We start from the raw sequence: 533,462 nt of genomic DNA on the forward strand, positions 1-533,462 counted from the left end.
TCAGAAACAGCCTCTCTGCTCCCTCTTGTTTGTCTTATTTACTGACTCTGAACTCAGGTCTTCAGTAGATCTAGCCCAGACCGCCCTGTTTGTCCTTCTGTGATCTTGAGTCATTTCAGCCTCTGAAAGCGTGTAGCACCTGGCAGTAATGGAAGCTGATCATCCTGTCTGCAGCTCATGGAGCTGTGTGAGGATAATCGCATGTGATGAGCAAGCCCAGGGGACGGCGCAGTGGGTTTCGAGTCTAGGCTGTAGAGCAGGATTAGGTTTTTGAAGCCAGGCAGTGAAGCAGGCTGCATCATGTGAAGGTGAAAAACACTTTTTCTTCAGCATCCAATTTAGATCAGATTTTGGTTCCTGAATGCTAGGAAAATTTAAGCTAGCCCTTGTGTGTCTTGGTCATGGTATTGGAAAAATTAATCCAAGTTAAATTCAAAGGATTGTTGCTATAATCTGATTTAAAGGAGTTTATATCTCAATAAATTAGATATTGAACCACTTAAGGTCACAAAACAGTTCCCTTTCAGTAATCTGTTCACTTCGATAATTTTATCAAGAGGTGTCAATTAAGAAAATGTGCATTCTGTTCTGGTTTTGATTATCGGTTGCTAGTTTACACAAGAGGCATTTGTCCCTTCAGATTTTCTTGAGGACCACAGTCATACAGTATAATTTAAAACACAAACTACAAATAAATAGAAAAGGGTTCTGATAAAAGTTATTAAAAATCTAAAAATGAAAATGAGTATGCCTGAAGATATTTTTTCTGGGAGTCTTGCTGATGACTTCTGCTTAAAATTTGCTTAAAAGACAACAACAGTATTAAATCATTTTAGATATTTTAAGTTTGTGCAGCACTTAAAGATCATCTGTATAATAAAATGAAACACTGACATAATAATAATTAGAAATGTGGCATTCTCTCTGTAGAACTTCTAGTACATTCAGTATAGTACTGTAAATCCTGGCACTGACAGAAGTTAGAAGCCTGCTAGAAACATTGCGCTTTGTATCATACTGTATGTCGAGGGCATGACGAAAATTCCAGATACTGTATATAGTCTGTTTATAACTGGGTATTTTCCTTATGCACAGTGTGCTGTGCTTGTAGTATAACACTTTATAATGTTCTAAATCAGCCCTGGGCCTGCCCTTGCACATGTGAATGTTGTTCTGAAGGAACAATTGCACAAACCAAAGTAGTCAGCTGACCTCTGCTCTCAGTGAAGGGTAGTCCTTTTTCACCAAGGGCAACTCTTAATGCTCATGACCAGTCAATGACTGTTTTCATTTCCATTTTTCACGTTGGTCGTGTGAAAAAAATTTTTAGATTTCAGATTTTTTGTTTGTTTGCGATAAAATGAATTAACTCTGTATTGTAAACTGGACAAACTCTGGTACTGAGTAACAGAAACAGATTAAGAAACTGTGACATATCTGAGGGAATGATCCAGAAAATGCATTTTTAATGAAATAAACTACCTTTCAATGTTTTTACTGCATCTGGTTTTATCTTTATACATTTAAAGGGATTTGAGTGGATTTAAGTGAGTACTGCAAATTGCTTGACAAAAATGTCATGTGACCCAGTTCCTTCCGCAGTTGCAGTAACATCTCCTAGCAACCCGAGTTGACCACCTCTTTTACAGAAAGAGTCGTGTGAGCATAGGGACAATGGGGACTACACCAGTGGTTATGTGTGACACTGTTATGTGTCAAGAAGTCTAACTCTTGAATGATGTGTTGATCTGCACTATATGTGGTTCTGGTTAAGCGTGTATGCTTGTTTGCAGGAGTTTTACTGTGGAGATCTTTATTGTTGTGAAAAGCATTATATAAATACAGTTTTCTGTGGTATGCTTTATTTTGCAGCTTCTGGTGAAAAGTTGAATGCCTTCTTATTATAAACCATATTTTTAATATCCAATGAGGATAGTAAATTGGAACAATCCTGACATTAAGCCTTTACTGTATATTTAATATGACACTATGAACTGAACAGAAACATCCAAAGTTATAAAGTTACAGTAGTAATAAAGTTACTATTATATTATACTATTATATTATGGAGCATTTGTTATGTATTGAGTTAACTTTAGTGCCATCAAATTATTTGGTTCTTGTATATTGTTAGTTATACTGTAAAAAATCACACTTAAGCCAAAATCTTTTCTCAGTAACAGAATTGATGTATCACTAGGTTATTTAATATTTTTTCTGATCATTCTTTGGTCCCCTTATTCTTTGAAACTGACTTTATTTTTTTACACTAGAGGGCGCAGACACTTGTAGTGAATTTATCTGCAATTCGTCTGTCTAATTCATCAGTCTTCCAGTATATGCCAGTTTTGTTTCTTGCAAACGACACTCACCATGTGAATATAATAGAACCTCTGACTTTGCATGCAATAAAAATGACATTTACAGCCTAAGAAACTCTGAGTTTTTCTTGGCAAGACAATATACTTCAAACAAATGTTATTACTGCTTAAGAGACTGAGCAGAGGGATGTGAACAAGCTCCAACAGGAATTATTATAAAAACCCTTCTTCTTGACTTACCACAGTGATACCAGTTTTAGCACAGCAAGAAGTCCTATGCCAATCACTTCCAGGCATTCACTTAGCCAGAAGCTATATCACCCTGCAACCCAGTTGCCAGTACCTGAATGGGAGCTTTCCTGGGAAAGCTAAGGCTGCTGCTGGAAGTTAGTGGGGCCAGTAGGGGGCGCTCACCCTGAGGTCTGTGTGGGCCTAATGCCCTAGCATAGTGACAGGGACACTATACTGTGAAAAGGCATTGTCCTTTGGATGAGACATAAAACCAAGGTCCTGACTCTCTGTGGTCATTACAAATCCCAGAGTATTTCTCAAAGAGAGTAGAAGAGTTATCCCGGCATCCTGACCAAATTTCCTATTGACCTTTACTAATCATGGCCTCCTATTAACCCCCATCTATTAATTGGCTTCATAACTCTGTTCTGCTCCCCACTGATAGCTGATGTGTGATGAGCTTACTGGTGCACTATGGCTGAAAAGCACTATATAAGTGTAAGGAATTATTATTGTTCTGCAATTACAGCACCTTTGAACTTTGTTTTGTTGTAGCTTTTCCGATAGATTACCATTTGATCCATAATGTTATTAAAAATTAAAAGACACAAATGAGTAATTGTAGATTTCGATAAAAACCTGTATACAAACAGCCAGATACATTGTGGGTGCTTAAGTACTGTAATTTTCAAGTGATTTGTCCTACAGTACAATTCTGGACTTGACTACGTGAGCAATTTTTCAATTTAAGCCTTACGGTTAAAAAGAAATACTAAACTGGTAGTTCTTTTTGTCTTAATAGAGCAAAATCACAAGTCTACTGTATGTCATTTGATCTTATAATTTGACCTATATCATTTACTACATAAAATATAAGTTAGATTTGAATCTGCTGTTTCATGGTTTGGTGGTTGTTGATGGACAGTGTTTATTTTACTGCGAGAGCTAATTTATTGGTACCTTGTAGGAAAATGGCTCTTTGGTATTTACAAATGAGTTATCGTAGTATAAAGTTAAAATATAAAAATCTTCACAAATATTTACAGTAGCAGCATCTATAAAAAATAACAAATATAACAAATTATTATATTTGAAATGTTTCCAATACTGCTTTGTTATTGTTTAATATCCTCAGACACTGAAGATATACAGTAGTGGTATACTCTGGGAAATTGCTTGTCAGAGTGTTTTAAAGGAAAATACAGCTGAGTAAGCTTTATGTCTTCTGCCTGGCTCCCACTGACTGTGGTTTGGACTGTTTTTCAGCACTCTTGTTATTTTCATGAAGATTTAATGAAAACTTGTATATAAATTGGGTATGAAAGATTCCAAAGCCACATATGCAATCGTGGTTTACATGAAATGCATGAATTGCAGTGTTCCGTCATTTCCAAAAATTATTACATTCAGATTTTATTTTAAGGTACAACAAAAAGAGTCAGTCTCTTAGGAAAAAGGCTTGATTTCTGAGATAATGACATAAATGGACCTCCTGTGAGGCCTATATCTTTTACACTGCCACGTACAGTAATTTTCTGATGTCTTAAGACATAATTTAAGACAAGTAGTATTGTACAGTCTGATTCTAAAAACGGATTTTAACATTTTTGAAAATATTAAAGGTTGTGAAATCCAGATTATCCCCCACAGAAATGGCTGAATTGAAAGCCCAAACAAGAAGAATGGTCTTTTAGTTAGTCAGTGTAATATTTGGAAAAAAATACTTCAATGTGGCAGCAAACCTCAAACATCAAATCCTGTAGCAATATTTTAATTCCATGTTTTAAAAGATGCAGGGTCTTCTGCAAATTCCATGAATTCAGGGCAAAATCCTTTAATTTATTTTTAACTTCAAATACCTGTAAATGTACAGTTTAGTTTGAACACCCAGAACCTGTGTCTTAGGAAGAAAAACCTATCTCTGTCCCTAATACGTCTTTGTGTACCATTGTTTTTACTGTATTCTATTTACAATATTTGGAAAGTCTGATCTTGGATCATTTTTATTGTGTGTATCATGCACTCCAATATGTGTGGCGAGTTCCCCTGATGTCATTCCGACATGACTAATGCAAAGAACAGCTGTAAAAGTATTGCTGAGCTGTTTTGTTGATTTCTCCGATTCTGTTTCTGTGTTGGCTTCATATCTGCATAAATCATCCTGTGGTTTTGTGCAGAGGATGCCGTCCTGAAGCAGGATGAGATCTGGCTGTTGGAAGCAGATGACTCAGTATCAAAAAGCCACGAGTCTCTGCCATGGAGCTCCAGACCCGACCACTTGGACTTTCTGAGAATCACACCAGCAGAGGATGGCATCACCACTGACTCCTCACACTACACCCATCAGGACACCAATGTGAGTGCAGGCCTGTAGCAGCCTTGTAATTTCATTCATATACGTAATGTGGAAGGTTAGTGAAGTATTTTTTTGTGCTTAAGGTTTTAATAAAGTTTTCATTTCAGGTTGGAATTTGGGGAATATCAAACTTTAAAATCCTTTTTTGAGTGTTTTGATTTTGAGGTTTGATTCAGTTCTCATACTGTATTAACTGTTTATTTTTTCAAATTGTGAGCAACTACTGTATGTGTGCTTTGATGAATCATGAAGAATAAATAAAGCTCTACACAATATGTTTTAGGGGCCTTGTTGTAAAATAAACTCCTTTGTAAAACATTCTCAATTAATGCAGCAATGTCTGTGTAAAATACTGTTTTAAAAAAAACATTCTCTTTTGAAGTTATTTAAAATAGGATTTGCTGTTAATTTTACACGTTTGCATCAGAACTTAGAGGGTTTTTCTTCAGTCAATGCTTCCCAGAGAGCCTACAGTATGTACTGTAAGAGTGATTTAGGGAGCCAGGCATGCTGCTGTCTTCTCAGTTAGAGTTAATGATGGCTGTCTGTTCCTGCTGTGTAATTTCATAACAAAATACTAAGCCTTAAGTTTATTTTTGGCCACTTACAGTTCCTTCTTGCCCTCCAGCAATCTGAAACAAAAAGCTACAAATACATTTTAACATTTAGAGTCAGTCCATCCACACTAGCTACTGTTTGGGCATCAGGCAGTATGTTTTGATTTCTCCTTATTAGCCTTTTTCGGACAACTTTGCCAAATTTCTACATTAACCTTTGTTACATACTGTACCTACGTTTGTTACTATTTATAAACTAATGGAAATCTAAAAATACTGTACATGCAAATAGTTTTACATATTCACATGCATTTACATATTACCGGTTGTTTTGCATAGTTTTTAAATATTACACACTCAATAATTCTATGTACTTCAGGTGACCTTGACACTCATTGAATATTGCAAATGTTTTGAGCATTACGCCACGGGACTAAATAATTGGAACCTGGGTGTGGTTACACTGTGTGGTTACAAAAGATTTCATAAATGGATTGTTAGGGTGTGAAATCTTTATGGATGATAATGTCAAACAGCAATAATTTAAATTCATGTTGTGCGTTGAAACAGAGTAGTATAGAAGCTAGATTACCCAACTCAAAAGCTAACGTCAGGATAAAAAGAAGTGAGGTTCTTCTATATGTATTTCGATTAATTTACACTAAGGATGACCAGCAAAGAACCTTTTTTTGTTTGGAATGCTTATCACTGCCTCCCATGTGACCTAAAACATAGTTCTTTCAGTACTTTTGCAGCCACATTTGTAAAGTGAATGCCAGTTTTGCACTGTTACGATATTTGTAGCTTTATCATTGCAAACAGTAAAACCCTTTATCTATACTTGTGAATACCTTGTTTTCAGTCACCTAACTTCTAACTTCACATACCATAAAGACAAAGGTCACTCTTTTATATTAGGTGTTATTTTTTGTGTGAACGATAGGTTACAGCTTTTATTTTGATCGATTTCTTAATTACTGTAGCTACAGTATCAGCCCGCAGATTACATAATTTCCTTTTAATAACATTGAGCCTGTCATTATTAAAGATTTATGAATACAACATGTGATGAAGTCTCTTTCTTTTTACAAGGAAGTTCTGAATGTTTCTGTAATTTAATAGTTATTAATTATTACCCTATAATGACCCTAGTCTGCTACACCTTGGCCATTCATTTCTGATAAAGTGGATTATAGGAATGATGTTTAAACCTCTCCCAGGGATCTACTTTAAGAGTAAATAAAAAAAAACTTTGGGGGTCTTCTAAGTGATTTAGCCAGGCAGACGTACAGTAGCAGGTTAAATACTGGGGCCCAGACATTGCGAGTTGGAGCATATCTAGAGAGCATGTCTCTAGTCGACTGTGACTAGGATTCACCAGGTAGAGATGCTTTTTTGTTCAAATGTCACCAGAGGTAAATAGCTGCACATAACTGGCAGTGCACTGCCAAAGGCAGGTCTAGGATTAGTTGGCCAGGGTTTCATCAGCTTTCTGGCAAATAGCAGGTCATTTGAAGTTCTACTGTTCTACTCTCAGATCAGTGCCGAATTTCCCAGGCCTTCGAAATTTTTAGGGGCTACGAAGCTGAAACAACATGCTTGCGATTGACTCTACAGTAGGTGCTCCAAATCAATAATCATACACTATCTAGCGGCTGTTCTAGAAACTAGAAGTATCGAAGTAAGGGTCGCTCAACTCGCTCCATCTATCACATGGTTTAGCATTAGAATAGTTTAAAGTGCATCATGTCAATCGACGAAATTCAATTGCCGTTTACCCCTCTTTTTGCACATTTTGGAGTGAAAGGGCTTACGAACACCAAAATCCGGCCCTGTCTCAGACACCATGTAACTTATAGATTGCCAAAAAAAGTGGGTGTACTGACATGAATTGGTGCTGTAAGCAGAGGCATAAAGAATTTGCCATTTGAGACTAAGAATAAAGTGAAAACCAATTTTCACTACATGCTGTAATTGCAGTGTACACTTTTAAACGGACAGCATAATGAAATACTGTACCCATTCTTAAGGAAAGGATAAGAAAAATACAGAAATATTAATAATTCACCATTGCTCATCTGTGTTTTCTGTAAAGGTGAATATGAATGTACTGTAGGTTGTGGACTTTGTGACTTCCTTTCTCTGTTCTGCTTAGTTTTCAGACTAACAAATAATTGTAAATAAACAGCAAGTGAAAAACCTTTAATACCGTTTAATGCTATTTCATGGAGCAAGTCGGGTATACTTTTCCAGAATGTCATTACATTGAACATTTCTTTCAGAAAACGATTTTTTCAGTAATCTGTAGAAATAATTAAATAAAATAAATCTTTCAAGGAAAATATCAGTAGATCCAACAGAGCACATGTAATAGTCTGTTGTATAAAGGAGAAAGGAAAATGGTACACAATATCCCTTTAAGCGATGGGAGTGTCCATTATGGTGCTATTTGGCATATGTTGCTTGAGCACAGGAAAGTGCTGTTTTCTAACTCAGTCTGGCTCTACTCCAAACTACCATTAGCCTCTCTGGAAAGCTCAATACAGGCTGTGCTTCTATTTAAACGACAGATTTATATAGTTTGAGTTCTCTGGTAAATAATGTCCTGTGTATTAATTAGTTTGTATCTTTGTGAAAAAGATTACTAAAAAGTCAGCCAGATGTATGTTTATCAGGCATTCAAAGTTCATTGCATTCCATGTACACATTTATTGTGATCCTTCACAGATCATAGGGAACTGCAGTGAATTTGATCCACAATGGTTTGAAAATAAAATGCAAATTTCTTTTTTGGTATATTGTCTTTATGTTATTGTAAAATTATTGTTTTGTGTTACCAAAGAGGACACAAACAGTAACGATAATTTAGATATACAGTATTTAATATAATTTCGAATAAATAACATTCACATGCCTCTCAGTACACAAATTGCTAAAACATGGTGCCAGTAAGGAGACATTTATCTATGTACTTTCAAAACACAGAGCTTCTGTAGTCTTGCTTTAACTGAAGACTCTTTATTCATCTGAGTGCTTTTTGACCAGTAGCATCTGAAACAAGCAACCATTACTTGAGCCAGAAGCACAGCTGGGAGTGCAGACATGAATGATCTCTGACAGCCATGGAAATCAGGGCTTTTAATCAGGTATTAAAATACCAAGGCAAGCTCAAAAGAGAAAATAGTGTTCTTTTGTGTGTTCTCAAGATGTCCTTCCATGATTTCCCTACTTTCAGCTAAGCCCCTTCATGTTTCAGACTTACCTTCACTTTAGAAATCATCAGATTGTTTGTCTCTGTCAACCCTGAATGCTTATATGACTTTATTTCCTTTCACTTGATCATGATAAAGTGAACTGTGCATTGACCGACCTTTGAGTTGTCTGCCTGGCTACTTGGCTATAATTAATGGTTTAAAAGCTGTTTTCTCATTTACAAGTACAGTGGTTTTAGTCAAATATTTTTTTTCTTCTTTAGTAGTGTTGATGTAAAAACATTTATGGCACCTACAGTACATCTTTGTAATTATTTTTAATGTCAGTTTCAAACAGTGCTCATTTAGTGCCCTTTTATCTTCTGTTTCCAGGTCAATCTCTTTTACCTTCTTGACACACCATTATTAAAGGACTGTAGCAGGACACACTTGCATTGATTAAGCAAATAATAAGGTGACAATCATCATCATTCCATTATAAGACATGCAGTCAGACATTTGATACAGGTGTGGAACGCCTGCAGATTTTTTTCTGTCTTGCATTTGTTTTACTACGGTATGTAGAGACACAGTACACTTCTTTTACAATTGGGCAGTTAGTTGATTTTATATTGCATTTCTATCTGCTGATTGATGTGTGTTTTCTAATTATACTTCTCTTAAAGTACATAAACAAGGCAACGTTTTTGACTTGGACTGCTGCTGATACAGGTACAGGTAGTTCATGTAACTGCAGCTACTAGTTGTATCAGTATCTCTGTTCAGTGAAAGGATACAGATTCAGCCTATGGATAATTACCAAACATGAAAGTGTTATAAAACTCAAGTTAAAATAACAGAACAGAATAAGTCCAGCAGGTGATGTTTCCAGTAATATTCATAGTTAAGTATGGAATGGATTGTCCTAGCCAAACCTCTTTGCCACTACAGGTCCTGATGTATTGACCAAAAAAGATTTAAAATTCTGTTTGAGTCTCTGACAATGTCCTTATCCTAATGCAGAGCTTATTGATTTTCACTTGATTATGTCATCAGTCTTACGTCTGGAAGGTTTTAAAATTTTTATAAATGTTATAATTTTATATCTTCTATAATAATTGAGGGAAGGGCAAATTTGTTTATAGGTGTAAATGGTATAATGTTAGGTGTAAGGCTATAACTTTGTTTAAACATTGTAAACAAGCTTGGTTCTCAAGTCATTGCACAAGAAATAGCTGCTTGGGTTATTGTAATTTTTAGCTGGTGGTGCATCAAATACATTAACTTTAAGACTAGAAGTACTTTTATTTTTTTCTGTTTTCAGCTTATTAAAATTGATTTTGCTGATGGTTTTGGGAAAAAAGTATAATTTTAAGGCATTTTCAAAAGGTAATCTCAACTTATTTTTCAAATATGATAGAGATTTGTGACAGTGAACTCCTTGATCCTCCCCCATAACAATTACACAACAATTATAGTATATAAAAGGTTAGATGTTGCTAAGTGTGAGGCATTGTCATTGCATAAGAGTAACAAGAACTTTAAAAATCTTACTTGTGACAGTATTGAATTTTTTCCAAGAATGTGTTCTTCCTAGTCACTCCACCAAATATCGTATTCCTTGGGATGACAACTTGTATGCATAAATAAAAATAATTTAAGAGTTATATACTGTAATTATACATACCAGTTAAATAGATTTTATCCATTGAATTTTCCTTCAAGACTCAAACAAAGTTAAACTTATTATCATCTAGTAGAACAGTTTAATGGGATCTAAATGGTTATTGATGTTTATTATGAAAAAAACACAATATTTGGTCAATCATCTACTGTATATTTTCAGGGAAAATGGTTGTAAATTAATGGCAACATTTATTTATTTTAAATGTATTGATCTTCAATAAATGAAGGGGAAACATGGAGCAGACTACAACCTACTGAGGCTTGTAGTGTAAGGTAAAATGAACATTATTATTTAAGCTATTTACTATATAGTTGTTTTATTCTCCAACCTTTATTTACTGTGTACTGTACAGCAGTAACAGGGTAATGATTTGCAATTATTCTCAAAAGTAGTGTTTCCCTCCCAAAAAAGGATGAATATTGAAGTAACAAATTGGGCGTTGTAAAATTCTAAAGAAGCAGCTTCTTAATCAGATGCTCTTTGTAAACACGCCTTGCAGTATGAGCAGCATAGCCAGACTTACATGCAGCAGATTAAATTCTTCTTAGTGTACTTTGCAGGTCAGACGCATCAAAGCAATCCACCTGACCTACAGTACAACAGATTAACTGCTGCGTTACTGTACTTTGTCTATTTATTCTGCAGCCATGCAGCAGGTAGAGTCTCTGGGTGTGTCAAACATATTTTGATAAGTACCTGTTTGCAGTTTGCGGAAGCAAGCGAGAGTAATTGGACACCTATGCTGTTGCTGGGAGTTCCTGCTCAGGCTCGGGGGATGGGTGAGGGGGGAGGTTGGCAAGCTGCATTCCATTTGAAACCTGGAGGGCTTTTTCAAGCAGCACAGAGTTCTCCTGTACGCTCACAAATGCCAGATTTGAAAAAAACGAATTCTGAGGCAAGAATCAGCTCCTAACTTCAGACAGGGTGCATTGTCCGAGAGACCAAGAACTGGAAAGTTCCTGACTGGCTGACTCACAGAACGGGCAGGAAAGTCTCGTTTTCAAGTTTTTTTTTTCCTATTTCTTTCCGCTGTGATCTCTTCCTGTAGCACTGTAAATCCTTCTTTTTTTTCAGAGAGATTATTCCCCGGCATTTTTTTTTCTTGTGGATCTTTACTCGTGCTAATGCATAAGAAGAATTCTACCACAGTATTGCAGGCTTGACTACCTGAATAACACATTTCTGAATAACTGGATACAACGAGTAAGGAGCTGTGTTTGGAAAGGGACATACTTTAAAGACTTGGAGAGGATATGATAGTTTGTTTCTTGAAGGATTACAGAAACTAACTGCTTTTATTGGAGCTGGGCTGGACAGAGAATAATGAAGACCATTAAATTGATACCAACAAAGGGCTCTTGTTGGAAAGACCACATGAAATTGGAGCAGTAGCAAGTGCTGTAAATGCGGAGATTGTCAGGTGTGTTGAGCACACATACAGTGCTGGATTTGTTTTGGACAAACGCATAGACATTGGTTTCTCCTGTATTACTACAGTTTACAAAGTCCAATGGATAAAGCCTATACAAGAAAAATATACAAGAGACTGTAACAAAGGTATACAAGAGTGTAAGAGACTGCCATTTTTAATAAAACAAATATGATTTTATTTAACTGCTACAAGTAGTCTTCTGTAAATCTTATAAAAATGGACACCGTAAATAATAACCCTGATGATGCAGGAAATCAAAGTGCTGCACCAAAGTTCGGAGCAAACTCTTTTTCTTTTTTCAATAAGATTTCCACAATGTTTGCACGTGTTGGACCTGAACAATCAGAAGCCCAGTCTGAGGAGGATGATAAAGCTGTGCTGATGTCTTTCCGACAGTTTCCCGAAAAGGCAAAGAACAATGTAAAAGATTGTCCTGCAAATATAAGTACAAATGGGGATCACAGTCAGATCACAGGCAAAAATACAACTGATGATAGTAAAACTCTAACAAAAGAGGATGATGAGTCTGAAAGTGACTCCAAAAAGTGTTTTTCTGTTGTGCAGCCACACAGTTTCCCAGCACCTGAGGAAAATACTTTTGATGATGTTAAGGACACTGACCTTGTTCAGGTAACTCTGGTTGAGACATACAGTGACACAGAGACAGAGGATGAGGAAAGGGTTTCAGATAATTCCTTAAAGGAGGCAGTCCCCTCTAATGAAGAGCAAAATGGAAAAATAGCTTGTCTCAACACAAGAAAACCACTGGACTTGGCTAGTACTGAAAGTGATGTAATTGACCTGGATATAAAGCTGCCTGCATCGCAAGCACAGGGATTACAAGGAAAATCCTTGGGAGGTACTGCCTTTCTCCAGATTATAAAACTAGAGAAGCCTGACATTGAACATTCTGGCATTATAAACCGTGATGTGCCTAAAAATGACTGCAGTACAGATGTGGCTAAAAAAATCAGCAATCCAGATGTGCCTATAGATACCACCGGCCCGGAGGCTACTGCCGACATCACTATTCCAGATGTGCTCTGTGATACCAGCCTCCAAGATTTTCCCAAAGATGCCACCAACCAAGATGTGACTTCCAGTACTGATATTGCAACAAATATCAGGTCAGATGTACCTAAAGAAATGACTAAATCAGATGTGCCTTCAGGCTTCAAAGAACCTAATACCTCTGTAACAGTCTCTCAGCTAGATGTGTTTACTGATTCCAAAACATTAGAGGGTGACAGAGCAGCAACAGAACACATTGCAAAATTGGCAGAACAGTTTGATGATCCCATTGTTGTGCCTGAAGCTGTAGAGCCAGATGAAGAACAGAAGGACAGTGTGAAGCAAAATGCTTCCAGTGGTACAGTGGAATTAGAAGTGTCATATACAGTTGCAAACAGAGATGACCTTTCTGATACATCTGGGACAGTTGTTTTTATAGAGTACAAAGAGTCAGGTGAAGACATGGTTACTAAACAAGCACAATGTTTAACTGATACCTTCAAACCAGAATTTGATGCTGATGCTGCTAATGCTAATAATTCCCAAAAAGAACCCACAGAATCATCTGATATCAGAAAGGAAGAGCTTCCACCCTTTCATAAAGCAGCCTTATCTGAAGGAGATGCTGCAGCCAATACCCAACAAACAGTTGTGCCTTCTCAACCCAAAAACCAGGATGGGCCTGCCAGCAGTAAAAAGCCAGATAGTCCTACAAGTTCCCCCACAAAAAGCAGCGCACCAGTGGAAAAGGTCTTTCAGCTGCCTGCCCTGTTTAGTGGGCTGAAGGTGCTGAAAAAGGGAGCTGTTGGAGAAGAAAGGGAAACAGTCTCTGAGATCAAACACAAAGACACTGATCTGGCCATGCTCAATCTGAAGAAACCTGTCAACAAAGCTAGACTTGTCCCAGAGCCACTGCCAAAGAAACGGGAGCCAAAAAGTGTGGCTGAGCCAAAAAGCAACTTTTTAGAGCATCTTACCCAGCTGTTAAACCTGGATGCTCCAAAAACTGAAGAAAAGAAGGATATGCCTACAGAACCTGGTGAATGTAAGGGTTCAGATGCAAAAGCTACCGAGAAAGCAGAGGAAATCAAAGACACCATTCCTTCTGAAGAAAGCAAAGTAACTAGTGCTGAGGCGGCTTTTGATGCTTTCAAAGCATTCTTCACACCCAAGCCTATGAAAAGGGATGTAGTAGATGCTATGGACCTGGATGCAGTGAAGAGAAAAATAAAAAATGACAAAGAAGTACTTAAATCTATATTTGAGAGATCTTCTTCCAGACCTGGAACTTCTGAGAATAAAAGCCCAGTTGATATTAAAGGAGTATGTATTGATTCCTTCTCTATGAACATGTCTGTACTGTATACTGTCTATAAACTATGTTTTAATGCTTTTCCTATTTGCTTTTCTTCTCTATTGGAATAGCTTTCTTTAAACAGCTGTTTATGGAACATCATGGTCACTCTTTTTAGCTTTGGAGTCTGTGGTCAATGTTTTTTTCTTTCATTGGTGCAAATAATTTGTTCTAATATTTAACCAATCCATGTCCCTTTACCCATTGTGATACTGCAGAAAACGAGAATATATAATGTTCTTTGCCCTGTTCCATTTGACTGTTTAATCCAATTAAGCTCTGGTGAATTGACCATGTGACCATGGTGTTATTGTTCAGTTCTGCTTCATATTTAACCCCTACTCTAATTAATTTATTTCTTTATGGATGTATTTAACATGCCAATACCCTGACCTGACTAGCATTTAGGGTATGTGCCGGTTACTTTTGGGATAGGCTACAGTGTGCTGCATCCCTTGCCAGGTGGCTTTCTGATAGTGAATGGATGAATTTCTTGACCTTGGTTAAAAGTAAGCCGAAATTATGTGGAGAAGTGTGTACAGATGGTATTACTGCAAACAGCAGTGTGCATCACAACTGTAATCCAAATCAGCCCTTTCCTTTTTTGAATAAAAGGGTAACCACACCTGCAGTGTATGTGTTTCTATACACAGCAATGATTATTTCCTCAGTATACTATTACTGTACGACCAGTTACTGTACATATTTTTCTGTAACTGTGTGTTATGCTTCAATATCATTGTGAATTGATTTCTTAAAATAATTTTCTCATTTTCTTTTTCTTGCTCTCTTGCAGTCAGAGGTTACATCACCTACAGACGGCGAAGACAGGACTCCTGGGCGACTGCAGGCCATCTGGCCTCCACCGAAACCGAAGGATGAAGAGGAAAAAGTTGGTTTAAAGTACACAGAAGCAGGTATTGTTAAACATTTATTTGATTTTATTGGGCAATTGTATATTTTTGGATTTTATCATTCTCTGAATTAATCTGAGTCAAGGAGCAAAAATTATTTGAACCGGATTTTTTAATCTTAATAGCATTGCATCTGCTGGATTACATTCCAGCTGAGGTTTTATTTCCTTTTTCACAATTTATTTAAGCAAGCATTTTTCATAATTAATTTTCTCAAAAAATGAGCTTTTAAACACTGATTTTGACCAATTAGTTTGTGTGTTGCTGTATGAAGTTAAACAAAATCCAGATGACATACTGTACTGTAGTTCCACAACTAGGGTAAAACACAATGTGTTCAGATGATTAAATATAGAGAAGGGTGTGTTTTTAAATATTTTAGATATCTTAGAGACTGTCAGGAGATTATAATATTCACGTGACCATCGACAATAAATGTAAATGTTTTCTACACTTATTACAACTTTTATTAGTATATTTTAGTTCAGGTGAGAAGAGACCTAGCTTGTTGTTTGGCAATCATTAGTTCTACAGATCATGATCTTTAAATTCAACAACTCAAGACAATACATGAGCAGCCAATCTAAACTGTTGTAGAAATGAATTCATCCATTTCCACATCCATAATAGACTGCTGTGAAAAATGCATACAGTATTTAAAAAAATATATTTGTTAGTTTAAAACAAAATGACTAAAATTGCATCAGAATGTCATCATAGAATTATAGTTCTGCAGAAACAAAGAACAGCTGAGTGGAAAGAAGAGAACAAGACAGATGTTTGCACTGGGATTTAGTGTGTTTCACTGTATCTTTGATCATTTTTTTCTTTAAAAAATAAAGAGTAAAATAAATGGAGTAAATGGTCCTTATTCTGTGTTATTTCCACAAAAAAGTAAGTGAGCAGGAATTGTTTTTTTGTTTGAATAACAGGAGTTTGTTTGTAATCTCTTAATCTGAATGACCTTGTTTTAAGTAGCTGAATTAGCTAAATCTTTATTGCCAAAGAGCTAATTTAATTGGGTACAAAATCAGGTGATGATAAAAACAATTTAAACAAGGTCATGAAGCATTGGGCAGGTTGTGATGTTGTAGTAAGACAGACGAGGGTCATAATATAACTTTTAAACTCACTTAAAGAAGGAATGTGCTTAAATCATATACGAAATTGATATTTCTGTTTTTTAAATTATGAGATAGTCAAGAGGGCACTAAGAAAACATGGCAGGATTCTAGTACTACAAACAGCATTGCTAATATTTCCTATATACTGTACAGTATATAAAAGGTCAGTTTGCCACAGATGACAGTAGTAGCCTTTTAAGATTGAAAAAACATACAGTAATAATACATGCATCTCCTTTACTTATTTAAAGAAGAATTTGAAGTTATTTATTGAATTGCACATAATTGTTAGACATGTATTTCATTATATCACCTGATTTAATTTTTGTATAACCAAGAACCTTACAATACTTGTTCAGATTAACTGAAAGAACATTGCAACCTAAAACCCAGCTGCACTGGAAAATTGAACAAATAACATGTCCATACTTTACAAGGGTTTTCCAGAAAGTAATGTCCCACTTTCATTTTCTTGTTCTAAATGAACTAGTCCTATGGCTATCAAGTGTCGTCATCTGTACAAGGTCTCCAATAAGAAAAAAGGAAAGCTAGATCTTACAGTACTGGGTGTTTCATAATTTTGTTATGAAAATGTTTTTTTTAAATGTGAAGGCATTATTTTCTGATTGTCCCCTGTATTTAAATACAATATACTGTATATGCATAAGGCATTAGCTGTTTGAGCTTGGGCTCTGTCAGAATCAGTGTGGGGTTGAGTGATTCTGAGTGACCCAGGGAGTCCTGGGTCATTTAGCTGTGACCCAGTTGTCGGTTCCAGCCTCATTATTCCTGCAGATGATCCCAACTGAGCTTATGAGCTTTATGTGGGACTTGCAAGGTGCAAAATGGTGCATTGATGTGTCAGCACATTTCAGAGGAGATCAGGTGCTATTTCACCCATCCTGTTGGGAGAGGACATAAAGTAATATGATTTGTATTGCATTATATACTGTATATACACTATACTTTAGTCACTATATACTGTATTATAGGAAATCAATTTGAATTGGAATGAATTTGTTAAAATCCGACAAGAAGCACATAAAATATGAAATGTTGTATTTGTTCTTTGTTTTTCTGAGTTGTTATTATTAAAATAGGGTATGCACAAGCATTTTCTGATGCAATGGAAAGACCACCCACACTCCAGCCAAAGATTATACTGCAAGAATGTGCATTTTCAATAAGTATATTACGTACTTTATATACTGTGCAACTTTCTATACTGAAGACTGTTCTTAATGTAATTGTAACTATAACTTCAGTATTTCAAGAATGATACAAATACATTTTGATAAGAACTTTTAGATCTTATTATACAAGCATAAAGGTTTTTATTTTTATTTTTTGTCTTTATTATACTGTAATTCATCCCATTCATACTGTACTTTTCAAAAATAAAAGTGCAGAATTTAATTGTTGTCAGCTTTGGAAATAAAACAATCAAGCACTGGAAATAATTGTGGATTTTTGGCCACAAAATACAGTTCCAGCCAATCACCACCTCTTTTGTGCACCCAGCATTAATCATTGCATATGGCCAGTCTATTAATCCTAATGGGACTGGGAAATGTTTGTCAGATATTTGGCAACTGAAAGGCCACAAGCAATTTTTATGTTTGTTGTTCTTGACAGTATAGGTCCTCAGTGTAGTTACTGTACATCACTATAATCTTGATCAAAGATGCTTTAAATGTGAAGTTATTGAGTAAAATATCATTACAAATGGGTGGTAATGAAAACTGATAAAATAAGAAACTGACAGAGTAAATACATCAATAAGTAAAATAAATAATCATAACCCCCAACTTGTAAGGATATACTCAAGAATATACTGTACCAAGGATATTTGCCAAGAATATACCCAAGTGGTTACTATAGTTAGAGACACATTAATTCTTCGTTCTTTGTAACCAGCTGGTTAAACAAATATTAACAATACTTGACAATGACAATACACGCACTAGCACACACAACATAAACCTAAAATACTCAGAAAAAACCCAGACTGCAACCAAGTATTCATAAGTACATAACGCCTACGAAGGCTACAAAGAAGAGATAAACTGACTTCTAAATTAAATAAGATACAGCCCATGGCTAAATCTGTCTCTCTGTAGACCCGAATGCAACAAAATAAGGGGGAACCTGTCTCCCTATTCTAAACTGCACCCACTAACCAGGAGAGCACATGCACATTTTAAACCAAGGGGTTCTTACCGCAGGAAATTCCTAAAGAGAATTTAAAGTTTCCTAAAACAACACAGTTGTAAGCTCTCAGCATTTGGTCAAGGACCTCTCGCCTAGCACAAGTTTTACTGTATGTTCTCTTCTGTCTCTTGTGGTCTGTTCCCTCTCTTGTTCTGTCCTCTGTCATTTATCCTACACTTCTGACACTCTTAATCATTTGCCCAAGAACTTAGTTAACTGAGGTAAACCAGAAGATTATTTTAATAATAATTGCTTACACTTATATAGCACTTTTCTGGACACTCCACTCAAAGCACTTTACAGGTAATGGGGACTCCCCTCCACCACCACCAATGTGCAGCATCCACCTGGATGATGTGACGGCAGCCATAGTGCACCAGAACACTCACCACACATCAGCTATTAGTGGGGAGGAGAGCAGAGTAATGAAGTCAGTTCATACATAGGGATTATTAGGAGGCCATAATTGGTAAGGTCCAATAGGAAATTTGGCCAGGATGCCAGGGTTACACCCCTACTCTTTTCAAGAAAACCCTGGTATTTTTAATGACCACAGAGAGTCAGGACCTTGGTTTTACATCTCATCCGAAGGACAGCACCTGTTTACAGTATAGTGTCCCCATCACTATATGGGGGCATTAGGACCCACATGGACCGCAGGTTGAGTGCCTCCTGCTGGCCCCACTAACACCTCTTCCAACAGCAACCTTAGTTTTTCCCAGGAGGTCTCCCATCCAGGTACTGACCAGGCTTGCACCTGCTTAGCTTCAGGGGGTTGTCAGTTGTGATTTGCAGGGTGATATGGCTGCTGGTCTTTTGATCAGTGCATCTCAAACTCAGCACAACTATGTAAAAATCCCTTGATTTGAGTGAAAATATTGACATTAGTTAGGTGTTACTATTTTGTCTGGATTCTTAGAGACACCTCCATTGTTACCTACCTCAGCTGGTAATAGTATCTCAGCAGGACTTTATTAAAAAAGCCTCTACATGGTTGTTAATAAAACACTGCAGAACAGTGGCATAGAGCACAGTGGTTCGGTTTACAGGCGTTCTTCTGTGTTTCCATTTGGAGAGTGGCATATACTGTATTCATCATCAAAATCAGAAAGCTTGGAATTGCATTTTTTTACTCTACTGTAGTTTATAAGTATGAAAAATGACCCAACATCTGTGTGAACAAAAGCAACAATGAGTCTCAACAATTAAGATTGAAATGATAGAAAATTAAATGTGCATAGTGCAACACATCACTTTATACCATCCTTTATCATTACTTTTTGACAAATAATCCAGTTTAGATGAAGAAATTATTTTACTTGTGGTTTGAAGGATTCAGCACAGTACAATAAGAGTATGTTATTTCTCAACAGTCCATTTAATATAACCCCTACATACATTATATATTATTTCACACGGCTTTATTCTAATAGCAACTGCACTATTATTATCACTGGTTTTAGATTAGAGCCTGGAAAGAATTTAAGCTCTTAGGCTCAAAAGTCAGAACCCATTTGTTCCAGTTAGGCACACAACATGCTGTTTGAAAACATGGATTAACATAATGTAACAAATTGTGAAACCAGACATTTGAGTTAGAGTATGTGGAAACACTTCCATTGCATTTACAAAATATTAGCTGTGAATGATTAGAACAGGTAAGACTTTGTCTTATATGATGCCCTTTATGATTATATTGTTTTTTTAACAACTGAATCAGCAATTATTAAGAGCATCTTGTAATCACCATTTTTTCATATTGCAGATTTAAAGTTTGCTACATCTTATCCTGGGTGTCAATGCTCTTTATGCACACTGGGTTATTTATGTTAATTTATTTTTCTTTGTAAATAGAAAAATAGCGAAGCACATTAAGTGTGAATTAATATTTGCAGAACTTAACCTAAATGCGCTGTTGTGTGAAGCTGTGAATTTACATTTTTTTTGAGTACTGGGGTGAATATATAAGGCCTTCCTTGTATAAGTACTACATGTTCCTCCCAAGGTGTATAGTATGAAAATTAGACTATTAATGTATTAATACTGCCACACAGTGGACTGGGGAAATCATAGCAGTCTTTATCTGTTACCGTTTTAAAATGTCTGCAATTTTAAAAAGAAAATGTATTGTATTGTATTCTATTGTAAAACCTGTTAAAGTTACAATTTATAAATTCCTAAAATTAAATCATGACTTTGTGCCTTTCAGCCTGCATTTTAAGCACATTCCTTTTTAAAAAAAATGATGAGTTTCATAAGGAATTCTTCAGAATAAAGCTAGTTTGATTATACTGGTACCATTTTTTACTCTTTAATTGCTTTTCTAAAGGGTAAGAAGAGTGATTGACAAACATGTATAAAAGTGAAGGTTTACATTTGCTCCCTGTAACTGATCACATAAAATGAATCTGTGTTAATTGATTTATAGTTTAAATATCTAGTCTTGAATATTGGTGTTTTATACTTGATTTGCCGGTATCTGAAAATGAAATTAAAATAAATACTGGTTAATTGTGGGTGACTGATAAAGTCTTTAGGTCTAATGAAATTATGACTGGATTGTAGGATGAACAGGGGTTAAAGTCAAATGCTGTACAACATCTGTTTTTATCATTGCAGAACATCAGGCAGCTCTTCTACAACTGAAGAGAGAAAGCAAAGAAGACATAGAAAAGATAAATGTAAGTAAAACATTTCTTGACAATAAGGTCTAGCTACGTATTTGTACTATTTTCCTTACCAGTATTTGTCGTCTATCTCCACTAAAGATATAATTTAGAATTGTATAATATAATAATATAATTGTAGTTTTGTGTATGTATGTACTGTGCCATGTTGTAGTCCTGACAGCACCCTCCAGCTCTAGAAATGCAGAATGGCAAATATCTAACATAGCATGTAGCATACGTTTGACAGGAAAATGAGCCTTTAAATATAAGACATGGCATTGTGTTGGTTTGTGGTGGCAGCCATTAAAGTATTAAAGTATTTCAGAAATGTGAATTGCACCATTAGCTATTTATTTAAAACAAAATAAATTCATTGCAAAAAATTATGGGACCAACACAAAGATTTATGATCTGTTTATTTCTATGGTTTCTACAAGGCTTTATTAGACCCAAGGCTTTGTTAGATATGTAGTATAAACATAAATATAATGTGTCTATTTACAAGTAGACAAACTTTTTTTAAGTTAATATAAGAGTGAGCTCTAACTGTTAAAAGTAATTTTTACATTTTTACATTTACATTTACTTAAAGTTATCGAATGAATTTCTTTAACCATATCAGAGGATTCTGTTGTTTAAAGTTTCCCAAACCAGATGTACTTACCCAAATTGCTTTGTACATTTCCATAATCCTAGAGGGCCATCATTTAATTTAATAAAAATATTATGCCCCCTGCCAGCGGCTACTGTATATCACCCTGCAGCTCTCAACTGGCTAACCACTGAAGCTAAGCAGGGTTGAGACCTCCTGGATGGGAGACCTCCTGGGGAGCTATGGTTGCTGCTGGAAGTGGTGTTAGTGTGACCAGTGGGGGGCGCCCACCCTGCGGTCTGTGTGGGTCCTAATGTCCCAGGATAGTGGTGGGGACACTATACTGTAGTGGGCGCCCTCTTTCGGATGAGACGTTAAACCGAGGTCCTGACTCTCAGTGGCCATTAAAGATCCCCGGGCATTTCTTGATAAGAGTAGGTAGTTATCCCGGTGTCCGGGCCAAATTTCCCCCCTCAGCCTTTACCGTGGCCTTCAAATTGTCCCCATACAGTGCCTTGCGAAAGTATTCGGCCCCCTTGAACTTTTCAACCTTTTGCCACATTTCAGGCTTCAAACATAAAGATATAAATTTTTTATTTTATGTGAAGAATCACCAACAAGTGGGACACAATTGTGAAGTGGAACGAAATCTATTGGATTTTTGAAACTTTTTTAACTAATAAAAAAATGAAAAGTGGGGCGTGCAAAATTATTCGGCCCCCTTGCGTTAATACTTTGTAGAGCCACCTTTTGCTGCGATTACAGCTGCAAGTCGCTTGGGGTATGTCTCTATCAGTTTTGCACATCGAGAGACTGAAATTCTTGCCCATTCTTCCTTGCAAAACAGCTCGAGCTCAGTGAGGTTGGATGGAGAGCGTTTGTGAACACCAGTTTTCAGCTCTTTCCACAGATTCTCGATTGGATTCAGGTCTGGACTTTGACTTGGCCATTCAAACACCTGGATACGTTTATTTGTGAACCATTCCTTTGTAGATTTTGCTGTATGTTTGGGATCATTGTCTTGTTGGAAGATAAATCTCCGTCCCAGTTTCAGGTCTTTTGCAGACTCCAACAGGTTTTCATCCAGAATGGTCCTGTATTTGGCTGCATCCATCTTCCCCTCAATTTTAACCATCTTCCCTGTCCCTGCTGAAGAAAAGCAGGCCCAAACCATGATGCTGCCACCACCATGTTTGACAGTGGGGATGGTGTGTTGAGGGTGATGAGCTGTGTTGCTTTTACGCCAAACATATCGTTTTGCATTGTGGCCAAAAAGTTCGATTTTGGTTTCATCTGACCAGAGCACCTTCTTCCACATGTTTGGGGTGTCTCCCAGGTGGCTTGTGGCAAACTTTAGACGAGACTTTTTATGGATATCTTTGAGAAATGGCTTTCTTCTTGCCACTCTTCCATAAAGGCCAGATTTGTGCAGTGTAAGACTGATTGTTGTCCTATGGACAGACTCTCCCACCTCAGCTGTAGTTCTCTGCAGTTCATCCAGAGTGATCATGGGCCTCTTGGCTGCATCTCTGATCAGTCTTCTCCTTGTCTGAGCTGAAAGTTTAGAGGGACGGCCAGGTCTTGGTAGATTTGCAGTGGTCTGATACTCCTTCCATTTCAAGATGATCGCTTGCACAGTGCTCCTTGGGATGTTTGAAGCTTGGGAAATCTTTTTGTATCCAAATCCGGCTTTAAACTTCTCCACAACAGTATTACGGACCTGCCTGGTGTGTTCCTTGGTCTTCATGATGCTCTCTGCGCTTTCAACAGAACCTTGAGACTATCACAGAGCAGGTGCATTTATACAGAGACTTGATTACACACAGGTGGATTCTATTTATCACCATCAGTCATTTAGGACAACATTGGATCATTCAGAGATCCTCGCTGAACTTCTGGAGTGAGTTTGCTGCACTGAAAGTAAAGGGGCCGAATACTTTTGCACGCCCCACTTTTCATTTTTTTATTAGTTAAAAAAGTTTCAAAAATCCAATAGATTTCGTTCCACTTCACAATTGTGTCCCACTTGTTGGTGATTCTTCACATAAAATAAAAAATGTATATCTTTATGTTTGAAGCCTGAAATGTGGCAAAAGGTTGAAAAGTTCAAGGGGGCCGAATACTTTCGCAAGGCACTGTATATGATTGGCTTGAAGTTGCCCTGCGATGGACTGGCGCCCTGTCCAGGGTGTGCCCTGCATTGTGCTCATTGCTTTCTGGGTAGGCTCCAGCTTCCCACAACACTGTATGGTATAAAGTGGTTTGGCAAATGACATGACATGACATTATGCCCCTTAATAAGAAGTATCCATATACTGTAACATGTTGACCCATGAATCAAATCTGAATTGCCTTCGTGGCAGTAAAAGAAAAATGGAATGAAAACTGAGAGCTTCTAAAATAAGGCTGGTATAGCTATAGACAAACAAGCAGTAATAACAAACATCAACGACACAGCAGTTTCTCCCTGACTGGGAACAGACTGTAGCTGCTGTACATTTTTATTGCTTTATGTATTTTTAACATACCAAAAAGGAAAGGAGGTTTATTTTGTGTGGTTTCAGTTTTCTCTTACTGGTATTTAATGCTGTGTCACAGCAATAATGTCTTTATTGTCTTTTTAGTCTTACAAACATCATGTGTAAGACTTGTTTATTTCATCAGATGTGTTTATTTATATTAAGGATGTCGAATTCAGTAACAGCTTGCTATTGTGAATTTCCTTCTTTTTTTAATTTGGAGGGAAGTGAAAAAGTACCCATATGTATTTTAAAAGGAGAGATCAAGTCATTATGAAAGATTTGTAATTTTAACTACAGCCTGAAAATCTGAAAAGAAAAATAGTATTTTCTTATATGACTACAAGTAATTATGAATATAAACTTTAAAAAATCAATTTTTTATGATGAATACAGTATAAAAATAATGTTTTTCATGATTTTAGCTTAAACATAAACCTGATCTGCCATGATAATGGTTAGCTAAACATGCAAAAGGCTAAACCTTTTTTTCAGAATGTTAGATGTGATTTTAGAGACAGAGGCTGTGCAGTGCAATTTATTAGTATCCTCAGTTTCCACTTAAACAGGAAAAGGATTGTATATGCAAGGGATCAGACAAAATTTGACTCCAAAAATTCATATTTACAGATTTCCAAAAAGGATCAAATTAAAATATACAGTAGATCAGCTGTAATTAGGGGATAGTTCAGATCAAACTGCTCATGAATATTTACATTGTACAGTAAATTACTATGCCAACTAAAATATAGGGAGCAGAGCTCATTACTTATTTTGTAAAATAAAACCATGTTAGTTTTGCGGTAAATTGCTAGACCCTTTCTTGTAATTCTATCTTTAACTCGCTAGATGTCACTGATCACTAAACAAGAACTCTGTAAATTCTTTTGGAGAAGACGGTCTGTATTTGAATCAGTTCTATGACTGATGTGAGATGTCTGAAGTAAAAAAGGTTTTATTATTTCAAGACAGAAATATACAGTACTTAAATTTATCAGGAGAATATGCTAGACATATATGAGCTAACGGTTATCATAGCTTTCATTTTTGAAATTTTGGAATTTGAAATTTTGCAGACACACTGCTCATTTGAGATATAAAAGAATACAATTTCTGGATTTAAATTATGTTATCTGCCTTGGATCAAGACTCTTATTACAAATGAAATGATCTGCATAGGATCAAGACTGTATTACTAAGTGACATATTTAGAAATTTTATGATGAATGAAAACTCAAAAATCAGGGACAGATTTGCACAAACAAACCCAGTGCCCTTCTGGAATGTCTGTGTCAATGCTATTTGTCATCAGAAGTGTAAAGGACTGAAACAGAAGTTTGTGGTTGGTAAAAGACAACAGATACTAATCGGTGACTAATTCTGTTGATTCTGAAGTCCAGCTCCTTCTGAATAGATGACTGTTCACAACATTCAATCTGCTAAGCATCTTATTTGCATTATCAGAGTCCTAAATTAGTACTTTTAAGCCAGAGCTCTCATGATAGATTATTGAGGAGAAGCTAGCTGCTATTTCTGTCATTAGAATAGAGTTTATTCAGATAAGCTATGCTGACAGTCAAAGCTCTAAACACCCTGAGTAGTAAGCCATTGCAGTCTGAGAGTAATCACAAAAGCACTGTGAAGTGTCTAAGGCATTTTAGGAGGACATTTTGTGTGGGCTGTTTGTCATTTGGAAGCAGTAATTTGCTATAAATCAGCCACATTTTCTCAGAACCTTAAGGTTACCTCAGAGTCTGTCTCTAACGAAGAAGGGATTTGTGGAACAAACATTCAAGATGTTGGAAAAGCTATGCTGTATGTCCCATCAAACTGCCTGGATATTATTACATTTTATTGTTTTTTAAAGAAATTAGCTTGGCTAGAAATCAGAAAACAAAACCACTGGAATTTGATCATACATAAAGCAAGAGTTTCTGGAGTAGTTCAACATGATGTGTGGTTTTTAAATATACAGCACTCTTCACAAGAGGGCTCTTTATGTTATGTCCTTCTATTTCTACAAAGGAAAACATAATAACTTCAGACCTGTTTAATATACTGTACCAAATATAGTAACAGTGACTTTACATACTAATTAAACATTTCATGAGATGTCTTATTGAGACATCAAGTCCTGTCATTCTTTATAAGTTACTGTAGGAAGATGCAAGTCAACATTTTACTTATTGTTTCAATGGAATAGAACATTGCACGGGATTAGATGATTAAGCCACTTGTTGGCTTAATTATAATTATACAATATCATTGTATTATATTTAGATATTATATCATTATTATTATATTTAGCTCTTATTTGTTTAATCTATTTTTCTAACTTTGTCTGTTTTTTTTAAAGTTCCATTTTATCTTAATAAGTCTGCAGTCATTTCTTATTTATTGTTATTTTAATACAAATAATTATTTATTTATCTTTTTATTGCTTACTAGTGTGTACCATTACATCTACTTCAAGACAAGGGCTGCGTAAAAATGGCATACTTATCTTTCATACTACACCTTTACTTTTTTTACATCCATTCCTCTGGAAATGCAGGGGAGTGGATGTACAAAAGGGAACAGTTAGAAACATTTCCCTGTTTTAATTCATCTATCAGACTGCCTGTCCATTCTTCTGTCCACAGTGGTAAAACACTAATGAACTTGAACTTGAACTTTATTGCCAGATGTAACGGGTACATGTACTAGTACAAGGGAAGTCTTACTTACAGAAAGTCTCTCTATTGTTATAAAAATGTAAAAAACACAAAGTGCAGACAGTGAATCAAGACAACATACAAACAGTAGACAATGTACAAGTAAACAAGTAAACAGTTTGAGTGTAAACAATGCAGACATGTAAACAATGACTGCAGATGTGCAATAGATAAGAAATTATAATGAGGTAGATGGTGTAGGTGTGGTCCGAGGCCAAATGTGTACGCCAGTCGCACTGCTTCTGGATAGACGTTATTGAAGAATCTAGTGGTAAGTGTCCGTATGCTCTTGTATCTCTTGCCTGAGGGCAGAGGGGTGAAGAGCTCATACCCGGGGTGGTGACTGTCCTCTGTGATTGCCAGAATTCTACCATGGCAGCGGTCCACATAGAGCTGTTTAATCTCTGTGAGACCAGGGCCGATGATCTTCTGGGCCACATTCATCATTCTCTGCAGCTGGTGACTGTTTCCACTTCCGTTCCATCAATACTGAGTGGGCTGTGAATGTGCGGCCTGTGCCTCTGAAAGTCCACTATTAGCTCTTTTGTTTTAATCACATTCAAGTCCAGGTTATTGCTATGACACCACCTCAGCACCTGTATGACTTCATCCCTGTAAATGGGCTCGTCATCATCACTGATCAGGCCTATTATAGTGATGTCATCTGCAAATTTAATAATGGGGTTGTTGCTGTGTCTTGCTGTGCAGTTGTGAGTGAATAGGGAGTACAACCTTGGACTCAGACAGCAGCCTTGTGGGCTGCCAGTGCTCAGGGTGAGTGGTGTTGATGCTTTATTACCTATCTGCACCACCTGTGGTCTCTCGATTAGTAAGTTCAGCAGCCACTTGCAGACAGAGTTGCACAGACCTAATCCCCTGAGCTTTGTCACCAGTTGGCTGGGTTATGATGGAATTGAATGCTGAACTGAGTCCACAAACAGCATTCTCACATATGAGTTCTTAGTGTCCAGGTGTTCCAAGGCAAGGCTGTATGTAGAGCCTGAGAGACAGCATCATCCACTGATCTGTTGTTCAGGTAGGTGAACTGCAAGGGGTCCAGGGACTCTGTAATGGAACAGTTGATGTGTGACAACACCAGCTTCTCCAGGCATTTAATCACCACAGATGTTAATGCTACTGGGCAGTAAACGTTCAGGCACGTCACTTTTGCCTTTTTGAGGATTTGTGATCACCAAATGATCTACTTAAATTTCCTTCATAAAACATACTGTATCTGACACATCACAGACAATTTCATATGAAGCTAGAGTGGTTTCAACGTTGCTGTGTATGCTCTTTCTGGGGGCTGCTCTGGGCAGCATTTTATATATGTTTTAGGAGTGGTTAAGTTCTAGAAATAGGTTTCATGTCGGTAGTTCATTATTATACTGTAAGTAGAAATTACTGTACATTATACAGTATTTATCTTCATCAAATATTATCTGACGTGTTTTCCTAGACCTGAATTCAGTCTTTTTTTTAATTTCCTTAACTACTTCTACAGTATTAGCTAATACTAATTAGCTAACATCATCTGTGAAATTGATTAGTTTGCCAGTTGTACTGGAATGTGGGTCTTTGATGTACATTTAGAAGAGCCATTTCATTAACCCTTGATGGCTTATTTTTTTAGATTTTTTAACATACCCTATGTTGAATATCCAATGTTATTAAGTTGCCAATGACTCTAGAGTTCAATAAAAGAATATGTATTCTCGTTCTTTTTTCATTCACACAAAGAAAACCCTTGCTGTTTGTGCACCTTGATTGTGCCTGATATTCATTTGTTTTTTAGTGGCACACAATTCGCATCTTTTTGGGAGACAAACTCTGGCCAGCGTCCACCTCTATTCTGTAATCTAATGTCTTTCAACTTGGATTTCTATCCCATCGGGCCAGATACCCAGAGTTTAAATTTTTTAATCTCCTGTTTAATCTGAACTGTGGAAACATAATTATTTATTTTTTTTGTTAAAAACAACAAGATACTTTACTGTTTCAGGATCATATTGGTATTATATTTTCCATTTTTATTTACAGTACAATTTGGAAAGCATTCATGTACAAGAGGATATCTAAAATATCTAAGAACATGCTTTATTCAGCTTTTTCTATTTTGCTTTGGAGATTTCATGGGAAGATTAAACAAATTAAATAAATGATATTAGTGCCTGCTTCTAAATTAAAAAGTCTAAGTAACTGAAATATCAGGGATTGTTTTTGCTAGTTTGTACTGTAAAGAAAATCTCTTGTGGAGTAATATTTAATTAAACAGAAATCAAGTCATGAGTGTTTAATATGCCATTCATGCCAAACATTGAATATTTAAAAATACCTCAGATTAGAAATATGAAGGTTTGGCATTGACTGAAGCCTTTTTCAGTGTTATTAATTCATCTAGTTCTTGATTGCTACTGAGACCTGTCTTAAAGCCAGTATAAATTATGCAATGTCTGTGATGAGATAGGCATTCTATTGTTATTCTTGGATTTTCAGCTGTGAGCTTTATTGTAATTCAAATGAATGCCTGACATAGTGAACAGGTGGCAGTTTTGTATGCTGAGCAACTGTGACACTCCATATGAATTGCTCTATATAATTTTGGATTTACTCAAGGCAACACAGTAGTCAAGGTTCTGCATCCTGGAAGGAAGAGAGTACTTATTTTGTTATTGAACAAACATCCTACAAACACAAGGTGCTTACTGGGAAAATTTAAGGACATTTCCTTACATGACAATAATGTTTTACTGCAGTCCAGAAAAAATGCTTACTTTAATGTTGTAATGGTCTCCAGATGCAGTTAGTTAATCTTCTGCCAGTATTTTGCATGAAACAAGATTGGGTTCCATAGTTTAGGGATACAAAGACCATTAAAATCTGTATATATCCAAAGAATCTATTTATTTAAAATGTGCGGTCAGAGCTGTCTTATCCTTAGTTTCAAGGTTTCCATTATTTTTTAATATATGGGATTGCGTAACCTTGTGAATTACTGTCTTACCACAAATCTGGTCATATTTATTGTTCCTTTTCTGAAACATAGTGTTTTCCCAGTTTTACAAGAGAAGCCAAGGGTGGTCAATGAAAGTTTGTGTAAACGTATTTGGTCTGGAGTGTACTGTAGTTTAAAATCTGCTATTCTCTTTATGCTATTCTTGTGTCTTTTTGCACAACTTGTTAAAAAATGTAAATAATGTAAATGTGTGAGGACACAAGGCTTCAACTTTGTTGGCCACTGGAAACCTTGCCAAGGGAAAGGACATCTGTACAGACATGATGGATTGCATCAAAGGGCATCAGTCACACTGGCACAAGAATCCCCAAAGAAATCCAGAAACATTTAAATTTAAGTGGAAGGGGATAGAAACCACAGAAAATCCCAAGAGCAGTTACATAGAAAACAAAAACAAAGGGGAAACCTAAGGGAAGAATCAAAATGCAGAGCCTAGTGTTAACAAAGTGCTTATGATTAAATGCTAGGACAGAAACATGGCTAACCAAAAATAATGTACAGTACAGTAGATGAATGTGATAGTGAACACACACTGTACTGAAAAGAAGAGGGGAGTATTCAGGCTCAGGAACTAAAGCTAAATTATTTGAGCATTTCTGAATCTGTACTGCAATTTATTCTACACTATTTTATGAAAAAAAATATATATGGAAAAGAAGCAGTTTTTATGGGAGACTTCAACTTTCCCCACATAGATTGGGACAAAAACCAGAATGGCAGGTATGGATAATGACTGCTTTTTTATACAGTTCGTCAGAGCACCTACGGTCAGAGTCTTTATAGATTTTGTTTTTTTCAGACAGTCAAGTCAGAGAATCAAACAGTGGTGAGAGAACTATTAGGGAACTGTGATCAGAATATGGTGAAATTTGAAGTACTATTTATTTTGAAAGTGTACTTGCTGAGTCCTAATCAAAAGTTTACAATGTTCAGAAAACAAACTATGAAAGAATAAGACAGAGTAGTAAAGTGGGATAAATAAATATGAAATCTTTTGAAAATGTATAGCGACAGTTTAAACAGAATATAAAAAAAGGATTCTAGAAAGACCTAGAGAGAAAGGGAGAAAATATCTTTTGGTGCTGCAAAGTAAAAAATAAATGAGAATTAACCTAAAATATACCTGGAAAAACAATGGAACATTTCTAGAAAACAAAAGGAAAATTCAGATGATGACTTTGGAAGACATAAACAACATGTCTCAGGCTGCAGAAGGATGAAGTTTTTTTTAAACTACTATCAGCATAGAAGAAGTAGTAGTGTTCATAAATGACAAATTAAAATGAAGGAATTTCTGATGTACCACAGGGATCTGTACTAGGACCACAGCTTTTCCTACTGTAATTTATATCAGTGATTTAGATTCTGGTATGTTTAGTAAATTAGTGAACTTTACATATCATACCAAATAATGGAGATTAGCAAATGGAAAGTGCTGATGCACCTGATAGTTCATTATCCTATAGACTTGACATACAGTGACCTGTGACAAGGGACAGGTGCTTGATTTTAGAAATGGCACTGAATTAAAGTAATCAAAACACTGTCTCATGAAACTAGAATATCCTCACTAAACTAAAGTAAGGTTTGCTTTCTCAATTTTGAATTATCCATGTTCACTGTGAATTATGCTTTTAATTGAGGTCAGTTGTTTGTACCATTGGTTTTGAACTTCCAGTTTATTAGTTTCCCCTGAGATAAAGATTGTGGCAGAGATGCTGTGCAGCCTGAGTAATTTGTCATGATCTTGGATTGCGTGCAAGACTGACTTGTTTTAAAAATTAAACTTGATGCTGACATTCATAAACATACAGATCTTTAAAGCTATACACTGGAGCTGGCGCATTTGATCTTTTTAAAATTTGTTCAGACCACATTAAAATGAAGAACATGTGTTAAATGTATTACAAAATTGTCTCTTTCCAAACCATAGTCTAGTCTTTAATTTAACTTTGATTCTTGCTGCACGCATACCAAAATCCTGTGAACTGACTACATGTTAATTATTCTGGTACACTATGATTTAATAAATGCACAGCTAATTAGCTTGTTCTTGTGCTGTGCAGAGAACATTGTAATTGAACAGAATACATTGGAACTTCAATATGGGTACTTTTTAAATTTTTTTATGGAGAACAAATGTTGAATTCACACTCTCTTTAACAAAGGCACTTTTTTCCAAGTTGCCTTAATGCATATATTATATAGGATATTGAGCTGTTGCTTTAAGTGTTCATAACAGTAATAAAACAGAATGCATGTTCAAGTATTGTAAATTAACTGTTTTTTTGATTAATCCTAAAGTTCATACATTTGGTACAAACTGCACATGTTAGCATAGAAGGTAAAACATTTTTAGATAACTATAATTCCTGTTAAAATCTTTTCACGGTTTGTTATAGAAAGGTTAGGTAGACTGGCAAAAAAATGACATAAGCATTGATTAGAACAGACTTGGACAAAAAGTCAAAGACACAAACAATGTTGATTAGAAATTAATATTTCACAAATACTATCAACAAACACAGAAAAGAAATCCAGTGTCTGATTCTTAATGACATTGTGAACTATAACACAGTTTACATCAGAGTATAATTTAAATGACCAAAACCAAATTATCTGTAGATTAATAGGCTCTTCAGCTCTAAGGACTACACCTCAAATAGATTAATACTGTAAATGCTTGCCAACTTTAAACAAATCTGTTTTTATTAAAGCAGGCAGGTACTGTAATTCACCTTGGACCATAAGACATGATGACTGATTGAAATGAATATGATCAAATGCATAATAGGATGAGATAAATGAAGGTACTTTTAAGAGTAAATTATCACCATGGATAAGTAATATCCATGCACATTTGATTCATATCAGGTTTTAGTAATACATTTTATTTTATTATGATTATGCAGCTTGAAATGTTTGGTTAAGAAAGACTTAGTTTGATTAATGCTCTTAGTTCAGAGATTTATTTGAAATGTGTGTTTACTATACTGTCATCAGGTATCCCAAAAAGGAAATTGGAATGGAATTATATCACATCTGAATATGAAATAAATAAATTTTTGACAGTTAAAGATATTTTTCAGAGAATATTATCCTATTTATTGTGAAATGGAAAATCACAATGTACGGTTATTTTTTCTTTTCCCAAAAATAACATAACACCATGAATATCTTAACAGAATTAAACTTCACAGTTTCTCTCCCACGCTAAAGTTAATTTCAGATTCTAACTTGTATTATATAGTCCATTGTTATCTTGTCTTGTGTTACTTGTTTTTATTACCTACGTATAATCTCCCATGTAGCACAGAGATACTAATTAAGACTATATAAAGAGTATTTATACCTAGGTGTGCAGTAGCTATACTGTGCACAACAGATAAGGAAAATGCTAGATGTATATTTTATAACTTACGCATTAAAAAAATGTTTGAGAAGGTCAGGGGACACAATAAACCATAATTTAATGAACCATGATGATTGCAGAGGAAAGGTTTTTATCTCTCTTATGAAACGTTTTTTGGTCAGCTTCTTCTGAGTTTGAAAATAACAGTGTTCATGACACAAACAGATAATATAACCAAGGAATAACTTTTCTTTCTTTCACAGGCAGAGTTTGAAATCAACATCTTTCAAATACGGGGAGAACATGCTGAGTCTGTCGCAAAGCTTGAAGAGGTCATCGCGAAGCTCAAAAAAGACCTAGAAAACAGTGGCTGCCGAGAAGGGATTGAGCTCAGAGAGGCCTCTGTGTCTACTGAAGACGATCTGCCCCCAAAAACCTTCCGCAATGTGTGCATCCAGACAGACAGAGAAACCTTCATCAGGACTCCTGAAGAAGACAACAGAATTGCCCACAGCAACCAAAATGTGCCTAAAAAACTTGACATTGAGTCCATAAACCTGAGCTTTGCGGGAAAAATGGAGCATGTCCCAGGATCAGCTCCACCCCCTGCTCCTCCTCTCCCTCAAGGACAATCAGGACCACAGCCTCCCCCTCCCCCTCCACTGCCTGGTTCTGTGGCCCCACCTCCACCTCCACCCCCACCCCCGCCCCCTCCTCTGCCAGGGGCAGGACCCCCTCCTCCCCCTCCTCTGCCAGGGGCAGGACCCCCTCCTCCCCCTCCTCTGCCAGGGGCAGGCCCTCCTCCTCCCCCTCCTCTGCCAGGGGCAGGCCCTCCTCCTCCCCCTCCTCTGCCAGGGGCAGGCCCCCCTCCTCCCCCTCCTTTCCCCGGAGGCTTTGCTTTTCAAGTGAATGAAAAGGCACCCCGGAAACCAACACTGGAGCCAACATGCCCTATGAAGCCTCTCTACTGGACAAGGATTCAGATCCAAGAGAGCAAGTAAGTGCCTATACTGTACATTGCTTGAGCTCCGCATTCCTTGCAATTCTTATCTCTGCATGTAAAAAATAAAACCACACATCTGAGGCACAGCCTTTTATCAAAATGTTCAGCTCTGTTTTTGACAAGTGATTTGGCGCTCATGTTCTCTCATTGTGACCCTCATTATTGCAGTCCAAAAAAGGGTAATGAAATTTAAATAAGGAATTTTACATCATAAAGTATTTATTTTTTAGCATTTTAAATTGTAGCATTTCTAAATGTTCACTTAGCAGCTGGAATTTTTTTTTCCCCAAATATGTCATACTTGATTGAAAAACAAGATACAGTATGACATAGAAGGGCCAATTCAGAACAACCAATTTAGCCAACTTGTCTTTGGAGTTTGGAGGAAATTAGATCACCTGGTGAAAATCCATGCTCAACATACAGGCTATACACAGACAGACTCCCAGGGCCAGAATCGAATCCGGTAGTGGAACTAACCACCTGTTTATCCACCTGTGTTCATAATTGTGGTGCACAAATTGAATGCACTTAAAATACAAACCCACCCTTATAATAGCATGGTTTCTAAATTCCTCTCAATCAAAATCATTTTAATCTTTTTAAGTGCCCTGAAGAAATTGGAATCAACTAAACATCTTTAAATTTGTTAACATTTCCCCATATTTTCATAGATGAGAAAAGCAGGACAGCTCCCAGAGCACCACAGTGCATTGTAGACCAGGCTGATGATGTCCTATAAGTGGGTGACCACAGTTTCATTTTTTACAACTTTAACAGCTTAAGCTGGTGTTGACAAGCATAAAATCAGTTTAGCATTTAACTACAAGTTGATACATCCTGTGATCCAAGTTAATGGATTTTGCAGAAGGAACTTCTGTGGTAAATTATAGAAAATATGTTTTAAACAATGCCCGGCAAGAAGACTAACGTCTGTTTTATGGGCCTTATCAAAATATACTTAGTTGAATAGAAAAGATTAGTGGGCTTTAGGAAAGAATTGGAAGTGAGAAAGAAATAATTTACTACCAGTTCTGGTGAATTTGCATTTTATGCCCTTTAAGGTTAAAATGTTCTAATATTGCAGTCATAAATCAAATGCAAGGTTATTGTACAGTCTTCTCAGGATTCTGAAAAGAATTCTGTCATTTTAGTCAAGCACATGGTATTTGAAATTGGAACTAGTCCAAACAAGCTAACCTTGGCTGTAGTTTATTATTTGTTTCATATGGATCACTAATATATTATTGTATATACAGTATATTGGCAAAGGAGTAACAATAGCTAGGCTCCTGTTCTTCTCCAACAAACCTCAATGGGTCCATTGAGGTGAAGCTAGAGAATTATTCAGAATGAGAATTATTAATGAGGCCCTTTAAGGTGCAAGCTGAAGAATTATTTTATTTAAGTTTTTTTTATTTCAAGCAGTAAGTAATATTTACATATTATTTTACGTTTACAATGGCAATGACCTGAATCATAAGATCATAAAATCCTTAGTTCCTTATGAATAAGCACATTTGCAGTAAATGAAATGGAATTGGAGCATTCGATTTCTTTGTATCATGACCTGCACTGGGATTTGGGACAGGAAATGATCAGCAGAAGTTGCACTATTTTGGAGTTTTAATTAATTAAACGCTGAAGATAAGATAGTGGTCCACAACATAAACTAGCATCCCAGAGTGCTTTAAGGTTTGCTCTTTTATACAGAAACAAAACCCATGTTGTTTACTATTTGACCCATTCTCAAGTCATCATGTTTCTATAATTTCGCCTGCAACTCATAACTGCCAACCCACTGAAGTTAAGCAGGTGGGATAATGCCCAACTATGAACTGGCTTCATCCCTCTGTTCTCCTCACCACTAATAGCTGGTGTGTGGTGAGCGTACTGGCGCACTATGGCTGCTGTCGCAATATCCCGGTGGGCGCTGCACATTGGTGGTGGTGGAGGGGATCCCCATTACCTGTAAAGCGCTCTGAATGCAGTGTCCAGAAAAGAACTATATACTGTATATGTGGGGAATTATTATTAGAATAAATTGTGTTCATAGTATTTTGTTCAGAAAAAAAAAACTGAATATAATGTCCTACAGGAGTTATTTATCTGTTTTATTAATTGAAAACTGTTTTATGAATATGGTTAATCTTGAAATTCATCAAATTTTCATTAGAAACAATATCAGACATTTGTATAGTGGCTCCTTTTTCCTACCAGTAAATTAATTGAGTTAATACCAGCAGCATTACCTTTTTTGCTTTCCAGCTTGTCTTGTCTTTTTTGACTTACCTGTAACTACTGTATGCACTTGAGTTCATATTGTTCAATAATGATATTTTGGCTTGTGTTCTCAATGCAAGTTCAACATTGAATTTTTCAGTAGTTCCTCTACACTTCTACAGGATAACAACAGATTATCAGAGCTAAAGGATTTATATTACAAATAAACTACCTTAGCTTTGGAAGAACATGTATCCAAACGAAATCAGGTTCTTACAATAGTGAAGAATAAGGTAATTTTCGGTGTCTTTGGAATATTAGATTGTATTGTATTTTAAGTTGTGTAAAATTTTGACTGAGAAGAGTGATTTACTCTGTGTGATGCTTCAAAATCTTTATATGCACTTTCAATAGCTCATTAAACTTATTTGGTAACAACTACAAAATGTTTTGACTTTAAATGTTTGACTATGTCTTACAGCTAATTAAGTAGCATGTGACATCATTACTACCTCAATCATTAGTAAGTGGAACAAGTTTTATGCTATGCATAACGTTTTCTGTTCCAAGACATGAAAAAACAAAAAGATTTAGAAAATATTCGGTCATGAAATTATTTAGTACTTTATTGGCAATTTTGAAATTCTTGCAAAACCTCTTGGTGTTCATAGCCACCCTGTTTGGCATTGTCTCTGCATGTTTCTCACATTAGCCAGAGATACTATTGCATGCTTCCTCAGTGGTGTACTGCAATCAGTCTTTGTTCTCTGCTGGTGGCAGTATCTTAAACCATATTACAGTCATGTCCATTGTGTACTGTTTGGTTTGTGGGTTGGCTGTTCAAGTCATCTTCTGCAAAATTCTCATCCGTCCTTCGGAAGAGACGTAAAACCGAGGTCCTGACTCTCTGTGGTCATTAAAAATCCCAGGGCGTTTCTCGAAAAGAGTAGGGGTGTAACCCCGGTGCCCTGGCCAAATTTCCCATTGGCCCTTACCAATCATTCTTACCAATCATTCAACCTTCTAATAATCCCCCTCTATGAATTGGCTTCATTACTCTGCTCTCCTCCTCACTGATAACTGATGTGTGGTGAGCGTTCTGGCGCACTATGGCTGCCGTCGCATCATCCAGGTGGAAGCTGCACATTGGTGGTGGTGGAGGGGATCCCCATTACCTGTAAAGTGCTTTGAGTAGAGTGTCCAGAAAAGAACTATATAAGTTTAAGCAATTCTTCTTCTTATTATTATTAAAAGTGCTTTTACAGAAGTTAAATACCTTAAAACAAGCAGTCTTCATTGCAAGAAATAAATTTCTGCCTATCTACAGCTAGCTTGCCAACTTTAACATACATTGCCAGCACCATAATTTGTAACCTATACATTTAATGATTAAAACAGTGCATGCAAAATGGCATATTGTTATTAGGCAAAGGAAGTACTACTCTCAACATTTAGGTTAATAAGCTAAAAGTTTAATATTGTACTTTTATCTATCACTTTAGTGGACAGAAAAAATGACCATTTTAAACTGGTACAAACTATAAACAAAAACTTCCCTTTATTAATCTCACTTTTTTTCTGCATAATATTTTCTTATTCTCAGAATAATTTCAACATTTTACAGGGATTCTAGATAACATGCAGTAATCAACAATTCCTTTGCCTTTTCTACACCTAACGAACAGCTGATTATCTGTCATTTAGGTCCTCTAGATCTCAAATCATATTTTGTCTTCTTTAAATACTGAACAGTAGAATATGTTAATAATTTAAGCAGTTTGTCCCATGATTGTTTTGCCTATAATGTCTATTTGTATTAGCATAAAATGCTACATGTATGTTGTTGCACTCTCTATAGATATTGGCTGGCATCAGTGGAAGATGATTGTCAGCACAGTCACGTAAGGTACAGGTATAGGTATACAGTTTGTTTAATGGTATTCCTGTTTGAATCATTTTATGGTCAAATTCAACTATTTAGAATATTTAGAATTTGCCTGTTTTGAATTTGAGTTTCAGGAGAATTCTGTCAAAACTGCTAGCTAATGCTGAGCACCTCGATTTTCGTTATTCAAACTGAAGTTATTACCATCTATACTGATAAGAACGAAAATTTTGAGTTAATGGTTAATTACTTTGTGAACAGTTGAAGACTTTATACTGATATTTATTATAGAATGAACTGAGATTTATCGTATAAGCTGGGATTTAAAGTAAAATATTTGTATTTGGAAAGCATCTATTTTTACTTGATAGTATACAAAAGAGAACAGACCTTAACCTGAAGCTAAAAACTAAGATGTAAGATTTTTGAAGAGTAAGGGCTGTTGCACAGTGAAAGGAGATAGCACTGACTGTGTTCCTGTCCCAATTTCTATTCTGAAAGTGAGCCTAATAACCTAACCGTAATACCCCATGTTGCTCAGTCCTGGGCCTAGCAAGACTGCCACCTAGTGTGATGCTGATGCATTTCAATATTGCTTTGTACGTTTTTATCCCTTTTGTAATCTTTTCCAAGCTTCAGTATGATTTCTAACAAGTAAATTTTGTCCGAGAATGGAGAGCTGCATTTTTTCGTGATGTACAGTTTTCCCTTGTATTGAATTGTATTAAACTGACTTTTAATACAAATAGTATTAATTAGTTTGATATTTGACAATGTTAGTATGTGATATATGTTGCTCTTTTTAAAATTCCGAATACTGTGATTAGTTTAAAAATAAGTACAGTAAATGGGTTCCCAAAAATATTTTTGTAAGAGGTATAGCTTGCCATGTTTGTCTATTTATTTGAAAGAGATCAATTTGCATTTTTGCATTGAAAAGCACAGACTAAATAGAAGATGAACAATGAAACAGAATATTGGACACGTACATTTTTTAAATGATTTCTTTGTATAATGAAACAAACATGAGTATTCATTTCTTGTTATATGATTTTCTTCATTATATCATTGTTTCCTCTGCTTCATGTTTCTTTGCTATTGTTTTGTGTAAGTCATCTTATTAATGTCATTCAAGTAGGTAGCTGCATCAGCATGCGTAGGTTGCAAAGCGAAGAAAAGAAACACAACATTTCAGCTGTGGTGCCTGTAAAGAAGGTTCCACAGCCAAAAAGTTGTGTTTCTTTTCTTCTCTTTTCAGCATCGAATAAACTTTCAACTTGTTCCTTTGCATCTTATTAACGTGTCTGTTAAATGATTATAAGAAAATAAATTAACAAAAGTCTAGAAGGCCATTTAAGAAAATTGTTGATGTATGTAAGTTCACACAAGGACGTGATCTGAGCTGGTAGTATCTTTCATCCACATCTCATACAGATTAAGCAACAGCAAAGCCTGGCACAGAGGGAATTAACCACTAATTGCTGACCAGCATTGGAAATCACATTGACAAAGGTGGTGGGGGGTGGTGTGGGGGATAATTCTACCACAAACCTGGGGGTACTCTGTGGTTATTCTTCATGTTTACAGTACTTATTGCAATGGCATATGTACAAAGACATGGAAATGTGCATTTTATTTGTGTTTAGCCAATGCTTGATGTCTGAGATGTGGAATTCTGTTGTTTGAGCCTTACATAGCCGTTAAAATCTTACAACCCATCTAACACTTGTCATGTATCTGTAACATTTTTTGTGTTTTATAAAATACTGATGTAATTTGATTAATCTGAATCTATTTAAACAACAGGACATCTTGACTAAGTGATGTGTGGTATGTGTCAGGAAGCATAGTACTTTTGTTAACTGAGTGTCTCTCATGATAGAAAGGAGTGCCCATAAAGGGAATATTAAGGTGAGGGACTCTTACCATCTTAAAGCTACTTTTCAAGCACATGATTCTCAGTGTTTGTCTTGTTACTTAGCAATAGTGGAAATCAAAATTTTCATAGGCTCATAAGAGCTGGTTTGAAACAAGTATTGGCTGAAATGAGCCAAGAATAAGAAAAATCACATTATTTTGAAAGTTAGAAAGAAATAAAAAAGTTTTTTTATTATCTTTATTTTTTATTTTTGAAGAAATAAAAAACATACATCAAAGTATCTAAGAATCTGTTTTAAAGGGGGATTATTATTGTGATGAAAATGTAATCTTTTTTAGTGAAGTGGTTTGTGGCTGGATACTACAACTTTTTTTCTGTGATGTACACTTTTATGGTTGGCATTTAAGTTAAAATTTATGGTAGTATACTATAAAAATAGAATGACTCACTCTTCTTTTCAATATTTATGGCATTTAGAGTTTCGTGTTAAAAAAGAATAACCTTTTAAAAGATTTGAAAATTATTAATTTATTATTAATTTAAATTTCTTGAACATTCAAATAGGGTAATCTATTTTTCAATTACAGTTTTGTTACAGTCATTGCATTACTTTAAAATCTTACATTTAAACAAATTGTCCTCCTTCTGTCTTTCTAGAGATAACACATTATGGGGCTCCTTAGAAGAACCAAATATCATGGACACAAAAGAGTTTGAGGATTTGTTCTCCAAAGCCAGTCTGCAGCCCAAGAAAAAGCCATTGGCAGACTCTTACGAGAAAAAGGCAAAGGCAAAAAAGGTTGGTTGCAAAGATTTTTTTAATTTCTGATTTTTTTTGTCCATGGAACTATAGTAAGTCACTAGTCAGAATCAGCAAAATTGCATAGCTTGGACCTCAACGTCTTATTTGAAACAAATAGCTCAGATTGCAAATATTTCTCCTAATACTGTTTACTAAACGGGAAATGTATGATGCTAATCCAGCAACAAGAGAGCAGGACCAAAGGGAATAACTAAATCCAGAAGAACTTGAAGTGGTGTTTTGAGTTCTGTTCTTGAAGCAATAGGAGATGGTAAAATGTGTAAGACAGGTATAGATGAGCAATTAAGGTTATTATTAAGGTATGTTGTACAGTAGTTATGCTTATGTCTTCTTTTATCATTTATTGTGCACATATCATTTTTATGCTCATAATCCTACCCAATGAAAAGCTGCAGAAATATCCTTACATATTTGAAACATATTGGAATATGGTATTTAAAACATTGTTTTGGTTTTTAATTCTAATATGTAAAAACATGGAATATTTTATAAAAGATCTTTATCTCTTGGCTTTGTAGAACTGTGAAGTACCTACGTATATTAGAAGTTGCATATGTTAGATATCAGGTCAAGATGAGCTACAGTAAGAGTGTTTGTAGCTGTCAAGATTTAAGAGAGTAACCCTGTTGTTACTGGGCTGTAAAAAACATAATTTCCACTAATGAAGTGTAGTGGATGGCTATAAAAACTTTGCCGTATGATGCAAATACAATTTTATGTAAAATTTCCTTTAGCATTATAGCATTAAAGTCAAAGTTTTAACTGCTGATTGGTCACATGGCCTTGGACATATTAAACTGGCACAAGTAACATAATTTAGCATAAAATGAAATAAACATACAGAATCCTGATAGATTGCAACCATAAACAGTACATTTAGATAATTGCAATTGAAATGGATTTCGGGATGCATGTCACACAGTAAACTCCACTTGTTTTAATTGAGTCTTGAGCTGAAGTGTTAATGGACAGTTTTCCTGTTATAATGTCTGGGAATCCAGTAGTCTGGTGCCTTATACAAGAGCACTGTTTATCTTGGTATCTTTGACAGGACACAGAGTCAGCTTCAGTTGGTCCATCTCACCTTAAGTAATATGAAAGGTTGTAATTATCTTACAGGGTTAAACATTTTAAATCTAGAAGTCTCTTAGTTAAACATATGAGAGCAGTGTTCACTGCTCAGTAAGATAGTAAGATAATGCAGTTCATTTTTTGTACGTTATTCTTGTTGGTATGCAATATTAAATCAACCACCAGAGGGCAAAAGAAACACATTTAAATTTCTGGTAAATTTGGAATCTGCTTTCCAATAACTGACATTTCAATTTTTTCTTGATTTTAAATTTCTTTGTGTCTGGGGTGCAGTGCAGTGCTGTCAGTTTATTTATACTCAATTTTTTTGCATTTAACTGTCCTGTTACTCAGCAAAAAATGCTGAAAACCTTCCATGTTTCCTAAGATTATTTATAGCAAATTACATTTTATTAATGTAATTACAAATTACCAGTGCATACCTGCAAAATACAATTAATGGCATCTTAAAGTTGCTCTGTTATTAACATATCTAGATTGTGACTAATCTGTTGATCTGTTTGAATTAATTCTGACTAGCAAGCAAAGCAGAACTAGGACTAAGTTGTTTCTTTGATTTAGCCCCCATAATGTAGTTTTTAGCTATCCCATTCCTAATGTGTGTAATGTCTCAAATGTTTTATACAGATGCAGCCATCTAGAATGTGCAGTATGTCAGTCGGTATTCTGTTGAAGGCACTGCAGTAGCCTGGACTGCAGCACGTCATGGCATTTTTATTTTTTCAAATACTTTGATGCAGAGCTGCACTACTGGTTAAAACTCCTAGGTGGCACAGTGAATCCTTAAAGTATCGCAGCTGCATGTGGTTGTCAGACAAATGTTTACAGTATTACATGTTTATTAACCAATTAGTACTTTCCTAGGCTACTCATATGGTATGCATACTGTACTAATGACAAACAATTTCATTACATACAGTGATTACACTGTTAAGACAGGATGTTTTTACCATATTGCTACCACAACTCCAAATGCTAACTCTAACAGAATTCTCCTTTTTTAATTATATACAGTATATATTAGTGTGAATTATTAGTAAATAGAAAACAGCTAATTTTATGATAGATTTTGATTTATATTATACATAGTGAATTTAAAACATATCATATTTAAAAGCATACAAACACATAAAAACAAAGCAGGGGCCAAGTTTTGAGAAGTGCGTTGAATGATTTGTAAGTCGCCTGGTGTAAGTTGCTTTGTACAGTTGCCGATAGCTCAATATATTTAAATTGTTAATACTGGAATTTGCTCATGAGGTATGGTGTACCTCTCAAAAATTTTATTTATGATGGCATGAATAACAGAGGTGTAAATAATGTCATTTAGATTAAGGCTGTCTGCAAGAATGCCTCTAATATTATGCTGTAGTTGATGTACAATATGGATATCTGTGGATATTACTTTACAGGATTCATTAATGTATGTGACACAATGGGAAATGTAGGTTTTTTTTGTCCATGTATTTGGCTCGTGTCGTTAAATTAGAAGCTACATGCTGTGGGGGAAATTTACATTTTAAAATGTTAGCTAGGCTAAATATTTTTATTTTTATATGGCACGTAAAATATGTTATATTTTCAAGAAATATGATTATTAGTCATAGAACAAATCAGATGAAATGAAGCTACCGTTTCACTTCTACTTCATCGAACACAAACGACACCTATTGCTCTTCTTTGAGCAGTGAAGTGGTAAATTTGGTATGCCAAAACAGAGTGCAGTATACCAGTTTGCTTACTGCTTACGCGGGTTTTGACATGCATTCTAGGTAGTTGCATCTCTACATAGTTGAGCAGCAATACTGCTCAACTAGTATAGTGTCGTTAAGTTAAAAATACTAACAGGAGATAAGGCTTGTTGAATCTTTACTTAAGTTTCTCCAAACATACCGATTGAGACACAGTTACCTAGCTCTTCATAGTGAAGCAACTCATTGACTGTGTTATTCTTTTCCTGACACAGTTAGTGAGTTTGTGCACCTTTAGAATTCAGACCCACAGTCATAGTCCTGATATATCAAGAGGGGCAGCAGTGTAAATGTCAAATCATGAAAAAGGCAAAAGAACAGTCTTTCTCTATTACATGGCTGACAATTTTCACTTTATGACTGTTGTCATATTTTAACACAGTTCTAAACATTTTGGGGAAAATGAATTATTCCAGTACTTGCTAAACAGTTAAAGCTATAATACTTAAATTAAGGGTCTTATTAACATGCCGTCACTTTTGAAAAGCATATTTGTTTTAACAGGAATTTCAGCATTTGTTGTATGTTATCTTGTTTTTTTTATATATGGAAACATATAGTATAATGTTCTCGTCACGGGAGGCTCAGCGTTCGGGAATGGAGAACTCAGTCTCCCGTGTGGATTTGTATTAAGACCCTGTGCGAGGCGGTTTATCCGGGGAGTTCAGGAGACATACTTTGGGAAAGACTCAAAAAGTTTATTGTGACAATAGTGATACAGTGGTAATCCGTGCCATAGTGAAAAAGGGGAAAGATCCGATAACATCCAAATCCATTCAGGTCCAAGGGGTAACCAGGAATCAGTCCAGAACTTCAGAGCCGGGCAATCAATCAAGACAAAGACAGATTAAAATCCCTGGAAGGGGGAACACAGACAGGGAGAAACATGGCATCAGACAGGCACAGGACAAGGTGCTCCAAGCCCCGGGGCTCAGAGGTCAGGATGTCTGGGCATAAGGCCTATGTCCTCGAGCTACTCCAGAGCTCGGTGATAGGCGGGCTTTCCGGGCGTCCATCTTCCAATGCTGAGCCAGGAATAGCGGGAGCACCAGTCTTAAATAATGACAGACTAAACAGGGGGCAGGTGTACGAAATAAACTAAACTCCAAAAGGGTCGGAGCGCCCTTAAGAGGAGGGATGACGATCATGACAGTTCTGTTGATATTAACAGTGTGTACAATATATTACACTATTTGTGCTTTAATAAAGTGCATTATATACAGTACATTTTTGATAATGTATTTCAACAAAACAAACCACAATATACAAGAATTCTGGTATTCTTCTATGTTTTCATATTTTCAGATTTTGTGCTTTGTTTTAAAAATGAGCATGAAATATAAAAATATCCTTTATTATTGAAACCAATGACCTTTCATACTGTACATTCACTTACTTGTTAAGCAATTCGGTTAGTTGAAACACTTGTTTCTTTCTAAGCTCATGCACTGTTTCTTGTGCAGTGTCTTGGGCAGTTTTTACATTTCGATGCTTTAAAGCTTGTCTTCATGACACTTTGAAGAGGCAATTAATATTTGTTGTATACACAATTGTCTCCACACATTCAAAGCAAAAAGCAAAAGACAAGTATACAGATAATACAGCAGCACCATCAAAAGAAGGCAGATAATTTACATTGTAAGTTGCAAAGTTGTCACAGGTCTGAGCACTTACTGTATGTTTTTTTATTTAGTTTTTGGTGAAATTTATTGTGACTTACAGTACCCTATACTTTAATGTCTTCATTTGCAGTATTGGATACTATAACTTCAGTTGGATATTTTGAATAAAATATTTAACTTAAAAATGTGTACTGTATCTTTTTCACAAAATGGGACACCATACAAAGGGCATGGTACTGTATATAGTGCTTAGGGATCCTTTCTTGTGAAAAGTGCTGTATAAATGAAAGGAGCTATTGCTTTAAATTTACATTGAATTTGTTTTAATCTTTTGCATGTTCTCACGTAGTGTACATGTAGTGTGTTAAATGACCACCCAGAAAATGTAAGGTATTTATATTGATTTATATAAATATTATATTTATATTTATACTCTCAGGTGTCAGTGTTTTTGTAAAATCATTGAAATAGTATTATATATACAATATATAGTATATGGCAGTTTAGTATTTCTGACTCAGAAATGAAAGGTAATGAATTCCCTTTGTGAGTTTCCAGTTTAGAAAACAGTTGATTAGCATAACTTCCTATTCATTCCTGTCATTCAGGAATGTCAAAATCAAATTCGGTCAGCATGTTTTCTGCTTTTCAGTTAATTTAGGATAAGTGTCTTGCTTAGAAGTTTTTAAGTTAACTTCTTCTTCTAAAAACTTCTATAAGCTGACTATAATTTCAAACAAATGCTGATACTAACTTGTCAGTCTGCACTTTATTTTTCTTACTAAAATGACAAAATAGAGTATCCATCTACTGTATACCGTATATATGTTTAAAATCATATACTTTAGGGTAGAGTTTTACAGTTTTATAATGTTAATTTCAAATCTTCTGACCATCATGTTACATCTCTCAGGATCATTGGATTCATAATGTCACCATAGTGGTTAGTTGATAATACAAGAAAAAACCTTTATTAATACATCATCTTAAGGTAATTTACAACAAAACAAAGGTAAAAACAAATTAATACAATAAAATAAATAGCATTAAATGTTATAGCAATAAACTACAGTTTATACAACTGACCAAGTCTAAACAAAATAATCCTGTAAGAAGAATGCATTTTTTTATTTTTTATTTTTTTTGCACTCTGCTGAGACCTTAAAAATAAGGTCAATGATACATTTTGTTTCCTTTGCCGAAGGTGTATATACAGTAAATGCTCCTACACTATGCCTTGCATTTCTACTGAGTTGTATAACCACAAACTAATATATAAGTAAAGCATCTTTAAGTTAATACTGAAGACACCCTTTTTTTATTTTTTTACATTGTGAAAAAATCTCTAAATACTGAGCCCTTAAATAACAAGGCTTATTTAAAATATTCAGAGCATCCCTTGAGGGAAAATACTGTATGGCTTCACCTTTAATACTACGGAACTATTTTTTTTCTGTAAATACACCTTGTATTTCACTGTAAGGTTATGCTGTAGTTTGGTAAAGTCAAATTGTGCCTTTGGCACTGCAGGTCTAGCAGAATTTAAATCGTGGCGTCCCAGTGGTTAAACATTCTCTGTTGGCATGTCTGTACCTCTTATCTGGGTTGCAATCCTTCAGTGGATCAATCTCGGTGGGCTCCAGGTTGACACAGTCTGGTGTCAGTCATTTGAGCAGACCTATAACTCTCCAACCAGTCTGGACACTTGGAAGAGGATTGTGAAAACAAGTGCAATGACATATGATACTAGATAGCCTTGGTTAGACGGAAAGCTTGTTTGCAGTGTTGTTACTGCAGAAATATAGTTACTGTCACACTGAAACCTTTTTACTGGATTTTCATTCCCTTCCCCATTATTTTGATTTTAACATAGCAAATATCCATTTTCTAAAATGCCATATTTAAAAAAAAAACGAAACGAGGTTGGAACAGTTCATAATGGAGCTTCATAAAATACAGTAAAAGAATGCTCTTTTAAATACAGAGTCTTATAAATGCAGTTTCTAGGATAAATTGCTACCCTCCAATCTTTTATCAGAGATGTATTTAGAAAATATTAAATGTTGATTCATTAATAATGGTAAGACGATATCTATTTAGAATTACCTGTATATTCAGTTCACAATGTACAGTTATACTGTAAGTTATTTGAAAAGGTGTACTTTGAGGTGATGTGTAACTTTTAATAACTGCTTATCACTACAGTATATGTTGGAGTTGAAACTAGGTCTCTCTACAGTATGGACTATATAAAATATCAATAATTTTTATTTTTAATATAAAATTAGGATTTCAATGGTAAAAATAAACGCATCTCTGTTAAAATGTTTACTTAATGTTATTTAATGTGAGCTTTTATGCAGTACTTTGTCAAGAGTGTTTTCTTTAATCCTATTCTATAAAGTAATGTCACAGCAACCAGATAATATTTGATTACCAGTCTGGATAAACCAATGTATAATAATACAATATGCATCCGAGAAGTATTGTAACACAAATACATCCTCAGTGAGGAATTTCAGACCTTGGTAGCTCTATCCTGTGGCCAACTGGAAAAGAGAGAAACTTGTAAGCTTAGAATGTAAAAGAAAATTTGGCTATCTGTTCTTGGCCAGAAAATTCATTTATAAATGTCAGATAAACATAAGTAACTTGTCTGCATTTTCAAGGTTTAACCCTGATGTTTTGTCCTCTCTGTGGATCATGTTTAAAGATATACAGTTTTCAGTTTTGCCTATGTATAGACTTTGATGTACATTCAGGGAAGTTATATCACTTTGAGTGAATAAAAAAACTTTGTTACTAACAAATACTTATAGGTCTGAATTCTCCTTTATGCATGTGAATTTTGTGTTATACATTTGAATATAAAGTGATTCATACATGTGGATTTAATTTGTGATTAAGTAACATTTACCAAAATACATATTGCCACAATATACATATTAATTATATTGTGATCCTTAGGTAAGTCTGACAAAATGGCACGTGTGCAGATTACAGCAATGAGTGCTTTTCTATTGTCCAGATCAAAGTGGAAATGTTCACTGCCACCATTTTTTCACCTTCAAGCTTAAATCTGAAAATGCCATGTAATTTGTATCATGTGTCCTATCAAAGACCTCAGCTTCTCCAGAGTACTTTACACCAATGATTATCATATCAAAGCTCTTGGATGACATTGAAGATAATGGGTTTTCTGTTATCTTTAACTTCCAACCAGCTTTGCGTAATTGCTCGCATGTGGTTTTACTCAAGGTCTAATATGAACAGCGATATTTGGAAGGAAGGCCTTTTGAAGTGGAAAGGATGCTCATGTCAACGCATTTTCCATGTGAATAATTCTCTGAGATGCATAATAAGCATTCCAATGGGAAATAAATCACCTATGCAATTGGTACTGTTTATGTTTCAAATCCAATGAATTTTGGTGTCAGTGACTTTTGGTTTCATCCACATACTGTGTATACTGACTGGCATTCCAAATCATATTGTCTTATGTTAACCAAATAAAGATCAATATTATACATAGTATTTTCATGCAAGTCACAATTGTTAGAATGCTCTTTCTTTTTTCCATTTTCTTTATTAAACATAAAGATTTTCATATGAGATGCAGGGAGGGGCAAGGTTGGATGTATATATGTTAATTCAATTGGCATGTGATTTGAGAATACACTTGAACAGTTTTCTAAACATGTGTTACTCCTATTAAGTGTAATTTTCTTTCCCCTAAGAATGTGTAAACTGACGTGACTATTTATCCAAGAATTCAGGGGGTTCAACTCAGAATGTTGAGTAAAGTCCATTCAGAGTGAAAAGTGTGGAGGCGGAATTTTTCACCTCCTTGTTTCCTATGGTTGAACTAAAGTAAGGAAAAATAAATCTTAAATCTTGAAGTGTTTCCCTGACTGGGATTAGTAAGCGATGCTGCTTTGTAAAAATCCACCATATCCTGTTGAACTGATCTAAACACTGGTATTTGCAGCAGACACATTAATAATATTGCAAAAGAGGTGCTATAGCTACATCCAGAAAATATCAAATCTCAAGGGATGCAAGCTGTGAAAGTAAAAGATCTGTACAGATCTTTTTATGAGCATTATTTTATTTTTATTTTCCCAAGCACAGTACTACACAATGCAAAATAACCATTTCCCAGAACTGTACTGGATATTTAAATGAAAAAAATATTCTGATATCATTGTCAGAAAAAAGGCTTTGTATATATACTGTACATAAAAGCCCTTGCAGAATCTACTTAGAAGTTTTGGTTAATCCTTGATATTGTCAAGCTTCAGTTGTGCATATGTTCCACTGTACAGAATTCACAATTTCTATAAATCTGTTCTCTTGAGATAATATCCATGACCTAAAATATTCTCACTTATAGTACATACTGTACATAAACAATTAGATTGCTGAAGTTATAAAAATGTTAACATGCTAAAGGAGGCATACAGTAGGTTGTTACAAATTAAACTTGGTTTTCTGCGACCTCTGCTTAAAAAGGACTGCATTCTTTTTCAGTGCTATTTTTAATGGTTTTATGGTAATCTATTTCGGAAAAGCACATTACTAAAATGCCAGTTATCTCATAGTCATAATCTATCATAATCTTAGAGTTCTTGGTCATGGATCTTCCAGGAAATGATTAATGTATTTGTTTAATAATACAATGTTTAAATAAACTTGAAAATGGTTACATTTCAATCCAAAATACAAATAATTCAGTTGGGTAGTTTAAGGGTGTAGTGTATTTTACTGTAAAAATGCAGAAAAAAGAAAGTAGTGATGAATTTAAATAAAAGAGCCTATCTGAGCTGCTGTATACTATACCATGAAGAAGTCACAGGGAGCATCAGTTTCTAAACCATAACGTTGTGCCAGGCATTATTATCTTGTATGCCTTTGTTGGTTGTAACACTTCTGTTTTCAAGATGAATCACAAAACACTCATTAAGAGGAATGAATTTTAAAACAAACATACTGTAGGTATAGAAAGTACCCTCAAATGAAACATAAGTGTGTTGTACTTACTGAGATTTCACCTGGTATGCAAATACATTCTGGCAGCACTGCATATACAGTATTCAACTTTTTACTACCTGCCACTGATAGACAAAGTCTTATTGAATTCTATGTGCAAATGTAAGGAAGTATTTCTTTTTTGTTTTTATCCAGAAATATTTATTTAACCTACAGTTTTAAATGCAATTGCAATTTAACAAAAACACAAAAATAGTTCAGATGTGCCACGGTCAGAAGACCCAATGTACAGTATCATCTGAAATTGCAGTTTCAGAGAAGTTTGTTATACAGTAGGTGTCTCTGGCACACCTACCTGTGCCTTTGCCGGCTTCTTCTTATTATCATCGACAGTGATCTCAATAATGGGTATTTAAGCAGCATGTATTCTTACTTTGTGTAATGCAATACTCACTTCTAAGGTGTTTTTTTAAGTTTCCCAATGAATGCCTTAGTAGAAGAGACCTAGTAATCACAGAAACTGCTACCTAATGAAGAAAGTTGAAACATTAACTTTTAAAGCAGGGCTTTACCTTGCCAAAAACTGTTTCTAGCTTTATGGGTAATTCAGTCATAAGTAATTGTGACCATGTGTAGGCACAAATAAAAATCCTGTGAATTTATAGTTTGTTATAAAACTGTAGCCTGCTCTTCCAGACTGAAAAAGATGTCCTTTTATGGTTTCATGTTTTTTTTTGTCCTTGAACTTTCTTGTGTGTAAAATTTCTTCATGGAATACTTTATGAAGCATCTTTTTTCTGAAGAAGATTTTGGAAGTTTTCTTTTATTTTCTCTTTGAGTAACTGTCCATTTTTCGAGTGGTTGTTCACAAAGGCATTATTTTAAAAAAATTACAGTGGTAACATTTCCACTATCTAGCAAATTTGGAGTGGCTTAGTTCAAACTGTAAATGTCTATTAAGGATTATGGCAATGTATGACAATGTATGACATTACCCTGGAAGAAGGTCAGTTGAGAGGTCAGGGAAAGATGTACAAATTACAGACTACTATAACCGGTAATTATCCCATTTAGAAGCTAATCTTCTGCCAACTGTACAAGTTCAGAAGACATGAATGTGAGTGTGTGTGGCTCACAACAGTGACCATGTTTGTAGTCCTGTTCCATTCCATGCTAGAGTAGAAAAACTTTCACTAAATAAATGTTTTATATAGTATTTTAAAACCATTGCAAGAGAAAGAAGAAAGATAATTTTCTTGCAAACATAACACCCTTTCTCATAGTTCTAGGATGCAGAGGCAGGGAATGTTGTTGTTCACCGTTTTTCTTCAGTTATAATGAAATGTTTATACTTCTACTTTGTGTAAGAGGAAATATTCCACCTCTTTAATGCATCAGACTATTGTACTGTATATAGGCACAGGTTAGTGAATATGATGTACCTGCTTTTTACGTTTTTTAACAGACTTCAGAAAATTCATGTTGTTCTTATCCGTCACAGATACTAGTTTCGCTGTAACGAAGTCATTTGTAACGTGGAAAAATATGCAGTTGATGAAAAAACAATAACTTGATTTTAAGGTCTTGTTATTTTTTTACCACCTCATAAATGTAACCAAAAGCAAGAGAAAGGACCATAATAGACTAGAAGAACATGAGCAGTGCCTTGTAGTGAAGGACTTACTGTATGTTTCACAAAGTCATTCCTTGGTGCCGGCTAATGCATCACATCCCAAGTAATTTTGAGTTTTGTTTTTGAATTTGTATAATAATTTTATAGTTAATTTGTTTATAGCAGATGTTTAAATGAACATACTTGAGCAATACGTTCTCTCTTCTCACTAGAATATTAAGACTTTCCCTAAGGAAAATTGTAGTGATCTATCATGAAGTTTGCTAGACTTTTCTATTAGGTGAGAAATAATTGCTAATATGGTGCAGAACACTTGTATCCTTCGTGTTAGTAACTCTTAACTCATGAGTTCATGTTTTAAATTTGTATCTGCTGAAAGGAATTGGCCGATGAGTAACACCATCTGCACTGGTGCTGTAAGAAAAAAGTTGAAATTAGTGGATCTGAGAGGCTGTTCTTTAACTCTGGCACTAGTCTGGATTTGAACGTTGGATGTAACAAACTGTTGGAAATAATTAAAGCAATTCTTTGGGGTAGCGTCATAAAAGAAATGTCAGCACAGTTTCTTAAAATTAAACTGCTGTCAGTATTCACTTTAAAGGAGTGGGTTATGTTCTCTGTGTTAGTTTATATCATTAGCGCTTTCCTGTTGTTTCATTTTTAACTTCTTACGTGGCCTGTTCCTTGTCTTCATACTTAATCCCTGTTGTTGCTCTTTTTTTCTTATATTGTTATTTGGCATGCCAGCTCACGTGTACAGAAAAAATAACAGGTTCTGAAAGGACTTCATGAAGCTGATTTAATGGATAGGGGAACAGGAAGCCTATGAGGCTAGGTGGGCAATTTGTAATTAAATGTATTGTACCTAGAGTATCTGCTTCAAGGCCCTATCTGTACTAGTGACTCACTATATACCATTGAGCAAGTTACTGTACAGTGTACTGTATATACATTTGCACTTTTCCTTTGAATGAACCCTGAAAACCTTGTAAATTGTAAAACCCTGAAAACAGTCTCTTTCAGAATGTCAAACTGTGTTTGTTGGAAGGGTATGTCTTCAAGACCGCTGTCTTCCTGACATCACTTCTCATCTGCATCCACTGATGAGGTGGAGTGCTAGTACAGTAGTTATCAGGACTGTAGAGGAGTTTCTCTCCTACAAGTGAGTGATGTCAGGTAGACGAGAGCTTTAATGCAGTTCTGGTATTAGTGGATTTGCAGTGATGTGCAGACTGTTTGCTCTTTAAGTCATGTACAGGTTGAGATATCACAAATTATTTATTCATACCTATTATTGTTCATTATTTTATTCATTAATACAATTTTATCCATACATGTTCTTCATATGTATCAACAACTCCATTCCTATCTATCTTTTGGCTTTCTATCCCCTTCAAAATCCCCCACCCACTTTCTGTGCCCTTTTCTCCATCCTCCTACTTCCAGAGTCCTTTTATTCTATTCCTTTGCTTCTCAGTAGTAGAATGAACTGTCCACAGTTATGTGTGATTTGCTTCTTGTTCTCTTCACTGTAGATGTTGAGTGCAAGTCACCAGACAGGCTTGTTGCTGCTTGATGTTTTTGCCTGGCAGAGAGCTTGTGGTGCTCTTCCAGCTTGTATTGGCTTTATTTTTCATTTAATTTTGTTTTTTGTTGTATATAGTGTACATGATTGTTCCTGTAAATTTCGTACATATTGTGCGATTACAAGTGAATTTCATATTTCTATTGTGAGTCGCCCTCACTACTGGCGTTTGCTACGGAAACTAGATAATGTTGTTTAATTGAATGTCATTTTTCAAAAGGAAATGTTTTTCTCCGTGGATGACCTTGTTCAGATGTGTTATAAAAATGAGACAGGAAAAGCGTATTCGGAGAAGAACGACACATTTATTGAAACGTTTGGACTGTTTGTTTAAAGTAATGACACATTTTGGTCTTTATCAAAATGTGTTCATTTTTGTGGTGAGATGATTGTGATTATAAAAGTGAAAGATTAGATGCATCATTCATGATTCACGATGTATAGTACCCTTGCAACAGTATGAAGCAGAAGTTTCCTATGCTGATATCAAATTCTGAGTGCTGTCTTGTGTTCGCTCAGTTTGGGGGAGAAAATAGAAAAAATCTCTTGTTTTCATAATGAAGTGTAGTGTCTAATGCTTTGAACACCAAAACACTTCCAGTTGTTTGTATGTTTAAAAGAGTAAATTGTTGGATTTAAAAATTATCTGGTTGTTTACTTTTTGAATTGATAGCATGGCATATTTTCAAGGCTATTTAATCCTGAAACTGCTGTAAATTGTGATTAACATTGTAAGTAGCATTCTAAAAGTTTTATAAGATGTTTTATAAACTTTAGAATTTCAATGCCTTTGTTCTGTATGATTGCAGTGAAACACACCTTTTGTTTAAGGCTTTAAGAAGTGAATTGTGTGTAAGAAGTGAATTCTGTACGTTTTTATTCATAACTACTTTTCTTATACTGTAGATTATTAAACTACTGGATGGCAAACGTTCTCAAGCTGTGGGAATCCTCATATCAAGTTTGCACCTGGAAATGAAGGACATTCAGCACGGTGAGACTAATTCTCCCTGGAATATCGCCTGTTAGGTCAGAGTTTACAAGTGATTTAATAACTTGCAGGATTATCCTTATCCTTAGTAACATCTAAGAGGTTTTATCTCTTACTTGCTTTTGCTCAGTCACAATAAGTCAAATTTAAAAATATTGTTTACTGCAGACAGCTTCTTTAGAACTGAGAATGCCTCCAGTCTTAATTTTACATTCAAAGTAGATCAAAATTAAAATATAATCTTAGCAATTATTTTGAATAGTATTTTTTATTTAAAAAAAGGAAACTGCTTTTCCAGCTTTGTTTTGAAAAGAGATAGAAACCTCAGTGTTATACACTGATTTGCAAAAGCAACAAAGATGCATATATAAATACATTGCTGAAGTGAGGGGAATAAATAGGGTACCACTGGTTAAGGTCTGCTTAAAAATACAAGAAATTCATATTTTATTATAGATGTACATTATAATATGGTGAAGTAACACATGTACGGGCATCTTCAGAAAATTATTTCCAAATTGAAAAATTCACATGATGAGCAAGTATGAACTACTGTAAGTATGATGCTACGATCCTATACCACATGATACAACAGTGATTCTGTATTTCTTTGATGGGTGTTATACTGTACATATTAATATTTTAGGATTTTTGTGTGGTATAATATACAGTATACTGGGGTGTTCTGTGGTATAATATATACATTATCTAAAATTCTGAAAAAATTGTGGGCATTTCAGCTAAAACTACTAAAAATAGTTCCGATCTATAGTTTTTAAATTTACATTACTTTAAATAATATTATATTTCAGGATATTTTGAAAGCTGGTAAAATGTAATATTATTTGCTATCATCTGTAAACCATGACTCCTGTGCTTTCTAGGTCTCTGATGAAGCTTTAATGAGAGAGTATTCACCATCACATGTTTCCTTTGCTTGGCTTGTATTTTGCAAAAGTTAGCCAAATAACAAATTGAGTTTTCTTCTTGGGTTATGACAAGGAGACAGACCACGTTATTTAATACGTCTTCACTAAGAATGTAACAAATTCATAAAAAATTCCAGGAAGAGAGTCTGCTTGAAGAAATAAGGTTTTCAAACTTCACAAATGAGAGAAGAAGACCTTTGTAAACACTGTGTTCTGTTTACTCACTGCTATTTTTTAAAATATTTTTTCTGCTCTTTAACCAGCTATTCCTTTCACTTGACATGCCTGGTCTTTGCAGCAGTACTGTAAAAATATACAGAAGTGGATCATTTTTTTATACAGTATTTAAACCCTTAAACGATGCCTCAAAAGCAAATCTTTACAAAACAGAAAGTTCAGATTGTGTGAATATTTTCCGAGCAAACCTTAAAAAGTGCCTCAATGTTTTAGTGTGGGAGTCTGGTCTGTTTTTTTTTTACTTTGTATTTCAAAGTAAAGTGATAGTTAAACTTTGTCCATTTGGGAACAAAACCACAATGATGATTTTTCAGTAAAAATATCATATGGTGATGTAGATCTACATAAAAACACTTTTCTAAATTTTCTAGCCCAATAAGAGTGAAAAAAACAGATTCAGCCAAGTAGCAGTTTTCATTTTTTAAGGTAGAGAACTCCTAATAAAATTACCAGCTTTTCACAGCAGGTGTCAACTTCCTTATGACTTAATGTGAGGTGTAGGTGAAATGGACAGTCTAATCTGACAATATAGGGAAGCCAGTTAATAAGGACTTCTAAAGACTCTGCCCCCTTTGCTAACAGTTGTTGGCAAATTAAAAAGACATCTGACATTTAATGCAATTACAACCACTAAGGAGTTTGAGGTCTGGGAAGGCTCTGGTTTGTTTCCAGTGACTGAAGGAAAGCCACCTTCACTTCTAGGCCACCAAAAACTCATAAGAGAAAAGGTTACTTATGGCCGATGTGATGAGTGAAAAGTAGATGAAAATGAGTGAGACCACATTTCTAGCACTTTGATCTACCCATGCAAAGATATCCGGGCTCCACGGCTCACTGCTGTGGATGCTGTTTGCCTGTTTGGGAAATTATTGAACAGCTCAAGGAGAGCTGCTGAAAAATCAACTGTTGAGGCCAGTGTAATCCATTTTAATAAGGAATAGGAAATTGCCCTCCATCTTATTTTTTTCATAATCCCACCATGAAGCATGCTCACCCAGTTTTGCTCTGAATCCTGAGTCCCATGTAACTCACAAAAGAAAAGTTGATATTTGGTATTTGCAGCATTTTCTTATTTGACAATTGTGCAGTTTGACAATAAACTATGTGTTTCTATGGTTTTATATAAAATATGCTTCTGTTTAGTCAGGTAACAAAACATCTTAAATTCTTTATACATCAGTCATTATAATTGCGTAGACGTGCTTAACATTTACTACACATATTTCTGTATAAAACATAATGAATTTTTAAAGTAATATTTTTAGTAAATTTTGTTGAAACATATATTTAATTCTTAAGAACTATGGTAAATGGTTTTGCATACTTTAAAAAAACAATTCCATAACATTATTTCCAGTGTAAAATGCATAGAGTAATTTCTAATATTGACTTTTTTGTTGTAAACATGGAAATTCAATTGCAAATTATTGTAAACTCCTAACATAGCAAGAAAATATTTAAAGAAGGGAGGGCAGTTGTAATTTAAACTTACATTTTCTTAATTCAATAGATAAACATCTTTTTGTTGATTTTGTCTTTGATGAATGTTAATGTGTTCAAACAAAGTCATTGACTCAAGATCATTCAGTCTTTTTTAATTTCCAATATAAATAAATAGTTGTTCAAGTTCAGGGGTATAATTAGAAAAGCCTGGCTATTGTACGAGTTTTGTAAAAATGTTTTAAAAGTTTTCCAGCTCAACAACAACACACTAGAGCCAGTTTATTGAGCCAACGATTCTACAAAATCTATAGCTTCATTTGGAGCAGACTAACAAACTAATTTGTAATCACTTTCTTGCTTTTCTACCTGATCACAATTCAAAAAACAATATTGATCAGTCAAAACAAATCCTTCATTTTGTAAAATTTGCTAGCAGTGCACAAGGTTTTTAATTTTTTTTGTCTTTTGGTAATAATTTATCAAAACTGCTAATACCGTCTTTTTATATGCTGAATGGAACCCTAAGTTGCAATTGCTCTACAGAAACCTTTTAGAACTAAAACTACCATTAGGCACAGGTGTTCATCAATAAGGGTAATGCTCTCCATTTAAATACAGAAAAAGCGTTACTTACTCACTAACTGCAAATTATTGAGTTTAAAATTTTCACTCTCAATCTTCAACTTTTTAGACAAATCTTTGAGCTCTATCTATCATTTACTGAAATTCCGAAACTTTTGTCTGCACTTCTCCGTCATTATGGATTTAACTTAACTCTGATTTCACTTCTATGGCATCTCCAAAGCTTGATGGTTTACACATTATTTCACAAGTTGCTGTATTATTTTCAGTGATGTGGGATTTTTGTTTACATAAAGAAAAGCATGTAGCACGGAGAAGGACATTTTTGTCCTTATTGGCATGTGTTCTTTATACTGACAAATCTCTGGATCGCCTGTTTCTAGCACATTTAGACACCTTGCCAACCTACAAATCAATTTGAGTGCACTTCCACAGAATCATCCTCCAGAACTTATTCTGACAGCTATAAGTAATAAATCAGGAGTAAACTTCTGTCATTTCTATGTAAAGTACATAGAAGCTGACAGAGGTTTGCTATTGCTATAATTGCACTACAAGTCTGACCTTTAAGCATGCTTTCCTGTTAAACTTTATTTTCACTATATTTTAGAAATGGGAAAGTGGAAGGAGGAATGAAAAAGAAGTGTAGTTTTCAATCTACATATTCTTGACCCGTCTGCATTTTAGAAAAGAGCTAATTCCAGGCTAAGGGAGAAAAACATTATTTCCCCCCCAAGACCTCTTAGTTTCCCTTTAAGAGATCATTATTATGTTCTGTGGTGGTTCCCACTGAAAGGGCAGGGGTTAAGCAGTTACAGGCTCTCTCCTGTGACCCATGGTTGAGAAGCTTGGTGTGCTGCTTGTACATTAGAATTACTGAGAGTAGAAAGCCTTTCCGTACTCTTATGGACTTTTACAGTGCTGATGTTGCACTGTAATGATCACGTGTTATACTGGAAATGTCCGCATTCACTGAGTTTCAATATCCTAAACTTTTAAAGAAAATTCTTCTCACTGATTGAAGTCATTCTGCTTAAAAATTCCCTGTCCTGTCTCAAGTTTCTGTTTACAACTTTAATTGCAGTTTCCATTGCCTTATTCAACGAATTGATAAAAAGGATGTGTCTGTGCTTCTAATATGTATCACAGTTCAACACACACACAAAGATATATGTTAATTGAACTCTTCGAATTTGGAACAGGCTACATGAGCAGGAAGCAAAGCTTTGAGTAAGGAGGGTTAAGTGAGACAAGGAATCCATTTAAAGTGCGTCCATTGAGAAATACTTTTGAACCTAGAATTACGTCAATGCCATAAGAACTTTGTGCTGGCAGCAAACCTGCTGGCATTATACCAAACAGCTCTCACGTATTACTGTTCTCTTGCTAAAAATGTCCATTCTACTGGGTGTGCAAATTACTCTTACATAGTGAGTTAATAACATACAAAGTTGTTAACTCTAAAGCAGTCATTAATAAAGTATTTATAAATGATTAACAACAATTTGTCATTTATGGTCATTATTCATTATAGCAAGAATCTGCTACTACCTGTTTGTTAAGACTAAATTAATATTTTCTTCATGAATTTATAAATGGATTTTCACTCCTTATACTCAAGAGTTACCAAAGTAAAACATGCTTTGGGATTTGTGTGCCCCTGCTCTGTGCTGGAACAGAATTCAGCTTTTGGATTTATTAATTTACAGGATTACATTTACATTGTAAAGGGCCTGCTAACTTCCTGACAGGGTACTAACCACCAAATGCTCAATTTGCCAAATAGCCTCTTCTCATTTGGAACCTTTCTTATGTTCTTTCCCTTTCTAATCACCTAAAATGCAAAACTATTACTATAATTCTAACCTCTTAAACAATAAAAGGATTTTATATACGCCCCAGGAATAATCTGTGGATACATAGCTTATTCCCAAATATACAATGGGGAAAAGCCAAAGTATAACTCAGATTGTTGGCTTTGCAGTCACAGTATGTAGACAAGCATGTATAAAACCTGTTGGATTTTGGCTCAAAACAACTTGGTGCAGGAAATAGCATGACTAAATGCATTTAACCTTCTAAACTTTGCTTTAAAAATCGTCATTGTTTCCAAATGCAGGCAACTAACTAATTAAGACAACATGCTTTGCTTAAAATAATCCAACTATATAAGAAAAGGCCTCTAATAAATGGATTTACTGTTGCAGCTGTTTTAACTGTGGACAACTCTGTTGTGGACTTGGAAAACATTGAGGCTTTATATGAAAATGTGAGTATGCAGTGTTGTTATATGATATTGTGTGAGAAATATAAGAATCCTGTTAAGTATTTTTCACAGGAATTATTGCATTACCGCTGTACTTATCATGAATTTACTTTGTGTCTATAATCCACATACTGTGATGTCATTTAATGTTTTGGTTGAGTATAGCATTTGGCAGTTTACTGTCCAGTTCACTCTAATAGTTCTCTATTATTTTTTTTGTACAGTATATTGGATTGTGTGTGTTTATTTTCTAATTGTTTTGCAGAGAGCCCAAAGTGATGAACTGGAGAAAATTAAGAAACATTATGAAACATCGAAAGAGGATGAAGTGAAGTTGCTTGATAAACCTGAACAGTAAGAATCCAAAAGAGCAAGGCTTTCTTTATTGCAGCAATTATTTTCTTAGGTTTATTCATTTGTTTTTCGCATTGTGAATTTCCTGGCATAAGCGTCTGTTCTTAAACTTTACTGATCACATTGTACAGGTACTACATATGCATGAGTTACAGTTGGATGGAAATAATGTGACAGCTCCTAGAGACAGTGTTGCAAATCTTGTAAAAACCTGTAGGAGCTACAGTGATGCACCAGTTAAGCAAAACATTCCCAGATAAGATTGCTTTCCTGATTTTGAACATGTTTTTTGTCTGAACTAATTAGTGTAAGATTCTGTTTATTGGGTCATCTGAGTAATCCAATATCAGGTTTGAGCCTGGATCAGGTTACTAGCTGACTGTGACTGGGATTCTAAGCGGAGGCCCAAAATTGACTGAGCACCATCGAGGGGAGGGGGAAGTTAGTTCTCTCTTGGCTTCTTGTCTACCAGCAATACAGTGACCCCTCCAAGATGCCGGGTGCTGCTAGGTTTGTGGTTCTATTGGAGAGGGATGTGCTTTTCTTCCAGTCAGTGCTAAACCAGCTGTATGGTGATGTGTGGCTTGTGACATGTCAAAAATGATGAATAGATCTACTGTAAGTGGGCAGGTCAGTGTCTGCCTACACTCCCCCTTGTGTTGTTACAGGGTTTATTGCTGTACCAAAATGTTAAGAAGACACTATTGGCCAAACAATGTATACAATTACTAAATTAATTTTAACTAAATGTTTTAAAGTTACATCATAAAACAAAAGTTATAATTTAAGAACTTTTTTCTTCTTGTATTTTTAGTTGTTTAACACAAAAAAATGATATTATCTCTACTGGATAGCAAACGTGCTTTACCAGGAAAAGGGCTTACTTTTGCTTACGTAGAAATTCTTTATAAAAATAAACTGAACACCTACATTGGGTTTATGACGCTGTTGTATCACCATCCTTAAATATTTTTCCTTTTCTGTGCTCTTCTCTGCAATGTTAATGGGGCTTCTTCAGAGTAGTTTCAAAACAAAACAGGTCCACAATAGGCCTGGTTACCACAATAAATTGGGAAAGTTTAGCTGAAAGCTTAACAGTTTGTACAAAGCATATGATTTTGATTTATCTGTGCTGGCGCAGAGGAAATATTCTGCTACTTTAACATTTGTCTATAAATTAATCGTCATAATGGAGTTGCCATGTTTTAAATAATTGTCAACAGGCATGAGTCATTTTGCACTAGCATTTCATTTCCATTGTCTGAGGCTTAGCAACATCCAAAAGTTTTAATTAAAGTAATTTTGTTAAGTATTTATGTGAACACTAATTAATATACAAATGTATGCCTGGTATATTCATTGGCAATGGGACACTGTATTACTAGAGATATCGGAGTTACAGTACAACAAAAAATATATCTTAAGATCTCCTTTAGATCTTCAGAGGCAGTGTCACTACATATCCTTACAAAAAAAATTTGAACAGTGTTCACTTGTTTCCTCTTAAACTGTTATCCAAAGACTGAAGTAACTTTTATCCTGTCCAAGCATGGGACATGGAACTTCTCAGACATTGTTCAAAACACTTTTTCGGGATATTTCAGGTCAGATAATAGTAATTCTTTTGTTTTCATTATCCCTCTTTTTCAAGTGTAAGTGCAGAGAGTCAGACAGCTAGTACCTCCAAGTATGAAATCATATGTTTCAGAGCAGTGTTTTATAATGCAGTGTTTCTGTTACAGGTTCCTGTATGAGCTGTCTCAGATTCCCGACTTTGCAGGGCGCGCTCACTGCATCATATTTCAGTCAGTATTTTTTGAGGGGGTGTCTTCTGTACGTCGTAAAGTAGAGATTGTCTCACGTGTTGTCAAGGTATGGGAATGTTAAGGATATAGGCTATAATAATTACCATAATTATCATCTTAATATTATATTCAAGAGATGTAAATAAATATATCAGGAAATAATGAAACCCAACAGGGACATCAACAGATGGACTGGTAACTAAATGTACCAGTCAGTGCTCTTAAGTGGTCATTAGTATCTGTGCTTTCCAACTACATCAATGTACGATATACATTGCAGTGTGGTGGTACTGTTATTTTTCCAGTGTTAAATAAGGTACTATAATTATGAACTTAGCTGTAAATCTGAAGTGAAAAAGTCACATAGGAAAGGAAAATTCTTATTTGAAGATTTGTATCAGGATTTGGTGACGTATTCTACCTGGAAAATTCAAACTGAATTATGTATGCAAGACACAGAAATGTGGGTTTATTGTTTAGGATAGCGGCTAATTCAGCCTTAATTTTAATATTAGAGTTAGCAGTATTTTATTAAAATAGAAAAGGAGATTCAAGATTTGAAGCATTTTTTTTATTTTTCCACAGAAATGAAAAGTGAGATGAATGAGCAAAATATTTATGTCTGCAGTAATTCTCAAAATGCTGTACTGGCGACTTCAGTTTTTTTTTTAAATTAAACAATTAATTTCTCAAAGCATGATGCGTTATTATTTAACAAAATAGGTTCAGAAACTGTTCTTTCATGTTTTGATGTTAACCAGATTTTTACTCTTCAAGGGGCTGCTGGAGCCAAGCACTGTGAAAGATGTCCTAGGTCTGGTCTTGGCTTTTGGTAATTACATGAATGGTGGGAATCGGACAAGAGGGCAGGCTGATGGCTTTGGGCTGGAGATTTTACCAAAGCTGAAAGATGTGAAGAGCAGGGTATGTGTTTTTATTGGTGTCCCCATCCAAACAAATTGGGGGGTGTTGAGAGCTCATGGTATTTTTTTCAGTTTACCCTAGTTTTGTAAAAGGTGCTGGAGGTTTTTTGGAGTGTCTTAAAATGTGGCAAATTTGTAAGAGCAAAAAAAAAAATGTAATGATACCTGACCTGAACACGTAATGCTTAATGTGATAAAAATAAAATGATTTTTTTTGCTAAGATGTATAATATTAAGTTAAAGAAAACATTTTTTTTCTAAGAATTAGAATTAGAAAAATAAATTTTACTTTTCTCATATTCCAATTTAACGCTACAAGGTTACTATGCCTGTTTTATTATCCTGATAATATATGGCATCAAATGTAAGGTTTAAGTATTTAAATCATCATAAATGCAGCATAAACAATTTTTAGTTCCTGTCGCTGAGTCATGTTTTTGTTTTGCAGGACAACCACATTAGTTTGGTAGATTATGTGGTCACATACTATCTACGGTATATGGACAAGGTACGTGTGCTTCATGTGCCAATATGTTTTTTTTCTTTCATTGTTAATTGAAGATAAACACAACAGGTAATACAATGTGCAATCTCTGCACCTAATAACAAACTAAACATTAGTGTATGAGGAGTATGAATGTGTATTGCCTGTGACAAAGGTATTGAATTCAAATTCATTTGTAGTTGTTTTAGAATTTTATTGGTTAATAATATTGAATCTCCTATTTGCTTTAATGCAGTGTTTTTCCTGTGTTGGAGTAGTAACCAGTCTTATAATTTAAATAATTAAAGCCATTTCACAAGTAAAAGTGAAAGAAACTTGAATTCTCATGTTTGTGCTGTAGTATTACATAAAACAGAAACAGTGTTTATATTTACAGTACATTTACTGTAACTGATATGTGCAGGTATTATACATTTAGTTGCAACCATTTTTAGTAACTCCAAATTTAAATCGGGAATAAGATCATTGTTGTAGCCATTATTTAAAAGCAGCTATTATTAGTGTATAACTCTTATCCTAAAGTCCTTTTGTTATACATTCTTTTGTTTATAGTAGTTTTTACTCTGTTCCTGCTGTTCAAATCAAGTTTGGAAGGACTTTCTTGTCTATGCAACCTTGGAGATAGCTAGCATCAAATTTCCTTGAAAATCTAGACTTTTATTTACAGGTCTTCACTGTCTTTTACTTGCAGAACGCAGGAACCGACAAGAGTATCTTTCCACTGCCAGAGCCCCAGGACCTGTTTCTAGCTGCTCAAGTCAAATTTGATGATCTCACAAAAGACCTCAGGAAGCTGAAAAAAGAACTGACTGGTAATTTGTTTTCTTACCTTAAAAAGTGCTAATATGAAAAGTGTCTGCCTTTGGTATTTTCTTTGTTTTCCTTAAAAGCTTATTGGGGTAGATTTGTCCCCATATTGATTTTGTTAGTATTCTCCCATCATTGATTTCAATTGACATTATGAAATGTAAAAGACAATAGCACTGGATGTAGTCAGGCCTTGTGCCAGCAGACGCGCTGTCCACTGAAGGTCAGGCTGATACTAGCTGACACTTCACTTACCGACAGGCCTGTCCAGAGGTGAAAGGCTAGGGTTTTAGTCCACTATGCCCCGAAGCCCCCTGGCCTTAATTATTTAAATTAACCAATAACATGCCATATGAAAGCAATTAGATTTGGTAACCATTTTCCCCTTAGTTTGCGGTTGCTGTTAAACCATGATCCTTAGCGACCTGTAAGACCCTGAATAATACAAAGCTTCTACAAAAGTACTCTTGGACTGACTTTGACCTTTCAGGAATTTATATAGGCTAAAAAGAATATTGAAGACATTGCATTTAACATAAAACCATGAAAGTATTAGCAACTTTTAAAGATGCAGCAGTGGCATATGGGTATTTCATGTGAAATGTAATGGTCAGTATGACTGCAACTCTGCATTTTATTATACTATATACCGTATATATAGCAAAAATGTACAAAAATGGCAATATGTCCTTTAATTTTAAATAGGTACTGTGAGCCATGAATTAGTATATATTTTCCAGCATTTAATTACTTAATACAAGAGAAAGCAATTGATAAGGCTTGTCAAACCAACAGCTTTTAATTTTATATAGAGTATTTTTATGGGATAAAATCTGATTTACATTAAAGCACCTTATATATACACCTCATCTGCATCATACTGTCATAACAAAAGCAGGAATTCCCTGCTTCCAAGATCTCAGCAAGACCAGATTATGGATTTGAAATGTTAAGCTTCAGTTACACAACTGTTTAGAGTGAAGTCTCTTGAAGCCGGAGAAGAAAAGATTTGGATTCCAATTCTTTCTTCCCATAACCTTCAAAGGTCAGCCAAGAGGTGGGCACTAATGCCACAAGCCAGACAAGGAGCGTGAAATAACAGCAACCTTACCATCCCCTGGGTTAATTCAAGCACCGTTACCTTCCTGCTCAAACAGGAGCCCTTCTATTTGAAGTAATTTATTTGTTCCATTAAATGGGGTGAATTTGGCAATAGCCACGATACATGGAGATGTCGAGGTCAGCAGGGGAAGGAAAGTATCAGTTGTTGTTTGTTCAGTGCAGTCACACGGGAGTGCTCCATCTTGCTCTCCAAGCTTGGCCTCTATCTATGAGGGTCTGCCGGCCTGCCCTCTCTCTGCTGGTAGTTTCTGCAGAAACATGATCTGCGTTTGATCTGCTCTTCTGTCGGGGGGCTTTTGGTACATAGGCACGGCTTCTGTGCTTTTTTTTTTTACAAATAACTGTCAGCATGATTAGATGGCCAAAAAAATAAATGTCTCATTTTGCAATTTCTATTGGCACCAACAGGATCATTCCGAATAGCAGGTTACAAAAAAAAATGAATCACCTTTATCAAGCACATTTTAAACCTATTGTAAAGACATCATAGGGTGTTATGGAGAAAATGGAACAGATTAAAAAAAGCACCCAGAGGTACTTTAATTGGAAACTAATGTCATCTAAATGTAGGGAGGTGGAAAAACAATATCATCATTGAGATGGTGCAGGATCATTCTGTTTTCTTTTTCTGGGGACACTGTTTTTTTCTGATTGAAGGGGGAAGGTATTATCTTCCTTTAAAAATGGAGATTCTTTTGAAATGGAGTCATAAAAAATATTTGATTGTACTTTAAAGGCTTGATATTGATAAAAGACTACTTGTTTTGTAGCTAAAGACAGAACCTTATAGCTATCGTACTGTGAAACTGTGAATATTGCAGAGCAATTTCTGTGGTACTGTTAAAACCCTAATGTAATGTGTCTCAGCACTGCTTTTCACTTGTAGGTAATTCCTTTCTAAGTGTTGCCTGAAGCTGAAAGTGCTGCCCAAGATTCTGGGATAAAATATATCTCAGGCCCTGACTGAAATACTTGCCTAAATAAACTGTTGCACTTGAGGAATGGTGTTACCTCTCCCTGGGGTGAAGTGTTCATAAACTTCACTTTTAACTATAGAGTAATTGACACAGACGGTGAGGCGAGGATACTACAGGACGAAAGAGTATCAAATAAAAATTAACAATCTGAGCTCTTTTGTTCTTGAAGGGAGTTTAACATTTTGCAGAAGGCCCGTGTATTAATCACCATAGCGAATCAGTCAGTGTCTCTATTTTAAAAGCTGCTTAATGTCAGCATTAGGCAATGCATTTATTCAGAAAGGCATTTTATTGCAGGGATTTTGTGAAAGAGACAATTGCATAGATCTTAAACCAAAGTCAGTAAAATATTACATCTCTGTTATTGTAGACAAGCCTTCTTAAATGTTTAAATAGCCCCTTTCTGCATCTGTATATTGTCTTATTGTGGAATCTGTAATACCATTGTTTTTTAGCATTACAGATTTAGTTGTTTGTAAAATTCAACTTTTTTCACATTTCAAGAATAGGAGGTATATTCTTTTTTCAGAAATAACTCCTGAACAGGTGTGACATTTTGGGCCTAAACACTATTAAAATAGAGCATTTAAAGGGCATAAATAGTTTGACAATTACAATCAGAAACAAATTCTGGAATTATGATGCTGAATGATCTTACAGGGAAGACAGGTGTCAATGATTTCAGTCTATGAATTCTCTGTAGATGTTCTTGTAATTCTGATGTATTTCAATGTTTGGTCCACTTATTTGATAATTAGTAAAACAACCTATGTAAAGATCATGTTGTAGCTACAGTGGTTGCTTTAATTTGGCAGTGCAGTTTGTAGTTAGCCTGTGCAGGGTTCTTTCTTCAGCAGGTATATAAGCCTTAAAAACTTCTTGTGAATATCTTACTATTTTTTTCAAATATTGTAACTTTTTTTATGTTGCTAAATGTGTCCTGGAGGAAAGGAATACCCACATTCAAAGAAATATTTCCGTGTTAACTAAAACATAAAAAAGAAAAGCATGCAGGCATCATAAAAGGAAGAATGAGGTGCGGAAATTTACTTTCTGAGCTTTTGTATATTTTTTCAATCTTGAATTATTTGGATCTATTTGAAGTAGTGCCTGAATGTGAATGGGAAATAAACCCTAAAAATGCCCTAGTTTAATTTGTTTTAATAGTGCGAGGTACGGTTTTCACACATCCAGCAGAAGGTTTGATGAGTCACTGTAATTTATTGTGGCCATTAGGAGCTGTGGCTGCTGGCAGAATCCCAGTGAAATTCTAAAGCAGAACCAGATGTGATTAGTGGAGACTGACTCTGCTGAGCGTCAGGGCCCGTTACTCAGACAGCAGCAGCGGGCCTTCAGATGTAAACAATTTGAGCGATATTAACTAGAGTTGCCTGTATTACAGGGTACATTAGATTTATTTTACGGTTTGGTGGTGAAGGTGGTTTTCCCATCAGATCTGAGGAAGAGTATGCTTCATTCTTCGGATGAACTTGGGAATGCAAAAACAGAGTCACATTAAACCTGCCTTACTTTCCGTACTGTTCTGTTACATTCTCTCTTCGAAAACATGAATTATTAAGTGTATGACAATTTAAATTGTTTCCATAGACTGAATAATGCTTTGTACTCTACAAAAATGAACATTTACTATTCAAAATAAAAAAACTATAACATGCACTGCCTTCCAGTTTTTTGCATTTGCTTTTGCATTTTTTTGCATTTGCTTATTCAATTATTTCAGTGCAGATAGTTATTTAATATCTTTAGTCATTGTTTGAAGGAATATACTGTAGCTTCCGAAAGGACTGTAGAGTAAAATCAAGGATGTCCAGCACATCAGAGCAACATTCAGAAGTGCAAGTGAACAGAGACAAGCACACAGCCCAAGGCTTGTACATGGATTGCTGATTGGACTCTACAGTCCCCAGTTCACTAACTCCTAATGACTAATTATAGTGTGGGCTGCATCATTAAAGGAATCTGACAAAAGTAGCCTAGTGCCATCTGAGTTTGGATGGATTGGAAGCTAGGAAGAGATGTGCTCTGGCACAGAATGGCCATGTGACCACAATCTCTGGCCTGTGAGCTGTGAAGAGGGATCTTCAGAAGTTCTCTGGCTGACAGTCTCAAGTATCACTGTTGAATTCTCAGATTCCAAGCCTATTATGAAGTGGGCTTGTAGCATGAATAAGAAAACAGATGGTTTGACAGTGCGCATTTTGGTCAAAATGTTATCTGCATCTTTCCCATGCTGGGAGTAAGATTGTAGTGGTGAGCATTTTAACAATTGACAGTACCTGTAAGAAGATAAAAATCTGTTTCAAATTTATTTTTAAAAAGAATAGCTCATGAAATACCTCTTAATGTTTTGATTTCAGAAAAGCTAGGGTGTTGTTTTGGTGCCTTACTGGATAAGTATAATAATGCTTTACAAGTGTTCTCCAAAATCAGCTTCAAGAAACCTTTTCCAATGTTGGAATGTTTAAACAATGATAGAAAACAATGCAATGAGAAAAAAAACAACAACAAAGATGAATCACGAGTAACACATAAAATGCTGTACTTGATCCAGAACATAATAAAACAAATCAGTAGAAAATTCAGATGTCGTAAGCCATTACTGGAATGGGAATGTCCATTTTTATTTGCTCACTATTTTATGAACCTAGTGTTCCTGTGTCTGGTACCATGTTTTGGGACCAACGTTGGAATAAGTTGTCACATATACTCAGGATCAACAGCAATAGTTTTACAGCAGATCCTCTTATTGGGGGGGGGGGGTTAATGGGTTTGTTTCAGAAAAGATGACAGGAATGCTAAGGTACTTAAGGAATGCTAATGCTTGATTAACAATCATGACATTTATATTAATTATTTCTAAGCAAGTCTATCACCTTATTTATACTAACATTTTATGGAATTTTAATGGCGTAATTCCTGTAATTTCACGTGAGAAGTGAGGAGACTGCACACTTTCCTGCTGTACATTATGAAATAAAAGCAGGTTTTATATCCATTTGCTTTAATTGGAGTTTGTATGTGCAACAAAGGGGCTTTTTTATTTCTTTCCACCTTATAAAGCTGGAAAAAAAAAATCTTGACTTCACCTCATACCCAATAAAGTGTCCTCTTAAGGAATGAACTATTCTATTATTAGTATGATGATTTGCATTTTGAGACAATTTGATAGAAGCCAGAGACGAAGAAAATAATGCTTTACTGTAAAAAGATAGAATAAACTCAATATAATAAGATAACTAATTAAAAAAAGACTAACTGTTGTATTTTAGATTTTTTTTTATGATTTGGGCCTCATAGTGACATTTCCAATTGATGATAGTTGGCTTTAGACTGAGAATTTTGTGTGCGTGTCTATTATTATTAGTTGCAGATGACTGAAGGCATGCGATTTCTCTTTCCCTTTACATCCAGTGCTATTAACATTCACATTACTGGAATATAACGTTAAGTACCACTAAAGACTACTCAAGTGCTGTTGTGTTTGAAATGAAGCATTCCTTAGTCAGACTTTGTTTTTTAGTTAGTTTGGACTGTTCAATTAATTTCCATGAACATCCTTGTCTACAACCACATTTTCTTTCCAGGAGAGAGATGAGTTCCTTCTTTTTACTGTAAAAAGTTCCTATTGTTTCACTAACATGTATAATTCTTAATTATCCTTTTATTCTGAAGAGTGTAGTTTCTGTGAAATATCATACAGTACTATTTATCGCAGACTGATCAACATGTAGGCATAATTCTTCAAGATAAAAATATCATACCAAGCTTATGAATTTTAATTATACTGTCATTGAGATTGTATGCCGTACAGTAATTGTAGAGAATGATATTTATAATCAGGACTAATAGAGATAAGGTGCAATGCAATGGTAGAACAGAATGGAGTGTTTCACCATGATCAGTTACTTGATTTGTAACGCTGTAATACATGAATTTCCAAAAGAAACATGATTTTTTCATCTTAAACACATAACATTTTTATCTGTTTGTATTCATAATGTTCTCATCAAAGCAGTCATTTCAAATATTAATCCAAAAGAATTGTCGCCTTTAGTATTGCCTGTCAGCTACTAAAAGGTGTAATACATTAAGCTACAGGTGATATGGACCATGGTTTCAGAACATATTGTATTAGAATTGAAAGACTATGTTAATGTATTATGGAGCACAATGCTGGGTTTTAAGTACTAGTGCCCAGCCATGTTAGGTTGTGGCCTTAGTATCAGGTTGGACCTTTGTTTTCTGATGCCACATACTGACACAGAACACAAGTAGACCCCCCACCCAGAAAACCATACCTTAATTTTAATTCAACCTTTTTATTAGAGAGTTTGTTGGCCTATATGATTAGAATAATTGGCTTTAAGAATTCATTTAAATGTTTGTGAGGAGAAAAGCAAATATTCCTTTGTTTTTTTAATGTGTAGTAATGTCACTAAGCTGCCTGCAAGAATGAAAAGTTTAGGCTGTGTAACACAAGAGCTAATGTGTTTTTGTCTGGAAACTTTATTTGTAAATCATTTTTATTTTCCTTTGTTTTTATAGTAGTAATGCTGGCAGAACAAAGTGTATAATAAAAATAAAATTCAGGTGTAGAAAGAATGAAGTAGCACATAGTAAATCTTATCTAATAGTAAATCTATTATCTTCTAGACAATGACTATGTTTTAATTCTTGTTACTTAATCTATTTTTTAGCATTGCGATTTTAGTAGCTTGGAAAATGATCAAATCATTTTAGGTAAATATCAGACAGAACAAAAGCTTTGTGGAGGCAGAATTATGTTATATGTGTATGCAATGATAAAACCAGTTTTATTTAAATGAATTATAGCCACAAGTCCATTCTTAGAAGGTTTTCTAAAAATATTTTCTGGCTCAGATCAACAAAGAGAATAGCTGGAATTTATGCTTGAGGATTGAGAGGTTGGCAACTGAGAGGAGTAATTCATAATTGTGGATTATCTATAAAATTCCTCCATCTTACAGTGGAAACTATCCACAGCTTGGCATAAATAACGTATATCTGCCAGGTCATAAAAATGTGACCTTACTTGGATATATGTATCTGTGTGCTAACTTGGTTGGTGATTTTTTGGGACATCGCATGGCTTAGCATGGCATAGCATGGAGTATTCTCCCCCATGTAAAGTGTAGTCAGTTTTCCTACTGAGGTTCAAGACTAATCAAATCTTTAGCAAAAAATATGGGGAGGAGTGATCAAACAATGATACCAGGTTTAAGTGACAAATTGTTATTTTTGTATCAACCTTGGCATTGTCGGTACTGTAGGTGTGTGTCATTAAGAAATTTTGCTCATATGATTTGCTAATTGATGCTGATTTTCAAATGTATGGGTGATATACTGTATGCAACTATTCCAAGCTCATCATTTTTAGTTAATTTATTCTTGCAAAAGGATTATGTTAAAAGATGGGTATATAACCAGTATTCAAACAGCACATTAATTCAAAAGAAAAATTAAAGAATGTTGTTTCTGGGAGCCACAGTTGACTGCAAATGTCATATCTGAACTTGAAAGGCTTCAGATTGATAGATGTCAGCGACAAGTACAAAACAAAGAGAGACCAGGATTAGGCAGTTTATCAGATTTGTTAAATTGTGACAATTGAAATCCTGACATGCCTGAACTCTGCTGAAAAATTTTGAATCTGCAGTATATGAAGGTAATGACAGGTCACTTGATAAGACTCTCTGCCATCTCTACTACCCTTCAAAAGGTTGTGGTAGCATTGATAAAAAGGATTATTTTTATATCAGTATTCAATTTTATCTGGAGTAGTAACCCCAGCATATCTAAACCCCAGTTTTTATGTTGCATCAGGATCTAGAGACGTTTATTGCACACACAATACATTCAAATCAGTTCCGGTCCATGTAAAAACATTTATAAATAGAAAAGAGCTTCATTGTCAAAATGCATCTGATAAATATGGAACAGAGCCAATATTAAAAATTCTATTTTATATTCTTCTGTCAATATTTTGGAATAATCTGTGAAATTCAATCAAATCAAATCAAAGTTTATTTAGCAAATGCACAACAATACAGCGTGCAGCAGTAGTTGCTGGCAATGAAATGTCTTTTCTGTGAGCTCACAAAAATCACAAGAATCACAAAAATCACAAAATTGACAAAAACACAAAAATCACAAAATTGAGGTTACGAAAATATCTATAATAGATGTAATAGAAATGGAATGCTATGTGTCCATGGTGTATGCAATATATATAAGTAGTGCAGTTATGCTGAATACAGTGAAAACTGTGTGCCCATGTAGCCATTACAGGTGATTTGCTAAAGGAGCTGCAGGTTGGCTATTTAGCAGTCTTACTGCCTGGAGCTAGAAGCTGTTCTGTAGTCTGTTGGACTTGGACCAAATGCTTCGGTACTCTTTACCGGACAGTAGGAAGGAAAACAGTTTGTGACTGGGATGACTGGGCTCCTTGAGAATGGACCTGGCCTTCTTCAGACATCTAGCTGATTAGATATCCTGGATGTTTGGTAGCTCACAGCCGGTAATGAGCTGCGCTGACTTCACCACCCTCTGCAGTACTTTGTGATCCCGGGCGGAGCAGTTCCCACACCAGGCAGTGATGCAACCAGTCAGGATGCTCTCAATAGTGCACCTGTAGAAGTTGGCCTGGATATGTGATGGCATGCCAAATGTCTTTAGCCTACGGAGAAAGAATAGGCGCTGCCGTGCTGTTTTGACCACGGTGTTGGTGTGGTGGGTCCAGGTTAAGTCCTCTGAGATGTTAACTCCCAGGAACTTAAAACTGCTGACCTTCTCCACTGCAGTCCCATTGATGTAGATAGGTATGTGATCTCCTCCCTGGTGTTTCCTATAGTCCACAATCATCTCCTTTGTCTTACTGATGTTCAGAGAGAGGTTGTTCCCCTAGCACCATGCTGCCAGGGTTTCAACCTCCTCCCTGTACGCAGACTCTTCACCATCTGTGATCAGGCCGATAACTGTTATATCGTCCGCAAACTTAATGATGGAGTTTGAGTCATGCCTGGTGACACAATCATGGGTAAATAAGGAGTAGAGGACAGGGCTAAGCACACAGCCTTGGGGGGCTCCAGTGTTTAGAGTCAGGGTAGAGGATATGTTGGTGCCCATCCTCACCACCTGTGGACGTTCCGTCAAGAAGTCCAGGATTCAATTACAGAGCGAGGTGTTCAGTCCCAGGTCCTGGAGCTTGATGACAAGCTTTGAGGGCACTATGGTATTGAATGCTGAGCTGTAATCAACAAACAGCATTCTCACATATGTTCCTTTCTTATCCAGGTGTGAGAGGGCAGTATGGAGGGCAGTGGTAGTGGACCCACTACGCAAATTGAAGTGGGTCTAGGGTGTCAGGCAGTGAGGAGCTGATGTATGCTTTGACCAACCGCTCGAAGCACTTCATGATAACTGATGTGAGTGCAACAGGGCGGTAGTCATTTAGGCAGCTGACTCTGGGTTCCTTAGGAACAGGGACAATGGTGGTTTTCTTAAAGCAGGAAGGAATTATAGACTGAGCTAGAGAGAGATTGAATATGTCCAAGAAGACATCTGCCAGCTGGTCTGCACATGCCTTCAGAACACGGCCAGGGATAGCATCAGGGCCAGGAGCCTTGCGTAGATTGTTCTTCTTAAAAACTTTACACACATCCGCTCTGGATATGATCAGTGGGTTTCCACTGATATTATTTTCAGCAGCTTCGCGGAAGATCTGCCAGTCAGTGGTAGCAAAACAGTGATTTAGTATAAAATCCGATTTATCCGACCAACGTTGAATGGTTCTTAACGCTGGCCTCTCCTGTTTAAGCTTCTGCTTGTAAATGGGAAGTAGCAGAATGGAGGCGTGATCGGATTTGCTGAAAGGAGGTCGGGGGAGGGCTTTGTAACCATCCTGGAAGTGTGTGTACACATTGTCCAACGTGTTTGTTCCGCACGTCGGGCAGTCGATGTGTTGATGTAGATTAGGCATTGTTTTCTTCAAGTTCGCACCGTTGAAATCACCCGCTATGATGAATGCCCCCTCAGGATGTGCATTCTCGTGTCTGTTAAGGTGATAGTGTAGTTCATCCAGTGCCTTTGTGAAATTTTCCTGCAGCGGAATATACACTACTGTGACTGAACATTAGCAAGAAGTATACTCGGGAGCGGGGCACGATTGCTGCGCTGCCTCAATCTTACCAGAACGCCTGCCCGTTTACCCCTCTTCCCAGTACAGTTACAGGTGAGACACCACAGTCCGTATAGTTGGCAGTAATTATTGGTGTAGATTTAACTGTGCCAATATTCGATCTTATGTCTATAAGTGTTTGTTGGTCATATCTAATCACTGAGCAAGCAGTATGTGCAGTTAGCAGTATGAAAAACAACAAAAAATAAAGAAATAGACAAGGACGAATGGAGCTCGCAGGACAGCAGCCTTCCCTGTCGGCGCCATCTTGTCCTTCCCTGTCGGCGCCATCTTGCATTCACTTGCAAGGATTCAATATCCCAAAATTTTATGTTAGCCTATAAGTGTTAAAATAACAGCTACAGGACGTGTAGATATTTCCATTTATATATTTAAAAAGCAGTGAAAATGTCTCGCTTATTCTGTAGTTTTTGATAAAAATGAAATTCTTTCCCTTTTTATGATGTATTATCACTGTAAATTATTTTCTGAACCATGGATGCATTTTGACCTCTTCATCCAGAAATATTGCTTATTCTATAAATAAACATATAAAAATAAACAATTAAATGTTGGTATTGAAAACAATATTCTAGTTAAGTACAGTATGAAAATTTGACCATTTGATTCAACATTGATAACCTAAAACATATAACCTTAACTAATTATTTTCAAAGAATTAGCAAACTGTTGATTAACAAATTCTGAAAATCTTGCTAATAAAATTGCTGTGTCAGTTATACTGTATGTTAAGTCTGCTGAGAAGGCATTACTTTATAAAATCACCCCTGTGTGTCTCTAATTTTGAATTTGATTTTAATATTTTTATTACTGTCCCTTTATGAAGCTTTTTGACATAAAAAACAAAATAAAACATCTCTGTCAAAACATTGATTTTCTATTCAGACTAATACATAGAGAAAAACAGGACAAAAGTATAATAATAATAATTAATAATTGCTTACACTTATATGTGCTTTTCTTTACACTCCACTTAAAGCGCTTTACAGGTAATGGGGACTCCCCTCCTCCACAACCAATGTGCAGCATCCACCTGGATGATGCGACAGCAGCCATAGTGCTCCAGAACGCTCACCACACATCAGCTATCAGTGGGGAGGAGAACAGAGTAATGAAGCCAATTCATAGATGGGGTTTATTAGGAGGCCATGAGTGGTAAAGGCCAATGGGAATTTTGGCCAAGACACCAGGGTAACACCCCTGCTCTTTACAAGAAAAGCTCTGGGATTTTAATGACCACAGAGAGTCAGGATCTTGGTTTTACATCTTATTTGAAGGACGGCACCTTTTTTATAGCATATAGCATGTCCCCGTCACTATACTGGGGCTTTAGGACCCACAGAGACCACAGGGTGAGCGCCCCCTGCTGACACCACTAACACCTCTTCTAGGAGCAACCTTTAGTTTTTTCCAGGTACTGACCAGGCTCACACTTGCTTAGCTTCAGTGGGTTGCCTGTTGTGAGTTGCAGGGTAGTATCAAAAAGTATCAAAAAGTTTACAGGTAAACCTTTAAGCTCAACATTGATAAATATTGAAACTTTGGGAAATAGTTATGTTAGGCAGCCTTCAGTAGCATTCATATATTTTCCTATGACTACTTTAATGGTACTTTAAAAAAATCAGAAGATTAAGAAAAATAAAATACAAGATTTTCAAAAACCCTTTATCGGGACTGGGGTGATGGTCTCATTTTGCAGTGGTCTGTAATGGACGCAATACATATAGTCTTGTTTTCAGCATGTTTGTGCTGTTTTTCAAATTCCACTCCAGCTGTGAATCCAGCATTTTGAAGTGTTGTGTTAATGTCCTCATATTTTCTTGTAACTTAGAGTTGCTTTTGTGGTTTTAGTGGTTCAAGGTCATAATTAAGGGACCATGATGACATCAAACAGCTGGGTTTGAATGTCCAACCCCAATCCAACCCCCAGTAGAACACTTTTACTTTTTTTCCTTAAATATATTTTTGCGATGCAATCCACAGGCTTGTGCAGCAGGCTATTCTTTGTGCTTTCAGAAAGACAACGTGCTTTTTGGAGACTTTCTGGAGACTCCATAATGCTACCCTGGCGCCTTTAAGATATGATTATAAATCTGCCAATCTGATTTTTGTTTCTTTTAATTCTTTGTTAAGAATCTTTCAGGTAAACTTGATTGAAACAAATATGATAGCTTTACTCTTACATAATCTAAGGGAAATGTTGAATGTCACGTTTATGGGAGAGAGTTATCTGCGTCTGCTTTCTGAGTTAAAGAATTGCATGAGATGTGCTGTATCAACTGTTCTTCCATGTGGTCTAAGCGATATGCCAGAGATAAGTTATAGACAACAACATTTTACTTTTGAACAAAAATGTTCTTATTGTAGAGGTTGATGACATCAAATCATACTGATCTACACTTTGTTTGTCTTTTAACCTTTTAATCTATTCATACGTTGGTCAAATAAGAATGTTTATGTTCCACACTGGTAGATTGTACACTTTAATTCAGCACAACACGATCATTTGAGATGTACATTGAGACGAAAAAGAATTCCTTGTTAAAATTCCATAAGAACCCCTTTTTGAGTGGAAGTTAATGAAATTCAGTTCTTCAGGAAGCATGTTATATATATATAGTGGTATCCATTTGGTTGTTTTTTGATAGCCCTGTCATAATGTAGATATTTTTGTTTAACTGTACGTAATGTGTCCAACTTCTTCCGGTAAAACTAGTTTCTCATATACTAGTACCAGTAACAGAACTATACTTTATTTTTGATTTACCCGCCTCATTTGCAAATTTTGTGTGTTTTTGACATCTCGGTTTGTAGTTACAGTACAAACCCAATAGCCACAGGGGAGTATGAGAAAGTACAGACAGGCTCCTCTGACCCACCTACCTCCAAGCCACTCGTTTTTAACATTACATACCAGATTTACAGGAGGAGACTGGAGGAGAGGCACATCTTTCAGGACAGTGAGCCTGCTTACGCACAGGAGGCTGCAAGAGACTTTTTGTCACTGAGAGCCAAGAGAGCTCTGGCTTACTAATCCTGACCTCCTCTCAAAGTCTCGCCACTGCTGGGGCAATCCTGGTCAGACACATGATCACAGAGCTTGGCCTGCACTTGGGCAAGTGCCTTTACTGGCTGTATCACATGGGAGGCCAGCAATATTAGAGATCATAAGGAAGGGTACAAATAAACAGAAGACATTCAGCCTATCTAGCTCACTTGGTACTTAGTAGTTAATTGATCCAGGGATACATCCAGCCATTTCTTGAAATAAACCAGGGCATTGGCTTCACGAGCATGACAGGGTTAAGCGGTTTTAAGGACATACAAGGAGGGAGTTGCTCAAAATGACAATGGGAGTACTTGTACATTCTCAGGCTTAGCCAAAATCTGTATGATACAAATTGCTAAGTAGCACAATTTTAATGACCGTTATTACAGTAGACCAATATGAGTAGATTTGTAGCAAGAAAATGTCAATTCTGAGGATTTTATTCATTGAGAGTTGATTGCTATGCTTCCAGTGTCTTTTATTATTTTATTTACATTATTCTTCAAGTGTGCTGTAATTGAACATTGATGCCTTATTTAGGCTTTAATAATATGAAGTAGATGTAGTATTCATGAATCCCTTTCTTCCCTGACGTACAGTAAATCCTACCCTAACCAATTAATCTGGTAGCTACATTAGTGTTGCAACTTGAGCCTCCATCATAATGTCTTTCCGTGTGAACCGTGGTCTGAACATATGAAAGGTTGCAAACAACAGGAGACCATCCAGCCTATCTTGCTTGTCTAGTAATTTAGTTGCTAAGTGCCTCTGAAATGTCATCCAGACATTCCTGGATTCAAGCTCAGAGTTTGGGCCTGAACCACCTGGCTGTGTAGCCTATTCAGATCTGCCAACGATTGTAGTGTGTATCAAGACCTTTAACACAGGAAATGACACATTATGAAATTGTGTTATGTTGAAATACCTGTTGCCTAGCAAAGGCTGATTATATATGGAATTAATTTAAATAAACGGAAGCATAAGGAGTCATATTACACAGATAAAACTTCAAGTATCAGTATAAGAACATAAAAAATATTACATTTGAGAACCATTTGGTAATTAGTCGCTTATTGTTCCAAGGATCTTACCCAGCATTTTACTGAAGAAAGCCAGGGTATCGGCTTTAGCCACTTGGCTGGGTAGCTTGTTCCATACTTCCACATTTGGTGGATTGTAGGAGTGTGTTGGTATCAGTGTTATTGTCTTTTCTAGTCTATGACTATGTTATTAAGTGACATAGTCACTTATTTAGTCTCAGACAATTACCATTTGATTGTGAAAAAGTTTAGTTTCTTAACAAGTAGGCTAACTTAGGACAAAGATTAAAAAAGCACAGTGGACTTAGTAAATAGGCCAAAATGTACAGTATTAATATGTCGGTTAAAGAATAGATCAACAGAAGCTTGACATCCAGATTAATGTCAAGATGACTCTTGCTTGTTTTACGAGAGATGGCTGTAGTTGTGTTTTTGTGATTTCAGACTTTTTGGTAGTGAAGATAACACACTATACAAGTAACAATACAATGTGCCCTGACCCACAATTTCTGTATTTGTGAGATAAATTATTTTATTGCATCTAGTGAAAAAGGAAAACTATGTTGGTTCAGTTAAAAGTTAAAAACAATAATGTAGTATACTATATATAGCATTTCATATTTTAGCCATAGTTTACACAAATCGTAAATGGAAACAATATTCTTCATTATCTTATCTTTGTTGATGTTGATAGGTTGCGTTTGCTGGGTTGAGTCTCAGATCAAGGTGTATTATGACTCCTGCCAGAGACAGATTCTTCATGATCTTCTGATTTGGCAGGAAGCATGAGGAAAACAAAGCACAGACAAAAGCACAGATATGAACTGTACAGTTAAGCAGAGATATGTATACCCATCATCTTAGCCATAGAACAAATCTAAACAGCCAATATCTAGAGAAACATTAAGATAGCTTTTGACTTCTGGCTCAGGAGATGGGATGTCTGCACTTTTTGCTATCGGTCTTTGAAATCACTTTGGAAGAAAACAAGAACTTGCAAGATGGTGAGTTTTTATTGAGTGTAAGTGTCCAGACAGCTGTCCAAATGCCCAGACATAATTAAATTTGCATCATTTATTTTTTAGTGCAGATAAATATAGCATTTTCATTTAGATAGATTTTTAAAGTGAAATCCAAAGTGTTTTCCAAAGTGAAAGTGAGCAACATTCCCTTTTAAACTTTAAAAAAGTCATTTTATTTTAGCTGAAAAACAGGACATAAATGGATGCATTAAGTCATTTGCAATGAACTTTTACAAAACTTATTCTGTGCTGATATACAGCAGATGTTTTTTTTTGTCAAGTGGTACCAAATATTGTAAAATCTAAAATATTTTCACACTTGTAAATGATACAGAAATAAAAATAAATGGACCCAACAAACAATATTGTTGTTCCAGATTACTTCTATTACATACAGTCAAGGATGATAGTAATTTATTTTAGTAATAAACACATGAATTCAGTATATAGGCCAATTTTGATGGGTTGAAAATTTTGACGGAAGTTTGGGCTCTGTCTTCGTGCTGAACTTTGTGATCAGGAAGTGTTAAGTTAGACTGTATTCCTACTGCTAAGTTAATGCAGATATGTGGGTAAACTCAGCCCGATTAACTGTGGTCAGCCAATTAAAGAACAGCATGGATTTATTTGCCATAATAGGATTAACCCAGCTGTGGCGAGGCTGGCAATAACAGAAGTTAAGCCTGTAAACAAGGAAGGACGAGTAATTAGACTCCGTTTCCACGGCACACGCTTTGAAAGAGCTCTGCCCCTTCCATTTCACTCTGTGGCTTAGATACTGAAACAATGTCCCTGTCAAGGCAGATTTGTGACATTTTTTTATGGGGCTGCTGTTGTTTTTCAGGCTTCCTTTTTGTGGCCTTCTCTGTCTAGACCACGGTTTCTTCGTTCGAGGACAGTCGCCACAAAATTGTAGCTTTGCTGTTATGATCACCCTTTAATATACAAGCTAGATAAATGCCCTGGTTTGTGAAGAAAGAGGGCCTGCTCATTTTTTTTTGTTTAGGGTTATTTGCCTGGTTGTGCGTATCACTGTCTAGACCACAAGTGAAATGCTCACAGATTTGACTGATTTGGCAATGGGAGGGAATACACCTACAGTACCTCACGTTTCCCCTGGGTTTTGATTTTGATCCTCCTCTGGGCTTTCCAGGGTTCATTTTCAGTGATTCACTCCTCCTGGTTATTATGTTTTGCCAAAGTTTCTGTGCACAGAGGGCAGTTCCCTTTTTTCATGTAATAAATGACTGATTGGGAACTAATGTTGTAAGTACTTACCAAGATTATCTCCTGTTGTGGGTAGCAGAGTAGAGAAATCAAAACAGAAGCTGTTATGAATAAGGCCAGACTTATCCTTAAAGAAAAAGCTGTGGTTTTGCCGCAGTACCCAAGTCCCTACCCATTCAGTACTTTGGGCTGTGAGAGTTGGTTTGATGAATTTTTCTGTAAAGTATTCAAAACCATCCATTCATTGTAACATAATAAAGAAACTGTTCAATTACTTCAAAAGAAAAGACTGAATATACACATTTAATTGCTTTTGGTCAGGCTGTTCTGTCTCTTGTCAGAGTATTTCTCAATCACCAAACTTAAACTTGGGTATTTTAAGTATTAAAACCTGGATATTTTAGATATTTATGTCAACTGAAAGCTGGATTGTTTTTCTTGTTGAATGGGAATAATTTATATCAGGCTTTATTCACAATTCTGAGATTTAACTATTTTCGTTGAGTCTTGAAATTAATTTCACAACAATAATAATAATAATAAATATGGACATTTGCAAATACTTTCCTGTAATTAATCATAGGGCATTTAAATAGTCCAGTTGTTTTTTCTGGACTAGGGATAAATTGTGCTGAAGATGTAGTTCCTGTTATGCTTCCTGAGTGAAGAGGACCAGTCTTGAAGTTAAAACATTTCCATGGGAAGCAGCCTAAAATGGAATAAGTATTGGTAACAGTAAAGTGGCAGAGCCAGTAAATATTATGTTTGATAACTGATGGGTGTGAAAAATCTTTTATTAATGTAGAAGCCTCTTCCTGAGCAAAAATCCCAGGTTTATCCAGGGGGTTTATTGTGGTGGTGTTTGTTTTGAACAGAGTTCTAAACAAAGAACGGAGAGTTTGCTTTGAACAGAGTGTGATTGCATTACACGCAATCAAAATACCTTTAAGTTATGCCATTTGCAAGTTTTTACCCAAATACTGTAGCTTAGGAGTAGTAACAGCAGAGCATAGCTTAAAAGATTATGCTGTTGATTGTGTTTGTCTCAAAAGGTAATTAATAAAGCATGAAATATCCAAATCTGTTTCATGACTGAGAATAATATTACATTTTTGGTTAGTTTAGTTTTAGTACCATTTAGCACTGATAGAGTGGAAGGCCTTCACTTAAAATCTACAGCAAATTATAACATAATTCATAATTGCACATGTCTTTATTGAAAAGCACAGTAATTGTTGATTTAGAAAATGAATGAGTCAAAGATGCATGTAATGATTTATAACTGCAGTGAACTATAAATATTTCCTTCATCAAAATTGTAGCTTATTAAAATAGAATGTGACTGTGAACATGGCATCTTTTCCATGTCAATACAAGGTAATAGAATGAGGACAGTTTTAGTTTCCTGATGCAGAAATATTTAAAATGCTAACAGTTTGAAACTAAAATAGTTCAGTGAATAACTAAATGTTGAATATCTTTATCAGTTATGTAAAATGTGTATATTAAACCTAGAATAATTATAAATATGCAAAAAACATACTGTACCTGATATTCTGTATCCTACCTTGTATTTAAACTTTAGAAAACTAACAGTTTCAGTATGTACAAAAATGGTGCATGTAATCTACAAAAAGGGCTTAGTTAAAATTTAAATCCAAGAATGTAATACAGTAGTTACAAGACCTCATGAGATTTATTGCACCACATTGCATGCATTTCTTCTTTTCCCAGTGCACTTGTATTTTTCATGTAATTTATGGTGTCTGTGATGGAACTTTGTCACTTGTAATCCCCTGTAATTTGTCTGCATCTTCATATCGCTCAGTGCTGACACTCTCTGGGAAAGAGCTATAGAAATTATATGACCTTAACCCTGCAGTTCTCACTATTTTTTCTGCAAACAAGAATGTAAAGAATATCCACAAAATTGTAGCTTATTAAAATAGAATGTGACTGTGAACATGGCATCTTTTCCATGTCAATACAAGGTAATTGAATGAGGACAGTTTTAGTTTTCTGATGCAGAAATGTTTAAAATGCTAACAGTTTGAAATGTTAGTTTTAGAATTAACTAAAGATTAATTGAAAATATGATATGCTAAGTATACACCATTCATTATGTTTAAATACATACTGTATACATCTATAAATATATATTTTTCTCTAAAACTGATTAGCTAATAGCAACTAACCAAGGAAGATGGACTTAAAATCCTTCTTTTGTTGCTGTGTTCTCATAAACTCTCTAAAAAAGTTATGACTTAAACAACATTCGTTTTCAGGCAATGTTGTTTGGTTTTCAGTAATGACAGAGTAAAAGTGTTTAATTATTTTAATATTTACTTCTTTATTATTGCCTTTCAGATTTGAAAAAGTACTGTGGAAGTCTCTCGCTGGTTCTTATTTTCAGCCTCTTGCTCCATTCAGTTTAAGAAAATCGTCAGTTTTGTCACAGTGTTGCCAAGTTACTGTCATACCTCAATTCCTGTTTGAGCTGGGCCTGTTTGGCATAGCAACAAAGCAAATTAAGAATAAACAAAAAAACACAGCCCTAAATATGGCTCTCACATGTGCTCATTATAATGGACAGCATTGTGTAATGAATTGATCAGGTAGCAGGCTTTGTAAGAACAGGAGATTAATTGTGACTTAAAGAGACAAAATTGGTGAAAACCCTATGTTGTCAAAATGGCCAAACACTAAAGCAGCTATATTCTCCGAGTGTAATGGCAACCATGCACATCACAGACACTCTGCTGGGGTAAAGAATGGCCTTGGCTCAAACAAGAAAACTGCACATGATGCAGAGTCATAGGCTTTCAATGCCCATTGTTACTTTATTTCATCCAGATGTACTGTACTTATTGTGGCAGTGTTATGTGAACTGTAAAATACATGCATCCAACACTCCATTCAGGGATATTCTTATCATAGCAATTGCTCTAGCTTAGGTCAGACAACTATAATGTAAGGAACAGCAGGTGACTTCAAAGAAGTCTTTCTGTCATGTATAAGACGTTAGGCACTGTTCATGAAGATGATGATGATGATTTTATTATTATTATTATTATTATTATTATTATTAATATTATTCCTAATCCTAGAGATAACCAGACTCACTGACAGTCAGGTACAAATTCCTAGGTTGTATTTATTTTTATCAATGCTTTAAAATTCATTAAACAATTTCCTTTCTCTTATATCTCCTGCCCACCTGCACACAGTGGAATCAAAACTAATAATTATCTAAATCTGTTTTGACATATTTCAGATTCCCCTTTCAATAAAATATGAATGGCATAATCTCTTTTATGTTTAATGGATAACTAATGCTTAATGCTTAATTATGGTTCAGTGTTAGTTTGGACTGGAAATCCCCACCAATGACTTAGTTACTACATGGTATGATTTGATCCCTCAAATTATATATTTTATTTGTGTTATATTGTTGTTACAAATAATATAATTTTGATTAAATTAAAATAATTCCTTTTACAAGTGGAAAATTAATTGTACGTGTTTTTATATTTAGACAGGCTTGTGAAATATATTTAAGTTACACGCTTATACAGTGTAAGTTTGTTTAAAAATCACTGAAGTGCATTGGGCTTTTATGGAACATGGTTTACTTTATTATGTGTTATATTTTAAAAATGTTTTTAGCATTTTGATAACATTTGATTTCTATTTTTGTCTTAAAAGTGAGATTACAAATGCTTTCTTCATCCTCAAACGTAATTACTGTGCCTATATTAAATTTCCTGGCTTGCTAATCAATAGCATTAAATTCAGAGCAATTCACTTGACTCATCTTGTCTCTTGTGACCCCATATTGCAGCATTGAAGAGTTTCAGTCCAGTGAAGTGCACTCCGATTTGTTCATGATGAAGCATATTGATTTTATTAAAATTTGATTCAAAATAGAAAAAAATTATGTAAATTGGTAATAATGTTTGAAGAAATAAAATGCATTTTTAATGTGCAATACAACCACAGTGTGTTTATATTTCTAGGGAAATAGAGACTGAAGGAATACTTATTGACTTATTTTGTAGAATTGAGCCTAATCCTAATATGATAAATTTCACGCAGAGAAAAACTCCTATATACAGTAGGAGTGTGTAGGACTGTAACAGTTATTATTATTATTTTATTATTATTATTTCACAGCTTGTGAAAAGGAGATCCAGAAGGTGTGCCGAAACTCCTCAGAGGAGCATCTCCAGCCATTTAAGGAGAAAATGGAGGCATTCATTTCTGTTGGTGAGTAAACAAATACAATGCCCCACCCCCTCTTTTGTTAACTTTTAAAAGGTGATATGTTTTGTTTAACTCCATGTTCCTGTAGATCAGAAACGTAGCATGTTGCCTTGCCCTAACTGATGTTACTTGTTTGATCCTGTGCAAAACTGCTAATAAAGCTAGGGGCCAGTTAGGCTGCACTGATTATGTGTTTAGATGTGTTTAGATTTTCTGTGGACTCCACAAAGCCAGTTAACCTGATTATAACGATCATGCGAGGAAATTAGCATTCCCAAATGTGTAATATTACTCACAAAGTCTTAAGCAATTGGGTTTTTTATGTCTGAAAAGTCAGTGAATTGATTCATGAGAAGACCTCTCGTATATTTACAGAAACTGAGATCCTAGAAGCAGAAGCATAATGATTTAATTTTTTTCTTCTTGTAAACCATAGTCTGTTTCCACACTTCACTGAAAAAGAAACCTTTGATCTGCCTTTTATATCTTTCAAGAATAAACATTTCCAAAGCTCAGAGAATCTTGTAAAAAAAAAAGAAAAGAGTTCCATTTAACTGAGCTGTCTACTGAGATGAAGTCCTCATTACCCCTTAACTTTGCAGTAAAGGGCACATGCAATGCCCCAATACTAGTTTTATCATGTAGTTTTTCAGGTGATAGCATACTTTCATTCATCTTGTTTTTCATGCTGAGATTTCTTTCATGTTCTGTTGTCACTGAATCAGCCATTTAAAACAGTTCAAGCATCAGAAGCACTGTTTTTGTGAAGTCAGATGCATATGGCATAATAGTCTCCATTGAACCTGGTAGGGAATCCCAAGCACAATGCTTGTAAATAAAATATGTTCACAGTGTGACTTTTGGAAACACTAGACAGGATGTTCTGACATTTTTGCATAATACTTTGAAATGCATTTCTCTCTTTTTTATTGAGGTCGTCATAATTTTTTTATTGTGTCTACTCAGAGATAACACAGCTTGCATCCTGTTGCTATGGAATATTTCTTTGCTTATGCCTTTTGTGGTTGATAATAGTCTCTTGTCTTTTATGCTTTGAAGAGATGGTTGCCAGTTGTACTCAGATGGCAGACAGGAGGGATAAAAATCAAATCTTAAAATAGCTTTTGGCAATGATGATGACTACTGAATAAAGTACCTGCCACCACCTGACATGGAACGAAAGAAAATTATTTGTTGAACTCTTGTGTGTGAAATTTGGAGGTAGACAGAATAAAATTTTTAATAAGTTTTAAGCGGTTTTAGAGAAGACATACTTTACCGGCTATATTGTATATATGTATATTACATTTAAATCAAATTAAAACAGATTAGCATTCCGTAGCAGTGAAGATCTTCTCATTGAGTATACAGCATTATAATCACATCTACCTAAGCTTGCTTAAACAAATACAAATATTTATATATTAGATTTAACACTGGAATTTGATTCTCGACATTAACCAGAACTCATTTCCTTAAACAAAGTAGAGCACAGCTTAAAGCTTCAGTCCTAACTTATTTCAAGAGAAACTATTGATCTTTGAGAACTTGCAATCAGAAAGGAGCAGGTATACTAAGTACATAGCCAAAGCCATCATCCTAAACGAAATCCTATGAAATCTGAACTGTTTGATTATTTCCCAAATTGCCCTTAACCGTCACTCAAGATTCATTCTGCTTGCTTGGGTGATAGCAGCTAAAATAATCATTGTGAACAGCTGGGTGGAGCCTTTAATATCTTGTAGGCACTTGTGGCTACACTGTTTTGTGGCAGTTGTTATAGAAAGGTCTCCCAGATAGGTTGCACCAGGCTCCAGACAATCAAAACTGTTTGTGTAAAGAAAAGTTTCCTATTCTCTAAATTGCATTTAGGTTTCAAGATGTGACCGTGTGTTGCTGTTTTGTTGCTGACTCTGCAGTCCATGCCTGTATACGACAACCCCTGAGACCAGGAGTTTTTTCTTTTTTGCTCTTCTTTTTGATCTTTTCTGGGCTATAGTAGTTTCAGTTGTATGGTGAATAAAACTGCACAGAATATTCCAAATGAGGTCTTAGTGTGATGTAATGCTTGAGCACAACTTTAAATTCCACACTTTTTGTGATTTATCCATGCTCTGTGGTTGCTTTTATATACTATATATTGCTATCCCACATTGTCTTGATGATGTAAAAGATTGTTTAATGGCCATCACTTATGATTATAGCATACTGTACATTCCCACTTCCTTTATGGATTACTTTGCACTGTCAACATTAAGTTTTATTTGCCTAGCGTCTGCCCAGTCCTTTTTGTGAGTCCCTTGCAACTGCTTCCATTTTGCCACTATTTTGTATTGTATGCAAATGTCACTATTTCTCTATTTCTGCTATCAGTGATCATTGATCTAGATCAAGAAGAGTAGTGGGCCTAACAAAGGTCCCTGTGGTATGTCATTGCTTACATGGGCCCAATTAAAGGTTAGATTGGGAAACTGGATTAGCATGCAAACTGCAGTTTATTTACGATCACTTCACACCCCTGAAGAAGGCTCCACAATCAAAACATTGTGTGTTTGTCCTTTATTTCTATTTTTCAGCATGGAATTAACCTGTACTATAACACTTAGAGGTGATACAGTACCTCTTAAGATGTTGTTGTGTGCTGATTCCTAGTTATCAACACAAAAACATACCTAACCTTGGTATAATTAATTTGAGAATTAACCTTTTATGTGGAACCTTTCCAAAATCTTTCTGGAAATCTAAATATAAAGTATTATATGCTTTGGGGGTCTCGCCAGTCAGCTTTCTTTTAACGGAGGAGACTCCTGTTCTCCAGGTACAGTACCTCTTTTGTATTTCCCATTGCCACCATTTGTCATATCTGTTTTTGCAATAAGCTTACAAGACTTGTAAAAATTTTCTATAAACAGATGCACATTTTTTGTGAAGTATTTAATAAATAAAATGTAAAAAAAAAAATGTAGTACTTTTTCTACAGGGGTACCAGTGGACTGATACAGAAACTGATACAAAACTGATCCAAAAGCTCCAGTAATAGTATGTCCAGGCATTTTAAAGTATTCCAGTTCCAATTAATTAGATATTGTTGTTTAATTAAAGTCCCAGAAGGTTGGAAAGTCTGGTTTAATCATTGAAGTTCAACTTGCTTTATAGATATTATCCTGGCAAATGATTAAATCATGTCAGTTGTTGTATTTCCCTGGTCTTTAGAAAATAATTATTTAAAGGTTCCTAGAAAAGCATTGGACTATGACATGAGGTTGTGTCTCATTATATTTGGTAATATGCTCAAATTAGATTCCTGCCATGAATACATATGGGCATTATGTGTGTTTGAGGTTAATAAAGGTTAGCAGAACAGACTTGTTCTACTGAAAGTTAAGTTACTAACAGTAGATGAAAGGGGTGTGATTTGCATGGCCTTTAACATTATTTTTTGCTCCAGTGGATCATTGTCTACAAAAACGTACATTAGTTGTTCTTGTGAAATTCATACTAATGCAAATGTATTATATAACATAAAGATGATATTAGCATAGTATTAAGTTCTTAAATTACTAAATACTGACCACTGTGACCACAAGTACTGTAGTCTTTAATAGTAATAGCCTCTATAGACTATATAATAGTCTCTATTTTTTTCTCTAATAATACTTCATACTGGCCAGTGAAAGCTTTGTACTGGTGAAATAATATTTTTACAGTTGCATTGGTATTTTTTAGATAAATGCAAATAAATGGATTGTGCCACAAAACCTTATACAGTATATTCTATAGGATGTTCTCATTCCAATATAAAATACTGAAGTCAAAACACTGAAGTCATAAATTGCAGAGAAGAACAGTGTCTGAGTATTTTCCTTTTCATTGGACATACACTTAATCATAATACTTTGAGCAGTGTATATTGTTAAGGAAAGTGTGAGATGATTTATTGATTAACTGCTAAATGCTTCAGTAATTCTGTATTTTATTTAGTTATTTGTATATGTGAAAGAGTAGCACTTGCAGTGCACTTGATTGCTAGTGTTTTACTGATTTACTACTGCTTATTCTTGAATGTGGCATTCCAATGCTCCTTTTAATATAGGTTTGGTATTCCTGTAGTGCATTGAAAAAAGCAATATGATTTCTATCAAGACTTATATCTTTATGAATTTTGTATTACTCTGCATGATATTTTACTTTTGTAATGTTGGAATGAATTTTTCCTTTGCTTTTGCGGGTGTTCAGTTTTTTAGTGCTTCAGGAGAGGTATACCTGTACTTATACCTCTCCTACCTGTACTTAACCTACTATAATATATTTTAAAAAACAGTACTGTCCCAATTTCAAAATAACAATCACACTGCATAATGCATGTGTAATTTCACAGATTAACTTCATAATATGTCAGATGGCTATTAACTAACACTTGAAGAGGCAACCATTTCAACTTAATGTTTCAATAACAAACCCTTGTGTTTGTGGAATGTACTCAAGACCTAATCTCATTTCAAAAGAATGAAAATATTATATCAAAGATCAGCACTTAGTTTTACTTTCAATAAATTCAATGGTTAACTAAAGTTTAAACTAATTTGCAGTAAATGGATGCACAGCAGATGACAGAATTTTATTCTTTCTCATTCAGTTTTTGTTATTTGCAAAATAAACTAAGTAAACTTAAATAAAATGGTTTTTTAAGCTTGTGGTTTCTAAGATGAAGTTTGTTTGGCTAAACAGGAACAAAGAAACAAGTTCTTTCTTTGAACTATCAATACATCTGTTCCTGCGTAATATTTACTATGAAGTAATAGCACAGTGGTCTTAACTGCAGAGTGTTAAGCTTAATTGCTTAAGGACGTCTAACAACTTAATTTTTAACAGCTCGGTATTGCTACTATTACTACTATTTTTGCACAATGAGATAAACAGCCTCCTCTTTTTGGAACCTTTCTTTCTTATTCTGGAACCTATGGATATAAACAGATGTGAACTCTGTTAAAGTTGTCTCATATGTTCCCCAAATTGTGGTGTTATCTTTTCTAACATAAATACCTTTAATTGTTTCTTAATCACTAAAAGGTAGAGAAAACCATATAAAATTATTTCTTCAATAAAAGATTAATAGGAAAAAAACAGAAACAGTAATAAGCTCTAAAGATAAACTCAGCTCCCACATTTGTCATCCACACAGCCCATACAGTTGTCAGATGTACTGTTGCAAAAGCCTACCTGATGTGAAAGATTTGTTCTGTTCTATACATAGGGGAATAATATCATTGTAACTGACTTATTATACATGTTGAACCTATTGAACCCATGTTGTTACAGGCCCCTGCCCCATCTAAACCCCTAAACAACCCCAGTAATAGGCTTACAGTAGATCAATCTGCTTGATCCAATTCATTGTACAATAGGTAGGAAATGCTGTCATTTGATTAATTCAAACTGCATTCTCAAGCACATAACTAAACAGAAATCACACAAGCCAAAAGGGGAAAAGCCAATGAGGAAAACATTTTAAGGCTTAAAAGAATTACTGTATAGCACTGGCAGAGAAGCCAGAAGACACAATGACACATAATTCTGACACCTTCTGAACTTTAGAACTTAAGTGAAGGGCACTCCTGGAAACAGCTTTCTAAAATTTTGGATACAATGCAACATTTGAAGTTGATGGGTTAAAATCAGAAAAGAACAAAATGTGTAATCAAAAAACAAGAATAGGTTGTGACTCACAAGCTTGTGAATATGAAGAATGCCGTACATAATAAAAACAGAAAACAAAAACTTGTTCTAATCTTCATCTTTCTGTGGTTTCTTAAATCTTTTTAAATACCACCTGCATGCAATCTTTACCTCAACCACTTAAAAAAGATGCCTGCAGCATAATAATTTTATGCACCATCAAGAACATGCTGATGACAAACAACAATGCAAGGGATCAGTGTTTTCGGAAGTATATATGTTTATAAGTGGAGCCTAAATTTTCTGGCCAGCAGAACAGGCACTTTAATCTTTCAAACTACTTTTGACAGATATAACTGTTAACATCACGCAAGGATATCTACATTTTAAAAGATAAAAGGGAAAATTACATGAATTGCTTGTGGTAGGCAAAAAATATTGTAAAACAATAGCCTCCTTCTAAAAAAAATGCAAATGAGGTGTCTAGCAACAAAATTGCCTCCATATGTTTTAGGTAGTGAGTGAAAAACTAAAGCAGAAAAAATCTCATAATTGAAGATCCCTAAAAATCTTTCAATATGTGCATGGCCAATTGAATTTATAACCAAGGCATGAGTAATGTATTTGTGTTGGTGGATCACAGAACATTAAATCTGTGGAGTTACATTGTTGTTTTTTATTACTACTAAATATTTATATTGTTTTCGGAACTTATATCTGAGAAATTCAGTGTACATAGAGATGAGAATGTCAACAAATTGTGATGTGAATCTTCTCAAACTTTCACTGTTGCATTTGGCTGAAACAAAGTCGAAATGGTCAATAAAAAATACACCCCTTACAAAAACGCATGTATCTACTCACTATAAAATATAAATGTTAAAAAAGTCAGCTAACACTATTTTGTAAGACTTAAAAGAAAGGAAGTTTATTTGGCCCAGTCATTTAATATCAATTTTAAGATATAGTTTACCATCCATCCATTTTCTAAACACTTTATCCAATTCAGGGTCACAGGGGAGCTGGAGCCTATCCTGGCAAGCAACAGGCACAAGGCAGCGTACACCCTGGACAGGGCAACAGTCCATTACAGGGCACACACACTCACACCAGGGCTAATTTTCCCAGAAGCCAATTAACCTACAAGTATGTTTTTGAACTGTGGGAGGAAACCAGAGCACCCAGCAGAGACCATACAAATATTGTTTACCAAATGTACACTGTTCAGAGAAGACACAATTAAGAAAGAACAAGCAACTAGTTTTGCCTTAGAATTTGTCTGTGTAGGTCTGTTGTTACGAGGTCAAAGAAGTCTTTTTTCCAAGTTCTGTGCTGGATCCTGTTTGTGCCATGGAAATTTAAAATATTTTTCTCATATTAATAATTTAAACTATTGTAAAGTCGTAAAATACTTAGACGATATAGGTACTGTGGTTTCTCTTTTCTAATTTCAAAGGGCATGTGTTTATCTGTTATTTTTTGCATTTTTTTTTGTTGAATGAGAACAAAACAAAGAAAAAATCATGATATATAAGCCTGGACTTGCATATTGTTAAACTATGCACACCCAAGGCAAAATCGTGTCAAGTATCTGTTTTAGTTTTAGCACTTATATTTTGTGGCGCCAAACACCATATGCCAGAATAAAGCTTCTGAGCAGTAATAAAAGGGAATATTAGCACCAATGAAACGGCAGTGGCTGTTAGTGGTGTGCAGGGTGTGTGTAAATCTAATTGGGAATTAATCTCAGGTATGCAAGACCTGCTGGGAGCCTACAGTAAGCCAGTAAGTACCCTAGTCTGTCAGTAGTAGATTAGCATGAGAAGGAGCTTTGGCCTTTAAACTTCGATCTCAGGGATCACCTGAAGGAGCACGTCCTGAAGCTCTCCCTGCTGTGTGGCCTCAACATAGACATGTACCACCCGGCTACATTTACACCAAAGAGCGTAAATGAAACTTCAGACAAAGCCTCTAACTAGCAAAATGGTTGCTGCCTTCATAAATCACTCTTTATCATGTGTAACAGGCTGGCAGAGGGAGGGAGCAATAAAGTGCTTTGATGCCTTTTGCAACATATTCTTTTTCCAAAGTCTGTGTCGCAATAACAATTTTGTTTCTTGCATATTGAGGAGGCTCAGTCCTTCATTATAAAGTGATAGAATTGCAGACTTTTTTCCCCAAGGCTTATCTACCTCTTTTAATGACTGTACTACTATAGTTTCCAAAACTATCCAACATTTTTCGAGTGGGGTTGAGCAGAAATAAATACAGTATATCATGAGTGACCAGCTTATGATGTTTATTATTATTTATCTCTGATACTCAAATACAGCTACTGTACTATCTGTAACTATAGCCAAAATCAGTGTAAATACAGTCAATAATTCTGTGCACCATTGACATGTCATTGTAATGTCATGTCCTTGTTTTTTAAATCTGTTTATGATTTTTTGTAATTGTTTTCATACTATTAACATCAATACAAACATCTTCATTGTTAGGGAGCTAGACCTTTTGTCTTTGTAAACAATTTCATTTATCTTTGTTGTGATAATACCCATTGGTTTTGTTTAATTCATTCAGGTTTTAACTGTTTAACGTTAGAAAATACCTGAATTTATGCTAAATTAAAAAATCAAGAAAAAGTCAACATTTAGTCTTTGACAACATATAATAAGCTTAGAATGCAGACATAGATGTGAAGGATAATGAAATCCGGATATGCACCTAATACCCATACACAGTAAAGAGTCTACTGTTATTAATAATTACCTTATTTTACAATTGCATCAATAGATTGTTTGGTTGATTCTGGATTATATTTTCTGATTATTCTGCAAGTGCATGGCCTGTAACAAATTTAACTTAGCAATGAATCTGCTTTTTCATGCCACCATTGATAAATATTTTCACTGTATAATCCAGGCATTGTTTTGTTGTTTAACTTTGCTGACAAACATTATAAATTCATGCAGATTGGCAGCTGGTTTCAAATTAAGCCTTTTGCTGACAAGGAAGTCTTTAGAGAAGTATGAGTAAATAATTTGAAACAATTAATCTTCTGTCTTGATTTTGAAACCTTTCTAATTCACGTATTGTTACTATTTTGTCTTTAATTATATGGAGGATACATGAGATAGAAACTTGAGTTATGATTTCAATTTTGTTTTTCATAACAAAGATTAAAATGATCTTTAGAAAAAATTCTCTTCATTCTCAAGTGGCTCAGCCAGTAAAGACACTCGCTAAAACACACTGTGAGTTCTATGATTCAGGCATCGTTGATTCGAGCCTGGGTCATGTCCCTAGCTGATTAGCTGATTGTGACCAGGATTCCCCAAAGTGCTGGCACACAGTTGACTTGAGTGCAGCCGATGCAAGAGCTTAGTCGGCCAAGGTTCTCTCAGCTCTAGGGCACATTCAGGTCTGTGGTGCTGTCAGTGACGGATGCACTTCTGCTCCTGTCATAACTGAATCTCCTGCACAGACATGTGTGACATGTTAATTAGTGGCCTGAAGGTGGACAGGTCAGTGAAATTTACCTACACTTCCTTATCCTCAAAATTAATAAATGTATATCAGGTGGGTTTATGATAAAAAAAACAATTGGAGATTCTACATGTTAAAAAGAGGTGTATCATAGTGTCAAATACCTGTCTTTTTAGACAACTAATACTTGATATAAAAGAAGGAATCTGTTTGGTTTAGCTAGGGTTTCCCTCATTAATTAGCAATGATGTGCATTGTCTTTTTGGCAACTTTGCTTGGATTTTAACAGAGAATGAAAACATATGGTTTCATTTAGCATGCACTGTTATTTATAATTCCTCTGGATGCATCAGCCCTTACAGTAAAGCTCTGAAGTGAGTAACACGTTATTTTCTCCGAGCAGACTGGTGCTTTTACCAAATTTGCTTGATGTTATTTTAACCAGCATTCCTGTTAAAGAAATTGGTCGTGTCACTGTCATCTTCAAAAGATCATCTTGCTGAGTCCTTAAGCTGTTTAATAAGGCTTAATCACATCCTTGAGTTAAATTGTTATATGCAGTGTGGCTTGTAACCAGTCATGAAACAATTCTGTGATCAGGAAGCTAAAACACTGGCAGTGACTGACCACTGGCACGTCTAGATTACCTCCACATGACTTTTGTCTCTCTTAGCCCATTGTATCTGCAGATTTGTTATCAACAGTACGAATGTTCTTATCTGATTTAATTGAATTATCCTCAGTGGATCTCAAACTTTTACAAAACATTAAAATTTGTGGAAAAAGTAAATACAAAGTGATAAAACTGCCATGCTTTATTTTAATTTGTGTCACTGTGGGATTGTGTCTGTGGTTCACAATAAAAGAGTCATTACTTCAGAAGTTACATACATGAATTTTGTTTTGATATACTTAGTCATGGTTTTCTCATGTTTGGATGGTTATAAGATTTAATTTTAAGAGGTAGTGACTGGTGTACAGTATATTAAAACTAAGAACAATGTTTTAAGAATATGTTTCTCTGTGTTGGTTGACTTAATTAGTCTGATTTTTCTCCTATTCTTAGAACTGTGTGGGTGTTCTTAGAACAGGAGAAAAAAAACAGGAACATTCATTGGTCTTATGCAAAAGAAAATGTGCATTGTGAAAAATTCCTGGAATGTTTCTTAATCTTTTCTGAACAAGCCTCAAGAAACTCATGTACAGTAACATAACCTAAAGGTTTTGACAATCAATGGTCAGTTCATTTTCATTACATTACCCCTGTGTGCAGTGTTTTCAAAGTGCTACTTCGGTCTTTCTCTCTCAATGAATGCTTCCATGCATACCAGATTATTATAACTGACATTGGTAAGTGTCCTAATTTCAACAGTACAGTTACAGAATATCTTCCTATACAAGAACTGAAAAATTTGCTACATAGTCATTGAGAGGTTTACTGTATGTGAAATTAAAATTATATATTACAAAAGTTGAAAATAACAATATCAGGAGATAGAATCAAAACATTTTGACTTTACCTTATCACAACTGTAGCTAAAGTAGGTAAAATGGTTTGGTAAGTGTGTCCGAGTTTTAAAGGCCTAATTTATTGTCCTTCTCAGCATGTGAGTCTAATAACTTTCTAGTTAGCCACTACTGGTTTCACATTTACAGAGAGAGAAAAAAAGTCACACATCCTCTTATACTGCCAATCTCCTGAACCATCCTGCCACCTAAACACAGTAACACACTTTGGGGCCAGCTAAGGCGCCAGTAAAATTGAAGCATGGCCAACAGCGTTGGTCACAGTCCACCTCTCCCAGTCTATTACCCATTCAATTGTACACCATCTTCCTTTGACCTTACGGAAGGCATGTTCTGAGCTGTTGTGTCACTTTTGACTGTGGTTACATTTGACAAATAAGCTTACTTACCCACACACATGTAAAACTTAGTCAAAGTACCGCCTTTTCCAGCCAACGAAACCTTCCTTTGAAAATTTGGGGAGACTTCCCTCTCTTAAATCTTCAATTGGGAAAGGTCCCTGGTCATTGTAAAAAGGATGAAACTGGAAAAATGCAATAAATCTGAGATCACAGGCAGTTTCTGGCCTTAGATAAATTCTTGCACCTAACACTCACTCGACACACACATCTGCCTTCCATTTAGGCCTTTCTACATGGCAGGAGTCCACCACTGCCTGCTCGTTCTCAGCTGAGGTACACTGCCTGCATTTTATATGAAGGCCCTTAGTTTACTTCACCTGAGAGCAGTCCACACGTACTCAACTCCAAGACGAGTCAATGAATTCAGCGGTGTACACATTGTCCTGAGTGTTTTGTTATTTTTGCTTGGTGTTTCACTTTTATTGATGGTGAAACTTAAAAAAGGGGGAAGTTGTTGTCCACACAGCAGGTACAGCACTAGCGCTTCTACTAAGATCTTTCTATATCCATACTCTTCAGCCACACTGACCTGCAGAGACCACCCACTTAGGCGATGAGGGAGTACTTCAGTGTCCTTAACTTCCAGTTTCTGGGTTTCTTTTTGCATATTTTGTCAAAGATAAAAACTCTTAACCTATTAAGAGTGAAGTGAAGGTCTGTTTTAAAAAGAACAAGGGGTATAAAAAGTATTAAAAGATGTTATTTGAGTAAAAGAACTGTTCTAAAAATAAGTAACAGAGTAAATGTTCCCCTCCAGAATATTACTAAAGTAAATGTACAAGTACTTGAGTATATCTTGATGATGCTAAAGTATTAGAAAGTCAAAAGTAGCCATCCTTTCTGCTGTTGCTATGACTTTCACCAGTTCTGTTTAACAGTGGCACTACTGTATTTTTCAAATCAACAAATTAAATAATAGTAATATATTTTATCCAGAAATAAAACAATCAATGAAAACTTTCTAGGATCAAATTTAAAACTTATGACATTTTATTTTCAAACTGTTTGTAGTTTCCTATTACTTCTAAACTACTTTCTTAACTACTAAAAGCATGCTCCACTTCAATTCAAGCTTTATTATCCTCTGGCAGAAATTTGTTTTATAGCATAGTCCAACACAACAATAAAAATAAAGACAATTCTTACCAACAGAGAAGACAGTACAATAGTGTTACAGGGGATAAGAGAGTTACTTCACTGTACATTGTTGGAGAGCGATATTGTAATGGGGATGAAAGATTTCCTGAGTCTATTACTTTTGCACTGGGGGACTTAGAGGCATCTCCCAGATGGAAATAGTGTAAATTTACAATGGAGGAGGTGAGACATGCACTCCATAATTCCTTTGACATTCTTTACAATCTTTTGTATGCAGAAAATATTTAAGTTGATTTCATGTGCTCCAATATTTTTTAAACTTATTTTCACTAATATTCCCAACCTATTACAATTTAACTTGTTGCAAAACCAGCAAGTATTTTAAGAGTATACACTTTCAATAAATGACTTAGAATAATAGAATAATGTGAAAATGGTTTTATCTGCCTTGAGATAGAGTTTCCAAAAAAAAGTCTCTTTTGTTGTTTTTCTATAAATGGTGTCACAGCATTTATCCCATCTTAGGTTTCTATGTATAAGTCCCATCCCAAATACTTGTAGTCATTGACAATGTCTACAGTCTGACTGTTAATTATAGCAGGTTAGAGGGCTATTACATTTTTCCAAGAATCAGTAACTGGTTCTGATTCTGAGTCCGTGATGATTTCCTGGGTCTTTTTATTAAGCTGAACATGGCTGTGTCATCAGTAAACCTAATGAGACTGTGTGTTTGCTCTTACAATCTTAAGTGCACAATAGTACAGGAGGGGGATATATTCCCTGTGGTGATCCAGTGGAAGTGTAGGGAATGGCAGATAACCATTTCCCAATTTGACCTTTTGAGACCTGTTTGTCAAGATGTCCAGGACCCGTCTTATCAAGTTACTGTTTAATTAATTTGGGATTAATTTGAATGTTAAGGACTTCATTAAAACAAGCTTAAAACATAACATAACTGATCTTCACAAGATTGCAGAATTCTTACACACATGTTGTCTGGACTATTATTACAGTGACCATTAAATACGTTAAACATAGACACCCTGTATTCTTTTTTAACTTTTATTATTGTGTTTCCTGAATGGTCCATTTAAAAACAACAAGGTCTGTTGTTGGGCATGCAGACACTTTGCACATGCACCTCTGCTTTACCCAATCAGAATCCTAGCTCTTGTAAACATCCCAGATGGAACAAGGAAAAAGATGCTTCTGGGAAATGAATTCGAGTAAATGTACCATCTCATTCCAAACCAATTTACTTGAGTAGAAATCAGTATCCAAAAAACACAATATATACTCTATGCTTCTTTTATAAAATGCTTATAAGGGACTATACTCTATATGTGTACTATGTGTGCATCGTTTGTATGGTCTTTGTAACTTTTTTTACTTAGATTGATAAACGAGACCATAGTTTTAATGAAACTCTAGCTTGATTAGCTCACATGAACATAAAATCAGCCATCTTGCATTTTACTTTTCCACTTCAGTGTGTTGCATTTTTCTAACACCTAGTAGAGTAGGATTTGATCTTTGTCATTTTGGGTGTTAAGTAAGTTAAGTACTTTTTTTTTATTTGCAGCTCAAAAAGAATACACTTCAGTGGAGGAGCAACAAGAAACAGCCCAAAAAAGGTATGATGTTTGCATTTGGAGGTATGATTGAAAGATTTTTTTTTAATGTAAAAAGTGGTGAGATTTTGTTTAAATCATTCACTTGTTTAAAAAATCATATTTGTATGATCTAATATTAGTGGCAAATATGTAACTATTAATGTTTAAACAATTTGGGCAAAAGAATAGAATGTATCAAATTCATACAGAATGTCAGTTATTTATATTTTTAGTAAAAAAGGCCTTATGTCTCAAAGTTAGGGAATTTATTAAACTCACACTGTCTTTGGTTACTCTCATAACAAACCTCATCCTTAGGTTAAGAAGACCTGTCATAATTGAAGCTGTAAACTCTTGCAATCATTACTTTGAAAAGTTGATGTTTTGTGAATTATGTGAAAAAAAGATTAACATAGTTTGCTTGTTGAGCTGTTTTAACATAATACCCTCTCTAAAAAGGTTTTGCTTTGTTTTTTAGAAACAATTTGTTTAAACTCTTGTATGTAAAAATAACAATAAATATTGGTTTCTACTGTATATACTGTACAAAAATTAGTAAAGCATACTATAGATTTGCTAATTTATCCTGTTCACATCTCCATTATAATATTATAATATTTTCTTCAGAAGCTGTACATCTGAAAGATTTGAACCCAGTGTATTGTCAATTCTTTAGTACAGATAAAGACTATTTTGTTGTATGATTAAGAAATTTGCAAAGCTGTTTGTAGTAATTGGTACTGCCTAAATTTCATGCAAGGGAAAATAAATTCAGAGGCTGCTAATGCACAATCATACAGGATTCATACAAGAAATAGTAATTTACAAATACACAGGTTGTACCTAAGTAGACAGTAGAATAAATGCTGAAAGTTGGATCAAGGCCAGGATTAAACAAAAAATTAAACAAAAATACATATTAATATGTAACTAAATATTCCTTTGAAATTCAATTTGAGTAATTTTCTCTTTTTTTTCTGTTGGTAATGCAGAGAAATGCAATCATGTTTTAAGCATTACCTACAGATTGATGTGGAAAAGTCTGAGCTTGTAACACTATCTGAATGAAAACATATCTGAAAAATATATTGGAAACACACATTGCTGAGAGCAAACGTGGTAAATTACTTTCCTTACATTGTATTAAAGAAACTGAAGGTGTTTGTTACATTGTTTTTTCATTTCAGTAAAATAAGCATAACAGGGTCCCGATAGCACAACATGAAACACAAAGTGAATCTATTAACAATTAGAGTGTTGTCCTTTTAAAGTAATCATTCAACAGTTTCCAAATGTTTGTAAAGACACCCAGCACTCAGCTGCCTTCCTTCAAATTAGCACGGTTCATGAAGCTTTAGCTTATTAGTTGTTTTTTTTTAAATGTTTTTTAGCTGTAGATTTAGGCTGACACAGCTTTAGTGAAATTGATAGACTTAGAATATTGATCAAAGAGCAAATCACATTATAGGGCAGGTTTATGATGTTCAGCTTCTGTTTTATTCAAAACGAAGGCCATTAAAAGAACTTCTGTGGTGTTCCCAGTGTCACACCTCATTAAACTGAGAGCCACATTATGAATAAGGCAGGCCATGTGTCTAAGGCTTCATTGATTTAAATCATAGCTGTCGTAGCTCTATGACTTGCCTGTCATGTATGGCACATCCACAGAAATAACCACAATAGCCTAATTTCTATGTATATGAGAAAAGTCATACAGATCAAAGAATAGTAGAGTAAAAAATACTTATTAGCATTTCACTGAAACATATCAGTAATATTCCCTGACAACAGACGTGTTTTGAAAAAAGGAGGCAGGTCACTAAGCAATATGCATTTTAAGAAGCTGAAGCTTTTTTTGTGGATTAGAATAAAATTAAAATCTGGAGTAAAATATTTATTTTCTTGTTATGACCCTGAAAGAGTTGTGCTGCACTAGAATTTGAAACAGATTATTGACTTTGACTTGGTCTCATTAGAGCTAAATAACAATCAATAACCTTAGGTAATTCTCTCTCTGTGAGCTTTTACTGCCCTATTAAAACTTTGTTGTATTTTTTGTATGGAGAGTCTCAGGTGGACAAGTTTTAAAATAGAAAAGTTCCTTCTGGGGATCACAGAAACTTAACAGTTTGATAAGTACTAAGCACTGCACTTGAAAGCATAGGTTATGATATTGACTATATTGGTGAAATTTTATTTTGACTAAAAATAATTGTTGTTGTGGTCATTGTGTAATAATGTAACTAGACCAAAATACTATGGCTATATATCCAGTTAAAATAGAAAAACCAAGCAGTATTTATAAAAGTAAATGGTAATTGAGAATAAATATGCACCTGACCTGTAATTTGCAGTCTGCATATGAAAAGGAGTGCTCCATTTTTTAAGATTGTAGTAGGTCTGCTAGGTTTTATAAATGGATGAGATAGCTATCAACACTTTGATCACTTATTCAAATCTTCTCATTAATAATAAGGGCTGAGATATTTGAAAGCTGAACTATTTGTTCTTACTTACCTAGTGGTGTGCTTTTTATGCCTGAGACATAAGAGTCTATATCCAATGTGTATTGATTTTTATTTATCATATTTTAATTGCTCAATTTAACAATTATTGACTTAATTAAACAAGATTGATCTATAGCCACTGATTAAATACTGTATCTGTATAGAGTATGAAGGACTGGAACTGTCCAGGCCAGAAGTTTTATTGTTTTATTGTTTCTTAACAAACTATTTGTCTTGTTATATATAACCAAATAATTGTTTTGTTAATACAAAGCAGTTGTAATAATATAATAATAATTGTCAGTAATGTCAGGGATTTTGTCTTAATAGGAAAATACTGCATATACCTAGAATGAAATGTAAATTTTCTGTTTTTGTATGATTTATAAGAAAAAAGTATACAGAAGTCAGATATTCATTAAACGTACATTTTAGCAGAATTTGGATTATTTTCTCTTCATGACAATGTGATACTCTTGAGTAATTGTTGCATAACCACTAAATCATTGCAGTTGTAAAGGAGCTAATTGGACACATGAGTGATGAGGTGATTTAACCAGTTGAATGTCGTACCTGGTGAAAATCAGGTGGAAGGAGAAAAATACAGATAGTAGTCATTATGCCCTGCTTATCAGGAAACACCTTTGCACCATTCGCATGGACTAAATCTCCTCAGGTGGATTAAAACTCTGAGTCCATTTTTGTGTAGACAACCCTAATGGATGTCAATGAGTGTGGCACAGATGTGCAGAACATTGTACTCGTTGTTGTGCAACAAACCAGTCGATGGGGAGATCCAAGTGTAACAGTCTGTGCAGTAGCAACTATTTGCCACAGAACTCCACTTGTAGTGATTAAAGACAAGTTGAGTACATGGAGTTGCATTGAACTACTCCTGAGAGCTTACCTGCTGCCCTTCCTGTGGGCTCATCCTGATGTGGCTATATGCCAGTAGGACACACACTTCCTCATGCTGCTCGTGTAAAAACAGTTTTTTTGCAGCATTAGAATGTGCCAGCTATGCTGTGGATGCCCTTGCCATGACACTTCAGTCTCATTGAAGATTTGTAGGATGAGTTGGGGTGATGTACTGTATGTTATCGATGGCTTAGAAACCAGTGAGGAAGCAGAGGCTTTTGCAGGTTGCATGAGTAGAATGTAACGGAATCCTAAAAGACAGACAGCTTGAATTGTTTCCAGTGGTGGTAATACACACTGCCAACCTGTGCCTTTCTAAGATCCCTGATGACCCAACCAACCTTTGAGCTGTGTTAATCTGTGTTAAGTGTTAATCAACATAGTCAATTTACATATATCATGTCTGTTCAATAAAATATCGGTGAACCTGCCACAAAAATACTGTAGCACTTTCCTGAAAACATTTTGAATTTAGTGCAGTTATAAGTGATGCTCCTTTTGATGCTCAGTGTATATATTTGGTGTTGTACTATGAGGGGTATGATGCAGTGTCTTGAATTGAAGATTTGATCTTAATCTTTGTAAAGTAAGCCTCAATCTCAGTTAGATGCAGAGTAGTAGGTCTGTGATTGAGCAGAGGCTTTAAGCAATGTTCTTACAATTTAAATTTCAAATTGATAACATTATGTCCTCCTAAGAAATATACAAGCATATATATACATCCTTTGTTAGTTTCTTGAATTAATTTCATTGCTACATTGTTGACGTTGTATTTTAGTCATGATGATGGTGTTTGTGATTTACATAATTACTTTCTCGGGCTCATTATACTGTCCGTTAATGGAAGTGTACTCCGTGTACATTACTGAACATGTTTTCTCACAAACATGCAATATTAATTTGTTAATTTTATGTTTCTCTTTTTTCGGAGGTTTTCCTAATATATCCAAATTTTATGGCTCATTAAATTGTCCCTTATTTCTGATGCTCGCCTTCACATGATATGCAGGTGTACATTAGTTATGCAGCAAAATGAGCTGTAGGTTATTGAGAACATAAATTTCAATTGTCAGGATTTTTTATTTTTATTGGTTTAAGGACATTTTGTAGCTTTCATGTTGTACATGAAAAATGTTAGGTCACATCTTGAAATAACAAAGCATAACTTTATCCTGCATTTCAAAGGTCAAATATGTAGCTCTTACAAAAGGTTTTGTTTAAAGTCACTTAAAGTGTGTCTTAAGAAATTCAGCCTGCGTCATGAAAAGGGCAGATCATATAGAGGCATATTTTGTTTATAAGACTGTAAATCCTATGGTGAATTCAATGTATTTAATAAGACAACTTTAATATAGCATTTGCTGCAATACAACCATGAATTACTAAAATGTGATTTTAAGCAAAGAGTAAGTAAAAATAGCTAAAGAGCAAATTGTATGTAGTAGTCCTAATTTTTTTTTGTGGTAGTCATTTAACTTTGATTTTCTCAGACAAGTTGGAGCTTTCCTGTGTATAACTATATCTATAACTATATATTTCTATATTACTATACAGAAACTGTTTTCTTTACTCTTATTTCATATGGCTGAAGTTTAATATAGGCCCTCTAGAACTATTGGAATTATTATACATTTCCTTCTAAATACTGTACATTGAAGGGTAAATGTTGCAAGCTACTGTATTTCTCACAACAGAACAGTACTTCAAGAGTATTTTATTTCATTTCTATCAAGTTGCTACTTTGTTTTCTTAGTCCTTTTATTTATTTTGAACAAGAGATCTGGAATGTTATATTAAGTCTCTGCAAGCTTTGAATTGAAAGAACACATTCCTTTTCTATGAGGTGCTATTTAGGCCATTATTCAAACTTTACCTCTCATATACACAAATTGCTCTCACATACACACAAAATGCTCTCACACTCTCCATTTTATCTCTCGCATACACACAAAATGCTTTCACATTCACTAGTTTTACCTCTCATATACACAGAAAACGCTCTCACGTTCACTAGTTTTACCTCTCACATACAGTACACAGAAAATGCTCTCACGTTGACTAGTTTTACCTCTCACATACACAGAAAATGCTATCACGTTCACTAGTTTTACCTCTCACATACACAGAAAACTCTCTCACATTTACTAGTTTAACCTCTCATATACACAGAAGACACTCTCACATTCACTAGTTTTACCTCGCACATACACATAAAACACTCCTTCACAATGTTAATAAAATGAGAGGCAAAATTAGTGAATGTGAATGCATTTTATGTGTATGTGAGAGGTAAAACTAATGAATGTGAGAGGAAAAATGGAGAGTGTGAGAGCATTTTACGTGTATGGAAGGTGAATTATGGCCCAATGTAGGTGGGCCGTCTAAATGGCACAATGTGATTGGTTGAGAAATTTTATCAGCAAGCTTTCTCATTTTCTGCTGTGCTCCAAGAAGGAGGAAAGAAATCAACCTCAACTACAACAAGCAGTAAGCCAAGCCATAGGTTTAATTAATAACATCTTAGCCACACCAGAAGCAATGGCTTCACTGTCATCCGCTACTGTCATCTGCTACGACGCCCGCGCCCGCGATGAGTGTTCCTCCTTCAACACACCAAAGCCTAAATAAGTGCTTTATTTTTGTTAATTTCGACTTAATGGTGGTGGTGCCAAAGCTGGGATTGGAACATTAGCACCAGTATCAGCTCGGAAGCAGTCTGTACAATACGAATCCCAAAGGAACTTCGGGATGTAGCAGGTCGGGGTCGGCGAGGATGCAGACAGGAATTCAGGCTCGTTTTTTAGAAAGGAAAACTGGTCTTTATTACCAACACAGCAGCAAAGACCTGCCACTTGACCTGCTGTTTAGTATTTCTTTTTACTTCACTTATCATTTAAGACTCATTAGAATTCATATTTTTGACAATGTATGAGGCCATAGTGTGTTATCTAATGGTAAAGATCATTAATCAAAAAAACAGACATTTCAGTTTCTTTTTTTTCCATTTTTTTTAATCTCACCACGGACATTTTTTTTAATAGACTGATTCTGTCTTCTTCACATTTATTGTTTAACTTTCTTCTTTGGGTTTTTTACTGTTATTGCTTAAATAAGCTATTGTCAGATGTTCAGAGTTACAAGAGTTACAAAGATTGATGAAATGTGCATTTTGTCATTTTTGTTCAAGAAAGACTACGTTCTTGGTTACTTCTTCAGACAAAACATTTCTAAACTTATTTCTAAACTTATTTCATCTACTTTCCAGCAGTCAGAATGAATAAAGGTAGTAAAATAATCACAAAACTTGCCTTCCTTGTTGTTATACCAGTGTAAGTCTGGAGAACTCAAATGTCAATTCCATTCAGTATTTGGCATTTGCACTAGTTTTATCTAGTTTCAGCTATTTTCCGTTCTGCTCAATAAGAGCTAAGAGCTGCGTACATCAGAAAAAGCTTTAGCCTTTCCATGTCATTAAGTACTGTATAATAATCAGTTTATATTTCATTAAATATATTATTGATAAAGAAATATAAAATATTTGAAAGCTGTTTTAAATACACAAAGGACATTTCTTTAATTCCCGTTACACTGTTACAAAATGTACTGCACAGACAATGGAGTGGTGTAGCAGTGACATCACACAAGTCCTGGAACACCCATTTATGAAGATAGGTTCTTTTATTATCCCTCAGCAGAGTTAAGATGTGTTTCCCTAAGATTTGTTTGCAGTCTGACTCATGACCTGAGTCATAAAGAGTTCTGATACAAAAAAGGACAATTAATCACAATAGTGAAGCTGAAGAAGTTCTACAAAGAGCTTTAGAAGTGATGTCAATTTCTTTAGGAAATCAAAGAACCTTCATGTGGTCCTGGAGTCTTTGCTGAGAGTATAGGAAAGGAAGAATGATCTACGATACTGTCTTGGAATACTGAATTTCTGTGAAGTGCGTGACTGATAACATACAATAGAAAACATTTATGGAAACTTCTGCATCACACATTGTATCAACGTTGCATGTCTTTCATTAACATGCATACCCATTTACCATATGGATGTTCAAACTGTTTGTCGATCTTTCTGCATCCCATGAATTACAGCTCATTATATCAAATATATGACAACTGCCCATAGAAAATGTCTTTAATGTTCTGTGGTGCTACAGTGCTATAGAAAAGCTAATGTCATTAAAGTTATTTAAGCTACCAAATATACAGTACTGTTTCTGTACTCTATTCAATATTAATCATATTAAATATTACAGTATTTACTATAGAATTACTGTATTATTACTATATAGGCACATGTCTCAGTAAGGTTAGGATAATGAAAACAGTAACCTGTTTTTACATTTCAGTCTAAAGCTATTCAAGTGGTTTACGTTACGTGCCAAAATAAATATGAAACAAATGAAACTGTAATCTCAAAATGGGAGTATTGTTTGCAATAACATCAAGAGGTGAACTTCTGGTTCTCCTTTTACTTCACTCGTACTGTAAGTAAGTTCGGAATAATACTCTTCTCTCCCACCATTAACATCAAAATGTGTGAGCTCTTCTATGCCAAATAAACAGCACACAAATAAGTGAGCTGCACAGCACTGGGGGGAGGAAAAACCTCATTTAACAGAAAGGAAACCTCCGGGAGTCCACGGCTGAGAGCTGCCCCCTCCTCCAGGGTATAACCCTTAATGGGTAGAGGAAGAGGGGGTCAGGGGGTCAGGTAGAGCTCCGGAGACTTAAAACAAAAAAAAAGTACTCAAGCACAAACAATGACAGAAATAAACCTGGGAGACCAGGGTAACAAACCACAATAAACAGACAGGAACCAGGAGTTCCACAACACAGGGGTCGGGGGGACCAGAGAGAAGGGGCAAAAAACAAAAATAAAAACATAAAAACCCAGGAAAAATACCGCAGACTGGGCAAAAGGCACGTTCACATTCTATCACTGATATCGAAGTGGACAACCAAAGGAAAGCCAGGCCGCAGCCCGCTCATAGGCACGGGGTCAAAAGGAGGCTCAGCATTCTGTCATGGATGTCGGAAGGGACGAACCGTGGAGAGGCAGGAGAGCGGAAAAAGACCCATATGTGTAGCGGCGGAACGGGGGATTAGCCCAGGCTCAGCAGTTCAGGAGTCGAATAGAAACCAATGCCCTCAGGCAGCGGACGTGGGGCGACCTGGATGCTAGGCGGGTCTCAGGACAAATGCTGAGCGAAGGTGAATCAGTGACCCGGAAATATATAGCCCCAGAAGGACAGCAAACCACAGGAAACATGGGACAGGACAGAGTAGGAGCGCCCTCTGGCTGCAGAGGGTGTGACAGGCACATCTCCCTTAAAAATGGCCAGCTCTACCATGCTGTTTATGAGCAAAGGATATAAATAAGACTTAACATTTCTCATCTCAGAACAAAATAAAATTTCTCTGGATTAACATGGAACACAAGCATGATACTATACCGTACATTGTATCCCTACAAAATCATTTTAAACATCCACTATAAAACTGGTCTTTAAACATGTGCTTTGCACACAACATGTGGGACATATTGAATGAACCTCAACAACCAGACTACTGTACATCTGTGAGAAAATCCAGCCACTACTTGAACACATTAATGCAATGGGAAGTGAGCTAAAGGGGCTGAGATAGTTCCAAGGGTTTGAAAATTGACAAAACCCGCAACCTAACCTAACAACCTCGCATAACATCACATCATGAAAAAAATCTGATCCTCTCTAGGGTCTGGAAGCAGACAACCAAGATCTGGAAGACCAGGATCAGGACACCACTATCACAGACCCTGAAAGTCAGGCACCAGCCTCAACTTCAAATACTGCCAGTGTCACGGATGTCGGAAAGGACAAACCGTAGAATGGCAGGAGAGCGAAAAGACCCTATGCGTAGTGGCAAGACGGGGGTTAGCCCGGGCTCAGCTGTTCAAGGAATGCCGTATAGAAACCTATGCCCTCAGGTAGCGGACGTGGGGCGACCTGGTGCTAGGCGGGTTTCAGGACATCCGAACGTCAATGCTGAGCAAAGGCAGACTGAAAGACCCGGAAATATATAGCCCCAGGGAAAGAGAGAGACCGGAAGGACAGCAAGGCAGGAAACTAGGGACAGGACAGAGTAGAATCGCCCTCTGGCTACAGAGGGCGTGATAGCCAGTGCTACCAAAAATGCAAAACTAAGAGGTGTTCGCTTTACAAATTGCAACAATGAGCTTAAAAGGCTGATTGTGATACCAATTATGTACTGTATGTTAAGACATTATTTACACCTTAAAGACAGTGTAAGGAAGTGACAAAATCAAGCAGAATGTTACAATATACAGTTAAAAGCATAAAATTTATATCAATGGAGGTTATGTTAGCTCAATATACAGTACAATAGAGGAGCATTATATTTCCTGTTGTAGCATTACAGCAGGCTCACAGTTGCCAGTCAAGCCCACAGAATATCTATTGGTCGGGTGGAATTTCTCAGAGGAATGGCAATTTCTGGATTACAGGGCCACAAGCAAGCAACTTCACTGTTTGAGCTATTTGTGAGCTGCTTTCCTTCTTCTGCTCACACTAAGGAAAAGTTATAATCATGCCCACCTAGGCAGCTTGTCAATGTCAGTTTGCACCAAATTAAGGAGGTTGACAAACCCAGTTATGTTACACAACCAAAAAGATTCCTGCCTAAGATGGAAGCTTTTTTAAACTTTTTTTTTGCTGTCTCTCATCTTTGTAGGTCTTCTAAAGAACATTCCATTTATTTAAAAATGGTAAATGAAAACTCAGGGAATCTCACACTAATTTAATTTGATTCAAGCAAGGAATTTGTGTTTCCTGCTAACTTCTCGGGGGACTCAGAATACAAACCGTGAAATGAAGACAATTCTTTAGAACCCTGAGACCACTGTTCCTCCTTATTGTGGAAAAGCAAGATTGCATTATATTATTGTTGTGGTTTAATCCTTTAAAGCACATAGCAAACACAGTGTGTCATTATGTGGTGCTATAATTTTACAAAAATGTAAAATAACAAAAATACAATAAAAATAGTGTTTCATGAAACAGTGATTCATTTAGTGTTGTACTGTTGGAATTTGTGTGAAAATGAAATCAAAATCTTTGTGAATATGCATATGTCTAATTGTATACAGTATATCTGCATATAAGTTATTGTTCACTTACTAGACAATACTTGAACTGAAATGCGGTTATGACCATGAATCAAAGCCACAGCGGTGAAAAGCAGGTTGAAGGCATTTTAAATACTTATGAGTTGCTCTGTTTTCCCAAAATTTAACATCCATCATTTTTAGTTTTTACAAAATATTTATTATTATACATTTGGTACAAAGATTGAATTTGTAGAAACACTGGTTATTCTGTAAGTTTGAATCGGGATTTGAACTTTTTTGTTGTGTTTTAAACGGAAATAATGCTTAATTTTTGATTTGTGGGAAAGTATTTTTTACTTTTTTATTTGCAGGGACATAATTAAATAGAAGTGTTCTAAAGGAAAAGTATGGTTTTCCTGCTTATTGTAATAAATCTTGAATACCATATACATTTAAATGCTCTGTCAACATCTATTCTTATAAATACAAGGGCCTAGGCTCATCAACGACCTGTTTGATGGTGGTGGTTTCCCTGAATAAATGTTTCTGTAACTGGTTAACCACCAATTGTGCTATGTTATTTAGGGTTTACACAGCTATCTTAAGAATTTCAGTGCATGCTTACAAATATTGCATACACTGTATATATACATTCAAAGACAAAGTATTTGTCTCCTACAATTCCTTTGGAAATTAAAAAGTATGAGTTGTAACAAAGGTTAAAATCATATTCTTGTATTCCATTTAAATATTGCATACCACAGTATAACAGTGAAACTGTGTATGGTTCAATTTCTTACTTTGCTAATAAATTCAGAAACATACTCTTTAGGCTATAATGACAATTTGTTCTTAAAATCTTCCTGGCTTGGAATCTTTTGTTACTGTGTTTTATAGGTCAATTGGATAATTGTTTAGCTGTTTTAATGATAACTTACTTGAAATGTTATTGGACGTAAAACATGAAACTCTGGCCACGGGTGCTTTGTAGTTTTGTAGTACATTGTATATATTGAACACAGTTGTAGCAGACAGATATTTTTCTGCGTTTTACAAGAGATTTTGTAGAACCTGGAAAAACAGCAAAGCAAGGTGCAGCTAAGTAGAGAAATAAAGAGGTACACAACCATTTTTTTAAATTTTGTGGGGCTAAGATAAAGTAAAGTTTTGAGTCTCCCGCCACCTTTCGGGCTGTAAATCACAACAATATAAACAACTATAATAATAAATTATCAAAACAAAGCCATAGGAAAAGCTGGAGCTTTGAGCAAAAGGAAACATAAGTCTGCTTGGTGTTCACAGAATCAAGAGAATTGCAGATACTCTTCCTTCCACTTTTTCAGGTGTTCCCCTGGACACTGAAATGGAGAAATAAAAGAGATCATATGGGCCAGTGACAGCTGGTCGGCTCAGTGGATCAGTAGATTTACTGATGGGCCTCAGCTGCGTACACATCTCTCACTTCTTCATGTTTCACCTTCCACACAACATTGTGATTTCTGCCGGCTGTGTGATTGAATTTTTCTTACAGTTTAATACAAAAACCTGAGTTTGTTCATGTTTCAGGTGGTAGAATACATTTATCTTTGATCTTATATAATCCCCATCTTAGAGACATGTGAGGTGATTAGTATGTGTTATTGTTGTATTCAATAATATATTGTGTTTTTTGTGTAAAATCAATGGTCATAAGGTTGATTTTTTGTTAATTCATTCAAAATATTATATTTTTTTACAAACAGAATTCTGTAAGAGGGATAAGTACACATTTCATTGAAAATGTCTAATCAACCTAGGTATCCATTCCCACTATCCTGGACCTCAGTGCAAAACCTTGAGTTTATTTCATTGTTTTTTTTACACATGTGAAATTTGTTTTTGATTTCCAGACGTCTGAGGTTGTTAGTCATCTCACAGTCTGAAACAGTGAAAGCCTCTTCCAGTCAACCAAATTCCAAAAATAAAAGAGAGAGAGAGAAGGAAAGAAAAGCTATAAAATATGTAATATGTGCCTGTGAACTCAATAAAAGTGCCTTTGAGGGAAATCATGAGTGTTGGAAGGTTAGTTTATACTTGGCAGGATCTTCTGGCATGGTTTTCGTTAGGCTCTGAGAGGTGAGTGAGTTAAAACAGTTTGCTACTGACTCCTCAGCAGGCCTGAGGGAAACCATCATGTATCTCATTGGTTTTCTGCATTGACATTGCTCGTTTCTCTGTAGCTTTGAAGACATGGTGGAATATTTCAGTCTGAAGCCAAAGTCCGGGGAGAAGGAGGTTCTGCCTAACTACGTTTTCATGCTGTGGTATGAGTTCTGCAATGACTTTAAGAACGCTTGGAAACGAGAAAGCAAAAACATCTCTAAGGAGCGGTGAGTAGATCCAAATTCGCAAAACAGTCAAGTCAAAACCATTTACAAAAACAGCTCTTATAAAACCGCAGATTTTAAGGACATTCTCTCTGTACGTCCTTCAACCCAATTATTTACCTTAAGCTCCACAATTATAGTGATATTGTAGGTCTTATGCTACATTTTGGGTCGGAGAGAAATGGATAGAAATGTTTTCTTGGGTGGGAAAAGAACTCTCAAAGTTAAGCCTCAGAATCGGAACCATTCACTCTGTTCGCCTGATAAACAGCACCTTATAAATACTAGTAACTCCAATTACTAACAAAAGAGAGCACTACCTAATATAGAACAGATTGCTTCTCTCTGTTCCTCTTGCATTTTCTGTGTTGAACAAGTCTAAATGAGGCAATATGAATTCTGCAGACAGTGAAGACAAATAAAAGTGGCTGCTTTTACCAGTTATTAAGGTGAACTGGCATCAAAGGGGGGACGAAGCACATCTTGGGCCACAGTTAGTACAATGTCAAAGCCCTACTCTGGATTTACGACACTTCATCTGACCTTTGCCATCCTGCTGTGCGCCTCAAACTGTGCGACACCACATCTCACGACGGCCTCCCGGCTTTATTAGCATGGGGATGAAAGCCCATTAAATACAGGGTGTTCCAAAAACCTCTTAAAACAATGTCATGATCCAGGGAATCCATAGAACAAGGTTAATGTTGTTGGTTTACAGACACTTTTAACAATTAATCACTTTCCATCTCTGTTGTGGTGCATACGGTTAAGGACAAAGAAGAAGCCTTTATTCAGTCTTTCTAATGAAACTTTTTTAATGTTTTTCATGTACAGTTTCCCTTTTAATACATGAAATGTTTCAAGCATTCTACCTGATTATGTGCATTTACAGTACATGTATATCCAAAAGAAGATTTTTGTTTTTATTATTCTACTATATAATGATCTACTGTATAGTGACTTCATAGAAAATAATTGTGTGACTTTTTTATTTAAAAAAAGTTAAATAGAAAAGTTAAAAAGCTTGGTAAATAAAAAACGTAATTCAGTGAACAACTATATATTATTGTAATTTTTATCTGATGTGGCAGTATTTGGTTTCAGATAACTAAAGCTCAAACTAGAAATAATTTAATTAGTAGTTTACATAACTAATGTACAAGTAAATGTGATCTTCTAAGCACTACTGAATAAGTTGTGAAATATAGTTTTTCATGTTTTCCCTATGCCAGTCTGCTTTATCAATACATTTACTAATATGGTACGTCTATCCTCTGACGTCATGAAAATCAAGATGGTAACTGTAAACTGCATATCCAAATGAGAACACTAGAGCTAATGTATTCAGAGAACTGCTTAAATTCCTTTATGGTAGAGAGTGGAATAATAAGGGTGCTAATGTAAATTATGGCTTTGATACAATTAGGGATTGGAACAATTTATTTTAGTGAGGAACCAATGTTAATGTTTTGTATTTGGGAAGGAAAAAAGGGAAACTTGTAATTAGAATAGATGCTACCCAAAATTTGCTTTATTAGCAATTATTTTATTGAGTTGTATAAATCAATTAGGGCTTTGAAATAGTGTAAAATATTATACAAGAGGAACCAGACACATTTAAAATCTTTATTGCTGATTCCTTAGACACTCTTGGGGAATGTAAAAACCCTAACTGGCCAAACATTGCTCAGGATTACTGATTTAACTCTTTAACCTCAGAATTGTGGGTTTTCCTGAAGATCTGAATTGTTTCAATCCATTGTGTTAGAACGAACATTGGCATGATTTACATATGATTAGAAATGGTCCTGTATTTTGTCCAGTCTGGCTTCTCAGTTTAGATACTGTAGGTGTTTTAGATTTTAATTCCAATCATAAGGAAGTTCTTAAAACAGGAATTGAACGAAACGGTGGTGAAAAGGCAAAAAAGGAACTGAAGAAATAAAACATTTTTAGTAAAAATGGCTAAACCTGTCTGACAATTTGCCAATCACAGGCTTGCAAATCTAGTTTAAAATACTCCAGCCAAAAATCACAGGCTAACGTTGATTGGAGCGCTCTTTGTGCTTTCTGTGTTTGCCTGGAAAATCTAGTGTCTGACACAATTAAGAAGGCAGTCAAACCAATAAAGATCGTGTTTGTTTTCTTGATCTCTTTTTGCAATAAGTAACTCAGGAATGCTTTGAAAACTTTGGATAAAGAGTTAATAAACTGTACTTTGGAATTTTCTAATGTACGTTTTCCTAAGGCAGGGAGAATTAAACAGAATGCAAAAAATAACTGCTGTTTTAGTTGTTGACATGAATAAAATGCAACTGAGTCTATCCAGAACAGAATTATGTCAAAGCCTGACATGCAAGGATGAAAGTGCATTTTTAAACTATTACATTATTATTCAATCAATTCTAAAGAACTACTGGGTGAACGTTGCTGCTAATTAGAATTTTTCCAAAATGATTTATATAATTTCCAAAATTGGTGCTTTTAATTATCGTTTTCGACTTTACACAGTGTGCTGTTCACTTTCTATAATTATTGAATAACCAAAAATACATTTGGAAAAGAATATGATATATTCTTGCTGTTTTTAATCAGCCTTGTTAAGTGCTCCTTTTCTTACTTTTCTTGATCATGATTAGAGCTACAGTAGTTCAGGCCACAAACAGGACTGACAGATTTACCCAATTTTATTTGGTAATAGAATTACCAAATCATCTGGTAATTGAAGATTGGTGGCTTTATGTAGCCCCACTGTTTAATATTCTTTTTCACTCATTAAGATTCATTTTGATGATGTTGAGATTTTAAAAGCACACTTATTTGTAGGTCCAACTACAGTAGTTGGGTTTGCAGATTAAAGTAGGCTACTGTTTTCTTCATGAAAACCATTGGCATGACAAATCTATTTTAGCAATTAAATGCTGAAATTGTAAACTGTCAGCTTTTAGAATAAAAATAGCTATTTTAATTATCACTCACAAGTTATACATTTACTTTTTTAAAAGGGGATGACTTCTAAATATTTGAGTGCTTCTGTACATTGAAATATACAGTACTACATTTTGGTGTTGCAAATGATCTACAGTATTTATATCTAAATGTTTAGTGCTTAGTCTTCATGCTATTATTGCTATTTCAGAAATGTCTGAAATAAAAATATATTGTTTTTTAACTGTATCAAAACACTGGCCCTGTTTGTAAGTCACAATTTACCCATGACTGAAAGTGTGTTCACCTATTAAGTTTATTATAAAGGGAATAAAAAAGGGAATCAAATTCTTTTTTAGAAACCTCCTTAAGTATCCTATAACCTAATGCCATTATTCAGAGTTGTTTTTCAAAGGCTTAATCTGAACAGACTGATGATTTATCTTCTTAAAGACCCATTTCTGGTGCATCTGTGACGACGATGTCACTCGTATCCTGTCAGAATGAAACCGCATGTCACACTAAGCAGGCAGCTCTCACTGCAGTGACACAATGCCAGAAGGACACAAGTGCACTTGGCCTTGCTAATGCAGCAGGCTGGGGTGTTCTGGAGTTGGAAGCAATGAAAGGGAGACTTCCAGTTTCATTCCAGAAAGCTGAGGTGTTGATGAAGCCTTTTGCTAAATTTCTTAACAAGGACAAGGGGGAAAGGAATCAGGAAGGGCCAAGATTGCAGCTTGTATGGGAAAGTATTCTCATCTTTGAAAGCTGAATTGCTTTTTGCAAGCATTCATAGCCTTGAGTTGAAAGGAGGTATTGCGCAGCGGGTGGATGTTTCATTATAAAAAGACCACCCTATAGACACCTTTTATAAGTACAACATCTTCTTTAGTGGCACACTGACATTCATTGAAACTACTGTAAAGTGTTCTCATTTAAGTTAGACTATATTTACTGTAAATGTACACGTTTTAGAAAAAAATACTTTCTAATTTTTTTCCCACACGGTGAAAAAAAAATAGGTGTCCTCTTTGAAAACATTATTTCAATGATTTTTTGCTGCTTTTATAAATTATAATTAGATATACAGATAAGAGTATGTATTTTTTAAGATGGGCTTTATGCCACTATCTTCAGTTAAATTGTCATTAAACTGGCTATTTAGCATTGCCCGTGTTTAATGTTTAGTGCTAAGTGTTCATTGCTGTAACAGTATATTATATTTCTAACTGTAGCATGTTTAGCCTATGTGTCAAAACCAGACAATTTCATCAAAAACTGAAAATTTCAACAGAACATACAGTTTCAATTATTTGAGAATATTATATCACCATACTATTGGACTAAATGGCTGATTGTCCAATATATATGGTGAGAAATGTGATCCTAAAGTAATTGATTATCAAATCCATTGTTAAATCATTATCAAGCCATTGCTGTTGTTTATTACGGTGTTATGGTCCGTCCATTCATTTTCTTACTGCTTAATCTAATTCAGGATCATGGGGGAGCCAGAGCCTTTCCGGCAAGCAATGGGTGCAAGGCAGGATACACCCTGGATGAGATGCCAGTCCATCGCAGGACCACACAGACACGGACACAGACACACACACGCTAGCACCAGGGCCAATTTTCCCAAAGGCCAATTAACCTTCCAATGTGTGTTTGGACTGTGGGAGGAAACCAGAGCTTCCAGAGGAAACCCACGCCAGCACAGGGAAAAGTTACAAATTAAATATCGATAGCACCCCATGTCCAGATTTGAACTGTTGTCCCAGCACCATGAGACACATAGTTAACCACTGCGCCATCATGCTGCCCTAGGTTTTATTTTTATATTTCTAATCTTAAAGTACTCCAAAAAGAAGTAATATAGATATGCCCTTGTGTTTGTCATATTGAGTTGGTTAGTGATTGAGTCATCACTAATATAATATATATTCTTAGATAACTGTCAATATGCCCTATAAGGAATATTACCTGGAATTATGAAAGTGGAAAAAACAACAGAGAATACAAATATTGACCTCAAACTCCATGTTGGTGGTTGTTTAATAAATTTAGTAATAAATTACATGATGTTGTGTAATGTTGTGTAGTATTTAGTAATAAATACTAAGGGCTATGATGTAAAAGATAATAGCTTTCTTTAGCTGTTAGTTCAACTGAATTCCTAATGTCATTAATCCTGACCACAGCAAAACATTTCCAACAGTTACAAGGAATAGTGATATATTTTGAGGGGTCTGCAAACATTATGTAGTTATTGTGTTATTGCATTTAAACAAAAATGGTTGTAAACCTGAGGTTCCATAAACTATGGGCTCTCACAGATATCTCTCCTATATTCCATGTTGCTGGGTTTTTCAAATTAGTCATTTAATTTGTGGTGGAAAGCAGTTAAATGTTGTGATCCATTTTAGTGTCGGCGTTGCAGTCCATGTCTGTACCAGTGTTCTGTGGACACTTTATTGTTTATTACTTCCCCTGACATAACCTCAGAACTATAAGTGGCTATTACAGAGGAAACTGAAATTTTGTTCTCACTCAACTTTATTCAGTATACAAACTAGGTTTTTCTCACAGTTTCATTTAACAGTTTGCCTTTCAAGGATAGAATTCTGGATAACTGCACCTGTGTGACTGCAAAGTGCCAACAAATTGCAAATAATGTAAAAACTGATTTAAACACATTCTTACTGCCTGCCCTGATCTTGAAATGAATTAAATCAGAATAAACACACCTGCAGATTATGCATTCCAAACACGTCTCTTGATGGTGACTTTGTATTTACAGTACCAGAGGCCTCCTATATTTACTCAGAATGGAAAGCTGCCCACTTGTATCATTAGAGTTTAAAATTGCAGTCAGTGAATGGGCCAGAATTTCATCCCAAGCCCTAATGTAATGAAACAATTAATATAGCATATCACTTCACTCCGTGAAAATTATCCCACTCCGAAAACATATTAAAGTCTACATACAGTAGTAGTAACATATCCATAAGTATCCATAAAAACAAATATCAGTTTAACATACTTAACTACTATTATCCAATGGTGTTTTATTTTCATAGAACAATATTTCTCTTTTAAACTGTTTTCTTTAGTGTTTAAATTCCCAGGCCTTTGTAAAGTATTGTCTGTTTACCATTTTGAAAGATTGCTAACGTATCCTAGCCATGTCCAGCAAGCCTTGTTAGTTTTTTCATGATTAACACAAAACGGGTAGTTTGGGCGAGTAGTGACTTAGCCATAATTGTTTCTGTTCTACCCAGGGGTTCTTTGACTGCTAGGTCTCCACACTTTTTGCCTCATTTAACACTTAAGCAACAAATAAGATTAAGTAGCAGGACAAAATGGACAGGTTTTGTAAACCTGCACGCTTATTTAATCGTCCATTAATCATGGTAAGCTGCTCATTCTCATATTTAATGATTAGCTTCTCTCTGGTTTTTGGCTGACAGATCCTTGCCCTATAGAACATTTCCTTGCAGGAGAAATGTTACCTTTTGGTGGCATATTTAATTCTTTAACCTTGTGCTTTAAAGGGGCAATGCCTCATCTGTTCTTAATAATTTTCTTTTTCCTGCTTAAGAGGGGTGTTTTTCAATATCAGCCTCAACTGGGTTTCATGTGAAGCAACACGTATAGCAGCAAATTGTTAAAAAAATATTAGCCCTTTGATTGTTTTAATATAGGCCATAAACAATATCATGCTAGATTAGGCACTGGGAAGGTCAAAGCAGAAATTGAATGCCTGTAAGCAATTGCTTATCACCATTATTAGAAATGTTTACAAAGTGTGTATCAGGCTTGCCTTCCTTAGAAAGGCTGAATTAATGTCAATATGAAGGTTCTGATTTAAGTATAAAACAGAATATTAAAGAAGGTCTGTGTGTTTTATATATACCATATATATATACCACTGCAGCCATTTCATTAGGCAATAAGGTTGTATAAAGTGTACAGTATCTGAGTTGTGTAGACATATACTGTAGGCTATCAGATGAGTTCCTCTATACACATTGTACAGTATATGTGTGTGGATCATTTTTGACAGACCTAATTGTATGTATCAAAATGAATACTGTCTTTGATAAAACGGTGAACAGTTGTTCTGCCAATTTAAGGAATTGATTATAGTCTTTAATACAGGTCCATGTTCCTGTCTTAATTAAGTAAGCTTAAAGTTTGTAACTCTAACTCAAGAAAGCAATGGATTAAAAAAGCATTGGATAATATATTTGAAGAAGAGATTAGGTTTAGAAGAACTAACACACTTAAACTGGTCAGGAGCAATTATTATACTAAGCAGTAAAAATGTACTTGAGCATTTTGACACCATCTATAACATATAACTTATTTGCCTTTCAAAATGATAAAGGAGACTTGGAAGAGTTTTGGGGGTATGATTTTAAAATTATAGTACCCAGTTAAGGCAGTGCATTAGGGACATCTGTTTCAGCATATTTCTGTCTATTCGGTTGCAGACTCAAAGAAGCCCAGCAGTGCATCAATAAGATAACTGCAGAGAAGAAGGTGGAAACCAAGAAGATCAATCCCAACAGTCTGGTAGGGATGAACTCTCCTAAGACCTTTCCCAATTGAACAGCTAATGTTCTCAATATACTGCAGCTTCACAGTTTTATTATTGATGTTAAAATGTTTCATGTGCACATGTAACAGATTTACAGATAACAGATCCATGGGGTATTTTTACTAAGAAAATTAAATTATTAGGTACTATTCCACTGTTTCTGGGCTTTACTTCTCTGTATTTTAAAATGTTATGCTCACATCAAAATATTGTAGTTATGCCTTTATAGTGAATAAAATGTGCATTTTGTTTAAAACAAAATACCAAGCTACTAAATCACTATGGGTACTAAAACATGTTAATTGGATCCATCTTGATATTGATCTCTAATAAAAAAATTCTGTTGAACTACAGTATATTTTATACAATGTGTCTGTTGAAAAGGTAATTGGTTAATTTGAACTGCTTCGCTGTTATGGATAATGCCCCATTCACACAGCTATTAACAGATTAGCTTCAGTGATAGACATATATTTTTACAAGCTCGTGTGTAGATTAAGTGGAAGACTTGATGCTTCTTAAGTCAGTTCAAAGCAGCAGTGTTTTTAGATGCCACCTTACATTGTAGACAAAATAGCTTCTTATATTTATTTTGTAACACATAATACAAAAGCAAATGTTGACTATTGCAAAAAAAGAGAATCCATTGTGGTTACAGTTATCGTAACGGAACTGAAAAACTATTTTAGAATTATTTTCAGGGTTATGGTAAATATTTGTGATAATATGCATGATGAAGCTTATTTGTGCTATACACGTATGTAAAACAAACTTGACAGAAAAGACTTTTGCTTTGGTTTTTGCAAATGTGAAGGTCAAGAACATACTAATTTTAGAATATATACCATTTAGGGTATAAATTTCTTTTCATCTCAGTTCTGAAATGCTTCTCTCTTTTTTTGGTTAACATAGTGGTAATCAAGGCCAGAAGGTTGTTTATGTGTTTGTCATAGAAACCATATGCCTAAGTTGTGTCAGTATTGAATAGTGGATGTATAGTATTTGCAAAGTGTGATCAGGTTTGTTTCTGGTTTGTGCTCCTTATGGATACACAGAAACAAAATTAAAAATCCACTAATGCCATATCAGGTTTCCAAAATCCTAACTCTAGAGGCAGAGAAAGTGATAAAAATAAACCTAGGTCATTTAAAGTATGCTAACATTTAAAATTCACTGTATACAGACGATACTAGTGTTTACTATGATTTGGGTTTTAATTAATGTCCTTTCCCACTTACGTTTGATCACTTCTAACTGATTCCATATTTGCAGAGTGCTAAGTCAGGCTTACCTCCCATAGAAATTCATTAAAACTTAAATAAAGGCTACTCTGGAATGAGTTAATGGTCTTATTTTCCTTTGAAGAAAGAAACCTGAGATCTCCTGTATACTACAATAATAGCCACTGAATTTTTTTTTTTTGGGGGGGGGGGGGCTTCTTAAATTTAGTCTATGAATATAACATCATTTTTACAGCTTTCCTCAAAGGTGTTTTCCTTTTTTGCAATGTAAGGCTGGATATGTTACTCTTCAATTAAATTATTTAGAAGCAAAATTCAAGCACACATGATATAACCCATGTTAGCTAGAATTATGGAGAAGAAGTGAATAAAAGCGTACCCATTCAAAATTAAACACTTTCACTTAAGAAATTAAACTTCATTGCAGGCAGTTATAAATCAGTACACTCTTTAGACTGTATACTACAAAGAAAAAACTTAAATATGATCTTCTACATTGTAAGATTTAGAAAACCCAGAATTAATGTTTTATATTTAGTTTCAAAACCTTTATTTCTGTGGACTTAATATTTACCTTTTTTTTTCAGGAAAAACAAGGACATTTCAGAACTATAAATATTTAGATATTTAAGTTTTGTTGCACTGCTTGGTATGTCATAAGCTTGTTATTTTTGTTCCAACCCTAATTTTGTAAAAGGTTACATGCTGGGATTAGAGCATCCTTATGAAAAATTTCCAATAAATACTAAAAACTACAAAATGGCAATAGATATTTAAAGGAAAATGTATAGGATAAAATCCGGTCCAATGAAATCTCTGTAAAGAAATGGGTAAATTAAAAAAGCCTAATATAATCCTGCAAAGAATTTCCAGAACATCCAGAGATTTCATTTTAGACCTCGACCTTGGATGTACCTTGTTTAGCTGTTTTGCAGCAGATCTTTCAGAGTAATAGTTCCATTGAAGATGCAAGTGGATTTCTGATATGTGCAACTGTGATAGCGTTCCAAACCATAGAAATATCCTGGAACATCATTGGTACAATATAACTCAGCTTACTGAGCAGGAGGATGACTCTTGGATGTTTCAGATTTTAATTGAAATTTTGCAACGGTAGTACGCAAATGGAAATAGATATGTTTTGGCAATCATGCCCAAATATTGGGTTGAAAAAAAATTCGCTTGATGATGGCTTGGCTTTCTCATTATTTAAGGAACATAGGGGTGGATAACCCCAGAACAGTTTCACAGTTACCTCTTATGCTAGTATCACTAAAACTTGTCATTTAATGGGGCGAAATTGTAATTTTTTTCTTTATTTTGCTATAACAGAAAGAACGGTTACGTCAGAAGGAAGCAAGCGTATCCACCACCTGAAAGAAGCAGCAAGCAGGCTGAGGAGACTGAGAGACTGGAAGGACTGCCCCACTGTGCAGTGTCCATCGCCTGATCTGTTCCTGCTGCTATCTCGACCTGTCTGTTTCTTGGGTACTTGAACTGACAGCACTGTGATCCCTTGGAGATGCCAGTTCCACCACCTGCCAACTTACAGGACATCAGGAAAACTGTTGGAGAAGGACAGACTGGGGAAAGGATAACTTGCCAGAGCTATCCCTCATGTGGGCATATCAGATGGGGGTTGGGGTTTTCTGTAATATGTAACAAAGCCAAAATCTATAGCAAAGGCCTTTGGATAAAGAATCCAAGTGAGCACTCCAGCAGTCAAAAATCTCAGATATAAACAAGTTTATATCTGTGTAGAGTGATACACAGGAACTACTGGAGTAAATAACAAATACATCAAAGTAACCTGAATTGTGGGTTCATGTCGCTCTGCAGATTCAGTCATGACCAACGTATATCTAAAGCTCTGAAAGCTTGTATAAAAATAGCAATAGGGAAATGGACATATTTTATTGAAAAGCAAATCCATACTGATAAAATTTCTCTTAATAGGTTGTAGCTTGGGTGCACAGTTGTTGCATATTTTGATTTTTTGACCATGACAAATAGATGCCACATGATACAGATAAATACAGATCAAATACAGATAAATGAAGAGCCGTGTCATTGACGTGTGCAGTACATTTAGGATAGGTTACTAAATTAAATTCCTTGAAGTTTGTAAAATGTTCAGTTGTAGCCTTCATCTTTAGAAAATCCCCAGTCCTATCTGTTTTGATTATTTCTTGGGGGTGAAAGTGCATGCTGAGAAAGTTTCTAATTTGAAAAGTATATTTTAAAAAGACAGAAACTTGAAAATTTGGTAAATAGATAAGATAAGATAATATAAGATCACTTTATTAACCACATTTCTTGCATTAGGAATTCGTCTTTTCGCATACCCCAGCTTGTTCTCCATGAGACACACAGACAGGGAGAGAGAAGCTTAAATACACAACATTTTAATCGACAATCTTTGTTAAAGACAGGGGGAAGCTCAATACCGGCATTTGTGCCTTTGAGAGTTGAAGAGAGGAACCTGATTGCAGTCAATTCTGATTGAGTTACAGTGACCCCTACTGGGCAGGTTTTGGGTGGTTACCAGGGTTGTGCTTTGCTTTCCAAAGCACAATGGATGGATAAAACTCAATAATTACATTTTTCCAGGAGAAAACTAAAGTCTACTCTTCTGGTCTTTCAGTCTGGTGTCAGTTGTAGCCATATGCTGAGGTTTGAGATGGATTTTCAGAACTGAGGAATCGATTGGAGAATTTGCAATAACATAGAAAAAGCCATCATGGTATAAAAACATTTGTTCTGTATTAATATACCTTATTATTCAATAGTTCCCTTCAGGTAACAGATATAATTATATTGCACATGTTTGGCCAATGTTTAAAATTTCTATGCAATAGTTTTTATGAAATTCCATATATCTCCCATATTTATACTAACAGTTACACGTTACAGTGATTAATGTGCTATTATGCAGTTAAATTAACCATTTAGATTTTTTTTTCAAAAGCTAAAAAATATATTTGTTTAACAGAATATTTGTATTGTAACAATAAAAGATTTGAACTTTTAGCTATATGTTTCGGAGACAAGGGTCTACTAAAGAAATATAGTCCTATATTATTAGGGATTCAGATATATTTGTATATATAAAAACATTTATTTTATGCCTAAATATCTATTGTTTGATCTTTGCAGATATATTTTTGTATATAATTTCAGCCCAAGTGTGAGAATGCTATTGAGACAGTTCATTCAGGTTTATCAGAGAGACTTTTTTTATTTTTTCATTAGTGCAAAATAAATGTAAATTTAAAAAAATATTTAAATTTAAGGATTACAAGAGAGAGCCACATACTTCACCCCCAGAAGAGTCCATCTATACATGTTGTACCTGCATAGAAGAGTTTCAGTGAAATGTGTACATATCGGTTTACATAAACTCGTGTTATCTTTTATAAAGTAAAAAACCTAAAAGAAGGTTCCTTTTATTTAGATTTGAAAGGCTTGGTCATTTCGAGAAGTTATACATAAAGAAGCATGCCAGACTTTCAGAAACAGTACTTGTTAAGTAAAACTTTTTTTAACTCAAGAAATATTCAGAAATCTTCAGAAATGTCATTCACAACATACAGTAAGTGTGAATTCAGTACTTTTCTTCTGTGAATTCTTTGGTCCATGCAGAAATGTGTACTACTAAAATTTAAAGTCCTGAATAATTAATAATATGAAAATGTCTTTAATGGTTTACTGTTTGTAATATTCAATAGCTTGAAGGACTGTGATATTTTTACAATGCAACTAGAGTAAGATTTGCTTATAGGGGAAAAATGAAAGATCTGTTTTGTCTATATGTATGTTAAAAACATCTTTGACAGAAATCGGTGAAGAATTTTGAAAGCAAATCCTAATTAAAAATCAGTCTTCCATGTGAAAGCAAGTGCAGGAGCAGGTAGTGTCAGAGTAAGCTGTAAAGGAGATGGTGATCTAAAGACATTGCTTTGAACTTGGTATATTTCCTTTACTCAAAGAGTTTATCAAATTCAAGAAAATATAATAAAAAATAATGATTTTATCATGCTAATCATTATAAGTGGAATAAAAAAGCATAAGTGGAATTTGAAGGTATGACATATTTCATTTGAGAAATTAGAACACTTAATTGAATAAAATTCTGAAGCGTAATGTACAGTACACCTTCTTTTTCCCAAGGTAATATTTATTTGTTTAGGGTTTAGAAAAAGAGTCACAAAACTAGATCATGGAAATGAAATCCCAGTTTAACATTAAATATTGCAGTCATTTGAAGATTTTTAATTTATGGGAGATAAGTGTTAAAGCTGAGATAAAACATGTGAAACTATTTGAGCATCAGATCAATGTCTGAATGATCTGTAATTACAATGGAGGAGCATTTTCTGTTGTTGTCATTCATTCCACTTCTCACGACCTAGACAAGATCTGGAGTTTTCTTTTGTCCATTTATAAGATTTTTTATCTAGTTATTAAGTTAATTAATTTTTGTGCTAATATATTAGTCAACAAAACTGTAGGGGGAGAATGTATCCTTATGACTCAAATAAAATGGAAAATTTAAAGAGAACCTTTTTTTTCCTTTTTCGCACTTTAAACCAAAACACGGTTCATCTTATTCATATAAGCTGATGAGAAAGGAAAGGGTATAAGATGAAACATTAAAAATAATATAGACATGTGAGGCAGTCTATGTCTGAAGTCTGAAGTCCAATGGGTTTCCTTATTATTTTCAATTTTCAGTTTTTAAATACTTGGAGAAAACAGCCAATTGATAGTGTGGACAGTTTTAATATGGTATCAGCCCTGTAAAAATGTCATTTTAGTTTAATGAAACTATTTTTGAAGAATTTATATTTTATATGTAATTATATAACTGGTCACAAGCAACACAGCCCCTATATTTGCATTTTCATTGCACCATTTTGTTAACTCAAGAATTGCACAAGAAATGATTTACATGTTTCTATTTTTATAGTGTTGTATTCCAACTGAAGGGACACCTTAGAAGGTCCTGAAAATACACGCAGATACAAAATACATATCTCAAGTAAACTACATTTGCTTGCATTTTTCCTTTAATGTATTAGAAAATGTCAAATGCAAGAGGGCATTTTATTCTAAATAAAAAAGAGAGATTTGCTCATTTGTTCAATAGAAGCACACATAATTCCTTCTTTTGAGAGTTTTCAGTATCCCTAATTCTGCAATAACAATACTAAATCTGAAGTGGAACCTCAAAGGAAACAGTAGACTGGGTTTATTCCTTACTTTATGGCTATTGACATCTTTTGTAAACAAGTCTTTGACCTGGGTCAATCAGTGTCTACCATGAGCTCAACCAAAAGTGTGCAAAGGACAGAACATAGACAAACAAAGATGTTACACATGGATCATAGAAATGTCTTTCAATAAATCTGGAGAGTCAGAATGTAGTTTGGCAACATTATTTGGTGATGGCTAACACTAACATGTGTCACTACAACATGTGTCACTACCGCATTATCCTACCACAACCACAACATATTAGAAGTCCACAACCTGAGCACTTTTGATGTGTTTCAAAAATCTCATAAAATCTTAAATATTATCTTAAATATTTTTTCTGTCTTTGCATGTTTTGCCATTTCTAAAGGAGATGCAGAATTCTTGAGGTATTTAATTGTGGACCAATGCAATCAATTAACTGAGCTCGACTTGGTCACAGTTGCATCCTGTCAGTCGATAATACATATAAATGCTAGTGACTCTGGATACGTAACTCATTGATGCACTAACAACTTTACGTTTTAAATGTTCTTGCCAGCTACATATTCTATGTGTTCTTTCTTTTACTAAACAGAGGTGTTGTTTGTAGTGTAAGTAAAATAGGAAATTTGTGTACTAATTGTGTAATATTCCTATTATACCTCTCTCACAATCTTGTACTCAACAAGACAACCAGTCAACACTGAATCAGTCCAAGGTTGAACACAAGTTCTGTATTTCATTATAATTTAAGTTGACTCTTTTAGTTAATTCGTCAATTCCTTGAAACCTAGACTTGAAAAAAACATATCTTTTGAAGACAATAACCACAACAAGCATAATAAATCCAGGTTCTGAACATACTGGTTTGTTCTGTGTGGATTTAGGTACTGCAGCAAGTAGGGAATTGCAATTCTAGAAAAACAAATGTGTTGACCAGCTTTTCTGCAACAGTCAAAGACAACATACTGTAGAACATAGTCTGGTGATATTTCTGAAATGCAAGAATTATGTTTTTACACTATTTTGATATGAGGATCACAAATTAAACCAGGATCAAATATCATCTCTAAATTAGGTTATCACATCGGCTTTACATAAGTGATGGGAAGTGCAGTTAAGTGAAGTTAATTTTGACTCATCCAGGTTTTTATATCAGAGATGCAATTAGAGGGTGGAGAAATAGCTGATTCAGTGTCAGGTCTGAGATTGACATAGATTTGAGTATCATGAACATAGAAATTATAATTCAGACATGTGATTTTTATATGTGACCAAATGGGAACATGTAAATGCTGAAGAGCAGTGGGTCCAGATTTGAGCCTTGGGGAACACCAGACTTAATGAACCCAACTTCAGAACTAAAACCCCAAAGAGAACCAAAGTGTCAGTGATGAGTAAGATAAGAGTTGAACCATTTATGTGTGATATCAGAAAATCCAACAGTCTCAAGATGGGGATAAAATGTCTTGATTAATGTGTCATGTGTCAAAAGCAGCACTTACGTCTTAGGAGAATTAACATAGATAAAGACCCAGAGTCAATTGCCACATGTAGATCGTTAGTAACTTTAACAAGGGCTATATACTGTAATTGTCTGAAACCAGATTATAAGGCTTTAAAAAGGTTATTTGCAGTCAGGTAATTGTTCAATTGTACTGCAGTAGCGCATTATAAACTTTTCACAAAAAAGTCTTGTTATAGGACAAAAACTGCTAAGGTTATCCAGGGCCATGTTTAGTGTTTTGTTGGAATCTTAGTTTCCAAACAGAAGAGCTGGAAGTTTTGGAGCAGAAGATGGTTGTTACAGCATGAGATTGCGAAGTCACTATACCTGGAAAAGGAGAGCAAAATTCAATCTTGGTTCTTAGAACAATAGCAAATTAAGCAAACTTGTCTTCCATTTTAACACATGCAGTACCACTGAGGGCTAGTTTGTTAAATGCTGAGTGCACAGGAACAACAAAGATGTAAAGGTTTTTCTTTGTTGATGATTTTTGGTGTAGAACTGGTTAGTCTGAAGCACAACTTTTTATGTAGATTCTAAAGCATTACATCATTTTTCATATTTAGTATTGTTTCCCAGTTCTATTCTGTAGGTCAACAGAAGTAATGAAATATTGAGTGGAAATAAAAGAAACTTTTGCTTTCTCATTTTTGCTAAAAATCAATCTGAAATATATCCTTTAATGTAACACACACCCTGGGATCAATTATTGTTTAATTACTTAGACTTTACTTCTGTGGCCCTGAGAGACCATGCCAGAGATCAGGATCATGCTCCTCTTCTGCAGAATGTGTACTGTCAAATCCATCCACCTTTTTTCATACTCTAGGTCCCACAGCCCAGTTAACATAAATTGGAAGTGATGCAGTCTAGAGGCTTAGGTGCACTTGGCAGGTTTCATAGAGGTCACTGTTACACAGCAATTGCAGAGCACAAACCTGTTCAAAGCTGGTGATAATCAACAAGTTGCACACCATTGGTTTTGGGAATCCCAGTTAAAGTAAACTAGTAACATAACTTAGGCTCAAACCACTGATGTTGGGAGCATGGGAGACAGCAAAGATGATTAGAAATATTGAAGAATAGACATGCCAGCATTTGTATAATGTGTCCTGAAAAGTGTGTGTTGGGGGGGCATAAACATCACATAATTGCTCATAAACTCTGCAACAGGTGGAATATGAATCTTTTTAATATAGCAGCCCACAACATGATGCAACATATATTTTGAGATTATGATTTTAGTAAAACCAAACATAATATAAATAACAAGCATAGCAAGCATAGCAAGCAGTCTACTAAATTAAAGTTAAAAAGTTAATCTCTAAAATACATTTTAGAAACAGAAAACAGAAGTCCACAGACAGCCATTTAAAGAGTAATAAGAGTGATGCTGGACTTATCTGGGGGGAAAAAAGAAATAATCATACTCACAGTACAGAACACAACATTTACTAACACTTGAAGACTGCTGAAAAAGAGGATTTAAATTAAAACTTCAGCTTTAAAATACCACATTTAAACTTGAAAATAAACAAAGCGCAAACGTATGAAGGGCTTTAACAAGCTGAAAGTAATTAAGGTATACGTAAATATCAGTTTTTGCTGAATAATAAAAAATAAATTTATAAAACTAACCAAAATCTAACATTTATATTTCTAAAGTCAATTTTTAAATTGGCTATATCAGTTATAAAAGACATCCAGTGTGATGATTGAATCCAAATGAATTATCAGAGAATCCCTGAAATATATTTAATGATATGTTTACTCTTAACTTAAACCTAAATGGTTTTAACAACTGTTTTTTTGGTTTTAATGTTATAATTCAGTAAATAATATTTAAACGTGTTAAATGTTGACCAACAGTGCCAGAGATAGGTCTGTTTCCTTAATAAAACACAATTACAGTAACAACATAAACCACAGGTAGTTTGTTTCGCCTCTAAATAAATTCACAGGTACGGATAGAAATCACATATACTGTATTGTCTTAATAAAGGACTTAAGGAAAACCAAAAAAAGTTAAGCTTGTGGGTGATTTGAACTTTACAAAGTTCTCCTACAGTACCTACATCAATAACAGCATACTGTAATATGAACTCTACAGAATGCCAAATTGAACGAACGGCCTGTGGCATCACCCCTGTGCCATTTTAGTATGACCAGCTGTTGGAGGATGGAGTCACTTCATGGTAGAGACTTCCCTGGAGACGTTAGGTTTCACACAAGAAGATTCTGTTAAATTAAATTTAATATCAAGAATAAAATACTTCTAGTTGCCTTCTGACATGAAGCAGTGTTAAAGGTTGTTCTAATTATGGTTTTTGAACGAGCTTACATATCTTTGAGGTCATCTTGAATATACGCTCACAAACTTAAACATATTACCTAAACTGAAGTGCAGAACAAAGGGAAGACGTGATTTAACAATGTTAAGCTAATAAGTAACAAATAAACAGGTAACGATAAAGGAGTTGATTTTCAGCTTCATACTGGGAACAATCTTTATCCTTCCTTTTCATAAACATACACGTGGTTATGAAATAGAGTCGAGTAGTTTTACAAAATTACTTCCTTCTAAACCATATAAAAGGCCGCTTTATTATGTCACTTTGGGGAAAGAATAGTACAGATTGAGTTATTAATACTAGGTTTAAGCCCATAAAAAATGCCTGTAATTAGATTAAATAAACGTAATGGGCAACACCATTATAGGCCTAATTACAAATCAATACCTAGCCATGTTATTTTTATATTGCTATTCTGCTAGTCCCAAAAATGCTGTAAATGAGTGAAGCAAAATCATATGTACATTCCTCAATATTTTAACATGTAAAGACACAGCAAATCATATTTACCTACTGTATTGCCCAATTTAATTGAATAAAATACCATGAATACGAAGTACTGTAGTACTTTATCCTGTATACAGTATAAAGGATCTTGACAGACCTACAGGTTTTAGCGCATTATAGCTGGATCCAACCAATGAATAAAATCCATAATTTAAAGTTAGGAGATGTTTAAAAATGTTCTATTTCTAATGATAGAAATCCCCCGCCGATTTTAACGTGCATTCCGGGCTTTTCTGGATCTTTATTTGCAGTTTTTGAATAGTGTTTTAAATAAAACTTTCAGAACACTTAAAATCAACACTTAATTTGAAACCTCCTCAAGCCTAAGTTTAGGTACTGAAACAAACAGAAAAATGGCCATTATTTTGCGAATATTGATTGGTTATATGAAATATATGAGATACCTAAAATATTGTACATGACTACCTAAAGCTGCAGAAATATTTGCATGTACTAGTACGCATAAGTAAACTCCACAAAGCTGTTTGAAATACTTATTGAAATGCTTGCCGTGCTTGACATTACATTGCTTTTCTAGTGGTCTTTCCCCCATAAATTACAAAGTTTCTTTTACGACGAAATGTACCCAAGGGTCTGAAGACGTATAAAAGTCCCAGCAAGAGGCTGGCTCCGAGACAAGAAAGTAGAACCCATCTCTAAGAGAAAATGGTTTTATTTGGTGCTTTGGGTTAACGTGATGCATAAAATGCTCGGCACGAAATCGGAGTCTTCGCAATTTCAAAATAATTTACGATTCATTTCACACTCGTTGAATCTGCACCGCACACTGAAATGTCTAGGTTAGCAATAATTGAAGGCGCAGGCTAAGCCATGACCATTGTCTGCAATGATAAAAGTGGAGAATTCAACAAAGTTCAATTTTAAAAATGTTTTAATTTGTTTCTCGGTAAGCAAGTCCTGCATTTTGCACAATAATTGTATAAAATGTACTTTTTAATGCAGGAGAACGTGTTAATTTATAACTATATAGGCTAGTTCTTTAACAGTTGTCTGAAGAAATTCACATACAGTTGCTGAAGAAAATCAACGAAAAGTATATTTATATTTTAAACTTTCATTTGAAGAATATTAGAGTTCCCATTCAATGTCACCAATAGCTTGACACTGGTGTTTATTACCAGTCTATATCCATCTACCCATTTGAAATCATTGACACAAAACAGTGTAGGCCAAAAGATTCACAGAAAAGCTTGTAACATTCATATTAATCGTACAAACGACTCATATAATTACATTAAATATTCGTATCACTCTGTTGTCTATTCACATTCCACACAGTGGAAACTATCTATTACACAGTCAATATTTAAAATCAATAAAAATAAAATAAATGCAGGTGGGATAATGAAAATAAATGGCGTATACCCCGCCGAAGTGGTCTGAAAGACTTTTGTTTGGAAGATATTTTATGTAAATACTGTAGGTCGCCAAGCCTTTCCACCATTCACTCGTCACAGTGTATTTTGTATAATCAAGCATGTTACTGTTATTAAACCTGTGTCGCAAGTTACAGCGGTGAGTGTGGTTATATGGTTATTACACTATAAATATGAATAGGCATGAATTTCTTTTCCTGGAAAGCTCTGAAATTAGTGAAACAAAAGTGTTCCTATCTGGTGAAATAAGAGTTGTTTTCTGTCTGATCGTAAATTGGAAGAAAACCTTTTTCATTCTATTGTCCCCCGAAGGACCAGGTCATTTGATGCTGAGAGAATACTTTTTTTTAGTAGTTTAACAGTCATATTGTGATGCAACGAGAATGAGCGCTTCCCTGTTTAGTTAGCAAAAAAAGTTTACATCTTGACGCTAATCGATAAAGAACATGAAATACTGATCTAGTCAAGATCTATAGAAACGCATCGGCACTCTTTGACGCGTTGCACCCTTTTCTTCTTGGTGCTGGGCTGCTGCTCCGGACAGTTCAGAGTGAAAGTCATCTTGGTGAATCTGAACGGCTTGCAGAAAGAGCACGACTGAAAGGCACCTTCTTCCTTGCGCACATGTCTGGGGATGTAAAAGGAATTGCACTGACCATAGCAGAATCGATTGATTATGGTGCGGCTGATGCATCCATCTTCATGGATAGTTTGCTTAAGAGGCTGGGTTTTACACCAGTCACGTTTCAGGTATTGGCGCTCCGTGACATGCAGGGCTTCCTGGCTAGACTCCAGCACCTCCTCAACAGGCGTAGAGGAGCCTTTGCTCTGTCCCCGGTTCCCCGAGTCTGGTTGCGGTGGCTGAGACTGCGGCTGCTTCTCCGAGTTGTTTTGTTGAGTTTTGCCGGGAGGGGGGATGGCTCCTTGAGAAGCTGTGCTTTTCTTCTTTGCCTCAGCGGAGCTGCACAGCAAACCAAGGACGAGCATCGTGCTGAAGACCACTTGAAGAGATCTGGTCATTCTGGAAAAAAAAAAAACCCACGCATGACCGTGTACAGTTACTTTTTAGAGTGGTCAATGCTGCTTCTTAGATTTCCATTACATAACATCTACCAAATGTTTAAGCTTAAAAGATTACTATATTCATCTTTTTAAATATTTTTATAAACGTGATGATCAAAAGTCACATACTGTACTGTATAAAAGTGAAAGCTGAAGAAGACGGATTTCTTAGGCGTTAAGTTTTTTAATTGAAAATAAGAATCTTAAACGCGTATCTATGATCAGAAACATGGTAAATCCTGGTGAGGAAAGCGGCATTTTAGAACAAGGAAAATACAGTCATATAACACTCTTGTTGAAAGACAAGGCAAAAAAATTGTTTTGTGCCAACCTGGAGCACAGTTTATTAGAGTTTCGAATTAACTTATTTTGCCCGTTGTACAGCGAATGAAATTATTCTGCTTTGTAAAATGTGATTCTCTTTCTGAACCACTCTGGAGTTCAACGCCATTGCCAGGATGTCTAGTGTAAAACAATATTATAGAGGTGCCAAGATCAGTAGAAGGTTTATGAGGGTACTAGAGCAGATTACTCAATGGGATGCAGAAGGAACTGGAGAGTAAGCAAGTCCTACTTTTGCTGACTGTTGCCATACCAGGCTTACAAATGTATCAAGAATTCCATTATGACAGTAACCTCAGTTAAATTATGGTTCTGGGAGCAGAAATATTTTTTCCTTATAAATAACCCATTGGAATGACTAGATTTGCGAGACAGACTTTGCTTGGAGTAAAATGTTTTCGCAAAAGGCATTACACATTTAGAAGTGAAAAGGAGACAATTTTACTGTGAAGAGAATTGCATATTACTAGTCACTTAAAATGCATTTCTGCTAAAAAATGTTTTTTTTGCTCTAGATTACCATTTGCTCTGCATATTCTTACAAAAACTACGAAATGGCTCGTATGTAGCTGGAGACGGGGTAAAAGGCAAAATATATTTTTTTCACTTTTTATCATAATAATGAAAAATGTCTGTTTGCACAGAAAATTTGGGGCTTGAGTACACAAAGAGCAACCTATTTTTATTTTTACGTTTTAAACCATACAATGTTATGCTGGACATTTCGCAATCACGTTTCATGAATCAGTAGATGAATTATGAATCGGATGCAAAGCAACGCATTAACTGTCACTAATGTGGTTTTAGGATCACGAACAGTTTCTGTAAATAAGAAATCAAAATCCACCGCAATTTATGTTTAAAAAAACGTGCAAAGTGTTACGGCTTTTAGAATTATGCAACATAAGAAAAACTGCTTTTACTTGCAATGACCCTTGTAATGTGCAGAATGGTACATTTATATAAACTCAGTTTTAGTGTTTGCACTTGCTTCATGTGCTATACATATATCCAATAATGAATAAGCAGAGGGGAGATAGCAGATCGCAGACTGATTATTTTAGCTTCTTGTAGATAATATGTAAACAGAACCACAACATACATTCAGACTCTTGGCTAATATCGATGGCAAGACACCTGCTCATTGTTTTATTCTATAACCAGTCTCATGAAACTTATATTTTAATTTCAGTTAAGGTTTCTTAAGAATTAAACAACAACGATTTCTAACATACCCCCCCAAGTGAAGCATATAAAGCACTCACCTGCCCATTCTTTGACAACATAAGCCGTACCCAGTCTTGAAAAGTGGTTTATTAACGTGCCCAAGTGAAGGAGCAGTTAGTTGTATCGAGTGTATGGCAATCGACGTGCGCAGTGATGGAAGTCGAAAGTTGCTAACGATTCCATAGAAAGGGAGACTGTTTTTTGGTACAAATTGCAGCAGCGCCTGGCTGTCTCCCTTTTAAATGTCTGCCAGCTGAGATGTGCAAAACAGTTCCTTCTACATTATTGGCTAGGCACGATCCAAAGAAAAATCAAACTATCCGCCCCCTCAACACTTCCTTGAACCCAAGGGAGGGAAACATACTGCCGAAAAGGCATTTAGGATTTTTTTTCTGCTGGCATCTCTTTCCTGCTCATGTCAGACAGTGCCAGTGCCACTACAGAATTATACAGAGTACACCTCGGGGGTATACTTAAATACAATAATCACCGACATCTTGAGCATATTATAAATCAGAAAGTTATCAACTGTAGAAAATGAAACAATAGGTCATTCCGAATCACATCAAACTAAAAAAGAAATCAATTGTCAGTACCTTGTATTCTGCTTAATTTATTGGACAGTATTCGAGTTGTCAGCAAGGGAACATTTACTAAACACGGTGTAAAGTACACATTATATTAAACTGTTTCATATAAACAGCGTCGAGTAAAGAAAGAAAACAGCCTTTCCAAAGTCCCCCTTGCATTTTCATGAAGCTACTTAGACTAAAACACGCAAGATTCATACACAGTTGAAGAGTCATTTGGGTTTTTTTGCAGACGCACTTTTTATAGTAGAATACTTTTTCATATCACTCTCATATTAACTTGGAAAATAACGCAAAAAAGCGAACAGCTTTCCAACAGCCTAGTCAATAAAGTGGAGAAGCAGCGCACATATACAATTATAAACTGTTTTACTTTTTTCGTAAACTACTTAGACAACATCTAGTTTTAAATAAGGACTTTGCACCACTGGGTCCAACTTAAGGAAAGCAAATCTACTTGTTCTTCATCTGACAACGCCGTACAACAGGTCACTTAAGTTTCACACAAAATCTTTTCAATTCACCATGGGCTAAACAAACATTAGTCTTATCTTGATTATTTTTTCCAGTTATTGAAGAAAACGTTTATTTGAATCACAACGTATTATAATTTTACAAGATTCATTCAACTACATTTTAGAGTTTTGGCCTATTAGACTGGCTTGTTCATATTCAAATAGAATTAAAACGAAACGTTATTTACTGATGTGTGTATATTAGAAAAAAATAATTACTGTGGTTATTTTTACATAATACGCTTCTTAGATAAAGGCAATGATATATGCAAAAGTATAGCAATGAGATCTTCATTCGACGCAAATTTGGATGTGTCAATCAAATACATTTACATATCACTAGCCTGAAGACTAAAAAGTACACATAAAACAAGTAGTTAATCCTGTATGTATTTGAACTTTCTACTGAAAAATATTCTCACCATTAATTGAAGCAGTCACGAAAATCCTTCTCAAGAAAAGATGCCAAAACCATTTCCATTTCTTGGAAACCGCAAGGGCACGTTCGATGCCAATTTCTTTCATTATTCCAACTGGTCTGTTTTATTTAAACTGCTTTCCTGTCAAACCCCTCGTAATATTTAACAAGTTTCTTTGAAAAAAAATTCTAGATGTTTGAATACTGTAGACTATCTCAAGACTTCCTTTTCTAAAGCAGAGCACTGAAATAAGTATTGTGGATGCTTGCTTCTTGTATGCGGCTCAATGTAATGTAATCGACGACTTCGTGACACGAATTTCAGTTGCGGGGCAAATGTGTTTTATTCATTGAATATAATACTAAATAATATATATATATATATCATGTTGTTATTAAATTTAGCTATTAATTCATAACTCAACATCAGTTCAGGTGTTGCCTGGTAGATAATATAGGAATTAGATCTTCTTGCTTGCTGGACAGTCACAGGCTTACATTGAAATTGTATCTCATTTTAGAAGGTACTTTTTTTCCAGAATGTATACAGTTTACAAACATACAACAAAATGAATGAATATTTTTTATTGATTTCAATTCTGAAATATAATTAGCAAACATCAATTTCTGGCAATATGCAGTGAACAGATTGTTTTACATTGATGATTTTAAACACCTGCCGTATTTGCTACAGAACTAAAAACATCAACACACTCTTTTGCAACTGTTTTTTTTTCTGTGGCATAGGAAAGTTAAGAAAAGCACACATTTTTCCTGCAATATGAATACATTTTCTTTTCAAAGTGTCAGGCATTCATTTCTGCTGTTCTTGCCTCAGTCAACATTTTTAATGTCCCCATGTGCTCCACATATGTCTCTCAGTCACTGCCCTTTCTCTAAGAACTGGTTCCCTGCACAGCACTATTGCTAAGCATACTGAACCACCTGGTAATGTAGAGTGCTAAGAAGCATTGCTGTTTAAAATCATACATGTGCTGTGATCACAACGTGACACCCCTTGCCTCAAAGCAATTGTAAAGCGTTAGTTACATCTTCTAAGAATTAACATAAAATTATCATAAATATCCTCATGGCAAAAATGCACTTAAACCAAATGTTTTATTTACCATTTTAGTTATTATAGCTTACAATGATTACATAAACCTATTTGTCATCAGACCATATATTTTGAAGATCAATTTCAAACAAGAGATCAGTGAGTATCACTGGAGAAATACAAAAGCAAAATACTGGCATTTCATATTTGCAAAACACAGCAAGTGGCACACTGCTTTTATAATGATGATTTTATCATAAGAAGATAATTCTAGTATTGAAGCAATAACAGGGCAGCATGATTTATGCAGCAGAGGTTTGGTTCACTTGGTTATTACTGGTATCTTCTTCTGAGAAATGAGGGACAGATTTCTTGGCCACCACATTATCCAGTCTTTGCCCCATCAAATATGGATTGACACTCTAAAATATTAAAGAAAAAATGGTGTGTAAGGAGTAAAAGCCAAAATTAACATCAAAATATACAATGAAAAAAGCAAACTATAAGCCATGACAACGACACTGACATCAAAGATAATCGGAGTAAAGAGACATTTCTACAATACAAGATATAGGTCCAATTCTCAAATAGGTAAAAAATGAAATATGACAGAAAATGCAATAAGATGAGTTTGCAAAACCAAATCATAACTTTTAACGTACTTAAAAAGGTGTAATACTGACAACAGATTCAATCCTAATTTTCTAAAATTGAATCCATCAGTATTGGCAAGTCAGTAAAATAAAGTCAGATTATGTCAAAGACTGTGGGACAAAGAGCAAATTATCAGTGTCTGGTCTCTCAAGATTTGGGCCATACATATGGCCTCACCTGTCAGTAAGGGAGTAAGTGATGAGCTTATACTATGGATGCCTTGTCAGTTTGTGAAATCCATTTTCCTTACACTCAGAATATGTGCTCTCATCTAGTGAATCAGAGCTACCAAAGTAATTTTCAAATCACTGCTGGGACATCTGACAGATAAGGTTTATTTTATATTCAATATTCAGTATGAATCTACTTACTCATACCCGACTGCTGTAATAAGAGTACAAATAACTAGAAGAGAGAGAGGTCTAAATGTTTATATACTGTTTATAACGTATGCTGGTATGGCAGTATTCAATAATACAAGGATGCAACAATGTTCAGGCTGGACCAATAACATAGTAGGAAAGAATGTTTTTTTGTAATAGCAAGTCAGTCTGTTAGGATGAATGAGATTCATCACCGGTGTTTCAATAGAGGTTATTTAGAAAAGAAATATTTTACATTGCTCAACACAATACAAGCTGTCAGTAAAACACCTGTTCAGAAGTGTGGTTATCATTTAAAAGTGCAAAAGAAAGCATCCTGGTGATTTATTACAATGCCCTGTGTTCTCAATGAAACAGGTACACATTTATTCAGTGTTAGAGAAACCATAATGAAACAACATACCCTCTTATTTCTTTTTGGACCACTCTTCATTTTTTCATAAAGCAGTTGCTTATTCTGTTAAAGATAAAAGGAAAACAAACTTGATATTAACTACATTTTTTAAATTTCATTTTCTTTTGATGACGGTTTTAACCTGGTTCCATTATGAAGAAAACAAAAAACCCACAAAAAGCAGCTATCATTAGTTACTAAAAATGAACGTTTATACTTCTTTATTATTGAAAATAAATTGCCTAGTTTAAGGTTTATTGTCATTAGCTATCATATAAAAGCTAAATTCTTAAGAACACAGCATTTGATCTAAGCTTTATTGCAGTAAACCTTTTAAAAATTGCCAGACGAGGTCTTGGCAGGCAGGAAAGTTATGTTGAGGAAAATGAACCCATTACCACAGTTGGTATAACTGATTCCACATAGTGTTTAAAATGTGAACTTGTCTGGAAAAGACACATGCATATGCATAGCAGATTAAAATGAGTATGAGTAAGCAAATGGTGGGGTGACTAGAAAAGGAGTATAAAAAATGAAGCTAGCAGTTCCTTGTTTACTTAAGAGAAAATGAAATCCATTGTCAGCAGTCAATATGCAGCTTCAGACAGTCTATAGGTTTTTACCATAATATTCACGAACAAGTGACAATAACTAAAAATGTTATCTGTAAAAATATTACGTTGTCAATGAGAAAATATGCTGGAATAATGTATTATTTCTTCTACAGTGCATAACTGTGATAAATCACAATTTTACCCATTAATTAAAAGTTCATTAATCAAAAGTCAAACCAATTTAAAAACCATGTACAGATATTCAGTTCAGTTTTGCAAGATATTTGTACACACTTTTGCATATAATTGAGCTAATTAATTTTCTTTGCACATACTATATGTACACACAAAATCATTGTTAATTTAAAATAACATTTCCACATACCAAATTCCCTATTATTTGCAGCGCTATAGAAAAAAGACCAAAACTATATACAGTACATACTGTATAAATCCACAGTGAGAGATGAAATACCTTCTGAAGTGCATTTTCTTGGTCCACCCATTCAGAGACTCCAGAAGTGTTCACACATCTTAATAACCCAACACTAACTATATCCCTCAACAATTCATCAGACTTCAGCCGTGATCACTGAGCCAAACCTAATCCCAACTATTCTCCCAACACCAATCTAGACCTTGTAACACTGGGCTATACTATAGTTTGGAATTATTTGACTCCATATGTAAATAAGCTAAATATAAATATCCAAACATGAACTCACACTATTCCTTGCAAATTCTAACAATAAAGAAGTGGTACCTCACAGACAAAGCTAGCAAGCAAATACAAGACCACAAACACTACACCAGAGCTAATAATATCTCTAGCCATTTTTATGACTTGCAGCACATGCTGCATTAAGTTACTGACTCCCGCAAGCTATTAAAGAAAGACGGGGGCCGACTGTCAGAGGTACCAGCTGCCTGCAAGGCTGAGACAGGATCAGAACAGTCATTGAAATGGTGTTTCTGAAGACTTCTAAAATGCGATACTAGGCTTCTAACATTTAAGGTATTTAAGTTATTTCAGTCTGCTTGTAAATGGTGAGGCACAATAGTAGGAGGTACTGCATGAGATTCTATTCCTTAACTCACTGCTAAGTTAAAACCACTAGAATGATCAAATAGCAGTGGAAAGAAATGTTACAAAATCAACATTTAAGCCTTAGTTTTCATGTATATTATTACATCCAGTGCCACTTTTGCAAGCTATTGTTCTTGATTGCAATACTGAAAGCTTTATAAATATACAAATTGTCTTTCTGAAGAACCTCGGTCAAGCTCATCACTGCTGAAAGATGTCAGCGAAATGCCCAGTATCAATTTGTTGTGGTTTGTCTTGCCTCAGCTAGTGTCATTCCAAACATTCCAGAGTGACACTGTAGCGACTATTTCCATATTTCAAATTCTGTTTAACAACCACTTAGAAGTTTATCCTTTGACCTTTCAGTGAAAGAATCTCCCTTCAGTTTTTAAAATTTTGACAAGCTCCAAACAAGCCAGCACTAGGATCTCCACTCACCCACTTGCCCAAAGCTGGGTAGTCATGTTCTGGGTCAAACAGGTGCTGATGCTGCTGAAACTCCCTGCTGAACTCTGCCGTGTCAGGTGAGTTCTCAAGGCACCCATCCACAGCTGTTTTGCCAACAAAAATAAAACACAACAATCAAACATTATTAATACAATAATAATAATCTTTATTTTACTTTAGCACCTTTACTAGTAGCTTCTCGAAGACCTTTACAGGAAAAGCAAAACAAAATAACAAAATTAGCACAATAAACACAAGGGAGCAGATACAGACATCTGTTAAATAAAAGCCTTCCTGAAGAAGAAAGTTTCGAATCTGGATTTGAATTTGCTCAGGGTAGGTGACTGTCTCATATCTTTGAGGAGAATTCCAGAGCTTTGGGGAATAACAAGAGAAGGCCCTGACACCCATAGAATGTAAACAAGCTTGGGGGACACCCAAAATTAGATGAACAAAGGTAGTGAGTACAAAGCTATAAAGTCAGACAGGTACTGAGGTGCCAAGCTACATAAAGCCTTATCGTTGAGCATGAGGATTTTGAGGTTGATGTGGAACCTTATAGGTAACCAGTGCAAGGACTCCAGGAGAGGAGAAATGTGATCATTTTTATGGAATTTGGTCAGGATCCTGGGTGCCAAATTGTGGGTATAGTGAAGTTGAGGATTTAGCTACTCCAGCAAGTCGGGTTTTGCAGTAATCAAATCTAAAAACGACGAATGTGTTGACCAGGTTTTCTGCTACAGTCAGAGACAACATAGCACATAGTCTAGTGATATTTCTGAGGTGGAAGAATGATGTTTTAACAACATTCAGACAGTGCTCCCCAAATTCTGTCCTGCCCTCTTCCTCATAACAGATTTAATGAAACAAATTATCCTCTGAAGCATACTGTATGAAAGGTCAAGCATATTGTTAAATATAAACTGAAGATTAAATTTGTTTAGAAGACAAATTCAGGCTCCAAGCCTGTGATCTGCATGATCTTAGTTCTATGATACATTACACAAATGTCAGCCATATAATGGACAATCATAACAGACTGTTGTTTGAACCAGCTCATTTTAGTTTATATGTCAGAGTAGATGTATTTTTAATATATATGTTTAATTTAAGGCCAATAGACTTATCATACACTTGGATTGTATATTTCTTTTATTAATTGTTTTTATTATCATCAACATCATTATTATTAGTATAATTGCTTAGACTTACACAGTGCTTTTCTGGACACTCCACTCATTTAAAAAGAAATTAATTGTTTTTATTAATTTCATTACATTTTTCATTAATTTTGCTAGAACAAATAGAAGTATTTATAAATACTTAAAAAGTATTCTTTTCAATAAATCTTGAAAGAACCAAACCTTATTTTTTATGTTATTACTACTATGCACTGAAAAAATACTTTTCTTTTTGCATTCCCAAATTTGGAATTCAACAAATGTTCTTCATTTTTGCTTTACCACTGATACAGCTTATAATATATAAGCATGTTTGTGAGTGTGCCTTTTCAACATGCATTTTTCAAGCCTTCTGTCTTTTCTCAAGATGGAAATTCAACAGAGCCAACAGAAGAGTCGACATCAATTGGAAGAGGAGAGTATCTCTTGCTGATATCACTGTACACTCCCACGTTCTTGACAAGACCTATGATATGCTGTTTTGTCACAAACTAAAGATACTAGCTGAGATAAACGGAAGCCAAACACACTCCCCTAAAGATTGGCACCTTCTCCATTGGAATTCTCTTACTAGAATTCGCTAACTAGACGGACCCAAACTGGTAATGTCCATCTGCACTTCAATAAGTATACTTACTGCTTTAGCCACTTCCCTCTTCAGGAAAGCCTCAATACTGCCAATGAATTTTGAAACTGAACTGTATCACGTGAGATTAAGTTATATAAAAATATATTATCTGCTGAATACCCAAAATATATCTTACATATTCTCAAAATATTACAGCTTCTAGATCTTGAAAGGTAAAGGAAATATATAAGGGAACAGCTCCAACTCTCTTGTAGAGGCCCTGTGCTTAACAGTCATTAAAGACTTCACTGAAATCTCAGCATTTTTATTTCACTTTGTATGTTTTAAGCCAATGACTTCAAGATCTCCCCTGAGGCTTGGCCGGGATTGTATCTCTGAGATACCAACAGATGTTGCCAAAAGGCAGACTTGGATTTGTCCCAGCCACCTTTCTTGCCCAAAAACTGACTGTTATTGATTTACATGAAAAAGTAATGCAATACCAAACCAGTTAAAATTCTTGCCCATTTCTTTATCTAGACAAAGGGAGGATAACCGACTACTTAATTTTGAATAACTTGAATTAGAAAGTGCTTTCCCAACTTAACACGTTTACCGTTGGCATCACGGCACTGGAGTTTTTTAAAAAGTAGTTCCATGAAACAAGCTGAAGCCTTCCAATATTGTATCTGCTGTCTTAAAAACATGTCAATGTAAATTTGCTACTGTTCTTATTATAGAGCCAAATATTTCTGGTTATTTAAATATGGTATTTAATACACTAGAATTAGAATCTAGACATTTTTTGGATAGACATACACACATAGGGTTCAAAATTTCCTCTGCTATTCAAAAGTCTCTACCAATATTAAAGTATTATATTTTGGTCACTGAATGTACAGCACATTCACTATAAATATACTGTACACATCCATCCATTGTCATAAAACCACTTATTCTTGGTAAAGACTGCAGCACTCTGGAGCTTCTCCAGGAAGAATAGTGTGAAAGATGTGTTTATCAGCTAGATGGGACACGAGTCTATCAGAGGGTACAAACACAGGGACAATTTAGAGACATCAATAGGGATTTATAGACAATTACAATTTATAGACAACAGGCAATTTAGAGGCATCAATTAACATACTCAGCATGTTTTTGGGATGTGGGAGAAAACAACATGGACACCAGGAGAACATGCAAAATCTACATACTGTACACAGACCATATACAAACCAGGCCAGAATCCAACCCAGCACTCAAGAGCTGTGAGGCAAAAGCACTAACCTCCATCCCACAGTGCCACCCTAGAGACACATATATAAGCTAAACAAGCCTATAATGGAATTAAGCATATTTATATTGCACTAAGTATTTGCAAGTGATATTCAAAGAACTAGAGTAAATGTTGAATAATAAAGTTTGAAAACAATATTTCTTTATATTAGCATAAGTGAAGCTAAAAAAATACGGTCTGAAAACACATTATGGTAAGCACCCTTCAGACCCCATTTGTAAATGTCAATAATGTTTGCAAATCAAAGGAGTGAAATTCGGCAGCGTTAAAAAAATGCAAACAATAAATGCCGCAGCAGGCGCAACTAACAAAGAGCTCTTTGTGTGAAGGCACAGGGAAGATAAACAAAAGGCAAAATCCTCGAGTGCATTTTTCAATACAAATTTTCTTATCAGCCTCAAATCTAAGAACTGTTTAATGACTTGGTGATTCATTGGCTGGTACAGAGGGAGTTGAACTTTAGCTGTCAAGCTGCACATTACTCTGTTTGATAGATACTATAGCATTTTCATTTGTGTTTCTTGAAATCATTTTGAAGATAAAAATAAGTGCTGTAATGAAATCTGAACCTCAACCAAACACTGTGCTCACCAATTTGTAGGACTGAGATTTCACTGCAATGGTCATTTAAGGGATTAAAATAAATATGTCTCAGTAAAGAATGCAAATTTTAACATGATGAATAAATATTGTCACTTGTATTCAGGGTCTGTGGGCAGTCTCATGGCTTTTTCTATGCAGGATTTAAAAATGACTTCTCAAAATACTTAGGATAATTAACAGCTTGCAGTTACTTTCTGGTCATACAGAATGGCACCTCTTAGCCTTACTGACATATCCAGGTCACTTTCACATAGCTTTTGATTTTCACTTATAGTGATGCTGCACTTTTCAAGACTTTCTTGAAAGAGAGTGAGGATGACTTTCTGTGGAGATTGAGGATGTGCTCATTAGGTGTCAGCATAAAGCCTGTGTCACCAGCACACATTGTATGGAGCAAAGAGCTGCACATAATTTTAGTTTCAGAATAAGGTCTGTCTCAATTAAAGAGGTAATGATTTTTTGTGTCAGTTGACAGTAAGAACAAGAGCACCATGGTGTCAATGCGTATCCTTAAAACAAATCTGCCCAAATTCTTGGCCAGTCACTGAATGGTTTATCTGCCACACAGACGAGCATTTATTAAACTGACTCCAAAGACGGTCTCTATGGTCCCCAGTGACAAAAGCAACCACTGCTTGGCTTTGATGCTTGTGTTGTGAATGAATGAAGTTTTTGAGATGTGAATGTACTACCCAGGGAGAAAGTCACGGTTCTGGTGGCCAGAGTTTTATTGGATATTTTATGACACCGTAAATGGCCAGTGAAGAGACACTGCTGCTACAGACACTTCAGTTTGTATTAGATGTAAAGAAAAAAAAGCTGTTAGTCAGAACTAAATGTCTGTCTTGTTCATTGTCAGCAAATAGGAATCCAACTGATCTCTTTCTTCAGGAAGCACCGGACTGCAACTGTTAACATAAATAACCTCTTTGGTTATTTTCCTTTGAAGGTTTGTACTCAATACATGATTTCTGTACTATAGTCTAAGTAGTTAAGAGGAACATTGATAACTTATTTTTACACATAATAAAACAATCACCCTATTACAATATTTACACACTGTAAAGAGAAGCACAAAAATGTTTCTGATGAGAAATCAGAATGAATGGTTTATTGTAGTTTTTTAATTCATTAATACTATTAATGTGTACTTCAAGGCTGAAGATGTGGTTAAATGTGTACTCCCAGGGTTCTGCACTGATGTCATGCAGAATTCTACCTGTCTTTCCCAATGGGCAGGGATTGGGAGGGTCTGGATAGCCTTGGTCTTCACTGAAATCCTTTGGGATATTGTCTCCTGTCAGTTCAGCCACAATGTTTGGAATATTGCCATAGGGACCCAAATGCTGCAGCCCCTCATGAGCACCGCCTAGGGGGGAAAGAGAAACATTTAGAGAATTACAGTATGTTGAAGGATTATTGGACTCAACAGGCTAATATTTATTTTGAACAATCTTGCTTGTGACCTGCTTAGCCAAAAAGAAGCTCTTTGGAGATTAATTCTCAAGACTGCATTTCTTGGAATTTACAATTTCCTAGGGCAATGTTTATAAAATGATAGTGAAAATGTTCGCTTTTTAAAGCTCTTTTTTAGGGCTTATCAGTAAAGTAAATAAAAAATTGAAACAGACATGTGATCTTGAACAGTCCTGGGACAGCAGGTTCTTTATACATGACAGCCCCACAGCCCCACGCTTGCACACTGTGCGCGCAAGATCAATACCATTGTTCTGTTGGACCGCAGCCCATTCCAAGCTTGGAATATTAATGTGGAAATTTGGGGAGGTTGGTTTACATGGATGCATTTTCAGAAACTGACCAAGGATAGCCCATATGTGTTTGATAGGCTTTGTTTCATGTGCATCGCAATGGCTAGATTGTGAGGTCCCATTTGTTTGCTATACTCTTTGACCAAATTCTTTTAGTCAAGACTTAACAAATAGATTCATACAATCTGCAGCACTGAAAGGTTTTGACAACTGAGTGACTAAGCATACAAGCTCCCAATACCCACTGTCTCCAAGATTTCATATTATATGACTCAACTATAAAGTTAAAAATTCACAATAATGTCTATAACAAATAGGCACACATAAAACAAAAATTTGATTATTTTTAATTTACAGTATTTTAAAATTACTTAAGTAATTACCACATATTTTGTTTTCCAGATTAGGAGTCTTTATTAAAATATAAAATGTTTCAATAAAATGACAAATAAAATCCCAAATGTCATTTATATATTGCTTCAGAAACACCTCTTGGTTTAACACATAAAACATGCAGAACTGAATAGGTAAACAAATGTATGAAGCTCAGAACTGTGAAATGTTATTATTTGTAAGCATTACAATAAAAGCAGCAGTGCAGAATTACAGATTAGATATACAGAAACTTAGGTAATACACCAGTAAGTGGTTAGAGAGGTTTTCAACATCTTAATGTTGTGGTGTGTCTGATGATGTCTATGCCTCAGTAAGAACTAACTACTATTCTTTTGTTTGTATATATTGTACATATGGTCACAAGCCATCTTATTTTATTCTTTGCTGGACTTGTGCCAAAGCTCATTCTTTAAATCTCATAAAACTCACACTGCATTCATTGCTCTATTTATAGACCATTAAGTCTTGGTATCCTTGGTAACAGGTTTGATTAAATACTGTATTTTTAGCAGGATCAAATGATTGTTCTCACTGTGTAAATACTCTGCTCCACTGTTCACAGACTACTCTTAATGAAGCGTAAAATATCGGCATGCAGGCGATTCCTTTTTCATTTTGGCTGTAACAACTTCAAACTGCCTGTCATAGGAACTGGAAAGTTTTGCACCATTAGTAGTTTTAACTAGGAGAAAACATAACCTGTCATTGTCAGTACTGTGGTTGAAAAACCAAACAGAACATACCTGTATTTAATTTGAAAGCTGTGGAAAACCTGCTTCTATTTCTCCAACAATGCCCCCTTGTGGAATTAAAATGCACTTCTGAGTTTAAGTCAAATCTTTTCTTGCGAAACAAATACACAAGAGTATTATCAGTATTATTCTTCCGAGTCTGGTGAATTTGTGCCTGCATTTTTTAAAATAGAAAAACTTCAAGAAGTGAGAAGACAACACCTTTCTCTTCATTGAAGCTTTATTAAAACAGAAATTTAAAAATGGCCCACCTGTGGCATCTAAATTTACATTTTAAATTGGTGCTGATAAAATAAAAATGGAGTTGTGATCTTTGAAAGAGTGATTTTAAACTACTCATAAAAGGTGGCAACTGTGTTTGTGGATACTTTTAGAATTATGAGAAGCAAACTAATCAAAGCAAAACATACAAAAACGAAATTGCCTTGCAAATGCTTGTTTTCCTCTTCATTGTTATCCATGATGAAAGTTGTTTTCTTTTACGTCTTACAGCAGCTATTCAAAGTCTTTCAAATCCACAACAGCGATTTCATTAGCACTGTCTTGCTCTGAACTGTCTTCCAGCAGTCCTGGGAGGTCTCAGATAGTGTCACATTATTACCCTATAGATCTGTGTAACACAATGGTGACAACACTCCAGCAATGACTGTCTCTGCAAAGCTAGACAGCTACCTCAGAGTCCTCAGTGAATTACACCATTTTGCCAAGCAAGAACCATGTTGTCTCCTCAAGAATCTTATAGAAACTTATTAACTTACCATCTATTCACTCTCTGTCTCAAAACATTTGATTTCCATTTTTATGTACAGTTTGTAAGTTTCTACAAGCTCCGGTTAGTAGCAAAAGTTTTAATTTAACTTATGTATGAGAAGTCCATGTAGATTCTCTTTTCATCCTTAACTAAACTTATTGTTAATTTCTTAAAAACTAAAAACTGTTGGAGTACTCAATGAACACATATATGACCAGAGTCATAATGTGCCTAGTAACTGCAATTGGCAGACTAATTGTTTCAGACGATCTGGAAACCCCACATATAGAAAACTGTCTTTGAATATTGTACTATTATGAAGATAAATCACGGTGGCACAAATAATATGATCACACTGGGAGCACTACTGTATATTAACTGTACAATAATATAAAAGATCAAATCATGAGCACAATTTGCATTAAAGAGGCCAACAGTTTCTGCAGAAGAACTGTTTTGGCCGAAATATTTAGAGGAAACACCTATTCTGGTATTAAATATTGAGGCTTATATAAAAAGGAACAAAATACCAAACAGTATATAAAAAATATGATGTATATGTTTAATAATGTTATTTGAGATTGACATTTAAACCAGTAAATGTATTTCTTATAAGTAAACGTTGAGACTGGTGTAAAGGCTGAGATCCAACACAACTAAAAATGTTAATTCATAGCATCACTCTCGCTCCTCCAAAGTATTTACTTTCAAAATCTTACAAAAGATTTACAGAAACAAACAACTGAATAAAGACATTTCACTCATCAAAGGTCAGTGTTGAAAAGGGGTTTTATTGTTGTGGAACAAACGTGCTTTACTGTTATAACAGACATCTGACGGAGTTACACGCAATCTGAGATTGGTTTACCAAGCCTGTGGCTTGAGTAATTATATATTTTCGGTCAGGATAACTTTCTAGTTAATCATAAAAAATGTTTTTATTCATATTTCATTTTATAGCTTATAGCCCTGTAATTTTTGTACACATAGTAGATGTAAAATAGTTGTTATTCTTTCTTGGTTTTCTTTGTGTTGTGCTGTGGTATGGGGCCCACTCTCAAACATTTTATTATGTTGTACTGAAATTTTCATACCTATTTCAATAGTTTCAGTTTTAATGTCTTTGGCGAGTAAGCCTTTGGCAGGGGACTTACATTCAAACTCTAAACTTTCTGTTTAATGAATGATCGTTAAATGAATGAATGATTTCAAATAATACTTTCAAATAAAAAATCAAAGTATTATGAAAAGGGGCTTCTCCGGTAGTGTATGTCATGCAGTCTCCAGAAGAAATGCATTGGGAATCATGTTTTGTTTAAATACGTGTCTAACAAAGGACAAATGTCAACAGTTTCACATTGCTTTCATCAACCTAAGCAATTCAAAATTTACCAAAGTATCTTTAAACAAACTTCTTAAATATATCTTATGGACTAGTAGATCTAGAGTCAACACAAATTTCATTTTACTTGTTAAAAGCTTTGAAAGAATAGCTTTGCACTGTGCCAACGATAATAGCACAAAACAGTCCACCTTGATGTAAAAATATCTACATATATTTAATATTACATGTTGAAGAAAGCAGCAATGTATTATTCACCTAGCTTGTTTGTTATTTACTACACAATACAGATAAGCCATATAGTGGAAAGTAAAGCTTTGAAACAAAAATATTTTTGTCTAAACTGGGATATTTATTTATATTTTTTATATTTATATAACATTCACCAAGTGTATGGTAACACCTTAACCCCCACAACATTCTGAAACATTTAAAAGCTGGGTAGTTATTCATTTCAGCTGAAAATAAAATCTTTCATCAACGCATCAAGTAAAATGCGTGTTTTCTTTTTTATTTTTTAAAGGGCAGTACCTTCAATGCTCTGTGGTCCCACGATGTTGGTGGCCTGGTGTGCAGGATACTCTACTCTGGGTCTAGCAATGCCCAGCTGTTCCATTACTCCATGGAGGAGACGCTGAATGTCTGCCTCTGACACTTGGTCCACTGTGCGGAGACTGTGACTGGAGACCAGAGCTACCCAGCACAACACCACACATAGCATGACCCCGTGTAGAAGGCTGGCCAAGGACCTCATGGCCAAGATAACCTGTAGGTGGCAGTGAATTCATTCAATGTGTGTTAAATTCATGCAAGGAGAAAAAAAACCTGACTTGGCTGCTCAGCTCATTAGTCACCCAAGAAGCCAAAGTGAAGTGGATTGTCATGGGCAGGCAAATGTCATTATCCATTATACTCTCTTTTTTTGTTGAAAAATATGACATGAAAAGATAAAAGCCCTTTATTCTTGCAGGTCTTCTATAATCAGTTAGTAAGCTGAATTCAAATTCTTTCTGATGAAGACTGTAAACGTGTATTTCATCCCTTATCCATGGCCATTTACGTAATAGGTCAAATACGTTTATTTAACCATTTTTATTTATTTGGTAAATATATGATTCTTGCTCTTTGTTTTGACTGACTTATTCTGTGGCATAATCACTACATTGCAATTAATTTTAGAGGACGTCTTTAAAGTGCACTGAGAATGTGCAGTGATCGTTAATTAAGTGATGCACATACAGTAGTTAAATATTATATTGTTAAGGAACTGACTTATAGGCATATTAAATTATTATATTGTTAGTTCTCTTAGTAACTATTGTTAGTATTTTGTTAAAGATTATATTGCTGACCAGTTGACAAGCATCCTTGTGTTGCTTCTTTCAAGAGGGGTCTGAAAATTATCCAAGGAACTATCAAAAAGCTGAGAACCTAAACTGTAAGGAAAATCCAGCTGATATATGTTCCATTAATTTTGTCTCCATTTACTATCAACTGCACTAAGGTTTCTTCTAAACCCGTATTTAAATATGTAATTGCATCATCGATCAATACAATTGATCAGCAATGTTCTTTACTTGTTATTAGAAGACACTCTGACGTCATTTAATAAGATGTGGGATTGAAAGAAAAGGATTGTTTTGGTAAACAGTCTTATTCACGTCGGAGTAAAACGCCATTTTCTTCCATGATTTCTCTCCAATAGCTGGCAAATTAAATTTACAGCTGTTTTTCTCCAATGATAAACACTGTACAGTCAGATAAAATCAAATAATTTACAAATTCTGTTTTCCCGTAAATACAGGGCACTTATGATATCTCCCCAATTATACTAATTTTACAATGATTGTAAAAATGTATATTTCTAATTACAAAACCGTTACAGGTGAAGCTAAAAAAGAAACTACATAACGTTAAGATCACCAAGAAAAATGTAAAGGTATTTATGCTAATGTATTTTTTAATCGAATCTTAAATCCAGTATCCATTACCCCATTACAAATATTTCATATATATATTTTGATTCTGTCCAGATATTTAGAGCTACCACACTCTTTAGGCCACGTTACAAAAATGTTTCATTTACGAAATGGAATCGGTTATCTGAATGCATGAAGACAAAACACAAGACAGCTATCCGTACGGCTTCTTTTAGCGTTGGCTACATTTTTAATCCACTTTCCGCTAATGGTTTGGCTTTAACGTCATGTACAGAAGGCCGTTGGATTCGCTTAACATAGACACTGGATAACAAAACTACAAAAAATTGAAATTCATTATTGTAAAGAATATTGCAGCTGATGCTAATATTAAGAAAACGAATCGACGTCGTTTTAAACCCATCAGATTAAATGTACTTACCAGAAAACCACGAGAATATCTTGCAAAAATAGACGAAGATGCGCTACGTTGCGCAGTGATAGTGCCTGAGGTTTACTGTGAATAATTTATGCCGTTACTAAGGTAGCCGGGCTTGAAGACAGATCAAGCGTTCATTGGTCCTTAGACAAAAAAAGATGAGCATCTGCTCAGGTGTTTTTTGTGGTTTAGTGTTGGCCGCAATGCTCAGCAAACAAAGCTTTAATATTACAGGCCAGGGTAATATGAAAGAGTTTGAAAAACACAACAGCAAATGTGTTTCGCGATAGACAAAGAACAGATTTCAATATTGACACGAGAAGTGCTTGTCGTCACTGCTTTTGAGGATGTGTGCTTTTAACAGTGCGATAAACATTGGATTAGCCGATCAACACAGCTTGCTCAGTAGAAACGAATTTGAGACACATCCGTCATTTGTATGATAAACATTGCAAGATTCATTTACGGGTTAAGTAAGGCAATGAAAAGAATATAATTTAAATGCGCATACCACACCCGACCTCTTCAATATTCGGGTGCAACATACTGATCATAAGCAGCTAAAACAACAGATTGTCCTGTTTTTTATGTTAACCGTTTTCATAGTCTTCTGCGCAAGGTCCACAGTTTTTCAGATCAGACTGGTTTGTGATTTGTGCTTTTTTTCACTGATGTATACAACGTATATGAAAAAAATATGCTAATGGTAAAGGAAACCTAGCACTAACACTCCTTTGTGACACCAGTTGTCTCTACTTCGCGTATCAAAAGACAGCGTTCAAAATCGGTTATATGTCAATGTTGACAGATGTAGAAATCAAAGTAATTTCAACCCGCAGGATAAACGTCAAAGACTGTTGTTTCTAAGGAACAGTTAGTTACAGCGCCACCTTAGCTAAACCAATATTAATATTAGCTTCTGTGCTGACTGTTAACAAGAAACTTGCTTTTACGTCCCTTGCCTGCAATACCAAACCTTTTTAAAAATGTCCATGACTGAAATCAAGTGTAACCTTTTAAACCATCATTCATGGAAGTGGAAGGCCAAATGTAGACCCTACTACACCGTATTTAACGTTTTTAAAACTGTAATTTTCCATTTCTTTAAAGAACCTACAAAAAGAAAAAAACACTGTAATCACCTCTTTTAAAACACATGTACAAGACTGTAGAGTTTAACAGGATTCTGCTACCACTTTTTATCCTTCTACTAAACATGAATAATTCTGTACCAGTTCAAAATTTTTTTAAAAAAAGCCATTTACGTTTCTGTATAACAAGCCTTTAAATAATTCTTATTACAAAATATTTCAGATATTCCTAATCATTGGATGTGTTGGTATCATATAATCCCAGTTTCTTTGTTCTTACTTGCCTGAATTTCAGCAGCTTTCTCTTAACTACCCCTCCCTGCATCATCCAAAACTGCATCACACTTAGCAATCTAAATTTCTTCCACCTTGAAACCCTTCCTATGTGCACTCAATGATTTGAGTATCTGAGCAGATACTTGTGCTCAGATATAATTTAAGACCCTTATTTACCCACCACTCCCTTTATCACTTTGCCCCTTCATATCTCCTTATGTCCTGGTCACCAATGCTAAAACTTTGCTGTTTAGTTTTTCCTACCCTTCACTCTCATGCCTGCTCATTCTCCTTTAACATCCCGAGTGGAACCAGATACTTTAACATATCAGAACGAAAATCTGGCACTTCCTTAAAAACAAATTTATACTCTTTAATTTCAGATCATATGACTCATAATTGCAATTTATACCTCATGTTTGTAGACATTTAAAGCCTAATAACTATTTAGTTATTATGCAATGTTTGCATTAAACTTCATTTATCCCCCTCTATTCTACAGATACAATGTTAATAGATAAATGTTAGCAGTTCAACCTCCAGGTGATATCTTGTATGAAGCCATCTCCTAAATTAATTTCAATGAAATACTGTGGATTGATGTAATTCTCTTCTTATTTTTTCTTAATTCAGACAATTTCTCAGTTAAGTTCTCAACCTTTGTTCTTAGAATTCACTTACAGGTGAAGACTGAAAAATGGTTCAGATATGTTGAAGGAAATTAAATAAGGAAAAAAGTATCATTATAGTCCCAATAACAAGGTGATCAAGAGAACTATATTGTACGTTTCCTTCAACATAAAGCTTTCATGAATGGCAGAATGTTTCACAAAACTTTATTGTACTTTAAGTCTATAACCCTGAAATATGAACTGTAAAAATGATGTTTCTAACACTGTGCAGTGCAAAAACTCAAACTTATTAAAAACGCAATATGCTTTAGAATTACTTTGTATAGATTTTATTGCCGTTTTCAAGTTTGTATGCAGTATAAACTTAATTTCTTTGTACAGAAGACATTCACAAAGAGAAAAGGGGACATTTTGTTCCATTCATCTTCCAATTAAACTGAAAACAAAAGACATTTGGTAAAAAATACCTAAAACACACCCTTTTTCTAATCCTCATATTAAGCCACTAAACTGCCTCAGCTCCCTCTCTTAAAAATGACCAGCATATAACTTAAAATATTTAAAAGCAACACTTAAAAGTAATTTTAAAAAGGAACACATTAGCTAACTTATTTTGCAACATATACCGTTACTCAATCACTGTAACGTAACTAATTACAATGGTAGTATTTGGAATTTTATGTTACAGGTTCTCCAGCTCAAGGCAATGTAAGTCCAAGGTGAATGACCCTTGACCAAAAAAATTCTCAACAAGGTAAGACTATGTTATTCAAGCTTCCCCCTCAAATCTACCTGGTAAACTCAACCGTTTCATTATGCTGACCATGTAATAAGTAACAAAAGCAAAAATATTAAAACTTCAAAAACAGTCGAACTATAAAATCACCCATTCCAAGATTTTCATTGATACTACTTATTGTATAATCACACGCTCAAGGTGGATGACAAAAAACATTATGGTTTAGTATTTAATTCACAAATCATCCCCGATGGCTATATTACATAAACTTGCATTTACAGATAAAGAAAATAAATTAACATTGTAAACAAGGTGAATACATTGCTTGAAGTAATAATTCAAAGTCCAAGCAGGAGTTCAATTGCACATAGCAGGAGGTCTAGAGTAGTTCAGAGATCTATAGCTTTTGTAGTTGACAAAAATTTGCCTTCAGGCAATGGATTCTTAGGTGAGCCTTTGAAACGGCATTTTTCTTTCTCTACGATGTGATGCATGATGGATCTCTCTGCATTAGTTTGATTTGGACTATTATTCTTATTTGCCAGCAAAGGAACCTTGGGTTTCTGTTGTACCTTGTTAGTAACATCACCAAGAGCAGATTGCTTTGTGTGGTGAATGAAGCTTTTGGTACTGTTGGAAAGTTTCTTGTGTTCATTACCAGGATGATAGCAAGGTATCGGGTCTTCAGGGTTTTGCAAACAAAGCCCCCCTTTTGAAAACAGGCCACTTTCATGACTCACTGACTTAACCATCGTTGGGGTGGTAACTTCTGAGGAGCAGATCATGCCTCCTGTTGGTCTTCTTTCCGCAAGCAGCGAATTAATCCTTCGGACAGACTGGCGTACAGGGGTGCGTTGGAATTTAAGTGGGGACTTGATTGTTTTTGTCTTAGGTGTATGATCATTCAAAGAAAGCACAGTAAATCTTTGAATGTGATCGGCCACCCTTAAAGGTATAGTTTCTGAAACATCCGATACTGGTGATTTTTCTAATTTGTTTTTCTGAAATTCTGCATTCTGATCTGGCATTCTTGGAGTTTCAACTTGCATATCAGATCGTGAAACATCACTAACAGGAGGTGCCGGCATTTTGAGCAACTGAACTGTTAATGTGGATGTACAGAGAGGTGACTGTACAACGTCCGAGACCGCTTTATCAGGTAAAGCGGTAGTGGTATTAAGATCTTCAATAAAACTGCTCTTTAATATCAGAGCTTCGCCAGTTACTGCACAGTCATTATCTAGATTGTTACACTGGAACACAGCTTGTTCAATTCCCTGTGAAGCATCAGACCGATCTGATCCTGGCTGCTGACAGCTTTCTAGTGATGGAGACTCACTGAGAATGCCTCTTTGGTCAAACATGAAGTGCTGATTCTCCATGAGAGCCTTTTGAGGAGAAATGTAGGAATTTCTATTTTTTTCATATGATTCACATTCTTGAAAATTAGACTCTGGCAAAAATACTGAGTCAATTAAAACATCATTTTCTCCTTCTTTTAAGTCCATTTCCTTTTGTGGGGAGCTTCTGTCCCCAATAAGTGAACACAGATTACTCCCAGATTCTGTGAAAGCCTTTTTAATCTTCAAGAGGGTTGTTCCAGTGACACTGTTTTCATCCTCAGTGAAGGAGTTATTACTCCGAAGGTTTTCACTGCTGGAAGTGGATCGGAGATCTTTAGGAATACCAGCTATAATTGGTGGCTTTCCAGAGATCAAGGCAGGCTCGGAGAAGTAGCTGCTTTTCAGGTATTTACCCATTGGCGTTTCTGTGTAGGTTTCATCACTGAATACAAGAGGATCAACAGGGCTGGCTCCATTCCAGAATGTCCTGTGGGTTGTTGGATCACACTGTGGGGTAAGCAGATTCTCTTCAGATTTGCTAATATACCTGGAACCTAAAAGACAAAGTACAATATCGTTAATTATTCCAGGAATGACCAAGTTGGACATCACTATAAAATTGTCTACAAACTGCACATTTTAATGGTTACACCATTTGACATGTTAAAAACATTCTGCCATTCTACATCATTTTCTCTTTCAAGTATAATGAGTGTACCCTTGAAAAGTCAGCGCCACATTTATAAATTCACTTATTCATACCACAAAATTGTTCTTATTCGAGAAACATACTTCAAATTACTCTATTTTTTATTACAGTTCTAATGTGTCTGCCTCACTGGTTTTATTTTGATTTGTATTTGACTGTTTATTAAATCACCCTGGAAAAAGGCATCACCTAAGCACATGATCTGAAAACGTATTTTTTAATGCATGAAACATCAATCCAATAGTTTTGCCATTAGTGTAAATTATTGTATCTAAATTCCATAATTATTCTGGAAGGATACTGTACAATATGCGTTAGATACAGATTGAACAATAGTTGTTAAGAGGGCAATATACTTACCTTTTCTTGTGCATTTATTTCTTATGATGACAGGACTAAAGGCAGCATCTTTTGCAGACCCAAAACTGGTGTCGCTTTCTTGTGTGGCAAGACGCCAACCAATGCTTTCTGATCCTTTTGGTGCCACAAATGAATTTGATATGACGCTCTGTTGGAATAAAGGTATCTATCTTTTAATTTGAGAAAGATATTGCATATCCTGTTTTGTCTGAATATACATATAAAAGGAAATTAACCCTTAAAACATTACAAATTGTGCAAAATATTTAACACCCAAAGCATGTGCAGTTTATTTTTACCAATGAATTGTTCAAGATCAGCTGACATTTAGAGAAAAAATATAAGGTATTAGCAAATAAGCATTTCCAACAAAATATTTTGTAGTATTACACTATTAACATTTTCTACAAGTTTTAAAATACATACTATTAAAGTTCAAATAATAACATGCTCTTACATTAATGATTAATATGCATATACATGGTTTATGCAGGAATAACCATTCCTTACAGAAAAGTTTGCAGAAAACAATGAAATGCACAGCATTATAGATCATTTTAGTGTACTCTACAATGAAAAGGTCTTGAAAGTACCAGTTTTACCAAAACAAACATGGAAGACTTTGCATTGATTATACAAAATACTATTACAGTACAATGTAGCAGATCCTTTAACATTAATTACATTAAATTATATAATAAACATTAATAACATTTAATATAAATTACTGTTATAATAAAGATGAATTATTAGTAATCAATTACACTTTATACAAAAAACCAAACTGTGCTTTAATTAAACAAGCACAATTTAAAAAAATATGCTTAGCAAAAGTACTTTGTCTTTAGAATTAAAGTACTGATCTTTAGTGTTCAATAGTTATACTTATTAGTCCCATTGATTTTAAGCCCATACATACAAAAAACTACAGTACACGAGAAGATTTAAATCTTAAACCCAAAACACAAAACAATAAGACCGTTATTAATACAACCAATTCAATCTCACAAATTGAGTTTAAATTTCTTCCATTTTATTTGAAGCCAACTTTTTTCTTAGACTATAGCTGTCAACATTCAACCATTGGATCCCGGACTTACAGAATCTCTGCTGCTCTTGCCAAGACTGAACCGAAGACGCAGTGACTTGCGTACCACTTCTTTTCTGCAGACTCTTGGGGAAAAGCATCCTGCTTTTCCAGATTCAACTCTGGGAATGCAAAATCAAAACAAATGTTTAAAAAACAATATCAAAATTGTCAAAACCTTGAATTGTTATTCTTTCTTTGTGTTTTACTTATGGTACAACTGTACCTATCAACTGTTCAATGCTGACTATTCGTGTACTGAAATACTTCTTTTAAAGTGGATTCCAAACAAAGCTTAACATTTTTAAATGAGACACCTGATTTAAAACAAAAACTAATATTATATAATACCAATAACATGGGACAGCAATACCTCACTTAGTGTTAAGGATACATTCCAGAGAAAAGAGCGGTTGTAATCAGTACTAAAAGAGACAATTAGAACATGGATTCAATGGGGATGCATTTCAAGGGGCATTATTTCTTGGAAATAACATTAGATATTATTTCCAAGAGTGACATTAGAGCTTCATTGGAGCATCAGTAATGGGGGAACTATGGCTGTTGGCCTGCTGTAAATGGCATAATTAAAATGATGTTTCTCTGACAAAAAACATTGTGGTGAATCAGTACTAATATAGGTAGGTTCATCTGTTCTTTGGAAGAGTTTTAGTTTTGGAATGAGCTCTCCCTTTTCATTTTCCCAAACGAGAAATAAAGTTGTATTGAATCCGAGTGCAGTCACAGACTGACATTAATATACATTTTAGTTAAGAAAAATAAAATTTAGGCCAAACTACATTCATTGCTCATAAACAGTTTTACATGCTAACCATGTTTCCCATCCCCCAGTTTAAATTAAGATTTACTGCAAATTGATCTTTATATATTTATACTTTTAAATTTATGTATAATAAAAAAATACTTTTAAAGGGTCCTTTCCTTTATAGAGGGTTAGCAAATCTCAATGGAACACCTACCTGTTCACTTTTTTGTACTCAATTCTTTTACTTTTTCTTTTTGCAGAATTGGCAGTGTGTCTAACCCCACCAGCAGAAGATACAGCACTGTGTGAAGAATCCAGAGATGTAGAAGGACTAGCATCATTAGTATGACCTGGAAACAGGAAAGATTCAGTGGATGAACTGAAGATGTAGTTTTAAAGTATTAAAAGAAAACTATTTTAACAAGAATAATAAAAAATAATTTCAATTTTTTATTAACTGGTTTGTTTTGGGATTTGTCAAGGTTAAACCATGGGCCTATAATGGACTACAAGTAGTATCACTTTGAAAGCTGAATCTGTAAGAATCTGACAGTGCAGAAATAGTTTAATATTTTGTCCATTATAGTTTATCTCACACACACTTTAGCTTTGTCTAAATCCATACTGTTAAATGGTAAGAGTTACACTTCTCTTTGTTTTCACATACCTGAGCCTGGAGTTGAGCCACTACCAAAAATGATGTTTGGAAGTAATTCTAAAGCAAGGTTGTGTTTCAAAGACCTTCGCTTTTTGTTAGAAAATCCCAAGCCTTGTGCAGACTCATGAGGAAGCTTTCGTTTGGAGTTTGGAGTCAATATCACAGGAGTGGCTGACGAAATAACTGCAAGCAAGACAGGGTGCACATGTAAAATGTAAAACATAGCACAGACATGCAAAACCATAGGATAATTGTTGTGTACAACAAAACGATTGATGTGCGAGTTATGACCTGGGCAGGAGTGTATAGTGTATAGTCCTGCTTTCAAGATGCGATTGTGATGCTGTGGATGCCCTACTTGGCAGACCTGAGCCAATGACAAATTTGTGGGATATGCCAGAACAGTATGCGTTACCTAGGGCTCAGAGATCAGAAAATAGGCTTATACTTTCCCAGACTCTAGAAGAGGAATGGGATAGAATCCCCTGAGAATACATCAGCAACCTGGTGCAAAGCATGTATTACAGATGAAGTTTACAGTACTTCCAACAATGGTCATTTATGCTATTAGCCTTGTGATTTTTATAATAGGTCCCTAGTTGATCAGCTCTCTTGATATTAAATGGTAATCAGCATATTTAATTTACCTACGTCATATCGGTTCAATAAAATGTCAGGGTATCAGTTACAAGTGGCTGAGAATTGGATCTGCATCTTTTGCAGCTGTACGTTACTTTTGAAGATCCATATTTATGACTGCCTACACTGTGATTTTTTAATACTTATAATAAGCCTTCAGATTGATCTTTCATCTGTAATTCTGTGGTAAAACAAGCAAAAAGCAGTCATAAAAGCAGCAAAAAAGGCAAGCAGTCATTGTAGCAAAAGCACGATTTTTAAAGCACTTCATCTATATATCTATCAAAGAAGGCAGTCATGGCATGGCAAAGTTTCTAGATGTCATTACTGTCCAAGGACAAATCAGAATTGCAGTAAAAAACTACTTGAGCATTTACATTTTTTAGCTACTCTGTTATTGACTATATTTTTGCTTATAGGCTAGAATCACACGAAGCTTTAAAATGTAAAATGTGCTTACACAAGAAAAGGCAAAACCAATCAAAAAATGTAATTTGAACTGCCCATCACTAACTCTTCAATTGCAAACGGAGGAGTCTGAAAATGTAATATTTTCACCTTGACAGAAGAGATTGAGAAGATGAAGAAGGGTATAAAATGACTGTACCGAGATACCTACCTGATCCATCAAACTGAGGTGTATTTGTGGGTGTTCTATTAGTTTTTAACTTATGGAGTGCTCCATTAACCATATCTGTAATGTAAGACAAAGCGAAATCTATCATGTTCTATACTCAGAGCACCACCAAATTATATTAGGAGCCAGGACAATTTTACGCATTTAAAATACACTACACAATTTATAAAACCATAAACAACTGACTTAAAGTCACAATGTTTTGCAGTTTTGACTCTTAGAAGGCATTCCTGCACATCCTAAAAACTCCACACTGAAATACTGTATGAGGCCAAGCCATTTTTCAAAAAAGACTTAAAAGAAAATGAGTCACTGTAAACAGATCTCATTTTACTGTAATAATTTTCATAAAAGAATCCAAGTTATGAAAGGACATAAGCAGAGATTCAAGGAAAACAGCCTCCCAGAAGGAGACTGACAAGAACAACAGATATTTCACTCGAGACTTACCTCCAACACTTCGCCGCCTCCTCTTTTTAACATCTGAAAACTCACTCTCCCCTCCTTCTCCCCTACTTTCTAGAGTGGGCGTGGCAAGACCACCATCAACTCCAAGCATTGCAGGAATCTTCTCCATGATAAAATGTGGTGCAGAACCTGGTGCAGAAGTCAAAAGGATACTTTTTATGCACTAAAACGCAGACACGTCTTTTTCAGAAAAGATTTGGAGAATCTATCCCACTCTGTTCTGTGACCGGTCAACCACTACTACACTACAGATGAAGTTAGGAAAGGCACATTAAATGATTCAAAGGTTCTCTAAGCAAACCCAACATTCGGTTATCAAATGCTTAACTACAAGAGGGTCTCTACATCTTCTAATTTAACATTCGGTATGGCCGATGGGATCTTGGATGAAAGAAGAGCAGAGCGGGATGAAACCGACCTGAAGGCAGTTAACAGCAACTTTCAAATTTGCAGTGCAATAGACTAGGATGGTGAGATAAATCTAGCTAATGAGTGAGCAGGGCTGCTTGCCGAAATATCCAGTACCCAGCATCTGTACCTCAACGTGGTCTTGTTTTTGTATTGTAACGAACTGTTGTGTAGGCAGTGTGGGGAATGACAGGCTGGAAAAAATTTACAGCCTCACTGCCAGTTTCATTACAATGGGGCACGCTAATCGTGGAGGCAGAGAGAAAGTGCAGGCTGAATGCAGAGGAGGGATTCATGTTTATTTTACCCGATTAATACAAGTTTGTGATTACTGTTATTTCTTTTTGTTGATCAATGTTATTTAACTTAAATACAACGCATTAGTACTTTAAATATCATATAAAGAAGGGTTACATATGTTTTTTTAAACATACATACTATATACTGCAGTTAATCATGCAGCGGTATGGGGTGGACTTGGTAATACTTGAATTTGGCTATTCATGATGGGAATACACTGAACTCTCACAAATGTCGACATCATGCTAAATGGGCTCATGTACAAGTGACCAAAACCAGAAGTAAAAATCTTCTGAACTTTTAACAAATAAAGAGCCTAAAAGATAACTAAGGGGGTAAATATGAAAATTAAATGCAACCTCTTACCAAAAATGTCAGCATGCTCTATGAAATAATGCACTATGGCTGCCTGCTGTTTAAGACGTTTTTCAGTTGTTACAGTCATCTTTTCATTTACATTACTGGAATGCAGGAGATTTGGGGCAAAGATCACAGATAGGTTACTGCTGTCCATCTTGTTCTCTGCAGATCTAAGACAAAACAAAGAAGGATTAACAAACTGAATTTATGATTAAAAAGCATTCCTCATTCACTTGTGGTCTGTTACACAGATTTATTTTTAAACTGTGTACGTCCCACTTATTACATGTTTCTTGAGAATGGGCAAAAAACTAACATTTCACTGACAATTTGAAATTAGAGTGCTTATGTTTATTTTAAGCCTACTATAGACATTTCTGAGCTTTATGAGACCTCCCATTTTATTAGGGATATTAACAATTTACAATTCACAATACTGTATGTAATCTACTTGATACACAAAGAAAATAATTCCCCAAATTCACAGTATTGATGGAAGAAAAATTTTTAGTGGCACAGTGAGGCTGTGTGAGCCTACCTCTGGGATACATTTTTGAGAAAGTTAAAAAAGTAACGCAGTGTCTGAGAAACTCCATCGGGAAGCATGCATGAAAGCAGATGTGTGGCAGTAGTCCTCTCTTCCTCTGTCAACAACTGCTGTGCCTTGAGAAGTGCATCATGCAGTTCGGTGGGAATGGCAGGTTCAGGCAGCTCTCGAAAGAACTGCTTAAGAAGTCCAGCTATATCACAAGGGAGAGCTGAAGGAATACAGTCCTCTCCCATGTCCAGTTTAGCCTACAAAAAGAAACAGGGGCTGGTGAAACAAGTCACTTGCTACCTTACTCTAGCATCAAATACATTGAGCTAAGACATATATGCCTGGCACTCAGAATTACTTCCTTGATAGGAGATACAAAGTTTTAAACTGTTACATGTAATGTAAACTTACACTATTCAAAAACTGGGGAACCAATACAACACTGACTACATCAACTTTCCACTCACCTTGAGTTCCTTTAGGCGGACAACAGAACCAGATTTTCTGAACAAACCCTCAGTATCAACATTCCGCAGGAGATTTTCACAAGCATCTACCAGAAAGCTGGGAAAGAAACAATACATTCAAGAAACTTTAACTCTAACAAATACCAAGAGAGATTAAAAAAAGTCCAGTATACATGCATATGGATTTGTCTGAAAAGCAAAAACAAATATTTAGAATGCAAAAAAAGAGATGAAATGTAAGAAGAAAAGTTTTACTCCAAACTATGTACCCATATTTTTAAATGAAGGTTAGAATGTGTGCTTACCGAGGTACTGTCCCATACTCTGCTACACTGCACTGAGGTAAGAATTCAAGAGGCACCCCAAAGATCTTGCCCTTAAAAGAAAGAAATAATTCAACCAACGGATAAATCAATCTTATACACTGGCAGAGCTTCAGAAAGAACTGAACTGAAACCATAAAGCAAATATTTGTTAAAGGTACTGAAGCTTCCAACCTGAAGTGAATCTTAAACATACTAAGCAACAAAAGCCCACAAAGGTTTTTCCTTTTACTTTAGAAATAAAGTACAAAGATTTTGGCTATCAACTAAATATTTTGGAAGTGCTCTTCAGATGGATTTTACAGCATTCGTCATTCTGTATCTTCTATATGCTTCATCTGATCCAGGGTTAAATAGGGGAGGGAAAAATACACCTTGGGTGGGATGCCAATCTATTGCATGGCATACACAGACAAACAAGCACCCCTCACACCACAGCCAATCTTCCCAGAACCCAATTAAACTACCAGTATTTCTTTAGACTATGGGAAGAAATCAGATCACCCAGCAAAAACCCATGCGAACACAAGGAGAACATGCAAAATCCATGCAGATAGCACCCCAGGTCCGGAACTAAACCCAGGAACTTAACCACTGCACCAGTGCGCCTCCCCATTCCAGCCCTCCTTATCAACAAATCAAGGTTTTATGTAATCCAGGGTCCCAGTCTGGGTCCTGGGGACCCACAGACTGCTGGTTATCGTCACAGTGGAGCTCAGTGGAGTTAAATGAATCCTTAAAGGGGATCTATTTAATTCTATTGTTACATTTGGGGGTTATAATGAATCGGCAATGACGAGTTCATATCAAATGACGCCATATTGCCTTCATTTTCTGCGATCCAGAATGAGGCAACAAAACTTCTGTTGACACAAAAGCACCATTAGCGGCCCTATTATATTGTAAACATGCTTTAGACCAAGTGAATTTTGCTACCATATTAACAGTAAATATTTTCACGAAATGGACACATACAAGGCAACATGTTTTTTAGATACTTTTAAGTATTGCAGCAAAAGGGCAACCCATTAAAATACACTCTTCATAATTAATTTTGTTAGGAGACCGTGGTACTCATTTGCTTGAGCGTGTAGGGAAGAGAAAGGGCCACTTGCTCCCCATAATTTGCAGTCAAAGACTGCGCCCGTAGCAAGACCAGCGGTCTCTTGCCTGCCTGCAACAATATGGCAACCATATAGTACAGGAACAAAGTTAACGGATTTTACACATAATTCAAAATTTGTCAAATTTTGTGATACTGTCAATTAATTTAGTTGCTTGTTTGGAAACTTTTTCCCATTCAGATGATTCAGTTTTTTGTTGTGCGGTCTACTGATGAAACAATTATTGAAACGCAACCTCCAATAAGTTTAGGAACTAAACACATGGTGTTCAAATCAAAGCTATTCTTGGGTGTCATTAATAACTTAACCAAGCATTCAGGTGGAACATAAACCAGCAGGTGTGTGGGCCCAAGGGATCAAACTTAAGAACTACTGGTGCAGACCAGTCTGAAGGACATCAGAAAGTGTTGCATGTGACGCAGACAAAAACTGACATCAACTCAACTACAAGGCTTTCCACTGCTCAATCGTGGGACCTTGCCTTCCTGCAGGCTCATCCTGACATGACATTTATGCAGCACAATGCACATCCTCATGCTGTTTGTGTGAAAGCACAGTTCTTATGGGATAAGAATATGAAAGTTATAAGCAGTAGAGGCACATGCCTGTCAAGGCCCTATGAGAGGAATGAGACAGGATCCCATAAAACAGCATCTGCAACCTGGTGCAAAGCATTTAAAACATACTGACTGTTTGCTAATGGAAATATTATCATCAGCCTGGAAAAATCAACAAGAGTCGCCCTCTAAACAAACATTTCCAGTGCATAGCTGCAAAAATGACCAAAAACACAAGGTGGCACCATTTTAATTCCAATTTATGATGACATTGCACCTGAACATCTACACAGACTGCATTGCAGACAGCCGCAAAAAATTCTGTGAATTATTGGTTATAGTAGTTTATACTGCTTTATAGCATATGCGGCTGCAGAAATACCAGGAGCAATATAATTTAATAGCATCAATACCAATCAATTACAAATAATCAGCATTGTAAGGCAAAATATTAAATTGGACATTGTTATTGGACATTGGTCATTTCATCCTGTGTTGTATCAGACTTGATACAACACAGGATGCAGGCTTTCCAGGGGTGTTTTAACTATTGCAATAAATGTATTTCTGTCTGACTTACTCTATGCAGCATCACGTAGCTAGTCTCTAGCTTTCCAGGCTATTGATTTGAACAAAAATGGAAAGGGCGGGTTAACAATTTATTTAATCGGTAAACATCTGCTCGTGAAATAGCTGAAATTCCTTGTGCTGGGTTTGGAAAACGTGAAACAACACGCCAAGGGGTGCTTTGTAATAGTGGATGAATCAAAACTGGATAATGGTCCAGCCTGAACATACACAAACATTAGTTTTGAGAAACGCGACAGTTAATTTTTAATACAGGAGTAAAAAGACTCGGCTGGTGCGACATTTGGCTAGCATTCTCCTACATCGCGTGACCAGAGGCCCGCTTCCTGAAATTTGAAAACTAGTTCCTTTCTTGAACTGTGAGCGATTTACACATCCGTGTGTGCTAGAGTAAATGTGAGATTAATGGTGCTACAGGTATATTGGTGCTATATAGAGTATTCAAAAAATATTTTTTTTTCCCCCAAACAGTACGCTTCAAAGAATAGCAGTCTTTTAACTAACTACGAGTCGCACTTACCCTTTCAATCTTCTTATCCATGTACACATTTAAAATCCATCATGTATTTAGAGTGCAAGCAACCGTGAGATTAAGTCCCTGATTGTACACATTGCTTATTAGAATGCTGACATTATGCTCATTTTAGTGCCAATCTTCATTCATAATGACCACAACTGCCAATACCAATGACAAAAACTTCAAACTTACCGGGTAGCACGCTGTCACCTTGCTACTGCTGCCTTTGTTTTTATTCCAGTTCTTGATTCTTATTCCGTAAACACGGAGGTGTTGCACAATAGCCAAGCGGATCACATTTCTGTCGTAGAGCCTCATCTTTCGGTACGATAGTGGAGTTCGTACAATTCCGCACTTCTGAACGCGTTGAGCCGTTTCTGCTTTTACTTTTCGACAATCTTTCGAAACTAACCGAACCTTTAGCGATACTCTTATTCCACTTCACAAATCTTCCCCTTTTTGTACTATTCAGATTCTACACCCTTAATAATTAGATCTGATACAAAATACCATTTGGATCGCCACTTACTCAACCCTCTCTCACATACACAGCCCTCTTTCACATACAATAATCCCTATTCACGTCTACTTGCCTTCACGTATTTTCTCTCTTCTCTTCCCACCTCACGCTTCCCTAAATTACAGTAACCCTGTTACATATTCGTCATAGCCTATTATACCAGTATGTTATTTTTTTCTAATTTATATATACATCCTAAGTACAATTCCTTAACTCAACCATCATCCCCCCCCGTCCTGCTCTCTGTAGAAACTATTCAAACGGCAGCACTTTCTGCATTTTCTTCGCTGATTGGCTAGAGCCAGTTCAAATATCAAGACCCCAAGTGCTGTCCTGTTAAAAGCCTGTTTGAAACGTGAAAGGTAACTTGGTTCAAAATTGTATTCTGTTTGTGCGTCAACCTGTGTTCCAAATATGTATTTGTAAATATCTGTAAACTTTAAAGTTAAAAAAACTACGATGATTTCCAAAAACGATAACTAAATGTAACTGTCTCTGTTATCAAAGAGCATCCAAAAAATGCAAGCACTTTCTGTATATCGAATCAGCTGAAAACAGCATTATGCCTGAGGGCAGGACTATTACAGTGGCATGTTTTATTGGCATTCCTGAAGCTGCCCTGGTTAAAAACCATAATTGTAACTAAAACGTCTTTTTTTATTTATGATAAGCAGCATTAATCTGAAACATCTGTTGGAAACAGTTTAGAAAATCAATCTGCACAAGGTTTTTCTCAGATTCAAACTACAGTTGTACCGATCTGCTCTATGTAGAAGAGAAAGTTATGTATTGACTGAAAACAGCTGGGCATTCACAGTATAGTATCCTAAAAAACAAGTATTTTTATGTGATGATTTTCATATTAATTGTAAATAAATTGTTGTGCCTTCATAAATAATGGTTTGGTCATCTCCTAGGAAAGCCTTAAAACGGAAACTACAATATATCATATTGATCCACTAATCACAAATAGTTTTCCACTACATTTTAAAGAGAACAATATGTTACAGAAAGTTTAACAATCTGCAAGGGAAACCACTGTTTGCTTCTGATATGTAATTCAGCATTCATGAACTATAATTTCACCAAAGAATGAAAGCAAAGCCTGGTTGTATTCGTGCCTTTTGTTCCTATAGAGATTGGCTATCAATCAGCAGGTTTTCCATAATGTTAGTGACACTGTTGTGTCTTTCTTTAGCTTGTGACGTGCATTCCATTTTAGAATAAAAAGAGACTAAAAAGAAAATATTTTAAAGTAGTCATTATGGTTCAAGATAAAACAGGAAATAGACCACAGCTGGAATACTGTTACGAGCATCTATTTTTATTACAACAGTACATGTATATACAGTAAACAGCACAGTACAAATGCAGACAGAGGAGTGGATGGAAGAGGATTTGGATGTTTAGAAGCACTTTCTGTGGACGATGGAGGGGCCAGCTTCATCGTACTCCTGCTTGCTGATCCACATCTGCTGGAAGGTGGACAGAGAGGCCAGGATGGAGCCACCGATCCAGACAGAGTACTTACGCTCAGGGGGAGCAATGATCTATGAGACAAAATGGAAACAGGAATCTTAGAGAAAAAAGCCTAATGAAATAACTTTTTTTAAAAGTCAAAAGAAACCGCAAACAAGGTACAAAACATTTTACTGTAACATATTGCGAGGGATTAGTTTTCATCTAAACAAAGTCCATTAAGTTGAGAATGTTAACAAGAAGTTAATAGTATGATATAATTTTACCTGCTCTGTATGTTTTATGTTGTTTTTTTTTAAATCATTTCACAACAACCTCTTGTTCATTCAAAAGTGGAAGCACTGCTACTAAATACTGTATGTGCTGCATCACTGTATTGTGTGTTTCCTTGTCCAGTGATGATCCATTTTATTTGCATTGGATTTCACTCACCTTGATCTTCATGGTGCTGGGGGCCAGAGCTGTGATTTCCTTCTGCATGCGGTCAGCAATACCAGGGTACATGGTGGTGCCACCAGAAAGGACGTTGTTGGCATAGAGGTCCTTGCGGATGTCAATGTCGCACTTCATGATGGAGTTGTAAGCAGTCTCATGGATGCCAGCAGATTCCATACCTGTTTGATGAAGAAGGAGATGTGAGATGTTGCTTTCCATTCAAATCTGAAGCTCCTTGCGCTGAAACGTGGTGTGCTTCGTGCTTCAGCTTTGGCACTTGCAGGCTTTATGATTCCAAATTTCAATAGCCTAAGATTCCTCAATAAGAAGGTGTCTTGAACTGGTAAGGGTAAAATAAGTAGGCCTTTGGCAAAGGCAGTTATCCTATTTAAGGAGCAGAGGATGCTTACCAATGAAGGAAGGCTGGAAGAGGGTCTCAGGGCAGCGGAAACGCTCGTTGCCGATGGTGATGACCTGACCGTCGGGCAGCTCGTAGCTCTTCTCCAGAGAGGAGGAGGAGGCAGCAGTGGCCATCTCGTTCTCAAAGTCCAGGGCCACATAGCACAGCTTCTCCTTGATGTCACGCACAATCTCACGTTCAGCTAGAAGTGAGAAGGAAGAGGAGTGATGCTCCTGACATGTTCAATCGGCAGTCGGATTTGGATTACTTGAAGGAAGCTCCTTTTGAATAGTGTTTATCAGAACCATAATACATTTGGGAATATGGAAGCTGTTGTATATATTAATGTGTTCATTTATTTTAACATAAAGGTTACTGGCTTAAATAGGCTTTTTTACTGCCATTAGTTAGGCCACCTTAAATTAATTTAAAAGAAAGTAGTTTTTGGGGTTGTGTTTACCAGTGGTGACAAAGGAGTAGCCTCTCTCAGTCAGGATCTTCATCAGGTAGTCGGTCAGATCCCTGCCAGCCAGGTCCAGACGCATGATGGCATGGGGGAGGGCGTAACCCTCATAGATCGGCACGTTGTGGGTCACACCGTCTCCAGAGTCCAGCACAATACCTGCACAGAACACCGAGAATGATCTATGTTTACCCTATAGTGCTCAAACTAACAAACTGCATTTGCTACAACACCATACATACTGTACGTTACTTTGTACATTTGCAAACATACTATTGTTACACGACTGGGCACGTAACAATTCAGTGAAGTAAACTGGCACTGACATAAATTGTCAGTAATTATTACTATTTTTACTATATTCCATTAATTATATTTCATACTATCTTTCTTCTCCCATATTTTAAAGTCTTAATATTTAGCACTGTTACACGGTTTAGCATTTAATCTTTAACAATCTATTCCTTTAGCAGGTATAATTTATTCATCACCTATCCATATGTCTCATTATCATTGAAAAACATTTGACTGCATTTACATTTTAATTACTGTTGAAAATACATGATAAAATATTTTTCTACGATTAAGCTGCTAATAATGGAGCTTATATCTTCATATGAGATTGTCCATTCTTTTATTATAAAGGAAACAAAGGCATCGCCTGCAGGTACTGACCAGTGGTACGGCCAGAGGCATACAGGGACAGCACAGCCTGGATAGCAACATACATGGCAGGGACGTTGAAGGTCTCAAACATGATCTGGAAAGGGAAACAAGAAAAGTCTAAGTGTATTTTGAATAGAAACGTCTTCACGGTTTACTTTATAAAACGAAAAATTCCAATGTCACTGAACCATTTTAAAGGAATATTTAGAGTAGAGTACTTCAGTTTTTTGTAATACTTTGAGTTTGCTTGTTCAACAAGGACAATAGCTTTCTAAATGGTTACTCTTTTTTGGCATTATAAATATTTATACATCTTTGGGTGGATGTTTGGGTGTTATATTTTGGTGCACAAGATTTTTGTTCACTGACTGTTGTTCATGCACCCTGTCCTAAAACTCTATCCAAATTGATTAATTTTATGATTGGTTAAAACTTAAATGTCGGAAAGCCTGCTAGATACTAGATAAAGTCAACAATTCCCCAACAATTATATATCTATTCTTACATAGGACTCATTAAAAAAACACAATGAAACTCCTTTAGCAAAGGATTAAACAATAGAATTGCCTTTCTGAGGGTAGTCTGTTCTATGACTGCTGTTCTCCACTGTTCCATTTACCTGGGTCATCTTTTCTCTGTTGGCCTTGGGGTTCAGGGGGGCCTCAGTGAGCAGGGTGGGGTGCTCCTCAGGGGCCACACGCAGCTCATTGTAGAAGGTGTGGTGCCAGATCTGTAGGAGTTAAGAGAGAGACTAAATAAAGGACACAATACACCCTTCTTATTTCAGTACATGATATATAGTGAACATTGTATAGTTGAAGGCATTTTCTGGACAGTTCAAAATTTCTGTAATAGGATAAAACAGCTAAATTTTTTTTAAGCTACTACTATTTCTATGCTTGATATAAACCTAAAGTAAATGAAGACCAATGTTTGAAAATTTGAAATACTTTTGAAATTAATGCAAGAACATTTACAAATAATTTTCCTTAAAGAGCAAAAAAGCCATTCACGTTTTTGAAAAAGGACAAAAAAGCAGTGTGTAACACACAATTTACACATAAAAAAATGAAAGATGATATGTGGTCGGCCTTGTTGGTGAATTGTCTTACAGTTTGCACAGTTTACAAGTGCTTATAAAATAAATGGAATAAGTGCCAAATTAAAATACATAATTTATAGCTGTGTTTATCTCAATGAGCTACAAGAAGTTAAAAAACGAGATCCAGTGCTTCTTAGTGCTAGATGTGTCACTAAATACAGAAGTGTTGTAGCACTGTGAGAGGTAGATTTTGGATGGCTACAGGTACCTTCTCCATGTCGTCCCAGTTGGTGATGATGCCATGTTCAATAGGGTACTTCAGAGTGAGGATACCCCTCTTGCTTTGGGCCTCATCTCCTACGTAGCTGTCCTTCTGACCCATACCCACCATGACACCCTAAGAGAAGCAGAGAGGTGTGAGAATACACCCTAAAAAATCTGCAGGAGTCTATTTATGCCTGCTATACATGCCTGCTACTTGCTGTCTGTGCTGCCGGCTGAAAGAGAGTGTGATTTTTTTTTTTGTTTCCGTGTTCTTGACATTGTTGCCAGTTATTTGCAATGTGAAAATTGTATTATGTTCGTCAAATCATTTCCAAAATCATCTTAAATAATAAAATGCTCCGAGGTTAATCCTGGTTTACAATAATCTAAAATAAACATAACCATAAATAATGCAATTGCAAGGAGGAAACGTTAATAAAGCAAGTAAAAAGCAATTAATATCATATTTAAATATTACTATTTAAAGACAATTATTAAAGATGGTTCAGCTTTACGATGCGTTGGTAAATAAAGCAAAGTGTAGACGAATAGAGATGAACGCTGTTTGATGAACGGACTGCAGGGGGGGTTGTACCTGGTGGCGGGGCCTTCCAACAATGGAAGGGAAGACAGCACGGGGAGCGTCATCTCCGGCAAATCCAGCCTTGACCAAGCCAGAGCCGTTGTCGCACACAAGGGCGGTGGTCTCGTCGTCGTCACACATGATTGGTCTGTGCTGGGATGGTCTGTCAGGAGTAACAGCGAGGTAAACGGTTGGGATTAAGTTTAAATTCTAACAAAAACAGGGCTAATACACAAAAAATGCCCATACGCGAGTCTTCCAGTAACATTTCACTTTAGTAATTGTTTTCATTGTCATAAAATAATCTCATAATGAAAACGCAAAAGCAACATCTGCTGTAAGTGAGAAGGGTGTGTTAATCTTAAAACGTTCTCTAGTCCGCTATCCATTATATTCACTGTAGCTTGAAATAAACTGTGCTTAAAGGGAAAATAATGTATATTTATAATGTGGTAGAATACAGTATGTCACACTGGTTTAAAATTTACATTTTACGAGACATTTAAAACAATTATCATTTAGTATTATAACACAAATCAATACATTGTGGCAGTTGCTTCTATATATAGCTGGAATGTTTTACTAGGCAATGTATTTATTAAGTCTAGATATTATTTTTGTTTAAAAACAAGGAAAAAGCTGTTCATTTTGTTCTTTTGTGTTCTTTTTGAGGAATCTCCTTTACAGTTACTCTGCTCCTGAATTCTATGTTTTGAGAAGCAAACCAATCGATTATTACTTATATATGACAATATCAGATTAAGTTTAGTTTTTAAATAGTTCATTCCCTAAAGATCAATAAGGTATCCCCACCCTGGTTTTCAATGCCAAAAACAGGCATATACAGTAGGACATCCAGTCATCTATTTTAAGACCAGTACTGGTTTTGCAATCCTGTAATTCCAAACTACTCTGTATATAGATCTCCCTCTCTGTAACAATTTCACAGCTGAGAAAGACTGTTTCTTTTTAAGTGACACCAGGGCTGGGGTCTTATTCCAGCTGTCCACACAATGTAACACCTCTTGTTAAAATCAGTATCAGCTTCATTACAAGTTTGTGGAGTTAGGAATGTGTGCGTGAGTGACAGGCACAAATATCCTACAAGTTCGCTGAGACCTGAAGCAATCCCTTCCCTCTTTTTCTGCAATTTCTCCCTGTTTTTCTTTTTATTTAGTAATATTGACAAAACAAAATGCAAAATAACTTAAACTAATACTGGATTATAGTTGTTTTTGTGTTCTTTCATATTCAGATTGAGGCACGGTACCGTCATTTCTCATTTACTAGTTTTAATTTTAATCCATTGTAAAGACAACAGAAGTTCAGTTGTGCAGTCTTTGGCATTTTTCCTTATTTTTAGCAACCAAGCATTTTAATCAACTTTAAATGAAAATATTCTTGTAGTTTAAGAATTCAAGTCTATTCACTTGTTTAATAAATTAAAAAGACCTGAAACAAGCTGTATGAATAATTTCAAGGAGTGTTTTAAGTCTATTGCCTTCCTTCTACTTCACAAATCATCACAGTTCTAACAGTTAATCTTCAGAAATCCTAACCCCCTATTCAAGAGGCTGAGAATGTGCAGTCAATCCTGTCAAGCCATTAAGTATTCCAAAGACACCGGAGGTAGGCACTCACCAAGTTGTATCGCAAGACTGATGCTTCCACTGGGACGAAAGCCTACAGTGAAAGGTGCTCCTTAAATAAGCCTGGAATAGAGGGTCTGGGAGGCGGGTCCAGGAGTTCACACAAGCCCAAATAAGAGCTGCTTAAAAAAAAGGATCCCCCAAGTAAGTGTGTCTGATATGCTGTGACAGGCCACCACTAAAATGGAGTGATGCTTCCTCAGAGGTACTAGGCCCCCTGTATAAAACTAAAATTAGGCAGAAAAGTAAACCGACTATATAAAGGACTCTTGATTTATCTGTAATATATGATACGGAGAATTTTGAAATGGTGCAGCCTGTGCCATTCAGAAAATACTTTTGGCTATGCTGACAGAGCTAAGATTATTGACTGAAAATCCTAGCAGTTAATAATATTTATCTAAGTACAATATGCATCTCTGTATAGGACACAACAATGTATTTAATCTAATATATTTTAGCCATCTGAATACCAGCATCATTATGTTTCTTTTCAGTTCTACCAAAATGTTCCAGTTATGTGAGTGATTCTTTAAAACTTAAAACTGATATTTTTGTTTTAATTACTTAGCGTTAGTTTGGAAGATTGAGTGTTTGAACACTGTGATGACATTCATTTTTTTTTTATCTCTACAGGATGCCATTAATGATTTGGAATAAAAAGCTACAATATTGAAAAAGAAAGTGTACCTATGCAAAAAAAATTGTAAACAAACATTGCAGTGTCTCATGGTAACTAAATCTGCCATGTGTATAATTTAATATGGATCAGATATATGAAAAAAGGGTATTATTAAAACATTAAATAAAATAGTATGCAGATACAAACGTGTAACCTGGTAACCTTTGTGTAATTGCTCATGAATCAGTTATGGATTAGAAATACTTCAGTCTTCCTAAATAAATCATATAATGAACTATCCACTGCTCTCTGGTGATGAATTGTAAATTAATTTGCAAGAAGATGTAGCAGCAGTGTTTGCTGCTTTCATTGAACAATATCACAAGTTAGTTCAAGATGTCGCAGAAATATGACCATCCTGGAAGCTGCTATAACTATAACTTTATGGGGTCTAGTTAAGGAAACATTTAAGAAGCACTCCCTCAGACTCACAGAATACTGTATATGTCAGTGGGGTAGTACGTTGGTATGTGGGACAGAGCCTAAACATGCGAGACAGCTGAAAGAATGCCAGACTGGCCGCCATCGGACTGGCTGAGAGGGACAGCCCTTGGCACAGGCAGCAGCCCTGTGATTGGCTCAGCTCTCTCCTTTTAGGGGCATGGAGTGTAACAGGTGTCCTTGACTGTGCATCCAGGGCGGATACGGGGTGCTGAATTTGCTGTTGTGGCTCCTTATAAGTCACACCCCCTTCTTCCCTTATTGTACCCTATGAGGGAATACAGACTGTTTTTTCCTATATAGAGTCTTGGCTCATGAACACAACTTACAGGCCTTCTAACGTATTTTAAAACTTCCATTTCTAGCTGTGGGCAAGAATGCACCACACCGCTAAGCCGGGGGAGTGGCCCATCAAATTGAAGAACTCTGTGTTGTACATGTCACATTTTAGTAAATGGATTTATTTTCTGCTGCTTTCTTAAATATTGTGTCTCCCCTTTCATTAATGTAAAATTATAAGAACTGTTTCATACTGTTTTGGAGATAGTGCAGCCAGTTGGTTGCCTTGTTACAGATTAGTGTCATGCAAATGAAAAAGAGCGCTGGATAGTTACATATTTCAGAAAGCAGAAAATATGATGTGAATGTTGAATTCAACACAGCAAGAATAGAGTTTTGGACTGGTACATGACGGGTCACACTAGAATTAATCTAGAATGACACGGATCTGGGATAACACAAGGAAATGAGGAGATACATTTATTTACATATATTAAAAAGGATCTTTTCAGTATTTTTTTACATTTTTTACTGTATAAGAAAACATTCTTATACAGTATTTATTCTACCTGAGCAAACTTCATTATCAATATTATGAGGCAATATGATTATGAGGCAACATTACTATGAAGAGAAAATATTCACAGACATTATTCGTAATCTCCTATTTTAGGAAATCCATCAATGTGTCATGTTTGTTAACTATAGTTTTATCTAAAGTGTTTTCAAATTTGAGATGGAATCCGTTCTTGCTAACACTCTGGCATGCTGAAAGACCCGTAGGGGGTTATTTGTTCAACCTGTGTTCTGTCAGGGTATATCACAGGATTATGTGAGAGCATTTTTTACCTCCAAACAGGCCTACTGGATTGTGTCAAGCCTCTATTTTTAGATCTTTTTCACAGTATCAACATAGACAGGTGGGGAATGCAATCCTAAAGGATTCCCTGGTACTGTAATGTTCCACCCAATAGATGCTGACAGTGAGGGAGACAGGACTGACATAATCAGCCACTTATTACAGTGACAGCTATGAAATCTGATATAAAAGGTTTTGTTCTTTTTCTTTTGTTTGGACAGATTTCCAAAAAAGTAAGTTAACAGACCATATTCATAATTTTTAAGTTTAATTAATGTGGTTAGGCTGAAGAAAACGCAATAGGATTTGCATTTCTTCACAAAGTGATGCTGTGAATGCTGAGTCAGGTGAAGAGACCTACAATGTATCTCTTCCAACATAAGCTAGAAATGTGTAATATGATTAAAAATGGTCCGAATGGCCTCTCACATCTCACAAGTACCCTTTGTCACTTTTTATGTTACCATATGCCCCAGTTACCAACCATATTTGTCTGACTACAAATATGTTTCTGATGTGAATGAATCTTATAGGCTACAGCTTACTGTTGAAATCATCCCCCACACAGCATAGTTGTCACAGCATGGTCATAATTAGACATGAAAGTCATGTTAGTTTGTTGAAGGTTGAAGGTTAAACAGTCACCGTAAGTGAAGCTAAGAAATGGTTTGCTGAGGTATTTCAGAATGACGGGTGTTTGAGATAAAGTGTGTGGCCTTGTTGGGGGACCTCCATCCTTATAAGGTTACAGGGGATCACTGAGATGAATGTGCCCTGTGTTTTGGACAGCTGCTGTATGTTTGCCTGTCCACTGTGACTGCAACAAGCCCATTGTCGCAGCTGTTCCTCACAAATGCCTTTCAGCATTCATTATTTTTGTTCACCTTCCTGGGCTGCAAAGATCCGCTGGCCTCAATGCCTGACGAATAATCACCTCCTTCGTTCTGTTTCAGTCTATGACAAACTAAAGGGGGGGGATTTAGGGTTTTGTGAATGATGTAATCAATCACACCTTTTTAATTGTGTATCGAAGAATTTGTAATATAGTTTAGTGGCTGTATATTATTGTCAATTATGAACCTTTATATGATTTTTTTAGACTTTAATTTACTTGACTGAGAGATTGATCATTCTTGTATATATGTATGTTGAAGTACAAAGAGAGAGAAGGGGGGCAAATAGAAAATAAAAAAAGTCAAATTGCTTGTTATACAATTGTCTACTACTGGATCTTTGTTATTATAACATTACCAAACTTTATATGATTAATTTTTTTGTGCATCCGTTGTAATTGCTATTTTCTCATCAATTCTCTAAAAAGGTTTTATGACTGAACATTTTACTCTGAGGCATTTTAGCATGTGCACTCCTGCTGATTTGTTGTTGCTGTTTTTTCTTTTTTTGTAAAACAGATTTTGAGACAAATTCTCGACTGTAGAACGAAACACAAGACTGAGAAGAAGTATACAAGAAAATCATAATAAAACTGCTACTTGTGCATTGATTCTCCATGTCATTTTCTCTGGGAGTTTCAGAAGAAGCTTTTGTTAAAAGGGAAAAGCCAGTGATTTAAGTTAATTCCTTGCTATATTCAAATACAGCATAAATTACACAGTAAAACCCCTTGATGACATCCTGAACTGTGCATCTTCTTCTTGGTGCACAAAGAAAGAAAGATTTGTCTATCAGCGAACAGGGGTTATACATGACTAAAAATCCAAGTGTAGATCAATGTCTCACTGATGATATGAACTTGTAGACAAATTATCAAATCTACAACAGCTGGCTATGTAGGAAATGAGATGTGAAGACTGGTGTATGCACAACTAAAAAAAGAATCTTAATGAGAACAGATATTTAGGTATTCCAATATGCTAACAAAATACAATTCTTTTACTTTTTACATATTAAAGATAATAAGAATGGTCATAGTTTTATCTCCATTTAATTGTTTTTAATTGGCTTTTCATTTTTGTGATGAACAATAGTAATCTTATTCACGAATATAAGATCATAATTAAAACTATTTTCATATGTAACAAAATTTCATATAATTGGAGAAGGAAATATATGATGTTCACTACATGTCTGCGTTTTATCATATTTGTAATGTGTTCCAAAAATCGACAGACCGTTAAATATTAATATAATGTATAACATACATAGTATATTTTTACGTAATATAACGTAATGTGAAATATAACGTTAAATATTTAATGTAAAAGGCAGCTTCTCTTTCACAAGTGTGGGAGGAGTGTTTAGGGCTCTGGATTCCAAACTGGGAGGTTAAGGGTTCAAATGGCGAGTAGGGCACTACTGTTGTACCCAATAAGGTTCTGCAGACAGATTGCTCCACTAAAACACCAAGCTGCATTACTTTAAATTGGTCTAGGTAAAAGCGTTACTCACGTAAATTAGTAACAAATGTCCAATATTTTAAATTGTACCTCTTTTTCCACCACGTACGAGATTACTCGTAAATTAAAATAAAATTAATTGTAAATGAATGCTTGTTTTAAGAAACCAAACGGTAACTCGCCAGGAAAGAACGTTAGATGCAAACATCAGTTGTGTCTTTTGGAATAAGAGGAGTCTGTGTTCATAACCACTTAATCCTGTAATGCATATGATTTGTGAATCAGGGAAGCCGTAATTCACGTTTCACCATTTCCAAGAGCACCCCCGTTTTCAGTATTAAAGTACAAGCAAATGCATAATAAACGACTTTGCTAATAATTCTTCCAACCTAAATTGTATTCAATTTAAGTAAAAGAACAGGATGCGCATTCACAACGATAACACCCCATCTTCGCCCCTGCGGCTGCGTGTGATTGCGTTACGCCTGCGACAACATGACGTATTCTGTGCGCCAGCTTAGAGAAAGTAGTGTTGGCGTTACGTCTGGCAATTTAAGTTCGTAAAAAGTTTTTCCCTAATTAAAAATTTTAATTTGAAATATTCGCGTGTTTTCGCTGTGCATTTCGTGACTTTAGTGGATTACATGACTTTAAATGGTATATTTAGCATACGGTAACGCAGTCATCATTTTGAAGAGGGGGTGGGAATGGTTAGTGATGAGTCCTGCAAAGCATAATGAGCTCTTTTCAAAGTGCTGTTGAGCAGCCCGACGACTATTCTGATCAACAGGAAAATGAACTTGAGGCCCTTGCATCCATCTATGGTGATGATTTTGAGGACATCCGGGAAAAAAAGCCCTGGAAGGTAGGTGTACGTGCATACTGGGTTCAATAGTCTGTTTAGCGGAACTACGTACCAAACGTCAGCCAAATACAATTGGCAAGAGAGAACCCTTTTTAATGTCCCTGATGAGAGGTTTGTCTGCTGCATTGTTGATATACTTTCATAGTTTAATACCTGCTTACGATAAGCATTGCAATCCCTCACATTAAATCATGGGACTTAAGTGACCTGTCACATAAACATCAATCGTCAGTTTGCAGAAGTGTTTTTATATTTTGGTGAATACACAGGATTCAGTAGCTTAGTCATGTTACTCAGCAACCTCTTGGGAAAAATGTATAGACGCTAAACGTGTAAAAACATAGTGCAACTCTGATATCGCATACTGTTGATGTGTTGTTACTGTTCACATTTCTTTGGATAGGTAATGTTACAATAATGATCCAGCACGTTTGTCTGCTTGACAAAGCATATAATTTATAGTCCTTTAGAGGTTTGAATGTGATATTGACACATCATAGGGAATTTGAGAAACCCCCTCAGGTGAATGGTGTTTATTCAGTGTAAAATCCCCTCCAGAGATTCCCCAATAGTTTATTTCTGGACGTACTGCAGGAATTACACTGTAGTTCCTCTACTGCTGTAAACAATCACATCAGTTTTCACGATTGAGGTGTCCGAGATGTAAAATCCTAGCTTGAAATGTTGTCTTATAGTTTATTTTATGTTTTTAAATGTATTTAGGTTAACCGCCCCCCAGAAGTGTATTTATACCTACGTCCCAAGGGTCTGAGCTCTCGACAGGAGATTTATGTTACAGTGGATCTGCAGGTTAAATGCCCACCTAAGTACCCTGATGTGTAAGTAATAAAGGACTCTGTGAATGGATAATGATGGACTAAATGCTGATGTAGCCATTGAAAAAAAATCAGAAGTTCCATCTCATATACCACTCTTTTTATCTTATGTTTTAAATGTTTTTGTCCTATTTTAAGAAAGAATGCAGAAGGTATGCAGAAACAGGAACCTGATGCTGTATTGTGAAAAGAAAATTTCTTCAACAGCAGTTTTGTAAGGAGAAATAGACCACAATTCCTCCCACGCTATGTGAGAGACTGATGAACTCTTACAGGAAACTTTTATTTCAAGTTATTACTGTTAAAGGGGGTTCCACACCTTACTGAATGCAGAGTGCACTTACTTTTTCACACAAGGCTTCTGAATGTTGACTGATTTTTTCCTTAATAAAAAATGAAAAGTAAAAATCGTGTGTGTTATTTACACATGAGGTTAGATTTATCTACCATTAGGACTTGGTGAGGTCTAGGTGAAGGTCAGATATGTCTTAATATGTAAGACCATAGAGTCTTGGGAGGGTGTACAGTACTTTCTCTTTCACATTACTGTATTGAATGTCAAGATTCCATACGAATATATATCAAACACCAATCAGTTGTACAAAAAATTGCCGCAGCTGAAACAATGTTTAAAAATCCATGGTCTGATTTTGAATTATTTTTTTCGAAAACATTTTGTTACCCACCCTGTAAAGGAATCTTTATCATTATTTAATGCTTCCTAAAATCCAGGAGCTGTTTTTTATTATATGGTATTTTTAAGTAATTGAGTTTTGTTTTATTGTCTGATGTGGTAAAATAAAGATTAGTATACCCGCTTTTGTTTTTAAATGCCAGTTCTGATTCAGCTTTCCTCTTTTGGGCTTCAGACCTCCAGAACTTGAACTGAAGAATGCCAAAGGGCTCTCGAATGAAAATCTTCAGAATCTCCAGACTGAACTCGGTAATCTGGCTGCAGACCTCTGTGGCGAGGTAAAACAGTAAGCCTTTGTAAAACCAGCCTCCAAGCTTTTAAAGTAATACAGAAACTATGGTTTTCAGATTTTTTTCAGTTTTTGAACATTGCAAAATAGTCATCTTTGATTATATTTTACCTTTTCTCTATTTTAAGGAAGTGAATACTTCCATTATTGCTGTGTATAAAATTAATATTTATAGCAAATAGTGTTTTTGATCAAAAATGTCATGTTGAACGGATTGATGGGTTACAAGTAAAATGATTTTTTGCATCTGTTGATTGGTCTATTTTTTCAGTTTCAAAACTTTTTTTCTGGAATAGGTAATGAGATAATCTAAAATAATCTTCAGAGAACTGACTAAGATGTATATTTAGACTATTTTCAACTAAATAACTGGAAGTAAAAAAGCCTTTTAAGTAAGTAAACTCTTAAGGCGTTCAGGGTATCATTCTGTGCATTCAGCACCTGTTGCAGAACCAGATCGTGTTTTCAAGAGAGTTCCCAAGTGATCGGGTTCTAAAACGCCTGTTACGTTTATTACCTGGCACTGCTCCTCTCGTGTCCTATAGGTTATGATATTCCAGCTGGCAGAACATGTGCAATCATTCCTCAGCGAACACAATGTTCCACCACCCAAGTCCTTCCATGAGGAGATGCTGAAGAACCAGCAGCGGCAGCAGGAGAAACAGGCCCAGGAGGAGCAAAAGAGGATCGATCAGCAGAGGAAACAAGCAGAGCAGATGGTCAGGCTCAAACTGTCGCATTCATTGTTGGGTCCTTTCTGTATGATTGGCACTGAACACAAAACATTTTGCTCCAGCCACAGAGACAACCCATCAAACTTTATTTCAACTTCAGTGTTGTTGGCATATACAGTACACATAGTGGACAAAAAATGGAAACACCAATATAAGGCCACTGATTAGAGCATTTGGATTCCATGTGTGGCCGATAGGCCTGTATGCCTTTTGGCCTACAGTCTACCAACATCTGCAATTCTGCAGGAGGGACACGACAACTTTTTCCATGATTTTTAATGAAACTGGCTGTTCAATTCCCAGGTTGAAATTTGCTTAGAGTTCCATGCTGACACCACTGTAGACCCGGTAGCTCATGAAACATCAGCAAATTCTCTTTTCTTGGTCAGTGAAGCTCCTGCTAAACATTCCTTATCAGTCACCCCTGTTTTAAAGTCATTAAGGTCTCCTATTGCAATCTTGTTGCCCATTTTTGTAGGCAAACAGGCCTGTTCAGCATTTTGGTCCATGACCCTAATTGGCTAGGATGTTATTTGCTTAATTAAGACATGTGCAACACCTGTGTGAAAGCCCTTGCTTTCATTATTCTTGGGTGTCCCTCATTTACCACAAGTTTTGCGAGCTTTTGTTCACTGGCTGTATGTGACTGTGCAGGTTTTCATGCCAGAAAATAATGTATAGAAAGTCTTATTTGTTTAAATATGAATACACTTAGAGAACTAACTAGCAGTATTTGTGAGTTGGAAACAACGGTTAATTTAATTAATTTAATTGTTCCTTTTCCACTACAGATCTAGTGATCTAAGTAATGATTAAGTGCATTCACATTTGTTAGTGTTGAGGAACTCCTGAAGTGATTTTAAGGTAATCTTGAAATAAGATTAAAGTTAGGAAGGTAAAAAAAAACCAATATGCAAGATGGCCAGATGAGACTGACTGATAGAAGCACATGTGGCCAACAGAAATGACCAAAAGTTTATTGCTTTTTTTAATTTTGCAAAGATTAAACTTCTGTACAATTTCATTGCTCTTTCAGCAAAATGAGATTCTAGCAGAGATCCAGAGAAGAGAAGAGGAGAAGAGAGAAGAAAAGAAGAGGAAAGAAATCGCCAAACAGGTTCTGAGATTAATTTTAAATTAATTCATTTCATTCTAATTAATGTATGTGGGTCTTTTTTATGTAATCTAGTTATTATTCCTGTGGCATTCAATAGAAGGAAAAAAAGCAAAATTTTATTGAGGATAATAAAATTTCAAAACAATGTTGGCTGTAGGAGATTTACCTCTTCATCAAAAATCTATGCCCTCGTTACTCACTGCAAGTGATCTCAGAAGTGCAGAGTTAATGCATACAAATTATTTTGGGGGGATTAATAGAAGAGGGCAGATCAGTGAAAAATAAAATGTAGCAGTCAGAAAATAATGCCGGATTCCTTGTCTGCTATCAAGAAGGAAATCGATTAAGGTTCTATCAGCTGTATTTTAGCAGACGTTCCTGTCAGTCCATGTCAGTGCCTTACCAAATTTTAAATCTTATACTAGAGTTTCTCTGAGCATCAAAGAATGAAAGAATGAGACCTCATCATAAAAATTGAGAAGAGCATATTTCTAAAGAGAAGAAGGAGGAAGTTTAACAGCAGATCTATTTTTTCTGAATAGGAAAGGAGTTACAGGGCTAGACAAGTATGGTATTTTGAGCTACAGTACACACAGCTTTGTGTCTATACCTATAAATTAAGAGCTATGAATTAAACTCATCTTCCGAAGTTACGCAACAACTATTTAAACAAGACTTAATTATGAAATCATTGGAAATTATGTAAGGCACTGCAAATATTGATTGGCCCTGAAATTTAATTGGAGAGTAACACCTTGAATATGGTTGTGCAAAATGCTTTCTGAAATCCATGTGTAATTCTGACCTAACAGGAGCGTTTAGAAAGTGTGGCTCTGGCCAGTCCAGAGAGCCCTGTCTCAGGGAAGATTCCCCCCAGTTTCTGTGGATCCACTGTAGAGCAGATAGATGCCAAAAGAGGGAACAATCGAAAACGAACCAATTCCAATGGGCGCAGCAGGTATGTGGTCTTCAGCTCTTTGTGTCCCTTAAGCTGGTTTCACTGGATATATCTAATATATCAATTGTATGGATATATTTACTAATATTATTAAACGCTGGTTTTCAAATTGCTGAGGGGTGTCATTGGTAAGAATACAATAATCACTGGTGTTGCAGCTGACATCGTAAATAAAGTGATACATTGGGCCTGAATGATTCTAAAGAGTGCTGGGTGCCATATATTGATAAAGAGCAAGCAGCAGGGGTTTTGAGTGGCTTAGAGTTTAGGGTGCTTGCTTGGAGTGTGAGTTGAGCCCTGCAGTGCAGACATTGTTTGAGCCTGTGGATTCAAGACGTGGCACACAATTCGTGAATACTAACAAAACGTAAAAATGTGGTCATGTTCCTTAAACATTTGTATCAACAACTGCTGCTTCAAATGTTTTTCTAGCCAGAAACAAAGTGTTTCAAGGTACTGCATGCTGCTCGTTAGAAAGATACGCCTGTTTTTAAGTTGCCATTATTTCTGTTTGTAGGCGTGATCAACAGTATTCCTCAGGTAGCAGTGATGACAGCCCCAGACCACTTGAAGTGTTGTACTTTAGTAATGGAGCTTTGGGAGACTTTACTGTCCATAGAGGGAAATGTATTGGTAAGGCCTGTCAGAAATATATTCATGCATTACTTTGTCATTTTAGAGTCTAGCTTTGTGATTTATTCTAAACCATTTGAGCATCAGAATTATATTATTATTCCCTATGCTTTTAAAAACTAATTTCTGTAAGCAAGAAGACCATTAAGACCGTTAAAGTAAATATTAGGTAAGAGATCAAGTTGTAGATTGCAATTATAAAGGCTACTTAAACAGTGTGACACTAGTAAAATCAAATACAGAAGGTAAGAACTTTTCCAGAAAGGCTTGTTCCCCATGTTTAAGTTTGAGCAAATATAACAACTCCATGTATGGTTTTAGAGATGAATTGATAAAACGTAATTGTCCTGAGAGGACTTGGAAAACCCAGTATGTGCACTTGTAAAGCAAAGTCTTCATTTTATCTTGTCTTTTTATTACATTCTCTTTGTTTAAAAAGCTTTCTGTTGAAAACTTTATATGCCTTCTGGAACTGTCTTTGTAAAGGTTTCATAACTACATTTGCCTGACTACATTTGCATTTTTCCTGCAATTTAAACCAGTACTTTGAAATCCTGTGATTTTTCAGCTGAAATATATAGAAGAATGAAACTCCTTCAGACAGTTCTTCTGTTACCATTTACTTTTACTTTCATGGTGTTGTTTTAACTGCACAATAAGTCATTAAGGAAACAATCTTCTCCAATAAGGTAAAACCCTCTAAAGAAGTGTTCACTCACGTGTGCTTAATCATTAATGGATTGCTTGGAGTTTATGTAATGTACAGTTCTGCTTAATAGTACGTCTCTTATGAAGTTACACTTGTGTGGCATTTTGTTGCTATCCTAGGAGAGAGTGTGAAGTTGGGTCGCAGCGTGTACTATGCCTTAGAGTCGACTTCGGGGGATTTTGCAGTTTTGTACGAGTGGATTCTGAGGTGGAGTAAGAAGATTGGAAAGTTTTTCACGAGCCAAGAAACAGATAAAATAGAAAAGTGTAAAAAGCAGGTAAATAGTAGATAGTGCATATTGGGGGTAGACAACTGTCTGAGATGGAATGGAAAACTTAATCAAATGTGGCAGCTGATTACTTGAGTTGCCTGCTCTTGTCCTAAGTGCTGGGTTCCTTAACATGTTTCATTTCGGGATTCGAAATAGAGAAAGCATGTATGACCATGTAAAGAGGTGTGATGGTCCAAATATCTCTCTGACATTTTTCACTCTCTTAATTTATTGCAATCTGCATCTTTTTAAGAGATGGTGCTAATTCTCCTTTGCATATCTCCAGTTCGTTTTATTGCAGTCTTTTTCTAATAGTATCAGGAAGGCCAAGCTTTACATTTCTTTTGCTATGAGGAAAATCATTAAATCACACAATTCTTGTTTTTAATGAGGTGTCTATGGAAATATCCACATCTCTATCAGAGCTCAGAATTTGGCAAGGAATGACTGATTTATCACTGATTTATTGTATTATCTCAGTGTTGCAATTTCTGAAGTTATCTAGTGTTCTTAAAGGGAATATAGGTATGATTATTATTCATATTAGTTTTTCAAATATGGTACTTCCTTTGTAGTATTAAATTGTGCAGGGTTTCAGAAAGTTAAAGTAGTGTTTTAACTCCACAGATCCAAGGGGCAGAATGCGAACTGAACTCTTTGCTGAAGCTTGACCACCCCAACCTTGTGCATTATACTGCCTTGAATCACAGGGAGCAGGAGGACTGCATTGTTGTCGACCTCTTAGTGGAGCATGTCAGTGGATCCAGCCTTTCCCAGAATCTCAGCACTCCGCTTTCAATCGACAAAATATGCCACTATGCCTCCCAGCTCCTCAGCGCCCTTGATTATCTCCACAGTAACTCTGTCGTGCACAAACTGTTGTCCGCCTCCAGTGTCCTGGTGGACGGTGCAGGTAACGTCAGACTCACAGACTACAGTATCTCCAAACGTTTGGCTGACATCTGCAAGGAGGACATCTTTGAGCAGCCTAGGGTGCGCTTTTGTGAAGACACTTTGCCAAGCAAGACTGGAAAGAAGGGAGATGTGTGGAGCCTAGGCCTGCTCCTGCTTGCTCTGAGCCAGGGAAAAGAAGTCAAGGAGTATCCAGTGTCTATCCCTAGCAGCTTACCTAGTGAATTCCAAGATTTTCTCAACAAGTAAGAACCTGAGTTTGGTGGTCCTTGTGATCTTCCACAATTTGGGCTGAAAGAGCGTGGCTATATAATACCAAATGGTTTGGTAAATCATACCAATGGTTTCCTTAGTAGTCTCAAGCTGAGCATGACCATGTGGTTTACTAAACTTATTTGTTTCCTTATAACACAATAAAGCCACATGCACTAGGATACGTATATTTCAAATGATCATCCAGTAAACATAGATGTGGGTGTCCTGAAATATAATGTAATTAGAACATCTGTAAAAGTACGGCTTCATCACAGATTCATGGTTATCGAAAATATCGCAAATCATTTTGTATATTTGTGTATATTTATTTCAGATCCTCCATTTTTCTGGAATTCCGGCTTAATTGCAGAAATCAATGTAGAATTCATGTGTAGTTGGAGAATTGCATCTATAAAAAAGTATAATATATGATTTATGTAGTGCAGTGCGTGAGGCATCTTTGATAATGCCAGTTCTATAGTTAAATCAATTTATGAGCCTCATATTCTAATCATAGCATTGTCTGTGTAGGTGTATTTGTATGAATGATGCTGAGCGCTGGAACACTCAGCAGCTTCTTAAGCACTCATTCATCAATCCGCCTTTGGTGAAAACACCCATACAAGGCAATGAAGACAGCCCTGAAGGTAGGTTTTTTTTGTCATTTACAGGTCTTTTTCCTTATAGGGATCTCATCGCTATCATGAAAATATTTAACTTTTCCTTCAACAAAATTGAATACAATTTCTGGTCGGAGAAATAATTGATTTGATTTAATTAAAAAAGCACAATTCCAATTAGTACAGGATCACTTTTTATTATATACATTTTACAGTATCTTTAAACTATTTGCAAATACTGTATTAGTGTAGAGGCACACATTTGTTGTCCTGATGTTCGTTGGTAGTTGATTGAACCAGAGGGTGACTAGGCATGAAAAAAATGACTTTTTCTTACTGTGTTTTTGACATAAAAGTGTTCTCTTTGATGCAAGTTAATCAAACTCCTTTTTCCTTTTCATAGACATAGGAGTAGACTTTGCCTCAACGGTTATTCCTTACAGCCACATCCTCAATGCCCCTTTCAGCACAGAAATACAGAAACAGTTTTCAAGGTATTTTAATGAGTTTGAGGAGCTCCAGCTTCTAGGAAAAGGTGCCTTTGGTGCTGTAATAAAGGTAAATGAGAGAACAGTGCAGTCTGCAATCCACAGTGCTGTTTTCATGTGTGTTAATACAGCTTCTTGTTATGAGTCAGATTTTTTTTATGTTGAATTTTAACTTCAAACATCCTTTCAGCTTGTTTTGCACAAGCTTGTTTTTAATACCAGCTATACTCAGTCGAAAAAGTAAATGTATGTACTGATAACCTTTTATAATATGTAAGATCTTTTACACTTTGTCAGCTTGAATGAAAACGCATGTAATCATAATGTGTTTTCAATGTTGTTCCCTGACTGAATGTTATTATTTGTACATCAGCTGAAAAAGAAAAAAAACAGACTTCAACAGTTACATTTAATATTCTATCCCATACAGAATCCCTTGTTTTGCCTAGCCTGTACTTTAAAGAGATTAACTAGGATATGATTATAGTAGAATTATTATGTATACTTCCCTGGGAGAAAATTCTTAAGTGAAAAACGTGTTAAAAACATCATTTAGCCATGTGTAAGAAAAACACTGTGGTTGCACAAATAGAATGACCCTAAGGCTCATGCATAAGAAGAATTGCATCAAAAGATCTGTGGGAAAATAGGATTTCAACATCAACTTCAACATCTAAAGAAGGATCCAATCAGAAAAAAATACTGAAACTTTTTGTAGTATAGCAATGTTGTTGCAGCTGTTCTGTTGAAATATGGCTAGGAAGTAAACTTCTCTCTTTCTTTCGCTCTCTTTGTCTCCCTCTGTTGGCAGGTTCAGAACAAGCTTGATGGTTGTTACTATGCTGTGAAACGGATTCAGGTGAACCCGGCTAGCAAGCAGTTCCGCAGGATAAAAGGGGAAGTCACACTGCTTTCACGGCTTAACCATGAAAATATTGTGCGGTACTACAATGCCTGGATCGAGAAGCACGAAATGCCCTCAACTGGTGTCCTGAGCAATGACAGCTCTGAGCCCAAGAGCTCCCCAGTGACGCCTCCGAGGGCCCGAGTGAATGAGCTTGGGATGGTGGATGATGTAGAAGACAACGCGCCGCCTCCGGCTTTGGCTAGCTCTGTGGAGTGGAGCACCTCCCTGGAGAGGTCTTCCAGTGCCAAGTGCGGTGGAGGGGATGAGGAGTCGAGCGATGACGAAGAGGAGGATGAAGACGTGTTTTGTCCATCATTTCTGTATGTGCCCCATCTCAGAACTGTAGTTCACAAATGCTGCAGATCTGGGTCTACAAATGAATTCCTTTCTCTGGTAACAGTATTTTCCTCTAAATGCTGTTGCTGCAGGGGATCTGAACTTGTCTTCAGTGAGATCCATAGGGCACAGGAGTCATTTCTGAGTTAGGTCTAGTTTGGATTTAGAATTAACATATAACATCTAACTTTTATTGATTAGAAATTGTACAGAGGTGTACAGGCTGGAGGCATGAGGACACCGTTAATGTGCCATATTCCATTCTAGCTGACAGATATATTTCTGTGTTATATTTCATCCAGGTTCCAATGAGATTCAATCAGTAAAGGCATGCTGGATTCCAAACTGCATTGATAGATTTAAGAAGTGGAATGTATCTACTTGTAAATTGGAGAGAGACCATTATATTTTGTCTTGAGTTGTAACTGTGTGAAGTATTCCAAATGTAGAAAGTGGGCTTGTGTACTGTAGGAATACACTTTCAATTTTGAAATGTCATAACTAGCAAATTAAAAACAGTAAATGGCACACATACTTGATGTTCATTGAAACATGCCTTTGTTTCAGGCCAACAAACAGTGACTCAGAAAGTGACATAATTTTCGAAAATGGCGACGGCAGTAGAGACAGTTTTACAGAGGTTAGTGTCTTGTACATGAATCCTCTGTTCTCATTTACTCTGCTTATATAAAAGGTAAAAGGGTCTCTAATGATGGAATGTTGTAATTCTTTTAGGAAGAAGGGAGTAAAAGGAAAGCAGTGGAGACTACTGGGAGCAGTGAACTGGAGAGGCCTGTCCTGACAGCTCATTATCTGTATATTCAGGTTAGATGCATTAAGCAAAGTTTCTATTGCAACAAGAAGAAATCAGCCTTTATATAAGTTGGATCGCACAAATACAATACACTTGCAGAACCTACAAATTAGTTTTTTAAAAAAGTTAAAAAGTTTTTAACATTACACTCAAGAAAGATTGTTTATATTTTGAATTCAAAACTTTGAAGTGCAGTATTGTGGGTGCCTCTGGTAGTGTGCTGGAAAGTAGTATCAAAAATGTGATGTGGAATTCAGCCCTTACATCTGAGTTGCTACAGGAATGCTAGTTCATGTATTCACCTTGATGGGGATTCTTGTATCCTCATACATTTTTGCTTGTGAATCTTTACATGGTGGTGTGGAGCTTAGCACTTGTACTTAGAAAATGGATGAGTGGATATTATTTTGAAGGAAACATGCAAATGCACAGTATACTTAGAATACCCATTCCAAAGACAACTATTAAGAATAATCTGGTATTTAGAATACTGTCAGACTGTAAATTTAGAGATCAGTTCATCACAAAACCTGGTTAACTATTGTATATTTTTTAATGTTAAAATATGTAACTACTGTATATAAGTTCATTGGTAGCAAAGGTAACATTTATGCATACCAATATGTTAGCATTTCTGTGGTCTGTGCCCACACAATGATTGAAACAGTTAAAGTTGAGGAAGAAGTTGAACGTACACTTTTTTCTTAATTTGTAAATTTTCTGTCCCATCAAGATGGAATACTGTGAAAAAAGCACTTTAAGAGATACCATTGACAGAGCCTTGTACCAGGACTCCAACCGTCTCTGGAGGCTTTTCAGAGAAATTCTGGATGGACTGGCGTACATCCATGAGCAGGTCAGTGGCATCCAGTTCTCAGGCACCTGTAAACCCATCTCTCTCCTGCTCCTAAACGTGTTTCACGTTAGATTTCGAATCTTAAACCAAAGACTAAATTGTTTGACATCAGCTTTTGGGTGTAGTCTAGTGACGGATGTTTCATCATGTCAAACCAAAACAAATACATGTAACAGGAGCCAAAAGGACATAAGACCGTAATACGAAGAGCTGAGAAGAATGGAACTTGCATGTCAGGCCTGGTTACGAAGAAACAGTGCAGGAGATTCACAGGACAGGCGGCCTGGCGGGGTTCCGAAAAGGATAATAACGGCTTGTTGCAACATCCAGCATTTTCCAACTGCAGAAAACAATCCCCTGTAGCTGTAAATATACTCCATGAGCTATAGAAACAAAATGGAAATTAGTGTTGTAATTAAACTCCACAAAATAAACTGTCTGCTGTCCTTTCGCAAGAGCTTAGAAACCCAGGGAGATTTACAGAGTTGTTATTAGTGGCTTTGTAACATCTGCTTTTTCCTGTTGTTTAGCATTGCACTTTTTATATAAAGTGTTGTTGCATGTTATGTAGTTCTTTGCTGTTGGTAAATGCTTTGGTAATGCTGATTGCTTTTTAGAATGTTTTTATTCATTCAGTGCCATTTAAAATAATTTTCAATAAAGTTCCCTCATTTAAGCAGGTGATGCCACAAAATAACAGCCACTGGACACATAGCAAAGAGTATAGAATACAAGTGAAGAGGTGTGATACAGCAACAGTGCAATGCTGTAATTAGACCACTGGAGTGTTGCATGCAGTCCTGGTCTTCATGTTACAAAAAGGATAAAAAGCATTTGATAATGAGAACAGTCATTCCATGTCTGTAGGGGAAGAGTTTTGAAGACAGACTGAAAGCGCTCAAGATCTTTAAATTAAGGGGAGATTTAATTGATCAACCTGAATGGTAATTTTGAAATTATGTTGAAACTCACTGATAAATCCAAAACGTTTTTGAAAGAAGTATTTGACAGTGTTGCACTAGTGCCAGAATATACTTCTTAACAGACCTGCCAGTGATTGTGTTGGTGTATATTTTGGTACCTTAAAAAACTAAGGATACTAAAAAGAATTTGATGGAGTGAATGGATACCAGACTTATTTTTGTTAACCCTATTTTTGTTAACAAGTTCCTACTGTGAAAATGCAGAAGGTGAAGTTTTAACTTTCACCTTCTTTAAAACAACTTTAAAACTAAGTTTTAATTTCAGTCAGTTTAATATTATTTTTTCTTATGTTTCAAAGGGAATGATTCATAGAGATCTGAAGCCTGTGAACATCTTCTTAGATTCCAATGACCATGTGAAAATAGGAGACTTTGGACTGGCTACAGATCATCCAGCTAATGTGGTATGGTTTGGTTTACTTTTGGTTTGATTGACTTCTATGCATTACTACATTTTTACTGTCTCTTTATAGTTGTATCCGGTTTTTAGTGAAAGCATTTCATTGCGTTTTCACTTGTAGGCTGCAGACAGGCTAGAGATAGAAGAGAGTGGCTCAGCATCTATACCTAAGCAAGATCCAACAGGTAAGTCTGTATTAAATGACCTTTTATTTATTGTCTATCCTGGAATATGTCATATAATAACATTGTATTTGCAGTTAAATGTTCTTTAAATGTTGTTTTCTGGCAAAAAGTCCCTCAAAGCAAAGAACAGATTGTGAAACTTCCCTGCAAAAGTGCCCTGCAAAAAGTTGGAACAAACTTGCCGTATTCAGAAATCTGTGACTGTGGGTTATTTCACAGAAAAACACATCAAACTACTCTCTGTTCCAGAATCTGAGTATGCTGTGATTTGAATTGGGTAGGGTTTTTAAGAGTCAGATGACTGTCTTTTTTTTAATGTTTCTGCAAGTACTCTGTATTAAACATAGAATACTTTTTAATTTATTTGTGGTTCTTGCATTGAGCTGCCTTCATGTCAGTGCAAGGTCAGTATTATTTTACGCTGTCACTAAATCCTTTAACCCTCACAGGCTGCATTAGTCTGTGAGTCACCTTCATCATAATATAATAATGACGTAATCTTTCTATTAATAATAAGCCATTTCAACCTTTCAGACAATATGACTGGTATGGTCGGCACTGCCTTATATGTCAGTCCAGAGGTCCAAGGAAATACCAAAGCTACATACAATCAGGTAAAACACTGGCACATCACTAATCCTTTTTGTGGAGGTTATATGGCATTTGCTTTAGATATCAAACTCCTAGATTTCCTTTACTGTATTCCTAAGCAGTCTTTCAGGTGTTATCCTGTTCGTTTTCTGATTTAATTTGCTTTTTGGTACTGTAGATGTAGTTTTCGTGTTGAAAATTGTGGTCATATGACTTGGTTTCACAGTGCTGGGTTTGGCCACTTAAATACTGTATTTCTTGATGATATTGTCATGACCGGTGCTGCCACCCAGGAAATGGTGCGATGCTGAAGAGCCAGGGAAAGTCCAGGGAGAGTGGCTGGCTCACTGCACGTTGGGCACTGAGTAGGAGCTGGGCACAGTGCAGCGCCAGCCTTGAGGGCGAGCTGTTTACTTAAGTCCGCCCAACAGAAACTGGAAACGGGCCGCTGGGGTTTTGCTCTCTTCTGCCCAGGAGTGGATTTCTGCGGCTAGCCTCCTGGAGAAAAGGTGGCTCCGTGGAGGGGGCGGACAGGTTGCTGAAGTGGCCTGAGGTGCAGGCAGGCAGACTGGAGTACTGTAGTGCAGAAAGGGTAGCACAGGGAAAGTTGATGAAGAAGGGGGTGAGAGGTCTAGAGGGCTTCACAGAGTGGAGGGGTCCGATCTTCCGGATCGGGCAGGGATCTCCGAACCAGGGTGGTCCATCTGGAGGGCACTAGGAGACGTGATGATTCAAGGTGCATTTGCTTGACAAGGGGGGGAGAGCGCTTGAGCTCGCTCTCTGTCCAAAGACCAGGCCAGGCGTTCACTGTGGGCGATGTAATGCATTGCTCCCAGATTTAGATTTTGTAATATTGTTTTATTTGTAGACAAGTCAAGTAACTGAGAGAGTACATATAAAACGCTGTCTCTTCCCTCAGAAAGTGGACTTGTTCAGTCTGGGAATTATCCTGTTTGAGATGTCATACCGCCCCATGACTACTGGCTCAGAGCGCATCTCTGTACTTAGCCAGCTACGTCTGGTGAGTTAAACCCCAGCCTTTTCTGACAGTTTCCGTAATAGAACTAAAATTTATTTCATTCCTAACATAGCTGACAATGTTTTCTTAAATTTTCTGTTTCTATAGCCATTCATTGTGTTTCCAGAGGACTTTGATGAAGTTAAAAATGCAAGACAGGTAAGCATTCATTGAATGGCAATTCACAAATTGTTGATGTTGCACTTGGAACCAGGATTTTATTTGACAATTAAAAAATAAATATAGGAAAATAGATTTCAATTACTCAAGCTTAAAGGGGAGTATCTTGTTACTGTTAATAATAACTACAAGCCCTGAAAGAAAATGGGACAAATCAGATTTGTTGTGTTTTTTGTTTTTCTGTCTAAGTACGAGTTAGAAAATTGTTTATGCAGTGCAAAATTGAGGCGGATGTATTTTCCTGATTTCACAGGAGTCTCTTCAGTATCCTTTTTGATTTATTATAATAATAATAAAAACTTATTTTATATAGTGTCTTTAAAAGTGGCTTCTCAGAGTACTTTATAGAGTGAAAAAAATACACTGAGTGGAGCCAGTGAAATTACACACTACAGTAGGAAAGCAAAGGGGCAGACATAGAACCAGTTAATTAAAAGGAGTTCTAAAGAAGAAGGTTTTGAGACTTGATTTGAAAGAGTTCAGGCAAGGTGACTCTCTGATATCCTTAGAAATAGAAATCCAGAGCTTTGGGCAGAACAAGAAACAGCCCTGTCACCCATAGAGTGGAACAGACATGAGACCAGAATTAGACGAACAAAGATTGAGAAGCAGGGAGAAGGACGGTGATGACTCAGATCATGAGGTGCCAAGCCATGCAGAGCCTTGTAGGTCAGCATGAGGATTGTGAACTCAACACAAAACCTGATGGGAAGCCAGTGCAAGATCTCTAGGATAGGAGTGATGTGATCACTTGCACTAGACCAGGTCAGGGTTCTGGCTGGTTGTTCAATGTGGATTTAGATACCGCAGCAAACAGGGTGTTACAGTAATCAATTCGAGAGAAGATGAAAGTGTTGACCAGCTTCTCAACAGTGGTTAGTGACAACATAGTGTGTAGTCTGACCATATTTCTGAGGTGGAAGAATGATTTCACTGTTCAGTGCCATTGAGTGGTTATAATAGGTGTAACTTTCAATAGTTCAATGTTTTATTACCATAATAGCTAGTTGCATGGAATTTGGTTGAGTGAGCTCAAAAAACAATTTGTTTTCATTAATGTGTAATATCTCTGTATAGCACCAATTGCTTTCATCAAGGCAAGTTTTATTAACTTATCTTGAAAATAAATTTCTCCCAGGGGATATTAAAGCTTGAACCAAATTGAATTATACTGTAGCTGACGTTTCTGCTCTGTTACTCAGATGTATTTTTGGGGGGTTTCTTCACAGAAGGTGGTAATCCAGTGGCTGCTGAATCATGACCCAGCCCTGCGGCCTACTGCAGTGGAGCTTCTCAAAAGCGACCACCTTCCCCCTCCTCAGATGGAGGAGTCAGAGTTGCATGAAGTCCTGCATCACACCATGGCCAATGTAAATGGCAAAGCCTATCGGACTATGGTCAACCAGCTGTTCTCTCAGAGCATCTCCCCTGTCACAGAATACACCTATGACATGGACGTGTACAAGGTAGGCTGATGAAAGCTGTATGTTCAAGTATGAAAGTTTTTTGCAAAGTTTTTAAATTATCCCTGCGAGTAATGCACTGCTAACGTATCTGTAAATCAGGTTTCTATTAACATTTCAGAGTTGATCTTTTTATACTTTATTGTAGTTTTGTTGAGACTCACAGTATTCCCTTATATTCTTCTATTGTTCTGTGCCAGTGGTTCAATACTGAGAGCAAAAATAAGTAGGGGCAAGTGATCTCCTTGTCGTATTTGCCTATATACATTAAAGCTCTATCACAAATTCTATATCCTGTGCTTGTCCTTTTAGTTGTTTATACATTGTAGCCAAGCAATGAAATATGAAAATAGAATAATACCCTGTCAAATACCTTTTGTTCATCCAGAGTTAATATTAGAGTTTATTTATTTAAATAATATATTATTTAAATAATTCATTATGTTAGTTGTCAAAGTTTATCTTGGATTGAAGACACTAGAATGGGGAACTGCATCAGTGTGTGAGCTGCAGAAGAACTAGCAGATGTTAATTCCTTACTAAATGTTAAATGTTCCGTAGTTAATGTAGAAAGAAGAAAAACTACACAGCCTGTGTTTAGTGGCTCTGATATTTTTTTTTCTTTTCACATTTCTGCATGAAATTAACTTCTACTAATTACTTTGTCTCAAGATGTACAGATGGAGAGACAGGTGACTCCTTTGTGATTGTAAACACAAGATTGTTGAGCTTTTAAATAAAACACTTAAAGGAATGTGTGTACATCATCTCGAAAACCAATGAAACTGTTCTCACAGATGTATCACAATACCTGTTTTCTTTTTCTGGAATTGAATCATTTACATTTTTTAAGGATTTGAGCTCTGCTTCCTTCAGCTCTGAACTGAGAGGCAATGGAAGTATTATTATGTAGCCTAAGATAGATGGTCTGTAACTTTTAAAATATGAAACAAATCAGTTTTACCCATAGAAGATTCCTAATGAAGCAATTCATTATACAATTCCAGCATGTCATAAAAAATACTGTATCTCCACATAACTCTAGCACTGTGGGATATAAGTTTGACATAACATCTGTGAGGTTCTTGGGTTTGACTGAAAAACAATGAGGATGATGGATGTAATCCATATAGTTTGTGGTGTGATGTTGAAAAGATTAAGGTAAAAAGTATGGATTTTAATTTAATGCACTTTTTTGTCCTACATAGGGCAGTTTTTCTGTTTCAAGTGCCAAAATACAACAGCATGTATTTGAAACAGTTAGCAGGATCTTCAAAAAACATGGTGAGTTCCAAGCTTTTTGCCAGCTAACACAGATAAATCTAATAAAAAATCTTATTTCAGTTTGATTAATTCAAGTCTGAGAATGCAAATAGACATAACTCTATTCACCTACAGTGTTTTTGTCATATCTCATGAAATTACTATTTGCTTTTATGATATTAATTACAATTTGTACATGCATGTATTTTTATTGTAAATGATTGCTTGAAAGAGTTATGTAAACACAGCTTAGTTTTTTTTGGGGGGCTGAACTGTATTAATCGTAAAATCAGTGTAGCCCTCTATCATAAAATAAGAAACATGGTTTTAACACACCAGGAAAGAGACACATCAAAACCTTTACCAACTGTTTAGAGTTTTTGTTTTCAATTAGTTTTCTAACAAGGATCTTTTGTGCCTTTCAGGGGCAGTGAAGTTACAAACACCCCTTTTCATGCCAAAGAATAAGAAGCTTTATGAGAGCAGTGAGGTGGTGTGTTTTATGGACCATAGTGGCATGCTTGTCACTTTGCCCTATGATCTCAGAGTAAGCACAAACAAATGGCAGATGTTGTCATGCATTTACTTTTATAGATATTCCACTTACTGTTGTTGCTTATCCTTATGTTAGCCTTAAACCATTTTTGTTGTAAAACTAATACAGCTCAAACTAGTATTTATTAATTTGTATTCTTAAATATTCCTGCTTTGATATGGCCATTGTTCTAATTCTCCTGATCAGCTAATTGACTTGAGCTGTCTGATTTTTGTTTCCACTTCAGCTCCCTTTTGCAAGATTTGTGGCGAGAAATAACATTACGAATTTAAAACGGTAATATCCCTTTGGAAGAATTTATCTCAGTCAGTATAAAGTGCCTTGCAAAAGTATTCAGACCCTTGTGCAGTTTTTTCATTTCATTGCTACTTCGAAGTATCCTTAATTAATATGAAAGAAAAATTGAAAAGTCATGATTGCATAAGCCTTCAGACAGACCTTTTGCTGTTGTAAACCTAAATGAAATTAGGTTCACAAAGTTACCTTAAGGTGCTGCATGGCCTCTGTGTGTGTGCAGTAAAATTGGTCTCATGATTTCAGATTCTGATTTCAAATTCCTTACTCAGCAAGTCCATTTCAAGGTTTCAGCCATGAAGGTTGAGGAATTTTCAATGAAAGTCAAGTATAAAGTCATTTAAAAGCAGAGATCAGGCAAAGGGTGGAAAAAATATCAAAGTCTCTGGAAGGTGCATCCTACTCACCCAAACACTGCCTAGACCAGGCCGTCCCTCCAAACTGAGCAACTGGGTAAGGAAGAGATTGGTGAGGGATGCCACTGCGAGGCCAACAACAGCTTTGAAGGAGCTATGGAATACAGTGGTAAAGATGGGAGAAAAGGTGCATTAGTCAACAATATCGTGGTCACTCCACAAAAAATATGGCAAAATGGAAACTCCTGTATTGAGTTCATCCTTCAACAAAGCACATGAGTACCTGCAGAAATAGGGCAAATGGTGTGGTGGTCATATGAGCCCAAACTTGTCTAATATTTTTGTCTAAGTGCCAAGCATTACACTTACAGTCCGTCTTCCATTTAACACCATCCCAGCAGTCAAAGATGGTGGTGGAAACATCATGGAGGAGAGAAGAAGCCTCTCCTCAGCAGGGACTTAAAGCTTGTTAGAACTGAAGGAAAAAGGATAGAGCAAAGTACAGGCAAATACAAGAGGCAACTTGTCTCTCTGCTAAAAACTTTAAACTGGGGTGAAAATTCAGCTTTAAGCAGCACAGTGACTTAAAGCACAAGGCCAAAGCTACACTGGACTGGTTTAAGAATAAGAAAGTAAATGTCCTTTTGAGTGGTCCAGTAAACATACTGTCCAGAATCTCTGAAAAGACCAAAAGCAACTTGAGAGACTTGAGCAAAATGGTCAAGAGGAGTGGGCAAAATTGCACCAAGTGTGTGCAAAGTTGTTAGAGACTTACCTAAAAAGCTGCCATAAGAGGGCCTAAATACTTATGCAGTGAACATTTCAGCTCTTTTTCTTTAGCTTCTGCTAAATGATACTTATTGTAATTTAGCATTATAAATGTTGAGGTATTGAATAAAATAATGCATGCATCATTTTGTAATTCCACAAAAATGGGGCACCATAGGAAGGGTCTGAATATGTTTTCCAAGGTATGTCATTGTGTCTGTCATGAAAGAATGAAAAAGGCTTTTGAAATACAAAATAAATATGGTATCTTTGCTGTACATGACCTTTAATACTTTATACTTAGTGTACTTATTAGCCATTAATTAACCACTAATTTTACTTGATACCTCTCAGGTCCTCTAATGTTGCCTTCCAGCTGTGGTTATGAATATACATATTGCATTCCTAAAATGACTTTCTAACTCCAGTAATGTAAATCTTTGTTTATCTCTTGAAATAGTTGATATTCTATTTAACCATTTCTATGACTTCTTAGTATATATTTTTATGTTTCTGTGCTCTGTAGGTACAGTATTGAAAGAGTCTTTCGTCCTCGGAAGTTAGATCGCTCTCATCCACGGGAACTGTTGGAATGTGCCTTTGACATTGTCACAACCACAGCCAACAGCCTTCTTCCTGACGCAGAGACTATATATACCATCTCCGAAATCATTCAGGAGTTCGCTGTGCTTCAGGTGGATACCTCTTTTAGACAATTACCTGTTTTAAAAAACACTGATTATGACTTCAACTGAAATCTCCGGGCATTGTGTTAAGTGTGTAGAAAAGTTTAAATTTTGATTTTTTGTGTTAACTGTTTTTTTCATAGGAAAGAAACTACTGTATTTACCTCAACCACACAAGCCTGCTTAAAGCCATACTGCTATATAGTGGGATTCCTGAGGACAAACTCAGTCAATCCTCCAGTATTCTCTGTGACGCCATGGTAATTCTCCACTCCCATTTTTTACCTTTAACTTTGGATAACTTTGAACATTATTTGAACACCCTCAAATCATTTTTAAAAGCAGCAGCACCAAAACCAAGCAAAAATACTTAATGTCCTATATTCTTTTCCATTTAATGTATACCAGCATTTTATTTTATGGGTTTATTGATCTAACCTTGTTATACAGCTTTTAAACATGCAGTGAATGTTGATATATTGATAGATACCTGACAGTAGTGCTACCACCTTTTAACTAATCCTAAAAACATTAATTACAAATGAGAGGATGATATTTAGCCCCTCTAACCTATTAGAGCTAGGTTTGAGCTAGGCTAATTGCTAGTAGCTAATTGATTCAAGGATCTCAACCACTCTGAAATCTTATCTGATCTTGTCTGGGGAACCACTGTTGCTGGTTGTACAGCAGAGCTCTAATTCACCGGTGCTAATTGATAACTTTATTTGATCCGCTTGCTTGTGTAGACTTTTGATTAATTTGTTTCTATATTGTCCAGAGTTTCAGAAGTTCCCTACTTCAAGGGTACGATATCTATCAACTTCAACATACAGTACAGCCTTTCCTCAACGTGCTTACCCTTATTTGTCTAAACAGCTATTAATAGTTGATTCATATATGAACAGATACATTGTCATACGTGCCTATGTCAAACACTAGAAGAAAAAACTACAAGATTCAGCTGTCTCCCAGGAACTGGGGTTTTTCAAAGAAAAACTAGATTTGTGCTGTCAGTGATATTTTATGTGAGAAAATCCTGAATTCAGCTCAGCCAGGGATGTTATGCTGAGTATAACACCTTTCACCTTGCTTTCCATTGCAGAGTGAAAGGTTGACCCGACGTGAAGTTGAAGCCAAATTTTGCAATCTTTCTCTTTCTACCAATAGTGTAAGTTTCTGTCTCATAGAAACTTTGTCCTAAAGGCCTCTTTCTGTTATTGTTATATTTCATGAAATTATTCTGGATTTGTATTTAGCTTTTGAGCTCATTTGAGCATTTTTTTCATGATTTGTAATCGTAGTTTCATCTTTGACTGATTCAGCCCCAGGACATACGCATGTGTTAGATCAGTACTCAAGGCTGAAACTGAGAAGTACTGTTAAATATGAAATGTATAATGTCTAATATTCTGTGAGCATAAGCCAAAAACGTTGTCATTATTGATTTGTCTGTTTGTGACATTGCAGTTACAGACGTTGTACAAATACATTGAGCAAAAAGGGGAGCTGAGAGAGCTAAATCCTTTGATCTCCAACCTGACAAAGCAGAAGACTGCTGTCAGTCAGCTGACCAAACAGGGTGTGAAGGACCTGGAGGAAGTCACAGAGCTACTGAAGAAACTGGGAGTCAAACTACAGGTTCATTAACTCTGTCTGGGCTTTGTGTTCTAATGGTCTCATGGGTGAATGAATTAAAAACGCCACTTCTAGGGAAATTAAAAGTCAAAGTTAGTGTCCAGTGTAGCTGAGGGGTTACACATCTGTGAGGAACAGAGAAATGTCCTGAAATGTATTTGAAGAAAGAAAAGGAGCGTTATTTTAGATGGAAAGATGTACATTCAAGTTGAAGTTTATGATCTTGTTCTTTTGTCTTTTTTCACACCATAGGTGGTGATTAATCCTGGTCTGGTCTATAAAGTTCAGCATCACAGAGGAGTCATCTTTCAGTTCGTGGCCTTTATCAGGCGCAAGCATCGCAATGTGCCGGACATTGTAGCAGCTGGTGGAAGATATGATCATCTGGTATGTAGTTTTGTGCTTAATTTTAGTTAGTTATTTTTCTCATAGAGGATGGCTTTAGAAGTCTTTACAATGAGTGATGTTACATCAAGTCAGTGTAAAAGAGCGAAAGGTGTAAGTTATGTTAGGAAATTACGATCAATTTTATTTGGGGAAAACAAAATTCAGATGAGACAAACAAAAAAAGATTTGTTTACAGTGATTTGATAAAAGTGATGTTTTTGACTTGGTATTGATTAAAATCTCACTTTAGATTTCAGAGTTCCGAGGGCCAGAGTCCTCTGCACCAACCCTCTCTGCTGTGGGGGCCAGCCTTGCTCTGGATAAGGTCTGCACAGCCCTGACCAACATGGAAGAACCTGTAAGATAACCTGCCATTTTACGTTATTGCTGATATTCTGTTTGACGTATTTGATGTTTCCTGTATAAAGTTTGTCAAATGTAAAGTGCCAGTCACCCGTTTGATAAAGCTTTCCTTCATTTCCTCTGATTGTGTAACTTATTGCCTTTAGGAAAAAAATACCATTACATGAATTTGCCGATGAATGAACTGCTTGTACTGTTCAAGTCTACTCTGGCTCCAGAGTTGAGCTCAGTCTCCAAGCCTTGGTAGCTTGCTGACATCTGCCAGCAGGTTTGTGGTCAGCGATTTAGCTAAGCATGCAAAAAATGGGACCCGTCAGGTTGATTTCCCTCCAGGAAGCTAAAACTGACAACAGTGAGTTAAAATCAGTCTGAGGATTAAGAAAGGAACTGAGGGGAAAAAAGATTTATTGGACACCACAATGCATTTAACCATTAGATGCCGATTATGTTATTCAAGTTTGGAGGCTCAAGTGTTATTTGTTCCACAGGCCAGGATATGGTAAATTCTTTTTGTGTAAGTGCATTGCTGTAAATAAACGTAAAACAAAACTATATTTGTTAGAAACGTAAAAGAACAATGAATGTTTTGTAGTGTAGTGACAAATCTTTCCTTAAACGTACTCCTGCATGTCAGGAGTCTGTAATGTTAATGAATTACTTAATACATTTATGTGAGTAAGAATTGCTAATCTTAAAAGCTTTATTTTACCTAGCTTTTAGTAAGCTCCTGCGACGTGCTGGTGGTGCCAGTTGGCCAGACATCAATGGTGAGAGCTATCAATGTCATTCAGAAGCTGTGGAGTGCTGGGGTATCAGCGAATATAGTATATGATGCGTCACAGGTTAGTAATTGTATAAAGGTATTTAAACCTATCTGCTGCAGTTACCTTTAATAGGATATATACTTGTGTGTATGTAACATACATTTATACATACATACATTTTTAGCCAGAGATCCTTTTTTCATTTCTATATTGTTTTACTTGTTCCTGCATGCTTACACCTAGGGTGTGATGTAATAAAATAAAACAGTTCTGTTTTTTAAATGGAGGAATATGATTTATTACACTCAACAGGGTTTATATTATATGTATCTTTGAAGTGTAATTTGCATTTACTGTAATAACCGTTTCCTATCTGTAGATGGAGATATTTTACCTTTTCACTCATCCAGAACGTGGTACACAGCCAGTGCTGCTAAGATATCCATTTCACTATAAAAATAAAGCATAGTTTGAAAATGCTAGAAACATAGTAATATAATTTTCTAAACAGAGCAATAGATCAGGTTTGGAAACTTTCGCAATAAAACAAGAACAGATGTAATGTCCAGTGAGATTTGGTCATTGCTGTTGTTTTCTGGCAGTTTTAAGCTTAACCTATGTTTTTAGGGGCATTTAAGTGATACATGAGGAAACATTACAAAATATTGTGTATTGCAAAAATAGAAACCGAGACACCCCATTTCTGAAACACTTTTAATGTATTTTTACGTGTAGCATATTGTAGGGGTAGCAGTAGTAGCAGTAGTAAGGGTTTTACTGATAGTTGCTAAACAATAGTCAGTTCACACACCAAAAATACAAAGAATTCTAAAAGCCAAATAATTTCATATAGTTCAAGAATACAGAGCTAGGTCTGTAGTTTCTTTATTTTTTGTGTGTGAAATAATCAGGCAGTAGTTTAATAAAACAAGGATTTATTAAAGTAAAACATGAACTGTTTATACTAGTTCCAGAGCTCAAACATTTTAACAGGCTTTCACAGCCTTAATTATTTTGATTAAACCATAATAAAGTCAGACGTAGCCACAAATCTTTATCTGGAAAAAATAAGGTTATTTTCTGAAAATAAATCTTCCAGCTAAACCTAAATCTAGACTAATGCTAGAAGAAGACAACCATCAGTCCCTGTACAAAATTACACAAGAATGACAAACTTTGCCTGGTAACAACAGAAATAATACTTCCACAAGTGTAACTAAATTGGCTCCTTTTCCGCAAAATTGATTTGAGTTCCTCCAATTCGATATACCTGATAAGTTTTTGTTCAACAGTGAGAAATACAGCTGGTGAAAATATTTAAGTGCTGAAACTGTCTCACTCCTGTCTTTCTTCTTTCCATTTTCTTCTCTTATTCCTTTCTGTTCTCCACTTTCTGTAATTTGTCACCTGTGAGATAAGTTGGGGGTTACTCATCTCAATGGATAACATGAGCAGTAAAAGTGTATTAGAAGTTCTTATCCCCATCTGCTTTAAATAATTTAGATCACACTAATGCCATACTGACATCCCATTTTGAACATATGCATTCAACTGATGATCACTTAATTACCTAAAATAAAATACATAGCTACTACTTAAGTGTACAAGTCCATTGATGTCTGTAGAGTCACAAACTGAGGTATTAGCATTCTGTGTCTTCTGTTATTTAATTCACTTTGCAATTGCAAGAACAATACCAATGATACACTACTGTATGTGACCGATATTCTTTTCAGCACAGAATTTTTATCAAATCTAAATTTGAGTTCAGACATTTTTTTGTGAATTACCACAATGTAAGGTGCTTGTAGTGTCTAATATTCAAAGAGTAGGCAGTTCCTTTTCTGATATTATTGTCATGTAATGTCATGAGCCGGATTATCTTGCTGTATTTTTCACTGCTGTCGCATTCTTTGTGTGTCTCTGAAGTTTTTACTGCAACACAGCACTTATAAGTTGGATTTGTGCTTCTCCCAGAAATTGGCAGCACTTACAGTAGGGAGCTCTCCTTTCTTTGGCCTCTCTCACTAACTTCAGTTTGGACTTTCTAAATTGCCAAAAGTTATATTCCCCCCTCAAGCCCTGAAATTACAAGAGAGCTAGTTTCTTCTGTTTTTACAGTTGTAACTTGAAACTGTACGACCCACCATTCACAAGCTTGTTACACTGCATGATCAATAAGCAAAAAAGGTTTATAGCACTGCACCATTGTTCAGATGCCCAATACTGTTCCATTTTAAGATGTTCATTGTTAACACCTTGCACATGTCCTGGTTTACAGTTAAAAAGTCCAGTAAGGGATAATTCAGAATCCAGAGCGTTCCATTATTATAAATTTTACTACCCAGATTTGTCCATGCTTCCATAAAGCATTCAGCAAAAACGTGTTCAGGATTCACGTATTTGAAGTCTTAAAGAAGTACATATTTCCATTAAGCAGTACAGTTGGCAAGTGGAAACTATGTGAAAATCAATAGGTGTTGCAGTATTGTAACACAGCCTTCTCTTTCATTCCTTAAGAATAAGGTTGTGATAATCGGTCAGAGAGGCACCCAAATCTGGTACATTGATTAAGTGTTTTCAAATTTCTTCATTTAATGTCTTTTTAAGGTTTATAAAAAGTTACACATTGTAATTTTATATTGAGGTATAATGATAAAGGAATACCTCACCAGAATGTCTCAGTGGGCTTCTTATTTGTGAAATAAAGTTAGCTTGGCATTTGACTGATGTTTAGTAATATCCCATTTTTCTTTCATATTAGTTTGCCATTACATTACTTTCTCCGAACCACACTGTTCACTTTCATGTCATCTATAACGGGTACACTTTTGGGTTTGACTAGATTTTACTGGTACTCCCTTATGCATTTTTAGCACAGTGGTCTGGATGTATGTATACCAGTAATCTGTTTAAAGGAAATTTCTGTTGCCGTTCCGCCCTGGCTAAAAAGGTCAATTTCCTGCATTAAGGCAGTTAGTAAACAAGTTCTTACATTTGTTTTTTTTAAGTTGGTATTAGACATACCACAAATCATATTTGTGAAGCCATCAAAGTTTAGAGGTGAATGAATAACCATTTTATTACTACCACAACTTGAAACATTTATGTGTACTTCTGGAGGATTCTGATGTGGTTATAGCCCGGTTACTCCTTGCATTGCAGTCAAAAAAGGAGTTTGTTCACTCCAAATGTGTAGGTGCTCTGTCACTTCCAAATCAAATGAAATGTAGCCTTTGAGCGCTAGCAATGATTGACATTTGTTAAAATATAATTCAATGCTACTGTACATTGACTAGGATTTCTCTTGTAAAGTATACTATGCAAGCATACTTGTATTACTGAAATACAGATATTGTTGATTTAAAAGCAAAGCATAAGATTCATCACAAATTAAAGGTTTATTGGGCTGGAGCATATTCTACTTTCTGTGTCTGTAGAAGACACCCCCTGGAAGGGGCTCTGTTCCATCACTGCTCTCACCCCCAGCATAGCTGGTAACCATTTATACATTTACACATGGTTGGACTGGATCAGGTGAGCTCAGGGATGCAAGAGCAATGTCTACATTTGGAACATGAAACTAAAACATTTTGGCATGGGTCCAGAGCCCCCGAGTATTCCACTATTCCATGATATCTCCTTTGGTTAATGTAGGAGAAGGGCCTGTCAGTGGCTTGCTTTATATTGCAACTAACACAAGCTATTTAGAGAGCCATCTCGGTGGGGTCCAACAAAGTCAGGTGGACAGCAAATCTCCTGAAAATATTGAGAATTGAAGAAACCATCATTATGATAATGTGTGTTTCTTGGTACACTTCTTGTGCTTTTCTGTTTCTTTCAATAGTCTCAAGAAACTGTTCAGGAACATTGCAGACAAGCTGGAATCACTTGCATTGCACTTGTTTCTGACAAAGAAGGAAACTACATCAAGGTAATCATAATTTTAGTTAAAAAAAGATTTTTAAAGCATGAGGAAATAGGTGTCAGTTAGCATTGAGATTCTGAGGCCAGAAAGTTATTAAAATATTCTACATTTGCTTTATTGCATCATTGTTTGCCAAACCATAAAGTTCTTTTCAAATCATGGAATGCTTAGAAGTAATTTCCAAGTCCTGACGTTACATATGTGATCTTATTGTTTGGCTTTATTTGAAAAAACCCTCTCCCAAAACTATAAGCAACAAAAACTGTTTAATATTTGTAATCACACTCATAAACATGTAATGTTTGCATGGCTTAATTTTAACATGGATTTAATGTGGATAAGAGAATTCTTTACATGTTGTTGTAGATGGGCTTTGAATGTCTGCTCTGAAATTCATTACTTTCCTTTGACCTCTTAATCTTGAGGATATTCCTTGAAAAAGGAAGAGAGCCTATTTTAAATACCTCCTCCATTTATGAAATGATATAAAACTCAAGATTGTAAATGAGTATGGCCAGTAAAATATTTTGGAAGTGGGAGGCACTTTGTGGAGAAAAGATTAAGCACACAATGTTTTATCTTACTCTTTTTTCATAGGTCAAATCATTTGAAAAGGACAGGCAATCAGAAAAACGAATTCCAGAGACGGACTTGGTGGATCACATCATTCAGAAATGTCGGACCAAATTGAATGACGAGAGGAGTACCAGGTGACAGAACTCATGCTAAAATTGTTTTTTATTTCTACTGAAAGATATCATGTAAATTACAGAACATTTTATACAGAGTACAAAACTGGGGGGAGTACCATTTTCACATTTAAAACTTAATATTTATTGGAGATTTTAAGTTCTTGTTTTCTTGCATTTAGATTCTCACTTCATGTAAAAGAATCCACCATTAAGTGGATCATCCCTTGTAATTTTATATTTGAACACATGGAATTCCAAGCATTTTATCTTAAAATAAATTGCCATTTGTAATCTGATTTTTATATTTTTCCATACTGTTTTTGTAGTATTACCTGATCACATTTCAGCTCCAGAACAGATAGAAGGCTTAAATGTCATTCAGAAAGCTTTGAGGCAATGGACCTAAATGTTTTAAGTCACTGTAAAACAAGTACTAATGATCTAAAAAAAAATTACTGAAAAGTATTTGCCTTTCATGTAAGTGAGAGTTATCAAAGGTAGCTTCACATACAGTTATGTCTATTCATTTCAGTAATTCTTTCATGTTGTACTTTACAGAGAAAACTCTGAAAGTGGTTTACTTCAGAACCCCAAGGGATCACTTTTGGTTACTTCAGGTAGGGTGTCTGCATGACATGCTTTTGTGGTCCATTGTGTAACCTAATTATTTACCTCTGAAGAGATGTTAAAGGACAAATGTCTTACAAATATGTTGTATTTATGAGCTTTGTTTAAGGATTCACTGTGTTGCATGGTTTTTAAGTAGGCATTTTAATATATGTATCAGAATGTTAAAGAAAAAGAGAACAGAAATGCACTGATAAATTAAAATCTGTACCTAATATTGAGGATGGTTCTCCGTTTTGTAAAGCTGAAATCTTGAACTAACGATCTTTGTCCTGAAAGTGTAGTATTGGAGTTGTAGTTTAGAATCAAGAAGAGCATTTTCTTGGGACACATGCACTAGGCCAGTGAAAGGTGTGACTGTAGGAGGTTAAATGTAGAAAATATGTCCTGTCAGTCAGCACCTTTCTCAGTTGCTGAGTCACTGCAGTTGCTTTAACAGGCACTAAAACTTCCCATCTGTTTAGAGATTTTGTTACTTGGTTTAATAGCAAGGCACCATTCTGAGAACTGTCCCCCAGGAAGTGCTGTTTACTGCACAATAAATTGGAGCCAAGGTTGAACGTAACCATAGACTTAATTTGGAAGAGCTGTAAACTTGGGACTGTAAAAAACGTTTTTTAAATGGAATACTTAATTAGTGGACCATTATTATCTTTATACATTATGCAATGCACACATCCATCAATTTTATTATCATTATATTTCTATTTCTTTACTCCTTCAAGTATGTCTATGGTAATATTAGGGTTCGATAGTTGGTTGTGAAATTGTTCTGACAGCATCCCTTAACTCCCAGATGTAAAATATGCCAACTCGGCTCATAAGTCTCATACTGTATAAAAATAATCAATTTTCCAATCCATTTCAACATTAGAGATTAAACTACTTGGTTTTTAATGTATAAATATGTTTGAAAAATCCACTTCTGTAGGATCGTCCGAGCCACATGGGAGCAATACAGTGCTGAATGTGAATGTCATCTCTCCAGAGAAAATTTCCGCCAGCACAAGACGGCGTTATGAAACACAGGTTGACACTCTCTTTCCATCCATCTTTTGTGTTTGGGTTTCTGATTTTTTTTGCTTTATTCTATGAATGGTTTCTTGAATTATTGCTCAATAATTAACTTGCAGGTAAAGGTGGACATTATCACCAAAGTGCTATGCCAACACTTGTCCTAAACGGAACAGCCTGGTCTGATTTCAGAAGTGAAAGTGACCACTAGCCTCAACTAGGTTTTGAGATATTTGTGTTTATTGTTCTCTTTATCTGTGTATTTATAAATGCTGGCAAGTGCATTGTATAACAAGATGAAAAGTAATAGCAAATGAATGACATGTTGAACATTGCATGCCTTTCTTCTGATTTACATCATTTTAGCAGAAATGTCATAATATAATGAAATCTGCAATATTAGTGAGGATTCATAGTTTTATATGTGCTATAGCAAAAAAAAATAATGATCAGAAAGTCTAGTTAAGGTTTTAAAAGTCTGTTTTTTAAACCTAATTACCGCAGAGTAACATTACACTGAACTTTATAGATTCATTACCACTTAGCTGTGCCACTTTGAAGCCTGCTGACTATGGCATTCATTTTTGCCTTTTAAAGCTGATGACAACATTATGTCATCATGCTGCTGGTGCTTAACTTGCTTAGTGTAGATCATGATACAAAAAATTTGAAATGAAATCTTTTTAAAGTTTTTATATTCCAGAATCTTCTGTTCTCATGAGAGCCGTTTTATTTTTTTTCAGATACAAACCAGACTGCAGAATCTTGCCAGTAATTTGCAAAACAAGAACAATGATATTGAAGTTTTAGCTGTAAGTGAATCATTGTGTAATATTTACTTTTTTGCTTTAATTCATGCGTGTAATCATTAAATAAGAAGTACAGCTAAGAAAACACATTTATGAAAAAAGAGAAGTCGGTTTTGTATTTTCTGGCACTTTGAATTGCTAAGGGATTTCAAAATCTTTCCCCATGTTAAATAACTAAAATCTGACTCCAGTTACTACAGAGAAATAAACAGACAAATTCAGTGTTTGATTCTGTTTTATTTGTTTATCTTATCAGCCTGTTTATCTTATGTCTAATACAATAGTATTTTTTGTAGAAAACTAGAAACAAAGTTTGTTGCTCTGCTCTCTGTAAATTCAATTACAAAATTTGAAAAATTAGTTTATTTGTCTTTGTTATTGCTTACTTGAATTATTTTCAAGCATGATGCAACCATTACATTTCAGCCTGCTACTTTTATGTTTATGTTAAAGGAGGGCAGTATTTTTACTGCAGTTTTCATCTGTCTCAGAAATAATAATCAAGAATTGTGCCTCAAAACTTGGGCCAAACAGAAAATGAAAATATTGCCCACTCATCAGAGGATAATTTACTTTTCTTCTGAGAAATGTTAGAAACCTTGTATTTAGCCACCTACAGTCTCTTGTATGCATTCTTTATTGCAGGTTGAGCTGCCCAGGGAAATTCTAATTAGCTTCTTGTCACTGGAGGTTAGTATTTTTTTTCTTGTGTAAATAAAATATTAAATGTAAACTGACTCAAATCCAGGTTTTCAGCAGGTTGGAGCAGACTTTGGAGCTTTACAAGGTGAGTCATAGATCAGTCTTGCACGAAGCTTAAAGTCTTGGTTGGAGCCAAAAAAGAAAACCACTCAGGTTTTCAGCAGGTTGGTGTTAGAAGAATCACCTGAAGTGAGAAGTGAAGTATTCTGAGGGTAAACATGACATTTCCTGTTCAGATGACAATTTGCAAAACTGAAGAATGTGTTCTCACCTCACATACTGCTGTGGGAGGTTTTGACTTTTAATAACTGAAAAATACCCCATGGCTCTTTTCTACGACATGCGTTCTGTCATTGGTATCATGGCTGAACTCCTAAAAAGGCTTTTGTTTCACGACAGGCCAGTGCCTTCCCTTTGTATTTTAAGTTATTTAGTCCGTTTTCCACCTTACCTATTGTGCAATAAGTGCCTGGTGTAAAATGTGTTCTTTTAGGCACCTTAACTACAGATATTACTTTGTATTTAATATTATTACCCCCCAAAAAGTTAAATGTTTAGAGACTGGTGTGCTTTAAAAGAAAACATACTGTAAGAATTCCTCTGGCACCTTACAGCAAGTGTTCAGTCATTAAACCACATTAACTGATGCAGCTTTGTAGATAGAATGATAAGGATTATAACATGTTAAAGAAATAATTTACATTCTGAATAACATACAGTTCTCAAAACTTCAGAATTCAACAGACTAATGACCATACTGTAATGCTTTTCTGAGTTGTATTACTGCAAACAAATCAAATGAAGGTGAAGTAGTGTGCGAAAAGTGAATTGAGTCACAGTGAAAGATCAGAATAAATGACAGCACAGCAAATGGAAAAAAAATGAATTAAAAAATGTCTTCAACACATTAAACAGTGCATAGAAGAAACTTTTTAGGTGCAAGGCATTTCTTGCTTCATGTGGCTTAGATTGATAATTTATCCAGTGGAAATTAATTGCACACCTGGGTAACTTTTTATGTATTTTTTGCATGCTGTTTCATATATCATTTTTTTTCATAATTGTTTCTACAGCCCACATATACATTATGTTTTCTGTGTTTCAGTGTGATGGGGATGAGCAGATGTTTAATGCCAGTGTCAAGCAGTTGCTATCTCGACACCCAAAGCAGCGCTATTTAAAATCCATCTGTGAGGAAATCCATCATTTCAAACTTGTTAAAAGGTATGTGTTCAAAATAAAAGTAATGTTACCTAAATATGCTTTGTAGTGTTCAAGATTGATTTAGTCTTTACAAAACTGCTTAGACTGCCCTCTCATGGGGTTTCCCATCTGTTATCCCTATTTACATTCAATTAAAATGATCCTTTTTTATTAAAAGTAGTGAGCCTCTAGGCAAATAACAAAATTTGGGATTTGTATAGAATTCCACTTCTCTTCTTTTAACAGTGAGCTGCTGTTTTTAATGGGAAATATTTGCTCCGACTCAAGGTAGCAGCTGGTTACAGAAAAAGTTCTCATGGTTCGAAGTGACACTATACTTTTTGATTAAACAGTTAAATTCGTTTTTGTCAATAAGTTAACTCTGTGGTTTATCTACTGTTCTTCTGAAGTGGGCCTCAGAAATCTGACTGCAAAGCCAAAAGCCACCAGTGTCATAAGAGACCAGCTGTTGAGTGCCACAGCAATTGTGAAGTGGCTTTATGAAAGTGATGCATTTTTAGAAATGTTAATTTCATTGTAATCATTTAACTTACTTTTTAAGGAGTTGTTTTCAGAGCTTTTTTCTGTCAATTTCTTAATAATTTGATCCTGTAAACAGCCCACAACTTTAAATGAAAATATGGATTCATAAAGAACAAATTAATACAATTATCATGTAATGATTTAACCGAATGCTGAGAAACCTGCAATCAAGGGTATCTATATGTAATTAAATTAATTCTTATTATATAAAACTCACATTGAGATACTTTTCTTTAATGCATCAACTTCAATTTCATCTTAAAATAGATTGTCTAGTAATTTCTTTTATCATTTCAGGGTTGCTGTTCTTGTTTTATATAGCTACAAAGAAGACTACTACAAGATTTTCCTTTGAGGGTCAAGATTAAGGTGCACACAAAAGTGTCATATCTGTTTTGGAAACTGGATTTTTGCTTTAGGTGCATTTCTTTGTACCGTATAACTGCAGTTTAAAAAGTTAAGCAGTATGCATTTAATAATAAGGCTCAAAATAACATTTTTTCAATGTGATAGGAAAAGGATGGAAGAGTTTACAGGTCTTGTGTCTGCCTGTTGGTCTGTAAGGTAGCAGGCATGTAATTGTTTTTGGAATTGATTATGTATCATTAAAATGTTCAGTGATTAGATCATCTGAAGAATGAAAAATACATCACGTCAGATTTGTATTGTTATACTGTATTTAAGAGACTAGTTTTATATAAAAGGTAATCTTGGTGATGTGTCAGTATTAAAACATACTCTATTTTACCTTTTGTGGTGTATTTTTTTCCATTCCTCTTATTAATATTACTGAATAGATTTAAAAGCAGTTTAGTAACATTACTTAATTTGTATTGGTTTTTTGAGATATTAACCTTAAGGTAGAGCTTCAGAGTCCTGGTTTTAGCTAATTAAACTTTGGTTTACTATAACCTTTTTATTTTTTACCTTTGTTAAAAAGTAGCATATTCCTACAAAGCAGAAAATGGACGAAAAACATCAAATTATTGATTAAATTATTAAATTACCATTTGTTCAGTTAGTGGTTCAATTGGTTAATAAACTTCTATGCAATAACAAAATTTCAGGTACACTTATTAATCAGAAGTGGGGAGGGATTGATAAATCAGTTTCACAGTTATCATTTCTGCAGAAACTAAAAATTCTGTAGTCTAGTGTTTTGTTCACACAGTTTATTTTTCAAGAAGGAAAAAAAAGGCAGTAAATGTTACAAATATCTAAGAATTGCATATTTACATAGTTTGCAATTGGGGAAATAAATAAGCCACTTTTACATTTTCTGGGTAATAAAGCAGACAAAATAAGAAGTTTAAAATTCTAGAAATATACAGCAGCATTGGCTACCACCTTTTAACTAGTCAAACAATCATTAGCTTCTGATACTATAGTATTAATAAATAAAGCTATGTGAAAAAATAAATAAGGTACTCTTTTTCATCTACTTTAGACTACCATTTTTTACACTTCGGAATTGCAACAGCAAAAGCTTTTACAGGTAGCCTGTTCTCTTAAAGCATGTGTTTGTAGAAAAACTGAATTGACCCATATCTGTTTTCTGTTAACATTCAAAAATAATACACAAATTCCTGTGTAGTACAGTATGTGTAGTTCTGTGTTATATTTTGAACTTCAGAGACAGACACTACAATATCTTCTTCTGTTAAAGACAGATCCCACCGCCAGTTTAACACTTCTGTATATGTATCACTGAAACAGTTTTCACAAAAAATATAGCTAATAAGCAATTTTAAGCATAGGCATATCCTCAAGCAGTTTTGAGAAGTATGATAGGTGCATAAGAGCAACATTACTGTTTACTGTTTGCAGGACTGAAACAGCAGGGTATGGAAAATAAAACCCCTTTAAATGAAGGCACATTATATCAAATTAAAAAACACAATGATTTTCTTTAGTTTTGAAGACCTGCAATTTCTTTGTAATACACAAACTAAGGAGGATCATAAGCAGTACAAGCGCCATTGATAAATACACATTCTTCAAAAATTTTAAAACTTCATTAAAAAAAATAGCAATATTTCACAGCTCTGTTCACTATAATGCATTGTGCATTGTACTGTACATTGTCCATCGCAAATTCCTCTGAGGTGCCAGAGGCTTTTTTTCCTTTTAATAGCTACCATCGTGGGTCTGGGTCTGGTCATATTAATTGTGAAGGATTTTGTTTTTAATATCAGTTTTACTAGGACACTTAATTGTTATGAATGTTGTGCCTCCCCTGGTATTGCATTTTGGGAAGAAACATCTACTTGGATTTAATCAGATGCAGACATTTAAAGCCAGCTTAAATAAAATGGAGAAACTTAGATGGATAAACATTATAGCTGAACAAGGAATTCTGTATGCTTAGACCTCAGAGTTTAGAGATTTCTAAGTAATTAGAAATTATAGGTTTAAGATTGAGGCTCAGTACATGCAAGCAAAAGTCAACTCCTTTTTGTGTGTAATATTTGGTTAGCTTCTGGTGGTGGATAGGTTGTTAATGATACAATTTGTTCTTTGTTACCTTTTAACCTTTATACAAAAAACAATGGAAGGCTTATTTAAAGGTTATGATTGAAGTACAGACTCTCATTTGGGAAAAGCATTGAAACAGAAAAAGTAAGAGCCCTACCCCACAGGAGTTTCAAAATGCTTTACAATATGTTAAATAATGTCAATCATTATACCATAGTAACTAAATACATTACCACTGTGCATTAATAGCATTTTATAAAAGGACATTTTCTTTTCATTATCTCCTGTACAGTAACTGTCTGCACTGTGTCTGCTTCAAGTCATTCCAAACATTTTAAACATGGTAGAAATACAGAGAAATGGAAGTTAGATATAAAGTACTTTATCAAGATTTATAAATAATCCTGAAGCCAGCTATGATTAAGACAAAAAAAGGGTATTTTTACTAATCTAAGCCAACAAGAACTGAATATAGCCCATTTAAAGACTAATGAAGAATAAATGTAGAAGAAACAAATTTAGCAGTCAACATTGTTTCCCTGCACTGACTACTTTCACAGAAATAGTAATTCTGTGAAAGTTTTCAACACATTGGTTGGTTGGCAAATCAATGTGTTTCCTGATGAGATGAGCCTCCAAACATAGCTAAAAATCTTTCTGTTCTGGGTTTCTTTAAAGTAATCACGGAAAATATATCCATTTTCAGCCTTCTAGGTAAAAGTTTACCCTTGATTTTTACTGCAGGTTTGTCTTTCAATACATTATTACATGTTAATTGAGGAACCTAAGACATACAGATAAGATGCCTTTTATATGAAGCAGAGTTTCCTTAACCTAAACTTGATTGCATCAGTTTGAAGTACACCATGTGTGGTCCAGTGTGTTTATCACTGGGCCCCATTTCTGCACTCAGTTTTACTTCAGAGTGCTGCCTTTTGATTTTTAAACCAGATTGGAGATTTTAATGCATGTTTCATAGGTTCTTTCATTTAAGCCCTCAGAGTAATTTACTGTTTTCTTTAAAAACAAAAATACAAGTTGGCACCGATGAAGTTGAAAAATTAATAAGATTGAGATCATAAAATTTAGTTAATGAAAAATAATCATCTTAAAACAGATCATACATCATAAGCTATTTTCATGAAGTTCATCTATTCAACTCTATGACTCATCGTCAAATTAATAATGCCAAATGAGTCTTTCACTTATTATTACTGTTTTATGGGCGAGACAATCTAATGTACTTTACACATCACATTTTGGGACTGCTAACTCAAATGCAAAACAGTACTTCTTAGACATTGCTCAACTAGCTGAATGCAGAATTACATTGACTAAAAGCTTTTAAGTGATGGTGGGTTTCCATTATGTTGATACAAGATGCTTCTAAATGTACTGGGTTGGCAAAGGAGCTGAAGGTTTGGTGTAATTTAGGCTTAGTTCTATGATTGAGAACAAACATACTGCAGCAGTTCTCCAATGTAATTTAACTTTATAATATACTGTATATGGATTTTCAACATACTAATAAAGCCCAATCCATTCTAGTGAATTTTTCTCACCACAATTTAAGAAATTACATTGCATCAAATTACTTATAATAAGCAGACTCTATGGTAAATATTTTTTGTTGATAGCCAATCTACATCTTATTCAGTCCAGCTTTACTGTGTTGCAAAGTTGATTTCTGTTATTCCAAGTTGTATAAGAGTAGTTATTGCACTAAGCACGCATAGTCCAACTGAAATCAGAACAATCTTTTATACTAGAGTGACAATTTTGCATTCTCTCCCAATTCTGCAATTCTCTTGTGCAATTGAAAATCACATTTTTATCTGCCCTGTTAAAAATAGCGTGGATATTTTCACAAAGCTGGAAACACAAAACATTATAATGTATAACTGTGCACACTATTGCAATTATAGAAATGTGCCAGCCATATATGTTAGCATCTTCCACCCATGTTTTCTATGTAACCCAGTTTAACTACTCAGTTGTGCTTGTGTGGGTGTGTGTGCTCAACGACCACTGTCCCCTGGTGCTCTATGCCTCCAGAATAGACCCTGGATAGTGTGACACCAGGTATAAGCAGATTTCTGACAGCTGGATGGATTTATGTGATATTTTGTTCATTTTACATAAGTAAACTATTCCCTTACTCTTCTGGAGTATTTAATGGCCTTCTCATGATTCTGTTTCAATTCTCATCTGTTATCATTACATTGTTTATTTATTTGCTAATTTCAGAACATTGTGTCCTGTCAGCTGTGAAATTTTAAAAAGATTGAAAATTGAATAGATACATCACAACTGGAGGTTTTAGGTAGAGGAAATTAAGGACTGATCCAACTGTAAGAAACTAAAAACAGTGAAAATATGCTGTAACTAATTTGTCATAAGCATTACTTTAATTTCTGCTGTGTTCCAGTTTTTTCAAACTGGTTACATCTATATACTAACAAGAAATATTCAAGATAGCCTCCGAAGCGCTTACATCCTTAAGCCATCTGAGCTAATTTCTTGAAGAAAACTCATGAGATGCATAAGACAATGCTTAGCAAGTATGGCTACTTTTTCCTTTTATAAAATAATGGGACATTTTAAAGCTTTAAAATTCACGGAAATGTCACAGCTGTGAAGTGTTCTGGCTTGCATTTCAGGCTGACAATCTTCATCTGTTTTATCAAAGACTCACTTCCAAGGTATGCTTTTTAACAATCATTGTAGAAACGCAAGAAACCTATTCGTTCCCAAGGAGTTTTTTTAGTATCATAGTTCTAACCCAGCAGTCGACTCTGCTTGTTGTTCACTTTCGCTCTAGGGATGATGTATCTATCACCATTGGAAGAGCTGCCTTCTGCTGTGAAGCTGACAGTGCAGTCACTCTTGACGTTTTGAAATTTGTTTTCCTTTGAGGGCTCCATGTAAACCACAGCATTCGTATTCACGTGCTTTTTCAGAATGACTGTCTGGAAAGACAGAAGAAACTTATCACTTTACTTACAGTCAAAGCTGTTGTAACAGTAAAAATACTAGTGGAGCCTTTGAGAAAATTGTTGATGCATATAACACTTATAATGTAATGTTTGTCTCTGAAATGTGTAAAACTGCACAACAATGCTGCATAGAATTTGGAATTGCTGTGAATATGTTTATATTTATTTCTGATGATATAAAGACTTTTCTGCAGTGCCGAAAATAATCACTGCACAATGTTCTTTTAATATACAGCATCCAGTGTATACAGTATTACCAGCAACAGTGATCTCTGCTGTTTCACTGTATTGTTCCTCTTTGTAGTCCTACCTTTTTTGGTGCATTGTAACAAGACAAAAGAACCCATTTCTTCTTCTTGTTGATCAGAAGAGCAACTAGAAGGAATATGACAATGGCCAGCAGTATACCAGCTAACATCCAGGCTGCTGACTGATATATCAAAGCCACTTCTGTCTGGTTTGGGAAATCTTCACCGAGACCTTTTCCATCTGCAGCACAAAGGACAGAGTACAGAACCATGTTGTATTGTGTCAAATTTCTCACACTGACTAGTGAAATGAAAGAACTGTAGTAAAAGCAGAAATATTTTTATGACATTATTCTGTCCTAATCTATGAAAAAAATATTCTCTCTTTATTTACTTGACAGACACCCTCTTAGTATTAGAGTAGTCTTTTGTAAGTTTACCAATCTATGGATTACTTCCCAGAGCAATTTCAACTGTCTGTCCTCCATTCATTTCAATCACGTCTTTCTACAATCTCAGTTCCCAAAATTCAGTTCTTTATCTAGTGTTGTATTAATGTCAGTTGAACATCCTGCATAGTGGTTTATATATTGAATTGTTTATTGAAACCATATTTTTCTGTTATTTCAGTACTCATAATCTCCAATTCTTTACAGTTATATCTCTAATTATTGTACCAAAAACAGTAATCAATGTATGGTAAGATCTTACCTGTTTTTTTAACTTTGTGTGAATTAAGTAGAGATAATGTACGAAACCAAAGCTATAAAAAAGTAGCCAATGGGGTATCACATACTTTTAGTGATTAATGGTGTAGAGTGTTGGCTGTCCTGCTTATGAGACACCACTTATATCAGAACAGAGACAATGCATTGGTGGATCATTTTGGTGGTGGTGGAGGGTAGTCCCTATTACCTGTAAAGCACTTTGAGTGGAGTGTTTAGAAAAGCGCTATATAAGTGTAAGCAATTATTATTATTATTATTTCAACCTCCAACCTTTAAACACCTTGAGTGTCAGTGAATAAGTGTCTACATGGTATTTTACCTGTAATTGCAACAACTGGTGGGAGCCGAGTTGTGGAAAACCACCATCTGCTGTCCTCTGTGTATGTTGGTTTCTCTCTAGGTGTCTGGGTTGACAGCATTAATGGAACCATGGTCGTTGTCATATCTTAAACACAAAATTATAAACATCTGGTCAACATGCAATGCAGAGAGGAGTAAAACACAATCTTTGTAGGTAATTGTTCCACATACTGTATAATTCCAAAATTTGCCAGTTGAAAATTGTAAAACACCTAAGACCTAAAAGATTTTAAATTGCCCTGCCAAAAATGGCTTTTGAAGTGTAAAGGTCATCTGCACACTGGCATTGAGGGCTGTATTTTTGCATTACTGCTGTGGGAAGGCCAAAACAGGAAACTAAATCAAGCTCTTAATGATCTTTTGTTGACTTCGTGAAAATGGAAATACTGAGAGGGCTTCCATTTGTTTTCAGTTTTTTTTTTCCAGTGCCACATACCAAAACAAAGCTAAGATCAAACGGTCATAAATGGTTTAAATACAATGAGCTGCTTCAACTAATGTTTCCTCTATAGGAAAAGCTGACCTGGAGCTTTGTTTTCATGTCCTCACATTGAGGGAGCAGGCAATTCAGCAGGAGACAGGAAACATGGCTGAATGCATGAACACTTTGGGAATGTTTTCATTCTGTGCGGTCTGTGTCCAGCAGCATTTTTGTGAGTAATCTTGTTTTGTGAGTGTCAGAGAAACTCAGATTAACCGCAGCTTCTCAGTCCTGTTCTCTGATAGTGAAGCTTTTGTATGAGCTTTCAGAAAATGACCAGAATCATTTGCAAGGTTAAGAGAGATTTTCTCAATAGGAAAAGCAAAATATGAGTTCAGTCCTATATATATATATGTAAATATATATTTATATTCAGCAGAATTGCAATTAGAAAAACAATTTTTTTCTTACCTCCTAATATACGTACAAGAATACAATAATATAAATGTGTCCTCTTCTATTAGAAGCAGGCCCTTCAAATTTATTTCTCAGCATGGAATAACCCAAATTAACCATGAAAAGCCAGGAACCAGAAGGGCAGGCTATCCAAGACTATATTTTCCAATGCAGCATTTAAAAAGCTGCACTTACCTAAACAATAAGGGCAGCATTGGCCTTTCCTCAGGACAGGAACTCGGCAGTTAGCTGGAGGGCATTTCTGGGAAAAGCACTGTATGGTTCCATTGTTACAGGTACAGCTTGTACAGGGATTGTCTTTCCATGAAAATCCAGACAGGAGAAGCTCCCCCTCACTGGATGTGCAAAATTCAGAATGGCTGTTGTTCACAGGAAGCAGGGGCTTCAACTGGTCATCTGTGAATATGAAGTTCCAGATCAATGCTGGATTTATCATGATTCATTTAGTATCACAGGTTTTAATCACACAAATGAAGAAGTGCATACTGACACATTAGTTTAATCATTTGAGTAAATGCATCGATTCTGAGAACTCATTATAAGTATGATAGACCTACCAGAAGATCTACCAGGAGAGTTTTCACATTTTCTTTTGACACCTCTCAGTAACAGCGTTTGACTACACCGTACATTTATATATTTTGGTATTCGTGAGCTGAAACTTAAGGTGTTTCAAAAACATACATTAACAGATTACTGGCTGACCTTTTCATGAACTTTCTCTATATACATCTGGAGAGTTGGTACCAGTGAATGTCATAATATAATAAGAAATGTTACAAATGAGAGGAGATCAGTCAGCATTTCTGGCCCATTTGATGGTTGGCTTCAGCCATAAGGTTGAGTAGGTTCCTCCATACTCCCATGACAATTTGGGTAAACATGTGCCTCCTATTCTTTCCTGTAAATGTTCTTTTATATATTTTATATATGTGCTAGAACTCCATCATAATTGTCACAAATAATGAATGAATTATATTTGTTTCTGCTGCACTTCAGTCATTGTGTGTCTCATTATTTTGCCTGTAGAGTAAATGAAGGACTGTAACTGGTGCAATAGAGGAAACTTTTATTTGCCTCTGAGCATTGTGTAACTACACCTAGTACTCAAAATTCCAAGTACTGAAAAACCAAGATTACATTTCAGTTCTGATGCAATAATTAATGATTTGAAAGATCATATACAGTATTTGTCTTTTTTTGAGAAATTCCTTAATGCCCTTAACACTAGAATTCTCTTTGCTATGGTCATTTCAATAATCAAACATTTCTGAAGATATTGCTTTGATGTTGTAGACAGAAGGTAAAATTTCAAAGGCTTGGCTTTTTTCATGATTGAATGCTGAAGTGATTAAAAGTCTTTGAAAAAAGCTAACCTTTTATGAGTAGTCATGAGCTTCTGATTTACATTATTTCAGTATGTGAGCAGGAGGAATTGATAGTGTTTATATATAGGATTTTGCAGGAGCTCTCACCCACTGGAGTCATGCATTGCCAACTTGTGATTAAGGAGGCACATATGTTTTTCACTGTAAGATCTTAACTTGATGTGAAGCTGGTATGTGCTGGTATGGAGTGTTTATAGGGTTATGTCATACATAAAAATGTCCCACAAAGCTGTCTATCAATCGTAGTTAGAAAAAACATATGTTGAAAAATATGAGTGCATCAAAGCTTTTCATTTTGAAAACTTGTAATGTTAAGATGGTATTTTCACATATACTACAGCCCTGACATGAATATGTTGCAGGTTTTAAGCTGTTTCTGTATACATGTGTTGGAGGAGGAAAAAGGAAGAAGGCAAATTTTATTCTTAGTATGGATACAGCGTGTATCCTTGCTGACTAATGTATTCAGCAGAGCAACATGAACTTTGTGACTGTCAATAAATCACAGAGGATATTGCCCACTGCTAACATTTCACTTCCAGAATAAAATACACGGCACTTGTTACCTGGACAGATGTAGCAGCATGAGTCCTTGCTTCTGGAAGGGGCTTGGCAGAGCACAGGAGGGCAGACTTCGATGTCGCACAAGACACGGGCTTTCCTGCAGGTGCAGCGTGTGCACTCATCCAGTTCCCATGTCTCTCCTTCCACATAGAACTCTCCTCCTGGAGCCCTACACACCACAAGATCCCCTCCATCCAGCTGCCCACTGCCCGACTCATCTGAAGGGCAGACAAACAGCTTAGAGGGTCTTCGGCAATATGCGTATGAAAGCTTTCAGCAAGTGTGTCAGGAAGCCTCCATGCTGCACTCCCAGTAATCCAAAAGTAATTTTGGAACTAAGAATTACACCAAACAGAAATATTTTGGGGAAATGTCTTATACTTTCTACGATAAGCATTTGTACTATAAGTGTCTACGAGAGTTTTCCCATTTTCTTCAGTTTTCAAGGAGTGGCCTGCAGTGAGGTTGGCAGTATCAAAAGGCCTAAAGTTAAAACTTTCCCTCCATGAAGATGTCACTAGAGCAAATGGCATGTGCAAACAATTTATTAGAAAATGACAAATCAGGACTGAAGTTATTGTACTGTATGATCTCCAAAAATGATTGACACCTAAAGGAAATCGAAATAACTCTAAAGCATTTTTTTTTCTGGTGAAAGTCAAGGACAATTTGTATCTGTCTTTATCTTCAAAATGGTTTGTTCTGTGTAATCCACACGATCAAAGGGGTTAACACTGCTTGGTCTGCTTACCTTCACAGCTTGGGCAGCACTGGTTTGGCCTGACCACGGGGTGAGAACAGCTGGGCACCGGGCATGTTATCAGCAAGCACATCTCCCGGGCATCATGGCAGTAACAATCCCGGCAGCCATCGTGCCAGCTCTCCCCTTCCTTGTAGCGGTGTTCGTTAGCTGTCAGGCAGTAGCTCGCTGTGGGAGCAGGAACTGTTGTGCTGGGGGTGTGGCTAGTCTCTGCAGAGGCAGAGTTAAATATTTTGTTGGATATTTTGCCACAGATTACTAGTCAACAACAATAAAGAAGAACTATGTAATAAATAAAGTGAAATCACATCATCAAAATATTCCTGAGTGTAAATTAAAGACAAGTAAACTCAGGAGTGAGATGAAACAAATTGACTGTCTGGATGGTGTGTTCTTTGCTTAAGAAAGTTGATAGAGTAGGTTTTTGTTAACTTCTCCAGATCTCTATCCTATAAAGGATATCAGAACTATGGGATGTGCAGCTTGGCCCCACACACCATTGCCCTCACCACAGATGAGGAATGGGATGGAATGTAGTTTAACTACCTTTAAACCTTGTGAAACACAACCCGTTCAAGCTGTTCTTTCTGTTAGCAAAGGTCCAACAGATGATTTGGTAGAGGTACTGTAGCCAGTGAGTGATGGAACAAAAAACTGTCATTCTAAGTCATATTGTGACAACTATCTTGTAAGACATTATACAGTACAATAGGATTTTTTTCAATCTTATGAATACAGAGAATTATATTTTTTCTTATATGATATGGACAATAAAACCCTTTTCTTCCAATGAATCGGGACTGTTGTTTCTAAACTTCACCCCATGTGGCTGGTAGAATAGCTTGGGTTTGCTGAAAAGCACAATTTGTGGTAATATCTGTAAAAAAACAATTGGTGTCCAAGAGGCATCATTTTGTATAGTATTACAGCTAATTAAATAAAACAATTCTAACACATAAAATGTAATATAAAGTCACATATACATTTCCTTTTGCTTTGTTAGCTTACTTCCCAGAGAATATTTATTCATGCTTAGGGAATTGTCTAATATGCTTAATAATTTTTGCAACCTTCAAAAACTGTTCCAAAATCTCTTACTTTATTGTGACATGAAAGTACTGCCAAAGTATACTGATGAAAATTGAAAATCTACCTACAGTAGTATGAGAATGAAAAATCTATGTGGCTCCCCAGAATGTTTTGTTCCCTAAAGTTTAGCAGTCCACTGTATAAGAACTGCAAAATAATCAGACTGAATACAACATTAAAGTTAAGCAATTCATGGCGCTATGAGTTTACTAAAAATTTATACTATATTCTATAGCTAAAATTATTATAACTGCTGGGAAAAGGAAACAAAAAAACTGTCACAGCAATACTACGCTACACACATTTATTTAAGCCCTCTCTTAAATTAAAAATAAGAGCAAGGCGCTTAACACTTGTAAGATAATAAATAGTATTTACAACACAAAGTATCTTTGGACTCTAAAGAGGCTTAAACTTAATTATCCTGTCATCGTGACTGATCTTCATATTCTTTTTGATGCTGTTCACCACATATAAAAATAATTTAAAGCAGTAATCTATCGCTAAATCTTCCTCATGAAACAATGATTCTGCATAAAAAACTTCTCCTTACTAAATATATTTTGATTTTAATTTAAAATAAGTGGGTGTTCAGTAATTTAAAATAATAATAATAACAATAATAATCATCATCATCATTATCATCTACACTTACTGTATTTAGTGCTTTTCTTGATACCCCACTCAAAGCTCTTTAAAAACCACCAACCATACTGTATGTAGCACCAGCACGCTCACCACACACAAGCTATCAGTGGGGAGGAGAACAGAGTAATGAAGCCAATTCATAGATGGGGATTATTTGGAGGCCATGGTTTGTAAAGGCCAGGGGGAAATTTGGCCAGGGCACCAGGGTTACACCCCTTACTCTTTCTGAGAGATGCCCTGGGATTTTTATTGACCACGGAGAGTTTGTTTTACGTTTCATCCGAAGGAAGGTGCCTTTTTTATTGTTTTCCCATCAGTGTATTGAGACATTATTACCTAAACAGACCACGGTATAAGCACTCGCTATTTGTCCCAATAACACCTCTTCCAGCAGCAGCCTCATCTTTCCCAGGATGTCTCCATCCAGGTACTGGCCAGGCTCACAGCTGCCTAGCTTCACTGGTTGCTAGTTGTGGGTTGCAGGGTGATATAACCGCAAAAAATAACATGAACTCAATAGGAAAGCATGTTACTCCATGTCCTTGTATAATAACTTTGGAATTTATTTCTGAAAGTCACTGAACCAGTTTTCAACAGTCTTTGAAAGATACGAAACAGCAAAGAGCTATTGACTATATACTGTACACAATTCCCCCAACAGAGAAATACAGGACAGAGAAAAATGTCACCTTTACACACACAGATGGAGCATCCTTTCTTATTCTGCTTGTAACCTTCCCTGCAGTCTTTGTCGCAAGTGAATGGAGGACATTTCACACAGCGGCACATCTCACAGCCATGCTTGTTTCTCCTGTGTCAACCAAAAAAATGATAAGATAACTGAGTTAAAGGACTGTATAATATTCTACATATCTATCCATCTTCTAACTGCTTTATCCAGTACAGGGTCATGGGGGAGTCGGAGCATATCCTAACAAGCAACAGGCACAAGACAGGTTACACCCTTGCATCAACTCATCACAGTGCAGACACACACACAAACACAGACAATCATACACTTATACCTAGGGCCTAGTCAAGGTACAGTATGTCTTTGGAACATGGGAAGACACCAGAGCACCTGGAGGAAACCCATACAAAGTTGGGGATAGCACCCCAGGTCTGGAATTGAACCCATGACCCCAGAGCTGCAAAACAACAATGCTATCCACTGTAGCACCATGTTGCCACAATGTAATAAACCTGGCTTAATTTATTGCTTGCGTTTTTTAATCAATTTGTCCCATTCTGAAATAGTCTTTCTCAATTACATATGGGAAGCAACTAGACTGGTTGGATAGAAATAATTTTGCTATTTTCTTTGACTCTTTATAATTGTGCTTAATGTCATTCAAATTGCATCTTAGCGGTAAGGAATCAGAAGCAAATTACAGTACTATGGGTCCAGATGGACATTCCAGGTATACACAAGACATATGGTTCTGCTTTTAGAAAATATATTAGTTCTCTTTGAAGGGTTCAGATAAAAGCAGGACCATGAAACATGTGATGCCCTGTAGTGAACTCATGATAATACTTAAAAAGGATGACAAGCATTCAAAACTCAAGTATTAAAAATTAAATACTATACAAATAAGAAAATTAAACCAGAAATATCTAACAATAAAAATAAACCTATCATCCCTTGTCATAGAAATTAAATGAGAGCACATGAGAATTCCTATTTTTGTTCCTGAATATGTCCCTGATGGTATCTGTTGTCTCTAAATAACTACTAGTATACATTTATTCCAATATACTGTATGTTCTAAAGAAACCATGACTGTATCTGCATTCCACAAAGAATTATGGTGCATTTGACCTTAAGAAGAGGTCAAAGAACAAAATCAAGGACATTTTTGATACGATACATATGGTTTCCTATATGTGTTACAAAATAATCATAACCCTGTAAGGGGTTATTAGAAGGATTTACCTTTATGAAAATAAAGGTCAGAGGTCACGGGCAATGCCATTTTGTTTTCCTGTTGATAATACTCTTTATGGAATTATAACTGACCTGTAGGACAGGCCAAAGGTATTGATTTTACCTGTCTGCTTCATTTATCTGTTTACAATAATTCCCACAGGCTACTATTATTACTTTTATTGTAATGGCTATGGCACAGCATAACAGACTTAAGTATCTTTGTTTTTCTGCTCCTGTTCACAGTCAGTGTGTCTCAACATGGGTGCAGTTGGGTGAGGCCATGCGGCGAGATATCATCACAGGGAACTGCAGCTGTGAGCATGCAGTGATCAGGCAGAGAGAGGAGGTGTGAGTGGAGGGATTCCTGGTGGTCTGATGGGCCTCTGGAAAATGGGAGTTTCTGCACCTCCCAACATGCCTCTCTCCCCAGGGGGGAAAAAAGAGCTACAGTATCTCCTGCCATCCAGGGTGTCTGCCAAGGTTGAGGAGCTGAAAGTTTGTAAGTTATTTTCAGTTATATTCTCTATTGGAATACAGCTGGCATACACTGTGACTTTGTTTTTTAGGTCTGTACTCAAGAGCTTTTTGTCCTTAGAATCCACAAGGCAATTTGATTGATTCATGACACAAATAGAATTCAATATATGCACATTTGCCTTAAATTTGACTTGGCGCATAGTCACCATACTTTTTAAAATTAAAATCTTACTATATATTAACAATTGTGCTCAGTCTAAGTCTCTTCAAAAGTATAGACCCCCCAAAGGACAAACTATTCCAGATGTTTCATGAGTGATCCACACTCAATCCAAACAACTTACTTTTTTATCAAAAAGGCTTCTCCTCAATTTTTACATATTCAAAAATCCAACCAAGAAAAAAACCTTTTGTAATGGCTTGTTTCTGTTGTTCCAAATCTTATCAAGTCAAATTAGATTTTTTTCTATATATGGTAAAAATGACCATAGTAACTTTTTTATATTTAGTTTAATATAAAAAATATACATCTTTCCAGTTGAGTTCTACATGGCGGCAAGGGCACACAGGGAAAACTATGAATCCATTAAAGATTACATTAAGGATTAAGGTTGATACAAGTAAAATAAACCTCAAGAAGCAACCCTTTTTGCTAAAAAGTGTCTTTATGTTTATATCTTACCGTTAACAATCTATTTTATACATTCCAAGTTTTCTTTTGTTTGGCCAAACAGTTTCAGTCTGTTCAGTGTTCTTTTTCTGCCAGATTCAAGATGACAATTTTATGGCGGAACCAGGATTTAATATTTGGGGTTTCAGGAACACCTTGTGGGGCAGCATTTTTAAATGGTAATTTTCTAAAAGAGGGTGCTCGACTACATGGTGTACTACAATTCTTCTCTGCACCAGTTACATTGGTAACTCCTGTTTTACATTGTGGACAAAGTGATGTGATGTGCAAGCCAAAGCCAAAACCTTGTGCAACTTTCACTTACTTGCATGGGAACAATCTACATCTACAATCTTTTATACTCCTGTCAAATGTCATTAATATTTGACTGCAAAAGTACATAAAATCAAAACAATAATAATAGAATTCAAGCAAGTTTGTTGCTTGCCTCCCTGAAATCTTTAGTGCACCAATGACAATACAACCTTATGTTCATATAGGGCACGAAAAACTAATTGTGCTTAGTTGCACGGTAAACAGTAAAGACTGAGCTACAGTACAGTACATTGCATGTTTAACAGCAGGTGATCATCATAGAAACAGACATGCTTCCCAAGTACAGTATGACCTCATAGCTAATTGCTAAATAATGAATTTATGTACTGGCAAGAGGGTGGTTCTGTGACTAATCATACAGAAAGAGTTTCTTTCACTGACATGAGCTACAAGAACTGAAAACCTTGTAAAGTGACTTGTATCTTGGATTCATCTAGCACCATTTCTATGATACAGTATGTACAACCAGAAACACTTTGAAATGTCAACAAAATCATTTACAATCCAAAAGTCTTAGGACATTCCAGTGTGCTGTATGGAAGAGTTTATATGCAAAAATGTGCCAATATTTCAACAGATTCAATATCATGACCAAATCCTTCAGTCTGATCCTCACTAAATATAATTTACCTCTCTCACTTTATTTGTGAATAAAGATGGTGAAAATGAGAGATTCCATAAAATAAACTTTGTAAATAAGTACAAAAGCAATCAAAAAATTAGTTTAGGGGAGAAATGCTACTGTAATTAATCCTAAAGGTTTGGTGTGAAAACCTGTATTTATGAACATCAGATTAGCTGAATTTACAGTAGCTAATACTGTATACTGTTTTAACCTAATTTGGTTTTGGAAAAGTCAAACTATTTTCTTAACATTCGTCACTGCAGTCTTAATTAATTATTTGCATAGACTTTCAAGGTCTTCGATGAAGGGTAAAATCTATCGTTATACATGCATTCTATTACTGTGAACCACAACCTGAATGGAAAGTGCTGAAATGATGAAAAAATGAATATGAAAGAAAGTTATTTACCAGAGGTAATTAAATATTCTTGTTTCCTTCTCAATTAAACATAATATTGTGTGCTCCCACCATACTGAATGTTTCAACAGACATCAATTAATCATGTTAAGGCACCAACAGAACTTATGGAATATGGCATACTCAGTGTAAATGCAAATAGTGACCTAAAGATCTGGTTTGCACATAAACAATGTATGGTATTGCAAGTCCAGAAAACTCAAAGTCCCGTTTAACTGAAACTTTTGGGAACTGTAGCTCTGGTTGCTAGCTTTGCTATATACTGTAGCTTCTGAATGGCGTCAAAGAATGTTGGTCCTATAAAACTGAATAATATTTAACTTGATGTGTAGGGAAAACTGTCATAAAAAGCATTCTTTGATTCTCGCTTCCTAATAGAAGCTGTGAACCGTATAGAATACCTGTATAAACAGACTAGGTCCTTTAAAAATATTAAAGTAGGTATACATTTTACCATTTTAAATATACTGTAGCTGTGTACTACGTCTGCCAGCATTCGATCAGGGTTGCTCATGGGCTCAGACCAGGCACAGCACCAAAATATAACATATATAGTACAGGTAAGTGGTAGGTCTTTCAGTCAGATTCAAAACAGTACAGGCCTTGATAGGTTCATCAGAGTAGAAATGTATGAAAATATACACTAGGCCTAATAGCATATGATTGTGGTTTTTGAAATTACTAATTAAAAACATTTTAAGTTACATTGTTATTATGTTACCAACAGTGGTGCTTATAAAATGTCGTGAAAGTGTGCTACTTTGATTTTTAAGTGTTATGCACATGTCATGGTTAAGTGCCCTTCAAACATCCTCAAATTAAGCACTGGCTACAACATCTCATTTATTTAACTATTTGTATTACTGAATTGGTCACAATGACATCTCAATGACACAAGTTTTTGCCAGACTTTAAAGAGAATTTAAATCTTATAGATTTCAGACTTCATTACACCCTCTCTGCCCCCCAATTTAACTGTGATACATCTACAATTTGAATTGACTTTGGGGTGATTCAATTTAATCAATCTATATTATTTAGAGATTGATTAAATTCAAACTGTGTAATAACAGAGCATGTGTTATTGTTTGGAGGTTTAATATATAGCTTGTGATAGAGCCTACAGTATATGAAATAGGTCTTAAAGGTATTAAATAATATCTGGACATGTCAGGCACTATTTGCATTAAGATTTTGAAAACCACATTCCTATAAGATTAAGTATGGATGCTGTTTTGCTGAACTATGGCATTAACCTCAATGTGATAAGGAGCTTTGTGCAATATCCATCAACCAAAGACCATTCAAGGGGAAATACTTAGAGGAACATTAACTGAAGTTACTATACTGCATAGTTTGCTACATATATACTGTATATAGCCTGTTTGCTACAGGCTTTCGGGATACTTTTTTGGATGTTTTCAAAACCTCAGATTTTCTTCTTTGAATTTGAAGTGTTTTGTCTTGCTAGGTTGTACTTACTGAAGCTGACTGTGAGCCTCATGTGGATGGTTAAGATATTAACAATATCATTTTGTATACATTTCACAAAACCTGTTATTTCTGTGAGTGTTTTTGATCATTTAGTGCACTGCGATTGCCTTCTATGATTTGAAAAAATAAAAGTGATGCTCATTGAGAAGCAGAAAGCTTCCAGATGCTTGATTAAAGTATAGGGATTAAGCATTTTTTTTGATTACAGGGACCAAAGTGCAGTATCTTTCTGAAGTGGGCACACAAAGCAACAGATTACTTCTGTTGTCTTTCTGTTTGATCTAAAGTATAGATTAATCTAAAATGTTTACATCCACTAAGTCTACTCTTTTTACACATCATAAAAAATGAATATAATGCTAATGCAACTCAGTTGTGAGTGCACTTTTTCTATGAGAACAGAAAATTGCTGTAAAACTGTGTTTTAAATTGTGGTTTCTATCCTATAATTTCATGGCTTATTTGCTTATATTATTTTGTACATTCTGAGTGCTTTTTTATTGCTACCTTGGCACTTCTTAGTTTATTACTGTAAAGCATCCCTCAATTTTCCAATATATTTTAGAAATTAGTTGGGCAAATTCAGAATCAGTCACAATCTTTTCATTCACTGTTTTTGTTGGCAAGGCAAATATATAAGAATTTATGCTGAAGTGAAGCCAAATCATGCAGGACTTATTATTAAACACAACTTAATCACAACTTTGCATACCCTCCAAAATATCCTATGAAAAATATTGATGGTCATTTTGAAAATATGCTTGTGCCATCTGTGAAAATGCACCCTGTTGTTTTGTATTATTTTAATATTTGTTGTATAAAATATCTCAATGAGAAAAATGTCAACACAATTGTAAACTCAAAAAACTCATACACCCAAACAGAAAACAAAAAAAAACCCAAACAACATGGTTATTTTCAGGATATTTAAGGATACATGCTATGAAGAACATTATCAGCAGAACCTCAAAAATGTACTGCATCAGATTTAGAAACAAGATACAGTATTAAAAACTGCATAATTCTAAAATTAAAATACCTCTGACTGACTGACCACTATATTTATTACCTATAAAATGCCAATAAAAAAAATCTAGTGTTACTCAGGTAAAATATATCACAGAGGGATCGCAGGACTTACACATATCCATGAGGGCAAGTCTTACTGCAAGACACTGGACGGCACTTTGGTGTCAGAGGGGTGCATTCACACACTTCACATCCATACATATCCTTTTCATAGCCAAAAGGACACTGCAGAGAGCAGTGTGTCCCAAGATCTGGACAGGAGTCGTCTGAAAACAAAAATAAAGTCACTTTTAGACTGATGGACTTAAAGACAGAAGAGAAACAGACCAAGAAATGCAAAGAAGAATTAGATACTCTGGAGAAGTATGCAATTTGGATGGCACATTCACAATCTTCTCGGCCTCTTTAAATTACCAGCAGTTTAAGAAATGAGAAACGCATGTTAAATGATGCTATCAAGAGCCCAGGTGGAAAAAAGTAGAAGATACTGTACTCTAAGACCCAGAGATATAGTCACACAAACAAGAAGATAGATCAGTACTCACATCACTTAGATTTCACAGTTTTCTGAAAACCCATCCACCCATCCATTATCTGAAAACCACTTATTCTTGATAAGTGTTTCAGCAATCTTTAGCTTATCCTGGAAGCTTATAGTGTAAAACAGGATTACACTATTTATGGAACAATAGTCCATTACAGGGCACACACAGGAACATGGTGACAAGTTAGAAACACCAATTAGCATAGCTGGAAAGTGACTGCAACCAACTCAGCTGGCAAAAACCAAGGAGAACAAACAAATTCCACAAAAAAAGTCATCCCAGTCTAGAATCTAACCCTGTACCCAAGAGATGTCCCAAGTCTGCAGTTCTAACCATCCACACCACCTAACTGCCCATGTTCTGAAATTGCAGTACATTCACAAATGAATGTTAAGTGATTAGTGAGAGGTACAGTACAAGACATACTGTACATTGATACATTTATAAGACACTACCCTGGTTATTTTTATGATATTAATAAGAACTTACAGGCTTAATGCACTGAATTAAAATACAAGTGTTACATCCCAGTGTGTGGTCCATATGTGTTTTGTTGCTGTTCCACACTTCCTGACCTTGATTGTTCTCCCTCCCCCATTGGTCCATCATTACATCATTGTTTCTGTGTGACATTATCTTCAATTAACTCTCGGCCAATCAGAACGCAGATTATTCAGTATATTAGTTGGAGGTTTTCAGAAGGAAGGGGCCTTTTGTTTGACTTTGTTTCTGCTCGGCTTAGCTTCGGTTTCGCTTCGCTTTTGGTTTTGGTTTTTGCTTCAGTTTCGGCTTTGTTTCACTTCGTGTGTGTGTGTGTGTTTTCGTATAGCTTCGGCTTTGTTGGTTTGTGTTCGTCTCTTTGTACTTTGTTTTATTGTGTGTTTATCCTTGTTTTGCCATTACCTTGTCGAGACGTATTGTATCAACCTATGTGTTCGTACCCTGTTACTTGTGTCTACTCTCATTTTCCCTTTGATATTTGTAGTTCACTTGTGTATTTGTGTGAACTCTTGTGTATTGGGTTAGTTTAGGTTGTTGGGTAACTTTTTGCACACATAGTTGATTTTTGTATTAGTAACACTAGTTTAGTATGGGAGAGTGGCTTTTGTCTTGTATGGTTTTGGGTAGTCAGTGAAGGTTAGCTAGGGCGTTTGAAGATGCTGAAGACCGAGTGTTTTGGGTTTTCTTTTGTAGTTAGGTCAGCTTCCCTCACTTTCTTAGCCAGCTCTATTTTGTTTGTTGTTTTCTTTTCTTTGGCACCACTCTAGTTCTCTACCCCTGTATGTTATTGTGTCTTATTACGTACCAGTCACTTATTCACCTTAAAATAATCACTTTTGGCACCAACATTTGTTAGCACGCTTCCTAAGTCCCTCACCAGAACCCACCTGCATCCAAAAACTATCCTAAATGTTACACCCCTTTACCACTAGACACTTGGGATCGTAACACAAGAAGCAATGTTATGATGGGTAGATCATCTAAAACAACACATAAAAATACACAAAGCAATTACAGACAAAACCATAACATTATACTTTTAATGAAGATGAACAGAAATCTTAAAACTATTAAAACATACTTGTTAGGCACTGGCATAGTAGGCATCCATTTCTGTCTTGCACAAAGCCATATGGACAGTCTCTCTCAGAAAGGAAGCAGTTCTCCAATTTTGGACACAAAATTGGACTCACGGTTTCATACGTTGGCTCTGTGAAGTAAAAAAAGGACAGAAACAGTATAATTTTCTACGGAAGCAGTCTATTTTCATAAACTATGGTTGCAAGACAAATGCGTGCTCATCGAAATGAGAAATGATGAATGTTAAAAAACGTACTTTTTTTGCTCTGGAACAGAACTACAAGTATGACAAACTAGCTAAATATTACTAATTTATGCTTTAAGTCAAATATCTCAAACTTCAAAACAATAGAGACTGTGTAATACATATAACATGTAAATGTAAAAACAGCACTATAAACTGACCAATAGACCAAGAACAAAATAAAATTCTACAATAAAAGCTACACTGAAAGTTAAGCATTAAAACTAAATTTTAAAATGTTGATAGTTTTAGTGTCTTTTATGGATTTCAGTAGTATTGTATGTTCCACAGATGCAGTGCTACATGTGAGGCTCTTTTGCCCACTGCTTGGAGCCTGGTCTTCAGCAAAATAAGTACAACAAATAAAAAATAACGTGATTTAGTAAAAAGAAATAGTCATGATCAAGGCTTAAGAATTCATAGGAAGACTTTATGGTAGATGAAAATATTGTTGAACCAGTAAATACATGTTTTATATTGGTATCATCAATATGGCAAGGATGATTAAACTTTTACTCAATTTTTCTTTAGATATAATATGATTATGACATCAGGTACTAGATTTCATATTTTATGCTTTTAAGTGTAAAACTGCTTTGGAAATATGTTTTTACTTGAACATGGCAATAATCTTCAAATGATTAGCTATTTACCTTAGAAGAAGAATCACCTGATCAAGAGATGGCAACATATTTTACAAAGGCTTGAAATTTGGAGCCTATTCCTATCCCAACAAATGAGATTGTGATGAGAGTGGTTTCTTTCATCGCAGTCATTGTGTGTGTTAATGTAAAACAAAATGCTAATTAGAGCTGGGCTGGAATGAGGGAATCTTCCAGAATTTTGGACATGTACACTGTGGATATTTGGGCCCATATTCATAGACATTTTTACATTAACTGCATGTGATTCATTTAGTCTGATATTCATACACATTTCTAAGAGCTCTGCTTAACCTAGTGGAGTAGAGAAGCCTGCTTAGTTTGTTGCAGTGTTTGATGCCAGTGATTGTACTGTAATTTGATATGTTGCTAGGATACTACAGAAGCCAACACCACTTCCAGGAGATCTGATTTCATTATATTAAAAGTGGAGCCCAAAGTTAAACCCATATTTTAGAGTATCAAAACAACAGATAATTATAATTGAGTGTTCTATTTAAGCATGGCATCCTTTAATCTAAATTGTGTTTAAAAAATAAAATGGTATTGATGTATTTTGAGTCAGCATCTGAATTTGATATTTGTAGCCAGCAATAGAATTGCCTGATACAGTTGTGTAAACATATAGGCACCCCTGGTTTAATTGTGTTTCTACAAATTTCTAAGTGAACAGAAGGTGACACAACCTCTACATGATACAATGTTAAACCCAAATCCTTTCTATTAATATTCTAGTAATATTAATGCAAAATTACTATTTATTTGCTGATTATAACATATTGAAAAAAATAAAAAAGAGAATATGCATGTGCAAAGGTTTGGACATCCTTCCAATTGAATCTTTACTTTTTTGTGTGTTTTTCAAAGGCCTCTAAACTTGATTGAGTTGTTAGCCTTTAAATTAAGCCAGGGAAAACCCAGAAATATCTTTGATACAACTGCTGGAAGATCTACATAGCAGAACCAACAGATCACTCATCAAAAAAAGTCAAGTGTCTGAAGTATGCAAAACAACACATTAGTAAAACGGAAACTATTAGGAAAGTGCTGTGGACCGATGAGACAAAAAACAAACTTTTTGGCATCAACCACAGAAGATACATTTGGAGAATAACAGGCAAGGCATTTAAAGAAAAGAGCACCTTGCCAACCTTTGAGGTTGTGTGGCAGCCAGTAGCACAGGAAATATTGTGTGGGTGGGAAGAAGACTGGATTTCAACTATATATCAAGAAATAGTAGAAGCTATTGTCCCAGTGAAGAATTGGTGCCTACACATTTATACACACTGTAACTGGCAGTGGCCCTTATGATACTGGTTTGGGGCTATTCATTTGCAAAACTCATCTGCTTGAAAACTGAGGTACAGTAGCTGCATATAATAATCTTATTCATTATCGAAGTAACTTCACAGAAATAAGATATTCTGGCCATTCTCAGAAATAAACGTATTTCCCATTAAATCACTTTTAAATAATAAAGCTATTGAGTTATTCAAAATGGGATGTTGGAAACTGTAAACCACCTGATGACACATGAAAAAGATGAATCAATTAGATGAGCTCTATTTTCTTTTTATAAGAAAATATAATTTATTGCAAACACATAGTTCTGGAGTGTAACGCTATTTTGGAAGCTGGAGGTATATTTGGAAAAGAAACCAATGTAGTACAAGAAATTAGAAGAGATCAAGATGCACTTTAATGCATAATAGAGATGCAATAATAGGTTGATATTGTGTCTGATACGATTGGGAGATTAGAGACAAAATAAGATACAAGCCACAATATTAAAAATTAAACATCCAGGAAAATTAGTCAACACTATTGTGTGCTTGTACAGTCAATGCCTAGCCCTAGTCATTAAATAACTTTCTGCTTGATGTTGAATCAGTACAGTCATATTTCAACAACTAAGGAATAAAATAGAGGAAATAGAGGAAGATGGAAATCATGTCAAATTCAGCAAAGCAGCAAGTGAGGCCTAGTGCTCATTGTTCTTTAAAAAGTGTGTCACACTGTACCTTCACAGAAAGGGCAACACTCCCCAGGGATTTTGACTGGGCTCTGGCAGGTCTGCTTGCAGGCCATGGCAGTGCAGTGGGGATCTCCGTTCACACACTGGCAGAAGGTGCAGTCATCTTCTTTCCACTGCTCCTCGTGTTGTCGCAGCTTGTTGTTCACCCAGCAGCTGGCATCCGTGTTTCCCAGAGACAGCAGCTCCACATCTTAAAAGCGGAGATAACAAGCCAGGTTCAGACAAGATGAGTTTATAGGGGTTAGTTCTGCAATGCCTTGTGTTTGTTTTTTTATGTGTTGTACACTATATTTAGGCCACTCCAAATTGATCATGTTGTTCACAGGATGTATATTTACTTAACCACATTTGGCTAACAGTTACAGTATATCACCCTGGAACTCACAACTGGCAACCCACTGAAGCTAAGCAGGTGTGAGCCAGGCCAGTACTTGGATGAGAGACCTCCTGGGAAAGCTAAGGCAGCAGCTGGAAGAGGTGTTAGTGGAGCCAGTAGAGGGTGCTCACCCTGTGGTCTATGTGGGTCCTAATGCCCCAGTATAGTGATGGGGACACTATACCCTAAAAAAGGCCCCCTCCTTCAAATGAGATGTAAAACCAAGGACCTGATTCTGTGTTGTTATTAAAAATCCCTGTCTATAAATTGGCTTCATCACTCTGTTCTCCTCCCCACTGATAGCTGGTGTGTGGGGAGTGTTTTGGCGTACTATAGCTGCCATTGCATCATCCAGGTGGGGCTGCACATTGGTGGTGGTGAAGGGGAGTCCCCATTACCTGTAAAGCGCTTTTAGTAGAGTGTCCAGAAAAGTGCTTTATAAGTGTAAGCAATTATTATTATTTTTATTAATGTTATTAATGTGTTGGAGCTTTTAAAGAAACATTTTGATATGTTACTACAATGTGCCTGAACTCGGTTAATTTTCTCCTTGACTATACCAGAACTTTGCTTGTTGTATTTCTTTCCATGTGGGTCTGATTTGCTAGGACTGGTGTGCCTCACAATGAAATCTGACTTCTCAGATATTTACAAAACCCCAAGTTGCCCAAATCCATAGATTGGGGCCTCACCTTCCAATGAGAGGTTAGAGGTGACAAGAAATAAAACCCAAAGCTACTTCCCCAAGAACTGTAGTTCAACTCAGCTCATAAAACGTGGAGGCACTGGAAGAGCCTACACCTTTTACATATGGTAACTAAGTTATGTACAGTACATATTTTCCAAACTTAAAATTGGTTTGTAGAAGCTGCATAAGAAAGTCTCCACAAAAAACTGGCTGAGCAAGATATGGCTAAAAATGGAAGTGTCAGATTCCTTCATGAAGGCTCACACTGTTTGAAATGTGCTGCTTATTTTTAAAAGGCAATGATGTCATTTATGAATTCTTTCTCTGAGCTACAGAGCTGGAGGAGCCATGTAAATACAGTGAATGGAATTCTTGTTACACATTAATGACAGAATCTTACACACTACAATACTGTCGCTATAGGAATAAAGTAACTGATGTTGCTAGTGAAGGAGAAAAAAAATAAAAGCCAAAAATAATAATTTGGTATTGCCCTAATGTTCTGGGATTTCACAGAAAAATGTAAATAGTGCATCTTTAAAAAATTCAAGACATTTTTCTGTAATTTAAAATCACAAACAAAACAATGCTAGCAGTAATCTACTTATCAGGTAGATTTTAGGTCACTAATATTTATCTATGATGCAAGATGTTGTAAGGTTTCACATTAATAATAACAGAATACCTGAAGCAATAAGAAAGACTAAGCTAATAATACATTAATAGTACACATGTCTTGTGCCAAGGAAATGGCCACAAGAAATGCCATCAGAGGGCCTGTGATTGGGTCTTGACTACTACACTGCACTGAGGTTCTTTTCTTTTGGTTTCTAAAGAAATCAAAACCTTAACCCATTCTCCAGTAGCAAATTCCAAAGGCACCACTTGATGGACGATGGAGAGCTGCCGTCAAATAGTGGGTTTGGAATCTGAGTTTGGCAGAGCAGTAAATGATTAAATCTGGACTTTTAAGTCTTTTTTTCTAAAGCCCTACTTTGTCCTTTGGAGTTTTTAAGACATATGTAAAACTACTTTTAACGTTAAATTAAAACTCAAGCCCTCGCAAAACCCTCATGAGAATAAGGTCCCATAAAACCAGGGAGAATAACAGGAAATATGGAAGCCACACACCTGTTTTTCAGACTTTTAAAGATGTCCAAGAGAATTTAAAAAATCTTGATATTCTGGTATTTTTCTCATTTTATTTAAAAGAAAGGTATTTAATGTTGCAATCCAGAGATACAAAAGATTGCCTATGTTTTTAAATATTATTCTCTGTGCCTTGACATCACCACACTAAAAATTAGAGAAGTACAGATACATATTTACATATTTAACTTTAGATTTTAAATGCATAAAGCAGCCAAAAAGAGAAAATCTGCCTTGCATTATACAAACTTTATAGAAGTTCTTAAAGTTTGGGAGGTATGAAAACAACCAAATCACTTTTGGCCTACTGTTCAGCATCATAATCATTCCAGACGTCACTTCCAGAAAATATATACTGTATATATCATACACAAATCCCTCTCTTTTCACTTTTTGCCTTAAGCATCCCTCCTCTACTCGATCTGCACCTTTGCAGTTTCCCCTTAGTTAATTCCTCACTCTACATTGGAGTTCCAGCCTCCCTGTCCTACAGCCAGTCAGGGTAAGTGAAATTTCAACATAACTACCTGATAAACATCTTCATCAAGTCAGTTTATATTTACAAAAAACATCATTTCTGTTACAGACTTTTTAAAATTATAGGTGCAAAATATCATTAATGAGCTAATATCTATACTACAACTCTACTTATTCTCATGCTATATTTGGAGCAATTTTGTTCTCAAATACTGTAGCATAAGGCATTTGCATTTCAATCTGTGGACCCCCTGCTTAATTTAAATGACTAGTTTCAACACATTTCTCAGCATGGACTATTTATACCCCTGTCTAAAGACATATGCTTTGGTTGAGACTACACCTCAAAGCTATCTATGAATAAAAAGACCAGTATTTAACGACTTTGTCCTCACAAGGACAACTGGGCTGAAAATGTAAGGCCTGGTGAGTTTCTAAACAACTGAATTAGTTAGGTAAATGCATTCTTGTTTGTCATAAAGCTGTATCATAAAGCTGTATCCAAGATGTATCCACCTGAAAATATCTAGCTTGGTAAAAGGTAAACAGAGAAAGTAACATTGCTTTTTTTACAATTGCAATCTTTACCTAGGCATACTGGGCAGCACTCTCCCTCTGGAATGTAGAAGTTCTCACAGTCCAGTCCTGCACATTCTGCTTTGGAGCAGAAAGATATTCCTCCTCGACATTGACAGAGCCAGCAAGTATCCATTCTGTACACCTCCCCATCTGAAAACTCCTTCCCATCGTGAACACACTTTGGGGAAACTGTCAAAGAGGGGAAAGTTACACTGTGACAGCTGAAGAATGAATAACGAAGATGTGTTGGTTGGAACAAATTCAACTGAGGTTTGTGTGCTGTATTAAGTAGTACACAATAATCAAAATGTGTACTGTTCAAAACCCTAATGATATAAAAAACTGAGATATTTAGTGATATTAAACTGATATTAAAACTATGACAGTCCTCCCCCTCTTTATAACAAAATCAAAGCATAACACTGTTAAAGACTTGGTGTTGTAACGAAAGAGTTTTAATTAAAGAGAGTGCAATGTATTAATGCTAACAATAACATTATTACTTCTAATAATTGTTCTTTTGTTTTAATTGTGTAAAAAATAAAATATAAATTCCTGATAAGACCACTAAACTTAGGATGGAGGTTTTCAATTCTGCCATGACCTTTGGGAAAGAATAATAAAGTAGTAAAAACAAAAGCAGTAAAAAAGAATAGTACAGAGATATTTCTAGTCTTTCTAACTAGGGCAGCATAAAGGCAACATTGATGAAACAGATCTCTTGACAGGAAAGCCATGTGTAGGCAGCAGACTCACAGGGTAAAGCCTCCAAAAGTACCGGAAACATCCGCTGTCTCAGGGGTAAGTCTTGAGTATGAGAGATAAGCTAAGAACAATGCCTACTGCATAGATCATTACAGAGTGCTGACAGACTGCATCTGCTAGTCCACAGACACTGCCACTTGTAGAGGTCAAGTCTTACCTTGTTTCTCAGTTTTCCTACAGAATCTCATTTACCCAAATTTTGAATTCCTACTCCACCTCTAAAAGTATTTAAAATGCTATACATTTTTAAGAAAGTGGGTGGCATTGTGTGTGGCAGTCAGTTCCGCTGTCTTAGAGCTCTTGGATTCAACTCTGGACAGTGGTGCCTTAAGTGTGAAAATTGTATATTCTCTCCATGTTTCTCTGGGTTTTGGTTGGGTGCTTAGGTTTATGCCCACTTCCAAAAAGGCATGCTGGCTAGGGAAGCTAGTGTCTATAAATCAACACTGTGCTTATGTAGTGTCCCTGCAATTGACTGGCATCCTGTCCAGGGTGTAGCCCTGCTTTGAGCCCTGTACTTTCACGATAAGTTCCACATTGTCATGACCCTTATCAGAAATAAACAGCTTTCTGATTATAGGAGGAAGTTACAGAGAGCTTATAAAGCACAGATCTTGAGCCAGCTGTCAATGAGTCCAACATTTGTTTTGAAAATCCAGAAAATAAGATTTCTATGATTTCCACCTAAGTCTATATGGGGAAATTTAGGAATATAGGGGCATAAACAATGACTGTTTTCAGAAAGAGAAAAATACAGTACTTCATGTTACTTTGAACGTTTATAATTTACAATGCACAAACTAATTTTTATTTTTATAGTTTAAGGAATATGTCTCAGTTGTTACAAAAACTAACGTTCTTTCCATGTTTCCAAAGAGCCTTCAAACATTTGTCCATAGCAAAGTACTATCAGTCTAAGTTCTTAGTGAACCTATTATTATAAAAAAGGACTTTTATAACCTTTCGATTCAGGAAATCAATAGCTCATGTAACACATTTCACACTATGTCAAAGATAAATATTGAGTAAAAGACAAAAAAGTTAAACCACATTGTTTTTTGAGTTATTTGTGAGTTAATTGGCCATAAAAATAAGCAGACAGGCTGATGTATTGGGGTTTGAAATGGAGCTCATGGAAGGAGCCTAACTAATTGGAGCATCTGTATACCAGATTGCAGCTGTAGACTTAAAATGTAAGAATGACCTCTCAGTTCTACCGGACTTACTCTGCATTGTAATACAAAGCAGGTGGGTAAGCCAAGTTGAAAGAATTTTAGACTCGCTCCTTTCTTTCTTGTGTGCCACAGAAACAATAGCCAGACTGAAATCAAAAGGTACAGCAAGAAACATTGACCAAAGGTTTCAATCATTTATGCCCAGGAAATAAAGCAGGGAATTAAAAGTCAAGGAGTTAATGAACAATATCTGTGATATCTTTTAAAGCTTTATAACAATGCTACTATAAAGCATAAATGAAGTCATATTGTGCTTTCTGAATCCATAGTAGTGTGTTAACTTCAATCAATTGAATGGAATCAGTTGTTTAAGAGTACTTTGTCTTGAAAAAGGACATTACAACTGGCTTATATCTCTTTGTTTTACTGGAATGCTGCACTTGTTTTTAGCAATGGAGAAAGAAAGATAGATTTGCACTGTGCATCCTTTAAGACTTGATGCTGATCTGTTTTTTTACTTCTCATCTTATCTGTGCGTCTTGACAGTAAAGGTTGTAACTCTCTTCCTTACAGAAGTTGTCTGAAAACCAGTCAAACTATTTAACTATTTAACTAACTAAATTTGCCAAGCATTTCCTGTCTCAACCAAAAAAGGCTTTGTTAGCAGGAAAATGAGGATCGTAACAGGTTTTCTTTCTCTAATCCACTAAAGCAAACTATTAACTATTACATTAGTGTAGCCAGTGTAGCTCAGTACTTTTCATTTTATTAATTAAAAATGAAGAGAGTTAATTGATTACATATACCGTAAATGCAGAGATGAAGATGTAAGAACTGACTACTTGCTAGCCAGCCATTTACTAATATATTAAGCATAATAACCACATATACTGTTTTGTTACTGAACACTTCTAACAGAAGGTTTACTAATTGCTTATGTCTGCAATTTTATAGGTGCCTGTATATTAGACAACATGGAAGCTTCCAGGCAGCCCGGGTAAAAGTAACAGCCAATTACAATCTGGCCAGGTGGTCCAGACCTTTTTGTGATGAAGCTGCCTGGAATGCCAGGAATCCAAGATTAAGTCCTGGTTGAGGATTACCCTCCTACACACACACAGATAAATAGTGTGGCTCTACATGTTTGATAGGGACAAACAGCACCTGAACAGTGGGTAGTATAATCTGCATAACCCTGTAATGATCCAGAGAGGCTTAATGCATATACTGTAAGTGGTTGATCACTAACTTGCATGAAAACATGGAGTTTCGTCAGATTGGTAACAATCTTGCTGGCCAACCTGGGTTCAATTCCTCTTGGATTCACTTGGATGAACTCACTTGGATGAAATCACTAGTACATAGTGCTAGTAATGCAAATGTACAGTATCAGTGTTTGATCTCTCATAGCAACAGCCTGCTATGTTCACCACACAGGGGGACTGGTCATTGTTGGACATGATATAGACTTATGAAAAAGTTTCATTTTCATTTAAAACAATCAGATTGTTACCAACGTATCTACTATGGTTTTTCTTTTGCACAAGAGCCAGCACCTCCCTGCTTTTTGATGTTGGTGCATTCATGCAGCCCTAATTGAAAGAAAGGGAAACACAAAGGGGATCAAGCACAGACAGTAAAGAGCAGCAGACATTTGTTATCAAAACTCTGATCCCTTTCCTTGCATTCACAATTTGTTCAGTGCAACATGATTAACAGAATTATATTCCACCTTTCAGACGGAAAAACATTAAAAGCATTCCCATCAATGAACTGTTGAACCTCTCCCTTTATGACGTGTGACCAGACAGGAACTTTTTGACACTGCACTTCTGTTGAACACATTCATAGCCTAAGCAGTTTTATGTTCACTGACCTCATTAAATCCATTAATTCCAGGACACAGCACACATTTATGAAAATAAAGGGTATAATGTGAATTTGTTCTGTTGGTAAAACACAGCATATTTGCCATGACCACAGTGTCAATGCCAAGCCAACTCCCTTCTGGAAAACCAAGGAGTTTTTTTTTTTTACAATATTACGTTTTGTTTAACAGCCTCAAAACAAAAGTTCCACTGCTTAAACATCTGAACTCTTTCACAGTCACATCAAGGAAAATTCAAGTCAAAGATCAAATTTGGAACACATTTCTGAATCATGATAAGCACAAGGAAATGGGTTTTGGATCTAAGATGGTGGTGAATACACTTCTCAAATCTCTTTTGAGACTTCTTCACAATTTCTGACTCTGCCACTGCTGATGGCACCTCAAATGGCAAGCTGCCAGCTGCTGTTTCTCATCACTGTGTGAAAACACATCACACAACAGAATCTTGTGTTTTAATGTTCAGCTAATAGCACAAACAAGCTGCAACAATAAGCAGAAAACAGCTGAAAGAAATCTTGAATTCGTCCCACCAAGAGTCATGGGCATAAGCACTTTGAAACTGTTCAACATGTTGTTTTTTTCTTTTGTGTGAGATTTAACTTATGCACAAAATGTGGAATACAGTGCAGCCATCCTAATTCTTTACAAATGCCATCTGGTATGGATTAAATACCTTTCACCTCCAATAATTCCAGTATGGCAGTATAAATAATGCTTCATTACTCATCCAAGGGGGGCCGATAATTATCAGAGCAGTCTTATTCCTGTCTATTATAACAAAAAATGCATTGCAAACCCTTTAAACTAAATAGAAATTACAAACTGGGGAAGGGGGGGATGTCCATATCAAGAGTTTAATAAAAATTTAAATACACAGTGCAGAGCTGGGAATGTATGTTCTACTTTTGTTGAACCTCTATGTATAATCAGCTTTAAGAAAAGCAAGGTTTACCTTTCTGGCATTCATATACATCACAACAGTCTCCAGGGATTCCTCTCGCTTTCCTGACCAACAGCTGCTGTTGCCCAGCAGGGCACTCCTGCTTCTGGCATGCCCCGAAATTACAGGTGCAGAGGGGTGGCACTGTCGGACAGCACCCGGCAGGGGGAGTGTAGCTCTTGGTGAGGGCGGAATCTTTGGGACAGTCTGGAATGGGATGACTTGGACAAGTGACTCCCGTGCATTTAAGCTGGGCTGTAAGTGGCAAAACAATTGGATTAATGTCAGCCTGCTTGGTTAAAACAAGATACATAGAACAACAGGGAACAATGACTTATAAAGTTCACTGAGTTCACTGCCCCACCTAGCTATCGCATTCTCTCTATAAAATATGTGTGCTTACTCACAGAGGTAATGGCCATGCCAAATATGAGCAGAGAAACCCAATGGTACCTTTGACAGAGCTTCATATGTGCTGAATTAAAACCACTGTAAAATATGATTTATCCAGAGTAAGCGGTTAATAATAATTCTTTGCATCGTACATGTTTTATACATTGCAAAAGATCGAAAAGCACTTTATACAGTATACAGGTTGTGATTCACCCACTATTATTTCATCCACGACTGAACATGCTTAACATCCGATATGCTTGATTCAGGTCAATACCAATACAATATATGTTTTATATATAGCTTTTTGATAAATATTTTTTTTATTTTCACCTAATATACCAGATATTATTTTTTCTATTCTCTTGCAGTAGCCAAGAAAATCATCCTGATATCCTTCTTAAGGGATGTTTGATACTCTGGGGTGTACTTTGGAAGCAGTTCAGGAAAAAATGTGAAAGGGCTTTTCTATGGCTGTATTGTATTGGTACAGTAGTTACCTCACAGATCCAGCTTTCAAAATCTTTAGTCAATGTTTATTTAACTATCACATAGCATTGAAATGTATACAATGCATTGGTCAAACTCCTGAGCATTGCAATTCCATGTCTTGTGTTATAGTTGGGAATGTAATTGTATATGTTATATACGGTAAAGTAATATGCATAGTTCAGTTAGGAATTAAGTAGTTTAAAGGTACCCATACAGATGTAGGTAATTGTAAGTAAGAGAATTGGAAAACCTGCTTACATTGGATCAAATCATAAATATGATTTGACTGCCATGATATATGATAACACACTTTTTAATTACAGATTAGACAGATCTTTCCAACAAGATGACCTATATTGTTTCTAAGGAAGGAAAGATGCACTAGAGCATGAAGTATCTGAAAAAATGTAATGGCTAATGAGAATCACATGTTAATCTGTGTACAAGTAAATTACGTACATGTCATGATTTGGGAAAACTGTATGTTTGGCTCATATGTATATATATTTCTGGGATATAGTCATTTTAATTGAACTCACCACTGTGTAACATCTTATTTTCATTCCTTACACAAAAGTAATACAATTTGAAAATGGCCATTAACTAACTCAATTCTAAAAAAAGAGCTAAAAATAATATTTTGGAAAACTGCTGCATCTTTATGAGAATAACATTCAGACAATTCTGTATGTGTTTCAAGATTAATGCCACATTGTTACCCCTCCTAAATGGGAATATATACCTTACGTTGGAAGTCTACAGCTGAAAACTACTGCTGCATTTTGCAATTCTTATTACAGTGATACTGAAAGAGCATTTTCATAGTAGAACAAATATATGAAATATAAAATGCTATTAAAATGTAGTTTAGTTACATTTAGCCTCAAAACATAAAAAATATCTACTGGACAAATAGATCCTGGATTTTTCATTTGAAGATGCACAGTGTCTTTGGCTTTAGGGAGTAAAAGTTTTCATCCCTGCAATTCCTGCAATATGATTCTAGAGGAGGATGTGTTACTCGGCTGTGACATTTGGATATCCGAAAGATGATCTGCATGAGTTTTTTAACAGATGAATACAATTGGCAGTACAGCATGTTTAGATATGATTTTACGTATTTTTTTACATTTTTTTTATAGCTCTACAAGGACAAATATAGACTTTGTAAAACATTTTTTTATGTTCCAGCTTAAGAACACTAAGTAAGCTTATTTGCATGTTATTTTTTCAGGGTATTTTAATCTTTCACAGACGTTGCAGTGTAATTCTTTACAGTGTGAAGATAAATAAATGTAGCATAAGTAAACATTCAATGTTTAAAAACATTATAAACATTGAGAATGTGTTTCTCTCTGGCAAAAAAACCCAGAAACAATTGCAAAACCTGTGACTGATTGGAGTTATAATTGCTTGAATATTGTTCACAAGAGCCATTTTTCTGAGTAAACTAGGATTTACTCATTTTTCTGAGTAAGGTAGGATTTATTTTAATGAAACTGAAAACTAATGGCATTAGATTTTCAGAAAAAATACTCTCTTCATCAAGAAATTGGGGTAATTCACCTGGCTGAATAAAACAACAACTCATCCAACAGGGTTGTTGGAACCCCACAAAGAAACATGAGAGATCCCATAATGCCGATTTGTAAGTTTGCTATATAACAAAATTAAGGTAAATTAAACTATAGTTAGCGGACAAAACGTACGGTATAAGAGGAAAATGAAAGTTCAGAAGAAAGCTTTAGTAGCACTTCCATATCGAAGAGAGAGGGATCATTTGGAACATGCTGCTCCGAGGAATAATAGTTGCATGAGGGTGAAGAAGGGGAATGAATAAAATCCATGTAAAAGATGCAGAATCCTTAATTGTGGAACATGGGAAGCATGCTTAATGATGACTGGGCTTGGATTTGATATAAAATTCATAATCTCAGATGAGCAGTGCTCAATGACTAAACGTGGCAATTGGGATTCTTTAATGCACAGTGAAGAGCTCTACATTGATCTATGAAATGTCTGGAAACCATTTTTGTGCTGAATCTGGCTTAGCACTTTGAGGAGAGGTGTAGGAAACCAGTGACAAGTCATTCGCTGTCAATTTGTCAAAGAGTAATAGGTCAGAAGGGATGGCTGTTTGAGATAAGAGTAACTGGGAGTAGAAATAGGGAGTTTTGAAAGTACTGTTTATGGTTTGTGGATTTAAAGTACTGAATATTCAGAAAGACTCTGGAGAAGGCCATTTGTAATGCAGCAGAAAGAGAGGAAGAGATACTGTACTGCAGTTCAAGAACCACAAAAGTTGTGGTTTCTGGTGTTGGAAAGGTTTTGAAAAATTTCTGAAAAGGGCGAATTGAATAGCAGACTATAGGAGTATGTATATTAAAAATTGAATACAGATAGAAACCCAAGTGAGATGGGAAGGTTAAGGATATGAAGAGATTTAGAACACCTTTGTTTATCATGTGTACAACAGAAATAGGGTAGCACAGAATTACAGTCATTGCTGCCTTGCAGTGCTGGGGCCTGCAATTCCTAGGCTGCTAACTGCCTGGAGTTTGTATGTTCTCCCCGTGTTCACACTGGGTTTCCTCCCTCTTTCCAAAGACACACTGATACGGTAGGTTAATTGGTCCTGGTGTGAGTGTACGTGTGTTTGTGTCTGTCTGAGCCCTGCAATGGATTGGTTTCCTGTCCAGAGTCTATCCAGCCTTGTGCATGTTGCTTGCTTGGCCACCTTGACCCTGCTTTGGATAAAGCAGTTAGAAAATGTATGGATAAATGGACAACAGATATAGAACTGAGTGGATGAGGACAGATTTGACTCCAAGAGGAACTCCTTAGAAAACTGACGATGACAGAAGGGTACAGTTTTCAAAATGTTACAGAGGAATCCAAGAAGATTCATTAGGCCAGGAAGTGGCAAACTATTCACCTCACAGCCTCAAACAGCTGTGCATTTGGGATCTATGTTAAGATTGTGGTGTAGAGGTGTTCCAAGGTCAGGCAGCCTGAAAAGTCGAGAGGATATGCAATAGTGTACCCAGAGGCAGAGCTTAAGTGACTGAGGAGGTCTGAAAGCTCATGTTGAGTAAGAATGGAAGAAAGTGGTGAGAATTGTCTTAAGGAAGCCAAGCCTGGCTTGTCGCAAAGAGGGGCGAATGGTTAGAATTTAGGATGATCCCTAACGACCCAAAGAAGAGAAACTGCCTGAGTTTCTTAAGTTGAAAGAGCTCTAGCTGCAGAGGCATCTGTGAGAGGAAGTCAACTGTGAGATGAAGGGAGATCCCCCAGAGGGCTCCTGAAAGTGTAGAAAAAGCTATGGCACAGCATTTGAAAGTGAGACAGAATGTGAAATAATACCTCGCTATGAGGTGCCTGAGGTTTAAGCTTGATAGGCATAAATTTGAGGTCAGTAGTGAAGATGGCTGTCATTAGTCAAGCATTTTGTTTTTGGTGTTTTGATGTGATGTATGGTGATCAATGTACGTGTAGTGCATAAGACAGTGAATCTGCTTACAGTATTTTGGCCATTGTGTTTGGAAATAGATGTAGACCCTAAATGAAAACTTTTCAAAGTAATCTCTTCCTTAAAATTTACATATTAAACCCTTCATATCTAGTTTTAAAGTAGTGGAAGTGCAACTATACATCATAATTCCCAGAGGTACAAATATAATAATATCAAATATTATTACGTATGCTGCCAGCATCTTATTAATTCATAACTGAGAACAGGACCAGAAGGAGCTGAAGCATAAACACACACTAAAATCATTGTATTAATGAAAGGAACTGCATGAAGTACTATACTGTAAACAGCAAAAAACACCACATGAAATAATACTTCCACCAAATCACCAAAGGGGATCTATGAACTATATTTTTCCAAGCAGAGAACAAACTGATGCAAATGTAGAAAAACAAGTCATATTCTGTTACTTTGTTCCGTGCTGGCATGCCGAACATATTTCCTACAGCAATGGATATTATCCAATATTACTGATCTTTAAAGGCTTTCTTATGGCTTCCGCCTAGTTTTCCAATTTACAGCTGTAAAATTCAGACTTTCTCTCAGTCAATTAAGATATCCAATTTAATTATAAGTACTGAAATGTTTATCCTTCAATAAACACAGCTGCCTTCTGAAACAGCAACAATTTGTTTGTCAACATTTCTTAATACTCTCTTCCCTTTAATTTGTTTTCATATAATGCCCCCTGTATTCTTCCTAACATACTTCGCAGACAGAACTGCTCAAATTATACCTACATGCTGTACCACTTATCGATATTAATCCGAGATTATGCTCTACTGAGGACATTAATCAGGAGCTGTACATAACTCAGTTCACTTGTTGATACATCTCACTATGCCTGGTCAGAGAGTTTCTTTGGTGAGATGAAGGTCAGACAAACTGCGTTCCTGAGCTTTAGGAAATTAAGACTCAAAAATATTTGTGGGTCCTAGGTCACGTGTATCAATCTAATGATGAAAAGACTTTCATGCTCCATAAATTTGGGATGAATGCTTAAGGAATTCATAATGACCTCTAACACTCAGACACTAAAGTAAACTGTAGAACAAAAGATTTGCAACCATACTTGAACATGAAGCATATGTGTTCTGACTTTTGTACAAGTAGACCTTTGAATGTCCTACATGATTTTGCTAGATCACTATTTACTTTTAAGAACTATTGAGCATCACAGGTAGGGGCAAAACAAACACAAATTAACATTTGCTCTTGGTGACCAAAGCCAAGGTGTACACAGAAAATAACACACCACACCTGAAGAAGGATCATTGTGTTTTTCCTTTCAGTTTTTCTGCATTGAATTAACCTTTACTTGTTCCTTCACAAAAATAATTTTATTCCACTATCTTTTTGGGTGGGGGTTTAATCTCTGTGTTATTCATATTTGTTTGAAGCAATCATCTTACTACGAAACATTGCCAAGTACTTGAAGGCAAACACTAAATGCATTTTCTTTACTGTATTCCTCCTCATCTGTATTTTCTAAACACTCTAAAAGATGAAGAGAGTGATTAATGTTAGAGAGAACAGTACATGTCCAGAAGGGCTATAGTTAAGCTGAATATTCCATTAGTTAGATGACACTATATCCTGTTTTGGGCACTCTGGAATAAAAAGAAAACAGATACCTTGGAGGAAATCCAATGCAAGACAACTATTCTTATTCATAAGAAAAAGACTAGAGTTAGAAGGGAATATTATTAGCACAGGAACAATATCTAAATAACATTTGGTCATTGGTATGGTACTGTACAGTATGTACTCAAAGACAGAACTAACTACACAACTAGGATAGAAATTGTACACAAAAATATAGGACTAGGGTTAAAGATAGCTCGATTCAATGTCAGATAGGCAAAGGGTTCATTTTTGTTTTTCTTACAATGGTGGCCAATATATCCAATGATAATGATCACCTTATTTGCTTATAGTTTGCTTCCTCGAGACACAGCAAAAAATAGTAAATAATATTTAACACAATAATAACATATTGTATAACAATAACATAACATCTAGTATATGCCAATTTTCCAATATGACATACTATATTGTCATGTAAAACGTGATTGGGATAGTAACTGAATGAAATCTCATTTGCAGGTCTAAGCACCAACACCAGTGATATTTGGCATCTACTCTTTTCACTTTTAGTAAAAGTGTCTTCCAGTTTTGATTCTTCATAAGGTGACCATGTTCAACACACTTTTCAGAACACACTGAAAATAAAAAAAATACATTTAAACAAAAAATGATTTCAATTATATTTAAATTATTCCGTCAGGAAACTAATCTAAAGCTAAAGACCCCTGCATACTGTATAACAATTTCTTTTTTAAAGCTTTGTATCATCCTTCAGCGAAAAATAAAAGCAGCTGTGTTGAATAAAAATAATTAAATTCTACTATATTTTAGTTCTACTACAGTACAATAATAGAGAGTAAATGAAAATAATAAACAAAGATCTTTACAATTTGCGTAGCTATTAATTGACAAACCTATACATTGCTGGAAGATAATGAAAAATATCTGACATGGGATATATTTTTGATATGTTAGAAGTTTCTAATGTATAGATTGGAGGAGAACTTAAGAAAATACTTATTTAATACAAGTAAAGCAACAATTTCAAGAATTTCGTTTCAAACAACTTTTAACATGGGTGGCCCAATTAAGATTATTTCCCAGAAGAGATAATTACCACCACACAATAAATAGAAAATTGGCAAGAATGAAAAATGCTTGGATGAATTCTGTGTTTAACATATTTCAATATGCTTATGTGTACTTAAGTAGAGACACAAACAGCAATTATTTAGTCAGTGGTCACAACGGCAAATTCTGGATCACAATGGTTACTGTTCTTAACCAGGCTCACACTAACAACAACAGCAAAAAAGGCACAAAGAACCAATTCTGCATGGTTGATAAATTTCAGCTGCAGAATGCACTGAATGTCTTCTCTCTGGAAAAGTGAAATACTACCGAAAAACCTAGCAACGTCTCATAATGTGAACTATCCTATTGAAAGGCCTTCTTGAAAGTAGACACCATCAGCTGTGTGGTAAATCCTAGAAATAGCAGAGGATAGAAACTGAAAGGCCATGCTTAACCTGAAACCAGGATAAGGAAATTGAGTTTATTACCACAGAAAGGACTATTATAAATAATGCACATTTCTGTCTTCTCAGAAGCTCATTCATAACAGAAACACACCCCCTTTGTAAATGTGTGCTTTTCTTACAGGGCATAAGGACGGCAGTCTTTCCCAGCCCAGTCGTTCTCCTGAAGGCAGAGGAGGTTGTGTTGACAGCGCGAGTTTACTCACGGAAAATCAGTGCACAATGTGGGTTCTGTTCACTGACTGACTTTGGAATCAAGTCAGCAGAGAACAAAGTAGTCTTAGAGCAGCTGCCCTCTGTGGTTTTTGGTAAGTCCTCAGGTTTTATATGGTTAGTACGCAAAGGGGACAACAGACCCATTTCTCACGTATGCCGTATAAATTTGGATTTGTGCCACTGGCAGTTCAGAAAATTCAGCATTGTTCAGTATGTTAACATGGAACCCATAAAGCTGCATTCAGAACAAGCTGGGCCCACAGGAAGAGAAATGGTAAAAATAAATATTAAGACCTACAGCTTGCCAAATATCACTCGTTCTATGGCAACCACTGGACACTGCTAATAAAACTAAGCCCCACACAGTCATTCCTTGAGCTGTTGTCTTGTCTTTTCCTGATAAGTTATGTCAAATATCTACTGTAAGTAAGAACCTTAGGTACTGTATATGACCCTAGTATGTTGTGAAAATATGAACTCCCATGTCACTCCAAAACACTCCCATGTCCCGCCACTGTCGGATTTCCTACATTGTGAGATTACGCAAGCAAGAGTGGCTGAATAAGATCGCATCTATGATGTCAATGGAGTGAATAACTGTCACTAACAATAAAAGAGAGCATGAATATTTCACTGTGGAATCAACTTGCTTGATTTACCAAGAATAGTTGACTCTGTGTTACAGGGGTTTTATATTTTGAAGTGCGAAGGAGTTCGGAGAGCATATGTGGAAATTTCAGGTCCCAGAAAAAGGGATCCAGTCATTATTGTCATCATTTGTTTGTCATAATTTGATTGTTTTACTTACAGTAGATTCTACTTCACAAGAATGATTGCCTACACTAATGTACAAAGTTTATCCACTTTGTGTACGTGAAATTATCGACATGCCAGTTATGTTTTTGATCCTTACTCAAAATCTCGCCTCAATTGTACCACAGAGTCTCTTGTACATAAGTAAATATAATACACTTGCTGTTTGAACTCAATCAGATTGGACCAAAAAATACTACCCATGAAAAAGACAGATTTTATTTTAAAACTAAAAAAAGAGGTTATATTTAAGAAGACAGACACATATAAATGCGCACCCTGGCCTCGCAGTATGTGGTACACTCCCTGGAGTTTAGAAAAAGAAAAGAGTATTTTATACTACTGCTCAATTCCCAAACAGGAATTTGGATTACATAATCATTCTGGCTTGTGGCCAGCATTTTCTTATTGTAGACTAGACTTACTAACCCTGTTGATAGGATCTCTGATTTTGGCTGTTGAGAGAAAAAATATATATCTTTAGTTACCTTGGAGTTATTTATAAAGGATAAGACAACAATCTGACCTAATGTCTTTGGGAGGCGTTTTTTTTTTGCTTTCATGTTTCCACAGTTGTGTTTCAATTTTCACACAATGAAGCTGGAAGTAGTATTTAGAGGCCTGATCCAAAACAAATACAGTATGAGCATAAAAGAACTGTACAATTGCCAAGGTAGAACAGTACAGGTCCTAGAAACGTATCAACTTTCTCCAACGCTCAACTGGAAGAGCATTCTGAGATCAAAACTCAAATATAGCAGACGTTCACACTGTGTTCTAATTTTGAAATGCATCTCCATGAGTTAGGGAGATAATGTGCAAATCCCACTCTATACATACCTTATTAAGCAATATCAACAACAACAAAAACATGCCTCCATAGATTTTTAGCACCCTCTTGTGGCCACCTCAGTGTACCTGCGGCCTCCAGGAAACATTTCCACAGCTGCTCTTTGACAACCTACCACTCTACTCCACCCTACAGTGGGGACAATCACCTGATGTGAGACGATGTCTCAAAGACAGCATTGGCATTACCGTGCTGTGTATCAGCCCTCTGAGCACCCCAATGTAAGGTGCCCTGTGTAAACTTGATGGTAGAACTACAGTACATAATGATACGGCATGGTACGATGGTATATAATGGTTTCCTGCCTGAGGGATCAATGTGGTCCGACTCTGCTTTAGGGATCTGTTATTCCTTTGTAAGATCCAAGGTGGAAAGGTACTAGATTACTACGCGTCTGAAGTACATTTTAGGTAAACAATCCAATCCAAAAGACATTGCATTTGGACAGTTTGTTTAGCCAGTGAATGTTACTCCCATGTGCCATCAAGAAAAGCGATCAACACAGCTGGACTTTCACATTCCTCAACTGCTTTGAGCTCAAGCATTGTTTTGACCTATTCCTAAAATACAGCTCATTTAACAAATGGTAGGGTTTACCTACAGTAAACGTCTACCTTGGGAAGTTTGACTTGCTCCACAATGTACTGTAAGTCCTCTTGACACAAAACTAAACACATCAGTCTTCTTTTCAACAAAGAAAATCACTTTGTTCTTCTGTTTGTCACTGAAACCAAGTCCTGTTTGTATTGAGTCAGCAACTTACAGAGAGAAAATACAACAGTGAGGAATCTTTTCCTAAATGTTCCCCAAAACATGATGTGAGGAGTAAGAACATTACACTATTACCTAGTCAAAATTGTAGAACACAATTTCTTGGTTGTACATTATGCACTGTCTTGATCTTGTGCCATATATTCTTATATCATTGGGGTCATCTTGCTTAGTCCATATTCAAGGATGATATGGACCTTGTTGTTTGACTCCTCCAATCATTCATGAGCAATATGTAAAATATGAGAGGTCCTCCGATATAATAATTTAATAAGAAAAAAATTCTGTGAACCTGATAGAGAATAATAAGTAACATCAGAGATGCTAATCATAACCTTCTTGGCTTGCAAAGTTATTGCATGGCAGAAAACCCTCCTGTTAAACCTTTCTCCCACACCATCCATCTATGGATATAGCACCTACTTATGTAGTGTCTGCATGTGTAATAGCCCAACCAACACATTCATAGGTAGGAAATAGAAGTGGTACCATAATCAATAATGGTTTCTGTGGGTATCCTGATTCACAAAATGATCAGCACTAGCTAATATCGTGTGTTTGTCATGCCTCAAAGTACATCGAGACATAATCCACTATAACGAGTATATACTTGTATTCTCATGCTCCCATAGAAAGAGACCCAACAAGACTCATCTAGGAATTTAGTTTAGGAATTTAGGAAGCCTTTATTGTGGTTTTGGAGATAACTGCTGACCTTTCTATAGTTTTTTCTTTTCCTAAATGTTCCCAAAACAAAAGGTAAAGAATCAAATGCCTTTACTGGTGTCTGAGGCACCAATAGCTGCTCCCTCTTCACCACCCTCCCAATATATGCTAAGAAAAATGTCCTGTAAATCTGCAAAACAAATCTGGGATCTTTTTGTTTGCCCTTGACCGGCAATCAGTTCACAACATCAAATGCTTATTTAGGGTATTCAAATGTGGGTTGTTGGCTTGGACAGTCCTAATTCATTGGTTATGCTCGTTTAGTAACAACCCCCCCTGCCACTGTGCTCAGCTATCAGGGCACCATTCTCTATCAAGGGACCTCCATGTGTACTGGTTGTCACCATTCCCTTACTAATTCTCCTGCCAGACTGTATTAAACCTCACAACTTTCCACATCTTCCCATTCCTTTACAACTTAGTGCCCTGAGTGAGAACTAACTTGGGATCAGACATGTAGCCAGAGTATCCAGCCAAAATCATACAGAAGGCCAGCCCATATTTAACGCAGCCACGGCTCGTCAAGACATAGCGTTCCACGATTACTGCACAGTATGTGAATAAATAATCTAAGCCTAAAAAGGGGAAACTGAATCTTGTCGCTTTTATTTAACGTCTGCTGTGAACTGAAGATGAAGGAGGTGGGATTGAGGATGGAAACAATGTTATGCTATTTAGAAGCACATTTAAAGGTTAAATAAAGACATCCTTTTATAAATGTTAGCTTGAACCCTTTACATAAAGCAGTAAAATAAAGTTGAATTACATACCTAAGAACAGATCCTCTGCCTCCAGCAATTTCCTGTGCTTGACACAAATAACTTGTCAAAGTCACTTCCCAGCATGGAGCCAGTTATTCAATCACTAGCAACCTGACCTAGCAATCTAATTAACTCTCCTTGCCCTTTTTTACAGGTTTTGCCTCTTTTTATGAAAAGAGACAGGTTTTAAGGTCATCTAAGTGGACATTGTTAATTTAATGTTAATGCAAATTATAGCATAACAAGAATGGGTATCATAAAATTAACATTTGATACTGCTACAGGGCCCTGGCAGTGCAAAACAACAAAATAGCTGTTACAGCACTTTTGGTTCTACAGGATATAAAATCTATTTATAAATCTATTTATAAAATCCAACATATTTTAGACATAAAAATAAACAAGGTTTGCGTACAGAAAGTTTTACAAAGAAAGGTTTTTCAAATTTTATGAACAGCTAGTTTCTTGTTATTACTCTCACCTAACTAATTTTTTACACTTTCTGCCCTGTCTTCATAGTGTTGTAAAACAATCTGGGATATCACATTATACTATCAGTGCAATACTACAATGTATTTGAGTTGCATTGCTACAGTACATATCTTTATAAAATGGTACCCAGTTTACTATTAATTATGAAATAATGAGGACAATATTTTTTTGAGTACAAAATTTCTCTCTTTGGTCATTGAGCTTTGTACCCCAGAACAAAATCCTGTTTAACTGACTGTACCTAAGTTCCACCAAAATTAAATTCAGTGTAAAACCAACAGAATCACATAAGGTTTCACACTTAAAGTCCAATGCAATTGCTACTAAAGAATATTTTGCAAACTTAAGCTTAGCTTACGTCTTCTGTTAACTGTTTATTTTAGTTAGCTTTTTTTTGTAATCCAGATGTGAACAACAGCCAAATACTGTACATTCCAAACAGGACCCAGGGGAGACCTGTATCCAAGCAATTGTGAGTCATTGATTTTTTGATTGTGATCACTAAATGTTACGTCAGAATATTTCCAAAAAACGTTTAACTCAAGAGACACCCACAGAATTTCAATGACTGCATGTGACACTGCTCCATTCACTACCTTGGTGAATTGATAACAAGAGTCAGCTCCAGCAGAGGAAACTAACAGCCCTGGAAACAGGACAAGCAAACACACACTAATGATTCACAGATGGAGACACTAAAAGGGCCCTATTTGTAATGGCATTTTAAAAAAAGCAGCTGCCTTCAAATGTTTGTTAGTGTTTCTAATACGGGCTACTTCTGTGACCTCTGTTAAATGGCAGGGTGTTCCAAAATAACATAAAAGGTACAAATGATTTTCTTTCATTTTGACACAAGAATGTGGTCCTTTACCTGCTCAACAGGTCATTCATGGTCTGGGATATATCCCACATATTAGTGGGATATATTAGGCCTATTAGTGGAATAGGCCACGTGTTTTATAAACAGTAAAGCAGTATTAGCATTGTGACACAGAAATTCTCCATTGTAATTTTGCATTATAATGCTCAATAGTAAAGAAGTATGCTTTTATTTTTTATTTCTTAAACATTTGTAGAAGCTAAAACTATTTAGAATGTGTTTTACACTACAGATACTCATGGGATTAAGAGGTTTGAAATTGTTATCTTAAAGAATTGCAATGTGCATTTCAAATGGGTACTACTTCATCATGTTTATGAATTTATGAGTGACTCTTGGTAAGCGGGTAGATGTCATAAATGTAAAGCTACCAAAAGCTGGCCACAATGGAATATACATGTTCCTGTGTTCAAAAACAGAAGTGGAGAATGTTGCTAAAACATATACGTTGACCAATACACCATAGAACAGACCAAATGTCCACACTAAATATCTGTAGGTTGAATTAACATAAAAGTGACTCTCTCTTGTGGCAAGGTTTGGAGTATGTGTTGAACACTACAGCTCTAAGGCTTGAATCTGGGCATCAGAAAGGTTAGATATTAGATATGCCTGAACACCAGCACACAATGGGTTGTACTGCCATGGCTGGGTGAGCCTTAGACTTGCCTTTTTAACAGCAACACATTTTTTACAAGGCACTTGTGAGCAATATTATCGAGTTCTACATGTGTCTTCCTTCATCTGCACAAGTGAGCTTACAGAATAAGAGGCAGATACTGTAGCCTGACATGGATCTCAGGATGTGTTTATAATCTACATTCTTAGTGTTGGATCATTTTTAAAGAAGTATTTCATGTAGCAAAATTTTAAATGCTGCTGTGTATTCCCAATATATTTATTTTCGTTCTTCACTGAAACACATGCTATATAACAGAGTGCAAGAGAGGCTAGCTGTTGCAAAGCAAATCATTATGCCATACGTACACTATGAGAGGTTACAATATTGTAATCAGAAAGGCTGATCTTGTTAGATTCTGTGAGCAGACAAATTGATAAAACCAAATGATATGTTAGGTACATAATAAAAATAATTGTGATTAAATTTAAAAAGAACAGTGTTTGGTCATGTAGTATGGTAGTTAGTGATGGTACACTATCTCATAGTCCCAGGGTAGTGTGTTTAGATTGTGCCTCTGGCATTTGTCTGTACTTTGAGTGTTCCCACTGTGTTTGCATGGGCACGTCTGCATGATGTTCCAGTTTCCTCCCAACCTTTATAGACATACTGGCTAGGTTTTCTTATATGTTTACAGTTTAGAAGGTTATTTTAAAATGTCCTTCTCTTGAATCACACCCCCTTGACCCTTTCGCTTTCGAAATATGCTCCAGCTTGCTGTGACTTTTACCGGAATAAGAAACTTTCAGATAAATGGAAGTAGCTGCACTCTTGAAAAGTGATATTCATCCTGTGCCTTGTACTCTTTAAACGAAGCTAATTTAAATCTCCTAAACTCAGGTTTTTACAAACCTGTTTGCCATGTTTGGATAACTCACAAAAGCACACAATAGGCTTTTAGCTAAATGTGGCAACAGCATGCTTTTATTACCAGCTCTGCTCATCACACTGTTGTAAAGACAACTGGGCACTCAAGGTAATGTCAGTATGGAGATGAGAGCACGGTGCTCTAAAATCAGCTTGCTAAATGGCTGTATGCTCTTTTCTTTCATTTCCAAAACCAACTAAAGAAGAAGCCGCAAGCTGAAATTAAATTAAAGCAATGGTTTAGGCCTGCTACTAACTTTATACTATGAACTATAGAACTATACTATAAACTAACGGTATATCTGCACATCACAAAATTGTGAGCTGGAAAATAAGTAACCTATCTGGTAAGTAAACAAAAATCCCCTTTTAAGGAACAGTAAAGAAGAGGATATTAAAGCTACCTTTGTCACAACTTGCAGTGTGTTTGAACTTTCTCTTTTTGATCTTTTGGCTCTGTGTGTTTACAATGATGCTGCCCTCCTGCCCTGGGCTTGCCACCAGCCAAGCCAGTGAACGCATTAGCAAGGGAAGGACTGGCTCTGAAGGCAAGGCAAAGGCCACTATAATGCAATGCAATATTTATTAGCAAGCAATGTCACGTAAAACTAATGTATTAAGTTGCAACTTGTAACTTTATTTTATAATATAATAATGCTTTTATATTTTGCTTTGGTTGAAATAACTATTTAAATGTTCAATTTTTATCATTATTGTTTAATAAATAGCCATGTTTGAGCCTAAAAATGCACTTTTAAAGATTTTCATGTGCTCCCTTTCTGGAAGTATAAACTTTAATGCACAAACCTAGCAATAGATAAAATACTTGTAGGCAAGTCAGATACATACTTTTCAAATATACATATTTTATAAAGTAAGATAAATATTTACCAGTTTACAGTGATTTTATTTTAAAAATACACTGTTTCCTTGGCAATATTTTAAAGATAAAAACACAACACCCTTTCTTATCATTCAATTAGAAACTGTTTGTAAACTTTTATATGCTCTTATAACTGATGCACTTTCACATTCAAAATATTATATTAATGAGATCTTACTTCCAGAATCAAGGTACTGTATCTGTCTGTTTGTCAATGTACAACTGAGAGAAACACTTATTTTACCTGCTGCTGCCTGGCATTCACTCTTGTTAATATAGGCAAAGTTTTGCTGGCAGCTCTGGGATTCACATACAGTACACACCATTGGACAGTAAGATTACAGCCAGAAAAGGCACAAACTGGATTAGGGACTCCAGCAGACTTAAGTCTTGTCCCGTGTTTGTTCTCATTATGCCCAGACTCTGACAAAAGGAAAAAAAAATATTTTTGCTACTCCATTTTCTGGCACATTTTAAGCATTTGCCTGATTGTAGAGGGACCCAAAGCGATCTTGATTTAAGAGGCGGTATAGCCCTATCTGAGAAAGATTTGTCATCCTGTTTACCATGAAGTGTAGAGGGAAGAAAATTCACGTCACACAAAACTGTAATAAAGAAAGTTAATATGGGACTAAATGCAGACTTAAGATTTTTCATTTTTAGCAATGGATTTCTTTGTGTGACACTACATACTGTACAGTAGGTTATTTGTGTACGCATCCTGGCAATCAGTTTTCATTTCTTTCTAGGCCTGTTGTGTTCAGGATTAATTGATAAATATAACAAATTATATAGTAAGAGCAAATGATCTCTGATAATTACAGAAAACAATAATAATGAAGGGTACAATAAGAAACAATGTTACAAGAAATCAAAGATGAAATACATTTCTGCAACTTCTGACAGAACAACTTAAGCATTTAATGAACTTGAAACAACATTTTTTTATTCTAAAAAAGCAATATAATTTTATGTGCTGTCAACACCACAATGACAGGACAAAGCTCTAATCCTGCTTTCTTTGTAGCAGATGGATAAGGTCTAATAATACATTTATATAATATACCAGATGCTAGGAAGTTCGTGATCAAGGAACTTTAAATCATTTGCATTATTCAGAACCTTACCTATTACTGATGCCCTAAGGCAGGACTCCATGTCAGGATACTCAAACACACTGACACATGTACGCAGAGTCTCACAAGTGCATTGTCCTCCTATTCTGTTGCAGCCACTCTGCTCTGGGCACTTCTTCTCCTCTGCCCCATGTTGAAGGTGCTCAGGTAAAACTGCAGGATGGAACAAGCACAACAAAGGTGAACCAGCTAAATATGAAATGTCTTCCAATACCTTTAATGCTAAGATCATGTTATATGCCTTTTGGCTGTGATTTCTTCCTTGTCTTTGATCTGTGGTAAGCATTCTTTGTGATTAATGCTTCTATCTACAGTATCACTCCTACATGCACTCCAGCAAAAACCTACTGCGCATATTTAAAAATCTCCTCAAGTGATGTGAGGTGGCTAAGATGAGAAAATGATAAAAGCTGCATGGGCCAAACGCCACAAAACATCAGTCAACAGTCCTAAGAGATTCCTGTTTGCACCACCTTGCATTTCACTTACAGAAGTATAAGATTATATTTCATTTTCTTTGCTAGACCAAAAACACCAATTTAAGCCAGGACAAAAAGGTAAGATCATATGGGAGGCTTAATTACACTTAATTCTGTACAAGAAGAAAAATCTTGTTATCTGCTTCTTTTGATACAACATAGAGATAACCATCAAATAAACAAACATGTTAAGTATGATCTGGTGCAGATACTGTCTCTTAATCAGGCTGTGGTGAAAGAAATTTAAATGCTGTGTGTCCTTGTGAAAACACAGGGCAAGGATATTAAATGTTTTTCTAACAGGCCAATTGTTGCCAAAACATTTATCAGACTGATTACCAGTTTACCAGATTTGTTCAGGACACAAACCCATTTTTCTCAGTGATTAAGCTCTGCTATGAGTAAAACGTTTTGGATTGTGGAAACACTAGACACATTTACAGCCATACTAAACTACAAGTAGACTTGATATACTTTTCTGGGCTGCAAACGTTTTAGTTGGTTAAATTTGTCTGTACAGTATGTTATGTGACATGGTCACCTAAAGTTATTTTGTCTGCTACACAGAGATATGATTGGTTTAACAGAGTCCACTTAATATATGGCAGTCTTACTTTTCATACTAAATGCCAAACTGGTTCACATACAGCAAAGTTTTAATGGTCAAACCTGACAAGCGGAAACATAGAGACTACTCCAAAGACCAGGACCTGGATAACTTATTTAGAGAACTGATAAGCTTTTCATTTACAGTAGTGTGACTTGGTGCCTGGGTTTTACAAGAAATACAGTGCTTGGCATTAAAATACATATTAATGGAAAACATTTCCATATCTTGCTGTTACCACATCATGTAGTTCGGCATAATCTGAACATGTAAAAGTCTTGTACCAACCAGCAGGTAAATGAACATGTTTTCAAGAAGCTCTTAAATATTTCTTCATAACTTCGTAACTCATAACTTTTGTGTGATAATGTCTGGAAATGTATTGGAGTTGCTTTAGGGAAGCTTTGTGTTTTTGTGGGTTTTAAGCCCACAAGACCTAAGAAGTCAGTCATTCTGAAAGGGGGTCTTAGGGCAAGTTTCTAATGAGCTTATCATTAAGTTAACCACTAAAACTGGACATGCACTCTATCTGACTGCCCTTTTAATGATTGCCACTTTCACTACACTTTCCCTGAGGTCCCTCTCAATCAGAGAGACTGCTTGTCTTGGCATCCAGAGTAGTGATGAGGCAACTAGCTTCTGAAGCCTCTTGTAGATATTGTGCTAAAAAGGAAGTCTTTAGAACATGAGTAAGATAACATAAAGGACAAGAGCTGGCTACCCTCTCCGTTCGGGGCTATTTTGAATGCACAGATCTCTAAGATGTTAATTGCATTGGAAAATTAGGGGACATTATTGACCGCATGACAGGGAATTTCTCACCTAAATACGTTTCCTTCTGAACAGCTGTTTGTGAGAGGTTGTGACAGTCCATTTATTATAGTTATGCTATCATTGCCATTAACAGGCATTAGGTCTTATAGGATTTAAACTGGATGGATCTCCAACTGCCATCAACATCTGCAATCTGGATTTGCAACATTGCACCACCCTTAAGAAAATAACCCAAACAGCTCAGAGAAAACTAGATTTCAATTCTAATCCAGTTAAGACAATGTATCCTGCTCATGCAACATGCACCAATAAGTGTTATGATTTTCCACTTTAAAGGTATAACATTTATTTGCTTAATCGTGATGACATAATCTGATAAAAAGATATTCGTTATGTTCTTCTGGGATTTGTAATTGACCTCTGGATGTTCAAAATAAATACAGTACAGCTACAGTATATCTTGTTATTCAGTTTGAAACTCATTAAACTAAGACATAAAAAAACACAGGGAGTGGGATAGAGTAGGGAGTTTGCATGCTTCACCTTCCTTGGTAAATAAATCTTAATCAACATAACTCTCCATGGAATGTATCTGAGTCCTGATTGGAGGTACAACAATCCCAGCATCTTTTTTGTGAGAATCCAGTGTAAATACATGCTTCATAATCTGCCACTCTGGAGGACTGTTTTTTCTCACCTCCATTTGCTTCAGTCTCATGGGATTCATTAGTTAGAGAAAATGCAGGTAGTGACATAAAGGTTAGTAAATTGATTCCCACCTCTTACAACCAAGGTTATAAAATTAAACTGTGACAGTATCTCACACCCTCATACAACTAACCTACCTCTTACAGATTGTACAGTATATTAACTAACAAATATAATAGTTGACAAATACATGTAACCCTACAATCTTAAAAACCCGGTTATGGGGTTGCTCATAAAAACACCAAAATGTCATCTAAAAATCTTGGGAATTAAAGTGGCAGCAGAGCCACATTTTACTGCCTTGGATGGGTCATGGTTATCATCAGCAGTACTACAGTATCTCTTCATAAAAAAACTGATAAGCCAGTAATGCTTTTTGAGTTTACTGGACAAAACAGGAGCACATACAGTACATACAGTAATGTTTTATTGGTAGGCGATAAAAGAGTTAATTGTTAAACTGCAGGATAATTTAATTCAGAAGTCCACTGCCTTCTGTTGTGGAAATGTTTCATTTTATGGTACTTCAAAGAGGCTGTGACCTACACAAAACCAGCCACTGTCTGAAACTGAAAAAAGCTGCCTTTTTTGTTTACTCAGAAATAGCTAGACCGTGTTAGATTAGGGTGTTTCAAATGGTTTCGAAATGACAAATCATGTTCTGGTAAAGTCCTCTTTAAACGTGTAATTCAGCCCAAGTGTGTGGTGCCAGAACTATCGTCACACTTATTAATTGAAAAACAATAAGAAAATGACTGACCAAAATCCAAAATAACACGATACTTACTCTTGGCAGTTAATAGCTACTTCAAACGTGAACTTGTAACTCCAACCAGGCAAATAAGTACGGAAATCTAATAACATTCAATTAAATCTTGAACGACCGGGTTGGCACACAGTAGCTGGCACACGGCGGATGAATGAATGACATTTCATGTAAACCAGCGTACTTTTGCACTTTCTCATTTACCCTCGTTCTAAGGTCACAGAACAGTTTAGTCTTACATATCTTGACCTCTAAAACATATTATTAACCCCTACGAGCCTTTTTAACGTAAACCGATTAAGTGGAATGGGAACTCAAATCGGGAAACATGAAACAATATTACTTTATTTAACCGGGTAAATCGGCTGAAAACAAATTCCCGATTGCAATATTCGAAAGGCACTAGATTACAGACTTGAGTTTATTAGACAACGCATTTACTTTAATATACCAACCTTTACAAATCCCCACATCAGGTACCGTCGCGGCTCGTGTCCCATTTGCAGCCGCGCAAGTTAACCCTAAACCACAGTAGCCAACATTCCAGTCCTCCCCGCCGCAGGGTTCCCACTCCAGCCTGGTACAGTAGTCGCAACATCCACAGGGGTCCCGGGTTGGAGTCCGCCCGTTCTCGCAGGTATGGGGAACGCAAGTCCTGAGCTCACATGGCGTGCATTCATAAGCCATAAGCACACGGGCCAGAAATGAAAAAATTAAGAACACGACTTTGAAATACTTGTTGTACATATCCAGTATGGGTTTAAAATTGTTCGCAATAGATTTTCTTGATTTTCTGGCGAGTGCCGCATTCGATTCTTGAGAGATTCTTACGCCTTGGCAGAGGCAGCAATTACTCCAGAGTTACAAATCAGCATGTAAAACCTATACCGAAAAAGAAAAAAAAACTTACAATCTGTTATTTAGATCACTTGTTTCTTAGGATCTTGATTTGAGAAAAAAATACCGAGCTGATAAAAAATATCCGTTACTAATGGATACTTAATATTTGTATTATTTTGCTGTGTTGATTGGTTTACCAATACTCTCAGAAATGCAACACTTGCTTTCAGTGCTGCTGAAATTCTTGCTTGCCCCTCGCAGCATCAAAAGACCACATTAGTTTAAGCAAAAACAGTGCAGGATATCACATCCATTCCCCCTGTCTGCAAACTGTTTTACTGTGATGATAGAGTCAACGGCGGTCTCCTTCTGCATGGGAACGCAATCTGAAACCCCAACTGACATTACTGGGATGGAGAAACTAGCGTCGCCCCTTACCCTGACTGACACGGGCTTTATCCACTCACACGTATTAAATAGTGGGAGTTTTCAGTTGGCAATTTCCGAGTTGTAATGTCAAACCCAGTAACCAAAAACCTTGTACGGGGGAGTCTTCGTGATAAGAGGTTTAAGAGCGGTTGCAGAGACTTGTCCTCTTTCTGTTATTTTTAGCACCAGAGCAAGACGGCAGTGTCAGGATGCTAATTAGATTGCATACCAAAAAGTTAATACATTCCTAGTGGTTATCACACCGTATCCAGTTTATCAGTAATGAACCGCAACATACATTACAAGAAAGTATCAATACTACTTGTGGGAGGCGGTCCTAAATCATTAAAGTTGCAGATTAATGCGAATGAATCATTTGTTGCGGAACGCTTGGTATGTGCAGTGCGCTTTCTTCCTTCCCCCCACAGTGCAGAAACGTAATTGCTCGGCTCAGATTATATCGACCAACAAGGAACATTTTTTGAATGTACAGGTAATTGAAGTCTTAGAAGTAGACAGCTTGAGTTTATTTGCTAGATTTATCTATATACTGTACCTAGTCTACATTAAATTCTTAATTCATCTCTCTCCCATTTTAACTGTCTTGTGATTCATACAGTACATAGGAAACTTGCATTCATAATTTCAAGCTTTCAATTACCATTATTTACTATGAAAAGTTAAAATCAACTATACTACCTGAAACAAAGTTGTATTATCAGTGATTTCATTCAATAGTATATTTTTTTTCTGCTGCTTTGCAGTAGTTCTCCATGCTCTTTGTGTCATGGACTATTGGTGTAAGTACAGTAAGAGCACAGTAACAGGTCACCTATAAGAATGGTAACAAACACCATAACCACCTCTGTCTTACAAAAATGTCCTGTAGAATTGTATTTCAAGGATTATGTGAAATTAGCATAAATTGTATTTGTAAGATTCTATCATAAGTACATTTATGTATAACAAATGAATTTGAGAGATACTGTCACTAATTTTCCTCAGTCTTATTGCATGACATTCAGACTTTAGTGTGAACTCAACTTCAATCAATATTATTCTGAACAAGCCCAAGATGGATATTAAGCTAAAAACATTAACAACAACAATTTATCCTATTCTATAGTGTTGATTGTAAAGTAAATAAAAGCGTACTGTATACAGTAACAAATGTAGTTGCAAAGCTTTTAGTGTGATTAAGAAAACATGTGGGTCGAGGAATGCCTGGTTAGCTGAGAAATGTACACTCACTACAGATCCCACTATTCATCTTAGTCACAACTGAGCAGCAGGAGCAGCATGAACATGATATGGTGTGTATTCCATGAGATTCTGACATTTATGCAGGCCAGTCCCATTTCATTCTTCAAGCAGGATCATCTTCAGTGGTGGTTGTGATGTTAATGGTGCTGGGAATTACGACAGTCTCGCTGGTTTTCAATAAGATTGAGATTTTGAGATTATTCTAGTTTGGGATGACAATGGAGCAAGTCAACCATTCATTGCCCATTGCTGATAGAGCCTATTCATTTGACAGGTTGTTTTTAACATGTTTGCCAGGGAGCTACTAAAAGTATTTAGTTTTATTCATGGAGACCCAGCTCTTACAACATTGCAGAGAGAGTGCCTGGTTTGGGATCTTGATTATGTGATTTTGATCCCCTCTAACTCTCTTTAAATTAAAATAAACATTAAAAAGTTAATTACTAATCTCTTTTGTTTTAAGTGGAATGGTTATGTGACTGGGAAGGAATATACAGGAAACCACAGAGTATTGTGAAGCAATACTGAAACACAGACACACACCAAGTGCTTAATAATCTTTAAACGTAGGTCATGGATTTGACTGTAGTTAAATGTAAGATATATGCAAACATTTCAGCGCAGTGTCCTTTGCTCATTTAAAGCTGCTGTTATGGATACCTGACTGACAAAGCAGAGCATTGGAGAAAGTGAGTTAGGCCAGTTGAAGTAGCCTGGAAGAGGATGTGGTGGAAGCCTATGGAAATTCAGAAGAAGTGTTATGAAGCGAGGTAGAGACAAGCCAGTGACCACATCATAACAGCTCTTGTGGACTGATGAAGATGAAGTTTGTACTCATGTCCACAAGGCGTCAGTACATCATGGACAATAAATCTTGGTTTTGGCATCGGTAAATACGTGATTTTAATAACCACAAAAGCATAGATCATGGGAAAATGTTCTAAAGGCTCCATTTGCACATCCAATAATTCAAGCCATACATCAGGTAACAAAAAGGGAGTGTCAAGTGACCTTTACAGTTTTCTGTTCTATTGAAACATTTCTGAGTGTTGAAGAATTTTGTTAGTGCTTTATGTGGTCACAACAAACATTAAAGAAAGTAAGGCAAACTTGACAATAGCCAGGCATTCCACTACAGTACATACAGTACAAAACAGTGGAAACATTAGCAGCAGCTAGTGTTAATTTATAGAGTGTTTAAGGTAAGGAATCTTTCCTGGGTTAAGATATTAAAGGTAACTGTTCATATTGCTTTAAGAGACTCTGACATCAATGTGCTTAACAGCAGCATGTAGACAGTAGTACTGTAGGTGTTTCCAACACTGTCTTCCGTGGCCACTAGGAATGTTGAAGAACAGGTTTAAGGTTAACTTCCTATTTTTCCTGTTCCAGAGAGTGCATGAAAGACGGCACCCAGTCTCTGTATTGCTGTGCTGTGCGTTCGCATTTTTTAGTTTTACACATTTACTCATGGCGGTTGCAGGAGCTTATGTAAGCAGTTTAGTAGCAGAGCTGCAATGTCCTATCTGCAAGGACATCTTCACTGAGCCCGTCACCCTGGATTGTGGGCATATTTTCTGCCGGGAGTGCATTGCCCAGCATTGGGAAAACAAGGACAGTAGGGTCTGTGCAAACTGTGGGGAATCTCCTAGCTCAGGTGTACTGAGGTCCAACCATACATTGACATGTGTGTCTGCTCTGCTTCGGAAAGAGAGAGCTAGCACCACTGTTTGCCTTAAACACCACCAGGAGCTACAGTTTTTTTGTAAAGAGGAGGAAGATGCCATCTGTTTTATTTGCCAGTTCTCCAAGCAGCATGCAAGCCACCATGTTATCCCTATACAAAACGTGCTGGAGGAGTTCATGGTAAGACAGTTTACAGTCAAAGGAGCTGCAGTGTCTGTTCTGGTCTACATGTTTGTACTAAATATCACAGGCTGGCTCCAGTCATGTGGAATATGGTTTCTGATGTGGCAAATTCTTTTCATTTTGTTTATGGTTTGTTGGCATTACAATTATAAGAACAACAAATATTAAATCTTCTAACAAATGAGCAGTTCTTTTTATTTTTTGTTTTATTATGAATGACTCAGAAGGTCTATACACTGTTTCATACAACAAATAAAACTCTGCAAAAACAACACATTGTTCTTGTGAGTTTTCAGCCATGAATATTAATTTCTTCACAAGTGATGATGTGCAGAAAGGATTCTTGTGTTCTACAAGATTACAGTAATTGTTTATCACTCATCCTTCATAAAAATGTCTCTTTATGAAATTGCAAACCGTTTATTTATTGAGAAAAACAATAACCTACTGTACTATTTCTCTGTTGTACTGTACATCTTGTCTACATAATTTGGCAAGGGGTACAGCACTTTAAAAGAAAGGAAATAAAATATGAGCACAAAACGTTTATTATTCATAACACTTTTATGTTATTTTCCCACCAGAATGAAATGACAGAGAGAATACATGAATGTGAAAAGGCTAAAGCCAAGCATGAATTCTCACTGAAGCGAATAGAGGTAAAAGACTCTTTTAAGACTAAAAGAGTGCTTGAAGTAACTAATACACAATTTTCAGATCCATGTATCTACTTTTAAAATTGAATATTCATTATGAATTTATGGAAAGTTTTTTGTTAAGTGAATGTGCAGTGTACTAGTAAATTTCATTGAGTTTTCCTCTAATCCCCTCTCAACATAATTCAAGATTTCCTAACCTGTTAAAGAGATTTTTCTTTTCCTAGAGTAGAGAATCCTATTTTCTTCTCCATCTATCTTTATCGGTATTGCTTGAAGTCTTACTGTAAGTAACCAGTGCTCTCACTGAATTCATTACATTGCAGAATTCATTGAGATAAGGGGTAAAAAGTATGTTGTTAGTGCTACACAGGGCTCAGAAGACTAGTGTGGTAACGTTATGCACTAAATGCTACAATATGTAACAGTCATTTCCTTGCTTTCATCCTTTAAGGAATTTTATCAAAGCTACACTGGCTGTAATGGCTAAAAATAGTTCAGGTGGGTAGCTGTGTCAGCATGTGTAGGCTGCAAAGGAACAAGTAATAGGTTTATTCCATGCTGAAAAGAGAAGAAAGAAAACACAACGTTTCAGCTGTGGAGCCTTCTTCAGGTGTGAGCAGGGTCACTTACTAAACTAGCTTTCCGTCTCTTCACAGCAATCTGTTCCAAGACCAGGCTTTCTAACCACCTCCTATTCCTTCACAGATGTCGTCGACATAATATCATTCCTAAAGGATTTCGCCTGAAATTTAATACTTTTTCTTGTGACTCTGATACCACCCAGTGTAGCACTCAGAAACTTCTACTACAATTTTCTAGAAAACTAATGCTTTCTACCATTTTTTCAGATTATCCTGCTTACACCTGAAGAAAGCTCCACAGACGAAACATTGTGTTTTCTTTCTTCTCTTTTCAGCATGGCTATAAATAGATTAGTATAAAGTAATCCATGCAGAAGCAACAATGTAGTTTGATGAAGGAGCAGATGATGCAAACCACAAGAGATCTTGCTTACAAGTTTGAACTGATGACATGGACGATTGTTGATCTTGCTGCAGGAGCAGGCCGATGTGACTGGGGCTCAACTGCAGCGAATGGTGGAAGCGACTAGGCAGTTTTTGCGTGAGGAAGAGCAACGTGTGCTAGACTGTGTGAGGAAGGAGGAGGAGGCGCAGCAGCAGGAGATAGAGAAGGAGATAGATTCAGTGAAAGAGGGCCTGGCCATCCTCACGAGCAGCTTGACTGAAGTGGAGGAAGATTTGGAGGAGAAGGGACATGGCCTCATGCTCAGGGTAAGACTAGCCTGAAGACTCATCTGCTCTTTATTGAGTCATTCAATCTAGTAAGAAACACTATTCAGAATTATTGAATTGAAATAATCAGTCATTCTGGAAAGCAGAACCATCCAAACATCGACAGATGTTTCCTTTTTTACTTTGAACTGTCTGTCGATGTGATGAATTGGTGTTGAGTTCATCAAACGTTCTTAATAATAATAATAATAGTAATAATAATTGCTTACACTTATATAGCCCTTTTTCTGGACTCTCCACTCAAAGTGCTTTAAAGGTTATTGGGATCCCCTCCACCACCACCAATGTGCAGCATCAACCTGGATGATGCGATGGCAGCCATAGTGCGCCAGAATGCTCACCACACATCAGCTTTCAGTGGGGAGGAGAACAGAGTGATGAAATCAGTTCAGAGATGGGGATTATTAGGAGGCCATGATTGGGAAAGGCCAGGAGGAAATTTGGCCAGGATGCCAGGGTAAACACACTTTTCGAGAAACACCCAAGGATTTTTAATGACCATGTGGTCAGGACCACGGTTTTACGTCTCATCTGTAGGACGGTGTCTTTTTACAGTATAGTATCCCTGTCACTATACTGGGGCGTTACAACACACAAGACTGCAGGGTGAGTACCCCCTGCTAGCCCTACTAACACCTCTTCCAGCAGCAACCTTTATTTTCCCAGGAGGTCTCCTATCCAAGTACTGACCAGGCTCATATCCGCTTAGTTGGTTGCCAGTTGTGAGTTGCAGGGTGATATCGCTTCTGGTATATTCTTCTATTTGAACATGTTAGAAACATTAAATGTTCATATTCAAATGCTACATAAAACAATTAAAAATAAGAGAGAAGTTGTTTGTCTTAAAACTATGAAAATCATTGCTTAGATATGAATAAAACTAGAGTTAAATGATCCATACAGCTAATTGTATTTATTTCTTTTCTGTAGAGATTGCAAGAATCCTGGAAAAGGTAAGATTTTATTTGACACCAATGTTAAAGATTTATAGAATTGTGAGCACTACATTTTGGAGTGTTTCACAAAAATCTACCAATACCAATATGTTTTCTAACAAGAATGCGATATACAGTCAACTCATAATTTATGATGGGATTAGGGATTTTGAGTAGTGTGTAAGTGTGTAAACCCAAATTAGCATATAGTCAAATTTTACCCTATAACCCTGATAAAACCCCTCTACTAATCTCTTACAGTAATACAAGGTAATAAATATCTGTAAAAACAGTAAATACAAGTATATAAGATGAGAATAGGCTCACTAACTTGCTCTCATAGGCGTGCTTGATGAATATTTCAGAGCAGTTTTTTTTATTTTCTGGAGTCAACCGCCAAAATCTTCGACTGCGTAAATTGAGAGTAAATACAGTAAGTTGCAAGTCGACTGTATTAGATACTGAGTAATAACTCACAGATGTTGTGGAAGTTTAATTTGTTGCTCATTGTCATTTAAAATCATGGAATGCCTGCATTGTAGATCAAAGAGATTAATAAGAAGATGGCTGTTTAATTCCGAATTTACAATTAATATTCAAAAAGGATGAATTGGACTTACCTCATACATTTTCTGCTTCTAGACCAAGCTTTATGCTTTATAAAACTGAGAGTTGGGTTTGAATAGCCTCTTTATGTTACAGGGTGGATGCCACAAGAAAAAGAACTTACAAAGCTAACCATGATGTAGAAGTTGAAAAACACCTTAATTCACTTTCCACAGATGTCTGGGATAAGATGCTGGCTGCCATTGACACTGGTGAGCTTGACTGACCAATTAATTTATTTTGTAAAAAAATTATTGAACGTTGCGAATAATTACTGACACAAAGGATACCCTTTAATATATACAATTTATAAAACTACATGATTACAGAGTACAATTTCTATTTTTCTTATCAAATTGCATTTACAGTACCTTGTAATTTATTGTTTGGGAGATATGATTCTAAAAACATTAATATTCTGTTTTCCATTTTTCTGCAGACCTGGTGGTCTTGGACCCTAACACAGCTCATAAGTCCCTGGCTCTTTCAGAGGATTTGAGGAGCCTGTTTTACCATGAGGTTAAATGGGACCAAGATGATTCCCCTAAGCACTATGACAGATGCTGCTGCGTACTTGGGGCCAAGGGTTTCACATCAGGGACCCATAGCTGGGAGGTGGAGGTGGGATGCAGGTCGGACTGGGATTTAGGTATAGCCCAAGAGTCAGCCAACAGGAAAGGGAAGATAGTTCTTAGCCCAGAAAATGGCTACTGGGCTATATGGTTGAGAAATGGCAAGCAATATCAGGCTCTTGACACTCCCCCTGTTAACTTGGTTTTGACATCAAAACCAAAGAGAATCAAAATAGTGCTGGACTATGAAGTTGGGAAGCTGTCTTTCATTAACACTGAAGACTCTTCCCTCATCTATACTTTTGAGACTGTTTTCACTGAAAGGCTTTACCCTTATTTCACACCAACTGGAAATATAGGGATTGGGAATACAGAGCCAATGGTTATTCACACTTTAAAAACACAGGAAACTGAAGATTAGTTAGCTGTTGCTGTTTGCATTCATTAGGGAACACCACACTTTTATCTGAGGTGCTAGCAAGATTGTTTAATTACAAAGTTATTATTTTTAAAATAAGTAACCACATGAAAGATGAAAGGCAATTGTAAACATTTTTTGTCTGATGTATTATAAAGGTAGCAAAGTTTCCTTCTCCCTAAATCTTGGAACTTGTTTTATGAAAAAATAATTACCATTCTTATCTCTGAACGGTTAATTATTAAGTGTAAAATAATTTACAATATACATCAGAGTATAAGGTTACAAATGAGTCATTCAGCTCATCTCTCTATTTTGTTTTTTTAGTAGCACAGTTCTCTCCTGAGGTGGAGAGTAATTTTGTTTTTGTCAAAATTACTTAATTCAGATTTGATGATGAAAAGTTTAATATAAAGCAAAAATACAGATTGCCACTTTTAATTTCTGATCCAAGGATCTCATTAAGCCATTTCTTGAAAGATGGAAGACTCTCAGCTTTAACATCATAGTGGGGCAGCTTGGTCTAGACTCCCACTAGACTTTATGTAAAGAAATGTCTCCTATTGTTGGTATTTCCTTTAGTTTCCATTTGCAGAATGTTCTGAGGTTGATGGATTGAAGACATTCATTGTATTGACTTTGTCAATGCCTTTGTTAATTTGTGATGTATTTGAATGCTGTCCTCTCCTGTCCCTTTTTATTAGCTTTATTGCTTAAATGTTGCTTGAATGCATCAAGTGAAAAAAATCTGGAAGATCATCATTAATTACGGAACAGGTGGAAGGTGCTTATTGTTAAACAATGAATTTTCGTGGATCTCAAAAGTGTTTACTTAAAATTCTGAAGGTCATTTTCATTATTTAAATTAAAATATATAAATTTCCATTGGTGACATTTCTATTTTGCTCCTGGATGCAGCTATTATTGACACTGCACTGCACAGTGTCATGTGGTCCTTACCCGTAGAAAATCAATCGCTACAGAAAACTGAAAAATATTCAGTAATTTGTTCAAATTCGACTTACAACAAAATGAACCAACAGATACAAAGTGATAGTGTACTGTATGTAATAATTTAGTGAAGATTAGTGATTGGTATGACAGCCATGGTCATAAGGCTAGAAGTGTCGCAATGTCCCTCACTTACAAGGAATGAACCAAGGAGTTTGCTGCAAGGGTGAAGATGGGGTGGAATGAGAGGTGCTAGAAAAGATGCATGAAGAGTTATGGACAGCAGGTGAGTATTTACAGTATACAGTACGTGAGAAAGCAGGAGTTTGAGATTACAATTGACCTCCTCCTGAACTTCTTTTTAATTGCACAAGAAGCTTGGTGAATTCCTGCAGAATGAAAGGAGCTGATGAAAATAAAGGAATAGTGTACTAAGTACTTACTGTAGGTGTCAAGGAATAACTGTCCTGGCTGAGGAAAGGACAGCCTTGGCCATATGGCCAGTGTTGTCACCCCCCCAAAAAAGAATGAAAGGAACCCCAAAACACAGATACAAATTTCTTCAGTGATGGAGCTACTGGAGTGAGAACTCTGCTTGATCAAGTTGGTTTGGATATGCGGTTTCTCAAAATCTGAATGGAGAGTGTGAATGAGAAGCGCAGATGATGCAGGTATGAGCATTGTATGATCAAGTCATTTAAGATATGTGATGTTTTATAAGAACACTGATGCAGAAAGGAGTGAAATGAGAAGCACATATGGTGCAAGCGATAGAAAACACGATCACTAGAGATAGGATTTCTGTGGTGTGCAGAGGAAGAAGCTGCAGTGACCTGGAAAGAGTATCTTATTTAACAACACCAGGCTGAGAAATGACAACATCAGGAGAACTGGAAAAGAGCAGACATCATGGCAAAGAGCTGCTTGTTCAAAAAGAGATGAGAAAGTTACTTTGTTCCCTGGTTGTAGGAGGCCAAGAATGTGAGAGACATCTATATCTGATCAGACCAAAATGCAGAGTGCTAGAAAAGATGTGCATAGAGCTATGGACAGTGTGCTTTTTTCCTTTTCTCATACTATGTAGGTTTCTGAACTGAGTAAATTGCTAGTAATAATATGCAAGGATTTGTGTAAAGCAGCGTTTTGTGCTGTACACCATACTGTATAACACAATAACCAATATCTACCAGTGCCTAAAACCATATATTTTATAAGGTATCCATTGTCCACCAACACAAACAGACAGCATTACCCACACAGGTTTAAAAATATTTTTCTGCTTCAAAGGCCTGCTTTTTGGGAAGAATATTCTTGCATTGTGGTTTTAACTGAATGTTATTTGCTGTCAAAATAACACAGAGCTGACTTTCTTTGGTTTTTGATTCTGATGACTACACAAACAGACCAGGGTGATTGTGCTAATGATTTTCAATGCTTCTTCTAACTCTAGCTAACAGTGTTGCCTTCTGTTAACCAATGCATAAGAGGATTCCTGAAAATTATACTCAACCATTATTTATTCTGTTTACTTCAATGCAATTACTTTTTTAAGGTTTTGTTGTCCTTAATAAGACATTGTTCAGCCATGAATGCATTCTCCTTGGATTATTTACAATTATCTCCTAGGAGTTTAAAATGATGATACAAGTAAAACTGCTACTAAATACTGTGTATGAGGGAAACTTAAATTTCTTTTTATGCTCATATGAGTCATTCCAGTATTTCAGGTTTTAAAACAGGTGCAACAAATATGCTAATTAACCCAGAAAGCAGGGTGTGGTGGAAGGAGGGATCTGTTAGCTACTGATCAGAAAGTACATTCGTGAAGGGTGCTCAGGTGTACTCAGCAATGGAAAGTTTTGAATCTCAACTAGTTTTGGAATTATCCTGCAAAGGTTGTCGGAAACTATTCCATGACCCAGTGACATTGATGTGTGGACATAGCTTCTGCAGGCTTTGCCTCAGTCAAATGACACGAACCCCAGAGGGAGTCCTGTGTCCGGACTGTCATCACTGTTCCATCTCTGATAGCTGGAGAAATGACAGCCTGTTACAGAGGATTGTGGGAATATATGTGCAAGAGAAACTAGTTGCAGAAAAATTGTTTGAGCTTCCTGAGTGTACTCGCCATGAAGGAAAACTGAAACTCTTCTGCCACAGTTGTTTCCAGTTACTTTGCGTTAAGTGTGTGTCAGGTGAAGAGCATGCAGGGCACAGGATTATCCCAGCAGAGGAAGCTCTGGAAGCGTTTAAGGTACTGTAACAGTAGCGATTGAAATCCTGTTTTGCCCAGCTGTATGCAAATATATTTGTTAACCTATTTGATCTTATGGTTTCATGAACATTTCACCAGTCTTCTGACTTCAACCAAATGACAATTTCTGGCGATAGATCAAAGACATTTTTCCAGTACTTAGTACATGTACAGTACGTTACTTCTTGAACACAGTTAAAGGGCTAAATTCACAAATGAATAAAAATGTATTTATGTTTCTGTCACAGAACTGTCAAAGAAAACCTTTTCTTTTGTTTCATTTGCCCAAGAACAAAGAAAACATTTTTTGTTTGTTCTTAAGCAAAAATATCTTGTTAAATGTTTATTTCATTTAATTGAGCTATAATCTCTTGTATCAGTGCAACTCAAGTGCACCATATTTGTATCTATTGTACCTTATACCAAGTCTGTTTCTGTATATCTCATATTTCTTCTTTAAGATGATGCAGTATAGCTATGAAAGTAAAGAAAATTAAGGAGTCTACTTATTTTTCTTAATTCTATCTTTTCTGTAATCAAATAGGCCAACTGAGAATATTGGTTTATTCACAGCAACATACTGAAGAACACCTACAATAATTATACATATGGCCTTTACTGGAGCAACCTAAGTAAATTGCTTTGCTCAAGGGCACAACAGCAACATCTTACTTGATTTCAATCTGTGACCCTCTAGTCCAGAGGCCACTCCACCTCTCTGCACTGCTGCTGTGTAGCAAGCTTGGCTTAAATTAAGATACTCTTAAAAGAGCTAAAAAGTGGGAAGTATAATTTTCAATGCTACTGTATATAAAGTAGTCTTTTTTTCTTATTAGTCTGGGTTCTCTTTAATAGGAAGACGTCCAGGATAAAGTTAACAACTACAACAGAGTGCTGAAATCCATGGAGTCACATCTGCTGCAAATACAGGTAATAATAAAATGAACTTTATGATTTCCTCTATTAGTAAGAAATATGCCAATTTCTTAGAAAATACAAAAGTATGTATTAGTGACTTTTTTTGATAATAGTAAAAAGAGTTATCAATAAACAAATGGACTAGTAGTAGATGAGGGACTCATGAATTTGTTACTAACAGTGTTTAGAAATACTTAAAACACTAAAGATTGTCACTGCCTTTTCAAATCATTTTAGTTTTGAAGCAGTTTGAAAACCTTGCTGTATACTGTACTACTGTATTTTATGGGCTTTAGAAATTCTTGCATCTACAGTACATGTTTAGTCTTTACAACTTGATGCAGATTCTCTTTTCTCTGCATGACTAGGCACACAAAGGAAGAAGACAAATCCAAATGTTGTTCGCCAGCCTGCATCACCACCTAAAACTGACAGAGCAAGCGCTGCTCCTTGGAGTAATGCATGAGAAGTCCCTGTTAGCCGCTGATGTGAAGAGCAAAATGAGACAGTTAGAGTCACACAAACAGTTACTTACTAAGGAGGGTCAGAGTGCTGTGGAGGTAGCTGAGTCACAAAATGCCTCTTTTCTTGCTGTAAGTTGCAGTGTTAACTGTGAAATTGAAGACTGCTTTTCTAAATATGAGGAGTTTTTAGGCTCTAATGCACATATTATATATTAATTGCTCATTGACATTAAATAATCTGTATACAAACTGGAAAAGTCATAACCAGATACAATATTTTAAATGTAATGAAAGCTTGTTTTCTGTAGAGAGCTAAACATATCCTTTAGTACTAAATGCCTTCCCTTTTCTCCTCAATCATTAACTGTTTCTTGATGATGTGTCATCATATGTGTGACAACAGATTCCTCACGTAATATTTTTGGTTAATAATTATCACTAAATAGTTGGCTTAGCATTCTGTAGAAAGTACAGTATATTCCAGAACTGGCTAATCGTTTTTTTTTAACAGTTTTAAATGCGTGCATCTACTGTATATCTTCAAGGCTTTTTAAAATAAAACTGCCAGACCTACATAGCAACTTCATTTGTGACTTTTAAATTTAAAATAATGCGAAAATATTAACATTTTTCTTTTCTTTTTTAATCAGAAAATTGTGAAAACTTGCAAAAGGTAAAATGTTAAGAGATCTATTTTTCTGCCTGTCTAGAGGTATTGAAAAGTTATTTTGTAACTATTTTGTAAAATGTGCATTTTGATGAATAAATATGATTTTTTATTCTTTAAACATACAGTACTATGTTAATCTAACTCTAGTTTATGTATATATACATATAATGAATATTGTATATATAATGGAGGATGAAAAAATGTATAATTTTGTTTTGATTTTCAGGTATTCAAACATTATAGATTCAGAGAAAACTTTAAACTCAGCAAACTACCTGGGGACTGCCTTACACTCTACCTGGAAAAATGTACACTTGGCCCTTCTTGTGTTATTTTCAGGTAACTTTCTTTAATTGTGCAATTGACATTTCTGGCTAGCACATCTTTTATGTTATTTCTCAAATGATAAAACAGTATTGCTTTGGGCTTAGTTTTTACACATACTATACATGAAATATCAGTTATTTTTTTCCATGTTTACCCCTAACATGACTCATGTAATACCCCCAATCCATTCCTGACATGGAAATGATTCAAAGATGAATATGAATTTAAATACATTTTAAGGGGCATATACTGTAGTATGCAAAGTAGCATGTGAGTATTGGCATTTTCCTGGATAATATATTATATGAAACTTAGCATTACATAAAGCCTGTAGCATTAAACTAAGAAGCTCTTCTAATATTTCTATTTTTGTGTCTCTTCTAGAACATCTTACTTTTGATCCCAACACTGTTCATCCAAATTTGATTGTGTCTGCGGATGGCACTAGGTTAGAGCACACTGCAGAAAGACAAGACCTTCCTGACAACCCAGGGCGCTACAACAGCTGTCTTTGTGCCCTGGCGGCCCAGGGATACAGCTCAGGGAAACACTACTGGGAAGTAGAAGTCGGGGAGAAGATCCACTGGGACCTTGGTGTAGCAAAAGAGTCAGTAATCAGGAAGGGAAACATCAGCCTGGGACCTATAAGTGGTTACTGGGCCATAATGTTGCGAGATGGGACAGATTACTGCACCTGTACTTCACAGACACTATACCCCCAGGTTGTAAGATGGCCCAGGAAGATTGGCATTTTCCTGGATTATGAAAAAGGAGAAGTGTCCTTCTACAATGCAGTGGATGGCTCCTGCATTTTCTCTTTTAGAGACAGTTTCACTGAACGCCTGTATCCCTACTTCCATTTTGGTCCAAATGACGATGGGAGAAATTCTCTCCCTCTCCAAATTTGTCCACCACAACCCACAAATCAAGAAGAGTAATAGCTGAGTGGTCAAGGGAGCTATTTGACTTATTCAAACACAATGTATTTTGTTCTATTCCAGACACACTAAAATCGTTTCAGTCATAATCGCAGTTGCTTTATGGTTTTATGGTGGTCATTCATTCCAGTCTGTGCTTTGTTTTGGTAATGTGTAAGCACTGCAGCTATAAAGCGTGTAATTATTTGAACATTGTCCTAAAGTGCATACTGTAGCTAAGGAAAAGCAATGTTCTTCATTTAAAAAAAAATACCCATGTCATCTGTGTCAAAGAAGCAATCAGCTCCTATGATATGTTTTTTAATTGACACTATGTAATCTGATGTAATCACTGCATCATAAAATGTCAATCAATTTAAAATCTATTTTTAGATGGTTTCTGGTAATGCTCATCTATATACTACATATTAGAAGTTCTTTACTGAAGTTTGGAAGGGCTGATGATAACCAAGCACTATAATCATTCTCATCATTTTGTGTTCACTTTACATCTACACAGTATATATACAGTATATAATTACATAGACTCCACTTTTTTCTATTTTGTTTCATGCATTCCTCCAGCAAAGCAGCTGCCCCATGGTGAATTCCTCAGTCTGCATGGTTTCCCAGTGTTCCAGCTTCTTTGTCCTATGGCCAGCCAATCAGTCAATCGTGTTCAAATGTATGTCGCTATACGTTAAATTATTCAATGAACATTTTCAAACTCATCCATTTCTTGGGTGTAATTATTTATCTTAAATTTAAATTCATTTCTAATAATACCCATTAAGATCAATTTTATTGAATCACGTAGAGAAACTGTATTTAATATTTGAACCAGGATTCCAAAGGTGTCTAGATTTAAAAATACACCAGCTGAATCAACAGCTGTGCACCAATCAACTGCTGTACACTGAAATCAGCTTACTTTAGATATGAACATTTTGCAGGCCTACTACACCTACAAACTGTGAAACAAATATCTTTATTTCTTTTAATGAAAACATGGATGAAGTAACATAAGGTGAATCCACTGGTCCGGTTTCCTCAGAAGATTAACAATTTAAGTTTGAACGAAAAGGATATTAAATATTTTAAAGAAATACTATTTGCATAAAACCCATGGCTATATTTGAATACTATAACAATGCTAAGTACTATTGCTAAGAATAATAATAAAAACTCATTGAAAGAAGAACAATGAAATTGAGTTGTTGGCTCTAATCCTTTAGATATACTTATCCCTTATTATGAGCAACCCTTCAAAGTATACAGTATCTTTCCCAGCTGGTGCCAGGGACTTTGTGAGATTTCATTGGTCAGGGCCAAGAAAAGAGGTTTGAGCTGAGGTGAATAGTATACATTTAAACACAGTATGAATGACTGCTGGTTGTAGCTTTAGAAATACTTTCCCTGTCATTAGTTTAATTTATTATTTGGTGTGGTAAGGTTAATTGCAAAACTGTGCATATGCATGAGTGTTCTGTGTTCTGTGTTCTGTGTTTTGTGCTCCAATGTTTAATTTGATTCAGTAATGGTGCAGAGCATAATGCTATATTGGATTAAATTGCTATATTTTAAGTATTATTGCTATTTTGTCCCCACACATCATGAGAGCAAGTATATGGGGGATTGCGAGCACAGTTCTGAACTTAAATGTTTGAAATTTGGAGGAAAAAGGAAAGGAAAAAGCTATAAATTTATATGCAGGTTTATTAAACCCAGTGGTTTTGGTCATGTGCTCCCAACTTACAAAGCATGTTAGTGAATTATAGCTGGCTTTTGTATTACTGTACTCATATAACATCTAACAGTTTGTTTCTAATATTATCCATACAAATAAATTTTATCATGCATAAAAAGTGCATTGAATACTATGCTAAGCTATAGGTGTAGTTTATCCATCCACCCATCTATCCATCTATCCGCAACAGGCGGAAGGCTGGAAACACTGTGGACAGGTCCATCGCAGGGTCACAGACACAAACATACACACACACTCACACCAGGGCCAATTTTCCCAGAAGCCAATTAACCTACCAGTATGTCTTTGGAGTGTGGGACAGTATGTCTTTGGAGTGTGGGAGGAAACCCATGCAAACACGGGAAAAACATAGAAACACCACGCACCCCAGCACCGTAGAAACTGAACCCAGCACCAGCACCACTGAGCCACCTGGTATAGGTCTTATGCAGTTTAATTAAATTCATGTGTACCCCTGACTTGGTGTTAGTCCTACAGTACATCAGTACAGCCAGGGCCTTAGTGTAACGTCATGCAAAAGGCATCACCTCTGACACCACTGAAAATACAAATCACTGGCAAGATGTTTCAATATTATGCTCTATGGGAAAGCCCTCCCCCTGCTGGTCAAATAACTCCACTTCCATGTCATGCAGTAATCATGTATACTGTAGTTGTACTTTAGTTATGATAGACTTCATAGACTTCAGCTATGGGCTCCCATTATAAGTTGGTTAATAAATAATGCAACTTATATGGAAACGACATACAAAGGGAAATTAATATCCCTTATAAGATCACTTTATTAGCCATATACAATTCATGCATTAGGAATTTGTCTTTTTGCATAGCCCAGCTTGCTCTCCATGAGACACACAGACAGGGAGAGAAGCTTGGGGTCAGAGTACAGGGTCAGCCATTGTACAGCACCCCTGAAACAGTTACGGTTAAGGGCCTTTGCTCAGGGGCCCAACAGAGTAGGATTCTTCTGCTGGCTGTGGGATTTGAACTGGCAACCTTCCAACCACAGGCACAGATCCTTAGCCACATTGCCACTGCTCCACCCATCCTTATGCAGTTAGTTTGAATTTTGGTCCGAACACATACAGTTTTCACTTGTGTACTTAAAAAAAAAACTAAACAGAATTAGTCAAACAAGTATATTATTATTCTTACCTTCTAAATGGATCTGATGTGCTTGATGGTGGAAGTCTGTTTTCACAGAGAGAAACTAACAAGCTGCATCTAGAAAACTGCACTTTTCTTTGCACCATCATTTGATTTCCCAGTAATGGGTCAAAGATTGTACAAATGTATTAGTATAAAATATGTGCATTTGCAATGCGTTCCCTTCAAAACTTACCAACAAGTAGGGAGGATGATGCGATGTCACGGCACACTACAACACTTTCTGCCCAACATGTTACTGTTTTTTGGTGCTTTGAAAAGCAACGTAAAAGAGGATCTGTGCAATTTATAATGAAGTTAGTTTCTTTAATTGAATGATGACATATCTGTGAAATAATGAATATCAAGGCGACTTATAAGATGGACTCTCTGTATGTATTTTATAAAATCAGGTCCCAATTACTGTGGGTACTAGCTACAGTATTTAAATTGAGGTATATTTACAGATGTCCTTTCACCATGTAGCTTTTACCCTGCATAAGAATACTGTTTGTTATAATGTTCATTCAGGGTAAAAAAGTATTAGTATTAGTAAAAGTATTAGTTTCACAGAAGGTTTGAATCATAACATTTTAATTAATTTTTTTAAAGTAACTTTGATATGATGATGTTTTATGTTCTATTCCTATGCTTAGAGTACAGCCTTACAAAATGTTAAAAAAGCATATCACATTCCATTGTATATCATAGTCTTTCTTGAACACATTGTCACTTGAAGCCAAAGAAATACAAAAATAAAAGAAAATTAAAAAATGATCAAATAGTCATAATACATTCAAATACTGTGCAAAAATGACATGCTTATCCTTATCATTGATCATATTAATAAACCTTAAATACAAATGAATAAAAAACTCGAGGATTCAATGTTTGTAGTTTGCTATTTCTTGCTTAAGTCAGCAGACTTTCAATGGCTCCACATTTTGACCATCAATAACCATGCCAGGACTGAAAAATGGGAAGAGTGTTTCGGTGAACCTGTGCTCAAAGGTGTAGAGTGGATACATGTTATTAGCATCCAGGAAACACAGCCGGCCTCTGTCATAATCCAGAAAGATGCCTATCTTTGTGGGCTGTCGAGGGGGCCTGAGGGGAACCTGAGGGGAATCGCAGGCAGCATACCTCCCCCCGTCCCTCAAGATGATGGTATAGTAACCGTGGGCTGGATCCAGGCGGACTTCTCCCTTCCGGTTTGCCGACTCTGTCGCCACTCCCAAATCCCATTCCTTTTTGCTCCACACTCTCACTTCCCAGTACTGCCGTCCATCCTTGAAACCTGGAGTCCCCAGGACACAGGGACACTGGTCGAATCGGGATGGGAAGTCTGGGATGCGGAGCCTTCTTCCGCGGTACCTGACGCACGTGAGCTCCTCGAAGAGAGTCAGCTCGGGGTGAGCAGTGTCTGGATCCAGGGCAACAGTCACTGTGGGAAACAGAGGATGTAGCCATGGTTCAGGTCTGCATTTTCACATTACACTTGGAAAAGCTTATTAACTTTGTAAGACGATTGACTTGTACTTTTAACGTACTTTTAACTGTTCTTCAGGCAGATGGAGCCAGAGCAAAGCCGGCTAGTTTTTGGCAGCTGAGCTCCAGAGCTGCTCGGAGAATGAATGACTTGACCTAAACACGCAAGCCTGGCATTTATTCAGTACTGGAAGAAAAAAGTGCTTCCATGCTGAGTGGTTTGTATTTACACACCTAGCACTGGGTATTTGGTACCCCATAATGTAAAAGAGATACTATACTGAGAGCATTGAAAGATATGGCACAGCAAGACAACACAAATGAAGGGGGCCAGCTCTTCCTAAAATCTCCATGTTGTCAATGTAACTAATCAATTGATTATTGCAACATATCACCCATATTTAAAGAATGATCACAAAACCATCCCGTCAAAAAGTCATCTTACAACAAAACTGCTGTTCTTCATACTTGGCAAGTATAAATTGAATTTTTGTTGCAATCTTCCATTTGTGTACAGTATGTTCAACCACCACATTAAACATTTCAAAATCAATGAGCACAATTTGGTTAATCATTGATTACGATAATCTGACAGTTTTTAAAATTTCATTATTCCATTCCACATTCCGCCATTCCAAATATATAGAGAGAAAACTTAAATATTTATTTCACCTCATCATCACCTTCTATAACCACTTATCCAATTCAGGGTCATGGTGACTGCTAATCCTTTTCCATCTAATTTTAAAATAATAAACTTTAAATCCGCCTTTTCCATAAACCTTTTATTAAGAGAGAGCTAATTATAAAATTAGTTCTAACTTTTTTCATTAATTAAAAATATTTGTACAAATATACTTCAAATTAATCCTGAATTCCAAAGCCAGTGGTTATGAGGAATTGACATACAGTACATATAAGACAAAAATAGTTCCCTCATATTTATGAAACACTTCTATTTTACCTGAATGAACTGTAAACTTGGCAGCTTGTGCCTGTTTCCAGAGCCTGTAAGCAACCTTCCCCAAGTAAAACTCTGAATTTATCATCTGACTTTCCTCTTGTTTTGGAAAGTCAAATTTCTTGTTTCTGAAATGAATAAAAAAAGTCCAGGGAGACTGGTTAAACATTCTTTAAAGCTATAATAATTAAAAACAAATTAAACTATTTATCACTACCTCAGATAATTTTGAATAAACCTGACAGCATTGGGATGAATATGAATTTCTGTGCTTTGTAGGCTATGTGAACAATAAAAAACAAATAATACCAGTAGTACAACACACTGAAGCACAGAATAAGGAAAAAAGAAATAACATAAGATTTGATCAAAGTTCAATAATATTGACTAAATGCAGTGGTGGGCAGGTCTGTTCATGGCTACATAGATTAAAAATAGTGCAACACTACCATCTTCTGACAAAAGCATGAAACAGTTTCAGAACTAAAAAAGGGTCAGGAATAAAAGAAAAAAGACTAACCTTTCCAATTTTCCATTGAAGGTCTACAAATTAAATCAAGAAAGAAAAATTGACTATTGTATTATACTGTATATGCTACAACAGATCTCATGTTCACAGTTCACTACTTCAATAAAGTGATTAAGGAAATAAAGTAATTAAAACAACAGAAACAATGTAGTATCAAATGAATTATATCAATTTTTGATTGGTTGATGGTCTTTAAACATGGTCTTCAGAATAGCGACTAGAAGCTTTATAATCTCAGTGGTACAGTACCTTGCTCCTGTTCAAATGGTTGTGTTCATAGACATAGTAACTTAATTCTGCAACCTGGGGCAGAATTCCTATATTTTTATACAGCAGTCATTACCCTTGTTCTTTGGGAGCCCCAGTTCTGCCGGTTTTATAGGTGTCTTAGATCAGAGGCAAACGAAAATGCTGATCTCAATGAATTTAGCCAATTTAGTTAATGTTGCTCAGTTTTAATGAGGTCCAGAAGACTTTGTAACCCACCAAGACCATGCAAGGAGCCACTGCTCCACATGAAAGGATAAACCATATCTTATTATAATAAAGCTATAACTGCACAATTACCATTAATAAAGCTTGTCCATCATCTATACTGTATGTAGCACTGTGTTTAAAGCTGAGAGATTACTGTCATACAACATTTACCCTTAAGTCCAGGCAATTTTTATTTTCTTTCTTCGTTTCCTCCAAACTTTGGATCTGGGCAGAAACATCACAGGAAATGGAATTGACAACCTCAATATTGTTTTGTATAAGCTGAGCCTTCACCTTCCTCTCATCCTCCAGCTCTGTCCCTAACTGGATAGAGGTCCGCAGGAGGAATTGTTGTAGTCTCTCAAAGAGCTGTGTGAGCTTCTTCTCTCTGCTTGAAGCTTGGTTCTATTTTGTAGCAACAGAGAAGACATGAGATTTGATTAACCTGATTCAGATTTATTGATTTCTATATGCAAGTTAAAATAAACACCAAATCTGGTAGGAATGTGAAACATTGATTCAAAAGGCAGTGCTGTTCTGTTCTTGGCCAAGGTACAGTACCAATCCAGATGACTTCATTCAACCCAGGATTTCTGGTGGGTAAGACTATGATGGACATGTGTTCATCCGCATAGAGTCTTGTGTTTGTTTCTTGTGATTGAAATGGAAGTTGGCTGAGGGATTTTCTTCCTACAGATCCTCCTTTAAAAAAAGAGGAGCTGTATTTTCTTTCTAACATCATGTTAATACCTTTGCATCCTCTCGTAATGTTTCCAAGTGGTTCTTCTTGGCCTGCATCTCAGCCTAAAATCAAAAGAAAGCAGATTTCTTTCTTGTTAAATACTGAAATGTATTGGGAAATTATTACTGTATGTTTTCTATTCAAAGTAAAACTCATAATCCTACAATGTTCTTCAGATAGAGCCAGACCATAACTGCTGGCAGTTATGCTGACTCTCCAGTTAGTTTGCTATTAATTCTATATAAAATCTAGTGCAGAAATAGCTGTTATCCATGTTACTGGTAATCTGTAGTGTATTTACTGTAGCGTGAAGCAAGTGATCAAGAAAAAGAAATGAAAACCTCCCTCTTGACTTACGTGGAAGACTTGCACTGCCTTTTCTGCTGAGATCATGGTATGTCCTCTGTGACTCTCAGATCCCACACACTGTGAGCAAAGGGCTTCTTTATCATTTTCACAAAACACACTAAGGTTTTCCTGATGGTGGCTGCACTTGTCCATTATGTTCAACACCTGCTACGATCCTCTAGTAAAAGCACAGGGAAAGGATTATCAGAGTCACCTATATTTGTAAAAAGTACGTAATTCCATCAAAACAGATGGCCAGAAAAACTAACATGGTCATACTCAAGAGTGTGTCTACAGTACCCAAAAAAGTTTCCAGACATTATTTGTACATACAAGTGCCCTATGCTCGGCATTTCTTTACTTTGACTCTGCCTTTGATAAATTAATATTGGACCATTTTGAATAAGTATTCTTGTTAAAACTTTTCTTAATATGTAAAGATGAGCAAATGACAAGATTAACATATTTATTCTTATACCAACCTAAATTGGAATTGCCAATTCTTTTAAGACATCTGTTTCTGGAAAAGGCTCCCTGCACCTGTTAAAGAGACAATGAGTGGCATGTCTCTCGCTGATGTCACAGCAGCTATGCAGGTGTCCAGCAAGTCACAGGAGTCCCATTGTGTAACAAGAGCAATGAGAGCCCCTGCTGACTAATCCTAACCTTACCCTGATTTATTTCACCAATTGAATTAAGGTGAAAATGTAGAGAGTCTCTTATGAACTACTCTTAGAAAGAGTTCTGTGGCATCTTTGCCTTATCACTATGCTGCAGTGTTGGTTTGGAAGGACTGGTCCAGAGCCAGGGGTGCCTACTAGAGGTTCACAGACAGCACCAACTGTATACAGCAGCAGTAACTTTGTTTTTCTCAGAAGTTGCACATTCCAATATTCACTACACTCACACCTTACTTTTTCTGATAAGATCATGGTAGAAGGTGGAAACACTGCTGCATTACTTAAAAAAAATAAGTCTCACATTTAGAATGAGAAATTATGATTCTTGTATTTAAGGGAACTGTTGCCTTCTTCTTTGGCAACAATAGAATTTGTTTCGTTGTTGATTTAAAATAATTGACTGAAAGACAAATTTTAAAGGAATGATTACTGTACCTTTGATTGGTTTTTAAATTCTTCAGGCTTTTCTTTCTTCACACAGAAATTAGTTTCGTTTATGAGGATCATAAGAGTGCAAGACGCACTGTAATTAGTTTCATTTTCTATAAAGGTGCTTGCTCGTTCACAACAACCCCTCCTTTATGTAGTATTATGTAGGATTGCTCAACTTAGGTAGATTCCACAAGCAATGGAGGAAAAAAAGAACGTGGCAAAATGTCTTCTTGAAGCCGATAGACCAGTTTATCTGGAATTTCCTGACTCTATGATACTATATTGCATGTAAATTCATTTTAAAGCACAGCATGGTAATACATGCATATCCATATGTGTATTTATAATATAATTAAGATGATTTCATATACATTTTAAATGTAATAATGACATTTAAATAATGACATAGGACTTTTGAAATACAAATATATGTATATTCACTAGTAGGGAGATTAAGATACTGGTTAAAATTGTCATTTGCCTGTCATTTTCATTTTTAACCAAAATAAAAAATATATGATACATGAATATAAATAATTCATCTAATCACGAAAATGTAAATTCTGTGTTCTGGTGTTCTTTTGCTGATTGATTTACTATGCTCCAGTAGTAGGGAAAGATACAGGAACAGGAACTTATTTTTTAAGTTTTAGACTACAAAACAAAGCTGGATGAATGCATGTACTTTGGCAAAATATGTTAAAATTATTACTGATCTGCCTAAAACAGTGACTTTGATAAATCAATAAAAGTGTTGTTTTTTAACTCACTACTGCCTATTGTGCATTATTTATTCTACTAAATGATATCAAATGTTTCATAATATCTTCAGGGCATATAGCATCTACTTTCATTCTGATTTTTCCAAACAATACTGAAAGTGTTTTTGTATTTCATACCATTTGAATTGAAGGCTCTTTGTGCGTGCTGTCATCAATTAAGACTAGTGATATTTCAACTTCGAAGGTGTAGACACTCGGTTGTCTACAAATCCACTTCTTACAACATACAGTATAACACTAATAATTGTGTAGTGGGTGAATTATTTTCTGGAGTGACACGGTCTGTCCTACTTAAAAGTACTTAAAAGGTCTCATCTAATTTAACCAGTAAAGCAATTTCATATCTACCTGATCTTCTTTGTCAAGGGTAGGAAAACCTGATCCTAGTGAACCAGTGTTTGAGGTCTAGAGGTGTGAGGTCTGAGGTCTAAAAGGTTTTCTCCTTCAAACCACCAGCTCCTGAAGAGTTGGAAGAAGCTGGTAAATTGGGCCCATTAAGCCAGTAATCAACTGAATGAGTTTGATAACAGCTGGAATGAAAACCTACACTACAAACATACAGGCCCTCCGGGTCCAGGATAGACAATCTCATACTGTACATACAGTAATGGCTGCTACACATCAGCCAGCCCTGGGCTACTCTTTAGCGGTGAATTAAGTGATTCCTTTGTATATGAAAAATACTCCTTTGGGATAAAAAAGTACAATATAAATGCAATTAATTATGGTTCTTATTTTAGAAAAAAGAAATAAAATCTACTGACAGCTTTTATGATCAAGCTAACTAGAATTCTAGCTAAAACCAGTGATTTCTGTAAGCCATCAGCATAATGTGATGATTAGAAATAAATACCTGACTTTCCACTGTACATACTGTACACACACAGGAGTGAGAAATGGAGAACAAATGAGTTCAGGAAAACAACCCCTTTTATGCAGTTTGAACAACAGCTATTGTATTTCTTTTCTAGTGTTTTAGCATTTTAGCTACACTTTATACACTAACATGGTCTAATGCTTCACTCTTTCTGTGCTTTGATTTTCTTCCCCTTTCACTGACTGTTCAGTTGCTATATTAAGAGGTACAAAAATAGTATAGTAAACAGATGATTATTTGTCCTCTTCTTTTATTACCAATTATGAAAGAACTCTAAGGCCTTCATCATTTGCCTTAAACTCCAAAATGAAAAATACAGTACAACACTTACCTGTAGACAACATTATTGACAAGGATTGATTCCTACAACATAATTAACACATTGGAGGCATGATACCCTAGGCCTGTTTAACAACATGGATTACTTTTAGATGGGATGGATAGTCTCCTCTTGTTTGTAATCTTTTTCATGCTCTTAATCTTTTCTAACTGGGGAGAACTCATTTCCACCAATTGTTCTTTTCAAAGACCTCTGGTTAGTGTTGAATGAAATAAAAAGATGCAGTTCTTTTTAAATTATTATACTGTTGAACTAATTATTATTAATGGCAAATTGACAATACAATATGCTGGTGATGTTACTTTCTTGTGTCTTTTACAGTATGTTTCCATATGCTGTTTTATGAAATCCAAAATTTAATGAAAGATGCAGAGCATAAAATTCTCAGGTAGTTTCATATTGTATGAAATGAAATCTTCGAAAACGGGTTATACAAGTAATCGAAAAAAGACGCTGAGAAAGTTAACTATAGGTAGGCGTAACCAGTTGTGACGAATGTCCTACATTACTGTATATAAATGCAGAGGTGAGGTACTGACAACTGAACTAATTAAGAAGATAAAACGTATTTTTTAAGAAGATAAGAAGTAATTTCATAACTGGTGTAAAAGGTAAGTTAAAACATGCTTCTTTATTCAACTGAAAGTCTATTTTTAAAAAGCAAAGGGATGATAATACTAAAGATTATGCAAATCCTGACTGCTCTACATTTGATCTTATAATGTTCATTATATTGTTAGGATTTTGTTAATTGTACAAATATATTTCTTGTTATTACTCCGAATTTATTTCTGAAGATATGGAAATATTGATTTAAAAAACATCCACACATACACACCAAAATCTCAACTGAGGAATGATATATTATTTTCAGATTATCTTTTGACATGATTTTTTACAATGTCTTTACTGTATTTTACTGTATTACTGTATTGTTGAACTCTATAATATTGTAACGCTTCGGGGTTCAGTCGGCCCCGCACTGTTGCGGGACGCGAACCCGGGGCGCCGGCGTCACTCAACAGGGACCCAGCCTGATGAACTAAAGAGAGATCTCCCCGCCAGCCCAGCGGCTGTGGTCCTGCTATTACAGGGAAGGGCGGTGACATCGACGCTCTGGTAAGCCGGCTTTTACACGGTGCCTGTCGGCTGTATGCATTACAATATTAATGGCAAATTTGCTATAAAATATGCTAGTGATGTTACTTTCTATTGGACTAGGAAACTATTATGTTTATGGTGCCATTTGAAATAAAGTTAAACAAACTTAAGTGTCTTTTACAGTATGTTTCCATATGCTGTTTTATGAAATCTGAAATTTAATGAAAGATTCTCAGGTAGTTTCATATTGTATGAAATGAAAGCTTCGAAGACGGGTCATACAAGTAATCAAAAGTAGACACTGTGAAAGTTAACATAACTATAGGTAGGGTTAACCAGTTCTTTGTGACGAATGTCCTTCACTACTGTATATAATTACAGAGGTGAGGTTCTGACAACTGAACTAATTAAGAAGATAAGAAGTTATTTCATAACTGGTGTAACGATGAGGAAAAACAGAAACCACAGAAAATGCAAAGAAAGGTCAGTTAAAACAAGCTTCTTTACTATACCAAAAGTCAATTTTTAAAAAGTAAAGGGATGACAATATTAAAGATGATGCAAATTCTGACTGCTCTACATTTGATCTTATGATGTTCATTATTGTTAGGAATTTCTTCTGACTACAGAATTTATTTCTGAAGATATGGAAATGTCGATTAAAAAGAAACATCAACACATGCACACCAAAATCTCAACTGAGGAATGATATATTATTTTCTGCTTATCTTTGGACCTGATTTTTTACAATGTCTTTACTATATTTTATTGTACATTACATTTGAATAACGTTGTGCTCCTTTGAAAGGCGCTATAAGCCCTATCTGCACAGTGTATAGGTACATGCACTGAAAGTGTTGTATTACAAATGATAAATAAATGTGTGTCCATGTATAGTACTTTTTCACATCCATGTTAATGCTGGTTTCTGGCAGGCACAAAAGAAGACACAGAAGAAGAAAGCTGTTCAAGCAGTCCTGTAACACAACAGCTGGTATCACCAGTGATATCAATCCAGATTATATAAGAAAGCATAAACTGCATATACGAGAACTATTCAACAAATATCACACACAAGTGTGGGAGGAACATAAAGAATTTGATGAAAGTGTTCAGCATTCCTGGGTAGTTATATTGGACTCTGATGGGAAAGAGAAATATATTAATTTTTGTAAATATTCTAAAGATAGTGTGCATACTGAAGAGAGAATTTGTTCGGATGTCAATGTGTTTTTGGAAAACCAGAGAATGACACGTACCAGAAAATGGCAATTATTTCTGTATACACTGAACAGTCCTTGTATTAAAAAGAAGAAAGGTGAATCATGCATGAATATTCTGAAAGAAAATTGTAAAAAATGGTTCTTGGATTATGGGATAATTAGTTATATTGGCTTCAGCCAGTACTGGGGATTATGCGGTCATGTGAATTTCAAATGCCAGAAAGACCATTTTAATAATCCATCAGCAGAGCACAAATTTTCTGTGGTTAAGGAGGATAAGGACAAAATTAAACAAAAACTTAAGGCACAAAAAATAGTCCAATATAAGAATAATCTAAGCAGGAGTGATAATGAAAGTAATCTTATCCAAAGTAATTGTATCCAATTAGACTGGAAGAAATATATATCCATTATTTTGAGTGAAGTGCACAAGATGCGCAATAAAGAGGTGTCTTTTACAGAACACCACAAAAATGGATATAACATTTGCAAGAACATACCTGAACCAATTAAATCATATTTCTTAAACAAAGTCTGGATACCTTTGAATGAAGATAAATATACAGAAAAAAGTCTGGAATCTATTGTTAAAGCTTACATACATAATGAAAAAAAATGTTTTAACAAATACATGACCTTTGTGCATTTGAAATTTTCAAGTTCAAGTTCACTCTTTTCAAGTGACTCGAGCGAGTTATTGTGATGGGATTCAGGCACAAACCTATAATTAGATCTATAAATCTGCAAAGATATATAGTTTATGGTATGATCAGCCATTCTTAATTCATAAATTCTATAATTACTGTTTTTATCTCATTTAAAAGTGAGAAGAAATGTATTTATAGTAATGTTAACTTTATATACTGTACTTTGTTAACACTGTAAGAGTATGTTTTAACAAATGCTGTGTATTTTGTGACTTACACTGTCAAAATGTACTGTGCAAGCAAGTACAGTATATTAATTATTACTGTAAAAAATATTATTAGTAGTAATTGTTTACATGCATTGTGAAATGTGCAATTTTTTGTAAAAAGCAAAGTCTGAGTCGTAACTGGTAATCCTTATTAACCATTATTAAATTATATTAAAAAAGCTGTGTGTAAAGTATTTATGTTCTTTGTAAAAAATGTGAATGTGTTCCTACATGCTTTAATGTTCCTACAAATCTTACATGTTGACAGTTGACACTAGGTGTGGTCTCAAGACTAGTGTAGAAGCATTTCATCTGGGGTGTGAAATGTTTTTAATTAACCTGTCTAAAGCCCTTAGAGTAATGTGTATATTACCTATATGTTATAAGCAATGCTATTTTACAAGAAACCCATTGTTAAATAGACTTGGTGAAATATACTGTATAACATAAGCTTACATTCCCTACATTGAGCTACATTTAGAATGTTGAGATATGGTTAACTTAATAATCACACTATCTTATTTAAGCCATGACGAAGACAAAAACACAGCTGATTAAAGTCAAAGCTCTACGGCTTTTCTAACCCTAACCAAGCTTTTTTAACAACCCTAGATTCTGTGCTCATTTAACACTGGTTGAGACAGTAGGCCAAGATGTCGGCAAAACTCAATGAAATTCTTTAAAAACCCATTTCATGGATGATTCATCTCTAAGAATTATGCATTTTAAGAGATTTGTAATCTATACCTCAAGAAATTTTGGCTAATTGGAATTTCAGTACAGTACTAATATCTCAGGTGGGTAGCTGCGTCAGCATGCGTAGGCTGCAAAGGAACAAGTAATAGGTTTATTCTATGCTGAAAAAAAGAAGAAAGAGAACACAACGTTTCGGCCGTGGAGCCTTCTTCAGGTGTGTGACACCACACACCTGAAGAAGGCTCCACGGCCGAAACGTTGTGTTCTCTTTCTTCTTTTTTTCAGCATGGAATAAACCTATTACTTGTTCCTTTGCAGTACTAATATCAGCTTCTTTGGTACTGTAGGTTAAAACTTAAATAAGAATTAGGGTTACAATTGCAGTGAAACGTTGGCTGCTGTTAATGATACACATATATTATAAATTGGAATTAAAATTTAGTAGTACTGTACTCTTACCTACAACTTTTGAAGCAGTAGTTTTTTGGCCAAGTACTGTATGTAACATAAGCCTGTAACAGAACCCTACTGTACATTCAGCTACATTTAACATGTTCAGATATGGTTAACTTTATTATCACACTATTTTATTAATTTTTAACTGTGAGGAAGACAACAATACAGCTGATTAAAGTCAAAGCTTTACGGCTTTTCTTACCCTAACCTTTTAATAACAATATCACGTTGTATTTTGGTAGCAATGCACCTCTTTGTGTTTGTGGGGTTTGCATAATTGAGAGGGAACTGAAATATGACTGCTTACTTTTGCCATAATTTTTGAAAATAAGCAAATCACAGGCAAAAGTCTCTCTTACTTCCAGTGCTCATTATAGCACATTTAAGAGGGTAGGGTTTTAATGTTAATAGCTAGCTCCAAATCTGGTGAAAAGAAAATAAATCAATACCTCACAAATCAATGTAACAATTATTCACGTTTTACGTAAGGAGGTGAGTATGCGAGTTGTTTAAGCAGATACTATACAGACCGTATGTAGATTCAGGATTTGAAATTGTGATCTAGAATAAAAGTTGCCGACTGGAGATGATGCTGGTGCAACAACATTGATTCGACAGTGTCAAAAAGTTGAGATTCGCCATGGCTGACAAAATGAAACTAACACTAAGACACGTCTTACCAACCATTGCAAGGCCACAAGAGATGAGCTCTGTCATTCAACACTGCATAGCTTGTACCATGATAAAAATAGTCATAGTAGTGACAGCAAATGCTAACCAGAGCAACATACTATCAATATTTAAGATAGCAAAATATTCATACTATTGGAAGTATTTAAATATTTTTGTTAATGTACTGAATGTACAATATTGGAAAGAATCATGGAAAAATCAGGCAAATTCCACATATACCTTTGCTGTAAAAATACGATTTCCAACACAGTATTATACTAACAATCTGCAATATCATTTGTTTTCAGGCAAACCATTGCAAAGTGCCACACCACCTTAAGGTGTACACATGTATAGGCAGTGATGTCATTGTGAACACTGGTTCCTGCAAAGCAGAAAGTTGTTTCAATGAGGGCGTACAGTATTTGCTCCGAAACCTTTACTTCTTGCTTTTTGTTTTGTTTCCTCTCTTCAATACAGATTTCCAAGCAGCTACACACCCTTTAAGGGCGTTAGGTGCAACAATTGTAATGTAGGACTTACTGTACATGTATAGTTTGCTTATTCTCAGGATTTCTTCTGGAATCTTATCTATTGCCCAGAGAATGAGAAGAACTTGACAATTAGTGTTGAACAGTTCTGTTCTTCTTGCTCATCTCCTTCTATTGCTAATAGCACCTTTCCTCTGTGTCTTATTTTGATCACTGGGTAAAACGTGAAGTTGGGTTCAACTTCAAAAAGATAAATATCAAGTATCACAAGGCACAGCTTAGTTGTGATGCCATTGTATAGCTGTGAGAATAGCTTTAGTTTTCAGGAAGTCCTTTATAAAGTGAAACACCAATTAGGTAAAATAGTGATAGCATCACGATGAACAGTTCAGTGCAGTGAATTATATCTCACATTACAAGATACATAGAAAACAAAGTTTTTAATTGATGAAGGCTACTCATATCAGTACATTGCAGCATTATATTTCACGTAATTTTATACTTAATGCTCGAGAGGGGTTTGTAAAACTGGTACTGTTGCTAATAGACAAGGCTGGGGAAGAAAACTTTAACAGTCCAGAAATATTGAACAATTCCAGAGCAAATTCTCTGCATGATAGGTGACAATCCACTAGACGTCTTGTGAATGTCCAACTGCAAGGACAAGTGCTTATGTTTCAAGAAATTTCATACACATAAGCACAAAATGGGCATATACTGTAGCTGCTCAAACCTGCTAAGAAAAGGGAACAAGCTTTCAAGTTATTGTACACTCATTCTGTTTCATCAACCCTCCCACCTTAAAATGTAAAAAACTTTGTATGTAACTTCTAATATATTTTTATATATTTCACATTTGTATTTAATTTTATGTAGTACTTTAGCATGGGATTTAAGTACTTATTTTAAATACTTAATCAAATATTGTCCCCCAGATGTGAGCCGTTCTGTTTGGGATAGTAAATGAGAAATTGATTATGCACCTTATCTTTTCTGTGGTTGACCTGTATAATTTTCTTTGACATGTAACTTGTGTAACACTGCCACCCAGCGATCAAAGTGGGTAACAAAACAGAATTGAATTGTGACTTTCAGCTTTATTTTTTTAAAAGTACACTTCAGCGCTGTCCTGATTCCTAAAAAGTTTCAAGACTGAATGGCTGTCATAATATTCTCCAGATCCACATAATCCCCAGACCACGCTATCCTTTAAATAATTACGTCCCAAAACTCAAAAGAGAATTTTGCCTCCAGGGAAAAAAAAATACTATAATAATTATTACAATGCCCTGTCCATATACAGTTTAGCAATCTCCATTTCATTTCACAAATATGTAAATGCAATTCATAATGTACTTTAGGCATCATATGAATTGCTCACAAAATCATGAATATAAAAAGAGAGTAACAGTAGCTCTTTGAGTTTTCATGTGGACCTAGTAGGATGGAGAACTGTTTGTCCCTCTGTCCTGTTCTGCAGTTTTATGGGTGTTTCTCTCAGAAAATTGCTTCCTGTTTTGCAGTTGTTCAATGCCAACAAACAATGACAGGAAAGGGCTTATTCTCTGTCTAGACAATCAGCTCTCTCTCCATGGCTCAGTGATGTCTGGTTCATTCATATCATCAGTTCTGTTTACATAAAGGCTGATAAATACCAGATTCTCTAGAGGGGTCAGTAAAAAAACAAATCTGTCCAAGACTGCTAGCTAAAAGCACCCTTCTCACAAACTTACTGTGTTAAAAGATTTTAATTGTTGGGATGCAGTATGCATGTGTGAATTAAGGCTTACTCTGATCCTGTTGAATTTTGCCACAGTCATTTTCAAAGTAGCTTGAGTTCCATATAATTAAGGCCAATAACAACAGATTCAGGATAATGTAAGAACTATCCCACTATAATCTAGTCAAATTCAAGTGTTAATCTACTGTAATCTACTCCTAGTGCTCAGAGAGCTTCGTAGAAACATTAAAGCAACTGGACCTGTGAGAAGTTCATTTTCTTTCACGTTGCTCAAAAAGTAACATTTAATTGCACATCAAAAGCATTTAAATGCACGCAAGCCAATATAATTGGTTCATATTTCTTTTCATCAAGTGAGATAGAAACAATTTAATAAAAGTACTTATGTATGTGTTGCTCCCTGTCCAGTGCCAGTGCAGGCTGTAGAGGTGAGAGAGGCCCCAGAACTACTCTTCTGCTGAGGAGGCAGTGAGATAGACCCTTATCCCTGGATCTAGATAGGATGAGTGCTGTACTCAAAATCGCTAGAGCCACATGTTATTGCTGTTATGTAACTATTTTTGAATACTACAAGTCAGATAGAAATCACTCTCCCTTCTTAAGGAACTGGACTGGTGGAAGCACAAATGTGTGCAAGCCCTGGCTCAGTTCAGAATTCTAAAATCAACTTTGTAGGAAGACACTACACAGAAAACATTCAAATTCAAACATTCACTACACAGAAAACATGGAAAACTACTGTGAATAGGAGTACCTGTATTTTCTACTACCCCAACCCCTCGTTTCCTGAAGGCCCCTACTACAGTCTTTTGCATCCTGATTACTCCTGTTGTACAAGATCTGTATTGTCTCTATGGAAAAGCTTTCTAGAGGCCTATCTTATAACTAAAGCTCCTCTGTGACCCGGTCATTGCTTAAAGATATATAACAAACAGCGTAGAGACTGGATTTGTTTCTTCAAAGGCAAAGCCCATGTTGTTGGTAGTGCTTTGTAGTTTTACCTGCTTAAGGTTATGCAAGTTTGTGTACTTCTAAATGACTGAATTAAATCTGATTCAGAGCACAGTACTGTTTGTCTGGTGTTGCTCATATTATGTCCTTTTTGACACCTAATTAGGTAGGTCCCTTTTCAGGCCATAAAGGCCCATGGGGGGGAATAGGGGGCAAGGGCCACCATTTTTCTCAACCATCTGACACTGGGAGTGGAGGTGATGTGGTCAGCCGGCCTATTACCCCCAGAAGGATTAACCCCGGTACTCACTTGGAAAGCAGGCTGAGTGGACCTGGGAGCCATCTGGAAGGAATTAGAGCAAGATACATCGCTTGCCCCTACCTGAGATTGAAACCTGGGACCTTCCGGTCAGGGGCTAGATGCCCTTGCCGTCTGAGCTACCACGGCCCATTACCATTTCTCATTTGTAATCTAGTTTTTATTCTTCAATACTGAAATAAGGCTATCAATATGGTTTTATTTTTTAACGTTATATGAAGATAATGCATATACTGTATAGTGTAATTAATGCCCTACTGTGATATTCACTGAACCAATAAATCATTATTTGGTAGATAATGTCTGTTTTCTTTGTGCAGATGCTTCATTACCTGCTCTCCCTTTGCAGCAGTCTTCTACAGAATGATAACAGCCTCAGAGTGCATGGTGGCTTTCAGCATGAAGGAAACATCATATTCCACCTCGCCTCTGCATCATCCTGCACATCTTTATTAGATCACAGAGTGAAGGTTTTCCAATTAATCACTGCCTGTAACCGCCATACTACAACACTACAATAATAGTTGTATTTAAGTCAATGCGGCAACAGCATAACACAGACACTCCAAATCCTTTCTTACATACAGTATTTACTACTTACTGCGTGCTTTATTAAATTATTTCTGCAGTGGTCCTGTCATATGACATGTTGTGTGATAACCAAATCTTGAGATTAAAAAAAGCAAAAAAAGCAATCAGACAAACAGCCAGAGTTAAACACATTTTCGGTCTACCAGTTGCAAATGATAAACACTTTACTTTTTGAGTTTGGTAGAAGCCTGCTACTAGGAAATTTGGCATCAGGTATTGGTTTTAAAATTTGTGGTTGCCAAGAGGTTTTTAATTTAATCCAGTCCTTCCCAGGATATTGTATGAATAACACATATACAGTATCTGACTGCATTGTTCTTCTTTGCCAACACTTAATAATTTTGTATGGTGCTAAGGTTTTTCCTCTGGACACATTTTAGCAATCAGCTTTTTGAATTTTTACACATTTTTAATGACTATTGGCTTTTAAGCATGGCAGAGAAGGACGTTGAATGGCATGTCAAGAAAAAAAAAACATTTAGAACATGTTTAACAGGATATCCAACACTGAATAACAGGAAAGAAGACCTGTATATTTGACACTTTGCATCACCCGTCTGTGTCCCCTGCGCATTCAAGAAATCTTTTATGGAACAAAGCAGTAAAATGACAACCACGCAGGAACAACACAAAAGAAACATGCAGACAACATACAGTATACACAGACAAGTAGAAAAGACAGTCTAAAGTTGTAAATATGTAAATTCGTATACAATTGGGCCCTATCTGCTTTACACTATGTGAGTTTGATAGGCATATATTTTTGGATCTTAGTGTTTTGGGGTGTTGAGCCCAGCAGTAATATTTCCATTAAGAAAAGAACACTTTCAAATAAAAAATGAGGTTCCTTGAAGTCAGCTGATATAGTATTCATATCTCAGATTCATATATTGAAGCCATTTAGAGTTTAAGCAACTACTGTAGATCAATAATAAAAAAACATTTTACCTTTCTTTGGTATTCAAAATCTTATCTATGCCAACAGACAGTAAGATTTCATGTTACATGTTACAGTCTTTTTTAATAACAAAAAACATACACTTATCCTTTCAATATTTAAAATTGCAATGGGGTATAAAATAAAAAAAGAATAAGAATCAATGTACTGTATGTGAAAAAGTAGGTGAATCCCTAGTTCACTTAACAAATTTAAAGGAATAATTAGAATAAAAAGGTTGAAACATTGGTTAACAACTAAACAAGGGCTGAATTTGAGCAACCATGGTCTATATTATTGTCAGACACTTTGTGAGTTTGTTCTTCACCAAACAGGAGAGTGGAAAAAATCTGAGGAAAAGAAAACTATAGTTAATGTTCACCAGTTTGGAGTGGGTTATATAAGCATTTCTAAATATTTTGGGATGCATTCATCCATTTTCAATCCACCACATTCTATCCAGGACTGGTTATCCAGACAAAACCTCCCAAAGAGCAACCTGGAAAATCATACAATTTACAAAAAATAACACTTGAAGATCTGCAAACCTTTCTCACTGAGGCTAATGTCAATGTTCATGCCTCAACCACCAGGAAAAGGCTGAATATGAATGGTTTTTGTGGGAGGGTAGCCAGGAAGAAACCATTGCTCTCTAAAAAGAACGCTGCATGTTTCAATTGTGCCAAAGAGCACCTGGTCAATCCACAAGACTATTGGAAAAATATTTACAGACAGGTCAGAAGTTAAACTTTTTGGCCACAATGAGAAACATTGTTTATTTGGCAAAAATCAAATTATGTCTTCCAGCTGAAGAACCACATCCTGACCATCAAGTATGGTGGTGGGAGTACCATATTCATGAAGCCCATGAAGCCAAGCTGAAAGTGGATCATGAAGTACGACAATGATCCTAAACATACATGCAGATTTACAACAGAATGGCCAAATAAGAAATGTTATATTTTGGCCTGGCCAAGTTAAAGTCTGGACATAAACCGCTTTGCAATGTCATGACATGGCAAGACCTGAAGTGAGCTGTTCATACAAGGAAACCCCCTAATGTCATTGACTTGAAGCAGTCCTACTGTATATGAAAGAATGGGCCACAATTCCTAAAAGTTGATATGAGATACTGACAAATAACATCAAATGTCTAGATTAAGTCATTTCTGCTCAGGGAGGTGTCACTAGTTACTGAATTTAAGGGTTTACATACTGTACTTGTATGAGAATATTTACTGTTGGAGAACATATTTAATCTACATATATATATTATGTCAAGGAACAAGTAATAGGTTTATTCCATGCTAAAAAGAGAAGAGAGAAAACACTATGTTTCAGCTGTGAAGCCTTCTTCAGGTGTATATATATAAAAAGCTAGTTAGGTATAAAATATATGCAAATACCAACCAAGTTGTGGTTCACAAGCTTTTTCTTGGCACTGTACATGCTGTATATAAAGCCACAATGATAATGAGTTGTTTTACTTCTTAATTATGATTAATATTTTAGGTCACAAACTATTTAAGGGTGTTATCACTCTCAAGTTAAATATGTTTGTGTTAACACACGTCTTATTACAGCACATCTTTTTGGTAGAGCTGCAAAAGTAAACATCTGTAGTGCATATTATAAAGAACAAAGGGAAAAAAAACTCTTGGGGGATGTAGTTGCTAAATCAAGTTCAAATTCAGTCTCTTTTCTAAGTTAATCACAAACATAAGAGAGATGTCTTTGTAAAATGAAAATGATATCTATGGAAAACTATTCATAGCTTTTGATCACTCCTCTGATGATTTGTATTGTTTCTTTGATGTCTTATGATGGAACTATAGCTTGTTAATAGGCTCATTCAAAGTTTTCAGTTCACAGTTAAGTAAATCTATTGATTTTAGAGAAGGGTTTTAAACTTTGTTTTGGGACACCAAATGGGTTGCAACACCATTTCCTGGGGTCATAGCATGGGGTTAGACCATTATGTTGGATTGTAGCATTGGGTAGAGTCAAGGAATTAGCTGTGGTTTCTGATCCAGACTTATTCTGGCATGGGTGATACCATCTGGAGTGTGCAAGATAATTGTAGAGTATTGCAGTTTGTGGATTCTCAGAATCTACCTAACCAAAAGTAGTACTGAGAGTTTATGAGGAGCTTTTGGTGACTTGTAGTCTGGAATGGTGACCAGATACATGTATGCCATTCTCTCTACTTCAGGTGGGTAGCTGCGTCAGCATGCGTAGGCTGCAAAGGAACAAGTAATAGGTTTATTCCATGCTGAAAAAAAGAAGAAAGAGAACACAACGTTTCGGCCGTGGAGCCTTCTTCAGGTGTGAGAGAGACAGGGCAGTAGGCAAAGGTAAAGTAGCGGGAGAACAAAGGTTGGGAGGGAGGAGGAGTGAGAGGCGGGAGCAGGGGACAGAAAGAGAGGCCAGTCAAGAGGTGTGAAGTCAGAATGGGTGCAGAGAGGTGTGAAATGAAACTTCCAATGAATGGAGAAAATTTAAAAGAACAGTAGTCTGTCGTTAAGGGAAGGGAGAAGGTGTGATCCTAGCTGCAGAATAATTTTAGTTTCGGTGGTCTTTCTGATGTATGAGTTTGGAAAACCGTCTTTGAGAACACAGACGGAGAGATTAGAGTGGTCGTGGCCGTCAGAGGTGAAATGAGAAACAATGGGCTGGGAGAGATCTTTAATCTTTACAGCCCTGACGTGTTCTCTGAAACGGTCTCCGAGTCTCCTTCCTGTTTCTCCAATGTAGATGGCTGGGCATTTACTGCAAGAGATACAGTAAATAAGGTTGCTGGAGGTACAAGATGCTGTCTGGGTGATCCGGAATTGTCCTGAGGGGCCTTGAATGACTGTGGTGGTGGCTGTGTATTTGCAGGTGATACAGCGAGCTCTGTTGCAAGGGAAAGTGCCTGGTGTGGATGGTTGTTGAGGGCAGTCAAGGGAGCTGTGAACAAAGAGGTTACGCAGATTAGGTGGTCGGCGATATGAGATGATAGGGCGATCAGAAACGAGGGCCCCAATGGAGGGATCATCCTGTAGGATGGAAAAGTTGTGGTTAATGGTCCTGGGGATAGGAAGTGTGTTAGGGTGGTAAGGAAGCACCAGAGGAATGCGGTTGTTACAGCGGGAGTTCCTGATCGGGTTGATGGTCCGGGGGGTGTTTTTGGCTCGGGCAAGGGCCCTGTCAATCACACTGCTGGGGTATCCTCTGTTGATGAAAAATGAGTACATTTCGAGGGCTTGGTTCTCGAAGTCGATGTCGTCGCTGCATAATCGTCGTAACCTAAGGAACTGTGAAAAAGGAAGAGAGTTTTTAGTGTGGTTGGGGTGAAATGAGCTGTACAGGAGGTAGCTGTGTGAATCCGTGGGTTTGTAATAAACTGAAGTGGACAGTCGGGGGTAGTTGATAGACAAGTGGATGTCTAGAAACGGAAGAGTAGTGGAAGATATGTTAATCGTATATTTGAGGGACGGGTGGAAGTTGGTGAAATGGTGCAGGAAGAACTCAAGCTGATCAAGTTCTGGTCTTAAAAATGGTCTTAAAAATGACAAATGAAATCTTGAAAAAAAAAGATTGAGTAAATTCAGCACATCTGGCCCAGTAAGAAAGTCCCATTTCAACAAATAGGTATTTCTTGTATAGTATAATTAATATTCTGAATCAAAAGTATTACTTTCCTGTCATACACTGTATACTACTTAAGGAAACATCCTAAACACACTCTACTCCTTTAGCTGACATCTCCAGGTTTGTCTGTACACATTAGTGGATTAGGAAGCCCACTACCTTGAGACCTGAAGGACAGATTTAGTTTGTTTTTTGTCCCCTGCCCTCATTATTTTTTTGCCTCTTTGCTTTGTGAAAGAAAGTGAGCACACTCCGTTCTGAGTGTCAGATTTCATCTATATTTCACTCTTCTGCCTTAAGGCTGTTAAAACAAAATAAAAGCGTACAAAAACAATCTGTTTCCTCGCGTGCTGGGACTTGGAAGTTTAATCTATTGCACCTGTTCTGGCACACAGATTGACGTGACTCGGCTTCCATGAACACTAATGACACCTGCATGTGGTACCCTCCTGGCTAGATTGCAGCCTGCAGTGCTGATATACACACGTGTGCCATGCAGTGGGAATGGGCATCTTCCATAATCTATTCATTTTAAAACAGCTGAGCAAGATTTTATTAGTAGACATTCAGACATGGCTTGCCACATAGATTACAGTAAAATCACGTTTGTAAGAAAGCTAGTTACATACACCTTCCCATTCTTTTTCACTCATTTAAATAAGTATGAACAGCATAAACAATGTTCTCTGTTATTTACTCACATAATATACATTCATAGATTTCACAATAGGTTGCTGAATCTTTATTCCACTTTCCACATAATTGGAACATTTTGTTCTTGTGTGTTGACATCATCCACAGCTTTAGGTGAATAAAAGCGTACTAAGGTAATTATATAATTAAAATCCTAAGGTTTCCAAATTTACTACATTGGACTTTATACTGGAGTCAAGAAAAGCTGGATGTGCAAAGTTTGCATCAGATTGTAGTTAAAAGGAAAAAACTTACATCGTGGAAAATCTACATTACGTTAAAGTAAGAAAGAATAGTGTGAATACAATAGGCTACAATAAATGAAAGAAAACAAGGATAGCACAAACTGGACAAGCGATGCAAGTACCACATACTGTACACAAAATGGTGAGAATTTCTAAATCAACAAAAGTATTTCTATAGAAAGCATGTTTATAAGATACAGTATTTTTAAATTCAGTTATTATGCAGCTTAAAGTTTGTGCTATTTGAAGTTTGGTGTTGTTCAAAGATTTTATAATGTTGCTAGTAATGCAATTCTACCAAAGTATTGTTACAAATGGGGGGTTAAAAAAAATCAGGATTTGACCGAGTGCTTTAGTCAATAAATGAAATATTTATTCATAACCCCCAACTTGTACATGATTTCTAACCTTATACCTGAGTGGCTGGTATAGCTAGAGGCACGTGAATTCTTTATTCTCTGGCACAACTTTGTTGAGAGGAGTAATAATCCAGACGCACTTGGTTAAAACAAATATTTATTACAATAAACTATGCACGACACAAAACAAACAACACATTATACACAGTATTTACAGACAATGTGTTTCAGACGCCTAACACTCTGGTCACCTAGAAAACCCCAGACTGCTACTAAGCACTAAACTCTTAATATGCCTACAGAGGCCACACAAGAGATGAGCTGCCTTCTAACTAAATACAAAGAAACCTGCAGTTAAATCTCTCTCTGCATCCTGGATGCCACAAAATAAATGAGAGCCTATATTCCTATCCATCAAATGCACCCTAATCAGGAAAGACATTTCTAACTGAGGTATCTTTTACCCAGAAAACTCAAGTTCCCTAAAACATAGAAAAGCGCACTCTCTCTCACAAGGTTCGAATACATCATTCCACTCAGGTTTGATTTGGATGGTCAAGAAGTAGGGGCTCTCGCCTGGAGCAAGCTTCAAGTCCCTACTCCTCTGGACTCCTCTCTCTTCTCCCTGCTCTCCTTGTTTCTTCCTTCTTCCTCTCTTCTCATTGTGCTTTTAATGTGATCTTATATTGTCTCTTTCTGTGATGCTCCTTGCCAATCATTAATCCACAACTTGCCTAGACATACTAAGGTAAACCTTACCACTGTTTCTGCTCAAGGGACCCCCCCCCCCCAGACCTCAGCAAACATCCTCTCTCCTTTGAAGTTTGAAGTGTTTACTCTTCCCAGTGTCACAAACTTTATCTAAGAGACACTTCTCACTCACCCAAAGCTGTAACAGTATTATGGGTGTTTTTCTTTCTCTGATCTTTTTTGTTTTTTTTTAAATAATATGTTACACTTATATTGAAGCCAACCACAAAATGCTGTTATATAGTTTGAAAAAAAACTGTTTTGCTATCTGATACTTCTTAATTGTAGCGTACTTTGTTTGTAAATAGAGGTCATGTAATTTTTCATCACATTGGCAGACTATCAAAAAGGGTAAGGATTCAGCAGAACAATCACTGTGTATCAGAGCACACTAAATGCTGAGTAGGTCAAAAAATAATATATCCTAGATTAGTTATATACTTTCAAACAAACAGAAATATGGGAACTTTTCTTCAAACCTTATATGAAAGGTGGATCACAGAGTCCAGTAATTACTTAAATGTGTTTTTGTGAAATGCTAGAGGCACTTTAAAAAATCTCTACAGGAGGTTCTCATGTTACAGCTTACTGCCTTTTAAGACACTGTCTAAAGTAAAACACATTTCAAACCAAATCCTGCAGATGGCTTTACTGTATGTGTTTTAAAATGCTTGTTTATTTTTTCTTTACAAAATCCTTCAGACAGAAGCTAGAGATGATTTCCTGGCAACTAGAAAATTACTGACCCAGGAAAGATCCTGTTAGGAGCATATCTGTGCTCTAAAACAAAAGCACACAAAATAGTAAACATTAACCTCATAAAGCTTACCTCTTTCGCATTGAAATCAATGTGTTTTCAACAAGGCATTTGTTGAAATGTGGATGGAATGCTGTTTCTAAAGCCTTTGCTAATCCTTCTAATTTGTTATCAATTTCAAACATGAGTAGTTTGATATAAATTAAATCAATTATAAAAATTTCATTTTAAATACATTTTAACTTATTCTTAATGGTTCTTTCACTGTTGTAATATATTTTTATTATTTATTTTAGTCTCTAATGCAATACTTATTTACATTCCTTCTCTTGGCCTAATAACCTTTTTAACTGCACTTGCAATTTATTCTACTCATTTTACCTACATTCTGTTGTTTTTAATCATTTTATGAAAGTGGTTTATTTTTCCTAATTTTTGAGATTTGTTGGGCCACTTGGGATATCAGTTTGTAGCTTCTGATTTCAAAATGTACTTTAAAGCATACCATATTATAGTCACAATCCCCAGTACTTGTCTGACCTCTCTTTGTCTAACTTCATCTTTGATTATTTGGATTTTCTCTTGATGGTGCTTAGTGACAAACTCACATTTATCATGTGTACCATTCTTGTTTCTTTTGATGACATTCCTATACTGCAGGTTTTTTCACAGTCTATGTGGGGAAAGTTAAACTCTCCCATGAATACTTTGTCTTTTGAACATACATTTTTAATCTGATTATTCAATGTTAAATGATAATCATCATCTGAATTTTGTAGTCTATTTTACAATCCTAACATCCTAACATAAGATTACACATGAATATACAGTATGCAGTATATATTCAGAGACTCTTAACTCTAGCTTTAGTTCCTGAGTCACACTCTTTTTGATATACAGTATAGTGCTACACCCTCCCTTCTATCTGTTTCTACACCACAGTGTATATCCACTAATGTTACAATCATCTCTATCATCTTCAGTTAGCCACATTTCTGCAATAACAACATCATAATTGCCTGTTAATGTTGCACCTCCTATCTATTGTACTGTAATTTGTTTCTGATACTTCTAGATTTTAGGTATAAGTACTGAATTACCCCATAAGTAACTTCCATTTCTATTTTATTTCTCCTCCCTTATTTTACCTCCTAAAGGGTTGTTACCCATTCTCAGAAACTGAAGGGAGCTCTCTCAGACTCTCTACAGTCAACAGTCTAAGGATAACATTGCAAGATATACTGTAGGGGGAATGTAGGCAACATCAACAGGGCAGGAAACATGCTTTCATTTTGCAAAGGTTCTCCCTTCTCCGACCATTTATCCCACCAAGCTTAGGCTTTGGCTCTGCATCCTTCAACTTGACTCCTGCTTCATAAATCTATATGACCTTGCTTTCCTTCAACCAATGGAAGTGCACTTTGTGTAATCCACTGAAGACCATCTCGAAAGAAATCCAAAAAAGTGCACAGTGCTTGCTGGAACAAAAACTCTGGGGGCTTCAAAGAAACAAAACAAACAAAATGATGCCACAAGCATTGGTAGTTTCTTAATAAAGTCCTACCTCAACATGACATGTGAGGAAACAATACCCTTAATTTTTTCTATCACTCCCACACATTTTCTGCATCATATTGCCATCTCCTAGATAGCCACCCAAACATTCAAAAACTCCACTGCTCCACCAGCAAAACTGGAATTTGTCCACTTCTCCAGACCCCTTCTATCAAGGAAAAGCTGTTAACCCAATCATTTACCATCTGCAAGTTTTCCAAAAACATCCAAAAAGAAATAAATAAATCCAGATTTCTGACATCATCATCATTAATTAATAATACAGAAATGTCATTTGCATAAGCCATCACTTTAGCTTGTTCACTAAGATGACGGGGATTATATTTAACATATAAAAATGTCACCGTATACTGTAGCAGTTTCATTTTTTCAATACAAGCAGAGCCAAAATAAAAAAAAAACATTTAAAACATACCATAGATATTCATGTCCTACTATACCAAGTGGTTTTGTGACCGTTGCGGTTCCGAGCGGGCTTGTGCCCTCCGCCGCTCCACCTCACCAAATCGTTCTTCAACACCTGGGGTGCGAACCCGAGTCTCCTGCGTAACGCAGCAGGGAACCAGCCGCATGAGCTAAAGGAGACCTCCCCCAACCAAGGCGGCTAAGGTCCCTGCTACGTGCAGGGAGGGCAATGACGTCACCGTGTCCAAACTAGCTCTGCTAGCTCTGCTACAGTTTCTCTTCATATAAAGACACAATTCCCTAAACTGTACTAAAGTACTAAACCCAAAACAATTTTTCAGCAGCCAAAGTATCTCTGAGCAGGAAAATATGATCAAATATAGACTTGTTGGGAACACAATAAGATGGATCTGAGTTTACAACTTGTCCTATTAAAGTTTTTAAGTGATTAGCTAAAGCATTTGAGAAAATTTTATTGTCATAACAGAAGGAAGACATTGGCCTCCTGTTCCTTATGTTGCAGAGGTCCCATATCTTAGAGAACAAAGTGATTACTGCCCTCAGAATGCTTAAAAGCAGTCCCTTCTCATGTATTCATGATATATATAATAACAGTATGTTGGTTCCTGGTGCTTTGCCATTATTGAGTCCCTATAATACTACAGAAAGATCTGTCATAATCATTGGTCTGTCCAACAAAGCAGCCTCCTCCTCTGAAACATAACAGAGAACCTCCAACAAATGGCTGCCATGTTCCTGTCTACTCCTCCACAGGTTCTGTGTGAACAGTTCCTTATAGAACTCCATGGCCAGTGTAGACCTCCCCAAGTCCCTGCAGTTCCTGTTCTCAGGCAGTGTATCATTTAACTTTGTGCTGTTTTCTAATCAAACAAAAAAATAGCACATGGGAACATCCATTTCCACACTGCTCTAGAAACATGATCATATCAGTGCCCCTGAACTCTCATCCCCAACAGGTCTGCTTAGCCTCTCTTTTTTCCTTCATAACCAATTTATTTGTCTCCAGTCCATAGTGCTTCTATTTCTAGGATTTCTGTCTCTAATAGTTTAATTTCTTCTTTTAAGCTCTTGGTGCAATTTGTAGAATATTGATGGCAAAAAGACATCTTTTTAAAGTGCTCTTGAGTAGTGAATGGTTATTGAAATGCCAATGTGAACTGCATGCTTTCTGGGGCTGTAAAAGAAACCATTTCAAAATCATTAAGATGATATTTAAATAATTGGTCTTACCAAGCACAATGCACCCCTGTGAGCTCACAATGAAGCATATCAAGGTGATCCCTCATTTCTGACTGTAATAGGTGTTGCTATCTTATTTTTGAAAATCAGAATGAGGAAAAAAATAGAAATTGATTTGCTTGTGTCATGTATTTACATGCTTTTTATTTCCTGTTGCTTTGTTGTTGTTTTTTAAATAAATTCTGTATTTATTTTTCAGGACTTGATGATTATGGATTTAATTATTATAAACATCAGGTAATAAGTCATATGGCTTATTAACACTTCTGCCCTTTGTCCTCTTCCACAGGATCCTACAACTAACTACCAAAACAAAGTGGTATCCAGTGGTATACTGATTGCTCATCAGTAATAAATAACTTCCCCAGGAGGCAAACTGTCTCATCGTTGAACATCCTCAGTCATCTCAATGCTTTCCAAAAGTCCACAAACCTGACAACCCTCTGAGATTCCTCGGGCTCCAACGACTATGTAGTGATGACATGGACTTCCATAATCAAGCCCTCAAAATGCATTGTTTTTTCTTTGACAGAGATCTACATATGTTATTGACAGGGCCTTCTCCCGAGCCAGAAATAGCTCTGGATCCTCAAATAAAATAGGAATCATAACTACATTCCATTGGTTCTGCCCTAACACTCTAACAACTTTTCTATTCCCAGAACCATTAATGACAACTCCATCTTACAAAATGAACCTTCCACTGGTACCCTGACTGCCCCATCATCTGACAGTGTTGAACACCTAATCTACACAACCACCTTGTTCAGAACTTGTTTAACTGCCCATAGTAACCATCCACACCAGGCACTTTCCACTGCAATAGAACCCTGCAAATACAGTATATATCCAATAATATGCACATTCAAAGCCCCTCTGGACAATTCTGAATCACCCAGATGATGTGACATATTTCCAGCAACCACATTTATTACATATCTTGCAGAAAGAGCCCAGATATTCAAATTGGTGAGACAGGAAGAATTGTTTCTAGCAGTTCTTCCTGTATCACTTGGCAGACGATTTCAGGGAACATATCAGAGCTGGGAAGATCAAAGATCTCTCCAAAATAATAATTCCCCAATTAACCTCCAAGGACCAATTGTTTGCTGATCACTCCACCTGTCTCCTCACAGAGGGTTTTTGGAACTCTTATTGCAAAAAGACATCTGAAACCAAAATTATCCTGGATCACACCTTCCCCTTCTCTCATCTTCTTCTAAATCCTCTTTATTCATTTGCAGAGTTTGGCCTTTCACACCTCTCCTCCTGTTCTCCCTGAGTTTGGGCACTCTGTCTTTTGTTCTCTCATGCTCCATTTATCCGTTAGTTCCCCATTTTCCCTCACACACGATGAAGGCTCCATAGACAAAATGTTCTGTCTCTTTTCTTTTCAGCAATTCTTTTCGACATGGAATAAACATTCACCTGTTCCTAATATCTGCTATATTTTTAATGTAATAATTGATATTCATCAAAGAATGTGTGTCAAATAAAATATGAAAATTGTCCAACCTTGTTTGTCAAAGCATTAAATGAGTTTTTTAATGTAATTTTATACTGTATACTGTACACACACAAAAGTTAGGTCTTACCCATGTAACATGAGTATTACCTAATTCCCAACATAACACCATAATTTCTGCAAGATACTGCATGAAGAAGTATAAGATACTTAATTTAATCTCAGAACCTAAACAGAATGATGACAGCTTATAGTTTCCTGTGGCTGGAAAGGAGGGGACTGTATAAAGGGATTATTGTAATGTCTTCAGTTTCAAAATAAATTCACATTAATACTCAGATCACATTTTAGTTATTTCTAACATTTCTGTATTACTGTATCTGGTCAGGTTGTAATTTTTAGCGTTTGATCATTATTCCCTTGGGACATTTACAATAGATCCCTTGAAAATAAAGCTGGTTGTCTTATTGGAATCATTTGTCTCAGGAGTAAAGAGGAAGCCTAGTAGGTTTAGGCCTTTGAAGTCAGCACTCTGCAACTTGTAATTCAAACTAACTTGGAACCCAGCCTGAGGTGTTTTTATTTCATCCAAAACATCAAATTCAAAGGACTCATTTTCTAAGGAATGATAAAAGAATACTTAATTCCCCTGACTGTGTTTCTGACTGTTTTTTACTTCATTATCAAATCAGTCACATAGTAGTTACCACTACATAAGATCATTGTCCTTCATACATTACCAACTGTTTTTATACTAATGCGTACGGCAATTTTACTATCATAAATGTTAAATTTCAGCCACATCAGTCAATAGCACAAAGGTATTAAGAAGATGCTTCTTCCCAATCAAATCCGAATAAAAATAAACAAAGATATTAAAGAAAACCTTCTCAAAACAATAGTCATTGTCCATGGCAGTGAAACATTGGAGCTATTGAATAATGAGGTACTGTAGTTGCCACTCTATGGTTTGTTTTGGTTCTTTTCCACGCAACAAAATATCTGTATTTGTGTGTAATAGAGCTTGAAATCCATACGTAAATTTCAGCACCTCTACCAGTTGTACCAGACAGGGTAGGGACAGATAGCTACGAAAATTCAGACCTTGTGTCCAGGAATCCTATCACTGGGACTATTTAATAAGACCTTCTTAGAATCAGCTGAGTGTGTTTACATGTGGTCTTGTGGGGGACTGAGTGTGACTCATGCCACTGAACCCTTATTAGTTCCTGATGGCAGGTTTTAAAATTCAAAATCCAGTCCCTTTCCATTTGGGACACAGGTACATCCTTTGGATTCACAGATATTTTTTCTCTTTATTGTCTAAATAATTTGATTTTTAACTTTCCAGATGCATTCAGTAAATGCTCTTTTTTCAGTAGTGTTATGATCTAAATCCTAAACCTGTCTTATTCAATTGTTAAATGTAAAATTTCTACATTCAAGGGGATGATGTTCAGTGTTGAAATGACTTTTCATGGTAGGAATTTTATAGCTGAACCCAATGTACTTGTTATTTATATTGAAAAAACAAAACAAAATGTTTTGATACTTGAAGACATCCATTCTCTCATTCATATTAAAGCAGACTGGAAAACAACTGCTGACAAGTGTTTGCATCTTCATACCAATTCAATAGTTTAGCCAGTGGTAACTGCTGGTAAAAGAAGAAAAAAACAAAATGCTGCTGTGATCTCAATCTACGATATCTAAATATCACTAACATCTAAGTGTTTCTTCTTTCCATTTTGGTTTTAATGCATGTCTTGTTTTCTGTTTTCTTTACAGGAATCTTTAACCGACATGACTGTATGGCAAAGTGAAGTGCCAGTAAGATCATGGGAGGAAGCACTGAGGACAGCAGTCTAGCACTGCTCAGAGATACTGTACATTCATATCATCTGAGCAATTTTTGTATTATTAGATGGTCTCATTACTGGCAGTCATGACATCCTTCCCTTCTTATCAGCAGCTGAAATCTTTGAGCTTACAGAAATGCAGAGAGAGAGAGAGCGTGAGAGCAAGGGAAGAGGCACGAGCTGGGCTTCGTGTTCATTACTATAAACCTTCTCAGGAAATGAAATAACCACCACAGAGTGTAATTGCAGGATGGAAAGTCCCAGAAGGCTTCTGCAAAAGAAAGGGATTAGTGCACATTATTAGAAGTAAAATGAATGCACAATGTTAATTTATATATGAATATGATCAAATAATAATATATCTTGAATTCTTTAGGGGTGGATGTGACTGTTGAAGGTGAAAAGCAATTCCTTTTTAGGATAAATACAATATCTCTGGTCTTCTTCAGTTTTTCAGATAGAAGCATTCCCTTCTACCAGAGTACAGACTAATTGTGATTCACTGTCAAATGGTGCACATTTTAACCCTAGCTAAGGGTTTGGGCTATGTTAGGGTTAGGGTTCAGATGTTCTTCCGAGAGGTTCCACAATCTTCCACTGTTTTAAGTATAAAAAATAATACACTGAATAAGACGTATACGTGAGAAATGATTAAGACACCTTATCAAACCAAAGAGAATGTATCAAGAATGCTAAAATTCCATTTTTGACAGGTTTTGTGTTATTGAAAATTCTGGTTGGAATGGTGGCCACTATGAGTGCGGTTAGTGGCCTAACTAGGGTTAACATTAGTAATAACTAATACATTTTTTATTTATTTGTTTAATATGCCTGCATATTCAATGCCAATTCAAGAGTTTTAAGAATATAATCACTTTTTTCACACTTTTCCACTCAGGACATTTTAGTGACCATTTCCGTTTAGGCCAATGCAGTGCATATAGCCCTATGTCAGAAAAATATGTGAAGATAACACTGAAATTTCAGTTTTCCTAAATTGCCTTTCTGTCCTAAAACACAGCCATGCAATCAAAAACCTTCTAAGTTTTGTCAGAAGTCTAACCCTAACCCTAGGTAAGGGTTTGGGCTGTGTTAGGGTTAGGGTTCTAATGTTCTTCTGAGAGGTTCCACAATCTTCCACTGATTGGAGTGCAAGAATCCTCATCCTGAATAAAATTGTTAGCGAGAAGTACTTAAGCCACCTTACCAAACCAAAGAGAATGTATCAAGAATGTTAAAATTCCATTTTTGACAAGTTTTGTGTTGTTGAAAATTCTGGGTGGAATGGTGGCCACTATGAGTACGGTTCATGGCCTAACTAGGGTAAAAATTAGCAGTACCTCATTCATTTTGGATTTATTTGTTTAAGACGCCTGTGTATTCAATGCCAATTCAAGAGTTTTAAGAGTATAATCACTTTTTTCACACTTTTCTACTCAGGACATTTTAGTGTCCATTTCCGTTTAGGCCAGTGCAGTTTATACACAGTAAGTCACATAATTAGTTGAGTGGCCTCTGTCTATGTGCAATAAGAATGGTTCTCATGATTTCAAAATAAATAGAATAAATACTTACAAAGACGAAACAACGGAGATAAAGATCAGATTTGTTTGAGGATATTTAAGGAGTATTTGGGTGTAGTGAGACTTGGGTTAACCAGCCTGGATGAGGGCCAGCCCCTTGGTCATAGGATGAGGAGGCTAGAACCGCCGTGTAGAGTGGAGAGTGACCAAGAGGAAGTTGCAAAGTAGATGGAGATGGGGTGCAGGAGTGATGCATGAGAGAGAATGCAAAAAAGAAAGATTTACTGTATGTTTGTTATACAGTATACACTATCTCTTGGAGAAATTACTCTCCGAAGGATTATGATTTAAAACAGCTGGAGTGAAAGAAAGTGGCTTGGTTGTTGCCTTCCAAGCTGAGTTTCAGTTAAGGACGTCCATATAAAGTCACATTTCAGGAGAAGAACATAAAACCATTTTAAAGACTCTTAATATCTCTTTGAGCATGGTGAAGCTGATCATAAAGGATTAGAATCCAGACATGGTTGTCCCTCCAAACAGAGCAACAGGGCCAAGGGAAAAGAGTTTAGAGAAGCCACTGTGAGGCCAATGGGGAAATGTGAGTTTCTGAGATGAGAGAAAATGTCCATGGGTCAACAATATCAATATCAATGTCTGCTTCAAAGGAAAAGTGGAGGACTTCATTTCAATTCAAATTTTTTATGCTTTTTGCTTATTAAAAATACTGTTAGATCTTCCATTCCATATTTTTATTGGAATACATAATATGAAATACTACGGATTGTTGGGTTCAACCTTATTGAGCCCTCATGCATACACCCAAATATCAAAATCTGAAATCAATTTAATGTGCATACAGCTACTGTAATTTACTATTTAACATCATGGTTTACGGTTATGGAATCCCTGCAAAGGTGAGTAGAAAATTAGTTCAGGATCTGCAAATTATGTTAGAAATGCATAACAAGCTGTTAATACTCGGTTATATATTCATAAAGTATTTATTCATGAGAACAATCTACATTTTGTAGTAATCTTTATAGTCGCATGTACAGTAGTAAACATGTAATTAATAATTAATAGATACTAGTTTCCAAAAAGCTGTTGACATTATATCTATTAATAATCCATAAACATGTTACAAATTATCAATACATTATACAATACGTACTGTATGCAACCCTTTGTCTAAAATGTGACTCAAAGGTGGAAAAATAAGTATCTGATAACAATAAATAATTACACTATTACACTAGGATAACAATGCTACTATAGTGTAGTTAAATTAGTAGATTCTTTCCAAGAGGAAAAGAAATAATTAACTAAATATGTTTTACCATCAACTGTGACTTACAGCTCTCTTCAGAGGAAGGGCTCTATTGTTCACTTTAGCAAGGAAAACCCTTGCCCACATATCAAATGAGCTGTAGTACTAACTGTACACTTCCTTATTTACCCTGAAGGTGTCACTGTTAATCTAGGTCAAAGTGCATGCCATATACTGTATAGTGCCCTCCAATAGTAACAAAAAACAATTTTTGTTACACAATTCTTCACGATTACGGTGTAAATCAAGACTGTATATACTCTTATAATCATTTGACATGAAAACTGATTATGTGACTAATTAGCACATTTCCCATTTTTTATTTTTAATTAACTAAATTCAGTGCTGCCCCCTTGGATCAATTAAACAATTAATAGTTGTGAGCCTCCTTATTTTAAAAGAACAGAAGTAATGGGTCAGTTGGCTGACAAGTGTCTCTTGTTGGTCATGTGTTTATTGTTGAGTGATCATGATCAAAGAGTTATATCCCTCTGATCTTATCAACCTCTTTCAGTTTGACTTCAGTGCTCGGGATCTGTAGTCAAATGTCAAAACGCAAACCAAAAAAGAAAACAGACACAATTCTGAAGCTGGAAGAAAAGGAAAGCTTAATAAGAACCATAGCACAAAAATTGGGTATACCAAAATCAACAATTTGGAATATAATGAAGAAGAAAGAAACCACAGGTATAATTACCAATCAGTCAAGACCGGGTCAACCATCTGTGGTTTATGACAGAAAAAAATACCAGAGCTGTCTAGGAAAGTCTTAAAACAATTGGAAGTAAAATCACTAAAAAACTGTGGAGTGCTGGGAGGAAGAAAATTCACAGTCTGCAGAATACTGAGACAGGAGGAATAAAAGTTACACCACAAGATACTGTATAAACCTCTCATCAGCACCAAGAACAGAGAAAACATATTGGAATTTGCTCAAAAGTAGACAGATGAGCCAGGGATGTTTTGGAAAAAAAAGTATTGACAGATGAGATGATGAAAGTACAGTAAAATGATAGCAATGTTAAAGTTTAGGGAAAGAAAGGAAGTGTAAGTGCTCACAAAATCACCACTTTATCTCTGTATCTCTGTGTGGTGCAGATAATGTCATGGCTTGACCATGCACGGTCACCTCAGCAACTGACTCACTTCTCTTTATTGATGATGTAACTAATGATAACAGATGAAGAATGAATATTCTCTAGATTTAAATCCAGTCAAGCATGCTTTTACATACTGAAGAAACATTTGAAGTTTGAATGCCCCAGGAATATCACTCAAAGTTCCTGCAACTAATGATTGGAAGAGCCTCTGAAACGATTATAAAAAGAGATTGGTGAGCTTCATGTGGTCACCAAGCAGTTATTGCCTCCTACAGCATATACTGTACTATTGTCTCCTATATGGTATACATACGTACCATATATTGTTTGGCACAGTCTGACATTCATTTAAAATGAATGTGTCACAATACGTTGACATATGTGTCATTGGGTTTACATATTTTTTGTGTATGCATGGAATTAACCCAAAATAAATCATTTATTATACTGTACTGTACTTATAATATATTATTCTGATAATCACAAATATACATTGCTTGAATAAAGTAAAAATAACACTTCTCTGTCCCAATCCTGTTTGAGGGAACTGTATATTACTGAATCTCCTTAAGGAACATGCATTGTGTGTACCAGAAACCTCAATAAAATAAAGATGACAGATAACAATGAGGAAAGAGTTAACTGAATTTACAGAATTAATAGATAAACCCTTCACCGAGATCTTGTCTGTATCACAAAATATCTAATTTTGTCACTTAAAATGTTTTATATTTAAATTTGAAATACAAGGCACTGTATTGTTAATTGTTAATTAATCTTTACTGAAAGTGGAGTGGTATTTATCTTTGGCAATGAAAATGTAGTTAGATTTCTGTTCCAAGTATTCCATTAAGGATGGGAATTATTTCTTTCTAGAAACTAAATCAATACTGTGGAAAAACGTTTAGTTATATGATTAATTCAGAGGTTATTTCTAACTTCCCTTAAATATGAGCTAAAGAGCAGAGGCAATTACTCATTGAAGAACTGATATGAGCAGAAGAGTGTCTTATGTTTTCTATTCAAGGAGACCACTTGTCTATAATAAGGTGATTATCCTCACTGATGCCCTATTTTTTGTGAAGAATGTCTCACTTTCACTCTGTCTTTCTACTGGTAGTGTCAAATTCATCATATTTTTGGACAAAATGTTAATAACTCTAATGAAATAACATTTTATAAAAGGCATATATCTGCAACCAAGTGCTCCTAGTAGAACTACAGTACAGTATATGGCACAAACTAACAACTGTACAGCTTGTTTCTGGAAATGCTATATACTGTAAGGAATAAATGTGGTCTTGGAATCTCTTAATTCAAATACAGCAGTTTTAAAAAACAATATATCCTCCAGAGAGAGTTTTAGAAAACTGTGGCCAACGTCCATCAGGACCATTAGCTGGCCTCTTGCAGTAATGAAGAAACTCAAGAAGGGAGTCTTACTTCTGCAACATGAATAGAGTTGTTCTTAAGTCACAGCCATAGAAAATCAAGTCAGTCTCACTCAACAGCCAACAATGAGTGAGAAGAACACGAAGGTAATCGAATTACACAAGCCTGTCACAGACAATGACAGCACGTTAAGAGAAGGGTAATACATGCTGAAGCTGTGGATCGACAAATAACTCCTTGCTGGAAAGCAATTCAGAAGCACTGGAAAGCAATTCAGAAGCCTTGGGTTGGATTACAGCCAAATATGAAAAGAGTTTGGGTTTGCTAGCTCAACCTCTCCAAAATAAGGATAGTGTACCACTCAGTAACAGTTAAAACAGTTCAAGCCCAAAAACGTCCACCTGTTCACTATGTAATATTGCTGCAGTGCTGTTTTAGCATTGTTCACACATCTGAACTCTATATTTAGAAACACTACCTACTGTGTCTATACAAATACTTGCTTTAGCTAACTAAATCAGACATAAATAGAACATCTGACTTGCATAAACCCAATCACATCTAATTTATTACATACAGTATAAATTTGTAATTATACTTATAAAATATTTTAGAATTGCTTTGGGTGTGTGGTAACCGCAATTGTTACATGATCTTGCCATTCGTTTTGTCCATTTTAAGACTAGTCTAATGACAGGGTAAACCTGAATTAAGTAGCTACTAAATGACAGATAAAAAATAGATGGGTGTTTGTGTGTTTACATGTAGTACCCTTCAAGGTGTAAAGAACCTAACGGAAATGGAAATGTAAGCTTTACATATGAGTAAGATTCTTGAAGAAATCCCTCACACAATTGTTTAGTTACCAAAAACAAAAGAACAGTAAAACATTTTTCAAAACGTTCGGTACAATTCGAAATACAAAATATCACCCTGAAACAGTTTCAGAGAGATTACAAAGTTCAAAGATGTTATTAAATTCAGATTGTGGTCCATAATCACATGGTACATAGGGTCTATCGTTCTTAAACGTGGCACTTTTGTATTAGCCAAGTACAAGTAAAAATATTGCAATACAGAAAGAGGAATTACTCAGGAAGAGTGATAATAATGATTATATTAGAAGTGATTTAACACATGTTCACATGGCTAAATTGTCCAGAAATGTACAGCAGCTGAGGTGCAAGGCATGCAAAGAGTTAATCTTCTCTCTCTGACATACAAAACCACAAGGAGTGACTCACTCCCTGGAGACGTCAAACAGGACCGCTTCTGTTTCAGCTGCAGCTCTGTGAACCCGTTTACTTCATGCCCTCTGACCTTTTTTGTCTTCCTACATCTCTCCGAGATGGATGTATCTCTTGGGGACTGGCGTTAAAGAAAAGCAGGGGCACTCGGTTCCTATTAAATTTTGCTGAGCAAATAGAATCTTTAAGAAGAGTCGAGGCTTTTTTTTTCTTTTCATGAAAGAACTAATTTATTGGTGAGTGCGAGCATGTGCGTGCGTGTGTGTTTGTGTGGGAGGGGTGGGTGCAAAAAACTTTCTACACACGAACAAAAAGAGCATAATACCCAGGTCTGTAACAACTGTGACCGCATTAAGGAACCTGACGTCGTTTTTTTTTCTGGAAAAAAGAAAAATATATTTTCTTTCATATTCAGATGTTGTAAAATTTCTATTAATAGTAGTCTATTAATATGTGTAACTTGCAATGTTGATGTGTGCCATGCTCATCAACAGTCATTGGGACAATTTCCTGATTGATTTGCAGAAAGTGCAATCATAGACACAAGAGAGTTATTTGGAAGCTGCACAATTTTTTTTAATCATGTTCTGTCAATTGAATAAATAGCATTGCAAACTACACCTTGGTAATACATCCTTGAGACAAGTAACCAGTAAGTTATTGAGTGTATTGTACTAGAGGCATTCTCCTTTTCCATAACATATCTGGACTCTGTAAACTTTTTGATGAGTTTGATAACTTTAATTGGTTGATTTTTAATTTTAATAGGATATCTTTAGAGTTCTAGTTTCATGTATTTAAGACAAACTAAATTAAAAAGTATTTCAGTGGAAAATATTTTGTTGGATATTGCATGTATTGGTGTACACAATACGTGTGAGATGAAACTGCATGATTTACATTTCTGACTTTAATTGTTAGATTAAATAGTAAAATTGCCAAAAACGTTTTGTTTTCACAAGATACAATATACAGTATGAATTAATGATTCCAGAACAGGACTCAAAGCTGACACATTGCCTGTCTCCCATGGAGTAAATTAAATATCTGAGTGAAAATTATTTTAACATAACTCAGAACTGCAATATATAAGTTATACAGTATAATACATTAGAAATAAACAGTAACTAAATGATTTTATGACATACTGTAAAAATTCTGTGTCCACAATGTTATTTTTGCCTTTGGCCCAGGTTTCCACATTTTCTGTTCCTGCTGCTCCTGACACCACCTCTTTGTCCCTGGGTCTGTCCAGTGTCTTACTATCTCTGCACTGCTTCTTGTACCCTAGTAATTAACACAACTCAGTCAGTTCCCATTCCCCAGTCCTCTACCCTGTTAAATTCAGCCTATACTACTCTCCTGTTTCGTTTAGTGACATTGTACTCTGAATACCTCAAGCAGTTTCTGCCAAATGAGTAGCTTGATTACTCCAATGGAACCAATACTCCTACTTGACACTAAACCTTGTGGCAATATATTTTCCTCAGTATTCCCATGCTTCAAGTCTCTACCCTTTAGCTCAGAGATTAATCCTTCCCCTTTCACCTCAAACCATTGATCTCTAGCCCTGTCAAGCAGCTGAACTTCTCCTGGATCTCAACCCTCCCAATATCTCCAACTCTAATCTGCTGGTGTCCATACTAGAATAGCTGAGCTTCATGCTCTTTTCAACCTTTTCTCCTTCTCCAAAACCTACACCCTCTGCCAAGTTATAACAGCAGCCAGCACCCCCATACTCCGTCTGAACCCACCAGCTGGTCTTATCTCTGGTCTTGTCTCCCTTTTTCTGTCTGTCCTTATCAGCCACAATTTCCATCGGGTCTCATGTCTCTTCTTCAAATACATCTTTTCTCCAAGCCATCATCACCAGTCCAACTTCGAGTCAGCTTCATTTCTTCTTCAATCAATCCTCTGCTACAGTATGTCCTGTTCTAGTGCAACAGCTACCCTGTTGCTGACCTCCTGCCCTGCCTTGCATATACAAAATAACAACTTCAGCTTCAAAACCCATTCAGCTAATTTCAGAAACTAGACTGAAATTTGGAAGCAAATGGTTCTGAAAACATGGAGATAATATTTTCTATTCCTTTTGAAGAAAACAATTTTTTGCTTGCTACCTTTCTATTTCACATAAAGCAACTCAACTCAGCCTTAGCCTGTTGAGAAAATGGTGCCAGCCCCCTCCAAGCCCACTGTTACTCATAAGAACATAAGAAAGTTTACAAATGAGAGGAGACCATTCAATTCATCCACAGGATCTTATCCAGATGTTTCTTCAAAGAATCCAAGGTATTTACTTCAACAACATGTTTGGGTAGTTTGTTCTGTGCTCCAAACAAGCCCTTTGGGTTAAGATAGTAAGTACCTCCTGTTCTCTGCTTTTAAATGCATGTTTATGTAGTTGTTATTTGGTTCATGTTTCACTGTTTATTCTGAAAAAATACCTCTTTTCCCTTGTAACCTCCTCTGTTCAAAAAGGATAGGTTCCTTCAGCCTTTCAGTGTAGAACACTCCCTTGAACCGGGGAATTTATCTGGACGCTCTTCTCTGGATTGATTCCAGAGCAGTTACGTCTTTTAGATAATGTGGTGACCACAATTGTCTAGAAAATATAAATGATGTACTGTACCTGTATAGATAAAAATCTATTCTTAATTATCCTCTCCTGTATCAGTGTTTCCTGTTCAGAATCTATAACTTGTTCTTGCTAATGTGCATGAATTGCAGGGATTATAATTGTCTACATTAAATGTCATCTCCTAGTTGTTGGCACAATTTTATCCAAATCTTTATGAATTTCAGTATGCTGCTTCTACATTATTTACTAGTCCTCCAAATTTGATATAATCTGCAATCTTTATTGGTTTCTTAACAGTGCCAGACCTTCTATACCTGAACTACATTATTCTTTTTGCTTTTCCTGGGGTTCCACTCAGAGCCAAAACTGATATATATAATATATATATAATAATAGGCACCCTAAATCTTTACACATTATGAACCTTCTGGGACATCTCTGAGTTCTACATGCAATCCAAAATACTCAATCCAAATTCCAAACTCATTCTGTCATTATCAAATTTTAAAGCCTAATATTTCTTCAAGTAAAGTTGTCACATATCCATTTATTTATTCTTAGTCCTGAAATTGTTCTTTTTGGTTCTTTTGAGAGTCTTAACTTCCTCACCCCCATGGTAGGCCCTTAGCCAAGTAGGATAAGCCAAAACATTTCTGTTTACTTTTCAGTGGAAAAGGAGAAACAATGTAAATAACGTAAAATTTTCAATAAACATTCCTAAATCTATTTTATTTTTCTTGTTGGGTGTTGTTATTCCTCTTGAACTTTGGTATAGCTAAATTGAATGGATGTTTAACACAAGTACATGTGAAAGAAATGTAACTGCCATGGATTTGGTGTACCAGCAAATTTATACTGTATGTTTCTGCTGAAATGGGTGTGCAAAAATCCGTCTGTAAAAATTCACATAGCTTGGGGCATCTCAAAATCTATTTACTGTAAATCATTTGAACGTCCATTTGAAAATATGGAAAATTATTTATAGAAATAATAAATATTGAACTTGTTTAAAAATTGAAGATATTTATATCTCTAAATAGTTACAGTAAATGTTATGAAAAGTTTATACATATTTTGATTGTTCATTAAATATCTCCAAAATGATTTCTGAATGAGTCTGAGACATCTGTAAATGGTAATTTAACCTGCCATACCAGACAATTCTAAATTTACAGCAGAATGCAGTACCTAGAGTGAAAACACTTTAATTGTAATTCACTTCGAAGGAGCACAATGACAGAAACAAAGGCTTTGAAAAGGCAAAAGGATCACTATGCCATTTAAATTTTGATGAGTAATTGGCTTTCGATTGTGTTTTTTAAAAGCTGTGCACTTAAATTTTGAGTTTGAATCTATATCAGACCTAAACAAATGCTCAAAATGTATGAGCAATGCAGATGAGGTAAAATACTAAGAGATGCTAATAACCTATAGTCCAAGTAAAAATTATTTTCAAAATACTTTGCCATGAGGCGCCCTGAGATGCCTGACAATCTACACTGTAGAAACATCCATGCCTCTCGCCAGGCATCCCCATCCTCCACATTGCTCCCATCCTCTTACAGTAAACACAGCTGTTTTCACTTCTCTAGCGACAAGCGAGCATTGTTATTGAAAAACACGAGGTTCAGTCCAAACAATTGCTTAAAGAACAAGTAGATATAGAAACTACAATCCTGGTACAATATAGAAACATGCTGATCAAAGTCAGCATTGCATGCTGTCAGGACCCATTACTCTTACTTGTCCTTTAGCAGAGTAAGACATGATTGTTAAACGAGGGTGTGACATCTCTCCTGAGGAACTCATAGTGGGATGCTGGCCTTTTTGTTTAGGATTTTTTACTTGTGTAGGCTGTGTGGCTCAACAACACCATAAGAGACAGACACAAAGTCAATGGCCAACAAGACACAACAAATAATTGCACCAATAATAGTATTAAATGCTCTGTTTACAAATGCAAGTAAAATGTAATTATGTCTGTCTGTGTCTTAGTGGGACAGTAACCTTGAATTAGGATTTTGAAATCAGGCATGTACTGTATGTACAGTATGTTGTGCATTTCCAAGTATGTACTGTAAGTAAGTGTATGTGCCTTAATTGTCACACGAGTTATTGATTTATTCTGTTTTTTCCTTCACATGTGGAAGCATCAGGTTTTAATTAACCTGGCTGCCTGTCGTGTACCTCCTGCACCTGTGCCCATGATCAAGGACTCATGTAGCCATTCCTCTTACAGGCCCACTGTTTTAGGCATTTTCATAGACACACTTTCCATTCCAGCGGAAATAGTACCAATTAGAGAAACCGTGTGTCTCTCACCGACTCCCACAGACTTAAAGGTATCTCATAAGTCACAAGAATTGCTGTTGTGCAGCTAACCAAGAATTCTTTGATCAATTCAAGATCACCTACTGTAGCTCCCAAAGTGCTCGACTTGTATTATGCTGTCACTTCAAGAATCTTGGCCACAGATGGTTAATGATAAATGTATATTTTGTTAATGCTGCAAAGCCTCTTTTCTTCTATAGTCTAACCTGGAAGTTTTTGTTTCTTACTCTCAGAGTATTAAGTTTCTTTCTGTTTTCCACAAGTTTAGCCATGCATTAATCCATACCTCCAGTAAGCAGTGGTTCATATTTTGTTGTTTCTTTATGTGAGAAGGAAAGTTTTTTTGCAGCAGGTCCCTGTCTGCACAGCTCATGCAGATGTCTAATTTTCTCTCCTTGTGTTCTGTTAACTGGCCTAAAGATGAACTAAAAAAAATGCTTAGGGTGTCCTCTCACAATCTGACAACATATTCATATTTATTCAGGAGAATACAGTATATGCAGTTGTTCATTCAAGCTGGCGTTTTTGAAAAGCCAAATGGTAAAAGCACACAATGTGTAAAACAGCTTCAGTTCAGTTTAGAATGATTACACTGAACTAAAATGCCAGTGTCACAGCTCAGAGTGAATTTCACTATTTTAAATTCTTATCAATGTCTCTGTGCAATATCTTTCATCACAATGTAACAGCTGCATGCTCTTATAGCCTACAAAAACAGTGTAAAATGTTTTATTGAACAAGTACTTAATTTATTCAACTTGGCATGAAAACTGTTTTACTGTACTGTATATCCAGACACTTGTACAGTATGTGGATCTAATATAATTTTATTTACAGGCTTTGTACACATAAGCCCACAAGTTCAAAGTACACACTTGTAATGTATATATAAGTATGTCACACCATTATTTTTTCTTCTACTAATGGCATTTTTGCACTCTAGAACACCATTTGTTTGTATTAAAAATGCAAGAGCAATTTTTACATGCATGTTTCCCCATATTCTATTGCCCCAGAAATGTAATTTACAGAAAATGCATTGATAGGCATTAAAATAGATTTCTGGAACAAACTTCTTTAAGAACTGTATCTGATTGGCTGAGTCAATTGAGCTAATGTACTGTGTTATGTTTTAGAAACATGTTCTGTCAATTAGGTAAACTACACCATGGTGGCACTTGCTTGAGAAATGGAATAAAGAAGTATATGTTTTCTTTTTTTTAAGACAGCAGATGATGGAGCTAGCATATCAAATCTATATATGGTATTATAGAGGTAGTAAAACTGCAACAAACTGCTTACCACGATGTTAGAAAAAGGTTACAGTGATAATAATTGACTGTATCTCTACCCATGCAATAGTTCAAAACATACTGTACAGTATGTAACAATGAATTTGTTTTATAACATACTGTATTTTAAACTGATTGCACGAGATTATACCCTTCACAGAAAATAATTGCTCTTTCTTTTCAAAACCTTCTCTTTGTTTGAAACAAAAATGTACATTTTGGCTTCTTAACCTTATCATTTCCTGCAGCTTTTTTTTTGCAGCAGCTTTTTACTCCTCTTTTGCTGTAGCAGCAGTGAAGTGCTCATGACACACACTGTCCAAGACTCTCTCTGACACCCCCTGCCCTTCCCCCCAAACCATTCTAGTACAGTGCACCTGCAGGCTTGTGGTAGAGAGCTTTCAGAGAAAATCTTTGTGGTTTCTGGCTATGTGCCTAAAGCATGAGCTGGCAAACACACGCCTGTTTGCGTGAGAACCAACCCCTTCCTTCGAGAGGCTTCTTTTTGCAGCACTGGAACCTGTCACAAGTCTGAGAGGGACAGTCTGCACCCTTTGTGAGCTGTTTACTGGTTCAAGTCGAAATATCTTCAGCTCAGCTTTATCTAGCTAGAGGCAGCAATCAGTCTTTTAGTTTGTTCGAATACATAGTGAAATTTCCTTTAAAATGATATGAAAAAAATGATCCTCTTTTCTCTTCACTCAGAAGACGAATACAGAAATGTGAAAGATTACATGCAAAAGCGATAGCACAGACAAAATATAAGGCAGTGAGCCAAAAACTTATATAAGATGTTACTGTATTTAATGGCAAAAGGTATTATATTCAATAGGCCAACACTGCATTCTGAATAGGGGTCTTTGAGTGCAAAATCGAACAACAGAAACGGCAGTCTAGAACTTTTGCTTCAGTGTAATGTATTTACAGACAAAATGGGAATAGCAAGCATTCATGTTGTGCATGAGCTGTTTGTCTAGGATAGCGAACAGTTGCAGAACATTCTTTTCTAAGATTTAAAATTGAACAATAAACTATTTGCTTTATAGAAGGCTATAAAGGTGTTTTAGAAGATATCCTTAAAGCTACTTGCCTTTAATAATGTATATATTAAAGTTAAGTCTGTTTGTACATAACATTAGACTACCAACCCGACACCTTTCTCTCACGCTAGCTCTCTTCACCTGTCATCCAGCTCCCCAGTTCTTCCCGGTTATCTCCTTTGCTTTCATTCGCCAAAACTATAATCGCCGGGTGACTCATACAACTTAGGAAAATGGGATAGAGCCGTCTGATAGACTATTACTATTACTATTGTAATTCCAAATAATACTTATACCTGTATTTATATCTATATCTCACTTTACTACACTTACCGTGGTTCCTTATGATGGGCTTCTATTAGCTATGAGAACAGCATTTCACTGTACTGTAGGAGCTGCAGGGTATACAGAGCAAAAAGGTTAATATCATTTGGCAGAGTATGCTTCATGCAAGTTACAGTATACATTTTTCCATTGCTGGTAAAAGGTTTTTGATGTTTTACTCACAAGTAACAATTTACAAGTGATTAGAGACAGAAAACATAAAAAGAAATGTTTCTTCAATTGATTAAATTGATTTAATTACCTTGAAACCAACAGTGCCTTAAAGGGGTTGTTTGTTTTCAGGGAGAATTTCATATTTTTTAAATGAACACCTACTGTAAATAAACACCTTAAATCATGTCCAGCACCTGGTATTCTAAAGCATTTGCTTTTGAAAGATTGTGGAACAAGCAACATTTACAACACACAGTAAATGCATACAGTACATTTACTGAGTCAGCATTGGAATTGAAATTTGGCATGCTCACTCACTGAAAGTGCTAATTGAACAGTATACTTATGTATGTACTCTTCCTTATTAAAAAAAGATATCTTGACTGTCTCATGGAAAGGTTTTACTGTACTGTACATGTTTTTTTTTTAAATATAAGGTAATTGTGAGCAGCATGGTGGCATAGTGGTAAGCATTGTGCCGTGTAATGCTGGGGTCCTGGATTAAATTCTGGACCTGGGGCTCTGTCTGTGTGGTGTTTGTATGTTCTCCCTTGTTTACATGGGGTTCCCCAGGGCTCTCAGGTTCTCTGTCAGTTCAAAAACATACTGGTAGGTTAATTGCCTTCCAGCAAAATTGTCCCAGGTGTGTGTGTGTGTGTTTGTGTCTATGTGTCTGTCCTGGAATGGATAGGCCTTTTGTCCACGGCCTTGTGCCCATTACTTGCCCGGATAGACTCCATGTACCCCGCAACCCTGAATTAGATGAAGCAGTTCGGAAATGGATGGATGGTATTGCCAGGATGACTGTTGTAAACTACAGTATATGAACCAACCAACAATTTAAAAGTACAGGGGCATATAGCAGTTAATGGTTACTTTGATTTTTAATTTGATAAAAATCTTGAAAAAAGGAACAGAACAATAACTACACTATAAAAAAAAACTTGAAATGCAACATTTATGTTGGTATGGATGAATTTACGTTCAGGACAACCTAGTGTTTCTTATCCCATTCAGCTGAATTGTTCCCTGCCTTGGAGAATAAGCCAATACACTGCCATAATTTCTCACACAGAGACGACACAAAGCTCCTCTTAGGGGGAAGGAGTGTGCATCTGAGGCTAATTATCACAGATTTCAAAGCAATCTGTTCCACTGCAAGAAAATATTTTTCTTTGTTACAATTTGCTTGGAGAGTACTTTTTCTTTTATGTGAGCTTTAGTCAAAGTTTGTGAGTGCTAAACCTCATTTGAGAATGTCAGTTTTTTTTTTACAAATGATATGTATTTACATAAGCTTGTGTTACCATTATTATTATTATTACTTGGCGAAACTTCAACCTGCAAAAGAAAGCCTGGGTAGAAAAAAAGCACCAAAAGAAATTAATATCTCCATCTGCCTTGTGACATACAGTAAGCTGAATTTTCCAAAAACACAATCAACTCAATTATTAGATTAGAATACCTTTCAAATCCACAAACCTCAGTAAGGTGCTAGAATTTACTGGCTGCTTGAACGCTTGAATGATGTTAGACATCTTTTGAAAAACCACAATGATAAAACCAAATGATTTTACATTAGTTTTATGGGGTTGTACTTTCCCAGTCTAGGTTAGCTTAATACAGCAAGCTGCGTCATCTTAGCTTCGGTCTTATATAATTTGTTTTACTTAAAATACTTCAAATACAATCTTGAGTGTTTTTATTCCAGATTCCTAGGTGAATCTGAACCAGAAATTCATAACCTAAGCCACCATCTGGAGCTCTGGCAGAGTGACCTCCACAATACATACTGTACTGTATACTGTAGCACTGAAATCCACATTGAAGCAACTTTCAAAAACAACGGACGAAGGAGACTACTTGCTCTGTAACTTAGTGTCAGTGTACCAAAGACCTAAACTACAATGCTCTTTCATGGATATGCAATATGGCCCACTTCATGTCCTTTTTGATTGAGTTTTTTTTTTGGTTCAACTATTTAACACTTTGTATTATTTTTGGAGTGACTTTATTACTTCTTGTCAATGCAGTGAATGATTATTTAGTGCCAACTAAGTGAATTATTGATGGCTACACTCCAGTGTAGCTACAAACAAACATTGTTATAATCAATGGGATGGCAGTTCTGTCTGCTTGTGTCTATTTTTGTCTTGATGTTTGTGCAGGAGAGCGGAACTCATTATCAGAAGTTTGAGTAGCTGGAAAAAGTGAAACAGAGCAGGAAATAGATTGTTATTGATTTTAAGAAACATGAAGTGGTATGAACAGAGTTTTGGTCCATGGTAGCCTATGCCAACAGAAACTCATGTGTTAATAATGCAAATGACAAGTACGTCTCTATCACTCCCAGAATGTCTTTGCCTTTGCATTAGGCTTATACTGTGTGTGAGCATTGTTATGTATAGTTAGAAGGAAATAAATGTTTGCTTCCTATTTCTATGTGCTGAAAACCATAAAAAAGCCTAGAATAATGCAGTTTTAATTCACATATATTCAATTGGAAATGTAATTAAAACAAATTTTCATGAACAGTATTTTCTAAAAGAAAATGTATGTGGACTGTTTTGAGTGAATGTAGCCTTTTTTGGAACTAGGTATTGCTTGAAAGCCTGTGGCTTGGGGATTTCACAAAGTATGATTTATAAAAAGTAGACCTTAACATCCTGGGTAAGAAATAATGTTTTTACAGTATTTACTATTGTTCTCGGATTCAGTCTATTAAAGTGCGTTGGCCCCAGAAAATAATGAATATGAGAAAAAGTCTTTACTTTTTATATTGGCAGAATTAATGCAGATAATATGTGTGTTACATGTAAGTTTTGATGGAATGTCACAGGAATAAAATGCAAGTACATACCTTTGATCTATATTGCACATCCTCTGAGTTCAGGTGTTGATCAGATGTATGGCATTCTGGTATCGTCTGTGGTCTTTATGTACACTGCACCAATTAGATTGAATATGGCCTATGCTCATATATTAATATTGTTTTTGACTTTCCTATTGTTTTATTTGCAGTAATACACATACTATGTTTGCTTTATTTTTGATGTCACATGCCTACAGTTTTATAACTCATAATTTGGGTTTCTGTTTATATTTTACACAAGCGGTAAAGATTGGACTAACAGTAGGAAAGTAATCTGACTTCTGTTTGTTAGTCAAAGATAAGAAGGATGTCAAACATGGAAGCAAGACTAAGGGGATTTCTGTGGGTGAGACTTCTGTTTTTGCATTTATGAAATTTTATCTACCTGTAGATATCCTTACTTTCTATCAATTGGTTTCTTGAAAGAAGTTGCATGTTTACAGTGGTTTGCTTGTGACTGATTTAGATAGTCAGTTGATGGATGAGTTCCCGACAAAAACACTTTCCTGAAACCTTGTGCAGTACATACAGTACATTTCCAAATGAGTCACCTGTTCAGTTGAAATCAGGACCTTGAGTTTCACTTCTTCTCTTGGGTATGTGGTTTACTACAACACAAGAGCATTGTTGTTATTCTCTTTCTCTTCGGCCCGTGTGTTACTATATTGTGTCAGAAATTAATGTTGTTTCACTCCAGGGAAGGGAGTAAATATGGTTGAGAACTGTTTGTCAGATACTAACGTCTGTCAGTCACTTAAGCAAAGTTTAGTGAATGAGATTTTTTTCTGGTTAACAAGAAAAACTTTTCTCTCCTGCAGTGGTCCTATACGAACCAGTGTAATGAAGTGAGAAAAGGAAAACAAATGCCAATAGCAGCAATAAACCAACAAAACAATAAGCAGTTCAGTTTTGAAAGTAGTACTTTGACTTTCTCTCCGAGTTTAAAAGTTTTCTGTTTGTAGCTAGTGCCACTAACACTGTGGCTCCCTTGTTTATTTGGCATGCCACTTAGGCCCTTTAATTTTCTATATTTATTTTATTCCCTGGGAGAACAGATGATTTAAATTATCCTGCACCTGCTCTATTGTATAAGGCTTTTTGAACAGCTGGGTATTTAAAAGTTTATTTTAAAATCAGCATGAGTAAGGCTGCCAGGCAAAGTGAGGTTTTATATTTTGTCATTTCTTCTTAAATTGAAACCAGCTACATGTCAACTGCAACCATGTTGCATCCAAACGTTTTATGCCATCTATCGTGGCAGTGCCCAGGCACATGGTTTTTATATACTGTACTCTGTTTTTTTCCATCTCAGATTTCAAATTAATTTTGAACTTACTCATCTTTGGAAAGCAGACAGAACGGGATCCTGTTTAAAAATATATTTACGGTTATTTCAATTGTTCTGGTTTCCCTTATCGCATTGGAGACATTTTCCTGCTATCTTTAACATATTAGTAACCTCTCCCTTTAAAAATCATTCAGTTCTGCATAGTAGTTTTATGATGGGTTTGCCTTTCTGCTGTAAATGGATGACATTTTCTACTTCTGATAAAAGGCACTGAAGGAGTTAGGAGAAATAGCCTTCAATACATAACAATGTCTCTAAGCTTGTAAGATCATATGATATTTAAGGAAACACTGTGTGATCATCAAGTTACCCACTGCTTTTATCAGTGAAGTCTAAAAATACCAACAGCAATGTCTGCGTCAATGCGTGGGACATACTGAAAACATCAATGCCATACACACCCAGCATATAACAGGAGCACTAGTTCACAGTTCCCTCACCCAATCTGAAAAATACTTTTCCATGTGTAAAATATCTGGGAATTCATAATTAATTTGTTAGTGACATAACCAGTAATAGGCAACCTGAAAGGGATATTGGGCTTATCCTAAACTATAAACAAAAAAATAACTCCTGAGATACCCAAAAAAGTAGGTTTAACACAATGCTGATGAGTCATGGCCTATGCTATCCTATCGGTATTTTAAAATGCTTATCATATATAGTTTTAATGCATAATTTAATAAGTACTATAAGGTGAATGTCATTTTAGTCAAGTGGTAATGTTTTTAAACAAAAAACAAAATAATGTCTTTCCACTTTGTGTCAACAGTGCAGAAGACAAATAACCAACACACGTTTGACAGAAACTTCATTACCAGCTGCAGGAACCAGCATAATAAAAAAATAGAGTATAAAAATACAGATGTTTGAGACAAATGGTGTTCTCCATTTATGTAATATAGCTACAGAATGTGTTACCAAGTTGTACACAAATGCAACTCAAGTGTAGTACTCTGGACATTTAAGGCTTGTATCATCAATACCCTAAGCTGATGTAACAAGTGCATTTCTCTCTGCCCCTGAAAGGATTGGATTTGCACAACTCTCTAGGCAGTGGAGAATTCCACCGTGCCACAAGATCAGATCCCTGGTTGAAGCAGGTTTACATTGTCCAGCTTTCAGACGGCATGAAGGAAAAGAACAGTGAGAAAAGTTCAATATAATGAGGAAAGATTTACTGTATTTAAAGGTGATGCTCCAGGCAAGGTTAAAATGGATGAGATGGAAAAATGTACCTGGAACCAGCATTACACTTTAACACAATAAAGTGCCCACTTTCAATTGAAAGTGTATTGTGGCTTGTCTGTGCTGTAACTTATGCTGATGAGTGAATGTATTACTGTATATTAGAAAAAATAGAAAAAAACCCAGCTTTCACATACAACACATAGTACAGACAGAAAAGAGAAGAATCTTTCAACTGTGCAAAATTATATTATCTGCATAAGATAAAAAATTAATTGTTAGTCAAAGGCACATTATCACCAGTTATTTGAACAGGGTGATAATTGTGGGAATATAGAAACGTTTTGAAATGCAAAATGTAACTGATAAATGACTGGGCTTAATTACTTCTTTCGATAAAAATTATATTGTGTGGATTCTGTTATCTATAATAACATCCTGGAATGCACGGTTCAGAACATAAAACTGATTATAAACAAGGTAGGTCATTTAACCGGTTTAGTTCCTAGTAGCTAAGTGATCTGAGGATCTCATCCAGGAGTTTTTTTGAAAGAAACCATGGTGTCATCTTCAACCCTATGGCTAGTTAGCTAGTTTCAGATTATTTGTAAAAAATGCCTCATTTACAGTATACATGCATTACCTCAAAAGTGTACTTTGCAAAGTTTTATTTTACAGCAATGCAGCATAAAAAGATGGACAGCAGAGACCTTTAAACCTTTAAATGGCCTAAATTAAAAATAACAAAAGGATAATTCAGTTCATGGTGCATGTTGTTGTCTTTGATCACTAAAGACAGTTATCTTTAGTGGGTATTGCTACAAAACTAAAATATGAACTACTGTATATATGCAATAGTGTAATATGGGCTGATGGTTTTTTAAAATACATTCCAATTCTCCACCCGTCAATATTAAAGTTGCTTAAATCAAAATGAATAATATGATCAAATATCCCTTATCTGAAAAAAGAAAGAAAAACTAATTTGTAAGAATTTAAACCAACTTCAGAAGTCTCTGGTATTTCCAGAAGCCCTAATGTTTTGGGTTTTAAACAAAATAATGAGCAATAGCCAGGGTATTCCCATTTTAAAAGGATTGTTTATTCTAGATGAAATACAATTATTTTGAAATATACTGTAGGAATTCATCAGTAGTGAAATGTGAATTTAGAGGAATCTTACTAATCCCAATCTTATTTTATTACTATATGTATCTACAGTATGTTTGATACATGGAATGTAAAGTAGTGAATTTGGCCATGTGCAAAAAATAGCAGTAACTTTTGAGAACCTTGAATTTCAGGAAGTGGCAAACAGCTCTGTTTTTTCTTCTTACTGTAACAGATTCAGGTTCTTTGGGCTTGTGCCCTTGCCACTCCCATCCCAGCTTGTCCTTCCACCACATGGGCAAGAACCCAGGCCTCCGGCATCGCTCAACAGGGGTCTTGCCAGCTGATCTTAAGAAGACCCTGCTCAGCCCAGGTGGCCAAGATCCCTGTTATGAGCAGGGGCTTATTTGTTACATTACACTTCTGCTCCTGCTGTTACTGTTAAAATGTCTGCTCTTAACTAGATTGAAGAGCACAATTGTATCTCTCAACTGTGGATGAAATTATTTCCAAAATTTTACCGGGAGCCCAATCTTACCTTATTGCATATCTGAAGGCTCATTTATCTTCATTAATTTGATTATTCAAATCTTATATAAAACCAACTTTCTAGGAAAATCTACTTCTTCTACTACTTATTGTTATGAGTGACTCCTAAATCCTCACAAGCGTGCTTCTACAAAACTGACAGTCAACCATGGTAGCACATCCTTGAGAAATGGTGTTGTTAGAACTGGATTTGTGTGGGATCTTTCACACAGTGACTTTTAGCCCTGAAGTTTTGGATTTTGAATGCAGGTCTTGGCTTAGACACCACATGCAGCAGCTCAAAATCCTGCCAAAGTTCCCTTATCAGTTAAGTGGAAAGCAAAGAGCAATCTCTGTGATATTAAAACATCCATAAATAGGGTTCTCTTATTATTTTGAGATAAATAGTGCACTTACAGGTCACTACTAGCTAATGTAAGAAAACAGCAGGTTCTTTTCCTGTACTAAGACATCAAAAAACATCTGATCAACAGCATAAATTTCACAACATAAAATAAACTCTGATATAGGTCTACAGTATACTGAGAGTTTGACACGAATTCACTATTGCCAACTCTTTCCTTTCCCATAGGAGCAAACTGCTAATGCAAAAAAATAAAATGCAAAAAAAGTCACAATGGATATGGTTTAACTTTACATGTGCCACGTAAGCACAAGACATTCTTCATTGATTTTATGGGTTATGTGCACATACTATATATAACCCACAGAGAAAAATGATAACATAATTTGTGGAAAACGTTTTATAGATGTGGGCAATAATTCTGAACATATATGAATAATACATAATTGAATTACTGTAATTTAAAAATAGAAGTATTTTATTTTAATATTTATAACATTTCAAAATTGTTTCGATCAAAGTATAAACGCAAAGCACTTTTTTATCACTCAGTGACTCCAGACATGGAAACTGACAACATAAATGGGAAATAATTAATTTAAAGAAAAGGTTTAAAATAACAAAAATAGAAAAAAAACTTTACACTCTTTTAGGACAGTTGGTACTGTATATAACATCTGGTTTGTTTCTAATTAAATAGAACAATCCTTAAAAAAGGTGTAAAGCATTCTGTGTTTTAAAAATCGTTCTGTGTTTGCAAATTAATCATACGCTCATATTTGTTTCTGAATATAAAAAGACGTTTTTCTTATATTGTTCACATTATATGCCAGCCTATAGGAGTTATCATCACCCAGGGACTTTGTGGGTCACAACCTGATACTCACCTAAAGGGCTGGTAATTTAACTCCAGCAGCTGTGTGTGTATTATAAAGCAAAACTCAGCAGTGATATGGTTGCTGATGACAGGCTAATAGGTATCATTCTAATAGCATTTGATTTAAAGCACACATACTTCACTAACAGGTATACAATATATATGTATGCTACAGGTATAGAAGTCCACACATTCTTTGAGGGCTTTTTTATTCAAGTCTTAAGTACTTAAATTACATATGCATCTGCTTCAGGGCCTGGAGGATGGATTTATTGGTTCAGTCAACCAATTTAGAGAGTGCTTAAAGCAGAGATTTGTCGAGGAAAGCCCTTCTTACTCTGATCCTGTGTTTCCCAGATCCATTCCTGGTGGCATCCTGGGGCAATTGTGTCATAACACACTCTTATCAAAAAATATTCTACGTCAGCATCAAAATTGACTTGCTTAGTGCCCTGTAACAACATTTATGTGTTATCTACATTCCTAGCAATGTTTAAATGAAAGACCAAACACAGCACATCTGCCCGTCAACATTATCCCTAAAGTCAAGCATGGTGCTGGCAGCATCATGCTATAGGGATGCTTCTCCTCAGCAGACACTGGAAAGCTTGTTTAGACTAAAGTAAAATGGGCAGAGCAAAGTACAGGCAAGTGCTAGAGGGACATCTATTTCAGTCTGCTAAAGAATCCAACCGGGATGAAAACTTTTCGATGCAAAGTTGGTAGAGATTTACCCAAAAAGACGTATTAGTACCCAAAAAGCTATTATTATTATTATAAAAACAATTAAAACAGTAACAGAAATAGATTATACAAAATAGCACAGATGGGATTAGGATGCAGAAGAAGATGCAAAATGGCAGACACAGACATGAATTTAATGAAAGCCTTTCTCAAGAAGAAGGTTTTAAGTCTGTACTTGAAAGTGCTCAGTGAAGGTGACACTCTGATATGATTGGGGACAGAATTCCAGAGCTTTAGGGCATAGCAAGAGAAGGCCCTGTCACCCATTCATATAGACAAGCTTGGGGGACAGACAGGAGACCAGAGTAAGATGAATAAAGGCTGCAAGGTGGGGAGAAGGAAGATAATAAGTCAGATAAGTCAGAGCATTGTACCGATAAACAGTATATCTTCTTTTCGAACATTCCAGTCTTTAATAAAATATTATATTAAAAAATGTTGAATGTTTCATTTTGTAATTTCACAAAATTGGACACCAAAGGAATAGTCTGCATACTTTTGCAAGGTACTGATCATACTGTTTTACTATATTATTAATCTTATAATTTAATAATAACTGCATTTGTGTTGAAAGTCTCAAATTGTTCACAAATTTGTATTGTCCCTTGCCTGCACACAAAATCCTAGATAAACACAATGTCCTACTTATGTTCTCTGGGCTCAATGTATTACATTTGAGTTTTTTATACACTTGTGTAAGTGAATTTAACTCTTCCAATTTCTTATTTACTAGCATACAATTGTATTCTGCTCTCAAACTATGAAAAACCCCACTGTATGTTTTGAATTAATAAGTAGAACTGCAAGTATAAGTATAGTTCCCTAAACATGAACATTTTTTATTTTTAAATTATTTCTCCAGTATAGCTGCCTAAGCAACTCATAACAGTTCCAAATGAATATTTTACAAACATAAGGTGGGGCAGACAATGTACAGTACCATGTACCGATAATAAGCTATTCACTTTGCATGGACTTAACTGCCTACAGTACATATCATGCAGCAGCTGATAAAATTAATATACCTGAGGGGAGTTTGGAAACTTAACAATTGCTGCGGGGCTCTAATTAATTTCTAAGTTCAGTTCTTGAAAACTGTAAAGAATTATATAATAAAGTGAATACCGCAATTCAACAAGTAATTAAGAGCTTGAATACAGTATGTACAATGCTTAATGGACCACAATTCAGAAACTGAGTTACACACTTGTGCTATTTTCTTCAGAGATGTCGTCAGCTTTTATGCAGGTTATGCAGGACATTTTATTGGTTTGCAAAATGCACCTTAATCCACCCATTACAGAAAGCTGTTTGCTCTTGTGAAGGTCGAGGCAACCTGGAGCACCTTCTGAAAGAAGAGGGCATGAAGTGGGACTGAGAGCCTATGACTGCCCCACCCTGGTTGGGATGCCAATCCATCACAGGGCAGAATGCACCTATATCATTAAGAAATAATATGACTCAGAGTTGAATGGAGTTCACACTGACATTGTTGTTTTGAGGTCTTTGGCATTCCCAGGGAATTTTTCAAAAATAATTTATGCTGGGTGAAGATACTGACTCAAAATGCTCTTCACATGCAAATCTGGCTGACAGTTACAGATATTTTCACATAATTAGTAAGTGAAAAATTAGTTTGCCACCTACTCCACACTAAAATGGATGCCCTTTAGTATACATTTTACCATAAGCCATCTTCTGGATAGGCATATCAGGAGATTCCTCACACCCACACAGTTGGTCAAAGATCCTTATGACTGTGAGAATTATTTTGCAACCGACAGGTGTTAATCAGTCAGATGTATCCCATCATATCTTAAGCAACCCTAAATAATCTTTCTTTGCTATTCATTTTATAATTTATCTTATTAAATAAACAACACTTCTTAACCTGAAAGAAGAAGAAGGTTATTATCACAATAAATCCACATGAATTTATGCAATTTTATATAACCAGAAAGCCCCCGCTTCTGTAAGGAGAGAGCAAGGGCATCATGGTCTATTTTGCAATAGGGAGTATTATTGATTTTAGTGTAAAAGCTGTCATGTCTTATTTAGTGTCTTTTTCTGCTCAGCCAAAAAAATGAAGTTTTGTCATCACTTGTTTTAAAGCAAGCTGTGTAAGAGCATGTACATTTATACAGTATTTTATTCTTTAGGTTGTCTTTTAATGGCATATTTGTTTTGTGTTTGCTCTACAGTATTAAGGATTAGTGACTACCATGGTTGTGGATGAATTGAAATGTTTAAAAAGTAAATTACATCAGATTTACAAAGAGAAATGCAAAATTGATTGCTTATTGCCACAATGATATGAGGCCGTTCCTTTATATCATTGTGGGAGACCACTATTTCAAGTGCAAAGGTCAGAAAGATTTTTTTCCCCATCAGAGCAGAGAAGGAAGAAAACAAAACAAATGACTCAACTTAAGGAAATAAGGTGAGTAATTTGGCCATTTTGGTAAATAAACAGAGATGAAACATTAGTATGCATTGAATTTTTCCTGTGAACAGATTGTACTCCACGGCTGATTTGTCAAATGAGCAGTTTGCCCAAATCTTAACCACAGAGGAATATTGGGTTCAAACAAATGAATACAAAGTTCACACCAGCTAAAGCAACCCATGAAGGTCAAAGTGTATAAAATGGACTATTTTCATACAAAACTGTTCTTTCAAATTCATTGCCATCTGCTGTTAATGTTCACAATGACAAAGAAGCACATGTTATGTCTGACCTAAACAATTCCTCTCTTCTGTTGAGTAAAATTAAGCATTTTTCTTCAGAGGAAATTTGTTCAATTATTTCAGTCTCAAAACGGGGCCCACTTTAAATCCCATAATTATGTTTAAGTGGAAAAATAACTTTTTCATATTGGTTTTCCACACATACTTGCATACATACAATATATCTAGCTTGATTGGCATTGCCATCATCCTTCCTAAATGAATTATACGACATATGGCGTCTGGTTTGTAACCTTTCTTTTGTTCCTTGGCTCGTACTTTTAAGAATAGTCTCCTTTGCTGCCAAAAACTTTGAAAATCCTTATTAGTTTTTAATGTACATCTGTCATTGTACCCATGGTCAATCCAATGATCCTGTAATTTCAGTATATTGCATCTTGTAGACTGTTAGACCTATTAATACTTCACAGTACTGCATATATTGTTATGGTTATAGCATTATACAATATATTACATATTGACTTACTGTTGCTTCAAATTACTATTGAAGCATTTCAATATTGTTTCAAATCATATTATTGCCGCATCTCTCTACATCAATTCTTTTTGCACTGTTAATTTTTTATGACAGTTTGCTGCTTGTTTTTAAATGTATGTCATCCTGGATAAAAGTATTGTAGTGCTGTAGCCATGTGGACGCAAGGAAGACTGGGAATGGCGGCTGAGGGGCGGGAATCCCTGCCCTTATATAGTGGGACGAGGGCTGGAGACGCCCTCTTCCCTCCTGTGTCTGTGTAGGTTTGGTGCAGTGCAGTATTTACCCTGTCCCTATGTGTGTAACCCCCCTCAGCGTCTTTAATAAATGTCTTGCCAACCTGTGCCAGAGCCTCCGGCCTGTTTCTTTCCGTCGGCGAACTCCATGAGCATCACAGTATCAAAAATCATTCTTATTACTCTAATTAATGATATAGTCCTCTGATTTCCACTGTCTTGTATCATTGGTACCTTTTTCATTTGTATCCTTTGTGCTTTGTTTACATTCTTATTGTTGAAGCTGTAACAATGTGGGAGTGGGAGGAGCCGAGGCGAGCACTGGCAAAAAATCGACGTCCTTTTGGCAAAAAAAACAAAAGCAAAATGAAAAATGCGCTGCTGCGCACCACGGCATCGAGGCTGGACTTACCCTATCTAACAGGGTGCAGCCTGGGAAAAAGAACCTCTTAGCGCTGCGTTAACCAGACTGGACTTACCCTTTTTAGCAGGGTCCAATCTGGTAGAGCAGAGAGCGCGAAAACAAAAAACAAAATAAAAACTCAACCTGTGAAAAAGGGTCAGCCTGCCCCAGTGGTGATGCACAACAGCAGGACAGGCAAAAAGAACAAAAAATGAAAAGACGGAAAAACGACCCCCTTAAACTCAGTCACAATCCCCCAGTCTTTATCTTCAACTGGAATAGTTTCAGAGCTGAGAATCTTCCAGACCTTCACAATAATAAGTTTAAAGTTGTAATGTTAATCAATTGTACAATAAGTCCATATAAACACTATTATCGGTACTGACATTCCTCTTAATTTTCACATACACTATTTTTTGGTTGAACATTACTCAAAAGTAGTGGTGTTCCTATTATAACCTGGCATTCTGGGGTGAAGCAGGAATAATAGCAAATTCCATAAGGCATTTATTTACAGTATAACTTATGGGTCTTGAACTTGAGTATTCAAGTCCCAGTGATGTACAATAGTGCTCATGAGAAGAACTTTACTCCAACTGTGTCAGTTGTGTTTTTGAGTATAAGTCATCCTCAATAAAGGTAGCAGCTAAACATTCTTATTACTGAATTGTTAGTATTAATTATAGTAACAATGCACAGAGACAAGAAATATTGGCCTATTGCCAGTTGTGCTCTTAGTACAAAATCTTAAATCTCGTGTCACTCATTGCTTGAGCTGTGTCAGACATCTGCACTGTCGAGGTGAAGGAGGTACAGATATTGTAAATTAGTCTGCAGTACTTAAAAGCTATAAATGTACCTTTACATTGTACAGTATATCCTTACTGACTACTGGCTCTAGTAAAAACCACACTCAAAGCCAAATGTCTGGTGCCATAAATATCTGTAAAGTATATGTCTGTATCCTTTTACTCAAAATGATATGCATTCCAACAATTACCTAGGTACCATGACTGAAGGTTTTATTAAGAAATGAAAGAAAATCTTTACTTGAGACAAATTATTGAATATCCTGCAAAGCGCTGAGGCTATTGTACTTACAGAATGCCTTAGGCTTGGTTAATGAAGGATAATGACAGTAAGAGAGGCAGACTGGAAATGTGAATAGTCATTTTTGCACTTGCAAAGATCTTACAGGAAGGACATAAGGACAAATGTTATCATCTGTAACTCTATATCTTTAACACACTTTGCCATTGCACAGCCGCTCTTTGGGAACAAAACCGTAAAACAACCCTTTTGAGATATGCCATGTTTAAAAATCTGTAATCATCATTTATGTTTCAAACCCCAACCAAACCTGAACTAATGGCATTTAAATCAAATACCTCACCAAGGGCATTTCTTCTGTAATGCGTAGTTACACCAACCATTCACCATTTCATACACTCCAGCTCCCAGAGTAACAAAACAATGAGCTACAACTGGTGGATTGATGCAGCTCTTGCTGATGACAAAGCAAGCTCATAAAGGCTCAGTAAGCTACAGGGAATTCTGTTACATGGCATGCCAAGAATACACTTGCCAGCTCTGGCACACCCAATACTAGTGGTGCTCTAGCAGTCATGTGCCACTGCTTGAGGAAGTGCAATTACAATCTACTAACAATACTGTACAGTATATCCCCAGACTCAATGTGCCATAGTCTGAACAATAGTGCTCACAGGCCTCACAGCCTGTGCTCCAGAAGTCCAAAAAATCACATTTCTTTCCATTTAGTTTTATACAGTATGTATATGCTGTTAGCTGAAGGAATGTGACATGAGCAGCTATTGGGAACAATGCAGACCATGTGATGTTCTCTAGGGTTTATTAATCATGCATCAGAGCAGATACAAATTTTGAAAGAGAATTGCAATGTTTATTTCAAAATGCAATTTGGTTTTATTGTAATATACTTTTTACACTTGGTTACAACAGTTGAATGTAGAGGACTAATTAAATCTAAAAGTCATGGCTTTGGGTGTTTTAAATCATGTGATAGGATAAATCAAGGTAGGATAAAATGAGAGAGAGACTGCTTGATAATGAAGGAAAGTAGAGCTTTCTTAAACAGCTGCCATTGTATTTTGATACAACTGTGTTTCAGGTTATTTTTAAAGATAATGAACAGCAAAATGAAAAAAAAAACAAATGTCTACACTCTTGTTGTCGTCCCCAGTGACCTTTACATAAATAACAGACAGAAATATGGTTTATGGGTTTACTAGCTTATGCTAGAAAAGATTCCCACATTCATAATCTCTAGACATCATATACTGAGAGAAGGCCTTGTTACTGTCTCCCTTTTATCTCAAAGGTCAGATCTCACAGAACTTGTCTGGGTGTCTTGCATGTGGTGTTGCAGAAATCATCACCTAAAAACCACATTCACATTATGCTACTTCATTCTGTTTAGTCACGAGTTAAGTTTACCACTATAACTGCAACACGGTTTTTAATGAAGAGTGGATAGATTTTCCTGGTTGTCATACTGTATATAGCAGCGCATTTGGAAAGTCCCAGATCTGAGCTGACAATAACAGCAGACTTGAGTGCTACAGTATCTCTGTTTTGTAATTACCAGTACTAATTATTTAATTAAAATTTTGCCTGAAGGAGTAGATTGTATTTGAGAACTCCATTTTCTTAGCATTTTTTTTTTGGCTTCACTTGGCTATTTAATAAAATGTATTTGTACATATAACCCAAGTAGTGCGCCAAAGAGAATCGGCAATCAGCCTAGAGAATGAAGTTGTTCTACATTGTTTGTACTGTCTTTATGGTGGTGAGATGCTGAAGATAATGATATTCAGAAATAGAAAGGATTATGAAAATGAGTCTTCACTAATATGATTAAATACTCATTATGCAAAGATATGTTTGAGTGATATAGTACATACAGAAGTCCTCTTATTTCCTCCATTCCATTGTGTCACTGGTGCACACTCATATCTGCAAACCTTTCAATTATATCCTTTGTATTTTGTTTAAGCTGTTAATCTTGAATTTGTCCCATTGCTAGTTCAGGCATCTTTTTCTTTAACTGTAATCTCATGCTTCAAAGTTAAGAATCATCCAAAAATCTACAATAAACTGTTAAGTTGTAATTCTAGTCAATTCTAAATCCACATAAACAGTGACAGACACTCTGAATGTTTCACCTACGATATGTCTATTAAAAATTAATCCAATGTAGTGATGTTCCTATTATAACCTGCCACTCTAAAAAAATAAAATAAAAGAGGAGTAGTAGCAGTTTTCTTAAGACCATAATTACAATCAATTATGCATGTATTTATATCCTAACCTGTAAGTCTGGTTTGGACTTCTTCTTGGTTTAAATCCTTGATAATGATACACAATAGTACTTATAAGAGGTATTTCACTCCAACTGTGTCAGTTAACTGAACAGATTATAGGGGTTTCTATTTACATGGGGAGGTGAACCTGTGATAAATGACTGTGAATCTGAGATCACGGTTCACCTCATGCTATAGAAATTAGGATATACTTTGGCCTTCTGTTCCATTCAGGCATCCATTTCAACCTTTCTTTTTTGCAAAAAAAATAGTTATGTCTTTAAAATACGTCTTTTTTTCAAGGTCTGAATCACACATTAAAGCTGCTGCTTTAAAAAAAATATTTCAAAAGAACATTTAGAGCAACTTCACTTTAAAACAACGGAAATGATATAATACCTTTTGTTAGAGTTAGCTGCACCTGGATATTTGAGCCATTAAAACACATTGTGCCCATGATGAAAATATTGTTTTCTTTTCTTTCTTTTTCATAAGGCTATCCTGCCTTTATTTTTCATGCATCAGCGAGATAATGTGCTTGAGCCTCTTAAATTTCTCTTTGGCTCATGTACTCCCAGATAGATCTCCTCCAGTTTATTTGAAACATAAATCATCCTTTTTTGTTAGGAAGAGATCTCCACCTTACTTTTTTACTTAAAAAAAATATCTGTGCCCTTTCTTTGTGCCAGTACCAACAGAACAGAGTTAGGTCAAGAAATCCATGCCAAACCACAATCTACACTGCAGCTAAGCCCTCTGCACAGCTGGCAGATACTGACCACTTCTCTGCTTTTTCTCACTTGACTTCTCACAGTCTTTTAACTCCCTTACTGAGGGATTTACACTAATGTGTTTTATTACTTCAGTCTTTTTTTATAGCTTTCATGTTATTTCTATAACAGTGGTGTCTGTGGATATAAATGAAAATAGTAAGCTTTAGCTGTAGCATTTTTGAGATCTGTTCCATAGTCTTGCTTATGTCTCTCTAATACTACAAGCAAAACTGACCTCTGGTCACTTGAAATTTGGTTATACTGCACAGATACACGAGGTATTTTGTGAAGGCCACTGAGACACATCACAGTCCAAAGCAGTTATAGTTTTCCACTGTTGTAGTAATAACAATAACACTAACATTCATTATAATGGGTGGCATGTCAGGTTGACAGATAACTCTTGGACCTGAACTTGATTCTAGACTAGGGCAACGTCTGTAAGGAGTTTACATGCTCTTCCTCGATTCATGTTAGTTTTTACTACACTTTTACTGTAGTCTTTTGGTCTCCTCCCGTGTTTTGCAAACATATGCTGGCTGGATTAATTGTTGCCCCTACATTGTCCTTGTGTGCATGTATTGTATGTAAACCCTGCCTTGTGCACATGTGCATCAGGGATGTTCTAGGTTGGCTTGACTTTTACCAGGAATGAGCAGCTTTCTGCTCAATAAACGAATGAATGGATCTAATAATAATAATCTGATGGATAATAAGAAAGTTTTAAGAAATGGATATGATACTATGAATGCATAGAAACTAATAATAGATAGGTAATTTTCATTTCCTTCCCGCAGCAGATCATTGTGCTAGACCTTATCCTAATTTCTGTGTTACTAAACATATAATGAGTATGTGATTCCCTCCCATGGAGAGAATGCCAGTCCAACTCAGGGATTAACCCCAGCAATACTGCAGGGATTAATCCCTGAGTCTTACCACATTTATACAGCTGGGTGGACAGGAGCTAGTGGGATAAAGTACCTGATTCAAAGCACAGCAGTGTCTGCACAGACCTGAGCCCACAGCCCACCAGTTATGAGACCAGAGACTATGCTACACTTCCCCCAATAAATAATAATAATTTATAAAAAAATCTGATTTTGTTGATAGGGTCAGTACATAGCAATAGAGCTTTTTTTAACCTGGTATCAATGACATATTTCTTTGTTTATTAACATTTTTGAGCATCCGGGTTTTCGTAATCAGGTTATTTAAAACTAAACAGGTTATGAGCACCAAGATAAAATTCTTTAAGTACAGTGATAATGGCAGGCCTGCTCTATCTGACATTCAAAAGCCCCTGGCAACAGGCAGCAAATAAATCCATGACATCATTAGGCCCTGTACTGCTGCCATATCTGATAAGGTTTCAGAAAATTGTTAGACAATCCTCATGAAAGCTCATTAAGTCTTGAGCTGGGGGGACACAGGTTAAACACCTATTTATTCGGCATATTGAGAGGACAAACTCCTGGCAGAACCAGGTTAAAGAAAGGAGGATTATGTGTTACCAGAGTTTTCTCCATTAAATGAAAGTACTTACAATTGAATGTTCTAGGAAAGATTTACAATGTCCTGAATGTGTGCAATAAAAAAGTTTTATTGTTTTAAGTTAGCTCCTGAGAGAAGACAAATTTCACTGCTTATCACCTTAAGTATTTTACTGTCCATGCAAAATTACAGGTTATGTATACAGTTATACAGAGTGTGGGCTATAAAATTTGCACTCTGTACTTTTCTTAAAAAATAACTTTCACAACTATCAGAGTTATGCATTCTAGATAGAACTATAGGGTATTAACCATGTCATTTTTCTGTTTATGACTGTAAAGGAGATATATTTGAACTCCTTTACAGTCATAAAGGAGTTATGACTGTAAATGTACTGTAATGTACTGTATTACCCCCATATACAGTACATTAAGATATACCCCTTTGTTATTGTGTTTTTGAGGTTTGTCTGTTTTGTCTGAATTTAAAGATGGATATGGGGTTATGGAGGCTGTAAGTGTACTGCATTCATATAAAATAACCCTAGAATATTTTCTAAGGCAGTATTTGACTCTTTCTAGTTCTGGTGTAAATGGAATGTAATAATCAGGAGTGAATTCCTGTGAAGTAATCAAAACCAGATCTACTGTAAGTATAAAGTATTATTTATGTAAAGCACTGCATAAGACATCATACTTTTATTCAATATATTGTTGCTTCTTTCCTATTTTTATTTGACTACATCTGTATATATTCAATTTAGAATGCCAGCACAGCACCATGTTAATGTGGTAGGAAAACCTAAAGAAGAAAAGTCCTGCATCACCCTTGTAAACAAGAGGGAGTATTTTTGTTACACTAAAAACTAGAAACTAGGTTCCTTGTTACAGAGATAAAATTAAATGATCAAATTTGTTATGTTGATTTCTGACTAGCAGTGTGCCAGGGGGCAGTAGTATCATCAGTGTCCAGCACAATGACTGCAATGGTTTTCTAGGGCAAATTAAACACCAGTATATCTGTCGATATAATTCCCACTTTGGTGTACTTTTGTCCTTGGGAATGTGTATCTCTCAGTAATATTTTGTACCAAGTTCCATTTCTCTGTGCAGGTTTTAAGATGAGGTTGTTTAGAAACGGTTACTTAATTCAGTACCTTGAATGTTTCCTGGAAAGGAATTCTGATATCTTTTTAATATAATGGCTGGAACAATGGTTATAAAATCACATAATGAAACACATTACATATAATAGATGTCAGCAAACATTCTTATTCTATATAAACGTTTTTTTGTGTTCAGAGGTGCTGTGTCTTTACATTATTCCAGTCACTTTTTCTTCAATTGTGCAATGTTTCTGGTTGATCTGTCTAGACCTAATATCTGGCAGAAGCCAAAGTGTGTAATTACAGTAGTGATCTAGTATCTTTTTTAGGCACAACATATTAATTTGCCAGTCTGATATGTGTGCATTAACCACAGATAAGCTACCAATATGCCCCTGTGTCAAAGAAGACATCCTTTTCTCCATTCCTGATCTTGGACATACACTTCTTGTTCTTCATTGTGACCCCTTCTACTCATCAGAATTGATTAAGAATCATGACCTTTGTTCTGGAACACTGACCTCTTATGTACATCATATATCATAATACAAATAAAGAGGACAGGTTTCAAGCTGCCTAATGGCATTCAGAGACCATTGCTTTATCATTCATGTTTTTATTCCCAAGCCACTGTGACTTCAATTTAATTAATTGAATTAATTTAATTGAACTGAATTGATTAAAATCTCACATACATCATTAATTTGATATACACTTGATGAAGCACCACAGTTTGCATCTCCTTGTACTGTACTTTACTGCAAATATTGCAAATATTTTAGCCAGGCTTTAAGGAAGCCTGCAATAGTTGTGTATGTTTGTAACATTTTTCACATTCAGTAAAAAACAATTTCATGTTGTTTTCTTGTTTTTCTCCCATCATGCACTGACAGAGATCCACAGTGTGCCTTCCTGTCTTGTATGATGTAACTGTTGTCATTTCCTTCCTGTGATAAGCTGGCCTCTTTCCCTGTCCAGTGCAAACTTAAAAGGAACAGGGAACCAAATATTAAGCTGCAAAAAGAGAAGTATTAAGATTAAATGAGTTAAGATCAATTGTTATGTCCCGGTGTGTGACACTTGGGGTTGTAACATCGATATGTTCCTTTCTATTAATATACAGAAAATAATCCAAAACAGTACTAAAGTAAAGTGCATAAACTGTTGGTTCCTTGTTTATTATGTTTATTATATAGTACATTTACAAAAACACTGCTAGTGTAATTGTTTACAAAATTCAATATTTAACTATTCTTAACATTCCTGAGAACTATTTTCTATTTTTTGTTTTGCCCGTCAGAAAAAAAACATTTGTCTGTCTGGTTTGGTCTTAGAAAGATTGGTAACCTGGCTAAAACCTGATGTTTTTTTAATGATGAGAGGTTTGAGAGGCATTTTAGGTGTCTGAAAAATGAGTGAATGACAGCTATTTTGCAATCATGTTTTTTTTAAATCAATGTAAACACAAAGCTAAAAAAATCTAATTTTCACCTTTTTAGTTTAGTCAAACTTTGATTTTCTCAAGTTTGATTTGCATTTTTATTGAAAGGGTCTGAACATACTGTCTCACTTGCTGGTTTCTCATCAGTTCCATTGATTGTAAACAGGCTGGGAAAATTAGTCAAAATAAGTAACAAATTAATTGGAGCAGATCAAATCACCTTAAATATCCTCTACAAAGAGGGTAGCTAAGAAAGCGAAGTGTATTATGGATTGTGTCTCTCTCCCCCTCCACTTAAAGAACAAACTTCTCTTGCCTGGGACACACCTCTGTGTCCCCAGGTGTGGTACTAATAGACACATGAAATCTTTTATCTCCACTGCAATATCTCTTTCAAACAATGCATCATAACTATCTAGCTGTAATACTGTTGCATTCCTGGTTGGTAAAATTGTGTCTGTCATTGTGCATTGTGTTGGCAGTGTGCTGTAAAACAAATTTCCTGAAATTGGACAATAAACCTTGAATTGAATTAGAGAATTTCCAAATTACCACTGTTTATAACAAGCTCTGTTTAAGGTGAGAAGACAGAACTGACTTAACTTTATATAAGCACCATTTACTTTTCAAGGATTCTGCCTTGACATCACATATACACATTGTAAGTACAGTATAAAGAGGAAAATGTAATATACCAATGGCACCTTACTGTTTTATATTATGTTCTGTGCCATAGAAATACATCTTTATGCTTATTTTTTTTACTATATTATGTGACCTTTGGGCTCATTCTTTTCAGTACCATATCCTTATTATAACAACTTGTTGATACCTAGAATGCCCTGGGCCATGGCTGGGGTGGAGAAGTTGAAACCAAAAAACAAGTAGAAACAAGGAGGAGGTGAAATCAAAAACAGATGTAATGGAGGAAACTTAACTTTCCTAACCGGATGTTGTTTATTTATTATCACATAGGTTATTACTTACGGAAACTAACAATGAGATTAATCATATAGATAGCTGAACATATTCTGAAGATCTTTCATGTGTTCTTACAGTATTCCCTGATTTTAAAGCAAGTTCTCTGTTTGAGCTTTCATTTTGCTTGAATGCTGTAAACTACATAATTTAGATGTAGTCTGAGGATAATCACATACAGTTGAAGTACTGTAAATCGAAAACACATACTGCACTTGCTCTGCTTGAAGTGTATTTGTGAAACCATTCCCCCCAGAAGGATAGTTGACACAATGAAGTGAGGGCACAAAAGATTCATCATACTACTAAAATCTCTGTTATTTATTTGCAGCATATTTATATCTCTGTAACTTTGCACTGTGTTCACAGTCCAACACTGTTACTCGCTAGCTGTTCCCTATTTTCATGGCTGATCTGAGATAATTGAACACATCTAAATATAGGACCTCGATCCAACTTAAACAGAACCTCCTGCAGGGAAAATGACACTTAAATCAGTTCCACATGTTAGGAATGAAGAGTGATCGTTCCTAATGACAGGTAACAAGAGGACACGGTGTAATACAGAAACAAGATGTTAGAAAACAGACGCCAAGTTGTTGAGAGCCTTTTACAAATAAAAAGAGAACAGTGGATTGGATTGCAGTACTCTCTTCTGAGAGTATAGCTTCAGTTAACTTGGTATGCACAAAAGAAAAACAACTACATATTTACAAGGGGGAGCACATGTATGGGTGTGCGAGTTGCACTACACAAACAAATAAAATAGTTGAGACATTAACCAGTAGAGCTATAGAATGCAAATTATATGCCACCGTGCAAAATGGAGACATCTACTAATTGCTTCTGCCATGACACAGAGTTAAAAAGCTTCATCATTATTTGTCTTTATTTAAGAATCTAAATGTTTTTTTTTCTGAAAAGGGACTCTAAACATGGCTGTGCAAACCATAGAAACCATCTTTGAAAGGCTGAAGATAAGTATTGAACTTGTTGTACAGAAGCTTTTCGCACTTAACTCTATTATCAATTTTCTCTCCCTTTTCAGAGTTTAAGGTACAATCTCATCCAAGAAAAATATTGCTTCTAGCACCACTGCAAGTACTACTAGAAGCACATGGTATCTAGCTGTTAAAAAACTAGCTGGGTTGTTGATCTACTAATGTTTTACAATTGAAACCAAACAAAAAGGATGCTAGCTAAAGTTTTGACCACTGCCTTTGAAGCAGCATGATCTGTAGTCCAACTAGTCACTCAGCAACTACGTTGCACTGCTTTTAAAAACCACAGCTGTATAATTACACACCTAATACTACCAGTAAAAGGGAGGGGAGGTATCCAGATTAATTACAGTGACTGGGCTTAAGTAAACGTACTCTTTGATGAAAAGCAGGGATATACTACACCTGCCTGAGATGAAGGAGGGCTTGGAGTGAAGGAGCTGAGCAGATACTCTGCCACGTATACAATAACCATGACATATGAAAGTGAGACTGAGGGTAAAGAAATATATACACATACGTGATTCTATGCCTCATCCTGGGGTCTTAGCCTGCTAGGGATTTAAGAAATGAGGGAGCTTAAAGGAAACTTTTCTTTTAATGCTGAGGACTCTGAAAGACTTATCTCCATTGATACTGCCCAAATTTGAAAGCAGCCATCAACAAGATTTTAGGAGACTGTATGTCACTGTGGGAAATCTGATACAAGGTTATTTGGCAGCTTCCCATCATCATGTTCATTAGATAGCCCTGACTTTATAGCTCACAGTCAGTACAGTTCATTGCTCTTAATGGTTTGCTGATCAGTTTCCATCAGCTAACTATTCAGTTTTTCTGATATGATCTGTCTCAAAGAGACTACAGCTAAAGAGATTATTGCCTCTATTGCTATTAAATAAATTGGATTCAAAAGCCAAGAAACACAAAGGGCACCAACCCATGCTAAGTTAGGTTGCTAACATTATATGAGCTCCCCATGGCCATTTTTAATGTCAAAGATGGCTTGCTTTCAACCTCTTGTGAATACCAGTGGTAATAGGGTCTCCTGTTTGTATTGCAACACATTAGAACCTGTTCTCCATGATCTCAATTGAATTAATACAAAATTTCATTGCTCCACAGAAGACAGTTCATATGATAGAGATACTGGGTTTGAGCAGAGCAACTAATCTTAAAGATAATGTACAGTACAAGCAATGTATACATATCCAGTTTGGCACTGCAATAGCAATTTAACCTGAATACCTCTTGACCTATTAGAACAAAGGTCTGACGTCATTTGAGATATGTGATACAGTGATGGTCAATCCTAAACCACAATGGTGGCTTTTAGGTATTTAAGGGAGATGAGAATGGAATCCCACAGTATTTAGTGTCAAAGAGAGCCACCCAATGATAAGTGACTTCACTTGATCTACCACTACAATAAAAATAATTATTGCATGTTTATGCTACCACTGTTTGAATTGTCAGCTATGAAGTGCCTGGAGACATCATTCACCAGAGGGGGGAAGAGAAATGTTACTGTATGATACAACCTGGCATAATTGACCTTATGTGAAGTTCTTAAGGGAGTCTGCATTCTCCCCAAAACAAATTCTCATATACCTCCAAAACCTCCAAACCATGGAGGACTGTTATTTGGATTATCTGAGGATTTATACAACTTGTGGTAATTAAAAGATACTTCAGTTTTGTGATGACATTTTAATGTTCATAACACAAAGGCTACACTTACACTCTGGCAATGTCTATTTCTCAGGTGGTGGGGGACATCACCAGGACTACCCCCCCTACAGTTCTGTCAGCCAACAGGTTCAATGGAAACAAACTCCATGCAAAAACGATCAGGCCAGCCTTTTAAAGACCGCCACATAGAGCTGGAGATCTGAACAGATGATAATGTTCTCAAGCACTAAATATTAATGATTGTCAAGAGAACAAATTCACTGTTCATGCGCCCTGTTGACTGGAAAAGTGTACATGGATAATGTACAGAAACATCAAAAGTGTCTGACTTCTGGCAACTAAAACACCGAATGCAGAAAGCACAAAAAATGTATCAATCATTTAATGAACGCAATGTGTGAAACACTGTACTAAAACGGCTATATTCTTGGCCAACAAAATGAAAACACATGATGGAAGCGAGGGTCTTAATTTTCACCACAGAATCTGTGCTGTAGAGCTTGATATGAAGAAAATGGCAAGACTATTAGTGACTCTTAATTTGAGTCACAGTTTGTCTCCTTTTCAGATCTTTATCCATTTAGGTCTGTAGGAGAGCCAAAAGTTAATTGTTCATTAATGGCCAAGGCTTTTTGTTATTCAAATCAAAGTATTAACTTGCTTTCTTTTTAACACATAAAAGCTTGATAATTTTGCCAACAAATCAGATGAATTGTGGACAAAACATAAAATACATGAAAGGAAAACAAAATTTCAGATCTTTTTTTTTCATTACATCAAAAGTACTTTTCCCAGAAGCCAGCAGGGCTCCTTGGGGACAAGCTGAAGTTTCCTGGCAAGAGAGGCTGGACATGTGGGCACTGGTCTGTGGACATCAAAGAGACCAGACCTCTCGAATTAGAGACACAGCAAAAGAGGAAACTCGTGTTTTGTGAAGGATATACCGTACTGTATATTTAAAAGTACAACACAAAGACTATATTGAAAGGGATGAAAATGACTTGACATTTGGTTGAGATTAAAGCCAAGTAATTATGGATGATTTTGAATATTCATTTATTGTTTTGTTTTTATTGGTGTCATGTTGTGAAGTATCCAGAAGCCAAGATTTAAAAAAATCATCCAAGTTTTTTCTTCCTTTTTATATTTGAAAGGTTTCTGCTCCTACTGATTCAGGAAAACCACAACAATGATGAAACAGCCCTCCTTTAGTATCTGGTAAAACAAGTGTCATTTCTACAAAGAGTTACATTTTTTTCTAAATTTAATATACAGAATATCATATAGACTAGACACCCCTAAATTACTTCCAGTGTTATCATTACTTCCTTTCCTTATTGATTTTGCCAAAAGTGCACAGTAAAGGAGCTTTTTTCTGCTGTGCTGTAAAAAGTGTAATAAAGATATTGCATTCTAGTACAGCTTAAGATTTTATCAAAAAGCAGAGACAATGAGCTCTTATGCAAAATTTTGGTAAGACAACTTTAGTGGCTTTCCTAGAGAAAAACCATACAGATAAAATTATTCAAATTGTTTTAAGAAAGACATAATGCAAAATTTACAAATGCTGCTTTTGGTTCTTCTGTGGAGTGCTTTGTGGTTAGAGGGAGGTACTGTTTTGAGCTACTGGTCATGGTAGGGGACCCTTGAGGACTATTGTCTGGTTTATAAAATTAATCTTAGTTTTGTATGGCATACAGCATCGCAAATCTTCAACTTTTACACATTAGCCAAGATGTGACTTGCCACGTTTTCTAGGCACATGGTCGCTGACATGTGGTTGGTTGAAAACTTGCATTGGGTGAAAATTTTCATCTGGCAATATAGAGGCGTAGACCTTCACTATTTAAGCTGCTTTTGGAAAAACTTGGTGACCAAGTCTCATATTTTAGCCTCACAACACAAAACTCAAACATGAACTCTGCAAAAACATCTACTGTACCTAAGGTAGAGATCTCACATCGAAGCTCTTGGAAGTTTGTTTGACTATACAGGCTTTAAGATGTGAAAAGAAAAAAATAGATTAAATTAAATAATATATATATATATACTGTGTACTGCAAACACAAACTTTTTTGTAATTTGGAAACATCAATTGGTAGTTAGCTCAACTTTAAGGCTAGAACACCCTTACCACACATGGAGAAAAAAGACTCCTGGAGACAATACTCTCATATGCTCACCTGTCAGAGCTGTTATTCATTTGACATACTGCGACCTACACAGTGCCTTACAAGAAATTTTGCACTGATTGATTCTCCCACTGACAACTGCACTGCTATTGCACTGAATGTTCAGGAAACCTTTCAGATTAAAGCTTTTCCTTGATTTGGGGAATCCCAGCCAGGCTCAAGAAAAGAGTTCTTTGCTACAGTGGTCAATCCATGATTTTCCCAGTTGAATTTTATTTTAATTAATGTAATTGTTTACTAAGTAACTACAATTAATTACACTGTTTTACCAAATCCCTAGAATTACCTACTCCTGCAAAGACATACATTTCCTAAAACTACTGTAGCTTTATGTTTATAAATTGCTTTATTTTTTTAATTGCTGTTTATTTTTTTAACCAGTGCACACAGCAAATGTACATAGACTACTCTATGCCCTCCTGAACAATACCAAATTCAAAAGAGAATTGTTTTTATTAGCCTAGACAAATGTTCCAAAACCATGCCTTTCACAGATTGTCAAAGGGTTATGAGACCAAGGGTTATGGCAGCCTTACTTTGAGGTGAGAGAATTTGACAGTGTTGCACAACATTCATGTTAACCAAATATATCCATGGTAATCACAATTCTCTACCTCTTTTAACAATAAAAGTTCTTTTCACTCTGAGCTTCTAAATCTCCAAAGGCTAATTATACAAAAATGTGGATAAGAATATTAAAAAGGTTACAAATGAGAGGAAATCATTTTATCTTGCTTGTTTGATAGTAGCTAATCAGCCCCAGAATTTAAAACAGTAATTTGTTTACTAGATTATGACTTTTGATCATTTAAAGTTTAGAGATAAATTAGAGATAGAGACTTTTGATAAATTTGAGTTTTGCTTTCCGCCAAGCAAACTACTGTATGGTGATGAAAAAAGAAAAAAAAAACCACAGTGACTTAACTTGTAGGGTGTTTGAATAAAACTTTCATTTTTACATGCATGAAATGTAAAAACCCCTTTGTTGAAAGCTGAAAAAATATTTGACTCACATAGATTTTCACATAGAAGTCATTTTAAGCATGAAAGAGAAAGGAAAATGGTCTATTTTAATACTACTTAAATTACTTTGTTGTGATCTTTGTTTTTTATGAAGAACAAAAGGCAAACTTTAAGACATGTATGGAAAAAGTGCAGTTTTACTCTAATGAATGACAAATGTATATTTTTGTTTGTCATGTTTCACCAAAGCAAACCTGAATTTCTAGAGTGCACATCACTCTTCACAAAAATACAGTGTTTCATATGTAAAAGTCAACGTCATTAATCTACAATATGAATCTTTAAATAACTGTATTTTTTTACATCTTTAAAAATGTAAAGGTAAAAAATGTAGTGGTATGTGTGTCAGTTATTTTGAAACCGACCCAGTTAAGTAATTCTTTCTTAATCAATTTCTTAATTACATTTGATTCCAATATAAATATAAGATAATATAGCCAGCAGCCGTATCACTCTGCAACTCACAACTGGCAACCCACTGAAGCTAAGCAGGTGTAAGCCTGGTCAGTACCTGGATGGAGACCTCCTGGGAAAAACTAAGGTCCCTGCTGGAAGAGGTGTTAGTGGGCCCAGCAGGAGGCGCTCACCCTGCGGTCCATGTGGGTCCTAATGTCCCAGTATGGTGATGGGGACACTATACTGTAAACCGGCGCCATCCTTCGGATGAGACGTAAAACCGAGGTCCTGACTCACTGTGGTCATTAAAAATCCCAGGGCTCTTCTCGAAAAGAGTAGGGGTGTAACCCTGGTGTCCTGGCCAAATTTCCCATTGGCCCTTACCAATCATGGCCTCCTAATAATCCCCATCTATGAATTGACTTCATTAATCTGCTCTCCTCCCCAGTGATAGCTAATGTGTGGTGAGCGTTCTGGCGCACTATGGCTGCCGTCGCATCATCCAGGTGGGGGCTGCACATTGGTGGTGGTGGAGGGGAGTCCCCATTACCTGTAAAGTGCTTTGAGTGGAGTGTCCAGAAAAGTGCTATATAAGCGTAAGCAATTATTATTATTATATGAAATGTTATTTCTATGTTTATTTTCTGCAACTTCAGCATGACTGTTAAAGTTGTAAAATATAAGACAAATCAGACAATAAGTTACATGGGCAGTCAGATTGCATTTAACAAACAAACTTTGGTATCTTTTTCATTCCCTAAATTACACTTTACATAAGCAATGTGAAATATTGCTGGAAAGTTTTAAAACAAGATCTTAAGGAGCTACAGTCAACATACATTTCTTTATTACTTTTGAAAACATGGCCTTATGAAATTGAAATGCTCATAGGGTAATTTCAGTCAGACTTTAACATCCAACAGTCTACTATTAGGAAAGATCACATTTTTATATTTATTTTTTCAGATTTATGTTTTAACAAAAAGTAATTCTGTATAATGTAGTAGACAAACATTTAAAATACATTTCTGTACATTCATTTTCAGTATGTTGCAAAATTCATGTGTATATATATACACATTTATTCATTTCACTGTATCTGCCACTAAGAAATCCTTGCAATCCTCTATGATGGATGTGAAGCACATTATAAAAACCAAAGCCTTAACATGTGATTTATACTGAGAACTATAAAAATGAAACAAATGCAGTTGCTCTAATACTCATTTCAGTAGTTCCATCAAATTCAAATTCCCAGCTAATGAATATGAAGGGATAGCTTACTTAATACTTTAGTGTTTGGCTTTAGCTTACCTGGTTGAGGAAAGCCAGAGCTGTCACATTCACCAAAAAGAGGACTGAATGAGAAGCACTTATGATGCAGGCATGAGCTTTGTTGTGTCAACTTCTACAGAATTCTGTAGTAGGCTGCGGAAAACACTGAGGAGACCCTGAAAGAACAGCCTGCAGTGAACTGTGCTAATGGTGAAGATGTCACGCCCGGGCTGGGACCTGCTTGCTGCCTGTGGTTGCCGCGCCTGTGGAGCTTTCCCAAGAGCAGTCACATTCCACCTCAGCCTGCGAGAACCAGATCAGGCCACCTGGCTGTGCGTCCCTTTTCCCTTTCAATCAGGGAACCAATCATGCAATCCGTCTAATCACCACATTGAAGCCCCAAACGCTGCTATTCAGTGCTCTGACATTGAGATACCTGCAGCACCTGACATTGAGATTTCCCTCTAGCTCATTGCAAGATCCCCATTATCCAAATCAGCGCTTCCCTTTACATCCTGATACTCCTTGCTAGCAGAAATAAATTTAGTGGCATCCCTTTCCTGTCAGCTGTACTGCAGCAGGCTCTCCTGTCCGCCTTCGATCCCCAGGCTTCCAGTCAGCCTCTCAACACTCGGCTTTCCAGTCCACTCTGTCCAGTCAGCCTTTTTCCTCCAGTTTGTCCTGTCAACCACACCATAGCAGGCTCTCCTGTCTGCCCTCAATCCCAAGGCTACCAGTCAGCCTCACTATCCCCATCCACATCTACTCAAGACCTGCATTTAAATCTGTCAGTCCAACCGGGGCAGTGCACTCGAGCCAGCCATGACATAACAGACATAGAAAAGGAACTGGTAGAGTGATCTCTTGGTGAAGTTTGCTAGAACTGAAAGGATGAGGAAGGATCCACAAAAGAAGAAGATACTGTATGTCAGCCAAACACCGCACTAGTCAGATGCCATTGGGTACAGTTGTGTACAGGAGGAGGAAACCCACTGCCAAACAGCTTGGACTGGGGCTAGGATGTGGGAACCAGGGGAGAGCTGTGAATGAGGAGCCCTGAGCCAGCGTGGACTGATGCCATGCTTTCACACCCTTGGGGTTCCACCAGGGACGGCGAAAAGAAAAACTGCACAAAGTGGACAGATGAAACAGTGAAGGGTTGGATGCTTCACTAGAAAAGCAGAGAAAAGGGGTTGGGAGAAGGAGCAGAGCAAGTGGGGATAATGGAAGAGAGAGGCAAGGAAGCAGTCATAGTTGTTCTGGATTTTCAGGGAGGGTTGATGACATTGGGAGAACTTGGAGAAAAGAGAAGACAGTTTTTTTTTTAACACGGAGAATTCTGTCTCCATATATTCAATCTCTAAGCACTGCTTATTTGAGGAGTGATGAGAAAGTTACTCCCATTCTGTTGTGGGGGAGTCAAACAAGATAAATGTAAGGGCTTAGCAACACCAAGTGCTAGAAAAGATGTATGTAGAGTTGTGGACAACCGGCAAATATTTATACATAGGATCAGAAGTTAAAGATGATTTGAGTTCCTGTCAATCTTCTGTTTAACAACATCATTAGTTGTGATGTTAATGTTAATGTACATGTACTGTACGTATACTGCATGTTGCCTGTGCTATTTGTTGTGGAATTACATAGAAAATATACACATCTAATAATTTGATAAATTTAACATTTTAACAGCTGTATAAAATAATTTTAATAGTATTTTCAGATATTCATTTTATGATATGAACCTATCAAATGATTTAAAATGTGAAAAATTCAATAAATTAAAGAGCATCCTCCAAAAAATTAATAGGGTATGTGCAGTAAAATGTGATATCACTCATGTAGATTGTTTTATTACAAATGTTTTTTGTCAATGTAAATAATTTAAAAAGCTGCTATTTAATTCACATCATAAACAAAAAAATCTGAAAGAGTTGTGATGAGAACAGGTCTGAAATAATAAACTGCTGAAAAGAAACCAGAACAGGTACAAAAACACCAATTACTAAACGATCACAAATGTTGTACTCTAGATCCAGTCCTTGTGTTAATGGTTAATGGGAAGCATTCAGCTCAAACAGCAGTAGGCCATGACTTATTATTATACAGTATGTGATCACAATATTGTGAATACACCCTGTTGCAGCTCTATGACTACAAAGTTAGTGCACTGTATATTTACAGGTCTGAATCATTACTGGATAATTATAGAGCACTCCCTGTACGTATTTGCTTCTCACCTTCTAAGCTCAGAGAAGCACTGATCTGTGAGTTCAGAAAACACAAATATTCCATGGAAAATCTGGAGAAAAGTTTTGGATTTGGTATCTCAGCGACATAGAGGCCAACCCTGAAGTCTCACTGCTGTTTGATCTTTGACAATTCTAGCCTTGGTCTTCTTACATGTGGAGTTTGCATGGTTTTTTTTTTGGCTGCCCCAGCCCTGATTTTGTGTCATTTTTTACAACAAGCAGTATCACTTAAATTATGTACTGTACACTAGCCATTGAGACACTCTTCATATGCTAATACAATAATGTAGACTTTAGGCATGCATGTACATCAGTAATTACAGAGCTAACTTCACTGTCACGTTTGCATTCAGTATTATTTCTGTAATATTGGATGGCCTGTTTTCAACTGTCCTATATCAAGCTAAGTACTGTATATTGCTTTGCTTTCTTATTACTTAACATTTTGTGAGACATACTGATGTTTGGTAAGAGTTAGGTTGAGCTATTGGTCTGTGGATAGCACATACCTACAGTAAGTACATCATGCATCTATGAGAAGAACAACAGATGCATAATGTTCTCATTTTGGAACATGTATTACAGAACCTAAAAAGTGCCAGGAGGGACCCTATCATTGTAAACACCCAACCCATATTCTGGGTTCTGCCTGGTTCTTCCTGCTCATTTTGCTTCGGTAACAAGGTCCATAATGTACTTTATGTACTTGCAAAAGTATTCACCCCTCTTATAACTCAATAACTTTTTCACATGTTATTGTGTTACAGCATGGAACCATGATGTATTTAACTGAGAGGTTTTGCCACTCGTCAACACAAAGTACTCTATAAGTGAAAAAACAATCCGGACATTTTACTAAATTAGTTAAAAATAAAAAACAGAAAATAATTACTCCCAGAGCATTTCATGGAATTTTTTACCAGTAGACTTCATGTACATGGACCACTAAGGGCTTGTTTGTTTCAGCCATTTTCTTCAATCATATGGTTCAGCTTGGTGCACAGGTGTGTTTGCCATTTTGCAAGCACTTTGCTGGCAAACACGACACCTGCTTCATATACATCTGTTTGTATGGGGATTTTATTACATATAGTCACATGTCATTATTAGAAGTGATTGTGCATTAATTTGTAGCAATCCTTTCTACAACAACAGTTCATATGTTCATACCCTGTATATAAAGACCTCACAGTAAAATACTCCAAATTATAGGTGTAAAATATTTTTTTGTCCGATGATGAAATCACAATGATTACCCTTTGTGTAATACGTAAATAGTTTTTGCATGTGAAAGGTCCTTCTAAAACATTCAAGTGTTAATTTCAAACTTATGTCTTCCCAGAGCTGTTTTGTAACATGTAACATTAAAGGACCACAATGTACAGTATGAATACACACAAATTCAGCTTTTTCAGTGTAGGATATATTTCATTAAGTCAGAATCTTTTGAATGTGAGACTTTTAAAAAGCTAACAGGCAAATTTTCTGAAAAGTGGCTGGGCAGTGAAGTTTCCAGACTCATAAGGTCTCATAAATTGGAAAAAAATAGACCAGGTACTCACAGTTCCAGACTTAGAAAGGAAAACTCTCAAAACCCTATATATTTAAAAAAATAGCGGACATGTCAAAAATATTTTTAGAATATTTCTTAGAGTTAATCACTTAGATAAGTAAGTATAGTATACAGGAATCATACAGTACATACACTATTACATAACTTGCTGATATTCACATTATAGTAAATTTGGTGTGAAACTACTGTTTTCGCATTTCTTTGCTGCTGTTCAGTACTGAAAGGAAAGAAATCAGTAGTGAGTGTGGCAGTATTCCCACTCAGAGCAGGAGCTGGCCATAGCAGAAATGGTGATGGCACAGAATGGCATTCACTTAAAGGACATCAAGTACAATATCATTATAGAAAACATTTTCAAGAAGTTGATACCACTAACACATAATTATTAATCTAAATGTACTGGGAATAACGTATTCAATTTATTTGGCTGCTGTATCTACAAATTAGCAAACAGTTAATGGTACTTTTCCTGTCAGTCAGCCAACTGAAAGTAGCTTCAAAAAAAATCTGAACACTCAAAATGGTCCAGTTTAATCAACATGTACAGTATATCTGTAGTTCCAAAGCAGGTGTCTGGAGTTCTGTTTTGTTCTGTACTTTATTTAAGAAATGAATGGTGTATTTTTAACATTAAGCAAAACTAATTGTGTTAAAAAACTCCTCAGCTGTATCTGGCTATTCTTTACTTTTTGCATTTTCTCTCCAGATATTTTCCTTTCCATTGTCAGTGCATCACATCTGGGCTTCTGCGGTTTCTGCAATGAGGGAGCGGAGATTTTTCCACTGGCACTCTCCTTTTGAGCTGTGCTTTTGTTATCAGAGATCTGCGTGACACAGCAACTGCTAATGGACTCCAGATGTGGAGAGGAGAGGAGCTTCAATCTGCTGCTGGCAGGGAAGCCTGGGAATTGAGAGAAAGAGGCTTAGGAGAGTCTTAGAAACAGGCCCAGGAGTATCTGCCTTCTCCCACTTCTCTCTTGCTCTTGTCCTTTCACTGCTTGCTGAGGGCCATAAATACATAAAAGCATCTGGTTTACCTGGTGACATTAGTGGGAAGGCTGCCTGAGCAAATGAGGACTGATTGACCACAGCATGAGACGAAGAATGTTTTTGAAGTAATTATTTAAATGCACCAAGCCCTAGACATACAGTATCACTCTTTGATGTGTTAAATGTTCATGAATCAAAGAGATATTATTTGGGTTAAAGAAGCTGGGTCAGCGTGGTTTGATCCTAAGACGTTTCTTCCCTTTGAAGAGTAGATGCAGCTAGAGTTTTATTTTAAGATTCTTTAGGAACTCCGTAATATGTGACAGATCTCTTTTCTTATGTTCCTTTTGTCTTGTTTGTTCAGGTTTTCCATTTACAGACCTACTTATTTATTTAGGGTAGGTGTGGCACATGTAGCACTGCACTGTACAGTATGTTATGGAGTAGAAGATGGTATTAGCGTAGGTAACATAAGATAAATCATATTGTCACAGCTACACTTATTTAAACTTTAAACTGTGCTAAAAATCCAGAATAACAGCACAAATTTAACCAATCCTGCAAAAGATTTATATGTGAAATGACATAATATTAAAGGAAAAGATAAATTCCTACACAAAATAGTGAATTAGTCAAAAGACTGCATACATCTATAATGATCTTCTGAGCTATTAAAGTGTTAATTAACGTTAAATTAGGGATAAAATCCTTGTTTGGCTGTCTAGGCTGGTGGAAATAAAATATGCCACACATTAGCTCAGATGTGACTGTGATTATACACAGTAAATATTAAAAGGCCTTTACAGGCTGTAGTCCAGCATGAATATAAAATGCTCTCAAAGACCTGCTGTAAAATATAAATATATTGCAGCTGACAAAAAACCTGAACCAGTCTGCTTTTATTTGGAAAGACCACCCACATAAGCATTAATATTTCTCAGCAAGAGAGTAATTTTTACCTTTGCGGCTGGACATTCTGGTTTCAATCGCACAAATCCTCTATAATTAGAGCCAGTTAAAATGCACCCTTTTTATGCTACCATATGCAGTTACCCAGCCTGTCCCATCAACAGACATTTAAGGGTTTCTTACTGGTTTGCTAACTAGCTCACGTGTTTTTGCAGAAAACCATCTTTTAAAACCATCTATTCAGCCGTAGTGACTGTTAAGGCACTTACAGAGCCTCATTTTTAAACTGAACCATTACATTTAAACTGATGCTTGAAATCATCAATAAAAATGGGAATCAATTAGTCTTTTTTTCCATATCCTTGCAGCCAGGTATCACTGATTGAAAATCAGCAGCTGTCATTTTTCATACTGCAGATCATAATGCATCACTCACAACACAGCTTCTGTACAGCAGGCCAAAGAATCCCTAGATGCTGCAAGTGGAATTAAAATCAAAGTCTGTGCAAAGGCATAGACCAAAATTTCTTCAATTTGCTGATACTGTATGTTTCTATACTAAATTGATGAGAATTGACTGCATTTTCCATGGATCTTGGCTCTTGGAAGATTTGCACCAATGTTTTTAAATAGCTTCTTATTTTCTTGCTTACAATTGGTAAGAAACTATTGGGCCCTGAAAACGTATCAATCTATAGGCCCTCTAATATAATTTATGTCTCTTCTATGCTAATACCATTTAGTACAGAACCCTCTGTTTCCGCTGCCTGCCGTACATGGTTAACTTTTTCTTTGATGAACACCTGAGGGAAACGTTAATTTAACACATATCACCAATACACATCTTATGCATCATGTTGGAGGAGAGCTACACGAAGGTTGGTGTTCTCTCTCAAGCTACGATCATCTGTCATCTTGTGCATTGAGTGTTGTCTCCCAGTTTATACAAGGCAGTCACACCCATGGAAGAAACATTTCAAAGAAATAATTAAAGCAACATGAAGAAATGCAACATCTATGTCAACCCCTGGGAGATTTAAGCCCTTAATGGAATCAAAAGGAAGAAAAATACGTCAGAAAGACCTCAGCACTGTGATGCCCCAAAGTGTCAGAAACAGAAAGCAAAGCCATAAAATGGCCAGATGACAGCAAAGTTGACCAGAATGACACATATAAGAGGAGGCCACTGGGCCCATCAGGATCATCAGGCTCTCTTTCTCTCTATATAAGGCAGTGTGTGTTGTACTGGGAACGAACCCAAGTACAATAAATACAATACAAAACCAAAACAACACACTAAAGGACCTTGTCATCCCTGCCCTCCACTGTCTTGTCATGTCTACAAGACAAAAAGCCTCATATGCTTAGAAACTGGGGCAGGATCATATTCTGTTTTCCATCGTGGTTAAATTGGCTTTACATTAGGTTATATGTCACTGAAATACACAAATTCAATTGTTTTCATTATTGAATGCTTCGTCTGAACTAACCCTTTAGCAAAACATTTAAGTCTTTATTTCTTTTTACTTGCCTTTGAAACAACTGCTCTGCTATAGCCAGAAGGTAGATTTTGGGACTTTGACAAAACAAACACAAAAATTCATTGTTTCATTACTGCAATGATGTTGTTGTTATTTTAAGTAAACTGTTGTTGTTTCTGCCAACAATTCAAATTTAAAGTTTGAAATATTCATGTTTTGTAAGAGTGCATGAGGTTTTGCTTTTTATGCTTCTGTTAGTGGTTTCTGAAGCACGTTTTTTTTAAATCCCCCCTTTATTCTGTAACCCCAAAACTGCTGTGTGGTGTTAACCAATGGCTTCCACAGAGCATGGGGAGCATGGGGGAAGATTATAACCACATAAGCAGATAGTTACTGCAGCAGTGGAGAATACTATACTACTAGAGAAATACCAAAAACAAATACAGTACAAAAACAAATATAGCTAAAGATAAACTTTAGATTGTATTGAATAATAAAAACATTGTATTCATTATTTGAAATGTTGTTTCATAACAGCAATAAAAACTGAAAAAAATACTTCAAGCATTACGGTACAGCAATGATTCCTTAGAAAGTGAACCTTTGAAACTTTTCCAAGCTAAATGTCAAGAAGCTGATAGAGACTAGGCTATATTCAAAGGAATGCTGACATTTTTATCCTGTGGGCTTTTGATCTTCTCAGCCAAAAAGTTAGTGCTCTGGACATGCATATTAGCACTGCTTGTGTCATCAAGACTGATGACATTATTAAAGACTGAAAACAAAAGAGAACCAGAAAGCAATAAATGTGCCTTAAAAATGTACTGTAGGAATCTTTTAGGTCCATTGTTAGAAGCTTTTTGCCTTGTAGCTTTTTTGCTATTGCTTTTTCCAAGGGTATGTTGCAGCCAATATGGGTATGTTTTTTCTGGTCTACCCTGGACAAGTAAGACCATTTTCTATTGCAATGTAATAAGATAAAAAAGTGAACCAGATTAATTGGCAGGTCTTCACTAAATTACTTTGTTCTTAGATTCTTGTTTATTCTTTTAGGGAAGGGGATATTTTGAAAAGTACTACAGATCATAACTTTGTCACAAATAAACTTTCTTAGTTCAACAGCACGATCAGAAAATAAAGTCACTAATATAGTGAGAATCCATGAGAATAGTTAGAAATTTAAAATCAAGTAATTATAAACCAATTGGTCTGATGTCTATCACATGTAAGTTATTAAAACAATAACCATAACTAAACAGGGGGTCACCTTTAAGAGTGCTACAGAATAGTCAACATGGATTCAGAAAGGGTAGGTCTTACCCAACCACCTTGATAGAGTTCAAGTTCAACAGTAATGGGTACCCATAGAGCATATAATATGGTGTATTTAAATAAGAGTGAATACTCAAATTGGGGTGATGTAAGTGATGTAAGTGATGGGGTGATGGGGTGATGTAACCAGTATCTGTACTAAGACCACTGTACTTCTTCATTGGCATCAATGAAATCTGAATTCTGGTATAGGTAGAAAACTAGTGAAGTTTGCAAATTATTGTAGATACAGCAAATGCAATTAGTTTGGGATTAGGTTTAAAGTACAATTTATTCTTGTGACACGTTTTGGAGAATATTTTAATAATGAGCATAATACAAATTGTGTCTATAATACTGGTCTGTAAAAAAATTAATATATGAATATTTGCCCTCAAAGTGCATAGTCACCTTATACAACAGGAACTGGTAACAGTGAAACAAGAAACTTTTGCTAAGACGGTCTCATATGTTCACTGTTTTAGTTTTTTAAGTATAGCTAACATAGAAAATCTTAACTCACTCCACATGCAATTACCAAATAAACCCTTACATTTACCCAGAAAATGCAAAACAACACTTTGGTTACTCCTTAATAAGAATAACAATGTACAGTATTGTTCAATAATATAATAATTTATAATTTATTTTTCTCAGATCTGACTTCAAAGCTGCCAAAATTCTGCAGCATATGTTAATGTCTGGAAAAACACCACTATATAGACATAACACCAGAAAGCCATGAATGATATTGGATAACTTTGGGTCTATTTTATTGTTCATTATGCTTACATGACATTACTTCCACATTATGCAGAGAAAGAGTTGCAAGGTACTGTACCTGCACTAGGCAAACTTATGGGCTGTGTCTTATGAAATCATTAAGGACATTAAAAACTCATATTACCAGATATCAAACTCATTTCAAAGGTCTTTCAAATGTGTAAACAGAAATTGCCAAATATATTTATAAATTAGATAGTGTCTGTTTTACATGTAATTACATTGTTCATACATACAGTACATATAATTATAATAGTGTGTCCGATGATTGCAGAAAAAATACACCTATCTTTGGAAATTTGGGAATTCATAGTGGCACAGATCAGAACAAGGGCATAGATTTTTTTTAATTTTTGGTCTTAATGCAAAACATTACATCTGTGGCTGTATTTTTAACATCATCAGGTATACATTTTTAAAATAATTTTCACCTTGCCTTGTTGTCGACCTACAAACGTTTAGCTTGTCTAATGCAGCGTTTTAAGGAAATGAATGCAGACGTGTTTAGAATTAAAAAGTTGTCTGTTATAAAAGCAGAGCTTTACATGACGGCATGTTGGGCTACATTTGTTCTGTTTGTGTTACAGTATGTTTTGTAAAGAGTTACCTTGTTTGTTTGTGTGGTACACCATCTGTCCGTGGAGTGTGAGTGTTTCCTTTGAGCACCTGAATGTTACGATGTCAATCTAAGCATGTTTTATGTTAAGTACCATGTCTCTTCATGGGGGGGGGGGTAGCAAAGTTTATTTTTATTTGTCAGTTATTTAAAAGTACAGTTAAATTACAAAAGATTTAATGTTTGCCTAATTTCGATACATGGCAGTGGGTGGAGCTGGTTTGAAGACTGTAAATTCAGGCAGTATTAAGCTAGAAGATGAGTTAGATAAACTAAGCCTTTCCTGGACTGTGTTTTGCATGTGAAACTATTTTGGCTTTGACACTTTGTCTTTTTACTCTGTTGGTTCCAGAAGGTTTTTTTGACGGAAGAAGCTGACCTAAAGCCATATTTGGGAGCTTTATCATTTGATAAATAAAACTGTTTTGTAAAAAAAGTTATTGCTCATGTTTTTTTTTCTCTCTCCAAAGCTGCACTTTGGCATCAACTCTAACCTCTGGATCACCCTACCTAATTTTTATAAAAGTAGTGTGCAAAGTTGGTAGACTTATCCAAAAAGAATTGTAGTTGTAATTGCCAAAACTGCTTCCCCTAAATATAGAGTTCATGAGTCTGAATACTTGTGCTATCAATATTTCTGTTTAGTTTTTATTTCTTACATCGACTATATCTTACCCTTTGAAGTCTTCAATTTGAGCATTCGGGTTTTGAATATTTTAAGTTTAAAATTTTAAGTTTAAAAAATGTGTTTGAACCATTTTGTAATTTCACAATATGAGAAACCAAAGGAAGATATTGCATATGACCAAAACTTCAGTCTGTCCTCTTTATGGGACTAAACATGTCTCAGCCAACAACTAGAGCCACAAGTCTGCGAAATTTGTTTAGTAATTTATGTTCATGTGTATTGGTGAGTCTGGCGTTTTCTGTGGTCACTTAAGACAGATCAGTGGTCAGTGTTTCATTGATGACTTCTTTAGACTGTCAAAAAACAAAAAATCCATCAATTGCTTTGATGAAGAATGTGCTATGTCCATGGTTTTTATATCAACAATATTTTGTTTTACCATTCTTAAGTGGTGACAGAATGTTGTGCTTGTGTAATTAAGACTGAGAGGAATTAAAAAGTCAACCTAACTTTTGTGAGTAGAACAGTTTATTTTTGTTTTCAATGAATACCTGTGTTGGACTGTTTTATTATTTTGATCAGTCAACATTAATTAAATACTCCTGTGACTACTTGAATAGAGTCTTAACTTGGAGAGTCATAGATCAGCAAATATCCTGTACATGAAATGTGCAGTGTTTTATAATGATGACAATAAGAACAGATCCTTGTTTTGGGGTCTTTATTTTCTTTTTCTTCATAAACTGAAATCTGTCTGTATGAAATTGGTACTTGACAGGCACACCACAAAATAGAAAAGGGTTAAGTGTACAGGCCTTTGGGAGACTGACTCACTCTGTGGTTTCAGGAAATAGTAATTTAAAAGTGCTTTAACGACTCAGAGCATTAGATGCTTATTATTTTAATTGTTAGCTTAGACCTTTGGCTTTGAGATTTAAAAAAAACACATTGACTGCTCCGATAAATGCTTACTGCAGCAGTGACAGATGTAAAAAAAAAAAACTCTACTTGGAAATAGACTCTGGGCATCATGACAACAAAACAGTATGCTAGGAATTGACATTTTTACTAATAGTTTCATTTGCAAAGACGTGGCCTTCCTTGTTCCTTCTAAGCTTATCGAGGCCACTGTAATCTGCAGTAAATAAGATTCTTCGTTTCTGCTTTTGGGTATTTGACTGACGCAAACAATAACTTAAATATGAAGACATACAGCAACTCACTCTACTGTCTAGACAGACCATGTCACAGAATCCAATGGATGACTCCGAGACAGGTTTGACAGCACCACTTTTCAAGGGCATTGATTCTTACTGTGAATAGCTAATAGGTAGCCAGCATTGAATCACAGCTGTCAGACAAGCCCCACATACTGTATGTGCTTACTTACTGTTGTTAACATACAGTAAGTCTTTATCTAAGATAACCTAGAAATGTTTGGCAAATGTTAGTTCAGGTTCAATAACTGCAGCATTTAGCTAACAACGAATATGTTTGCCTGACATAACAATTATTGAAATTGCTTTACTATCCTAAAGCACAAGGTGTGGGACAAATACTAAGAATATTACCAGGACTGGGTGTCCAAAAGCATGACTCTGCCATATTAAAATGGACCAACTTGATACCGAGCTTACATCCATTCTACTGACACAGAGCAGACACAAGCCCTGTGGTATCTGGTATCTGGGCCATGTGGCCTGTGAAAGGCCTAACGCCAGTTCTCATGAACCTGGATAGTTCCACTCTGCTTGAAGTGCTTAGTTAAATATGTCAGTGGGATTGTGTAAATGTCAGCAAAAACTGCAAAGAAAAATCCAAAACTAAACCATGTTGATTATATACTTCAAGTACTGTATCCATGGCCCTGAGACAATACAGTACTTGCTAGAATCACCTTTGGCAGCCATTACAGCTATAATTTTTTTGGGGGGATAAGCAATCAAGCTGGGGGAGAATGATTCATGGAAAGCTATTTTCAGGTCTTGCCACAATTTTTTTACATACAATTTCCCCAAAGGACATTCAGTTTGTTCTTGTTAAGCCACTCCAGTTGTCTTTTTCCATTCCATACAAGCCATCTTTGTGGGCTGAATGGAAAATTGTTGACAATAAATGGACATTTCTTACCATGTCGTTCAATTCCTTAATGACTTTTATTGTTGCTGTTGGCCTCCATGGTGGAGCATCCTCATTGTTCAGCTGATCAGTTTGGAGGGCAGTCTAGGTGAATCCACCTCTTAATTATTGAATTCACCATGCTCAAAGATATATTAAGGATATTTGAATAGGTTTTTTTTAACTCTCTTCAAATCTGTGCTTTGCTTCAGCTTTATCTCTGATAAGTTTTAAAAGCTGTTTGGTCTTCGTGGATAAAATTTTTCCTCCTTGAAATTCACTACCTGGCTGAAGGATCTGACAGTGTGAACCTTTATTATTATACAGAGATTATTATTGCAAGTGATTATTATTACAAACAGAGGCCATTCAAATAATTGTGTGACTTTTCAAAGTAATTTTGTGCACTTGACCTAATTTAGGCTTGCCTTTAAAGGGGTGAATATTATGCAATCAGCATATACGAGCTTTTAATTTTTCTTTGCAGTCATGAAAGTGTTCAGTATTAACACTTTCACACTTACTACTTTACTACTCTTAACTCTACTTTATTCTACTTTAACAAAATGGGATATCATTGGGAGGGTGTGAATATTTTTGCAAGGCACCGTGAGTAGGTAAGACAATCTGCATGCATTGGGTCAGGCTTAGTAGGTGTGGAATAGTCTTGACACCTTTCACCACAGTGACAATTGTCCCTCAATATTTTCTTCCTGTTTTGAGATCAGTCCATTTTTTCCAATGTGTTGTGATCTTTCCCAGAAGCCATCCTCTTTCAGTGGGATTTTTGCATTTGAAGTATTATGTTTAGTTCCATATTGTTTTCTTTTTTTTTCATTCACCTCTACTTGGTGCAAAGCAGTTTAAAAAACAACATGGAAAAATTCAGCTGGGATATCACATTTTTAATGCACTCTAGAAAAGACAAATTTATTTCTTTTCCATATGCTTTTCACATTAGGAACTTTGATGAGGTAAGTGAATTTAGATATTCTGAAGAGAGACTCTTTGCTTTTATTTATTCAGTTCTTATTATTTTTTGTGTGTTTTCATTTTTATTGTTCCCATTGGCATTATTCTTATAGCTGTAAATAAGATAAGGTCTCCAAACTGGTAAATATCTTTATAAGAGACAGGCACCTACAATAGATATATTGTTTCTGTATCCTGACATGACCTCAGTTGGTGTGTGTTATTGTTTAAGCTTGTTTAAGTCCATCCATAGTCTTGGATTGGATTTCTACTACTAGAGCCAAAAACAATATTTCTTCCACTGGCTGCCCAGTTTTGCAGCCAGCCTCAGTGCTCTGTGTCTTAGCACAATCTTGGCTTTGAATTCTCTCCGTTTTAGTGGCAGATGAACATTCACAAACACTTTCAATATGAGCTCAAGCCAAAAGAGGAAAGGCCTAAAATGCTCCTGTGTTGTTTTTTTTCTTTCTGTGTGTTTTTATTTTATGTGTGGAAATTCGGCCACTTTTTCTGTTTTGTCTATTGTTAATGATATATATGTTACCATATATACTGAGGTAGCAGATGATCTCTGAAACATTTATTAAAAATTAAAAACTTGGATTTTGTGCTGAAGAAGTGAAAATTCACAATTTCTTACCTTTCTGTTTGTTTTTATTTTCTAGAAGCATGAATGTTGTTGTGCAATTCAAATAAAAGAAGTGTGATTTCATGATTTTTTGAGTGGTCTTTTTTGCAGTCAGACAGAAGAAAATCATATGAAAATCTGGAATATGGTGTAATTTAATTAAACAAACCAAGCATATGCCAGGACTGGTCAATTTTATCATTTTTACAGGATTATGAGTATATTCATCTTGCTTAAAACAAGGTGAAAAACAATTTCAAACTACACTGTTTTCACAGAAGCCACAAAGATACAAGAATTGACTTTGATAACAAAAGGCTGATGGAACAATCTGTAAATCTAGTATCCGACAAGCCACCCCATTATCTTTCACATGATTCATTATGTTTACTGACTAAGCCAGACTTATCTTTAAATTAACATAGTTAATTAAGGCTTAGCTAATTATAACATTAGCCAACAACATAGACAAAATGGACATATCCATTGTACACCAGTATAATATGAATGTCAGATGATCGTAGAATGTCCTGAAGTACATTATATTGCTTGGGGGTTAAACCTAGTACATTTGTGTTCCGTCGAAATTATATTACTTATATGACTTGGGTATGCAGGTTCATCAGGGTGTGCTTATTGTAGATATAATCCCCATGCAGGGTTAATTAATATCTCATCAGTTTCAATTGTTGTATGTTTCTGTGGAATTATATATATTTATACCCAGCATGTATAGCGATTAAATCAGTTGAAAGTTTATCTAGAAATAATTGATTCGTGCATTAAAAACATATGCCCAAATCTATTAAAATATATCATTACAAAAGGAACTATTTTAGTACTAACCTCTTTGTGCCTAATCAGAGATTACCAATATAGCAGCATCCATTGAAGTAGCATTATATGTATATACTGAACTGTACACAGTGCTGTCTAAAAGTAATGTTTCCAGTACATTTGCAATGTGTAAGTTGTTTTTACCCATGCAGGGTTAATTATATTCTCACCAGTTTCCATTATTGTATATTATTATGGATTTAAAACTCATAATACTCTGAGCATATCTCTTTTAATTACATCAATTGCAATTTCAGTACCTAAAACATTAATTTGTCTTTATTCTCTCTTTTATGAAATCAACTTCTAACAGCCACTGCACATCTCACTCCTATATTACATACCTCAATAACCCGAAATTGTTCAAGCAATTAATGGGCTGGCTGGGCTCCTTTTCTTTGCAGATAACACACAAAGCTTTTTATTTGTGTGAAACCTCCCACATTTAGGCTGCTAGTCATAAGGTTTATGATTTTACACTATATTCTAATTATAGGCTGTAAACCAAAAACCCATGATTCAGAAGGAGAAACACATCAATGCAAGTAGCTTCAGACAAACTAGTAAGCTAAATGTCTCCTTTGATATTATTTTGAGTTGCGTGAATTACCATGTATGACATAAACCTTATGATAAATTTAATCTGATTTTGTGGAAAATTGAATTACCAATTATTTACAGGCTGATATAAGAAAATCGTTTATTCTGGGGTACACAAATAAGCAAAGCATCTGATGTGAAAAAATGAGTCATATGTAAATGCCAACAAAACAGCTGTTGAAAGTGCAAGGGCTTCACGATGTCACCTGCTGATGCCAGTGATGTAATTACTCCACTCAATGAAGTTGATGACTTGGTTGTGAGAATAGAGTGATTCTGTTTCCATACATGCCTGCTGTTACTTTTATCCATATGTGTGTGAGTATATTGCGAACTGAAATGCAAGTCACTTTGTTGTTGCATTATGTTCAACATAACCCCTAGCAGCATTAGACAGAATTCAACCACTTCAGCTCTCTAAGCCTCCACTGCTGTGGCCCCGAACCATGAATAATAGTATTAGAAGATTTCATATAAAAGAAGGAAAGGATCCAGTCATGCCAGGGGAAGGAATGCGGAGGCTTCCAATGTAACACCAACATTCTGTTAGCTGCACTGAGACCAGCCAATCCAACTCTTCTGCTTTTGCAAAAGGCAAAGCTCTGAGATGTCATTTAGCAAAAACATTCCCAGAGAACAATGAATATCCTTGTTTACAACTGTGGATAAAGAAGGAAAACACCTTTTTCCAATAGAAAACAAATGGATACATGGATGTTTCTGAAACATGGCTATGTAATAGAATTCATGGAAATTAATTTTGGTTCCATTGACCCTCAAATGTTGTTGCCTCGATAACATTCAAATCATAATTCCAATTAGTAGCAGTTTGTAAACATTTATATGAAGCTCCTAACAAAAAACAGTAAGAAGCAATTCTTTTGTTTTTCCTCCTGCAATCCATCGGTTTATGCGCTGGTTATGTAGACAACTTCACTTCACCAGGAATACCAAAAACATGTATTACAGAATGGATATGTAAATAAAACAGGAAAGAGAAACCAGGATGTTCATATTAAGATTGCAAGTCCTGGAAAGAAATAAAGACTATTCTCTTGTGAAGGTATACATGAAATACAATTACAAATGAGCTTTAGACATATCAATATCATTTCAAATTTGAGTTCAAACAAGACATTTTAGGCTAACTATACGTGGCATGAATGTTATTAGGGCATAAACTGAAAGCAATTTCCCAAATAAACCAAGTAACCTCCTGACCTCAATACAGAATTATGAAAAATACTTACAAAACAATTAATTACATACTGTGTTTTGTTCTCTGCAAAAGAGGAAGATGCAACAAACTAATAGTTATTAGAATATCTACAAACATAATTTATAATTTATCATTGTCTCAAATGTACTATCATGGCAACCTGTTTTTTTTTTCCTTTGGAACAAGTCTAAATGCATTCCAGGATAAAACAGAAACATTAGTCATAGGTATGAAAGGCCAAATCTAAAGTCAAAGAGGAAATAATAATGACTTGCATGCATAAAGTGTTCACAGCAGCTGTTACACAAGAATGGAGCAATAATGTAATGGCTAAATAAATGAAATCCCTAACCTTACCTTATAACAGGATACCACCACAACCTCCCACCCCTCATCCCAGTCAGTCACTGGAATTATTATGAATGGAACTTTAAAAAAAAAGTTTAGGAAATAATAACCTGATCTCACCCTCTTGCACTTACCTACATATACTGTAAATAACACGCTTCTTGCTTACTTGCTTGCGTGCTTCATTTTCACATTGGTCCTTCTGCCTTAATTTTGCTCTTCTAGAAGGTCCTTAGCTCACACTTCCTTTTCACCTTAATTAGGGATTGATAAAACTATTGAATATTATGTCATGTTATGTCATTTGCCAAACCGCTTTATACCATACGGTGTCGCGGGAAGCCGGAGCCTACCAGGCAAGCAATGAGCGCAAGGCAGGGTACACCCTGTACAGGGCTCCAGTCCATTGCAGGGCAAGTGCAAGTCAATCATACATGGGGACAATTTGGACCACGGAAAAGGCCGAGGGGGGCAATTTGACACGGACACCGGGATACCTCCTTACTCTTGTCGAGAAATGCCTGGGGATCTTTAATGACCACTGTGGGTCAGGACCTCAGTTTAACATCTCATTCGAAAGACGGCGCCAACTACAGCATAGTGTCCCCGCCACTATACTGGGTCACTAGGACCCACACAGACCACAGCCTACCCCCCACTGGTCCCACTAACACCACTTCCAACAGCAACCATAGCTTCCTAGGAGATCTCCTATCCAGGTATTGACCAGGCTTAACCCTGCTTAACTTCAATGCGTAGCCAGTTGAGAGCTGCAGGGTGATATAGCTGCAGGCTTTGAATGTTGTTGTTATTATTATTATTATTATTATTATTATTATTATTATTATTATTATTATTATTATTATTAATGGTTCTTATACTTTCATGAGTCAAGACACTAATGCCTTCACTTACAATACCAAAAACATCACAGCAAAACAAATTACCCCAAATGAGAGATGAGAAAAACAAGAAAAGGAATGCCACACTATCAAACTGTATTAATCAGCACTCGAACTTCAAAAAAATAATAAAAAGATTAAAATATGTATTTAAACATATTTAAATTTATAAATATCAGTCACTGAGATGTCAGATCCAAAAGAAAATTACAATCGTACAAAAATAACAGCAATGATCACCTATTCTGCCAACTATCATTCTTGAAATACATTGTGAAATATGAAAAAAATAGAAAGATGAGCTACCACAACAGTATACACAACCATAACAAAAATGCAGCATAGAACACTAGTATTCTTAGAAAAGGAGGTGGAATAAATAGAATCTGTCCATCCATAAAAACTGATCTTACTTACATGCACAGCCACAGTAAAGGAATAATTAAAAAACATTGGTGTCCTGGAAAGAGAAGAAAAATCAACTACATGCAAACTGAGAAGGCTTCAGACCTCTGAATCTCCTGTACAGAGGAACACAGATGTACAGAGGACTTTCAGCACTACAGTACACATGATAAAAGAACAGATGTCTTTCTCCCTCTATGTGATCTCTCACTCCTACAAAGGTGTCGGTACCAAAGTTCCCCTTACCTTCAGCATGAAACCTAGGAAGTTAGTAAAGCAATGACAACATCAACTGAGTTAACTACAGGAGGCTCTGCCACCTACAAGCAAGGCCAGAGGTTCAAAGGACAAGTTGTTACATGAAGAACAGGTGGTGGGAAGAACAGGAAAATGACATTCAACATCCTTCAGGCAAAAATGGCACAGTTTCTTCATTGCCAAGTTTGTTAATGGCCAAATTACAAATGACCAATTCCATTGAGACCTAAGGAACGGGTAGACGTGATCAAGAAAATGGATATAGTCAACTCCCATTGGAAGGAGCATTTTGCAGATCTATTCAATCAATAATCCATTGTCAACAATACTATATTCAATCCCCACCCGTAACACTTAATGAAATAATGAAAGCCATTTACAAATCAAGAAAAGCAAATCAGCAAAAAGGTAACAGAATTCCTGCTGAAAATTTGAAGCATGGTGAACAGGGACAAATGCTACACCTCCACACTCTCAGCACAGAGATCTGGAATGAATAGGTAATTTTAAATGATTTCATGATAGTACTAAGTAATGCACCACTGTGCTACCTACAGTAGCTTGTACATATCTAGCTGTCCTGGAATAAGAAGCAAGTAAACAGAGGGAGACACACATGTTCAATGGGTGTTCCTAATGATTTACTCTGAATGATTAAACTCACAATAGATGATTAAAACTATCATAATAAAGAATAAACATTCGACAGTGACTAGCAATTCCTAGGTTATTCGGTGAGCCATCCTTCATAGGAATGGACCACAGCATAAAAACAGGAAAGAGTGGACACAGAAAAGTGGAAGACAAGAAATAAAGACAGGAGAAACAGAGAAGATAGGAGAAGAGAAAAAGGAACATCATTATCGTCAGCCTCCTTTTACTCCAAAGCTTGAGCCGTGAGAGAAATCCTTGTTCTAATGAGTCTTGGAACCAATTTCTGGCTATAATAAGCATTATTATAAGAGAGCTTGCAGTTTTATTTATTTGGGAAATTTCAGAAGTGTGGACCTGATTTACTACTTTATCTTCAGAACTGTGCCAGAAAATAAAAAAAGAACACACGTTTTGCATAATGCTCAGTTATTTCCTGCTCGCTAACTTGTAACACTATGTTTAGCAGTTGAGTGAAATGCAGTGATTGAATGAAATAAATATTTTGCCCACTGACTTCTGCAGTACTGCTCTCCTTTAATATTTATTCATACAGTATCTACTGTATACTAGATACGTAATGCAGAAAAAAGTTGCAATGCTGCAAGCAAGTCTGAAGCACTCTCAAGTGGAGATATATTTACACACTTAGAACTCATTCAAACCTTTAGCTGCATAATGTGAAAAACACACAAGTCATGTGAAACAGCACACTAGCACTGACAGGCTATAGGAGATTATTCTATTATGTCTTGAACAGAGAAAACTAATTGAGAATACCTGAATTAAAAAAAAACAGACTGGAAGAAAAGCCAGCCTCAATGCCCTTTCCTGACAAAATGGAAACCTTGTGCAGTGAGCAAGCATGCAGATACATTATTCACACTGATTATACACAATCTAGAAAGCAGGTGGAGGTAGGGGAGAACAAAGTAACAATCAAATCATCAAGATTGAATGTTTGACATAACTTTAAAGATCTCTTCCTAGCTGTTCTTTGTATGTGTTTGTTAACTACTGAATGAGTGTCACTTAGTTGATGTGATAAAATATGCTTTTTAAACCTTTAATCATACTTTAATTGAACAAATGATGGAAATATCAAAACCAAATAATGGAAAATCAACAACTAAATTAGAAAAATTACAAAAAAGCATAGTGATAAATAACAAACTCCTCTCTCCGTCCCTATTTACCAATTTCTCACCCCTAAAAATAAAAATAATAGTTATAATAATGAAATAAATATGCCCCCTTATTTTCTGTTGGACACAATGTGCTCAGTATTTACAAGTGAAAGACCCCTTCTCCCTTTAGAATTTCACATAAAACATTATCAAAACATCAAACCTCTTCAGACAAGTGTTTTTAAAAGTCTCTAGTATATAAATTCCATTCTGATCCTGCTCTTCACCAGCCTGTAGAACATCCTTATCACCAACACAGACTTGGTAACTGGGATCTTATTCTTCCAGGTCTTATAGATGGTGAGATTGGTCGGGCCCCAGCAAGAAGTTTGTGAGGTGGGTAGCTAACTTTAAAGATGGCAGTGTTGAAGGCCAGGTTAAGACCAATGAGGAGACGACCAGAAAACTAAAGTCAAGTCAGATAGGAGCAGGGGCCATAACAGTGCACTACTATCTCCCTCTGAGCAGTCAATTCTGATGCCTGTCCATTTTGTGGATTTAAAGTTGACACAAAAGAATTAAGAGATGAGATGGAATACAGAATCCTCCAAATTGCCCGATGTTTTAGTGAGTGAAGTTCTGTGCAGGCATCCCAGGTGAGGCTGTATGTCATCTTGTATCTCCAGACAAGCTCTTCAGAGAGTGTCAGGGAGTGTGGACAGCTGAGCCTGGTGCTGAAATGTGATGCATAGCCTGTAGAGGGACTTCTGTTTGGTACTGGCTAAAGGCCATCTCTCTAAAGCGCAAGACTACAAGTCCCTACAAGGACTGGGACTCAGTGCAGGGAACACTGGTCAGGAAAGGTAGGCTAAAAGGCTAAAGAGGGGACGACACTCCTCCAACAAAACCTGAACCTGCAGCACTCCCTTGAGGGGCAGTGCAAAGCGAAGATGACTAAAGCATCTGTCTACAAAATGTCACTGTGAATACAGTCCCAAAGTGATACAGTACACACCCAATCCACTCTGCATCAGCAGCTCTGATTCATTCCAAGTGTCATAGCTGGATGACATCGGTGTGGATCAGTCTATGGTGAAGTCCAGGGAGCAACGCATTTCTGTGTCTATTTTAGGATAATGATTAATTGGTTCCTTTAGGACCCAGTACAAACTGAGCAACTCCTCCTTCTTCTGAAAGTGCAGACAGTGTTACACCTCCTGTGACTGTGATGGAAAAAGCAGCAGGGTAACAGATCCTCCCATTAAGAACTACATCATAATAACATATGTTATAAAGAAAAATTAAATATGAATGTGTCTGAAAGGTCTATTATTGATGTTACAGGTGAAAAAAAAACCTTACCTAAACACGTGTCTTGCCTTTTTTAAGCACCATGTAAGTCCTAATGAAGACTCTAGGGTTCTCTAAGCACAATCATCCATTGTTTGAATTTCACAAAATTGTAAAATGAAACCTAAAGAGAAAATTCACAATGAAATACTCTAAGAATAAATCATAATACTCATTGTAAGCAAAGTGTACTTGGCAAGGATTCGGTTTTTTCTAATGCTAATGTTTTAAACTTACTTATTTACCATAAATTGTTATTGGTTCACTTCAAAATGACTCATGTTATTTTATTTACTAAATATGTGATTCTACACACTGTATAATGACACAATTAATGGATTCACAAACCTAAGAACAAACCAACCAACCAAAAAAACACATTTAGTCATATTCTGTGGTATTCATCATTTGTATAAAAAAAGAAAAATAATTATTGTACTCCAAGGAGGAGGTAAATTTCCTAATTTAGCAGAAGAATCCTAAACATAGTTGTTCACTTTCATTTAAATAGGATGCCACATCTGTTTATGGAAAGACTTATTCTTTGAACCTTTCCCCGAAAACAATTAGAATATTTTTATTATTAATTGGTTGTCATATATATATTACTAGATAAATAACCTACTTAAATCTAGAAGAGCACTGTTGACATGAAAGCCATTTCCATTTCTTGATGACTGAGTAGACTGCGCTCACAAGGATATTCAGACATAGCGATGAATTTGTATTGTTCTACAGATCTCTGCCTTTGAATGGCTTTATCCCTGACTTGCTTTGAAAACTCCTTAGTCTTCATGATTGATTCTTTGCTTATAATAGACAACCTGACTAAACCTCATAGAGACAGGTCCTTTTATTCTGAAACTATTACTGCATGGAGACAGGCCACTCAGCTAATTGTGTGGCTCATTAGTTCATTTTGTGTACCTCAATTAATTTAGGAACAAGTAATAGGTTTATTCCATGCTGACAAGAGCGAGAAAACACTTTCCCTTTCCCTGCAGTGATGACGTGGATTTCCAGAACCAAGCACTCAAAATACATTCTTTTTCATCAACAGATGTCATTGAGAGTGTTTTGACCTTCTCCATCACTGTGTGGTATGGCAACACTTCATCCAAGGTAAAAAAGAAGCAGCTTGAGAAAGCAGTGTAGGATACCACCATCCCTCTGTGGAGTCACTCTACTTCTCTAGACTGAACCCAAAGCTGTAAAGATCCTCACCAACCCTTCCCACTCTGCCCAACCTCTGTTTACTGTCCTCCCCTCTGATAAGTGGTTTATCAAAATAAGGACTACTAGGTTCTGTAACAGCACCTACCTGCAAGCTGCGAGATGCATGAACATTGATTTTGCAATTTTGCTTTGTTATTTTAATCTAATCTGTGTATTTGTATTGCTTGTCTTCCTTGCAGCTAGTTGTTATGGCAATGAAGTATCGAACTTGAATTTGAACAAAATATGAAAACTGTGCAGAGGTCTTAATACATATGCAAGGCACTGCCCAATGACTGAGATTAGTTGAGGATCTCTAATCCTAGTCCTTGAGAGAGATTTATTTATATTCTTACTTTCTCATCCTGAGACTACGTTTGGAGTGTCTGACACTGCTCTCAAATGGTTCAAGTCTTACCTCACTGATCGCTGTCACTTTGTCTCTCTTTGTGGATTTAGGTCTGAAATTGGTCTCGTTAAGTCTGGTGTTCCTCAGGGCTCAATACTGGGTCCCCTACTTTTCAGATTCCAATGGCTTCAACTATTATTTCTATGCTGATGATACTCAAATATACATCCATACCAAACCTGACACTGGTGTGGCTGTCTCTATTCTATCTAATTGCATCTCTGACATAAAAACTTGGATGACTCAAAATTTCCTTCATTTTCACTGTGACAAGACTGAAGTCATGTTTATTGGCACCCCCCCATCAACTTTGTAAAGCCAATTCTGTAACCCTGTGTGTGGATGGTACTGTACTTGAGCTTCAGTCTTAATTGAAAATATTGGGGTGATATTTGATTCAGGCTTAACATTCGACCCACATGTACAGCATATTGTTAAAATATCTTTCTTTCACCTCAGAAACATCACAAACACAGAAACACACAAAAAAGTGATGTTATCACTAACTGTGTCTGAAAAGCTGATCAACAGATTTGTCTTTTTATAATTTTATAATTTTATTATTATTATATTCTCCTTATTTATATAATTGCTCTAGTTATTTTCTTAATTAGTTAATACTAATGTAATCTATAGGTTCTGAACAAAGTAACATAATTCCTGAAGAGCCAGTGTACTCCCGGAGCAGGGCTGGAAAACACTGATGCACTATGCACCAATGTATACAATAGTAACTTCAATATGCTCTGTCATTCCCCTAATTTAACAACCAGGAATATAACATATAAAATGTATTTTATTACTCGTGAATATTGCAGGCAATCATCTCTGCTTATTTATAGCATATCTGTCTAGTAGTTCGGGGCATTTTTTTATCTTTATGTAAACGCAAATAATTATTCATTATGCATCAGTTACTGACAGCTTTGTTGTTTATAAGAAAAGGCTTAAAAATTAACTGTATTCAGACCACACACCACTGATTTTGTCTTTTTCTTCAGACTTAACCACACTCAACCACAGTCAGACAAGCCGAGCACATGCTTCGTCTGTGGTGAACTTTTGGGTGGTGCCGTCCTGTGACTGCAGCTTTCAGACACAAAATGTTTTTCGGAATCTTCGCCTTCTTGCCCACAGTGTAGACACTGGACGTTATCAGAATAAAAGCCTAGATGCAACATTTTTAGAAAGCGTTGCATTTCGTGCAAACCCCTTGCCTTCTCACAGTCATAAGAATAGGACAGTAAGAAATCATTTCTGATTCAGTCACCATTTTCGGTTTTAATGACCTAGTGCAGTATTCTTAAATAGATTATGCTTCCTCTCAAATTACTGTTTAATAAAACATTTTTGCTACACCTTTGCATATTTTGCCATTAAAATTCAGGCTATAAACTTTTAGTGGTTAGTATTTCTGCCTTGCAGCAGTGAGGCCCTGGGTTCCATTCTGTACCTAGGGTGCTATCTGCATGCAGTTTGTATGTTCTCCCTGTGTTGATGTGGTTTTCTTCCCACAGTTCAAAAATATACTGGTAGACTACTTGGCTTCTGGAAAAATTGGCCCTGGTGTGAGTGTGTGCATGTCTCTGTTTGTGGCTGTCTGTTCTGCGATTGACTGGCGTCCCATCCAGGGTGTACCCTGTCTTGTGCCCGTTGCTTGCCAAGCTAAGCTCTGGCTCTCTTGCAACCCTGTAGAAGTGGTTAGAAAAGTGATGGATGGATGGATACTCACTTTCATACACAAATATACTTTTCTATCACCTTGTCAAACATAATTGTGTGTCACTTTGTGCATAACTCTAGTGATTGTACAGCACATCTTTCAATGACAAATGTGGATGAGTGTATTTATAAAATGTGGATGTGCGTCTAGCAATGGTCAAGATATTTCAAAAGCAAGGAATGCTGGGAGCCATGTTCACATGGAGTAAAATGTAAGAAAGAGTCCATATATTCCAGCAAATGAAGGTAGAAATACCAGTCCTGAATCCATGAGACTAACCAACAAAACCCTTAAAAACTATGAAACAACTTAGCAGCATACTCTTTTGTCCATGGTTTAAAATGGGAATGATGAGAGCAAAAAATCCTTTTGTTCATAGTAAAGGGGTGTGTGTTAGCAAGTATTAATATGAGTAAAGCCTGTGCTGAATAATGCTGAATAACACTGCTGTCAGTGTTTTCTATGCAATGTAAACAACCCCACTGGTGCTTATTTTTTGTGCTTTTCCAACACAGAAGTTTGTGGCCACAGCACCTACTGTGTATTTGCAGATCTTTTGCTGCCCCTTTAAAATACTGAACTGAAGCTGAAGTGAATCAGTCCCCTCAGGCTGTGGGCTTTGTTTAAAAATCAACAGTAAATCTCATACAAGATGCTGACTTCAGCAAAAGCAGGCTGCAGGGTCATGTGAGGTCAAGGCTGCCACTTACTGACTGTGAAATCAAAACAGGCTGAACAGGCAACTCAGTAAATTGCTTTTTCAGAAAGGTTTTTTTTTAGAAACTCTTTAAGTGCTGGGTAGCTTAACAATGTGCCAGCAGTGTTTGTGAACCCTGTGAAATTACCATTAGCAGTGCAGACCTAGACTATATAGAACTCCTTTCCATGTTTGAGATGGTTGCTGTCCTTGTCTTATCTTTGCTTTTGTTTTGTTTTATGACAGGCCATCTTTAAATAATCAGCCTAACTTTCAGACATTACAAAGGCTGCCACAGTAACTAACTGTGTAAGTACAAACCACTGAAAACCCAGATTCACAATATTCCATTTGCGCCTGTATAAAAGGGCTGTAAAGCTTTGCTGAAAAGAATGATTTACAATGAATGAGAGCTTTTTGCAAAATGTTAGAGTGCAGCTTATCAATTATGTTGGATGAATGACGATTTATTTTTAGCAGCAATCTACCTGCCAATTTTTGGAAATGGTATTTTAGTGATGTCAAATATCATTATGAAAGGAGAACAAGATGTAATTTTTCAGTTGAGAAACTGCTATTTTTTGTTGTGGAGAAAATAATGGCCTTAGTGTAGTTTATCACTACACATGGCACAACAACTGACTGTGGTTAAAAACATTAGTGACAGATTAAATGAGGATATGTAAACACACATGCCCAAATGCACACACACAAACATATTCAAACACATTGTATACTCATGTAAGCACATGTTAGCCTCTATCCATAAACACTTCACTATAGTTGACAGTAATTCATGGGAATAAATGCTGGAATAAAGCAAAGTTTAATTTGTATGTTCAAACCTAATTTGTGGCAATGGAAACAAGGCATAATTTTATGGCAAGGTATGCTTAACAACAGGCCCTCTGGGACATATTTGTCATCATGCATTGTTGAATTGTTTATTGATGGACATTTACACAGCACAAGTCAGGGCTTTGGCATTTATTCTGTCAAGTTATCAAATAGATATTTTATTTGTTTTTGAGAATGAAGGACATACAATATTTATATATAGAATATATTATAGTTTATTTCAAACAGTGTTACTTTTTGAAGCAGCACTGTACAGAGGTAATTAGGGTCCTTGACACCAATTGTTTCGCAAAAACTCCATCTAAATGTATCGAATAGTTATTTGGTTATTAGTGATAAAGAGTGAATGCCTGGTGCTGTCAGTAGATTCAAGTAGTTGATGCACTTCTTCAGTGTTTTGGGCAGAAAACTCTTCAATATTAATTAAGAGAACCTGCAGTAATAAAACACAACGAGCAAAAAGGACGAACTCATATTCCAATGTATGTGCTGAAGTTCAGCCACCAACATATTCCCATGCCTTTCCTTGAGAAGCTCAGCACTAGTCTAATGTGCATAAAACATAACGGTGCATCCACAACATGATAACTTTCATAAATGTGTGTAAATCTCTCTAATTATTGTGAGTGTTACCGATATGTTACTGCAGATGCAGACAAGGGTACTAGACAGGGTAAAACACTAAGTGGGTCAATGGTTCAGCCTGTGGTTAGCGTGCTTAGGGATGTCACCACTTGTAACAGACATGAAGGAGGACAAAATACGATAATTAAGTCAGGTGATGTCTGTGGTTCTGTTGCAATGTAACCTCTATGCCTGATAAGATCTGCAATTCACAGAATGTTCACTTAAGTCCCCAACACATTTTCTGAGCATTTTTATTTTTAAATAAGAACATTTTACCACATTGATAAGTTCTTTCTATACTCAGTCCTTCCTTATACAAGTCCTTGCCTTTTCTGCATGTAATGTCCACTCTGTCTCCTGTAAGTGGGACTGCTTTGGTGCTGTTAAAAGGCAAAAAAAGCAAGGAACTTATATTCCTTCATAAATTCATTTGGAGCTCATCTAAAAGGAGAATCCAGCATCAAGCAAGCACGCCAGCCTTTTTTTTATATTTACGATATATTTATTATTGCTGTCATTTCTGATTTCCTCCCTGCACCTCCCCACCTCCAGCTTACAAGAAGAAACTTGGAATTGAGTGACACTTTTTTAAAACTTCCACACACTCTTTTCTCATGCAATCCTGAGGAGCAACACATTGAATTCCAGTGGACAAGGCAATGAAACACATTGTCTTGCTGATATTCAAGTATAAAATGACCTTGATCCTGGAGTTCGATCCACTAATCTTGTCTTCTCAGTTCCCAGAACTTGCCTATTTATTAACATCATTCAATTCAGGAATAGTGCTAAACAGTGCCCGTGACACAACTGGCTTGTTCTTGATGCCAGACTTATAAAGAAAGATCCTTCTAAGAACCTGACGTTTGTAGCCAAAAAAGACCCCAAAAAATCTGTAATTATGCATTAGTTTGCTAGAATCTAACGTTCTAAAATAGCAAAACTTCTGCTTGATTGGAAAAAATGCCCTTAATTCTTCTCATGCTTTGGGCAATGCTGCCAAAGGATATTTTATCCTTTATTTTTTTAATTAGTCATACATTGCTGTGCATGCCGCATTCAAACAGATGTCATTCAGGCCAAGATGTGAGTTAATTCAGGACAAGCTGATTATTTTTTCTTCTTTGGTTTGATTAACATGTGGATTTTATTAGTTCAGGAGCATTAAATAATGCTCTTGAACTAAGCTGGGACCTCAAAAGCACCATATAATAAACCTAACATAAAAAGCCCTCAAGAGTGGATCGATGATCAATGTTGGTAGACCAGTAGGTGGCACTCTTCCTTCAAGCCCAGAATTTAAAAACCAAAGATTACAGTAGTATTGTAACAGTATGTTATGATGGATAGTGGCATCCCTAGTGGCTGCCAGATTAATATGAGGCTAAAGTATTGAACTGCAGCTTTTCTATCTAGGTATTATTTTGCATACATTTTTAGCCATATTAGAACAATGTCATTGGTTGTGTTACATTTTTTTCAATTTAATTAAACTCTACAGCAAATAAGCTTTTCTTCATTGTCCCCATATTTATGCTTTTCTCTTCATCTCAGGCTAACACATGACAGACATTTTCAATAGCATTTCACCAGTGTTAATCTTTGGCATCAGTTACATTTTCCTTTGCTTATCTACTGTTTCGTACATAGTAGAACTTGGCTGGGGTTGATACAGCAATTGAAGGACTACCAGAAATGAGACAAAGTAACAAATTACTTGTAACTTCTACATCTACAAAGTTAAACTACAGAGTTGTTGCAAACACCATGCTAAGCTCCCTCTTTTCTATTTTATTCAGCAAGTTAGAAAGCATGATGTTAAGCATCCAAGCAGTGTAAGAAAGCTGGCAACTGTATTAAGCTTTTTTGTTTCAAGAAGGTACACAACACAGTACTCAGGGAAACATCTGTAAAGCAACATCTATTGCAACATCTATATAAACAACTCTTACCTTTTGAATATAAACTTAACTTTCTATAGTTATTCTAAAGTAATCCTCAAAATGATTCAATTAGGACTTCATCAGCTATATCATAAACCCAAATGTCTGACTAACATTTTCAGTGTGTACCACTGTACATCCTGATAGCAGGTATTTCATAGTGAACTGAAAGGTGCTTAACATATACAGTAGGAACCTCAGACAAGACCCAAGCCAATAATAGGCTAATCTTCAAATACTGTAAAGAATATTCACCTCTTATTGCAGGGATCACAGTAGGAAAGGAATATGCACACGAGCCATGTTCTTTTCTGCTGGTTGCTGTTTGTTCTTCTCAAAATAATGTTTCAATTCCAGAAAACTGTCTATCCATTTAGCATGCATAGCACAGTTAGCTACAGTATAATTCACCTCATATTGCCATACCACTGAGTGTCAACTCTGTGTTTGGGAGGGCAACAACTCCTTGGCGAGTAAACTTAATTCAGTTTCCAAATCCCATCGATCCTCAGCTTCTCTTTCTTGAAACTTCCTGCAAAATGTGTTCAATTTCACACTGTGTCGATATAGTGTGGTTAGAATAATCATGCTCTGTGGTTTATACAATGCAGCCAATCAGTCTTGAAAACTTAGTTACCTAGTCAGCTATAGTCCTTTGTAGCCAAATGTTTTATTTTGGATAATAAATCTTTTTGGAAGACAAGGTGAATCTGACAAATGAGAGATGGAAACATTTTCAACAATTTCAATGGACCAATTAACTGTGGTTCATCCCACTTTGACAGACCAAAGCATTCGTGCACGCCATTAATTGACAAACAGATGAGCTCTGTAAAAGAGAGCTCAAGCTTTCAATTTTTTATTTCCCAAGCTCACTGCCTTCTGCCCAAAATACCATGTTTTTTTCAATATCATGAACATTTTCAGCCTGGCGTTTTATTGCCCTTTTCATTTTCAGTCTTTCACTCCTGTCTTTTCATTTACCCAGTTTATTTTTGATGACACACATACAGTATAAAATAATAATGATTCCTTTCAGTTATAGCCACTGTATTGCAGTTATGAACCTTGATCAATTACAGGTAAATCTGAATTATTCTTGTGTCACATTTCTCCTGTCAAAGTGTATTATAACAGAATCCTGATCATTGATATCAATCAGGAAGAGCAGTGGTCCAAATACAGATCCCTGAGGAACCTTATTATTACCTCACCCCAGTTTGAGCATTTACTCCTTGTCTGTGCCCAGTGTTTCTTTTCTGTTTCCCTGGTGAAACATTTCTAGTGCAGCAAAAGCTGGACCTAAATATGATCTATCGTCAGCCATAAGTCAAAGCAATGGCTCAGAAAAGACAGTTACCTGAATCTGTTAAACTGTATAAAACATAAGCAGTTGAGATTTTTAAGAACATGGTTAATTTCTAATAATGCATATTATGTAAAACAAAACAAAAGGGTTAAGGAAAAAGGTAAATGAAAATATAATTCCAATGGAAAATGCAGTAGTGTAATCTGTTTATCTATGAAGGAACAAGTAATAGGTTTATTTCATGCTGAAAAAGAAGAAAGAGAACACAACGTTTTGGCCGTGAGGCCTTCTTCAGGTGTGGAAGAAGTTTCTGTTTATCTATGTCTATCAACAGAAAAAAACACAAAATCTTATTGGAGTTTGTTTACTTGAACCAATTATTTTGAATGCCTACAGTACCATTTACCAGGAGCTATATACATAGTTAATTTTTCTAACAAAAAAGTAACCCATTATTTCCCTGTAACTGAAAAGCTTCATGCCATAATTTCTGCAGTCTAATCTACAACCTCCCTATTTCAGTCACGGAGGCTGCCAGGACAGTCTTTTAAAAACGACAGTGATTTTTTTAAGTAAACAAACAGAGCAGACTTTCTGTACAGACCTTGTTACGATTATATCTTGTTATGCTTGGCCACACTTCTTAAAACCATGCACCCATGCAAACTTGTTTTTTAGGATATTCCTTAAACCAGTCATGTCAGATTTCCATAGCAATATATAAACAAGGCTGTATTACTGGAAGCATTATACTGTAATTCTCATTGAACAAAAACTCCAAATGCACTTTTTAAGAGATGACAAAGTTCTGATTCACTTTTTGTCTCCAAAGGGTGAAGATAAATTGGAAAAAAGTATGTATTCATTACATATATTTTGAACAACTTCATTTTCTTTTAGGCCAATTCAATGATTGACTCATTACATTTCTTCCACTATTTTTATGCTCCAACTCCATTTTATACATTTCAATATAGAGCATATATAATATATATGTGAAAGGGGGCATGTATGTGTCACACATATACTAGTTCTAACAAAATCATTATGATAAAACAATATATTTAATTTATCCAATGGACCAATTATTTACCAGGGCTTTTTTACAGCTTATTTACAGTTTATAAGCCATGGATGTCACAGAAAGCCTGCCTTAAGTGATTCTTGTATTTAGTGTTTCAAATATTTTTAAATAATCCTTTGTGTGTATGTCCCTGTGATAGAAACAAAGGGACTATGTGGTAACACTCAGAAACATTCCTGACTGACTTGGCTTTTTAATTATTTTATATTAAAACTGGTATTGGGATTCATGACTTCAAAACTCAATTTATAACAAAATGCTTCTAATAAAAACACAATCTATTAAGTAATCAGATATTGCATATAATTCCATTTAAAACAATCAAAATGATGTCTTTGATAGTGTATTCCTATATTACAAATACAAAACATTTCATGAAGTCTAAATGCTAGCTTAAAGTCCCAAAGGCTTGACAAGAGGAGCTACAAATTTGTACCACTGCTTTTCCTAGAGGGAGACATACAACATAACCCTAGCCCTAGTCTAAACATGGTCCTAACTGTAAGGTTAACTCATCCTGCCTTTGACTTAATGTAACACCTCCTAGACCATAATTCTAAAATGTACTTGGCATGTGCAATTTACAGGTGTCTTGAGTTCTCAGATGCTGCTGGAAAAGTTTGCACAGAAGAGATTTGCAATCTGCATCCACTTGTTGAATATCAATAAACCAGAGCCCCAAGCAATGTAAGAAAACTGTGTAGTTTTCCATTATAAGCCTTTCACCTGTGAAAACAAACATTTTACAGAATGCCCTATAAGATTTGCTTTTAGGATACAGAAAGCATGTCATGTTATGCAACTTAATCAAGCTTTCCTGCAAAGATTAAAACGAATCTCATTAGAGATGGTTTAGCCAGAAATCAGCTGCAAACTGCATTTTTACTCTAGCAAATTTCTTTAAAAAGGGAAAGAAATGATGGATATTTTTTTATGAAAGAAACTGGAATATTACATTTTATGTCTAAGAAAACATTACAGATGAACAAACATCTGTCCATCTCCTAACTGCTTTATCCAATTCAGAGTCACGGAGCCTATCCCAGCAAAAACTGGCCACAATGCAGCATGCACTCTGGATAAGACACTAGTCTATCGCAAGGCAGATAAACACAGACATGCACACAATCACATCGTGGCCAATTTTCCCAGAAGCCAATTAACCTACCTGCTTGGACTTTGAGAGGAAAACAGAGCACATGTGGAGAACATACAATTTCTAGACAGATAACATCCCAGGCCCAGAATTAAACCCGGGGCCCCAGTACTGCAAGAAAGCAGTCATATGCTAATCACTATGTCATTGTGCTGCCCGTGGGGAAATGTGTTTAATAGAAATATGTTCATTGCTCAGTAAACTGAATTTTTGAAAGAGGCTATTTTTAATTTCCTCTTAAATAGTTGGGATACAGATTTAAGAAGTCTATGAGAGCCTAGTGTAGATGTTTCTGATTTCTCAAGGTTCCTAAGAAAATAATTGTTATTATTAAGCAACAAAGCCAGCAGCCATATCACCCTGCAGCTCTCAACTGGCTACCCACTGAAGCTATGCAGGGTGGAGCCTGGTCAGTACCTGTATGGGAGACCCCCTGCTGCTGGAAGAGGTGTTAGTGGGACCAGCAGGGGGTGCCCACCCTGTGGTCTGTGTGGGTCCTAATGCCCTGGTATAGTGGCAGGGACAGTGTACTGTAGTGGGTGCCATCTTTAGGATGAGATGTTAAACGAGGTCCTGACTCTCAGTGGGCATTTCTCGATAAGAGTAGGGAGTTATCCTGGTGTCCGGGCCAAATTTCTCCCCTAGGCCTTTACCGTGGCGTCCAAATTGTCTTGCACTTGCCCTGCGATGGACTGGCGCCCTGTCCAGGGTGTACCCTGCCTTGCACTCATTGCTTGCTGGGTAGGCTCCAGCTTCTCTTGTCACCGCATGGTATAAAGTGGTTTGGGAAATGACATGACATGACATTAAGCAACAGATACTTATTTGTTGTAATATTTTTATTTTGTTATTTACAAAGTTGTAAATAAACTTAGTTTATTTAAGTTATTTGTGACCATATTCACTTCCCAACGACCAGAACACTATTAATTTACAAACTACTTGCATAATTGATCACATATTTACTGGCAATCCCAATCTCTAGAATTAAATTACCTATAGCATAAAACTTACTGGATTGGGACTCTCCATGGCAGGGATGGAAATCACTGATGTAGGAGAAACAAGATATTGACAATTTACAGGCCACCTTTCCTTATTAAAAGAAAGTGTGTTTTCTTTACACAATTCGAGTATAGGAAACTAGAATTCAGCCCTAAAAGTATTTCTTTCTCACATATTCACTAGTTATTTACTTGCTGCTTTGTACCTTGAATTTTCATTCATTTTTAATGCTCCTCCAAAATGAAAAGGAAATAAAAACGGCTACATTCAATCCTCCTGTTAGACAGTAAAAGCTCTGCAAAATTTAAAACCGAGGGAAAGCTTTTTTATCGGTCCTTCTTAATCAGCCAAGAATTTGAAATGATGAAGCCATTTGCACAAAATGTACTTAAACATCATTCCATACAAGGTTAAAGATAATGAACAAAATGGTACAATCTTTGGCTCATTATTCAGAGATAAGTTCAAAATGTGAGGAAATCTACATATTTTCCTATTATGAAGGATTCTGTGTGTGCTGTGGAGATTAAAATTTTAATTATCATCTAAATACCAACTCTTAAAGAGGGAGTTTCATGTAGCCAAACCACAAGCCCATCTGACTAACCTTTTGTACTTTTGACCTATTTTTGCCAAAATGTGCATACTAATTATGCTTGTGAGGAACCTTTTAACCTTATCCGTTAAGCTTTCAAACTATTTACAGTCTTATTCATTGCTACTTGCAATGTATAGAAACAATGTGAAGCAAAAATGAGACAGTCCTGAGCAGCAATAGTTCAGTTACTTCTCTCAAATGTCAGTGTACTTCAGATAAAACATAGCATAATAGTGCATTTCATTGTACATACTGTATATAATACTAACAGACATACTTACCATGTTCTCAATGTGAAATACTTTATCTGGAAAGTTTGCCCACAAAGTTATACAAATGATAGATTCATTTTAAGAAGTTAAAATAAATAGAGCTACACAGATTAATGGTAATATTTTAGTAGTCTTAGGTTTATTACGTGCACAGAATGAAAGTGAAAATCAGAATTCATATTAAAACCTAATGAGGATATACCAAATTTAATCATGTAACATCAGCAGTGTAATAATGTGCCAGAGTTGATTCATCCAGCTACGAGGAAAAATATTCAGGGTAAACTAAAAAACATCAACACTACTTTTTACAATGTCCTGAAAAAATCAGGGTAATATATTTTTTTGACCAAAAACAAAATCATGGGAATAGTTTTGCGTAAAGGCAGGTTTTCTATTTTTATAGACTTTTAAAATGTTATTAAAATCTGCAGTATCAAGTTTTTACCATTTCACAATTCAATCTTAGCAAAAAAAAATTGTTTGCCACCACTGTTTTGCAAGTAAGACTACGTGCACCTGTATATCTGAAATCAGGGGTCAGAAGTACACAAGGTCGTAAGTTCAAATTGTGGTCAGATTATATGCAGTTCATAATCACACCACCCTTTCAATGTGACAGTCTTTAAGGTTAAAATCATAGCTCAGTTTCTCCTGAGTTTACGTTTAGGGTAAACACACAGTCATCTTGCCAATGATGAGTGATGTTATTTTTGGCAGGAGTTTGGCTTCAGATTCGCAATGTGTGGTGTTATTGTTTTTGTAACTCTTATTGCTTTATCTCTTTGAATTTGGTGATCAGGTTACAGCTCATTGAAATAAACATTTTTTAAAAAATCAATTTCTCTTCACTACCTTCAGAAACATGTTAAAAATCCCACACTCATCTTTGAATAGACACAAATGTTTTAGACATTGTGCTGCTTCATGATCAGACGCAACACCATTTTATGCAACTAGAATTTAATCTGGGTGTCTTTTAAAACCAATCCCCTGCATTGTATCTTTCTACTCCCCAATATTGTCTTTAAATTTAAATTTCACTAACAAATGCCACTTGACCAGATCTCATAAGTGATCTTAGTGATCCTGAAAAAGTCACAGATTATTTTAAGACATTTTTTGCATCTCTCAAAAAAGCAGAAAGCATTTTATTTATCTTTTCCTTTATGCCACCACTCTCTCTGTCTCCATTTCCTGCTTCCATTATTTTCCATAATGCTGAGAGCCACTGAGACAAAATCATGCCAGCCTGTTTGAATCTGGCAAATCAAGGAAACTCGACAGATATAATCTTAAAAGGAACTGGCTTAAATATATTTTCCTTCATATTTGGAAAGCCCCAAAATACTAATTTTCCAAGGCTCTGCTCTTTCTTTCATGTCTCTCTATCACATTAACACAACAGTGTCATCTAGGGTAACTGACCAAACCCTGATGTCGAAACCAGACGGCAGAGTGGCTTCCCAAAAGGAGACGCCTTCCAATTTTGCACTGTTGTCTTAACCCCTAGGCCAGACAGAAATACACAAGAGATTCCTCCAAGATTCATACACCATGTTTTGCCTTTTCAGAGATGCACTACAATGGGATAATCCAGACTGAAGTTGACTTGCAGTGTGTCATCACACAGCCAGAGAGATTTTGGGTCTTTAGAAACATTAAGAAAGAGAGCAATCAGACTTGTTAATGGCCTGAAAGGGATGTCATATTTGGATAGACTAAATGACCTAGAACCCTTTTAGCCTGAAACAAACATTATGGGAGCTTGATTCAGGTATTCAAGGCATGGACCAAGTCAACTTGCCTTCATGATCACAAGCAACACAAGACAGATTTAAAACAGAAAACCAAAGGAAGAACATCTGAAATACACAGAGGATCGTGTAACTAACTCCAATGTCATGAGATCTTTTAACGTACAGACAGAATTCTTAGTACATTAAAACTACTAGAACTAGCAAGTGGTATAACGGAGAAAACAATATTAGTACTTCCTTGCATTTACAGTATAAAGTGCTCTTTATACCTTTGTAGCTCGAAACACTGCATTCACCACAGAGGTGCAGCAACCACCTTGCTTGATACATGGGCTCCATTATGTTCCAACCCCACACAACAGATCAAGTTTAAAAGTGAGACATTAATTCATTAATGGAGACATTAATTGAATTAAATCTGAAGTAGTGTATTTCCGGCCCTCTGGTTTTAGATAACAGCTGCATTTGTTCTTGTTTGCCATGTCTTCCATGAGTGCCTTAAAATTTATACATAATATTAAGTAAGAGGAGAAATGTAACAGTGTGTTGTGGGATTAAGAAGAGAAATGTGGCCAACCAATCTGTGTATTTGATGTATATACTGGACCTTTATGTATATAAAGTGAAATAAGTTGCCAATGGGGCATGGTGTGACTAATAATTTCCCATAATGATTTTAATCATTATGGATATTTGATTATTTCAGCGCGTGATTTTGGGTGCTATTGCCTACTGACATAGGAAGGGCTTAGAATAACATCAGAGTGTTTACCTTTGCTCAGAAAATAAGGGCATAAACTCAGAAGTAATTATGCTACTAAAAAAAGTTAACAATTTCTTATTAGATATGTAATGTTTTCCCATACAAAAAAAAATCTTCCTCAGTATGGAAATGTACACATACCTTTTAATGGGATACAGATTAAGCACTTGCTTCCAAACCAAGGTCAGACTAAAGTTAAATCTCCACAGGCTTGAGATAAGATGGTGTATTGAACATGTCTGTACTTGAAGGCAGGCTTAATAAATGAAGAAATGAGATACATAGAGAATATGATGGATTTTGTGTTACGGCTGACAGCAGCATCAGAAAATGTTAAGTTGTTAACCCATCAGTAATATATAACAAAGGTCCAGTCTTCAGGCTAATACACTTCTAACTCCTGACTGCTGACTGGTCAGATTGTAACTTACATTCTTCTCTTGAGGAATTTTGCAGAGTAAATTCTACAACTCTTCATTCAAAGGCCCAAGCTGGTGCAGAGACAACATAAAAATACTTTAATGGCCCCAGATTTTTCTGTATTTGATATTTTTTTCAGAAATAAGTTTGTGTAACAAGGATAGGTAAAGGTTTATTCCATGCTGAAAGAAAAAAACAAGAGACACAATGTGTCAGGTGTGTCGTTTCATGTGACAGCGATGTTTACTGTTTACTGGCAACAGCATTTATTATTATACATCCATTTTGTAAATCACTTTACGGGGGAAGCCAGACCCTAACCTGTCAAACAATAAGCATGATACAGGATACACCCTGGATGGGACGTCAGTTCATCACAGGGCACATACTCACACCAGGACCATTTTTTACAGAAGCCAATTAACTTACAAGTATGTCTTTGGACTGTGGGAGGAAACCAGAGTACCCAGAGATGCTCCTATACCAACCCAGAGAGAACATACTCCAGAAATTGAACCTGGGGCCCCAGCACTTCAAGGCAGCAATCCTAACCAGTGGACTATTATTTTTAAACTTCACCTCTTGAATTAATGGGCAAATGTAGGAAGACCATTTGAAATCCCAGATTGTTCAAGCCCAGGGAGGAATTTAGCCAGGTCAACAACTTATTTCTTACATACCATGGATCACTAATGGTTGAAATTCTGCAGTAATTTTGGAACTCATCACTCTACTGTAGCACAAAAGCAAAATCACAAAAGCAAAATCATTTCTCAAGTTATTTCTTATACAGCTAGTAAAAGCAAAACTAATCAGAATACAGAAGTGATATAAGTCAAGTCATACTGTACCATCACATTATTGTGTCATGCTTTGAATCTACTGTAGATAATATAAACAATGATAGGCAGGAACAAGGCCACTACAGTATATTTATTCAGATAAGGCACACAAATAGAAAGTCTTTGTTTTAATCCTGTAGTTGCTTATTTTAGTTATAGCCCTTCAGTGAGGCAGCTGCCATGTGATTTATTCTAATAAAATGGAAAAAAGTGATGTGATATTCTCCTATGTTCAGATGAGTACTTAGTTTTTCAATGTATCCTTTTACATAACTTTTTAAAAAAAACAATTACCACTGAATAAAAACTCATTAAGAGTAAATATGATTAGCATGTTTACAGTGTCTTCCCTCAGATTACTTCAATTCTAAACAGACAGTTCATGATGGAAGTAATAGAAATGGATAACAAATTTGAAAAAAATAAAAGAGGCAGTTTGATAACAGTAATAAAAGATGCTTCACAATGATCTGGGAATACAAGTTCTCAAAAAGCATAACATTCTATTTGCCCTTTGTCAGAATCATTGTAAAATCTTAAATCACTGAATATTCAAAGCAAAGTGTTGAAGAACTCTAAACTTATGGAAGAAGCTGTTACAGACTGTATGTCAATGATGTCATCCTTACTTTCGTCACTGCATCATCAGTTCACATAAAAGATCTGCTTATCCAAAGAAAAGCACAACTGATCTTTCAACATATTCTTTAAACTGTTCATAACTCATATACTGTTCATATTGAATTCCAATGTTCATTCTCAACATTGGAATTTGATAATTTGATCATAACAAACACAAAGCACATTTTACCAAGGTCAGTTTGTCTATGTGACACTCTCAAAAGAAGAGATTGACATTTTGTTTTTTAGATGGTAACATTATAGAAACCAGTGACATTCCAATAAAGCAACTTCTTTAAGAGAAAAGCCTAAGACCTCCAGTCCCAGGGTTGAGGAGCATTGAGTCTGGCTGCCCCTCTTGTTGTAACCTTTTTCATCTTCCCAGAATGTCTTTACTTCTCCAAGAAATTTTACATGTGTTATCTGGACACTGCATGGAAGTTATCAAAAAGGACAAAACAAATGGACATATCTCAGATATCTTTGTTGTGGACTAGAAACCAAACAAAAAGAATGAGGTAGGAGTAGATTCACAGTAGCTACACACCCACTGAGACCATTTTGTACTAATGTACATCTGACTGTTCCAACTTACACTCACCACCATACCATAACATACCATAAAAACAGAACAATGTAGAAAAGATCAATAAGCCTACTTACCCAACCAAACAATAGGTTCCAACTTGTTTTTTTTTTGCCTGTATTGCTTTGGGGGTGCACACAAGGCACAACAAAATATCACAACCTCATGTGCAAAATAACAGGTAAAGACTTACTTTCAGAGCTGGGAGAGACCAACTGTATAATGGCAAGTTTTAATTTAGATTTTATAAATGTTTATATATATATAAATGTTGTGTGAATGTTTAAATTGTTGCAAGAGTTATAAAAAGATATAATTATTTTTTAATCCATATTTATATACAGCTTCTAGTTGTGAGATATATATATACCAACTGAACATTTGTTTGTTTTGTTCTGTGGGAGGAGCAAGAGACATATAAAAGGGTGCTGGAGTAGACAGGGGGAGTGGGGTTGGATAATAACTTAGAAGGTTGTGTTGGAAATTAATTAGGAAGTTACAGCATAGATGGTTGCTATACCTAGGTTACTGTATGTTAATGTTTGTATTTTTGAGGGTTGCCTGTATTTTTGTCGGGTTCAATATGTGTATATTGCACCTAGATTTATGGAACGGAAGCGCTCAAACACCTTTGCACTGCTGCTGTGTGCTTGCCATCGTGAGATTGACTTTTTTCCACCGTCTTTTGGACAACAATACCCTCACCAAGGAAGGTGAAGTGACACATGGTGAAAGGATTACCCTTCACAAGCTAAAAAAATATGTTTTTACTCATGTTTTGTGAAATTTACCCCATAATGCAAAAATTGACGCCATATGTACAACTCTACAGTGATAGTACTGGCTATACTACCACAGGCCTTGTGCCACTTTCTGATGCGATACATTAAAACCAATGACATTGCAGCACTTCAGTGTAATATTATATATATTTAAGTTTTACACAAAAATATTAATATGTAACACGTCATTAGCATGATAAAACCATTGTTTCTTTTGTTTTTGTATTTCCAGTTCTCTAGGTTTCCAAGCTGTCAAATGCTCAGCAATTTCCAAGATGAAAGAGCATTTGGCCGGATAGTGGGATTTGAAACCTGTATGGTTTGCACATGCAAGTAAAATCATGAATGAAGAATTCTTAATCTAGGGAGATAACAGTGGGTCTGGGAGGGGTGCAAAGATAAAGAGTACCAGTAACTGAAACTGGCATCATTAATGTACTGTGAGATAATCTATGAGCGTCACAGATTAATGAGGGCCCAAATTTTACAGTTGTTAGCTGTGAACATCCCAACACATTTATCCTCTTAAAGTGCATGGAATCAATATCATCTAAAGGGACTAAACATTTAGAACATCTTCCCTGTACTAGGTTTAGTATTTTTGTCAGTACTTACAAGAATAGCTCAGAGAACTAAAACAGGTCACACATTCTATCATATAAAAATATACTAATTTTGTAGTTCACTTCATTGACCTGCTATAGTCATTACAGTGGTAATGCATTTTTACAGATTTCCCTTTCACAAAAACCCATTACCCCTGCTGCACATTTTATAGAACTGGCCTGTTAATATATGAAACATGCCTCTGAAAAACATTAAATAAACATTAAAAACCATTCCTCCAGGCACACTAATGAATAAGTACTATGAAATACCATAGAGGGGCAGCATTGTGGTGCAGTGGTTGGCTTTGCTATGGTACAGTACTGGGACCATGGGTCAAGTTGCAGACTTGAAGTGCTGTCTGCATGGAGTTTGAATGTTCTCTCTGTGTTCATGTGGGTTTTCTCCAGGTGCTCCAGTTTCCTCCCTGAGTCCAAAGACATACTAGTGGGTTAATTGGCTTCTTGGAAAAATTGGCCCTGGTGTGAATGTGTGCGTGTCTGTATTTGTGAGAGCCCTGTGATGGACTGGCTTCTCAACCAAGGTGTATAGTGCTGTGTGCCCATTGCTTGCCAAAATACTGTAAGTGATGTATATTTGTATATGTATAATCTAAGGGACATGTGTATTTTAAAGGGAGTAAAAGACAACTTATGCCCCCCTTGATTCAGAGACACATCATAACTATACTTAAATGCAGCTTTACAAAATTAGAAACCTGTCAAAAGTATTTTTTCTATTTCTTTCAGGGTTTAATTTCATCTTAATAGTTCATTACGCTTTTGGAGAGATTTAAACAGTTTTTAAGCCATCAAAATATGAAAGGCAGACATTTGACAAAACTTCTTTTTAAACCATAAGTAAACATTATTATTTACTACAAAACAAGGTTTACTATGAAGTCTCTCACCCGAAGGCTCTGGTTTGTAGGTCAGGAGTTCACAACTGTAGGTCAGGAGTTCATAAACACGCACATTATTTCATTATTTGTTAACCACCTTGCTCCTCATTGCCAGCACATTGTGGTTTTGGTTTACTGACATTGGCACATTGATCATAAAAATCTACATGTTCAATAGTTCATCAAAAGTTCATGGTTATTTAAGGCATGTAGAGATAGAGTAAGAACAAACATTGTTTTTTAAAGAATGCATTTGTACTTGCAACTTGGAACTTGCAGAAGTTATGAAACAGATAAATATGCACACTAAAGCTTCAGCAAGACCCTGGCCCATAATGATTTACATCACGAGGAGCTGAAAACATGAGTGTTTGTGTTACAATTAATAACTTTCTACAGTACCTTGCAAAAGCATTCAGATTTTTCCTATGGCATCCCACTTTGTAAAATTGCAAAATGATAGCATACATTTTCAATCAATATTTTATGCAAAAGCTGAATATACAGACTGAAGACTTCTAAAAGGAAGTTACTGGTCTGCTATAGCAAGGGGTACGGATACTTACATTTGAGACTATCTAATTTTCTTTTACATTAACATTTTTCTTTTTGCTTTTTTTATTTTTGACATGGCAAAATCAAAGTGTAATGATCTGCAAACTATTTAAAAAAGGGTTTAAATAATCTAAGCAAGTCAATGAATTCAAATCTTATTGTTGTTTTCAGCAACTTACATTGCCTCAAAAATTCCTAAAATAACTTATGAGTTGCATTCATTAAATACACTATGTGGGTTGAAAAACTTGTTTCAATATTTACAAGGCTAGCTAAGTTTTTTTTTTCTCATTCTAAAATTGTATAACACCTGTGGAATTTGCTGAGCAGCATGTATACTTGACACCCACAGAGGAAAAACAGCTTGATATTCTATGACCTGAAGCCTACAACCTATTCACTAATCTCTTTTAAGTCATTTGTGATGCTTTACAGAAAAGCCTTTTCTGAAGACATTTTGAGTTCTTACCTATTCTTGGGGTGTTCTGATTTCAGTTGTTTTCTTTGGTATCTAAAATGCTTTCTTCATGTAATTTAAATATGGAGAACGACAAGGCCAGTCTTTAAGTATCCACTTTTGTCTCCTGATGTATCCTTGTTTGCATTGGTTACATATTCTAAGTACTACATGTACTATAAGTACTACATGGTGAAATGTTTACCAATATGTATGGAAGCACTTTCTTCTACAGACAGAATGTTTCTGTAAACTTGAGTGTTCTTTCTCCTATTGCCATCATTAGTTACATAATCAATATAGCTTTGAGTCTGTTCCAGAGGCAGTCATGTATATCTAAACCACGACATAACTTCAACCATGCTTCACAGATGGTATTCTGTAGAGCATCTGAAGTTTCTTTCTTCCTCCGCTGTTTATCATTTTGATCACTTTTGTAAATCTTGGGCTTCTTTGAATTTAAAACTCTCCTGGCTCATCTATGTACTTCTGAGCAATTTCTTATCTGGCTTTTGGGTTCTTGGTGCTGATGAGAGGTTTACAACTTGTGGTTACAGTCTTTGTAATTTTGGTGTCTCAGTCTTCTGGGAACTGAAGAGTTGATACCTTCGCCCCGGCACTTTAGAGGTTGTGGGTAATTTCACTAACAGTTAATTTAGGGCTTTCTTTGACAGCTCTGATAATTTTTCTATCATCAGGTGCAGATGTTTTTCTTGGCCAATCCAATCTGGGCTGATTTGTAATTATACCTGTGGTTTCTTTCTCCTTCAGGTTACTCCAAATAGTTGATTTTGGTATGCCCAGTTTCTGTGCTGAGGTTCTAATTGTGTTTTTCTAGAGCTTATCTTAGAGCCTGCATTTCTTTACCTGAGAACTATTTAGTTTTCGTTTTGATTTTCAACTACATACTCCAGACACTGAGGTCAAAGCAATACAGCTTGCTATTCACAGCTCTTTTATGAGTATCTAATTACAGTAGCTAACAACTAACACTTAACCAACAGACACCTCTCAGCCAATTCATTCAATAGACTTCAATGGTAAAATCCCAGTTGTTTTGCAACATTGTACATTGATGAAGAAGTTTAATTGGGATCCCTACAGAGCCTGGCTTGGATAAGATCCTATGATCAGAAAAGCTGCAAACATTCCAATAAGCAAGATAGGTCAATTGGTCTCTCATTTTTAATGTTTTTATACTCCTATTTTCCAGATTGTTGTCTTGAAACTTTATACCACAATTTTCAAATCTTTCAACTCCAAGTATCAGTGGTTGCCAAAGGCAAATGCACACTGGTGTGAATCAGTCAGACCCAGAATGGTGATGTAATCAAACTATTACTGCTTGTTAATAAATTGTGGATTTCTGGTAATTATTGTCTCAAAAGCTTTGAAATCATTACAATTATTTTATTGTTTTTTTCTAATACCACAGGCAATGGTCTATCTTATAGACAAAGACTATGAATGCAGCAAAGTATAAGATCATGGTGTAATATCTTTGCTGTGGTTGCACTGGTGACACATTACAAAGAATATAAACCAGAAACTGTATCCAGGCATAATAAGCATTGGGTGTAGCAGGATCACAGGCAGATTTACACATTGTTGTAATCGCAGATTGTCACTATTACCTGTCATTTTTAAGTAATCTTTTGGATTAATTGGATGGCTAGTTTGCACTTAGTTTAAATAGTCCCTAAATTACCATTGTAGATTGGCCTTCCATTTTGTGTGTTGGTGTACAGAAAACAAGAGAATGAAAAACAGTAGTTACTAGATGTTTTCATGCAGTATACAGTACATTTTATGACACGAAGAACTGAAACCTTTATCCTGTGAAAGTGAGCTCTCCTGAACCAGAAGGAAGAAGATGAAAAATGAAATAAGTTTCCCTGTTCTCTATCCTGCTTCCCTGCTTCTCTATCCTGAGCCATGCAACTGGCTGTGATTTGTTGACTGCATGTTTCTGAATACTTGTGCTATTTTGCTTTAAATGGAATTTTCTTATGTATTCTAACCTTTCTAAGCTTCTGTAACCTAAAATGAAACAACCTTTAGAGACTACAGTATTTTAAAAATGGCTAGGTTAGTACTTTGACATAAAAGACAATATAACTATCTATTAGACTGTAAATAACTGTAATAACCTCTTTAACCCATTATGTATTTTTGGTACATTGCATGCTGTGTTCATTCTGTGCCCCTCCAGTCTTAAAGGGACCTGAGGTATAAAGAGCTTCATCTAGAGGTGCAATTCAGTTTCTCCAGTGATGCAGGTGCGCATTAGAAAGAAATTATTCTGATAAGTGCTCTTCAGAGTTGCTTCACACCTCAATCTGAAAAGTGATAAACTCCAAGACAATGCACAGGAAACATATAAATTACATATGAACCACATGAGAGAAATCTAAAACTCATAAAAAACCCACATCAGTGATACATGAACCACATGCAAATGACAGCAGTGATGTATGAACCACATGAATGACACACACACAGTAAGACTGAAACAATAATTGACTTCTCCATGCATCATCTGCATGAGTTCCTTTGATTTCCAAAAACTGTGCTTTACTTTAAATTGCAGTAAAATCTGCTGATTTTGGCTTATTTTCAGTAATTTGGTGTATTCTGATATTTTACATTGTTTACTTTCCCAAGATTTAGTTATCTTTATAGAGCTGAGACGTCTGCTTGCCTCTTTGGACCATTTCTTATGGTGTGATCAAAAAAGAAATATTATTTTTTCACTCTAATACATAATATATTAATAATTATTAACTATTAATAAAACTGTTGAAGGTCTGCTATGGATTGTGAAAGATTCCTAACAATTATCCATAGGACAAGTACACGTACGACACATTGTTACCAATAAAACAGAAACAAACACAAAAAATACGTCACAACTGTGCCCACATTCACCACAAAACAATATTTTACTTGAACATTTCGCCCTGAAGGTGAGGAAACCCATAACCCAAAGATCTCAGCCTGAGCAACCTGTCATCCTCGGCTGCTTCCTGCTTTTCAGGCCTCAAAGTTTTGCAGCTGAATGATCTGTCAGGTGGTGCCAGAGATTGACAAAACTCACTGATCCCAGCACTGCTGAAAGCCTGCTGCTGGAGACCAATACATCTGTGTGCAGCAGAGCACAAACACAAAGTTCTCAGAGCAATAACAATGCCTGCTCTATGTTTCTATCAACAGCACCTCGGGTTCCAGCCACTAAAAACAAAAAAAACAGGTTGAACGGGTATGTCTTGTCAATTCGGTTTTTAGATCTCTGCCTGATTCCCCCAAGTTAATTGCCAGTCTGAATGCAATTATTCTTGTTGTTGATTTGATTTCTATTTTAAGCCGTGTGCTGAAGGCTACTTTCCTTGTAATCTTTAGGTAATTATTTTATACTTATTGCTATTTATGCATTTCTATTTTAACTCTATTAGGTTTGATTTAGAACCAATATTGTTTATATTTGAGATATTCTTATTCGTGTCCTTACAAAAGAGGGTAATTATTCAGTCATGCAATGGGTAAGTCATTTCCCTGCCCTAATTGTATATGCACATCATCTCCTAGCTTAAATAACACCTTCATTCTTAATTATACAATATATGAATGCATGAGGTTTTTAGTAGTTTTCATGGTTGACAGATCAAGGAAATGGTTTGTTTTGTCATTCTATTGCACACAGGATGAAGATGGTTTTAGCAGACATATACAAGTCCTTATAAAGTTATGTTGACCCACCTGTGAGTTCTAAATGATGTTGACAACAGCTTACCAACTCTCATCAGAGCACAGAAGCTATGCAAGTTAGGGCCTGGTCAGTACTGGGATGGGAGACCTATGAGGAAAAAGTAGGTTGCTGCTGTAAGGGGTGTTGGTGAACTAGAAGGTGCCCCCCTTCACTCCATTTCAGAATTTTGAAACCATTGTCTCTGTACAGTGACTGAGGACACTGTGCTGTAGAAAATGCAATTAAACCAAGGTCCTGACTGTTTGGTCAATAAAAGGTTCTATGGCACTGATTAAAGAGCAGCACTGTTAAGCAGAGTGGCAATCTACCTACAGTAGGTAGATTTCTCCAATTCAATTCCAGTTTTCTACCTGGTCTGCTAAGTAGTGAATAGTTACCTCGGTATACCTAATACTGATGTATTTAAAGCACTTTGGGATCCTTTAGGTTGAAAACTGCTATATAAATGTTATACATTTAATAAATACATTACTTGTTCTGAGTTAAATATAGGTACAATGATGGAGCCTCTGTCAACCAAAAATAAATATAGTCTTCAGACTTTGTAAAATAGTGAAGATAGTAAAGCATCGGCACAGTACCAATGCCATTTGCATGAATGCACGAGTGAATTTAAAACAGGAAATTTGACTCAGTCATGTCAATTGGTCCCTGGAGGCAGAGGATGGGAAAATCAGTTCTAATGCACTCATGTTCTGTTTTAATTTCTGTTTCTTTCAGAACTCTTATTGTTTGCATGCTTTTACTGTTTAGAGTCTGTTTTGATGTAGTGTGCATTTGTGAGTGGCACATCACTCTGTGCAGGCTTAGGGAGTATGAGCACTAAGGAGGGACCTTTAACACACCGCCTGGGAATAATTTGTTGTTCCTTTAGGATGTATCCTGCTGCATGGCAAAATTTGGAGCCAAATGAAAAACATAATTCTGCTTCTGAACAATGTTTCTCCCTCCTCTTTCCCTCATTCTTCAGTACCCACATGAGTACTTGTACTGTTAGTTCTTCCATACATTAGACAGAATCTGTAATAGCACACAAAGGACGAGTTCCATGAACATTTATTCTCATGTGAACTGGCAATTTCAGTGCGTGTGTGAGTGGAAACCTGTGAAAACAACCCAAAAATGGACTCAAAAGATTTTTTTCCGGTTAATACAGTACACAGTAATGTAGAGAACTACTTGAGATATATATATTTACTTACTAAATATTAGTTGTAAAGCAAAACAACATGACGTTCAAATGCCTCCGCTAAAACCAAAATTAGCATCATGTGGGAATAAATAAGTTATTGTGGTTACAAAATGGCAGCAGCTAATTTTTTGTGTAATACTTTAGCTCAGGGTTTGCAAATACAGTACCACTGCAAGTTTATAATAAAACCCTAATCCTATTAAAATATATCCCCAACACTCAAGTTGCTTAAGGTTATTAATTCCATCTGTAATACTCAATTCATAATTTAGAATAGTACTAGTAACCTAGTAAATCACTTGTATATAGATTTATTAACTAGTCACTATGAATATCTGAACTAGAATGTTACCATTTTATGACTGCAATATAGTTTCTTATGAGAACGCTATAACTGGTAACTCTCTCATTTTTTCACCTTTGCTTAGATTATGTGTAGATGGGTTCAGTGCTCCGAGTTTATGGCAGAGGTGACATCAACTGGCAGAAATGACATCAACACTTTGATACTTCAGGAGTGTAGAGTTCAGCAATGGCAGAACACCTGGTCTCTTGGCATAGAGGCATAGAAGAGTTAGCTGCTGCCCTGGGAGTGGTGCTGTGTGGCTTTGAACCTGTGAGCAACCATGATCAAATCCCAGAAGGGCAAAGCAGAACTATAGGCATTACACAGGTCTAAACTAATTCGATTGATACCAATGCACATCACATGGAATGGATAATGTTTTAATTTTAATTTCTTGTCAAAAATGTCCATATTAAATATTGCTATAGTGGCAAAAACAATTCCACCTGCTTGCTTATTCTTGCTTTACTAGGGCTCTGGGATGTTTGCAGTATTTCCGATTTCTTGTAAATTAATATAGAACATTTTAGTCTTGTTTGAGAGTTTTCAAAACAATAAATGCAAATGGAAGCAGTTATTAGGTCTCTTGAAGTATCTGTATTTAGGTGATAAATAATCAGTCTGAAACCCAAAGTGGGTGACAACACAAGCAGGCGCAGCACATAAATTTGAATTTTATAGAATTGTGTCCTAGAGGCATGTGGAATATATATGCATTGTAAAACTCTATTCCGTACATGTAAATAGAGATTCACAGTAAACTCTACAAGATCTTAAATAAGCTGTGGATGAGGCTAAATTAAATATTATTCCTTTCCATTTCACCTCCTTTGCTTGTTAATTGTAAGGCTTTGCATAGTATTTCTCTATGCTATGTTGACAGATCATGAATGAGATTAAAATATTATGATTGTTAAATGTTTATATACTAAAATGCGGATTTATCATATTATCAGTTCATAACAAGATTTCCTTTGCAAGCACTGTCTGGCCTCCGCCATTTCAACTTATGAAAACAGAGAAGAGTGTGAAGATTTACTAGATGATCTGCACCATATGTTAGGTACAGTATGTAATATTGCTTTACTATATAACATATATACTATACAGGGTATACAGTGAAATATATTTTGAGTCTAAAGCCAAAGTTTAAAATTTCTAGAAAGCACTTTCAAGGATTGCAATAGAGCTGAAAGGTGAAATACCACTTCTAGAGGAACTTCTTTACGCAAAGGGTTATGGATGTTTGGAAAAAGCTATCCAGCTTCCAGCTTCGGTATTGAAGTCCGACACTGACCTCTGTCAAAGGTATGGCAAGATACAATCTTTGCATCTTTGGAATTAGCTACTAATTACTACTAAATGGATCAAATAGACTCCTGTCATTTGTAACTGTCCTTACTGTGTGTTCTTATTTTGATTTCTTAATCCTGTGGGTTAAATTAAATTTAGAATGACTTTACATTTGAAAAGCTGGCATGAAACTGCATGCTTAGTGTCATTTTCTCAGATTGGGGGGTATACTCCAAGCCAGTCTGGTATTCCAATAACCATGGCTGCTAATCCTTAAGCAGGTCTGACTAAGCAGTGTGAAGTGTCATTCTACTGTGTTATGCAACACAAGCACAAAAAAACATCATACAATGTCCTGTTATTGTTACCTTTATAGTCCTCTGGATTAATGGTTTGAAGAACTGCACATTATGTGATGTGCATGATCCTGCATACATTTTTCTGCTCAAGCGTCCTGCAGCTGGCCCTTGTCATAAAGCACAGTGCAGCAGTGCAAAGCACACAGGGTAAACAAGTCACATGTGACATAAAGCTCCACACCTTTTTCTTTTTAGGTTGTTTTAATCCATTTTGCAATGAAATCAAAACATAATAAACATAATTAATCAAAGTCCCTAACATTTTACAATGAGTGCTCACATTGAAACACTAAAAGGTTTTTTAAAAACTTTGGTCAATCTTGATTTGAAATTGGGAGAGGTAGACTCAAAATTCATGTTAGTTAAAGATATTAGGAGTTCATTAGGATAATGTACAAACACGCAATATCACCCTGTTCCTTTTTCTTTAATCTTGAACTGGTGCCATGGCAGGCTGCCAAAGTTAGTCACACTCTATTAATCAGACTCCCAGAGCCAATAAATCCAGTGTAAGGGCTATTGTCTGGAGTTCTGAAAGAGCAGTTTATTTTATCCTTCCATGTCTAGTATTTGCTCAGATGGAACAAGCTAGCTCCTCTTTGTTTGGTTTTTAATGGGCAGACTTGTCAGAAACCATGAGACAGCTAACTTGAGTTAAGTTAGCAAGGGATCACTAAGTTCAGCTCAGATCATGGGAACATGTTCTAGAATAACTGGCAATGGAGCTTGATAATAAAGATATAGGTTATAGGGCCTAGGTTTACAAAAGCCGCTATCTGTCGCCTATGCAGTAGGCCTCTGCATTTGAAGTGCCCAGCACTTTGATATCTATTACTGTAAAAGCCATCTGTTACAAAACTATACAATCCCCAGCCATGTAAACTTGGAGTTTCAGCTAAAAGGTTTTGTACTCTTAACTCTTGCCTAAAGAAGCAGAACATATGTATTATATGAGAGTCCACTGCAATAAACATTTATAAACATGGTTTTAGATTTTGTGCCAAATCAAACCATGTAATATAAACAAACTCCCCCCCCATTTCTTCAAAACAGTTATTATGCAATGTATTTGGGCATATTAGCTCAGTTTCTAAACTTTCAATGTACACTAAGAGCTATTAAAAAAGCAACAACTATGGACACCAATACTCTCTTTAATGAGCTTTTTTAAGGCCTAAGTTTATAATGCATCTACTTGGTAAGTGATACTCAGAGCATTTGATAGTTTCTTTATTCTGATGAATATATATTAAAATATATACAGTATGTAATATATATATACCATAGAGTTAAAGCAACCAAACTATGTAGCATAATGCAAATGTAACAGGTTCAGTACATATAATAAGTGCTTATTACATACATGTACTGTAGTTCCAAATGTATGCACTTGTCTTCATTATAATCCCTACTGCAGCTGGGTCATGCATGGGCCTGCATATACTTTGTACACCATGCAACAGTGATCCCAGTAAATCCCCAGGAGCCCGTGAAGTTGTGTTGTGTGTGACAGCCGCCTCATCCTTTCAATCATTGCCAGCATTCTAGGTAGGCATAGTGGGATTTGTAGTGTTAAAGATGGTAAATGAAAAATTGTCCTCATCACCCCCATACTAGAATGAGGGTCATACTGATAAAGCCAGCATGATAAAAATGTAATTATTGCAATCTTGATGGTCTAAAAAGACAAATTAATTGGTAATTCCAAGATTTTCAAGAAAAATGAGACTCATTTGGCAGATTGTTTTTGATTAAAGTAATAAAGGAAACTTAAAAATCAGTTTCCCTTCTCAGTTTCTGAACTATTTTTTTTATCAAGAAACATTTTGGAATATTACGATGTATTTCAGCCCACACTTACACAAGGCAGAATTTTTTTAATTCATCCAATTGTTTATTTCATTTAAATAACTACTCAATATTACAGCAAATAACAATAGTCAAATTTATCTGGAGCTACAAGAAACATTGCTATGTATATCAAAGATTTGCAATTGTAAAAGAAATCTACCTACTCCAGCACACACACTCAAACATGTGCATTCAAAATATGTGTAACACAAAATAATTTTTTATACTGCAAAATAGTACTGAATTTGAAATATATTGAATGCTTGTACCAATATCATTGCTTTTACTGAGGTTGATGGCTTTACCAATGAAACTGTTAAAAAGATATACTGTATACCTTGATTGCCTCCTTTAATTCAGTCCTGCTATTTCCAGAAGCACTGCACTTTCAACAGGAATCCTCAGGGATGACAGAAATGTCAAGGAAAGCCGTGTTAAAGGTGAACGTTTCTCTTTAACTATGGCAGTACTACACACTTCATGTCATGCACCTATAAAAGATTCATATACCATGTTCCACCTTTTTGAAGATACAATTCACCTGGCTAAAGTTTTCAGTGAATGTAAACAGCCTTTCAATCAGCTGTCTACAATGAGGAACAAGAATGTTATCTTAGTTCCTTCTTTTTTATTACCATCACCATTACAAACAAGATACAAGAGAAATAACACATGCTTTCCACTGAAATTTTTCCAGTTTCATAATGTTTGATTGGGAAAAGCAATGTCCCTTATTGACTTCACAAAGCTCCGGGCTCAGAATATTCAGAGGAATCCCAACTTGTTCAACACTTAAAACACAGCATGTACCCACTAAGAACTAAATGGTGTTGTGTGAGAAAGCCTGTTAAAATCCCATCTGAACTTATTTATTTGTCTATCCAGCCAACAGTTTTGATGTGATTTAATGTGATATTCCCAGACGTTGAATCCCATAGTCAATGCTGAGATTAACTATCCTGCAGTCTTAAAAGATGCCAATCCTTTTGTCAGAACACAGTTGCCAACAGCATCATCTTATTTTCTTTGGTCAGGTCATAGGTCAAATTAATATATGATTCATAAACTCTTCAAAACTCAATGATAATAACTGATCTAGAATGTGAATCAAAATACCTATGCACAGTAACTACATGGGAAGACAGAATACAAAAAATGATTAATAAAGCAGCTATGAAGGCACAAGAAGCATAATTGAAGCATGTTCAAGTTATTTATTTGAAACGGCAGCTACATAGTGTGGTGGGGATTACAAAATATTGGCTGATCTGGCAAAAATGTTAAGACAAGAGCACTGTCAGTTACTGCCAAAAACTACTGAGCAATCTGTGGTATTTCCCATTACAATCTGTATTGCAGTTTAATTATACTACACGATTGGTTTAGATCAGGTCTTATCTAGATTATACACATCAGTATACTTAATGTTATGCTACATGTATAACTTGAATGGAAAAAAGATATGTCATTTCAAACTGAGAGGTTTACATAGTCTTCTTTCAAAGTTCTCACCATGACCTTGTAACAGAAAATAACAGCTTGTAAATAGTGGGCTAAAACAACAGACTTACAACTGATTCTTATATTTACCAACTTGATGAAAAATAGAAAGTATATCTGTCTGACAATTTAAGAAAGGAGGGAGTGCGCAGAGTAACCACACATTTTACCATCGTCACATTGCTATCATGAAGTACGTGGAAGCACTCAATATAACACAGACTTGTTGTCATTTCTTGTACCAGAACAAACAGGTCAGATGATGTAAATTAATATGCTTGTGGGTCAAATAAAAACAGTTAAACTGTGCTTTAGCAGAATACTCCCTACAGCTGTTTAGAGCAACATTTTAGACACTTTTTTAAATAAGACAAAATGTGTATTATAATCAACACAGTCACTTCCTGTAAAATGTTTTCCTGTATTATTTAAAAAGCGGAAAAATACAAAACACTATTTATTTCCTTACTGATAAAGTGAATTTTTAGAAAACCAAATCTTTAGCCTCTGCAAGGTGGCAAAGGCTAACAAAAACAAAGTTTGAGAGGAATTAAGAATCAAGAATTAGATGTGTTTGAGAATGTGTTTGAGTATTGTGAGATCTTTCCTAACTTGCTTGGTCAGGGGGACCATAGGTGGCTGGGACCATGCAGAGTGAGGAGTTAACCAAAGGGGAACTGCAACGGTGGGGTGGAAGAGAGCTGCAAGAGATAACATCTGAGAGAGATTGCGTATGACATATATAACTTTGAGTAATTATGTCAGATATACTTATGATTTAGAATACCTGGGATGAATGTGGCTTGAGTTTCGTCATCCCTCCTCAGTTAAAGACCTCCATTTAAAGAACAGCAAAGTAAGTCCAAGCATGTATCACACAGAATGGTTCAGTGGGGAAAGGATCAGTGTAGTATCTTTGGTTGTCCCAAGGATGACACTGTTAAATATAATTTCAGTTAGATTAGGTGACCTGATTTCTCTCAACAAGCAAAGCTAGTGTATATGAATTGGCTTTAATTATAACTACAGGCAAAGGGGTTAAGAACGTTAAATGCCCATGTTAAACAACTTTAATAAGTAGTTCACTTGGAAACCACAAAATTGAAGATAACGGCGTACACACAGCTCAATAAGATAATGTGAAGGTGACAGAGTTCACATTGCCCACATCCCTAGTGCAGGTGTCAGCTGTGAAAACACCTGCATCGCTTATTAACACCTCTCAGCTGTTAACAGTTTGCACTCAAGCCATAATTTGTAATTGTAACTGAATTACAAAGTATTTAGCATAAACATCATCTTCATCCTCTAGTTCTAGTTTTCAACAAATTTCACAATGTTCGGATCTACAGTATGTACAGTATATGATGGTAATGTGTCCTTATTTCTGATAGTAACAGACTTGTAAAACTATAGGCAGTAATACAAACTGTGAATCTTAGCAATCTATTTGCACTTTGAATTGCAGAGTGCAATTACATATATTTAAATATAACTCTAGTGTAATCCATTCCCTGTCCCAACCCTAAATAATAATTCTAATTGGATAACTAAGTGAATCTGGGTTTTGAACAGATGTTCTTGTGCTGGGAAGACATTGTGAGCCCTTGTTAAACCACAGTTTTAGTAATAATAGACAATAATAGACTCAGAAAGATCTTTAAGAAAATACCTGAAAATAAAAGATGCAGGATAAAGTGCCAACACAAAATACAATTTCAGTGATTTAATATTTTTGAAAAGTATCAGGTTTTTTTATAATAAATTAATTTATAAATATTTTGCTGCATAACCTGAAATTACATTTTCTCCCCCTACCCAACAGATGAAAATTTGCACATCTAACATGTGACTTGTTTCAACAGTAAAATCAATTCATATTAAAAAGGAAAATGGTGAATAAATTCATTATTACATCTCTGGTATAGAGTATTTATTCAGAAACTGTTGTACTGCTTCTAAGATCTAAGAACTAAGAACAGGTGTAACCAAAGATTTAATCTCACCTGTGCTAGACCACAGGATTCGCTCCACAGAAAACAAATTCATCGTGTGTATGAAGTTTCTCATTCTGTGATCTAGAATGACGTACTTATTTACTGTGTTATTCAAAACTTTTCTGTCAGTATCAGGTTTTCAGTGAAGTGTCTAGTTATCATTTAAACAATTTTAAAATAAACCTCAGGCTTCAGTGCTTATTTGTTATGGTGAACATAATAAAATAAACAGATTTTCACATGTTTGAAAGAACTGTTATGGTTCATTATATCCATTATTCCCAATCAGGACATGATAGGTAGGGTACATCTTGTTCAAGAGTGTGCTGATTGTCAGTAAATAAAGAGCACAGGATTCATTATTTACTGCTTTCTCAGCGTCTGAAACATCAGTTCTTTGGCTGATGTGGTCACAATGGTGTGTCTGCTAGTTAGGAAGGCATGTGATTGCAAACATTTGATGAGTTTTTGTCACAATTTATCATTGTTTTTTTTTTGCTGCACTTCAAGGATATTGAACACAAAAAACCTGGAGTCCATTCCATTGTTGTTACAGTGAGCAGTATTGAGTTAACCTGGGTGAAGTTAAATAACATAATCATTAAGAAGATCTCTGTAACAGGGCAATGTGGCATCGAACCACTCATATTCATATTGAGCTACACTATTGATTGGTATCCTCCTGTGATTTTAAGCAGCCACAAGCACAAGGCCTCAATGATTTTTTGCTGGCATTCCCTCTGAAATCTTCATGCTATCCCAGGAAGAAGCAAGCAATGAGCCTGAGGTTGGTTGCTTTACAGGTTCATAAAGTCAGGTAACATTCTCTTCTGCACACACATTCTTAAGCAAACAAGGCAAAGCAATTGACTAAACAGAATCATGCCTTCCAAAGGTGAAGTGGCAGTTAATTTCTTTTTATGCACAAAATTAGCACAGTATTTCATTTCTCACTTGCACAGTGCACAACAGAATGCCGTGCAAACTCTTCCATGAAAGGCAGCTGACCCGTAGTTTATCCAAACTTCATGTTGGCAACGTTCCTCACTTGGCTCTCTTGGGGTTTGAATGATTTCCAAACCAGATAATTCCTGATTTATTGGTTTAATATATCAAATAAATTAATATTTAACTTATTACCTTGTGCAATACTTGATCCCAATTCGAGCACACAGTAAGTCAGTGAGCTGTATAAGCCTTTGATTGCATTTTGAAAGAAATTGAAGGTCTAACGTAGACGTGTATTTCTAGAAAAAAAGTTTGCACACCCATTTTACAAGTTATAATAATGAAAAAATAAGAATAGTGTGTTAAATAGCATACTTATTCATATAGAAACAGAAAAAAATCATAGTAAATAATTCTATCAAAGCCATGGTGCACTTTGTTGATTTAGAAAAGTAAATGTACATGCTGTCTTGATTTCTCCTACAGTTCCTTGGCTTTACACTTTATTTAGCATCATAGGAATCTGGACATCTTTCAGTGAATTTAACCTATGTAATCTGGCTTAGCTGTAGCTTCTCCATAAGATTAAAATGTCATTTGGAGCTCAAATGTTTTTAACTCAGAGAACACACTATATTATCTTACCATACTACAGTGATCACAAGAGGATAAATAACAATAATCATGTACAGTTAAAACTGACCTCATGAAAGGTCAAGTCTCTGTAGATGATAGAAACAGATGTTTATGTATTTTGAGTTCTACATGCAGAGGTTTGTGAGTTTATTTCAAGTCCACTGGGTAATTAGAGAATTGTTAATGTTAGTACATTTACGTTGCACATGGACTTGAGTAGACATCTCAGTGTGTAAATAAAAGCAGATACAACTGGAACTAATTTAAATTAGAAAACAGAATTAACTGATTCAGTCAATGCAGTGGAAAAATTATCACTACCGTGTCACTGAGTAATTCTCTTAAAGTTCATAGTTAATTTGTTTTGTCATATCACCCTGTCAACTCAGGTATAGACCAAAGTGAGATTTATAGTCTATATCTCTTTTGCTTGTTTGGTGATAGTCCTGTGCTTTATCTTCTTACAGAAACTCTATATCTTTTGAAAAAGCTATATATTATCCATGTTACATATACAGAGATGACCAGGAAAAATTTGCTAGATATCTAGATTTCTGCTTTATGCTTGTAGGTAGACTGTCATGCTGTCATCAATTTTTTTCACACTATCCACACACATGCAGGAATTTCTTAGGGTTCTAGTTTTTTACACACAATTTATGAAATTCAAATGACACCAGTATTATTTTGTGTGTTACATTTGTGTCGTTTGTAAGCAAGGTCTATGCCAAGGATAATACATTCTGAAGTAGTAAGGTGGTTTTACTAGATTAGGTGATCAATATGATGTTAATTCTAGCGGGTTATTTAGCATAATGAAAATTATTCTTTTATATTTACATTATTTTATTTTAAACTTTCCCGGGGCTTCAGGCAATATGAAGAAGTGTCCTTTTTCTTAAAGATTGATTCTCAGTTAATTAAGATGTAACTTTTTAAAAAGGCTTCTAGCCATGAACATCTAAAACAGTGCCCAAAAATGAGTCTACAAATGCACTGGAGGCACAGTAAATGAGCACAACAAGGCTGAGTCCTGCTGTTTAGTGTTATGATTGCGCCATTAGTAGTGGCGCCTCAGGGGTTAAGAGTGTTGTAAAGTCTACTACTTTGTTTACTGCCATCGAAACTTGGCTCCATCAGCCCTGCAGCTCGTGCCATTGTTTGCAATGAACTGGCAGCCCTCCAAGGCTGGAATAAATCAGCACTGTCACTCAGCAGCTACAGCAACACAGCAGAAGGGAGAGAGAAAGTGAGAGAAAAAAAGGAAAAGAGAGAGACTGGGTCTTGCTTTTGTTGTGAAATCCAAGCTCAAAAATATCCCTGAACTTGCTGAATTTAACACGTTCCAATTTCTTTTGAATCCTTAATTGTCAAAGGTTCCAATCCACATTACCCATCGCTCAGTTTTCACTGACCTAGCTCTTCGGACTTCGGTTGTGAATGGTAAAATGAAAATATCAAGAGATCTGACTTTGTACATTATGGCAGTGTTCCACGTGTTTTTTTCATAAAGACATTCTTTACTACAATCACCTATTCTGGAGCCTTCAGGATTTGGATTACTTGGGGTTTTGTTATTCTAGCCATGCCCAAAATTCCACAATGTATTAATCAATTCATTCTAATTTCATTACATGTCAAATTCGCTTCCGTGATTAACGCTTTGCCAATACAGTCTTGGTTTTCAACACTTGCAGTATTCCACTGGGCACAGAGTCAGCTGAGTTTTGAATGAAAGCTTGAGGTTTCTCCATTTAGGAAGCCGAATTTGCTTGAGGGTTATACCTCAAGAAATGTTTTTATCTGCACTATAAACAACATTTTAGATACTCTTGTGTTCTAACATCTATGCCATGTTAACAAGTGAATTCTTTGATCTAATTTTCTTGCTGAAAGATTTCCTTGCTGTGTGGTGGGGTGTTTCGTCTTCTTCAAAAATATTTCGGTATAATGGATTTTTCCTAATTAAACAATGGCAATAGTCAGCATTAACGTCTAGGTTTATGTTACCCTATTTATTTCCTATAATTTATAGCTTCTATTCATGGGCCATGTTCCCTCTAGACCAAACTACTGCATGTCTCTCTGCCTGGCCTAGTGAAGGTTTTTGTACCACTTCCTTCATCATGCTCTTCTGCTTCTTCACTGCCAGTCAATCTCTGCTCATATATTAATTGTAAAATGTTTGTCCTTACCAACCATTGACCCTTCCCTCCTGTCATCAGTCCTCTGTCTGTCCCTACCTCCCTTCTCATACTCTATGAAACCTATAGTACCTTATGACACCTCAGACTACATCTGGAAGTTTGAAGTTTTAGAATATTTATTCCTGCCCTGAAACATCTAAACAGACATTCCACACACTGCACAACCTAACACACGCTACATAAGATGAGACCATCAAAATACTTTTGCTAAACTCTTTGTTCTACAAAGTGCTCACTGTTCAGGTGTTTTGTATTCTGATCCCTCACCTGATTTACTACTGTTAAAGTGTATTTTCCTTCAGTGAAAAATTAAGACAAATTTTTAATACAAATTCATACAAATATACAATTAATACAAATTAATACAAATATTTCTGTTAATATGAAAATCTGCATGAAAATCAGCTTTGCTGTAATTGCAAGCCTCTCCCTGTCAAACAACATGAGTTGTGCTTGCTTTGTCAACATTTCTCATGGCACATTCTTCTAGAAGTGAAGTATTTGTAAAACATCCTCTCAACCAGCCCCATCATAAAACACAAAAAAGTAAGTGTGAGTACTTCATCTTGTCCTTGACAGCAATCTCTTCTACTAATTCTTTGATACTAACAATTTCTTCCCAGCAAGTCTACAGTATGTTTGAAGTCCTAATTTATTCAAAGAGCTTGAATAACATAGCCTTAGCACAGCCTTTTCTACATCTTCTTTGTCTCTTTTCTGTGTTTGATATCAGCAGAGGTCATTGTCTTTCTGACAGTTATATTTATTACATTACGGTTATGTACACCATTAAGTTGTTTAAGAGTGTTACTTGATTTACAGTAAGCTGTCTTGTTCATTTTGACTTTCTGACACTCCTAGTGGCCAACTATTTGTATTGCAAACATGTTAATATTGGATGAATATTCATAATATTCACAAATGTTGCTTTTCCATCTGTTGCTATGTTAAATGACAACTTCTATCTGTTTAGGTATTCTGATCAGTCACCAAACAGTAAAATTTTGTCAATTGGTGAAGTATTTTTTGTGGCTAAACTGGTGTTTAATACTGTGAACACATGTTGATGTACCTGAAGATACATTGGATCACGCTAAGACAAACAGTGGAAACACAGATTCAGATTTAAAAGTATGTAAGGATCAAATTTACTGAGTTGAAAAGGCAAATGTATTTTATTTAATCAGTTTATCTATTTATTTTCTAACAGATTTTTAAATTAAATATTGCTATAGTACAGTATGTCAATATACAGATAGTTCGGGATACTTTAAAAGATCTCAGTTTCACATCCAGCATAGAACAAATTTGACTGTCAGTGCTACTGGTAAGGTGAAGATACCATGATTTCAGAGCACACTAGCAAACTGCTAACAAGAGATGTCTTCCTATGGAAAAGTGGTGCAAAACCTTAACAGGGGAAGGCCACAATCCAGAAAGTCTAACAAAGAAATTGTTAAATTGGTCTAATTAAACCAATTAGGTATTTTAAAGGCTGTGTGTTTTAAAAACCTGCATGCCAGGACTAATGTCACGAATCGCATGCAGGCATGCAAGCGTTACCACATTTCCACTCTCCCTAAATGCCCAGGCACAAATTAACTCATCACTACTTAAACCCTCACTTGTCTTCCTTTCCTCGCTCACTATTGAGGTTTCCTCCCTGAGCTCCGTACTTGTACTTGTACGTTCCCAGCCTGTTTTCCTAAAGATATCTACTCCCCCGGATTTTCGGCTCTTCGCTCACATCCTCGATTACGACTTCGCCTCCCGTTTTGGTACATCGCCTCCTCGGAACCTTCCTGGCTTTTGACCCCAAGCTCTCGTCCTCGACTACGACTTCGCCTCCCATTTTTGTACCTTGTGCTCTCGGAACCTACCCGGCTTTTGACCTCCTAGCTTTTGTCCAAGACCACGTCTTCGTTAATTGATTTGGCACAGAACCGCATTTACCAGAATAGCCACACACAGGGTCCTACCTTCCGTTGCCTAGTGCTTCTTGATAACTAAGTTAACTAATAAATAAGTTCTGTACTCTTGTTATGAATGACTGCAATGATTTACAGAAGGGGTTTAGAAATAAACTAGATGATGAATCTGTATGACAATAAGATTCTAAGGGAGAGCCAACATAGATTTAGAAAAGTTAGGTCTTGCTTAACTAAGTTGGTCGCTTAATAAAGTGCATTTGAAATGATATATTTAGAAATTAATTCTGACTTTGTATCCAATAGACATTCAGGGAAACACATGTGTTTGGATTGAGAATTGGGTAATAAACAGAAAATAGAGAATACATATAAAGGGTGATTGTTCAAATTGGGATGATGGAATAAGGTTAGTACCTCAGAGATCTGTGTTTGGACCACTGCTCTTTGGAATTTAATGTTCTAGATTCTAGTATAATTAAACAAGTAAATGGTGAGGTTTGCTTATACCAGACTTTAAGGATTAGCAAACATTGTAGAAGCTGGACAAAATTTCAAAACTCAAACTCAAACTCAAAAAGACAAAATTCACTTTATTTGTGGCAGGAGACACTTAATGTAGGCAACTGCAGTTATGTTTAAGTGAACAATGTATTAGTTAGACTTATATTATAATGCTATGTACACATTTTGTCAATACAAACAAGATAAAAACTAGATTCACGGCATTCAAGGCTTGCTTCTTTAGAAGCAAGTGAAACATGAAGCAGAAGTCACCAGTGGACATAATGGGGAAGTGCATTACTGTATAACAGAAAAGGAGTTCGCTTCTCTACACAGGGGGTTGTGGGAGTATGAGACAAACTACTCAGCCTTGTTATTGAAGTGCTTGCCATAGTTGCAATGGTTACAGTGGAGGGGAAACCAATGTGGAACAAGCATAGTAAAATATGCACAATATGTGTAACAAAAACAAGATAACAAAAATACTTGACTACGAACAGGAGGTCATAGACTAATAGGCTGAGAGGGATGCTCTGGGGCGGTGATCCTTCTTACTCATAGTCATGCAGACTCACGGGGTTTCTGGTTTTCATCATAGCTTAGACTCCTAATGACTTAATTGAATCAATTATTCATTAGACTTAATAAACCTTAATTACCATTGTTTCCAGATCTAGTCCTTGAGGTCTGTATAAATGTTGCCTGCGGTCTTTGCTTCTTGAGACATTCCTCCTGAGTCCCTGTGGGGTGTATAGCACAGAACTGTTGCACTGATCCGCTCCTGAGGTGACTACCCTCCAGTATGTTACTGTTTATTCACTTCAGGCATTATTGTGAAGGGCTTTGGGTTTTTGGCTACTTACAGTATGGTTGCAGACAAAAGTAACTTCTTCCTTTCAAACAACACTAACATCGTCCAATCATTTTTAGAAGAATAGATTGTTCATTCACAAATAGTTTTATTTTTTAACATAATATTTTGCTCCATGATCATGAACTTCTGTATTAGTACCTACCTCCCTCAGACAGCCTGCATGTACACAACTACAATTTATTCTAGTTCAGGCTTATATGTAGAGAGTATTGGTTAACTGGAGGTTAACTGGCAAGAGAATCATAAGATTCTGTCAATACTTTAATAGATGCGTTTAAAATATGCCTCACGGACAGCCTTATGCACAGCCTATATCTGACCAACTGAAAATGAATATCTTTAGTCTTTGTCTTATACAAGCAATTGGTTGCTTTGGTTTTTTTTTTTACCTCTGAAAGCAGAACTTCCTTAGCTGAACATGAGAGATGCTGCATGATACAAAATACCCAAGAAAATGTCTTAAGAAAAGTTTACTTTGGATTGCCCAACAGAGGCTTGGAGTCCTGCCTAGCGTAACAAATTATAGAGTTATGCTATATGCTGGCAATAATTAAGTCACACACAGGTTGGATGGCCAAATTTTAAAATAGGAGAGCAATAAAATATAGCCCAAAGTCACAGGCTTTGCAGCTGCTTATTGCAGCTATCCTCCAGTAGATTGCAAATCAGTGTGCAGATTTGGAGATACTGTACAGAATATATTGTTATTTGCCTTGTAATGTGTCTCGGTGAATACATTGTCAACTGAGTTTGCACACCAGTTACTTCAAACAGTAGGGGAACAAAAAAGGAAGTCACTCATGAAAACATAAGGAGACTGACATAACAGTTCCAGGCACAAAATTCCTGAATAATGTAAAATTAGTTTTGGGGCTTTTTTATTGTACTTTTGTAATATTGCTAATTCTCTTTCTGAAATCTATTTGCTTTATTTCCCACATCAACTTACACAATTATTTGTCATTTTCTGGTGCTTAACACCATACATATAAAAACAACAGACACTGAAAAACAACAAAGAGAATCTCTTGCTACTGAAAGTAAGTTGTATTGTCAGTTGTGGCTTGAATTATTCATTTTTATTTAGACCTTATGACATGTACCATCACTACACAACATTCTTTTGTTTATAGAAAGCAGATGGGGCTTTTACATTTTTAAAATCTCACTCCTATTGGCATGTTGAAAAAGCAATATTTTTGTTCCTTTTTGATAACTCATCACATGATAACAGTCACCATGTCCTGTATAAAACACGGCTGAGAAACTCCACAGAGACCTCATTAAACAATGCAGTTTCACTCAGGAATCTCTGTTTTCTGAAAAAAAGACTTTGCCTAAAAAGTCTATGTATGACCTGAGAAGTAAGGAAAATACTGTCCCTTGTCACAAAAAAATCACAGACGTAACCCTTATGCCTTTTGTTCTTCCTTGTTCACCCCCTCAGACTCATTTACAACAGTGTTCACAACCTGTGGAACAGTGACCTTGATGCCTGTGCTTGGAGGCTTGGCTACCATGGAAACTCTGTTTTCTGAGGTCAACTGGAGCAAACCTTGAGCAAACTGTCTAACATACTCAGACACAACTCCTGTGCGTGCCTTGTTTCTGTCCCGAATGGAGTTGAATCTCTTGTTTTTTTTTTTTGCTCGGCATGTGGCCATATTTGCTTAGCTGTTATTTCCATGTGGGGACTATAAGCCCATCTGCTACCAGATGTGAACGAAAAGGGCATGGGGGTTTGAGGTGGAGAGAGAGAAAATGGGCTTTGATTCCCATTATATTTAATACTTTTTTATATTCATCTTGTTTGTAGCTAATTGTACTGCTGAACATCAGGTTTTCAGATACCAATATACAACAACCAAATGAAGAGACTTTTGACATTCACACTATTAAACAAAATCACCCCCTTTACAAAATGAGCTTGATCTAAATAACAAGTCTCTACCTTCAAAATGTGTTCCATCCCTGCCAGGAAACAGAAATCTTTCCTGTGGCCTTTGAGGACCACAGAAACCTGTGTAATGGGATGGAGGGATTTGGGGTGGGGGAGTTTAGATGTTGAATTGAATGGTAAATTTAAAAAAAGACAATGCACTTACCACAGATGTGCATGGACTCTATAAAGGTAAAGCAAGTTCAAGTTAAAACATCACACAGCAAGATATTTATTTTAGGAAACAAGGATTAAAGCAATAATCTTTTTTGAAAGTTAGAAACTACTTTTTACACTGTATCTCGACATATTCACTGCACAAGCTTTTTAGCCACAACTAAACAGGGCATATTGAGATAAGTCTCCTCTGTCAGGCAAAACAATTACGCATAAACAAAGAGGCTATTGATGCTATAATGACTCAATCAGTCATCCTTTTGTACCCACAACAAACACAGGTGTAGCGATGATGCTTAATTTTCCATGAAATGCCTGTATAGACAACATGCACTGTTGTTCACATACACCTCAGTAAGCATTATTCAATCTATGCACTGAACATTTCAGGAACAGAGAAGTTATGCAGGTTTTATGCGTGCTTCATTTGATTATTTGTTGCTCCACAGGATTACAGAAAACAAACTAAAAACCTCAAAGTGTCAAAACTCTAGTGACCTCTCACATGACACCTATTTTAGATATTTATTAATTTACTGCTTTGTTGTTAACAGAAAATGTTAGTTGCCGTTAATTTTCCCTCAAAAGTGTACTATCTGGCTGTTTGTTGTATAACCCATTTAAAAAATATGTTATCTGAAGCTGGCATCATGTAAATTTAATTTTGAAGAAACCCAATAAACATAATAAACTTTATCTAGACTTTTAATTAAGCAATAATGTGTACCTTTGTTTGGCCACCCATAACATTGGCTGGACAATAAACTCCAATTGTTTCAAATGACTTTTTCATGATATTTTGATGACATTTCAGGCAAAAGTCCATGATGACATAAGAGTTTCATTACAATTTCCTGCACATAGACTGGATTTTCTTGAAAGGCGACTTTGATTCCTGGACCTTTTTAAGCAGCAATTTAATCGCTGTCTGTGTAAGAGTGCCTAGAAATTCCTTGTTTATTTTTTAGTGAGTGGCTTAAACATTACTAAAACCATTAGGAGTAAAAAATCTTGCTACGTAAAAAGGTTTGAGACATTTAGATCAATCTATGAAATTAAATCTAGTACGAATTTGGCAATGTAGCTGAATGTGTTCTCTAAACCAGAGCTTCCCAAACTTCATGCCATGGAAAGATTCCAGGTATTCATAAAATCAGAAGACATCATGTTAAAAAAGTATGGATCAGGAGCTTTGTGTAGCTTTTTCCAGCATTAAACCAAATATTAAACAGTTCACTGAAACAAGCTTATGTATTAATATTGGACAGAGGTACACCTCTTTGTGTGTATCCTTTCTGGCACTCAAAATTTCGGTCTTGTTAAAGACATTGCCAGACCTTGCCTTTGTCTGTCCCACGCCTCATCGTCTCCTTTGCCTTTCTAGGCTAAATGATCTGACCACCCTTCACCTCCTCCAAGTCAGGATGGGAATCTCTTTCTGGCCTCTCCTTGAACAAGCAGCTTTCAGCCTCAAACTCTCCGTGGACAAATAACCAGTGCCTGCAACTGCCACATTTTCTGCTCCTTTCTTCCAGTTTTCCTTAAAAACACGTAAAACTCCCTGGAACTCTGGAACACCCGTGGCTGCTTCAACTCCCATTCCCACACCCTCCTCTTTTCTGCATTTCCCGCTCTCCACACTTTCTTTCTACTCCCCCTCCCAAACTACTGCACCTGCAACCCCATCTTATCTTTGCTGTTCTGTCTCTCCCCTTTCCCCAGTCCTTCTTTTCACTGTCTCCACAGGAGTCTCCACCTCCAGGCACTAATGCCTAAGAAAAAGTTGGAATTCTCATTGACAACCATCTCCACCCCTGGTGGTCATCCATTCAGTTGCAGAAAATTTCAACCACTGGTGACTCACTATAGGTTCCTATTCCAATTCTACATCACCACAGAACACTTCAGGCTAGAATTCCAGTCTCAGCTGATGTTGGGTTTGTTGGCTCTACTGCCATCTGCTCTCTGACTTGCATTCAATTGCCTGCATCACTAATGCGCTCTAAGCCACAACACACACTCTCCAATTGGTGTTCATCTGAAACTTTGCATATCCGATATGCACCAATTGCTCTGTCATTGATGCAATTTGCGGCATTTTTGGATTCCTTTTTGGGGGGCTTGGCAGACATGGCCTTACAACCAGAGCTGTTCTTTCCTTCGCCAGGCAAGTAAATGGCAAACGCTTAAGCAATGGTTCTTAAGGTAATGGTTTTTACCCTGGGGGTGTGAGATGCCTTTTCTGGGGTTACAAGACATACCAGATTGTTTTAAGAAAGTAAGTCAAATAACACAAATTAAGCACAGCAATTTAAGTGCAACTCCCTTGTTTCATTAAACCTCAGTATTTTAAGATAAACTTTTAAAAAGTGTGTAATTTTTCATGTATTCTTAATTTTACTTTCATTCTATAGTTATGATATATCTTAGGTTTAAAGAACTGACCTACTTGACAGTTTTTGATAAGAGATGCAAGAACATATTTGGAGAACCAAAGGCATGCAGGCTGCAGTAAAGGTTAAGAACCACTACACTAAAGTATTCAGCATGCTGTCCATCTCATCTCATTAGAATTAGCAAACCAATTTCATGTACAGTACTGAGGCCATTTTGGGAGGTATACTGTAGTACCTTGCAGCAAACGTAGGGTTACTTAGTGAAGAAAACTGAGTTTAGCTGTTGAACTGTGTGGTAAATTTTTAAAAAGTCAATGCATTTACTGTGATTAGGACTCTGGGTGATTGACAGGAGGGCAGAGAGCTGAAATATCAGGTGAGGAAACTTATGCTATTTTCTTGAACAAGGAGCAATCAAGTCTTACCCAGATTGCTCCAAAAAACTCAGCTGTATAAAATGGAGCAAACTTCAAAAATATTCATTGTAAGTCAATTTGCACAAGAAGAATTTGCAAATATGAATTAATACTCCGATGTAATTTTGTTCATTTTACGAAGAGTGTGTCAGAAATGGCAATAATACATTTGAAACCCTATAAAATCCTTTTACACCTCTTTAATCATCTAGAGACATTACAGTGTATAAAAGAGTAGTTTTTAAGGATAAATGCCTTCTTAAGGGCTGTCTTAGTGACATATACATAAACAACAATTCAATTATACACTGGGTTTCCCAGCTCTAAACCTTTAGGCATGTCTCCTACTCTTCAACAGTCTTTCTTACGATGTATTTAAGTTTTATTGCCAGCCATGATTTTCTCGTGTATTTGATGTGGGAAAAAGTATTCATTAAAGGAGCCAGACAGGAGCCTTGTATCAGATGCAAAGGGCATATTCATATTGTTAATTCTGAAAAAAACTTGCAGTTGTCTTAAAGTCACGTCTGCCATACCATTGCATTACCATTTGTTTTTGGCCACTTCATTTCTTTCCTTATTTTTTATGTTTCTGTGGCTATTAAACTTCTGTGTTTCAAACATGTGCAACAATGTATTTTACTGCATATAATATCACCAAGTAATTTTGTTTGGCCATTTCATGTGACCCATAAGTGTTACAAATACAGTTTGTGCTGTCTGTTTTTCAGTGGTGAATTATCAATACCTTCAGTACTTCAAGCCCTTGATGATCCATTCTTTTATGAACTCCTTCCCAATAATTTTCAACCAACATTTCTGTATGGCTGTGGCCACACATCTTGTTTCTGCAAATGTTTTCTTAGAGACAAAGAAAAAGTAGTTACAGTATACAGTATAGTCTCCTGTCCTTAAATGCCGCAGGGTCCTGCGGTTTTCGTTTCAAGTCTGATCTTAATTACTTTAAGCAATTAACATAATTAACTGAATTACCTGAACTAATTATTTGAATAAGAAGTTGAATCATTCGTTCTTATATCTTAATAAGTGAGTCATCATGCAGTACTGATAACAAAGAAAGCTTCTGTGCTTGGGCACTCTGAGAGAGTACCCATCCCTAATAAATACACGCAAGGCATGTTTCAATCACAAATAAACAGCCAGTATACAGACTTTTTGGAAAATGACTGAGTATACAAACCTTTTAAACTATGACTGAGTAGAAATACAAGTAGAACGTTTATTACATTCAGACGGTGTTTTTTCCACACATTTACTGTGTGAGAGCTGAAAGTTGTCTGCCAACAATTACACCCCTGGTTGTGAAGGTGAAAATGGGATGGAGTATTTGAGGTATTAATTAAATAATTATCTGGTGATCAGATAACAGCTTCCAATTTAAGAAACTTGTTGACCCACTTAAGTCTTTCACAGCTCAGCAGGAGTGGAAACCTGAAGGCACTGTATCTCTCCTATAGAGCCAGAGTTGCTGATTGCTATTTAAATCAGACCTGGCAACAAAATACCATGGTAAAAACTATGACTAAGTTTAACCATGAGAATGAAATGAGCAATTGAATCTTCTACAAGTGTTAGAACCCTTGCTGGAGACAATATTATATACTTCCAGATATGGGTATAACAAACAAATATTAAGTAAGCATGCATTTGTTATACTGATAGTATCAGAATGGCAACAAGCATCAGTGTCTTTGCATACAAAGTTTCTTATTCAACCATGCATCACAGGAAACCTAATTAACCCCATTTAAATCAGTGGGGAGCCTCTACTTACAGGGTTCATAGTAAAACATCTAAGTTAGTTTCCGTAACTAATGCTGCCCTGTAGTTGGAAAACAAGTTAGGAAATGTATTGTTTTGAGTTAATCCTGCCTGAGTTACTGGGCCAATTTATAGTTTCATCTTTTTTTTTCTCCCTTGTCATAGATTATAACAGATCTATTGTGATTTAGTGTTCTTTTTTTCTTAGCTGTTTTTTAGATATGTGGACTTGTGCTTTTAAAGAAAATAAATACATAAAAACCTCAGAGAATAATTCTTAAAGCTGACTTAAATTAGTGTTGCACCATAATATTTTACCAATAATCAAGAAAAGGCATGATATTATGTAATTAGCTCCCTTTGTGAAGACTTTTACTTGAAAAGTTGATTAGTACTTGGAAAAAATACAGTCTAAGGAGAAAGAACAGAGAATCACATATATTAGGAAATATGCAACAATAAGAAAAGAAATATATAATACAATATGTACCATTTCTTTGAAATACTGTTATTTTGAAACTTCGAGGTTCAGCACAAACTATCCATTTAAATCGAAATGTCGTGACTGCAGTAATTATTGTTAATTTGACCTGCTGTGCCGAAATGACCCAGCTTTGTGCAAGTCATGACATAAAATTATAGCTGTGTATTAGGCTTAAGCCAACAGATTGGAAATCAGACAGCCTCTCAATGTTTCAATCATTGTACATTTAAAAATCTTTCTATATTTTAATAAGGACTTTAACTTGAGTATAGCAGTTGGTCTCAGTATGCATTTTTGCATTTGGATTGTGATGAAAAGATAATAAGGTTTGGGCAAACCTCAGCCAAAAAATACATATTGAAAAAATAGCCCATGTGTCTGAAATTACATTGAAAAGTGTAGCTGTCCTCATGCTGTCTCCCTCTTTATTTAGAATCATATCTCCATTTTTCTCCAGAACCACATGGGTTAACCACTGGCCTTGTTGTTTTGATTGACTTCACAGACATAAACAAGGGCTGCACTTGTCAGTGACCCCTAGTCATGACCTCAGAGATAGACAGGCCAGTTAATGGGTGTCTCTTTCAGCGAGTGATCAAGAAACAGAGGAACCATTGTTTGCCTGAGGCTCCTGCGGCTCTGCCCACAAAACTGCTGAGGCAGGCATTGAAGGCAATAGCTGCTCCAACTTGGCCAAGGGCAAGAAAGAAAACAGACTAGATTTAACATCTTCTTTCATTGCAATTTCAAAACACACAGACTTTAATGAACAGATAAAGACCCCCTAACTGACAACATCCCTCTCTCGGCTTTTTTCTTGCTTTGAATGTGAAAATAGCTAGTATAAGAAAAGAAATACTGAATATTTATGGCCAATTACAATTAATATTGAAATAAGTACATCATTTCACTTTGTTCTTTATTGCTCTTCTCAAATTGAAATTGCATTAATGTACATTTAAAATAGGGTTTCACATTACAGAATCACAAGTGTTAATATTCCTGAAGGATAAGCATCATTTGAAGTGAAGAAAGGAAAAAATGGGCTATTTCTGTCAATTGAATACAATAATTTCTTTGGTATAAGAAGTTCATTTGAACAAGGTGGTTACTATTTCTAAAATATCAGTTTGGGGCTGCTGTGTCACACATGAAAATGCTGTTTAGTCCCTTTGTAACATGATCTTCACTGAAAGACACTCTCTCAGTGTCTTGAGAAAGTGCTCTTAGACATGGTATAGCAGAATGGATCATTCAAGCTGGAGCACAGCATACCTTAGAAATCACAACAGAGGTGTACTTATAAGTAAAACTTTACAGTTCTAAAATGTCTGACTTTAGCATAAGGACAAGAATTTCTCAGATAGGAATGAGAAATATGTTTTTTTTAAATGGGCATTAAATCAGAACCCATAGCTATTATAGAATATAATAATTATTATAATAATATTTTATGATGTTATAATATACATAATAATTATACTATAAATTTGAACATAATTGTAGCTTCCTAGAGACTTTGCACTCCTTATTAGTTTCTACTTGTGTCTCCTGGTTTGTGGTGCACTGTGTATTCTGAAGAAGTTCATTGGATTGATTTTGTAAATGTTTTAAGGATTTTTTATACATGAATAAGGTCCCCTTGTAGTCCCTTCAGAGATAAAAGAGTCTTTTTAAACTGTCAGAGTAGGACATTCATTTAAGTTCAGGAATTTTACTAGTCACTTTTCTCTTGATTGATTCCAGAGCAGCAGTGTCTTTTTTGTAACATGGTAATAGAAGCTGTTCACAGTATGCTAAATGAGGTCTTATGAGTTTGTACATTTTAACAATATCATGGAGTTGTACAACAAAGGTTTAGGATGAATGACAGCAGCCAAGTTTACTTTAAGTGTATCTACCCTAACTTGTAATCAGTCCTAATGTCATTCCCTAAACACAAAACACTATAAATACCTGACATCTTTTCTCCTTCGCATTGGTCTTTTGCATGTTTTTTTTCTAATACTGTGTTCTCCTATCGGCTTCACTGCTGTTGTATTTCTCTTTTCTCCATTGACCTTTAGATGTGCCGCTCCAGTGAAAACCTCGATGACAAGTGACCCTGAGTCTGTAAACTCCTTACTTATAGCCGAAGTTCTAAATAATTACAAACCCATTTCTCTTTCATTCCCTTGACAATTAACTTACCATTGATATTTGCAATGCCTCTTTTGCAAGAGCTTAATCCACCATGATGTGCAATTTTTTAAAAAAATCAACAGTTCAAGAACTTGGCTATAGATGCCAACCAAGATCCTTGCTCAGTTCTCCTTTTTCTCATGTTCCACTGAATCATCCTTTCCATCACTACCTCCATCTGCCCCAAAATGCTGTTTCATCAGGAGTTGCACCTCACACTCATTATTATTGGACTTTCTGGAAAAAAGTAAAGTCACCTCTGCTCTAATGTAAAATTGCCTTCATTTGACATCCTTAACATCTCATTTTTCATCTGCTAGGAATCACTTAAGGTTAGGTTATCTATAATAAAAAGTCCACATGAGGAGAGTTTTTTTTCATAAGCTTCTTTATGGTTCCCCTTGTAAGTCTATATCCATCCATTTTCTAATCCCTTCATCCAGGACAGGGTTGCAGGATAGCTGCAGCCTACCCCAGCAAGCAATAAGCGCAAAGTGAGATACACCAGTCTATTGACACCAGAACCCCTCTTCCAGTAAGTATCCAAATACAGCCAAAAGGCCTCCATGCTAAATATTCACCATACCTACTTTGTGCACAGAAATAAAAAAGTGTTAACTGTATTCTCAGATCAAAGTGTTGTCTTCCAGCGGTTAACAGTGTTTCATTTTTGTTTTGTTTTGCTTGGTCCTTTCCTTCAAAATAAAAAATGGAAAAATAGGGGAAAGGATGTCAAAAATTACAATAAGAGGGAATAACAGGGTCAGTCATCAGGATACATAACTGCTGTTTTCAATAGTAGATAGACTTTGTAAACCTGTTTGCACACAGTATGTATCTGTGAATAAGTAAATACAACGTCACACTTCAATTCAAACGAACAATAAGAATATAACTAGTAACTCGATATTGGTTTCTTAGTGCATTAACTGTGAAAATAATGTTTTATAAATGGCGACATTAATACACTGTATAAGCACTTGGCTGTAAAAAGGAGACAGTGCCAAGCTCCAATTAGGCACTGTTGGAGATGACTAATCACAAGTCCTGAGCACGGGTCATTTCTGGTGCATGCGTGTGTAGTCTTTCCTTGCCAGTTTAAGCTCTGCAAACAGACAGGCAATCATTAGTTCAGACTGCAGACAATTGTTCTCTGTGAATTAATGACCTCTCAGCAGGAGAGGAGTGAGCAGGCTCTATGACTGCCAAATGGCTGGCTAACTTCAACTCCTAATCTTTCCAAAGGATGCACACAAAAAAAAGTGGCTTGAGTTAGCAGGTCACATGGGAGTGCTGCATACTGTTAGCTTCTGCTGAGGAAAGTACAACACAATAACTGCCTACTCGAGTAACACCTTATTTACTGTCACAAATTTATCTGAAGATTTCATTTTCTAATTATCTATTTTAATTATTTCAAATTAGTGCAACAGTCATGGTGTAACACTAAGTGATTAAAAGAGAACAATGAGGACTGTGGTAACTGTTAAAAGTGATGCCTTTGTATAATATTTTCATCTTTGATCCCTTTGAATTAAAAATACACGAGCTAACCTTCTTGAAAAGAGGACATGCAGAGAAAAATAAATTTGTTAGGCATAACTTGTGTTCTGTTCAGAAGCACAGATCAACTAAATAGCTTGTTCAGCTTCGAAATGAATCTTTTAAATAACATACATAACTGGAAGGGCTATAGCTTATTTGTTTTAGGTGTTTTTTGTAAATTTACACTATACATGGATAACAGTACCGAGCTCCACAATGAGAACTTAAATTGATGTCTAATGTGAACAATCAGCTGTTTCAAGTCAGTGTTGACTGGGAACAACCTTCTTACAGTTCACAATCCAGTTTTAAAATCTTTATTTCCATTGCTTATTGTCCACTTGGTCATTTCCTCATATCCTCAAAACAAATTTTGAATTCATATAAAGTCATTCATTGAGATCAATCCACTTCTGAACATCAATGTTTAAACTTCTTGGTCTAATACTCTTTCCTCACTCTATACATGCATCTTACTAATCAGCACATAGTCAGATCATTTCCATATTCAAGCCACAGCCTGTTCTTTAAGTAAAACACACAACACACTCTCACTTTTGAAAATTTGGTATTTTTATTGAAAAACATTGTACCTTTTTAACATAAAATGAGAAAAAGATATCAGTTTGAAGAGCCAAGCTCTTATGTACAGCGTTATTGCACTAAAAAACCACCCCTTCTTCCATATTGTATTTTTACAAAAGAATAATGAGTGCACAGTACAGTCTTGGAGACACACAGTCAATGTTTTACAAAAATGCTACATTTTTGCTGGGTCTCATTTCATGGGATACAGAGAAAGTGTGATCCTCAAGACATCTTTGAAACCAAACAAGTAAAGACATTTCTCTAGGGTTTTGAACATACAGTACATGGGTTCCAGACCTAAACTATGGGCTGCTTTATTTTATATTGTTTTACATTTTTTCTTCTTAATAGACAAAAAAAGAACAACTGGCCCCTTTTTATTTAATGTTTTAGTTGAGAATTTTCAGGTAGTTTCAGCAAAAATGTTATAGTCAAAGGAATGTTACATTTATTTTTATTCAATTAAAAAAAGCCCTTGAGCACAAAAATACATAGGACTGTGACACTTGAAAAAGATACAAAAGCAAGACTTTGTGAGAATCTCTTCCGTAAAATGTTAAGAAAACTGCAATAAAAGCTTTTTTTTTTACAGTAAACACAGGCAAGATTTACCGTCCTTGAAAAAAAAAAAGAATAAAATGAACTTAAAAAATTCAAGACACTGATGGTTTACAAAGAAGTCAATACACCTTTTCCTGCTGAGAGCTCTTATTGGCTTACGCATTCATTGTGCTTAACCCAGGGGAGCTTCTCTACAAAACCATTGCTTGCGTACACTGCATGGACTTAAAATTCCCTCAATGAAGTAACACTGTGCAACCACTGTGGGTTTCTTTCATTACATTACAGGTCTAACTATACTGGATGCTAGAAACAAGCTCTTGCAATTACAGAAATCCAGTTGTAGTATGCCAGTCCAGCACATTGAAAAAAAAAATCCAGAGGTTACTAAACACCAGAAAAATCAGGGACATGTACAACATATATATATATACATATAACTTACTTTCCAGTGCATCACAAATACAAACTACCTCTTGAGCTGACTTTCTTTTTTTGTCATAAAACAAAAGGCTTGAACCCAATAGGTGTGAGCATGCCAAGTGGTTTAAATCAAAGAGTGAAGGAGAAGTAATCTTGGCTGATTTCTCTGTCAATAATCATCAGCTATCTCCTGTTCTTTGCACTGTTCACCTGTGTTTACATTAGGTTAATCAGCTTATCTGCAGTATGTCAGCAAAATGTTTTCCTTCTCCAATCTCCTGTTTCCCAAATAGCCTCACTGGGCATGCCAGACATGGGTTACATATTCTGAGTGTAAGATCCAGCACTGTGCCAAATCAAGAGGGTAGCAGTAATACACATTACATTCACACAGTTTGCTGTTTACTAACATGAGCTAGAAACAGTTGTGCATAAAGCAGATCTTTAAGTGTATTTTTCCATGTCTTACTGATGTAAAGTACAGTAAGTGAAAGATTTGGGATGGTGGAATTCACATGGATATATCTGCCCTTGCCCTGTTTGAAGATTACGCTGCATCTACAATCACCCCTGGCACAGTTCTGGGCCTGACACACAGCACAATCTCAAAAATATATACATTTCAAATGAAATTGCACACATGGAAATCTATACAGTAGAAAAATCGAAATATACACAAAATAAATTACCAGTATATAAAGAAATAAGTTACAAAAAAGTCCTTATTTTAAAGTTAGGAGCAGGCTGCAAAAACAGAGCCAGGTAGAAAAAGAGTAAAAAAGGTATTTTGGCCATTGGAGGGCATTAGGCTACATAAACTGGCTCAGCGTTCAAGATTTGCAGGAAACAAACTAGGCATTTCTCTTCCTATTAAACATGCTCTAAAAGTAGCCTTCACCTCAACGGCTGCATTTGCTTGATTTGTTTTTATTAAAAAATGCTAACCAATTATAGACCTGGTATTTGTAAAATATCTCACGGAAATGTTTTGTAACCTTTTCAAACTACATTTGTAAAGCAACTCCAACAATGGAGCAGACTGCTTTTCTCAAGCATGAGCTGAAATGGGTTGCACATCTAGTGTTATCAGATGATGACTCCAGAGGTTTAGATGTGTATGATCAAATGTGCAATTGTCAGAATAAGCAAAGTTTTGTTCCTTCATGCAATACTACACTTCACTGATTCACTTTCATTCACTCCACTTTATTTAACAGAGGTAGCTTTGAATGAAAGATATGGAGCATGCCTTTAGCCAGTGCTAATGACCTATGACCTTATACAAGTGACAGTTATTTTTCTGGTAACACTCAACAGAATGGCAGAGCAAAGAGAAAGAGTACTTTGCTCGCTCTGAAAAGGTCAAATAATATCCATGTTCCATGTGTGGTTGTACAATACCCAAAACGTTTTAAGGTCTTAAATTTGGTTATTTCTATTTCTCACCAAATGTATGGCCAATTTCAGCAAAATGGAAAAAAATGGATAGCATCCTTTTGATTAAATATTATTTTTAATTCCATTAATATGTCCTAAGTAAGGTGCCAAAAAGAAACTATTACTATAAATGTCAAAGGCAACATTCAGTATTCACCAGCAAATCCATTCCCTATTCACACTTGTCATACTGAAATCACTTCTCATCTTCACCTACATCTGCTCTTGTATATAGGCCATCATCTTCTTCTCTTTGTGACACACCAGAGAATCACTGAACGCATACATGAGTCAAATTGTTCAGCCAAACATTGTCAGCACTAGCTTTGAAACCTGGGATGATGGTCTCAGGTGACTACCATGGCCTTTTGTTGGACTGTAATAAATATGTTTTGTCATTCAATTAGAACAAATTAACACATGTTTACTTTTAGGTAACAAGGCACATACAAAACAAAAAAAACAACAGAATATCAATCTTTCAAGTAATACTGAGTGCCAGACTATGCATGTTTTTTGTTGCCTTTTTTACATTTTCATTTCTGGTTTATGCAAATAATTTAACCCAAAATATTTGAATTTGAAGGGTCATGTTTTATGCATTTATATTGTGAAGACAAATTGTAAGGAATATCTGAAAGTTTGTCATTTGTTTAGAGGATGTAAAAGGCATTCTGCTCCCAAGTAAAAGGACAACAACAACAAAAAAAAAACTCATCAGTGTCTTCAAAATATATTCATATTTCAAAATTGAACCATTACAGTTTTTTCTATTACAAGAGTTAAATACACTTTTTCTTTAGCCCCTACTCTTGTCCTGTACAAAATCTTTAAAAGCCAAAAAGTAGTGGTTATTCCAAAAAGCACTACTGTACTAAGTCCACTGAATTGATTCCAAGTAACCTGAAATACCCAGAAGAGTCCCAGAATTCAGACCATGTCCTGAGAAATGTTAAGATGTTTCACAGGTTTCTGCCTAAAAATGCTATTGTACTCTCTGAAAACTAGTGGTAAAAATGTATTAGCAGTTGAGTTGGAAGCTAAACAAACATACCTAATATAGGGTGGCTAGCTGACCCCAAGTTAACTGGATACTTTGAAACAAGAAGTTGTTTTTAACTTCTCTCTAAATGGAAATTAGAGTTAGAATACACACGTGATTAAACAGTTTTTATTTCATTTTAAGTTGCTATTAGCATCCACCAGTCAAGAACTGATCAGAATTTCTTCTGACTAGGTTAATAGATGCATTTACACAGTTTGGAATCTTTCAGCTTTGATTCCAACTTGGTACGTTTACAGCAACATGAAACAGCAGCGTGTTCCTCCCAGGAGAAATTTAAACATGACAATCTAAAGACGACATATGCTGTGGTATAGAATCACACTGTTGATCCCACTTTGATATAAAGTTGATGTAGCTATTAAAATATTTGCTTAAAAAATTATACTTATTTCATCGTTTCATACTGATTAACCATTGTCTTGTTTTTGTTCCAATTTAAATGGTATAATGAATTCTGAACTGGAAGCAATCTGAAATCATTCCTGGACGGAGTGTGGTACCTGTTAGTGATACTCTCCCACCATTCCAGCACATGTCACCAGTGCACTTATACTATGACAGGACAAAAGGATGCATTTACTTACGTCCTCTTACCCACCCATTCTGAAATATCTGAGCTACTGTCAATACATCAAATGTAGGGAACTGTAAAAGTAATAAAGGAAAACAGTTTTCTTAAGTCATAATCAAAATCAAAATCATAATTTCATGGAATGAAAGAATATTTCCATGTCATGCTGTCTTCTGGCAGTTGAGCAAGAAAGTTAAGGATTAATGCTCAACTGACATTAAGTTACTGCAGTTCGGAGAAAACTTTAAAAGCCTTAATTTTGTCAATGTATCCAGTTAACTCAAGACCAACTGTTAACCCTAACCCAATCAAAGTACTGAAAATACAGATACTCCCGCAAACAAATGTGAGATGCACAGGCAAAATCTGTATGCACAATTATTACTGTACGTTTTGGTTCAAATGTTTTAGTTTTCAGTCAGTGCCCAAGGTGATATGTTCCCACCATTCCAGGTCATCCAAAAAACAAATTCTCTAGAGCAACTAGAATAAAAAGGTCCCCTTCTTTTCCACATATTTGTTTACATATGAATGTCATCATGAGAAACAAGATACAAAACTACCTTCACTTAAGTATTAAGTGTTAAGTATGAAGTATTTTAGTATGTCTTCATTTAAAAAAAATGTTTACTTTCAACTCAGCATTGCTCTCCCATTCACTTAATTTTTTTTTTCCAGACTCATTAGAATCCTTTCTCCATTTGGCTCCTTAATATTGATGTGAAGGGATACTTATATATTAAATATATATTGGATTAGCCGTATGGCTATCAAGGTATTTCTGTACACATCCCGTGCTATCTTTCCATATTAAAAACAAATCTACAAGAGGAGACTCTTGCTTTTTTTGGTTTTGCTTGGACTGTTCTTGGTGCTGTAGTAATTGCAAGCTCTACAATCCACGATTAGGTAAAATTGTAGTGCTCTACAGACCAACAGCCTTCATACTTTTATACTCTTGAGAAGTCAATCCACAAACGGTCAAGCTTTTCCTTTCTGATACAAGACAGGGAAGACCATTTAACCAGCTCTTGCTTCAGAAACCAGTTCGTTTTGATGTTCAATTCTAATGGCAAGTAGGACAGCTTTCCTGGTCTATCGAACAAAAAAAGTAATAATTCTCCCAATTCTATGTTCTCCCCATGTTTTCTTCTGGTGCTCTGGTTTCCTCCCATAGTCCAAAGACATGCTGGTAGGTTAACTGGCTTCTGGAAAAATAGGCCCTGGTATATGTCTGTGTCTGTGTGTGTGCCCTGCGATGGACTGGTGTCCTGTCCAGGGTGTATCCTGCCTTTCTCCCACTGCTTGCCAAGATAGGCTCCGGCTCCCCTGTTACCCTGTATTGGATAAAGCGGTAAGAAAATGGATGGATGACTTTTACAAGCTACTGAATATGGGAATAATGGGCTTACAGCTAGAGGAAGCTTTGGTGCAACTCAACAGAACAAAAGCTATGACTTTTAAGTAGCATTTGACAAAAAGGCTGTTAAAAGAGTTCTTTCTAAAATGCAAATTTTATCAAATCTTAATCAACAATATCTTTGAACAGGATGATTGGGAGAGCAAGAGCAAACAAATCATACTGAGCATCAAAAGAAACATTTGCATTCAAGTTTTTAAAATAAAACGTTTACAGATTTCAGAGAATGAATTAAATGTTTTTGAGGTCAATTTGATGAAATTATCATTCAGGATGGACCCTGATAGATTCTGGTCACTTTCTTGCATAAGCACCTAATCATGTAATTACTAACAGATTTGACTGGACAGAGTCGAAGTTATTTAAATTGTTAAATGTCAAGCATGGGGAAAACAAAAGATACAAAAAAAAAAGACCTGCTTATTAAGAGTACAATGTCTTTTCCCCATTGAAAGGTTGGAGCAATACCTCAGGCGGACTTGCCCACAGTGGATTTAAATGCTCGGAAACAATGAATCAAGGTTTTGTGTAGATCAGTCATGGATTTCAGAAAGCGTGGCGCAGATGTGCAGAACAATATACTAACTGTTGTGTACAACAGACCAGCCGATTGGGACATGTGACCACGTGCCAAGTGATGTTACACAACTCCACTTGTAGTGATGTATAGAAATTTGAGTGCATGGTGCTGAAGTAATCAAGTCCTGCGACATCCTACTGCCCTTAGAGCAAGCTCACATGTAGCACTGTGGATGTGCTACAAAAAAGTAATTTCCTGATAATACCTTTACAAAATGTTGTAGTTACAAGTTTCTTTGGATGCTCAGTATAGAATAACATTTTTTAAACATGCCAGTAAAAGGAAGAACTTGAGAGCACTAACCCTGTGCCTTTGGAAATTCATTTATTGGTTACCTGGGGAAAGTTCAGAAATGAGTCCCTGAACCATATTTTTGGAAAATGTCTTTTCTGGACCCCTGCACCCACAAATTATCTTCCATTCCCCCTTCCATGCTCCTTTTTGTTTTTGCTTCTCTTTTAACAGTCATCCCCCCATGGTGGGAGAAGATAAGGCATTCCCAAAACAGCTGGAGGCTGTTCAAGATATACACGTACAGGAGTGCAAACAAATCCAACATACTGTACAAAATAGTATTTTACACACTTAAGAAAATAGTGAAACGTTCCTGTAAAAGAATATCATGAACAACAATTGCTTCCATTTGGAAATTGCTTAAAATCAGGCCTATATAAAATGAAAGCACCGTCCTGCGATGCTTTAGTTTGTTTGTTTTTTTCCACACCCGTGTTCAGTCTTACAGTGCCATCTGAAGTCCAGTCCCTCTTCCTCTCACCTCTGGTCACCACGAAGTTGGTTCCTGTTCCCTTGTCTCTCAAACAGGAATGTGAACAAAGCCACAGCCAGCCTCCACCACATGGGCTGGTGGTTCCTTTGGTTTCTGTGGTACTGCAACAAAACACAACAAAAGAGAGGAAGTCAGGAAAAACAGCCTATGTAACCTTAGGCCACTTTCATTTTTTTTTCTCCCTGAACCATCATTTCCAGGATGGTTGTTCAAAGGTTCTGCTGCAATAATAAACATTTACTATTTTCTAAAATGCCTTTTCAGAATTGTGTAATATAATCAACATTAAACTTCATAAAACAAGACATTTAGATAATACGCCTTAGACATGAGATACATTAAAGTTTATAAGAATAGAGGGCCATTCTCTGTCCCAAGGGCCAAAGTGATTATAAACCTAACAATTTCCAAATGGTTATAAAACAAGATAGGAATAGCAATGAATTAGATTAATGTTTACTGTATTATTGACCCTGAGTAAACTACCCAAGTTTTACTTGAAATCTATTATCTTCTCTTCTTTACCAATGTTGCACACACATTACCTCTGTATTTTCACTGGGTTGTTGAGACAAATGATAAAATATATGCCAGTTAGATAAAATGTTTAAGTATTGAATAGTTGTTAATAATACATTAACTAGTGAATCCAAAACTTGATTTTATAAGGTTTAGCTGCTTCCTAATGCACTTTAACTAAGGAAACACTCAAAGGAAAAACCAAGGAAGAAATCTGACTCTTTGGTGAACCAATGAGGATCTAAGCAACACTGTTATACATTTACTTGAAGGCTTTATGAGGATTTTTAAAATATTTTGTTTCATGAGGAATTTAATCTTTTGTTGGTTTCCACTGTACTTACTGTAACCTTTTAGTTAATGTGACAAAAGGACTACAATAAACATGCCAAGGAAAGACCTGGAGGAAGACCCCCTTATATTTTCAAAACAACTTGTGTTTATACTGTTCCTGCATATAAACGATTGAGTCAGCTTTCCATGTGTTTGAGATCCAACAGTTCAATTAAAACTAGGGGTTAATGCTGTCTTTAAAGACTACTCTTCATACATCCACAGCTTAAAGCAATCATGAGACAGACTTTTTTGTTCATCATTCATCTGACAACGTTATCTAATACAGGGTCATGGAAGAGCAAGAGCCTATCCCGACAAGCAACTGGCAGAAGGCAGGACACACCCTGGACAGAATGCCAGTGCATCGCAGGGCAGACAAACGCAACCACGCACATACTTACACCAGGGCCAGGACATACCATTGGACTGTGTAAGGAAACCTGAGCACCCAGAGGAAATTCACATAAACATGGGGAGAACATACAAACTTCACACAGACGGCACCAAAAGAATTACACCCTGGGCCTCAGCTGTGGGAGGCAGCAATGCTAACTGCTGTGCTACTGTGCTGCCCTTCTGTTCGTCATGTTACACTAAATGGCTCTGGGCTATTTGCCATTTCTACAGGTTAATTTGAATTTAACAATGGCGTTGAGATATAAAGAAGAGAGACTTCATATTGCGTGCATTTTAAAGGTAAATACATTAACTAGTGAATCAAAAACTTGATTTTCTTTATGGCAGGGTATGGCATTTTAATTCTACAAAACAATACAATGAAGGGGTTGTTGATGAGGTTACGTTTAAAGTGTGCAAATGCATAAAAAGCAGCTCGTAATTCTGCTGTTTTAATGTCAAACCAGCCTTGCACAATGTTAATGGTTCCATGCTCACACTTTCTGTGCTTTTTAAAAAGAAATACAAAGGAAGCACAGATCAGCAGACCGGAAGCCAATAGCAGCAAAGAACTGAGAGGTCAGTTCAGGGGCATCGCTTTCTCATGAGTTTTGGCAACATGTGATCCTCTTCCGAAGTCTAATTAAATACCCACAATGCTCATGCTTTATTTGAAGCCCCACCCTTTGCTGTGGCATTGACTTCCTTCTCTGGCCCTGCCACCCCACTTCAGGAATGGAGCAAGTCTGAACACAGAAAGGACAGCCCACGCATCTCTCTTCAAAGAAGGAGCGACTGCACAGATCCTGGCATGTTACCTCTGTTAATGGTGCCACTCTCTGACATTTACATGCACGTGAACAGTTTTATTCTAGGTCTAGAGCAAATACAAAAATAAAAAGTATTGTCACATTTATAATTAAGGAAAAAAACTGAGGACGGTATCTAGCTTTCTTATATAAATATCTAAATATAAAGCCACACACTTATGATTTAAGAAATGTACTTGATGTAATATTAAAAAGATTAAGAAATTACTTAATTAAAATGGAATCCATCTAACCTAATGTCCAGTAATAAGGTAGTCTTCCAAATAATGTTTCAGAAATCATGTACTCACTATCAACAGAGGTAAGCAATTAACAACAGTGACTGGGTAAAGCTGCCTTTAATCCCATTTTATAAGCAGCTCAATGGCATTTTCCTGGCTGTAAAGTCCCCCAGCCTCTCAGTAGCTGATCATGCCTCTCTTGTTGGCACTAGAGCCAATTGAATTTTCTAGGATTCAAAGTATGATGATATCAACACCACTGAAAATCGAGATAAGATAAATGCACTTAATAGGATTAAGGAACTCTTGAGGCAAGGCTGTGAAAGGTTTGAAAATATATTTTCATGAAAGTTGAAACTCCCCTTCCAAAGAAATCTCTCCTTAAGAACAGAAAAGACAGGGAATTATAAAAACTGAGTAGTTATAATGAGGAGCAGACTCTAAACATAAAGCTGCTTTACTACTGCATTGTGAATTAAATAAATATAAATATGGCCACTTAGATGTTGTTGCAGAAGAGTTCTGTGGATCTAAACTTAAGAATTTCTCAGCATTTTAATCTAGCAGGGCAAATTCTAACTTTAGAACTACAAAATAAGATCTTCAGTATTATTAATAAAAATATGTTCTATAAACCTCTGCCATAATGTACAGAATCAGGATTCAGCTTTTCCATTAAACACAGCTTTCCACAGACCTTCATTTTAAGGAGAGAAAAATTCATTACATTGTACAAACCTCAAAAAAATTTCAAGAGGCTTTTTTCACACATTCTAAAAGGGGCCGTCAGTAGCTGTATTATAGTACTTTTGAAATATTCTATAGTCCTATTTTTTTAAAACGTGTTTACACTTTATTACCTTTTATTTTTATTTTTTCACCCAAAAGCATCTTGGTATGCAAATCAATTGAATTTTCCATAACATAGAACAATCTGAACTTGCCAAAAACCAGCCACTGAGGATGCTTATATTAAAAATAGGATGAAGCTGAAAGAGGATGACTCCAAAGCAGATACATGGGATTTGCACGTACTGCCACACAATTTCCTTTACCAAAGCTTCAACTGATGGCAACTATATTTCCCCTCACACTGACAGAATAAAGATTGAAAATATCATGCCATGTTCCTATAGTTACCAGATTAACAGGTAGATACAAGAAACAGCCTAATAATAATAATAATAATAATAATAATAACAACAACACTTTATTAACCCTTTACAATTTCTTGCATTAGGAATTATCTTTTAAGAATCATGCAAAATATTATATTTAGGAAACAGGTATGCTACTAAGAAGAGAGTAGGCTGAGAAGTGTAGAAAAGTAGTCTTAACGGCTATATTAAGGTGGACATGCAGATTTTGTGTTTATGTATGAACCACCACTTAACGGACAGGGCAGATGACCCAGACTAATGGGTGGGGTACACAAGAGATTTGGCAGGAGGCACTTTTTTTTTTGCTTCAGAGTGTCACAGTACAAATATGTGGATTCAAGTCAAGGATATTCTAGTGTTAAAAGTCTAAGGTAAACAAGTCCCCGACTGTAACAGTATTTGACATGCTGGTGCCCAATTCATTAAAATAATGGATTTGTTTCTGTAAGGGATCTTAGGTTTTAAGCAATCACAATATGCTGCACTTTCACATTGAGTATCCTCGTTTTAAAGAGCAAGATCACGGTCAAAAAAGGTTCCTGTAAGTGACCTTTAAGTCAGCTGCAGTGGGTGCTAGCTGTGGCTCTGTCAGGTGAGTGAGGCATTGTGGGTAGCAGTCACGTTACTGGCTACATGGGATGACTCATGCACTAAATTTAGCCCTAGATATAAACACAGGGAGAGCTTACCCAGACACAGTCTGCTAGCTTTCTCACACCACCAGCCACATATCTTATCAAACACCATACGCCAGGGTAGTTGTTTCTTAACATTGCTCAGGATAGGAGACTTATCAGCTAACGACAGTTCATTAGGTAAAATCTGTAATTACAATGCAAATATGGCTTTTTTTATCAGAAAAAAAAACAAGTACAGCGCACTGCACGTCTGGAGAGGTTCAGAAGATAGAAAAGGAGAACTACAGAACTGCTTTTACAGAAACATAAATGTTGTTTTTGCAAAGGAAGGAAAATCCCTTCAGTTGCTTTTTTCCTAACATAACAAGACTTTTGATCATGGTGGTAATGCAGTAACATTATAAACAAAGACATAGTAAAGAGCGAATACAGGTACCTGCTTTTTATAATCTGTATTATCACTATGACAATACCGTTCACCACTATTGGGGAACAGGGATCTGTAGATGCCCCCTATGAAGTATTAAAATGTTATTTCCATTTCCATGACATCATTGTTGAAACTGTGGTACAAACTGTATGGGAATATGTCAGATTTCCAAGAAACTATTGGGAGACAGCAGCTTTTTGGACACCACAAATACTATATCCTATTCTATGTTTGCTTATTTTCGCTCACAAAAATATAAATAAACACATAAACTGTACTCACACACACAATAATTTACAAGACTTTCTTAATCATTTGATTCTATTGACACTGCATGAGATTAACAAAACAATACTATCATCATACTAAGTGGAGGCAGGAGATATTTAATCTCCATTCAGTACAAGACTTCCAGTCCCTTTAGGAAAATGCTAATGTAGAAGGACTGAATTTCAAAATATTTTTAAAACTTGTAACATAACCCTGCTTTTTCAAATCTTACTCATTATAATTTGTAGCTGCCATCCCATAATTATCATCATCCTTGTCTCCATAGCTGACACCAATTTGCCCATACAGGATGCCTGCAATACTCATTCAAATGAAGTATAATTGTCCTTTCAGCAAGGCTGCATTCTCATATGCTGAAAAGGAACTTAGATGTTATCAGATCACAGTGTTTGTATTATATCTAACTATGTGATGGTTAGATATTGAACTAAATAATCGACTGTGGTTTGTCCCTTCAATTTAGCATCCAGAAATGACCTCCCTTGTACAATGAAAAAATGAGTTCACGAAATTTGATATACTGTAACACAACACCATTGCATTACAGTCATATAAATATCAGATCAAAATGTAAAATGATAGATAACTTCTGCATACAGTTCTCAGGAGTTGTTGCCCTCTGTGTTAAAGAACTTTTCAGACTGAATTTATATCACCTGAGAATGAAACAGTTCAATAAAGAATGAATCATTTTTACAAATGACCTCAGTATTCTAGAGACACGTCACAGAAATAAGTAAGGATAATGGGGAACATGCTGTTCCTTAATTTGCCTCTTAGATCATTATGTAGAACTTTCTGTTCAAATTTGCTGGAGCTCAGAATGTGTCTTATGTTCTCGTTCTTATAATATATATTTATAATATTTTTACTAGATTTTGTATAAGAAAACAAGTATTTCCAATCTTAGACATTTGGCAGCATATTTTATGAAACAGGAAGTGGGGGCCCTTATCCTAAGGCAACAAATGCTGCCAATAGGTGGTTACCCTTGGTTACAAGGGCTTGTTGCCAGCTGTTATTCAGGCAAATGCAGGTGTTTGTGGCACAACAGCTCATTGAAAGTTATTATGATGAAGTAACAGTGACACCTTAGTGTTATTTCTTAAATTTTAAAAATAATACTTTGTGTCTCCTTTTCTACCATTATAATGCCTGAGGTGTTTTATCTACAGTGTTGACAATTAAATTACATGACTAACTCAGGCGTGAAACTTTGCCAGGAAAATAAACCCTCAGGTAACAAAGAGATAATAATGGATAAACAACCAAACAAATCTGTTTGGGGTTTTGCTGAAGCATTTTCAACAGCAGCGGCTGCACAATGCTGGAGTCATTCTTTCATTATTACGGTAGCCTTGTTCCTCACTAACTTTCAGGCAGTCTTTGTGGCTTTTTTTTTCCAACCACAGTAGGCTGTATCTGTGGATCTCCAGTAGCAGGAACATTGTCAGAGGCATTGCAAGTGTATTAAATACCAATAGACTATTTTTCCCTCATCACATAATTGAACAAATACGAATTCCAAAACGTAAGGTTTCAAATATCATATGTATAATAAGTTTATGAAATGTGGCGTGTCTAATGCCAATATGTACTTTATCTTTAGTATATTTTATTTTGAAAGCCTTGTAAGCTGAAAAAAAGAAATAAACTGCAAACTGCGTCTTTTATTCTTTTTTACATATTATTCAATACAGACTGTTTTATAAGCAGAAAAATAAAGACTCCTACAATTCAACAAAACTGAAGCTCAATAATATAATCCGTGCATGGAATATACTGTTCAAGAAAAAAGAAGACAATATCCAGGGATCACTTGTCTAATCAGAACAAGTCAAGTCCTAATGTTCTCTCTTATACTTTTCAAACAATCAGACACTATCCCTCTTCAACATCCCTTAAAGACTTTCCTTCAGATGAGGCTGATCATTACATAAGTACAAAAAACACCATTCCCACCTTAAACCACTACGCATTGTATATGGTCATGTTTACTGTTTTACAGTAGTTTAACAAATGAGTTTGAAGCTGAAGATTTATTGAGCTTAACTGAAAAGAAAGAGTGGTTGAAGTGCTTGGTTCACTGGCATGCATCAACAACATGTAGGAAACCTATGTCCCAGTCCAAAACAAGTATATTCCACAGAGTAACACAAGTTCCTACTTCAATGTTTGGTCACATGCACAGTTGTGAAATGCACAGCTACGTTCTGAAATTTGCCCAAGCCAATAATTATCCTGTGCGTGATTTAATTTTCAAGTCTTGGCATGATGTCAAGTCTTAGACTAACCTTTACATGTACCATCATATATAACTAAGGTGCTTAGACTCTTGTTGAACTGTGCAAGAGTATATTTAAAGCTTTTTTAACCATGTCAGAGAGAGGTTGATCATATGTCTGCAAAATTAAACTAAACGGATAGACATGTGGAACCTTGTTCTTTCTTAAACGTGGGTACATGGATTAAAATCTGCCAATTTTACCATGCTACCACTGCAATTTCACCACTTCCATTACAGAGTACAAGGGCTACGTTTAAAGTAATAGTACTTTTGATCCTGAATCTATTCTGAAGATCCCACTCCTGACTAACAGGTACAAATGGCACAAATGTGAAAATCAGTATATTTTCAGAAACCTAGAAAGCCGGAGCCAATACTGAAACAAGGCACCTTCTGCCCTCTTTCCATCATGCCACTGTAAGACAAAGCTGCACTACTACAGAGGTAAAAGCAGAACAGAAAAGTAAGCGAAAGGGCATTTTCATGAACCCTACAACCCTACTTTAATTAAATCTTATTAGTAGATGTTATTAATGGGATCTTAAAGGACAATCTGCTTTATGACTCAATAGAAATTAGAAGTCTATTTATGGCAGGCGAAGAAGGAAAGATTAAGGTTTGTTTTCATGAAACCGCAAGACAGTCGGCTCCCATTGGGAAAGGAAGGATTAAAAGCAAGCCTGTCAGAGAACGAGAGCTCCTGCTCAGCCCTTCGCGGTCTTTTGTTCAGCGGACGGTCTGACGCCTGGCGACTTCTATTTCAGCTCCGTGCCTGTCTCTCTCACGCCACCCTGCCCTCCCCAGCCAGGCTTGCAATGAGACGCCTTCCTCCAAACACCAGCCTTACAAACAGCCTCAGGGGTTTTCAGGGAAATCAGTCTTTTTGTGTGGCTTTTATCTGCCCTTAATGCTGCTGGCAGGACTTGTTGGAGACTCCTAAACCACAGCTGCACTTCAGACTCACGCGTGAGGTATCGGGTTACAACATGTTTATCTTGTCCAGCTACTTCTTCTTTTTTTTTTAAACACACAAGTACAGAAATACAAAACTGATGTTTAACCATAAGCTTGAAATGCCTATTGCCAATGCAACAGATCCTAAGAAAATCTGCTTGCAAAGATCATTACAGAAATACCTGTCAAACTACTTTCATTCACCACCCGTTACTAGAATGGCTTTGTATTACTAATGGATATCTGTTTCTTTCTATATGATAAGATATAAGATTTATGTCTTTAAGATTAATTGAGTTCACTTTTTCATTAGCCACATAAATATGCAAGTTCACCCTGCTTTTATCTGGATCAATGCTTTCATCATGTCATACACAAAAGAGGCTTACATGCTGACAGGTTGTCCTTCCTTATGTTAACTTTTACTGCATCACATAGTATGGTGGAAGGCTGTTGGATGACCCCTCTCTCAAAGGGAAAGGAATAAAGTAAATGCAAGAAGCTTGTTAATGTACAGGTTTCTCAGAATCTGAGGTCAAGCGGGAGCAGTACCTGAGAAAACATCTAGCATCTACATCTACATCTAGCTCTGAAACCAAAGCAGCAAAGTTTGCATTATGCATCCAGTTTTGTTCTGCATTGAGAAGAGAAGAAATGAATATGCCCATTGCTTTGGGAAAGTGTCGCCATTTTTATTTCATAACCCAAAAAAAGACCACAGCTAGATCAATGGAATTGACAGTTGTAAAGTATTTGTGGTTTAATTTTTCCTTTTATGCTCTTGTTTCTATAAACATTTTTTACAGACAATTGTTCAGCAGATTGAACTGGCACCCTGTAGCTAAACCCCAACCCCTTCTTAAAGCACAATGACTGGCTGTAGTAAGTAGCTAGTTTAAAAAAAATGTCATGGCTGTAAACTCTTTGCATGCTCAGCCTACAAGATTCCAAAGCTAATCTTTTTTTCTGAAACATATATCCTTATCCTTATCCTTGTTTGCTGTTATTCAGCTCACAGCCTAGCAATTTTGCTCCTTGTCAAATATTATATAAACTGAGCAAGATGGTAATACCCAGCACTATCATAGCAGCATACACCTCTGAAGGACAATAAAAGCATACGCTTCATACTCTCTATACTGATCAATGGTATCAGATTCATTTCTAAATGGGTTTCGAACAGGTCTGCACCAAATGCTTTCCGACATAAAAATAAAGGGAGAAAAACACAGAAAGGAATATCAGAATGACAGTGTATTTATGTGATTTTCATGCCAAACTGCTTTTTGTTTGAGGTGTCCTGGGAAAAACTATTTGTATTTCACTAATCAACAAAGAAAATAAAGTGGTTAATGGACCACAGCTAGACAAATGAAATCAACAGTTACATGGTATTTGAGGTTTACATTTTCATTCTGAAAAATAATGGTGCAAATATACATCTTGGTATGATAGTCTGTCACATGGATCAACCACAAACTTGTAGGCTGAAGTTCTATTTCTGTATTTTTTAATAGGAAAAAACCAAGTGATATCTTGTAAAAAGAATGGCCAGGCAGGGATGAAGGGAACTCGGATGGCTGAAGTTGTGTCATTTTGAGAGTACTGTAGGAGGACCATTCTCTTACCATGTGGAGATAGTCTCGGTGAAACTGATCTCCTATCCTCTGGAGCTTTTGGCCTATTCGAACCTCAGCACTCCGCACCGGCTGCTCCTCAGCTTCGCCCGTCTCCTCCTCCTCATCCCCGCCCTGTTCAAAATGCGCAGGGAAGTGCAATCGAAAGGCAGCATTACCTGGATAAATGGCAGGTATGGAACAGATTAAGAATGAGCAGCCCCTCCAGGCAAAGAATTCGGGATTAGGAAAATAGAACATCTAAGATTGACTGGGGTTAGATTAGGACTGCTTTCAGCTTTTAAAATAAACTTTGCTTCTGCAATTACAAGGCCTAGACACAAGCAACCCAATTGTATTTCCTTTGCCTTAGTCGTAAACAGTCTGATACTGTACTTAATTCAGTGTGCTAGTGAAAACTTGTCTTGGTTGATTTTGGTACAGTGTGTAATCCCAAAGAAGCAGCACTAAATGGTATGAGAACCTTTTTCTGACTTAGTATTTGGAGTGTTTTTTCTGTCTTCCTATACATTCAGTTTTTTTCCTTGACTTTTTCTTATTGAAAACAGACCTTCCTTTCAAAAAACATAATGAACATTGTCGATGTGTGACCTAAAACTGACAATTAGGCATAAAAAAATGAATAACAGTTTCTCTTTTAGCCACATCATTTCCTTATCCTTCTGTTTTTCTATATTTGCTTTAGAGGTACAAAAGACCGATTTTGATGGATGTTTTCACAACAGGTATTATGAAAACCACATTCAAAACTCATAAAACCTCTGCAGATAACTGCAAGATAATATATGCTCAGAAAATAACTTTAATGGTTTCTATGGAAGTTATCTAAAGTAAAGTTAGTCATGTACTTCCTGTAAAGGTTCCACTAATTAAATAATCATCTCCTTCCTTGCTCATTAAAATATATGGTTTCTGATGAAGTAAAAGGGTAGAGATTCTCGAGAAGGCCACGTGGACATGGGTAGAATATGCTAAAAACAGCAGACGTCTGGGTGATTATGATAAGCAGAAAAAAAACTTAAGTCTGTCAAAAAGTACACAATGTTATTCTTCTATGAAAGAAACATGTTAGTGACATGTACTAAGCATATTGTTTTTGGTTTCCAACTGCAAGCCATACCTTCTTCTACAATATAAAAAGTCTTTTAAGACAACAATTCATAAACTGATAGTGTACACTGTGATATCACATTTTGGACAGGTTTTCTCTGCACAAGAGTATAGTTAACAAACACAAATTGCAGGTATGACAGAAGTATAACTATGTACAAAATTACTGCAGGACTTCACTATAAAGGCTGTCCTTAGCTGAATGCCAGCCATTTGGTTCTATTTCCGAAGGTCTGAGGTCAACACAGAGGATTCCCAGCTGGCTGTGTCAGGTTCTTACACACAAAAAGCAACAGTGAAAAACAAAACTACTTTGGAGACTACAAGATAATATCCCCAATGAATTCTCATCCCAGCAAACTTTAAAGGCTTCAGTTTTGTTTTTGTTTTTTCACATAAGCCTGTGTTTTCAACTCAAATGGTCAGAAAACTTGACTGGGCAAATATTGTGTCCTTACCATAGAAGAGTCGGCGAGGCTCTGCTCCGACACCACACGGCAACATGTTGTCACCATGTACCAAGGCTGGACTTGGCGTCTGCGTGCCCTTGTCCTCGTACTTTATTTCCCTGAATTGGGTTCCCCAGCAGTGTGAGAAATGTGACGGGTGGAACACGTCATCTTCATCCTCTTCCATCTGAAGCTTTAGTGATAGTCTGCCTAAAATAAAAGAGGAAAAGCTGCTTTATTGCCAGTAGTTTTGTATTGCACATGATGAGGAAGCCACATTCCTGGAGACACATGAAGCCAATCAAGATCTTTTGTCAGTCTATGCAGCTCTTGGAAATCTGTTCTCGTCTGAAAGCTGTTTCCAGTGCAGAGCTACTTTGTGACAAACATGTAGAATTAAAAGAATATGAGCCTAATAATAGGCATTTAAACTTAGGAAGTAAAGTCCTGACTCTACTTTAGGTTTCTAATACATTTGTTGACCAACCCTCTATTCAACAAGAGAATAAAATACTTAGAGCACATGACTGATTAGCAGCTTAAATGTTAGGGAAAGATTAATTCATCCTTTAGAAGATCTGAACATGAGAATAGAAGTTAAATCAAAAACAATGAAAAAATGCTCTACGTCATAAACTAGGTAGACTATTATTAAAATGCAATCGATTTCTGACACCAGAAGATCATGCAGATAAAGAGCTAGACATCTGATAAACCACAAAAACAAACATTGGGTTCTCTTTACAGAACGCTTTGGCATTAACTGATTAATTCAATTAGGAAAAAAGATTTGTATGCTCTAAACAAAAAAGTCATGTTCACAAAACTGGTTTGCAAGGCTGTTAAAACACTTTTAGAACAAGAATTAACAGACAAGCATTTACAGTCACTTAATCTGACATCAGAAACTGTTAAAAATAGATTTAAAATGAAAGAATTATCTTGAATGATGTATATCAAGGGAGCGCCAAAAAGCAGTAGCTGTAACAACTGTTGACAGCTAGAACATAAACCTGAATATTTCTTCTTTAAAGAATAGTGAACATCAAAGTGAAATAAAATCCAAACAATGATCATGATCAAGTTAATTTTTTGTACAAATGCAGCTTATCTGAAATAATACATTTTAACCAATAAAAATGGCTCTATATGCTGTGACATGATTCCAATATCTGAAGTTTCTTAATGCAGGCTAAAATTAGTCACAAAGACAAAAAAGCAAAACCTCTCCTCGACTCCTTTAATTTTTTCTTTAAAATTCTTCAACTCTACACTTGTCAATCTCATCATTAAAACAAGGCTAAAGAAAGAGTAATAATCTTTTTCTAATTATACTGCTTGCAGATAATTCTCAATTTTATTTTTTAATGGTTTTAAATGGGTATGTAGCTGCTTGGAACCCTCTATTGAGAAGATACAGAATAAACAGTACGAATCAATGATTTCTTAGTAGCCTTCATTAACTTAAACTTTACTTCACCGGAAGTAAACTTCCTTTCCATAAAACTGCACAAAGGTTTGCTTTACTAGACATCAAGAAGGATGTTAGTCTTGCATGAGTACTGCCAATTACTAGATGGTACATACTACAACAAGGAACATGCTCTGATATGAGAATCTCAAGGTTGTTTGTCCCTCCAACCCTCAGAAAAACAGACACAGCAAAAAAAAAACCCAGAAAACTATAAAGGTCAAGCAGTTGAATTTCCACTGGCACATATGCAAATCAGGAACACAGAACACGATACCAACTGTGCACGCACAACAGCAGTGCACTGCTGCACTGACAAAATCAAGCACCTCGTCTGCCTCTTCTGAAAAAAATTCCACTCACGTGGTTTCCAAGCATTTGCAGTATCATTGCAAATAAGTAGCAAACCACCTAACTATCCCTATATGAAGTCTTTTCTCTCAGCAATTATGCAAACTCAACAGATATCTCTTAGCACAGCCTCGTTTAGGCAAAACCACATACCTGCTGGGTAAGAGCCAAAGAATAATTTAAAGCTGTATTAATTTCTGGAACTAAGTACCCAATAACATGTTTGCTACAATTACAGTAAACCGCTTTAAAGTGCTTCCCAATTTGCAGCAAACTTAAGTTCAGTAGATGAAACAGCTTTGTTAATGCATTCCCACAATGTAAATATTTTCTGGCCTCCTTGTGGAGGTCTGTGTATGTAACTGTACTACCCAGGGAATTGTGCTGTTTGTGAAAGGCTTTAAGCCAAGAGAATACTATGTACTATTAAAATGTTAGGTCTGTTATACTTTACGGACAATAATATACAAGCCAACAAAAACATATAAATCAATCATCTGAACTTCTCAGGAATAGATAATAAAGTATAATGTTTGTACAGCTACACCAACACATCCATTCAGAACTAACATTACCACTACTCAATTTATCAGACTTAAACTCAACTACAATTGAAGACTGCTTTCACTTTTTAAGCAGGAGTCTCACTTAAACTATGCTTCATTTTGCACTCCACACACTCAAGCGGAGACAAATACTGTACATCTGACAAAGAGTCACAAAGTGCCTCTTGCAGAACTACAATTTCTGTTCTCATTAATAATGAAAATGTATGCTTAGATGTTGCGTTTTAAGTCGTGGCACTCCTAAAAATTTAAACGCTCTCCATATTATGCCAGCTAAAATTTAAAAACCAAGGCATTTACAGCTTTTCTTCAATTTTTCGCTTCCTGGAGACTATTTTTAAAAATAGAATAATAAAAAGCAAAACTATGGATTTTCAGAGCAGCACAGGCTATGTTCTGTTCTGATTTAGATAAATAGCAGAGTTTGTCACAGCAATGAAACCACAATGTTGGCTGCGGTCAGGCTGCTCATTTACTAAATTTATCGAAGTGGAAGCTTGGCAGGGAAAGGCGTGAATGTTGTCTCTATTTCCCTTGCTGCCTGAGCCACTTACCAACTTTTCATATGTGCATATTTAAAAATGGGCTGTCATCCTGAAAATTGCTCTAAACTAAACCTACCTGAAGGGAACTGAAGTACTTAGTACTTAGTTCACACTTTCAATAAACAACTGATTAGAGACCAAGATGTTTCACAAAAGTTTATTTGGAAAATATAAGAGGACAGGGAAAACACCAACTGAAAATATATTTTTGCTTATTAATGGTATCAGTTCCTTTGAGCCCGGAGACGAATGCGAGCTAGAATCTAAAGTAGGCCCTACTTTAACTACTACATCCAATGTAATAACATATCAACACAATAAAATCAATATAATGTTGGGCCAGCTCAGGTACCTTTATATCCAGGAAAAGATATTCCTCTGTGGCTGCACTTGGAACTTATTTCACTTTTTATCTCTGGGATGTCCTCCTGTTGTTTATAGCTCACTCTGCCCAAATATAAGCGTCTCACACTGGTAGGTACTTTATGAGACAGCTAGGGCTTAATCCTTCAGGGGCCATGCTTAGACTCTATAGCAGTCTAAGAGATACACTGCTTAATTACAACCTACAAAATACCATTACACTTACCATAGCACTCTACATTTATTTGACTAAATGGAAACAAATCTGGAGCAAACGTGAAGCGAAACTCAGCACTTTTTGTTCATCAGCTGTAAATTAAACAGTAAGTATTTGTCTAAGCATAGGCCAGAGCTATTTTTTGCAATGTTCTGGCTCTGCAAAGAAAAAAAAGAACTTCCTTGTTTGCCACTGACTTCCACTGATCTACTTTTCATCAAAAATATTTAAGAGATGATCTTGGAGAACCTCAAATAATGGGCATTAACAATTTGAATTAAAAGGACTGCATGCAAAGAGAATTATGATATCTACTAAACTAAAAAAAAACCTGTTGTTTTGTTTACAAATTTTGTAAATGCACATTCTCCAGATTGATACCTATAAAGTTTGGACTTAACTGGCTAAACAGGTTTTCAAACAGTAACAGTAACAATTTGTGGTACAGGACAAGAGAGGTGTCAGGTAGTCATTTTGGTTTGTTCAGAAACCCCATTTCACCATGCTGTAATTGTACTGCCACTAGAATGATACCTACTATGTCTGGAGTTAACTTAATAAACAGTTTCTGTTAGTTGCAGCTTGTGTTACAGTCCCTACTCCAGCAAGCAGGTGATGACCTAATGCGAACGTAAACTGTATCACTACAACCTACTGAATGTGGTGCAAAGCCAAAAGCAGGTCGGGGTGTTGGTGAAATTTAATTAATTCAATAAAATTTAATAATGTAATTAAATCAGTGCAACAGTATACAGAATGCCCTTGTCTGGCAGAACACTATTTTTGCAGTCACTGTGTAATTGCATTGAAGAATGATACCTGCCAAGTGGTGGAGGTAATCCACCAAACATTTTTTGTGATGCATGCTGTGCCAAACAGGTGATGATCTATTAAGGACAACTGAGCGTTTGACATGCAAGTCTGAAGCATTTTGAATGTTGTCAAAACTCACCAGGTTTCAATCAGTACATTAAATACCACAATGGCAGATTATAGCCACTTAACTGCCATTTTATTCATGAAATTTAATGTGTACCATTCTAGCTAATATGGAAAACGTGGGATTCTTGAATAAATCATGCTTAGAATTGGCCAAACCATTTTAAAATGGAGCAATTTGTATTAGAGCAGTTGATGGACTGATATAGGAAAACTGGCAAACTGCAATCAAACAGCTTTAGCTATCTAACATTGGCCAAGTGTTAATTTCTTAGTAGCTCCCCAAACAGTTTTTTTGCAAACAAAATAGCACTAGGCCATCTTTATTTGTTCTGGAACACCAGTGCACTATATAGGCTAATCTCACAAACAGTTTATGATCCGCTGTGGGCATAAACTCAAAACAACTTCTGCACCTGGCGTCCTGGCCAAATTTTCCACTGCCCGTTACCAATCATGGCCTTCATGAACTGGCTTCATCACTCTCTTCTCCTCACTGATAGGTGATGTGTGGTGAGTGTACTGGCTGCACACTGGTGATGGTGGAGGGGAGTCCCCATTACCTGTAAAGAGCTTTGAGTGGAGTGTCCAGAAAAGTGCTATATAAGTTATTATTATTATTATTATTATTATTATTATTATGATGATGATGATGTATGAAGGAGCTGTCAGCTGCCCAGTTACATTTCAGTCAATGCAACAAGCCGCCATTTTGGCTGATGCAGAACCTCAGTTTCTGCCACAAACTGAATGTATTTTTTTTCCCCAGTACACCTGACCAAGTATAAGGTTTCTTGGCTGTCTGATCTGTCAGTAAGACAGATTAAAAACAGGGGACAAACCAAATCTTATGATCACTCTAGGCTTTCACTGCTTGTAATAATTAACAGATTGATTGAACTGACCTCAGATGCTGAACAATATTAGTCTTTGGTCTGTCAGCACCAGCACGGACTTCCTAGTTTACTATGCTTCCCTAGCAAACTCTGAATTAGGTCTAAGAATACGGCAGAAAATTGACTATTTTAGAATGTGTGCAGCATCTGCTTCTTTACAGTAGTGACATGAAAATAACCATTTGCAATTCTGAACAGTAGTATTCTTACTCATTTCAAAAGCAGCAAAACCAAAGCACTGACTCATGAAGACAGAAAGAAGGAGAGACTTTCGTTAAGACGCTCAAGTTGATTCTGGTATTTAATGGTAGTGTCTTTGAAGGACTAGTAATAGGAAAGTAGCAATGCAAAGCTGCAGTGTTAAAAATAAGGCAGCTTTGTTAGTCTATTTCATAACACAATGCACTTTGTGGGATACAGACACTTAGAGGAGGGAAATCTATCCTCTTTCCCTGTTATTCTCAAACACCACAAACAAAGGGAGTGCATAGCACCCTCTGCTGCATGAGCTCCTGCTGTACTTCTTTACCATGTGCACTTCGCTGATAGTCATGATCATGTCAGAGATGACCCATGTTTCATAGAAATTAAGACAGCCATGAATTCCAATATGACAGCATGGTGTTCTAATAATTTCCCCTGAAAAAAAACTGCAAAAGATGATGAAACTTCCAGCACTGAGCATTTGAGTGTATTATAGACCCATAAAGTACACCATAAGGCAAACAGATCTGAAGTACCAGTAGTCATGGGGTTAAACATGTATGATTGTTTTATGAATGCTCCAGTGATTTGTTCTACTAAAGCTGCTTTATCATGATACAAATTAATGAAATCACACGGAGTCTGATTTTTAAACACTAGAAATCCCAATTACCCCATTCTCTCTGCAACACAGGTTAAAATGCACTTGTCTTATTTTCATTGTGGACAATTGCAAGCATTTTGTTGTTTGATATTTAAATGTGACCAAAAAGCACTGCATTCTACTTGGCCTAGTATTATAGCATGGCTTTATTCATTTTAAAGAAAACCAGAATTGTAATTAAAAACTAAGTAAAACTGTCATTTTTTCACAATCATATTCAGTGCAATATACAGCCACTTGTGCACTACAGCTCAGAACTTCCTCTTTCTAACATGTGACTAATCTAATTATTCTCTCCAAATGCGAGGAAATGATGAACATGATAACCACTCATATTTGAGGATGGCGCTACAGAGGTTCATGTCAGTATGCATTAAATTTCACAGTTGTGGTTTATTGCAGTTATAACATTGCCCTGATAATCCATCGAAAAATGAAACTTTCATTGACAAATATATTCCTAATTTACCTGTTGTCTCGATGTACCTATACTGGCAAATATCTGGACAAGAAACAATGTCCAATACATCTACAAATACCAAAGGTAACTAACATACAAAAGGTGCAGTTCGTGTGAACAGCAGCAAATGAAACGTTTACAAAACACGTCCTTCTTTTTCCTGAATCAATATAATAATACTTCACCTAACTAGTCTGGGGTGGATTTTCACTACAGCTTTTCACGGCTGGTTGCGTTCAAGGGGAAAAGGTATTCTGGTGGATTTTTTGGGTTTAGTTTCTATATTGCCATTATTTAGGACCCAGAGGAAACATTTGAAATGGAAAGATATGACTCACTCAACACATAAAGGATGTTGCATCATTTTCTACTACTTCATATCCCCGAATCTCCCGCATAATCCAGCAACTTCAAAAACTATAATTACACATTTTAAAACAAAACATTTTAATTCCACGCTGAACACGAAAGGCGGTGACACTTCACTGAACAGTGGTTTGGCTTTATTTTTGAAGAGCACAGGCCAAAATACTTTTTTTTTCCCCAAGGGTTACAAACCTGGCAAATATCACTTCAATCTTTCTTGGGTTTTGTCCTAATTAATAAACGTTTTGGAACGGAGCTACCGCGCTTCGATTAATATGAGAGTTGGCTTGAAAGCGTACACTTGTTAATGGTTCTCTTACACACACTACATACAAAAAGAACCGATCAAGAAGATACAAACTGTAAGTCTAGTAATTTTTTTAATGCAGCCTTTCTTTAATTCAGTAACATTGTATTGCAATGCAATCCGTGCCACATTTTATACAAACGTGAAAAACCTCTCAGACAGAGGGCGGTAGTTCTTCCGTGAATGACTATGAAGGAAAAAGGCACGGTAGGGCGAGATCGCTTCTGCGGGTAAAGGTAGGTTTGTGTTGTGTTGAAGTACCTGATCATTTTTGTAAAACTCTATACATGATATTAATAATATGTTTGACGTTCCACAGCTCATAATGTTCTTTGAATTAAATCACGGGGGTACATACCTTATTCCCTTGACTACGCAAAAGACAGCCATAAAAAGCCTTGCACAATGTAAAAGTAGAGGTTTTTGTTACTAGAACTCAAAAGTAATCTCCCACTGCGTTACACGATAGAAATACTGAACATTTACCGAAAATATTTAAAACTCGAACACGGTCCCATTGCTTTTAACTATGTATTTCAAAATACTTTTATCTTTGCAAAAAAAAATCCTTTGCAATGGAGGCTTAGTTACTTAGCATTGCACCGATATTCCATGCACGCTGAAGCTTATGCTATGTTTTATGAGTTTGAGGAAAAAAAGACTGTAGAGGGGCGCAACTGACGGAAATCTACTTAATCAGCGCTCGGAATTATTTCAGCCTGACTGCACACAGCGGTGTAAAAGAACTTACACCATCCGTTCAAGTTCGCGTTGAAGAACAGTTAACATTCAATATACTAAATCGTTCTTACAGTACTTCCACGCGTGATAAATTATTGTATCTGCAGCCTTATCCAAGCGCTCCAAAAGGACAAAACGCCATCCGTAATATCGATTTGTCGTGCAAACGTCTAGTATTAACAATCTCGCTGATGGAGGTTTTTAAACTTTAGTAACAATGCATTTATCCTGCCAAAGCTAAGAATCCGCGACGTGGTCGGCGTCTCGTCTGAAACTTAAAATTCTGAAGAACAGGCTGTGTTGTTAAAATAAAATACTGTAAAAGCAAAAGAACAATTTGTTTCTATGCAAATGTTGGCTCTTTAAAATTGAGCCAATTTTAAATTCTACCAATACAGATCACATAACTGCACAAAGGAAGAAAAAAAGTGTACAGAGTTCAGTTAAAACTGTGTTAGCAGCTAAGCTGATCTTCAGAGTCTACTGAACTGCATATCCCGTTTAGTAAATTACAGTATGCAAGATCCATATAGATTCACCCATCTAGGGACTCCCTAATATCGGGGCAAATTGACACCATGTTAAAATGGATACCAAACATTTAAACGATCTTTTCTTAATATGTCAGACATTTACGTACCATTTAACACATTTTATTAGTGTTAAATGCACTATAATACTGAAGGCAATAAACTGGATAACAAAAATCTGTAAAAAAAAACATTAAATATGACCTAATGCACAAGAAAATACATCTCGGATGCAGTCGCGTTACCAGAAAAAAAAAGATTGCTTTATGTTTACTTCTTTCGTTTCCGATCCTGGAAACTAAATTGTCAAATGTTTGCTGTTACAGTGTTGCGTCCGACTATGTCAAGCAAAACAAAACAAGCGACCAGCTATCGTTTACGCAGCTCGGGTCAGTCAAATGAAAAATTGCTGGTTTGCACAACTTCAATGAAGGATATTGTCACCGTGTTAAAGCCAGTTTTCTGACTGACTAACCCTGTTGCTGCTAGGCTTGGCTCCGTTCGTATCACTGCCCTGCGACTCTGGAGAGCTGCGCTTGCCTTGACAAATCCCGGAAGCTACAGCAAAAAAACAAAACAGAAACACCAAGCGCGTCTCCCGTCCCCATTCCTAATAGCTCCAGCCAGTAGCAAAGTTTAAAAGGCGGCGACAGTCCAGTCACCTTATTTGACTTAACCCAGATCCTCTGTCTCCTAGTAGTCCAGTTAAATCCAAGAAAGATGACGAAACGTTTCTGGACCGTAAAAGCCCAAACTGACCTTATTGTCACGAATTGTATTAAAATTAAGATCTCGCAGGAAAAACCTTAAAATATCCGTCTACGACAATATATTTGACTATAGTCGCTCTCAATTCCATTTTATATATATATACTACAAAAATGTTTGACAGTGATGGAAGAGGAGTTTTAAAACTTAAGACTGTAGTTTCCTTACCGTCGCATCTGTGTTAACTAGTAAACGCTCAAACTTCGTAACCTTTGGTGCCTGTGCTGGCTGCTAAGTTGTTATAAAATGTTTTTCGAGACTTCTCAGCGTGTTAACAGTCCCACGTATCGCAAAAGGATGAAGAAGACAATATTATCATCCCGTGTATTTATGTTTTTGTTTCGTGCCATGATATTGAGACTGACAACAGTGATTCCAGAAACCGGTGTTTTTATGGCTGCTGTGAATCTTTGATGCGCATATTAATACGCATAAAATAATTGCATCCACATTGCACATGGTAGAGAGAAAGCCAGCCGCTCTTTACAGATAATGGCATATTACCCACCGCCAGTTGCTCTGTCTTTCCTAGCTTGTATCTTCCCTGTTGATGTTGAGGGTTTTTTTTCTGCCAGCGCCGAAAAATAAATCTTGTCCTTATCCCTCCACGACAACTTTCATTGTGGTAGGCATTCAGCAACAAGCCGATTTAATTTTGTTAGACGTCAGCGCAAATTATTCCTCCCCCTGGATCGACGTCATTCAGAGAAGTAAATACAACGTCTTAAAGCTCTGGCACCGCATTTCTTTTACCTTTTTTGAACCGAACTTATATTTTTTGTTCGATGGCCAGCTAACAACAATTCAGTCAGCGTTATACATAATGTATTGCTTTTCTAAACGGAACAGTTTCCCTAGTAGCTTATTATAATAAGCCTAGTTAACTTGTAAGAAGTTCCCTATGCAAAAAAAATTACCGAATATTATAAACATTATAAAACTAATTTACGTTTGATGTCATTTACGGTCATTTATACTTTTCCCGTTTTTTCTAAGCTAGGGTTGAATATTTTTAGGGGTACTATTCGAATAATTATTGCCTTTGCAGTTATTGCTATTATTACGGTTAAAATAATTGCATTATGTAGAATAGTTGTTTTGTTAAACTCTTTTTAATAACGAAGAACGGGTAATGGGGACGAGTGGTATCACTTTCCATGTAAGCATCGCTGTATTACATACAGCAGTCCGCCACAAACCTCCAGCTTGGCGCTTGTGTAAGTAGGCAGCGCTGTATCTTTAAGACTGTCAAGAATATTGTCACACCGCGCCAATCACGGTTTGTTTTGGTCCCGCCTCTCCATGTCGTACTTTGACACGTGGCTGGGAAATTCCCCAAAGAACAGCGTTTCCTGCAGACCAAGGGGAGGTGACTTATTTTTGCCGCGCTTTGCTCATGTGTTACATAGGAAAAGAAAAAAAAACAGTTTAAGACAGGGCAGCTTCGACAGCCTGCCGCTTAGCTTTAATTGATAATGACGATGAAAATGGTTATGTACGAAGCGATTCATTTTGGTCTGAGAGTGAAGCTAATGGGAACAAAGAACCGACTTTTCATTGTGAATTCAGGGGGAATTTGGTATACAGTTTCTCAGCAAATTGTACAATTACTAACCGCAGCTAAAATACCCGATTTTAGTAGGCTGGGTGAAGGCTGAGATACCCTTAAGTTACACTAGTGCAAAAACTGAGTTTTGCTGAAGTTTTGTCTTGTCTTCAAAACCTGTTTCAGAGGCTTACTGTTTTTCTTTCATTTTACTGTGACCAAAAGTTTTATTTATGCGGTTTATTTTTGTGTATTCTGTTTTGTTTTATTACAAAACAATATTATGGAAACAACTGGCACAACCACAGTTATTCATCATTCTACAGCTGTAAACTACTAACACTACCGCTTCTTTATAGTGCAACTGCTTGTGCTATCTTATACTGTTTTTATCTTATTATTGGAGTGCTCAGAAGTGGGGAGGACACACTAGTTTTTTAAATCTTGTTAATTGACTTTAAAGTGTAAAGGCTGACTTTAAAAGCAAAGGGTGGCCCTGATGTGCAACAGGATGTGCTTACTGCCAAAGGGAAACTTTCAGTCACTCTGCACGTTTCTGAAGGTTCATTGTGAACATGAGAGAAATTAACAGAATTTGAAAGTTCTCCTGTGTCCTGTGTGTATTGAGAATCATGCTGGAAACATTCATGTTTGTAACACATTTTCACACTAGTGTTTATTTCAAAGCCTGTTCATATACAAATGACTAATTTCTATTTCTTTTCTTTTCCTTCTTTCTTTCAGCTTTGAGATTTTGACATGCTCAAGATATACAGTTTCAGATAACCAGAAAAGCCACTGATGGGGTAAAAAGTTCACATATCACCCATAATTTTTTAACTGAGAGAGCAGATCAATTTACAGAACTGACCTGGTGGAAAAAGTGTGGATTTTTTTTTTCTTTTAATAGCCATCCCAAATCTCATCTTCACAATGCAATTTCATTAAAATGAAGTATATTATGGATATTAAAAGTGCCTTTGAATTAATTTGCCCAAAGCTCTCTGCAGTTATATTCAGTGGTTACAGTATGATACATAAGAAATTGTGAAATAAATGTTACTCCTGCTTTATCTGTGGTGCAGTCTTTTTTTCAAAACAAAATATTTATTCCTGTCAGTTTGGCATCCTCTCATTTATTTTAAAAAACAATAGTACACTTCTAGCTTTGACTTTAGCATTTGTCTTCAGTTTTTTTGTGCTGAAAGATAAATTGGTGGGTGGGAGGATCACATTAACAAACTCTTCTATCATTAATCCAGAATTACAGAATAAAACATGTCTGAATTCTGCTGTTTTGATTTATGTACATTCTATAATGAGCAACATTAAAAACGCAATAAATGTGAATTGGAACCTATAGTGTTTACTGTGTCCTTAGTGTTTCTCAATATATGGGAATATCCCAAATTGTAAGAAAATAGTCCCAAGGAATGTTTTCAAAAGGGAACAATTTTTTATCTTGTTGATAAGCATGCTAAGTATTATAGGGGATATACTGTCAACAAAATGGTTTATCTCAGAGGCTATCTCATAGTAGCTTCTGCCCTGAATGCAGGATGACTCTGAGGACAGGAGATTGGATATTCTTATTCAGGACTCCCTGTTGTGAAGTTGAATTTTCCTAAAGACTGCTATGGGTTTGGGCTGGGCTGAAAGTCAGCAGGGGGTCCTTTATCTCTCTGGAGATGGCTAAGATGTCGGCTGCATGTGTCTGGTGCTAGATTTTGTCTGCCAGGTGCAGGAAATAGTAAACTTTACTGTTCTACTTTGGATTAGCGACTCATTGTGAGGCTGCTGATTCGATAGGAATAAGCTGGTTAAATTCATGGGTTTTCTTACAAGCACAGAAAAAATCTAATAGTTTGTACTTTTCACAGTGAGGGAAATGAGACATTCAAGCATTTCGGGTGCTGAAAGGAATTCTGGGAGGCTCTGCGGCACAGTGGTTAGCATTACTTTGCAATGCTGGGGTCCTGGGTTCAGTTCCGTACCTGGGGTGCTATCTGTGTGGAGTTTGTATGTTCTCCCCATGATAGCATGCATTTCGTCCAGGTGCTTCAGTTCCTTGTGTCTGTGCATGACCTGTGATGGACTGTCCAGGCTGTATACTGCCTTTCTCCTGCTGTTTGCTGGGATAGATTGCAGTTTCCCTTTGACACCGTACTTTATCAATCAGCTAGGAAATACATGGATGGCTGGAACGGAATTCTGGAAGTCTGGTATAATATGGCAATAAATTATTTCCTTTTATTATGCTGTTGACAATACTTAACAGTTCTTTTTCTTGTACAGGGAAAGAACAAAAAATTAGTAAGTTTGCTTACCATTTTCATACCAAGCATTTTATCAGTTATTGTAGCCACTGAATCATTCCTACCTATTGGGCTCCTCTTTCATTTCACAAACACATTTTACTAAGGAGGGGTACTGTCAGAGCATTTCAAAGGGGTCTCTTCTATGCATGTTAGTTTAATACAAGAATTATGCTACAGAGTTTTGCATTAGCTTTACTGAGGCAGTGCAAAAGCAAATGAGTTCAGCGTTGTTTTCATGCTTATTCGGGTGGAAAGATTCAGCAGAGCTCAGTGCCACAATTCTGTCTAAATTTGCCCTTGGGGTTGGCATTGTAAACACAAGTACTTTATGACACTTTTTTAAAGGTAAAAATCAAGGACCACGGTTGTTTTTGCCATAGTACAGTAAATTACAAATTGAACAGTTGTAATTGCGTTACAATAGATTTCAAAGTTGACTAATCCTACTTACCAAGAAGAAGATTTATGTGTAAATGCAGCTAAAATAAAATAAGAAGGACAGCTTTTCTGAAATAATTATCATTCTTGAGTTCAGGTGCCTTGTTAGAAATGTGGTTAGTCAAAATAGTAAGTAGTGTCTGTTACAAAATTAAGGCCAAGAGCCCAGTGTAATCAGTTTCAGTAAAGGTTGTTCCGATAAAAACTAAAAGACTTCTGAAGAGATTAAGCCTTGTCAATCATTTCCTGTGAACTTATCAGCTCATGAGAAAGTAATTGTGAAATTAAGCCCACAATTCAAATATTTTGGTACACTTTGTGCTCATTAACTTGATTATTGTCCATAAGCACAACTTCTTAAAAGCAGCATAAGAATAACTTTGGCAAATACAGCAAATATTTTTGAAAGAATGTGATAATAGTGTGACATTTGTCAGAAATAATCGGCAGTCCAGTTTGCTTTATTTAAGATAAAAAAATATATGTGGTAAATTATGAACACCACATGTATATATATTGTATATATGTCCATATATGTCCTTGGCCTCCTCAGTAAATTATTGGCAGTCCAATTTGCTTTATATAGGATGAAAATATATATGGAAAATTATGAATACCATGTAATATATGGTCAATTATGGATCTACTCACTGGTTAAAATTTTAGGAACACCCACAAATATGGAAAACATCGACTCTGGTCAGGATGACCATGTATTTATAGAAATACTTTTTTGCAATTAGAGATGTCACAGATTCCGATTGGTTAACTCTATCAAATGAATATAGTGGAAATATACTGTATACAGTATGTGCTGTGTGCTTGGCATTAACTCACCGACCATGTAAATCAGTGAACACCACAGCATCCTACATTTCCACCACACATTGCATTTAACTAATATCAGACTAGCTGGAAATCTGATCATCAATGTTATCTCTTATCTTCTCATTTTAGCATTAAGAACTACATTAATTAAGAACTACGTAATAAGTGGAAATGTGTTTGACTTTACAGAGAGAAAATGAAAATAAATGTTGATAAAAAATACATATCTGAGACTGTACTATACTGAAGTAATTTGTTTCATTCAGAAATGGGCTTAAGTTATTTTTTTCTGCAAACATAAATTAATTTACATTTATGTTTCAATAATCCACTTTCAGTCATGTGGTTAATATGGAACAAGTTATAGGTTTATTCCATGCTGAACAAAGAAGAAAGGAAACACAATGTTTCGGCAGTGGAGCCTTCTTCGGGTGTGAGGGTGTTAATATGTGGTGTAATGTGGTTATATGATTAAATGTATACTTATGCAATGGTATTGGATATGTGCAGTGTGATGTTTTCCATCACAATGACAACAAATGAGAGGAGGCCATTCAGTCTATCTTGCTCATTTAGTTGTATTTATATTCCAGTAGTCAGTACATTCTAAACCGTGAAAAGTAAACTCTCTCCCGATATATGAAATCCCTCTCTAGAAAGTGAATATTTTAAAGCAGCCAAACATAGCGTGCCTTATTTTGGAAGGTAAGTTGAAACCTAACAAAACACCTAACAACAACTCACATGAACACAGGAAAAAGATCTAAGAAGTACATACAAGTAGTACATACCATCACATCACTGTGCAGCCTTATACACATTGCATGCGATTATAGTATTTTAATTCAGATATGTTAAATTAGGCAGACGTAGCAATGTAAAAATTCTGTTGGTGGCAAAAATTTGCAATTCAGTTTGGCATTTGAAATCTGCTGTTTGTAGGCCAAAGTGGTCTTGCCGACTTTCCCTATCTTATTCCCTATTTCCTTGAATTAAGTTGGCTCTTTTAATGATTTCTATTTCAGGTCTGTTTGTTTGATAATTACTGCTTGAAACCTTTCAAGAAACATTCAGTGATTGAGGCACTGATTCCTAGGATGCAATGATTTGAAAAGCTGCACTTATTTACATGTGGTTTAGAGGGAGGGACAAGTGCTTATATATTAATGTATAAAGTTTTTGCAAGATATTGTTTAGAATATTGTGTCACTATGTTACAAAGAAGACACTGTCACTTTGAGGCTTGTCTAAAGTAGTGCAGCCAGATACATTCTTGTGCCCAAAGGAATGTTTTACTTACACTTACAGAATATATAAATTTGTCCTTTTTAAACCTGAACAATCCAATTAATTGATTCAATATCAATAGATTAACCTGAAACAGAGGACCATGTAAATGGAAACGGGCTTTTAAGACTGTGAGCAGAAGACACCACTCTGTATGAAAGATTGTGAGAGTCTGGGACACGTTGTTTAGCATTGCTGTTGAAGCTGATACCATGACTTCCTTTAAAAATGGCTTGATGAGAAACTCAGATGAACTGGCAAACCAGCAGATCAGATCAGAATGTTAAATATGAAAACTCTCCATTCTAATTTCTACATTTTAGCAATTGGGTTCATTGTTCCATGATTTCGTTGAAATAAATCAGGCAGTTTGGATGATGAAGAAATCAAAGAATTTTGCTTTACTAGACATGCATCACAGGTGAGAAGTGAACTTCAGCATTATCAGCATGGGGGTCTTTCGCTGAACCATTAAGGACTACATCAAATGCATGAGAGACCACAGCAGAAAACAAATGATCTGGGGCAGCCAGGAGGGGAAGAGACCATGAAAAAGGCTTCCTTCCTTCACCACAAAAAACTACAGAACCTTTCAGTTTTTCCTTTAAAGTATAGAGCAAAAACAAAGCTGTGCAAATGTAATAATAACAACTATACACCATCATCAAAATAAATCAATTAGCTGCTCTTAAACCACTAATGGTCAGGAAACTTTCCTAAATAAAAAGCAAAAGAAGAGAACATCTAGGTGGCTCATATAATTACATGTGCTTTTATTTCACCTGTTCTTTTGTAGTTTGCAAAAGAAGGTCTTTGAATGAACAGGTGATTACAGGTGTGTGTACAGGCATACATACCCTGAAGTCATGAAGTCAGTGGCTCTTTTAAAAGTCATGTCATAACCTGGAGACTTCTTTATAAATTGTTTCTTTCTTTTTTGAAATTACTGGTATCTGGTTCATCTCTTAAAATATTTTCATTGTAGTTTAACCCTTTACATCCTACCAAGAATTTCTTTATAAATGTAATAGCATACATAATTTATTGAAATGAAAAGTTCAAATAAAGCATCTCTTCATTCACTTATCAGGATTTTGTTAGACAGGAGACAATTGTCCTGTTTTTTTTTAAACATTTCTTTTTGGAAAGAAATATAAATTTAATGGTCATTCATATTTGTCTTGTTTTGAGGAGCTAGAGCATGGTGCTCTCATTTAATAATCATTGCTTTTTATCTTTGACTTGTGAAAAAAAAAAAGAAGCTGTGAGGAGAAATCATTTTTGCAAGGTCTTTGTTTCTAAGCATAGAGTGAAATATAGATTTCTTACCAATATCATAAATTGTTTGCGAAATTTCAAATGAGTGTTTTTTTAGAATTTACAGAAACTTGTTCAATTTTGGTTAAAACAAGTAATATATACAGTAGTAATATCTAATTACAGAGTGAGAGCCTAAATATTGCATTGACACTCATTTGAACTGATCACAAAAAATAAGGCATTCAACATTGCTCATAGAAAGTGAAAGTTTGTAAAGAAAGAGGAAGAAACATTTTACCACTGAGTGGCAGAAATCTTTGTTGTAATGGCACGACTCCAAGAAGTGTCCTTGTGTTTTCAAGGTTGCTTAAAATCAAACACCTCTTAGGACCACTCAAGAACATTTTAACACATAACCATATGAATCCATTAATGTCATGCCTTTACAGTACTCTGTTGTTCATTTGTACAACAGCAAACACCACTGTGATGTCACATCGTATGGCCTGTTGCAATAGCAGTCTGAATGGTGTGCTAACTTGTTTATTTAGTTGTTGTTTTTTTTATTTAAAAAATATAGTTAATGCACAGGCAGTTTATAGCTGAAGTATGTCATTTCCCCACCACGTCTCTAACATGTTAATGTGATTTATTCATAATTTAAAATTCTATACATTGTCTGGTTATTCATGCCAAAAAACAAAATAACCAAAATGGCCTTGTCACAAACTGCACGCAGGCACGGAGACACCGTCGCATTCCCACGAGCACCCACTAAATAACTTCACGCTCTTTGTCTATTTGAACTTCCACTCTGTAACTTGTCCTCGCTCACTATTGAGGTTTCCTCAGTCTGAGCTGCGTATCTAGTTGGCGATTTTCCCTGACTTCTCGTTTGTTCTTGTGACCTGTGGATTTTCTGAACTACCGCTTCTGATCTCCGACTTCGCTCTAGCCTCACGACTTGGATAACATTTGCCTAGGATTTCAGTTTTCTCTCTCGCCCTCCACACGGGGTCTTTTCCTACCTTTTCCCTCAGAGTACGTAACAGGCCTATATAACCTCTAAATTGCAATGGATGTGTTCACTAAAATAGGAAGGTGACAAAACAACTCCTGTTTGAAGAATTATCTTTCACAGTTTGTCAGTTAAATCCTTACCTTTTGAAAACTTTTATGCAATTCCTCAGATTGCTATTATTAACATTAAATGTACAGTATGGGTATATTGTAAAGATATAAAATGCTTTGTGTAAAGATTTAAATATCAATGACTTTGATGTATATGAGGAGCATGTTACTCTTTGGTTATGATTACAATGTATCACCTTAAACCTACTTTAAAGTTTACAGCCCATTATACGTTACTAATTTGATTTGTTTACACAAGCTAATCAAATAAGAAAGGTCTGTGTTATGTTATCATATATACTGTATATATTAGGAGCTTAGAGCTGTAAAGCCTGTAAGTATGGCAGTTTTATAGTTAAAATGGATTTAGGCAAATCCGCTTGATTATCTTAACATGATGCTATCCCATGAGATAGCAGCCAAGTATGATTTATCTGTATTACTCTTCTGTAGTAGAGCAGTTCAGGTGAATTCTGACAGTTGCTTATTTGATTTAAAACAATATTGAAACTCTTAGGCTGGTTTGGATAATACAATGGTCTAATTTAGTATTTTAAATGAGACTGGATTCTGTGAATTGAGATAATTGAGAACATGACATACGATAGATCTATCTCACAGAAATAACACTAATGATGATAAATAGTACTTTCATTTCAGTGTCTTACATAAGTAAAAGTATCAGAACAACTTGCATTATTATATGAATATCTCTTTAAAATTTGGCTTACTTTAATCATTTTTGAAAGCAAAGAAAGAAAAAAATTGTCTGAATTATTTTGGTGACCGACGCAAGTCCAAGCACTTCACGACTGAATCCTAAAGTAAGCATTTGGATTGTGATGTGATTTGATGTGCTCTTGTATATACAGTGGAGTGAAAAAGTGTTTGCCCCCTTCCTGATTTCTTATTTTTTTGCATGTTTGTCACACTGAAATGTTTCAGATCATCAAACAAATTGAAATATTAGACAAAGATAACACAAGTAAACACAAAATGCAGTTTTTAAATGAAGGTTTTTATTATTAAGGGAAAAAAAAAATCCAAACCTACATGGCCCTGTGTGAAAAAGTGATTGCCCCCTAAACCTAATAACTTGGTGGGCCACCCTTAGCAGCAACAACTGCAATCAAGCGTTTGCGATAACTGGCAATGAGTCATTTACAGCGCTGTGGAGGAATTTTGGCCCACTCATCTTTGCAGAATTGTTGTAATTCAGCCACATTGGAGGGTTTTCGAGCCTTAACCGCTTTTTTAAGGTCATGCCACAACATCCCAATCGGATTCAGGTCAGGACTTTGACTAGGCCACTCCAAAGTCTTCATTTTGTTTTTCTTAAGCCATTCAGAGGTGGACTTGCTGGTGTGTTTTGGATCATTGTCCTGCTGCAGAACCCAAGTGCGCTTCAGCTTGAGGTCACGAACAGATGGCCGGACATTCTCCTTCAGGATTTTTTGGTAGACAGCAGAATTCATGGTTCCATTTACCACAGCAAGTCTTCCAGGTCCTGAAGCAGCAAAACAGCCCCAGACCATCACACTACCACCACCATATTTTACTGTTGGTATGATGTTCCTTTTCTGAAATGCTGTGTTACTTTTACGCCAGATGTAATGGGACACACACCTTCCAAAAAGTTCAACTTGTGTCCCGTCAGTCCACAGAGTATTTTCCCAAAAGTCTTGGGGATCATCAAGATGTTTTCTGGCAAAACTGAGACGAGCCTTTATGTTCTTTTTGCTCAGCAGTGGTTTTCGTCTTGGAACTCTGCCATGCAGGCCATTTTTGCCCAGTCTCTTTCTTATGGTGGAGTCATGAACACTGACCTTAACTGAGGCAAGTGAAGCCTGCAGTTCTTTGGATGTTGTTGTGGGTTTTTTTCTGACCTCTTGGATGAGTCGTCGCTGCGCTCTTGGGGTAATTTTGGTCGGCCGGCCACTCCTGGGAAGGTTCACCACTGTTTCATGTTTTCGCCATTTGTGGATAATGGCTCTCACTGTGGTTCACTGGAGTCCCAAAGCTTTAGAAATGGCTTTATAACCTTTTCCAGACTGATAAATCTCAATTACTCTGTTTCTCATTTGTTCCTGAATTTGTTTGGATCGCAGCATGATGTCTAGCTTTTGAGGATCTTTTGGTCTACTTCACTTTGTCAGGCAGGTCCTATTTAAGTGATTTCTTGATTGAGAACAGGTGTGGCAGTAATCAGGCCTGGGTGTGGCTAGAGAAATTGAACTCAGCTTTCCAAAGATGTGATAAACCACAGTTGATTTATGTTTTAACAGGGGGGGCAATCACTTTTTCACACAGGGCCATGTAGGTTTGGATTTTTTTTTTCCCTTAATAATAAAAACCTTCATTTAAAAACTGCATTTTGTATTTACTTGTGTTATCTTTGTCTAATATTTCAATTTGTTTAATGATCTGAAACATTTCAGTGTGACAAACATGCAAAAAATAAGAAATCAGGAAGGGGGCAAACACTTTTTCACACAACTGTATTCGTACTTTCAAAGGCAATAATACCATAAGTAAACAAAGATAGAAAGGTTATTTCTGCTGCCTTTACAGTTCTGGCCTAAGGTTTGACTGTAAAACCACAATCTTAGCATTACCTTTGAATTGATTCTGGAAAAGCAGATCACATTTGGCAAAAAATATATGAGCTGAAGATAATATTACTAAATGCAACTGCATTTGTTCAGATGGTAATTTGTGCAATTGGACGTTACTGTTTCCTAAGTGTTCAAATACCCATTCAAAGTGAGAGCATGCCCCTAGAGTGAATCCTGCACACAAGTTAGCTCTTTGCTATCTTGCATGCTATTCGTCAGCATGACAACCACAGACCTCCAGAGTTCACCTCAGATACATGCTACAAAGACAGGCATCCAGCTAATAACCAAGTTCATCCAAAGGTAACACTTCCTATTAACCCTCCTATATCAGAAGCAAAGTACATAATGTAAATAGTACACCAGGTTCTCTTCTCGCCTCAATAATGTCTGAACTTTAAATCTCAATAGTCAAGTTGGATGTAAGTGTGATAACACTTTAAAAACTAACCTCTGCAGAATTCAGAACATTAACTGAGGAGAATAAATGTCAGTAGTAACTAAATTGTACTATGAATAAATTAACAGTGATTTATTCATAAGAAAGTCAGGTCAAGCAGTGCTCAGCTGTGGCACTCCAAAATACCATTGGATGACAAACAGGTAAGAGATAACTTTATATTATCAGGAATTCATGTATTTCGAACCTCTTACAGTTCTCAACTTCTATCTATTTTTTTTATGAAGAGACTTTTTTTTAAATAAAAAAAGATTAGGAAGCATATGCAAAAGGAAACAAATATGAATTTAAATGTTAGGCAGGTCTACAGATATTGATTTATACTTATTTATAACAAAGGTCCTGCATCTTCAGTACATTGTGTACAGATTGTTGTCTGACAGCTATTCAACAGTTTAATCTTGGACACAAATAACCAGGTGAGACACATATCATTTTAAAGGGAATTCTGAATACCACCAATCTCAAACTTGTTTTCTCTTGTCAAATATCGCTGAAATAGGGATGAAATTGAAACATTCTTGCCCACTACAAGATAAGAGTCCCTGTGCTTCCCTTTCTTTTGAGCCTGTTTGTTGTGTTCCATATTACTCACAAAGTGAATTTCCTCTTCTGACCTTTGGAATCTTACGCTTATCACAACAATGTCTTAAAAGTGCTTAGATTAGAAATGAACGAATATAAAGTGCAATCCTGACAATCGATTTTTAGCAGCTTTCTCATTCTTTTTATTTACTGTATATGAGGCATGTTAAAATGGGGGAAATAATCTCAAATCCTCTTAGTACAGTAGCATATACAGTACCTTACCTTGCATGCCACAGCTGTCTGCCTAAAAAATAAATAGTCTACACACAGTAGGAAATCTGTGAGGAGAATGAAGCATTGGAAAGCTTGTCCAATTTTAATTCTACTGGTCATGTGATGAAGTAAAAACCTCTGCTTCTCTATGTATCCTATATGGGAGGGCAAAAAAATAACCCATTGTGTTAATATTTCTGTTGTAAAAATATCAGTATTTTGTACTCTGAAGGTTCTTCCTTGCAGAAAATAACCTTTGCAAACATTTTACCAGGTAAAGCAGAAGAATAGATATTGAAAAACAGACAATGGTAAAAGAAAATGTGCGATTTTGTGTTCTATTTCCAATTGTACTATGTATAATTAATTGCTTATAGAATTTCCTGTTTTGAATTTTTTGAATCAAAGAGCATAGCAAGGCTTATTGTCTTAATTCAGGTACTAGTAAACAGTCAAAACTGCATGGTGGCTGGTGAAGATGCTTTACTTTTTCTTGGTCTCAATTCTGCATTTTAAATGCTATGTTAAGCACAAACTGTGGTTTGCAGTTTGCAACTTTTTTTTCCAGTTTTTTCTGTTACTCTGTGCACTGATACAGGCAATGTAAACAAAAAATCTGCAATGAATCATTTATAAAAATAGACAAGGGCATGGTTTAAAATAGAGTTCCTCAGTCCCCCTGTTTCTAAGGTAACAGTAGACTGGGAGGTGCTTTGGGTTGGGAAGATGACAGAATGAAAATGGCTTTCAGTGCACCCCAGTAAAGATGGCAACAGCCCTGCAATTGGCTGCTGTTTAGTTCGAAAGGTCCCCAAGACTGTGGAGATACCAGAGAGATGCCTCCATTACTTCTGTTGCATCAGAAATCCTTCTAAAGAAGTCCAACACACACACATGGGTGCACAATCACATGCTCCATTTACCCTAGCATTCTCACTCTCCAAATACAACATCTTCAGCATGCGAATCCTGCCTGGAAACTGAGGAGGGAATTCCGCAGCTCTGACTGGGCTGACTCCCTAGCAACCATGCATACAGCCAGTCACTCGATGCGCTGAGGCACACTAACCCAATGGCAAGCATTTCCTATAACTGAGGCATGCTGACCTGGTAACAATCAGGCAAAGAGCCATCAGCAAGAGCAGAACGCCAGCGAGATCACTCTTCATACCCCCCTGCCTCTTCACCATTGGCTGATCTTTCCTGCTAACTTGTGCATGCTCTTTACCAGCAGTTGTTTACCTACTTATGTATCCATTCAGCCATCTATCCATTCATTTATTTCACTTTATTTTATTTTTTTCTCTCAGCTCTCACGTCAAAATAGAGGCCAGTCAACCCAGAAGGACATATATCCCCTGAGGTCAGGCACACACAGTGTCAACAAAACAGGATTGGTCCAAACTTGGAGAGCAGAAAAGGAGTTCCTAGTAACAAGACACAGCAGCAAACCATCTCAGAGCTTTGCCTCTGTTTAAACAGCACCGCTGGGTTTGCCTCCAAGACTGCGATTATACTTTACAGACATATTAAAAATGTTTTACCCCTTAGATATTTAAAAGCTGAACTATATATTAACAATTGTTTTTAATTTGCTTTTCCTTTATAAATGAATTTTTATAAGCACTTTGAGAAGAGGAGTTTATATTCATTTTTAACATAACTTTTCAGGCCAAGAAAGATTAAAATGTTTTAATTACACCCACTCACTAGAAGAAAAGAAGCACTTGATAGAATATAATACATACGTTAATAAAAGCCCCAGAAACATACTAATTTTTCAGTTTTACAAAACAAGTATAGCATGCAGGCACTGCAATGTCCTGTTGTCTATTAATGTGATTAGTTTCAGAATTGTAGGCATGTCAAATAAATCAACTCTAAGGTCACATTTCAATGATTAGCAACTATGTGTGTGCATGTGGTGAAGTCACAGCTTTTATTGTAATTAAGAGTAAGGTCTAAGGTTATTTTAGTCACTGCTTAAGCTTAGCTTGCTGGTATGGCTTTGTTCCACCAAAAGAAAAAATACAGCACTGAACAGTCCTGTAAATAATATGTTAGCTCCATGTCACTTTCATATAACATTCACTATATTATGTTTTATTCTTCCTAGAAAATCAGTAACTGAAGTATTTGGTTAATTAAAATCTATTGGATAGCAAATGAAAGAGGAATTTAAAAGCTTTTTTTTCTGTTTTATAACCTTTTTTCTTCCTTTTCTGAAAAAAGGATACTGTTAGCTTCTTTTTACATTCCCATACATTGTGAAAATTGACTCTCATAAATAAATGTAATATTGCTTTGTTTTTCACTTGCATTCGTCTATCATCTCATTTTCTTCCAGTTTAGAACTGTGTTTTTCTGATATATCCAGGCTCACAATCCTCAGCAAGAATAATCCCTGCAGCAGAAGCATGCCATATAAAACAGTTTGTTTTTGTCATATGTAGATAACTGTTACTTTTTCAGTCATTTAACTTGTAATAGCAAACTCTGCCATGGTTGCAGAGATGAAGCAAATACCTTTTGTCAGACACACAGCTTTTTGTTTTGCTTATTGCATCAAGATATGCTTTTCCTGGAGTGACTTTGTTTTACAGAGGTATACCTCTGCATCTAACAAACCATATACTGTGCTAAATGTTATATTAATATGCTATTTTTACACACGGATGATGTTTAATTATGTGACTTTTCCTGAACTAATTTAGGTTTGCCATTGCGGTGGGGGTGAATTCTTATAAAATCAGCGTTTTTTTGTTTTTACGGCACTTTTCTGACATTGAACTCCTTTCACTCTAAAACTGTTTAGCTTGAACATTCCTTCTGAATAACTTAAATACATATGTAATTTGTACACTAATGCATTTGGTATAAAGATAAAGAAGTACATTCAATTTTTAAAAATGCATATTTCTTGCTACCTTGGAGTGAGAAAGCAAAATCTACCAATAAACACCTGAGACCTGCTCGAATGAAGCAGCCTTGAATAATTGAGAAGTCAGTGGGAGAGGTAATTTTCTTACTGACCCAAACCTCCTTGCGAGCTTGTTAAGACTCATTGGTTGTTGGGGTGTGATACCTGATAGTCTCTGTAACAGAGAGCTCATCACAGTAGCTCAGAGAGAGAAAACTGCAAAAACATCATTGTCCTCATTAGACAGGAAAACTGGTGGAAGTGCTGTTTTGCATTAGGACTAGTTTCATGACGTCATGGGTTCATCAGAGACATGAGGTCAGCTCTCCGATTAAGCAATTATCCATACTCAACCAAATTGTCTTAGCTGAAGGCTTACAAGTCAATATCTTTCCCACTATTCAAATGCTTATATGCTTATGGTAATGAGTTAACAAAAAACATTTCTTAATAGTTTTGTCTACATAAAGAGTAGTGTTTGGATTAATCGTAACTGAATACATCAGATTTGTCTATGAAATGAAATGAAGTAAAATCTCTTCCTCTTTTGGCACTTTCTGTGTTAAATATGTCATGATCTAGCAATGCCAAATGATGTCAGAAAACAAAAATGCACTTGTATTATTTTTCTCACAATTTGTCCTGCAGGAATTTTAAGATATAGAAATATGGCAACCTTTGAAACACCACATTAAATGAGCACTTGTAGTTAAGATGAAATTATATTCTCTTTCTAGATACATATAACATAAGATGCTTCACTGCATTTTGAGGTTTTACAATTAATTTTCAAGTGTGGGTGGAAAAGTTAGTTACAAAATATCATTCGAAAATATGGTAAGTGCTGCTTGAAGTCAGACATTTAACTCCTTTCATTCTAAAACTGTTTAGCTTGAACATTCATTTTGAATAACTTAAATACATATGTAATTTGTACATTAATGCATTTGGTATAAAGATAAAGAAGTACATTCAATTTTAAAAAATGCATATTTCTTGCTACCTTGGAGTGAGAAAGCAAAATCATGGGTTCATCAGAGACATGAGGTCAGCTCCCCGATTAAGCAATTATCCATACTCAACCAAATTGTCTTAGCTGAAGGCTTACAAGTCAATGTCTTTCCCAATATTCAAATACTTATATGCTTATGGTAATGAGTTAACAAAAAACATTTCTTAATAGTTTTGTCTGCACAAAGAATAGTCATTACCATCACAAAGGTCATTACCAGGTTTCATATATTTAATTTTCTTGGTTTATTGTTGTATTTTATTCCATTTTGCTTCTTGAAACAGTATTTTATAGAAAGCAACCTAAAAACATATCCTTATGAGTTTCTGTTACTATTTCGAGTGAACTAGGTCACCACATTTTTCAGAAGAATTAATTGTGCATTATATGCAAATACTAATGCTACCTGGAACAATTTGCATTTGTCAGTTTAAAGGTAGGTAGAAATATTGGTCTGTCATAAACAGCTCAAAGAAGCCTTCAATAATGCTACTGCAGAAATATGTCTACCTCCATTTCTTGGGCTTTAGACATGGGAAAATGAACTGCCCCTCACTCACTGGGTTAAAAGAAAGTCAGACATGAAAACCTAGTTTTATAATAAGCTTTTCTTGCTTCCACTAACTTTTACAAAACTATGAATTGCTGGTTAATGTGTTCTCTTTTCCATTTAAGTAGTCTCTGCTTTTGTATTACTGTTGCATAGCAATTAACACTGACATTTGTCTTCCTTACTGAAGAAATAAATACTCGATTTAATAGCTTTTAATTATGTCATTTTCCTCAGAAAACCTCTGCTTTCAAACTGTGAAAAATGACTTCAGATGTTGAAGACAGTCTTTTCTGCAGTACACCTAGATTCTTCTCAAAATACAGCAATTAAAGCTGACTAATTCAGGCCCCAGTTCTTTTTACTGGCAGGAGTACAGGTTTTTACCCGACCAATCTTTGAACAGTTATACCAGAAATGAGATGTAAAAACAAAGATACAGCTTTCCCAAATCTAGAATAATCCAGAGCCCAGACTAGTTGAAATAAACTTAGATCAAAAGTGCTTCCACTATATCTTAACACCCTCCTGATGTTCTGTCACATAAACACATAGTTTTAATAACTTGTGTAACAGGTATAACGCATTATGGAAGAAACATATACTGAAACCTAAACTACGTACTGTGTCAGACTTCATTCACAGAATGTTGAAAGTGTTTTCAATAAAACATGGCTGCAAAATATAATCCTGATTATAAAAAATGCTTATTTTTAAGATTGTAAGAAAAATAGGAAGCAACGTTTTTGTAGAATATTAACAGTTTATTTTTTAACTGCAGATATGAAATGCAAATTGCATTCTAACTCTGAAATGGCACATATCCAATGATATGGATTAAATTAAAAATATGTGAAAAGCTAAATTTGAGGAAAAAGATTCTTAAAGTATCAGATTCATTCTTTAAAATAAACATTTTCTTCAAAATATGTTATATATATTTTTTTTGGTTAATATTGAAATCATAGAAGCATTGAAAGAAGAGTAGTAAACATATCCTTGTCCCTTTATAACTCTTCAGAGGAACAGACACATTGAGGATTTTCTTGCATTGCAATTTGTTTGAAAAATACTCTACTTTTCAGTATTTAAGAGATTTTAAAATAGTTCCATTAGTATTTTATTTGTTTTACTTTAAATTGGATTTAGGTTCTTCTTGCTTATAGATTATATTTTCAGGAAAATTAAAAACTCACCACCCAGTGGCATAAAAAATGCAATGCAAAAAAAATTGAATGAACATATAAAAATACATTAGCAGCACTCCAGTGCATGTTTAAATTTAAGTTGTATCAGTGTTTTATTTTGTACATTAATAAAGCAAACTTTTTAATGACATGACTTGCACATAATGATGATAAATATGTATTAAGTTATAAATATTTAAAGCAATTTATGAACTGGTGCAATGGAATATACACTTTTATGCCACAATAAGATCATTTGGTTTGATGTCATACTTAATCAGATCCCCAGAGGCAGTAAATACGGCTTAGATAATATGAAAGGAGCTGAGACACAAAAGAGCAAGATGATGCAAAAGAACATGAGTATTAAATAGTAACCCTTATTCAACCTTAATTAATGTGAAAGTACTGTTCAATAGCCATCGGTGTTTTCTGTAAATGACCATGTAGTGTGTATACTTCTCTGAGGTATCAAATTAAAGTATTTTCTCAGAAAAATGTGTATGTTTGGTAGCTGTTCTTTATGATGTGTGTGATGAGGTTAGAAAAAAACTACAGTATACTACAAGTTAACCTCAAGAATCTTAACTTTTGACCACAGAAGAACCAGCTTAGTACCTTTTTATCTCTTTTTAGCTTTATCTAAAACTCCCATTTTGATCCAGGAGGAAGAAACATTTGAAAGTCCTGAAGTCTTTTTTTTAGAAGACTTACTTTCTCAAACCAACACTTCTTTAGAAGACATTAACATAATACGGTACTCAGGGCAGTGCAATCACTACTTGTTTCAAATGACAACTTTGTTCCTTGTCCTAGACTGTTAGAACCTATTTGCTTCCAAGCAATTTTATTATTTGATAATATTGCTGTTCATATCAATATAACATTATAACCCAGGTCTGAGACTTGATGTAATTGTCATCCATCTAGTAGTTCCCAGTACATGTGATATAAGGCAGATGATTTAGGTTACAGACCACAGTATTTCAAAACTTGCTGTGTCCAGTGGATCTCAATGGTTTAGTTATGAGCATTGATTATTCATTGAGCTTTCATGATTTTAGACATATGATATTTCAGATAAGAGACATAACATCATAAATGTCCAACAGAATACATTTTGGAGTCTTATGAAAGTTGTACTGTCGCTCAAGAGTTTTATTCATTAAAATGCCGTAGCTCCTGACAATTTTATTTTTTAAATAATGATATTTTCAGTATTCCAGTGAATCAGCATGAAACCTGCTGCAATCATTTCATATGTTGATTAATAAAGCATTTTGTAATAATTTGCATGCTCAGGTAACTGTTTTATCTACCTATGATATATATTAATATATATTAAAAATAAGATATGTCAAAGGTGAAACATGTTTACTTTATATAGACACAGCTGGAGCACAGAAGTCTGCTGAAGTAAATGTTTTGCTAAAATCCTTAAACAGGGTAAATTACCTGTAAACAGGCTTAGTCCATTAAATTCAGCAACAGGTTACAAAAATGCCACAAGGTGGGGAACCGTGTCTAGTTTAGTGCAACACTTTTGATATCGTCTCTCCAGGCTGCTAATTATTCTGCCTGTGTCTACTGGATCCAATTTCTGTGACTGCTCCAGCTACTAAACATTCATCTGCCTCCATTCATATTTAATTGCTGTCTATTATCTCACTACAATGTAGGAAGCAGACAGCCAGCTCCTGATCTGACACAGGATCCTAAAACACACAGACACACACGCTCCAGACCTGCAGGGGATTACGTAGTGGTCATTCCAAGGGAAAATAACATTTCTGAGCGTCACTTGTCTTCCAAATTCCTATGTTTTGCAGTAAGTTGTTTTTTAAAGTCTCCTTTTCCTTGAAAGTTTTCACCTGTGCTGAATGTAATATATATTTGCAGACTTAGAACAGAAAGATGCCATCACAGGTAGAAGTTAAACATTTTGCTGTATTTGTTTGATTATTGCTCCTTTTCTTCTGCGATCATACTGTTGATACAGCCCTCCTAAGATGAAACTGGCCTTTTTTATAGGATTCCATAATGGTCAAGGAACATGTACCACTAATGGTGTCATTTGCAGAAGCTAGGCCTTGCAATGTGGAGAAAAATAAGGATCTTGTCCATTCACTGACCTATAACATGGTGCCTGAGAATCTCTACACAGCTCCGGTGTTAACTCCTTCTACTGGGGCACAGAAAGTGTTTCAGATTTTGTCTTAAAACATTTCGAGCTGTTAACATCAATTGAAATACAGCGTCTCTACATTTGTGTTTATGTGTCTGCAATTGTTTTTTGTGGCACATCATATTACCTACTATTACCTATGGCCCTATTGCTTTACCACCAACATAAAATATAGAGAAGATGTTCTGAAAAGCCTCTGTTAAGAGAAGGGAGAAAATTGCTGCTTGCGATTATTTTAATAGATTAATAATAATTTTAATAGAGTTCAGCTTTATAAATGTTTATAGGTACCCAGGCTATTGCTTCAGTTGTCAAACGATGAGCCCTTGAAATCTGAATGATTTGGCACTACGGCAGCAGATATTATTCTTCAATGCTGACGGGCAGATCGTATCTCTCAAACCCACAGAGCAGTCAGGTTGGGGCACCTGCCTGATACCCTCGGTTGCCAGAACTTCACTGACACGCATCAGCACGTCCTTTGAAGGCTGGGACGAAGCAATTTGTAGCTACACTCGCCTGGATAATTATCCGTCTTTACTCGCAGAACCTTCAGGGTGCCTGCCAGTGGTAATCCTATCCTCTCCTGAAAGATGCAAGAGCTATTAAACAAAAAGCAAAGAAATATCACGTTCTCACACCTGTGTTACGATTGAAATGAATCCCTAAATCATTTTTCTTTCCTTCTGTGAGATTTATTTTTGCTTTACCAGCATGGTCCTGTGATCATTAGAGAGAGGGCAAACAAAAAGGAGTAGTATACAAGTGCCATGATGTTTATTGAATTCTTGAAGATGTCGCGGAGCAAACAAATACATTAATCAGCCATGAAATAGACACAGAGTACACACAAATGACAGTGTGACTTTTTTCTGAAAAATATTTATTCATCTCCCCAGACCTTTTTTTTTTCTTCCTGCTTCCTTTACACAAAACAGGGCTTCAGTAATTGAATAATTCAGATTTCTTAACAAATACTGCTGAATGTATTCTCAAAGTCAAAAGGGCTAAAAATGAAATACTGATATGCTGTTGAGCAAACAATGAGGAGTCATCACAGTTAGATTTCTCGTGTCTGAGTCACTCCTCAACTCATGAAAACCCCACACAACAGCAAACTGAAAGTTTAAGTAAATCATCAGCTAGGATATTTCCTCTTTCAAAGAGGCTTTTTCAGTTTTGATTTTTATTTTTAAGACTTGTGATGATCATTGGCTCACTATTAATTTTACTGACTTTCTCCCCTGCTAGTTCTCACATAACTAATCACATTACTAGTGGTGTAATTGTCAACACTGAAAAAGTTAAACATCATTGCTTAAAACCAAATTGATATGTTTGAAGCACACACATGACATAAAACAAGTTACATTTTCGGTAAGTAAAAAAAAGTGATCGTGCCATGCATTCTAACATACCACAAACAAATATTGAAAATTAAGTTCAGTACAAAAAGGGGAAAATATTAAGTCACTCACAGCTTACATCACTCACAGGCTTATGGGTTTAGGGGACTTCCATCAACCTTTCATCCTCTAACTGAACTGAACTGCCACACTTCTGCCTACACAGACCCATATTCCAACAGAATTCCTACAGTTACACCTACATAGTTATTTCTGTTTTCTTGTTTATAAAATAGAACATCAGTGAGACATTGTTTAACTCTCACGGTACTATGAAATCAGAGTATACAGCACTTCCCATCTGCATATGTAGGGGCACGTCTGGCCATACAGCTTTAATGTAGTAATCTCCAAATTAATATAAGAAAAATTACCATTTACCATTTGACAGCCTCAGGTAAAAAAATAATATGTTTTTTAAGTTCTTAAAGGAAATGCCAGATATTGTCTATACTATTTTTCAATCTATATTGTATTGTTTTATTATAGTCATTTTTTAAATTATTTTTAAGAAGAAGAGGGTCTATTGTACTTGTCTGGTAGAATAAATCCAAGCTGCAATTAAATTACTGTACTTTTGCTGTCCTCCTGTTATTATTTGCACAGTCCATTCCTCATGAATATTCTTGACAGCTGGTTTTACAAAAGGGCATGAGAGGATTTGCAGAGCTCTTGGGAAAGATTATTCTGAGAAACGTTTCTGTTATCTTTGGCTTTATTTTTCAAGCCCATAAGCACTTTTCTCCATTAGGAACACTTTCATGCTTAGTGATGACATTAAAACACACTGCCTAGGAATCAGAATGTCACTTGAGATTTAAAAGTAACTTGTTAAGGACTTGGCTTCACTAGAAGCACCTCATAAAGAGGAATGTTTTTAGTGTCTTGATTGATGTGATTATTTTCATGTCAAGCCTCTTTACATTAGCAAATGTCTTTATAATTGAATAGCATATATGCTGAAGAGCAGCAACCTGTCAGTAGAGGTTTTCTGAACATTATCACTATTTCAAATCACTATTTCAAATAATACTTTTTGCAAGAACATAAGGAAGGTTTCAGATTAGAGCAGGTCATTCAGGCCTATCTTTTCTGGTTCCTAGAGGCTAAGTGAGCCAGTTATTTCTTGAAAGAAGCAGGGATATCTGCTTGGCAACGTGACTAGTAGAGTGTAGGATGGGTAGTTTGTTCCAGACTCCCTCAACCCTTTGTTGAAAAAAGTGTTGCCTGTTCTGAGTTTGAAATTTTTTTCCCCATCATTTCCACTTGTGTCCTCTGGTTTTTATTTCATTGTGCTTTCTACTGGTGTGACTTTGTCAGTGCCTTTAAGGATGGATTTTGTATTCTTTTTGTAGATTTTCTAGATTTAAAAAGATTAGATTATATTAGCCTCTAAAATACACCTTTATGCTCCTTAATGTATCTGGCTGTTTTTTTCTGGACTGTTCCTAGAATAACAGTATCCTTTTTTTTTCACATGGTGAACAACATTGTATACAGTATGCTAAATAATATTCCTCATGAATTTTATAAATGTAACTTTTGATGTATTTTTTTAATTGAAGTTTAAATTTAAATTCTTAAACTTTGAACACATTTAACTGTTTATCCTTAACATTGTCTAGAAGATGTAAATGACGAGTCAACATAAATGTCTAAGCCTTTTTCATAAGTGCCTTTTGTTTTTTTCAGTACAATGACCTAGATGACACAGTTTTATCTTTGGTATTCTTTAGGTCACAGTAAATTATTTACTGTAACAAGTTATCTTTACTCATTTATTTTAATCTGGTCCAGTGTTGAGACAACATTAGGCCATTTGTGACTCAACAGTGACTCACTGAGCCAGATGTTAGAACATACTGTCAAGCTATATATTTTTTTGGCATCTGCGATCCTTTCTGATCTCAACAAAATGGGAAATGGGAGAAAAGACTTTATTCAAGCAACTTTTGTTAATGAGCAGGCTTATACTATGTTACATGAGATAAATCCCTGACAGAACCATGACTGTGAATGGTGCAGCTGACCACTTCTCTTCTGGCTTTGTAAAAGTAGATTTTCACCTACAAGCTCATAGTATTACTAAGAAAACACTGGATATAAAATAATACATGGAATGTCAGAAACAGGATAGTGCAAATATCTACAGTACTTTAATGTTATGAGTCACACCTGAAGATACAGAGCTACAGATACTGTATATACGCCGCAGTTCGGTTTTAAAAAATCAGAGTTAAGTTACATATGTTCACTTTAAGCAGTTCTAACTAGAGAATATACAATTGCCTGTTACTTTTAACTAAATGATATGCAATGTTTTTTTACTATAAAATTAGAATCACACTGTTTTCCCTCTGATGTCGTAATTTGCATTTGGAAATTGTTATTTAACCACAACCTCAGACTCAGTTGAAAGAACCAAAGACCACATGAACACACATGTCTCATGTGAGTCATATGACACTACTAAGGTGGATTTTTTTCAGAATTATAAAAAGAAAAACCAACAGTAAAACCAACAAACCACCAATAACACTCATCTAATTAGATTCAGTCTCTTGGGCATCCAGCCAGTGACAGGGGTCTTCTCTGATGTGTGGCAAGCCTGAAATACCACTGCCAGCTCCACCTCACCCATTCCCAGCAGCCTGTACCCACTTTGGAAGCAGAAAAGGCATAACTCAGATACCATCCAGGACTCCAGGCCAAAGAAGTTTAATGTAAACAAGTGCAAAGTATTTCTTCCAGGTAGTAAGAATATAAATAATAAGTACAATATTGGTAGTGTTGTAGATCATGTGCTTTTTGAAAAGAATTTAAGGTATTTTGTGCCCTTAGGAAGACAGTCCAATATGAAATTATAAGAAAGGATAATAAAATGCATTTCAAGTAAAAGGGAAGTTATGTCAAGATGTTGATTGGTTATACTTTAAAATGTTGCATTAAATTTTGTTCACCACATTTTAAAAAAGGACATGTCTAGTTATCAGTTCAAAAAAGACTAACAATGATATTTCCTGGTCTAAAGATAAAGGATAAATGAACTGAATATCTTTAGTATCCAACCAAGGAGAACAAGAGGGAATTCAATGTAGGTATGTAAAATCCCACAAGTCTTGGGCAAAATGAAATTAATTCAAAACAACAGCAAATCCAGTACCCAGAATTATGGAAATTATGAGGGAGTGCATTTAATTTGTTTTCTTGAATTTGTTTACTTAGTAAACATGCTTGTTTATGGGTTGGCAGCAATTACAGACTCAAGTCTTTCAGGATAAGCCTGTACCAACTATGAACACTAGTTTGGTGCAATTGTTCCCCATTCATCTTAGCAGATTTGTTTCAGCTCCCTCAAGTTTCTCAAGCAGGATTCAGGACATAGTCAGGACTTTAACTAGGCCACTCAAGGACATTCACTTTCTTATTCATTAGCCTCTCCAGTGTAGTTTTGTGTCTTGGATCAGTGTCCTCCTGAATTATCACCCTGGTTTTAAGACTTTAGCAGACAGAAACAAGATTTCCTCTAGTATTTAACTATACTTCTCTCGGTACATTTTTCCTTAAATCCTAAAAAGCTTTCCAATTCCTGCTGAAGAGAAGCATCCCTATAGCACAATTCTGCCATTTAGTCAACTTTAGTTTGTGTTGACTGAGTGCTGCACTATATTGAGTTTCCAGCAATAGCAGTTCCCCACAACTCTAAACTGGTATCCCCCTGAAACTCAGCAGCTGTGAGCCTGGCCAGTACCTAAATGGGAGACCTCCTGGGAAACCTAAAGTTGCTTCTGGAACACATGTTAGTGAGACCAGTAGGGAGCACTTTATTTTTTGTTATACCACTGATATTTGATATACAGTAGATTTCTGATACATGTTAATTTACTGTATTCGCTTCAGTTCCCATTAATCTGGACAATGACTTTCGTTTTTGCTTTTGCACATATAAGAGGTGGACTTAAGGGCAGCCATCACACATTCACTGTATGAGGTCATGTTGTTGACCAGAGTGTCAGCGCATCTCTAGTGAAACGACTCAGGCTCCTCTCTTGGTATGAATGATGTGTCATGGAAATAAAAAAAGCACCATACAGAAATATTGGATTTCTAGTGGAATAGAAGTATAGACCTACTTTACATCATTACTCTTCTGTGACCAGGATTCCCATGGTGTGAATAGTGTATGCAGACTAGCTGAGTGCCTGTCACGATCGTAAACCCCTCCTCTTAAGGACGCTCTAGCCCTTCCTTGTTTTTCACTCACCTCCCGCACCTGCTCCTTGTTCCAGCCCCCTTTATAAGCCAGACGCCTACTCTGTTCCGGGCTCTGCTCTGGTTCCTGTACCAGGCGAGTCCGGGACCTGGAAGCGCCTGGTCCCCTCAAGGTTTTAGTTCCTGTTCCTGTTGCTGTTCCCGTGCTGGTCCCGACCCGGTTCTTGTTTTAATCTCGTCTGTCTTGGATGGATCTCCTGGCTTTGGACTCTTGCCCTGTTTTGGATTCCCCTTTTGGACTCAGCTCTGGATTGCCTCGGCCACACCTCCCCCGAACACCAGCGCACCATGGACACGCCCCCTGTTTTCATTCCCGACTCCCGCATGCTTTTTTTCCCGTGTTTTCCTCACTCATCCCCGGATTGTGTCGTCTGCATAGGGTCCCGAAAGAACGCTTCGTTACAGTGCCGCTGTGCCTGGATGCCTCTGTGGTTTTTGGGTGAGTTAGCTGTGTGAGTGAGACAGGGGTATAAAGTGAAGCACACATACACCTCCAAGTTTTCCTGGGGCGCAATGTACAGAAGGAGGCTGTTGGAGTTTCTCTGTCTGTACTTTAAATGTTATTTTTTAAATATATATTTTACTGGAATGTTATGAATACACTTTAAATGTTTATACTGTATATTTCAGTTTTAATATGTTTTAATGATTTTTGAGGAGTTTTGTATGATTCATAAATCTTTGTACAGGTTGATTGTATATATGGAATAGTAGTTAGCACTCTACTTGGTGGACTAGAATCTCCAAGCCATTGCCTGAGTTTGGTGACTAAGAACACTGTACTGTGGAAGGTATCTTCCTTCTGATGAAATTTTAAACCAAGATCTTGACTACTTGGTAATTAAAGATCACCTGGCACTGTGCTTGGCAGGTTGCATTGGTTCTTGTAAGAACTGGGGTATCCTGGGTTTGCAAGTCTAATTCTCTCTTAATTCAATTGGTGAAGTAATTTCTCACTTCCTGCTCTGGCACAGAATGGCTACTGAACATCACCCAGGTTGGGTGCTGCACTTTAGTGGCTGAAGAAATGGGGCCATTCCTATAGTTTTAAAGCAGTTTGGAAGCCTTCAAGAATAAATGCAAATATTACAAATTTGCTACTAGAATTATTTTATATGTTAAATATATTTTTATATATGAAGGACTGCTAGACTCTATTAAATATAAGTATTGTCATGCTACTGTAAGTGCCACAGTGTTTGTTCAACTGTATTCTATCTACTAGTTCTTGCCTTTTAGTTGAATCTGGAGTCTTTAAATATATTTAAATAGTGGCCCCTGGTACTATATGTCCTGATTAAAATGTCTTATGGATAAAAATGTTGATACTGCCTTCCGTGTATGTGATACCAAAAAAATAACTGTTCGTACAAATGTACGTTTTTAAGTGGTAGGTGACCCGAAGAGAACATATTTGGGTGGATGTATGTGCACTTTCTCCTGAATAAGAACAATCTGAATTTATTTGGGATTTTTAACTAAAAGCTCTGGGAGGTAGAGCAAATATTTGTGTCAATTCAAACATAAATACAGTAGCTTTTACTGTAGTAGCTTAGAAACAATAGTAGCTTTTATTGTTATAAATAAATTCTAATTTAAATCAATTTAAATTATATCATATATACTAAAAAACACCACCAGGATAGTGACCTGGGAGGATAACGGTGAATGGCACTTCATAAATTAAAGGTCTGATTGTTTGAAAAATGTGCGCAGTTAATTTAAAAGAGGTCCAGCAAAAAAAATAATCTTATTTTCCATTTTTAAAATGTCATGTAATTCTAAGATATATTTTATAGCCCACTGCTTATACATGTAGGCAATATTCATTGTTCAATTTCCCTTTTCAATGTATTGAAACAAAATTAAATCTATTTAAACGTTCTTCAGGTAGTTTGAAAATAGTGCTCCAGCTTTGCTTTTAGAGATTTCAAGAGTAAAGGCAACTCAGCCTACCTACGTAGTTCAATTATTTACCACACTAAAACAGGAAATGAGGAGGTGGTTCCTTGGCAATCAGGTGCAAACATCAAGACAGAATTATTATTTAAAGTCTGTCTGTCTTGGGATATCCTTGAAAAATACAGTGGGGTTACCATAGCTATGTGACTGTGCTAAGATGGCTTTACATCTGCCTTGAAGGATAAATGGCTAAAAGGAAAGTTTCACATTTTAGTGGCATGTGTAAGTAACTGAGTCCAAGCTTGGACTGCTGCCAAATACAGAGAGACATCTGGATTGTAAAATGTATCCCTGTATATTTCTTTCTTGTCCTGTGAATTTTTCTAATGCATGCTGTACACCTCATAGTTCAAAGAAAACTTTCCTATGATTTTTGTCATGTAACATTCAGGAGATCAGCATATCAGTGATGCAACAAAATATATTCAACAGCTGCAAAGATAAGAAGCAAAACTGTAGTAATAAAGCAGTAAGGATCCATTGGTGTTTTTTTTCAAGGGGATGGCAACATCCAAAAACTGAAATATGAAAAATTATGATACCTTTATATATAAATCATTTAAATAATCAGAACACTCTACTTCATTTTCAATGAAAGGGGATTAATTGTATGAGGTTTATAGGGGGGAAATCCGATTAAGGAAAATTTAGCACCACATGTATCTGTCAGTGGATAAACAAAATTAATTATCTCTGGAAAGAGATAATATCACCAAAATATAAAGCGGGTTAATTCAAGCCAAAACACGATAACTCTGGCTCCACAATTAAGAATAGTTAGTTAGAGCTTTCCCTGTTGGATATTGCTATAATGGCAATCTTGTGAATGCCCAGTTAATTTAACACTTGAGGCATCTGTTACCCCCTTTGACACCAAAGTGCCTCCACCTCTCAGTCATGCACTCCCCCCTCATAAAATACACAATCACGAAATACCAAATCCCAGTCTTCATACAGTGGTATTTGCTTCAAGATCATAAGAAATATTGTTAATATGGTTTTATTGGGTTTTTGATTTGTTGTGTTCTGCAAAATTAAACTGAATACAAAATATATTTACAAAAACATGCTCCATAATGGAATGCAGTAAATGAAACAGGATCTGAAAACAGTGTCTTTACTTCCTAAATCTTAATTTCCAGAACCATGTGTTTACTATGCATAACGTCACTATTAAACAGTAGACCCTAGCTGTTTATAACTGAACCCCATTACTTTTTAAGGGTGATCAAAGTCCCCAGATTATCAAAAAATCTATCTAAGACATTTACTATTTGTTCTCTGCTATTTTACTGCTAATTTATACCTTTGATGTTTTACTTCTTAAGAGAAATCTGTCTTTAAATACATTAATAAAGGCCTCAGATGGATTTGATGGAACCATGAGTATTTTAAGCTGATGTAATAATGACTTTATCATGTCATTGGTTTAGCAGCCTATGAGTAACTCACCACCAAAGATGAAAACATTTCCTGAATGGTAGGGTTAAGACTTCCAGGGGAGTTTGAAGTGAGAAATGTGTGATTTCATCTGAGTATATTGCCAAGTCCTAAATATGAGCAACATGTGGTGCTTGTAAAAGGAAAGCCATTCAAGAAGCATGTTGACAAAGGGAGTTTCTTTTTTCAGAAGGGAACAAAAGCTTTATGATGGTAGTGATCTAACACCAATGCTGAAATGGAACAGAAGGTTGTAGTGGCACTTAAGCACTATGTAAGTTCTTATCAATAACTATCTATTGAAAATGAAATCAAACAAAACCCGTGTTGCAATAAAGATGATTTTTTCCTTTAATAATGTCTTATGTGGTGTTTATGTTTTTTTGTTATTCCTTTTCTGACTTAAAAGGTGAGTTAAAAGGAGGCAAAGCTATTATTAAATACTTTTTATATATATATTATTTGGATATGTTTGACTTCTGTGTTCCCCTTTTAGTTCTGTTGCTCTTGGCTTCACATACTACAGAGCTACAGAAACTTCAGAATGTGTGAGACCCTGCCCCCAACCCCTCAAGTACTATTCTAAATCCTGGTGTACAAACCGAAATGTAAAAGTTGGTTTAGTCAGTCGAACCCATAGAATAATACCACAGAGAATGACCTCATGGTAATTCCAAGCCCATAAAATCACTAACGGAAAGATTTTAAACCATTTATAAACTAGTGTAAAAACATTTTCCGTCACAGTTATTTTTCACAATGAAAAAAAGACATGAGGGGTTTTGTATATAAATATGATATAAATTAAGCAGTACTTAAAATAGATTTACTTCATACTAACATAAATGTATTCACATTTAGTCATTTAAGTTTAGAAAATCAACAAAATAATTTACCTACATTAACAAATAAATAAGTGACACCCTCTAACTTGTAATGTTTTCATGATTTTATATTCATATTTTTTCTCTTTAAGATAAATCTTCATCAAAGTTGTAAAAAGTTTTTCTCCCCTGATTACATTACAAAATGTGTTTTCTGTCATACCTGGAACATCCATTCCTGGAATGGCACATCCATTCCTTTAAAATGGAGGAAGCGTCCCATTTGAATGGAATATTTACATGTAGGAATATACCTGTAAATTCTGACATACCACAATACATCTCGAAAATGCTTCTTGTTATTTGAGGAAAAGACTAAGTTTTAGATTTCATGAGGAACTTCATTTCGGTTTTTTGTGCACCTCTTGGTAATGAAACCCAATTCAATCCCTCCACAAATCTGACACTCAAGTCAAGATTTTATTTCACCTCCTACCCCCACCACCCAATTTGCATCCCCTGTCTCCATTCCTGTAAATGAGGAAATCTTTAATTTTGCCTAATTAAAAATGTACTTACTGTGTCTCTCTGCCCCCAAGTCGGGTGTCTGCATTGATTGTAATCTTGATAATTTGAAGCCGCAAAGTTTTCTTCTTCATCAACAAACAGTACCTGAAACAGGAGCATGTTACTTTATTTCATCAGCAGTCCTCCATGCTTGAAGTCAAACCCCGAAGTGTAAACAAGGCATTTAGGGGTTACATGAGCCAGCAAAAGGACATGTAATCAGGGACTGAGCTCAGTAGTCCCTGCTTCTTTAGTTTCACTGTCACATCATTGTTGCAGGTTTTCATTGCAACAGAGAAAGTCATCTCTGTCTGTGTCTGCCAAAACATTCAAAAAGCAGAAATATCCAGGCTGAGCAATACCAAAGAGTCACTTCGTATAGTGTGGCCAAGTTACATTAGTGACTGACATCCCTCAATTTATAAAAGAAAATGTATTGTACAAATCTAACATCACTTTTATTAACTATTCATTTCATTATTTTCTAGAGTGGTTGTTTTATTTGCATTAACAGTTACGTGATATACAATTAATCATTCTCAAACAAAAAGGCATCTCTAACAAAGTCTGAGTCCCAACAAGTAGACTTTTAACAATTAATATTAAATTTGAAACATAATAGTATGCAATTATGTACTGCACACCCACAAAATATCACACAAAATGCAAATCGAGGCCCAAATTCCCCGGGTCATGAGTCATTTTTATTCTCGTGGTTAAAAAAAAAGTAATTTACCTGACATCATAGGATTCAACTAACGGTCAACTCCAAAAACAGATCCCTCTATGTTCTCTATGTAATCTCTGTAATGTAGAGCATAGGGTCACATGCATTAGATGACCTCTGGGCTAGGTTACATGACCTCCCCCCCACACACACACACACGCATCTCATAGGCTAGGATGAAGTCAGACTTTCTAATACATGGAAAACAAAATGTGGTGTCAATCACGGCATGGCTGGTAATAAAAACCACAGGGGGAATTCCAGTAGAAAACATTTAACATGGTTTTAAATATTGTCCTGTACAAAGGCCTGAATATAAGATATGCACACAAAATATTACATATACAGTAAGTAACAAAACCATCATCTTTATGTATATACAAAATGGGAAACATTGATCTCAATATGTAATTTGCAACTTCTAAACGATGTGTGAAAGAAATAGAAAATGCAAAGAAAATCTTAGGATATAAAGTGTCTTGCAATAGCATTTAGATGTTATCCCATATTGTGAAATCACAAAATACGCATATACATTTGTAAATTTAATATTTTATTCACAACCTTAATGCTCAAACCTAAGAGTTTTATGGGCTAGACACGTTACAATAAATGTCAGGAAAAACCAAGCGAAAAAACTCACTAACTAAACATTAGGTGGAAGCACTTTTGGCAACAATTACAGTTGAGAGTCTTTTGGGGCTTGCACACTGGCCTGGTAGAATTGTTGCCCATTATTCCTGACTTCGCTTAACCTGTCTCAAGTTGCATGAGGCACAATTACGGACAGCAGTTTTCAAATATTTCCACAGATTCTAAATAAGATTCATGTTAAGGCTTTGAAAAGGCCACTCCAGGACATTCACTTTTTTATTCTTAAGCCACTCCAATATAGCCTTGGCCTCATGCCTCATGTGGGTCATTGTCTTGCTGATAGGTGAATTTGTAACCATTTATAATGTATCTTTGTATTATATTTTTTTTACACTTATTTAGGGCTAGGTAGGCTGAAATACCTCCTCCTGTTTAAATTTTAACTGTTATGCTCTGAAATTGTTGTTCACTATCATTGTGATAAATGGCAATACTGAACAAACTACAATTCTGTAACATGCCAATTACACAAATTTAAATACAAGTCTTAGTTGTTAAACATGGTCCAGTATTGCCCCAGCTGTTAGGCAGCCACCTGTGACCACTGACAAAGTAAACCAATTAACAGCAGCATTGAACTGCACCAGAAGCTTTTTACTAACCCTGTGTGCTGTGCTTCAATTAGTCCCTGCTTAGTACTTTGTTTATATATCTAAATATGTACTATTAAAGACTAAACAATTGCAGTCTCTCTTACTCAAGAATGCCTACAGTTTGTGTATATTCACAGTGAAACCCCATGCCACAAATGATGAGTGGCTTCAAAAGCATCTTGACATACTGTCTTTACATACCAGCATAAGATCTTCTCAAGTCTGTGCTGAACTCTACTAATAATCCACATCACTGATTCTTGCCTTTAGAACATTTAAAAGAAATTAGCTTATAATACATGCCAGAAAAACGAGAGTATTGCAAAGGGTTTATTGAAATATAAAGGATTACTAAAATCTGCTTAACCTCGTTTGCTCCACTTTAAAGATGCTTGCTTCATGACCTGAAAACTCCCATCACAAAAGAACAATCATTATTTGGTATATTAAATGCTGTTGAACACTGAGATCTTAGCAAAAAGGAAAAAACACAGATTGAAACAGAAAATGGTTTCCATTATTTTATTATTTTGAAGAGGTCTCTAATGGGTTGCTGTACAAACAGGATTTGGAGCAACACAGAATTTGTCTGTGTCTGTGGACAGGCATGCTATATGCAGGATTCACAATTACACCACTAAAGCCCAATGTCCCCTCTAAATTAGGTATATATGCAGGATTTGCAATTAAACCACTAGAGCCCCATGTCCCTTGAGACTTGGTGCCTCCTATCCTTTTTACTCAGCATCACAACAGGGCCAAATGATGTCATCCTTAAATCTGCTGTTTCTAGTCTCTCAAGGACGTTTAACCCACGCTACCACCTGCAGTGCACAAACACAGCAAAACAGAGGAAAGACCTTGCACAGATGTTCACTTTGTTAAAAAAAGAATGACAAAATTTAAGATCTAGGCGTCACATTCCTAGAGCATGATGTGACCAGGCTTTACTGATCTATGAGGAATGTTTATGATAACATCTTTGTAAACAAAGTGATCAATCACAATGGTCTCAGGAATAGCAATTTCAAACCGAGGAGCACTTCCTCGATGTACAAGGAAATCTGTGTGTGTACATACAACTGCACGTGCCATTATATGTTTTCATAATATAAGCTAGAAAAAGGAAATCATTCACAACAAAAATGTTTTAAAGAAAAAAAACAAAAGCAAAGGAAACTAATTATAGTACAACACAGACTAGTTCCCATTTCTTTACTTGAAATGTTATTTTGCCTGTATTTATGGATTTGTATACTTTGGTTTTCTTATTTCTGCTGTTGTCACGAAAAGATTTAAATTTTGTGATTCCAAATTTCATAGTTCATAGATATATTTCAGGAAAAATCAGAGTAGGTATTACACATCGCTTTAAAAAAAATACAGATTGAAAAGTTTAAAGTTTAAAAACCTCTCTTGTGTTTATTCACATAAAGATGGTGTTGATATTTCTTTCCATCCATTTTGTTAAAAAAATGCTGTATGTTAGTGCCACACATAGGAAAAGACATCTACCATTCAGCATTCCTGCAATCAGGTGTGATATTCTACATTGAAGGTTATATAATGGTAAAAATATGATGCCATTTGGAGGCAGCACGGTGGTGTTCGCATTTGCTGCCTTGCAGTGCTGTAGCCCTGGGTTAAATCCTACTATCTGCATGGAGGTTGTTTGTTTTCCCCGGGTTTGAGTGAGTTTCCTCTGGATATTCCAGTTTCCTCCCCCCCATCCATAAACATACTGGTAGGTTAATTGGTTTCTGGGAAAACTGGTCCTAGGTGCAGGTGTGTGCATGTCTGTGTTTGTGCCTGTGTGTCTATCATTCATGAGGCATGATAGCAGCCGAAGATTGAGAGAAAGGTGGAATTGCTTATGGAGATGTGAAGACTTGGCTTAACGCGCTGGGCTGAGGGCCAATCTCCCGGCCATTGGACAGGGAGGATAGGGCCCCCATGCGACCAAGGGGGTAGCTGCAAAGGGGGAGAGGGGGTGGAGGAGGGAGGCAAAAAACGAGTGAGGAATAGGAGAGGGTAACATGTGGTACAGTATATATGGAGACTGGGTGCTTATGTCAGAATTAGTCAGAGTTGCAGCAGCTGAGCTTAATTAGCGGCCTTCATCCCTCCCGATCTCCATTGTGGTGGACTGGTGTCCTATCCAGGGTGTATCCTGCCTTACACCCATTGCTTGCTGGAGTAGATTCCGGCTCCCCCACAGCCCTGAATTGGAAGAAGCAGTTACAACACAGAACATGATGCCATTTGGTGAACAGAAATTCACTAGGAATAACTAGGAATAAGGTGGGATGCAAAAGACATATGTGAGGGAAAGAAGGGGATCAAATACCGTATTTTTAGTGTTTTAGAAGAGGAAATGACATGATTACTAATTACTGACAGCCAAGTCTGATTGAACTTGATTGTTGTATCCCTCCTGAACATTTGTTACAAACTCATTCATTCATATGGTTTGCAAGACAGAGTCTATATTTTTTCATACACTAAAATAAATGGAGGAGAGTGATCCTACATAATGTCCAAAGACATATTTAGTTAAAAAAGCTGTAGCTATAGCTAATGTATTCTTCCCTTACATGTGTAAGCTAAGGGTCACTATGGATCATTAGAGAATATGCTAATTAATCCACAATATCAGAAACAACACAGTCTAAAAAGACTTTTAATTCTGTGTTTATTTATTGGGGGTAGTCATTCTGAGGAACAGTCTTTTTGGATACAGATTTAATACAGTTTTTTTCTATACAACAGCACTGCAAGTCATTCTATCAAGGTCAACGCTAATAATACAATGGTTGCATTTTGTAAAAGGTTCAAATAAACTGCCTGTGTTGCTGTACAGGCACTCTATTGCAAAATGCATTAAAATTCCATTTGTAAAATGTGACAAGTTCTCCTGAAAATGTTAAATGATTTTGGCAGATCTTAATGTCACCACCACAGCAGGGTAGTAAGGACCCTGTACTCCAGCCCCCTGCCTGACATACTGAAACATTAAAAAATAATAACATTGTTATGCAGGCTGTTCTTTTTGCCCGGATACAGCAGTGTCAGCATTTAAATATACACTACACACATGCAGCACACCACTGGCCTGAAGTTGTGTCTGTGGTGGGGAGGGGGTCTTGTTTACAGCTCATAGCAAAGCCCTTGAAGGCCTCATTTTGACAGGAAAGGCAAAAAAACATGCAGAGTGAAAGCTTAGTTAAAAACAACACTGCTGTTCGTCTAAAAATATCCAGATTGACTAACTTGACTTGGGAGAGATATCTTGATCCTCCCCAACAAAATTACACACTGTGTGATTAATGGGTACTGCACATGACACTTCCTAAGCAATAAAATGAAGAGTGTTTCTAAAGAAGAAAATGGTAGTCTGGCTATATATAAGGATTATTAACTCTTCAAAATCTTTTTATCTTTTTACTGATTTGCTCTCTTTTGCATGATTTTTATATCATACTGCTGACACTAAATGAAAAGAATGCCTCTGCCTTCTGCATCTATCCTCCCCCCCCCAAAAAAAATAAATCTATCATGGTTTATAAATTTAAGTATTAGTTATAAGACCTTTTCTAGCCATATTCATTTCAGATATTAATAACTCCATATTTGTACTTAAACCTTGTATTGCCCCCTTTTAAAATATGTATTCTATAGTATATCCACCATATTCACTAGGTGTTTCTGAGGAACTAGCTGGCTTGTCTGGCTTGTCCTAATTCATTAATATCTTAAGTAAATAATCTGCATTAAACCATGACAGTAGCAGAAGCAACACTACAGAGGATGTGCAAGAGAAACCAAGTCAAATCAGTTTTATGCAATTTAAATTAATATAAGATATAAAACTGAGTAGTTTGACTAGACAAGTTAGGCTGAAAGATAAAAAAAAACAGTTTTGATAAAATTATAAAAATTGCAAGTATTAATAAATATTAATAAAAATACCTACCTATAATAATTGTAATGTTAATACTAATAATACTACCAATTTTCTTGTTTTTAAAATATCAAGTTCTGTGGTAGCATTAGATCGATTAAACCCTTGTTTTAGAATTTAAGGGAAAACTAAGGACTAATGAATCCTGTTACAACACTAATATTATGAGTGGTGAAATCGTAATATATTATTTTAAATCTAGCGCTTTCTACTGGAGGTGGTTTGATGTAAAAAGCTTTCAAAATCCGTTTTATCACTGAGTGCTGCTCCGTGGGGGTCATTCACACCTTGTGCAGGATTTTCAGTCAAGGAGGCTACTTGCCATTCAGAGAGAAAATTCTCTCATTGTGATTTAAAAACCCCGACCACCTGCAGTCTGAGTGTGGGGTGATATCACCTCTGAGTGTCACGTTTTCTAAGCTGTGAAGTACGGCATTGTTTAAAACCAGCTTATCTGCCGAGAGCAGCCTGGTGACATCAGTGGCACACATCCTTTTGTGGTTACACGAATGAAATAAGCAGTCAAAGCTTTCACACTTTTTTTTCTCATTCATGTGGCTTCTTAAAGAGATAGGCATTGGTTTTGGAAGAAAGTGTTATTCTACAGCATTTTATAGTACTGGTCTTGAAAGAAATGTGTTTTTTCCTGTGTGAAACAGTTAGAGCTGCTGCCTCACAGGTCCGGGATCCTGGGTTTGATACTGAACTGAGGTTTGAGCACATTTAAAAAAAAAAACAAACCTCATGATCACTTGAGGAGTGCAGTACAAGAGTTCTTTATTAATCAGAAACTCTAAAACACAACCACCCCTACAAGGCCATTTATATACCAAACATAACTAAGTACACCCATGTGAGAATGTGTCTTTTGAGCCCTTCACCAATTATCAAAATTATTAATTAACATTCACCCAGTGTGTCTATTTACAGCAATTTAAATGCCTGTAGTGGCAGGTCAGCTATAATATCATGCCAGTCTTTCCTGACTCAGTCTGTTCTCCCCATGTTTCTATGGGATTTTATCAGTCGCTCTGGTTTCCTCCCATCTTCTAAAGAAATGCTGGCTAAGTAAACTGTTATTTCTAAATTATGCCTGTATGCTTGTGTACGCCTTAAATGAGCTGCATTCTATCCAGAGTGTAGTGTGCCCTACAGACTATAGTGCTTCCCAGGTAAGTTCTAGAGTGCTTCAAGCCTTATCAGGATTAGGCAGCTTTCTGGTAATGTATGTAGATTCTGTATTTTCATCATCAATGTTTCAATCAATCAATCAATCAATCAATCAAAGTTTATTTATCAAATGCACAACAATACAGCATGCAGCAGTAGTTGCTGGCAATGAACTGTCTTTTCTGCAAGCTCACCAGGGGGGTTAAAATCACAAAATTAAAGTTAAAAAATAAAGTTACATAATACATGATAGTGCAATAGAAATTAAATAAAATAAACTCAGACAGAGCTCAATATAAATAGAGCTGTGGTGTGTCCAGGGTATATGCAATACATTATGTCCAAGTAGTGCAGTATGCCGAATACAATGAAAACTGTATGTCCATGTAGCCATTACATTTGATTTACTGAACAAACTGCAGTTTGGCTATTTAGCAGTCTTATTGCCCGGAGGTAGAAGCTGTTCCGTAATCTGTTGGACTTTGACTGAATGCTTCTGTACCGTTTACTGGAAAGAAAACAGTTTGTGACTGGGATGACTGGGGTCCTTGAGAATGGACCTGGACTTCTTAAGACATCTAGCTGAGCAGATTTCCTAGATGTTTGGTAGCTCACAGCCGGTAATGAGCTGCGCTGACTTCACCACCCTCTGCAGTACTTTGCGATCCCAGGTGGAGCAGTTCCCATACCAGGCAGTGATGCAACCAGTCAGGATACTCTCAATAGTGCAGGTATAGAAGTTGGCCTGGATATGTGATGGCATGCCAAACTTCTTTAGCCTACAGAGAAAGAATAGGCACTGCCGTGCTGTTTTAACCACGATATTGGGGTGGTCGGTCCAGTTTAAGTCCTCTGTGATGTTAACTCCCATAAACTTAAAACTTCTGACCCTCTCCACTGAGTAAGTCCCACTGAAGTTTATAAATGATAAAGCTTGACATTAGCCAGTCCCTTTAAGAATAAGAGCAGTATCTGGACAAATAAAGAAGCTAGTTCAGGTTGGTAGCTGCGTCAGCATACGTAGGCTGCAAAGGAACAAATAATAGATTTATTCCATGCTGAAAAGAGATGAAAGGAATCATTTTTCTTTTTTCTTTTTTTCAGCGTGGAATGAACCTATTACGTATTCCAAATAAAGAAGCTATAATGATTCTTTTATTGATTTCCTTGATTTAGTGCAGATTGCAACTAGTTTCATGTGCCTGTCTGAAACTGTCACTCTGTTTCATAATATAAACAGCTGTAATTCTAAGTGCACAAGTACAGAAAAAGTAGCCCAAAATTGAATCTATGTGGCCACCTCGCCAATACCAGTTTTGAATTAGGCTTTTATGAAAACACAAGGTGTGCACAAGCACACAGGTTGTATTGGCAGTCAGATCTAAAAAACTGGCAGAATGAGTGCCAGCCTAAATTTCTATTTAGGATACATACAAACAATCACTTTAATAAGACTCCAAAGCTGAGATGTTTTTTTTCCTCTGCACTTTTCAGCATGGAATTAAATTGTGCCTTTGCAATTCACAAATTTATACAGTTACCCACTGTCTCCTCTAAATACAATCACTATGTACCTATAAGAATCAAGAAAGTGGTATAATTTAAAGGAATATTGTCCTATACAATTTACTTCTTACTAACATTCACCCTTAGTTCAGATACATTGTAATATGACCGGTGGTAAAAATTAGATGTATACAGTACATAGTGTGCTACCATACAGAAAATGGATTGGCAGTAGTGAAGTTCTAAAAAATATTCCCATAAATAAAATAAAAAAAAACATTTTCAGTGTTAAGATTGTCATGCTGTAAATTTACACTTAAAAAGTATTACATTCAAATTTCTCATTGGGACCTACATTACATTTCTTAAGAACTAAATGTACTGTGTTAGAGCTGGAGCTTTAATCACTTTCCCTGGCTTCTTGGGAATTAGTACTTGTAACAACATTTTTAATAATTGCCTTCCAAATGCTGTTTGCTATGGTTATAATGATTAAACAATCCAGTTTAGCAATGCAATACTACTGCAGTTATAATCTTTCATGCTTTGAAATACATCCATCAATGACTTGGGCCGAAAGCATGTCAACTAGCTACAATTATTGACTGCTTTATAGAGGAAAATAAATACAATGTCTTTTCATAGGTGTTTAGGTGGAATTCAATTTCAGTTTTTCGGTAATTAGTTCTGAAATTGGGCATCAAAGTACACGTTTTTGTTAGAATGTCCACTTAGACAAGAAATTTTCATGTTAACTATTAGAGCAATTTTGTGTAGAAGTGCTGGCTAACATGATGTGCATTCTGTAACAGTGCAATTCTCAAAATAGCTGTTAAACAATTCTATACTGGAATGGTGATTTACACTTCAGCCCAAGATCTAGCAGTAGTCTGGAATCCTTCTGGTGCTACGAGCCCTCGGTTAATATTTATGAGGGCTCCCCAGTGAAAGCTGTCAAGAATGACATAGGTGATATCATTTGAACAGCTGATGCCTTCAACAGCTGATCTGTTCAAATCATGTCTCATGCACTGAAAACCAAGTGCTCTGATTTGTGTGCATTTGAAACATTCAGTGAACAGTTCAGAAAGTGTTTGGACTTAAAATGTCCTTAAACAAGCTGCAAATGAGAAACGTGTGAAAAAAAAATTAGGCTGTGTTACTATGAGATTCAGTAGGAATTCTGAATGTATCTGCTGCTCATGTTTTAAGTCTTTAAGAATTATTTCAAATTAAAAGTCATTTTATAAAACTGCTACTAATAAGCAGATGTCCTGACCTTATCATTTAATTTCAGTAGATGTCGTGTGTCCAATCAATAATAGCCCTGCCACTCATTTTTATACACTGTACTTACCCCATATTCGTTTTCAATACTATATGACAAAAATGCCAACTTCACTTTATCTCTAGTTTTCAAGTGGGATAAAAGGGGATTAAGGAATTGAGAGGTTCTTAATCTCACAGTTTCACACCTTTTTATCAAGCACTCATCATGATCACCGTTGAACCTAATTACTGAGTCTTCCCTGCTGCTGAGTCCTGAAGAACAGAGGTCATCCTGAGTGCTCTTCACCTTGCTTCACTGGGTAGAAGATGAGCCAATCAAAAAACCTGGGTGTTGAACAGCTCTTCAATTTCTCTGTGTAGTTTTGTGGTTCTAGAAGTAAATTTAAAGGATTAACAATTGTCAATTGTTAATTGTAAACTGGGAGAGCATACATCTAAGCCAAAAAATAAAGAGCAAATTACAAATGGAATGGCAATTAAGGTGCTGTTAATCTAGTTCTTTATGGGTGTCCTCTGAATTTTCTACAACAGTGGCAACAGCCAGCACTGTGTATTACATACTGTAGTCCATATTTATAATGTATGTACTATTCTGTTCTTTTGTTATTTAAGGGTTTAAAAAACTAGATTATATACATTTCGTTTTGGATACTTCTAGTATGTGATTCTGAATCATTTTACCAACATCACTTCAGGCTATCAAAGTAATATAAGAAAAAAGGGTGCCATGCTTTACCTGGCAATCTTACAATTTCACAGTCCCTCAATTGCTTGCCTTGACAGCATCTTTCAGTGGTGCTGCTGAAAAGCCCTCTCTGTATCTATCTCTCAGTGACAGGATTCCTCTGCCTGCCGTTTAGACTAGAGCCTTGGCAACAGCGCTCAAAAGATCAGTAAGCACTGGGAGTCATAAATCATTCAGGAGCGCATCAGCCATCCTGAGCATCTCGTCTTCTTGTTTTTAAGCAGTCATGCATACATTACCACTGTGCACCTAGGAAAACACCAGCAAAACAAAATGAGCAATTAATTAAACAAATGGCTGGCACTCTGCTAGCAAAATGTTATCTGGCTACTTTACCTAGGTGGTGACATAAGATGTCTCTTTTCAAAGATTGGAAAAGGTTCAGCTAAATGTCCATTGCAATCTTATTTATTGGTATAAAACCTGCTTATTTATAAATTGTATGTTGGTAAAGGTAAACACATTACATGTTAAAAGCGCCAACATGTTTTATATGTCACACCTGAAGAAGGCTCCACAGCTGAAACGTTGTGTTTCCTTTCTTTTCAGCGTGGAATAAACCCGTTACTTGCTCCTTATTTTATATGTTTACACTTATATTTGAACTGGCAGATTTGAAAAAAAGCAATTCATTTCATCTTTCAGCGTTGTAATGACTATGATAGAATAGATTTAAAAGTGAATATAGAAGCATTAGCAAATATGTTGGTAACAACTGTATGAAATACTCAATAACCGTTCAACAGAAACCATTAATTCAGAAGTGCACCTTCAGAAAGCTTTTAGTGCAAATCATATTATGGGGTGATTGTTTAAATAAGGTAATTCCAATGTTTGCTTGCAAGAGTGTACTGGAGTAGAGTAGAAGCAGGCCTCCCAAGTGTCATTAGGCAGCTGTTAATGGGAATTTCACACACAAGTGGCCAAGTGTCACCAGAGCTGGTCAAGTATGAGAGAACCTCTGCGTAATTCAACTTGCTGCATAACAATCCCCTCTGTGAGTTTGCAATTTTATCGGTGAGTTACGCATAGTTGCTCTCTTGATGGCTTTGTGGGCATGTGTGAATGAGAAGTGAATGCATGTATATTGTCTTCATTTCCCCTTTGCTAGTACAAGGGTTTTAGCTCTGAGCTGGGGATTTTTAGGGGACCTAAAAAAGCAAATATACTTGGTGATTCTAAGTTTATTTTAAGTTAAGGGGAAAAACTGCTTGCAGATTATACATGTGGTCTTTTTATAATGCACAGAAACGCCTGAGGCAACTGGTGTTTTGAAGTTTTGGTATTACAATGTTTTTAAACAGTTATTTCTGACTATCCAAGCCACTGGAACATTACAGAACAAGAAGAAATGTATTCTATATACATACATATGTATGAGACATAAAATACTTGCTGAGGTAATACCACAGAAATGGTATTTTATATTTCTACAACCACTTGAAACAGCATCAAATGAGATAATGGAAGCATGGCTGTTGTTCATGCTATGGTGTTCATGCTACAATGTCAGATGTTCATGGTATGTTAGAAGGAGGCTGCACAAGAACATTTTTCTGGGTGAGTTTTCCAGAAACAAAAAGGTGAATATGTTAATAAGTACAAAACATCCTAATATACATGGTTGTTAAGGAAAAACATTGTCCATACCCTGACTTCATTTGGCACATTGGTGAAATTATTTTATTGGCTAGTATTAGTTTATTTGATTTCGTATTCATATTCATTTAATTATTTTTATGTACTGTTCTGAGCTACTTCTACTTATAGAAGAAATTCTGGTATAAAAGGGTATACTGGAACATGATTTATGAACTAGTCTTAACAGACTATTCATGTGTATTTCAGGTTAAAAAAAGAGTTTCTTCATAAGAAGATTATAAAATGGCAACCTCAGTCATCTTAACCTTACAGGGCTTAGATGAATATTAGTGAGATATGAGAGAATCACAAGCAGAAATAACAATCTGTTAATCCAGAGAATAACAATTAATTAGTAAAACATTACTGTGTTAAATTGTTTCTGCCTAATTAAGCAAAAAATGTATGAAGATAATTGCAATAAGAACGAAAAGATGGTAAAAAAATGCTAATAAAAACACAACCAAAAGTTCTTGATGAAGCTCTTTTCTACATGTTCATAAAGTATCTATAACAGTGAGTATTTGCTCACAGAGACATCTGAGTGAGATAATCTGAGATATCACTGAGATACCTAAGTGAGACTATTTGAATGGGATAGTGAGTACTTACTTTGGCATCAAAATTTTTAGTTTAATTTATTAATTGTTGTGCCAATACATAAACTGAGAATTATTCTAATAGTAACAGGAAATTACTAAATTTAAGCTTCCGTTTTGACGACACAGATTTAGTTAATACTGTGAAGTAAAATTGGCATGTATACAAATTAAAATGTTGTACAGGCCTCAAAGAATTTAATCTAGATATATCTTTTTTGAGACGTAATTCAAAATTAAAAATCAAGAATTTTGAGTCTTGATTTGAAGGTGACTCTCTGATACCCTTAAGGATAGAATTCCAGACTTTAGGGGCATAGCAGGAGAAGGCCCTGTCACCCATAGTATGTAGACTGGTTGGAGGGACAGACAGGAGACCACTGAGATGAATGAATTTGCAAAGTGGGGAGAAAAACAATAGTAAGTCAGACAGGTACTGAGGTGCCAGGCCATATACAGCCTTATAGTTGAGTGTGACAATTTTGAAGTCGACACAAATCCTGAAAGGCAGCTAGTGCAAGGACTCCAGGATGTGATGACTTGCACTAGACCTGGTCAGGATTCTGGTTGCAAAATTCTGAACATACTGAAGTTTGTTCAATGTGGTGTTACATACCCAAGCAAGTAGGGTGCTACACTAATACATTTGAGAGAAGATAAAAGCGTTTACCAGCTTTTCAGGAACAGTTAGCAACAACATAGGACGTAGTCTGGTGAGGTGGAACAATGTTTTTACAATGTGTTGAGGTTTAGATTGAAATTAAAGTGCAGTACCAGCCACAGATAGAGTTACTGCACTGCCTTTAGAAAGTTGATGGAAGGTGCCAAGAAGCATTACCTCAGTCCTGTCGCAAATTAAATGAAGGAAATTAAGTCACCCATGTTTGCATGTCAGAGATGCAATTAGACATAGAAGAGACAGCCACTTCAGTGTCAGGTTTAGTATGTATGTAAATTTGAGTATCAGCCTAGAAATGATCATTTATACCATGTGATTTAAGTAGCTGACCAATTGGGTACATGTAAATTCTGAGTAAGTAAGGGTCCCAGAATCAAGCCCTGAGGAACACCAGACTTAACAAGTTCAACTTCAGAACTGAAAACCCCAAGAAAAAATGATCCATTTAAGAGCAATGTCAGAAACACCAAAACCAGTCTCAAGAAAAGCAGGAAAAAATGAAAACAGGGCTTTCAAAGGTGATGATGCCTACTTTAAAACCAGAAAATATGAATTCCTACATGCAGTAAAGAAGGCCAAAGCTAAATTTAAGAACTAGAAAATGAACTAATTACAAATGACAGCTGAGGCATCTGGGAAGGTATTCAATTAATCACTGACTACAAGGTGAAATAAACTGCTCAGACAAAGTGAATGAATTCTACTGCAGCAGACCTAGACAACCAGGGAGTCCCTCCAGCCACCCTCTATCATTCAGGACCATAACATAAAACAATTTTTCCACATACAGAACAGAAGGAAAGCATCCGTGCCAGACTTCGTATCAACAGCTACATCGAAATCTTGTGCCTATCAGCTTACTCCTCTTTTTACAGATATTTGCAAAGTTAACCCTTAAACAGGCAGCCTCAGTTCCTAACCATACCAGCACCTAAGAAATCCACTGTCCGCTGCCTGAATGACTACAAACTAGAAGTCTTGACGTCTGAAAGTATGAAGGTTTCTGAGCAACTCAAAGACAATTTCCTTTTCTAACATGCACTTGGACTCATCCCAGTATGCTTACAAAGCAAACAGGTCAATGGGCGATAAAGTCTCATTTGGGAAATTATACATTTCAAATTCTACAGTAGAAGCACCCAGCACATATGCCCAGATCCTCTTTACTGTATTTCACATTCACACTCAATCAAAATGTTCAAGTTTACTACTCTCATAGGGCTCATCACAAACAATGAGTCAGTATGCAGGAATGAAGTAGCTGAATGAGTTGGATGGCGTAGCGTAGCCTAAATAACCTGGAGCTTAATGCCAATAAAACAAAAGAACTTCTGATGGACTTTAGGCGAAGTAAGGCAGCAGTGTCACCCTCTATACATCAATGGTCAGTTTATAGAGGTGGTGGAGAATTGTAAGTGCCTGGGCACCACCATCTCCAACACTCTAAAAATGGGACATCAGCATATCCATTATGGTCAAGATAGCCCGCCATAGGCTGTTCTTTCTGAGAGAAGTAAAGACGTTTGGTGTGTCACAGGAAGCAATGACCCTGTTTTACAGATCTGTCATTGAGAGTGTTTTGACCTTCTTCATCACTGTGTGGTATGGCAACTCTTCTGCCCAGGACAAATAGCAGCTTGAGAGAGCAGTGTAGGATACCACCATCCCTCTGTGGAGTCACTCTACTTCTCTACACTGAAACCCACAGCTGTAAAGATCCTCACCAACCCTTCCCACTCTGCCCAACCTCTGTTTACTGTCCTCCCTTCTGGTAAGTTGCTTAGGTCTGTCAAAATAAGGACTACTAGGTTCTGTAACAGCACCTACTCAGAGGCTGTGAAATGCATAAATCCTGCACTTTTATCTTTTTATTTAATATGGTCTCACTGTTATTTGTTTTATTACTGGTGTATGTTTAGGATACTATGTGAAAATGTGTTGGGTCAATGTTGTTTAATATTGGCTTTATGTTGTATGTTTATATTGTATGTCTTTTAATTATATGTCCTCACCAAACCACATTCTATGCAACTAGTTGTTAATGCCACAAAAGTTTTAAATTTGTTGGAAACATTCTTTAGTGTTGTCATAAACAGTGTACAAGTTAAACACGATCCTTCTGCAATGATCACTTCTCAGTTTGGGGATTTGTGACATTTCAACATCTTACTATGTGTAAAAAACCTAAGAGATGTCTTTTAAAAACATTTACATAACAAATATGTAATAAGTGTTTGTCATGTGTCCATGTTATGTCCAGATGTCTCACATAACCAAAGTGCACCCTCTCAGTCAACTGCAAGTCAGAAACCTTGCTAAACAATTTAGTCTGACATAATCATACCACACTCCTTTTGTGTTGTTACAATGTTTTGTATTACTCTGGTTACTGTTTTAAAATTTTCTGGCAACACATATTTAATTTTGATTATTTTTTTTAAAAATGCTTCTCATATGTCCACAAACTATAAATGAATGTGGTAAGACATCCCTCTATACTGTGTAATCTACAATGTAAGATGGCCACTAGCTGGCCTTGTTATTCCTGAAACACACTGAAATGTTACTGTTAAGAACATAATAAAGGTTACAAAAGAGAGGAGGCCACTTGGCTCATCTAGTCTGTTTGATAGTAGTTTGTTGATCTAAGGACCATATTCTGACATTTCTTAAAAGAAGCCAGGGTGTCATCTTCAACCACATGACTGGATAGCTTGGTGCATAATCCCCCAACGCTCTCAGTAGAGAACTGCCTGCTGCTCTCAGTTATAAATGCACTTTCTCACAGTTCCCACTTCTGTCCTTGAGTCGTGTTTCATGGCTTATTCTGAAAAAGTCCACGTCACTGACTTTATCAGTGCCCTTGAAAATTTTGAATTTATGTAGGAAATATCTCCTCATAATTGTCTCTGTTCAGGACTAAAAGGTTTAAGGTCTTTTAGCATGTCAGGGTAGAACTTAATCCCAGGAATGTAGCTGGTTGCTCTTCGCTTGACTGATTCTAGAGCTGCAATGTTTTTTTTGTATCATGATGACCAAAATTGTACACAGTATGCTAGTTGAAAGTTTAATGCCCATAGACCTGGAATATTAAATCTTTGTTAATTATATATTGTTGCTTAATTATCCCGAAATAACAAAAATAGCATAGTCTTCTGTGGATATAAAATAGACCTCCTCCTCTGAACTGTTGATGTTGAAACATCTGTACTTCTAGTTGCATTGAGCTCAGCTTGTATTTCATGGGCAGTTAGTTGCAGCTTTCAAAGACTTGTGACTCTAATGAATGTATTCTGCGATTCTGAGGTCAACTTTCTTCATATTGTTTGATAATCTTGGCTACAGCAGTTACTGACACTTGCAAGGTTCTTGCAATTTGTCTTAAAGATTGACCTTCATTTCTTAAAATAATTAGAGACTGTCTTTTTTTCCTTGCTTAACTGAAAAAATTGTGCCATGTTCATTCAGGAATTACAAACTTTTGCCCATGCTCCCTATATTTATAGTAATCGTGGACCCTCACCTGTTTACCAATAATTGGTTACAAAAGGTAAATGAGGTAACATGCTAGTTAACTGTGAGAACATCTAACAAAGACAATTTTGAACTTTTTAACACCATGTAATACAAATTTCTGACTTTTAAGTAATCTGGGCTTCAGACTGAAATGCACTTGCTTTTGGTGTTCATTTTATTGAAAATGAAAAATGAACATTTTCAATGCAGTTCACTTAAGATTTTAAGTACACATATAGACAAGTTTATACAGTTTAAAGCACAGATAATCATGAAAAACCTGGTTTCAAGGAGGTGTACTCATACTTTTGACTGGTACTGTATACATTTCAGTTCTCTTCAAAAACCATTACATGCACATGCTTTTTCCAGTCTAGCTCATACTGTTTGCACTAATATTTTAGGATTACAGGTCATTATTTATTCAGGTGAAACTCCATCCAAATTATTTTATCAAATGATTGTATTTATCTGATTGTTCAGCAGTTGAAATATGTTACTTATTTCCAGTAATACCGAATAAACCCATAACATAAATTTCCCTCTGCAAAATCATTCATGTTTTGTTTTAAACTAAAGCGTAAGTCTTTGCCCCGTTTATTACTTTCACATTCCCAAATTGCGGTAAAGTTCTTTTGTTTTTTGTTTTTAACTAAAGCGTAAGTCTTTGCCCAGTTTATTACTTTCACATTCCCAAAGTGCGGGAAAGTTTCTTTGCCAACCAAACTTAAATACCTAAGTCTATTTTCCCTTCCCTCTCCTCATCCATTTGCCCTTAATGATCATCAATGTGTATCTCACATTGTTTCTTTGTTTTCAGTTTTTCTCACTGTCATTTTAGCCTGCTCTCCCCTCCTTCACACTTCTATTATAATGCAGGTTGGCCAACTAATCCTAACCCTCCCTGGCAGTTCACACCTCAGCCTGCCTTTCGCTGACGAGTGATGAGATTATCGTGCTACTTACCCCCTGCCACCTCACACCTAGTCCTGAGTTGCTTCTGTGTCATGACCTTGTCACGGCCCCCTTTCTGCATGACCCAGTTCACTCAGATCCTCTTTATTCTTCAGGTGTCCATGAAGAAGGGTCTAGTATTCATTTACAAGTGCCAAATAAAGTGCATGGCACCGTGAATTACTGTGGACTCTAATGATGTCATTAAAATGCCAAGCTACAAAACTCTGGAAGTAAACCGGCAAACACAGAATGAGCATATAAATAGCTGTCTTTCTGTGCTTTAAAGACTCCAGAAACAAAAGAAGAATGCTAGGTCAAGAAAAAAATCTGACCACTTTAAAGCATGCCATTTACTTGAGCTCACCACTACAGAATGCTTTGAGGGCTCCCAGATGATTTCTTTACTCTAAATATCACTGCTTGTGGATTTGTGTTGCCTCCAATTTTCTTCACAGATTGAAATTCTGTATGTGAGTTCCACCTCACCAGTGCAACTCACCTGTCATCTGCAAAGACATGGCTTTGTTTTGCCAATTTGTTTTGTCAAAAAAATGGTTGTACACAAATGTGTAGTTAAAAGTGATGTGTCAAATAGTTTTGCCTCTTTACATCCTCGTACTTACACTAGAAATGTTGCTAACCTTGGTTGTGGAGAGTCACATTCCAAAATGATCTGTACAGGTTGCTGACAAAAATGTCTCCTAAGGTGTTGGGCCCCCACATGCAGCCAGTACAAGCTGTATGCAGCCAGTGTATGCCTCATGGCATAAAGTCTACCAGCAACTGGAATTCTGCAGGGATGTGGCACCATTTTTCCAAATGAAAGTCAGTTAACTCACACGTGGTTAATCGAGGTAGAAAACACCATCCCAGTCTTTCCCGAATATCCCATTAATCCTCGACTGAGTTTAGATCTGGTGACTGAGAATTCAATGACATACAAATAACTTCAGTCTCGGGCTTATCAAAGCACTGCGTAACACACATGCTCTGTGAAGACATCCCTTCTGACAGGAATGAAATTCTGCAACATGAGGTGAAGTGATCACTCATTAGGTGGTAATGGTTAACACCATTAGGTACTGTAGCAATTAGCATTAACCTTGCCTTCTAAGGAAATGAGTGCACCCAAACCTTGCCAGGAAAATGCAACCCAAAATATTACAGAACAATCAGAATCACTGACTATTAGAAACAAACACCTAGAGCAGAGTTCTTTAGATTGGCTCCACAAATGCCTTCATCTATTTGTCAGGAACATGGTGAAGGATGATCCATCTGACAATTCTCCACAGTAGTCCATTACCTGTGCTCTTTGTACCACTGGACTAAAAATGTTTATTGCAGGGTTTGATGAGCAGTTTGTGCATTGCAACCTGACTATGATACTCCTCTCTGTGAGTTTCCTATAGAAAGATTTTGATGAAGCTGGCTACTACCCATTGCTGAAATTTTCGGTCAGTTGATCTGCATTTGTTTGCCTGTTTTGCCTTGCCCTTTGAATTAATGCATGAACATGATGATCATGGAGTATATACTGACATCACCTTAGACACCTTGACTTGTGAAACATTTGCAAGTTGAGCTGTCTTGGTCACTGATGCTCCTGCTAAAAGTGTCCCAACAATCACCATTCGTTAATGTCAATGAGGTCTCCTCTTACTGCTATTCTAGCCATAAGTATAGGCAAGCAAGTCTATACACAGTTTTTATACATGAACCTAAGCATTCTGGGCTGTTATTTCTTTAATTAAAGCACAAGACACACCTGTATGGAAGCCCCTACTTTCAATTTACTTACTGTCCCTCATTTACTCCAGGTGTTTCCATTTTTTGTCCATTCTGTCCCTTTTCTTGTTCATTCTTGAATCAAGATCTGTTGAAGAGGTTATTAGAATAATAGATTGAATAAAAACCTCAAACACCTCAAGGTGTACAGCAGGCTTAATGTAGCAGTCGTTCTTTCTCATTTGACCAGAAATTTCCCTTTGTTCCAAGTCATTAGAAACTGATGATCACAACTTACCTATAAAAATTATTGGATTGTTTGCCTTGTCTGCTCAGTGTATATTCCTCTCTGAGAAATATTCATATGTGGAAAGCCATGTTTTGTTTTTTATACATTCTATACATATGCTTTATATATGTGTGTTACAGTTGGATCCCAACTCTTACTTTTTTCCCTTGATAAGTTTTTTTTTATATTTTTTTATTTTTGCTTCTAATATTATAACTAATTCAATTCAACTACATTTCTGCCCTGCACTTTCTTTGTATAGAGCACAGCTTTTTATGTAATTGAGTAACTGGGAATGTTTTAAATTCACTGATTGGTCTGTTCATGACACAGCCATAACTGTATAATGTATATAGAGGAAATGCTAAAAACTGAACCAATACAAATGAGTCTGGTTTGAAGGGAGACATACAGTAAGAGTTTTGAGAGGGGGTTTAAATTAGTACAGAGGGTAGCATAGATAGGGAAGCATAGAAAGAACCCAGGAAATCTGAATATGTAGTACAAGATTTGAAGATTTTTCCAAATGCTCTTCTTCTTCATTTGACAGGCTCTATACAAATCTATCAAGTGATATCTTCTGCATGCAGTCCCTATGTAAGCACACAATGTGCACTTTTTAAGAAAGGATTGGGTTGAATGTTATTTTTAGTTTTTAAGTTTAGGAAGTGAAAAACTCAGTCGCAGAAAAACAAATTATGTATGGAGCAGCTTTTTTCGATGCAGTTCTTGATTAATTAGGACTTTCCAAGAAATGTCATGAAGACACTCTTGAGATGCATAGGGATCTCTATTCCTGTTGAGTGTATCAGTCACTCCCCTAGCTAAAGAGTAGCTAAAGAGCTAAAGTACTCTGTTCTGATTTGAAAATAAATACAAATCCTTTGAAAGAGGAAGCTAAATGTAGAAGTGAGGAGAGAGCATCCACTTTTGTGTGGGTATGTTTGTATAAAATTAACCTGGCAGGGCAGACAAAATATGGTAATGTATTCATTTTGCAAACCTTGAGCTCCAAAAACTTAACTAAAAGTACATCAAACCCACCTGCTGGTCAGTTTGAAAATTGCACCACAGCATGAAAATTTGCTCTGGAGTCTGTTTGCTCATGATTAGAGCTTGTAAAAATACTTTTCATATAGGAAAAACATATTTCTGGTAAAAGCATATTTAAAAGAGTGGGAGAAACATTTTTTTCCAACTATAATAGTATAGTAACTATATAAACATATATATTTGTATGAAGAATTAGATACTGTTACATTTAGTGATTCATTATTAAAATCCATAATGTACTGTAAATAAGAGTTTTGTGCATGTTCGTGCCATTTCTGTTTATATGACTTATGTAACAGGAGTTGGTCTGAAATAATTAATGCACTAAGAGATCATTTACCATGCTGTGTCCTTACGGTAAAGAGAGTGTTCTTCCCACTTGATCTGAATTATATGTGTCACCATCTGTATTTGTTTCATTGTGTATTTGTATGTGTGTGGTCTGAGACATGCTAATAAAAGTTGACCAGGATAGGGTGCCACTGAGTGACCTTGTAAAAGAAAACCTATGAAAAATTGATTTGAGAAACCGGACCGTCTGTTTTGTTTTTTAAAGGGTCATAAATTATATTTACTTTTCTTTCAAACACAAGTGGTTGTACCTGGACCAAGCAAAGCAAGGAACTTTAGAAGCCGTACTGCAAGGCCAAGGCTCCAGGTATTTGATTTACTTTTCTGAACTTAAATATTTATAATTGCTTTTTTGTTCTGCTGTTCAAGTTTCATGCAATCAGTGACCTGGCAGGAGACGAGCATCAATCACCCAGGATATGCCAGTAATAAAGTTAGCATCATGGTCTAGAATAAGTAGTAGAACCACAGCTTTAACTGAAGTTTTCTTTTTTTTTCACTTTCTAAAAATAGATTCTTCATTCTTAGTTGAACAGCACTTTTTAAAAGCTGTTTTGAAAAGGGCTTTGGAATGCAAGCAAAAGAAACAGATGGGGAGAGAACAATCTTTTGTGGTGGGCACATTTGCATACACTTTCCAGTCCATCTCCTGGAACACAAACATACTGTATCTATGGATATGGATGAATACGGATTAATGTTCACATCCGTGATGAGGTTCAGAATAAAATTATGTTTACCATACGCGTCTTCATATTACACTACGATATTAGTGACTTTAAGCTTCTTGTGTCTATTGAAGTGTTTTAAAGTGAATTGTTTACACAGGGTGTAAAAGGGCAAACCCATAAATACATTGTTTATTATTGTTCTTAATAAAACTTTATAGTGAAACCTGGCATTTTAATAATAATAACAACAACAACAAAAATCATCATCATCATCATCATCCCGGAACAAGGCCTCCATCTTTTAGGAGACAAGTGACAGGGCTTTGAGTGTATAAAACTGGCAGAGTACGAGCCAGGCCCAGTTCTGAGAGGCACCTGCCCTGGAATCCTATTACCCAGTACTACAGTTAAAGCGAGACATGCCTCAGCCTGCTGGACCCGGCAGCTGTTGTCTCCAACTTTCCTGCTATTTTCAGACACACACCAGTGACACATTTAGAAAGGGTCAAGTATTCACTCTCCTTTGAATGATATGACTGAGATGTCTGCCAAGCTTAACACTTCCTAATTTTCAGTATACTACACATTTCTGTGTAAAACCATGTAATGCTTTACTTAATTAATTAACACAGTAATTGCCCAAACACATTGCAATAACAAATGTTATGGCAAATCTTCAATCTCTGGCAATAGAGAGTCATTGACTAAATGTAAATTATAATCATTGTAAACTCACAAAAGCAACTAGTGACAGTCGATGTGTTATATACAGTGCCTTGTTGCAAAACATGAAACACTTGCACACCTTTTTACTTTTTAATACCATTCTCATTTATCCTTTTATTCAAGCCATCTTACAATAATCATAATTATTTTAATACAATACCCTAGAAAGTAATATAATAAAGTAACACAATTATTGAAGTTTAAATTGTACAACAATGGGTATGGTAAAACATTGTGAAACATCTCTTGGCTTTATCGGGAATATAGAATTCTAATTTCAGTTTCGTGGCAGGGTAACAGAAGCTCCAGATACTGCCATTTTAACCTTTCAAACAGTATCTTTTGCAATAAAACAAACTGTTGATACACTCCTGTTTTGTCATGTTTACCATGTCAGGATATCCAGTATATTGCACACTGATTCTTGAGAGGTTTCTGTATGAAAAACAAATCATTAAGTTAATTAACAACTTGAATATTTATTAAAGTTGCTCGCAGATGGATTAACTGATGAATGACATTATTGAGACCTGAGACCATGGAAACATATCATCATTTGTTTACTCAAGTAGATGGACAGCAGATATCTTTTTGACTGATAGAACAAAAATATCTTCAGTCCATCTATTTGAACAAGATTTTTTGCTTAGCTTTACTTAAATATGTTCAAAATATGTGAATGTAGTGATGATTATTTTTCAATAAGCAGCACTTGAAAGAGACCGGCACTTGTGTTAACCACACTACTCTAGTGTATGTATGAATGCATCATTGTACTAGATTCTTAGTGCAAGTCATACCAGGGTATAAAGTGTATGTGTGCTACATGCCTGTGTTGTCTGAGTGAGTGACTGTGCTTGACAGCCTCCAGACAGAGCACAGTTCCCCAGCTGGTGTGCACTCCAGTGCTGCCGACTGGCTGCTAACTTGATAAATGACTGTGACAACAGCTGTTGTTTTCAACAAGATAACCAAACTGATACAAAGTGGGGAAATGACTCCACCATTTTTTTTTTCTAGGGAGGTACAGTGAGCTGAAGGAAGAAGAAAAACATATCATGAGCCCTCAAAAAAATAAATCCAGATTCTATTATTTTTGTATGGACTGTATAGTTTTCTGAATTCAACTTATAGACCTAATAGGGACAATTAGTCCATTAACTAATTAACTTTTATGGACAATTATTGCACGGACCATATACTGTAAGTTTCAATTTATCTAATTTTTTAAAAAGTTATAAAATCATAAATGAACATGATGTACTTGGATTTGCAGAGCCATTTCCAAAACCTTGTTTTATCTCCTATTTTTCTGCAAACCATTTTTGGAGACCTGTACAAAAAAGATACACAATTGTGCAATTTAAAACTCCAAGACTTCATATGCTTCTGTTGTAGAATTGAATTATTACATTGGATTAGGTGTATGGAAATACAAAAAAGACAGTAATAAGAAAAACACTATGGGCTGCCAATTTGTTTTGTGGTGTTAGTAATCTTTAGTGTAGGATTTAAAAGGACCAAGGCCATTCTAGCAGGCCAGCAGTGATTAGAATAGCAGCTTAAGCTGACCTGCCACTACAGGTCATTTAGGCCTGTACTGTTTGTACATAGATAAAATTGTGGTGCATTAATTTATTAATGAGATAACTGGTGAAGGGCTGAGTTTCACATTTCCATACGGGTTTATTTTAGAATAATTTGATGTTCAAAAGGTTTCACAGGCATCATTGGTATTGGTGTTGATTAATTATTGGTCATTTTATGAAGCATTAATTTCTTGGCTTTCCATTGTGATTTCCATGTGCTCAGGCCTCATGAGCCTCCTGGGGAGAGGTAGGCCTGTCACAGTCACTGTCAAAACTTTCCTAATATTATGCAATGTGATCTTGATATTAATCAAAAGTGACAATCTAAGTGTGTAAATCTCACAAGAGATAACAGAGTGGATTTTGTTTTGCTTCAAAATGTCAGAAATGTGTTGGATATTTTGTGGGTCTAAAAAAAATACCTTACTTCTCTAAATGGTACACTGTGCAGTGTATCAGGCTCCTGGTGTGTAGAAGCTGCTGTGTCTCACCCAGGTGAGAGCTGCACTTCACTAGTGGGTGATGTGGGTTCCCTCCTGTTTGTGAAGCAGTTAAGGATGAAAAATGCTGCTCAATAGCTGTAAATGAATTTATAATTGCTTAAAACTTTCAATATTGTAGTACTTTAGATATTACAGTAGTGTGAAGTAAGCTGAAAGCCTTTAAATTTACAAAGTATACTATAAGTGTCCAGCTTACCCATATGCTCAGTTTGGAAAGGCAAGCTGGTCTTGTCTGTGTGGTATGATGCACATTCCACGTCTTAAGGATTGACTGTACTTGAAGGGAAAAGCAAACTTCTCCTGAGCTGTACAGTACTTCTCTACTGCCTAATCCCTGACTTGTTTCAAAAGCTTCTTAGTCTTCATGGTCAGTTCATTATATGATATGAAGCTTTGAGCTAAATAGCTATACTTTTACTCTGAAGTACATTTAAACAGCTGTGATAACACCCAGACTATTACCCTAATTTTGCAACCTTACATACTATTCTTTTACATCTCAACTGATTTTAGGTTGTTATCATAAATGTTGCTATATAAAGTAAATAGTAAATATGCAACTAAGATTCTTCTAATTTGCTTTAAAAATAATTTACATACTATCTGCATTTTTAGCTGTATCAGTTTGAAGTAAATTGTAAAAAATGTGGAAATATATATGTATTCATGTATAGTCAAAATTAGTAATCAGTTTTTTACTTCAGAAATCTCTGGAAAGGAAAAAAATGGGGACAATTCAGTAGAAATAAGATGTGGCAAAAAAGATAAATAATCATGAAAACTGGTGGTAATGGCTACTGCCGATTTTCTTCAGATTCTTAACTTGTTGAGAAGATTAATCTGCATTGAGAGGAATAATTGCAGCAATATAAACAACCACATTTAAGACCGCTTGAAAGTCAACAGCTGTTACATGCATTGCTTTATAATTCCTTGCCAAAGTAATTAGCCAGCAAGATGATTAATGGAATAATGTCTGAAAAAAACTCAATTATCTTTACAGCTGACAATAAAGGATCACAGTGAATACAGCTGAATTGATGACAACACTATATGAGAATATAAATGCTGTATGACATCATTCAGTGATCTTCCAGATTATTGATCTGGTGAGTTAACTGTCAATGAAATCTCAATCAATAATTGCACACCAGACAGTAACACCAAAGCATTTTCAATTTTTTAAAAGAGTATGGAGAATTAACAATTCTCTAAAATGGACTTTAATTCAATTTAAAAGCGTGTGAACAGCAAAAAGAAAATGTCCAAAGCCCCCAGAGTAATATGAGAAGATCCATTAAGATGTCACTTTGTGGCAATCCAATTTTCTACATATTCCCTGTAAGTATTGGCAATTACAGTGACAAACGGCTCATTATTTATTCAGTTAGACCACATTTAAATATGGTATTACAATCAGTGTTGAAAGTTCTTTTTTGGATTGACCAGAATCTTATAGTTTTTCAATTGTAACAGAGAATAAACTCTTGGAGGGCCTACCTTCTCATGTGATTGATGCTTACCAAAAACTTTCCCCTATTAGTTCAAGACCGAAAACAAAGAGCAACTTGTTTTTGTATCTATGAAAGTCTTAGTCTGGTTTGCCTGTTTGATACTGTAAAAGTCCATGGGAGAGACAGCCTAACTAAACACCCTAGTCAGTCATGATTGATGTTGCGGTGAGTAGCCTTTTGAGCCAAAATGCCAGGCTGGTAATAGTACTGAGCCAGAAAGAGCCAGAAAAAGCACTGTAGCCACAGCCACTTGACCCCCGGATGGACGGTGGAGATCCCACTCTGCGCACTGGAAGGTTATCCCTGTTTATATGCCAACATGTGGACTGTTTGGTTTACGATGTCCTTCCATAGACTGGGGCTGTTTATCTAGTCTGTCTGAAACTGAAACCCACTGCTGCAGGTGACTGTCTTGAAGGCAGCACAATAGCAGGTCCTGATTATTGTGATATCGATAGGGCATGAGATCAGCCACGGCAGGGTAATTATTTTGTAATGTTTGTTGTGTTGCTTCTTTCCTTGCAGATCAGTTTGGAAAACAGCATATGACATGACTTGTAGATTTGGCGCAGTTTGGCATCAACAACAAATCATTAAAGATGAGTTTGAACAAATTTAAACATCACAATCATGAATTACCATTCATTTTCATCCTTAAGCTCTCTTTTCCACAAGAGCAATTTGTATTATATTTGGTATCATCCATAGATTTCAAAGCAACCTTACCTGAACTTACCTAAAATTAGCATATTACAAACCCAGTGGATGATGACCAATTTCCTTTGGTTAGAAAAGCAGTAAATAAAGGGCTGGCACTAAGTACTGGGCTTCTGATTTGCGGCTGGTGTGTGTTGACATTTTGATTTAACAGAGGCCATAATCTGAACAGGAAAAAAAAAGGTTAAGAACAACAACAGATTTATCACGTAAGATAAAGTAAAGCCCGGTGTAACTCCAAACCTGCTACTTGATGTCTGTATAGCAGAGAGTTGCCCATATACAGGCTCCAGCTAGAAAGTATTTTAGATTGAACTTGAGCACATCTAATCTCCCTCTGTGTTATTTTTAACTGCGGAGATTTCTAACACGTAAGGACACAAGGAGACCATTGTTCTGTAGGAGCAGTCCTGCGCACGACTCTGCACGCCCGCGTGAAACCTGAGCAGGCTGCCCTAGGACCACTAGCCCCCAGCTGTGTGGGATCACTGATAAGTGCAGATCGCGTTCCCTGAGATGCACCCTGGTCTTTTATTTCAACACATCAGCTGGGTGCATTCCAGAGTGTTTCCAACAGAAGAAACAATTATTCTGTGTTTCAAAAGGGCATGTAAGAAAGGAAGGGCTTATCTGGCATTAAAATCCAAGCACTTTACTGGGGGGTGTATTTTGAAAGTCATGTTACTTTTGTTCCTTCTAGAGGTTTTGATTGTTGTTGTTGTCTGATGGCTGCGATGGCGAATCTTTATGGTCTACCAAAAGTTATGATCTTTCATGGAAAGCTGCAAAAATCAAATTCGCTTGTTTGTGCATTACATTAAGTAATCATGTAATGTAAGACCCAACTCCACCAGTGCTTTTTAAACATAAATAAGTTATAGCTGTAATGGCTATTCCTTAACCATTAGTTATTAACTTATTGTGACAGTGGCAGAAACTGAATTAAGGAAAGGCCAATATTCTTCCCCCACCTTTTCAAAATAGAAGAAAGTAACCTTGCTCAAAGAAATCAGTTTCTGGCAGATGGAAGTACCCTAGGTTTGATTGGTGAAAGTTTAACTAGCTTTACTAGTAAAAGGAGACCATTTTGAGATAGCAGTTTCTCCTAAAACGGAATACAGTCATGTGTTGGGAGAGACAAAGTTCTCAACGGTACTATCAGACTGAACCTTAGGGACTGCTTTGGCTCTCATTTGTTAATCTATTGGGTTTAACATTTCCATGATCTAATGATCCATGCTCCTTGTCAATTATCAGTACAGTCATGCTCTTGTATGTTCACATCTTTTCTTGCTCTTCTCATAATAAATGTAGTGTATAAATGCAAGGAATTATTATTAGTAGTAACAGTAGTAAACATAGATATAATCTAGGTGGGTAGCTGCGTCAGCATGCGTAGGCTGCAAAGGAACAAGTAATAGGTTTATTCCATGCTGAAAAAAAGAAGAAAGAGAACACAACGTTTCGGCCGTGGAGCCTTCTTCAGGTGTGAGGGACACCTCACACCTGAAGAAGGCTCCACGGCCGAAACGTTGTGTTCTCTTTCTTCTTTTTTTCAGCATGGAATAAACCTATTACTTGTTCCTTCATAGATATAATCTGTCATTTTATTTTCACTATTTTATTTGTTTTTATTAAACCAAACAAACTTCAATTGCAGTTTAATATCATTGATTGGTCATGGTGGAGTCTACTATTTGTATCTATATATAGATATATGTCTCACGATGAAATTTATGAACTTATCATGAAAATTAAAGTTAGATCACAGAAGAAAGGAATAATTACCTTAATAATTATACCACATTTTAACCAGAAGAGGGAAGTTTAACCTTATTGTAATTTCAGGGTTAGCAGTGTGATGCATGGAAAAGCACTGATTACTGTACCTGGGACAGTTAGAAGAACCTAAAAATTGATTTCTTGTTGATTTGCTAATTTATTCCTTCCATTTAATCAATTCCAATCTTTTTTGTTACTATCAACTATTCATTTCTTTTTTTTTACTTTTATTGACTCCATATTTAATGAAAAAACATAACTTCCCCTTTTCAGACATTCACTACTTAGTTGCAAACGTTTTCTCTGTTTTGGCTCTACTTTTCTTAACTTTTACCTGAATTGTCCTGAATTAATTTAGATTGAAATAACTATGGCTGTATACCTTGCACATTTCTTTCTATAAGTGAGAGAAGTGACATTTTTCACTTTACCGAAATTGAAGGGTTCTTTCTCAGAAACCACTTCAAGCAAATATATTAAAGTTCAAATAACCAATTTCCCATACAAGCCTAGGATGATGATATTGTAGAGAGTAACTCTACAGTGGCCTAGCCTTCCTGTGCCATGACATTACTATTGTTATGCTTCAGAATTTGTTTGGAAGTACAAAGGTGAGCCATGGAAGTTTAATGGACTGATCAGACCAAGATAAACCTTCACCAAAATGATTAAAGTGTGGGGGAAAGAACTGCATATTCTCCAGAGAACACCAACTCATCATGTTATGGCCAGGGCAAGCTTCCATAGCAGGGCAGTACTTTACCATGCAGCATGACAATAAACCAACATGTATAACCAAGGAGTTCTTCAGGAGAAAAATAGAATAGTTTTAAATCTATCACTAGATTTAAGTGCAATTAAGCCTGCATTTCACATATTGAAGAATAGGCAAAGTAGCTGCAGCAAGGGCTTGGCATAGTCACATGATTACAGAAATAGTCAGCTGAGCTCAATTAGTTGCACACTTCACGCAGTGATTGCTTCAAAGGAATATGAAACCAACTTCTCAACATTACACTCCAAATTTTAATCAAAGTGAATGTTCCCCAATACTTAAGGTCATTTGAAATCACAATCCAGAGTAAATGTTTGTTTTAATACGATCAAATGCATCCTTTGGAGCACCCAAAAATAAAACATACTGTACTATCATTTTTATTAATTTCATGATCACTTTTATATGTGACAATACCTTGCCTCATGCCTACAAATGTTGTTTTTTTATTTTGTTCTCCTAATGCTTGTCCATTACTAAAATCCATGTGGTGTGTAATTTGAATATGATACAGAAGAAGTAATAGATGCCTTGCTTTGCATACTTAACAGATGTAAGCTTGCTTGGTTTGCTTATCATCTAGCCCTTAAAATTGAAATGTACTGTACATGTCTATATGTACATTCGTGTTGGTCTTGTATTATATGTATATATGCTCAGTGCAACTTTTATATCAAACTCTGTCTATGAATCCTCTTGAGATCATGAGACCTCTGATCTCTGTGGGAAAGCCTCTAACTGATATAATTTAATATAGAACGGGCAGTCTGCCCACAGAGAAAATAAGGGCCTTTATTTTCTTTAAGCCTTATTAGATAAAAAGTCTAACCACAAAAATTCAATGTTTTGAAAGTTAATGTTTTGATCCACAGAAATTGTCATTAGACTCAATCATGGCTGCTACCAAACAGATTTACAGGTATCAAACTGTTCTCTTCCCTTTTAAACAGCAATTTGGCAAGTTGGAGTACAAAAGAGAACCATAAAGAAGCTTATAACTCAATCTTGTTACCCTGGTATTCCACTGAAGAATATTTCAGAAATGCATAATAATCCTTACTTTGGGGGCATTAAACACAGATGAGTGAAAAGTTTGAAGGCCATTCAAGTAGCAGACTCAAAGTGAGCTGATAGAGCCAAGAGAACTGAAGGTACACTAAGAAGAAGTAGGGAAGAGAAGCACAGGACACGAGATTAGAGATCAAGCTCTCCCACCTCAGATAAATCCATTATTACAGATCTTTTAGAGGCAGGAACTGCAGAGCTCAGAGAAAGAACTGAATAAGGAGCCAATCCCTTCATAGTGTAGGGAAAGTGATATGGAGAAGGATTGTCTACCACAGCCACTTCACTCTTTAGAACAAAAACAGTCAGATATCTGCCCCAGGGAACCCATCCCAAACACAGCAGTAGGAAGGAGGATGGATGGCTACTCCAGAGGACATTGACCCAAGCTTGAATGAAAGCCATGAAAAGCATCTTTTGACCCAGGCCATGTTTAAAAAGATTTATTTTGTCTGTAACTTTCTCACAAGATGAAATGACATGGTCAGGAAGCTCTGATTCCGTTCAGGATTGTGATGCAATGCAAATGTTATGGGCTCCACTCATCTATATTTCCACATGGAGTGGGGCTCAACTCATCTACCCGTGGGATGCACAGTAGAAGTTTGTGTTAGCAGCTGGGAAGACTAGCTGAATACTTTATTTGAAGCATAGAACATCTTATATCACAGTTTTTCGTGTGATGATGCTTAGAGATCAGTTTAGAATTACTGGTTCAAAAGGGAAAATTGCCACCTAACATCCACCATCAGTATTTAATTTATTCGATTGTTTTATTAACTATTATTCAGTTCATTATGAATTCACAATTGGAAAACGAGTAGTTAGATAATGCATTTTTGTCATTGATGACCTATTACCTTTTTATCACTATTATGGAATACTGTAACAGTAAATGTCTTTTCTTAAGATATGAAGGCGTCAGGAATTTGAAAAATACATCCTGAAAAAAAAATTTCCAAGAGTAAAATTGCTTTTCAGTATAATGCATGAAAAACAAATGAGAGGGAGATCCAGTGCTGTTTTAAATACTCTCAGCACGGCACATGAAAATAAGCCACGATGACCCTCTTACAGATGGAAATTAGATTCAAATTCTTCTGTTCTGTTTCTGTACAGTTACTTAGACTTGTAGTCAGAAGAGAGAATTCTAATGTTTTAAATACATACAAAAATATCATCATTTAAAATTGAAAAGTTTAGAAACACACCAGAGAGAATAATATTCTTCTTCAGTGCCTAAATTCACTGAAGGCGGTTTATGAACGTTTCCTTTTTTGCGTCTCTGCCATGTGTGATGCCATACTGGTGGTGTGGAACAGCTGAGCTCAGATTTCAGACACTGTTAGGGCCTCAAGATCTCAATCCTATATTCCCTCTCTGTTTCTATCCCTCACAGCCCCACTCCCTAACACTGCTGGCCAATTGCTTATGCCTCAGTCTGCACAGGTGATAAGCAGGAGTCTTACCAGAGGTGTGAGAGAAAGCAGCACCTCCAGCTGATGCATTCGTTCCCTGAGGCCCACTGGAAAGAATTCCTGACTGTGAGTTGAGAATGGGGGCATTGGCCTGGAAGTGCCTGTGCAAGTCCCTGGTCCCCATATCCACCTCCATCTTGGAAAATCAACCACGACACTGTTCAAAAACATAAGAACATAAAACCAGTTACAAACAAGAGGAGGCCATTCAGTCCATTTGGTAGCGATTAGTTAATGTCATCCTAGTGTTTCTTTAAAGAAGCCAGGGTATTGGCTTCAGCAACATGGTTGTGTAGCCCGATCCTTTAGACTTATGCCTTTGGTCCAAGAAGTGCCTCCTGTCCTTGGTTTTAAATGCACCTCTACATAGTTTTGATTTGTGTGTGCTCAGGTTCACATTTTACCATTAGTTTGCAAGAAATCTGTTGACTTTTTCAGAGCCTTTTGAGAATACCGAATGATTTTATCAGGACTGTTGACACTTCTACCAACAAATTCTAGAGGAGCAATATCATTTCTATTACTAAGTGACCAAAATTGTACACAATATTCCAATTGAGGCCTCAGTAGTGTGTTATACAATCTTAACATAACATCTCTTGATCAAGCTTGTAAGTTAATTTGGGGGCCTGCAGGTTCAGAGGCACTTTATGTCATCTGGTTCAATAAGCACCTGCTCAGGATCTGGAAAAAACAAATAATATGACTTCTTATCCACAGATGTGTTCAATGAAACATTGAATTTTCTGTGAGTTCATAGACAGAAGAAATAGGACATTTTTCAAACTTTAAACAAGTTATTACAGCATCACCATCACTTTACCTGTACTACAATCTCCCTATGGGCTTTTTTCATTTTCTTGTAGTTCCACATTAACGTGGAAGTGATTGATCACATGTGGATAAAACCTAACCACTTACTTATGCTTGCCAGTGAACAGATGGTTTTGCAGGCTGAGAAAAGCAAAGGTAATAAGATAATGTAACTCATATGATTGATAGCATTTTATTGCTTGTAATAATGAATTTATGCATCTTGGCCTGAGTGCACTGTTAGCTATGAATGAACAAATTACTACAGATTTCAGGCAAAACCCTCAAAAATAGTAATGAAATCAAAGGTCCTTGAGGAAAGCAAGGAGTCTGGGGCCAACACCGGACTGTTTGGACATCAGGGGAAGGAGGCAAGTGGAGGGAACCTTTTGCCATCACTAGGGGTAGCAAGGGCTGTAAATGGGGAACCTGGGCCCAGTACATACTGCTGGTGTACAATTGCACCCACAGTAATGAGCCTCAGCAATCAGGGGGCTCCTATGGGAACAGCAGAAAAGGAATGGGACAGGGGGTAAGATCAAACACCGGAGAAAGGCTGGGAATGACAGTGCAGTGGGTTGGACACCCGATGGGGCAAAGGATGGTGACGGTAAAGTAAGTGGTGAGATAGAAGAATGGAGAGAGGAAGGAGGTCGAGGACAGAGAGACTGCAGTTGTTCCAGAGCCCCAGGGAGAGGTGACAACATCAGAAAGTGTCAGAAGAGAGGAGCACATTTCATGGCGGTTTGCTGGGAACCAACTGTTAACCATGGAGCAGGGACAAGTAATAGATGAAGAGCATCTTTTTCAAGGAGGAGTCAATTAATCCTGGCTGGCTGGAAGCTGGTACACACAAGGAGATGATGGTGTGGGAGCCAAGTGAAAGTAAGATCTGTCTTTGGCACAAACAAAAACACAGAAAGGCAAGTCTGTGGCAAGAGCAAGCAAGAGTGTGAGAAAGAAGCGGAAAGGGGCTCATTTGCGGAGCGGAAGCAGGGCCAGCCCTTGGCCTAGGTGAACTAGGCGACTACTTAAGGCCCCGCGTCCACCAGGGGGCCCCTTCAATGTGCAACACAACATTTTTTTTAATTGGCACGTTTCAAATGTGAGTCAAAAATTCCATCCGGTGGCTCTTTCTGATGCTGTTGTGCTGATCTGGGCTGTTATATAATTATTAAATTATAACATTATTAGTTGTGAATGTACAAGTGTATTAGTTTATTTGTCAATGTAGCACACGACTCTCATCTTCACCATCTAAGACAACAGCATCATTGTGGTTTCAGATGTTGCTACAACGAATGCTGTTCGTTTAATTTCGGAAAGTAGTAAATGTTGTGATAATCAATTTTATTGATTAAACATTGATGAAACATTACAAGTGACCTTTTAATTGCATTGGAAACTATGTGTTAATGCTTTAAAATTAAAATCTTGTAGTTGCAACTGGTAAACACACACTGTCATACCGTACTTATTGGGCACTGAGAAAAAGAAGGGCAGAGAAGAAGAACAGGATAAGTGATCTCAAAACTGAGGTACTGTATGCCAAATCAAGTCATGTGTTAATGCATTTGTACTGTATTTCATCTGGTTTTGAGACTGTCAGATCCATGTCATTAGTGAATGGTAGACAAGCCACATTTTCTAGCTAGACACATAGACTGCCTAAGGTGTTTTACTAGTTAAGTTAACAGATTGACATTTCACATTTTTACTTTCAATATTAAAATACATGTTATCTTTGTAAAATGCATGCTTGCTGTTGTTTGTAAGTTTTTTATTATGTATTCTTCAAACTGGTTAAGAAAAGTTTTCTGGTTATATAATACATTTATGCTTTTGTTCTAAATATTAGAATAAGTTTGTTGTGGGAGCTAGTAATAGTAGTTTATGCACAAATTGTGATCTGGAGGGGCCCCTTTCCACGATCTTTCCTAGGGTCTTTAAAAAGCTAGGGCCAGCCCTGAGTGGAAGGGGTGAGATTAGAAGTCTGACCTCCTACTGAGAGTCTATTTAAAAACATCACTATATAAGAATACTAGTATTTTTTTCTGCTCTTCAGCAATATCACTGGAAAAATCAGCAAAATGATTATTTCTGAGTGCAAAATCAATTAAGTGGTACCGTATCTAAGAAACGTTGGATTTTATTTGTACACTGGGTGATACAATAACTAATTTGTCACAAAGTTTTAAAAGAAAAAAAGTTTACAACTTCGTCATTCACATTCATCACAAAATTGCAAAATGCAACAATGCTGTTGCTTAACAATGCTGTTGTATTAACTATTATCAATATAATATGGATGAAGAATGGTCCAGTGACTAATGGAAATGATTGGAATTTGCAAGGCAAAGTACTTTATTGTGCATACAGTGTAGAAATGTAAATTTATTTATTTTGGTTCCATTTCCTTTTCAGATCTGAGAAATGTGTTACTTCAATGTGATCCTGACAGGCAACCTGTTGACACCCTTCCTACTGGTAAGCGGGACTCTGAGGCTTTCATTATACAATGTCTTAGTTTAGACCTTTAAGAAGGGTGAACACCTTGTCTTGTCTTGTCATCGGAATTAGTGTCAAGGTTTGTGTGTTTGCAATAATATCAACGAATTTCAATTATTCATGTAGATGTTTTAACTGAGGCACCAATTGAAAAGGACAAACACAGCTGAAAGCATTATGTGAAGTGGTGACATGTTTTTGTAAATAAGGAAGAATATAATACATTTTCAAGCTCAATGGTTTGCAGTTACCCTGTTTTGGCCTGCCTTTAACATGTTTTTATATCAGTTTTCTACAGTTTTTTGTAGCTAACTACTTAACTTGTCCTTTCCAGAGCTGGATATTCATCATGGAAAGGGAAGCTTGCAATTACTTTGGATTTGGAGCACTGATATGCTTGGGTTCACTTCTGTTTCCCACTTATGTTTGTAAGTATAGATGATTCACTCAAATAATGAACTGATTTGTTGCTAATGTGCTCTTTTAATATTCTCAAAACTGGAGAAATAAATTCTATTTAAAATTCTCCTCATGTAGAGGACAAATACTCACATGCCCAAATGGTTTAGTAATGAGTTTAGTAATGTTGGAACTGCAAATGAAAAAGAAAAGTTTTATATGTGAAGAGTCTATTCAACCATGAAAGCTTATTGTTTTTCTACGCAATTATTGATTCCGGTGAAAGTATTTTTTTAAAGGAAGTGTGATTTCAGATCACCTTAACAGTTCTTAGTAATTTCTTTCTTTAATGGATAATTATTGAAAGGTGAGGATGAAATTTAACAGGTCTGCCATTAAGCCCTTACATTCTTACTGATTGCAATGTCCAATACCCACTGGAATTGTCAAATTGAAATGTGTTCATATGTTTTAAGTAGCAGAAGTAGCAGAATTTAAATTAAGCATTAAGTTTTTTTTAAGTTGTTTGCAGTGTAAAACCTATTTTCCATAAACATAATAAATGTTTCCTTAAACATGATAAATCACCCCCCACCTGCAATTGTGCATAAACAGCAAATGCTTGTTTGATGGGTGGAAAGGGTAAGACACAGTACCACTGTTGAAAAAGTCATGAATTGGGAAGAACTAAGAAAACCCCATAGGACTCTTTGTCATGTCTTGCATTAGTGTCTAAAATTTGATTTAGACATTTCACAAAATTTCCATTTTATCACCAGCTACTATCTGCCTATATCCATAACTAAAGAACACACAACTTAAAATAATAGTAGTTTTACAGTAGATTTTTATTCTGTGGAAATGCAAGACATTTTTGTGATGAACAACCTACAGATATGTTAGTTACAGCAGAGACAACCTAGACCCTAAATCAAGTTACTATATACCAGTTACTATATACCAAACTTTCAAATGCACATGTAAAGGATTAGTTTACTGCTGCACATGCAAGCAGTGCATCCAGTTACACATTTGAGAACCTATGGGACATTCAAGCATGGAAGACTCCATCATCAGTGAAGCACATCAGTACTCAGACAAGGTACAGTAGCAAGGTATTCTGGAACTTCTTGGAATGAGCATTCTATTCTGACAACATCATGGACAGAATTTTTGCACTGCTTGCTCGTGGCACTGAGGCCCTGGGTTCAATTCCGGACACAGGGTGCAATCTGCGTGTGGTTTGTTTGTTCTTCTCAGGCTTGTGTGGGTTTCCTCCATGTGCTTCGGTTTCCTTCCACAGTACAAAAACATGCTGGGAGTCAACTATTTATATTTTGGAGGTATCAACTCTGTTTTTTCCTTATTTCCATTTAGATACTGATTCATGCATTGGGAAGCCTATTATAATTATAAATGAGGATATAAACTCAAATAGAGGATTCACAATCATCCAACCGTCTGATTCTAATGCAACTATATTTGGAAATGCACCCTGTTCAGGTAAAATTAAGTTGATTCTATACTTAGATTGGATCAACACATATGTATATGTATGCCGATCTGAAAATTCAAAAACTCGTTTGTATATCTATATTAATTTCCTCCTAGTTCCATTCTTATGTATACCTGACCTGAAAATGCAAAAACCTTTGATATCTTGGTTTAACACTCAAATCAGTAGTAACGAAACCAGTGTATAATGAGAAGTTGCTTACTTTTCCTCACAAAATTTTATACAATGCAAAAAAAGTGTTTGGCAATAAACTAACAAGATTTTCTGATACTCTTATTGTGATTTTTTCATGTAATTTGTTCTAGGTGTTTTAAATGATACACTAAATGATATTGTAAATGAAAAAATTTAAATGATCATTTATCCACTGTATTGATTAGAAAAGTGATACCTATTCAAACAGGAAAATGCAGAAATCCTTTTTCCTTGTATAAAGGTTTTTCAGTTGAAAAAATAATTTAAATTTAATTTACTTATATTTTCTGTTCTTAGCAAAATGTTAATTTTTGTCTGTTTATTAGGATGCCCAGCACAGAACATTACTACTTTCTTGGAGAAATACTGTGTATTGGTTATGGGAAATAATAATACAGGTAATTGATCCATCTCTCGCCTGAGTTATAAATGTTTTCTTAATTGTCTTTACCAATGTGACTTTCTCTATACTTTTCATTTCATATACAAATTAAAATAGAGTATTTGCATCAGGTTAACATAATTTTCATGAAGTCAGCACTACCTTCTTACTTCTATAGCGTTAAAGGAAGCAGAACAACAGCTTATCATATAACTGATGCATAGCAGAAAACACCATAAAGAAATGCTCTTATAGTTGTTGATTTTGTGAGTAGAATATAATGGATTATGCAAGGTAACAAGCTCTCAGATGTATTAAATACAATAAGTAAGAGAGAAAAAACTAAAGATTCAGGAGACTGAACCTCGAGATTTACATCACTTGAAAGCTGAATTGTTCTGTTAGATTTTTCACACACATTTAGACAATTAAAGCAAACAGAGAATGATCCCAATTGTCAATTCTGACTTAACTTGTTACAGAGATGGTAAAGAGCTAGTACAACTGAAAATGGTCACATATTTTACATGGATAAATCTGTTAATAGGAGGAAAAATGAGAATGAGGTTGCTAGTCTGGAGATCTTTGTCTTTAATTCAGAGGTAGCTAGTAGCATTGCTTCTATAAAATACAGATCCCCAACACTGCATATATCTGCATGCTTTAAGGTATTGGCATTTTTTTAATTTAACTTTACAAAATGTTCAAACTGCTGCGCCTTCCTGTTGCAATGGCCGTCTGGCAATTGACTGACAACATTATCAGTTTCAAGGGCTTAGACACTTGTTCAATCTTTGAATGTAAATGGACATTAAATGAAAAAAATGGAGCTGAGTTTGGCCAGAGCAATGCCATCTGAATGGAATGTGACCAAGGGATAAGTCAGCATCTTTCAATAAAGAAGATTTTGAAATATTTGAAAAAAACGGAACACAGCCACCAAGTCAAGTGACTGTCTTAATTAATTTATTTTTTATGCATGCACACCTTCACATATAAACCCTTAAACCCTGTGAGGTTTCATAACTTCCTATCCTATAGGATGGATTATACAGCAAATTCAGTTTTAAAATGTTGCTTTCTATCTCAGCTTCAAGGTGCTTACAAGATTATTGGATCGATGAGATTACTGAGTAGTGTATCTGTGGTACTGCTGCTGCTTTACAACAGTGTCAAGTGGAATATGTTACACAATTGCTAAATGTTGCAGTACAAGTAAACAGACTGGTTGTGTGATGTTTCCCCTCTGAAATCACTAAAGCAATGCAAGTGATACCTAACCTAGCTTAAATGAATTCCCTCAGGAAATTTTAAATGTCAGCATAGTGGACGTACATAGTCTTTACATTTATTTATTTGTTTTTAGAAGAAAACCACCAAACCGGGAAACAAAAACAGAGTGATGAGTCATTTAAAATAGGTGGGTGGGAATAGGAGGCTTTCTAAGCCCTGAATATGAAAATTAATGAAAAGCACCTGACCTGTGCTGTCACAGTTTCTGTATCAGCAAAGCATGTCTAACCATACTTTTTCCGTAAGATGGTCATCTGCACCCCACCTCTATGATACATTTTATGACTGTTATAAAAATCCTAATGCTAAAATCTTAAAAACTCCCAAATGGCTTGCAACCTGTTAAATTAATCAGTGTATATGTACTGAAATTGGTGTTTTCTGATGAAAGCACTTGTACCATTAATAAATTCATAAACACATGTAAATGGAGATGCAGAAATGCAGATGTGAGTGGACAGCTTCAACTATATCTCTTAAAAAAGAGATACAGTATCTCTTTCATATCTTTTAAATACCATTTAAAGAAGATATTACTTTGATTATTTCCCCCATGTTTCACTTTGATTGGTTCAGTGGTGTCAGAGAAGAATGGTTCTGAATGTAATTAAGTCATTTAAAAGACTACAAATAAGAAGAGGCCATTGACACCATCTTGTCCATTTTGTAGTTAGTGTTTACTGTAAGTGATGCAAGGATCTCATTCAGCCATTTCCTGAAAGAAGTCAGAGTGCTGACTTCGGAAAAGTATCTGGGATACTCTGAGAGTATGATTAGCTTGCTCCATACTCCCATACTCCCAGAAACTTCAAAGTAAGGAGACGTAGATGTACCTCCTGTTCTCAGTTTTAAATGTACTTTCACAAAGTTTACATTTTTGTCCTTAGTGTTTCATGGTTTGACACCTCTTAGTAAAGAGGTCCATTGCAATGAGTGTATCAATGTTGTTGACAATTTGCTGCATTTGGAATATCCCCTCATAGTCTTCTCTGTTCCAGATTAAAGAAATTTAGTTCTTTCAGCCTGACAGTGTAGGACACACTGAATATATCACAGAATATTTCTGGTCGCTCTTCTCTGTACTGATTCCAGAGCAGTCATATCTTTACAACACAGTGACCAACATCCCTTGATTTGAATTCTATTATATTGATTATATATCCTAACATTTTTGCCTTTTATAATGCTTTCTTCCCTACATTGTCAAAAAATATAAATAATTAAGATATAAACTTCACTTCCACTTCAAAAGGAAAGTATTTTTCATTGGTAGTCCCTGAAAAGTTAATGTCTCTTGTATCAAAGCTTTCTGGTTTAATCAGAAAAGAGCTCAGTGTTGTATTATTCTGCAATGATCTTTTTGAAAACCTTCTGTTTTCCGACCTTAGCAGGGGCATCATCAGACATCACAGAAAATAATTTTTTGATGTGAATTCCTCTTTACTCAGAATAATTAATAAAGGTCTTAGCTATATCTTCCCCTGTAGCTGTGCCATGCATAGATATTAGGCAGCACATCTCTTCACAAATTCAATCTGAGTCAGAGTATCTTGTAAGAATTGCTAATCTCAGTACATCATTTGTATCCACACACTCATATTATTACACTCTTATTAGACTTTTATTGCATATGCCATTAAAATCCATTTGCATTCCAATAGTGACACAGTCCCATAGGCTGCCAACCCATGAGCTACACATTTAATATAATTAAGAGCAGTGGTCCTAGTGCAGATCATTGTGGTACTCTACTAATTACAATAACCAAATCTGAGCTTAAATTTTCAATTTATTACCAATTCTCAATTCAAACAAAATCATTTCCCTGAATGCCTACTATTCATAATATTAAATTTAATGTTTTATTTATATACTTTATCAGAAGCCTTCCAAAAATCTATATACACCATATTATCTGCTCTCTGTGTATTTATTAATGGTGTGGTTTTTTGAAATAACTCTTACAAGTTGGTCAAGCAAGACCTACCTTTTAAAATCCATGATGATAGGATATGATTTCCATATGTTATGAAGTGATTAATCCTCTTAGGTCTCATAGTTTCCATAGCCTTACCTACAAACAGAGCAAGCAAATATGTAAGCACAAATACAGTATGTAAAAAAATCCTGGTCTTTTAGATTTCCTGCAAATATTTATTTCCTTTTGCTTCAACTTGCTTTTTAAGAGTGGTCACACATCTACCTTTTTAATACTTTTGTCCTAATGTTTGATTCCTTATTTCCATCAGATACGTTTAATGGAATTTATATTTGCTTTACCAGGTAAAGATGAGTTAATTGATGTAGAAAAAAATGGAAGCTCCTATTACATATATTTGAAAAAAAACAACATTTCTACGGTTCCAATATTGCGGCTTATACATGGATGTGAAAATCTAACAGAATTATTGTGCCCTGAACGATTTTCAGGTACATTTTAAATATTTATCTGCTGATTTTTTCATTATTTGTAATCAATTTGACACTTTAGAAACAGTAACTGTTGACTGACTGAGATCCAAAAATATATCTTGTATTAATTTTCCCTTTTTGGGAGCAAAAAGCAAATCTGTTCAAATCTTTCTTGAAGACAGTGAGAGCAGATATCTAAGCTCATAAATTGTCTAACAGCGCCACCTGTTAAAATTACTGTGCATGTCTGCTGTGAGACATATCTAAGTACAGTGCAGTACTTTCTATTTATAAAAAATAAGTGAACCGGAGCTATTTTGACTAGATTTCAATTGCTGTAAACAACATGGATCACTTAGTTAATTGTGTATGTTATTTTTTCCTTGGCTTATTAACAATCATGTGAGTTTATTTTCATTAACCAGCTGTACTTTCTTGGTGTTAAGCTTACATTTTATATGATCGATCAAAATCCCTGTAGACTGAACTATATGTTTGTGACAACTTCAGCATTTGTGTGTTGTTTACAGAGCCATGTCAAAATTGTAATGAAAGTGAAAACCTTACAGGTACAGAAGTCTTTATTACTTAAACATATTATGCTTATGGATATGTTTTATTATTTTATAAATAAGTCTTCTGCTTTATTAATCACTGTGTATTTTGTATGTTTACTTACTTTTTTATTCAATCTCTCAGGAAACTGCACAGTTACATGCTTCAGTCCATCAGATATATGTGCTGTAAACAAGACTCCATTTAATGAAAGTATTTGCAAAGGTAAATGTTTCTTATTCATCAGACAAATTTTCAAATTGTAATATGTACAGGTATGTCACATAATGTTTTACAAGAAATTATTTTTAAGAATCCTTACAATCCACAGATAGATTTACCGTTCTATAATTTTATGGAGGAAAGCAAAACAAAAGCATTTTAGCAATGTTATTGTAAATTTTTATTGTGCTGTTAAGGATACCTGTTAAGCTTAGTCCATATGTCTTCTACTGCTGAGCTATGAAGTTCTGAGAATATGAGGATGTCTACTTGAAACAGACTTTTCCAAACATTTTATAAAAATCACATATGACACAAACATGGTTGACAACTCCAAGAAAAGGACAAGAGACCAGGCAGCACCTGATTCAAAAACTGGTATTGTGCACTGGACAAATAATACAGAAATACCCAAGTCTGTTATCTGACTACTCAGGAGATATTGTTGCCATGAGAATATAGTTTTCAGCATCTTACAGAAGACACTACATGTTCAAAGGCATACATTATGGTGACCGTAAAATAAGTTAATCTCTTTTTTGTGATAAAGAGCTATTGAAGATTCTCATCACAATGAGCACACATAGTGTATCCAGCACTTATTTCAATTATAATTAATTTTAAATTAATTATTTAATTATATCAAATAAAGAGTGTTTTTCAGAAATCAAGTAACTTCCCTTCATTCAGCACTTCATAGCAGTGTTGCAGCATAACCTGGAATGTTTTTTGTTACTGGTAAGCACCATAAAAAAAAGACTGTAATCATAATCATATTCACCAGAATAGCCAGTGTACAATATCTATACTATCATCTGATGATGTGTGATGTGTTGTCTACCTGTGAGACAGGTTTTTTGGTGTCTTTGATTCCAGAAGATTGTTAACATTTACAGATTCTCTTCTCTAATTTTCCAATGTGTTTTTGCAGCAAGACCATTTGATTCTTACATCGTCAATATTACACTGTGGACAGCTAGAAAAA

At 36.0% G+C, this 533,462-nt stretch overlaps 11 protein-coding genes and 1 long non-coding RNA gene across 16 annotated transcripts; 5 read left to right on the plus strand and 7 right to left on the minus strand.

Annotated features, from left to right (window-relative positions):
• Nucleotides 1-11,119: 11,119 nt before the first annotated feature.
• On the plus strand, nt 11,120-125,557 carry LOC148828301 (formin). Its single transcript, XM_088925627.1, has 17 exons — nt 11,120-14,109; nt 14,937-15,057; nt 21,009-21,070; nt 33,515-34,248; nt 40,899-41,040; nt 54,643-54,730; nt 60,126-60,187; nt 60,450-60,538; nt 62,281-62,410; nt 63,121-63,267; nt 63,715-63,774; nt 64,463-64,583; nt 85,428-85,520; nt 99,291-99,342; nt 112,083-112,232; nt 119,651-119,732; nt 122,331-125,557. The coding sequence occupies exons 1-17, from the start codon at nt 11,992-11,994 to the stop codon at nt 122,373-122,375; spliced, it is 4,296 nt and encodes a 1,431-aa protein (XP_088781753.1). The 5' UTR covers nt 11,120-11,991; the 3' UTR covers nt 122,376-125,557.
• Nucleotides 125,558-128,917: 3,360 nt separating this feature from the next.
• Nucleotides 128,918-134,905, minus strand: LOC148828302 (gremlin-1-like). Its single transcript, XM_088925829.1, has 2 exons — nt 134,668-134,905; nt 128,918-133,019 (listed from the first exon to the last, which is right to left on the minus strand). Exons 1-2 carry the CDS (start codon nt 134,673-134,675, stop codon nt 132,458-132,460), a joined length of 570 nt encoding a protein of 189 aa, XP_088781955.1. The 5' UTR covers nt 134,676-134,905; the 3' UTR covers nt 128,918-132,457.
• Nucleotides 134,906-136,722: 1,817 nt separating this feature from the next.
• scg5 (secretogranin V) lies at nt 136,723-152,062 on the minus strand. Its single transcript, XM_088924653.1, has 6 exons — nt 151,749-152,062; nt 149,919-150,153; nt 145,597-145,746; nt 140,720-140,832; nt 138,650-138,703; nt 136,723-137,631 (listed from the first exon to the last, which is right to left on the minus strand). Exons 2-6 carry the CDS (start codon nt 150,139-150,141, stop codon nt 137,512-137,514), a joined length of 660 nt encoding a protein of 219 aa, XP_088780779.1. The 5' UTR covers nt 150,142-150,153; nt 151,749-152,062; the 3' UTR covers nt 136,723-137,511.
• A 1,995-nt stretch (nt 152,063-154,057) lies between these two features.
• arhgap11a (Rho GTPase activating protein 11A) lies at nt 154,058-167,098 on the minus strand. Its single transcript, XM_088924654.1, has 12 exons — nt 166,525-167,098; nt 163,529-163,599; nt 163,224-163,320; nt 162,757-163,013; nt 162,225-162,388; nt 161,133-161,279; nt 160,665-160,739; nt 159,416-159,589; nt 158,963-159,098; nt 157,996-158,104; nt 156,896-157,043; nt 154,058-156,380 (listed from the first exon to the last, which is right to left on the minus strand). Exons 1-12 carry the CDS (start codon nt 166,648-166,650, stop codon nt 154,873-154,875), a joined length of 3,012 nt encoding a protein of 1,003 aa, XP_088780780.1. The 5' UTR covers nt 166,651-167,098; the 3' UTR covers nt 154,058-154,872.
• A 1,057-nt stretch (nt 167,099-168,155) lies between these two features.
• On the minus strand, nt 168,156-173,943 carry LOC148828305 (actin, alpha cardiac muscle). The gene is made up of 9 exons (XM_088924655.1): nt 173,826-173,943; nt 172,197-172,347; nt 171,606-171,734; nt 170,915-171,025; nt 170,305-170,389; nt 169,627-169,788; nt 169,177-169,368; nt 168,764-168,945; nt 168,156-168,402 (listed from the first exon to the last, which is right to left on the minus strand). The coding sequence occupies exons 2-9, from the start codon at nt 172,323-172,325 to the stop codon at nt 168,259-168,261; spliced, it is 1,134 nt and encodes a 377-aa protein (XP_088780781.1). The 5' UTR covers nt 172,326-172,347; nt 173,826-173,943; the 3' UTR covers nt 168,156-168,258.
• A 4,994-nt stretch (nt 173,944-178,937) lies between these two features.
• Nucleotides 178,938-212,903, plus strand: eif2ak4 (eukaryotic translation initiation factor 2 alpha kinase 4). Of its 2 annotated transcripts, XM_088924656.1 has the most exons (39): nt 178,938-179,316; nt 180,040-180,155; nt 181,022-181,124; nt 181,681-181,854; nt 182,906-182,986; nt 183,799-183,944; nt 184,462-184,577; nt 185,406-185,563; nt 186,185-186,714; nt 187,256-187,371; nt 187,748-187,902; nt 188,644-189,059; nt 189,643-189,715; nt 189,811-189,900; nt 190,623-190,745; nt 192,028-192,132; nt 192,250-192,313; nt 192,848-192,927; nt 193,824-193,925; nt 194,031-194,081; nt 195,332-195,568; nt 196,774-196,849; nt 197,254-197,375; nt 197,611-197,660; nt 199,329-199,497; nt 199,632-199,748; nt 200,591-200,656; nt 200,956-201,126; nt 201,376-201,510; nt 201,761-201,868; nt 202,587-202,715; nt 206,485-206,571; nt 207,163-207,275; nt 207,816-207,874; nt 208,816-208,913; nt 209,642-209,710; nt 210,353-210,397; nt 211,515-211,633; nt 212,453-212,903. In XM_088924656.1, exons 1-39 carry the CDS (start codon nt 179,188-179,190, stop codon nt 212,508-212,510), a joined length of 4,956 nt encoding a protein of 1,651 aa, XP_088780782.1. In that variant the 5' UTR covers nt 178,938-179,187; the 3' UTR covers nt 212,511-212,903. The 2 variants fall into 2 exon arrangements, with proteins under 2 accessions (XP_088780782.1, XP_088780783.1); XM_088924657.1 differs by lacking the exon at nt 178,938-179,316 and having other exon boundaries at nt 180,058-180,155; nt 181,725-181,854.
• A 455-nt stretch (nt 212,904-213,358) lies between these two features.
• LOC148828307 (cysteine-rich motor neuron 1 protein) lies at nt 213,359-265,540 on the minus strand. The gene is made up of 14 exons (XM_088924658.1): nt 264,801-265,540; nt 261,003-261,164; nt 244,408-244,650; nt 239,634-239,813; nt 236,342-236,545; nt 233,416-233,544; nt 231,401-231,554; nt 224,999-225,120; nt 222,564-222,782; nt 221,815-222,030; nt 220,035-220,256; nt 218,922-219,047; nt 217,937-218,115; nt 213,359-217,599 (listed from the first exon to the last, which is right to left on the minus strand). Exons 1-14 carry the CDS (start codon nt 265,090-265,092, stop codon nt 217,408-217,410), a joined length of 2,640 nt encoding a protein of 879 aa, XP_088780784.1. The 5' UTR covers nt 265,093-265,540; the 3' UTR covers nt 213,359-217,407.
• Nucleotides 265,541-268,347: 2,807 nt separating this feature from the next.
• On the plus strand, nt 268,348-273,366 carry LOC148828308 (zinc-binding protein A33-like). Its single transcript, XM_088926010.1, has 6 exons — nt 268,348-268,743; nt 269,331-269,405; nt 270,464-270,697; nt 271,649-271,671; nt 272,356-272,471; nt 272,699-273,366. The coding sequence occupies exons 1-6, from the start codon at nt 268,348-268,350 to the stop codon at nt 273,250-273,252; spliced, it is 1,398 nt and encodes a 465-aa protein (XP_088782136.1). The 3' UTR covers nt 273,253-273,366.
• Nucleotides 273,367-276,024: 2,658 nt separating this feature from the next.
• On the plus strand, nt 276,025-281,615 carry LOC148828309 (zinc-binding protein A33-like). Its single transcript, XM_088925418.1, has 6 exons — nt 276,025-276,454; nt 277,310-277,384; nt 277,741-277,965; nt 278,487-278,509; nt 278,733-278,845; nt 279,218-281,615. Exons 1-6 carry the CDS (start codon nt 276,050-276,052, stop codon nt 279,769-279,771), a joined length of 1,395 nt encoding a protein of 464 aa, XP_088781544.1. The 5' UTR covers nt 276,025-276,049; the 3' UTR covers nt 279,772-281,615.
• Nucleotides 281,616-283,366: 1,751 nt separating this feature from the next.
• On the minus strand, nt 283,367-288,426 carry LOC148828310 (zinc-binding protein A33-like). 2 transcript variants are annotated; one of them, XM_088925346.1, is made up of 7 exons: nt 288,325-288,426; nt 287,219-287,387; nt 286,870-286,923; nt 286,291-286,524; nt 285,634-285,656; nt 285,117-285,241; nt 283,367-284,108 (listed from the first exon to the last, which is right to left on the minus strand). In XM_088925346.1, the coding sequence occupies exons 2-7, from the start codon at nt 287,360-287,362 to the stop codon at nt 283,582-283,584; spliced, it is 1,107 nt and encodes a 368-aa protein (XP_088781472.1). In that variant the 5' UTR covers nt 287,363-287,387; nt 288,325-288,426; the 3' UTR covers nt 283,367-283,581. The 2 variants fall into 2 exon arrangements, with proteins under 2 accessions (XP_088781472.1, XP_088781471.1); XM_088925345.1 differs by lacking the exon at nt 288,325-288,426 and adding an exon at nt 287,692-287,749.
• Nucleotides 288,427-431,369: 142,943 nt separating this feature from the next.
• On the minus strand, nt 431,370-459,555 carry bmf1 (BCL2 modifying factor 1). Of its 3 annotated transcripts, none has more exons than XM_088925677.1 (5): nt 459,403-459,555; nt 449,516-449,712; nt 447,939-448,105; nt 438,237-438,349; nt 431,370-436,798 (listed from the first exon to the last, which is right to left on the minus strand). In XM_088925677.1, exons 2-5 carry the CDS (start codon nt 449,691-449,693, stop codon nt 436,591-436,593), a joined length of 666 nt encoding a protein of 221 aa, XP_088781803.1. In that variant the 5' UTR covers nt 449,694-449,712; nt 459,403-459,555; the 3' UTR covers nt 431,370-436,590. The 3 variants fall into 3 exon arrangements, with proteins under 3 accessions (XP_088781803.1, XP_088781802.1, XP_088781804.1); XM_088925676.1 differs by having other exon boundaries at nt 449,516-449,716; XM_088925678.1 differs by having other exon boundaries at nt 436,690-438,349; nt 449,516-449,716.
• Nucleotides 457,052-461,513, plus strand: LOC148828312 (uncharacterized). Its single transcript, XR_016091644.1, has 2 exons — nt 457,052-457,091; nt 461,185-461,513. It is a non-coding gene; the product is annotated as an uncharacterized LOC148828312 (long non-coding RNA).
• The last annotated feature ends 71,949 nt before the right edge of the window (nt 461,514-533,462 follow it).

Source organism: Atractosteus spatula, chromosome 9 (genome assembly GCF_055471065.1).
Source record: "Atractosteus spatula isolate fAtrSpa1 chromosome 9, fAtrSpa1.hap1, whole genome shotgun sequence".
Classification (NCBI taxonomy): Eukaryota; Metazoa; Chordata; class Actinopteri; order Semionotiformes; family Lepisosteidae; genus Atractosteus; species Atractosteus spatula.

What these genes read in the sequence shown, in the direction of transcription:
- LOC148828310 (XM_088925346.1), bottom strand. Translation starts at nt 287,362, where the DNA reads ATGGACAAGTGCAGCCACCATCAGGAAAACCTTAGTGTGTTTTGTGAA. An exon ending in CATTACGAGAGGATGCAAAG is followed by an intron (nt 286,525 to 286,869) that starts GTATTAACATGA and finishes GCTACAAAATAG; the next exon opens with AACCAAGCTTCAAGCAGAGA. An exon ending in TTCAATGGAAAATTGGAAAG is followed by an intron (nt 285,242 to 285,633) that starts GTTAGTCTTTTT and finishes TATTCATTTCAG; the next exon opens with AAACAAGAAATTTGACTTTC.
- LOC148828309 (XM_088925418.1), top strand. Translation starts at nt 276,050, where the DNA reads ATGGAAAGTTTTGAATCTCAACTAGTTTTGGAATTATCCTGCAAAGGT. An exon ending in CACATCTGCTGCAAATACAG is followed by an intron (nt 277,385 to 277,740) that starts GTAATAATAAAA and finishes CTGCATGACTAG; the next exon opens with GCACACAAAGGAAGAAGACA. An exon ending in CCTTCTTGTGTTATTTTCAG is followed by an intron (nt 278,846 to 279,217) that starts GTAACTTTCTTT and finishes TGTCTCTTCTAG; the next exon opens with AACATCTTACTTTTGATCCC.
- LOC148828305 (XM_088924655.1), bottom strand. Translation starts at nt 172,325, where the DNA reads ATGTGTGACGACGACGAGACCACCGCCCTTGTGTGCGACAACGGCTCT. An exon ending in ACTGGGACGACATGGAGAAG is followed by an intron (nt 171,026 to 171,605) that starts GTACCTGTAGCC and finishes TAACTCCTACAG; the next exon opens with ATCTGGCACCACACCTTCTA. An exon ending in TGCCTCTGGCCGTACCACTG is followed by an intron (nt 169,789 to 170,304) that starts GTCAGTACCTGC and finishes TGTTCTGTGCAG; the next exon opens with GTATTGTGCTGGACTCTGGA.
- bmf1 (XM_088925677.1), bottom strand. Translation starts at nt 449,693, where the DNA reads ATGGAAGAGGATGAAGATGACGTGTTCCACCCGTCACATTTCTCACAC. An exon ending in ACCGAGACTATCTCCACATG is followed by an intron (nt 438,350 to 447,938) that starts GTAAGAGAATGG and finishes GTTTTGTTGCAG; the next exon opens with TACCACAGAAACCAAAGGAA. An exon ending in CAACTTCGTGGTGACCAGAG is followed by an intron (nt 436,799 to 438,236) that starts GTGAGAGGAAGA and finishes TATCCAATACAG; the next exon opens with GGTAACAGGGGAGCCGGAGC.
- scg5 (XM_088924653.1), bottom strand. Translation starts at nt 150,141, where the DNA reads ATGAGGTCCTTGGCCAGCCTTCTACACGGGGTCATGCTATGTGTGGTG. An exon ending in GGGACCACAGAGCATTGAAG is followed by an intron (nt 145,747 to 149,918) that starts GTACTGCCCTTT and finishes TTTCCCCCCTAG; the next exon opens with GCGGTGCTCATGAGGGGCTG. An exon ending in GTCCAAAAAGAAATAAGAGG is followed by an intron (nt 137,632 to 138,649) that starts GTATGTTGTTTC and finishes TTAATATTTTAG; the next exon opens with AGTGTCAATCCATATTTGAT.
- eif2ak4 (XM_088924656.1), top strand. Translation starts at nt 179,188, where the DNA reads ATGAGCTCTTTTCAAAGTGCTGTTGAGCAGCCCGACGACTATTCTGAT. An exon ending in TTCCAAGATTTTCTCAACAA is followed by an intron (nt 186,715 to 187,255) that starts GTAAGAACCTGA and finishes TTGTCTGTGTAG; the next exon opens with GTGTATTTGTATGAATGATG. An exon ending in TAGTATATGATGCGTCACAG is followed by an intron (nt 202,716 to 206,484) that starts GTTAGTAATTGT and finishes TTCTTTCAATAG; the next exon opens with TCTCAAGAAACTGTTCAGGA.
- arhgap11a (XM_088924654.1), bottom strand. Translation starts at nt 166,650, where the DNA reads ATGAGGCTCTACGACAGAAATGTGATCCGCTTGGCTATTGTGCAACAC. An exon ending in CTCAAAAATGTATCCCAGAG is followed by an intron (nt 162,389 to 162,756) that starts GTAGGCTCACAC and finishes GTTTTGTCTTAG; the next exon opens with ATCTGCAGAGAACAAGATGG. An exon ending in ACCTCAGTTTGATGGATCAG is followed by an intron (nt 159,590 to 160,664) that starts GTAGGTATCTCG and finishes TCTTGCTTGCAG; the next exon opens with TTATTTCGTCAGCCACTCCT.
- LOC148828307 (XM_088924658.1), bottom strand. Translation starts at nt 265,092, where the DNA reads ATGTACAACAAGTATTTCAAAGTCGTGTTCTTAATTTTTTCATTTCTG. An exon ending in ACCAGTTGTTGCAATTACAG is followed by an intron (nt 218,116 to 218,921) that starts GTAAAATACCAT and finishes TTTGTGCTGCAG; the next exon opens with ATGGAAAAGGTCTCGGTGAA. An exon ending in GTTACAATGCACCAAAAAAG is followed by an intron (nt 217,600 to 217,936) that starts GTAGGACTACAA and finishes CTGTCTTTCCAG; the next exon opens with ACAGTCATTCTGAAAAAGCA.
- LOC148828301 (XM_088925627.1), top strand. Translation starts at nt 11,992, where the DNA reads ATGGACACCGTAAATAATAACCCTGATGATGCAGGAAATCAAAGTGCT. An exon ending in AATGAAGGACATTCAGCACG is followed by an intron (nt 54,731 to 60,125) that starts GTGAGACTAATT and finishes TTACTGTTGCAG; the next exon opens with CTGTTTTAACTGTGGACAAC. An exon ending in GCTGAAAAAAGAACTGACTG is followed by an intron (nt 64,584 to 85,427) that starts GTAATTTGTTTT and finishes ATTATTTCACAG; the next exon opens with CTTGTGAAAAGGAGATCCAG.
- LOC148828308 (XM_088926010.1), top strand. Translation starts at nt 268,348, where the DNA reads ATGGCGGTTGCAGGAGCTTATGTAAGCAGTTTAGTAGCAGAGCTGCAA. An exon ending in TTGCAAGAATCCTGGAAAAG is followed by an intron (nt 271,672 to 272,355) that starts GTAAGATTTTAT and finishes TTTATGTTACAG; the next exon opens with GGTGGATGCCACAAGAAAAA. An exon ending in GCTGGCTGCCATTGACACTG is followed by an intron (nt 272,472 to 272,698) that starts GTGAGCTTGACT and finishes ATTTTTCTGCAG; the next exon opens with ACCTGGTGGTCTTGGACCCT.